Source organism: Mytilus californianus, unplaced genomic scaffold (genome assembly GCF_021869535.1).
Source record: "Mytilus californianus isolate M0D057914Y unplaced genomic scaffold, xbMytCali1.0.p SCAF_8, whole genome shotgun sequence".
NCBI classification, from domain to species: Eukaryota; Metazoa; Mollusca; class Bivalvia; order Mytilida; family Mytilidae; genus Mytilus; species Mytilus californianus.
In genome coordinates, this window is record NW_026262734.1 from 10,731,397 (window position 1) to 11,236,934 (window position 505,538).

The following is a 505,538-nucleotide window of genomic DNA, read 5'->3' on the forward strand; positions in this document are numbered from 1 at the left end:
AGCAGGATAAACGAAAGCTGATATTTCTTGATGTACTTTAAAGGAAGTGGCATTTCGATGGCAACAGTCAATGAGTGCACCAATTTGAATAACTGTACTGCCACTTGTTAGTGACACAAAGTTTGTTCATTCAGCAGTAAAGTTATGATTCATAAAGAGCTATGTTTGAAAGTTTTATACACAATACAGTCAATACAGTTCCTAAATTGTTTTCAATTTAGCTTCAATATCTGCCTCGTCTAAATCACCCAGGTCATTTGCTTGCACTTCTATTTTTATAGCCTGTAATTTCTTTTTTACAGCGTCTTTACTGGATGCATATATCATCTTTTCTTTCATTGGAGCTTCATCTGGACTCCTGAAAACAAAGTTATAAGTTTAAATTAAAAACATCATTTACATTGTATACATGTATAGATTCTGTAAAATAATAATCACTGAACAAAATCATAAAAAAGGTTCAGCTTGAATCCTTAGAATAAGATAATCTATTGCATTGTATATGCAAGTTAATATTATACAATTTGGTAAGGTTGATACTTATCAATTATGGACTTTTGACAAAGTCAAGACTTTATATATCGACCTGTTCAGATTATATTGACAGAGGAAGGAGTTCCAAGTGTCAATATAATCTAACAGTTCCATATATAACGTATTGACAGAGTGAAAGTCCTTAATTTATACATAACCTGCAAGGTTGGGCGGTAAATACCGCCCCTGGTTTCCCGAGCTATACTCCTCAAGTGGTCAATACTGGCAAATACTGGTCGATTGAAATTTTCATAGTGGTTTTTACTATTTATTGAAGTAAAAAAATGATAAAAAGTAAGATATATTTAAACTTTTATCTTTTGGCATGTTTCAGCTGATATAAATGAATAAATGTGATGTGTTTTATTCATTTTTAACACTTATACCTACTAGTGTAGTCCTTATAAGTTATGATATTGCATATTTTAGATATATATAAAGAATTGACAAATTAATTATTACAACATTTTTCAATCAAGATATTTTTTATTGAAAATGCATAATTTTTATAGCTACATAAAACTACAGGTAAATGAAGTTACAGTTGTCTTATTACCTATCGCCTGGCATTGCTAGGTCTGAACATTTAATTACTATAAAAACAACAGCCCCTAATAAATGATGACAAAACATGGTTGAAAGTAATAAAAGTGATATTTGAAGACTCACTTAAACAATGAAATATTTCCTGTCTATTAAATGTATGACAAAAATCATCTTTATGCTGGAAATGGAAGGTATGAAGGACATTTACTCTTATGGCTGAACTGTAATTTATGTTTTAAACCAAAAAATATATAATGTAGTATAAATTTTACCTTTACATAATCAATATTTACATGATTTACATACACACAGTACAATCATCTTGACCTTAAGCACCAAACTGAAACCTGAAGACCCTATTTGGAACTTCTGTACAATATAAGACAACAACAAAACCCGTGCAAAATGTAATGATTGCAATGCTATACTCATGATACTCAGTGCAAAAACCACCTGATGAGTTTCCTTGCCAGGGACGAAACATTTTTTATCTTAAGTACTAATAAATCATTGTAAATCACTGTTTGTTAAGAATTTATAATAAAAATAGAAATAAGAACATTTAAAATGACTTTAACAGTCTTCATGATAAACTTTTAAGTCTACAGGCCAGAGGATGAATTTTGTGAAAATTCTAGTTAGTTTCTATTGGCTTGTATAGATGATTTTTACAGGTCTGACAGCACTTTTACAGGCCTGGGCTGGTGGGCCTGTTGTTGAGTGCGAAGACTGCAGTTTAACATTTCATTATTTCATTACTAAATGTAATTGACCCGGTAGAGAGTGGTTTTTATAGTAATGTCCACTCAAAATTTCAATCAAACAGTATTTGCCAGTATTTACCGCCGGCATGGTCAATACTAGTACTGACCGCTTTTTTGCCAACCTTGATAACCTGTTTGTAAAAGGTGTATTCTGGAAATAAACCAACGTTCTTTCTGTGTATTTTATGTTGTATTTTGCAAGATTTTTAATATCAACTGTCATGAGTCGTTTTCCATAAATTTTACTTTTTTTTCTGGATACTTCATCAGTTGATATATAATGTGACCGTTTTGTGCATATTCAAATATATTTAGCTATGTGGAAAGACTTGTATAATGGCAAGTTATAAAAATACAAATTATTCAGTCTCTATAGAAAATAAACTGTTGACACAGATTATGTCTCGGTTGTCGGCATAAAATTCAGAAAAAGGCAATCTGATGGACAGCAACATTGCTTAAGTTATTAATTCGCTGGACCATGATTTAGTGGCCAGGGCCTCGAAATGGTTGATGAACTGAGATGTACAGACAGTAATGTAACTTAATAGAACATATCTTTGACTAGTAGTCTAGTATTGTAAGTAGTTCTTATCAATCTAACTTGAGCAGAAAACTTAATATTGACCCTGATCCAGGGGGCAGGGCCTCAAATAATCATCAATCTGATATGAACTAATAGTAATGCAACTTCATATAAAATATTATTGATCTTTCTCAAGTAGATCCTATCAAATCAGGGTTGGCAAAAACCTGGGTTTTATGAGAATTACCCAGCCCAGTTGGAAATACTGGTAATATGAAATACTGGCCTGAATTTTAAAGAGGATTTATAATTAGTGATTAATCACAAATGCAATAAATTAAAATGATTATAAAAAAAAGACATAGTATTTTAATTTATAAGTCCTTTTGGATTATTCAAACAAAGCTTGGAAATTAACGAGGTATCCTAAAATGTGCAAAACATGTATTCTGCCTACATAAAATGAGTGTAGAAAAGGAAAAAACTTAATTCTTAATCTTCTAGAAATGACTCTCAATGGTTATCTGTATAAAATGTATATTTTATACTTATTGACTGGGTATGAGAGGAATAGTAAGCTTATCATGTTTATTGTCCCAGAGGTGAAACTATTGCCCTGAGGCATAGCCGGAAGAACGCGAAATAAAATTGCCATTTCACGATGAACGAACAATAAAAAAATTTCTTGAAAGTTGATCTTTTTACCGATTTCACGAAACAAGGTGAATATATACCTTTTTCACGGCTGCACGTGAAATAAAAATGGCAAAACACGTTGCACGAAAATAACCTTTTACCACCCTCATTAACCAGGAAACCCTCGTTTTTCCCCTTTTTTGCCTCTATTTCCTAAACAGTTGGAGCCATAACCCCCAAAAGCCAATCCTAGCCATCCCTTTGTGGTATGGAAACTTGTGGTATAATTTCAGAGAGATCCATACACTTAAACACAAGTTATTGTCTGGAAGTTCTGGGAATATTGCCCAGTTATGGAAACCCTGGGTTTTCCTGCCCTGGTAATACTTTGCCAACCCTGTATTAAATTAACTTAAGATGAAAACTTAACATTGAAAATTGCTAATTAATTCAAAGTCATTTGACCATATCCTAGGGGGGGGGGGGGGGGGGAGGGCCTCAAAATAGTCGTCAAACTGATATGTACTGATAGTAGTGCAACTTTGTTTTAAATATCAATGATCTTTCACAAGTAGTTCCTATCAAACTAACATAAGCAGGAACTAAACAATTTTTGACGCCGTATTCATCGTCGCCGGAAAAACAATCTCTAGGTCTCACTGGGCGAGACAAAAATTATAAGATTTCCACTGTTTTTTTTTTAATGCAAAATGGGTGCAACTTGGGTACTGTGAGGCTAAATAAAATTGGTCAACACTGTTGCAAGATCTTCCTCCATAAATTGGGAAAGTTGACAGGCCTTTCTATGTTGAATAGTTCTCATTGATATCAGATGTGAATAGGCTGTGTTGCAACATCTTGCATGTACATGTATGTCAAGTGATTGAACCCATTCATACTTCTTTCATTCTGCAGATAAACAATAGGTGGAAATTAGATGAGACAAGATTCAAAACACCAAGTTGATCTGTCCAAAGTAGTTCCAACCCAATAGTAAAATAATGAATAATAATAAAAATAAATGGAGAATGTGTCCATGGGATACAGATGATGCCCCCACTTGCATGCAACATTATAAAGGGACATAACTAGAGAACTGTAAACTGTAAAAGTGATGCCACCCAAATTCAAACTTGATCTGTGTTTTATGATAATAAGCACTGTGTATACATGTAAGTTTCATAACATTTTGTTGAGGCAAACTAAAGTTAGAGAACGGAAACAATAAATTCAGTTATTTTTCCATTTATAAAGGGGCATAACTTAAGAATGGTAAAAGTGACCGCACTCAAAGTCTAACTTGATCTGTGTTTTGTGGTAATAAGCTTTGTGTACAAGTTTCATAACATTAGGTCAAGGGAACTAAAGTTGAAGAATGGAAACCAATTACAAGAGGTACGAACAGACAGACAAGGATAAACCTTAATGCCCCCTCAGCAATGGCGGGGGCATAAAAATTTGAAGGTTTTGACAGAGTTCATTTATGGTAAGTGGAACTTACACAGTAGAGATGTGCAAATAAAAAAAACATTTCTCAATTAGAACAGTTTTTATAACTTTAAACATAAACAAAGCTTGTATGCATCAGCTTGGGACTCTGAAACTTGCTTTCAAGATAAGAGTAGCCCACTTTACTCACCACGAAACAAGAATAATTTTACTATGTTTTTGTCCATTTTCTGTGGTGTAGTTGTAATCGTATAAAACGTATCTTGGTTCTTTCGGCGGAATAAACTTCTTCAGTTCTTTAAAGGGTAAGGTTCCGCATTCAAATTCCTGTTCTGTAACAATTTGCCTCTTTTCTTCCTTATTTATTTTCAGAACCAAAGCGTCTAATAAGTGCTTCGTTTTCAGTTTGGTGTCATATGTGGTTACAACGCTATCACCGAGTCCAACTCCTGACATAGCCATCTTGAAAGAAAAAGAGAATAAAACTAGTTCCGGTTTGATTTATCTCTTCAAAAAAATCCGGTCAATAATCCACATAACATTTGGAAATGTGTTAGAAATAACCAATATGACATAAAAAAAGGCAGAATTCAAATGTAAGCTAGTAACTGGTACCTACATGCTCCAAAGTACTAGGGCAAAATTTAGTGAAAATGCTATTCAACCAAATTGCAAGCTATGCAATGAATCTGAAGAAACCTTGGAACATTTCCTACTACATTGCTTAAGTCTATCTGATGTTAGGCAGCGATACATGGATAAATTATTCAAAATGCTACGAGAAATAGAAAGGGTAGGTACAAAAAATGTTATTAATAATGAACTATTACTCAAAATTATATTAGACTGCTCAGCACTAGACATAATGAGTAATCAACCAATAGACAAGTTGCTAGATATAGAAAGGAAGACACAAGATTTATGCTACCATTTACACATGAAGCGTACACAACTTTTATGTGATATCAAGTGACATGAAAATATAACAGTAATATTAAATATAGTCTGAACAGTCTGCATGGGATGCCAAGCTAACTGGTTCAGTCTATAAATATCAGCATAAAAGATAATGCTATATAATTTTAACATTTGCCTTGGCAGGGCACCTATTGACTAGAAATCGTTAGGTTGTAAAATTTTTTATTTATTCAAATTGGTGAATCAAAGTGCCGTAATTTGTGATGTGTGAATAATATTTTTTTTTTTGTATTAATATCTTTTAATATATCATCAAAGACATTATAAACTTTTATTTTATTCACTTTAACTAACTAATTTTATTTTAAAATTATATTTTTCATATTGTAAATATAAAAATATCCGCTTTTTCGGTTAAGTATTTAAAATTCTAATACTCATTCGATAAGTGGAGTGCTCCGATAAAACGGAGGAATATACCAGAACAGAACAGAACAGATAGGACAGGTGAAACCATGTAGGATCGAAATCGAGACGAAATGTATGGCATATTATGCTGCTTTTACCTAAACTTTTATTTTATACTGACGATCACTGAACCTGAAATGAATTTAAAAAATATATTTCTAATGACTATGAACAAATATTGATCAGCATTTTTGCATAAAATTTTCATCGATCGATTCCGATCCTGAAAGTTATGTGACATCATTAGGGGTGGGTTTTCGAAAAGTGTGCATTGCTATATATGGACATGTGAGTCACATGTTAGATCAAAGACAGAAAATGTCCTTTTGTGGCTAATAAAACTAGAAGATCATATATGCTATTAAATTTTAAACGTAGGTATTTTGTGTCCTATTTTTATTTACGTCGTACCAGTATTTATCTATGCCTTGGGAGTCTAGGCAGAAATCATTTCAAATTAAGAATTAAAAATTACATAAGAGTACCAAACTTTCCAATGGCGAATACCTAGCTGTGCGTGTGGTGGTGGTGGTGGGGGCTCACTCCGTTGGACAAATTTCGGGAATTACACATCCTTTCAAAAATCCGGAATCCGCATCTATTTTCTCAGTGTACCTATTATATTTTCAGTCAGTTACTTAGCAGAACTTTAAAAAAATGGTATGCGAGTTATTGTCATTATGGAGCCTCCTCATGGGGTTTTTGATTATGTGATTACCTAGCCGTTTTTATAGTGATTATTTGATTACCAGACCAAATATTTCATGATTATTTGATAATCTAGGACTGTATTTTTTATTATTTGCCTTTTATCTTGTTTAAAAAAATAATTATTGATTATGTGATTATATTGGCAAAAAATTTGTGATTGTGTGATTACTCGGACACCCCCATGAGGGCCTCATTTTGCTTCGTACAATTTGACGTCTGAAACTTTTCCTTTTGTTTGCAGAGATTCTCAAACTTTAATTACAAAGTTTAATATGCGGATCATAAGTTGGAAATGGATGCAAGGGCAAAAAAGGTGTTCGGATCACCTGAAATTGGAAGAATCTTCTTTGAAGTTTTGGCATATTGATTAAAAATTTTGTGGAAACGATCCAAACCAAACACCACGTTGAGCTTTTGTTGCCAATCTAATTTTAAGATGGCCATCACCGTTTAACAAAGTTTGACATAGAAACGGCTTATGTGATAATGATCAATACTGAAATTCACTATGACGTAAAGTTCCCTCAGAAAACCATCCCCCACATTTAAAACGAAATCTATTTGTTGAAATTTTCATATGCCATGGGCCATTAAATATTCGATTTTCAAGTTCCCCGAGCGTTATACGTACGTGAGGGCTATAGATTATCTTTTACGTTGTGCGAAGAATTTCACAAAAGGTAACTCATCTACATGCCTTTTCTGACGGACCCATATCCATAGAATAACAAGAACAAGAACATATTTTATTACCAATTAAGAGCCCACAAGGGGCATATAGAGAATACATGTATAAGGAAAAAGAACATTGATTAACATAGCTATATAGAATTTAAATACACAATCACACTACAATTAGACTGTAATAAAGCCCTTGGTTTAAAGTATATAATACAGTTACATGAAAAATAAATATATCTAACTTATATCGACTTCAATAAATTTTCAAACAGCATTAAGGACATGATTGTCTCCACAGCTTAATAAATAAATGAATTTTTGCTGATTGTCCAGTATAGAAAAGTTTGGAATTTTTTGGCAAACAGTCAAAGAGAGCATCTCTATCAGAGTTAAATTTTTCACATGAAGTTAAAAAATGGATTTCATCTTCAACACAGCCAGAGGAGCATTTTTTTGCAAATTCTTTCATTTCGTGGAATATTTGAAAAACGGCCAAATTCAATTTGAAGCTTATGAGCAGATATACGTCATTTGAAAATAGCCATGTCCGTAGCGCGATCTATCAACACGGGATATATATATATATATATTCCTTCTCAAAGGGTCAAACAGATATTATCCGAATTTGGAATAACCTTTAGCTTAATTGAGAGTTTCGATTCGTATGACGTCATGTTTTGACATGACGTTAAGGATGTACTTAAGTGAAATTAAAAAAATCTAGAATTTAAAATTGATACTATAAGTCAGAAGAGCATTAGTTAAGGAACAAAATAAGCTAAAATATTGATAGGTTATGTAATGGAGCTCCTTTTCGAGATAATTTTTAAAAAGTGGCGGGAAAAGGCTGACTCGGACTTTTACCTTATATTAGCATTGGTATTATTTGGGTGTCAAATCGAAAGAAAAGAAATCTAGAATCTGCTTTAATTGAAGAAAACTATCACACGGTATAATCTTCGATGTTTTGTTTGAAAGAGAAACAGTAATGAACAGGTGCTTGCATCAATTAGAAAATATGGGCATATGTGTCCCGGGCTCCGGCACAGTCGGTGTGGACAAATGTACGTGTCCCTCCGACAGCAAGAAGGTTAAATTTATACATTTTTCGAGCTCTGGTGCATTAATTCTTTTTGTTATGATAAGATAAGATAAGATAAAATATTGTTATGAATTAGAATAGAAATAACAGTTCTGTCGTTTTGTTTTCAATTTCATTTTTTTAAACACAGTGAAATCGAGATAGTGTTTGCACATATGTTACGATAGTCATCATACAATAACAGAGGGACGGACAGGGGGGGGGGGGTACCCTTCTCCGACCTCCCGCCCCTATCTCCCACCTCCCACTTGTAGAATCTTTTTTTCTCTCCCACCTCTCGGCCCCCTTCCTCCCACCCCCAACTCTCACCTCCCACCTCCCTCAATAGCTATCCACCCCCTCATAACATGTGGATTTACGTGGGAGGTAAACTGTAAGCCATAAATATGCGCATCTGTGATTCTGCGCTAAGTATCACGTTGTTGCTTACAACGCTGAAGCAGGACATCATATTAGAATTTTGAGTTTTTGTAATCGAAACAAGGATGGTCACTACTGTGGAACATAATTTATGATATAATTATGTGGGAAACCCATGCAAATAGTTTATCCTACAAAAGTTAACAGCCTCGAATATTATAGACTCATTATAACCAACTATACACAGGGGCGGATCCAGCCATTTTTAAAGGGGGGGGGGGGGTTCCAACTATTTCTCCATGGTGTTCCCCCCCGGACCCCCCTCCCCCCGCTCCTGGATCCGCTACTGATACAATAAATGACAATGTGCTTATTTCAGATGAGTTTTTTGCTACTGGTCTGAATTCCAAGACGGCTGTTATCGTTGAACACAGTTTAGCATAGAACCTTCTGAGAAGGACATAGAAAATCTTTCGTCAGAACACATCTATTGGTGGCACCACCATTCGTAAACTCGCTGAAGAAAACACTTTTAAGTATACTAACAATAATAAAAGAATTAATTACTATGGGGGTACTATCCACACTGAACTGTGTCCACCCTTGTATGGGAGAAATAAATGTATATTTCAATTTGTTTATGAAGCATGAAAAAATAATAGTAATTAATTATCAGATTTTTTTACCTTAATGTAAAGCAACACGAATGCTTGTAATTCTCCTTAAAGTTTATGTCAATCTATTGAATAACTATCCAATTTATAACAAACATTGCTTTCTCTGAGTTCTGACCACCGTTTTGCTTCTTTCCATATATGGGCAAATGGTTCTTCTTGTTGGACATAAAAGGATATTTTCTTATTTTTTTTAGGTAATACCTATTTTCAAACAGGAGTTATGTCCCATATATAAGTTTTGTTTAGGAATTTTTTCTTACCTGTAATCTATTTTTATACGACTGACAACATTGTATATATCAATATATTGTATGTAAACAAAGACATATCCTTTTATCTTCGTCATTTGAAATCTGATGTATAGTTGTCTCATTGGCAATCATACCACACATTTTTAGTCATTATTTCATTACGAACTTACGATTCTTTATACGGATATTATAGACCTCTACCCCATATTTGGAAAAGTTCCTTCAGAGCCGAATCAGTGACTCGACAAAGCCAAACCAACGCTAACAGTAAACATAAAATTATAATCATATATATGATGATCAATTTATTTGTGTCAAGTAATAAAAATAATTGTCTCATTAGTATTTTATAGTACACCAAGTGACTTTATTGTTAATACAATACTTTTAAATACTTTTCGATATATCTTTTGAGATGCATTAGCTGAAGCTGCTTTAACTAACATATATTTTACTTGATTACATATTCATATTACAACAATATACTGAAAATTAAATTCAGACATTTCATATTGAATTTTGGCACTATATTATATATGTTGTGACGAAATTTCACTATTTACTAATGCAACCATTACTCAACTTGAAATAGAAAATCAAAAGTATTAGTGAATTTAATAACAAATATATAACATACTTTTTAAACATTCTCCGTAGATAAGACAAGGAATAAGTTAGAAAGTGAAGTTTCTAGTCCCTCCGGCAAAGTTGACCTAATATACATTTTGCTAATTGTTTGGTGCATTTTGGTCAAAAGGTACTCTCCTATTCAGGTATTTATACATTATAGGGTTATATATTCACATATATGAGGTTGAGCGTTTTGATGATGGTTAATCAGAATAAGCACTTTGGACGCACAAAATTTATCAAGTTTTTTTCACATTGAAATTTATATTGAAAATAGAGCTTTTTAATTGTCATATTTGAACTAAAGATTTGTTGATAACAGTTACAATTCTACAGCTGTTATTTAATCACTGGTCTAACTGCATTCTGAATAATTGTTCTGATATTGTGAAAGGTCTATATTATTGTATTTGGAGCACGAAGTTGTTGTATGAGATAACCTATGAATTTCAAATATCGACTCATCTCAGATTTAGTTGCTCCGGTAAGGGTAAACAGATCCTATTCCAAACTCCGTACAGTGATCGTTTCCATTCAGGAACTATTTTCCTTTATTCCATCATTAGTGTAGAGTAGTATGCGAATCGGAGTTGGAACTGCCGGGGATTTTGATCCTACTACATATGTGACACCCGCCGTGTTGGCCACGTAAGTACAAACTTGGTGATAAATCCAATTCGGTAGGCCACATGTATCTGTTCATTTGTTTTTGTTATTTCTCTTCTTGTGAACACAATTGACCTGATCTAAACTCGGTTTGTTATCAAAATGCAAAGGAAGCAGAAGAGGACCTTCTGAGTTTGAAAAAGGGCAATACTATGATTTGCTCACTAAACATGAATCGGATTGAATTTAGATGATCACGCCTGTATTTTATTTTTGTTTCATCCGTGAAACCATATAATGATATTATATGGTTAGTTCGTATCTTCAAAACTGGTCATCGCATTTGTACAAAACTGAATGATAAAATTGAGAATGGGAACGTAGAATGTGTCAAAGAGACAACAACCGACCAAGGAGCAGAAAAAGGCCCAAGACCACCAATGTTTCATTCGGAAGGAAGTCTAAGATCTTAATTCAATCTATAATAAATTTTCATTTAAACTAAATAAGCTTATTTTATAATTAAACCGATAAAGTATATAAAAAATTGATAAATAAATGAACAATATCAAAACTTATTTATAGTGAATGCAAATTAAGATAATAAGTTATAAATTTGGCGCATCCAAACCGCCTTTCTGGACTTTCTATGATTTTTAATGACCCCTTTTGAAGCAATAAATTGCCTTTTATGTAAGTTAATGATGTTACTAACGATCTAACTGAACACCACCTTTAAATAACAGTTAAAATATAAGTTTATAATTAAGATCTGTCCACTGGAGAAAAAAAAATGTATGTGTATTTTTATCTATATTCTCCTTGATACATTGAATTTTCAAATTTGATTTATATGTGTTTTAATAGAAATGAAACACTTATGGATATCAATCTTTGATAAATTCGACACTTGTTTATAATCTACATTCACCACTTTGTTCCTGGTATATTATATTACCTTCACATCGATTGCCCTGGAGTCCAGATGGACAACTGCATGCATAACTACCACCTGATACAGAACATGTTCCACATCGACAAGGGTTTGATGTGCAGGGAGTCACTTCAAATTTAAAAAACTACATGCTAAATCCTTACAGAATGAAATGTGAACATATGTTTCCGTACATGTTTTTTTTTTTTGTCGTGATGTTGTTCAAATGCATAAATAATGGACATTTCAACATAACTCATAGGCATTGAAAGTGTGTGTCCCGTAATTACTCATTTTCCTGTTTATCTTCCTAGGAAAAGAAGGCGTTTCTATTTAAATACTAAAAACATGAATCAAAATGTGTACCCATAGATCGTCAAACAACGCAATGATCAAAACAAAAATGACACAACACCAGAAGCACGGTGTTCAGTATACATAAACACCAGTTTGATAAGTCTCATTCGATTATAAGGCATATTCGCATGGTTGCATTTTTCCATTTTTGTTTCCTCAGTTTTGAGAGGCAAACGATCAATTGCCCAAACTTATGAATAAACAGTATCAGTTAGTGCAATATACAGCTTTAGCTCCATTGACAAAAATTACTAATTCTGGCAGTGAATGCTATTGAAATGAACACGATATATGTTTTTGTGACTTTTCGTTTTGTTGTGCTACATAACTTGAAATAGATATCATAAATAAATAATAAATTTAATGAAATGTTTACCTAAACAATATCTTCCTGAAAACCCAGACTTGCACGTACATCTAAATAAACTATTTACAATGGAACAAGTTCCCTGGTTCAAACAGATGTTTCCACTGCAAGGTGTAACTGCAATACAAAAGTTATCTCTGTAAAGTTCATAAGGAATTTAGGTTTTTTACTATTGTCTTATTCACTATATATTTGTATTAATTCTCCTCCGTTTCTTTTTTGCCTTCAAAATGTTTTCAGCCGAGCGTACAATCGAAGTTGGTAAGTTTTATGTAATTGGTTTTTGGCTTCCTTTTAATTATAATCAATGACTCGCTAATGACTTTTAGATGATTTGTTATATATTATTGAGTATTTTCAGTAGCTTGGATTCAAGCACCAAAAGACTGGGAACATTTGTTTTATTAACATTTACATTACTTTTTAGCAGAAGTATTAATCGTAAAGCGTATTCTGCTTCAAAACACGTTTTCTATACATGTTATTGATGCGATCCAAAAAACACATTACGTGTTGACACTCTGTTCGAATTAGTGTTGTAAAATGGAACTTTTTTACCTAACGTGTTACTCGGATAATCATTCCAAAGATAAACCGGTTAACAGGTATGCAAGTTAATGTTTAAAGAAAATGTACCCTTAGGGTAACTGGGGTAATGAAATATGGTCATATTTGGTCTTCTTCTGACCTGCAGTAAAACACTTGCAAAAGCGGGGCGTCCATTTAAGTGTACGGGAAGTCACGTCTGGTCAGAATGGGAATATTCAATCCGATGCCTTGTGTAGAGAAAGTGTAGCGCTCTTTGCACGTTAATAACCTGTACAGCAACCCTTTGAAGGGTCCTTAAGGGCCTGTTGCAAAGCTTAATTTCTGTCCCTATCAAATTACCCTCATTTTTATGTGTAAGGCAAGTCACGTTTGGTCAGAATGGGAATATTCAATCCGATGCCTTGTGTAGAGAAAGTGTCGCACTCTTAGCACCTTAATAACCTGTACTGCAACTCTTTGAGGGTCCTTAAGGGCCTGTTGGAAGGCTTCATTTCTGTCCCTATCAAATATACCCTCATTTTCATGTAGCCTTTCAAATGTCTGACCCGCAATATTGAACGACCCCTATTGCAGGACCTACCTTTGAATTAATTTGGTCTAATTCTGTACATGCATGAAATATTTTCCATTGGACGTTCCATCAAAGAAATGGCTGCAGTACTTTATCACGGTGAATAGTTATAAAACATGATGTATTAACGTTTATCGTCACTCCTTTTCATAAAATATTGTGTATAGTTCATTTCTGCATAGAAGTATGGTAAGACGTAAGGGGCCTTAGTTAAATGTCCACGGACTTTTCAGAGCTCCCGAAAAAGTAAACTGATTTCATAGAAAAACTGTCTTATCAACGTATTTATTGTGATAAATATTTGATAAATAATCTACCTAGAAGTATTTATCTTGAAGTAATGGTAAAAATGAGTAAAGAAGAGTTCTTTTTATGAAAACTCTGAACGTGACCAAACAACAACAAAAATTGCGTCGTATGCGGATGCCTCAAAAACTGAAAATGATAAAAGTAATGCTCAAAACAGTGACAACGGGTTGTCTGCAGCCAAACCCGTATTTATATTAGAGACTGATCTCTTCGGAACTATAAAACCAAAACCTGTAGACTTTTTAAATCATGCTGAGTTGTGCAGTGATATTGGCCATGTAGTGGAAGACAGCCATTTGAAAGGTCTTCAAAGGGTTAATGGAATGTGGCGGGTTTATCTTGATAGTGAGTCAGATAGGGAACATTTGATAGCTAATGGTCTCACTATCTGGAAAAAACACAAACATGTATATGATAGAAACCCAAAATTTGTAGTTAAAGAACACATCAACTACTTACGCATCCGGATAAAAAACGTACCCTTATCAGCAGACGACAACCAAATTGGTAGATATCTTGAGACCGAACATAATCTCAAAATTCACAACTTCAATCGGAAAAGGCTACGTATCAATGGATTTCTTACCAACTGCCAAACCGGAGACCGGTTATTCATGGTAAGTCCAGTACCTGGTATACAGCTACCTAGATTCATCAGTATAGGAAAATACAAAGCGCTACTCATCCACAAAGACCAAATTGTAGTAAATCCTTATGCTAAATGCAACAAGTGTTTACAGACGGGACACAAACAGGAGACCTGTGACAATGACTGGGTGTGCAACTCCTGTGGCAAATCAGGTCATAAAGCCAAAGAATGTCAACAACCGATGGACGATCCAGCAGCAGATCAAGATCAGAATGGTGTTCCTGATAGTGTACCTGAAGCTGCTAACGTTGATAACGTTCAAGATGAAACTAAAGATAAGCATCCTGAAGGTGAAAGTAGTGATGATTCAAATGATGATAGCGAAGATGATGAACAACAATTAGTAGTCTCAAAAGAACGTAAACAAATTACTACGAACAATGAGCAGACAAACAAAAAAGACAATAAGACAAATAAAAAAAAATCAAACAAAAATAAATCAAAGGAACAAAATCTGCCCAAGTCAGCTTCTGGACCCATAGATCACTATATGAACTTTAAAGATCCTAAAACTCCAAGCCAATCAACTGGGAAAAGGCAAGCAACAACACCGACCGATGAATTACATAAACAAGTAGTAGAGCCGACAAAACAGAAGACAAATCCCTAACCAGTGACCTAGTTAACTTTAATGTACAGTAGTGTGTTTTTCAATGCACAGTTTTTGTGCATATGTATATATGTTAGTTATAATTTTATCTTAACTGAAAAATGTGAAAAAAATAATTCATTGTGTGATACAATAATATTAGATTGTATACACTCTGTAAGGAAAAATATATTAAATGTTGATATGAAATATTTTATTATGATTATCATAAAAACAAATGAACATGATCAAATAGTTGATCCATTGAAAGTTATTATCATCTTTTTATTAACCAAGAATCAATTCAAAACACGTGTAAATCCCAATCTGAATGGTTCCAGTATGATTGGTAAATTGATTAACTGCAGCTGCGTTCCACATCACTTAGTTGATGAAATCACTTTCTTGAAATATAAAATCCATGTTAATAAATGTCTCAATTCCTCACATACATGTACCAGGAATAACTTTAAAACTGAACAAGATCGGCCATATACATGTACATCATCTCACTTAGTTCACCTGGACACAATTAGTAACAATTTCAAAGATTGGCATATTAAAAACACAACTATTGCCTTAGGTACCCAAAAAATTAAAATTAGTTCCTTTTATATAGTTCATGTATTTTTTGTACAAGCTACTTCCACCTCCATGGTGTTTGCCACTCTAAAATACCTGAAAAGAATTGAAACATATGTAAATAAAAGTTATTTGTTTGTTCTTTTACAATATAGTTTATATCAAACGCACACATCAATAAACAACTATTTAAGTAGGTCAATCAATGTAGTCGTCAATGTAAACATGTATCGTCTGTCAAACACAAAATATCTGCAACTATCTTTAAATGTTCAAATTTTTTTTTCTCTTTTTAATTTGCATTATCGTCATACATGTGATATACCTAACTAAAAACAGTATAACTACAGTTATATTCATGCAGACCCTATTCCAAAAATCCACAAATTTCTCGGTTTTCACCGAACCTAAAAATAGATTACTCGGTAAAACAATTCAGAGATCGATGGGAATCATGATTATCATAGCGTCTTTCCTGATTATTGGAAAAGTGTATAGTTATTTGAATGATATATTTGTATATTTAAATACACTTAAGCTTTGTTATTTTTATATTAGATACATAGTATTGATATGTAAACAAACAAAATTTAGCTCGAAAGTGGTTAGCATAATCAAATCTGTAATTTATTTTATGTAACACTGTTATAATGGTCATTTCTTACAACTATCCTTCTTTATAATGATATTTTTATTACTATATTGCGTCTTTAAAAAAAAGAAGTTAACAGTGCATTTAACCTTGTGTATATACAAACATGTAAAGAATGTAATAAGGCATGTTGTTCTAATAATAGTCTCATTAACATGTACTACTGGGTGGGTTATTACACTAATTATGAGTACCATAATTGTACAGTTACATTTAATGTATAAAAGTGAACAGTTCCTTGGTAAAAACAATGAGTGACAATATACATATTATATCCTTAAACTGTCAAGGTTTAGGACAGAAAGAGAAAAGAGAGAGATTATATTTGTGGAATAAACATCAAAAATGTAATATATTATTTATACAAGAATCCCAATTAATAGAGAAAAATGAACATATTATTAATAGTGAAGTAAAAGGTAAATTTTTTCATAGCTATGGAAGTTCCCAATCCAGAGGCGTTTCAATAATGATTAAAGACAGTTTAAATTATAAACTAATAAATGAAGTTAAAGATAATTAAGGGAGAATTATTTTGATCAACATGGAAGTAAACGATAACATTTTTACCTTAATAAATGTATATGCCCCCAACATTCATACTAACAGAAATAATTTTTTTAAAAGCGTAAATAACATCATAGAAAATAATCGCTTAGGTATCTTAATTTTAAGAGAGGACATGAATGAAACCATATTAAAGATAGATAGGAAATCAAATAGCTCTCATAAATACTACAAACCAGTAAATAGTCTTAAACAGCTCATTAAAAAAAAAAATTAATAGATATATGGAGGGAAATAAATCCAAACAAAATTCAATTTACATGGAGAAGGAAAAACAATACGAATATAACAAGTAGAATAGACTTCTTTTTGATCAGTCCAGACATAAGGCCACACGTAATCAATTCTGATATAAGACCTGATATGATATCACATACTGATCACAAAGCCATTTCGTTAAAAATAAGACAAAATCCCCATGGCAGAGGAAGAGGTTTCTTTAAAATAAATAATAGTATTTTAATAGATGATAATTATAAAAACCATATAAACAACCTTATTTTAAAATATAAAGAAAAGGCACTTACCAGAGATTCTAGAGATATCTGGGATATCTTCAAATCTGCAGTAAGGGACATAACTGTAATGTATTGTAAATACAAGACATCTGAAAAGAAAAATAAAATAAAAGATTTAGAAATGAACTTACAAAGATTAAATAATAAAATTAATCCTTCAAAAGAAACTAAAGATGAAATAGAAAAAATTGAAAAAAAAATAGAAAATCTTTATAAAAATGAAGTTAAAGGTGCACAAGTAAGATCTAGAGTCAAATGGTTAGAAGAAGGGAAAAAAACACAAAATTCTTTTTAGGTTTAGAAAAATCAAGACAAAAAAAAAAAATATTTCGGCATTGAAAGATAAGCAAGACAAAATCATAACAGAGCCATCAGAAATTTTAAATTTAGAAAAATGTTACTATGAAAATTTATATAAAAGTACAAATCCAGATGTTAATAATATTAAGCAATATGTTGAAGAAACAAAAATAGATCATAAATTAACTGATAACGAGAAAAGCTCTCTAGGCGGCAACATCTCAACAGAAGAATGCACAGAAGCCATTTTTAATATGAAGCTAAACAAATCACCAGGTATAGATGGTCTAAGTGTTGAATTCTATCGCACATTCTGGGATAATATAAAAGAACTAGCTGTAGAAGTTTTCAATAAGTGTTATGAGAAAGAAGAATTAACAACATTACAAAAAATAGGAATAGTATCTTTATTGTACAAAAAAAATGACCCACTATCAATAAACAATTATAGACCTATAACTTTACTAAATGTAGACACCAAATTAATAGCCTATACTTTAGCCCAACGGTTAAAACCTGTTTTATCGAAAATAATAAATTGTGATCAGAATGGATATGTAAAAAATAGGTACATTGGTTTCAATATCCGACAAATTCAAGATATCATAGATTACTCTGAAACTTTTAATATAGATGGTGCTTTATTATTTATAGATTTTTCAAAAGCTTTTGATTCGTTAGAATGGTCATTTATGTATGAAGCTCTTTTAAAATTTGGTCTCTCGCATTCGTTTATTAAATGGGTTAAAACTTTATATAATGGTGTCAAAGGTTGTATGCTCAATAATGGGTGGATTCTGAAACCTATAGCATCTTTCGTGGTATTAGACAAGGGTGTCCCTTAAGTTTGATTATTTTTGTTATAGCTGTAGAGATTCTGGCATGTAGAATAAGACAAGATACAGGTATTAAGGGATTTCAAATCAAACTTGATTCTAAAACACATACAATGTAGTCTTAAAATCTCACAGCTTGCAGATGATACTACACTTTTTCTTAAATCAAAACAAGAAATAAGCTTGGCATTAAATTTAATTGAAGAATTTGGAACTCTTTCTGGTCTAAAACTTAATAAATCAAAAACTGAAGGAATATGGCTAGGTAAATTAAAACATTCTAAAGATAAATATGAAAACATTAGTTGGAATAAAAACCCCATTAAAAGTTTAGGTGTATATTTTGGAACTAATAATGTTGAATGCAATAAATTAAACACAGAAAATATTTTGAGGAAGTCAGAAAAAGCAATTTTAAATTGGAAGAAAAGAAAGCTTACAATGATTGGGCGAATAACAGTAATAAAAACATTAATTATACCAAACATAACCTTTTTAGCATCAGTAACCAATTTATCGAGAGACTTTCTAACACAATTTAAAAAACTAATATTTAACTATATGGCAAAACAAAAATGAGAAAATCAAGAGATCTACTCTATGTAATGATTTTCAGGAAGGAGGTTTAAAAATGATTGATATGGATAGTTATATAACATCAATTCATATATCTTGGGTTAAAAGGTTAACAACAGAAGAATTTTCAAATTGGAAGGTTATACCTTTATATTACTTTAACAAATTTGGAGCTAACTTCGCTCTATTTAACATGAACACTGAAAATATATATGACATACCAAATTTATAAAAATCTATGCCAGAATTTTATTTAGAAATATTAAAAAGTTGGTATAAAGTACATAATAGTTCCAAGATAAGCAAGGGGTTAAATTTCAAAAGTGTAAGACAGCAATTCATTTTGGGTAATCAATCAATTAAATTAAATGGTAAAAGTCTTGTTTTTCCAAACTTGATAGAAAGTGACATTTTTTTTATTAATGATATCATAGATAAACAAGATAATATCTCCCAAAAAGTAATCTTAAATAAATTAAAAGAAAAATCAAACTGGATAGCAGAACTTTCTAAACTAAAATCTGCAATCAAAAAGGAATGGAAAATCATGTTAAAATCAAATCAATCAATTTCAACTAAAGTTCAAATAGACAGAAATCTGTACTTAGAAGTAAAAAACAAAGCCAAATCAATTTGTATTAAAAAATTAAAAGCTAAAGATATATTTAATTATATCAAAGGTATAGAAAGTGTCACACCTATTGGCTTCATAAAATGGAAAAAAATATTCAATCTAAATTCTTCAAATCATTTACATTATATATTAAACTTTACATTTCACCAGTTAAATGATAACAAACTAAAAATGTTTAGGTGGAAATTGATCAATTATATATTACCATGAAAGCAACTGCTTTATCAATGGAAAATAATGAAGGATAATCAATGTCATATATGTCACCAAGTAGAAAATTATGATCATTTTTTTAAAGAGTGTGAATTTTTACAAGAATTTTGGATTAAAGTTGGGTTACTACTTGATAAAATAAAAATAGGTACACATATTTTATCAATGCAAAATTTAATACTTGGATACAAAATTCATGACAGTTCATATTTTGATAATAATGTGTTGTTAACAATTGTTTTATTTTGCTATTTACAAAAGTAATAATGCATCAGAGTTAAAACACAAGTACATAGATGTAAATAGTTTTTTTTAAATTAGAATTCTTAGAATGATATGAAAATAGTATACTCTTAGAAAGAAAATGTAGTAAATTTTTGAAAGATACATTTAAATATATCTAATTAACCACAATGTAATTCAATAGGAGAGGTGTACAAGTACTCATAGTTGAGTAGTTGTGTGACAGGGAGTGTGAGTGTGCAAGTTTTGTGTAGGTATATGTGTGTGTCTCTGTTTATGTGAAAGTTGACATTATACTCGTAGAGCAACACTATGTTTCCCATTTATGTTTTATGTATACTGTTTCTCTGTTTACACGAAACGATTGGCAATACTTTATACAAAGTATCAACAAAAACTCATTCTTTATTCATGTTTTTGATCATGTTAACTTACCATCAGAATTAATGTCATCAATGATTGATATATCCTACCGTAGTCTATAATCGGTCATAACGTTGGTTCGTTCGGATTTTGTTATTGTACTTATCATACGGGAAAACTCCGCATTGACGTCACTACGCTAATACCAGCGTATAAAATTAGTGCAGAATACATTTTTTTCTACACTTCTAAATAAAATGATATTTCTAAAGATATGTTTTCATTATTATTCTTAAGTATTGTACAAAAATGCAGATTTTCGAATGGCCATTTCAAACCTGACTTCCGAATGCCTAAAAACATTTCAGAACTAAGGAAAACCCCTCTTCCGGCCTCCATTGCTTTGTTTACATTCCATTGAGCGTCATCAATCTTAATGGCAGACCAAACAGACCAAGCAAATCGTATTTCTAAGATTTTCAAAATGGCAAGCACCTTACGTCTTACGCGATTTTCCCGCGAAAAAAAACATCCAAATTGAAAGAAAAACTTTGGGAAACAAACGATAATCATGCCATGTTTTTGTTCAGGAATATAGAGTAGGTTAATAAAAAACAATTTACATATATTTTTCATAAAAAAAAATTTGGTTCAATATAAAGAGATCGATATTCTGACCATAAGTAAGTATTCATATAAAATTCCATTGATGTCAAATTTCATTGCTAATAATGAGGTTTCCTATTGAATAAACCCCCAATTTATTGCAAACTATTTCAAAGCAATATCATACAAACAAATAATATAATTGCCTTGTACTAAAAAATCACCTAATTGACAGTAGAGCAATTTGATTGGATATAACGATTAAATGTGTCACGTGGTTTTGAAGCCATTAGAATTTGAATTTAAACAAACCGGATCAGCTGCTCCAGTATGGAACAACATCTACATTCAGTGACTGAGAAACAATTATGAGTAACCAAGCTTGACAATACACAGTAATAAAAAAACAAAACTTAGTCTACAGAAAAATAAAATAAAAAATGGCCTTAACTGCACGACTTACCACCATTGCGGGATATCAGAAGTCCATTACTAGACTCATAATGCTTCAAGTTTTCAGTATTCTGTAGCGTGTACAAGTTATCGTTAAAGAAAACAAAACAGTTATTTCATTAAATTTAAAACTTACCAAATAAAATAAGAATATTCCAACACACAAGAATGAATAAAATACACGTGTTCGAGATACATAATAAACATCTATACCACGTGATATACAATTAAAATAAGTAAAAAACGTAAACAGAGAGAACGTATGTTTTCCGGATTTGTCGCTATGCAGATTTTGTAAACTATATCGATTGTAATATTCTATTAACCACTTTTGAAACTTATAATAAGTTTATCTTGTGAATCCCCTGGTTCATTGTATAATTCACACACAGGGATAAACCTATTTGGGATAGTTGTACCTTTTAGGGTATTTATTAACAACCAATTGTGCAATAAACTGAATAATTATTAAAAAAAAAAAAGAAGTGGAACGACCACTATACACATTTCAAATATTTTAATCAGCATTTGGTTCGAAATATGATTTACCCTACATGTAGGATGTGGATTATTTGCATTATTTTAATATTAAGTTAAAATGAAATGAACAACTAAATCGTAAAATTTGATCGGCTTACATGTATATCAATCTATGTTTTTTTCTTCACACCTTTACAAGTTATGTTTCTTAAGATTTTGTTCCATGCTGATACAATACATAGTGTCTTCGTGCTAATTGATTAAGGTAGAATAGGAATGTTTTCATTGTTAGATAAGTCACAAATATACTGGATAATTGATCTCTTTGAAGTACCACGATGATCATGTTAAAATATTAGTATTGTGATTTCTATATGAAATTGAGAATGGAAACATGTAATGTGTCGAAGAGACTACAACCCGACTAAAGAGCAGAAGGCAACCCAAGCCCATTAATGGGTCTTCAACACATCGACAAAATCCCGCACCGGAGATGGGCTTCAGCTGGTCCCTAAACAACATGTATACTAGTTCATTTCAAATGGACGTCACACTTAACTCCTAAACATGAAAATGAACCACTTGCAAAGGCCAGAGGTTCCTGACCTGGGAACAGGCGCAAAAATGCGTCGGGGTTAAACATGTTTTGTGAGATCTCATCCCCCCTTTACCTCTAGACAATCTTGAATAAACAAACACACAACAATATGCAGAGTAAAACTCAGTTTAAAAGAAGTTCGAGTTCGATGTTAGAATAGGTAACAGACGAAACTAATCAAAATTGCAATGCTCAACATAAATTAACAAAGGACTACTAGCAGACCTCAATTAAACTGAATGAAAGATTATGTCTTCATCATATGAAAATTTAAATACAAACTAATAAAATTGAAAAGGGTCCGTTTAACTGGTTAATGATTTTGGTAGTCGATATTCGGTCCTTCCGACGGTTAACTGTTGACAACACTAGTTTTATTGCATGGACCAGCAAATTGATAAAACAGTCTGATCTCTTTAGATTTCATATTCAGTATTTAAGTTATAAGTTATTTAGTCGTTCGTTCGTTATGGCCTGATTGAAAAAAATTGGCAATGAGTAGCTATAGAATCTGAAATTTTCTAATCATTTTTTTTGTTTTTAATCATGTGTAATATTCTGGTTGTAGGATCATAATCAAGGTTTTACTTTATCAATTGTTAAACTAAGTAAGACTATGAATTAGTTACTTCTAGTGTGTAGCGATATTTATGTGATAATAAATTACAAAGAATGTCTGTGCAATCATTATAAATTATCTCTTGAATATTGATAATGCGTTGCCAATTAGGTCATGACGTATTTTATGGCTGAATCTGTTCACATACATATATCTTATAATTTTACATTCAAATGTCTTGCTTAAATTTTGTTAGCTGTTTTTTTTTATTTTTCAATTTCGGTATTGTTTCTACATGTCTTGTATCTCCTTTATTTTATCAATCGATGCTTTTATAGACCAGTGACATTAACCATAAAATTTTATTTTCAATGCACCCACCTAACATACGGCTAAATCATATACCATTCGAAAGCACATCATCTGCACTACTGCCCGGTCGTCAAAAATTCGTATGGTGCAGTTTCTGTCAAATCACAACGAAAGGTCAAGGACGGACAACTTCTAATTTAACAAGAAGTCAGCATTTTTTGCATATTCTGTCTTCTGAATAATGATATTTTGTATGGACATATGGAAATCTGTTAGAGCAGATGTTAATAGTAACTTATCAAAAGCACTTTGAAATATTAATGTCGGATTTTGATAAATAGCGCTGTTTTCCAGAAATTCCTTTGAAAATGAGAAAAATGCATGAAAATCAAATTTTATGTCTGTGATTCAACTGTTATTCACCAAAAAACCAAATAACATATTTTATTTAGTGCTAAGGATGTTTTTGACATCATTAAATTACTGCAATTATGCTTCTTGTTAATTAAACAGCCAATTATAACAACCATGCAGTTGCCAAAATACCACCATCTGCAAGAAAATAGCTTTTCAGCTGTTCTTTGTTAAAACAATTTGTATGTAGACGATATTATGTTGAAAAACACAAATTTTAAAAGTGCAAAAATGTTTAAGGATAGAATACACAGAAAATTCGTGCATTTAGGGAAAAGTTTGGGAGGGAAACTTTGATAATTCAATATTTCAATATTTGTATGTTTTCTTGGTTGCTTATACATGTACTGTATCTTGCATTGAATGAGGAAGTGAAAACTATTATAAGCTACGCACTGAAATGTTCATCATGCCTGGCCAATATATTCAATCCTATCCAACTACGTAATTTCTTGTAAATAAATTGAGACTCTCGCAAGTATATTTACCTACATTAATTTTTGAATTGGAAAATCTAGCAATTCGCAATAACAATACATACATTTTCATTAATCAAATTTACTCCCTGAATAGTTTACATATACATACATTTTAATATAAAGATGATTGATTAATTGTTGGTGTTTGACGCAATTTTCGGTTTAGCACTTTTGGCTTCTAAAGTATTTTGCGGCGACAGTTTTAAATGGTTTAGGCCCATGGAATGCCCAAGGAACCACCGACCTTCGAAAGGAAAACTGGCAATCCCCATCAACAATACATTAGTTAGAGCTATTAGTATCAAGGACGAAGTTACTGTGTAGAAAAAAAATAAAATCACAAAAATACTGAACTCCGAGGAAAATTCAATCGGAATGTCCCTAATCACATGGCAAAATCAAATGACAAAACACATCAAACGAATGGACAACGACTGTCATATTCCTGACTTGGTACAGGCATTTTCAAATGTAGAAAATGGTGGATTGAACCTGGTTTTATAGCGCTAAACCTCTCACTTGTACGACAGTCTCATCAAATTCCGTTATATTTACAACGTATTTACAATGTAGGTCTCACAACACAAATATACAAATCAGCATTGATCACCTTTTGTAAAAGTAGGCAACCTCTAACAAAAAACAGCAGTGTTAATGTTGATGTTTACTTCAGCTAAATGTTACAAGTAAAGTTTCTTAATAGAAACAAAAATATAAATGCATTTGAACCACTTTTATTTCAAATTTAATTGGCCATGATTTTGCATTAAAATTTCAATGTAGATTTGCCACATAATACATATAATATTTTCATTTTAGGCATTTAAAAAAAAGAGCACGATCTACTATTTTAGTAGATCATCTATTAAGCATTGGTTGATCATTGGCATATTAAAGATAGTACATGTATATTAAGAATACATATGGTTAAAATGAAGTTATTTTATTCTAAAATATCTATACAATTGTTAGAAATGAAAAAATTGTGGTTGAATTTATCCAGTTGTTTTAATTGGTTTTATGTCATCTGATCTTAAATTATGTTCGTGGATATTTATTGTGCACTGAGCCCTCTGTTATTGATCTGACAGCGACGTTTTACGATTTTCTCACTTTATTTTCATATTTTTCGGTTCAAGTTTCTAATGGTGCGAAGATCTCACAACAATAATAAGTGATAAAAGTTGACATAAAAAAAACCGTACAAAATGTTATGTATAAGTGTTAAAAACATGGGTTAAAACAATCTGACTAAAATTATGAACAATCACGACTCGCCTGCTCGTATATCGCATGAGAATAACGAAATCAGAGAACTACATTTTAATAAGATTAGGGTTAACTTAATGAGATAGCTTGAAAGCAGGTATGTTCTGGTAAATTTAAAGCGATTACTGTTTTAGCGCTATTTGAATATGTCTATTATGAAACAAATCCCTTCACGTATAACCTCCATATGTGCACTTTAAACTTCCATAATTCTGCCAAGCAATGTCGAAGGAATATTGCTCATTACAAATTTTAGACTAACATATGGATATGTGAATGGAAAGAACAAAAGAAAAAAGGACGTAAGGACAAGATGATTCCTACATTTCCGCTATATCATATAAAGATGGATAGAGATGGAGAGAGAACTACGAGGTCTATCACAACTGTTTTCCAATCGTTTGATGTGTTTCAGCTTTTGGTTTTGATATGTGATAAGAGACTTTCTGTTTTGAAATTTCACTTGGAGTTAGGTAATTTATGTTGTTTTACTAACTTATTTTTTGCATCAATATCTGAGTTTTAAGTTCTGTTGTCTTTTTTCGCTCAGCTTTGATATTTATGGTTTTCTTTTCTTTGATTGAAAGAAGGGATAAAATAAAATGGAGGCAGTCTCAAACCATGGTCGAAGAAAAACAGATGACAGCATGACCATGGCGAAAACGTAAGACAGACAAACAAATCTTGTTAAAACACTATACCGAATTGTGTGAACAATACATAAATCAGTATGGTGATTACAGTTGTTCATGAAGGTTATTCAATCGTAATTAATCTGAATTATTAATTTTCAGTCATATTTAATAAAACAACTAAGAAAGTATATTATAATGGGTTAACATTAAAAGAAATTCGCCGAATTTGACATTGAAAAGCGCATGGTACAGACAGTTTTTTTTTCGAACATTGAACGAGCATAATCTTCGTAACATGTCTTTCCACATCGGGAAACAAATTTATTACCAAATATACTTCTTTTGTTCCTTAAAGTTCTTCTATAACCTTTTTTTTAAATATGATTGATCATTATCTGCCGATATTAGCAATATTATCTAGCAAAAAAAAGCTAAATGATCCCCATTTGCAGATGGTGTTTTTGGGGCGACTACAAAAGCTTCATTAGAAGGTTGCATCGTGACCTACATCATATTAATTGCAGTTTAAAATGATGAAAAAATTCCCTCGGTCCATAAACAATAAATCTTTCTATTTTTGACATACAAATATACAAATTTCAGAAAATATTTAGATTTAATTGCAATTTTATCATTTTAGGAAGTTTTTTTCAAGAAATGCAATTTTTTGTTTATATAGCGCAATCAACATTTAAGTTTGCACTTGATTTGAAATCATGGTAATTTGTTTTATAAGGTTTAGATCAATTTTAGGGAATAAAATGCTATACAAATACCTGAAAATGGCATTTTGTGTAATTATAGCAAACATTTGGAATGCTCAGTTTAGATCTTTGACCTTGATTTAACGAAAATTGCACCGTACGAATTATTGACGACCGGGCAAAATTGAAAGTACAGGTAATAAGCTTTCGAATGATATATAATATAGCCGTATGTTAGGTGGGTGCATTAAAGTCGTTAACTAAGCGTCTTTTTGAAAATTGTCACTCGCCTATTACTACAACATTTACCACTTTGTAAAGTTTTACGGTAGTAGAATATACACGTCTAATGGTTTATCTGCGGATATGCTGATCTATCACGGATTGATTGATTAATCCTTAGTTAACGTCTAGTGTAAAATATTAGAGGCATATTCTTGACGGAATTTATCACTTTACTTGACTCATCAACGTATTTCTACTTGTATCTTCAGGAGGTACATCAATTCCTGATTCACTATTGATACTCGCTGTGAAATTAGTATTGTTTCTACATGTCTTGTATCTCCTTTATTTTATCAATCGATGCTTTACCAAAAACATTTACCACTTTGTAAAGTTTTACGGTAGTAGAATATACACGTTTAATGGTTTATCTGCGGATTTGCTGATGTATCGCTCAATCCCGAATTTTCTTTGAAGCTTTGTGAGCTTTATGTCTTATCATTCTCGACGTTGATGCATTTGCATTGCAACTTCAAATATTTTGACTTCATTTATGAGAACTGAAATCATTCCTGAAAACGATCTGTCTACTAAGAAATAGTAAATATTCGATCTACAATATTAAAATGTAACTTGAAAGAGAAGGAAAATATCTTATTATCCGTATAGTTCAAGCAATACATATACATTTAAGACTATTTGAAGATTATTTACAGAACTGAAAAATAGTCTTGTACCTTCACAACGTGTGCCTGAATATCCTGTCTGACATGCACATGCATAAGTTCCATCCACACTGAAACATGTTCCCGAGTTTTGACAAGGACTACTTATGCATGGCGTTACTGAAATAGACAAAATACAGCAATTCTGAAAGATGAATACAAATGGACCAATGACTGAAAGTGACAAGGTACAACAGTAGGGAAGACTTATTTAATAGTCGGTGTACAACTTCAGTATATAAATTCATTATAAATACGAGGAACACACTGTTTACCCCAGACGCGCGTTTCTTCTACAAAAGACTCATCAGTGACGATTAAATCAAAAAAGTTAAAAAGGACAACGAAAGTACGCAGTTGGAAAACATTAAAGACCCAAAATTCCGACTGGTTTGCCAGATCAAGGCAAGATAATCTGTTCATGGGGTATGTGTGCGCACTTTTTATGAAGTTTCAAAAATCTTAGTTGAACACTGGAGGAAAAGTTAATTACCAAATCCCCACTTATGCCTATTCATCCCAGCAATCAACAGTTATCACCTAACTATAAGCCGGTTTTGCACTCGGTAGAAACTAATCCTAAATCCAACCGATTTTTATTGCTTGTTAGCTTATTTTTACTTCAAGTTTTTACTTTTTATATCTGCTGACAAAGATAATTAAAAATACGAGGTTTATATGTGGGATAAATAAGCTAATGTTTTACAGGGTGTTTGTTCTTGAGAAAGTACATCGTTATTATCATATCACAAATTATAATGTGAACTTTGATCGTTGCCGAAAGTACCAAATTGCATATTTCTATAACGACGTCCGTTAAAATGATAAATTTAATGTATATATGAAATTGTATTTTACATTTGATTTTTATATTTCATGGTGTTCTTACCTTCACATGAGTCTCCAAAATATCCCGCAGGGCAACTGCAGGTGAAGTTACTGCTTGCCACAGAGCAGTTACCGTTGTGAAGACATGGGTTGTTTGAACATGGTGTTACTGAATATAAAATCAATCGTTTTCAACAATAAAGAAACTGTCGACACATAAATATCTATCACTGTTTAACATGTAAACTATACAAAAGATTCAAAGTCAATGGACCATGACTGATGGACACAGTCAAATAATCGCAATGAAAATGAAATGCACCAATGATAAAACAACTGCCTACTAAATAACATTACTTGATCCTTTAAAACTAACCCAACAAAAACTTACACAATTGTTAAACAACTGACGGACGCCTTTTCATGTGCCGATACCGGAAATAGTGCGCTTTATTTTTGCTTCCGTAAACTTGATCGAGGATTGAAAATAACCATATCGTTGATTTATATTTAACAAAAAATATTAAACATGGACCACATGTTTTTGTTACTGAAGTCGATACCTCTGCCGATGGACTGTAAATCTACGATAATTTTGTTAAGGAAAGAAGAATAATGTTTAGACCGCTAGTTGGTCTAATTGATATTCATCGAAAAACCATTTTTTGAATTATTGCGGAATTTATTTTGTTAAGAATTTGTTGTGTGTGTGTACCAGCAATAAAGGGTTCATGGGTTCATGCTCATAAAATAAAATATAGAAGGAAATGCTATCTCCATTTTTCAACAAATTCAATTTTTGAAAGGGAAATTGAAAACAATGAGCAATTCCGTCTGCTGGTATTTTTTATTTTATTTGAGCTGGTATCTTAGATTGCTTATGAAACGGCATTATCGATTGCAAATAAAGGATTGCTTTAAATCAAATAAATGACCGTGGACTGTGGAGTGTTTTTGTAACAACATGATCTACGACAAGAAACAAATCATTAATTGATTCATACTAAATCATTTTTTGTAAATAATACCCATTAGATTGACCAACTAGCATTCACCTTCTTTCTATACGTCGGCGTGGTGTCTTACGTTGTGACGAATCACTTTTATTAACAATATTAAAACAACAAAATATTGTTAATGTGTTCTATATAACAGAAAAAAAACAACAACAAACATACTACATACATACAAACAAATGAAGGAATCTAGACTCCAATCTGGTGTAATTTAAGTTGGCATCAGTGACCATTTCATGATGCTCCCGGTATTGTTCCTTTGGAGTTGGTGCGATTCCCTCAGTTCATGTCTTTTACCTTGATTTTTCTCTTCCTTATCGATTTAAAAGATTTTAACATCGGTAACCCACTGTCGCTTTACTTTATATAACATATTGAAAGAGAAAAACAAGTAAAGAACACACTGGTAAACGAAGCACAGTTCGAGTTAGATCATTGGATCACTAAATATATAGCTATTCACAAAGAGAGTTCAAAGAAAAACTCGAACAAGTTGACTGGTCGGAACTCAAGTTATGGGGAAACGTCATCCAAGCATGGGACATTTTTTGGAAAACAGATTAATTCAACTCTAAATTCTCTAGCCCCGTAAATTATAAAATTAAAGCAAAATTCCGGACCATGAATTACATCAGATATTAAGATTCTATTCGAAAACGAGACACTTTCTAAATATTTTACAAAAAAACAGAATGTAAACATTTATTTTTGAAATTAAAAAAGGCAATATAAGGATCTATATATATATATATATCTAACAAAATTGAAGCAAATAAAAAAGCTAAAAAAAAAATTAAAAAACACGGTATAAATTTCGTGCATTCAAAGCGCTTTTCTGGTATTTATCAGGAACGTTCAATGCAGAATATTTGAAAGCCAAATTTGTATAAGAACCGAAACAATTAAAGACCAAAAAATATAGCCAAATCCACCTAAGGTCAAATTTCCCTGAGGGAGTTGAAACCTTAGTTTCTTTATAATTTAAGGACAATATTAGAAAGGTTTGTTATAAATCATGTCAGTACCGAAGCACTACTCAGCTGATGATACCCTCGTGGCATGATAGTCCCCCATCAGAGGTATCGACCAAGTGCTGTAAAAAATGAAATCAACACGTTATAAATTTCATGCGTCCAAAGCGCTTTCTTGATTAACCTTTAAAATATATGAGATATAAAAATAAGAAGATGAGGTATGATTGTTTTATCATTTATATAGATGAAACGCGATTTTAATGATATTTTGTCTTCCTCAAATATATTTTGGTTTAACTAACCTTCACAAAATTTTCCAGAATATCCATCTGAACAGTTGCAATTGAAGCTGTTTCCTGATATAGAACTACTGCCATCATGAAAACAAGGCTGGTTACTGCAAATAACATTAAAATCAAATTTCAGCCTAGTATCTTGTTTAAATGTCTTTTTTCAAGTAAGAAAATTCTCAGGTCATATGAATATGTGTCCTACAATCCTACCTTTGATTTTTTGTATTCCTAATACCATATCATATAAACTGTTTTATAGTTCCTTTGTTTGATACGTAAGAAAATATAGAACATTCGTTTGATACGTACGAAAAAAGGTTATAAACCCTCTGATGTAAGTACATCTCACTCCATCTCAAGATTCCCAGTATTCTTTATTTACCCACAGTAAAGTTGTTTTTTTTCCGTATGAATGAGTTGGCTTGCTATACAGAGTAAAATGGGTGTCTGCTTTAAAAATGTACGCTTTTGATGATTTCTTCGTCTTAAATTATTGTCAAGTCAATTTTTCGCTTAATACTTATTAACTGGCGAATGTACTGATATCAAACTAAGGCTTATAACTTTGCGAGGATGGTCAGTCACTTAGAACTGTACTGGATTTACCGTTTGTCGTTGTAAATAACGTTCTACATGGTCTCGCTCCATTCGATTCATTTAGTTTTTGCTCGTCCTCTAAATCGATTTATGAAATTTGAACATTAGTAAACTACTGTTACCGTTATCGATCTGTGATAATGATGACATGCATTTAATTTACCAATTATATGAAACGAAAATAAAATAGATGCAACAAAAAAGTCCACACAAATAAGCAATACCTTCACATAATGATCCAGAGATACCACTTCTACATGTACATAGACAGGTTGTTTCTGGTACAGATTTAGTTCCTCCATTTTGACAAAAAAAACCGTCACACGGATCAGCTGTAAAATTAAATTCGATATATACAATTTAAAGATCATAAACCTACTATGAAATATAGGACATATCGGAGCATTGTTCTGATTTTATGTGTAATTGAACTGAATTAAATTTTAAATAAACTTAGACACACACGCAAAATCTAATGGCTGCGGTCGTTTAAGTATCTTTGTGATATGGGCCTTTTTTTTTTTTAGAGTGGTTGAAAAAGTATTTGTAAACCAAAATCGGACCAGTGAAAGAATTTGAAATTGAAAATTGTTAAAAAAGATCAGCCACTGAAACAATAGGGACCAAAAATTATTTCAGGTAAAACATGTGTTACTATGAGAACCAGTACAGTAAAAAGCGAACCCGGTGCGTGTGTCTTATGCAAAACCATATACATAAATGGTATCAATCTACATCGAAATAACGATGAGCTAAGAAACTAAATCATCAAGAGGATTAAAATACAAACTTGGGTAGATATTCGGATGATCACTTTAACATGTTTAATTAGTAAATGAAGTGAGACTGTAACCTTCAATTTGTACCTTCACACAATCTTCCGGAATATCCCTTTGGACAAACACATACATAGCTGCCATTAATATTTAAACATGATCCAGAATTTATACACGGCCTACCGCTGCATGGTGTCACTGGAGTGAAATAGAAAAATACACTATTAATGTAATGCGTAGTTGTCTTCATAATTGTTTTCATATTCAAATATATATTTATTTTACGTTTTAGCCAGATAAAATATAATGTACTATAATTTGTACCTTGTTTTAGGTTATTTACTGGAATATTCGTAATTAACTGCCTTGATATTGCTTCCGTTTCATATTGAAAATATAACCTGGTAAGAAAAATATTATACGTTCCTTGAAATGTATTTTTGTATTGTTCACATTTTTTTCCAAAAGGAAATGTGGAAATCCGACGTAACCCTTTATTAACGTATCGGAATTAAAGAATGATACATCTGTATGGGTGATCAGGTATTGTTTATTTAGGTACTGTTCTCACTTTATATGAAAAGTAAAGAACAACAGTATGAGTTTATTGAACATTTTCTAAGAAAGTTTAAAGCATTGGTATTGATACTACCGTGTTTTTCCATTACGCCTTTTCTTAATCAAATATATTCTGTTAAACTGGTATACCTTCACATGAGTTGCCAGAATATCCCTTTGAACAATTGCAACTGTAGCTGTTTCCTGATAAAGAACATTTACTCTCATGAAAACAAGGATGGCTACTGCATGGGGTAACTGCAAACAACATAATGAAATAAAGTTAAAGCCTCTCATTTTGCTGAAATATTTCTATAAGATTCCTAGAGTTAAATCTTTTATATTGCACCATATTAATTGGTATAACAATCTTCTGATTAATACATAAGAAAAGTCAACCTTCTTGTGTGAATTATATACATTTTTTGTCTACATAAACAGGTATCTTCTTTCCGTATGATTTTGTTGTCTTGATTAAAGGAGTCAAAAAGGTATCTGAATATGAACAAATATCCATTTGAGTGGTTTGACACCTTAAATTATGACCAGTAAAGCTCAATTATTATTTTCATTAACTGGTAAACGTTCTTATATTAAATACGTCTAATAAATTTGACAGAATTGATCTTGATGAATTGTACTATTTACTTCGTCAATCGTTCAAAGCTATGTTTTGATCTGTTATACTGATTGAAGGCATTTTAAAACCATTGTATACATCAGAAATGGTAGCGACTATGAGCAACAGATGCGTCCACATAAAAAAACAAAAAACCTTCACATGATGATCCAGAGAAGCCACTTCTACATGTACACTGACAGATTGTTCCTAATACAGTTTTTGTTCCTCCATTGTCACAAGGAAAACCGTCAAACGGATTAACTGTAAAATTATTTCAGATATCAAAGAGTGCACAATTCCATGCGTAGTAATATTCCTATCGTTATATGAACTGTTTTAATGAAATTCTAAAAAAAACTAAGATAAATGTTTCCACACAAAAATATGTAGTCGCGGAGATGGGTTTCTTTGTCCTTGCCACACGGGATGCAAATTTGGTTAAATATAAGATCAGGACAAAGTAAAACGTTGAAATTGTAAATTGATGCTTATGTGTTTTGCACTGATTGAAAAAAGCATAAATTTGCAGGCTATGAGTCGACAGTAAATTTCTGATACGACATGTGTTCAGTTGTATTGTAACCATGTGTATTAGCACATTAAAATCTTAACGTTTCTGTCTTATACAAAACTAAATAATTTATTATTTTGTTTCATCTTCAACAAAATAACTCCTTGCATAATACTCCGGTTTTTGAGTTAACTCTGGTTATAACTTTATTGACATAGAGATTGCAATAATCTTTAAAAAACTGTTTCATTAATATGATTTAAATCAAACCAAACCTCGATAAATATTGTCTTTTATTATTAATTTAGTACACAAAGTCATAGAATGATCAGTAATTTGTACCTTCACATAATTTGCCAGAATATCCAATTGAACAAACACAAACATAGCTGCCATTAACATTTAAGCACGATCCAGAATTTACACAAGGACTACTGGTGCATGGTGTCACTAGATTAGAATTGAAAAATCAATTATTTAGATTTTTGAGTAGTTATTTTCATATTTTTATATAGATTTATCAGAACTATGTTTCGAGCAAATTCAACAATCATTCATAATAATAAGTACATTGTATAGGAAATTATGTGAAAGTTACTAATGTATCGTTGTGATAATGATACGTTCTTAAAAATGAAAATGTAACCCACATGGATACAGTAAAATTATTCTACATTCTTTGAATTGAATTTTTATAGTTCTATTTTTATTCTCCACTACATTAGATATAAGCCTGAATATAGGACTACCGGCATTAAGTAAATGCAAATGTGATGGGTGACTGGACATTTGTTTTACAGAAGAACTGTCGTCTTATCCTTATCAGAATACAAATTTCATTCCCAGATTATTACGTCGCTTCTGAAGAAAGTCTAACGCAGTAAATAAAGGCAACAGTAGTATACCGCTGTTCAATAGTCATAAATCGATTAAGCAAAAACAAATCCAGGTCACAAACCAAAACCGGGGGAAACACATCAACTATAAGAGGAAAACAATGGAACAACAGAAACACTCAACTGCTACAAAAACAAATGCCAACATACATAGAAACGGACTATTTGATAACAACTGTCATATTCCTGACTTGGTACAGGACATTTGAACAAAAAATGGTGGGTTGAACCTGTTTTTTTGGCTAGACAAACCTCCCACTTATATGGCAATGTAAAAAATACCGCTAAAATGACAACATTACGTAACAGGAATACAGTACAAATAAACGAACACTCAGGACAAAAATATTACAAAAATAAATAATATAATAATACATTACAACATGTAAACCACAGAATAACAACGGACACCTCCTATTAATTTACGACAGTACACCAGTACACCACAATAGAATTATTAACTGTGCGTCACACGAATGTATCTATGTCACAACAAGTGACATCACAGGTAAATTTCTAAAAATTGAATATAAAATTGGGATTAAGTTTGTAATGGTGTTATTTTATGTATTTCTTTACCATTACAAGAATATTAAGACAGAATTGTGTTAGTAATGGTGTAATTATTTGTATTTTCTAACCATGTAGGCTTTTCTTCTAAATCAAAACTGTGTAAAAACAAATACATCCTCTGCTTTAAACTAAAAATCAAAAAAATGAACTAGCTCATAAATTATCTTAACTTTTACATACATATAGAAAATAAAAATAGATTTCAAACCACAAACAATTAGACATAACACAATATCAAACCAGACTTTCAAAAGAAACATCATAACTAAACACATGAATGTTTGATGTATAAATACCAAGACACGTCTAATAGCAATGCGAATTCACACTCGGCAAAACAGTCATATTCGGGAATAGGTCACGTTCGGTACTTAGCAGACCAGACGACGTAGATAGTAAACCACAATCTAAGACGTGGTAAAAATGTCGTTAGTTAGTGTAGATACAGACACATCGTATAGATCAACCAATTCGTGATGTAGTCCATTAAATTTACGGAGTGTCATTTTTAATCTTTCCTCCTCATAACTCTGTTGGAGCAGTTTCTGCGTAAGGAGCACAATCTTGTATATGAAGTCCGTATAGTGTGAACACGCACGTATCAAATGAGACATGTAAACACCATACGATTGGGCAGAGTGTATGTTACTGCTGCGAAATGGGAAATTGTTAATTGGAAAGTTGAAATCGTCCCATTTGTCATAGATGTAAGTGTGAAGTCATCCATCTGTGTCAATATTGACAAAAAAAAAAAGCAAGGTATGAAGCAGTCTTTCTAGTATCAGAAGTATCCTTGATTTCAAGTTCACTTGGATATATAAGATGTAAGTACTGACTGAAATATGGGTTATTCAGTGATAGGACATCATCAATACATCTAATAGTAAAATTAAAGAATTTCGCAAGGTGCTTTATCCTTTTGTCTTTTAGAAGATTCTGAATGAATTCTGCTTCATACGAGTACAAAACAAAACCGGCCAGTAGGGGTGCACATTTAGTACCCACTGGAATACCGACTGTCTGTTGAAATAGCAATCCTCCGATCTCAACAAATATATTGTCGGTCAAAAAGTCTAGCATTTTGATAAGATCATCTTCAGTATATTTTCTGATAGAATCAGTGGGGTTCTTCACAAAATAAGAATTATTTTAACCCAAAACAAGAAATCTATATCTACGATTTCCATTTTTATACAAAAAGCTCTGTCAAATGAGATTGTGAAGTCGATCTTTCAATTGAGCATGATGAATAGTAGTGTAAAGCGTAAAAAAATCTAAATTTTTAATGTTGCTGCAAAATTGCAGAGATTGTGATCTAAGATTAAGCAGTAGATCTTTAGCATTTTTAAGAATCCACATCTGATTGACACCACTGGTTGAATATATCTCATCAAAATATTTTTGAAAACTATCTATTACTATAGAAAGAATAGTAGTCAGCACTTTAGAAAGATGTTTAGTTAAACATTTTGATGATCCTTCTATGTATCGTTCTTTATCAGGAGTTTTGTAATGTTTTGGTATCCAGTATATTGACGGTAGATTTTTCTTCGTTTTCTTTGATGCTAATAACAAGAGAAAAAAGGACAGATTTGTGATTTTGTAAAATTTCATTCTTTGTCAATGATGTTAAAGAATATGTAGTAACATAGATGAAATCGTGCTTCCAGTCATGAGTTTCATTTTCATATATATTTTATTAAACTTACCTTCACATGAGTTGCCCAAAAAATCCCTTCAAACAATTGCAGCTATATCTGTTTCCTGATATTGAACAATTATCATCATGAAAACAAGGTTGGCTGGTACAAAGTGTTACTGCAAACAAGTTTAAAAATAAATGTCAGCCTCCACTGTTGCTTAAATAATTCTTTTAGTGGGAACTTCTAAAATATTGTTTACATGATTTCTAGAATCAATTATTTTTTTAATATATCATTTATATTTCATCGTATACATTGGTGTATATCGTTCAGCTACTTGATACCAAAGAAAAGAGACAATAACCGTCTAGTGTAAATTAAGGCGAAAGTAGCTATGCTCTTCAACATCGTATTCTATTTGGCCTTTTAATGTTTCTTTGATTCGTGGGTTACTGATAAGACTTTTGTAGACAAAACGAGGGCCTGGCGTAAACAATTATAATCCGCAATGTTCGAATCGCGTAAATCAATTGATATAAACCTACCTTCAAAATAAGTATTCAGTTATGTATTTTTCCTATCTACTACATGATGTCAAATTTGCTCAATAATCATCTCCATGGACTGTTTAATGTACTAATATGAAAAACAAGTCTTATTACTATAAAATGATTTTCTGGATGCTGAGTTTAAAAAAGAAATCGCTGATCGTTGTAGATAGCGGTGTGATATGTTATACTGGTCAGAGACATTTTTTAACAATAATATACCACGAAAATAAAATGGTAGCATCAAAAACGTCCACACATGGAAAAACATACTTTCACATAATGATCCAGAGAAGCCACTTCTACATGTACACTGACAGGCTGTTCCTGACACTGTTTTTGTTCCTCCATTTCCACAGGGAAAACCGTCACACGGATCAACTGTAAAATTTATTTAGATATAAAACAGGGTGCTCAGTCTCATGTAAAATTATATTCTGATCACTATTTTTTTTATTGTAACTTTAAATTTTAGACCAGACCAATTGTAGAGTTTGAAGTTATAAATTACTGCTTTTGTAAAACAAAAATGTTTAATTTGTGTCAGCGTTCTGGTGCGATTTGCTTCATTTCCGTCGATGTTTTTTTGTAGACTTGTACCTGATTAAAGTAAGTTTCTTATTTTAATGGATAACAAAAAAGCATTTAATAAAATTGTTATGAACTGGCTTTTTCTATATAAGTCCTGGAAAAAATACTCGATCAGTTATGTTGACCGTCGCCTCTTCAAGTTTCGAGGCCAATACAGTTAACCTTGAATTTACAAAGGCAAATTAAAAACAGCAAGTTAATAACCCTTACATTAGTATTGTCACCATGTGAACATACATTTAAAAACTAACAACGCATATTTGTCTTATACAAAACTATAGATATTTGATGATATTGAAATTGTATCTTCCTTAATAAAAAAAAAACTCTTGCAATATATACAAATTCCGAATAACATATTGATCTGACAAAAAGTAACAAAGTTCAAAATATAGCCGACTGTAGTTGAAGATCTTGAAGGCCGTACTGGTGCCTATAATTGCATATACACACTTCATTTGAACTTTGGTGGATAGTTGTCTCATTGGCAATCATACCACATCTCTTTATTTTATATTCAAGAATATCCGTGTTAACGCTACATTTGTTACTGTGATCAGAACTTTATTGATAGAGAATTGCGATTATTTAAGATAATATAATTTATATCAAAACAAAATGTAGGAAGATATTGTCTCTTAGGCTAATTATATTAAATAAAACTATAGTGACAATAATGATCAGTAATTTATACCTTCACATAATTTGCCAGAGTATCCTTTGGGACACGCACATAGATAGCTGCCATAGACATTTAAGCATGATCCAGAATTTACACACGGACTACTGCTACATGGTATCACTGAAGCAAGATGGAAAAACAATATGAATTTATTAAGTTTGCACATTTTAATATAGATTCATTTTATTTATAATAACAATTTTACAGCAAAAAATAAAATGACAAAAAAACCGAACCCCGAGGAAAATTCATAACTGAAAGTCCCTATCAAGTAAGGTAATAAGCAAAGTAAAAAATAACTTATTATGATTTGTTCGTAGGTTTGGGTATCATAATGAATATTCGTATTAAATTACTTGACATTGACACTGTCTTCCTTTTTCGCAATTAACCCGCTCAGGAAAAAATACCATACATTCTTTACATTGTTCAAATTGCTTTCAAACATCTATTTAAAAATCCTCATATACTTCATTTACGTTTCAAACTTACCGGAAATAACGTTTTATGCACCTGTAAAGGACGATTTAATATTTTCTTTTTGATATGAACTGTTTTTTTTCGGTTCTCAAAAATGTCGTAAACATTTATACAGATGAAACCGTGTTCTCATATAATGCCATTTTTTTCAGATATATTATGATTATATTACCTTCACATAGTTTACCCGAATATCCCTTTGAACAACTGCAACTGAAGCTGTGTCCTGAGATAGAACAACTACTATCGTGAAAACAAGGCTGGTTACTACAAGGTGTTACTGCAGATAAAATAAGAATTAAAACGAACCTTTCCTTATACTTAAATATTTCATTGAGTTTCAATTTTTTTCAGATTTATATATCAATTTTAGGCCAGTTGATGTACTTAAATTTTAAAAAGATGCACACCACCTATTCTTGGTCCTCATTCCTATCCACCTTAATTTTTTCACTTCCAAACATTCTATGAAACGGGATCAATATACCGTTATTTAAACATCAGACCGTAAAGGATACCGGAACTTTAGATACATAAATCCAGGTACTTCATATCGGAGAAACAGACACTATATATTCCCCTTAATTTTAGAATTCATTCATTAATTTTTGTATTATTCAAAATTATCAGTCAATATGTGTTCTACAAGGATCACCAGGATTACCTTTCATTTGATATCTTAATTACTAAAACGTAATCTACATAGTTTGACATTTACACCTGTGCGTAGGAACAGTTTTGTTTTAAATATGTACTATCTTCCAGTATGTTCTTTTTTGACATGGCCCGATTTGGTGGTGTTACATCTTACAAAGTCTATTCGAATCATTTTGCAAAGAATTCCGCTCAAACCGGTGTTGGGGGCGTCGTCTAAAACTTGCAGTGAGATGAGATTTTTTTTTGTTTCGTGTTGAAAGCCTCACTGTGACTTTGAGATGAAGAACAGCAATTAAAGCGCTGTCCAGTTGCTTTTTGTGTGTTTTTGCTGTGCATGTTCTGATTTTGTGTCATGGATAGATACATCATATCCTTTGGTTTTCTATTATAATTCATAAAATAAAACGTTGTTCTATGTATCATAAATATTACATCATGTGAATTGGAAAAAAAATAATGCGATATAGTTTAACGATGTTTAAATCTCGTCAATCGGATAAGAGGTTAACATTAACCAAGGGAATCGCATGAACTCCAAAAGAAATTTTTGATATCGTTTTTTGTTTAAAACTTGAGAAAAAGACAAGCAACCCTCTTGTATAGACCATGTCATCAACGTTTGTATTTCATATTTTTACTACATTTACATTTATTTTCTTTCCGTTGGAATTGGTCGCATTGCTTAAACTAGTAAAATGGGTGATCTGATTAAAAGAAGTATGTTCTTTTTGATATACAGTTTTAATGTTTATTACCTTAGATAATTTCCAATTCAAATTAGATCAATTTACATTTCGATTAATTGGTTAATTTACTAATGTTAAAGTAAGACTTTTTACTATGAATCGATTAAATGTCTTGTAATTATATTATATACATCGTCCATTTATGAATAATAGCTTTTTTTGTTATACATGTACTGATTTAAGTCATTTATAAATAAAGGCAACAGTAGTATACCGCTGTTTGAAAACTCATAAATCGATAGAGATAAAAACAAATCCGGGTTACAAACTAAAACTGAGGGAAACGCATCAAATATAAGAGGAGAACAACGACACAACAAAAACACAACATTTAAATGTAACACACACAGAAACGAACTAAAATATAAACAATTGCATACAACGAAAATGAAACAGCATGAGCAACAGAATCGTCAATATAAAAAAAACAGAAATATTTTCACATGATGATCCAGCGTAACCACTTCTACATGTACATTGACACTTTGTTTCTAATACTGTTTTGGTTCCTCCATTATCACAAGGAAAACCGTCACATGGACCAACTGTAAAATTATTTCAGATATCAAAGAGTTCACAAGCCCATGTGAAATAATATCATTATATGAACTATCTTAATGATATCTACAAAAACTTAGATAAATGTTTCCACTCAAAAATACGCAGTCGCGGAGATCGTTTTCCGCCTTTCTGTTTGATAAGGTCCTTACCACACGGGATGCATTTGTTGGTTAAATATAAGATCAGGACAAAGAAAAACCATGAAATTGTAAATTGATCTTATGTGTTTTGTATCATTGATGAAAATCAAAGATTTGCAGGCTATGAGTGGACACTAAATTTGCAGGCTATGAGTCGACACTTAATTTCAGATACGACAGGTGTTCAGTTGTATTGTTTCCATGTGTATAAACACATTAAAAAGCCATCTTGACGTGTCTGTCTAATACAGCTCTAAATAATTTATTATTTTGTTTCATCTTCATCAAAAAAACTCCTTGTATAATACTTTTGGTTTTTGAGTTAACTCTGATTAGAACTTTATTTACATATAAATTGCAATTCTCTTTTAAAAATTGTTTCATCAATATGATTTAAATCAAATGAAACCTTGAAAGATAATGTCCTTTTTTATTATTTTTATAGATAAAGTGATAGTAATGATCAATTATTTGTACCTTTACATAATTTGCCAGAATATCCATCTGAACAAACACATACATAGCTGTCATTAACATTTAAGCATGATCCAGAATTGACACAAGGACTATTGCTGCATGGTGTCACTAGAGCAAAATCGAAAAATCATATATTTAGATTTTTAAGTAGTTATTTTCATATAGAGTTATCAGAGCTATGTATTGGCAAATACAGCATTATTCATAATGATTAGAACATTGCATATTAGGAAAGTATGTTAAAATTCATAATGTATCGTTGTGATAATGATACGGTCTCCAAATTAAAAATGTAACCTACATGCATATAGTAAAATTATTCTACATTCTTTGAATTGAAATTTTATTGTTCAATTGTTCATCTTCACTACGTTAGATATAAATCTGAGGTATACTTCGTTTTAATATAGCGGAAATAAGTCGAATGCAGTTCGTAAAGGATGACTGGACATTTGTTTTTCACTTAATCTTTCACCAGAATAAAAATTTCATCTCCAGTTTATTACATTGCTTCTGAAAAAAGTCTAACAGTATTAACATAGATAGAATCGCGCTTCCAGTTATGAGTTTTATTTACCTTCACAGAATGATCCGGAGAATACTCTTCTACATGTACACTGGCAGGTTGCTCCTGATACAGTTTTTGTTCCTCCATTGTCACAAACAAACCCGTCACATGGATCAACTGAGAAATTATTCCAGATATCAAAGGGTGCACAATTTCATGAGAAATAATATTCCTATCGTTATGTAATTATTTTTATTGCAATACTAATTAGACACAAGATTCCACACCAAAATATATGATTTCAGAGATTGTATTGGTTGCTTTTTGATAGGGTTCCTGTCTCAAGTGGATGGGGTTGTTTGTTAAATCCAAGATTAGGACAAAGAAATATTTTTAAATTGTAAATTGCTGCTAATTTGCTTTGTACTCTTTAGATTAAGAGCAACGATTTGTAGCAAATGAGTCGCCATTATATTTCAGATAAGACATGTGTTCAGTGTTATTGAAACCTGTGGATTAGCATATTAAAAAGCTAGCTTAACGTGTCTGTCTACTACAAAAGTAAACAAATTCTTATTATCTTGTTTCATCTTCAATAAAATAACTTCTTGCATAACATACAAATGGTGTTTCAATACTGAATGATATGAAGGAAATTGACAAAATTTCCAGCATTTGTCTTTAAGCGGTAACTGTGACCAGAACATTATTGACATAGAAATTGCAGTAACTTTATGAAAATCTGTGTCATCAATTTTATTTTTATCAAACAAATCCTTAATAGTTATTTTCTTTTATAATTAATAAACAGAATAAAGATCAAGAATTTGTACCTTCACATAATTTTCCAGAATATCCAATTGAACAAACACATACATAGCTGCCATTAACATTTAAGCATGATCCAGAATGTACACAAGGACTACTGCTACATGGTGTCACTAGAGCAAAATTGAAAAATTATTTATTTAGATTTTTAAATAGTAATATTCATATTTTCATAAAGATTTACTTTATTTATCAGAATTGCATGTACTTATCGGACAAATCAAACTTAATTCATGATGATAAGAAAATTGCATTGGAAAGTATGTGAAAATTCAAAGTGTATCGCTGTGATAATGATACGGTCCAGATTGAAAATGTAACCTACATGTATACAGTAAAGTAATTACACATTCTTTAATTGAATTTTTATTGTTCAATTTTTCTTCCTCACTACATAAGATATAAACCTGACGTATACTGCGTTTAAATATAGGACCACCGGCATTAATTAGATGTAAACGTGATGGGTGACTGGACATGTCTTTTCAATTAATCCTTTATCAGAATACAAATTTTATCTCCAGTATATTACATCGCTCCTGCTTACTCTTCCGGATCACCTGAGATCCTCCAGTTTTTGGTAGAGTTCGTGCTTCTCAATCTTTTCTTTTCTATGTTGTGTTTTGTGTACTGTTTTGTGTACTGCTGTTTGTCTGTTGGTCTTTTTTCTGTTTTAGCAATGGCGTTGTCAGATTATTTTTAACTTATGAGTTTGAATGTCCCTTTGGTATCGTTCGCCTCTCTTTTCTAAAGAAAGTCTAAAACAGTAACAAAAATGAAATCGTGCTTCAAGTTATGAGGCTTATTTTCATATATATTTTGGTAAACTTACCTTCACATGAATTACCCGAAAATCCCTTTGAACAATTGCAGCTTTAGCTGTTTCCTGATATAGAACAACTACCATCATATAAACAAGGTTGGCTGGTGCAAGGTGTTACTGCAAACAACTTTAAAAAATAAATATCAGCCTCCATTGTTGCTTTGATAATTCCTTCAGTGGGAACTTTTTTAAATATTGTTTATATGATTTCTAGAATCAAATTTTGTTCAATATATTTCATCGTATACATTGGTGTATATCGTTTTACTACTCGATATTAAAGAAAAGAAACAATAACCCTCAGGTATAATTTAAGATGAAAGTAGTATGTTCTTCAACTTCGTATTTTATTTGGCCTTTTAATGTTTCTTTAATTCGTCGGTCACCAATGAGTCTTTCGTAAACGAAACTCACGTCTGGCGTAAACAATTATAATCCTCAATAATTGAATCGCGTAAATCGGAAAAAAAAATTCAAAACGGAAAATCCCTTATCAATGGGAAACATCAATAGATCAAACTCATCAAACTTAATATTACCCTAGCCTAAAAAACGTATTCAGTTTTTTATTTTTCTTACATATGCAAGTATTTTCAATCCGTAGGAATCGGTTGCCTTCCTTTATGGAAAAAATTACTATAAGAAATATACCGTTATAATGGCAGACTACATTATATCAAATTTGCTCAATACTCATCTCCATTGACTGTTTAAAGTACTAATATGAAAGTAAGTCTGATGACTGTAAAATGCTAGCATTTAAAACGTCCACACAAGGAATAACATACTTTCACATGATGATCCAGAGAATCCACTTCTACATGTACACTGCAGGCTTTTCCTGACACTTTTTTTGTTCCTCCATTTCCACAGGGAAAATCGTCACACGGATCAACTGTGAAATTTATTTAGATATATATAACGGCGTGCTCAACTTCATGTGAAATAATATTCTTATCACTATTTTATTTTATTGTAAGTTTAATTTTAGACCAGACCAAAGGTAGAGTTTGAAATTGTAAATTGCTGCTTTTGTAATTTGGAAAGGTTTAATTTGTGTCCACGTTCCTGTGCGATTTGCTTCTTTCCCATCGATGCTTTTTTGTAGACTTGCACCTGATTAAAGTAAGTTTCTTACTTTAATAGAATAACAAAAAATTATTTAATAAAATTGTTATAAACTGGCTTTTTCTGTATAAGTCCTGGAATAGATATTCGATCAGTTATGTTGACCGTCGACTCTTCAAGTCTCGAGGCCAATACAGTTAACCTTGAATTTACAAAGGCAAATTAAAAACAGCAAGTTGATAACACTTACTTTAGTATTGTCACCATGTGAACTGGTACATTTAAAAACTTACTAAGCGTATTTGTCTTATATAAAACTATAAATAATTGATGATATTTAAATCTTATCTTTGAATATCCCTTTGGTATTTTTCGCCTCTCTTTTAATAACACTCTAGGAATATCTTCAAATGCCGTTTAATAACGTATTGATCTGACAGATATCAACAAAGTTCAATATATAGCCGACTAGAAAGTATAGGTTCTTCTCATTGTTCAAGGCCGTACGGTTGCCTATAATTGCTTACATCCACTTCATTTGCCCTTTGCTGGATAATTGTCCCAATGGCAATCATACAACAACTCCTTATTTTCATATTTATGAATATCTGTGTTAATGCTACATTGTTAACTGTGATCAGAACTTTATTGACAGAGAAAGTGCGATTATCTAAGATAATATGATTTATATCAAACAAAATTTGGGAAGATATTGTCTCATATGCTAATTCTATTATATAAAGTGTCAATAAGGATCAGTAATGTGTACCTTCACATAATTTGCCAGAGTATCCTTTAGGACAAACACAAAGATAGCTGCCATTGACATTTAAGCATGATCCAGAATTCACACACGGACTACTGCTGCATGGTGTCACTGGAACAAGATAGACAAACATCTAAATATATTATGTAGTAGTTTTCACATTTTAATATAGATTTATTTTATTGAGAACAATTGTATAGTAAAGTTGAACATAACGTATTGTGAATTGTTCGGGTATAATAATGAATTTTCATTATTAATTGACTTGATATTGAAATTGTCATCCTATTGACAATACAAATCGCTCAGGAAATACCATACATTTTTCTAAATATTTTTTCATTGTTCAAATTGCTTTTAAACAGCTATTTAAAAGTCCTCATATACTTCATTTACGTTTCATACTTACCGGAATAACGTACAATGCACCTGTAATGGGCGATATGATATTTTCTTTTTAATATGAAGTCAAAAAAAAAATCACAATCAGATAACAAAATCGATTCTCAAAAATGTTGTAAACGTTTATGTAGATTAAATCGTGTTCTTAAATGATGCAATTTATTCCTCAAATATATTATGATTAACTGACCTTCACATAGTTTACCCGAAAATTCCTTTGAACAATTGCAACTGAATCTGTGTCCTGATATAGAACAACTACCATCGTGAAAACATGGCTGGTTGCTACAAGGTGTTACTGCAAATAACATAAAAAATCAAATCAGCCTCTTTTTTTACTTAAATATTTCTTTGAACTTCAGTTTTTCAGATCGATATAATTCATAGAATCAAAAGTTTTTCTATGTATCATAAATATTACATCAGCTGAATTGGAATTAATTAATGCGTATGTAATTTACCGATGTTTAAATCTCGTCATTCCAATAAGAGGTAACAAACATATTATTATTGTTATATACATATACACATTCATGGATCTACAATCTGTCGATACCTGTATCTTGGCATTGCACAAGGTCATGTTTTTCTCCGACTATTTATGACGTCTTTACACTAAATCCATTGGATGTTGGATGTGAACGGATTGATAATTTAGTTATAGATGCATGATTTTTTTAATTAGTTGTTAGTGGCTTTGAACTAGCTGTCAATAACTGCGAGTACTCTCAGATCTGTACTTAGTATCTTTTTGTTGTTTGGATGTACAAGTACCCGGCCACGTCCACTTGTATTTGTAGTATTTGTATTTTTATCCTTCTGATGAGTTAAGCCTCTTTCAACTGATTTTTATAGTTCGTTCTTATGTTATACTGTTACACCACTGTCCCAGGTTAGGGGGAGGGTTGGGATCCCGCTAACATGTTTAACCCCGCCACATTCTGTATATATGTGCCTGTCCCAAGTCAGGAGCCTGTAATTCAGTGGTTGTCGTTTGTTTATGTGTTACATATTTGTTATTCGTTCATTTTTTGTACATAAATTAGGCCGTGAGTTTTCTCGTTTGAATTGTTTTACATTGTCATTTCAGGGCCTTTTATAGCTGACTGTGCGGTATGGGCTTTGCTCATTTTTGAAGGCCGTACGGTGACCTATATATGTTAATTTCTGTGTCATTTGGTCTCTTGTGGAGAGTTGTCTCATTGGCAATCATACCACATCTTCTTTTTTATATAAACACAGGAAATCGTATTTATAACGTTCTTGTTTGACACTTTAGAAAAAGATGAGCAACACTCTTGTGTAAGCCATGTCAACTACGTTTTTATTTCATATTTTCACTACATTCAAATTTATTTTCGATCCGTTGGAATTGGTTGCATTGTTTGAACTAGTAAATTGGGTATCTGACTAAAAAACAAATAGATACAGTTTTAATGTTTGATTACCTTAGATAATGTCTAGTTCAATTAAGATCAATTTTCACTTATTTACTAATATTATTACTATGAATCGATTGTATGTCCCTGTTATATAGATTTTAAAAACAATTGCTTACAACGAAAATGAAATGGTAAAAGCAACAGAAACATTCACATAAAAACAAAAATACCTTCACATGATGACCCAGAGAAGCCACTTCTACATGAACACTGACAGATTTTGTTCCTCCATTAACACAAGGAAAACAATCACATGAATCAACTGTAAAATTATTTTAAATCTATATAAATCTATATAAAGGTACTAAGGCACAGACAATGATTAAAAATATATCGAGGTTCTCGAGATAACATCTTCAAAGCAGGAAAATAAAATTGAGAATGTGTCAAAGAGACAACAACCCGACCATAGAGCAGACAGCAGCCGAAGGCCATCAATGAGTCTTCAATGCAGCGAGAAACTCCCGCACCCGGAGGCGTCCTTCAGATGGCCCCATAACAAATATGTATACTAGTTCAGTGATAATGGACGTCATACTAAACTACAAATTGTACACAAGAAACTAAAATTAAAAATGATAAAAGACTAACAAAGGCCAGAGGCTCCTGACTTGGGACAGGCGAAAAAATGCGGCGGGGTTAAAAATGAATGTAGAAAAACATATGTATAATCAATTTAAATGTGAAAGAATAATTCTATGATTATCTTTAGACCATCTTATGACATATTTTGTGTTGTCTTAATTTTAAGAGAAATTTAGAATTGATCTAAACTTTTGAGACATGCAAAGAAATCACTAAGGACTTAGACCATCTTATGACCAGTACCTTCGGAAACAAGGGCCAACATTTCAGAAACCAATGTCTTGTAGCTGAGGTCTTTGTGGATTCTTTGTGATACCTCGAGAGCATGAATTCGTAAATCAAATCCGAGATCAGACCTCAAAAAGTGTTTGAAATTGTAAATTAGTGCTTCTATGCTTTGAACTTTTGAACTTAAAGGATAAATAGCAAGCACATGTAGGCTAGAAGTCGAACATACTACCTTCACATGTTTTTCCAGTATATCTTATTGGACAAACACATACGTAGCTGCTATTATCATCATTACAAACCTGTTCGTGCATTTTTCATTGTTATTCAACGCAAAATAGTTATCTAAGATACCTGGGACGATCACATTTTATAAAGGATCTCTTTTGTTTAATCATCGTACCTCAATCTTATTAACCCAGTGTAGGTCTTTAAGTTTAGGTTCTGTTCACTTAAAGTTAATCGGGCATGACTAATTAGACTCGCCCTCTTGGAATCAGGGGGTCCAAAATAGGATCGTGAAAAAAAAGTCAGCGAAATACCATAATTAACAATTTCAGATGATCTTTTGGTTGACTATCTCCAGTCAATAATCAGACGGTATTTGAGTGGAAACACCAGCCTGTCCAAAACCGGGAAATGTTGGCTAGAACAGGAGTTTAGGGGGGCTAATAGCTTAACTTACGATATTGACCATGGTTCAACTTTATTCTAGTACGGCATACGTTTTACCTCTAGCCATCGCTCTATCTTATTAAAGTGTCACTCTAAAATTGTTAACATTTGCTTCAGGTTGATCAGCTTTGCATCTTGTTGTGAATATGAATGACATATTTGCCACTGGAGTTAAGGGAACAATAAAAAAATCAGCTTCATTTAGTGATGTATAATTCATAGTCTTCAGTTGGTAATTGTCTCAAATTTGATTTTTTAAGCGAGGGTTTCAGTAGAAATGACATTTTTGAACTTGCATATACATGGATAGGTTTGAAAACGTCTATGAAAGGTTTGTAAATCGTATCGGTTTTATCTGAAATAACAGAGGTATGGTGGGAACTAAACATTCAGCTGAATACTACATACAACTCAATAAACGATAACTTTAGTTCGGATTTTCAATTGTATTGATTGAGATTGATTTATAATATGGTGTTTGAAGATCCAGAATGGAATCATAATTAAATAGTCTAAGGACTTTTGATGTTTTATGATTTTATGATTTTATTTTAGATTTTTTTTCTCCAATAGCAAGAAGATCTGCAATAAACGTAAATTTTAGCATTTCTTTCCTCGATTTTCACATTTCCATTAAACATTGTATCCTTTCCTGTCAAACTAAGGGGATGGGAGAAGAACAGAAAAAGAAACTTCATTGATTGGAGCGTACAACGATTGCAGTCTCTTCTAGGTGACAAAATTTGCTGTTTCAAGTGTTTTTATTTATCTGGTATAGTTGTCATAAAAGAAAAAAATATGGATAAAAAATGTTTTAAAGGGCAACAATTTATATATTGTCAATCGTGTTTTCAAAAGTCGCACAAAATGTTTAAAATCAGTCATGCGACTTATTTGAAGATTTAGCTGACCTTTGTTGTTGTTGTTTAAAGATTTCAATCATTTAACCTGTGCATAGATCGTATTTTCCCCTCAAAGAGTTTTTCAAATTGTTTTTTAACGTAAAGATAGCGTAAAACTCTCACTACACGAGGCATCGGATATTTCTTTTTTGACCAGATATAGCTACGTTTTATATATCTGCACAGCCAAACGGACGCATCCCTTTAGCAAGGGGTTACTGTCGAACGAGAAAAATCTAGAGATACCAATATTTCTATACCCAAGTCATTCCTTTCGTTTTGAATAAAAGGAGATAAAGTATACATTAATGTGACAGCAAACCAACAAAACAAAACATTAAGAGTCAGTCAACATAAAGTCTTTTGTAACAGAAAAATGCCTATACAGAATAATGAGCTCAAAACCACCCCATGACTGAAAAATACGGAGTTGATTTAATAGTATTTACTGTCAAAGATATCCCAGCAGGCACATTTGATTTAATATTATTTACCACCAAAGATACCCCAACAGGCAGAAGTGTGTGGTTCAAAAATATCACCTGCCTTTTTTTAATTTTGATCAGTGGAAATCAAAGAAGTATAAACCAGTAGAAGAAAAACACTCCACTATATAGTAACGGTAATTAAAAAGTGATGATAATGGATGGCTGCTTAACATCCAGCGGCATATTAAATGCATATTCAGGATGACAACATGTAAATATAATATAAAAATTAACCCTGCTTTGTAATAGACGGATTTTGACGTGTAAGTTCACAAGGTAGCAGTTCGCAGGAAGACAAATCACCCTACCTGGACACATTTCTTAATCCGAGCCTACCAGTCTTTGCTCTTACTCTTATATGCCGCGTGTGTATCGTTGAAACAACAAATACAAATTTTAACGTCTTTGTTTGACCCAGTCGAGGTTCGAACCAACAATACCCCGCTCTTGATGTGAACACGCTCCCACGCTCCAACGATACCAACAAGAAGGTCGGTAGTACAAAATATCATACAAAAAATTTATAGAAAAACAATACAGTTTGAAAGAATGCTTACAGTTACTGAAGCGAGCTAAAAGTATCTAACCTAACGTTAAATGATATTGAAAACTACACGTACACATCGATGGCCGACTTTAGAGTAGATTTCATGGATCAACGCTCACTGCAAATTAAAAAAAACTTGCACCAATTATTTGAGGGGTCCGGATATGGCCAACTGTTGCAAGACTAAATTTCTGTTCTTATCCAATATATCTTTATTTTCCAAGTTTCACATCCAACCTCACTGTCGACCTCATATTGCAAGACCTACCTATTGTATTCAAAATTTATGTGTTCTCGCCATGAACATTTTTTTGTTGTTTTTTTTAATTGTTGTTTTTGCAATTTACCACATGACTGCACACTAATAATTTTTTTTAAATATTATTTACTGTGGTTCTTATTTACTATTCTATCACAATTTGTGATATATTATTATGTCAGGCAATTATAGAACTAAGGGAGGTAATTTTCTTATTTTCTTGGTGTTTATACTTCATTAAGACGTGTACATTCCTACAGATCCTGTATAGACCACATACAAAATGTTTCTTCATTGATGTCTGGTACAATACAGAGTAATAGTACATTGTATACTTTCATAATTTGATTTCTGTGTTATTATCATACAAATATTTGCAGAGGAACTTTAAGCATTTGTCTATATCTTAATCAACATATAACTATCTGATTTTTAAAATAGAAAACATACATATGAAGCATGTTATATTTCCTAGATTTGTTTGCTTAATATCCTTTATAAGCATCATTTAATGAAGGTATTGAACTTAAATTATATCTTATCTACGTATCAAACTAACCGGAGTAAATTTTAATGTGTTTTGATAGGTATTTTTGTTATTTACTTTTTATAGCAGCAAAAAAGAAAAAAAAAAAGAAAAAAAAAGAAAGAAAAAAAAAAGCGAAATTGTGACCCCAGTTCAATTGCGCTGTATAATCCAAGATTTATCGCTGTGGAATCGTTTCATACATTATATTGTTATTATCGAGTACATGCAAAATCAGTATATATGTAAACCTTTTAAAGGTTAAATACAATCACATATAAAATCAATCTTTTTCTCGATCGATAGATAACAATAATGTACAATTTTATTTAAGATCTGTTGTAATAATAACTAAATTGGCTACATGTCGTACTTATTGACAAAACAACAACAGTGACATGTACATCATTGTTAATCAATGACGATCTTTGGATTCTTGTAAACCCAAACATTTTGCACATAATGTAAAATGAATAAATATAAATCACGGTTACAAGGATATTTTCATAGATATGCTTTACAAATGCTCTGTTTTACCATCACAAAAATGATCAATCCTTTCATTTTTTATCATTCATTGACATTGTACATAATTAACGTTCCTTTTTAGTTTAAAGTACTCGTATTTATTTGTTATCGATTCTATGTCAGTCAATCACGTTTATGCTGTTTACACCTTCGTACACAACAATGATTGTTTGGCCGTGCATTTCCCAATGACCGAAAATAATACACAGTGAAAATTTAACTTGCCCATTTTTTCGTCAAATCGACATGTTATTCTACTCGGACTAAGATGCACCTTCAAATGGACCATGGGGTCGTTTGTAAAATAATGGAATTAATACCTCTAAATAAAGAAGTACCTTTAAAAATCTTTTCTGTTTATGCAAAATTGTTGATAACATAATATGTCGATACTATTTCTGTATATTTTACCTTCACAACGTTTGCCAGTATATCCTGTCGGACAAGCACATACATAGCTTTCATTTGCAGGGAAGCATAATCCAGAATTTACACAAGGATCGCTGCTGCATGGTGTCACTAAAAAAACCAGTTCAAAAAGAAAGCATATGTACAAACATAATGTAACTTATTCATTATATGAACCACCATATCATCTAAATGGAAATGTATATATTGGTACCGTTAATGTTGCTGCTATATAATCAGAGATTTATTGAACATGCATATTGAATATTTGACATATAATTAACTTAAGAATGAAAATTGGCAAGCAAAGCTAACATTAATTGTTTTGTTATAAATATGCAAGAACAAAACAAACTTCTGATAATTTTAAAGTTCTTATTCTTTTGTGGGAAATTATAACTCTATTATCTTTTTATATGTTCTATTAAACACCTTCACACAATTTTCCCGAATATCCATCTAAACATTCACAACTAGGGCTGGTTCCTGATATAGAACATCTGGCACCATGAAGACAAGGCTTGCTGGTGCAAGTGGTAACTAGAAAATAATAAAAAAAATGTATATATAAATACTAGTAGGCTTTTGTATATATAAATTGTCTTGGTCAATTTTTGTTTTATCATCTTTTTTACAATTAATAATACGTCAGACTCCTTAAGACAAAGCTTAACATTCAGGTTGCTGCTCTCAAGGAAGCTTTTAAACCTAAAGTTCCAAGTAGTGAAGTTGAAATCATCCTTTCGAAAATGTTATGGACGCCATCAAGATGTCAGTTGACAGTTATGGGATATCTGTTTCAAAAATGAAGAAAGATATATTCCAATCGTTGTAACCACAATCCCGTCCTTCTTTTCCTCGAAAGTGACCTACCGGATTAGGCTTATTTCCGGGATTGTACATTTTAAAATTTTTTTTTATAAGCAACCATACGGATGCCACAGAATCTGCTTACCCTTCCGGATAACCTGAGATCACTCCCCGGTTTTGGTTGGGATCGTGATTCTCAGTCTTTAGTTTCCCATGTTGTGTTTTTTATACTGTTGTTTGTCTTTTGGACTTTTTTTTTCCATGGCGTAGTCAGCCTATTTTTATGACTTATGAATTTGAATGTCCCTTTGGTATCTTTCGCCTCACGTTTATTTTAGTTGAAATTTGTTATTATATTTATGCTCTTTTTGGTGAAATACCTCCCCGTATATTCAATTACTTTTGCATTTATAGGATTTTAAATTTTTGGTTTTAAGTGTTTTCGAGCAGATTATTAAAATAAAATTATTCAGATGAAGCAAATCTTAAAAGTTCTATTTTCATTCAGTTACGTTTATGTGATAGATATAGTAAAACAATGATATTTAACTTTTATGAACTTTCACCAGTACGTTCCACAAACATATAATGGTTAGGGCTTGTTTAGTTCACTTTTTGATTAGTGCATTTTACCATGTATTTTCCAGTATCACAATATTCATAATAATTTATTATATTACGGCATTAACATCGAACAACCCTGGGTAGAGCGGGGTAACAAGTTATAAAAGAAGCTTTTAAAGTATGCCATTTTAAAAGATTTTAGTCATATTGGCCTGTTTTATTCATTTGAAAGGTGTTTGTACTTCTGAACAAAAAATTGGCCACACCCTTTGACCAAAATAAATTTGTTATGCAGTTATGTACATGTATATGGATCAGATACTCATCCTGACAAATATCATGATAGCCCTTGCATTTAGCCAATGTCGTTTGAAGCAACAACGATTAAAATTTAGCCAAAAAGTTAGTAAACATTATGATTTTCGTCTTGAGAGTGCACAATTCTGACGTCATTATGATATCATAAATGTTCTTATGCGCAAGAAATTATTGTTTTGTATGTGACAGATATGTTTACATATTTTGTCTTCAAATGTTTACTATTATCACTGAATTTAAAGTGGGATATTCAACGCCATGAATAGATTACCTGAGTTGTATTTGACAACACCTTTCAGAATTTTGGATCCTCAATGCTTTTCAGCTTTGTACTTTATTTGGCCTTTTTAACGTTTTTGAGTCGAGCGTTACTGGTGAGTGTTTGAAGACGAGACACGCGTCTGGTGTACAAAATTTTAATCCTGGTATCTATGATGTGTTTATTGACCATTCGCGAAGCTACTTTACTTAAAACCATCTGTTCCTAATCAATCAATTATGAACAACTCCATAATGTACAAAAAAAAAAAAAACATTTCGAAACAGATAACTAGATGTATTTGAACGTAATGGGTCATTGTTTTGTTTTGTAAGTGTTACATTTTACCTTCACATAAACTGCCTGAATATCCTTTTTAATCAACTACAATTGAAACTGTTTCCTGTTTTAACACAACTACCATCGTGAAGACAAGTGTTATGAGTGTTGCATACCAAATTATGAGCCTGGTATTTTTTCTATGAATTTGATTAAATCCATGGATTAGACAATTATGGTTCTGTATGTTCTTTAACTTTGTAATTCATTTGTACTCCCAGCTCTGTTGATTCAAGCGCCACTCGAGTATGCTGTGGATTATCTTGAGAAAATTCTCTTACGTGTGCCACATCATTCTGTCAATTTAAGGCTAGTTTGAATACTAAAATTTTAATAAGACGCACATCACTTATGCTTGGCCTTCATTCTAATGCACGTTAAATATTTCACTTTAAACTATTTACGGGGTGGGGGGATCAATATACCGTTATTTATACATCAGACCGTACTGGTTACCGGATCTTTGGATACACCAAACCAGGTACTTCATATTTGAGAAACAGGCAATATATGCCCTCACTTTATAATTCATTTATACATTTTTGTATTCTTCAAATTTATCAGTCAATATGTTTTCTACAAGGATCACCAGTCCTTCACCTTTCATTTGATACTTCAATTACTAAAATATATTCTACATAGTTTGATATTTACACCTATGCGTAGGAACTAATTTGTTTAAATATATACTACTTTCCAGTATCTTCTTTTTTTGTCCGGCCCGATTTGGTGGTGTTACATCTTACAAAGTCTATCCAAATCATTTTGCAAAGTATTCCGCTCAAACCGGTGCTAGAGGCCGTCTCAAAATTGCAGTGAGGTGAGAGTTTTTTGTTGTTCCATTTTGAAGGCCTCACTCTGCTTTCTAGATGAAGAACAGCAATGAAAGCGCTGCCCCCTTGCTCTTTGTGTGATGTTTTGCTGTGAATGTACTCATTTTGTGTCATGAATGTATACCCCATATCCTTTGTTTTTCTACCATTATAAGTAAGTTTACGTCCAAACAACAAAACCGGTTCACAAAATGAGTCACTTAACAGTAAGTAGCCAAAAGTAAAGACTATAAATGCAGTGAAAAACCAATTAGTTATGTTACCTTTGACCCTTTCGCATTTTCAAAATTCATGTTTTCGCCTTTCATATTTGAAAAAGAGAAAATGCGAATATTGTAGTATATAATTGCTGAAATATGTATTACTTTTAATTTCTTAGTACATTCATCAACATTTTATATGTACATTTACTTAAACAATTTTTGTGTATATTTATTGAACTGTTTTGTGTATATTAATTGAAATATTTTGTGCACATTTCTGAAATTGTGTTTGTATCAATTTACTGGAAAATTATAAGTACTTACGTTCATGTTCTTCGCTTTGGTTCCTTTGGGTATTTGACGGTAACAGATGATGACCAAAAGCTAAAAAGTAAGAGAAGACTTTTACTTATATTCTTATTATATGTATCATGCCAATATCAGCGAGCTAAAAACATTAGTGAAAAATGTGATTCAAACTTATCTATAAACACATAAAAAATAAATTTCTTCAGAATAATATGCAGGTAAATAAATCAGCAACAATTGTGTAAGTATCAAAACCTATATATAAATAAATTATCTGTTTTTAAGTTGACAGTATCAGTTTCAGTCAATTGATACTAAAGGTAAAACTACAACAATTTCATTTCCTTTTAATACCTTGATCTTTTCCTCAATATTGACTCAGATGGACGAATTCACACTAAAATATATGACAAACGGGATGATTTCAACTTCCCAATTATTAATTTCCCATTTCTCTGCAGAAACATACCCTCTGCTCCGTCGTATGGTGTGTACATATCTGAATTGATACGTTATGCTCGTGCATATTCACACTATACTGACTTCATATATAGGAGTGTGATCCTTACGCAGAAACTGCTCCAACAGAGTTATGAGGAGGAAAGATTAAAAATGACACTCCGTAAATTTTATGGACACCATCACGAATTGGTTGATCCATACGATGTGTCTGTGTCTAAAATAACTAATGACATTTTTACCACGTCTTAGATTGTGGTTTCACATCTATGTTGTCTGTCTGCTAAGTACCGAACGTGACCTATCCCGAATATGACGGTTATACCGTGAGTGAATAATTTTACATTGCTATACGACGTGTCCCGGTATTATGTACATCCATCATTCATGTATTTATTTTTGATATTTTTGTTATGATTTCTGTTGTATCATATGTTATGTCGTATCGTTTGTTGTCCAAATAATTATAAAATTGCCTTTCAATACCATCATTGTCATATTCCCGAATATGACTGTTATACTGTTAGTTTTCATTACTGTGCGGCGTGTCTCGGTGTTTTGTACATCCAACATTAATGGATTTATTTTGATGTTTCTGTTATGGTTTCGGTTGGATAATCTGTTATGTCTTATCGTTGTGTAGTCCAAATAATTATAAAATTGCCTTTCCATACCATCATTGTCATGAAAATTGTTTGGACGAGTATTGTGAAAATAATTGTATAAAGTTCGAGATTGCATGTTAGTTACGTAAGCGCGTCACTGTTTTTGATATCCTGTGGTGTTTTCGTTGATGGAATATGTTCGTTGTTGTTCTGTGGTTTGCATGTTGTGTCGACTATTATATCATTTCTTTGTGCGTTTCTCTGTTATGAATGTTCTTTCATGTGTTTGTGCTGTATTTATGTCACGTAGTGTTCTAGCGATATTTTTTAACATTGTCATAAAGCGGGAGGTTTGGCATGCCATGAAATCAGGTTCAACCCACCATTTTTCTTAAAATGTCCTGTACCAAGTCAGGAATTTGGCAGTTGTTATCAAAAAGTTCGTTTCTATGTGTTTGCGTTTGTTTTTGTTGCACTTCGGTGTTCCTGTTGGTCCTTTGTTTTCCTCTAATAGTTGATGTGTTTCCCTCGGTTTTGGTTTGAAACCCGGATTTGTTTTCTCTCAATCGATTTATGACTTGTGAACACCTGTATACTACTGTTGTCTTTATTTAATGTTTAGTTATATTGAATTAAAAGTGTTCCCGTCGATTTATAACATTAATTAAATTAAAGCCAGAAAGATAAATATTGCCAATATTAGAGACAGCACCAAGAAGCCTAATGTGGTTAGGAAAAACACGAACGTACAACATCGGAATTTTCTAATTTCTCGCTTCAATGATTTGACAACGTAGAATTGATTATTATGTTAATGTACCGTGTCCATGTCACCAGTACAACATCTGTCATTATCTCCTTGGCCGTATACGGGATTTTCAAAGAACTGACCAAGTTCGTGTTCGTGCTTGCTTCTTCCGCTCTTTTTCTCATTTTCATTACCAGATTTTGAGTTACTTTCTGCAGATGTTATATCATCACAAATTACTGTTGGAAAGACGGTGATGTATTCGTTTTCATTATTAATATTAGTTCCATCCATTTTGTTGCTAAATGAATACAGAACACCATGCAAGTGATGAGTGTTAGTTTGCACCAACTGTTCATTAGTTGCAAGTCCTTTTTGAATAAACAGCAAATGACATTAAAACCGTTCATATATGATACAAAGGTCAAGTTTGAAAATTACGGAAATTTGATTCTTGTCTTTCTTACTTATAATATGTTTGTATGTGATTTTAAGTAGCAGGAAATATAATAGATTTTACTTTTTAATGATAACCATGCACTCCCGATTTCAATTTCTTATTCCGTAACTTATCTTGATTTTTTTATTGTTTTGGGATTCAATTCTAATTCTCTCAAAATCACTCATTTCTCTAATAATGATTTTATCATTAATTTCAATATTAATATATTAAGATTGGAAAAGAAGGGATAAGGTATATCAACTCGTGTCATAAAATCTTCACTTGCACTTGAAAAAACTCAAAGCGCTTTATTACTGTTTTTTCTTCAATTACACGTTTCATCGTTTCATTGATACTTACAATACAGAACAAAAGCTCATATCAAAGGACAGTTCAGGATACAGATATTCCATAACAAAGAACTCATGATTGCATCCGTTAAACTTTCCTTAGGATTATCTGTTTGGTACTATAGCTCTTCAACTGTTTAGGTGCTTATACATCCTTGGCTTTCAAATATTCGGCTATGAGCGTTCCTGATGAAGGCAAGTCAAGAAAATCGCTTCGGGCGCATAAAATTTATAACGTGTTGTTTTCATTTTTTTCATCTTTTCCAATTAAAATCCTTGGATCAATAGGTTTCTTGTAAGCAATTTTCTTCTATCATGGAAATCATGATAAGAAACGCAATGTCTTGAATATCGTATCAACTGGAAGGTATAAATTCCATAAGCAGGCGCTACCTAAATAGAAAGTTCACAATTTTAAAGCTGAAATCCTCCTTTGGTCTTAATGTTTTGTTCTTAACAAACCCTCATTGTCCATTTCTATCGTTATTTTCATTTTTATAGCCCTGAGTGAATACCACTTATGGTGTACTATAATTCCCCGAGGGTATCATCACCTCAGTAGATAGTGCCTCCGTAATGACATGATGTATACATGTAACAATATTTTCTGAAATTTTCTGAAATGATCAATAAATTATAGTTTCAACTCCCTCGGGTAAAGTCAACCGTAGATGAATTTAGCTATTTAATTTAGGTCCCTTTTGGTCATATAGCTCTTCCCTTGATTTGGTTCTTGTATATTAAAATAAGGAGATATGATAAGATTGCCAATGTTACAACTATCCAACAAAGTTCAAATGAAGTGGATGTAAGCAACCATAGGCAAACGTACGGCTTACAATAATGAGAAAAACCCATACTGCATAGTCGGTTATAAAACATCCTTTCAAATATTTGACTTTGAGTATTCCAGATGTAGGTAAATCACTAAGGACTCATACGTTTACAAAGTGTTATTTCTATTTTTTTTTCTAGATGTAAGTCTTGATATTACGCAGACTTAAGTGCATGTGTGATATTCCATATTTCAAGTTCAAGAGGATATAGATGTGTCCAACATACAATTGGGATAAATTATAACCTCTCTTAAACTCTGAGAATAATCTGTTATATAACTGTTCTAAATAGTTCAAGGAGAATTCTACCTAAACATTTTCTAGGATAAAAATGCCAGAACCAGTTTTTGGGTAGAGCTTTCCAAATCTGTTTTAAAGTAAAACTGTCAGGATCAGTTCTAGGAAATAACTGTCTAAATGTGTCTAAGGATAAAATGGTCAGATTCTGATCTAAGGTAGAATGATAGGAATCTGTTCTATGTTAGAACAGTGATAATTAGAACAGCTCATCGATCGTGATTTAGAGAGGTGGAAGGTCGCTGTATTTTCCCTGTTAGTCATATTTTAGATTAAAAGGAAAAGAAGGAAAAAGAATTACCGTCTAGGATGTAAGTTCTAGTTCTGAAATAGATTTTCATTAAAAATATTGTATGTGTGTGCTAATGCTTTAGAAGTGAGGCATTATACATAATATTTCTATAATTTAACCACAAAAATATGTTGTTTTTGTTTTTTTAAATCCAACCTACCGGTGGAACACTTAAAGGTGTCTACTATAGACAAGCTATTTTGATAACACAGTGATCATCTTATTTTCTCGGAGTCAGAGTCGTATTGTACCCCACTTTGCCTGACATAATAGATTCTCAAGAAATAATACATATATAGTTTAGTAATATCAAGTAAATGATAATATTTATAAGGGTTCATCAAGCTAAAAATACGAAAAAATAAAATTGATAATTTATAACATGAACAAAACAAACTGACAATACAAGAACGCAAAACGTAAGCAGATCATATTCTGCATGAGTCACCTGTTGTGTTGCCTATGGTTATATACAAGCCTGGTGATCAGTCTTATTCGATAGTTCACATTTTAGGGAACAAGGACTTGTTTGTGGTTACGGCAAGTGGAACATATCTGCTGCCATCTGTGGAACAGATATTCAATAACGGCCAAACAACTCGTGATGGGGAATTAATAATTAATCATGAAATGAAAAAGGAAACACAAAAAATAAGATAATAAATAAATGAAATAAGAAACGAGATAAATATATCTTAATAAGATAAATTCAATTATTTAATTAAATGTAGGAAACAAATATTTATATACATATATTGAGCTGCCTGAATTTACAAGAGAAAGAACTATCGTAATGTGCGATAGGGTGAAAGCTGTCAGAAATTGTTCCAGTGTAGAACTGTCCAAACTTGATCTAGATTAAGTCAGTTTAAGATGATTTGTTTTTGGAATAAGAGTGATTTTACAAAGTATAATTTGTCCCTTCCTAAACGAGATAGCTATTTGTACATTATCTATTCTTTTTAATGAAGTGATTAATTCAAATAGTCTTTCTTTACTCTTAAATTGGAAATACTAATGTAAAAAGTAAGAAAGTCAAAAAATTTTAAAACTTTCGGAAGAGGAAAGAAACTTTTAGTTATGTAAATGATAATCTAACATATCATTGAAATTGTTTAGTATCTACATTTGATTCACCTTGCCCCTACAGTAGGTGTCTTCAGAGTAAATCCGCCAAAGACAAAAAAATATTGATGTACACAAACTGTCTTGAAAATCTTTAAATTCATAAGTTTGACAGGTCATATTCGAACAACAATAATTTTCGCCAGCTTTCAATTCATAATACTTTGACTGAAACAGACAAAGATCATTATCCTTGGCCTTTGAACAGTTATGTCAAAAGTTTATTCATGGCTCTTCAATTACAAGTGTGAAATCGTCTGTTTCAAGTATGTTTTCTTACGTACTGTCTACTTGACATGATGATTTATTTGTATCTTTCTGAATAACATGAAAATAATACTATTTTTATAAATCAAGATGAGTTTCAGAGAGGTAGTGGGGAAGACGTCAAACATGAGTACAAAATAAATAAACAGAATAGTACATGTTTAAAGTTAAAGCAATACCAACCTCTCATAAACTTTTTCTGAAAAATGTCTTAATATGACTTACATGTCATCTTTTGCACATACTCGTACCTGTTTTCAAGTACTGAAATATCACTTTTACAAAACAGTCAATAATCCTACATTTATGAATTTGAAACAGAAAAGGGGGCGATTACACTATATTTGATAGGGGAGTCGTTTGATATGCTGATAACGTAAAAAAATGTTCAGCTGTTGCGATGGACGACAGGAAAATGCTTTGTAGGGAAAAAATGCATCGATATGTATCTTATTTTTCAAAAACAAATAATATTCAGCATGTATGTTTTGAAGCTGCTATCATATATATTCAGAGTACTTATTTTTGCTTGCTGTCAGCTATTGCTACGGGTATGGCCTGTCCTAATCAAATAATTGGCTGAAATGTGATGTAAATGTCGATAAAAGATGCCTTAATTATTATTGGCTTTAAACAAGCTCAGATCTGCACTTTGTGTCTTTTTTGTTGTGAGGGATGCATAAATACCCTGCCACGTCCGGTCTGTATTTTTTTTAAAGATGTTTTCTGCTTTTTATCGATCTGATGAATTTCAAAGGTGTTGTTTTTTGTTTTACTGTTACACCACTGTCCCAGGTTAGGGAAGGGTTGTCACCTTCAAAAATGTTTAACCCCGCCACATTCTGTATGTGGCTGTCCCGAGCAAGGAGTCTATAATTCAATGGTAGTCGTTGGTTCATGTTTGTCGTATTTGTTTTTCGTAATTTTTTGTTATAAATCAGGCCGTTGGTTTTTCTCAGTTGTATTGTTTCATATTTTTCATGTCGGGACCTTTTATAGTCGACTATACGGTAAGAGGTTTTCTCATTATTGAAGGCCGTACGGTTGCCTATAATTGCTTCCATCTAATTCAATTGAGTTTTGGTGGATTGTTATCTCATTGACAATCATCCCACACCTCCTCATTTTATGTTAAACATGAGTATCCACACCTTAACATCTAAAGATAATCATACCATTACAAACATTGAGAAAATTTCCCACAGTTTATTATATTAGAATCATTTGCATCATGCTATTGATTGATTGTTGTTTGTTTAAAGTACAATGATAAATATTTCATGCATATTTCAAACGAGGTAGATTTTACAATAATTCAAATAGGCAGGATATTTTAAAAAGTTCCACCATACTGGAAGGACAGAAAATTAAGACTTTCATTTCAAAGAAATATTCAATTCACTTATCCTGAGTTAAGTTATCGTTAAGTAACAAATTGTCTTTTTTTCAAATGCAATATTTACAAAATGTATAAATCAGTTGCAAAGTAATATTGAAATAAATATCATTGTAGCTTTAGGAAGAACGTCAGGATATTTATCAGAACGTTTTGGATAGTATTTTTTCAAATATTGATTTCAATATTTCTAATTATATACGGTATTACTACGATTTATTCAAAGTAATTTGTATAACTGTTTATGTGTACGTAAAACTGGTTTAACCCAACCATAAAGTGTGCATGTTCAATGTCAGGCTGTCTGAATATTTTACATAAGTAACCAACCTAGTAATCTTGGCCGTGCGTCTTTTTTTGTTGTTTGGTGACACACTTTGACTGTGACGTATGAAGGAAGATCAATATTAAGCAAGATTTTGCAGATGTTTTTTGTTTTGTGAAAGAACATTTTGTGGCTGAATTTTTATAGCGCACAAATGTCGTCAATGAAAAACACAAAATCCGAGTTCCGTTTTAAAACATTATCTTGGCACCTGTGATGCATGAATAAGTCAAATAGTCAAGACTATGACATAATTTTGTAATTTTAACGCATGTAATCTTATTTAAAGCAAAATTATCTATTAAAAAGGCATATTTTAAAGCATACGTTTTTTTGTTAGGGTTCATTGGATTCTTAAAATCAGAAATCGATATAAATATACAAGGGCCAAATCGTACTTCTCTCTCGAATACAAGACTTACAATAGAAAGAATATTCGATTGTCATATGACCTTTGCTGCTAGGTGTGAGCTGAATATATGTATTATATTGTTCAGTATAAAAATAAGAAGATGTGGTATGATTGCCAATGAGGTAATCCTCCACCGGAGATCAAATGACATAGAATTTAACAACTTCAAGATCATTAGGCACTCAACAATTGTCAAGAAGAAAAAAGACCAATATAAAAGTCCTTTCATATAACTTTTATCTTGTTTTGAACGTTTCATATAGATATAAAAATGAGGAGTTGAGGTATGATTGCCATTGAGACAACTATCTACTAAAGTTGAAATAAATTTATGTAAGCAATTATAAGCAACCGTACGGCCTTCACCAATGAGAATATACTCACTTGCATTATTTTTTCTTTTCGAAAATGAAATGTTCTTTCTCAAAATAAGTTACTTGATGTTTGAACTTAAAAACATTTAGTGTTGAAAAAAGCAAAGTGTGTGTGGTCATCTCAAAATATAAATTTCTAGTAAATTATATATTGAGTGCAAAAGGTTTTGGCTACTGTTTTAGAGTGCGGTATTTTTGTTCATACATTTTTGTTGACACAAAACTTAATTTACCTACTTAATGTTTTGAAGATTGTTATGATTGAAGTTTCTTTCTAGAGAATTGAATTATCTGCCTGACAGAATGCCAACATCAACAACTGCAACAAATTCCGTGATAGCTCGGTCAATGTCCCATTTTTTATCCAGTGTGATTAATTTTTAGCCAAATGAGATGTCATTGCTTCTCAAGGTTTACTTTTGCCCTTGAGATCTGTTAGATCGCTATCACGTGAGTGTACCAAAAAATATAAACGACGAACTTTAATTTCGTTATTGATAAAAAGACCCATTATCAGCCCTGACCAATATTCAACACGTGACAACGGTTATCAGTTGGTCTCAATCACCTTTCCAAATCTATTTGTATACCCTGTTTTTTACATTTGATTTGACTTGATGTATGCTGTCCACTGTATTTCAATTAAGTTGGCTTGGTACTTAATCTATATTCTTATGTTTTGACAAAAATGATGCAATATACCTAACAAGGGATTTAGAAAATTATTGGGTATGAAAAAAAAAACCCCAAAAAACGAACAAATTCAATCCGCAGAATATCATTGAGAAAACTAACGATAAATTAACAAGAACACCCCTATATTCATGGTTGAACTCAGTTGATTTAAACGGGAAGGTCTTCCTTTGACCAACCCTGATGTTAATCATGTGAATGTCCGATGATGAGTTATCTTACAAAAATGGCCATTATACACACATGAGCAACACGACGGGTGCCAAATGTGACTAAAGATCTAATTACCCTTCCGACGCACCTGCAGTCATCCTCTGATTTGATGGGGTCTATGTTTCTCAGTCTTTCATTTTCTTTGTTGTGCTTTGTAGACTGTTGTTTGTTTGTTTGCCGTGTTATGTCATTTCGTTGTAAGTTTGTCTTTTTGCCGTGTTATGTCATTTCGTTGTAAGTTTGTCTTTAAATTAATTAAAATTAATTGTTATATCACTCTGGTATATTCTGCTTCATTGTTTGTACATGTCATTTGGAATTGTGTCAATTGTTTAACAATAAATTTTTAATATCACAATTTTGAATTCCCGACCATGACCGAAAATGATAGTTTGAAATATAATCAAAGTTTTTTCAGGAAAAAAGACGAACAAGAGCGTTACCTATAGATATGACACAGACACAAAATAATAAAGTAAAACAAAATACAACGCAACACAGAAAACTTAACCCAAGCAACACAAATACCAATTATGCAATAAGGATAATCCAAATGTTCTAAAATGTAAGCAGTTTCGTCTTTACACTTATTGTGAAGTCCCGAAAAACTACAAATGTCTTGCAAAGTTGCACCAATGAAAGGATGTAAGGATTAGGTATTCAAAAACAATTACCATATGTGTGATACAAACATGTTCTATATAGTCTGCCAAGTTTAATGACGTGCATACACCTTTTGAATGGATAACAGCTTCATTATTAAGATTATTTGATCTGCTACCCTCTAAACATTATTCGCATGTGTAAAGCGTATTAATAACGGATACATGAATATATATATAATAAAAAACTAACAAATAGTCTGGATAGTCGTATAATTGATAATGAGACAACTATTCATAAAGAAAAAAAAAGACCGCATATGTGAACAATTACAGGTCACCGTACAGCCTACAACAAGGAAAAACACGAATATATATTAAAATTGCCCAAGTAGGATAAAATTAAAAAATAATTATTGCAAGCCATATATTTGTTATCATTTTCACACGGCCTGGGCCGTTATATATTCCAATTTTACTAAGAGCGTTACAGAGGATGAAAATAAACGAATATATATAACGGCCCAGGCCATTTGAAAATGATAACAAATCTATGGCTTGTATTAATCATTTCGATTCTAATAGGATAAAAATACGGTAATTTAAAAAATCTGCAGCGAAGATAAATTTGCCGTGAGTGTGGCTGTTCTATTTGATACCCTGTAAGATAAAGCTACAAATTTACAAACAAATCTATGTCTTGCATCAACTATTTTTTAAATAACCTCTTAGAAAATTGTGTTTCATTCTAATAATTCTCAACCTAAACATTTTTTTTGCGTTGGCTACTATTAAACGTCAAATCTACAGTTGACATGTCGTAATTATAGAGTGAGTGCTGAAATCCATGAATGTAAGAAGAATGCAATAGAGAAGCAAATAAAACTACACCTACTTAAAAACTCCATTTTAATGCAATATTATCCGAATTTGAAGCGTACACGAATTGAATAAGGTTCAGCTTGAGGGTTTTCATGCGTGTAACGTCAGGAGCTTTCTTTGAATTTCGCAGAATTTTGAATTATTTTAATTTTATACAATTTTCAAAGCTCTGATGCATTAATTATTTGTCTTATGCATTAGAATAAGCATATTGGTTCTGAAGTTTTTCAATTTCAATTTTAGTACAACGAAATTGAGATTTGTGTATTCACATAGGTTACAATACATGTGGATAATCCGATTTACGGGGGAGTTAATTTGTAACAATCATTTATATGTACATCTGGAATCTGCGTCAAGTTAAGATATATTGAGAATTTGATGAAGGTGTTGTTTAAAATGTGAAAGAAGCACGTCTTATTAGAATGTAAAACAATCCAAACGTTAATGTTAAGTATTATTGTGTTGACTCACACTGTACTTAAAACTCGCTTATAAAATTTTTTTTATCAAAGATTGCTTTGCTGTGATAAAGCCTCAACTAAGCAAATGCATTCGTTGACTATGTAGTTTTTTAAAATTTTGCTTTAAAATTGGTTTAGCCTTTCAGAGTGAAAAAGTAAAACAGGTATTTGACTCATGTATACATAAAAAAAAACAAATTAAAGGTTTTTAGCGAACAATGTTGGTATTTCGTTCAAAGAAAATTTAATATCGATAAAAACGAGGAGCATGTAAATACACAGAATTGTAATGGAAAGTCAGTTTATTTTCAATAATTTAAAAGTTGTAAGAATGAATTTAAGTAAAATTAGAATAATTTCTAGCAGTAATCGTCACTCTAACAATTAATGCTGTAAGAGATGTTCTTTTCCTGAAATTTTATTTACCTTTCTTTGATAGCGAGGTCTCGTTGGTTCCTTATTTTCGTCAGTACGATGTGAGCGCTGTTACGTTTCAGATTTTGTGAACTTTTTATTTTCTCTATATTAAATTTTTGACACCAGGAGTATAGATTTCACTAGTTGTTCAAACGCTTTTCATATTTTATATGGATCTACTTACCCTTCCGGAGCAACTGAGATCACCCCCTGTTTTTGTTGTAGTTCGTGTTGCTCAGTCATTAGTTTTTTATGTTGTGCTTTGTATACTGTTTCTTTTTCATTATTTTTTGCCATGACGTTGTCAGTTTTTTTAGCTGGGGTTTAACGTATATGATTTCAATTACATGAACTGAATAAAAACAGTTTTTTTTACATTTACTATCCCAGGAGTAGACTATATAGATTAGATCGTTGGTTTTCCTGTTTGAATGGTTTTACACTAGTCATTTTTTGGCCCTTTATAGCTTGTTGTTCGGTGTGAGCCAAGGCTTCGTGCTTTGACCTATAATGGTTTACTTTTTGAAATTGTGACTTGGATGGAGAGTTATCTCATTGGCACTCATACCACATCTTCTTATATCTACCTTAGCTGTATTTGGCAAAAACGTTTCGGAATACTCGGTCGTCAATGCTCTTTAACTTCGTACTTTATTTAGCCTTTTAGACATTTTGATTCAAACGTCACCGGAGTTTAGTTGTAATGTATTCCTGTCTCGTAATGTTGTCATTTTAGCGGTATTTTTAACATTGCCATATAAGCTGGAGGTTTGGCTAGCCATAAAACCAGGTACAACCCAACCTTTTTTTCTTAAAACGTCCTGTACCAAGTCAGGAATATGGCAGTTATTATCAAATAGTCCGTTTCTATGTATGTTGGCGTTTGTTTTTGTAGTAGTTCAGTGTTTATGTTGCTCCGTTGTTTTCCTCTTATAGTTGATGTGTTTCCCTCGGTTTTGGTTTGTGACCCGGATTTGTTTGTTGTTAAATCGATTTATGACTATTGAACAGCGGTATACTACTGATGCCTTAATTTATGAATCTTTTTTATACGAAACTCCCGTCTAGCGTACACAATTTTAATCCTGGTATCTATGATGAGTTTATCTACATGTATAATATAATACAAATGTTATCCTAAAGACATTATTCTGGTTTATAGTCGTAACTGTGATATTTAATTCATCGACATTTCTTAAAGATAAGCGTGTGCTCTTAACATAAATATAGGCAACATAGATTAGCCTATAATCTAATTAGCTGAAATTTGCATTGTAATGGTATATGAAAAATAAATATTAACATCAAAATTCAATGTTTTGTTTATCTTTCCGCTGCAGATTTGAATATCTATGACATTGACAAATGATATACTTTTAACCTAGTATATGCCCTCTGACTTTTATTGTTTTGCATCACGATAAATGAATGCTCAATTACGTGTTAGGCTATAAGTTTCATTCGATATTCACGCCATCATGACATTAATGCTTAACAAGTATCGGTTCTTTTTGGCTGCATCATGATTGACCTAAGTTATATTTGCTGCAATGCGATATAGAATTTGGAACATGACAGGGGGAAAATCAAATACGGTAGGTAAGGAATAAAACTGCAGTATGGTTATTTAAGACCCGATCAATAATTATTTCTACATTCTGACGTAATTTATTATAGGGCGAAGTCCTTCATACCATTTTAGAAAGGTTAAACATGTTACATACTATTATGTTATAATTTTGTAAATGTCTGCACTAAATCCAGAACTTTCAACTGAATGGTCTGTTGTAAAAGTAATGTACATGTATCTGACAGTCGTTTCTAGGTCTGATGGTATATTTTTTCCATTGAAAGATCCAAGAAGATTGCTTGCTGACGCTCCATTGTATATCTTGAAAGAAAAATGCATTACCGATAACTAATTGTTTTGTTATGTATATGCAGAATGAGAATGTCTATTGGAAATATTTTCTGTTTCATTTGAATTTTGTGTTATCATTTAAATGGTTGTATACGTTTTCATCATGACGATTTCAATGAAGGTAAACAATCTAAATGAAACCACATTAAATTTACCGTTTGGATCAGATATAACCTCTCGTTAGAACTGTCAGAATAATCTGCCATAGAAATGTTGTAGTACTAGAATCAGTTCTAGGGTGCAAATGTCAAAATGAGTTCTAGATTAGAATTATAAAAACATTGTTCCATAGTAACATGATATAAAACAGTTATCTGATCAAGATAAAGAACAGCGAGAGTAACTGGATTTTCTCTGTTAATCATGTTGATAAATCTTTAATACGATACAGTCTTATGTGTATGCTTATGTTCTGAGATTTTTCCATGTTTATAGTCATTTTTAATCAAACATACCATTTTAGAGAAATATTCGGACTATTTTAAAAAGTAAAATATTTGAATTAAACAGTGACCTTATCATAAATTTCTCTGGCAGTATGTTTGAATCCGAATGTACCTGCATTATGCAAACTTATGTATGCAATGATACATTTGTGGTTTACTTTTGCTCTGTAAAGTTTAGCAACTGCTAATATAAAAAAATCTACAAACCTTTACATAATCACAACAGGCCTCAAGGTCGAATCTGGTAAATTTTATTTTGACTTTGTTTCTACTTCCAGCATCGATAGTCCAAGCTAAATTTAGATTACTGGTATAGGCTGACGGAAATCTTGGAGATGTTATCGTTTTATCAAACAAATCTATAATTAAATACAAAAAGAAATTTTAATGTTCATAAGAATGGTCAATTAGGAGATGGTAATATTCAACAAATAAAAGACATTAAGTTCTTCAAGGGATTTTCATTTTTACACATATGTTAGATTTGAGGAAGTATAAACATGTAGATAATAATATGGCGCAGGTTTTTTCAAAAGTGATGATTTTCTAAAAATTGTTTAATATTTCACAGTGGTATCATACTTTAACTTTGTTTAATAAAATTGAGAATGGAAATGGGGAATGTGTCAAAGAGACAACAACCTGACCATAGAGCAGACAACAGCCGAAGGCCACCAATGAGTCTTCAATGCAGCGAGAAACTCCCGCACCCGGAGGCGTCCTTCAGCTTGCCCCTAAACAAATATGTACACTAGTTCAGTGAAAATGGACGTCATACTAAACTCCAAATTATACACAAGAAATTAGAATTAAAAATGATACAAGACTAACAAAGGCTAGAGGCTCCTGACTTGGGACAGACGTAAAAATAAATTAAACCTATTTATTTTACATTTGACCTTAATTATTTATCCCTTATAATTTTTATTAACTATGTATTTGCATTCAGGTATCACAGATCAAATTAATTCGTTCATTGTGTGTTAATTTACGTTTTTTTGATTCAGTTAAGCCTTCAAATTGATATTTTATAGTGTGTCTTTCTATGTTGTGATACTATTGTTTCAGAAAAGGGAGAAGGTTTGGTACCATTAAAACGTTTAATTCCGCTGCAAATGTTTGCACCTGTCCTAAGTCAGGAATCTGATGTACAGTAGTTGTCTTCTGTTTATGTAGTTCATACGTGTTTCTCGTTGCTCGTTTTTATATAGATTAGACCGTTGGCTTTCCCGTTTGAATGGTTTCACACTAGTACTTTTTTGGGCTCTTTATAGATTGCTGTTAGGTGTGAGCCAATGCTCCGTGTTAAAGGCCGCACCTTGACCTATAATGTTTTACTTTTATAAATTGTTACTTGGATGGAGAGATGTCTCATTGGCACTCATACCACATCTTCCTATATCTATGTTAAAAGCAATTAATACAATCCAGAAATTGTTTGTTAGCTATAATGCCAACATGTTTTCTGTATATAAACATTAGAAGCTGTGGTATAATTGCCAATGAGACAACTCTCCACCAGAGACCAAATGAAATAGAAGTTACTAAGAAAAGGTCACCGTACGGGGCCTTCAACAAAACCAATACCGCATAGTCAGCTATAAAAAGCCGCTAAAGGACAAATGTAAAACAATTCAAACGGGAAAACTAACAGCCTGATTTATGTAAAAAACAATGTTATAGGGCGCCCAACCCTCCATCTTACCTGGGAAAGTGCCGAAACAGTACAAGATATGAACAAACTATAAAAATCAGTTTGAAAGGGCTCAACTCATCATATACCTACCTATTTTTGTGTGGTTTTTGTGTCTTTTTTTACCTTTTTAATATCTGTTTGTTTAATTTATTAATCCTCTAAATTTCAATATGTGATTTCTATCATAACGATGTGGTTATGATATTTTCCACCTGTAAATTGACAACAACATTTTCTTTATGTGAAATGACAAGTTTCAGCTATAGATTTGTATGAAAGACCTGTACATTAGGAAACTTGTGAACAAGACGTTATGAATAAGGTGTGTCAACATTTCATCATTATTGAAGGTTTATGAATTGTTACTAGTATTTAACATAAAAAATATGCAATATCGAAGGATGAATGTATCACATAAAATGTCCGAAATATAAATGTACAGTTTGTAAGATTTATTAAATGTTTAATAAAAGAAGCTATTTAAAAAATCTCCACCGTTGAAAATCTGTTGTCTTTGTATCTCCAGATGTATAATTTTGCCTATAAAAGGATTAATAATATCAAAACGTTGATTAAAATTTTGTCGGTACGAAATCACGGCGCCATTACTATTTTTATTTATTCAAAACAAATCAGGTACGTCGAATCGGGTCTGTCTACTTGATAATATATTGTATTGCATGTTATGTGATCATTTGTATAAGTTTATAAGATTGAAATTACTAAAATCATTAAAGGAATTTAGTATAGTGTACATATATCTTTTTCTTGAATAACAATAACCGTCATCTATAGACTTTATCTTTTTTGGGGAAAAGGCCACTCATGAACCGATATTTTTCCACCCTTAAACTACTGACGTTTTTTTTTTTTTTTGTTTTATTTCATTGTTATTTATAAAGCAGGATGGCCTGTTTTACACTAATTGTTAACGTTTCATTTAAGAACAAGCACACAGATATATGAAATGCGAGGTTTTGTAAACTAAAATAGCAATTATATGGAATCTGAATTGCGAAAAGTGAAATGATTGAAGCCTTTAAAAATCCTGTTAAATTTGTTGACGAATGTGCCCTTCGATATGAATTGATGATAATGACCTAAAATGACAATTGCATGCATAGTTTTTGGACAAAATAAACACAAGGCAAGGCCGTACACAAAAAGATATTTAATTAAAAAAAATTGTTTGGAAAATACATCTTGGACCAAAATAGTTTTTTGGGTAAAGCCTTATAAATAAGTATTTATGACAATTTCTCTGACCAAGACTATTTTTTTAAAATTTTGTACGCCATACCTATATGTAGGACAAAATAAAAAAAAAACAAAATAAACAAATAAACTCATCATAGATACCAGGATTGAAATTTTGTATTTGCGCCAGACGCTCGTTTCGTCTACAAAAGACTCATCAGTGACGCTCGAACCAAAAAAGGTTAAAAAGGCCAAATAAAGTACGAAGTTGAAGAGCATTGAGGACCAAAAATTCTTAAAGTTTTGCCATACACAGCTAAGGTAATCTATTTTTGAGGTAGAAAAGCCTTAGTATTTCAAAAATTCAAAGTTTTAAAAACAGTTAATTTATAATTATGACCATATCAGAAGTGTTGACTACTGGGCTTACGATACCCTCGGGGAATAAAAACTCCACCAGCAGTGGCATCGACCCAGTGGTTGTAAATAAACTCATAATAGATACAAGGATTGAAATTTTGTATTTACGCCAGACGCGCGATATCTGACAGGCTAATGTCTTATGAACATCTGACAGATTTATAATACCTTATGATTTGAGATAATATACCGTTTGCGTAGCAATAAAACACTAAACATTTTCGTCAAATAGTTGATTGATTGATTTTTTGGTGTTTAGGGTCACATTCAGCATTATTGGCTATTTTGTAGAGGCCAGTTGTTTATTGATGGAGGAAACCGGAGAGCTCGGAGAGAACAACAGACTTTTGAACTCAGTTGATTTAAACGGGGAAGGTCTTCCTTTGACCAACCCTGATGTTATTCATGTGAATGTCCGATGATAAGTTATCTTACAAGAAATGGCCATTATACATACATGAGCAACACGACGGGTGCCAAATGTGACTAAAGATCTAATTACTCTTCCGACACACCTGCAGTCATCCTCTGATTTGATGGGGTCTATGTTTCTCAGTCTTTCATTTTCTTTGTTGTGCTTTGTAAACTGTTGTTTGTTTTTTTTGCCGTGTTATGTCATTTCGTTGTAAGTTTGTCTTTTTGCCGTGTTATGTCATTTCGTTGTAAGTTTGTCTTTTTGCCGTGTTATGTCATTTCGTTGTAAGTTTGTTTTTTTGCCGTGTTATGTCATTTCGTTGTAAGTTTGTCTTTAAATATTTTAAAATTAGTTGTTATATCACTCTGGTATATTCTGCTTCATTGTTTGTACATGTCATTTGGAATTGTGTCAATCGTTTAACAATAAATTTTTAATATCACAATTTTGAATTCCCGAACATGACCGAAAATGATAGTTTGAAATATAATCAAAGTTTTTTCAGGAAAAAAGACGAACAAGAGCGTTACGTATAGATATGACACAGACACAAAATAATAAAGTAAAAGAAAATACAACGCAACACAGAAAACTTAACCCAAGCAACACAAATACCAATAACGCAATAAGGATAATCCAAATATTCTAAAATGTAAGCAGTTTCGTCTTTACACTTATTGTGAAGCCCCGAAAAACTACAAATGTCTTGCAAAGTTGCACCAATGAAAGGATGTAAGGATTAGGTATTCAAAAACAATTACCATATGTGTGATACAAACATGTTCTATATAGTCTGCCAAGTTTAATGACGTGCATACACCTTTTGAATGGATAACAGCTTCATTATTAAGATTATTTGATCTGCTACCCTCTAAACATTATTCGCATGTGTAAAGCGTATTAATAACGGATACATGAATATATATATAATAAAAAACTAACAAATAGTCTGGATAGTCGTATGATTGATAATGAGACAACTATTCATAAAGAAAAAAAAAGACCGCATATGTGAACAATTACAGGTCACCGTACAGCCTACAACAAGGAAAAACACGAATATATATTAAAATTGCCCAAGTAGGATAAAATTAAAAAATAATTATTGCAAGCCATATATTTGTTATCATTTTCACACGGCCTGGGCCGTTATATATTCCAATTTTACTAAGAGCGTTACAGAGGATGAAAATAAACGAATATATATAACGGCCCAGGCCATTTGAAAATGATAACAAATCTATGGCTTGTATGAATCATTTCGATTCTAATAGGATAAAAATACGGTAATTTAAAAAATCTGCAGCGAAGATAAATTTGCCGTGAGTGTGGCTGTTCTATTTGATACCCTGTAAGATAAAGCTACAAATTTACAAACAAATCTATGTCTTGCATCAACTATTTTTTAAATAACCTCTTAGAAAATTGTGTTTCATTCTAATAATTCTCAACCTAAACATTTTTTTTTGCGTTGGCTACTATTAAACGTCAAATCTACAGTTGACATGTCGTAATTATAGAGTGAGTGCTGAAATCCATGAATGTAAAAATAATTCAATAGAGAAGCAAATAAAACTTCACCTACTTAAAAACTCCATTTTAATGCAATATTATCCGAATTTGAAGCGTACACGAATTGAATAAGGTTCAGCTTGAGGGTGTTCATGCGTGTAATGTCAGGAGCTTTCTTTGAATTTCGCAGAATTTTTAATTATTTTAATTTTATACAATTTTCAAAGCTCTGATGCATTAATTATTTGTCTTATGCATTAGAATAAGCATATTGGGTTTGAAGTTTTTCAATTTCAATTTTAGTACAACGAAATTGAGATTTGTGTATTCACATAGGTTACAATACATGTGGATAATCCGATTTACGGGGGAGTTAATTTGTAACAGTCATTTATATGTACATCTGGAATCTGCGTCAAGTTAAGATATATTGAGAATTTGATGAAGGTGTTGTTTAAAATGTGAAAGAAGCACGTCTTATTAGAATGTAAAACAATCCAAACGTTAATGTTAAGTATTATTGTGTTGACTCACACTGTACTTAAAACTCGCTTATAAAAAAAATTCTATCAAAGATTGCTTTGCTGTGATAAAGCCTCAACTAAGCAAATGCATTCGTTGACTATGTAGTTTTTTAAATTTTGCTTTAAAATTGGTTTAGCCTTTCAGAGTGAAAAAGTAAAACAGGTATTTGACTAATTTATTCACAGAAAAACCAAATTAAAGGTTTTTAGAGAACATTGTTGGTATTTCGTTCAAAGAAAATTTAATATCGATAAAAACGAGGAGCATGTAAAAAACACAAAATTGTAATGGAAAGTCAGTTTATTTTCAATAATTTAAAAGTTGTAAGAAGGAATTTAAGTAAAATTAGAATAATTTCTAGCAGTAATCGTCACTCTAACAATTAATGCTATATGAGATATTCTTTTCCTGAAATTTTATTTACCTTTCTTTGATAGCGAGGACTCGTTGGTTCCTTTTTTTTCGTCAGTACGATGTGAGCACGCTGTTACGTTTCAGATTTTGTGAACTTTTTATTTTCTCTATATTAAATATTTGACACCAGGAGTATGGATTTCACTAGTTGTTCAAACGCTTTTCATATTTTATATGGATTTGCTTACCCTTCCGGAGCAACTGAGATCACCCCCTGTTGTTGGTGTAGTTCGTGTTGCTCAGTCATTAGTTTTTTATGTTGTGCTTTGTATACTGTTTCTTTTTCCTTATTTTTTGCCATGTCGTTGTCAGTTTTTTTAGCTGGGGTTTAACGTATATAAAGCATGATTTCAATTACACGAACTGAATAAAAACAGTATTTTTTTCATTCAGCGTTTTGCAGATATATGATTTTAAGAGGTACATTCAGAGCTAGGCCTTCAAATCTGTACTTTGATATGATAAAGTAACTGAGGATGGTTAATATCTTATTCTTGCTGTTAAATCTTTCATCATATCTTATGTAGGGTGATCAATATATATTGTTATTAAATTTGGAAAACGACAAGGATGTTTCTTTTTCGGGGGGTAATTATTATTTTAAGACCTTTTAAGCCTTGACTTCTTATTAACTTTAATGTCACTTTGACCGCACGAAAAATATTACATATTTTTGCAAAATTCTATTCTGTTTTATCATGAAATGCAAAAAATGGGAACATTATAATTGCAATTAAAATATTTGTATCTGCAAACGTAAAGCACATCTAGCTGTTCGACTTCAGGTTACCACAAACTGTTTGTTACAATCATGTAGTTATTAAAACCAACGTCAATACAAGTAATAGAAGAAAATGGACTCGCATTTGACTGCATTTACTATCCCAGGAGTAGACTATATAGATTAGATCGTTGGTTTCCCTGTTTGAATGGTTTTACACTAGTCATTTTTGGGCCCTTTATAGCTTGCCGTTCGGTGTGAGCTAGGCTTCGTACTTTGACCTATAATGGTTTACTTTTTCAAATTGTGACTTGGATGGAGAGTTGTCTCATTGGCAATCATACCACATCTTCTTATATCTACCTTAGCTGTTTTTGGCAAAAACGTTTCGGAATACTCGGTCATCAATGCTCTTTAACTTCGTACTTTATTTGGCCTTTTAGACGTTTTGATTCAAACGTCACTGGAGTTTAGTTGTAATGTATTCCTGTCACGTAATGTTGTCATTGTATTTTTAACTTTGCCATATAAGCGGGAGGTTTGGCTAGCCATAAAACCAGGTACAACCCAACCTTTTTTCTTAAAACGTCCTGTACCAAGTCAGGAATATGGCAGTTGTTATCAAATGTTGGGTTTGTTTTTGTAGTAGTTCAGTGTTTATGTTGTTCCGTTGTTTTCCTCTTATAGTTGATGTGTTTCCCTCGGTTTTGGTTTGTGACCCGGATTTGTTTCGGTTAAATCGATTTATGACTATTGAACAGCGATATACTACTGTTGCTTTAATTTATGAATCTTTTTTTATACGAAACTCCCGTCTAGCGTACAAAATTTTAATCCAGGTATCTATGATGAGTTTATCTACATGTATAATATAATACAAATGTTATCCTAAAGACATTATTCTGGTTAATAGTCGTAACTGTGATATTTAATTCATCGACATTTCTTAAAGATAAGCGTGTGCTCTTAACATAAATATAGGTAACATAAATTAGCCTATTATCTAATTAGCTGAAAGTGGCATTGTAAAAGTATATGAAAAATAAATATTAACATCAAAATTCAATGTTTTGTTTATCTTTCCGCTGCAGATTTGAATATCTATGACATTGACAAATGATATACTTTTAACTTAGTATATGCCCTCTGACTTTTATTGTTTTGCATCACGATAAATGAATGCTCAATTACGTGTTAGGCTATAAGTTTCATTCGATATTCACGCCATCATGAAATTAATACTAAACAAGTATCGGTTCTTTTTGGCTGCATCATGATTGACTTAAATAATATTTGCTGCAATGAGATATAGAATTGGGAACATGACAGGGGGGAAATCAAATACGGTAGGTAAGGAATAAAACTGCAGTATGGTTATTCAAGACCCGATCAATAATTAAGGTCTTTCCTTTTTCTATAAGGAAAGACCTTACTGTATTTCTTCCGTTTATTAAGGTCTTTCCTTTTCCAAAAGGGAAAGACCTTACTGTATTTCTTCTGATTATTATAATAATTAAGTTCTTTCCTTTTTAAAAAGGGAAAGACCTTACGGTATTTCTTCTGTTTATTATTATTATTCTTTTTCCGCCAAACTTTGACGAAGTTAGCAGCCTTAACCGTAAGACGTGTCGCTTTCATGTTCATACTTTGTATCGGTGTCATGAATACCTATCCGGAACTCACCCTGGGAGTCAAAATATTTTTTCGGTTCGAAGTAATCCCTCCGAAACCTAAAAACCTTGTTATCATTTAAACACCGTAACCGTAATTGGTAGAAAAAAACCGAAGGGTGAAATTTGTTCAGGACCAGACCCCGGTTCTTCGTTACATTTGGATTGAAAAGATTCAACGACTCATTGGTAGGGTTATACCCCTATGAAAATTACCCGCAGTCGGTTGGCCCCCAAAACTCAGAAACCGTAAGTCGTAGACACCTAGGATCTTCAACAGTCATCATCCATTGATGTGACTCTGAAAAATATCTCAAGGTCAAATTTGTATGTTGACCTTGACCTTTGACCTAACACCTTGTTATGGGATAATCTCAGAAACCATTATACTTACAGAAGTTTTGAATAGTGGGAAATGTTTGGGTCATTAAGGCGCAACTTCGTTACATTTTGACCGAAAAGATTTGAAATTCTATAAGGGGCATAACCCCTAGTTTAGGTTTCTAAAAAGACAAAATCAGGTTTTACTGTTAAATCAAAGGTCCTAGACCCATGGGGTCTTCAGCAATGACATTGGGGACTAATGACCTTGACAAAGGTCAAAAGGTCAAAGGTCAAGGTCATGTCCCAGATAGCGAAATATGTGTTTTCGACCTTATTTAAAGAATTTTTAGTGTGTTTTAAAGCTTTTTGTGGTGGACCTTGACCTTTGACCCTAAAAGTTATTTATTCGATATCTCCAAAACGATAATACTTACAGAAATAGTAAATAGTGAAAAATAATTGGGACATAAAGGCGCAACTTTTTTATATTTTGACCGAAGAGATTTGACCTATCCGTAAGGGGCATAACCCCTGTTAACTATTTTAGAAAAGCCAAATAAGCTTTTACTCATGAACCAAAGGTCCTAGACTTATGGGGTCTTTTGTTATGACATTGTGGACCAATGACCTTGACAATGGTCATAAGGTCAAAAGTCAAGGTCATGTCCCAAATTCCGAATTATGTGTTTTTGACCATATTTTAAGGGTTTTGTGTGTGTTTTAGAGCTTTTCAATGCATTATACGCTTATTTAAACATATATTTTACATAATGAAAAGGAAAGACCTCTCAATTGTTCAAGAACAATTGATATTTTAATTATTATTATTATTATTATTATTATTCTTTTTGTTCCGCCAAACTTTGACAAAATTTCCCTCCATTACCGTAAGCCATGTCGCTTTCAGGTTCACACTTTGTATCGGTGTCATAAATACCTATCCGGAACTTACCCTGTGAGACGTAAAATTTTGTCGGTCCGGAGCTATCCCTCCGAAACCTAAAAACCTTGTTATCATTCAAACACCGTAACCGTAATATGTACAAAAAAACCGAAGGGTGAAATTTGTTCAGGACCAGACCACGGTTCTTCGTTACATTTGGATCGAAAAGATTAAACGACTCATTGGTAGGGTTATGCCCCTTTGAAAATTAACCGCATTCGGTTGGCCCCCAAAACTCAGAAACCGTAAGTCGTAGACACCTAAGATCTTCACCAATCATCATCAATTGATGTGACCATGAAAAATATCTCAAGGTCAAATTTGTATGTTGACCTTGACCTTTGAACTAACACCTTGTAATGGGATAATCTCAGAAACCATTATACTTACAGAAGTTTTGAATAGTGGGAAATGTTTGGGTCATAAAGGCGCAACTTCGGTAAAATTATGACCGAAAAGATTTGACCTTTCTATAAGGGGCATAACCCCTCATTTGTGATTTTAAAAAAACAAAATCAGCTTTTACTGTTAAACCAAAGGTCCTAGACCCATGGGGTCTTCAACAATGACATTTGGGACCAATGACCTTGAAAAAATTCACAAGGTCAAATGTCAAGGTCAAGTCCAAGAGCGAATTATGTGTTTTTGACCTTATTTAAAGAATTTTTAGTGTGTTTTAAAGCTTTTTAAGGTTGACCTTGACCTTTGACCTTACAACTTTTTATTGGATATTTCAAAAACGACTATACGTACAGAAAAAGTAAATAGTGAAAAATGTTAAGGTGACTAAGGCACAACTTTTTTACATTATGACCGAAGAGATTTGACATATCATTAAGGGGCATAACCTTCGTTAACGCTTTTTGAAAAGACAAAATTAGCTTTAACTCTTGAACTAAAGGTCCTATACCCATGGGATCTTTTATAATGACATCGTGGACCAATGACCTTCACAAAGGTCACAAGGTCAAAAGTCAAGGTCATGTCCTAAATAGCGAATTTGTTGTTTTTTGTCATATTTGAACTGTTTTATGTGTGTTTGAGAGCTTTTCAATGCATTTTACGTCTATTGGGACATGTATTTTACATTACGAAAAGGAAAGACCTCTCAATTGTTCAAGAACAATTGACATTCTAATTATTATTATTCTTTTTCCGCCAAACTTTGAGGAAGTTAGCAGCCTTAACCGTAAGACGTGTCGCTTTCATGTTCACACTTTGTATCGGTGTCATAAATACCTATCCGGAACTCACCCTATGAGTCGAAACATTTTGTCGGTTCGGAGTAATCCCTCTGAAACCTAAAAACCTTGTAATCATTTAAACACCGTAACCGTAATAGGTAGAAAAAACCGAAGGGTGAAATTTGTTCAGGACAAGACCCCGGTTCTTCGTTACATTTGGATTGAAAAGATTCAACGACTCATTGGTAGGGTTATGTCGCTATGAAAATTAACCGCAGTGGGTTGGCCCCCAAAACTCAGAAACCGTAAGTCGTAGACACCTAGGATCTTCAACAGTCATCATCCATTGATGTGACTCTGAAAAATATCTCAAGGTCAAATTTGTATGTTGACCTTGACCTTCGACCTCATACCTTGTTATGGGATAATCTCAGAAACCATTATACTTACAGAAGTTTTGAATAGTGGGAAATGTTTGGGTCATTAAGGCGCAACTTCGTTACATTTGACCGAAAAGATTTGACCTTTCTATAAGGGGCATAACCCTTAGTTAAGGTTTCTAAAAAGACAAAATCAGGCTTTACTGTTAAACCAAAGGTCCTAGACCCATGGGGTCTTCAGCAATGACAATTTGGACTAATGACCTTGACAAAGGTCAAAAGGTCAAAGGTCAAGGTCATGTCCCAGATAGCGAATTATGTGTTTCTGACCTTATTTAAATGATGTTTAGTGTGTTTTAAAGCTTTTTGAGGTTGACCTTGAAATTTGACCTTAAAACTTATTTATTAGATATCTCAAAAACGATAATATTTACAGAAATAGTAAATAGTGAAAAATAATTGGGTCATTAAGGCGCAACTTCGTTACATTTGACCGAAAAGATTTGACCTTTCTATAAGGGGCATAACCCTTAGTTAAAGTTTCTAAAAAGACAAAATCAGGCTTTACTGTTAAACCAAAGGTCCTACACCCATGGGGTCTTCAGCAATGACAATTTGGACTAATGACCTTGACAAAGGTCAAAAGGTCAAAGGTCAAGGTCATGTCCCAGATAGCGAATTATGTGTTTCTGACCTTATTTAAATGATGTTTAGTGTGTTTTAAAGCTTTTTGAGGTTGACCTTGAAATTTGACCTTAAAACTTATTTATTAGATATCTCAAAAACGATAATATTTACAGAAATAGTAAATAGTGAAAAATAATTGGGACATAAAGGCGCAACTTTTTTACATTTTGACCGAAGAGATTTGACCTATCCGTAACGGGCATAACCCCTGTTAACTGTTTTATAAAAGACAAAATAAGCTTTAACTCATGAACCAAAGGTCTTAGACCCATGGGGTCTTTTCTTATGACATAGTGAACCAATGACCTTGACAAAGGTCATGAGGTCAAAAGTCAAGGTCATGTCCAAAATTCCGAATTATGTGTTTTTGACCATATTTTAAGGGTTTTGTGTGTGTTTTAGAACTTTTTAATGCACTATACGCTTATTTAAACATATATGTTACATAATGAAAAGGAAAGACCTCTTTCTTGAACAATTGACATTTTAATTATTTCTACATTCTGACGTAACTTATTACAAAGCGAAGTCCTTCATACCATTTTAGAAAGGTTAAACATGTTACATACTATTATGTTATAATTTTGTAAATGTCTGCACTAAATCCAGAATTTTGAACTGAATGGTCTGTTGTAAAAGTAATGTACATGTATCTGACAGTCGTTTCTAGGTCTGATGGTATATTTTTTCCATTGAAAGATCCCAGAAGATTGCTTGCTGACGCTCCATTGTATATCTTGAAAGAAAAATGCATTACCGATAACTAATTGTTTTGTTATGTATATGCATAATGAGAATGTCTATTGGAAATATTTTCTGTTTCATTTGAATTTTGTGTTATCATTTAAATGGTTGTATACGTTTTCATCATGACGATTTCAATGAAGGTAAACAATCTAAATGAAACCACATTAAATTTACCGTTTGGATCAGATATAACCTCTCGTTAGAACTGTCAGAATAATCTGCCATAGAAATGTTGTAGTACTAGAATCAGTTCTAGGGTGGAACTGTCAAAATGAGTTCTAGATTAGAATTATAAAAACATTGTTCTATAGTAACATGATATAAAACAGCTATCTGATCAAGATAAAGAACAGCGAGAGTAACTGGATTTTCTCTGTTAATCATGTTGATAAATCTTTAATACGATAGTTTTATGTGTATGCTTATGTTCTGAGATTTTTCCATGTTTATAGTCATTTTTAATCAAACATACCATTTTAGGAAAATATTTGGACTATTTTAAAAAGTAAAATATTTGAATTAAACAGTGACCATATAATAAATTTCTCTGGCAGTATGTTTGAATCCGAATGTACCTGCATTATGCAAACTTATGTATGCAATGATACATTTGTGGTTTACTTTTGCTCTGTAAAGTTTAGCAACTGCTAATATAAAAAAATCTACAAACCTTTACAAAATCACAACAGGCCTCAAGGTCGAATCTGGTAAATTTTATTTTGACTTTGTTTCTACTGCCAGCATCGATAGTCCAAGCTAAATTTAGATTACTGGTATAGGCTGACGGAAATCTTGGAGATGTTATCGTTTTATCAAACAAATCTTTAATTAAATACAAAAAGAAATTTTAATGTTCATAAGAATGGTCAATTAGGAGATGGTAATATTCAACAAATAAAAGATATTAAGTTCTTCAAGGGATTTTAATTGTTACACATATGTTAGATTCGAGTAAGTATAAACATGTAGATAATAATATGGCGCAGGTTTTTTCAAAAGTGATGATTTTCTAAAAATTGTTTAATATTTCACAGTGGTATCATACTTTAACTTTGTTTAATAAAATTGAGAATGGAAATGGGGAATGTGTCAAAGAGACAACAACCCGACCATAGAGCAGACAACAGCCGAAGGCCACCAATGAGTCTTTAATGCAGCGAGAAACTCCCGCACTCGGAGGCGTCCTTCAGCTGGCCCCTAAACAAATATGTACACTAGTTCAGTGAAAATGGACGTCATACTAAACTCCAAATTATACACAAGAAATTAGAATTAAAAATGATACAAGACTAACAAAGGCTAGAGGCTCCTGACTTGGGACAGGCGCAAAAATAAATTAAACCTATTTATTTACTTTTGACCTTAATTATTTATCCCTTATAATTTTTATTAACTATGTATTTGCATTCAGGTATCACAGATCAAATTTATTCGATCATTGTGTGTTAATTTACGTTTTTTTGATTGAGTTAAGCCTTCAAATTGATATTTTATAGTGTGTCTTTCTATGTTGCGATACTATTGTTTCAGAAAAGGGAGAAGGTTTGGTACCATTAAAACGTTTAATCCCGCTGCAAATGTTTGCACCTGTCCTAAGTCAGGAATCTGATGTACAGTAGTTGTCTTCTGTTTATGTAGTTCATACGTGTTTCTCGTTGCTCGTTTTTATATAGATTAGACCGTTGGCTTTCCCGTTTGAATGGTTTCACACTATTACTTTTTTGAGCTCTTTTTAGCTTGCTGTTCGGTGTGAGCCAATGCTCCGTGTTAAAGGCCGCACCTTGATCTATAATGGTTTACTTTTATAAATTGTTACTTGGATGGAGAGTTGTCTCATTGGCACTCATACCACATCTTCCTATATCTATGTTAAAAGCAATTAATACAATCCAGAAATTGTATTTGTTAGCTATAATGCCAACATGTTTTCTGTATATAAACATTAGAAGCTGTGGTATAATTGCCAATGAGACAACTCTCCACCAGAGACCAAATGAAATAGAAGTTACTAAGAATAGGTCACCGTACGGGGCCTTCAACAAAACCCATACCGCATAGTCAGCTATAAAAAGCCCCTAAAGGACAAATGTAAAACAATTCAAACGGGAAAACTAACAGCCTGATTTATGTAAAAAACAATGAACGGAATACAAATATGATCTACAGCGACAAAAGACAACCACTGACAGGCTCCTGACTTAGGACAGACACATACAGGATGTGGCGGGCTTAAACATGTTATAGGGCGCCCAACCCTCCATCTTACCTGGGAAAGTGCCGAAACAGTACAAGATATGAACAAACTATAAAAATCAGTTTGAAAGGGCTCAACTCATCATATACCTACCTATTTTTGTGTGGTTTTTGTGTCTTTTTTTTTTACCTTTTTAATATCTGTTTGATTAATTTATTAATCCTCTAAATTTCAATATGTGATTTCTATGATAACGATGTGGTTATGATATTTTCCACCTGTAAATTGACAGCAACATTTGCTTTATGTGAAATGACAAGTTTCAGCTATAGATTTGTATGAAAGACCTGTACATTAGGAAACTTGTGAACAAGACGTTATGAATAAGGTGTGTCAACATTTCTTCATTATTGAAGGTTTATGAATTCTTACTAGTATTTAACATAAAAAATATGCAATATCGAAGGATGAATGTATCACATAAAATGTCCGAAATATAAATGTACAGTTTGTAAGATTTATTAAATGTTTAATAAAAGAAGCTATTTAAAAAATCTCCACCGTTGAAAATCTGTTGTCTTTGTATCTCCAGATGTATAATTTTGCCTATAAAAGGATTAATAATATCACAACGTTGATTAAAATTTTGTCAGTAGGAAATCACGGCCCCATTACTTTTTTATTTATTCAAAACAAATCAGGTACGTCGAATCGGGTCTGTCTACTTGATAATATATTGTATTGCATGTTATGTGATCATTTGTATAAGTTTATAAGATTAGAATTACTAAAACCATTAAAGGAATTTAGTATAGTGTACATATATCTTTTTCTTGAATAACAATAACCGTCATCTATAGACTATATCTTTTTTTTGGAAAAGGCCACTCATGAACCGATATTTTTCCACCCTTAAACTACTGACGTTTTTTTTTTTTTTTTTTTTTTATTTCATTGTTATTTTATAAAGTAGGATGGCTTGTTTTACACTAATTGTTAACGTTTCATTTAAGAACAAGCACACAGATATATGAAATGCGAGGTTTTGTAAACTAAAATAGCAATTATATGGAATCTGAATTGCGAAAAGTAAAATGATCGAAGCCTTTAAAAATCTCTTTAAATTTGTTGACGAATGAGCCATACCTATATGTAGGACAAAAAAAAACCAAAATAAACAAATAAACTCATCATAGATACCAGGATTGAAATTTTGTATTTGCGCCAGACGCGCGTTTCGTCTACAAAAGACTCATCAGTGACGCTCGAACCAAAAAAGGTTAAAAAGGCCAAATAAAGTACGAAGTTGAAGAGCATTGAGGACCAAACATTCTTAAAGTTTTGCCATATACAGCAAAGGTAATCTATTCTTGAGGTAGAAAAGCCTTAGTATTTCAAAAATTCAAAGTTTTAAAAACAGTTAATTTATAATTATGACCATGTCAATGATAATTCATGTCAACACAGAAGTGTTGACTAATGGGCTTACGATACCCTCGGGGAATAAAAACTCCACCAGCAGTGGCATCGACCCAGTGGTTGTAAATAAACTCATAATAAATACCAGGATTGAAATTTTGTATTTACGCCAGACGCGCGATATCTGACAGACTAATGTCTTATGAACATCTGACAGATTTATAATACCTTATGATTTGAGATAATATACCGTTTGCGTAGCAATAAAAGACTAAACATTTTCGTCAAATAGTTGATTGATTGATTTTTTGGTGTTTAGGGTCACATTCAGCATTATTGGCTATTTTGTAGAGGCCAGTTGTTTATTGATGGAGGAAACCGGAGAGCTCGGAGAGAACAACAGACTTTTGGCAGGAAAATTTGCAATCTTGATAATTTAAAAGATTAGAGTCGAACGCATATGCAACGTCAGGGGTTCTAACTTACAACCTTGGTGTTGACAGGATAGCGATACTGTAGTTAAACTACTTAGACCACTTGGCCACGAAGGCCCTTCGTCACATAAGTATTTCATAGTACACCAAGTGACTTCATTGTTTATACAATTCTTTTAAATTATTTTTGATATACCTTTTCAAAATTTTAAATGCATTAGCTGAAGTTGCTTTAACTAACATATATTTTACTTGACTTCATATTCATATTACAACAATATAGAAAAACTTAAATTCAGACATTTCATATTGAATTTTCGCACTAGATTATATATCATGTATATGTTGTGACAACATTTCTCAATTTACCAACTATTGCTACCATATATATCTCAGATTTTTAATCAACTTGAAATAAAAATCAAAAGTATTACTGAATTTAATAAGACATTCATAACATACTTTTTAAAAATTCTCCGTTGATAAAATAAGGAATTATTTCGAACCTAAAGTTTCAAGTCCTTTATATAAATTTTGCTTTTGTTTAAGTGCATTTTTAGCTTAAAGCTACTCTCATAGTTATGTATTTATATATTATTGGATTTATATTGGGTTGAGCGTTCTGATGAAGGTTAATCAGAATAAGCACTTTCGACGAACGAAGTTTATCCAGTGTTTTTTTTTCACATTGAAATTTATATTGAAAGTAGAGCTTTTCAATTGTCATATTGAAACTAAAGATTTGTTGATAACGGTTACAATTCTACAGCTGTTATTTAATCACTGGTCTAACTGCATTCTGTTTAACTGTTCTGATATTGTGAACGATATTATTATTGTATTAGGAACATGACGTTGTTGTATGAAATAACCTATGAATTTTAAATATCGAGTGTAAAAAATTGATCAAAGATACTAGGAATGTAGTATAAAAAACCGAGTATAAAACGGCATATCAGCTGATAACTTACGTTGAGTTTGCTTTCATTAATTTTTAATGTGCTGTAATAAGGCATATTGTACTTTTTATTATTTATTCTATTAGTTTGATGTGTTTGAGCTTTTGATTTTGCCTTATGATAAAAGACTTTCCGATTTGAATTTTCCTTGGAGTTCGGTATTTTTGTTATTTTACTTTTTATTTGGTTTAAACTTTTGATCTTGGTACTCGTAACTGTTATAGCGTTATGTAAGAGTAAAACGCTGACATCATTTTGATTATATGATCTTTTGTATAGGAGAGAGGTGAAAGATACTAAAGGGATATTCAAACTCATAAGTCGAGAATAAACATGGAACAAAATGGCAAAAAAAGAAAAAAGAAAAAGACAAAAAAAACAAAAAAAAACAACAGTACTCAAAACATAACAAAGAAAAATAAAGACTGAACAACTCGAACCCCACAAAAAAAAATTGTGCTCCGGAAAGGGTAAGCAGATCCTACTCCACATGTGACACCCCGTTGTGTTGCCCATGTAAGTACAAACCCGGTGATAAGTCTAATTTGGTAGGTCACATTCGGGGGAAAGAGGAAAGGATTGTGTTTACGATAATTGGAACATATCCGTCGTCATCTGTGGGTTCGAAAAAAAGAAAAACAAAGAGAAAAAATTAGTGAAAAATACTATATATTTATACTGAAATGTTTTTTTTTTATTCTATTAGAAAAGTTTTAGCTTTTGCATTGCATTTGAGTAATATGAGTCATGACCAAAATTTTAAAATTGATTTAAACTTTAAGAGTAAGACAATTATATTCAAATTTGAAATACAAGCAGTAAATCTAATATGAGCTTATAAATGGAGACAATTGAATAAGCATAGAACAACAAAAATACCAGACAGCCAATATCGAACAATAACAGTTATTTGTTTTGCATGCATGTATTAAGTTTTATTAAGTGGGGTTACCTTTATGATGTTTATTAGAAACATATACCACTTATTTGTATTGTCCTACTTTATTCAAATTTAAATTGCTGCTTCATGTAAATATCAAATTCTTAAATGCAAGTCTTCTATACAAAGCAAATTCTTAATCAAATAGAACATGGGATGCGCTTGATTGACGCCACATTTAATCTTGCAACGTGGACTGTATTTACAACAATGCCGCAGATCAAAATTGATGGATGAGTTGCTAGGAAACTTGATTAAATCATGTAAAAAGTAATTTTACATATATCTGTTAATTCTTTTTTGTTATTTTTCTTCTTGTGAACACAACTGACCTGATCTGAACTCGGTTTGTTATCAAAATGAAAGGCAGCTGAAAAGGACCTTTTCAGTTTAAAAAGGGCAATATTTTGATTTGCTCACTAAACATATCACATTCATCGAATTGAATTCAGATGTTCATGGCTGTATTCTATTTATGTTTCATCCGTGAAAGCATAAAATGATATTATATAGTCAGTTCGTGTCTTCAAAACTGGTCGTCGCATTTGTTCAAAACTGAATGATAGAATTGAGAATGGAAACGGGGAACGTGTCAAAGAGACAACAATCCCACCAAAGTGCAGAAAACAGCCCCGGGCCACCAATGTTTCATTTAAAGGAAGTTTAGAATTTTAATTCAATCTATAATCAATTTTTATTTAATATCAATAATCTTATTTTAGAATTAAACCGATAAAGAATATAAGAATTTGATAAATAAATGAACAAAATCAAAAGTTGTTTAAAGTGAATGCATATTTAAATGATAAGTTATAAAGGCGCATCCAAACCGCCTTTCTGGAGTTTCTTCCACAGATGATTTTATGATTTGTAATGAACCTTTTCGAAGCAGTAAATTGCCTTTTATGTAAATTAATGATGTAACTAACGATCTAACTTAACACCTTCTTTAATTAACAGTTTTAAAAATCAGAGTATAACTAAGATCTGTCCATTGGAAAAACATATATTTGTCTTTTTATTTATATTCTTCTTGGTATATTGAATTTTCAAATTTAATTTAAATGTGTTTAAAAGAAACGAAACACTCATGGAAATCAATCTTTGATAAATTCGCCTCTTGTTTATAATCTACATTCGCCACTTTGTAACTAGTACATTATATTACCTTCACATCGGTTGCCCTGGAGTCCGGATGGACATCTGCATGCATAACCGCTACCTGATACAGAGCATGTTCCACATCTACAAGGGTTTGACGCGCAGGGAGTCACTAAAATGTCATAAAAAATGTTAAAATCTTTTGAGAATGAAATGATCATATGTTTTGTTTGTGATGTTGTTCAACTGCATAAAAAATTATTATTTCAATATGACACACGTTTTGTTATGCATTGAAAGTATGTTTCCCGTAATTACACAATATCATGTTTACTTTCCTAGGAAAAGAAGACGTTTCTATCTAAATACTAAAAAAATGAACCAAAGTCTGTACCCATAGATCGTCAAACAACGCAATGATCAAAACAAAAATGACACAACACTGGTAGCACTGATGACGGTGTTCAGTATACGTAAACATCAGTTTTGATTATAAGTCATATTTGCAACGTTGCATTTTCCCATTTTTGTCTCCTCAGTTTTGAGAGGCAAACTATCATCTTCCCCAGCTAACGAATATACTGTATCATACCAGTTAGTACAATATACAGCTTTATACCTCGATTAACAAGAATTACTATTCTGACAGCGAATGCTATTGAAATGAACACGATATATGTTTTTGTAACTTTTCGTTTTGTTGTGCTACATAACTTGAAATAGATATTATAAAATAAATATCAAAGTTGGTGAAATTTGTACCTTCACAAAATCTCCCTGAAAACCCAGACTTGCACGTACATCTAAAGTAACGATTTACAATGGAGCAAGTTCCCTGGTTCAAACAGATGTTTCCACTGCAAGGTGTAACTGTAATACAAAGTTATCTCTGTAAAGTTCATAAGGAATTTAGATTTATTTACTACTGTCCTATCCACTATTTATATTTACTCTCCTCCGTTGATTTTGCATTTTAAATGTTTTGAGTCGAGCGAGCGATTGATAAGTTTTACGTCGTTGGTGTTTGGCTTTCATAATTATAATCCATTAATCGCTAATGGCTTTAAGATTACTTTTTATATATTATTGAGTATTTTCAGTAGCTTGGATTCACGCACCAGTGACGGGAAACATTTGTTTTATTAAATTTAAATACTTTTTAGCAGAAGTGTTAATCGTATAGCTTATTCTGCTTCAAAACACGATTACTATATATGTTATTGATACGACCCAAAGAACACTGTGTTTTAATTAGTGTTGTTAAATTAAACATCTTTACTTTACGTGTTACTCGTATAATCATTCCACCGATTAACCGCGTTTAACAGGTATGAAAGTTAATGTTCAAAGAAAATCGTAACTAAGGTAATGAAATATGGTCATATTTGCTCTTCTTCCGACCTACAGTCTAATACTTGCAAAAGCTGGCCGTCCGTTTAGGTGTACGGGAAGTATGATTCGCAGCACGTCTGGTCAGAATGGGAACATTAAATTCAATGCCTCATGAAGAGAAAGTGTCGCACTCTTTGAACCTTAATAACCTGTACAGCAGCTCTTTGAAGGGTCATTAAGGGCCTGTTGCAAGGCTTCATTTCTGTCCCTATCAAATATACCCCCATTTTCATGTAGCATTTCAAATGTCTGACCCCTAATACCGGTCGACCCCTATTGCAGGAACTGTCTATTGAATTAATTGTTAATTTATTCTAATCCTGAATATGCATGAAATGGCTGCAGTACTTTATCACGGTGTATGGTTATAAAACATAATGTATTAACGTTTATCGTCACTCCTTTTCTTAAAATATTGTGTATATAAAAATAAGGAGATGTGGTATGATTGCCAATGAAACAACTATCCACCAAAGATTAAATAAAGTGGATGATCATGTAAGCAATTATAGGCAACCGTACGGCCTTTAACATTGAGAAAAATCTAACCATACAGTCGGCTATAAAAGGCCTCGACATGAAAAATATGAAACAATTCAGTTGAGAAATATAGTTCATTTCTGCATGTGCTGGAACGCCCAGTATAAATATTTCACATTTTTTAAATCAACATTTCTTTGGAAATATTATCAAACCTACATGTAGGATGTGGTTGATTTGCGTTATTACATTTATGCTCACTCAATATTAAGTTAAAATGAAATGAACAACTAAATCGTAAAATTTGATCAGTTTACAGCTACCCAATATATATTTTCTTCTTCACACCTTTACAAGTTATGTTTACTTATTTTTTTGTCCCATGCTGATACTTAACACAGTGTCTCCGTGCTCATTAACTAAGGTTACATTGGAATGTGTTCATTGTAAATTAAGTCACAAATGTACTGGATAATTGATCTCTTTGAAGTACCACGATGATCATGTTAAAATATTAGTATTATTTTTTTATGATTTCAATATAAAATTGAGAATGGAAACGGGGAATGTGTCAAAGAGACAACAACCCGACAAAAGGGAAGCCCAAGGCCACCAATGGGTCTTTAACACAGCACGAAAATCCTGCACCCGGAGTCGGGGTTTAGCTGGCCCCTCAACAATAATGTGTACTAGTTCAGCGAACATAGACGTCACACTTAACTCCGAAACATATAAATGAACCAGAATTAAAAAAAAAAAAACACACAAGACTAACAAAGGCCAGAGGTTCCTGACTTGGGACAAGCGCAAAAATGCAGCAGGGTTAAACATGTTTTGTGAGATCGCAACCCTCCCACTATACCTCTAGCCAATCTGGAATAAACAAACACTCAGCAATACGCACAGTAAAACTCAGTTTAAAAGAAGTCCGAGTCCGATGTTAGAAAAGATAAAAGAGGAAACTAAGCAAAATGCCAATGATCAACTCAAATCAACAAAGACTACAAATAGTTACTGACATGCCAGCTTCAGACCTCAACTAAATGACTGAAAGATTATTTCTTTATCATATGAAAATGTATATAGAAACTATTACAATTGTAAAGGGTCCGATTAACCGGTTAATGATTTTGGTACTCGATATTCGGTCCTTCCAACGGTTAATCGTTGACAACACTAGTTTTATTGCATGGATCAGCAAATTGGAAAAACAGTCTGATGTCTTTATATTTCATATTCAGTATTTTAGTTAAAAGTTATTAAGTTGTTTGTTCGTTGTGGTCTGATTGAAAATATTTTGGCAATGAGTAGCTATAGAATCTTTAATTTGTTAATCAGATTCTTTTTTTTATTGTGTGTAATAATATGGTTGTAGGATCATAATCAAGGTTTTACTTTATCAATTGTTAAAATAAGTAAAACTATGAATTAGTTACTTATAGACTGTGTGCAGCTATGTTTTGATAATAAACTGCAAGGAATGTCTGCATCTAAATTCATTATAAAAAATCTCTTGAATATTGATAATGCGTTGCCAATTAGGTCATGATGTATGTTATGGATGAATCTGTTCACATATATATATCTGATAATTTTACATTCAAATGTCTTGCTTAAATTTTGTTAGCAGTTTTTTTTTTATTTTTCAATTTCGATATTGTTTCTGCATGTCTTGTATCTCCTTTGTTCTATCAAACGATGCTTTTACTACATCATTTATCACTTTGTAAAGTTTACCGGTAGTAGAATATACAAGTCTAATGGTTTATGTACGGATCGACTGATTTATCACGGATTGATTGATTGATGCTTAGTTATCGTCTAGTGTAAAATATAAGAGGCATATTCTTGACGGAATTTATCTCTTTACTAGACTCATTTACGTCTTTCCACACTAATTACACATGTAAGACAGCGAGTATCAATAGTGAATCAGGAATTGATGCCCCTCTTGATGACTTGTGTCGAACCTTCAATTTAGTCGGGATTGGTATCGCTCAATCCGGAGTTTTCTTTGATGTTTTGAGAGCTTTCTGTCTTTCTAATCATTCTTGACTCCGATTAATTTGCATTGAAACTTCATATAATTGTCTACATTTAAGAGTACTAAAATTATTGCTGAAAACGATCTGTCTACTAAAAAACAGTAAATAGTTGATCTACAATATTACAATGTAGTTTGAAAGAGAAGGAAAACATCTTATTACCCGTATAGTTCAAGCAGTACATATACATTTAAAACTATTTGAAGATTATTTACAGAACTGAAAATAGTCGTGTACCTTCACAACGTGTGCCTGAATATCCTGTCTGACATGCACATGCAAAAGTTCCATCCACACTCAAACATGTTCCTGAGTTTTGACAAGGATTACTTATGCACGGCGTTACTGAAATAGACAAAAAACCGCAATTTCGAAAGATGAATACAAATGGATTAATTACTGAAAATGATAAGATACCACAATAAGGAAGACTGATTTAACAGTGGGTGTAAAACTTCAGTATATTAACGCATTATAAATACGAGGAATACAATTTGTACGACAGACGCGCGTTTCTTCTGCAAAAGACTCATTAGTGACGCTAAAATCATAAAAAGTTAAAAAGGCAAAAATAAAGTATGCAGTTGGAGAACATTGAATACCCCAAATTCCGACTGGTTTTCAAATCCAGGCAAGGTAAACTATTCCTGTGGTATGTGTGCGCACTTTTTATGAAGTTGAATACTATAGGAAAAGTTGATTACCAAATCCCAACTTATGCCTTTTCACCAGAGCAACCACCAGTAATCACCTAACTATAAGCTGGTTTTGCCTTCGGTAGAAACCAACCCTAAATCCGACTGATTTTCGTTGCTCTTTAGATTATTTTATTCAAAGTTTTTACTTTTTATATCTGCTGACAAAGGTAATTAAAAATACGAGGTTTATATGAAGGATAATTAAGCTAATGTTTTTACATTATGTTTGTTCTTGAAAAAGAAATTCGTTATTATCATGTCACAAATTATAACGTGAACTTTGATTGTTGCTACATGTACCAAATTGCAATATACTTCCATAACGACGTCCGTAAATATGTCATAAATTTAACGTATCTTTGAAATTGTATTTTACATTTAATTTATATTGCATGGTGTCTTACCTTCACATGAGTCTCCAGAATATCCCTCAGGGCAACTGCAGGAGAAGTTACTGCTTGTCACAGAACATTTACCATTGTGAAGACATGGGTTGTTTGAACATGGTGTTTCTGGATACAAAAGCAATAGTTTTCAACAATAAAGAAACTGTCGACACATAAATATTTATCACTGTGTAACATGTAAACTATACAAAAGTTTCAAAGTCAATGGACAATGACTGAGGAACAGAGTCAAATAATCTCAATGCAAATGAGGTGTACCAATGGTACAACAACTGCTTACTAAATATCATTACTTGTTCACTTTAAACTAATCCAACAAAAACTTACACAATTGTTGAACAACTGACGGACGCCTTCTCATGTGGCGATGCCGGAAACAGTGCGCTTTATTTTTGCTTCCGTAAACTTCATCGAGGCTTGAAAAAAACCGTATCGTTGATTTATATTTATCAATAAATATTATGCTTAGACCACATGAGTTTTTACTGAGGTGTGATACCTCTGCCGATGGACTGTAAATCACCTGTCATATAGCCAATACTTCGATACTTGCAATAGCCAATATTTCAGTTCTTGCATGAAAATACGTTTATTGTCTTTTTGAAATTCCTGCTTTAAATGTGTGGTAATCAGTTTAGATTAAGGAATGTAATCTCCACTAGAATTGTGTGATTTCCTTTTCGAGTGATGTTTTAATTTTGATCCTTTTTGCGTTTATCAGCCATTCAATGTACCTAGCATGAGCATCGTGACGGATACTATAAAGATATGTCTACCCTTCCGGAACGCCTGCGATCACTCCCAGTTTGTGGTAGGGTTCATTTCGCTTAGTATTTAGTTTTCTATGTTGTATTTTGTGCATTTGTTATATGAGTTTTGGATGTTCCCTTCAGCTTTGTCCGTATCCTTTTGTCAACGTTAGAATAAAGTTTAGGACTTTCAAATATTTTGGCCTTGACCATCACTGAATAGACATTAATTGTCTAATGCAGAACAATGTGCACCATTCATAGTATTAAAAGATTTATGAATGATAGATAGGTTAATAAATAACTGCTGTATTACATATAGTCGTTAAATTCCTAGTACTTCAAAAAAAAGTCACGCTAATCTTATCCCTATAAAAATAAAATTGAGAACGGAAATGGGGAATGTGTCAAAGAGACAACAACCCGACCATAGAGCAGACAACAGCCGAAGGCCACCAATGGGTCTTCAATGCAGCGAGAAACTCCCGCACCCGGAGGCGTCCTTCAGCTGGCCCCTAAACAAATATGTATACTAGTTTAGTGATAATGGACGTCATACTAAACTCCAAATTATATCTATGTTCATTCTTTCCGTGAATTTAATTTTACGATAATTTTGTTAAGGAAAAAGATAAATGATGAGAGCGATAGAAAGTCTAATTCATATTCATCGTTAAACCATTTTTTGTAATTATTGCGGAATGTATTTGTTTAAATATAACAGTCAAAACAATTTTATCTACAAGGGTAATTCTTATTTACGATATATATATATATCTATATATATGTATATGTAAGTCAAATTCATTAACTGCTCAAACGCGGACAACTTTAATTATGGACTCCATACAGTGTCCATTTGATAATTTCGGTTTCTCCTGGTATGCAGGTATTTCTCAAGCTTTGAAAAACAAATTAACAGTGGCACAAAAACAAAACAGTACGTGTTTGTAAAAACATGGGCCCAGGAAATAGAATAAAACACATTGATTTATTTAGTTTAGGATTTTTTTTATTTTGAAACTAGAGTGGAAAAACTTCACCTGAATCATGTTTATAAGATCTTTGATAAAACATGTCCATCGAAATCAAGAAAAAATAATTTTCTAAAAATTAACAAACACCACAGACTATGTAACAACAAAATAAGACTTATCAAATCCACTCAATTTTTAAAATAATGCAACCAGGATTGGAATTCATAACCTGTTTCTATTGAATCTAACTCGCAGCTTCAAAAAGCTTAAAAAAAGAAAGAAGTCAAATGTCACTTGAATAGTATTAATAAGGAACGTGAAAAAAGACCCAATGTTAATAAGTTGGATGGGTTCCATAGGTTATCCCATAGGTTATCCTGGTTTAAAACATATCCAGCATTTGTTTCTAATATTGAAGTTTCAATGATCGATCGAGGGTTTATATTGTTGATACTGTTTTAACCAAAATATTTGTTATCTTTAACCCCTTACAAACAAACAAACACATCAGTAGAAAACATCGAAAAATATAAAATACCTCCACACAATGATCCAGTGAAGCCATTGCTACATGAACACTGACAGGTTGTTCCGAATACAGTTTTTGTTCCTCCATTATCACATGTAAAGCCACCACAAGGATCAACTGCAAGTGATAGTTTATTGTGAACGTTTCTCGTAGATGTTATTATTACCGCTTATACATGAGGTGATTATTTAAAGTAATAATTAAATCTTGTGTTAATCTTGGAGAAACAAGCAACAAAATCTGAATTTTTCTTGTAATCAGCAACACGACGAGTACCATTACAGGCGCAGGGACTGATTCCATTTCAGAAGCACTTGAGAGCAACCTTTTCTTTATTAGGAGTTCGTCTTGCTAATTCTTTAACTAATATCATTATAATGTGTTTAATGATTAACATATTGATCGGCTTTTGATCTTGCATGACAAATAGTAAAATGTAAAACATGTATCTCGTCATAAAATAAAAAAATGATTTAACTTCAAAGATTTAAATAAAAGTTTTTAATGATATACACATGTCCAGTAATTTCGAAACAGTCTTACAGGAGAATACAGATTCATGATTCATGGAATTAAAGTCTGAGTCTTAAAATGTTGACGAAAACAAAGTGCTTTACTAAGGAAGATATTGTGATTATCAAAGAAAAATATAAATCATTAATATGACTAACTTATGATACATTCATTAATAGATATTGTGATTTGTGACGTTGATGATGAATTTTAGATAAATTTCATTAAACTGTACCTTCACACCGTCTCCCAGAATATCCTGTTGGACAAGCACATACAAAGCTTCCATTTGCATTTAAACATAATCCAGAATCGCAAGGACTACTGCTGCATGATGTCACTTAAGCAAAGTCGAAAAAGAAATCTATATATTAGTAACAGTTTTTATTAGATTTCATTGTATCATTTTCTTTATCAGAGTAGTTATCAGCAAGGTAGCACATAAACATAACGATTTCTACATTGTATTCAGATGAATGCTTAATTCATATTGAATTAATTTCATAATGATTCTGTTGTCACATTGACAATAACGCCATCTGTTCACACATCAAACTATTTCTTACTTTTGAATTAAAAACTTTTAAACTCGTTTATAGAAAATGAAGGTATCCAAATCACTTTTACTTTATTAAGATACGGGTATTGCCTATGTAACAGTCGATTGGACACTTTTCCTACTTAGAAATTGTGTTTTCATCACAAAAAAAAAAACAATATTTAAATTATATAAGTTCATTAAAACCATTGCAACTAAACTCTTTGGAATTGAAACATTAATTGAATTATGTGTTCTCATAATTTTAATATTTTTTAACTAACCTTCACACAATGTGCCAGAATATCCCTCTGAACAACTACAACTAAATTGGTCTCCTGACACAGAACAACTGCCCTCGTGAAAACAAGGCTGGCTACTGCAAGGCGTTTCTTAAAAGAAATATGAATAAACCACAAATCAAAATTCGCCTCTTGCTAAACTATCACGGTTAATTGGAATTCGCATATCATGTTTATATGATATCAGTTTTATAATTCATCATTGTTTTTGAAATCGAATATAGTTTTTTTGTTATCGGTGTATCATTTATTAACCACCATGTTTAAATCTTTCTTGATCTTTGACGTTATACTAATGAGCAAATTTTGAATTTTCAGGTACACATTATATAACTTCGTCTGAAACAGTAACTTCCTCTCAATAGATCTTGTTTGTGCTGCTCTTTTTGAGATATAAGGTATCTGAAACTAAATTCACAACATTTGACATTGAATTTTTAAGATAAAATTGAAATTCACTCAGTTTAAACTGGTTAAAGTACTACTACCAAATGAATTTGTGCAAAAAGTAAAATCACAAAAATACCGAACTCCAAGGAAAATTCAAATCGGAAAGTCCCTAATGAAATGGCAAAATCAAAAGCTCAGACACATCAAACGAATGGAAAACAACTGTCATATTCCTGACTTTAAACATGCATTTCCTTATGTAGAAAATGGTGGATTAAACCTGGTTTTATAGCTAGCTGAACCTTTCACTTGCATGACAGTCGCATAAATTCCATTATATTGACAATTATGTGTGAACAAAACAAACAGACATTATAGGCAAAAATGTCAAAAATAGGGGTACAACAGTCAACATCGTGTTATAATCTAAATCACTATAAAGCAAACAAATATATCAACAAAGAAAAACAAAATGGCATATAGACAAAGCAAATAATCATAAATGAAAGACAATATTACAAAAAATGACCGCAGCACAACAACACCACATTAGCGGGATGCATAAGTACCGAGCCACGCAAAAAGGATATTACCAAAAATGGACTAAACAGTAAAGATGAATAATTTGCAATGTTCTTACAATGTTGAATTTTATAGTGTTCGTCCATCCCCACTGAATTTTAACATACTTCATAGATGAACATTGATCTGTTTTAATGTTTGAATGCAATGTTTTCAAACGTTATGTATAATGGACATGAAATGGTCACGTATAGGATGAACATAAAATAAGTTCACAAGAAGAGCAATACCTTCACACGATGATCCAGAGAAGCCACGTCTACATGTACACTGACAGGTTCTTCCTGATACAGATTTCGTTCCTCCATTATCACAAGTAAAACCATCACATGGATCAACTGTAAAATCAATTTATATATAAATGAGTTCTCAACTCAGTTGATGCTATTGGTTATCTTATTATTTACATTCTATGATGTTGATGCAGCAAAAAGTAAAAATGTCAACTGAATGATACTGAAAAAATGTTAGTGAACTACTTGTTGTCACACAAAAATAGTCTTAGATATTTTCGGTTGTATTCTGGAAATATGATCGTATTGAGTGGAGTGCAAATGTTAGTGTGTTTAATTCCTAACAAGATGAAAGGAAATACATGTAAAATATGGTGTTGCTAGTGTCTCTCTCCCATTGTTATCTTCCGCCTCTTTTCCCGTCGTTATTGAAACAGTTGCTTAAATTTCAATGATAAATCACCAACGAAAAGTGTTATGTTTCCACTTGAATAGTGAAAGTGCGTTACTTATCTTTTCTTCCAATTATTGAAGTCGTTGAGATGTTGGTAATATGAAATCAAATATAAAAGCTGTATTCCGTCTTATTAAAAAACTGATCAGCAATATTGCTAATAAAGGTTCACGATTTACAAATGACGGATAAATACGAAGCAATCTTACAAAGAGGATTAAGACTGGGAAATAATATTTTGGATTTAAAAAAATATCTCAGTCATATCCAATCTAAACACAAATAAAACAATTTAAAAATTGCAAGTTTTAACAGTGGAAAGCTATTTGTACCATTTACTAGTTGTCTTAAACAGAGTTGATAGATTCAAAAGAATGATATTGTTCTTGATTTACGACAAACGTGTTAAAAAATCATTACATAGTCCCATTTCCGCCTAGAAAACATTGGTCACATCCTTTGGTCAAAATAAATAGAAAGATTTATTTAAATAATATACACATAATAACAAATTAGATATGTTGATTTGTGCATGTTAGCAATATCATCAGAGCAGAAATTATCCAAACTCGCCTCATCGTGAATCCACATCTTCTGGTGGACTGATCCCGTAGCCAGTGCTTTCATTTTGCATGATAATCAGGATATTATTTTATTAATATTATGTTACAAAAATTAAGATATCAATTTTTAACAGCTAATTTATCTCCCTCGTGCATAGCTGTGATTTCTTCTCTTTGGTTGGTTAGGCTTTTTGTCTTTTTTTCAGTTGATATTAGCTCTTAAAATTTTTATTAGGTTTTGGATTTCAAACATTTTGGCATCAAGCATCACTAAGAATATACGTGCTTCAATTTCTATGATAATAGTTTTCTGATTTTTGAATAATTAGACCTTAATCATCTCTAAAGAGATAATAGTTGTGAAAATGCCTTTGTAGTACAGTAGTATTGGTACCACTAATGATGGGGATTTGTTATGTTTTTTTTACTGACGAAATGTTTAACAAACTGATAGAAATCTATTTAAATGTGATAAACACAAACCATTAACCTTATATGTGTTTTGAAAATTGATGTGAAAATATTATTCTGTAAATATACCTTCACAACGTTTACCGGAATATCCTTTGGGACAAAAACATGCATAGCTTCCGTTAGCATTTAAACATGATCCCGAATTTATACATGGACTACTGCTGCATGGTGTCACTAAAACGATATCAAGAAAATAACACTTTAGATTATTATTCGTCACCAGTGTCTGAGCCGAATGTTGATGAACCAGGGTTATGTCAAAGAAAGTCTTGTCCTTTTTCTCAAAAAGTTCATCAGAAGATACCAAGACCTTTTTGATAAATATTCAATACCAACTTTACAAATAATAAATGATGGTCTTGAAGTATATATTCTAAGTACTGACCTTGTTTATCATCTTAATCACGTGTTATAGTGTTCTTTGATTTGTCTTTGTAAATTATAAACCTTTACCGTTTAGTCCATTTTTTGGGTAATATCCTTTTGGCGTAGCTCAGTACTTATACATCCGGTCATTGTGTCATTGTGCTATAGTCATTTTTTGTATTCTTGTCTTTCATTTTTGCTTGTGTGCTTTGTCGATATGCCATTTTGTTTTTCTTTGTTGACAGTTTTTTTTTATAGTGATTAAGATTATAATACAATGTTGACTGCTGTACCCCTATTCTTTATATTTTAACATATTAATTGTTGTCAATATAATGAAATTTTAACTAGCTATAAAACCAGGTTTAATCCATTATTTTCCAAATAAGGAAATGCCTTTACCAAGTCAGGAATATGACAGTTGTTTTCCACTCGTTTGATTTGTTTGAGCTTTTGATTTTGCCATTAGAAAAGGGACTTTCCGTTTTGAATTTTCGTTGGGCTTCGGTATTTTTGTTATTTTACTTTTTGGATGCTATTTTCACCTTTGAATTTATTACTATATAAAACATTAGAACAATATATCAAGGAGTTCAAATATAATATGCATAACGATTCAACCATGTATCCGGATTTATGGTGAATGCTTATAATCTATGACGACTGCCACGTTGGTATAGAGGAAGCTTGCCCTTCTTCAATGCACGAGGTCATGTATCATATATATATATATATGTTACAGTAAATGTGTATAATTAAGGGTTTAGTATGATTCCTGAAATTTTTAGGGATTATGTATAATCACGGGTAACTAAAGGGATTATATATCAAAGTTCTGAAGTACTGAACATCGGATGACTGCAAGTTCTTGTGGATGGTCACAAGCACTTGTCTCAGATAACTGAAAGTGAGGTTAATGTACAGATATATTTTTTAATTCAACTCTCTTTGACATATTCCCCATTTCCATTCTCAATTTTATTTGTCTTTAGGAGTCTGACATATAATAAATTGTTTAATTTATTATAAAAAAGATGGTAAAACAAAAATTATAATTTTTTGTAAAAAGTCTGTCAAAGAGACAACAACCCGACCAAAGAGCAGACAACAGCCGAAGGCCACCAATGGGTCTTCAACGCAGCGAGAAAATCCCGCACCCGGAGGTGGTCCTCAGCTGGCCCCTAAATAAAATTGTGTACTAGTTCAGTGAAAATGGACGTCACACTAAACTCCCAAAAATATAAATGAACTAAAAATAATAAAAAAAAAAGACTAACAAAGGCCAGAGGCTCCTGACTTGGGATAGGCGCAAAAATGCGGCAGGGTTAAACATGTTTTGTGAAATCTCAACCCTCCCCCTATACCTCTAGCCAATGTAGAATAAAGAAACACATAGCAATACGAACAGTGAAACTTAGTTTTAAAGAAGTCCGAGTCCAATATCAGAATAGGTAACAAAAGGAACTAAGCAAAATGACAATGATACATAAATGAACAAAGGACTACTAGCAGTTACTGACATGCCAGCTCCAGACCTCAATTAAACTGATTGAAAGATTATGTCTTCATCATATGAATATCAGGCACAATGTATATATAATTTTCATCCATTTGCATATCATTCTATTCTACTAAATTAATAATAGTGCAGTGCAAGTGCATGGTGGACAAATAAACGGATCACCGATGTTATAAATGGATCTTAATTATAAATTTAATACTAAACAGAAAACAATAAACTTGCGGAATTCCGCAATCACCAATGGCAGTCAGCAGGGTTTAAGAACATTTGTTGTTCGACCTGTTAGTCAAATACGTTTTGTTAAAATATACTTTTTCACTTTTTTTGTCTTTTGAAAAATGTTTGTGCTATATATATATATATATATATATATATGGATCCCGAGCTAAGTCTAACCGAAGACTCTTATATGAACGTGAATTTGCTCGAGTTCTTTTGTGCACGCAGAATTTCAGATTTGTTATGAAGCACATTTACAACTGGTATCTGTTTGTCTAGTAAAAAGCAGGATACATTCTGAGTATGCATGTACATGTAATGTGTGCAAATGGATGTAAGGCCACCGTCTTTTCATCTATATTTCCGTACTAGCTCCGTGTTGAAGCCGGTACTTTGACCTATAATTGTTTACTTTTCACACATTGTGACTTGGATGGAGTGTTGTCTCATTGGCACTCATACCACATCTTCTTATTAATACATGTAGCTTTGGTATTGATTTGTTTTGTATTAAAATTGATACAGTATAGCAAACATTCCAAATACTCTATTGTCATTGTAATGTTAAACATTTCTTTTCGATGTATATGTAAAGTAGGCACTTTAAAGTAGATAAAAATGAAATATTTGATGTTATGTTCATGAAGTCTTTGCAACAAAACATTAGTGGTATATATTTTTCAGTTTTTTCTTCGTAGGTACGGTTGGTGAAAACATCGTCATCAAAATAAGGAGATGGTATGATTGCCAATGAGACAACTATCCATCAAAGTTCAAATGAAGTGGATGTAAACAAATATAGGCAACCGTACGGACGTCAACCATGAGAAAATCTCATACCGTATAGTCAGCTATAAAAGCCCCCCCCCCCCCCCCCCCACAGGAAAAATATGAAACAAATCACTTGAGAAAACTAACGGCGGTCTAGTCTATAACAAAACAATTTATGGAACAAAAAATGATCGACATGAACGAACGACTACCTCTGAACTACAGGCTTTAGAAATAAAATATCAATCAGTATACATCCAACATCCAATGGATTTAGTGTAAAGATATCATTAACAGTCAAAGAAAACATGACCTCGTGCAATGCCAAAATACAGATTGTAGTACCCTGATTGTATATATGTGTATGACAAAAATATTTAGTGTGGTTTTAATTTACCGATAACAAAATCAATATTAATACCAATAAAAACAGTATTTCATGGATCTAATTACAGTGTTGAATTGATAATAGCCTTTAGAATACGTTTATTCAAATGATTGATAAGTTTACCCCGATCGTCATTAAATGTCCGGGCTTGGTAAAAAAAAAACATCACAGTAAAATTAGGATGTGCTATTCCGTTTGAAATAAGTTTACTACAGATACAGTCAAACTTCCAAACCAAATCTTTGTATCTATGGAAGAATTCAGTTAAGGGTTTAAGTCATTTGTGGTAACCAAACCCCTGACTTAATCAACCGACATATCGAACGGGTTGGGATATATAAAAACCGTAAGATGGTGTAAAAGGAACACCCCCTTCCAAATAAAGAAAATTAACAATAGGGAAACAAATCGTCCCTTTTGTCGTAAATGTCTGTATAGAGTTTCTCGTGTCAAACGGAAGTATCTAAATCTCTAGGAAAGGACAGTTATTGCTGTTAATATTTGGTTTATTTAAAGTAAGTTCCTTTGGGTAAGTTTCAGCAGTATATTTAGAGAATTCTTGATGATTATTTAACGAAAAAATATCTCTTAACTTTTTGAGATATACACATTTGAACTGACTTGTGAGTCTATTTTTGGTAATATCTTTGTGGCATGGCTCGGTATTCATGCATCCCGCCAATGTGTTGTTGTGCTGTGTACATTTTATGTATTCTTGTCTTTCATGTTTGCTTATGTGCCATGTTGGTTTTCTTTGTTGACAAATTTGTTTGTTTTTATAGTGATTTAGATTATATCACAATGTTGACTGCTGTACCCATAATTTTGACATTTTTACCTATTCTGTCTGTTTGTTTTGTTCACACATTATTGTCAATATGATGAAATTTTATGAGACTGTCATACAAGTGAGAGGTTTAGCTAGCTATAAAACCAGGTTTAATCCACCATTTTCTACAAAAGGAAATGCCGGTACCAAAGAAGGTATATGACAGTTGTTTTCCATTCGTTTGATGTGTTTGAGCTTTCGATTTTGCCATTTGATAAGGGACTTTCCGATTTAAATTTTCCTTGAAGTTTGGTATTTTGGTTATTTTACTTTTTTTTAGTATGCATTTCATTTATGTTCTTGACTTAGTGCTTCCAATAGATAACAAATGCACAAAAGAACGTAAAATAGTTTCACAGTATATGATGATCTGCTTATTTAAACTTTTATTTGTTGAACGTACCTTCGCATAATTTGCCAGAAAATCCATTAGAACATTTGCAATTGAAGCTGTTTCCAGATAAAGAACAACTACCCTCATGCAAACAAGGCCGACTGCTACAAGGAGTCACTGAAAACAAAAATCAAAAAGTCCAAATTAGTGTGTATATTTCCTGTCGACGAACTTAATCACTTTATACATTTGGTAAGTACGAATTGTTTTCATGGAATCACCTTCGAGAGAAACGCTCAAAACCAAATCAATTTAGGATGTAATTGATGATTTATACGACAAACTGGAACCTTTGAAAAAGAGTCAAGCCATTTCAGGTGAACTTTTCTTGAGAACATCCTAACTTATAGAAACATGGTCAATTAAAATTTTCTAACATCAAAAATAAATTCCGTTCAATAGAAAGTACTGGTATGCTCTTTTGTGTTAAAAGGTATTCGAATAATTTACAGCGAAGCAGGTTAGAAGGTAAATTACCAAAGGTTATATTTAAATAAGTATTCCAATTTCGAAGTTCATTGTAACTTGGAATTTTTTTTATACAATTCTATAGTTAACGATGATAAATAAGGCGCGACTGTAGTCAACATGAAAAAAGACACATAAAACAGAAATACCTTCACATGATGATCCTGAAATACCACTTCTACATGTACACTGACAGGTTGTTGCTGATATAGTTTTTGTTCCTCCATTTTCACAAGGAAAACCGTCACACGGATCAACTGAGAATTACAATTAGATATATAAAAAGCGTTAATCATCATGTGAAATAATATTCATAATGTTAAGTTGTTCTGATATTCACGGAAAAAAATAAAGCCGTTTTGGTGGTTTTGTGATATGATCCTAACCTCGAGTTGAATAATTTGAAGCTTGGATTCAAGATCCGACCAAACACATTCTGAAATGGCAAGTTGCTGTGTTTGTGCTTTGCCTATAACAGATTTGGATCTAAAAGACCAATTTTTGACTGAAACAGTGCTCTTAAAAAGCTGTTTACAGGCTGAAGAATAAATTATTAAGCCTATTAAGTCTTTTATTCTGTCTTTTATTTTACTCTTCAGGTTCGTTAAATTTATTACAATTCAAAAATTCGCCGGTAATCATTTAAGATATGGTAAGATATGTTCAGTCTATGCCCAGACTGTTCGTTGTTATACGGCAGTTTAGGTCTAACATTCACTTACTATTCATTCCTTTTATCAGGTTCTCTCTTTCGAGAGAAAAACGTGGACCGAGTGAAATCTGTCTACTTTCTGTGAAATAGTTGCAATCTCAATTTTATTACAGTTTGCTCATCTTTATCTTGCAAATGAACACTCACAATGTTTAATGTAGATCATGTAGATGTCCAAGCCCATGTTTCTGGACAGATTGTACACTTAGCGTACAACAATCGTTCTGACTTTGAGATAGTTGTATATTGAACTAGTGGATTCAGATATCTTAAGGTGTTCCTGACCTCTACTGCATTTATATATGATTCATAACTATGCATTAATATTAAGAAAACTATTAAATTTTCTAACAAACTTATACATAGCTTATACATATTTTGTGATTTGTTCGTAAATACTGTTGAAATAACTTATGTACCCTCACAATATCTGCCAGAATATCCCATCGGACAAAAACATCCATAGCTGCCATTTACATTGACACATGATCCGGAATTCACACAAGGACTACTGCTGCATGGTGTCACTGGATAAAAAAAAAAAAAAAAAAAAAAACAACATTCAAATGTAAAAGGTTATAATTTTCGCATTTCGATATAAATTTATTTTATTTATGCTAACAATTTATCAATCAAATAACAAAATTCATTATGCTTTGAACATTGTTTTTGGAATTATAACAGATTACCGATTGTTTTTCAAGTAAGAAGGTGTTTCTCAGCTACAATCTCATCGTAGGACGATTAGATGAGATGTGAATGAGAAACATTCTCGAGTTTGAAAGACCGTTGTTTATCGCTATATTGCCTATGGCGTAATTGGTGTTTACATTGACAACGGTACATGCGCCCTTAGTTTCTAGCGATAATTTTCTTTCTCAAGCGATAAAAAATAGATCAAAGGAAAAATACACAAAATAGCGATAATATTAAATATGCATAATTCAATTTCTTTACAAGAACTGTCTTTACTTTATAATCTATGAAAACAAAATATCACAGTCAGTTTATAAAGTCGCCTCTAATAACAAGTGAGATTTAGAAAAAAAAGATGTAGTACATGTATGATTGTTTAATCATTGATATAGATGAAACGCGTTTTCAAATGATGCTTTTTCTTCATCAATATATTTTAGTTTAACTTACCTTCACATAATTTGCCCGAATATCCATTTGAACAATTGCAACTGAAGCTGTTTCCTGATATAGAACAACTACCATCATGAAAACAAGGCTGGTAACTACATGGGGTTACTGTAAATAACATCAAAATCAAAATTCAGCCTCACAGCTTGTTTAAATATTTCTTCAAGTAAGAAAAGTTTCAAGTCATGTAAATATGTTGCCTAGAATCCTACTTTTTTTAATCCTTAATATTACATCATATTGACTGGTTTCTAGTTCCTCTGTTTGATACGTACGCAAATATGGTTCCTTTGTTTTTATACACGAAAATGTAGTACATTTGTTTGATACATACGAAAAAGGTAATAAACCCTCTGATGTAAATTATATCTCTCGATTTCAAGATTTCCAGTATCAATTTCTTTATTTACCCTTAGTAAAGTTCATTCCTCTCTGTATTAATTGGGTGGCTTGCTATACTAAGTAAAATGGGTATTTAACTAAAAAATATAGGCTTTTGATGATTTTTGTACCTTAAAGTATTGTCCAGTTAACTTTCTCTCAATACTACTAAACAAATAATTATCTGACGAATGTACTAATATCAAACTTATAATCTGCGAGGATTGTTAGTCACTCTGAACTTTACTGCATTTATCGTTGATCCTTATAAATAATGTTCATTCGGTCTCGCTCCATTTTGGGTGCATGTGATTCATTCAGTTTTTGCTTGTCTTCTAAATCGATTTTAACATCAGTAAACTACTGCTACCGTTATCGATCTGTAACGGTGATTGCAGGCATTTAACTCACCAATTATTTAAAATGAAAATAAAATGGTAGCAACAAAAACGTCCACACAAATAAAAAATACCATCACACAATGATCCAGAGAAGCCACTTCTACATGTACATAGACAGGTTGTTCCTGATACAGTTTTTGTTCCTCCATTTTGGCAAGAAAAACCGTCACACGGATCAGCTGTGAAATTAATTTAGATATATAAATTTTAAATGATCCTCAAACTAATGTGAAATATTATTCCCGTCGTAGCGTTGTTCTCATTTTATGGAAAGAAATTCAATTAAACTGAATTGTTTTGCGGTCGTTTTAGTGCCTGTGTGATAGGGTCCTTGTTTACAGTGGATGGAATAGTATATGAATTCCCAGATCGGACCTATGAAAGACTTTGATATTGTAAATTGCTGGTTATTTGCCTTGAACGCAATACATTAAGATCAATGACTCGAGTGGTAGGGATCAAAGTTTTAATTTCCAAGTAAAACATTTGTCAGTATGAGAACTCATACAATAAATTTTCAATTAGGTGTGTCTGTCTTATGCAAAACTGTATACATTTTTATGATTTAGATATTTCAGCAATCTAAATAAAAACTACTCCTTGCTTTATTGAAATGCCATTTGATTACAAAAATGATCTACATGGCAAATATTTAACAGACTTTCGGCATTAAGGTCTAAATGGTATCTTTCTACATCGAAATGATGATGAGATAAGAAACTATGTCATCAAGATGATTAATATCAAACAAACTTTGGTAGATATTCGTATGATCACTTTAATTAATTAATGAAGTGACACTATAATCTTTAATTTGTACCTTCACATAATCTACCGGAATATCCTTTTGGACAAACACACACATAGCTGCCATTAGTATTTAAACATGATCCAGAATTAACACACGGCCTACCGCTGCATGGTGTCACTGGAGCGAAATTAGAAAGTACACAATTTAAATGTAATGCATAGAAGTTTTTACAGTAGTTTTCATATTTAAAGATAGATTTATATTATTTTTTAGCCAAAAAAGACATAGGTTACTATGAATTGTACCTGTTTTTTTGGTAATTTAGTGGGATATCATAAGATTCAAAACATTTTTTGTAGAGTTTATTGATGTACGAACTGGGGTGATTATCTCATCAACTAAATATAAGTCTGAAGGACTTTTTTGTTAAGTTTGTGAGTCAGAAACGCAGTTAACACACCAATAATTTTTTCGAAAAAATGTGTTAAATCCTTATAATTCTTAATGCAAACGTTTGCAATTTTTAATAAACAATTTTTTGTATTAGCCGTCAAATCCAGGGTCGTTGCTTAGGAGCAAGCCGCCATGTTGACCTACTGAAATCCATAAATGTTCGATTAATGCAATAAAAGTAAAGAATAAAACAACACTTTTCTCAAACACTTCATTTATTGATATATCATCCGAATTTGAAGCGTACAAGTAAGTGAATAAACTTCAGCTTGGTACTTTTCTTTTGTATGACGTCATTTTTGGCCATGACGTTAATTCGGCAACGTTATTCATGTAAAACTGAGAAATTTTATTTTATTTCAATCAATTCACATTTCTCTAGCTTTAATGCATTATTACTTTTTGTTATTTTGTTATGCATTAGAATAGGGAAAAAACTGTTCTGTATCATTTTTCTATTTCGATTTTCTTGGAACCCAAGGATCCTACGCATGTGTATATCTTATCGCGCATGAATATATTACAGTAAACATCGACCAAGTGTTTACATAGGTTACGGAAGTAGTTTCGGAAACACGGTTCATCTAGGTGTAAACCAAGGGAAAAAACAGACCAATCCTATTCAAATATTTGTAGATAAGCAAGTCATATAAGAATTATTCATAATTCATTGCCTTTATATTGCTACTGTTTCATATTGAAAATATAAGCTGCCAAGGAAAACATTATACTTTCCTTGAAATGAATGTTTTTATTGTTCAAATTTCTTTTAAAAAAGAAATGCAGAAATGCGACGTTAACTTTATTCAAGTATCGTAATTATGGTAGAATGCATATGTATGAATGATTGGATATTCTTCATTATGGTACTGTTATAGCAGTATACGAAAATTAAAGAAAATCATGTTCAGTTTATTTAACAGTTTGTTTTCAATTCAGTCTAAAGCATTGGTACAGATACATTCGTGTTTTCAATTACGCCTTTTCTTTTTCAAATATATTATGGTAAACGTACCTTCACAAGCTTTGCCAGAATACCCCTTTGAACAATTGCAACTGAAGCTGTTTCCTGATATAGAACATTCACCCTCATGAAAACAAGGAAGGCTACTGCAAGGCGTTACTGCAAGCAACATAAAAAAATCAAATTTCAACATCCTTTTAAGTTTATCTATTTCTTTAAAATTCTTAGAGTTAATCATTGTTTTCTATATATCTTTTATATTATACCGTTGAATTTGATGTAGCGTTTTTTTGGATTAATACATTAGAAAACTCTCTCTTTAATATCACTCTTTTAAAAAAAAAACGTATACATTTGTTGTGTACATAAACAAGTATTTTCTCTTATTATGAATTGGTTAGATATAAGAAGATGTGGTATGAGTGCCAATGAGACAACTCTTCATCCAAGTCACAATTTGTAAAAGCAAACCAATATAGGTCAAAGTACAATGTATGGTCTTCAACACGGAGCCTTTGCTCACAGCGAACAGAAAGCTATAAAGGGCCCCAAAAATGACTAATGTAAAACCATTCAAACAGGAAAACCAACTGTCTAATCTATATAAAATACAAGAAACGAGAAACACTTATGAATGGTTGTCTTGATTTAAGGAGTAAAAAAGGTATATGACTAAATATTACAACCTAAAATTATGATCGGTAAATTTTTATTTTCATTAACTAGTAAACATGCTTATATAAAATAAGTCTCATAATTTTGACTGAATTGATCTCGTTGAATTGTACTATTTGCATTGTCCATCGTTAAACGATCTTCTATTTTATCTCTTATACTGATTGAAGACATGTTGAAACAATTGTATACATCGGAAATGGTAGCAACTATGAGCAACAGAAACGTCTACATAACAAACAGATGTACCTTCACATGATGATCCAGAGAAGCCACTTCTACATGTACACTGACACGTTTTTCCTGATATAGTTTTTGTTCCTCCATTATCACAAGGAAACCCGTCACATGGATCAACTGTAAAATTATTTCAGATATCAAAGAGTACACAATTCCATGTGAAATAATGTGCCCATCGTTATACAATGTTATATGAACTGTTTGAATGAAATTCTTTAAAATATTTTTTTTCCACACAGAAATATGCAGTTGCTGATACCATTTTTTTCCTTTCCTTTTGATAGGGTTCTTACTACACGACATGCATTTGTTGTATAAATATAAAATCAAGGCAAAAAAAAAAAAACGTTGAAACTGTAAATTGATGCTGATGTGGTTTGCACTCATTGATAAAATCAAAGATTTGCAGGGATGATTCGACAATAATTTACAGATACGACTGTGTTCAGTTGTATTGGTACCATGTGTATTAGCATATTAAAAAGCCATCTTAATGTGTCTGTCTAATACACAACCATATAAATCTTTATTATTTTGTTCACATCGTCAACAAAATAACTCCTTGCATAAAACTTCCGTTTTTTTAATTTACTCTGACCAGAACTTTATCTACATGGAAGTTACAATAATCTTTTAAAAATTGTTTCATCAATATGATATACATCAAAACAAACCTTGAAAAATATTGTGTTTTATTATCAATGTTGTACATAAAGAGATAGTATTGCTCATTTATTTGTACCTTCACATAATTTGCCAGAATATCCATCTGAACAAACACATAAATAGCTGCCATTAACATTTAAGCATGATCCAGAATTTACACAAGGACTACTGCTGCATGGTGTCACTACAGCAAAATTGAAAAATCATTTATTTAGATTTTCAAGTAGTAATTTTCATATTTATATAGATTAAATTTATTTATCAGAACAATGTATCGGGCAAATACAACATTATTTATATTGATTAGTACATTGCATGGGAAAGTATGTGAAAATTCATAATATATCATTGTGATAATGATACTGTCTCCAAATAGAAAATGTAACCAGCATGCATACAGTAAAATTATTGTACATTCTTTGAATTAAATTTTCAAAGTTTATTTTTTCTTCTTCACTACGTAAAGTATAAATCCAACGTATACTCCGTTTAAATATAGGACTACCGACATTAGGTACATGCAAATGTGACTGAATATTGGTTTTACATAAGAAGTGTTGTCAATTTATCCTTTACCAGAATACAAATTTCATCTCAAGTTTATTATATCGCTTCTGAAGAAAGTCTAAAACAGTTACATAGATGAAATTATAAGGAAATGTCTGTACCAAGTCAGGAATATGACAGTTGTTTTCTAATCGTTTTATGTGTTTGAGCTTTGATTTTGCCATTTGATAAGGGACTTTCCGTTTTGAATTTTCCTTGGAGGTCGGTATTTTGTTATTTTACTTATTCAAGTCATGAGTTTCATTTTCATATATATTTCGTTACACTTACCTTCACATGTGTTGCCCGAAAATCCCTTTGAACAATTACAGCTATAGCTGTTTCCTGATATAACACAACTACCGTCATATAAACAAGGTTGGCTGGTGCAAGGTGTTACTGCAAACAACTTTAAAAATAAATGTCAGCCTCCTATGTTGCTTAAATAATTCGTTAAGCAGGAAATTTTTTAAATATTGTTTATATTATTTCAAATATCACATTTTCATCAATATATCATTTATATTTCATCATATACATTGGTGTATATCGTTCTGCTACTTGATACTAAGAAAAGAAACAATAACCCTCTACTATAAATTAAGGCGAAAGTAGTATGCTCTTCAATGTCGTATCTTATATGTTCTTTTAATGTTTCTTTAATTCATGGGTCACCGATTAGTCTTTTGTAGATGAAACGCGCATCTGACGTAATCAATTTTAATCCCTAATGTACGAATCGCGTAAATGGAATGATATTACCCTATCTTGAAAAAAAAAAACTATTCAGTTATTTGTTTTTCTAACATATGCATTTACTTTCAATTCGTAGGAATTTATTGCATTGCTTCACTGGAAAACTACTATAACAAATATATCGTTTTATTGGCATACTACATCATGTCTAATTTGCTCAATAATGATCTCCATTGACTGTTTAATCTTCTAATATGAAAGTAAGTGTTATAACTATAAAATAATTTTCCGGATGCTGAGTTGAATACATAAATCGCCGATCGCTGTTATGTCATACTGGTAAGAGGCATTTTTTAAACAATAGTATATCACAAAAATAAAATGGCAGCGTCAAAAACGTCCACACAATGAAAAGCATACTTTCACATGATGATCCAGAGAAGCCCCTTCTACATGTACACTGACAGGCTGCTATTGACACTGTTTTTGTTCCTCCATTTTCACAGGGGAAACCTTCACACGGATCAACTGTAAAATGTATTTACATATATAACAGGGTACTCAACCTCATGTGAAATAATTATAAATTGCTGCTTTTGTAAGGCGAAAAGGTTTAGTTGGTGTCCGCGTTCTGATGTGATTTGCTCCATTCCGTCGATGCTTTCTTGTATACTTGTACCGAATTAAAGTAAGTTTCTTATTTTAATAGAACAACAAAAAAATATTTAACAGAATTGTTATGAACTGGACTTTTCTGTATAATATAAATAAGAAGAAGTGGTATGAGTGCAAATGAGACAACTCTCCATCCAAGTCACAACGTATAAAAAGTAAACAACTATAGGTCAAAGTACGGCCTTCAACACGGAGCCTTGGCGTTGAAATACATATTGATCTGACAGAAATTAACAAAGTTCAATATATAGTTGACTATATGGTATGGTTTTTTTTTCATTGTTGAAGGTCGTATGGTTGCCTATAGTTGCTTACATCCACATCATTTGAACTTTGGTAGATAGTTGTCTCATTGGCAATCATTCCATATCATTATTTTTTAAGAATATCCGTGCTAATGCTACATTTTTAAATGTGATCAGAACTTTATTGATAGAAAAAAGCGTTTATCTAAGATAATATGATTTATATCAAACACAATTTTGGAAGATATTGTCTCCTATGCTAATTCTATCGTATATAGTGACAACAATGATCAGTAATTTGTACCTTCACATAATTTGCCAGAGTATCCTTTAGGACAAGCACATAGATAGCTGCCATTAACATTTAAGCATGATCCAGAATTTACACACGGACTACTGCTACATGGTGTCACTGAAGCAAGATGGAAAAACAGTCTAAATGTATTTTGTAGTAGTTTTCACGTTTTAATATAGATTCATTTTATTAATAATAACAATTTTACAGCAAAGTAAAACATAGCTTATTATGATTTGTTCGTAGATGTTAGTATCAAAATGAATATTCATTATCAAATGACTTGAAAGTGATACTGTCTTTCTATTGGCAATAGTACCCGCTCAGAAAAAGTACCATACATTCGTTGCATTGTTCAAATTGCTTTCAAACAGCTATTTAAAAATCCCCATATAGTTCATTTACGTTTCATATTTACCGAAATAACGTCTTATGCACCTGTAATGGGCGATTTAATATTTTATTTTTAATATGAAGTGTCTTTCCTTTTCGGTTCTAAAAAATATCGTAAATATTTATGAAACCGTGTTCTCAAATTATGCCATTTCTTCTTCAGATATGTTATGTTTATCTTACCTTCACATAATTTACCAGAATATCCCTCTGAACAATTGCAACTGAAGCTGTGTCCTGATATAGAACAACTACCAGCATGTAAACATGGCTGGCTGGTGCAAGGTGTTACTGAAAACAACTTTGAAAGTAAATGTCAGCCTGTTGCTTAAATAAATCCTTTAGTAGGAACTTTTTAAAATATTATTTATATGGTTTCTAGAATCAAATTTTGTTCAATATGTCATTTATATTTCATCGTATAAGTTGTATATATCGTTCTGCTACCTGATACTAAAGAAAAGACGCAATAACACTCAGGTATAAATAAAGGCGGAAGTAGTAAGCTCCTCAACTTCGTATTTTAGTTGGTCTTTTAATGTTTCTCTAATTCAATGGGTCACAGTGTTTTGTGAACGAAACGCGCGTCTGGCGTAAACAATAATAATCCCCAATGTTCGAATCGGGTAAATCGATTAATATTACCTTATCTAAAAAAAAAACAACATATTCAGTTATTTATTTTTCTTTACATATGCATGTATTTTCAATCCGTAGGAATTGGTTGCCTTTTTTTAGGGACAAATTACTATAGCAAATATACCGTAATAATGGCTTACTGCATTATGTCAAATTTACTCATCCCCATTGACTGTTTAATGTACTAGTATGAAAGTAAGTCTTATAACTAAAAAAAAATGATTTCTTGGATGCAGAGACTGATAATTAAATCGCTGATCGTTGTAGATAGCGGTCTGATTTGTCATACTGGTTGGGGGCATATTTTTAACAATAATATCTCACGAAAATAAAATGGTAACATAAAAAACGTCCACATAAGGAAAAACATACCTTCACATGATGATCCAGAGAAACCACTTCTACATATACACTGACAGGATGTTCCTAACACTGTTTTTGTTCCTCTATTTCCACAGAGAAAACCGTTACACGGATCAACTGTAAAATTTATTTGGATATATAACAGGGTGCTCAACCTCATGTGAAATAATATTCTTATCACTATTTGTTTTATTGTAAGTTTAATTTTAGACCAGACTAAAGGTAGAGTGTGAAATTATAAATTGCTGCTTTTGTGATACGGAAAGGTTTCATTTGTTTCTGTGTTCTGGTGAGATTTGCTTCATTTCCGTCGATGCTTTCTTGTAGACTTGTACCTGATTTAAGTAAGTTTCTTATTTTAATAGAATAAAAAAAAATCATTTAACACAATTGTTATGAACAGGCTTTTTCTGGTTAGGTCCTGGAATAAATACTCGATCAATTATGTTGACCCTCAACTCTTCAAGTATCGAGGCCAATGCAGTTAACCTTGCATTTACAATGGCAAAATAGAAACAGCCAGATAATAACGCTTACGTTAGTATAGTCGCCATGTGAACTAGTACATACAAAAAAAAAACCAAGCGTATTTGTCTTATACAAAACTATACATATGTGACTATATTTCAATTCTATCTTCCGTAATCAAATAAACACTCACATTATATAAAAATGCCGTTGAATTACATATTGATCTGTCAGAAATTAACAAAGTTCAATATATAGCCGACTATACGGTATGGGTTTTCTCATTGTTACAGTTCATACTGTTGCCTATTATTGCTTACATCCACTTCATTTGAACTTTGATGGATAGTTGTCTCAGTGACAACCATACCACAATTCTTTATTTTTATATTCAAGAATATCCGTGTTAAGAATATTTACATTTTTAACTCGATTATCAAAGATAAAATGACTCATATCAAACAAAATTTAGGAAGATATTGTCTCCTATGCTAATTCTATTCAATAAAGTGACAATAAGGATCAGTAATGTGTACCTTCACATAATTTGCCAGAGTATCCTTTAGGACAAACACATAGATAGCTGCCATTAACATTTAAGCATGATCCAGAGTTTACACACGGACTACTGCTACATGGTGTGACTAAAGTAAGATGAAAAAACAATCTAAATGTATTATGTAGTATTTTTCACATTTTAATATAAAGTTGTTTTTTTTTCATAATAACCATTTTACAGCAAAAAGTAAAATAACAAAAATACCGAACTCTAAGGAAAATTCAAAACGGAAAGTTCCTACTAAGTACGGTATCATACTAGTAAAACTTAACTTATTATGATTTGTTCGTAGGTTTCGGTATCATAATAATATTCAATACTAAATGACTTGATGTTGATACTGTCTTCGTATTGGCAATACCACCCGCTCAGGAAATACCATACAGTTTATTAAATATTTTTGCACTGTTCAAATTGCTTTCAAACAGCTATTTAAAAATCCTCATATTCTTCATTTACGTTTCGTATAATGCACCTGTAATAGTTGATTTGATATTTTCTTTTTTTATATAAACTGTCTGTTCCTTTTACTTCATAAAACAAAATGACCATCAGCTAACAAATCGCTTTTAAAAATATCGTTTACGTTTATATACTAGTAGACAAAACCGTGTTCTCAAATAATGCAATTTATTCTTTAAATATATTATGATTAACTTACCTTCACATAGTTTACCCGAATATCCCTTTGAACAATTACAACTGAAGCTGTGTCCTGATATAGAACAACTACCATCGTGAAAACATGGCTGGTTACTACAAGCTGTTACTGCAGACAAAATAAAAAAAAAAATCAAATCAACCTCTCCTGTTACTTAAAGATTGATTGGTATTATTCAACTGAATCAAACGTTTTTCTATGTATCATAAATATTACATCATGTAAATTGGAATTAAGTTAATGCGAATGTAGTTTACCGATGTTTAAATCTCGTCAATCGGATAAGAGGTAACAAACATTAACCGAGGGAATCGCATGGAATATTTTATATCTTTGTTGTTAACAAAAAGTAAGAAAAAGATAAGCAACCCTCTCGTGTAAACCATGCAATCAACGTTTTTTTTTCTTCATATTTTCAGTACATTAACATTATTTTTTCTCCGTTGGAATTGGTTGAATTGTTTGAACTAGTAAAAAGGGTACTGAATGAAAAACAAATATACAGTTTTAATGTTTTATTGCCTTAGATAAAATCCAATTAAAATAATATGAAATTACATTTCAATTAAGTGGTAAATTTACGATCATTTACTAATATTAAAGTAAGACTTTTTTAGTATTAATCGATTGTATGTCCCTGTAATTGTACTACATACATCGTCCATTTATAAATAAGAATGATTTAAGTCATTTAAAAACAATTGCATACATCGAAAATGGTATGAGCAACAGAAACGTCCACATAAAAACAGAAATACCTTCACATGATGATCCAGAGAAGCCACTTCTACATGTACACTGACAGGTTGTTCCCGATACAGATTTTGTTCCTCCGTTATCACAAGGAAAACCATCACATGGATCGACTGTGAAATTAATTTAAATCCATAAAAGGGTAATTAGGTACAGGTAATGCTTAAAATATATCGAGGTTCTCGGGATTCATTGAATTAGAGGACAAATAAATGTTGTACACCTTATATGTTCATATATTAGCATGCAGCAATATAAATTGTTTCGTGTGCTCTTTTCGTGGCAATCACCTGCTCCAACATTTTCTTACATGTTTCTACATTTTATCTTGAACCGTAACATGATTTCAGTTAGACAATGTGACGTGCCGATAATAGAAACTCTTTTATTTTCTTTAGAATATCTACTATAATAACATTTTTAAAGCAGGAAACGACTGAATGTAGCAAAACATATATATAATCATTTAAAATGTGAAGGAATAATTTCATGATTATCCTAAGACCATCTTATGACATGAATCTTCGAAAACCTAGGCCCACATGTCAGAAACTAACATCTTATAGCTGAAGCCTTTCTGGATGCTTTGTGTTTCCTCAAGTGGATGAATTCGTAAATTTAATCCCAGACCAGACCAGAGAAGTGTTTGAAATTGTAAAATACTGCTTTTGTACTTTTTACTTTTAAATTGTTTGGTAAAGAGCAAACATTTGTAGGCTAGAAGTCGAATATACTACCTTCACATATTTTCCCAGTATAACCTTTTGGACAAACACATACGTAGCTGCTATGATCATTATAACATGATCCTGAATTTACACAAGGACTACTGCTGCATGGTGTAACTAGAACAAAGTTAGATCATAAAACATTACATGATTTAGGTTACAATGTTAACATTTGAGATAAGTTATTATGTCATACATTAGAAAAATTGGTGCAGCTTTTGTTGCCAAGTACGAAGCATTTAAGAGATGGCACGAAGACCGATTGACTCGGAGTGAAAATTATATGCTTGTGATTGTGCGGCAAACTCTGTATAAAAAAAGTAAAACAACAAAAATACCAAACTCCAAGAAAAAACTCAAAACGGAAAGGCCCTTAACAATTGGCAAAATCAAAAGCTCAAACACATCAAACGAATGGAAAACAACTGTCATATTCCTGACTTGGTACAGGCATTTCCTTATGTAAAAAATGGTGGATTAAACCTGGTTTTAAAGCTAGCTAAACCTCTCACTTGTATGACAGTCGCATAAAATTCCATTATATTGACAACAATGTGTGAACAAATCAAACAGACATAATAGGTAAAAATGTCAAAAATAGGGGTACAGCAGTCAACATTGTGTTATAATCTCAATCACTATAAAAACAAACATACCATACAAACATAAACCACATACAAAATGTTTTTTAACCTGTGATTCTTTTCACCAAAAAAAAAAACACTCGTACGTCATGAACAATTCAGTATAACTTACGATCAATGTTAATCGTAAAATGTTTTGTGAAAATATTCGTTGATGTCTGGTACAACACAGAGTACTAGTGCATTGTATACGTTCAAGATTTCATTTCCGTGTTATCGTAAAAAAAATATTTTCAGAAGAACTTAAAGCATATGGCTATATTTTAATCAACCTACAATTACTTGATTTTTTAAATAGAAAACATACCTATGAAACATGGTATATTTCCTTGAATTGTATGCGTAATAATCATCATGTTATGAAAGTATTGAGATGAAATTACATCTCATCTACATATCAAACTAACCGAAGTAAATTTTAATGTGTTTGTGATTGGGCTGTGACACTTTGCACATAGCAATGTTACATCTTTGTCAGAAATAAATCACAAATAATAAGCTTTCTGAAATTCTTTCAAAAACACTAATCTGCGTTAGAAGAATTATGGAAGAATGCATATGTTTGGATGATTTGATATTCTTTTCTAAGGTACTGTTCTCCCTGTTACCGAAAGGTTAAGAAAATCATTTTCAGTTTATTTAACAGTTTTTTTTTTAATTAAGTCTCATGCATTGGTACAGATACATTCGTGTTTTTCAATTACGGCTTTTCTTTATCAAATATATTATGGTAAACGTACCTTCACATGATTTGCCAGAATACCCCTTTGAACAATTGCAACTGAAGCTGTTTCCTGATATAGAACATTTACCCCCATGAAAACAAGGAAGGCTACTGCAAGGCGTTACTGCAAGCAACATGATAAAATAAAATTTCAACATCCTTTTTTGTTTATTTTTTTCTTTAAAATTCTTAGAGTTAAGAATTGTCTACTATATATTTTTTATATAACACCGTTGAATTTGATGTAGCGTTCTTTGGATTTATACATTAGAAAATCTTCTCTTTTATATCACTCTTTTGTAATACATATTTTTTGGTACATAAACATGTATTTTCTCTTATTATGAATTGGTTGTCTTGATTTAAGGAGTTAAAAAGGTATATGACTAATTTACAATTATCCGTTTGATTGGTTTGCAACCTAAAATTGTGATCGGTAAATTTTTCTTTTTATTAACTAGTAAACATGCTAATATTAAATAAGTCTCATTATTTTGATCGAATTGATCTCGTTGAATTGTACAATTTACATTGTCCATCGTTAAACGATCTTCTATTTTATCTCTTATACTGATTGAAGACATGTTAAAACAATTGTATACATCGGAAATGGTAGCAACTATAATCAACAGAAACGTCAACATAACAAACAGAAAAACCTTCACATGATGATCCAGAGAAGCCACTTCTACATGTACACTGACACGTTTTTCCTGATATAGTTTTTGTTCCTCCATTATCACAAGGAAAACCGTCACACGGATCAACTGTAAAATCATTTCAGATATCAAAGAGTACACAAGTCCATGCGAAATAATGTTCTCATCGTTATAGAATGTTATATGAACTGTTTGAATGATATTCTTTAATTGTTTTTTTATAAGTTTCCACACAGAAATATGTAGTTGCTGATACCAATTTTTTCCTTTCCGTTTGATAGTGTTCTTGCCACACGACAAACATTTGTTGTATAAATGTAAGATCAAGACAAAGAAAAACGTTGAAATTGTAAATAGATGCTAATGTGGTTTGCACTCATTGATATCAAAGATTTGCAGGGTATGATTCGACAATAATTTGCAGATACGACTGGTGTTCAGTTGTATTGTTACCATGTGTATTAGCATATTAAAAAGCCATCTTAATGTGTCTGTCTAATACGCAATTATATAAATCTTTATTGTTTTGTTACATCGTCAACAAAATAACTCCGTGCATAACACTTCTGGCTTTTGCTTACTCTAACTCTGACCAGAACTTTATTTACATAGAAATTGAAATAATCTTTGTTTCATCAATATGATTCGAATCAAACCAAACCCTGATATATACTGTCTTTTAGTAAATAAAGTTATAGTAATGATCAGTAATTTGTACCTTCACATAATTTGCCAGAGTATCCTTTAGGACAAACACATACGTAGCTGCCATTAACATTTAAGCATGATCCAGAATTTAAACAAGGACTACTGCTGCATGGTGTCACTAGAGCAAAATTGAAAAATCATTTATTTAAATTTCTATGTAGTAATATTCACATTTTGATATAGATTTACTTTATTTATCAGAACTACATGTACGTATCGGGTAAACCACACTTAATTCATGCTGATTAGTACATTGCATAGGAAAGTATGTGAACATTCATAGTGTATCGCTGTCATAATGATAGGTCTCCAAATTGAAAATGTAATCTACATGTATACAGTTAAGTAATTATACATTTTTTAATTGAATTTTATTGTTGAATTTTTCTTCCTGACTAGGTTAGATATACATCTGACGTTTACTGCGTTTCAATATATGACTAACGGCATTAAGTTAATGCAAATATGATGGGTGACTGGACATTTGTTTTAAAGAAGAACTGCCGTCAATTAATCCTTTATCAGAATACAAATTTCATCTCAAGTTTATTACATCGCCTCTGCTTACCCGTCCGGATCAGCTGAGATCCCCCAGTTTTTGGTGGGGTTCGTGTTGCTCAATCTTTAGTTTTCTATGTTGTGTTTTGTGTACTATAGTTTGTCTGTTTGTCTTTTTCTTTTTAGCCATGGCATTGTCAGTTTATTTTTTAACTTATGAGTTTGAATGTCCCTTTGGTATCTTTCGTCCCTCTTTTCTAAAGAAAGTCTAACGCAGTAACAAAATTAAATCGTGCTTCCAGTTATGAGTTTCATTTCTATTTTGATAAACTTACCTTCACATGATTTGCCCGAAAATCCCTTTGAACAATTGCAGCTATATCTGTTTCCTGATATAGAACAACTACCATCATATAAACAAGGTTGGCTGGTGCAAGGTGTTACTGCAAACAACTTTAAAAATTAATATCAGATTCCACTGTTGCTTGGATAATCCCTTTAGTGGGAACTTTTTAAAATATTGTTTATATAATTTCTAGAATCAAATTTTGTTCAATATATCATTTATATTTCATCGTATACATTGGTGTATAACGTTCAGCTACTCGATACTAAAGAAAAAAAACAATAGCCCTCAGGTTTAAATTAAGACGAAAGGATTATGCTCATCAACTTTGTATTTTATTTGGCCATTTCATTCGTCGGCTAATGATTCTTTCGTGCGTCTGGCGTAAACAATTATAATCATCAATGTTTGAGTCGCGTAAATCGAAAAAAAAAATTAAATAGCAAAAATACCGAATTCCAAGGAAAATTCAAAACGGAAAGTCCTTATCAAATGGCAACTTCAATAGCTCAAACTCATCAAACTTAATATAACCCTATCTTAAAAAAACGTATTCAATTATTTATTTTTCTTACATATATAGATATAAGAAGATGTGGTATGAGTGCCAATGAGACAACTCTCCATCCAAGTCAAAATTTATAAAAGTAAACCATTATAGGTCAAAGTACGGTCTTCAATATGTATGTATTTTCAATCCCTAGGAATTGGTTGACTTGCTTTATGGAACAATTACTATAACACATATACCGTTATAATGGCAGACTACATTATGTCAAATTTGCTCAAAAATCATCTCCATTGATTGTTTTAATGTTCTAATATGAAAGTAAGTCTAATGATTATAAAACGATTTCCTAGATGCTGAGAGAAATAATCCCCGATAGTTGTAGATAGCAGTTTGATATGTCATACTGGTCGGAGGCATGTTTTTAACAATGATATATCAAGATAATAAAATGGTAGCATAAAAAACGCCCACACGAGGAAAAACATACTTTCGCATGATGATCCAGAGAATCCACTTCTACATGTACACTGACAGGCTTTTCCTGACACTTTTTTTGATCCTCCATTTTCACAGGGAAAATCGTCACACAGATCAACTGTAAAATTTATTCAGATATATATAACGGCGTGCTCAACCTCATGTGAAATAATATTCTTATCACTATTTTTTTTATTGTAAGTTTAATTTTAGACCAGACTAAAGGTAGAGCTTGAAATTATGAATTGCTGCTTTTGTAATACGGAAAGGTTTAATTTGTGTCCACGTTCTGGTGCGATTTGCTTCTTTTCCGTCGATGTTTTCTTGTAGACTTGTACTCGGATATGATCCTTATGTCGTAACTACAATACCCTTCCCTTTTCACGAATGTGACCTACCGAATTAGACTATTTACCGGATTTGTAATAACATAAGCAACACGACGGGTGCCACATGTGGAGCAGGATCTGCATACCCTTCCTGAGCACCTGAGATCACCCCCAGTTTTTGGTGGGGTTCGTGTTGCCTAGTCTTTAGTTTTCTATGTTGTGTCATCTGAGCTATTATTTGTCTGTTTGTCTTTTTATTTTTGGCCATGGCGTTGTCAGTTTGTTTTCGATCTATGAGTTTGAATGTCCCTCTGGTATCTTTCGTCCCTCTTTTGTACCTGATTAAAGTAAGTTTCTTTTGAAATCTTTAAACAAAATCATTATGAACTTGCTTTCTATGTATAAGTCCTGGAAAAGATACTCGATCAGTTATGTTGACCATCGACTCTTCAAGTCTCGAGGCCAATACAGTACACCTTTAATTTACAAAGGCAAATTGAAAACAGCAAATTGGTAACACTTACTTAAGTATTGTCACCATGTGAACTGGTACATTTAAAAACTTATTAAGCGTATTTGTCTTATTCAAAACTATAGATATTTGATGATATTTAAATGTTATCTTCCTTAATAAAACACTCTTGCAATATATACAAATGCCGTTTAATAAGATACTGATCTGACAAAAATTAACAACGTTCAATATATAGCCGATTAGAAAGTATGGGTTTTCTCTCATTGTTGAAGGTCGTACGGGTGCCTATTATTGCTTACATCCACTTCATTTGAACTTTGGTGGAGAATTGTCCCAATGGCAATCATACAACAATTCCTATTTTTATATTCATGAATATCTGTGTAAATGCTACAATTTCAACTATGACCAGGGACCTGATTCACAGAGCATCCGTAAAGTTACCGCACCGTAAACGTTGCGGAATGGTTGCGGAATTGAAATGTTCGTATTCACAAAAGCAGCAGAGATTTCGCATCCGTAATATTTGCGGAATATATCCAATAATATTTGAGAAAATTTACGGGACGTTATTAAGAAATATGTTTGATAGATTATTAATAATTGTAATATGGATATACAGATAGTAAATATACTTCTTTGCAGAATTATCATATAACAAATAAGTTTTTTTTTAAAAATGTATCTGACAGTGATAAAAATTTATTTGGGCACCGAACATATATATCTTTTGTGCATTAAGGCATACTTTTTTAAATAAGATTTTTATTCCAAATTTCTAGACAAAAAAATTGATTAGGTACGGAAGTGAATATATCAGTTTGTTTGCATTTAAAATTAGGGGGAAAATAAATACAACATTGAGTTTCAACATAAATTCTTGTACCTGTATTTTATTGAAAAAATAATTTCTGTTTTATTGAAGTCGGAAAAATTGTTTGTCCAAAGAAAAAAGACTCCTGCTTCTCTCCTTATACAAAAGATGAATAGTCGGTGCCAAAGCAGGGTAACCAAATAATTGCCCTCAGCATGCAAATTTAATATTGATAATATTGCATTATCATGAAATGATGTAAAAATCAATTCCATTTTGTTGCGGATGTGAACAATTCAAAATAAAAAAAAATATAAGAGTATATGCGTCTTCTATTTCATGTAACAGTTGGTTGGTGAAGAAGGTGAAGATAGAAAAGCGCTTCTGACTCGCCAAATTTATAGTGTTACATCCATATTTATTTTGGTGCAATATTTCTGTTTCTTGCCATAGAAACAAAAGGGATTGTGTATTGCTACCTGGTACATATGAGGGTGATTAGGGCATTTATATGGACATAAGTTTTTTAATTCCGGTCACATTTTCACTTAATTGTAAGTGAAGAATGGATTACACCGGGGTTTTCAAGTTTTATTCTATAAAAGACCAACACCACCGACCAACAATACAAATGATTTTATGAGAGACCATCCTTATGGTACTCGTATGTATAACATAAGTCTACTGAGTTTTTAAAATAGATTTTTACATGTATCATTTCAGTAAACAGTATCAGTAAACTGAGCAACCATAAAAGATCAACCCACTCTAGTTATTATTTAAAAGTGCCTATATCTTACAACCAAGACAATTTCTGTCTTTGTTTTCCCTGTTCGGTTGGTATGGTAAAGTCAAAGGTAAACTTGAATTGTCTACAAGATGTATATAATACAGTCGGTACGAATTATCACAATATCAAGCAAATTTGTGTCCGGGTAGGGTGAGATGTCTACATGTGGACTAGCACGTTGAAAATCCGCTTAAGACGTTACGCACGATATTGCGTCTCAATTGGTAACGTCGACTTTGCAATACGCTCGTGGCGATGTTTTTTCGACTCCGATCTTAATTGAAAACTTTGGTCAGTTATCAAACCGAAAGTCGCCGTTCTCCGGCTTTCTATACCAATGAAAACAGTTCAATAAAATACAACCAAGGTCGCTAATAGTGGCGTTAAACACCAAAACACAAAATTTAACAAACAATAAAAAAAATCCGATTTGATTTAAAGTCCCGAATCGACAACGTTCAAAACGTAAGAAAATTGTTGAGTGACAAACTTGCAAGACATTTGATTTGTTAAAAAACGAAGTCGTTTCGACTTCGCAAATTATCAAAAAGTATGAAGCTGTTTTGTGGGGTTTAGGTACAAATACGGAAAAGCACTATTTTGCATGCTTCAAATCGAATAGTTTATCAAATGACGTCGCAACTGACAGTTAACTTGTAAAAAGCGACAAAAATTTGACATTGGACATTCTTGCAAGACAATTGCCCGAAGCCGTTGCGTTTTTATTTGTGGTGTGAATGCTGTAAAAATCCGATTTTAAAATGGTCTATCTATGTACTTTTATGAGCATATTTCAAGAAAACGAGATTTCATATAATCTTATATTTTAAAAACCCCTAACTTACTTACCATTTTCCGAAATCTGACCATGGTGAAGACAATTAATTTTTGCAAAAAATTAGCTTTGACCGTTGCAACAACGCAAATTCAGTAATGAAGTCATACCTTATATATGACGTTTATCATTCATGCAAATTTTCGCGGATTTTACACTCTTTCAAAGAGCACAAAAACTCCTGTAAAAGTTATCATGCGTATAACTTGTTACGTCTGACACGCTTATTTTTGACGTTTTGTCAATATTTTTGTCCATATTTTAAACTATTGTAAAAAGTTATAAAATAATTTATTATTTTTATGGAAACAGTAATACCTGCTTAGTCTACGGATATTCATTTTAAAAAGCTCAACAGTTGAGGTTTTATAGAAGAACTGTTTATCAGTGTGCTCTGCCTGATTTCACGGTATTGACGCACTAACGTGCTTAATGTCTTCAGTGTGTCCGTCTAGTACAAAGCAGAGTTAATATTCATATTACATTACCATGTTCTCGTCCTCAATATGCATTTAATTTGCTACTAGACATTAAACAGCTTTCCATCATCATCAATCATCGTCATCGTCATCGTCATCGTCGTCATCATCAAATATTGGGTTGTAGGCAAACAGTAAACCATCGGCAATTAGAAAGTGTTTCCACTTCTGATTTCAAACTATATGTAAACTTTATCATCATTAAGGTCAAGGTCAGATCAGTAATCATCGTTTTCATTGGAATTCATGCAACACAAATTCAAATTGCAATGTTCTCTTGAAAAGATAAAATTTTGAACTGCCAATTTACAACCAATCAATCAATCAATCAATCAATCAATCCTATCATTTTTTGGTGGTATATGACTATTCTCAAATCCAAAGTGTGATTAGTTCTTTAAATCTAATAACATATCATAAATGTTTTTGGTTAAACTCCAGCGTAGCATGTTTCGCGCATACTTAGGATAATCCACAAATTATTAAATAAATCAATGAATATGCAGAAAAGTAGGTTTTGAAAAGTGATTGGACCATGAGGATTGACAGGAAACTTTGCTATATATCATATCACCTACGGACCACCTTAACATGCTAAGAGGGTGCAAATGCGTCACCAAACGAAACAAGAGAAAACGGGAACAAATATATCTCTTAAATTTTAAATAAAACGACACTTAAGTATGCAGCAATTCCACTTATGATATCATTTTGATGTTATATATAAATATACTGAAAATTATTACCTAAAAAAAACTAGTTAAACCCCGTCACATAATCATGTGCCTGTTTCGAGACTAGAATCTATATCATATCTGAATGTATTTTGTTATATGGAAAATGTGATGTTGATGACAGACCCGTTAAAGTTCATGCATACTTAAATAAATTTCAAAGACTCAGGCCTATTTAGATCTTTGTCATTTTGTATAGATAACTGACTACTGTTGAAGACTATGCTCTCTACATGTCTTAAGTTGATTTTTATCGTTGGGTTACTGTTTTATTGATGTATACCCCATATCTCAATTAATTCATTAACCTGACATAAATTACCGTTTTACACGCACTAACATTTTTTGAAATAGACATGACGGAGAAATTTGACAATGAAATGTACAGACGAAACACAGAGGACTTTTTAAAACAAGGGTTATATATCATATTTGTTGGATACATTTATAGGTTAAAAGGAAGTAATTAAAGATGACTGGCGCCACCTAGATTTTACACCCAAGATAATAGGTAGAAGTAAATTTATTTTCTGCTGCCCTGGTAATGAGAAAACAAAATTGAAATAGTGAGAAATGAGTGTTGGCCATTGGTGTAGAAATAGCGAGAAATATGGAGGAAACTCTCTGTGACGAGCAACATTTTCCGTGCAAATTTAAGCAAGGGGTGTTCTTCATTCATACTATTTCAAAAATTCCGGAACCGTTGAGTACCCTTAAAAAATGCCATTTTACTATCAAAAAAGCTGCGGCACTATATGTGTTTTGCAGTTTTATTCACACTCAAAGGTGATGATAATTCAGAATTTGACAGTTTTATCAACGGATCTTTTATAGTGAAAACGCAGGACCCAAAAAGGCTCCTATTGTCGCCTATGTAAATAATTACTTAATTTTAACCTAAAGCGAAATATCGATTTCTGGCGCATCACTTTATTTTTCGAGATATTTTAGAAATGGGATAGGTAAATTAATAAGCTACTAGATAGTAAACTGTATCAGAAGAAAACTGCTGATCACCATGAACCTATAGTCTATATCAAATATTTACTGTTTTTTTATTCTTCTGTTTAAAGGGGTAGGATTCATGAACCCACTGTAAGAATGAGAATTCTGTCAAGGACTGTGTCTTTAATCATTTTTCCTCATCTTTGATAAAACTGCATGTATTTAGGCATATCTAAAAAAGGGGGGCTTATTTTTGCTGACGTTAAGCGAAGTTTTTGTATTTTTAATTGCCAAAATGTGCCAAAATGCCCCTAAAATATTAAAGTTAGATAAAAAATCAAAGGCTATTGATGTTTCTTCTTAGTACTGTCGAATTGAATGTTCTGTACACGGTTCACATAAAACACATGACAGCAATGTTAAATTCTTAATTTCAGCATTTTTATAGTCTTTTTCATAAAAATTTGTTACGCTCATTCAACGGTTTTCATATATTCGTGACAAAAACATATAAATTGTACACAGTTATAAAATCATCAGCCTAAAGTCTTAAATAGGCCTAAATCGAACTTCATTTATCAAACACATGGTTTTAAACCCAGCCAAACAGTCAAAATATGTTGGTCAATGTCCCCAAGTCTTTAAAAAGTAACGTTTTACCTGTAAAGAAAGTCATTTTAAATGGTAAACAATTGTATCTTTAATCCAAAATTTGAACTTAAGCAGCAGTGGTATATAGTAATCGACTAATGCAAAAGTTGTCCGATTTTATTTCAGTATATGTCAGTATAGGTTAAAAGGAAGTAATTAAAGATGACTGGTGCCACCTAGATTTTACACCCAAGATAATAGGTATAAATAAATTTATTTTCTGCTGCCCTGGTAATTAGAAAACAAATATGAAATATTGAGAAATGAGTGTTGGTCATTGGTGTATAAATAGCGAGAAATATGGAGAAAACTCTCTGTGACGAACAAAATTTTCTGTGAAGAATTAAGCAAGGGGTGTTCTTCATTCATACTATTTCAAAAATTCCGGAACCGTTGAGTACTCATATAAAATGCCATTTTTCTATCAAAAAAGCTGCGGCACTATATGTGTTTTGCAGTGTTATTCACACCCAAAGGTGATGATAATTCAGAATTTGACAGTTTTATCAACGGATCTTTTAAAGTGAAAACGCAGGACCCAAAAAGGCTACCATTGTCGCCTATGTAAATAATTACTTCATTTTAATCTAAATATTACTCCTGGCCAAGATAGTATTTTATTGTCTGAAAAAAAATTAATCTTATAACTTTCGAAGTAGTATTTTTTATTTGTAAAATATTTAAATTTAAATTAATGACTTTCGAAGTGATGTTTCAATATATTCAAAATAATAAGAAATAACGAAGCTGAAAAATGATGAAAATGTTATTTCTTAGAAAAAGGAACAAAGGAAACAACAGCGTAGACTATATATATATAAAACTCAATTTTAGTAAAACATTTTAAAAATCAATTAGATTTAGACGTCAAAAGTATTGCGGAAACATTCCGTAAATTACGATAGATTTACGTACGCTTTGTGAATACGGCGTAACCGTTGCGAAGTAGATGCGGAATAAATCCTTAAACCATCCGTAAATTTTCTGTAACTGAAAATTTTACGGAACCTTCGTGAATAAGGTCCCAGATCTTTATTGACAGAGAAAGTGCGATTTTCTAAGATGATATGATTTATATCAAACAAAATTTGAGAAGATATTGTCTCCTATGTTAATTTTATCGTATAAAGGGACAATAATGATCAGTAATGTGTACCTTCACATAATTTGCCAGAGTATCCTTTTGGACAAACACATATATAGCTGCCATTAACATTTAAGCATGATCCTGAATTCACACACGGGCTATTGCTGCATGGTGTCACTGGAACAAGATATTAAACAATCTAAATGTATTATGTAGTAGTTTTCACTTTTGAATATAGATTTATTTTATTGATAATAATTGTACAGCAAAGTTAAATATAAACTATTGTGAAATGTTTGTAGGTTTGGGTATAGTAATGAATTTTCAGTATTAATTGGCTTGATATTGAAACTGTCTTCAACATCTGATACAAAATTTTAATAACACTTTTAGATATTAGGATGATATATTGGCTCTCAATAATGACGACTTCAGTATGTACACTAAAGAGATTTATCCTGCCGAACTGACTTTAAATAAAGCTAATACTAACAGTGAACACTGCCCTTTCCTGGATCTTGATACCTATATCTTTAACGGAAAGCTTAATACCAAAATGTATGATAAAAAAGATGAGATTTCATTTCCAATTGCTAACTATTCATTTTTAGATGGTGACGTTCCCTTGTCACCATCTTATGGTGTTTATATAGCTCAGCTTGTTCGATTCGTTCGTGTATGTAACAACGTATTTGATTTTCACGAAAGAAATCTCGGTATTACTGAAAAAGTATTACACCCGGGGTTTCGATATCACAAACTAGACAAAACATTTACTAAATGTTATCATCGGTACAAGGACATCATTCGTAAATATAAATCAACATTCAGACATCTTATACGTTCAGGTATTTCACATCCAATATTTTATGGTAATATTCTTTACAGAGCACAAGAATGTCGGCATTTACCTCAAAAGCTAACCAAACCTTTAAACAGACTTATTCGGAAAGGATATAGTTACGATACTGTTGTCAAGTCATAAGGGATTGCATATTTTGGTATTGTTATTGATTCACTCATAGGGTCTTTGCATTTGAAATAAACACATTTATCCTAAAACCAGTTGTTGGCATGATACGGGTTATTTTCTTCTCATATATTTTATGATGGTATGATACTAAACCCCTAACGGGAGGGATTGTTCTTGATTTTCATATGATGAGAACATAATCTTTCAATAGTGTACTTGAAGTCTGGAGCTGGCATGTCAGTAACTGCTAGTAGTCCTTTGTTAATTTATGTATCATTGTCATTTTGCTTAGTTTCTTTTGTTACCTATTCTGACATCGGACTCGGACTTCTTTTATACTAAGTTTTACTGTGCGTATTGCTATGTGTTTCTTTATTCTACATTGGCTAAAGGTATAGGGGGAGGGTTGAGATTTTACAAAACATGTTTAACCCCGCTGCTTTTTTGCGCCTGTCCCAAGTCAGGAACCTTTGGCCTTTGTTAGTCTTGTATGTTTTTTTTAATATTAATTCATTTATATTTTTTGGAGTTTAGTGTGACGTCCATTTTCACTGAACTAGTATACAATTTTATTTAGGGGCCAGCTGAGGACCATCTCTGGGTGCGGGATTTTCTCGCTGCGTTGAAGACCAATTGGTGGCCTTCGGCTGTTGTCTGCTCTCTAGTCGGGTTGTTGTCTCTTTGACATATTCCCCATTTCCATTCTCAATTTTATTGAACTTAAATTATATCTTATCTACGTATCAAACTAACCGGAGTAAATTTTAATGTGTTTGTGATAGTTTTTTTTGTTATTATACTGTTTATAGCAGCAAAAAACACCCCATAAAACGCGAAAATGTGACCCCAGTTTCAATTGCCTTGTATATTCCAAGATGTATCGCTGTTGAATCGTTTCATACATTATATTGTTATTATCGAGTACACGCAAAATTAATATGTAAACCTTTAAAAGGTTTACTAAAATCACATATAAAATCAGTCTTTTTTCTCGATCGATAGATAACAAGAATGTACAAAGGAAAAGGTCCGGTAAGGGTTATTTCGGCCTTAAATTCGAAGTACATCTGGTGAAAGATTGTTGACAAACCTTAAGTGTCTACTTCAGTCGATTCAATTAGTTTTGTTAATATTTTGAACTAATGTGGATAATACAGACGCTCAAATTAAGCTTAAATATGAAAAATATATCAAATATGCCATACAACATCCTTCTTCAGATGTTTTTTTGTCTAAAATAGAAGTAACCGCATTCGTGTTCAGTCACAACATTTATAAATGTTATGTATTATCTTTAAATACAATATATATTTGAATATTAAGACTGAACACAAGTGCGACGAAATTCTCCGAATTATGTTTTTATTTTAGTTTGAAGTACTGGTATTTATTTGTTATCGATTCTCTGTCAGTCAATCACGTTTATGCTGTTTACATCTTCGTACACAACAGTGATTTTTTGGCGTGCATTTCCTAATGAGCGAATATATTACACAGTGAAAATTTACCTTGCTCATTTTTTCATCAAATCGACATGTTATTCTGCTCGGACCAAGATGCACCTTCAAACGGACCATGGGGTCGTTTGTAAAATAATGACAGTAATACCTCTAAACAAAAAAGTAACTTTAAATACCTTTTCTGTTTATGCAAAATAGTTGATAAAATATTATGTCGATATTATTTCTGTATATTTTACCTTCACAACGTTTGCCAGTATATCCTGTCGGACAAGCACATACATAGCTTTCATTTGCAGGGAAACATAATCCAGAATTTACACAAGGATCGCTGCTGCATGGTGTCACTTAAAAAAACAGTTCAAAAAGAAAGCATATGTACAAACATAATGTAACTTATTCATTATATTTACCACCATATCATCTAAATGGAAATGTATATCTTGGTACCGTTAATGTTGCTGCTATATAATCAGAGATTTATTGAACATGATCATTGAATATCTTGACATATATTCAACTTAAGAATGAAAATTGGCAAGTAAAGCTAACATTAATTGTTTTGTTATAAATATTCAAAAACAAAACTAACTTCTGATAATTTTAAAGTTCATATTCTTATGTGGGAAATTATATCTCTATTATATTTTTATATAATCTATCTAAGTACAATACCTTCACACAATTTGCCCGAATATCCATCTATACAATCACAACTACGGCTGTTTCCTGATATAGAACATCTGCCACCATGAAGACAAGGCTTGCTGGTGCATGTGGTAACTAGAAAAGTAAAAAAAAATGTATATATAAATACTAGTAGGCTTTTGTATATATAAACTGTCTTGGTCAATACAAATTTTACAAAAAATTATAATTTTTGTTTAACCATCTTTTTTATAATAAATTGAACAATTTATTATACGTCAGACTCCTTAAGACAAATTAAATTGAGAATGGAAATGGGAAATATGTGAAAAAAAAACAACCCGACCAAAAAGCAGACAACAGCCGAAGGCCACCAATGGGTCTTCAACGCAGCGAGAAAATCCCGCACCCGATGGTGGTCCTCAGCTGTCCCCTAAATAAAATTGTGTACTAGTTCAGTGAAAATGGACGTCACACTAAACTCCAAAACATATAAATGAACTAAAATTAAAAAAACATACAAGACTAATAAAGGCCAGAGACTCCTGACTTGGAACAGGCGCAAAAATGCGGCGGGGTTAAACATGATTAGTGAGATCTCAACCCTCCCCTATACCTCTAGCCAATGTAGAATAAAGAAACACATAGCATCACGCACAGTAAAACTCAGTTCAAAAGAAGTCCGAGTCCGAGTCCGATGTCAGAATAGGTAACAAAAGAAACGAAGCAAAATGACAATGATACACAAACGAACAAAGGACAAGCAGTTACTGACATGCCAGCTCCAGACCTCAATTAAACTGATTGAAAGATTATGTCTTCATCATATAAAAAGCTTACTATACAGGGTTGCAGCTGTCAGGGATACTTTTAAACCAAAAGTTCCAAGTGGTGAAGTTCAAATCATCCCTTCGAAAAGTTTAAGGACGGCAACACGAGTTAATTGACCGTTATGTGATATCTGTTTCACAAATGAAGACAGATATGTTCTAATTGTTGTAACCACAATCCCATCCTTCTTTTTATCGAATGTGACATACCGGATTAGCCTTATTTCCGAGATTGTACTTTTATAAGCAACAAGACGGATGCAACATGTGGAACAGGATCTGCTTACTCTTCCGGAGCATCTGAGATCACCCCCGGTTTTAGTTGGGTTCGTAATGCTCAGTCTTTAGTTTTCCGTGTTCTGTTTTTTATACTGTTGTTTGTCTTTTGGACTTTTTCGTTTTTGCCATGGCGTATACGTAATCAGTTTATTTTTTGACTCATGAATTTGAGTGTCCCTTTGGTATATTTCGCCTCACGTTTATCTTAGTTGAACTTGGTTATTATGTTTATAATCCTTTTAGTTAAATACCTCCCCGTATATTCAATTACTTTTACATTATAGGATTTCAAATTAATGGTTTTGAGTGTTTTGGTGCGGGTTATTAAAAAAGAATTCTTCAGATGCAGCAAATCTTCAAAGTATTATTTTCATTTAGGGACGTTTATGTGATAGACAAAGTACAGTATAATCAAGACGATAACTGATATATATTTTTTGAGCTTATTTATGAGCTACAAGTAACTTGTTCCTTATCCATAAATAAACAGTATTTCGCTTTTTAATATTTGTTTTGTCGTATTTCTAAACCTATCTGATATCCGACTTAGTTTCAACTGAATAGTTGACAAATCAAAATTGACCGAAATATTAAATAAAGCTTAATTTATTGGTTTTTTTTTGTAATATCCAAAAAGTGAGTATTATAAATATAAAGTGCCTTACCGTTTTATTTCCCTTGTTCTTGTACAACTAGAATTTACTATGAACATCATGAATCGTTTAGTATAAAACTTAAAATGATATTAGACTTTTATGCACTTTCACCAGTACGTTCCACAAAATTACAATGGTTAGGGTTTATTTAATCGACTTTTTTATTAACGCATTTTACCGTGTATTTTTCAATATCACAAAATTTACTAATAAATTATGATATTACGGCATTAACACCGATCAACCGTGGGTAGACCGGCGTAACTAGTTATGAAAGAAGCTTTAAAAATATGCCATTTTAAAAGATTTTAGCCATATTGGCCTGTTTTTATTCATTTGTAAGGTATTTGTACTTCTGAAAAAAAAAATGCCCACACCCTTCGACCAAAATAAATTTGTTATACAATTATGTACATGTATATGGATCAGATACTCATCTTGACAAATATCATGGTAGCCCTTGCATTTAACCAATGTCGTTTGAAGCAACAACGATTAAAATTTAGCCAAAAAGTTAGTAAACATTATGATTTTCGTCTTGAGAGTGCACAATTCTGACGTCATTATGATATCATAAATGTTCTTATGCGCAAGAAATTATTGTTTTGTATGTGTTAGATATGTTTACATATTTTGTCATCAAATGATTACTAGTACTATTATCACTGAATTTAAAGTGGGATATTCAACGCCATGAATAGATTACCTGAGCTGTATTTGACAACACCTTTCAGAATTTTGGATCCTCAATACTCTTCAATTTTGTACTATATTTGGCCTTTTTAACGTTTTTGATTCGAGCGTTACTGGTGAGTCTTTTGAAGACGAAACACGCGTCTGGTCTACAAAATTTTAATCTTGGTATCTATGATGAGTTTACTGACCATTCGCGAAGCTACTCTATTGGTTTTAACATCATCATTTCCTAATCAATCAATTATGAACAACTCCATAATGTACAAAACATACCTTCACAGGAGGACCCAGAGAATCCAATTTTACATGTGCACTGACATGTTGTTCCGAATACCATTTTTTTACCTCCATTTTTACATGAAAACCCATCACACGAATCAACTGTTAAAAAACAAAAGAAATATATATATTGATTAAAAGTAGAAATTTATGAAAGAATTGTTTCTTTAATTGTTGCTGTGAAATTAAGATATGAGAAAATAACACTGTGTTATTTGTCTTATCGTGTAAACTATAGACGATTGCATTGCCAATCATACCACATATCTTTATTTTATAATAGTGAAAACTGTGTTTTTTTCAGATATGTTTATTATGCAGAAAAGTGTTAATGAAATTCTACCTTCACTCTTTTTGCCATATAATCCCTTTGAACAAAGACATACATAGCTGCCATTTGCATTATAGCATGATCCATAATTTAAACAAGGACTACTGCTGCATGGTGTAACTGAAAAATAAAATGATTGAAAATTAAACATTAGCATATTAAAAACACTCACAAGACTATTAAACATTTGTTTTATCTAAAATATTTTACTACATTTGAATTTACAATATCAATACTTTTATATATAGTCTTTCTTTAAGTATCAGAAGGTCAGCTTTTATCATAGGGAGGACGTTAAGCAACCAACAATCAATCAATTTATCATAGGGGGTACAATCCTTTCGTATAAATAATAAAAATTCCGAAACAGATGACTAGATATATTTGTACTAATTTTTTTCTTTCGTAATCATATTTTCAAAAGTTACATTTTACTTTCACATAAACTGCCTGAATATCCTTTGAAACAACAACAATTGAAACTGTTTCTTGTTTTAACACAACTTCCATCGTGAAGACAAGGTTGGCTTGAACAAGCTGATACAGTAAACAGATTTTTTTTAAATTTAAGCTCCCGGTAGTATTCAAATAATTAAGACAATGGAAAGTATTTAAAATACTTTGTTTGTGAAAGTTTGTGTGTTACGCGTCTTGGGTACCAAATGAAGAGACTGGTATTTTTTTTATGAATTTGATTAAATACATGGATTAAACAATTATGGTTCTGTATGTTCTTAAACTTCGTTATTCATTTGTACTTCTAGCTCTTTTGATTCGAGCGCCACTGATGAGTATGCTTTTCTGTATTTTTAAAGTTATGGTGGATTATTCTTGAGATAACTTCTCTTATGTGTGACACATCTTTCTCTTAGTTTAAGGCCAGTTTGTGTACAAACATTTTCATAAGACGCACACCACTTATTCTTGGCCCTCATTCCTATCCAAGTTAAACATTTCACTTCCAACTATTTTCATTGAGGATGGGATCAATATACCGTTATTTATACACCAGCCCGTACTGGTTAGCGGAATTTTGGATACACCAAACCAGGTACTTTATATCTGAGAAACAGGCAATATATGCCCTCAATTCTAGAATTCATTCATATATATTTTTGTATTATTCAAAATTATTAGTCAATATGTGTTCTACAAGGATCACCAATCCTACACCTTTCATTTGATACCTTAATTACTAAAATATATTTTACATAGTTTGATATTTACACCTATGCATAGGAACTATTTTGTTTTAAATATGTACTACATTCCAGTATGTTCTTTTTTGATCGGGCACGATTTTTGTTGTTACATCTTACAAAGTCTATCCAAATCATTTTGTAAAGAATTCCGCTTAAACCGGTGATTGGGGCCATCTTAAACTTGCAGTGAGGTGATAGTTTTTTTTATTTTTTTCGCTCCTTGTTGAAGGCCTCACTGTGACTTTAATAAAAGCGCGGTTCCTTTGCTTTTTGTGTGTTTTGTACTGAGCATGCTCTGATTTTGTGTCATGGATGGATACCCCATATCCTTTGTTTTTCTACTATTATAAGAAAGTTTACGTCCAAACAAGAAAACCGGTTCACAAAATGAGTCACTTAAAAATAAGTAGTCAAAAGTAAAGACTATTAATGCAGTTTAAAACCATTAGCTTTTGTTGCCTTTTACTCTTTCGCATTTTCACAATTTATGTTTTCGCCTTTCATATTTCAAAAAGAGAAAATGCGAATATTGTATAAAAATAAAGGTAAAAATGGAATATATGTAGTATATATTTACTGAAATATGTATTACTTTTAATTTGTTAGTACATTCATCGAAATGTTATGTGTAAATTTACTTAAACATTTTTTTATATATCAATTAAAATATTTTGTGCACATTACTGAAATTTTGTTTTAAGATATTTACTTGAAAATTTTTAGTACTTACGTTCATGTTCTTCGCTTTGGTTCCATTGGGTATTTGACGGTAACAGAGGATGACCAAAAGCTAAAAAGTAAGAGAAGACTTTTACTTATATCCTTATTTTATGTATTATTCCAATTTTAGCGAGATAACAACATTGCTGAAAAATGTGATTCAAACTTATCAATTTACAAGTGAAAAACTAAAGTTCTTAAGAATAAAATGGAGGCAAATAAATCAGCAATAATTGTGTAAATATATAAAACCTATATATAAGTAAATGAGCTGTTATTTAGATGACACTAAGGGTAAAACTAATACAATTCCCTTTCCTTTTTTATGTTTAGTTATATTGAATTAAATGTTTTTCCGCAGATTAATAACATTAATTAAATTAAACCCAGACATACCTGTTTTCCGAAAGATAAATATTGCCAATATTATAGACAGCACCAAGAAGCCTAATGTGGTTAGGACAAACACGAACGTACAAGATCTGAATTTTCTAATTTCTCGCTTCAATGCTTTGACAACGTATACTTGATTATTATGTTTATGTACCGTGTCCATGTCACCAGTACTACATCTGTCATTATCTCCTTGGCCGTATACGGGATTTTCAAAGAACTGACCTAGTTCGTGTTCGTGCTTGCTTCTTCCGATCTTTTTTTCATTTTCATTACCAGATTCTGAGTTACTTTCTTCAAGTTTTGTATCATCACAAATTACTGTTGGAAAGACGTTGATATTTTCTTGTTTATTATTAATCTTAGTTCCATCCATGGTCTTGCCAAGCAAATCCAGAACGCCGTGCAAAAGATACGTTTTCGTTTTCACCAATTGTCCAATTATGTTGTAAATACTTTTCGAATAAAGTGTAAATGAAATTAAAACCTTTTCACATATGATACAAAGGTCAAGTTTGAAAATTACGGAAATTTGATGCTTGTCTTACTAGTTAATGATATGTTTGTACGTGACATTAAGTAGCAGGAAATAAATTGCATGTTTATATCAAATTTTAAGAATGATCATGAACTCGCGTTTTAAATTTCATATTCCGTATCAAATCTTGATTTTGGCTTGTTTTGGGATTCAAATCTTTTTCTTTAGCAATCTTGTATTTCTCTAGTTTTTATTGAACCACTTATTCCAAAAAGCAATATTTAAAATAGGAAAAAAGGGGTATGGTGTATTAACTCGTGTCATAAAATCTCTCCTTGCACTTGCAAAAACCCAAAGCGCGTTATTACTGTTTTTTGTTTTTTCAATTCAACGTAAAGAACACAAGCTTCCATCTAAAGACAGTTCATGCCACAATTATTCCATAACGATCAACCCGTAATTGCATCTGTTAAACTTTCCATAGGGTGACTTCGACTTTACCACTTGAAATCATTTGATTAAAAGCTTCTTTGTTAGCAGCAACTATCTATTAAGAAAATCTTGAAAGGAAACGCATGGTCTAGAATATCTTATCAACTGAAGGATTTTAATTCCATAAGCATGTGCAATGTTGATACATAGTAATGATTAACCATTAAAAAACTGGAATCTTCCCTTGGTCTTATGGTTTTGTTCTTAACCGGAAATTCAGCTCCGTAAAATTTTATGAAGTTCTCTATTTATTTTCTCTCAAAATTGGGTCATCGTATCTAATTGCATCTATTCCTTTTGGAATCAATGAAAATGTAAAAATTAGTATATATGCAAACATTTCTAGCCGTCTGTGAAATTAGGTTCAGTGGACCAGTGGAATAATCTGTCTGGCTGTCAGATTTAACAGTGGCCTGGTGACGGCATGGTCTTTGAATGCTTTTTCATATGTTTGAAGTCGGATTTAATGAAAACTGGAACCTTACGTGAGGAGAAACTCTCACTATAGTAGGACATTTCCTAGATGAGGGGTCTGTAGAAGCTAAACTTATATTTGCTTGAGAGCAACAAATACAGGGGCAGGAGGATGTGACCAGAAGAGAAAGGTTCATAGGTAAAACATGTAGGTATAAAATTGAAAGAAAGATTACCATTGGATTTTTGGAAGGAGGAGTTTGAAAATGAATATCGTATCTACTTAACAAAATAAGCATGCGTAGCAACAGATGAAAATGAAAAGTCAATCCGCAATAAACTCCTCCTGGCCCCCAAAAATATCAAACGGTCATCTAATTATTTTCAATTTTGTTATCCGTTGCATAAATTGGAAGACCTGCAATTACCTGACAATTAATAAGTACAAAAACTGCAATACAAATTTATTAAAGGCAGACATTTATAGTGGCGTAACACAGAATTGGTCCGTAGGGGTGTCAAGCCTGCTTAAGTCACCCATCATTGTGTTCAGGTGCGGGATATATGGATCGGAAGCTCTGAGGATTTAGCAAATAAAAAGAACAATTTTAATGTCAAAAAATGTTTTCTCTACAGTTTCTTTGTTTTATTTTCTTTAGAATTGTATGTAAATTGAAAAAAATGATATAATTCCAGCCTTCGTATGAGGTCGTTACGAGGATATGTTGACCTGAAAGAAGTATATCGACTGAGGAGGAAGTCCGAGTTGATATACCTCTTGAAGTTGATATACTCTCATGTAGACTTGATACAAGGGCAACAATTGTTAATGCTCTTCAACTTCGTACTATATTTGGCCCTATTAACTTTTTTTTATTCAAGCGTCACTGATGAGTCTTTTGAAGACGAAATGTGCGTCTGGCGCAAATACAAAATTTCAATCCTGGTATCTATGATGAGTTTATTGAAACAAAGACAACAATTGTTAAATTATTATTGCCAATATGCCAGAAACAGGACAGAAACTCATTTGATTAGCTGTTACAGCTGTGTCACAAACCATTAATGTTTTTAGAGTTGAATTCTAGATATTTTGAAAATAACTGTGCAATATCACTTTTCATTGTACGTTGGAAATAAAAGTACCAAACTCCAAGGGAAATTCAAAACGGAAAGTCCTTTATAAAATGGCGAAAATCAAAAGCTCAAACACATCTAATGAATGGAAAACAACTGTCATATTCCTGACTTAGTACAGGCATTTCCTTATGTAGAACATAGGGATATACATTTGAACATGTGACTCTTTCTGAACAAATCAAATTGGTTAGAATAAACAAAATTATAATATTTGTGAGGATAAAATTATCAATACCCCCTCTGTCTCTCTTCATGTATATAGTTTGTTTTGGTCTGTTTGTATGTGCATGCAAGTGCGTCCACACCAGCCTCGGGTATATAGATGTATATATTTATCAAAATCGCATAGACCTTATGCCTTGATGAAGTCTACTCGTCCACACCAGCCTCGTGTATACATATATTTATCATCAGGAAAACTTTTTCACTGCTATAAATATTAATGTAGGTGCAAAAATATTGCATACAGCCAGTCCTCCGATCCATGCAGTTTGGCATGTTTTTTAAGGGTGTTCATGAAGGGCCAGTATAACATAGTATATCACTGGATTGAGCTCTCTGTCTAAGTGTATTATCAAAGTGCTGTGCATTGAGCTCAGTTCATTGTTATGCAAATGCAATCTGAAATTGAGATTCATAAATAACCAACCATATCTATATATGAAAAGCTGTAAGGTAAGATCATTGAAATTGTCAGCACAAGGAATTGTTGAAGCAGCATCCATAGAACATAAGTAGTTTACGGAGATTAAAGCCTTATATTTACATTTGAACTTTGACATTTGAACCACACTTTTTGCATCCAGATAGTCAAATAAAAAAGGCACATTGAAATATACCAAACATTGCAACCTGGAATATGATGCTTGGTGGTTTTGTAACACTTTTTTAACCATCTGTACTGCCTACTAAAGAGTATTGAGTGCAACTTGTCATTCATTCATACATATGGACGAAACTCACAAGGTCAAATCAGTTCCTAAAAATATCTTTAAGTGTTAAACTTTTATCATTCGTTCGTTAATTTCTTTATTTGTGTAAATGTTAATTACCAGATTACAGCACTGTTTATTTGTTATATCACAACAAAAACAAAACTGCATCCTACAGGTTTCATTTTTAATTTTATCACATACCAAAAACCTTGAGACAAGAATAACTCTGCAATACCTTTTTCATTTCAAATACTATAGAATCATAGTTCATATTTCTTTTAATCTACACTATTTGTCATATTAAATTCTAGAAATTAATAGTCATTAACAAATAAATTGGATATACCATGTTATTAAAACTATTTCATACTGTTATCTTTTTCTTTTATATACCTTCAACCAGGCCTTGGGTAATCTACGAAAAAGACATTTTCCAAGAAAGAATAAAAATACATGTGAAATATACCAGGAGTGTACTTTCTTGTATTATGATCACTTTGAACTGATAGAAATCTTCTAAGAAACAATTTCGAACATTTAAACAAAATCTTTCACTTATGATACTGAAATTATCCTTAATTAATTTACAGTTCCAAGTAAGATATGACCACGACAACGGACATATATAAAACCATATGATAAGAACATGCATGCAGGTTCTATAAAACCATCTTGCATATTAAAATCACATAATGCAGAAATGCGGCTAATGTGTTCCTCTACTAATTTTGAGTTTTTGCTTTTATCCAAAAGCAAAATAGTGGAACATATTATAAAAGAATCATTTGGTAATCCATATAACATTTACAAAAAGTGTCTCCTCCATGACAATCTTGAACATAAAACCAAATATTGAATTACCGACACTGTAAATTTTTAGTGTTTGGTACTGGTCTGATATAGAGGATGGCTGTCACTGTGGAACACAGTTTAACATAGATCACTATGGAAAAAACATAGACATCTTTTTAGTCAGAATACACTGTCAAACATTCAAACATACTATCCACACTGATCTGTGTCCATACTTGTCATATTAAAACATATATTGTTTTTTTCTAAATCCGATTATACAGGTTGGGGGTGTTTACTAAAAGCAAACTAATTTGATAACACAGTGATTTTATCATTTTTTTGGAGAGTACCCGAGTTTACCTGACATAAAAGATTCTCATGAAATGATATATATTTAGTTTAGTATCATTTAGTAAATGTTGACACGCGCTAATATTTACAAGAGAGGTGAAAGATACCAAAGGGACATTCATACTCCTAAGTCGAAAATAAACTGACAACGCCATGGCTAAAAAAGATAAAGATAAACAGACAAACTATAGTACACAAACCAAAACAACATAGAAAACTGAAGACTTGGCAACAGGAACCCCACCAAAAACTTGGGGTAATCTCAGGTGCTTCGGAAGGATAAGAGGATCCTGCTCCACATGTGGTACTCGTCGTGTTGCTCGTGTAAGTACAAAGCTGGTGGATAAGTACATTTGGGAAAAGGGGACAGGATTGTAATAACGACAATTGGAGGAAATCCGTCGTCATCTATGAAACGGATATTCCATAACGGTCAACCAACTCATGACGGTGTCCGTAAAATGTACGAAAAGATGATTTCAACTTCACCATGGTTTAGTAGCTTCATTGTGAGCAGCAAATCTCTATCAAGGAAGTCATGATAGGCGATACAAGTCCTAGAATATCAACTGGGATATATACACTCCGTATGCATTCGCTGCTGGAATACATGTATTGCTACATAGATATGGAAAGTTCACAACTCATTGTCAATTTCTAGATGTAAGTCAAGATATGAGGTAGACTTAACTGTATCTGTTGTATCCTTTATCTCAAGTTCGATGGGCCCATAAAGTTCAACAGTTCATTAACCTAAAAAAACGAAACGATAATAATGAACAAAAAAATGAACAAAACAAACTGACAATACCGAGGACGAAAAACGAAAAAGCAGATCTTGCTCCACATGTGTCGCCTGTCGTGTTTCTTTTTTTTTAATATAAACCTGGTGATAAGTCTTATTCGGTAGGTCATATTGAAGAAAAAAGGCCTGGATTGTTGTTGAGACAATTGGAACATATCTGCCTCATCTGTGACACAGATATTCAATGACGGTTAAACAACTCGTTATAGTGTAATTAATAAGTCAGCATAATAAGAAAAAGAAAAAACAACATAAAACTTAGTTGATAAATAGATAAAAAAGAAATATATAAATATGTTTAATAACATATATTGAATTAATTAATTAAATGTATTTAATAAATATTTATATAAATAGAATAAGCTGTTTGAACTTTTCAATAATTTGTGTTAGAAAAAAGCTGTTTGATTTGTTCTAGTGTAGAACTGTCTAAACTTGATCTAGAATAGAACTGTCAAAATGTGTACCAGGTGAAAACTATTCTTAGTAGAACTACTTCTGTCAGAAATTATTAAGTGAGATGCCATCATTGGTTTAGTTGAGCGTTAGATAAAGGAATAATGCTGGCTTCGTTGCATTCTTTTTTAGAAGCTCCTGTATAAAGTCTGCCTTATACGAACAAAGAAACAAGACCATGAAGTCCGCAAGAAAAAAACCACAGTTATTTCCTTCACGAATGCCGATTACTAGCCGAAAATCAAGTCCTCCGAAACGCAACAAATATGTTGTGAATGAAAGAAAATAAGCATCTTGATGATGTCAGTTTAAGATGATTTCTTTAACAAATATAATCTGTATTCACTCTTAGATCGGATATACTAATGTAAATAGTGAGAAAGACAAAAAATATCATACTATTGCAAGAGGAAAAAGACTTATGTAAAGGTAAATGTAAATTTAACATATCATTGGAATTGTTAAATATCTATATCTGATTCACACTGTGCCTACAGGGATGTTTTCACACTAATTCTCAAACCTGCCAAAAAAGGTATATAAAAGTGACAAAAGGATAGTGATGTACACAAACTGTCTTGACAATCTTTAAATTTGTAAGTTTGACTGTTTCTTTTCGAACTACAGTAATTGTCACCAACTTTCAATTTATTATACTTTGACTGAAACAGATAATGATCATAACCATTGGACTTTCAACAGTTATTTCAAAATTTTATATATAGCTCTTCAGTTATAAGTGTGAAATCCTCTGTTTCAAGTATGTTTTCTTTCGAACTATCCACTTGACATAAGGACTCATAAGTATCTTTCTGAATAACATGAAAATAATACTATTTTTATAAACCAGGATGAGTTTCAGAAAGGAAGGGAAAAACTTAATATCAGTACAAAAAACAATTAACAGAATATTACATATTTAATGTTTAAGCAACACCAACCTCTCATAAACTTTCGATGTAATACGATTTCCAAAAAATGTCTGAGTATGACTTACATGACATAGTTTGCACATACTAGTACTTGTTTTCAATTTCCAGATTTCTGTTGATTTCTAAGGACGTATGTCTTTAAGCTGTTGTCATATTTATTCAGAGTACTCATTGTTGCTTGATGTCAGCTATTGCTACGGGTATGGCTAGACCTAATCAAATAATTGGCTGAAAAAAGAGAGGCGAAAGATACCAAAGGGACATTCAAATTGAAATGTGATGTTAACGTCAATTCAAAATGCCTTAGTTGTTATTGGCTTTGAAGAGGCTGTTAGTAACTGCGAGTACGCTCCGGTTTGTGCCTTTTTCAATATGAGGGATGTATAAATACCCTGCCACGTCCGGATTGTGTATTTGCTAGATGTTTTTCTGTTTTGTATCGATCTGAGCCCTTTTCAACTGATTTCTAGAGTGTGTTCTAATGTTGTATTGTAACACCCCTTTCCCAGGTTAGGAGAGGATTGGTGCCTTCAAAATTAAAACGTTTAACCCCGCTACATTCATATGTGCCTGTCCCAAGTCAGGAGCCTGTAAGTTTAGTGGTTGCGGTAGGTTCATGTCTGTCATATTTCTTTTTTGTAAAATTTTTTGTTATTTATTATGTTTTCTCAATTGAATAGTATTTTCATATTTTTTATGTTAGGGCCTTTTAGAGCCGACAATGCGGTTTGGGTTTTTCCATTGTTGAAGGTCGTACGGTTGCCTATCATTGCTTACATCAACTTCAATTGAAATTTGGTGGATAGCTGTCTCATTGGCAAACATACCACATCTCCTTATTTTTATATTAAACGCGAGTATCCACACCTTAACATCTAAAGACAATCATACGACTATAAACATTGAGAGAATTTCCTACAGTTTATCATTACGTGCATATTCTAGACGAGATGAATTTTACAATAATTCAAATAGACAGGACATTAAAACAATTCGACCACACTGGAGGAATAGAAAATTAAGACTGTCATTACAAAGATATATTCAATTCACATATCCTGAGTATAATTATCGTTAAGTAACAAATTGTTTTTTTTCAAATGTAATATTTATAACATTAATGTATTTAGTTGCAAAATAATTTTAAAATGTATTTTCTTGTAGCTTAAGGAAGAACGTCATGATATTTATCAGAAAGTTTATGTTAATATTTCTTCAAATTTTGCTGTCATTGCTTTTGATTTTAATTTGTATTACCATGATTTATTCAAAGTAATTTGTATAACTGTTTATGTGTGCGTAAAACTGGTTTAACCAAACCATAACGTGTGCGTGTTCAAAGTCAGTCTATCTGAACATTTTACGTTGGGACCCAACCTAGTAATCTTGACCGTGCGTCTTTTTACTGTTGTTTGATGACACACTTTGAATGCGACTTATATAGGAAGATCAATATTAAGCAAGATTTAACAGATCTTTTTTGTTTACAAAAAAAAAGGCTTTGTGAAAGAACACTTTGTGGCTGAATTTTTATAGCGCACACATGTCTTCAATGAAAACCGCAATCCGGGTTCTGTTTTGAAAACATAATTTTACCACCTGTGATGCTATATATTTTGAAGCATGTAGAAGTCAAATAGTCAAAAATATTAAATAATTTTGCGATTAACGAATGTTTTTCTTATTTTATGCAGTATAATCCATTAAAATGGCATATTTTAAATCATACGTTGTCTTGTTTGTTAAATAACATCGTCTACAATATCTACAACAATATTTGCATTGTTCGTTTTATTTTGTTTACCCTTGCAATTATATATTTTTCTTTAATTGCACGTTAAAGGAAAAGTGAATAATAGTACGTAATTATGTTTTAATATACTGTCAACTACAAGAACTTTCAGATTTACTATCAACTTCAATGACTTTTATGTTGTCGCTTCTGTCAGATTTACTTTTAAGTTTTTTTTTCGTTTCTTTAGTCAGTTGTGTTGTATATCTGTGATATATATTTTTACAGTTTTGACTGCTAGATCCCAATTATTTTCACATTAACCAATTATGTCTGTTCCAGAATATGATTAAGGTTTTCCATTCGTGCCGTTCTTTGAAATAGTTTAACGTTTGATTTTATTAGTGTTTATGGACTTTCCACTTTCGGAATTTAATTTACCTTGAAGTTCTGTATTTTTTGTTAATACTTTTTTAAATATCCCAACTTTAATGAACAGTTTGCTTATAGGATATTCAAATTTGAATGCGGATATGACGAGTATATTACACTGTAAAGTGTCGGCCAATCAAAGAAAAATTTTGGTAAATTCATGTTGTCCTGTCTTTTTCACTTTTTTTGGTCTTTAGGAAAATGTTGTTTGTGCTGTATTTAGACCCCTCTACAAAGAAATTTGTTTTGCATGCACACGTATAAAAATTGCGGTTTTTATCCAACACAATCATAGGTTTGAACGTTGTTTTCAATTTAGACTTGTTTATATTTTTTCGTTTGGGCTTGTATTATATTTGCCTTCGGGTTTATATGATTCGTTCATCCTATTTCGACTCTTCAAAATTCAAGAGTCAATTCCAAATTGAGGTAAATTATATGCCTTACAAATACCGTTTCGATTACTAACATCACTGAAGAGACATTAATTGTCGAAATCCGGATATGGTGTTCAAATTTTTGCACCTTATGTTTGCGGTATACCATATTTTCCGCAAGTTTAGTGTTTTCTGTTTGGTATTCAATTAATAATTAAGATCCATTGTGTTACATCTGTGATCCGTTTATTTAGCAATCGCCATGGCAGTCAGCAGGGTTAAGAACATCCGTTGTTCGACCTGCTAGTCAAATACGTTTTGTTAAAATATACTTTTCACTTTTTGGTCTTTGGGAAAATGTTGTTTGTGCTGTATTTAGACCCCTCTACAAATAAATTTGGTTTGCATGCACACGTATAAAAATTGCGGTTTTTATCCAACGCAATCATAGGTTTGAACGTTGTTTTCAATTTAGACTTGTTTATATATATATATATATAAGTCTGAAAATTAAAACCAACAGTATAAGAATTAGATTTTTATGCTGACAAATTTTTGTTCCTCGACGGGATTTGAACTCACACCTATGATACACTACAGCACCAATCGCTTAGCCTCATGTCCAGCGCTCTAGACCACTCGACCACATCCGCTATAATATTAAAATATAACTTCAATAGTCGTAGTGTTACCTTGTCACGTAAGGCGAATCTAGATATACATAAGACATGTGTTTTAAGCGTGTGCAGATATTATATTATTTTTTATACACAATGTATTTCTTTTTTGTTTGTCAGCAATCTAACTCAACAATTTTTATATACCGTATGGGATAATGATTCAATTCATTATACAGTCACTAGAAATAAGTATATCATACAAACAAGTCTAAGCAAGTGACAACCATACAATATATATGCCCACTGGATCTCAGTGTGTTTAAGATACAGGGTAATGCAAATATTTATATAAGTCTGAAAATTAAAACCAACAGTGTTAGAATTAAATTTTTATGCTGACAAATTTTTGTCTCTGAACGGAAATTTGAACTCACACCTTTGATACACTACAGCACCAATCGCGTAGCCTCATGTCCCATATATATATAGTAAAAGGTCACTAGTTAAAGGTGTAACACATTTATCTTACCGACTATCTTAATTTTGGGAATTTAGACGAAGTCGTAAAAATAATAATACATATGTTTTCAGTTGTTGTCAATATGAGTCATTGAAACAATTGTTGGTATCTGGTGGACTATAACTGTGACACACTCTTCAATATTAAGAACTTACATGCACTGATGTATACAAAATGAAAATTACAACAATAACAATCTAATATATACTACTAACTGTGTATTCAAAATTAACCACTCCCAATGACAGTCTTTTTGAAATAAAACACGCCCACTGACCTTATATTAAATATACACGGTATCGAAGTGTTCGCTTTTAACCAATGATATTCCTAAACGTTTATTGGAGGTAAGATAATACCATTTAATAATTGTAACTAGGGATGTGAACTTGGTGGAGAATTACTAATCGAGTGCTCTTTGATTTTATTGAGCGAAACTCGAGTACTCGCTCGGGAAAATATCTACAAAATAAAAAAAAAAGACCCAATACTAGGAATTTTACGATTTGTTGGTCGTTGTCTCATTGACGTAAAACCCTCTACATCATTATCTATGGCTAGATAATTATAGTCCCAGTGAAACCTGATGTACCATAATTAATAATCCAATCACTACATGTACCAATTAAGTAAAGAATAATTTAACCAATTATTAAATGAACACCTTTTGAATGTTTAAAGACAAATACAAAATCTCTTCTTTACTATCTAAAAGCAAAACACTGTTCATTCAGAATAGAAATATATATATATTTTTAAGGATCAAATAATGCGATCGGTTTTGGTGAAACTAAGGCACTATGCAGACAATAAGATGTGTGTCTTACTGCAACGTAAAAGTTATGCAGTTTAAGAGTTTGTGAATGATATCTTATTCCTACATTAGATGTATCAGACAGAAGAAGCACTTCCACCATTCAATTTCATAGGGAATACTCACGGTGGTTTAGATAAACTCACTTGAAACGCAGATATTTCAATTTTATTTCATACAAAAGAAGAAGGTAAATCAGACATCAAAACAAATTTTGTTTATTAAGTGATACCATCATTGTGAAAGCGATATTTCCTCTCCTTAGACAAAACGACAGAGTTTTCAATGATTCAAGCGTAATAGGCAAACATACACTACAAAATACAGCAAAGACAACCATTAAGTTTAGCAATTCCAATCTTACAGTTGAATAATTTAACTAGCCTTTTTCGGGTAACTACAATCTTTTTTTTTAAACCGTATTCATTTGGGACTCAAGCGTCTGACAAGTTTATTACAACGCAAGGTTTGGTCGATTCGAGACAGGTTATAGTACATTCATGTTGTCCTGTATATGTGGACACATATTTGACCATAAAGACGTGCTCACAAAATATCAGGGATCTGTCATTTTATTTAGAAATAATAAAAAAAAGGTGGAAGATACCAAGGGAACAACAGTCTCCAGGACAAGTTTGCACTTCCGCTGAGTGCAAAAGTTGTCACATTAATTTTTGGAGTTGAGTCAAAATGAAGTTGATAACTTGGTTGGTATTGGTTACCTGATATTTGTCCTAAAACATTTTGGCTCCAGCACCACTGTTGAAAAAGTTATGCTCCTTTTTTTAACAATTTCCTCAGAGGAAAAATAGTTTTCCTCAAGGGAAATCAAATTTCCCTGAAGGAAAGAGATTTTTCCTCAAGGGAAATTTAATTTTCCTCAAGGGAAAAAAATTTCCCTTATGGGAATTTGCTGCATTAATATTTCCTTTGAGGAAATTTTATTTCCTGTGAGGAAATTTGCGGCTTCAAATTTTCCTTTGACGAAATTCTATTTCCTCTGAGGAAATTCTATTTCCTCTGAGGAAATTCTATTTCCTCTGAGGAAATTTGAGGCTTCAAATTTTCTTCTGAGGAAATACTTTTTCCTCTGAGGAAATATGCGGCTTCAAATTTTCCTTTGAGGAAATACTTTTTCCTGTGAGGAAATTTTGTCAACAGCAATTTCCTGTGAGGAAATTTTTGACAAACACTTTTCCTTGAGGGAAAATTCAAGACCACAAATTTCCTCTAAGGAACACATTGTTCTCCAAATTTCCTCTATGAAAATTTCTGTTATTCAATTTTCCTCTATGAAAATTTCATAACAGTAAAAACAGTATGAATATAATTTTTCCTGAGACTGAATAATTGATACAAAAGATAATTAAAAGTTTAATAAAATGTTCACTGATGAGTAACATGACATACAAAAACAATTGGCTAGCTGTTTGAGACAATACAGTAATAAGCAAAACGCTATGAATTTCATACTATTTGTGATGTTATTAATATTGTGCTCATATTTGCAGATTAAATAAAATAACCACTTTTCATGTTAATTTAACTTTTCTTCTGTTTAAGCTGCTGCGTACAATTATTCAATTCCCTACATAACAGTTCAGTGCATAAATAATTCCATCCACCAGACCTCTTCCTTCAATTGGTAGAGAATACATTTTTGCTATTTGCTCTTCAAACATCTTCCTCTGTATATTTGATATGGCAGAGCTATGTACATGAATGGATAAATCAGGTGTTTATTTCGACAACAAAATACTATTTTTTCTACATTTCTCCATAATCCTTCAGTGAATATGTAGGTTGTTGCAATTACACAATTGTGTTCTTATGCATCTATGATTGTACTCCATTTTGTTTACAGCCATTTTGTAGAAATTTCCTATTTTCTTTTTCCAGGTAAGCACACATTTCATTTCACATTAATCCAATTAGCACACAATGTAGAAAAGTATTAACTTTAAGTTTCCTCTTCTGTATTGACCTGTTGATGATCATGAAAACCAAGCAGTCTCACCTATACATACACAAAATATAAATTGAGAAAATCCAGCAATATGAAATAAGCTTATGTTATCATGTTTAATATGAACATTTTGAGAAACTTAAATTTGATATTCTTACTAATCATGATTATGAGTTCTGTTATTTCAGTGCTTTGTGTCCACGACTTAATATCAGTCGTTTTAGTGCCTTGCAGTGATAATGAGTTGAGCCACATGCAACTTTTTACCGTTTGTTCATATGTTGTGCTATTTGAACCAATGTCCTAGATTATGGTTAGGTGGAGTGCTCACAGACATGATTTTTTTTATTAATTGTTATTGGCTTTGAACTAATTTGGATTGTTTAAATCTTTTCATGTTGGGGTCTTTATTGGCTGACTTATCAGGTATGGGTTTTCTCATTATCGAAGGCCGTCATTGGTCTTTAATTGCTTGCATCCACTTCATTGAACTCTTGTGGATAGATAACTCATTTACCATACCACATCTTCTTATCTTTATAATAGTCATCATTCAAGGGCAATGACTTTTATTATATAGAAGTGGTCTTACCATTTAGGCCTTGTTGTCTTCTGTTTATCTTGTTTTGCCAATCATTTCTACTGTACAGTTGTTATTGTTTATATTTTTCTTTATCTTCTATATTTCTTGCCCTAAACTTAAAAAAGGTAAAAACTATAATTTAATGACTATAACTATTATTATACATCAGTATGTGTTTTTCTATATACCATGATATAAAAAAGGAATGAAATATTTGTGCTTTTTCATTTCACAGACTATTTGCCAGTCAACAGTTTCAAAGACATAACCACGGTCAATAGTTTAACAAACATTCCCGTACTTTTTCATCGTGTTCATACTAATTTTTCAATGGACAACAATGACGTGATTAACTATTCTTCTATGATTTGTGTGCTTGACAACATTAAACTCTGAAATATTGTTAGCAGTATAATCTGTATGTGTCTGTAGTCAAAATTTCAAATTAATATATTACTTACAGAAGCAATTAAAACAAGAGGCTCACAAAATGAATGTGGTCAAAGAACTTAAAAATTTCTAATTTACCTATTCAAACCATATCATTATTATTTGCTTTTATATATAAATCAGAAATAACCAATTTAAAATGTAAAATTTTAAAGAAAACAAAAGAAAAAAAGGAAACACCCCCCAAATTTTTTGAACCCCCTTATGATTCATCACCCCCAAACTCAATCCCAGTCTTCCCTATGTGGTACGGTACCTTGCAGTACAATTTCAGAGAGATCCATACACTTGAACACAAGTTATTGTCTGAAAACAAGAAAAATGCTTGTTTTTTGGCCCCAAATTCCTAAACGTTTAGGGCAATTACCCCCAAACTCAATCCCAGCTTTCCCTTTGTGATATGGAACCTTGTAGTACAATTTCATAAAGATCCATATACTTACACACAAGTTATTTTCGAGAAACTAGAAAAATTCTTGTTTTTTCCCCTAATTCCTAAAATTTTGAGGCAATTACCCCCAAAATCAATACCAGCCTTTCCTTTGTGGTATGGTACCTTGCAATACAATTTCAGAGAGATCCATAGACTTGAACACAAGTTATTGTCTGGAAACTAGAAAAATTCTTATTTTTGGTTTCTTTTTTACCCCTTATTCCTAAACATTTTGGGCAATTACCCCCAAAATCAATTCCAGCTTTCCCTTTGTGATATGGAACCTTGTAGTACAATTTCAGAAAGATCCATACACATACACACAATTTATTGTCATGAAACTAGAAAAATGCTTGTTTTTTATTCCCATTTTTGGCCCCTAATTCCTAAAATTTTGAGGCAATTACCCCCAAAATCAATCCCAGCATTCCCTTTGTGATATGGAACCTTGTGGTACAATGTCAGAGAGATCCATACACTAACACACAAGTCATGTCTGGAAGTTACAAAAATACTTATTTTTGGCCCCTAAATCCTTAACTGTTGGTACCATAACCCCCAAAATCAATCCCAACCTTTTTTTTGTGGCATTGAACCTTAAGGTAAGATTTCATAGAGATCCATTCACTTAAACGAAAGTTAGAGTGCGAAAACCAATCTGTCTTTGGAGGACGACGCCAACGTCATACCAATATTTTGACAGCAAAATCTTTTTTGCGGTCAAAATTTTGCGGTCGTATAAAAACTGCAAAGTTTCCTTAAAATTACCAATCTAGTGGCAGCAAGCCAACAATGGATTGTTAGATTCATCTAAAAATTTAATTGCTGATATTACTTGACATAATGAACAATTTTACCTCACATAAGATTTGCTCTAAATGCTTTAGTGTTTGAGATATAAGCCAAAAACTGCATTTTATCCCTATGTTCTATTTTTAGACATGGCAGCCATGTTTATTGATGAAACAAAAAATAAAACACAAGCTTTATTTTAAATACCCTAAGGATCATTCAGCCTAAGTTTGGTTGGAATTGGTTCAGTAGTTTCAGAGGAGAAGATTGTTTAAAGTTAGAAAACATGATAAACAAATTGTGTAAAATTGTCGTTAAAGTGCCACTACTCCTTAAGAGGTCCATTGACAATTTTGGTTAAAGAAACGTATTTGTAGATCTTACTTTGCTGAACATTTTTGCTGTTTACAGTTTATCTTTATCATTAATAATATTCAAGATAATAACCAAAAACTGCAAATTTTCCTTGACATTACCAATTTAGTGACAGCAACCCAACAATCATGACAATGGGTTATTAGATTCACCAGAAAATTTCAGGGCTGATAGAACTTTGAAAACTAATGAACAATTTACTCTGTGTCAGATTTGCTCTAAATGCTTTGGGTTTTGATATAAAATCCAAAAACTGAATTTACCCCTATGTTCTTATTTAGCCTTGTGTTCAAGAGTATGGATCTCTCTGAAATTGTACTGCAAGGTACCATACCACAAAGGGAAGGCTGGGATTGATTTGGGGGTAATTGCTTCAAAATGTTAGGAATTAGGGGCCAAAAAGGGGCAAAAAACAAGAATTGTTCTAGTTTCAGGACAATAACTTGTGTGTAAGTGTATAGATCTTTATGAAATTGTACTACAAGGTTCCATATCACACAGGGAAAGCTGGATTTGAGTTTGGAAGTAATTGCCTTAAACGTTTAGGAATTTTGGGCCAAAAAGGGGCCAAAAAACAAGCATTTTTCTAGTTTCCAGACAATAACTTGTGTTCAAGTGTATGGATCTCTCTGTGTCAGAAACCTATGCTGTGTCAAATATTTAATCACAATCCAAATTTAGTGCTGTAGAATTAAGGTAAATATGTAGTTTTGAGAATAGAAAATAGTACCAGAAATGTCGGTTTTAATTATTATAAAGCAAGAGAGTAATACACCGATCTAAAAGTTATCTACATTCAAACATAATTTTATCAAGTTGAAATAAAAGAAATAATGCCATCTGAAGATTATTGTTAATGTATCATATATCAAGGGTTGTTTCAATTTTATAATTACTGTGTAAAATCGGTTTGGAAAGATATAGAGAAAATTGTCCATGACAGAGTGGCAAGTCAGTCATAGTATAGAGTATAAAGGAAATCACTTTAGATTAAAAAGGAAATAGCAAAAATGACAAAAAATAATGTTAGTTCTGTCTATAAATAAAGGCAACAGTAGTATACCGCTGTTCGAAACTCATAAATCGATAGAGATAAAAACAAATCCGGGTTACAAACTAAAACTGAGGGAAACGCATCAAATATAAGAGGAGAACAACGACACAACAAAAACACAGCATTAAAATGTAACACACACAGAAACGAACTATAATATAACAATGGCCATTTTCCTGACTTGGTACAGGACATTTTAAGAAAAAAATGGTGGGTTGAACCTGGTTTTGTGGCATGCCAAACCTCCCGCTTTAATGGCAACGTCAAACACAACACCAAAACGACAACATCACATGACAGGACCACAATACAAATAAATGGGACAACATATAGGACAAAGAAACACACGAATAATATCTAACAAAAGTACTAGGCTTAAAGTTCGATACACTAGACGTGCGTCTCATCCACACAAGACCATCCAGTGACGCTCAGACGAAAAAAGCTTGAAAGCCAAAACAAGTACAAAGCCGAAGAGCACCGAGGACCAAAACTTCCAAAATGTTGCGCCTAACACGGCCAGGGTTTTCTGCATGGGACAAGAACATCCTTATTATTTAGAATAATTTATAATTTTACAAACAGTAAATTTTATAAAATGACTATATAATAGATATACATGATAAAACCGAAGTGGGGACTAACTACAGAATAAAAACGGATACATTACATAAAACAACTTAATCCAACATATAAAAATACACAGCCGAGTTAGCCATATAAGCTATGTATTTGTTTCTACGCATTAAAAGTCCTTGTTGTGGCGCGCCATTTTTGTCAAAAAACGTGACATATCCACCCCGCTAAATTTGAATTGAAATGAAACAAGACATAAAACAGAAGACAACATTTAGAAGATTTAAAATACACAGAAAACTAAAGATAAATCTACACGAAACCCACAAAACCCGGAAAAAGATCATGTGCTCTGAACGTGTAAGCAATTCTTGCTTCAATTTGTTTATGGATCAGGTGATTGGAGATTAACATATAAAAAGAGGAAAAACATACTCTACTGCTCATAACATGTAAACACAACTCGAATTACAGAAAATCAGGGTTATGTAGAAAAAAAAACGTAATTTCAAGGTCAGTAAAACGTCGTACCGACGTAGAAAATTATGTAAGGAAGACTTACTTGATACCATCCATTTCTACGTTAAAATAACGTTAGTCTCTAATGAAAACGCGACCAAAAATTACTATCAAGTTAGTTGTACTGACGTCCATTGGTGGCCTGTTGGGCTGAATTCCTGTCCCTATCCAACATATCCCCGTCATAATTTCCCACCCTTCATTCCGGTCGACTCATACCTTGCAGAACTTACTTATTGTAATTATTGTTAACTTGTTCTCATCCTAAATATGCATGAAATATTTGCCAATAGACAGAAAGCATCAATTCATCAATCAACCAATCAATTAAGTTGTTTCTATTTATTATAAACGTATATCGTAATAACATTGACGGTACAAATTTTACTGAACTAGTTGTGTATTTCGTAACAGAGATATATCTTACGTACTTTTGTTACACAATTAAACACATATTTTTACACATTACACTTTGTTATCATACCTGATAAAAGCCTTCTGAAAAAGGTTAGGAAATATGGGTGAAAGGAAAGTGGCAGTGGTAAATTATTTAATTTCTTATTACTTTCTTAATTTATATGTTAATCGACCGGTCTAATATTTTTGTATTGGACAAATACTTATCGAGAAAAATACAGTTATTGTGTAGTATCTGCGAATCTATTGATGTGTCAAATACATGTGTTAATGTCAAAAACTGTCACAGTCAAAATAAGTTTACATATGTTCTGTATGTTAAATATTTACTTTGTTTCCTCATATGCATATGAAAAAGAAACGGAATTTTATTCTTAATGAAGCAGGCATTCAATGTAAAAACTTCCCTTTTATTTCAAAGTATGAACAATTTATTTGGTTAATGTCATGTGAGTCTGAAAATGTTAATATGTCAGTGTCAAGATTTATAAGTACTTGTTTTGAAATAAGAGAAAATTTGCATTCCAGTAACTAACTAAATATACATGTAGAAGTGATGTTACAGTAGTTTATTTATTTTTATGTATATGAGAGGGTTAATATTCTATTTTATTTATTTTCAAACACCATCTTGTATGGAGTATAGTTATTTAATCATTTATTTTTAAGGTAATATATCTTAGAAATTATTGTATAGTTAATACTATATATATATGTATATGCTCGGAAACGGGTCCTTTAATTGGATTCCATGAATATTCTTATTCTTCGTATGAAAGATAGACCTTTAGGATAAACTGCTACTGAACGTTAAGCAAACAGAAATCAATCAATATTTAGGGCAAACGATAGAGAGAAATCTTTTCACATTATTTTTCCTTGTAACTGTGAAAAACTTGTATTCAAATGTACAAAGTCATGTGATATGAACTCTCGAAATAGGCAGAGGAAAATATATCTGCATGATTTACTGTTTGAGCTATAACAGTTTAATTATTTCATGTTCTCTTTCTTCTTCTTCTCCTTTTTGGCCGATTTTGATATAACATGTTTTAAACAGAACGCCATCCATTACAAAAGAAAAAAAAGATAGGGGTCACATGCTAATTCATTTTAGCTAAAATATTTAGATAAATTTGCACCCCTGTAATAATTTCCGACGTGCATTAATACGAATTAAAGTCATGAATTGGAATTAGAAAAATTAACAGTCCTCATTTACCTATATAATTTTATTCCTTTTTAGTATATATTTTTCACGTTTGTGTATCCTTTTTTCTTTTGCAACTGCTTTCAACTTAACAAAACTATAGAATCCTGGTGTAAAAAATAACAGTTAGAACTATTGCATAGAAAACAAAGTGTATGAAACTTATTTCGACGGAAAATCTTCCCCACAGAATTGTTTATTATCTGTCATCATATTAAATGAAACCTGTTCATTCTTTGAAATAACTTGGAACTGATATTGATGAAACTTTAAGCTAAATGGAACATGCTGGTCGTATATGTGAGATAATCTCATCAAAATCAGAGGCCCCTTATGGAGCTTCGTGTATGATAAATGCATAGACTTACAAGTATCACTCCAAACGTTGCTTGTCAGGTCCACCTCCCTTTTTAAATTCCTGGATCTGCACCTGTAAATATCATAAAATTGAGAATGGAAATGGGGAATTTGTAAGAGAGACCACAATCTAACCAAAGAGCAAAAAACGCTCTTGTTTAAACTTTTGAACATTTGCATAAACATATAACATGCATGTGCACACAATGCAACTTATTTATAATACATAAATTCTACCATTATAAAACTATTATGATGTTGTATTATTACCAATGAAACAACGGTCCGCTCCCCAAGAGACCAAATGACATAGCAACTATTATAGGTCACCGTAACCTTGAACAATAGACTATCTACATAGACAATTTTGTTCAGTTTTAGGGAATGTAAAGAACACTTTATAAAATTCGTTCGTCACGAACGCTTTTCTGGATTTACATTTATCAGTGACGCTCAAAGATGTATAAATAGGTAAATACGTGACAAAAGTGGGTATGAAAAAAATACCCAAATTGAACGTGATATTTCAGTTTCATTAAATTTTGTGTTTTCTTCTTTAAAATAGAAGAGTAAACTACTTGATATCTTTTTGAATGTACAAAATGGTAAATAGACTTGATGAAGGTAAATCCAGAAAAGCGCTTCGGACGCATGAAATTTATGACGTGTTGCTTTCATTTTTTACAGCACTGGGTCGATACCTCTGCTAGTAGACTATGAGTCCCCGAGGGTATTATCAGCTCAGTAGTCAGTATTTCGGTACTGACATGATTTATAACAAACCTTTCTTAAACTCTCCGTTTATAAATTTTGAAATTATAAGGAAACTAAGGTTTCCCTCAGGCAAATTTGACCTTATATGGATTTGGCTATATTTTTATGTCCTTTTTGGTCATATAGCTCTTCAACTGTTTCGGTTCTTATACATCCTTGGCTTTCAAATATTCGGCATTTGGCGTTCCTGATGAAGGTAAATCCAGAAAAGCGCTTTCAATTGCACGCATGAAGTTTATAACATGTTGTTTTCATTTTTAACATCTCCCTTGATAAAATTTAGAAATAATTTGGAGACTAAGATTCAAACTACCTCAGACTAAGTTGACCTTTGGTAAATTTGGCTATTTTTGTAAGCCCCGTTTGCTCATATGGCTCTTGACGGGTTTAGGTATTCAAACATCCTTAGTTTTTAATGTTTAGGTCTGAGCGTTCCAGATAAAGGTAAATCCAGAATAGCCCGCTGCATAATCGTTACTTTGATGTCAATATCCAAATACAATTGATTTTGAATATTTGGATATTTCTTTTTTTTTTCATTCAGTTGCTTAGAAACTCTTTATTAAAAGATGCGATTTAATATTATATCTTCATGAATTGAAAAAAAAATAAATAAAAGTAACCTCCTACTGTTAATTTGATTTAAATTTAATTCATGTACATACGTTTTTATATAGTTTGTTTGTTTTACATGATAATAATCGGGTTTATACCTTGAATCACGTGAATGGAATAGATAGAAATCTATTGTTGTGTAAATAGGTCATTAAGACTATACATTGGTTTGTGTTAGGATAAAAAAAGGGGGCGAGGAGTACAATTTTGTAGTTAACCATCTTCAACATTGGATATATATAATATATGTACATTGTTGGAAAACATTAAATTTATCTGTAGCCAGTAGGCCTACGAGCTTTAGAAAATGGACGAAATGCGGGGATCGCCGAGCTTTTCTCCTGTTTTGTAGCGAGTAAAAATACATTTTATGTTTTCCTACAATGTACATATATTGTATATATCCAATGTTGAAGATTGTTAACTACAAAATTGAACTCCTCGCCCCACCTTTTTTTAACCTAACGCAAAACAATGTTTAGTCTTACTAACCTATTTACGCGACGATAACTACATTGCATTTTTTTTTATCATGTTATATTATTAACACCCGGCACTTTACGGTTTAGTTGTTTAAATCCAAAAAGTTGTCTTTGATTTTTCAGAGTTTAAAAGCGGGCTTCGAAGAGAAACACAAAATGAAATATTCACATGTCCGTTTGCTCAATATGAAAGCGGAGTAACAGGAGACTTTATTTGACAATTAGAAATAAAGCAAAAATTTATTTGTGTTCGTGTTATTTGTACAGTAGCTGGCTGATTGCAGGACAAATGCTGTAAGGCAAGCTCTTGGCAATGAGCGAATAAACTGAAACGCCCGTTATGTCTTCAAACCCAAAGAAAATTTTATATCGATAAATAATTCAATAATTGATTCCCTTAAATATTGTTTGTTACCTTAAGCTTGATTTGTCTCTGTTTAATCGATTTACGAGATTTGAACATCGGTAACTTACTGTCGCCTTAGCTGATAAGACATTGTTGAAACATGTGTTGTGTGTTTACAGTAATCGGTATACTACCGCCATTTGAGCAAGTAATTTAGCAATCCTCCCCTTTTCTTCGATCCCACAAAAAAGCCCAAGCGGTACACGAATAATGCACTATGTAAATAAAGTAGAACAAGCTTGTATAAATACAAAGAAACGTTATTATCAAAGAGACATAACAGTTATAGCATTATTAATCACAGGTCCGCCTTGACTGAGAGAGTTAGAACCTTACTTTTTTCATTACTTTCTTGCCTAATCAACGGAAAAGATGGAAAATTATGTTATGAATCATGACATAAAACAAAGCACTGACCACTGAGGTAACATTTGTCTATGCTAAAAACTTTTAGACATGGATTGCTTTAGCTATATCAGGCTGTACAAGATCGTAACCTGTGTGTGTATGTTAACTTCTAAACGAATTTTGATGTCCTGTTTCGCTTCATGACATTTCATTGAAAGTATACACACCATGCATGTATCTTACTTTTCATACCATGGTTACTAAACCTATTCTCGAAGAACATCTTAAACTTCAATATTAGAGTTTTAAAAAAAAATTCATTATGTACTAGTAACATATTCCAAACGTATTGTTAAAAAAGATGATGGTTGATATGGAAGTTTTTTCTTTGTTTTTCCCTCTCTGTTAAAGATAAGGTGTATATGTTTTCCCTCTCCTTTAAATATGAGGTGTATATTTTTTTCTTTGGTTTCCACCCTCTCCTTTAAATATAAGGTCTATATGTTTTCCCTCTCCTTTAAAGATAAGGTGTATGTGTTTTCCCTCTCCTTTAAAAATACGGTGTATATGTTTTCCCTCTACTATAAAGATAAGGTGTATGTGTTTTCCCTCTCTTTTAAAGATACGGTGTATATTTTTTCCCTCTCCTTTACAGATACGGTGTATATGTTTTCCCTCTCCTTTAAAGATACGGTGTATATGTTTTCCCTCTCTTTGAAAGATAAGGTGTATATGTTTTCCCTCTCTTTTAAAGATAAGGTGTATATGTTTTCCCTCTCCTGTAAAGATACGGTGTATATGTTTTCCCTCTCTTTTTAAGATAAGGTGTATGTGTTTTCCCTCTCCTATAAAGATACGGTGTATATGTTTTCCCTCTCTTTTAAAGATAAGGTGTATAGGTTTTCACTCTCCTTTAAAGATACGGTGTATATGTTTTCCCTCTCTTTTTAAGATAAGGTGTATGTGTTTTCCCTCTCCTATAAAGATACGGTGTATATGTTTTCCCTCTACTATAAAGATACGGTGTATATGTTTCCCCTCTCTTTTAAAGATACGGTGTATATGTTTGCCCTCTCCTTTAAAGATCAGGTGTATATGTTTTCCCTCCCTTTAAAGATATGGTGTATATGTTTTCCCTCTCCTTTAAAGATAAGGTGTATATGTTTTCCCTCTCCTTTAAAGATATGGTGTATATGTTTTCCCTCTCCTTTAAAGATATGGTGTATATGTTTTCCCTCTCCTTTAAAGATACGGTGTATATGTTTTCCCTCTCCTTTAAAGATATGGTGTATATGTTTTCCCTCTCCTTTAAAGATACGGTGTATATGTTTTCCCTCTCCTTTAAAGATATGGTGTATATGTTTTCCCTCTCCTTTAAAGATACGGTGTATATGTTTTCCCTCTCCTTTAAAGATATGGTGTATATGTTTTCCCTCTCCTTTAAAGATACGGTGTATATGTTTTCCCTCTCCTTTAAAGATATGGTGTATATGTTTTCCCTCTCCTTTAAAGATACGGTGTATATGTTTTCCCTCTCCTTTAAAGATATGGTGTATATGTTTTCCCTCTCCTTTATAGATATGGTGTATATGTTTTCCCTCTCCTTTAAAGATAAGGTGTATATGTTTTTCCTTGTTTTTTCCCTCTCCTTTATAGATAAGGTGTAAATGTTTTCTTTGGTTTTCGAATCTGATATGGACTACACCAGCGTGCTAAGTTACATGCACAACCCTTGAGTCATTCAAACAAGGTATGCAGGGTTTCCAGATACGATAGATAATGACATCGTTTTAACCAGATTTTAATGGAGAACAACTGCACTGTATATATGTGCACCTCCCGACGCACGGTTTTCCACAATGTTTTCCTCTCATCGAGTATGTAAATAGTCAACGGTACGATAATAATCCCCTGGGAGGCCTGTATTTTACCAGAAGAAGAAGTCAGTCATCTGTCTTTAAGCTATGTTTTTGTTTCTACGTTTGTATTGAAAGACCTTGTTGTGGCACGCCATTTTTGTCCAAAAATATGAAATATCCGTCCCGCTAAATACGCCATTTTCACATTTAACTACGCATGTCTAATCTAATTAGCCAAACTATGAAATCACGCGATAATTCCCGAGAGTTCATCAACTGGGGGCTAACTAACGGTGATAAGCATACAGTGACCATGCAGACTTGGAAAAAACAATCATCTGATTAAGTGTTTGCGTTTACATGACCATGCAAGCAACATAAGCATTATTTGAATTAAAATATTAAAATTATATTGACGAGACAACTTTATTAACAATGACACATTAAAAGATTTTAAAACAGACTACTGCTGTGTTGTTGGTTGCAGTAATTTACGATTTGATATGCCGCCTGGCTTTAATTGTACCTTTAATTGTCACGAATTCACGCTGAGGTCGTTCACTTAACAGGAAGAATAAATTAGATAAATGAGCGGGACTCACTTCATATACATAGTATTAGGTCATAAATTAGGAAGTCAATTAACACCTTAGCCATGTGGAATCCTCGTTTTACCTTGTACAATCTCACCAGGTGACAATTGATAAAAACGTACCCTTTTCTATACATACAGTTACTGAAAAAGGGCGACCATTTGATTAATTTATTCAACTTTTGAACACAATTATTTCCTGCATTTTGTGTTGCAGACTATTCTTTTCCATCCTGCCTTGGTCATAATTATTTATTTTTAACTCCTATTAGAATATTAATTTTTTAAAATCTCCCCTCAAAATCAAATAGTCATCCCCTAACACAGATGTTAAAAATGTTAACCCTGGTACCTAATTTACACTGATATGTCTTATGGCAAGTACGGTTAATGCCACTGGGAATATTTTAATCATTTTGGAGGGGGGTCATTCAGCAATTTGATCTTATTTTATGGCAAAGCGTGGTAAATACAGGATATTCAATTACTTTTAATGGCATGAAGAATGATAAAGTTGAAAATATGTAGAAAATTACTCTGTCCGCTGGCACTGAACCTCTGCTTAGACGAAGTCGATCATAAACATAGCTTAGAAATTAAAATTGTATTGAATGCATTGTATTATAGTGTGATGTTTGAAAATTGAAGATAAACCTGTATTTCTGATACGTATTTAAAAACTGCCTTATATATCTCACTTTATTATCATGACCGTCTAAAACATCACTGACGCGGAAATATTTGAAACAAATGTACATAAAAATAAGAAGATGTGGTATGAGTGCTAATAAGACAACTCTCAATCTAAGTCACAATGTATAAAAAGTTAACAACTACTAGTATAGGTCAAAGTACAGTCTTCAACACGGAGCCGGGTATGTGTCTACTACATGTCTATTACAATTAACAGGAAAGTGTTCTATTTCATGTTATATGCCATGTATGCTAAACAATATAAAACGCATGGTGACTCAATTTTTTCTGTTGGTATTCCAAGCTGAAAGCATTTTATAAGAGCTATCTGCTCACATTTTATCTTGAAATTCTATCATTCATTTTACCTTCAAATATTCATATAATGATACCTTAAAAATGTTCTCTGTATAATCCAATCAAAATGTTTCATATTTTCACAGCCTGTACCTTAAAAACAAACTCGGTGACCTTTCATTGTGTTTTTCATATTTTTAACATATCACAATATATACTACATCTTTGAAAAAGGATATAAGGAAAAATTCTATCAATTTTCGTTTATACTTCCATACTACCATTAGTGGAAATTTCGATTATTTAGTAGTGCCGGTAACTTGTCCCTGTACCCATAAAATTTCATGCAATAGTCACCTTACAGTAACCTTTTTTTGTTTAAAAGAAAATTAAAAGTTCGAGTCTATGATGCTAAACCTATATGTAGGCCGTAACCCTTTACATGCATGTAACAAGAAGATGTAAAATCATATTTAAGAAAAACTGCGAATTGATACTGGAACAGAACTGAAATTAAATGTATTTCTGATGTTTATGTTGTTTTCTTTTTATCAAAATAATTTTCTCTTTTCGCGCAGTAAGCAAAAGAAAGCAATTACAAGATTAATACTTTTTCAAAACCATTTCACTCATAAACACAACTGTTATGAACTCTTTACAGCAACAGGATGATTTATTTTTTCGTTTGAATTGTTTTGTGTCAGGACCTTTTAGAGCTTTCTATTCGGTATGGATTTTCTCATTGTCGATGGCTGTATGGTGACATATGGTAGCTTTCATCTGTCATTTGGCTCTGGTGGATAGTTGTCTCGTTTGCAATCATACCACATCTTTTTATTTCAAATTTATGTTATTCTGTGTATAAACGGTCAAACTATTTATTCTGAATATATAAAATAAACGATTATTAATATCTTAAAATTAAATAATCTCCAGCATACACCAAGAGAGAGAGAGATGTGTATTATCGGTTGAATTATTATTGTGTTGCTATATATCAGAGTCAATTTGATGTAGCCCCCTGTCACGTATGATATCGTTAGTTATCGCGGGATTTAAACTCAAACGCGCATAGGATTTAGAGATCAGCGTTGATAATTCGCTTATGTGAAACTGGTCTATTTGAATTGAACTTAAACAAGACATAAAACAGAAGACAAAATTTAGTAGATTTAAAATACACAGAAAACTAAAGATAAATCTACACGAAACCCACAAAAACCGGGAAGAGATCATGTGCTCTGGACGGGTAAGCAGTTCTCGATTCAATGTTTATGGATCAGGTGATTGGAGATTGTCATATAAAAAGAGGAGAAAACATTCTAAACTCTGCTCATAACATGTTAATACAACTCGAATTACAGAAAATCAGGTCAAAACACAGTCAAAACTTAATATCTTATAATGAGTAGCATTATGAGGAGAAACGACGTAAGTATAACTTCATTTCATTTGACTAAACAGTACGCTATTTTGATGTTGTTGTTACGTCTGTTTATGTTATTGTTAGAAAAAAACTACGTAATTTCAAGGTCAGTAAAACGTCGTACTGACGTCGAAAATTGTGTAAGGAAGACTTACTTGATACAATCCATTTCTACGTAAAAATAACTTTAGTTTGTGATGTAAACGCGACCAAAAATTATTATCAAGTTACATTGTACTGACGTAATTGTGTTTCCTGGAATATGCTCTCTGTATATAAAAGCATCCTTATAACAATTCTCTAAGGAGTCCATTGATGGCCTGTTGGTAAGCTGAATTTCTGTCCCTATCCAACATATTCCCATTTTCCATTGGCAGTCATAATTTTCCACCCTTCATTCCTGTCGACTCATACCTTGCATAACTTACTTATTGAATTTTTGTTAACTTGTTCTCGCCCCAAACATGCATGAAATAATCAATCAATCAATCAATCAATCAATCATTCAATTTATCGATTGAATTGTTTCTATTTATTATAAACGTATATCGTAATTACATTGACGGTATCAATTTTGCGCTAGTTGTGTATTTCGTAGCAAAGAAGTATCTTACGTACTTTTGTTACACAATTAAACACATATTTTTACACATTACACTTTGTTATCATACCTGATAAAAGCCTTCTGAAAAAGATTAGGAAATATGGGTGAAAGGAAATTGGCAATGGTAAATTATTTTATTTCTTATTACTTTCTTAACTAATATGTTAATCGACCGGTCTAGTATTTTTGTATTGGACCAATACTTATCGTGAAAAATACAGTTATTACGTAGTATTTGCGAATCTATTGATGTGTCAAATACACGTGTTAATGTCAAAAACAGTCACAGTCAAAATAAGTTTACATATTGTATGTTAAATATTTATTTTATTTCCTCATATGATAGACCTTTAGGATAAACTGCCACTGAACGTTTAAAGCAAACAAAAATCAATCAATATTTAGGGCAAACGATACAGAGAAGATCTTTTTACATTATTTTTTCCTTGTAACTGTGACAAATTTGTATACAAATGTACATGTGATATGCACTCTCGAAATAGGCAAAGGAAAAAAAATCAAACTGTTATATCTCAAAAAAGTAAATCATGTTCCCTTTCTTCTTCCTCTCTTTTTTGTGCGATTTTAATATACCATGTTTTTGCATCCATTGCAAAAGAAAAAAATAAGGGTCACATGCTTATATTGTTTTTTGCTAAAATATATAGATAAATTTTCACACCTGTAATAATTTTCGACGTGCGTCAATACGAATTAATGTCATGAATTGGAAAATTGGAGGTAGAAAAGTTAACAGTCCTTATTTACCTATATAATTTTATTCCTTTGAATATATTTTGCACGTTTATATATCCTTGTTTTTTGCAACTGCTTTCAACTTAACAAAACTGTAGAATCCTGGGGTAAAAAACAGTATGAAAACTATTGCATTGGAATAAAAGTCGACGGAAAAAACTTATCCAACTATCAGAATTGTTTATCACCTGTCACCATATTATATAAAACCGGTTCATTCTTTAAAATTACTTGGAACTGATATTGATGAAACTTTAAGCTAAACGGGACATGCTGGTCGTATATGTGAGATAATCTCATCAAAATCAGAGGCCCTTAAAGAGCTTCATGTATGATATACACAAAGACTTTTTACAAGTATCTCTCCAAACGGTGCTTGCCAGGTTCCCCTCCCTTTTTCAAAATCCTGGATCCGCATCTGTGAAAGAGGGACAGTCAAACTCATAGATCGAAAACAAACTGACAACGCCATGGTCAAAAATAAAAAGACAAACAGACAAATAATAGTACAGATGACACAACATAGAAAACTAAAGACTAAGCAGCACAAACCCCACCAAAAACTGGGGGTGATCTCAGGTGCTCCGGAAGGGTAAGCAGATCCTGCTCCACATGTGGCACCCGTCATGTTGCTTATGTTATTACAAATCCGGTAAATAATCTAATTCAGTAGGTCAAATTCGTGAAAAGGGAAGGGTATTGTAGTTACGACATAAGGAACATATTCGATATCATCTGTGAAACAGTTATTCCATAACGGTCAACCAACTCGTGATGCCGTCCGTAAAATTTACGAAGGGATGATTTCAACTTCACCATTTGGAACTCTTGGTTTAATAGCTTCCTTGTGAGCAGCAATCCTCTATCAAGGAAATCATGATAGGAAATACAAGCCCGGGAATATCGTATCAACTGGGAGATATATACTCCGTATCTATCACTCTTGTTTAAACTTTTTGAACATTTGCATATACATATAAAATGCATGTGCACGTAAAGTAACTTATATATAATACATAAAATCTACCATTATAAAAATATTAAGATGTTATATGATTTCCAATGCAGTAACTCTCCGCTCCACAAGAGACCAAATGATGTATAGCCAGTATAGGTCAACGTACAAACTTGAACAATAGACTATCTACATAGACTATTATGGTTCAGTTTTAGGGAAAGTGTCTTCAGAAGATTCCGATAGTTTTGCAAAAATCCTGATAATAGCAGTATATACTTGAATATTAAAAGGACACTTCACAAAGTTCGTGCGTCACATGCGCTTTCTGGATTTACATTTATCAGTGACGATCAAACTCAAAAATTTGAGAGCCAAGGATGTATAAATAGGTTAATACGTGACAAAAGTGGACATGAAAAAAATACCCAAATTTAATGTGATATTTCAGTTTCATTAAATTTTGTGTTTTCTTCTTTAAAATAGAACTACTTGATATCTTTTTGAATGTACAAAATGGTAAATAGACTTGATGAAGGTAAATCAAGAAAAGCGCTTCGGACGCATGAAGTTTATAATGTGTTGCTTTCATTTTTTACAGCACTGGGTCGATACCTCTGCCGGTACTGACATGATTTATAACAAACCTTTCTCAAAGTGTCCGTTTATAAATTTTGAAATTACAAGGAAACTAAGGTTTCAACTCCCTTGATTTGGCTATGTTTTTAGGTCTTTTTTGGTTATATAGCCCTTCAACTGTTTCGGTTCTTATACATCCTTGGTTTTCAAATATTCGGCTTTGAGCGTTCCTGATGAAGGTAAAAACCAGAAAAGCGCTTCGGACGCATGATATTTATAGCGTGTTGTTTTCATTTTTAACATCTCCGTTAATAAAATTTAGAAATAATTTAGAGACTAAGATTCAAATTCTCAGGAAAAGTTGACCTTTGGTAAATTTGGCTATTTTTTTAGGCCCCAGTTTCTCATGTGGCTCTTGACGGGTTTAGGTATTCAAACATCTTTGATTTTTAATTTTTGGGTCTGATCGTTCCAGATAAAGGTAAATCCAGAATAGCCTAATGAAAAATGAAAATGAAATATTTCTATTTTCCATTCAGTTCCGTAGAAACTATGTAGATTTTATTTAAAGATGCTATTAAATATTATATTTTCATGAATTGAAAAAAATACATAAAAGTAACTTCATGTTAATTGACTTAAATTTAATTCATGTACATGCATATTTTATATAGTTTGTATGTTTAACATGATAATAATCGGGTTTATATCTTGAATCACTGAATGGAATAGATAGAAATCTAGTGTCGTGTAAATAGGTTAGTAAGACTGTACATTGTATTGCGTTAGGATACAAAAAAAAGGGGGGGGGGGGGGGGGGGGGGGGGGGGGGGGGGAGGAGAACAATTTTTTAGTTAACCATTTTTTCAACATTAGATAAATACAATATATGTACATAGTAGGAAAACATAAAATTTATCTGTAGCTTTAAAAACTGGACGAAAAAACAGGCTCGCCGCGTTTTCTCCTGTTTTGTAGCGAGAACACATTCAATGTACATATATTGTATATATCGAAAGTTGAAGATGGTTAACTAAACTAGAGGCTCTTAAGAGCCTGTGTCGCTCACCTGTATCTACTGTGGTTTTGGAAATCATGTAAAATAAGGTTAAAATCATAATAAATAGTATTAGATACTCTAATAATGATTGAGGCCAAGTTTGGTTTAATTTGACCAAGTAGTTTAATTAAAAGCCGGTCATCCCACAAGTAACTTATCTTACAATAGTTACTCAAGACCCCTTATCATTATTTAAATTAGTTTTTAAGTTGTGACCTTTAAAAATTGTTTTTTTTAGAATTTTCCCTTAGACTTCTAAAGTAAATCCCTATGTTCTATTTTTAGCCAAGGCGGACATGCTGGTTGGATGGCAGGGTCATCGGATACATTTCCTCTTTTTTGAAGTTGAGGTGTATATGTTTTCGCTCTCCTTTAAAGATAAGGTGTAAATGTTTTCCCTCTCCTTAAAAGATGAAGTGTTTATGTTTTCCTTCTCCTTTAAAGATAAGGTGTATATGTTTTCTCTCTCCTTTAAAGATCAGGTGTGTATGTTTTCTCTCTCCTTTAAAGATCAGGTGTGTATGTTTTCTCTCTCCTTTAAATATAAGGTGTATATGGTTTTTTTTTAAGGTTTTTTCCTTCTCCTTTAAAGATAAGGTGTGTATGTTTTCTTTTTCTGCTTTAAGTTTAAGGAAGGTGTATATGTTTTCCCTCTCCTTTAAATATAAGGTGTATATGGTTTTTTTTAAGGTTTTTTCCCTCTCCTTTAAAGATAAGGTGTATATGTTTTTTGTTTGTTTTTCCCTTTCCTTTTAAGATAAGCTGTATATTTTTTCCTTTTTTTAAAAGGGGCCTCGGTGACCGAGTGGTCTAAGTAGTTAATCTTTAGCCGGTCAACACTGAGGTTGTGAGTTCGAACCCCGCTCGTGCGGGTGCACTCGTCTCCAATCTTAATTGAATAGGATTGTCAGTTTTCCTATCGAAAGTCGGTGGTTTTCTCCGGACACTCCGTCTTCATCCACCAATAAAAACTGGTCGTTACGAAATAGCCCATAGGCGGAGCTTAAAAGTGGCGTTAAAACACCAAAAATAAAAAATAAAATCTTTTTAAAAGATAAGGTGTGTATGTTTTCCCTCTCCTTTAAGTATAAGGTGTATATGCTTTCCCTTTCCTTTAGATATAAGGTGTATATGTTTTCCCTCTCCTGTAAAGATAAGGTGTATATACTATCCGTATCCCTTAAAGCTAAGGTGTATACTATGTTTTTCTTATGTTCTTTCCCTCTCGTTTAAAGATAAGGTGTATATGTATTTTTTGGTTCTTTCCCTCTCCCTTCAAGATCAGGTGTATATGTTTTCTCTCTCCTTTAAGGATAAGGTGTATATGTTTTTTTTTTGTATTTCCCTCCTCTTTAAAGGTTTATATGTTTTTTTTTCTCTCTCCTTTAAAGATAAGGTGTATATATTTTTCTTTGTTTTTTTTTCTCTCCTTTAAAGATAAGGTGTATACATTTTTCTTTGTTTTTTTCCTCTCCTTTAAAGATAGGGTGAACATGTTTTTTTTTTCGTCTCCTTTAAAGATAAGGTGTATATCTTTTTCTTTGGTTCTTTCTCTCTCCTTTAAAGCTACGGTGTATATGTTTATTTTTGATTTTTTCCTTCTCCTTTAAAAATACGGTGTATATGTTTTTCTTCGGTTTTTCATTCGCCTTTACAGATAGGATGTATATGTTTTCCCTCTCCTTTAAAGTTGAGGTGTATATGTTTTTAATCTCCTAAAAAAATAAAGTGTATATGCTTTCCGTATCCCTTAAAGATAAGGTGTATAATATGTTTTTCGTATGTTCTTTCCCTCTCGTTTAAAGATAAGGTGTACATGTATTTCTTTGGTTCTTTCCCTCTCCCTTAAAGATAGGGTGTATATGTTTTCCCTCTCTTTTAAGGATAAGGTGTATATTTTTTTTTTGTATTTCTTTTCCGTTTAAAGGTGTATATGTTTTTTTGGGGTTTTTCCCCTCTCCTTTAAAGATAAAGTGTATATAATTTCCCTTTCCTTTTAATAAAAGGTGTATATGTTTTCCCTTTCCTTTAAAGATAAGGTGTATATATTTTCTTTGTGTTTTTCCTCTCCCTTAAAGATAAGGTGTTTATATTTTTTTCCCTCTCCTTTAAAGATAGAGTGTATATGTATTTTTTTGCTTTTTCCGTCTCCTTTAAAGATAAGGTGTATATCTTTTTCTTTGTTTTTTTTTCCGTCACCTTTAAAGATAAGATGTATATATTTTTCTTTGGACCTTTTCTCTCCTTTGAAGCTAAGGTGTATATGTTTATTTTTGATTGTTTCCCTCTCCTTTAAAGATAAGGTGTATATGTTTTTCTTCGGTTTTTCATTCGCCTTTAAAGATAAGATATATATGTTTTTCCTCTTTTTTAGAGTTGAGATGTATATGTTTTCCCTCTCCTTTGAGGATAAGGTGTTTATGTTTTCCCTCTCCTTTAAAAATAAGGTGTATATGTTTTCCTTCTCCTTTAAAGATACATTGTAAGGTGTGTATGTTTTCACTCTCCTTTAAATATAAGGTGTATATGTTTTTTTTTAAGCTTTTTTCCCTCTCCTTTAAAGATAAGGTGTATATGTTTTTGTTTGTTTTTCCCTCTCCTTTAAAGATAAGGTGTATATGTTTTTTTGTTTGTTTTTCCCTTTCCTTTCAAGATAAGTTGTATATGTTATCCTTCTTTTTTAAAGGGGCCTCGGTGGCCGAGTGGTCTGAATAGTTACTACTGTAATCACTAGCCGGTCAAATCTGAGGTTGTGAGTTCGAACCCCGCTCATGCGGGTGTACTCGTCTCCAATCTTAATTGACTAGAATTGTCAGTTTTCCTATAGAAGGTCGGTGGTTTTCTCCGGGCACTCCGTCTTCCTCCACCAATAAAAACAGGCCGTTACGAAAAAGCCCAAAGGCGGAGCGTTAAAACACCAAAAATAAAAAATAAAATCTTTTTTAACGATAAGGTGTGTATGTTTTCCCTCTCCTTTAAGTATAAGGTGTATATGTTTTCCCTTTCCTTTAGATATATGGTGTATATGCTTTCCGTATCCCTTAAAGATAAGGTGTATAATATGTTCTTTTCCTCTCGTTTAAAGATAAGGTGTATATGTATTTCTTTGGTTCTTTCCCTCTCCCTTCAAGATAAGGTGTATATGTTTTCCCTGTCTTTTAAGGATAAGGTGTATATGTTAGTTTTTTTTTTTTTTTTGGTATTTCCCTCCTCTTTAAAGGTTTATATGTTGTTTTTTTTCTCTCCTTTAAAGATAAGGTGTATATATTTTTCTTTGTTATTTCCTCTCCTTTAAAGATAAGGTGTATACATTTTTCTTCGTTTTTTTCCTCTCCTTTAAGGATAGGGTGTACATGTTTTTTTTTGTTTATTTCCTTCTCTTTTAAAGATAAGGTGTATATCTTTTTCTTTGGTTCTTTCCCTCCCGTTTACAGCTAAGGTGTATATGTTTATTTTTGATTGTTTCCCTCTCCTTTAAAGATACGGTGTATATGTTTTTCTTCGGTTCTTTCCCTCTCCCTTAAAGATAAGGTGTATATGTTTTCCCTCTCCTTTAAGGATAAGGTGTATATTTATTTTTTTGGTATTTCTTTCCCCTTTAAAGGTGTATATGTTTTTTTGGGGTTTTTCCGTCTCCTTTAAAGATAATGTGTATATATTTTTCTTTGTTTTTTTTCCGTCACCTTTAAAGATAAGGTGTATATCTTTTTCTTTGGTCTTTTTCTCTCCTCTGAGGCTAAGGTGTATATGGTTGTTTTTGATTGTTTCCCTCTCCTTTGAGGATAAGGTGTATATGTTTTCCCTCTCCTTAAAAGATAAGGTGTTTATGTTTTCCCTCTCCTTTAAAAATAAGGTGTATATGTTTTCTCTCTACTTTAAGTTTAAGGAAGGTGTATATGTTTTCCCTCTCCTTTAAATATAAGGTGTATATGTTTTATTTTAAGCTTTTTTCCCTCTCTTTAAAGATAAGGTGTATATGTTTTTTTGTTTGTTTTTCCCTTTCCTTTCAAAATAAGTTGTATATGTTATCCTTCTTTTTTAAAGGGGCCTCGGTGGCCGAGTGGTCTTAGTAGTTACTACTGTAATCACTAGCCGGTCAACACTGAGCTTGTGAGTTCGAACCTCGCTCGTGCGGGTGTACTCGTCTCCAATCTTAATTGACTAGGATTGTCAGTTTTCCTATAGAAGGTCGGTGGTTTTCTCCGGGCACTCCGTCTTCCTCCACCAATCAAAACAGGCCGTTACGAAAAAGCCCAAAGGCGGAGCTCAAAAGTGGCGTTAAAACACCAAAAATAAAAAATAAAACCTTTTTTAACGATAAGGTGTGTATGTTTTCCCTCTCCTTTAAGTATAAGGTGTATATGTTTTCCCTTTCCTTTAGATATATGGTGTATATGCTTTCCGTATACCTTAAAGATAAGGTGTATAATATGTTCTTTTCCTCTCGTTTAAAGATAAGGTGTATATGTATTTCTTTGGTTCTTTCCCTCTCCCTTCAAGATAAGGTGTATATGTATCCCCTGTCTTTTAAGGATAAGATGTATATATTGTTTTTTTTGGATATTTCCTTCCTCTTAAAGGTTAAAATGTTTTTTTTTTCTCTCTCCTTTAAAGATAAGGTGTATATATTTTTCTTTGTTATTATTTTCCTCTCCTTTAAAGATAGGGTGTACATGTTTTTTTTGTTTTTTATCCGTCTCTTTTAAAGATAAGGTGTATATCTTTTTCTTTAGTTCTTTCCCTCCCCTTTAAAGCTAAGGTGTATATGTTTATTTTTGACTTTTTCCCTCTCCTTTAAAGATACGGTGTATATGTTTTTCTTCGGTTTTTCATTCGCCTTTAAAGATAAGATGTTTATATTTTCCCTCTCCTTTAAAGTTGAGGTGAATATGTTTTCAATCTCCTTAAAAGATAAGGTGTATATGTTTTCCCTCTCCTTAAAAGATAAGGTGTATATGTTTTCCCTCTCCTTAAAAGTTAAGATGTTTATGTTTACCCTCTCCTTTAAAAATAAAGTGTATATGTTTTCCTTTTCCTCTAAAGATAAGGTGTGTATGTTTTCCCTCTCCTTTAAAGCTAAGGTGTATATGTTTGCCCTCTCCTTTCAAGATACGGTGTGTATGTGTTCCCTCTCCTTTCAAGATAAGGTGTATATGCTTTCCCTCTCTTTTAAAGATAAGGTGTATATGTTTTTCCTTGTTTTTTTCCCTCTCCCTTAAAGATAAGCTGTATATGTTTTCCTTCTTCTTTAAAGATAAGGTGTGTATGTTTACCCACTCCTTTAAATATAAGGTGTATATGTTCTTCCTCTCTTTTCAAGATATGGTGAATATGTTCTCACTCTCCTGTAAAGATTAGGGGTATATGCTTTCCCTATCCTTTAAAGATAAGGTGTATAATATGTTTTTTTACGTTTTTTCCCTCTCGTTTAAAGATAAGGTGTATATGTTTTCCGTCTCCTTTAAAAATGAAGTGTATAATTATGTGTTCCTTCTCAGTTAAAGATAAGGTGTGCATGTTTTCCTCCCAATTAAAATCCAAGGTTTATATGTTTGCCCTCTCTATTAAAGATGAGGTGTATATGTTTTCCTTGTCCTTTAAAGATAAGGTGTATATGTTTTTCCTCTCCTTTAAAGATAGGATGTATATGTTTTTTTTTCCCTCCTTTAGAGATAAGGTGTTTATGTTTTTCTTTGGTTCTTTCCCTCTCTTTTAAAGATAAGGTGTATATGCATTTTTTTTGTTCTTTCTCTCTCCTGTAAGGATAAGGTGTATATGCATTTTTTTTGTTCTTTCTCTCTCCTGTAAGGATAAGGTGTATATTTTGTTTTTGGTATTTCCTCCCCTTTAAAGATAAGGTGTATATGGTTTTTTTTTAAGGTTTTTTTCACTCTCCTTTAGAGATAAGGTGTATATGTTTTTTTTTAAGATTTTTTTCTCTCTCCTTTAAAGATAAGGTGTATATGTTTTTTTGTTTGTTTTTCCCTTTCCTTTAAAGATAAGGTGTATATGTTTTCCCTCTCCTTTAAAGATGGAGTGTATATGTTTTTTTTGAAACAATGAAGGATTCGAATTGATTAAGGATGAAATAAATATTGGGCCATAAGTTATCTGAAATTAAAGATCAGTAATTTTAATAAATATCCGATGAACGATTAAGTTTCAAATACAAATTAAATCTCAGACGCATTATATCATTATGACGTGACAACTGTACACTCTATATATATCCTGCTTGGAACTCAACCGACACGTTGAGCCAGGTTATTAAAATGATTTCTAACGAGATAGTGCATTCCATAGTTATTTTACCTGGAGACATTACTTTGACTGTTGGCCGACCAGTATATGTCCTTATTTATAAATGCGACATGCTTGGTTGATATGAAACAAGTGCTAACTTAATTGTTTTTTGGTTGACCCAACCCAACCAAGGCTCAACCCTGCGACCTTCCGCACTCGAGGAAGCACAATAATGGGAATCCTAATTGAAAATTTAAAGAGGGTTTTCTGATATCAAAAGACATAGTTTTCATTAATCATCATCCTCATCTGGCATTGATATGAAAACACTGTCATGGTATTTTAACTGTACTAGTGTTTGTGTACCATCTAAACAAATTGTGTATAAAGGACAACAAATGTTTGCCGTTACTGGAAAATCGAAATGATAGACATTACTAATCAAATGCAGTTTGTAAAAAATAAAAATTAAGATGTGTTATGATTGCAAATGGGACACTTTTCCACCAGAGACCTTTTGCAGTTTGTAAAAAATAAAAATTCAGATATGTTAGAATTGCAAGTGGAACACATTTCCACCAGAGACCAAATGACGTGAACAAAGTGCTGTTTATGACTAAAATTAACAAGTGGGCCATTAAGTAAATTAGGTAAATTCAATTAATGAAATCAATTCAACAGGATAGCCATTTTAAAACCCTCTCTTTATAGGTTAGATAAAACATGACGAAGTATTGTCTGACCAATTCATAACATATTTACACCTTCGAGTGACATAACAAAATTAGCCTCTCATTGTAATAATCAAATTTTGATATAAGCTCACTTTAAATGTTAACATGGTTAGTAAAATGGCTGTAAATCATTGTTAATGGTCATTTATATTAAAGGAGACATGACACGATTTTCAATTTGTGTTTCAAAATGTTTATTTATACTTAACTTTCCCCAAAAATACATCGATAGCAATATAAGTGTCAACTATTTAGGAAAATATGTATTTTAATGAGATTTTAATGCAACGATTTATCGACCTGTCAAATATGCATATTTCCATCCCGGAAGTCACTCAGAACGAGGCTAATACGTCAGTGGTTACATTCATTTATATTGACATATGGGTACAGCACAAATTTAGTTTCGATTATTATCCAACAAAACGCATGACAGTGATAAACAATGATTAAGTGTGATGCCGATGGATTCAACAATATAATTAAAAAGAATATTGACATGATATCTTCTGTTTTTTTAATGATACGCAGACTTAGAAGGTGTAAAGATGGGACTTTTTATCAAGCCCAAACTACACTTCTTTTCGCACACTTTCATTAGGATTCCAGAGTTGGGGTCTCGGGTGCCATGCCATGAGTTCATCATAGGTCACATGTGTACGGTACAGATGATTGAGTTTCGCAATCTCAGGTCTCGTTTGATGTTGCAAACTTCAAGTGTCACTCCACATGGGGGAGACATATAGTGATTACGCAATATTACTTCATAAGCTCTTTGTGTACATCCTGGATGTTGGTTTTGCCGAGGGCACAGGTGAGATTGGAATATATTATTGTTGTGTACAGAAAACAGGTACAACTACCTGATCATATATGTTTAATGAATACCTGTAGTACGACCATACAATACCCTACGCACTACCAATTAAATACCCTAACCCGTGTTGATAATTAATATACAACCTGTATATAGATCTTATTTTTATTGCTTCCGATCTTTAGAATATGCAGATATAAAAAGGTTTATAACAGGTGAATTTTTTAATTGACTTCTTGAGATGGAAAAGTAATATTCTTGTATGCTTGCAAGTCTATAACTTCATAAGAAATTGTTAGACATAAAGCATAAAAAGCAAACAAGGAAATGATGCGAGAATGTGAATCATAAGTCTTTTACATTCTTTTTCTGACACATTCCCTATTTCCATTCTCAATTTTATTAATATTGAACACCGAATATAATTATTGACAACTATTAAGTTGGTAAAGGTTCAGATGATGAAAAACATTTCTTTTTAAAATGGTAACTTTATAATAAATGAAGAAAGTGTCGTTTACCGTACGGCCTCCAATAATGAGAAAACCCCATACCGTATATTCGGCTATAAAAGTTCTCAACGTGAAAATGTGAAACAATTTTAACGAGAAAACTAACTTATTTATAACAAAATAATTTCCGTAGAAAAAAATTGACAGACATGAATCAACGACAACAACTGATCTATATGCTCCTGATTTAAGACAGGCACATTCAAAATGTGTCGATGGTATATGTTTGTGAGCGCCTACGGTACCCTCTCCCCCTCCCAACGTGTGACAGTAGTCTTGCAGCAGTACATAAGAACTATAAAAACCGGTCTAACGCAAAAGATCGGTACGAAGTAGAGAAACCACTAACGTTAAAACAATAGAGACAACGCACAAATACTGTTAGCTAGATCAAAGCCAAGTACAGCTAATACACAACTCATGTTCTCGAAGACTGAAGTATGTTACATGTAAACATTTTCCTGCTTAGTCCGATTGAAAATCTAACATTTATTCAAATGACCCCTTTTAGAAAAAATTATTTTGAAAAAGAACATTATGTGTTGCGAATATTTTCCTGGACTCAAAAGCGTTTTGCTGGTAGCAATAAACAAATTGATTGCTAAATGATATTTCGAAGAGAGAGGTGGAAATAAGTAAATTTGAATTTACTTTGTGTAATTCCTTAAATTTGAACTTAGATTTATAAGGGTCTGGATGGAATAGCATACTTTAGAAGTGTAGTATAACTATATTAATTATTTCAACATAAGATAGTTTTTCTTAGAAATGTATGATTTTTAAAGGTAAATAACATAACACTTGACTAAATCACACTACAGGTGCCTTCTTACCTTTCACCTGGTCATGTATGCTATAGGTGTCAACATTTAATCGCTAAAACAACAGCCTCCAATAAATGTTTTGTATTGTGTAATTTTATACATTAGGTGAGACGTAAATAAAATATTGAATTGAATTGTTTACATAAAAGGGGGAAAGTAATAAAATTGTTAATTGAATATCCTAATGCAGAAATAGTGTGATAAAGGATTTTTCACTATACAAATCCTTTGTGTGATGTATGGTTTCCAACCAAAAAAATTATAAGCATAACTTTTGGTGATAATTTATACCTATTAAAAGTCTCTATGTAATAAAAAAAATAAAATAAAAACGGACACTTTGCGAACGCCTAATTTGACTTTTACTATCGTCTTTTTCCTGCTTCTGGCGCACACATAGTTATAACATTACCGTAATAGAGAGAAAAAACAGAACAATTTGATCATCAATAATTAGAAATTTAAACTTTCAATCATGATTAAAAAGTAGTTTTATTTAAATGAAAAAATGCAGAAAGCGGTCTATTAAATTCATTCATCAGACAAACCAAATATGTATGGTAACAATCCGATCGGTATTGTCTGAAAAATCGTCGTTTTTGGACTCTTCGCATGAAGAATTAATATCCTTTTCTTGGTTATTTTTCACACACAATGTCTTTATAGTTTGTCAGTAATCTGGAAAAGTGCTGTCAATACCGTCCATAGTATATCGACATCGTCCAGTTAAGAGACATGTTCCCAGCTTGTAACCATTGACGTTAGCACGATCACGTGATCGTTATCTAATTAAAAATCATTCTTAATGACAAGCGCTTGATTCTTTGACTAGAAAAATGCTGATTTATCAGGTTTTGACCAGCAAAATTGTACAAAACATGTTTTAAGACTAATATTTATTAATTTAATAAAAAAAAATTTTTTTTTAAAAATCGTGTCATGTCTCCTTTAATGGAATGAAAGAGCAATGAAATAGTTTTGTGGTAACAAAAAAGGATAAATGATTCAATAATGGAGATGTTTTCTGCTTCAGGTAAAATTTAATCTTAAATTTCTAGAATTCCTTCATTTTAAAAAGCACACAATGTTATCAGTGTATATACATCATCTTTTCTTAAATTGTATAATTTTTGATAATGAAAAAAACTTCATCAATGAATTTTAATTTACAATTATTTCAACATCAGATGCGTTTTTTTATTGATGAATATATTGTTTTTTTTCAAAAACTTTCTTTTATTTTTTATCAACAGTCATTGATTCTTAAAACATTGATTTTAAGGTCTCGTATAAAAATTAGATTAAATACTACATGTATTTTACCCACACCTTTGCCCCCTTTTCAACTTTTTTTTTACGGGGGTCTATATATGTACCATTAAATAACATTTACAATGTTAAAATCTCTACTTAAAATTCTTTAAGTTTATAGTTTTATAGTTATATTTGATTTCATTTATTGTGCAATGTATATTAAATAATCTGTATATAACTTTGTAGACAAGTACGTGACACTTTGATAAAATAAATGATTATTATTATAATAATTAGACAAACAAAATGATTTTGTTTTTCATGTTTTTGCTCTTTTCCTTTGGAAATTGCCTTGGGGAATTGTACACTTCTTTAGAGCAGTTTTTAAGAGTTCAGTTTTATAATTAATCTACAAAGAAAATCATTCATGTATAGCATTTTATAGTGCATGGAAAGCCATGTACTATGAGAAATAGAATGGAAAATACGGATTTACCATTGAACGAGAATGGGTGCGTATGTTCTAAACTATGAAATGAATGTTTTTTAGATTATCATATATTTTTACAGGTAACTGGGTCAAATAAAGGGATTGGATTTGGTATTGTTCGGGCACTATGCCAGAAATTTCACGGAGACGTGTTCCTAACTTCTAGAGATGAAAGAAGGGGACGAGATGCTGTTCATGAGTTGGAGAAAGAAGGATTATCACCAAAGTTTCACCAATTAGATGTAACAGACAAAAAAAGCATTTACATAATTAAAAACTTTCTTGAGAAAACTTACGGTGGCTTAGATATACTCGTAAACAATGCAGGCATAATGATACCATTTCATACAAAGGAGGAAGGCAACAAAGTAATCGAAACGAATTATGTTAGCGTTGTCAACATTTCGGAAGCACTTTTTCCTCTCCTTAGACCAAATGCTAGAGTCGTCAATGTTTCAAGTAGATTGGGCAACTTTACAGCTTTTAATATGAAAGACGAGACAAAAATGAAGTTTGCCAATCAAAATCTTACAGTGAAAGAACTTACTAGTCTTGTTTGGGAATACTACAATCTTTTTGATTGTCCTAACTTTAATCCTAAATTATATATTGGACAGTTTGCGTATGGCGTATCCAAATTGGGACTCAACCGGTTGACGAGTATATTACAGCGTAATGTGTCGGCCGATCAGAGACAAATTTTGATTAATTCATGTTGTCCTGGGTATGTAGACACAGACATGTCCGATCATAAAGGCTCCCTGACGGTAGATCAAGGAGCTGACACTCCAGTCTATCTTGCACTTCTGCCAGCAGACGAGAAATCCATAGCAGGTAAAATGGTTTGTGAAAGGGTGGTAGTAAAGTGGGATGAACGGAACTTACAGCCTAATCCACAGATAAAGTCTATGGTGCCTTCAATGAAAAGTTTGTCATGACTGCATCCTATGCAAAAAAAAACAAAACAATGTCAATACAGTACAGCAGGCAATATTAAACCAGCATAACTACTGAATATGATTCAACAGCATGAAACTTTAGCTACAAAACGATTAATGATTATAACGAATAAATAAATGAACATATTATAAAAAAAAAAAATATATGTTTTTAAATAAAAATGATTTAAAGAAAATGCTGTTTACATAATACAACTAATGCTTTTACTATAAAGTTCTAGGTTTTTGCTTTCTGTCGAGTAATGTGACTGTCTCGAAAAAGAAAATATGATAAAAAAAAATTTAAAAGAACACGTTATACATTTCATGCGTCCGAAGCGCTTATCTGGATTCACCTTCATCAGGAACGCTCAATGCCAAATATTTGAAAAACAAGGATGTATTAGAACCGAAACAATTGACGAGCTATATAACCAAATTGACACGATTGACTACAAAACAATATAACAAATACCACGGTTAGTATTTATATTCAATTCGTTTTTATCTATCTACTGAATCCAGCCGATCGTTATATTAACAAGACAACGAGCTGATGTTTGTTCTATACTTAGACGTCATAAATGATGACAAAAAAGATTTGAAGCATTGACAAAGTTAGTATCATCAGAATACTTCAATGTACTTTTATTAAATAAAATTCTTGAATGACAAGTTTTTAAGTAATAACAATATTAATCATACATCATGTATTTTTATAGTTAAAACATCTGCGCAAGATGAATTAGTTTAATAGTCATTAAATATGTTTTGCAAAACAAAGTTCAGTATGATAGTATAAAGAAACATTCAATTGCGTTAATTGACAACAACGAATGAGCTCTAAACCAGAGGTAAAGGTATTTGTTAGAGTAAAAAGGTAATCATACTATTTCCTTAAAAAAAAAATACCAAAAAAGAATGCAAAAATTAAGTTTAAAATATATTTAGAACTTAATTCCTCCAGATAATTGTTTTCTACCATCGATGTGAAAGAGAGGCGAAAGATACCAAATAGACATTCAAACTCATAAGTCGTATATTTCTGTGACTGTTATGAAAATTAAACATGTGTATACGTATCAGAATAAATCACCATATCAATTATGCTGATTACGGATTAACGGATGTTTAAAGCTAACTCAAAATACATACGTTTTCAAAGAAATGGAAAGTTTTGTCTTTAAAAAGAGGTTTACTTTAAAAGTTATGAAGATTCATTTAAGATTTCATATATGTGTATTTAATATTAAATATATCTGTATGTTACATACGCAAATACTACAATAATTAAAATCATTCTAATGTTGAAATCGCCCTTGGTAGTCGTTTAAATATCCAATTTCGGAGTAAGGTCGTGGACTTTAAGGAGTTCGACTTCGGATATTAATCCCCACGGTCTCGCCATTGTCTGTCAGAAGTTAAAGATCAGCACGTTCTTTATCATTTGCATTTACATATGCCTACTTGATAATGTTAATTTTCTGACGAAACATGGTTTTACTCAAATGTAGCGGTAAATAGAACGACGACAAGTCGAGTAGTCAACACGTGGTAAGTATTTGGTAGCTGATACTGAATGTTATAAGAAATAAAATCGAGTTTTCAATTGAGTATTTTGTTTTGTTTATGAACAGTGTAAACAGCTGAATATAATTTTCTTACTTCCAAGTTAACAGGAAATAAGGATGAAAACATATCCTTTCTTGGGAATTTTTAGAAACCATTACTTAAACAGATCTTTGTTGTTGTAAGTCCTAGATTTAAGAATTTCGTACGGTAACCGTCATACAAACAATTCTGACAATTGAGAGGACGCTTTCCATCCTATTGTTAACTTACTTTTCTATTATTGTAATGCTCCGTTTGTTTCTTGCTTCGTGTTAGAAATTTCTTTGTTCGATATAAGCTTGGTGGGAAGTCATTGAATTGACATGATTTCTATACTAAAACTTCGTACAAGGAAACAGACCCCACAAATTAGTCAGTCCTTTTTTATACTTTTGTACAAAGAAAAGATGCAATGTATTGTTATCATTTGTAGATGCCCTATATCTGAAATAAGGTAATATAGAGTATACGCTGAATGGTTTTGAATACATATTTTATCTTATGTTATTAGTAACTTTCAGTATCTACTCTGAATGAAAAAAAGGGCGAAGTTTTAAATCTGACATTTTATCATCTAAAAAAATAAAAGATATGGTATTATTGCCAGTGAGACAACTCTAAATCATAGTTCAAATAACGTAGAAGGTTAGCAACTATATGTCACCTTACGACCTTCCACAATGAACCCATACCGCATAACAATTCAAACGAGAAAACTAATGGCCTAATTTATGTGCAAAACAAATATGATAAACACCAACCAACGACAACCACAGAATTACAGGCTCGAGACTTGGGACAAGCACAACCTTCCTCTAACCTTGGACAGTGGTGCAACAGTACAAGATAAGCACTAAGTATAAAAATCTGTTGAAAAGGACTTAATTCACCAAATCGATACAATGCGATAAAAACAACTATCAAAAACACAAAAGACACAAAGTATCGATCTCACAGTACTCCGAGTTGATAAATGCTATTTCAAAGCCAATAACAATTAATTAAACAATCATGTGTCTTAGACTAAAAAATCAATCAGTACACGTCCAACTTCCAATGAATGTTCTTTGTTTAGGTAAAACAACGGTGTATATTTTTCTCAATGCAACGGTCTATGTTTTAAATTTTGCATCGTGGTCATCTGAGATATAAAGACAGATAAGATATTAATAGAAAAAAGATGTTTGCCGAAAATTTGATTTTTTTAATATTTTTAGTCTCTTCTTATTGTCGAAATTAGCACCTTTTAGTTTTTTGGCAATCAAAGCCTAATTCAGGTTTTTCCAATGATATGCAAAATACATGATACGAATTGAAAAAAAAAGCAGTGGCGATTAATGGTTCCCTTGAAAGACACAAATCATCTGATAATTGGGTGTGTCACAGTGATAATTCAGAATGTTTTTATTGCACCTGTAATTGATAAATAACGCAATTCAGTGTTTGATGTTTGTTGCTGTATGTCATATTTGTATTTCGTTCATTGTCTTTTTTCAAATAAATCGGGCCGTTAGTTTTCTCATTTGAATTGTTTTACATTTGTCATTTCGGGGCCTTTTATAGCTGACTATGCGGTATGCGTTTTGCTCATTGTTGGTCTATGTCATTTGGTCTCTGGTGGAGAGTTGTCTCATTGGCAATTATACCACATCTTCTTATTTTCATATAAGTATGATACTTAATGTCTTTTGTACATGAACCCTCAAGAAGTTATAGTTTAACACAATGTGAACCCGACAAATGAAGAAGGAGAACAAGTAATGTTTTTTTTTAATGATAAGTTCGTTTTTCCCCGCTGTTTTGTAGATAACAAGATAGTGTATTATACAAAAATATAGTGTATCTCTGATTTTTCAGAGAAATTGACCTAGTTAACGAATACCATATCCCAAGTGTTATATGTTATTCAGCTCTCAGAAAGAATAATATAATGTGTCATTCCCGGCTAAGTGTTTATATTCCCTGAGCCGAAGGCTAATTGAATATTAACCCTCAGCCTTTATCTTTATAATTGCAGCTTTATTTCGCGTTCAATGGACTGTGCTATTATCTACATTTGACATTTCTGACATTTCATACATTATAACATTAATTCAACACATTGTAAAATTGTATTTCATTTTGTATTTTCAAAAGGGCCAAAGGGGGGGGGGGGGGGGGGGGGGTTAAATGCTGTTTTTGGTTTATATCTCTGAAGCTAAAGCATTTAGAGCAAATCTGAAATTTTCAGACGCATTGGACAATCCGTTGTTGGGTTGCTGTCCCTGAATTGGTAATTTTAAGGAAATTTTTCAGTTTTTGGTTATTTTCTTGAATATTATTATAGATACAGATAAACTATAAACAGCAAAATTGTTCAGCAAAGTAAGATCAACAAATGAGTCAAATGTTCAAAATTGTCACTTGACCCCATAAAGAGTTATTGCCCTTTAAAATCATTTTTTCTCAATTTATATTATCTTTTACAAAAATCTTCTCCTCTGATACTACTGGGCTAAATTAAATCAAACTTTGCCGAAATCATCCTTAGGGTATCTAGTTTAAAAATGTATCCGTTGACCCCGCCCTTCAACCAAGATGGTTGCCATGGCTAAAAATAGAACATAGGGGTAAAATGCAGTTTTTGGCTTATATCTCTGAAACTAAAGCATTTAGAGCAAATCTGAGAGTAGTAAAAATGTTCATAAGGGCAAGATCAATCTGCCCTGAAATTTTCAGACAAATTATACAACCCGTAGTTGGGTTGCTGCCCCTGAATTTGTAATTTAAAGGATTTTTTTCATTTTTTTGGTTATTATCTTGAATATTAATATAGATACAGATAAACTGTAAACAGCAATAATGTTCAGCAAAGTAGGATCTACAAATAAGTCAAACATGACCAAAATGGTCAATTGACCCCTGAAGGAGTAATTGCCCTTTATAGTCAATTTTTAACAATTTTTTGTAAATTTCTGTAATTTAAAAAAAAATCTTTTCCTCTGAAACTATTGAGAGAAATTTAACCAAACTTGGCTACAATCATCATTAGGATATCTAGTTTAAAAAATGTATCCGATAACCCCGCCTACCAATCAATATGGCCGACATGGCTAAAAATAGAACATAGGGGTAAAATGCAATTTTGTCTTTTATTTTTTGAACTGTTATAAATATCTGAAAGGAGCAAAAATGTTCAGAATAATGAGCTCTACCAATTGTCCATATACGTCAAAACTATTAGACAAATTCTTATAGGTTTTATTGCCCATCAATGACAAATTTCACCATTTTTTTCCATTTGTGCCTATCACGAAAACTATGATATTTAGAGAGAAACATTTTTTTGTGTGTCATGCCTTATAAAATTTATCAGCAAGACAAGATCTATTAAAAAGTCAAATTTTGCCAATATAGTTTGTAGACTGTCACTCTTCATAGGAGTGATTGCCCTTAAAGGAGGATTTCTTTAGAGCCTCTAGTTATCATTTGTTATATTGGTTCTTGATTAAAGTATCAGCACCTGATAGTCTTTTCTGCTTGAGCCCAATCGTCGGTTATACTTAATGGCCAGGCCATTACAGTAAAAAGTGTTCACCTTGCCTGTTGTATCTCACAGATTACGCCACTCCACGCCAGTTCTACGGCTACAACCTCCCTGTTGTGCCCTGCAAGAAAACGCCATTCCTCGGCGTACAGTAAATTGAAAACAACTTGTCTACACATCTCCTGGCCAGGAAATAAAACGGAGCATCGTTCCTAGCTGTTACCTTGACACTACGCAGCACAGCTTGTGTGTCATAGGCAGCAAACCAACAACGTTGAACCAACATTGCCTACATTTAGTTGATTTACATCATGGATCCCAGTCCCAGCAGCAAGACGAGGTTCCACCCCCAGTGGGGGACGTCTTTAAAGAACAAGTAGAGAATCCGTCTAATACCACACCTTAAGATGAGAATCCCGAATCTAGGCAAGTACGCGAACTCACCGAAAAAGGACAGGGAATATTCACAAAGAAACGTGACAAGTTCTATCAGGAGCTAGAGGCCCTATGGTCAGATATAAAATTCCAGTTATTGGAAGTGACCACGCCTCCTAACGAGCTACAACAACTGCTAACAGCACAGGACAAAATTGTACAAGCCTGTACTAGTTATCGCAGGCTCACAGACGAGTAACTGAAATTTCTAAAAAATACTATAACGTTGAACAGTCTTAAAGACATTAATACATGTAATCTTTCAACAGATATTCGAATGTCCAAAGTGGCAATTTAAACTTTACACGAGCATCGTCTCACCCTCACAAAGGCTAAATCCACAAAAACGAAGACATCTAAGGGTAAGATAACCTTGCAGAGTGGGAGCTCCAACGTCTCTGACATGTCAAGCCTAGCACGGAGAAAGCGTGCCAAGACAGAGTCTGCTAGATCAAAGATAGCATTTTCCGAACAACAAGCTGCGCTCCTAAAGCAGGAGGCCGTATAAGAGAAACAGGCCCCATACAGACAAACAGAAATCAAGGCCGAAATAGAACAAGAAGCCATCCGTGCGAAACAAGAAGCCACACGTAAAAAAGCCAAGGCGGAACAATAGGCGACACGTAAAATTGCTGAGGCTGCACACCTGAAAGCTCAAATGGAACTTGAGGCTGCTCACCTGAAAGCTCGAATTGAATAGGAGGAGGAGCACATTAAAGCTGAAAAAGAACAGGAGGCCGTTTGCAGGAAAACTCAAATGGAACAGGAGGCCGCACGTGCCGAACTTAAGGCTGCTATGAACATTCTCGAAGCACAGAGAGAAGCCGAGGCCTGTGTCCTAGAATATGACGACAGCCAAGCGTTAGATGATCAACTTAAAGAAACAGAAGACCCGCTCCAACGTGTGCAAGATTTCATCAATAAACATCCTGAACCAACTGCCATACATGAAGTGACAGACCCTCAAAAGATAAATCAAATTCCTGTTAAGATTGAGCTAAGTCGTGAAGCACCATAGTTCGTGCCATCCGTGGCATTAAACTTGCCAACACAAACACCTGCTGTCTTGCCTACAGATACTAAGTCACCAGAAGTTAGTTTATTCCCAGATCTGGGAACAGTAACTGACATACAAAAACAAGGCGTTTCAGAGGAGATCCTTGCTGCACACCAAAACAGGGTGTTTCAGAGGAGATCTCTGTTGCACACCAGGAACAAATCAACCCTATATCGAAGATAACTAATGTTCTCCTACGTAAGGACCTGCTGTTCTCCCGGTTAACTAGCTTTAATCTTTCCATACATGGAAAGCTAGCTTAAAAACGTCATAGACGAATTACAAGTTTCAGACTCGGAACAGATAGACCTACTGATTAAGTGGCTAGGACCAGAGTCTGCCAAACATGCCATGAGTATGAGGACATCGAATGCCAACAACCCAAGAAGAGGCTTACAGAGGTTATGGGAGAGACTGCACGAGCGATATGGTGCTCCAGAAAAGTTGGAGGCGTCTCTCGTTAACAAACTTGTCAACTTCCCAACATAAACGAACAAGGACAACTTACTTCTTTACGATTTATCAGATATTATCTCAGAAATAGAATATCACAAAGAAAATCCCAATCTGGGATGTTTACTAGCTTATTTCGACTCTTCGTCCGGGATAAATCCAATTGTGGAAAAATTGCCATACGGACTGCAAGAAAAGTGGATAACAAGGGCTTCAAGATACAAGTCTAAATACGAAGTTGCCTTTCCGCCTTTCACAGAATTCTCTGCCTTCATCAGGGAAATTAGCAAAATTAAGAACGATCCTGGGTTAATCTTTGGGTCAAAAGTCACACCAAATACAAAAGGTGCTGCGCCAAGGTTCACACCTCAGCCGTATTCTAAAGTCAACGTCCATAAGACGGCAGTTGAACAGCAACCTGGAGAAAGCAGTCAACAACAAAATCTTTGTATTTTGCATTATACAAAGCATCCCTTAAACGAATGCCGAGCGTTCCGAGACAAATCAATAGAAGAACGCAAAGAACTATTGAAACAAAACAATGTTTTCTACAAGTGTTGTGAGTCAACCACACACAGAAGTCGTGATTGCAACGTGAGCATCAGTTGTAACGAGTGTGGAAGTCAACGACACACCACCGCAATACACATAACAAGGGTGCAACCACAAACCATTTGTCAAGACAATTCGCCTGGAACAATCTACGGCGGGGAGCAGACAGAGTCCGCTGAAATCAAGTTAACCTCTGTGAGTTCAACCTGCACAGAGATCCACAAAGATACTGAGAGTGAGAAATCTTGTGCCAAGATATTACCTGTGGATGTGTACCACAAGGACAGGACAGACAAAATTATCCGGATGTACGCCATCATTGACGACCAAAGCAACCGGTCTCTTGCCTCACCTGAATTCTTCAGTCTGTTTGACGTACGGGATAAACCGGAAAACTACTCTATATCAACATGCTCCGGTAGAGTAGCTACTTCCGGGAAAAGAGGAAGAGATTTCGTCATAAAATCTGTAGATGGTGACGTACAAATTGATCTGCCTACATTAATTGAATGTGATAACATTCCCGATAATCGGGACGAAATCCCTACTCCTGAAGTCACAATGCATCATCCACATTTAAAAGAACTCAGAGGATGCATTCCACCAATAGAGGAAAAGTGCAAAATTCAACTGTTAATTGGAAGAGACCTTATAGAGGCACACCATGTCCTTGAACAACGCCTAGGACCATCCAGAACTCTATTTGCCCAAAAGTTAAAACTTGGTTGGGTCATGATTGGAAATATATATATTGACAAGCAAACTGTTCCACTTGAAGTCATCACGAAGATAACTAACGTTTCAATCACTGAACCAGAACAACATCTTACCTCAAGACCGGAAATATCCGTCAAGGACGAGAATCCAATCGTTGGTGAGGATAACTACGAAAACTTTAATTCGAATGTGAAGGTTGCAAATACGCAATTCCTTGAGTGTACTGGACCAGGTACCAAGTCTGTTAGATTCATGGTAGATTCATGAATTTCTCTAAAGGGACAGCACTTGTGTCACCAAAAGCAAAATCTGTAACTTCTATAGAAAATTCTATGGATAACGAAAATTTCATTCTGGAATCAGTTAAACCTGAAGTTCACGGAAAAGAAAAACATGTATTCACAAACACAAACCTATTTCGAAACAAGGACCGATTGTCAATCTCAATCTGCCTTTGAACAAGCAAGGACTACTCCGGGTAGGAAGCAGTATCGTCAAGTCTGACTCGAATCTTAGTGAAAAGGAACCAGTGATCCTATCAAGACATCATCACATACTAACGCCTTTTGTCAGACATAACTACGACAAAATCAAATATCAAGATCGTCATATTACAGACAGAGCAACTACATCCGCAGGATTAAACGTTAGGACGAAACACTTAATTTCGTCTGATACCCACAAATATGTGACATTTCGCCAACTCAGAAGAGGACCAAGTACTAACTCTCGACAGACTTACCGGAGGACCATCTTTGACCGTCATCGCCGTCTCACAACGTTGGAGAAAACAGTTCCTATTATCGCAACAGCAACAATGGAACATTCAACAGATCACAGCGATCTCATCGGAAACATCCTTCTTCTAAATGACAAGAAACTGTGCCGAACCCAGTTTCCCGTGGAATGAATTTATTCAAGACACTTTATAGTGAACAGTCGTAAGTTGAGAACTGATATTTCTCACACGACCAATAGTGGACATAACTTCTGTACATATTCAATTTATGTTTGGATTTATTTATTTGTCTTATGTTCATATACGATTTATTTATGGAATAGTGATATTAGATAGACATCAGACGGGGAGTAACCTGTAACCTCGTTCCGTAATTTATATAGATCGTTGGAATAAATTCTTAATCTGTTTATGTGTTCCTGACTTAGGAGGATTATTCATCTTTAAACCGTATAAGAACTTGAAATATCGTTATCATCGTTACCTGTTCCCTTTCTTACACGTATCTCAAACTGAACTGCAAGGTCATCATAGAACTGGAGAACATTTAAGGACAAAAGTCATCTTGGACACAATTTGTGGCTAACCACAGAGTGAGTTACATTAATAACTTTGTATGTGATGCCTTCAATCATATATTTGAACTCTTTATTCGGGATATACTGGAAATGTCACCTTTATAATTGCAGCTTTATTTCGCGTTCAATGGACTGTGCTATTATCTACATTTGACATTTCATACATTATAACATTAATTCAACACATTGTAAAATTGTATTTCATTTTGTATTTTCAACTTTTTACCATTTGTTAGATTGGTTCTTGATTAAAGTATCAGCACTTGATAGTCTTTTCTGCTTGAGCCCAATTGTCGGTTATACTTAATGGTCAGGCCATTACACAGAATAACACATCTATTACGGATGACCTCTGCCTTTATGTATTTTTTCCGTACTAGGTATTTGTTAAATGTTTACCATGCAGTATTGATATTCAGTGCATAATTCTGTATATTTGTTGAACTTTAACTAAACGAACTTTATTCATCTTGACAAACACATTTTATTTTACGATAGAAATATTATTCCTATTAACTATTTAGTTTTCATGTGCAATGTTTGTATGTTAGTGACTTTTGACCAACACTGGTGTACCTTTCGCAAGAAATCAAACTAGATCAAATAAAAAGTATGCTACAAAAACTATTATGCTAGAAGCAAACATGTATTCAGCACTCCAAACAGTGACACATAATAGTTTCATTAGAAGGGTTCGAAAGCAGATGCAATTATAAAATTAAAACACGCAAAATGAATAAATCAATTTGGAAAACATATGATTAATTTCATTGCTACATTTTGGTACGAATTCATGATAAGGAAATATCGTTGTATAGATCAAAGCAAAACAAGATATTTAACCACATGTGGGACAGAACTTGCTTAAAGTCCATAAAACCTGACAAAAATCAAACGCTCGATTTTAGCAACCAACGGAACGAATGGAAAACAACGGCCCTATTCCTGCCTTGTTACATGCATCCCCCCCCCAAAAAAATTGATGGGCTAAACCTTGTTTTACACCTAGCTAAACCTCCAACTGGTATGACAGTTTTTTTTGTTCCATTATATTGACAAAATTATGTGACCAAACTAAACAGACACAATTGGTTAACTTGATAATATTTGGGATCCAGCAGCCAAAATTTAGTATTCATACATCACAGACAAACAACACAATTGACTTAAAATTCAAACAAACATACAAGTGTTAAGGCCTCGAAAGCTGTGAAACTGCGGAAAAAAATCATATTATTATTGAACTATTCCTATAACTTTTTCAAGTTACCCAAAACGTTTTATATGCGGACATCAAGGTCATGTGTTTCTCAGACTGCTTATGATGTCCTTACACTTAATCCGTTGGATGTGTACTGGTTGATACTTTATCCTGGGAAAACATGATTTATTTATTAGTTGCTTTTAGCTTTGACCTAACATTCAGTAACTGCAAGTACTCTAACTCGGTGCATTGAATCTATTGTTTTTCAAAACAAGTATTTTTTTACAACATTATATTTTTATTCATCAAATATTGCTTGTTACAAAACCATCAAGATTCCAAGCTTCTCTTAACGTACCCTGTTACACTCCACTGACTACCCAGAGAATAATCAGCTGATTAGATTTATTGACATATACATTTTTTTAGATAACACCAGAATAACACTTCTAGAAAATTAGTCATGGCTTATGTTTCTTTTAATTGTTAGTAACATTGGACTTGTTATCTTATGTCCATTAATATTGGTGCCTGCTCTCTTAGTATATTCATTCACAAAAATTCTGTAGACATCTATGTTTTTTTGTTTTCTGCTCAGATACATAGTATGACTTATATATAGAAAAACTAAGTATTGTAATTTAAACAGAAATACTGAGTAATACTTGTTGTCTGTGATTTTGTATCCAAATATTAGGTGTTGTAGTTTTATTACAAAATCTATATTATAAAAATAAGGAGATATGGTATTGTGGTGAAATTTGGCACTAATCCTGGGATTATGTAAGCTATTTATAGATGGTGCTTCCCCAGCTTCTGTGGCGGGAAAAAGATGTCACGTGATTTGCCCGCGGACCCTGGTCAGCCATTCTATTTCGCAGCAGCCAGTGGAACAAGACGTGTAGAGAAACCTTATAGAGATATACCTTAAAGACACATTGTCATTATATTATAACCAACAGGTCAGTTACATACTTATCAAGCATGTTATAGAGATTTTACAATAATAGCAACGAGGTTAATTGGTTAAAAACGGGAAAATCAGTTAACTGTGAAACTTCATCAGTTCAATGTTCGGAAGGTTGTTGACCCACGTAGCCTGTTTAGTAAGGGATTTGGTACATTTCGTTTGTCGAAATTGTTTTCCTGATTAATATTAGGACTGTTTATATAATTTTTGATAAATATTCGGGTGTTTTTACAGAAGTTGTAAAATTGCGAAAGTTCTGTAGCTGTAGCCATATTGAATTTATGCGAATTAAGTCACGAGAGCGCACACCAAATACACAAACCGGAAATTGGTTTCCGTCTGTAAAAAGTATCAACAGTCTGGCATGTGTCTAGGTGTTGTCTGAGTAAATAAATGAGGAGTCAGTTGTTTGTTTACTGATTATTTATTTACGGGAACATTATTATTGTTTGTCATAATAATGGGGGATAAGATAGCACGAGGTAAGGTTAATACATGTGAAAGGGAAGAATTGTTAAAACGTTCCGGTGTCGGGCCCAAATTAACAGCTCATATAGTGCAAATGAGACAAGTAGCACCATTTAATTGAGAAAAGTTCTGTAAAGTACCTCATTTGCAAATAAATGAGTTATTGTTCAAGTCTGTTTATTTTTCAGTAGAGGATGATACATTTTTAAATGAAGGTAATGGACAAATGAAATCTTGTGTGATAGATAAGGATAAGGAGTCTGCAGCATATGCCACTCCCGGTCTATTATTTATTGATTCCAGTTATGCACAGAAAGGCTCTCATTCAGTTTCATTTCAACAAATGGGCACCGCACAAAATAAACAACAAAGTCAAGGATCATCATCTAGTTTTGGAACATGGGATAAAAGTTTTCTTACTCCAACATTTGTTAAAACTTCACATACAGCTTCTTACAGTGAGTTAATACCACGAAAGTCAAATAATTAACAGTTTGACGCATTCGACCCATATTTAGGGCAGGCTTCAAGTGTAATAGAAAAAAAGCCATCACATATTACACAAACAAATCCACACGAAAAAAAAACATGGGGTTACCTAGTGTACATGCACCATCATTGAGTATAAATAAATCAGAACACATTGATTATTCAAAATTCAAAATTGTTACCGAATGTACCTGTATATACATCAGGCGTCATGAGTTCCACACAAGCTTATGACAGGGCACATCCCGACTAGTCAAATTAGTCAGCAAACTTATCACCAAGTTCCGACTAATCAAATTATGTATCATGGCCAACCCTCAATATATAATGTGTACCCAAGTTATTTTTTTTTATAATTTATTTTTTTTATTCATCATGGATTGACAGGCATTTACATATATTATCTATAGTGGCACATAATAAAGCAAGCAAGAAAAATAAGCATAATCAAGCAAATAAGAGTAAACAAAATTAGTAATAATAAAACGATATAATATAACAGAATACAATATATATATGGACAAAGTATAACATTTTCATCAAATAATATAGTGATAATGGAAATTACATTTCAAGCACATTTATCCATAATAATTCACTATTAAATTAATTAATGACTTTATCCCAGGGGTTCCAGTACATGTTATAATCTTCGCACTCATATTTTTTGAGGAAATATGCTTTTCTAAAATTAAGTTTTCTTTGATATAGTTTTTAAGTCCCTCAATATGGGGTTTTTCCTCTTGCATCTTAGATCTGTAAATGAAATATTTTACTAGTAAAATAACTTTATTCTTTATAAAATTTATTTTATAGTTATCATAAAGACCAAACATGACTATACCCATATTTAGTGGAATTTCAATATGTGTTGTTTCAAAAATCCATGCATTCAGATGGTGCCAAATATCTGCTACAATATGACAGCCCCATAATAAGTGTTCTATGCTTTCTGGTTCTTCCTTGCAAAATGTACATAAATTACACTGTACAAGGTTCATTTTTAAAAGTAAAGTATTAGTACCTTAAATACGGTGAATAATTCGGTATTGAAACCAACAGAGCTTGGTATTTTTTGAAATTTTAGTGACATAATTATGGATTTTTTTCCAATTTCCTACAACGTTATTCAATATACCCTCTCATTTTCGCTCAGCTGCAATAACAACTGGTATTTCACCTTGGTTTAAAATATTATACATGTCTTTTGAACCTTTGTTTGACTTGAAAAAAATGTTAGTATTAAAGGGTAACAAAGCTTGTTGTTTTTTTTTCCTTTCAGTGTTGATTCTCATAGATTGTAACCATTTTTTTAATGCTACTTTAATACCATAAAATTGTAAAAATGTTGGTTTAAAAGTATATAGCCGTTCAAAATTTTGATAGGACAATATATTTCCTTGCTCATCTAGAAGGTCATTCACAGTCCAAACCCCGTTTTGTGCCCAACTTCTATAATAAACAATGGCGTTATCAATTTTAATGTTCTCATTATTCCATATAGATGAAGATATGACTTCCTCAAAATAGCGAGGATGTCGGAGTCTCGACAAATTTTTCCAGGCACAAATAACTTCTTTCCAAAAAACGTTATCTAATTTTTTAGTTGTTCCAAAATAAGCCAACTCTGTAAAATTTATATTTTGTGTAGCAGTAAATAATTTGATCCACTTTGAGTTTGAATTAAATAATCTTCTAACCCAGGTCAATTTTAGCCCTTGTATAAAATTTCTCAAATTATTCTTGACATAAAAGCTCCCAAGGTATTCATCATATCAGCCTGTAGTCACGCAGCCGATAGTTTATTCAACCGTGACTAAATCTGCGTATTCCGACCCGAATTCGCAGTCTGTCCCCAAGTGGACACCTATTAAGACCACCGCCATACCCACATGTGACTCTGATTCGTCCTATACGGACAGTTATTCGGATATGTCGTCAGGTTATTATCGCTCGCGTAAACATAAAAGATCTAAATGTGAGAGATATAGCCCTTCGTCTAGACAACCCTCATCGACCAGAGAGGATACACATAAACATAGTCGTCATAGGCGTGGCTCATCATCTGAATTGAACCGTTTCCATCATAGGCGTGAACCCTCATCTGAGATGCAGCAACACCAGTCAAATAAAAAAGAACCTAATAAATCGTCTAAACCAGAATCTAACGAAAGAACACCCGAAGCAGCTGTTGGGGTTGAGATTGAAAAGCAAAAATCAGTACAGAAAATATTTTTCTCGACAGTCAAGACACTCAAGTATACAGGTAACACTAATTGGAAAGCGTTCCATACCAAATTTAGTCTAGCTGAAGAATCCGGTTGGACGTACTGGAAAAACAACAGCAGTTATTTTGGTGCCTTGAAAGAAAAGCAAGTGAATATTATACACTTCTTTTGAAGGAGATGCAAGTATGACTTATACAGATTTGACTAAGAAATTAGAGCAGAGATTTGGCCAAACTGACCTGCCTGAAACTTCTATGTCACAGTTTCAAAACAGCTGTTGGAGGAATTATGTTTTTTGCTGTATATATACAAAAGGCTTTCCGGCAATATTAAGGTTTTGCTAGGGTTGTACAGATAGAGTGCAGGACAGCATGCATGTAACGTCAGACCTATCTCAATGGAGGCAGCAGCTGATACGATTAAATGGTTTCAGCACATAAAACAAGCTGCTAACCTAATTGATATATCAGAGAGGGAACCAGTTAAAATACTGGCAGCCAGTGAACCAGCTGATATAGACAGAATTACCTTCCTAGAGAACCAGATAAGTGAGATTTTTACCAGTTTAAAGACATTTACTAGCTATATGGAGGATAAGTCAGATAAATCTCCCCAGAGCAGCCGGAACACCCGTGCAGATAACCGGCAGCGAAGAAATAGTGGGTCGCAGTCCCCTAGAGCAAGTGGGAATAGAAGAAACCAATCTGGAAACAGAGGATATAATAAGTAGTTTCCAGGTAAATGCTATCGCTGTGACCAGAGGGGCTATGTGGTTAGAGATTGTCCAGAACCCCCACCCAGTCTTGATAAAAAGACACAGAAAAAACAAACATCTTTTGAAGACGACGTAGTCTATCTCGGTTACAAGGTTGATGCTACAGCTTCTGTCAATCAACTGGGTAGTGCAAGAATGCTGAGATAAAACATACAAATTCAGGGAAAGCATGTGAATGCCATTGTTAACACAGGAGCACAAGTGACCATTTTAAATGATAGGATTTTTGAAATGCTTGAATTCAAGCCATACACCATGAAGGAGAGAACATTGTACGCAGCGGGAATTCGAAGGGATATGAAAATGAAGTGTCGTATTATCCAGTCGTTAGAATTTTACATCGGGAACTTGTCATTTACACACAGTCTACATGTGGCACCAATAGATTGTGAAATGTTATAGGACTTGATTTCCTCGAGAAATACAAGGTTTCCATAAATATGGGAAAGAAAACATTACATCTTAAAGGGAAGACATTGCACTTTGATATCACAGAGAAGATTCCAGAAGTGGCAGTTGTAAATAAAGTTTACGTAGCCAACAATACAATATTCCCACCAAATTCTGTTATGAGACTAACAGGAGAAGCGGCATTCCACGAACATGATTTTATGGTAGAACCCTCAAAATTGCAACCTTTCCTCCAGCCCAGAGTGTATACTTTATTTTGTAGTGAAATGGCTGAATATTCAAGCGAGGAAGAAGACAAGAGATCCTGGCAACAAGAAAAGGATGACTATCCTGTAGAGAAGTCCTGGAAACAAGAGAAGAAGGGAAAGGGACGTGGACGAGAAGGCCTGCTTCGACATGCATATCCATGCCTGATCCAACGAAGGGTGGGAGTAGTGGTGGGTTCTCTTCGCGAGCTGCAGTTGGCCACCGGAGGACATTTCCGGTGTGGCCCGGTTTGTGTCTATGGGGAGACGGTGGAGGTGCGGGAGGACTCCTTTTTGGTGTCTCTCCCACACTTCACTGAATGTTTGGTGTGTGATAGGGATGACTGGGTGACTGCTTACCCCCAGTAACCTGTCACAAACAGAACTGTAATTATTGTGAACTTTATAATGTGAACTGTTGAACTGTGATTTCCCGTGTAATTGGGTATAAAAGGAGCTTGTGTGGACAAGGACATAGTTCTCCAGAATTCTGGAATATAGCATAAATTCATGGTTCGTGTGATTATTGACTAATGAGTCAGCTGTGTATATGTTTTTTGGATATTTGGAACAGCAGTTAGCGGAATGTTCCTGGAAAAATGCCTTGGATTTACTAGAGGGACTTTTGTAAAAAGCAAGTCCAAGAACTGTTTATAGTGATATATCGTTGGGAACCATAATTTATGTACCCCCGTTAGCGCGGAATGTCCCTGTCACATATAAATAGGAAATTATGTACAGCAGAATGAATTTAGATTGTGCATAATGTGACAGTGATACAACAGAGACATGTATCCGTGCGAATATGCTTAGGAATAGTAATTTGTTTTAGGTTAATTATCTTAATAGAGTTGCTTCATTGGATGGCTGTAAACCCTAGGGTTAGAACGTGATATTGAAATTATCTCCAGCGAACTTTATTGGAATTATTGCCCTTATATGTTATTTACTTTTTTTACCCTTTTGGCATAAGTAAACCGCGATTGCAGAGTAAGTCTCTGTCGGACAGAACTGGTTTAATATTGTGGACACTTGAATTGTACTTATTTACTTATATGGCTACTCGTGTATGTCACCAGATAGCTGAGATCTTAAGAACTTGTAATTGTGTAAGTCGCTGGACAGTCTGATAGTAGTGCGTAAGTCGCATAAGGATCATATAATAAACCTAATTTAGTGTTATCATTATCATGTTAAGTACACGTGTTTATCATGTTGAGGTTTGAGTTCTGGTTATGGGAACTTCAGCATTTGGCTTTGCTGAGGACTAAACGTTTAAGTTAGGTATTTAACCTAGATTTTTGGGAATTAAGTCGCGCAGAGAGATGATAGGTTTAAGAATATATTTCACCGTTCATTTATAGCGGTTTCCTTTTTTTCAAAGTGGGGAGGAATGTGGTGAAATTGGGCACTAATCCGGGGATTATGTAAGCTATTTATAGTTTGTGCTTCCCCAGCTTCTTTGGCGGGAAAAAGAAGTCACGTGATTTGCCTGCGGACCCTGGTCAGGCATTCCATTTCGCAGCAGCCAGTGGAACAATACGTGTAGAGAAACCTTATAGAGATATACCTTAAAGACACCTTGTCATTATATCATAACCAACAGGTCAGTTACATACTTATTAAGCATGTTATAGAGATTTTACAATAGTATGATTGCCAATGAGACAACTATCCACCAAAGTTTAAATAAAGTTGTAAGCAATTATAGGCAACCGTACGGCCTTTAACAATGAAAAAAAACCCATACCGTATAGTCGGCTATAAAAGGCTCCGACATGAAAAATATGAAGCAATTCAATTGAGAAAACTAACGGCTTAATTCATAACAAAACAATTTACGAAAAATCAAATATGACAGACGTGAACCAACGACAACCACTGAACTAAAGAATGTGGCGGGATTAAACATGTTTGTGAGCGCTCAACCCTCCCCTAACCTGGGATAGTGGTGTAACAGCACAACATAAGAACAAACTATAAAAATCAGTTGAAAAAGGCTTAACACATCAGATCGATACAAAGAAAAACATCAAACAAAAACACAGACAGGACGTGGCAGTGTATATATCCATCCCTCACCCCTAACAACAACAAAAAACACTAAGTACAGATCTGATAGTATTCGCAGTTACTGACAGCTAGTTCAAAGCCATTAATAACTAATAAAAAAATCATGTATCTAAAACTAAAATATCAATCAGTACACATCCAACATCCAATGGATTTAGTGGAAAGCCGTCATTAACAGTCAGAGAAAAACATGACCTTGTTCAATGCCAAACTATAGGTATCGACAAATTGTAGTACCGTGAAAGTACATATGTGTAATATTTAGTATGGTTTTAATTTACTGATAACAAAATCAATCTTATACCAATAAAAACAAAATTCAAGGATTTAATTACAGTGTTGAATAGGTAAACTTTTAGAATAAGTTTATTTAAAGGATTGATAAGTTTCCCCGGATTGTATATAAATTTTCTTGCTCGGCTTACAACACCACCGTAAAATTTAGGATTTGCTATTCCGTTTGAAATAAGTTTTCTAAGTTGTGAATATTATGTGTGTGTATGTATGTGTGACAAATGATTCGATGGCATACTTATCAGCCTTTAGTAGTTGTTAGTGTATAATGCTGGTTATATAATCTTCCAAATTTCTTTCTTTATATTTTATGCATCAAATAAAAAGTAGTACATGTTTGAAAATTTAGATGATGAATTTTAAGGTAAAGTATAGTGATTTAGTCCAAATAAAAAGGGTAAAACACTTGTATGACTGAAGCTTTCAAACTAAACTGCAGACCCCAACCCGCAACATAGAATGGTTCACATTTTGAGTTCGAGCTGTTATACTGCTCTATAATTTGGTAAACGGACAGAAAGTCACAGGACAAAAAGTCACAGGACATAAAGTCACAAATTTGATAGGACAAAAAGTCACAGGACAAAAAGTCACAAATAATTTGTTGACAATTGTTTGAATATATAAGAGAAGGATCTTAAAATATTTTTAAGTTTAGGAAATTGTTCATAAGCCTTGACAAATGAAAATTTATTAAATTTTAATCATGCAAAGGATATATTTCTTGGCACAATGAAGCCATTTAAGTACCAAGCCACTTTGACATTTTGTTTTCATAACAATTATTTGATCATTATTGATATTTATTGAATTAAGTTTAATTACAAAGTTGCTTCATATATAATAGTTCAAGAAAAAACAAAAATTTAATTTTTAAAATTAGTGTTTTCTTGTTCGAAGAAAAATAATCTCAAATCTTAAATGTGACTTTTTGTCCTGTGACTTTTTGTCCGTGACTTTTTGTCTGTGACTTTTTGTCCTGTGACTTTCTGTCCTACATTCGATTCTTTGATATAATTTGTTTGAAAAGTAGTACACTGCACTGTGAGCATTTTTTTAAGATAGAGCACGTGCTATTTTATTATTTAAAAGAAATGCAATACGAAATAACTCAGATCAGTTCATTTTGTACTCGCTACACAAAAGGAGAAAAGATTGGTGCGCCTCTCTTTTTGTCCAGTTACCGAAGTTCGTTAAATAAAAATTATATTTTCCGACAATGTACATATAGTGTATATTTATTTTATTCCAACACTTATATTTTTCGTATTCTTTTAATTGTGTGGTTCTTAAATGACCATCTTAATATAAAGCCTGGATTTGCATCCTTCATTCTTAAGTACGTTTGAATTTCTACATAGATCACACTTAATAAAAGTTGTGTGTTAAACGTCAATGACAAAGCAACCAATCCACAAAAAAAAACATCTAGAGGACACATATAGATCTTTCGTCTGGCAGCACGTATACACTACAGTTACCGTAAATTATATAAAAGTACAAAATAAATCGAAATATAAAAACAAAATAAATATTAAAAAATTTAAAAACAGAGAAAAGAACTGATAGGTCCGGGGGATCCATGCGTCTAGCTCCCGTTATGCTTCGATTTACTAGTATTCAAAATTCATATTAATTACATTTAAGTTACTTATAAATATTATACTACATGAAAACTACACTGGTGGGTTCCATGTCATAGTATAATGACAATACCTTACTTTCATTTAAAAAAATGAAATCATCCCGTAAACCCACAATACACAACTTATAGTATATATATAAATAATTATGAAATACAAAATGTATATATAGTGATACAATTTTGCTAAGTAAATAGAATACAAATACACACCACTTTACATAACTGACACAATCTAAAGGAATACTCTCAGAACTCTATAAGTAAAGAAGCGAAAAGTTTCTGTTGACTACTAATTTAAAACAAACTTCCGAACTGTACATGTTTTTTTTAAATGGTTTTCGATGCAGCGCTCACATATTTTTTATTATCTTTTGGTATAGTGTTTAGAAAGAAGCCACTATATATAATATTGTAAGAATCTTAAACTACACATACTAAGCTATAATAGATTCAATTTCATTATTTTATTGAATATACAACATAGCATATATTAAAAATGACAGTCAAACATCAACAGCTTAAATACTAATACGTATACATAAATTCATTAATTCTTTATTAACCTTTAGCCTTACGGCACCTTTGAGTGTAATATTGTAAAATAGTCATGTACTTTCATACGTTATGGATCATTGATTTTGTTACCTGTTGACCCGGTTGATTACTAGCACGTGCCATTGAACTCAATCATTATAACTAAAACGGAAAATTTCAAATGTATGCCATAACTACTATATATACATATGTAGGAAAATAATTATTAGGATACATTTTTTTAATCAAAATCTTTATACGGTGGTAATTTATATATAGTTTTAACACTGTCTCGACACAGACTGAATGCAGTATCAGGAGCTCATAGGCGGATCAAGGGGGGGGGGACCCTGGCCCCCCCTTTCGTGGGAAAAATTTGGTTGATTATATATATAGGGAATCACTGAAGCATGACTGGAGCGGGCCCCCCTTAGGTCAGTCAGCGCCCCCCCCCCCCCCCCCCCCCCTTATGAAAAGTTCTGGATCCGCCACTGGAGCTTCATGTACTATGGCGACCTTGGTGGTGTTTAGACGCACCACTGTGTAAAGTAAATCATTGTTTAATAATATCAAGGAATTGTATATTTAAATATACAATTCCTTGATAATATATTGTACTACAAAGATATGGTAATAGAAGCTTTTCAAAGTTTAATAGAGTAACTCGCACGGAAATAAAAATAAAATCACCAACAACGGTAATAGCAAATTAGCACATATCAACAGAAAACGAATTAAAGCATCTGACATAAAAATAATACGCAAGTGTTAATTTGCCTCTGCTTCATTTCAGTGGATTGTCTCATTGGCAATTATACCACATCTCCTTGTTTTTTTTAGGTTACGTTTAAGATTTGCCGTTACTGATTTTCAAATACGAAAAACATTTTCACACCGGGTTTACAACATTTTAAGGTTAAATGTATAGCAAACATTTATGTGAGTATACAAATAACATACGTCCTTGCATTTAATAAGTATATAAATAAACTAAACTAACGTTTATTAAAAAAATAAGCAACATATATAGACGAATAATTTATTACTTTAGTTCCGCAACAAAACAACAACAGAAATAAAGAATCAACAGAGAATTTAATCTTTAATTATTTTTTATTTATTTATTCGAGAGATACATTTTAAATTCTAATACATATATATATTAATCTAAAATGCATCAATTATCAAGTAGAAGGGGCGTAACTCGTAGTATCATACCAACATACTGAACGGATCTTAACATGGTCTGACAATTTTGAACGTTAATTTTGAGATTTGGTCTGATTTCTACTGAATCAGTCGTAACGGGTCTTAACAGCTCGCTAGAAGATTCAGTCTTGTTTATCTTGACATGCCTTAACGGACTGATTTACCTGATGCGACTATCGATCGGAACGGCGTCTGAAACGTTCTTAAAAGTCTTGACGTTTTTCTCTAGCGGTAAATCCAGTTGATTAAGATATGATCAGACCAAAATGACCGTTTCAGACTGAAATCGTGCTACTAGTGAGGTACAGCCAAATTTGCAAACCAAATCTTTGCATCTATGAAAGAATTTAGTAAAGGTTTTAAGTAATTTGTGGTAACGAAATCCCTGACTTAATTATTTACCAGTAATACATAGATTACGCTCATTGAAATTCAAAACGTCACTACAGACACGGGAATAACGAACGAGTTCGGATATATAAACACCGAAAAATGGTGTCAGAGTAACAATTCCGTCCAAAAAAGGAAAATCAACAATAGGGAAAGAAAAATCATCCCTTTTGCCGTACATTTTGTGTAGAGGTTCTGTTGTGAAATGTCTAAATTTAGGAATTGTCGAATAAGAACTATGCAAAAAATAATGAGCATAGTCTTCTTCTAGGTTACAACCATTACACAAATTGTTGTTAGCTATTTTCCATTGTAATAAAAGCTTTTTTGTTGGAACAATAAACTGTAATAATTTCCATCTGAAGATTTTTAATTTATTTTCAGTTAAATATTTAAAAATAAAGTTTTACATTGAATTCATATTTGGTGCTTCTTGCATTAGTAGAACTTTAAGCCACAAGTTTATCCCCATTGACGATTCTTTTTATTGCTCACTGGTGAATTATATAACATTTTATTTGAAAAAGATGTAGCTCAAAATAACGATCTTTCCATGTGATCTTATTTCTCTGGTCATTTACTGTACTTTTAACAGAATTATCTTTTTTAACTATATGAATCCAATCTTGTGGAATAGATTGTTTCAATTTATGAAATTCAGCAATCCAATACCTTAAACTTCAATTTGTTTAAAATATAGTTTTCTGATAAGGACAAAGTGTCATCCAGAATGTCATTTAAGTGTATTATATCACTCTTAATCCAGTTTTCAAAGATAATTGGTTTATTATGAAATGTAATGAATTTATTTCCCAATATTTTTTGCTTTCTTATATCAACAAATGTAACTGGTTGTTTTGTTTGCCCACCCCGTCAAAATCCATGACTTTATTTCTTCTATATAAAACTCTGGAACACATTTGAATTATTCTAAATGTTTTATATCATTTAAATTCATGTTGAATATCAACAAAATAAAAAGTTGACAAGTTTACCATTAACAAATCTATATACTCGTGATGCCTTTAGCGTCATAAAATAACCTTTAAAATCGACCATTTGTAATCCCCCTTTTTCATATCGACTTATTATCAGGTTTCTTTTTAGTTTGTCGGGCTTAATATATTTAAAGCTTCGTGTTTCTATTTCATTAAGATAACTTTCTGGAATTAAGCAAACGCTTCCCAAGAATTTAAATAAAGGAAAGATTAATGCTTTGAAAATAGTATTTTCCCTAAAATTGAAAGATTTCCTTTTTTTCCATGTCTTGAACATTTTTATCATTTTTCTATTTTACAATCCCAATTTTATTTTTTGCATTCCTCTTTATCGTGCCCAAAAAAACACACCAAAAGCTTTAGTAGGTGTATCTCCCCAATTAATCCCGGCAATTTTATCTTAAAATGATTTCAATTTCCCGATCCATAATCCTTCTGTTTTATTTCTATTTATCGATAAACCTGAAAACGAGCCAATAATTTCTATTAAATTCATTACAGATATTACATCGATTCTATCTTTACAAATAATGTTGTTTCAACTACAAATTGCGAAATATTAATGCTGTGACTTCTCCCATCTAATCTAACAGTGATTCGTTTTACTTCGTTGCTATTTCTTAATTTTAACAGCCAAAATAAACAATAAAGCCGATAAAGAACATCCTTGTCGGATTCCCCGTAAATTTTTGAAATTTTCTGATTCCCACCTATTATTCATGACACATATTTGAACGTCTGTACACATAGTTTTAAACATTTAATAAACGATTCATTACAACCAAAATGTTTCAAAGTTCCAAGCATGAATTCCTATTCTAACGAATCAAATGCTTTCGTAAAATCTATAAAAACAATTGCCCTCCACCTTTGTATATTTCTGAATAGTCTTTAACATCTTGGATTTGTCTCAGATTGAACCCAATAAATCTATTTTTAAGATAACCGGTTTGATCCTCATTTATAATTTTTGGAAGTACCTTTTTTAAACGTTGAGCAAGAACATATGACAAAATTATAAAATCTATATTTAGAAGAGATATTGGACTATATTTTTCCAAAAGCAAAGGGTCCTCCTTTTTGAATATCAAAGTTGATATACTAGTAAGTTGTGAATATGAAAGACTGTTTCTAGTGTATCCTGTATTGAAAACATTTCCCTACCAGTAGTAATTTGAGTTTGTTCCAAAAAATTCTATAAAATTCTACCGCAAGTCCATCAAGACCTGGAGATTTATTTAATTTCATTTAATAGATGCCTTATGTGCATCCTTCCAATGTAATTTTCCCATCGCATATACGTTTATCATTTTCATCAACTTTATTTTTCTAATTTTGTATCACTGATATATTTTTCTGTTAAATCTTTGTTTAAAATTCTTTTATTATACAAATTTTCATAATAATCTTTTATTTTATTTAGAAGTTTCTCTTGATCCAAAATTATGTCCCCATTATCTCCCTTTAGCTTACTTATCGATTTGAATTTACTGACCCAATATATATCATATAAGATCACTAGCACACTATGTAACTAATAATATTCCGTCACTATCAATAAATTTATTGATTAGTTCGTAGCTCAGTGATTTCTGAATTAAAATAGCTACACCACTACTTGCCGTAGTACCATGACTACAAGAAGTATCATACTCCGTTTTACCATTTATTTCCTTTTCAATAGTTTCATCAAAATGTGTTTATTGTAAAAAACGTATAACGCTTTTTTGAGCCGTAACCCATTCTATAACTCTATTTCTCATTTCCCTTGAACTAAATCCGTTAACATTGAGACTACATAGATTAATTGTATTTGTTAGTGTCATGTTAACAATATATAAGTTATAATTGTACTTAATTTTCAACACACAACACAAAATAACAATTTTATAACGCTTAATTGCTACACAATTGAAATACATGTTCATTATTTTAGTTAATACATAGTTGTAACATATTTTTTCAACCTATATCACGGGTAGTATGGTCGTCATATCGATGAGCGTTTAGTACAGTGATTTTGTCATAGTTTGGTTAAGTTGGACATGATTGTGTTAAGTGTTTTTAATGACAAACATGACACAATATAAACATTCGGATTTTGCTAAAGGAACTTTTAAACATAAATTCAAGCTGGTAAGTATCTTTGTTTATGGCTAATATTTTAGTACATTACAATTTGTATCATATAGTTATAATTTGACACAAAATAATAATAATGCTTGCGTATGTCAAAATTTAAAAGTTGCTATTCGTTTCTTACGCATAAAGAAAAGTGATTTGTTTACTGTCTGTTACATCACATATTTCGTTATGATATAAACCTGCCGTCAAGTATTCCAAAAAAAGCTACATTTGCACACAATTTAAGATTTTTGAAAATTTGGTGTCATGGTTTGGTTCAGTAGAGTCATGGTTTAGTTCATGTTCGACATGGTTCAATTCTGTGATTCCTGTCGCGTATGATGGAAGAGTAACGATCAAGATAAACAGACATTATTTACAATTATTGAAATATTGTTCAAAAAATATTTTCGCTGATACTTTTTTTCGCGTTTAACCCAATTCTATACTATTTTGAGCCAATATATTGTCGCCATGTCCTTATGTTCTTGTTTTGTTTCCATACGAGTAGATCTGAGTTTCACATTTTAACGTTGATCTTCTACTCGCGAAGATACATCGCATGAGAAAATAAGTCGTCTACAGTAAATTTATGATATTTTCATTATAGTTATCATAATTATAAAACACGCATGTATGAAAAGATCACGAGGGTTATATATTAATGCATTTCAATAGCAATTGTCTTTTAAAGTAATGTATAATAAGTAGATGGGGTATGATTTTTAATGAGGCAACGAGACAAAATGACGTAAATCTTAGGTCGCCGTACGACCTTCAACAATTATCAAAACCATACCTTTTAGCAATCAATTGAGAGCTCTGACAAAATTAAAGGTTAGGCAATTCAATTGAGAAAACATTTAAAAATGTTCAAAACAATTAGCGAAAAAACAAATATGATATACAGTAACAAACGACAGCCACTGCATTACAGACTCTGGACTATAGACATACACATACAGAATATGGCGTGGTTTAAATGTTTGCAGGCTCCCAAACCTCCCCTTGTCTTAACCTGGGCAGTAGTGTATTAGCACAACAAACTATAAAAATCAGTTGAAAAGGACTTGCATCATCAGATCGATACAAAACAAAATAATCAAGTTACATAAACACCACAGACAAAAAGAACCGATCTGTTAGTACATTGTATTAATTAATTTTGCATATACTGGAAGTTCCAAGCCAATAACAACTAATAAAAAAATCATGATTCCAAGACAAAAAGTTTCTTTTTTTTTAATTTCAGAATGGAATTCTGCTGCCAATATTCTTATCATCCATCTCATTCTCTGTGATTTCTCGTCTATTCGGGTCAAAAATAAGACCGTACAGAGTTAAAATGTACTTTTACTAAACAAAATTATCTTGGAATTTTTTTAATTATTTTTTTTCGATCACATTAAATAATGTACATTTTCTCATACTAAATACAAAACGGACAGAGCTCTTTCTGGTATTATCGGAACTTTATCGTATAAAAAAAGAACAATGCTTCAACGGGTTAAGTGATACTGCACAATACACTTATACAATATGACAAAAACATAATCATTTTTATTCATTCGTAAAAATGGACATTATAGACCTTTGTCTAATTCGAAATTGTGATTTGTCATATATTTAAGTTCGGAACTTTGAAAGCAATTTTCATATTAATTTCATTTATTGTTTATTAAAAAATTATGTTTAAACTGTTGTCCATGTTAAAATTGTATTCCGTGAAGGGTTGAAGACTGTATGGTGCCCTCTCGATATCGTTTAGTTATTGTTGTAGTTGGGGTACTGTATCATGTGCTAATACTTCCCCCCCCCCCCCCCCCCCACACACACACACATCTCCATTTATTCATCATAGACATAAACTGGTTCAAATAGAAACAACAGATGTATAGGTTGCTAGATAAAATGTAAAACAAAGATTTTCTTTTACTAGCTGTTACGTTTTGCATCTCTAAGTAGACGTCTTTAATCATTTGCCTAGTGAAGTTCTCACGATAAAAGAGTCTAGGTGAAACTGAAGCAACGCTTTCTGTTTTTGTAATTATTTATATCGAATGCCAGTTAAAAAGAGCAGTGGCTATTTAAATTATATCTTAAGAACACACCAAAAATAAAAATGTATAAATGTACGGTTTGCCGATTACGCCCACCAAATTTGGTTAACAAGGCTTTTTTTCTTCTTAATCAATTTATAAATTGTGTAACTTCGTTTTTTCACAAGCACCTTTAAACAAACTATCAATATCAAGGTGAAACAAATATGTATTAATTTGAATCTAAACCATGACAAATTTGTTCAAACCATGTCAATCGCTTAACCAAACCATACCAATTTCGATATTTGGTAATCCTTCGTTAATTTCTTAAAAACAACAATTTCAATTTAGATTGTTTGAGTTACATTATCGATTCAAACATGCAATTTGCTTTTTGTTTGCTCATTTGACGAGAACGGAGGCAATCTTTCTGGGAAGTAACCTAACTAATCCGTGACCAAATTAACCAAACTATGACAAAATCACTGTACTAAACACTCCTCGATATGACGACACGTTACTACCCACCCCGTATAACCCCGATGCAAATGAATCCGGACGTTGACGCGTTTGAATCGAACACACCGTGTACCACTGAGTTCAGACAGAGGAGAATTTACATTTTTAAAGAAATTCCAATGTTCATTCGTCGGATATTTTGCTGCAATATATTCTTTGTCGCATTATTCATTACTTACTGCAAGGTTTTTTTTAAAATACTTGATATTTTTATAGGCAAACATAAAAAAAACACACGACCTTGAAATTGATAAAAGCATACATACTCTTATTAACTATTAAATAATTTAAGTTTCCCTTGCCTCATATTTTTTAAAGCATACATTTTTGAAAATGTCATTGTTTAAACTTTACAAACTATTAATGATCGTAAGTCTATGTGTTATCTAGAAACAAAGAAATGCATGTTTTAACGTGTCTTTACTTTCATATTGTGTACGGTTCGAAATCATTCCTAGTTTTTATACTATATGTTTCGTTGTGACAATATTGTATTTGTCAATTGAATTTTACATGTAGTAAAGTATGCTTTTATATGTTTTGAACCAATGCACATATTTACAATAATTGATTTACAACCATAACATGCATAAATCAACATATTATATCTGTTGTATTATTGAAATACTCTTGGATGTGTTATGTACATGTAAGAAGTTTCATTGTTATTTGACAGTGTAAATTGGTAGGACAATATAATTTCTCGACAAATGTTGATATTATGACTGAGTATACGGATAGACGCGCTTGACTGCCAATTTGATAGCATTTTTTTGTAACGTTTACCGTACGACATTCAAGAATGAACAAATCCCACACCGTATAGGATGAAAAAAAACAACAACAAAAAAAAAACGCGAGCTAATTAAAAAAAAAAAAAACAAGAGATATAATGTATGCTACAGCAAGAAATGAAAACAAGCAAAACATGGCAGACAGCAATCAAAGACAACCTATGGATTATAGCCTTTTGGTCTTAATCTCAAAGGCGGATCCAAAAGGGGGGGGGGGGGGTCAAACTATTCAAATACAGTGGAATATGTAGTTAATTACCATCGTTAATTAGTAATTCGGTTCCTTTGATATGGAGGTGTAAAAATGAAGAGATAATTCTCAATATTAACGGTTTTGCTTCCTTCAATTATTTTTATTTTATCTTTGATAACATTACCGGTACCAATTTTTCTCCACCAGATGATCATTTCAGCAATAAATGTCTCTTTAGTGATGCTCGAGGCCAAAATATTTGAAAATCCTAAGTTTATATGTTATTAAAAGGATGAAGAGCTATAATCCAAAAAGGTAAATAAAGTACAGCCAAAGCCGTCAAGGAATCAGAGCTTAGCACGAAGGAGATATATTCCATAATTTAGAATAATTTCTTACATTTTGTAACAGCAAATTTGAATAGCAAACAATCCGTATGTTCATGCCAGTACCGAAGTACTGGCTACTGGGCTGGTGAAACCCTCGGGGACTAAAAGTCCACCAGCAGAGGCATCGACCAAAAGTCCACCAGCAGAGGCATCGAGCCAGTGGTATAAAGGTATAAACGTTATGCTTGTTTTACTACCGTGATGCCAAAATCCAATTAATTTGTCATTCGTTATGATAAGCATCTTAAAATATATACCCACCCATATGAATTTCATTCAAATTCTGACTTCTTACGTGTTTTACCCTCTTATCTTCATGAAAAACCACAAATAAGTAACAATCTGAAGAACAAACGACTCTTTATAGACCGAGCATTGTTAGTGGCCTTGTTCTCTATGAGATGGACAACCCCAACGAACTCAGTGTTTCTTGACTTATTTAACCCGAGTGGACTATCGTTCGAAAATAAAGTGTGGTCGTATTTCTGGTGAAATACAAATTCACCGTGCAACCAAAAGCATTTAGAAACACAAAAAGTTTGACTTTCCAAACATTTGCCATTTTTGAAATTGTCAGCACGATAAGAATATTAGCGTTCAAATACACTGTATCTAAACTACCCCGGCGAAAAATGTTTGGACTCAATAGTATCTAATGTCCGGTACGGTGACGGACAATCAACAGACAGAGAAATGTAGAAATTCTGTTTATTTATATGTTGTTTTAATGATATTGAAGAATATACATACACATATAACTATTTTCGATAGTGTGATGTAATATTTTCTACCACCGTTCTAGATTTATGGAGAAATACGTAAAAAGGCACATCAAAATAGTGAATTGAGTGAACCCTGCCTCGAATTTGTTTAATTTCTCTTTAAATTGAGCACATTGTACGGAAAGAAAAGTACGGAAAGAAAGATATTAACACGGAGATTTCAAGACTTTTCACTAGGATCGCCTCAATATTTGCATGTCTGTGCATGGAATGAAAGAAGTGGGTCATGTCAAAATTGAAGCACCCGGTTTTGTCAATGTGTACGACCAGGTTTTGTCCTTAAATTTCACAAAGCAGACCCGGTTTTGTCATAGAATATAATGCATAATTGCATGACGAAAATTCAAATATGGCGTTCAACAGCAGTTTGAGGGATCGTTGAATAACCTTTTTGAATCCGTAAACACTTGAATTCCTGCTATATTAGAACAAAGCAAATTTCAATTTTGTTTTGTATAAAAAAAAAGGAAAAATTAAAAAGAAATGAAGGTTTTGTAACGCAATTAGATTTTTTTTTATATCAACTATGTAAATTTAAGTGTTAAAACTTTAAAAGTGTACGGCCTTGAAAATTTAAGGACGCACATTTGATATGTGATTTTCTGGGACAACAAGATAGTTATCTTAATGTTCCGCTGTACTTAAAGGGGGAGACAGTATGATCGTTAGAAAATAAATACTTTCAAACTAAACGCTCATTATAAAGCAAGAGAATAAGACGAATGTATATGCATGCAGAATCGCCCAAGAAAAGGAATTTCCATACGGCGAAAAGGATCACAATAATAGTGTGTTAAAAATTTGTTTACCCCTCCTTGTTACAATAATACTAAGTATAATAATGTGTATCTCTTTTTTTCTTCTTCTTTTTTTAACATTAACAAATTCTTTAATGCACTAATATCAAGTTGTTAACAACTGCCCTATATAGTACAACTATTATATATAGGTTTATCTATTCATTGTATAATGATTATCGTGCATTGATAAGTGTTCTACAATTCAAGCACGTTGGTCAAGTTTAAAATTGTCAATATGCAAGGGCGGACCGAGGCCATGATTTTTGAAAGGGGCATATTCATAAACGGATTTTACACCGCAGAGCGTAGCGAACTTTTGATAAAATAATTATTTCTTGCCACCAAAAGGGGGGGGGGGGGGGGGGGGGTCGTCGAACTCCATCTACCCCCTGGGTCCTCCACTGATATAATGTAACTATGTCGTAAACCATCATAAAATTTAATAAAAGACGAAAAAACAGAGACAGTCGCCAATCGCATATTTACTATAGGGGCTCTGTAATCAAATGAGTTAAGCCTTTTTCAACTCACTGAATTTTATAGTTTGTTCATATGTTGTGCTGTTATACCAGTTTTTTTTTTATTGGTTTTTTTTTTGGGGGGGGGGGGGGGAGGGGTGGAGGTGGCGCTTACACGTTGAACCCCGCCATTCTGTATGTGCCAGTACCGAATCTAGGAGCCTGTAAATCGGTGGTTGTCTTTTGTTGATGTATATCATACATGTATTTGTTTTTCGTTTTTTATTTTGTACATAAATCAGGTCGTTAGTGTTCACATTAGTTTTTTTTTACAGTTTTCATTTCGGGGCCTTATTTAGCTTGCTATGCCGTATGGGCGTTTCTCATTGTTGGATGCCATACGGTGTTCTATATTTGTTAACTTTTACGTCATTTGGTCTCCGATAAAAAGCTGCCTCATTGTAATTTTTCACGGGCTAAATTGCCACTTAGGTTGTTCTACGAAGACGAAGACGAAGATATTGGACGTTATAATGTTGCAAACCAACTTTTATTTATAAAAAGAAATAATTCTTTCATGCCATGCTCAATGCTCATTTTAACATAGGTAGGCATTATATTTGTTAAAATTTTTTAAACCAAGGGTTAACAAGGTATACAATATTGACAAATATAATGCCTACCAATGTTAAAATGAGCGTAAAGCATGGCATGATAGAATTATTTCGATTTTAATAGGGAAGTTTAGAACTTGTGTATTTCGAAGAGGACATAAAATACACGTTCGAAAGGCAACCTTTTGATTTGAGATATCCAAAATGTTCTTATAGATACGAGAAGATGTGGTATGAGTGCCAATGAGACAACTCTCCATCCAAGTCACAATTTGTAAAAGTAAACCATTATAGGTCAAAGTACGGCCTTCAAAACGGAACTTTTTCTCTCACTGTCCGTCAATGGATGATCGAATGAGTAAATATATTGTAAACATAGCGTATAGTATAGTAAAGCATACTATCCTTACTATTTTGATAAATTGATATGGTAACACAATCATTCCACATCTTCTTATTTTTACATCATTACAGTAGCATAGAAAACAAACAAACATTTGTGAGATGTATTTCTATTTGTACCCATCTGATGAGTTAAGCCTTTTTCAACTGATTTTTATAGTTTGTTCTTATGTTGTACTGATACACCAATTTCCCAGGTTTATATCATAAGGAATTAATGTAAAAGTATTTATTTCCATTTAAACTTAGTTCGAAGATAAGTTCAATAAGGTATACGTATAGCATCCAAAAATGTCTACTCCCTATTTCGAAAAGTTCCCGTTTAAAATATATTTTAACACGACATGTTTGTATTGCAATAACATCTTTATAACATCATTTTGACTCACATATTTAATTTCTTCCGATGGGCAATGTTCAGATCCGTGTTAACGTAGCTTTTCATAAATTTGTGGTTTCAAAACAAAACAAAACCGGGTCCTATACTGAGACAAAACTGGGTTCTTAGGTAATAAACAACATTGACGAAACAGGGTCCTTCCATTTTGACATGACCCATTTCTTTCGTTCCATGCACAGAAATGCAAATATTGAGGTGCTCATAGTGACTAGCCATGCAATCTCTGTGTTAATATTTTTCTTTCCGTACTTTTCTTTCCGTACAATGTGCTCAATTTAAAAAGATATTAAACAAATTCGTAGCAAGGTTCACTCAATTCACCATTTTCATGTGCCTTTTTACTTATTTCTCCATTAATCTAGAACGGTTGTAGAAAATATTACATCATTCAATCGAAAATAGTTATATGTGTATGTTTATTCTTCAATGTCATTAAAAAACAAATAAATAAACAGAAATTCTACCTTTTCTCTGTCTGTTGATTGTCCGTCACCGTACCGGACATTAGATACTATCGAGTCCAAACATTTTTTGCCGGGGTAGTTTAGATACAGTGAAATATGAGGCTCAGGTTTCTGCACATTTTTTTTTTAAACTAAAATGAATTAACTGATGCCTGTGCAATATGATTGATCTGTTGATGGCAAATATTTACATTTATTAATTAAATAACAATAAATACACTGTGTAGGTCTTATATTAAGGGTTGATCGGGATGGGTTGGTAATGGGGGTGGGGGATTTAAACTGGCATTGGAAAATGGAATTCAACCTTGCAAAATGCCACCTATTGGCCACTAAAATAGTTGTTGCAATGGTTCTTAACGTACAGAGGGCGTGGCACACTCTACATGAGACATCGGATTGAACGTCCCAAACCTGACTTGATGTGGCTTCTAATTTAAACACTCAACACAGCCAAACGGACGCCATAATTCGGCAAAGGTTTTACTGCCGGCCAGTAGAAGACCATATTCATAATCAACAGGCACTCTTAGGCTCACCGGTACATAATGCGGTTGAGTAAAACACCAATCATCTACCTAGCCTAAGACATTTTTTGAAAGTTTGTATTGGCGATACTGCCCTGGAAAATTTTCGAACCTCCCTTTGTCAATGACACTGGTACATAATGGTTGACTATTGGTTGCTTAACGTCCACTGGCAAATAGTTCATGCATGTTCAGGATGAGAACAATTAACAATACATACACTAGGTAGGTCCTGTAATACACCTTTCCACATCTACTGGTATGCCCCGCCCCCTTAGCAATACATGGCAACCCAGCATCCTAGGTCAAGCTAATCAACAAAATGGCGGTTATTATGAACATTGAATAATAACGAAGTAAAGAATTTGGTATAACAAATATAAATTTATGTCAGATGTTGTATCGTATATATCTGTACGTAGATTATACTTTGGACATTTATTTTTTCTGATTGGTAAGTACATTGTTGTGGACAAATACATACTATCGGACCATATACGTACTCTACAGGTAAGTAGTTATTTGTTCTAACGTATTACTAGTATACCATTTATTGATTGTCAGGTATCTCATCGGTGATGTAACGTTTAGGGGGCAGAAACCAGTTATTTTACAATAAATCTTTAGAATTTCATGGATTTATGATTTTAATTTTTCTGAAAAGTCATTCAAGCTTATGTGCAAATATAGAAAACCTGTAAATTTGGGTGTCTGTCCAGCATGGAGTATTTAAAATTTATAAATGCATTGCAAATAAGGCAAAACATGTGATGCTCTGATACAAATCTAATCCTCACCTTCAGAATCCTGCTAATGTCAAACACGAATTTTAGTAAATTTCAAGAGATAAATGATATTCAACGAATAAGAGCCTTGTCCGCACCTATCACAACCATCAAATTCTCAAGATATTTTTGTTTACATAAAACTAAATTATTTCCCTAATTTGATTGGATGAAATCAAGAGAAGAGACCCCAATGTTGACTTTGATTGGTCCCATACGTGACGGAAATCCCCAACCTGTGTATGCAACTACTCACTTACGTAGTGCAATAGCCTATAATTAACATTCATTTTTTTTTTCAATCCACATGATATCATTACTTAACTATATCAAAATTTCAACAACACATGTTCTGGTACATCAAAACTGGTACCTGCCACCTTAGACAGAAAATTCTCTTGTTCTGTTTATCGTTAATTGACATTGTAGATCGTGTTACTATATATAGCACCGGTAAAAACCGATTTCCTATTTTTGTAAACATTGAACAGCTATACACACTACTTTATCAGAATTTATTCCAGACCATGACCGAAAAAGATAGTTTGAAATATAATCCAAGTTTTTCAGGACAACAAAGAAAACTTAACCCAAGCAACACAAATATCAATAACGCAATAAGGATAATCCAAATGTTCTTAAAAGAGGGACGAAAGATACCAGAGGGACAATCAAACTCATAGATTGAAAACAAACTGACAACGCCATGGCCAAAAATTAAAAAGACAAACAGACAAATAATGGTACAGATGACACAACATAGAAAACTAAAGACTAAGCAACACGAACCCTACCAAAAACTGGGGGTGATCTCAGGTGTTCCGGAAGTTTAAGCAGATCCTGCTCCACATGTGGCACCCATCGTGTTGCTTATGTTATCACAAATCCGGTAAATAGTCTTATTCGGTAAGTCACATTCGTGAAAAATGAAGGATATTGTAGTTACAACATAAGGAAAATATCCGATATCATCTGTGAAACGGTTATTCCATAACGGTCAACCAACTCGTGATGGCGTCCGTAAAATTTACGAAGGGATGATTTCAACTACACCATTTGGAACTCTTTGCTTAATAGCTTCCTTGTGAGCAGCAATCATCAATCAAGGAAATCATGATAGGAAACACAACCCCGGGAAAATCATATCAATTGGTAGATATATACTCCGTATGCAGGCGCTGCTGGAATGTTGCTACATAGAAATGGAAAGTTCACAATTGGGAAGCTGAAATCATCTCTTTTGTCGTAAAGTTTTGTTTTTAACCGACCCTCATTGTCCATTTCTAGATGTAAGTCAAGATATGAGGCAGACTTAACTGTATCTGTAGTGTCCTTTATCTCTAGTTCGATGGGATAGATTCGTTCAACATAGTCACCAAATTTTGTATTTTTTAGTGAGAAAACATCATCTATATAGCGGAACGTAGAGTTAAAGGATATTGCTAACTTCTGATCTTTCTTCCTAAGAAGTTCCTGCATGAAGTCAGCCTCATAATAATAAAGAAACAAGCCGGCAAGAAGAGGGGCACAATTAGTTCCCATTGGAATTCCGACCGTCTGTTGAAAAACATTTCCTCCAAACGTAACAAATATGTTGTCAATCAAGAAATCAAGCATCTTGATAATGTCAGTTTCAGAGAATTTTTTGTTTGAATCAGAGTGATTCTTTACAAATTAGGATTTATGGTAAGCAGTTTCGTCTTTACACTTATTGTGAAGCCCTGGAAACTATAAATGTCTTTCCAAGTTGCATCAATGAAAGGATGTAAGGATTTGGTATTCAAAAACAATTACCATATGTGTGATACAAACATGTTCAATATAGTCTGCTATGTTTAATGACGTGCATACACTTTTTAAATAGATAACAGCTTCATTATTAAGATTATTTGATCTGCTACCCTCTAAACATTATTCGCATGTGTAAATCGTATTATTAACGGACACGTGAAATCATTGAAAAGAGATTGACATAACGGTGTTAATATGATATGTAAACTGTAGTTGAAGAGTTTTATATATCATTTTTATCCGAGAACTTGACTTGACTCAACAGTGAAATTTGAAATCAGATGAACAACAACTGCTATATTCTTGACTTGGTACAGGACATTTAAAGAAAAAAAAATGGTAGGTTGAATCTGGTTTTATGTCCGGCCAAACCTCCCGCTTATATGGCAATGCTAAAAAATATCGCTAAAATATAATAGTACATTATAACATCTTAACCGCAGAATAACAACGGACATCTTCAATTAACGACAGCACATGACACCACAAACAGTGACGTAATTTTGTGACATATATATAATTGTATGCCTCTATCAAACGTTCCGTCTTTTTATAGTAGATATCTAAATTTAATAACGTTTTTTTCCCAGTCGGCGTAGTTTGCAATATTAATGTATTTGATTTATTGTTACATATTTTCGTCCTGAATATGTATCCACTTTATTGAGTACCCTGTGTAGTTTTATGTCTTTGGTGGATAATTGTCTGATTGTTATCAGCAAGATTTCCTCTTATAAGATATTTGATTTTTGAGCAGGTGCTTTGAAAAATAGATTTCAAAAGTTTGATTTTGCTTTTATATTAAGAAATAAAAATAAAAACTTCTATAATGGAGAATGTTACATATGGAGAAATACAAAGATTAATTTTTATAAATTCAAATCAAAACGATCTATGTTGTTTTATCTTTCAAAATGTTTCTGATGGATATTTAACATTCAGTTGTAGTAATAAAATTTTCAATGGCGTTCCATTTTACATGTCATGCTGCTAGTTTAACGTAAGTTTCAGCTTTTCTCACTGAATTGTTTATTCTTTCTTTTGTAATTATTTCGAGAGAAAAAATTGTCTACAACCTTGCACAATACTGACTACGATGGATAGATGACTAAATAATCTTAGTGTGGGACGTGGAACCAAAATAAAATCATCATAAAAGGGTTATAACTCTGATATGGAAAAAAATTACGATCACAGTCATGTTAATCCATTTCCACCACTCACTTCTACAAGGAATCGATTGACGATTGACGATGTCTGCTTTTGAATAGTTTTTTCTGTCTATAATTGTCTTAGCAGAAATCGCAATTAATGAGTGAATGAGTGAATCAATGGCGACATTAAATTACCAATGTTCAAGTCTCGTAAATGGATAAAAAAAGACACAAATAAAGGCCCAAACGAAAACTAAGAGAATGGCAGGAAACCTAAAAGGTGAGAGACCGGGTGCTTCGACAGGGTAAGCGTCTCCTTCTATGCATACATCACCCGCCATGCGAAATAACTCTCAGACCAAATGTCACAATTACAAATAGGACATAATCGATTAGATTTTTCAGATTCGATGACTTTACTGGTATCTATACATCTAAGACCGTGCCCACTTATCGCTACACAGTTGAGACACTGACACATCGATTCGGTCAACCTATTAGTCATGCTGACTGTAAAACTTAATTTAATTTTGATTTCAGTCAATGTACCTCACAAATCCGTTCGAGCACATTACGTTTAAGGAGCACACCCATGTCAATGAAGCTCATTTTGTGTACGTACTTACTTAGATATGTAAACGTCATACAATGGTATAGAGAGTTTGTTACTGCTGAGAAATAGGAAGTTGACAATTGGAAAGTTAAAATCTTAAATCATCACGTTTGTCATACATTCTAAATTAAAGTCATCGATCTGTGTCAATATCGAGGAAAAAATCAAGACTTGAAGCAGACCTTACAATCTCAGTACGTGCGTATTGTAAACATGAGACTCATAAACATCATAATTTACAACTATTGTTATTCTTAATCTCAAGGTTTACAAGAATATTATGAGATTTAACAAATGTTGGTTATTGTGTGGCAAAACATCATCAATATATCTGAAAGTAAAAATAAAGAACTTTGCAAGATGCTTATTCTTTTCCTTTTTGAGTATGTTCTGTAGGAATTTTGCTTCATATGAATTAAATCTTAACTGTATGCAACTGACAATTTCAACCATGGGACTTATTTTAGAGCAAGTTGGCAATTGTTGTTGTATAATCAAACAGTAGAGTAGACTTTGTACATCAGCTTCATCAATTGTACTAATGTTATCAATACAGGAAGACATGATCTTGTACAATGCCAATAATTATTAGGATAAAGGCTACATATTACCTTTTATACAACACGATAATTTTGAAAACTTTAGAGCTGTATTTTTGTTAAGATATTTCTTTGCAAAAAACTACATGAATGAAAATTACTAGTTTTGAAATATGTTGTTACTAAGATTCTTATTTATGTCTCTTTGCGATCTATAATATATCAATGTGTCGTACAATTGTAAAAGCAGGAAAGGTTTACTTTCTTTTTGTAGGGTTCTGTTTCTAATTAAAACGTGTAAAAAAGAGAAAAGAGAAAGAAGATACCATTATAAAGTGAACATTTAAGTTGTTTTTTTATGGTTACATCTATTGAATTTTTCTAGTATATATATTAATTTAAAACACAAAAAAAAAAAAACAATAACGGATTAATAAATCAATTGTACTTGACAGAAAACAGTGTAATCATTGAGCATTTGCGTGTCACGGGGTCATACATATATAATAATAACAACATTAAACATGTTGAATATTATGAATCTTAAAAACACAACGTCCACACGCTAATCCAGTAACAGTGAATTAGAATCACATTACTTATAAACTATAATGATCAATCGTCTTCTGAACATTAAAATCATGCCTTGGATTATACGATTACAAGGTATAACCACTTTTCAATTATATACCTATATGGAATTATTTTATTTCAGAACGAAAGCTCATTCTTTCAAAGAGTCAACCGGACGCTACCAAGTTTCAATAAATATGCTTCAAGGCGTACAATAATGAACTGTGTAAGGTCATTATTTTCCCAATGAAAATGAAAACTATAATTTACTTTAATATCTAATTCGTTGATAGTTATCGTGTGTTGTTGCCAATTGGGGGTTTACTTTTTAATGATCCATCTTTGATAGGTATATGGTAGAAAAAATTCTTTCTTCCTTTTGTTAGATTGAAATACCAAAAATCGGTTTTGATGCACATTTCAACTTTTGAAAAAATGATGTGAAGTTTTGGTAATTTATCGCTACAACATAATTTAATAATGCATTTTTTTTCGTAACACTTTTTAAACAAGCCAGATTTAACACATTCGTGTGTAGAATTTTGATTTTCTTTTTTTTTTTTTTTTGAAAGTGAGTAACTTTTATCGCAGATTTTTGGAAAATCTTATTAATTCACCCTGTATTGGAAATCATACTTTTCTGCCATAAAAATGTCATGAAAAAAAAAATAGCCTCCCCCTTTCATAAACTAAATTGATACAATGAATTACTTACAAAATGACCTGTATTTTTCATACTCCGTTATCTGAAAGTAACAAATCATTTGTGTCTTGCTTCATGCAAGTACAGTAATATTTTTATTGTGCCTGGATAATGATATCTAAATTTTATGTCTGGATTAATTAGTGAGTTTTAATTCACATTATAAAAGAGCCGTAGGGCGTTATAAAACCTGAATGCATCAGAGAAGAATATCCCACTTTATTCATGTTATTGTGGTCGGTAAAATAGGATGCAAACCTGCAAATCTTTGCAGAAAATTATTGTTTTTTCTAATAATGCATATTTTAGGGTTTTTCGTGTCGTAAAACACACCTCAGGTCAGTCTTTCATTTGATCAACCCTGACACCCCTCGGTGTGTTGTACCTTAAAATATGCATTATCTATAACATAATCAGAAAAGATACGCTGTAAATAAAACATTCACAGTAAATGGAACTGAAACAAATGTCAGAGCATAAATAATAGGAGGGCAAGTGTTTGGTGACTAAAGACAAGATAGTGTTTTTTCATGCTTTCAAAAACATGTCGACAAAGGAACCAATCAAATTTCATTGTTTGAATAATATCAATGTTAATAACAAGTTCTTATATTAGATAAATGTGAAAATAAAAAAAAAATAGCCGATTGGTATAAAGCTTTAGAGTTAGAGTAGCGAATTACATATATTTAATTTCAAATAAAGATTTACACTTACTGCTCTGACGAATGACTGAACGGAAAAAAAAATCTGGACATGGAATCTAATCTATGCATGATGGGGTAGCATTTCTTAACCCCAAAAAATTTCTAAGTTGTAGCACTGCATTTCATTAAAGAATATTAATGCCAATACCGACATAGTGAGCTACAGTGCTGTCGATACACTCGTGAAACAAAATGCGAAAGCAAACATATAAGCAAGTGGTGATTATAGCATTTAACAGGACCAACTTTTCTACAACAGATTTGGAAAAATACGTAGATAATATTCGTTCAGTGTAGGAAAACATAAAATTTATCTTACAAGCTTTAGAAACAGAGGTAAAAGCGAGGCTCGAGTACAAATAAATTTCATATTTTCCTACACTGTACGGATATTGTATTTATCCTGCATTTCAATATTGAGCTTAAACGTATAGTTTTTTCCTATCCAAATCGTTGTTGAATGAAATCGAAATGACTTAAACACGGACCGCAATTGCGACCCCAAATTGAAGTGTTACCTAAACAGTAATTTGAACATAACCGTTCATTCGAAACAGAAGCAGGATACTAGGAGACTATAAACATCTTGTATACGTTCATGTTATCTGCCTTTGTGTATTTGTATAGTAGAAAGGTCGATTGTAGGATAAAATGAAAAGTTAAACAGACCACAGCAGAACACACATCACCAACAAACCATATCTTTGAGAAAATAGCTTCATATACAAACAAAGACAGACATTATCGAGCAATACGTCGTCCTCACAACCTGACTTGGTAAATTGATTCGCTAAATGCAGGCTCTTCAATTATGCTTAAGGTTAAAATAGTTGTAACATATGATGTTGATGAGTTTCATGTATACAACACGCGCGTCTGTCGCATCAAATATGCCAGGAATCGTTGAGGAATGTTTACATAATAATAATTACAGGAAAAAGAAACAGAAAAAATATTTTAAAATAAATAAATAATTATGCAATTTGCATGTTTTTTATTCTGTGTAAAATAGCAGTGTTTAACGATATAAGCTATTACATGATTTGCAACAATATGATAATATATTAAGAATGATAATACAAATGAAACGCGTGTAAAGATTTTTCCTTCTTTAAATATATATATTAAAAGTAAGAAGTAAAATAACTGCTTATCGATAATTTCTTTTTATTGATGATGGGGTCAAACATATGTGTAAACCCAAAACCTCCTTTAACTTAGGCTTTGAAGAACATATCTATCCGAAACTTTAAGACAAAAGAATTGATATATCCGAACAGGGACAAAACATCATAGCTAAGCATGAAGGAAGTACATTCCTTACCTTTACATGAATGAATTGCTGTTTGCAGGATAAAAAAGAAGTTTGTACTACACTAGTAATACATGATTCGTTATTTATCAGACGTTGTTTTCTTTATAAAACAGGTTTAGATAACAAGTATATTTAAATATAACATACAATACAACAAATCGCAGCAGAATTGTTCTTTTCTTTGTCCGTTGTCATATTTTTATTAGAATTCATGTATATGTATCGGCAAGATGTGCTTCTGCTTACATATATATGAACAAATACGTCGTTATTACATCAATCAAACAGCAACCCAACGATACAAAAACACAAATACGACATCCGTAGGTCAACAAATGTTCTTCAACAACAGATAAATGGCTTTCTAAAATATCAAAATAAAATTAACCCCGAGTAAAACAAGAAGTAAATACACTTTTGCCGTAAAATATCTTACGTAATTTGTCATAGAGTAGCTCTTATTTACCACACACATTCTGATTATGAGACACTATTAATTTATATCGATAAAAGTTTCTACATCTAAACATTCTAAATAAAGGCAGAAGTGAGACTCACATTTTGGAATTAAAAAAGAAAGATATTCTAACTAAATCGTGGTTAATGACACCATTTTTTGTTAAAAAATACCTGTCCAAAGTCAGGAATTTGACAGTTATATCCAGTAGTTGTGTTGGTTTATATATTCGAGCGTTTGGATTTTGGAGGTTTTAAAAGATTTCCCTATATTGATTTTAAGGGCGGTTTTTTATAACTTTGTGTAAGGCTATTTACAAAAACATACATAATAAATTTGTGACTCATAATCATTGAAAATCCTATAGAAAATGTATTACTAAGAACTGAAAACACACATAGGCATTAACACATAAGGACTATATTAATGATGTGAGAAGATAATCATTTCTGTACATACAAGTGTATTTTTTTTTTAATTAGTGAGAACCAGCAAGTACAAACACAGTTCCCGTAATACAAAAAGTCAGACCAGCTGCATATGGGAAATATGGAGTAACGCGGCTGTATAGTGTTAAGTAGGTAATATTGGCAAAGAAGTGATAGCAATGCATAATTGATCAAGCCATGTTTATTGAGGAGTAAGAATAAGAACTGCCATAACATTGTAATCAGTTTTGATATCAAATATTAAAAACACTGAATGCCAACATCTTCATGATGCCCACAATTATGGGTTCCCCATCCGTTGTGGCTGCAGCTAGTTAATGAAGTCTCATATCCTCTACATTCCAGATCATCTAACCATATTTGTCCACTACCACCCCCAGCAGTATAAGATGTTCCTGAACGCCTAGAAAACAATACATAATGTAAAAACGGTCATTACATTAACAACAATAAAGTTAAAATACGTTTTCATTTGTTTGTTTCTTTAAATGAATATAATGGTACTGGATATTAATAAAGCCGATGTTACAACTGTTAACATGCATTGTACGTTTTCTTCATCCTATCATATAAATAACATTAACTCTAGTTACAAATTGGATACGACTCAAATAAAAATGTTGTTGAAAATGATTCGTATTGAACTGTTAACACTTAAGCATACTTACACAGCGCCGCAGTGACAATTTACATATACAACAATTAAACCAAAATTACCCAAACCTCCACCTTATATGGCAATGTTAAAAATACCGCTAAAATGACAACATTACGTGACAGGAATACAGTACAAAAAAACGCCAGAACACTCAGGACAGAGAAATACATAAATAATATAATATAATGGTACATTACAACATGTAAACCATAGAATAACAACGAACACCTCAAATGTATTTACGACAGTACACGAGTACAGCACAATAGAATTATGAACTCTGCGTAACACGAATGTATCAACGCCACAAAAAGTGACGTCAAAAGTTATTTCCAAATATATACAATATGAAATTGGGATTAAGTTTTTAATGATGTTATTTGGTGTATTTTCTAACCATTACAAGTATATTAATATAGAATTGTGTTTGTAATAGTGTAATCTTTGTATTTTCTAACCATGTCGGGTTTTTTTCTAAATCAAACTGTGTAAAAACAAATAAATCCTGTGCATATAGTTGCTTTAAACTGAAAATCATATAAATCATAATCACCCACTCACATTATCCCTTTGCCATGTCCAGTTAACTGTAAAATCTTGATCAAATACTTTATTTATAGGAAAGACTGATAAGGACATTTCATTTGTATAATTTCTCATTTCGTAGTCCCCATGTTACGTTTCTGGCTTCCATCTTTACTTTTCAAACTTCAAAAATTACATTTTTCATTTAAGTTGACATATCTCATTTCCAACTATGAACTAAGAAAATGTCAAGTTCAAGTTGTAACTGAGAAACATCAAAGATAAAAACAATACCCCCTCAGATCGTTTTCCATACACAATTTGGCCAGAATATATAAACCGCTCCTTCCGATCGATCGAACGCATGCGATTTGAGAAAAACTGCACAAAAGAGACTCCTATTGAAAAAGGGAAAAAATAAGTAGAGGTAAATGACAACATTTGGTCTCCAAATCCCAACAATATATAGATTATTATAGAAGTACTAACATACCTGAAGCCGAGCCTTGCACACGCAACTTTTGCATCATTTGAACCAAAAGCATCGTCGCAGACTGTGCCCCACCTGCTCCTATAGTAAACCTCTAAACGACCTCGTTTTGGATCGGAACCAACAATACGTACTGTAAATAGATGCATCGTAATCAGACTCACAATCCACAGGGAAGTTTTACAGAATTATAATGCTTTTTAAATGAAATATTTATTGGAATTGTTTACGTAAATACATGTGTAATTTGTTATTTTTATCATAGAAATGGAGTGCCATATGGAACTCTACCCTCGGAAATATATTATTATTACATTAGGTTAGTGAGCAGTAAGTTGACTACGTCACATATTTTACATACAACTTGAACTTGACCTAGAACTGAACATCTTAAAAAAATAAAATGGAATTATAATGTTCTTAAAATCTATTATCAATTATACAAGAACTAAAAATATAACAATTCGAATAAAACAAAACATTACTCCCTCTGCTTTGTTGGCATGTATCCTTATTCCCATCATATCCACTCGAGCACAGACACCATGCCGTTACACCGTTGTGAACACAAGGACCGTAGGAGCACGATCGAGAACTACATGGTGTTCCTAAATTGCAGAAATCAAAATTGTTCATGTAATGCTAAATGAAAGAAAAATCTAAATGCATGTTTTTCTATGACGTTTTTTCCCTTGTAAATAGCAATATCAGAGGTTTCGACCAAATGAAATTCAAAGTAAATCACAATATTTAAATTTATTATACGATATGTTTGACGTTTTTCAGGGTAAATTGTAATTATCTTTTGCTTTCAAAGTTTTTATCTTGATTTGTTTTGTATTGATTAAAAGAATATATTTCAGACCTTAAAAGTGTCTTTTGGAGAGTGAGATTTTAAAAGTATTTGTCACAATAGATATTAAAATTTCGGATAAAGTTATTAAGTAAAGGTCAAACAGAAACATCCTCATTCGTTGCACACTATGGAATGTGGTTCAATGATATTACCTGGCAGTTGAGACTTTAATGAATAAATCTGGCGTTATGTACATTTCAAAGCGAATTCCGCGCAAACCAGTGGTAAGGACCGTCTTTACCTAGCAATCGGGTGCAATCTTTTTGTCTGTGTTGAACGCATTACAGCTGAATTAGTTGTGAGCTTCATGCGGATGTTGAACAACTCACCGTGACTTTTAGATAACAACCGCATTAAAAGTGTTCCCCCTTTGCTAATGGGTTTGACAAGACCACGCAATATATAGCGATTTTTTGTCGGTAAACAAATACGAAAGGTCTATTCGTTCCTCGGGTAAAGGTGGTAACAAAGCAGATATCAGTTAACTTACTTTCACAGATTGTTCCTGTCATTCCTGAAGGACAACTACACGAGAACCGACCATTTGTTGTTACTGTACAGGTACCACCATTTCGACATGGACTTGACATGCATGGTGTAACTACAATGGTATTCTACTGATTATGATCAATGTTCCATAAAATTTGGTGATTTAAAAAAAAAAATATTTTAGGCTATATATACAGTGCAATTAATTTATCACATTACTAAATGTTATCAAAATGTCAGAAAAACGAATGTTGAATGTTTATATGCATCGTTTATTCCAAAACTCATTTGAAAGTGTACTTTCCCTTAAATGCTATCCGAACTTTATATCTTCTATAATTTAGTCAAAATGACATCTTCATAAATTGTGACATATTGTTATAGTGTAGGCATAACAATGAACATGATCTGAGGAGCCAAGTATAAATGAAAGAACAAACAGAAAAAGACGTAAATATATGAAAACATTGGTCCCTCAATACGAAAATATTTCATATAAGTCAGTACATCGTTGCGCTTTCTTTTGACTTGGATATATTTTCATTGTTTTTACAGTTTCGTTAATTCAAGACGATATCTTTAAAGTTTGCTTGTTGATTTCTTTTTTTTCTTTTCTCTCTCCCTCTTTTAATATTACGTTTAATAAAACATTTAAAACAAACTTTTCAGAATTGAAATATAAAAAGCTACATGATCTTAAGAATGGTACTAATCGTATAGCACGTGATAATATTTCGACAATTAATGTCATTTCAGTGTTCGATACAAAAATATTTGAAAAATCCAAATTCTAATACAAATGTTGCAGAGCTCATACAATTCAAGATAGACATAAAGTAACGCCAAATCCAAAAAAGGAATCAGATCTTTGCTCTAGGAAGTTACAGTCCTTAATTTTAAATGATTAACAAAATTTTAAAACTGCAAATTTCAATCAAACAATATCAATATTTTCATGCCATTACCGAAGCACTGGCTACGTTTCTAATGATACGGGGACTAACACTCCACCAGCAGAGGTATTGACCAAGTGTTATAATAAAATGAACATTAAATATTTTACTGCAACAGATGCGGCGTATATGATAACGTAATTGGGATGTCTGAGCATAACAAATCTTTTGTAATTTTGTAAGTGTTCTTAGATGTTCTTTACAAATACAAATACAATATTTAACTTGAGATAGTTCTCAAAAGCTCTAAATTCTTGGGCTTAAAACTGGCCGTTATGCCTCTATTTCTTAAAACAAAAACCTCATTCTGAGACTGGATTGATAAGAATAGCATCTTCATCAATGACATTAGAGATAAAAATAGGACTTTATGATGACAGTACGAGTTCCATACTAATTGATAAATGTATTACATGATAAATATTTTATAAACTTATGTATTATGAAATGCTACCCTGTATATATATGACAAGGACAGCTGCAAGTATGAAATGAAAAAAAATGTTCAAAAGAAATCTGCACGATAGTTTTATAACATAGGAAAGGGATACCAATAGGTTATGATAAATAGAGCTGATTTTTGAATTAAGGAAACCTACAAAAAAGAGCTCATCTGTAAACATTTGTTTATTATCATTTAAAAGAAAGAAAACAAAAGAGGTTTCGAAGGAACCTCTAATATTGTAACCAAAGTTATGATTGAAATCCATTTGTCCTGATGCGGATTGTAATAACTATAATATAAAATGGGATTATGAATATTTCTTTTATTACCAGGCACATTTTGGAAGACTATTTGGATACAATATTGAAATAACTTGAAAGATCAAAGCTTAGTAAACCCATTTTGACAGTAAAGATTTTCTTTTTTGGTTTAAAATAAAAATGCATTATGATATTAAAGACTTAATTCATGATTTCAGCTTCCAATTGTGAACTTTTCATTTCTACATAGCAACATACAAGTAGCACATGCACTTGTAGAATGTATCACCCAATTGATATGATATTAAAGAGCTTGCAGTTCCTATCATGATAGTGTTGCTGCTTACAAGGAAGCTATTGAACGAGTCGGTTGACCGTTATGGTATATATGTTTCATCGATGACAATGGATATGTTCCAAATGTAGTAACAACAACCCGTCCTCTTTTTCTCGAATGCGATCTACTGAATTACACTTATCACCGGGTTTGTACTTACATGAGCAACACGACAGATGCTACGTGTGGAGCTGGATTGCTTACTCTTCAAGAGCACCTGATATCAACCCGGTTTATGGTGAGGTTCGTGTTGCTTATTATTTATGATTGAATGTTGTGTTCTACGCCTATTTTTTGTCTTTTCGTCGTATTTCATAATTTGCCATGGTATTGTCGGTTTGTTTTAGGCGTATGAGTTTGAATATCCCTTTGGTATCTTTCGCCTCTCTTTTTCATTGTTTCGTAAACTAAAAAAATATCTAATAAACGATTTTTAAATGGACTATTGTCAAGGTAAAAATAAAAATGGCATAATTATATTAAGCAGTATTATCATGTCTTCAAAGTTTCTAATCGAGCAAATAAATAACTAGAGGGAAATAGAATTTCCTTGAAAAGTGCAAACTTTAGGCAGAAATATTTCTGCCCGATTATATTCATATAGCCAGATCGTGCTTTATTAGCTCAAAATGAAGATACAAAGAACCCGAAGCATTTAAAACTTCTATTTACATAGTCTGTTTAGACCTTAAAATGCCCTAATTTTTCCGTACTTATACCAGGAAATAATATGGTTAACATTGAGTATAATATTCTGTTTTCATATTCCTGTACCAAGTCAGGAATATGACAGTTGTTATCTATTCGTCTGATGTGTTTGAGCTTTTGATTTTGCCATTTGATTAGGGACTTTCCTTTTTAAATTTTCCTCGGAGTTCTGTATTTTTGTGATTTTACTTTTTTGTGATAACAGAAATTAAGGCAACAGTAGTAAAAGTCATAAATCGATTAAGAGAAAACAAATCCGGGTTCATACTAAAACCGAGGGAAACACATCAACTATAAGAGGAAAACAACGGAAAAACAGAACTGCATCTAAAACAAACCCCAACATACATAGAAACGGACTATTTAATAACAACTGCCATATTCCTGACTTGGTACAGGATATTTTAAGAAAACATGGAAGGTTAAACCTGGTTTTATGGCTAGCCAAACCTCCATCTAAAATGACAACATTACGTGACAGGAATACAGTACAAATAAACGCCAGAACAGTAAGGACAGAGAAATACATAAATAATATAATATAATAGAATAACAACGAACACCTCAAATTAATTTACGACAGCACACAAGTACAGCACAATAGAATTTTGAACTCTGCGTAACACGAATGTATCAACGATACAAAAAGTGACGTCAAAGGTTAATTCCAAAAATAGAATATAAAATTGGAATTATGTTTTTAATGATGATATTTTGTGTATATTTCTAACCATTACACGCAAGGTATAAAGCAGTCCTTCTAGTATCATTAGCATCCTTTATTTCAAGTTCACTGGGATATATGAGATGCAAGTACTGATTGAAATATGGGTTATTCAGTGATAGGACATCATCAATATATAAGACAGTAAAATTAAAGAAATTCGCAAGGTGCTTTTTAGAAGGTTCTGAATGAATTCTGCTTCATACGAGTACAAAAACAAATCGACCAGAAGGGGTGCACAATAAGTACCCATTGGAATACCGACTGTTTGTTGAATTATCAATCCTCCAAACTCATCAAATATATTGTCGATTAAAAAGTCGAGCGTTTTGTTAATATCATCTTCAGTTAATTTCTGATAGAATCAGTGTGGTTCTTCACAAAAAAAGAATTATTATAACCCAGAACAAGAAATTTATATCTACAATTCCCATTCTTATATAAAAAGAACTGTTTAATGAGATAGTGAAGTCGATCTTCAATTGAGCATCGGAAATAGTAGTGTAAAGCGTAGAAAAATCAAAGGTCTTAATGTTGCTGCAAAATTGCAGAGATTGTCATCTAAGATTTAGCAGTAGATCTTTAGGATTTATGAGAATCCATATCTGATTGACACCACTGGTTGAATATATCTCATCACAATATTTTTAAAGGCCATCTTTTACTGTAGAAAGAATAGTAGTCAGCTCTTTAGAAAGATGTTTATTCGAACATCTTGATAATCCAGCTTTGTATCGTTCTTTTTAAAGGATTTTTGTTTTTTAAATTTCTTTTCATTTGAAGTCAAATTCTAAAAGCAACTGTCCAAATTATAATGAGATAATTTGTATGTCATTTTTCTACATCATGCTAGCTCTTCACATATTTTGGTGTTTTAAAGTCCCTGACTTTAAACCTTTTGGGTTTGAGTTTTCCCGATGAACCACATTTCTTCATTATTTATGGTAAATATATCGCCAAGACAAACCTATAGGTAATTGCTATCGAATTTTTATTATATTGCATGTAATACATACATTGCATGTAATACATTACTGAAGGCTTGATCAATAAAAGGATCATGCATACCAGGATTACAATTAAAAACGCCAGACGCATGTTTCGTCTAAAGAAGACTCACAAGGTACACTCGTACCAACCAAATTAGAAATGCCAAATGTTTTAATGATTCCGGGTATCATCTACAATGTTTTTTAATCACGTGGTAAAGAATGTGTAGTGATTTTCATACTTATGCAGACAGACTTGAAAGTTAAATTATTTTTTTCAATAAATGGTTGTTTTGGAACTGTATGTGCTCTCGACCTTTTAAAATACGAAATCATTTTGTGGTAAAAAGACAGATTTCTGGTAAAATGTATTATATGGTTTTTGTTTGCATTACACGTGTTTTTGTATAACTTTAATTAGGTACGCTCTAAACAACACGTCTGCTAAGCCAAAATTATGAAACATAAAGACCATAGATAATATGATCAAAACCGGCTGATGTTAACTTTGTGTGAGGAAACTTCAACTTTCATTTTCTCGAAATTACATACTGGAAATTTAACGAACTAGAAAATCACAGACAAAATGTATCATTTAAGACATGCATATACCAAAAAAACTAGATAATTAGGCGAATGGCATCCTAGGAGACTAATGTTACCGAACAAAATTATTTATAATTAAGTCATCCTTTATACTATAATTTGATCGCACAGAAATTGAAAATAAATAACAAACCTTCGCAGAATAAGCCGGAGTACCCAGTTTTACACAGACAACGACATGTTGTGCCTTCTTTTCTCTTTGTCCCTCCATTTCTACATGATAGTCTGCTACATGAATCCTCTGCAAATTACAATGAAAAAAGTATAACACGTATGAAAGTAGAATACTTACTTTAATTAAATTAAATATAAAACTTTGATATCTATATTGAAGTTATTCGATACAAGTTCTCTCCTACATATCATGTTATGGTTAAAGATGTTTTAAGATGCACAAAGATCTTATGAAAATGCTAGTATTAACATTAGGTTGGGTTACATGTGTTGTGTTGTGTTTGCTCTTTCTTTGTTTTAAATGCGACAAAACAAAGTACGATATGGAAGGGAATATCCGCCATTATTATATATTTCTTAATTTGTAAAATGCAATCTCTTAATTTGTAAAATGCAATTTCTTAATTTGTAAAATATAATTTCATAATTTGTAACATGAATTTTTTCTATCTGTTACATGAATTTCTACATTTCGTGATTTGTGAAATGTATCTTCTTAACGTTTAAATGCAATTTCTTAATTTGTTAACGTATTTTCTTCGTTTGTTACATGAAAGTCTAAGATCATTTCTTAATCAGTGAAATCTTATTTCTTTGTTTGAGTCACGTTTTGGGAGAATGTGTCAATGAAATTGTTACCGCTGCCAGCCAATGAGAAGTTCCGTTTCTCAATAAGACTACAAGTTACAAATCAAGAAGTTACAAATCAAGAAGTTTTACAAATCAAAATTTACAAATCAAGAATGAAATAGTTCCACAATATTCCACAAGAGATCGCTGTGGATCCATGTCAAATTGTACCTTAGTCAACTCGTGCCCAATAATAACACACTCCTACTTCTACCAACTCGTTCTTTTACCAACTCAAAGCCAATATTTTATTATTTATACGCTTTAAAGATTTTATGTTCTTTTATATAATATACAAAATACAATACAGTACAACTTAATTGATAGGTTATCTGATGCAATTTGTTTTCAAATCAAAAATATCTAAAGTTAATCATTCGTTTTTAGAAGTAAGTGATTATATGAAATTGTTTGAACGATAATTTATTTCATATCAAGTTGGATAATTATAATCATAAATATTCTAATTAGTGATTATTAGTCTGTAGCGGGGAGTGTGGAATCGGGTTCCGGGGGTTGAAACTTATGCTTTTGTATGGTTACATATGGTTGGAAACCCCTTTTGAAAATGACAGGATCCGTGCCAGTATAGTGGATAATAGGATCGGACTTACAAAAATAGATTGCGGTTGTTTAAATGAAAAATAAACAAAGATAGGTTTATGGAAACACAGATTTCGGAATAAATGCTGCACACTGAACACCAAAGACCGTTGAGTTTTACTTATTAACCTTGTAAAAGCCAAGCTGGGGGAAGATAAGGGCATAATGTATGATCTCACATTTGTGATCATGGTTTGTATCTTTTTTTGTATAAGTATATGTAAAACCGTTTGGACAATGTTTAATTCCTGGGCTTGAAAAAGATTAGAAAGGCCTTCATATATAAACTAGCTAAAAAAATCTTCTTGACGCAAAAAACAGTAAAAAAATCCTTCTCCCATATTCTATGGAGCTTTTTATACTGGTTTTTGCGTTCAACATGTGTTCAAAAAGATTTTTCTTGTTACTAGTAGTTTATTTATGAACGCCATTCGAATCTTTTTTGAAGCGATAAAGCCTGCACAGGAATTAGTCCAAAAACATAAATATAATCGTCTGGTAGGTTTAAAATATCTAAGTCAGTTAGCAGCGTTTAAAAAAAAAACCAGATATCATGTCCAAGCAAAATGTCAATGCAATCCGGAGACAGAAGTCTTTTTGTTAGGCCACAAACATGTAACAAACAAAAACTTTAAGCTATAATTCATATACACTTTTTACAGTTACATTACTGGTCGATTTCTTTTTAGATAGTCCTAGCTTCTAGCAACAACCCCCTATCTGCCAGAAGTCGGTGGAGCATTTGCGTTCGACGAGAGGACGACACCAGTAGCTGTCTTTTGCTTGGTGGGGTATCACTAACGAAAGACTCTTTCGGGTCGTGTCATAATTAGTTCAGGAAGAGCTGGTAGATTTGTCTAAAACAGTGCAAGAAATATAGTCTAGAGCTGATTGTCCAAGACGAATGATATTTCTGATTAGAAAACAAATTGCATCAGAATGTAATCAATAAAGTTGTACTTTATTGTATTTGTTTTTGTCTATATTATATAAAAGAACATGATAACTTTAATGCGTATAAATAATAAACTATTAGGTACAAGTTGGTAAAAATACGAGTTGGTAAATATTGGGTACGAGTTGGTTGAGTACAAATTGGAAAAGGTACGATTTGACATTGATCAACAGCGACCTCGTCAGGAATATTGTGGAACTATTTCATTTTTGATTTGTAAAACTTTTTGATTTGTAACTTGTTGGATTGTAACTTGTAGTTTTTTGTGCTGGCTGACAGCGGTTACAGTTACCGGACATATTCTCTCCAAACGTGACTCAAACAAAGAAATTACATTTCACAAATTTCACAAATTTCACAAATTAAGAAATATAGAATTTCATGTATCGAACGAAGAAAATACGTTAAGAAATTAAGAAATTGCATTTACACGTGAAGAAGTTACATTCCACTAATCCAAAAATGTAGAAATTCATGTAACAGATGGAAAAAATACATGTTACAAATTAAGAAATTACATTTTACAAATTAAGAATTTGCATGTTACAAATGAAGAAATTGCATTTTACAAATCAAGAAATGTATAATTATGGCGGATATTCCCGTCCATAGTATGATACATCAAAAGTTTGGAAAAAAAGTGTTTGTACTTGATTTTGATATTTATAAAAAATAGTTTATGTTTGGATAATGATAAATATGGATTGATGATATCGGATGAAATGAATACTAAATTGTATTAAAATGTAGTAGTGGTAGTATTAGTAGTAGTAGTAACAAGAATTTTAAATTATATCGTAAGAATTATGTACTTACACATGAACGAAAGATAAAAATAGTGCTTGACAACAAAGTAATAAATTGTTCAAAGGTTTACCAAATATTAAGAACACTGTGAATTTAGAAATAAGAAGATGTGGTATGATTGTCAATGAAACAGTTCTGCACCAAAGACCAAACTACATAGAAGTTCACAACTATAGGTAATCGTACGGCCTTCAAAAATAAGCAAAACCCATACTGCATAGTAAGCTATAAAAAGCCCTGAAATGATAAATGTAAAACAATTCAAACGAGAAAAACTAATGGCTTGATTTATGTACAAAACAGTGCACGAAAAAAATTTAGTATACAGCAACACACGACAACCACTGAATGACAGGCTCCTGATTAGGAGAGGCATATACATAATGTAGCGGGGTTAAACTAGTTTGCTGGCGCCAAACCCTACCCCTTACCCAGAACAGTAGTGTAACACTCCAACTTAAGAAACTATGACAATCAGTTGAAAAGGACTGAATCATCAGATTGATACAAACCAGAATTACAAGTTACAAAAAACACAACCGGACGTGGCAGGATAATTTTCATCCCCACCACAAAAGAGACACCAAGTAAAGATATGAGGGTAATCACAGTAAAGTTGCTGACAGTTAAATCGGGGTCTATAATAACCGACAAAAAAATCGTGTATATAAGACTAAAATATAAATCTGTACCCATTCAACATCCAATGGATTTAGTGTAAAAACGTCATAAACAGTCAGAGAAAAACATGACCTTGTGAAATGCCAATAAAGTTATCGACAGTTTGTTGAACCGTGATTGTTCAAATGTATATAAAAATGATATGTAGTTTGATTTTAAATATACTGATAACAAAATCAATACCAATATCAATAAATACAGTATTCAAAGATATAATTACAATGTTTAGTTGGAAATCTTTTAAAATAAGTTTATTTTTAAAAAGGATTGATAAGTTAACTCGGATCATATCTAATTTCCAGGGTCGGTAAACGATATCTCCGTAAAATGTAGGATGTGCTTTCCCGTTTGAAATAAGTTTTCAACCGGTACAAACACACGTCAAAACAAAATCTTTGTATCTATGGAAGAAGGAAAGTTAAAACCGTTTGATTTATTAAAAGTAAGTTCCTTTTGGCAATTTCGGCAGTATATTTAGAAAAGTCTTAATTTTTTAACGAAAAGATATCAAGATAACGATAAATGTTGTTGAATTATCAATTAAATGCAATTTAGACAGGTCTTTACTCAGTCTGATCATAAACTGTGATTTATAACACAGAAACCTACATAAATGTTGTCTAGGAGAAGATTAACAGCTTTAATCATCTTATCATACATCTAGTAAGTATATCATACATCTAGTAAGTATATCATACATCTAGTAAGTATATCATACATCTAGTAAGTATATCATACATCTAGTAAGTATATCATACATCTAGTAAGTATATCATACATCTAGTAAGTATATCATACATCTAGTAAGTATATCATACATCTAGTAAGTATATCATACATCTAGTAAGTATATCATACATCTAGTAAGTATATCATACATCTAGTAAGTATATCTAGTAAGTATATCTAGTAAGTATATCTAGTAAGTATATCTACCACATGTACCTTCTTCATTAAGAAGACTTGGTAAAGTTTAGGTAACCAATACATAGTAGGGACCTTCAAGTGTTTTTCATCAGACGTTGTTAAAAACATATCAAAGTATAAATGCAATGGTAACAAAACAAGACAGATATTCATTTATAGTAAGAAAGCACAGGTTTATTGGCATTCACAATGAAAGGTACCTTAACCGTCATAAGCTCATTCCTGCGAATGTGCAGCTGACTAATATTATTTGTAACTTAAGATGTTATTCTAAGTTGAAAAACAGTAATTAAAAGCTGTTTTCTTTTAGTTTTGTATTAAATAAAGTAAAAAATAGATATTGTCTGGCACAAACTTCATATTTGGTTTATAATAGTTGAAAATACCTTCACACTGTTTGCCTAAATAGCCTGGCTGACATACACATGCATATCCCTCATCCACATCGAAACATGTTCCGGCATTTCTGCAAGGGTTAGTTTTACAAGGTGTTACTGAAACAGACAAGATGTATTTAAAAAAACTGATAAGAGTTTCCCGAGGTCCTGTTTTTTGTTTGTCGACTAATTGTTTGCTGCATGTTATGTTAAAGTTTGAAAATTGACAAAACATATATAAAAATTAAATATTTTATCGGTAGTCTTGTTTCAAATATGTATTATTACGTTAATACTTTCAAATAGCAATTATAGATATAAGTAAGCAATAACATAGTATCTTTGGCAAAAAAGTTAATAAATCATGTTTATATTAACATTTTTCGTAAAAGTTATCAATTAATATAGCTTTCAAAATACAAATGTCCCTTTCATTCTCTATTTGAAAAGTTTATTGTGTCGTACCTTCACATGTTTCTCCAGAATATCCTACAGGGCAACTACAGGAGAATTTACTGCTTGTCACAGAACAGTTACCATTGTGTAGACAGGGGTTGCTCGAACATTGTGTTACTGAAATATATAACCTTTTTTTTCGTTTTGTTTTTGATAAAATTTTAACATTTTTATTTAAATAAACTCATGTTTAACCCCGCTTTAATCTGTATGTACCTGTCACAAGTCAAGTACCTGTAACTCAGTGGTTGTCGTTTGTTGTTGTATATCATATCTATTCATCGTTTATTGTTTTGAAAATAAATTAGGCCGTTAGTTTTCGTGTTTGAATTGTTTAACATTAGTCATTTCGAAGCCTTTATAGCTTGCTATGTTGTATAGGATTCTCTCATTGTTGAAGGCCAAATGGTAACCGTTGGTTTCTAGTTGCCACGTCAGTTTGGTCTTTAGAGGTGAGTTGTCGCATCATGCTACATCTTCTTATTCTTTATTCACTACAATGGTACAGTTGTATTTGACATTGTATGAATGTTTAGAAGATACTTTCATCCTTTTTATTCAACGAACAATTAGGATTAAACTTATATGTTTATTTGATAAAATCGAGAATACACTTTGAATATAATGATTATTTGAGATAGTTTTTAGTAAATCTTTACTCACATGAATAAATCTAGTGTAAGCGAAATAGCTCAAAGCAATAAATGCAATATCGTTAACTGCTCTCATTATTCGCACAAAAGGCATTTCTTAAGATGCGAAAATGGTTAGGAACTATCTACAAACCTTGTTGTGAGTTTTAACGTTAAATCGACAGTAACACATATAACGATCTATAAAAGTACTGATTAGTTGTTTCTTACTATATAAATAAAAAGAATTGCTATCTATTTTTGAAATAAAAAGGTTTACTTTTGTAATAGGTCACTTTTCTAAGGAAACATGTAATAAATACCTAGATATTATTGTCATATATGTATGTAACAGATAAGAAAAAAAAACCAAACATTACACTTCAACTTTTAATTCACCTTCACAGGATAATCCAGAGAAGCCATTTCTACATGTACACAGACAAATAGTGCCTGATACAGATTTTGTTCCTCCATTATCACAAGTAAAGCCATTACACGTATCAACTGTGAAATGGATGTAAATATAAAAGAGTATTCAATCGTTAGATAATATTCCTATTTCTACATGTTTCTGATTGACTGAGTGAAAATATATTTAAAATTGAACGACTTATTGGTAAACAAAAATGTCTGATGAGAGGTATTATGGTAGTGTGTTTGCCTCGAATGTAGGCTCTCGTTGGAATTACACCTGATCAGATCCCAAAAACACATTTACAAATCCAAACAAATATATGAGAGCAAAGAACGATAGGCTTATAGTCGGAATATCTCCTCCCAGGGTGACTTTTCTTTAGTTAATGACCCAACACATTAAAAATCGACTATACAAACAAATTCATGTGATACCAAAATGCCAATTACGCCAAATACGCATATAACATTCGACGATCATTCAACACTGCAATGCTGCAATTTAACACATCTTCATCAGGTATCAAAAGTAGAAGAATCCACATAAATATATTTAAGAAGATCAAATTTATACATAGTCTAAACAGAATAGTCAAAATCCTGTATGATCAATATTGCCCAAAGAAGTGGCTACAGTTGCCCTAAAATAAAACTTGATTATCTACGTCCATAACTTATCACGTGAGCATGTACTAGTCTGCAATAAACAGGACTGGCTTCTAGTAACTCTTGGGTCTAACGTTTAGCCAACAATGATACCGTACAAATGGTAACATTATATTTCAATGAAAGTGTTTGCACTGTGTAATCTATTAACTGAAATTTCGTCTGATCTTCCAAGAAGTAAAAGTCGATATCAATAAAAAAAAAAAAAAAATATGATAGTATTTCCGTCCACAAAATACGTGAAATAACCACAAATAATTATGCTCGAGACTAAAAATTTTGAAATTCATAGATGTAGACCATTGAAACCACAAACCCAAAAGTCCTACAGACTTTGCATGCCTAAAGGTGTGGCAACATTTTCTTCACAAATACTCATCGTCGACTTTACCTTGTTTAAAGCTTTCACCAAACTAATAATGTTTACATTAGTAGTGTATGAACTGCTTCTACTGTAGAAGCACCCGGATTCATCCTTTCTTTTGGAGAATAAAAAAAAAATCCTTATTAAATTGGCGTTGGAAGCTCTTTTTTTTTTTTAGGTCAAACAAAGCCAGGGTTGTATGAATACTTAGTTTCTGCATGTTATATAAAGTTAAACTTTTTAATTATCTTCTAAGTGAAGTTTTTTTTATTTTTTTTTGAAAAGACACCAAAGGTAAAAGGATTACAATTTGGAACGCCAGACGCGAGTTTAGTAAGCAGAAGACTGTTTTGTTGTAGTCTAATGAGGGAGGACAAAATTAATAACAAATTTGAAAAAAACGGTGAACCAATGAGTTCAAACGTTTTGACACTTTACAAACTAGAGGATCGAAGGAGCCTGTGTCGCTGGATCTATGCTCATTTTTAACTATGGGTTCTCTCCAACATTGTATAGTTGAATATAATTCATTACTAATATCTCTTTTTTGTTGATAACTTTTACTGTTTAAAGTAATTCTCTCTATGTACTATAGGTGTTGCTCTAAAATACAAAGTGAGTAAAAATCGTCGTTTAAGGGCAATAACTCCCATAAGAAGTCGCTTGATATTTTGGCGATGTTAACCTATTTGTAGAAATTGATATGTGGTAATTTTCACTGTTTACAGATTTTTTCTACTCACCAATGAATAAAATTAAAAGGGCAAAAATCATCATTAAAGTGCTATCACTCCTATAAAGGGTTGATTGACAATTTCGGCAATTCGCACATATGGTAGATATTAGCTTGCTTTGTAGACTTTTAAAATTCCTATCTATCTATCATAGTTTTCAAGATAATTGTTGAATACGCAGAAAATTGGAAATGATCGTCCTGTAAGGGCGTTGACTCCTATCAAAGGTTGACTAACACTTTGGGGCATGTTTACTTATAAATCAATCTTGTGTAGACGAACTCTTTGCTTGTTTTAAATTTCGTTCTTTCTATCATTGTTCTCAAGAAAATATACAAGAACACAAACTAAATATTAAAATTGTCATACCAGGACAATAATTCTTAAAAAGAGTTGACCAACGATTTCGGTTATTTGGCTTATCTTTCGATCTTGTGTTGTGGGTCAATTTTGCTTTTTAAAATTTTCTCTATATGGATTATATGTAAAGGCAACAGTAGTCTACCGTTGTTCAATAGTCATAAATCGATTAAGCTAAAACAAATCCGAGTCACAAATCAAAACCGAGAGAAACACATCAACTATAAGAGGAAAATCCTGAACTGCAACAAAACAAACGCCAACATACATAGAAACGGAATATTTGATAACAACTGCCATTTTCCTGTCTTGGTAAAGGAAATTTTAAGAATAATGGTGGGTTGAACCTGGGTTTATGGCTAGCCAAGCCACACGCTTATATGGCAATGTTAAAGATAACGCTAAAATGAAAACATTTATAGATTTGTTTCAAATAATAGGAAATAAAGCAAAACATTGCTAACAATCGTTATTTAAGGCCAACAACTCCTATAAGGAGTCAAAAGACGATTTCGAACATGGTACTTTTTTGTAAATCTTGTCTTGCTGATCATGTTTGTTCTTTAAGTTTTTTTTATATATCTATTATAGCTTTCGAGATGAAAGGCAAAAAAAAAAAAAAAAAACGATCGGTAAACATGGTAAGTAAAGAGCAACAATTACAATAAGGACTCGTTAGACTATTTCATCCATGTTGCCCTATTGTAGTCCAATCATCGTGATCATTGTGTAATTTTACGTTTCTCATTTTGTATAATAGTATTCAAAAATACCAGCACGGGTTGGTTGTCTGTAACGAAATATCTGTTACACAGATGACGACGGATATGTTCCAATCGTCATAACCAAAATCCAACCCTTCTTTTCCCCCGAATGTGAATGACCAAATTAGACATATCACCGGGTTTGTACTTATGTGAACAACACGACCGGTGCCACATATGGTGCAGGATCTACTTACCCTCCCGGAGCACCTGAGATCCCCCTGGTGTTTGGTAGAATTTGTGTTGCTGAGTCTGTAGTTTTCTATGTTGTATTTTAATTACTGTTATTTGTCTTTTGGTCTTTTTCTTTTTTCTTTTTGCCATGGCGTTGTCAATTTATTTTAGAGTTATGAGCTTGACTGTCCCTTTGGTATCTTCAGTACTTCTTTGACTACATCAAAACATGAAAGTCGACCTTATCGTTGTTGTTTTTGCTGGTGATCTTTCGGCCCCTAATAAACTAATCAAATCAAAGTATATTGAATTTGTTTTTGTCCTCCAGTTGCAAACTACATAAACGGAGAAAAATATATCATCAATACATATATGATCGGTGTGAAATTTTAACGTTGATATAATATTTTTTGATTTAAAAGCATTTAGTGAATTTAACTGTCTATAAAGATACCTTCACAACGTTTGCCAGAATATCCTATCGAACAAACACATACATAGCTGCCATTAACATTTAAACATGATCCCGAATTAACACAAGGACTACTGCTACATGGGGTCACTGAAACAAAGTTAAAAAAACAGAAATTGTTCATCTTTGAATTGTAAGTATTATGGCATTCATTAGAACAATTTATCAACGATGATAAACATAATTGATACAATGTACCAAGATTTATGTTCAATGATAATTTGTAACAACCACCTCAGTGGTCTAAAAAGAGCTTGCTATTTTAGATTGCAGGAATTCATTGGTTTCAAATGTATGCAGCAAAAGCGGAGTATAACCCTTAGGTATCAAATATTGTGTTTACTGCTTTTCTGTCAAACATGCAGCATTTCGTAGGAACAAAGACTTGTCATTTTGGATTCATGATGAAATAAATCATTTAAATTCCGCATACACTTTTTGGTCTACTGCAAATGGTATATATTTAAATTTCATTATCATGTTATCGTTTTGAATATAAATGTAATGTTTGTCCCTTGGTCTGAGGCTTCAGTCCACTCTTCCATCTGTCCATTCATACTTTATTGGCTTCATTAATTTTTGTATTAAAATGAATACAGCTTATAATTAGCAAGTCGATACCGCTGTTGGTGGACTATCAATCCCAGAGGGTATCATCACTTCAGTAATTAGTACTTCTGTAATGACATGTTTATAACTAACAAAACTTTTAAAATTGTCCGATTACAAATTTAGAAATAATTTAGAAACTAAGGTTTCAACTCCCTCAGGTTAAATTGACCTCATATGGATATAACTATTATTTGTATGCCCTCTTTGATACTATATCTCTTTAACTGTTTCGGTTCTTATGCAACCTTAGCTTCCAAAGATTCGCTTTTGAGCGTTCCTGATAAAGGTAAATCTAGAAAAACGCATCGTACAGATGGAATTTAAAACGTATTGTTTTAATTTTTCGTTAATATATTTGTGTATTTTTCACATTCTGTTGCAAAGGCAAATGTAGAACGCAGGCATACATTTCATTGCCCGTCTTGGAATTATCGGATTTTGTATTTGTTGGGGTGATTTAGTATTGTTTATTCATGTCGTGTCCTCACCTAACCGAAAAGTAAACAATATTATGTTCAGTTTATTAAAAAAAAAATTTAAGCATTAGTATAGATGATATTCTGTTTGTCAATTACGCCTTTATTTTATCAAATATATTATGTTAAATTTACCTTCACATAAGTTGCCAGAATATCCTTTTGAACAATTGCAACTGAAGCTGTTTCCTGATATAGAACATTTACCCTCATAAAAACAAGGATGGCTACTGCAAGGGGTTACTGCAAAAATCATAATAAATTCAAATTTCATCCTCAAATCTTACTGCAATATTTGTTTAAGATTCCTGCTTACATCCACTTCATTTGGACTGTGGTAGATAGTTGTCTCATTGACAATCATACCACTTTTCTTTATTATTATATTCAAGAATATCCGTGCTAATGCTACATTTTTAACTGTGATCAGAACTATATTGATAATCTATATATAAGATAATATGATTTATATCAAACAAAAATTGGGAAGATGTTGTCTTCTATGCTAATTCTATTGTATAAAGTGACAATAAGTATCAGTAATTTATACCTTCACATAATTTGCCAGAGTATCCTTTAGGACAAGCACATAGATTGCTGCCATTAACATTTAAGCATGATCCAGAATTTACACACGGACTACTGCTACATGGTGTCACTGAAGCAAGATCGAAAAACAGTCGAAATGTATTATGTAGGAGTTTTCACATTTTTATATAAATTTATTTTATTTATAATAACAACTTAACAGTATTCTTATCACTATATTTTTTTCATTGTAACTTTAAATTTGAGAACAGATTAAAGGTAGAGTTTGAAATTATAAATTGCTGCTTTTGAAATACGAAAATGTTAAGTTTGTGTTCACGTTCTGGTGTGATTTGCCTCCATTCCGTCGATGCTTTATTGTAGACTTGTACCTGATTTAAGTAAGTTTCTTATTTTAATAGAATAACACAAAATCATTTAATAGAATTGTTATGAACTGGCTTTTTCTGTATAAGTTCTGGAATGGATACTCGATCAATTGTGTTGACCCTCGACGGTTCAAGTCTCGAGGTCAATACAGTTATACTTGAATTTACAAAGGCAAATTACAAACAGCAAGTTAATAAAACTTACTTTAGCATTGTCACCATGTGAACTGGAACATTTAAAAACTAACTATTCGTTTTTGTATACTACTAAACTATAGATATTTGATGATATTCAAATTGTATCTTCCTTGCAATATATACAAATGCCGATTAATTACATATTGATCTGACAGAAATTAACAAAGTTCAATATATATCCGACTATACGGTATGGGTTTTTTTCATTGTTGAAGGTCGGATGGTTGCCTATAGTTGCTTACATCCTATTCATTTGAACTTTGGTGGATAGATGTCTCATTGGAAATCATACCACATCTCTTGATTATTATATTCAAGAATATCCGTGCTAATGCTACATTTGTAACTGTGATCAGAACTTTATTGACAGAGAAATTGTGATATCTAAGATAATATGATTTATCTCAAACAAGTTTTGGGAAGTTATGACTCCTGTCCTAATTTTATTGTATAATGATCAGTATTGTATAAAGTGACAATAATTATCAGTAATTTAGACCTTCACATAATTTGCCAGAGTATCCTTTAGGACAAGCACAGAGATAACTGCCATTAACATTTAAGCATGATCCCGAATTTACACACGGACTACTGCTACATGGTGTCACTGAAGTAAGATGAGAAAACAGTCTAAATGTATTATGTAGTAGTTTTCACATTTTAATATAGATTTATTTTATTCATGATAACAATTTTACAGCAAAGTAAAACATAACTTATTATTATGTGTTCGTATATTCATATTCATTAAAATACCATACATTCATTACATTGTTCCAATTGCTTTCAAACATCTTTTTAAAAATCCTCATATACTTCATTTACCTTTCATACTTACCGGAATAACGTATTATGCACCTGTAATGGGCAATTTAATATTATCGTTTTAATATGAACTGTCTTTCCCTTTTCGGTTCTAACAAATATCGTAAACATTTATGACTATTGAATAGCGGTATACTACTGTTGGCTTTATTTATATGGATGAAACCGTGTTCCCAAATAATAACATTTCTTCTTCAGATATAGTACGATTATCTTACCTTCACATAGTTTACCCGAATATCCCTCTGAACAACTGCAACTGAAGCTGTGTCCTGAGATAGAACAACTACCATCGTGAAAACAAGGCTGATTACTACAAGGTGTAACTGCAGATAAAATTAAAAAAAAATCAAACCACGCTCTACTGTTACTTACATAATTCTTTGGGTATCATTTTATTCAGATTTTTTCACTTTTAAACATTTTATGGGGGCGGGATCAATGTACCGTTTTTTAGACATCGGAATCATTTTTGCAAATATTTCCACTAAAACCGGTGCTAAGGACAGTCTCAAACTTGCAGTGACTTGAGTTTTTTCTGGTTTCGTGATGTTCCTTTGCTTTTTGTGTTTTGTTGTTTGTTTGTTTGTTTTTGCTGTGAATGTACTGACTTTTCGTCAAGGTAGAATACCCCACATCCTTTGTGTTTCTGTTATAGTTCATAGAATAATATAATGTTGTTCCATGTATCATTAATATTACATCATGTTAATTGGAATTAAATCAATGCAAATGTAGTTTACCGATGTTTAAATCTCGTCAATTGAATAAGAGTAAACATACATAAACTTAGAGAATCGCACGAACTCCTAAATGAGTTTTTTTTTAAACAAATGATTAGCAACTCTCTTGTGTCAACCATGTCATCAACGTTTTTATTACATATTTTCACTACATTTACATTTATTTTTTCTCCATTTGAATTGGTAGCATTGCTTTAACTAGTATAATGAGCATCTGACTAAAGAAGAACTATATAGTTTTAATATTTGATTACCTTAAATAATGTCCAATTCAAATAAGATCAATTTACATTTCGATTAACTTGTTAATTTACTAATGTTAAAATAAGACTTAGTACTATGAATCGATTGTATGTCCCATTTATAAATAATAGTTTGATATGTTATACCGATTAAAGTCATTTGAAAAACAATTGCATACAACAACAATGAAACGGTATGAGCAACAGTACCGTCCACATGAAAACCAGAAATACCTTCACATGATGATCCAGAGAAACCACTTCTACATGTACACTGGCAGGTTGATCCTAATACAGTTTTTGTTCCTCCATTATCACAAGGAAAGCCGTCACACGGATCAACTGTAAAATTATTTCAAATATCAAAGAATGCACAATTCCATGTGAAATAATATTACCATCGGTATATGAACTGTTTAATGGTTAAGTACCTGTCTTTGTAAGAATCATGCAGGTTCCTGTTGGTGGGCGATTCATGACCCCTCTTCAAATGTCTTTATATTTTTTTTATGAAGAAGGTATGGTATGAAAATAAGTTTCATATATAATTTTTTTTCTTTTGAACCTTGGTTGCCATGGAAACCATCCTTACAAAATTTTGCCAAAATACGTACAAAAGTAGCCTTTGAAAATTGAAATATAAAGGATTTTAAAGAACCATTGAAAAAAAGTTAATCAATACAAACAATAAGTATATTTACATTATTGACAAACAAAACCATAAACTATACAAGAACGTTAAAATTTTGAATTTACTACATAGTTCGTTTCCATAGCAACCATTTAAAAATGTGTTAAAATTCGAAAATAAAAAATTTCAAAAACTCCTAAATTTTAAATCTGTTTATCTCCCAAGACCAACAATACAATTACATGTCAGTGACAAATTTTGAAAGACAACATTCTATATATTCATAAAGTAAAAAAAGAAAGTCGTGGTTTTTTTTTTTCTTTAAAAAAATAATTTTAGTCAAAAATTGTCAATTTTCACCAAAATTCAGATTACCAAACAGATGAATAATCAAACATTTTGAACTTAAAAAGCTAAACTATTCCATTTATATGTGCATTTCTGACACACATTTGTTAATTTTAAACTAGATTATATGATTAATGAAGATATACTTGTACAAAACGAAAACTCATCGCTCTGGATATGGTGCACCCCCCCTTTTTTTTTGGAAAACATTTTTTTTTTTCAAAATTATAAAATTTGTTGAAAAAAATGTGGAATCTTATTGTGTTTACTTGTGAACTAATCATTTTAAGAATTTAAGCATGTAGTGCCTGGGATTGATGCTGTTAGTGAAAAAGAATAATATTGAACTCCAAAAACATTTAAGTCTGTGTATAAAAATAAGAGGATGTGTTGTTATTGCCAATGAGACAACTCTCCGCAAGAGACCAAATGACATAGAAATGAACAACCACAGGTCATCGTAAAGCCTTCAACAATGAGCATAACATGATTGTCTGTAAAACAAATCTTAATGAACAATTAAAAAAAAAATTTGCCCTAGACTAAGATCTGCTAAACAAGAATGCACACCCTGAAATGTCTGGTTGGTTTTATTTATCAATGAATTACTTTTGGAACTCTGTTATATAAAGATTTTAATACAAGTATCATATTAACTTAACATTATCAATGTTCTAAGAAAATGAGGTCAGGGTAAGATGAACTATGTCAGACAGACGAAATTCGGCAATTTTTCCATTTTTAAAGGAGCATAACTCATTAACAGTACAATAGTTTTCAAAGGTACCAGGATTATAATTTAATACGCCAGACCCGCGTTTCGTCTACATAAGAATCATCAGTGACGCTCAGATCAAAATAGTTATAAAGCCAAGTACAAAGTTGAAGAGCATTGAGGACCCAAAATTCCAAAAAATTGTGCCAAATACGGCTAAGGTAATCTATTCCTGGGATAAGAAAATCCTTAATTTTTCGAAATATTCAAAGTTTTTAGCAGGAAATTTATAAAAATGACCATATAATTGATATTCATGTCAACACCGAAGTGCTGACTACTGGGCTGGTGATACCATCGGGGAAGAAACGTCCACCATCAGTGTCATCGACCCAGTGGTGTAAATAGTTATCAAAGTGACACCAATAAAATTCAAACTAGATCTGTATTTTTAGGTAATAAGCATTGTGTATAAGTTTCAAAACATTTGGTTGTGGCTAACTTAAGTTAGAGAACGGAAACAAAAAAGTCAGCAATTTTTCCATTTGTAAAGGTGTATAACTCTAGAACGGACGTACTTACGAACAAGGGTACAACTTAATGCCACCTTTGCTACGGTGGGGGCATACAAATTCTACGCGTTCTGAGGAAATATATACCAACGATCTATCTTAAACTGTGCAAGACTTTGTCAATGTTTGTATGGTATATGATGGAAAAGGACAGCTTATCTATCAATTTTTTTTTAAATAACCTAATTGAATTATTATTTGTATAAGGGAGAGTTATCGCATCTTTATAGTTCTCAAAACATATTCTGCTTGTGGGCCTTAAGGAAAATTTGCTGGTCCTAACTAGTATATACTGTTTCGATTCTCAAAACCTTAGGACCACCATGTGCAAAGATCATTCATGGAATTTTGCTCAATTTTATCAATTGTTATATTTACACATTTGTATACCCCTGCCGTGGCGGAGGGGGCATTACGGTTTACCATTGTACGTCCCAAATTTGGTTTCTGTTCTCTAACTTTAGTTTGCCTCAACCAAATGTTATGAAACTTAATCATATTGCTTATTACCACAAACACAGACCAAGTTTGAATTTTGGTGGTGTCACTTTAACCGTTCTAGAGTTATGCCCTTTTACAAAAAAGAAGTATTGCTGTTTTTTTTTCGTTTCCGTTCCCTAACTTTAGTTTGTCTTTACCAAATGTTATTTAAATTATACACAATGCTTAAAACCACCAAATACAGATCAAGTTTGAATTTTGGTGGTGTCACTTTTACTGTTCTAGAGCCATGCCTCTTTACAAAGGGAAAAAGTTGCTGAATTTTTCGTTTCTTTTTTCTTTCTTTAGTTTGCCTCAACCAAATGTTATGAAACTTTTACACGATTCTTATGACCACAAAACTTGTAAAAAGTACACATTTGGTAAGTGTCACTTTTACCGTTCTTCTGTTATGTCTGTTTATAACTTTTATGATATGCAAGCGGGAGCATCATCTGTGTCCAATGGACATATTCCGCATTTATTTCAAGCTCTTTTGCATAAGTTAGATTCATTATATATTAGAATAGAAAGAACGGTTGTGTAGTTCTTCTTCAATTTCAATTTTGACACAGTTAAATCGATATAGTGACAAATAAGTGTTTGCATAAAGGATTCGATACATGTCGAATTTCATGGGAGGTAAATAGTAACAGCCATTATGTGTACATAATCTGACTCTGCGCAATAGTATACTAGTCAACAAAAGAAACGATACAAGGCAATGTATTAAATTTTCCATATATAATGAAATTGGAACACTGTACCAAACTTAATAACTGTTTCATTGGTCTAATTTTTACAGAGTGTTATTTTCTTATCAAAACCACTGATTTAAGATTAAAGACCGATTTTTTGTTTTTTTTTATTTTTGATATTTTAAAAATAGTCTTTTTTGCCAAAATATATTAGAACTTAAAATTTTAAGCTTAAACATGGTCTGCTTAAAATTTTGATTGCCGTCCGTCCTTGTGTCCATCTGGCTGTCCGTGTGTCTGTCTGTCTGCCCAGTCCTTGCAGCGCTCTCACATGTACAAATCTTGTCAGATTTTTCCGAAACTAATACTTTAGGTTAATATATGCAACATCTCAAACAAGTTATATATTGGTGGCCAATCGACTTTTTTTAAGAGTTATTACCCTTAAAAATATTAAATTTATGGAAAATGGCCTTGTTAGCGCTCTCGAGGGTACAAGTTGTTTATTTTTCATTTTCAGTATATTTCTGATAGAACGGACGTAGTTTTTTAGTTCACCATTCCATCACTTGGCGTCCGTCGTCGTCCGTCCGGTGTTTTAAAACTATTTCAAACATCTCCTCTGAATCCACTGAACCAATTCCAGCCAAACTTGAGCTGAATGATCCTTAGGATATCTAGAATAAAGTTTGTGTTTTATTTTCTATTTTGTCAAAAAACATGGCTGCCATGGCTAAAAATAGAACATAGGGGTAAAATTCAGTTTTTGGCTTATATCTCAAAAACTAAAGCATTTAGAGGAAATCTGATGTATATAAACATGTTCATTAGGTCAAGTTCTATCAGCCCTAAAATTTTCAGATGAATCTAACAACCCATTGTTGGGTTGCTGCCACTAAATTGGTAATTATAAGGAAATTTTGCAGTTTTTGGTTATTATCTTGAATATTATTAATGACATTGATAAACGGCAAACAGCAAAAAAGTTCAGCAAAGTAAGCTCTTCAAATAAGTTGAATGACCAAAATTGTCAATTGACCCCTTAAGGAGTTATTGCCCTTTAAAGAATTTTTCACAATTTGTTCATCTAGTTTGCTTACTTTAAAAAATCTTCTCCTGAAACTGCTGAATCAATTTCAGCCAAACTTGGGAGTATTTAGTATAAATTTTGTATTTTATTTCCTTGTAATTCTAGAAACATAGCCACTTTGGCTAAAATGGAACATAGGGGTAAAATGCATTTTTCTGCTTTTGAAGAAAATATGACAGATACAACATTTAAATGGAATTTTTAAGCCACTCATTGATATATATTGAAAAGCATAAATAATCATTGATGAAAGATTTAACCAAAAAATTACAGGTGATCGATTCAGGCTCTTGAGAGCCTCTTGTTTAGAGTTAAAATTTAAAGACAGTCTGAGACTAAGTTTTTTTTATATAGACTGAAATAAAACTTGGACAGAGGCTTATTTCAAGACTATGAAATAGCATCTAAAAATTTCAATTTGCACAAAAGTGTATTTCATGTATTTAGGGAAGCAGTAATCCTTTATTCAGTTATCAGCCTTTCGGCTGTTTTCTGTTGTTTGGTTGGATTGTTGTCTCTTTGACACATTCCCCATTTCTGAAAAAAATCTAATATCTAAAAATGGGGAAGGAGGTTCTATCATTGCCCTAACTCTTTGAAGAAATTTCATGCTTCAATGCTCAAAATGTTCAGAATTTAATACCATCTTTCTTTTAATTTTTGATAAATTTTATAATTTTGAAAAAAATGATTTTTTTTTCAAAAAAAGGGGGGGGCACCATGCCCAGAGAGAAAAGTTTCATTCTCTACCAACATATCTCTATCAATAATATATTCTCATTTATAATTACTAAATTTGTGTCAGAAATGCACATATAAATGGAATGATTTAGCTTTTTAAGTTCAAAATGTTTGATTATTCATCTGTTTGGCATTATTAATTTTGGTGACAATTGACAATTTTTGACTAAAATTATTTTTTTTAAAGAAAAAAAAACACACGACTTTCTTTTTATTCTATGAATATATAGAATGTTGTCTTTCAAAATTTGTCAATGAAATGTCATGGTATTGTTGTTCTTGGGAGATAAACAGATTTAAAATTTAGGAGTTTTTGAAATTTTTCATTTTCGAATTTTAAAACATTTTTAAATGGTTGCTTTGGAAACAAACTATTTGGTAAATTCAAAATTTTAACTTTTTTGAATAGTTTGGGGTTTTGTTTATTAACAATGTAAAAACCCTAATTGTTTTTATTGATTAACTTAATTTCCATGGGACTTTAAATTCCCTTATTTTAAATTTTCAAAAGGGTCTTTTTTCACATATTCAGGCAAAATGTTGTTTTGATGGTTTCCATGGCAACGGGCAATATACATGGAAAATAAAGACAGAATTTTACTTATCTTCCAAAGTTCTAATGCTATAGGGCCAAAAAAATTACTTCTGTGACATGTCATGAATCACCCCCTGCATGATTTTTAAAAAGACAGGTACTTAAATTTAAAAAATAACTTAGTTACAAGTTTCCACATAAAATATGTAGTCGCGGAGATCGTTTTTTTTTTCTTTTTTATGGGGTCATTTCTACATGGGATGCATTTTTTTGGTTAAATATAAGATCAGAATAAAGAAAAACGTTGAAATTGAAAATTGATACTTATGTGTTTAGTATCATTGATAAAAAACAAAGATTTGAAGGCTATGAGTCGACAATACGTTTGAGATACGACAGGTGTTCAGTTGTGTTGTTACCCTGTGTATAAGCGCATTGAAAATCCATTTAACTGGTCTGTCTAATATAAAACTAAATAGTTTATTATTTTGTTTCGTCTTCAACCAAATAATTCCTGGCATAAAACTTCCGGATTTTGAATTTAATCTGACAGGTACTTTATCTACACAGAAATTGCAATAATCTTTTAAAAATTGTTTCATCAATATGATTTAAATCAAACCAAACCTTGAAAAATATTGTTTTTTATTATTAATTTTATACATAAAGTGATAGTATTGATCATTAGTTTGTACCTTCACATAATTTGCCAGAATATCCAATTGAACAAACACATAAATAGCTGCCATTAACATTTAAGCATGATCCAGAATTTACACAAGGACTGCTGCTGCATGGTGTCACTAGAGCAAGATTGATAAATTAGTCATTTAGATTTTAAAATAGTAAATTGTATATTTTTATATAGATTTACTGTATCCATCAGAGGTATGTATCGGGCAAATATAACATTATTCATAACCATTAGTCCATTGCATGGGAAAGTATCTGCAAATTTATAATGTGTCATTGTGATAATGATACCGTCACCAAATTGAAAATGTAACATGCATGCAAACATAATGGTACATTCTTTGAATTGAATTTTTATAGTTTATTTTTTCTTCTCCACTACGTAAAATATAAATCCGACGTTTTCACCGTTTACATATAGGACTACCGACATTAAGTAAATGCAAATGTGACTGAACATTGGTTTTACAGAAGAACTGTCGTCAATTTATCCTTTGTCAGAATGCAAATTTCATGTCCAGTTTATTATAGTGCTTCTGAGGAAAGTCTAAAGCAGTAACATATATGAAGTCATAAGGAAATGCCTGTACCAAGCTAGGAATATGACAGTTGTTTTCAATTCGTTTGATGTGTTTGAGCTTTTGATTTTGCCATTTGTTAAGGGACTTTCCGTTTTGAATTTTCCTGAAGGACGATATTTTTGTTATTTTACTTTTTCCAGTCATAAGTTTCATTTTCATATATGTTTCGTTAAACTGACCTTCACATGAGTTGCCGGAAAATCCCTTTGAGCAATTACATCTATAGCTGTTTCCTGATATAGCACAACTACCATCATATAAACAAGGTTGGCTGGTGCAAGGTGTTACTGCAAAGAACTTTAAAAATAAATGTCAGCCTCCCTTGTTACTTAAATAATTTCTTCAGCAAGAACTTTTTAAAATATTGCTTATATGATTTCAAGAATCAAATATGTTCAATATATCATTTACATTTCATCGTATACATTGGTTTATATCGTTCTACGGCTTGATACGGAAGAAAAGAAACAATAACACTCTGGTATGAATTAAAGCGAAAGTAGTATGTTCTTCAAAGTCGTATTTTATTTGGTGTTTTAATGTTTCTTTAATTAGTGTGTCACCGATTGGTCTTTTGTAGATGAAACGCACGTATGACGTTATCAATTATAATCCCCAATGCACAAATCGCGTAAATCAAATGATATTACCCAATCTTGAAAAAACCCACGTATTCAGTTATTTCTTTTTCTTACATATGCATTTATTTCCAATTCGTAGGAATTTTTTGCAATTTTCCCTTGAATTATTTTTCATTACTAAAACAAATATACCGTTCTGCTACATTACTACATTATTTCAAATTTACTCAATAATCATCTTCATTGACGGTTTAATGTTCTAATATGAAAGTAAGTCTGATAACTATAAAATGATTTTCTGGATGCTGAGTTGAATACATGAATCGCCGATCGTTGTAGATAGCGGTTTGTTATGTCATACTGCTAAAAAATATATCACGAAAATAAAATGGTATCATCAAAAAGTCATCACATTGAAAAACAAACTTTCACATGATGGTCCAGAGGAGCCCCTTCTACATGTACACTGACAGGCTGTTCTTGACACTGTTTTTGTTCCTCCATTTTTACAGGGGAAACCTTCACACGGATCAACTGTGAAAATTATTTAGATATATAAGAGGGTGTTCAACCTCATGTGAAATATCTTATCACTATATTTTTTTATTGTAACCTTTAAGTTTAGACCAGATCAAAGTAGAGTTTGAAATTATAAATTGCTGCTTTTGTTATACGAAAAGATTTAGTTTGTGTCCGCGTTCTGGTGTGATTTGATTCCATTCCGTGGATGCTTTCTTGTAGACTTGTACCTGATTAAAGTAAGTATAGAATTTTTATGAACTTGTTTTGTTCTGTATGAATCCTGAAATGGATACTCGATCAATTGTGTTGACCCTTGACTCTTTAAGTCTCGAGACAAATACAGCTAACCTTGAATTTAAAATGGCAAATTAAAAACAGCAAGTGAATAACACTTACTTTAGTATTGTCACCATGTGAATTGGTACATTTAAAAACTAATTAAGCGTATTTGTCTTATACAAAGCTAGAGATATTTGATGATATCTAAATTGTATCTTCCTTGCAGTATATACAAATGCCGTTATATCATATTGATCTGACAGAAATTAACAAAAAATATAGCCGACTATACGGTACGGAATTTTTTCATTGTTGAAGGTCGTATGGTAGCCTCTGGTTGCTTACATCCACTTCATTTGGACTGTGGTGAATAGTTGTCTCATTGGCAATCATACCACTTTTCTTTATTGTTATACATGTATTCAAGAATATCCGTGCTAATGCTACATTTTTAACTGTGATCAGAACTATATTGATAATCTAAATATAAGATAATATGATTTATATCAAACAAAAATTGGGAAGATGTTGTCTCCTATGCTAATTCTATTGTATAAAGTGACAATAATTATCAGTAATTTATACCTTCACATAATTTGCCAGAGTATCCTTTAGGACAAGCACATAGATAGCTGCCATTAACATTTAAGCATGATCCAGAATTTACACACAGACTACTGCTACATGGTGTCACTGAAGCAAGATCGAAAAACAGTCGAAATGTATTATGTAGGAGTTTTCACATTTTTATATAAATTTATTTTATTTATAATAACAATTTAACAGCAGAGCAAAACATGAATTATTATGATTTGTTTGTAGGTTTGGGTATCATAATAAACATTCAGTATTAAATGACTTGATATTGATATTGTCCTCCTATTGGCAATAGAACCCGCTCAGAAAAAAATACCATACATTCTTTGCACTGTTCAAATTGGTTTCAAACAGCTATTTAAAAATCCTCATATACTTCATTTACGTTTCATACTTACCGGAATAACGTATTTTGCACCTGTAATGGGCTATTTAATATTCTGTTTTTAATATGAACTATCTTTCCCTTTCGGTTCTAAGAAAAATCGTAAACATTTATATTGATGAAATTGTGTTCTCAAATAATGCCATTTCTTCTTCAGATAGATTATGATTATCTTACCTTCACATAGTTTACCCGAATATCCCTTTGAACAATTGCAACTGAAGCTGTGTCCTGAGATAGAACAACTACCATCGTGAAAACAAGGCTGGTTACTACAAGGTGTTACTGCAGATAAATCAAAAAGATCAAACCAAGCTCTCCTCTTACTTAAATAATTCTTTAAGTATCATATTTTTCAGATTGATATATCATTGTAAGACCAGTTTGTGTACTAAAATTTTAATAAGACGCACACCATCTTTAATTGGCCCTCATTCCTAACTACGCTAAATTTTTCACTTCTAAACATTTTATTGAGGCCGGATCAATATACCGTTATTTGGACCCGTACAGGTTAACAGAACTTTAGATAATCCAAACCAGGTACTTCATATCTGAGAAAGAAGCAACATATACCCTCAATTTTAGAAGACGAAGATGATATTCAAAATGCTGGACTTTTTAATCGACAATATATTTGTTGTGTTTGGAGGATTTATATTTCAACAGAAAATTGGTATTCCAATGGGTACTAATTATGCATCCCTTCTGGCCGACTTGTTTTTGTACTCGTATGAAGCAGAATTCATTCAAAAAAACAGCTTGCAAAATTCTTTGGTTTTACTTTCAGATATATTGATGATGCCCTATCACTGAATTACCCATATTTTAGTCAGTACTTGCATCTCATAAATCCCAGTGAACTTGAAATTAAGGATACTACTGTTACTAGAAGGACTGCTTCATATCGTGATCTTTTCCTCAATATTAAAAAAGGCAACAGTAGTATACCGGTGAGAGAAAACAAATCCGGGCCACAAACTAAAACCGAGGGAAACACATTATCCATAAGAGGAAAACAAAGGAACAACAGGAACACCGAAGCGCAACAAAAACAAACGCCAACATACATAGAAACGAACTACTTGATAACAACTGCCATATTCTTGAGTTGGTACAAGACATTTTAAGAAAAAATCGTGGGTTGAACCTGCTTTAATGGCTAGCCAAACCTCCCGCTTTATGACAATGTTAACTAATTGCGCTAAAATGACAACACTACGTGACAGAAATACAACACAAACACACACAAGAACATTCATCACAGAGAAACGCACAAACAAATAATAAAATAGTCGACACAACATGCAAACCGAAGAATAACAACGAACATATTCCATCAGCGACAGACACCACAGAATATCACAAACAGTAATTAACATGCAATCTCAAACTTTATACAATTATTTTCACAATATTCGTCCAAACAACTTTTATGACAATGATGGTATTGAAAGGCAATTTTATAATTATTTGGACTACAACGATAAGACATAACACATTATCCAACCGAAACCATAACAGAAACATCAAAAATAAATACATGAATGTTGGATGTACACAATACTGAGACACGTCGTATAGCAATGCAAATTCACACTCGGTATAACAGTTCTATTCGGGAATAGGTCACGTTCGGTACTTAGATGGACGACGTCATACTAAAATCTATGACAAACGGGATGATTTCAACTTCCCAATTATCAATTTTCCATTTCTCAGCAGTAACATACCCTCTGCTCCGTCGTATGGTGTTTACATATCTCAATTGATACGTTATGCTCGTGCATGTTCACACTTTACGGACTTCATATGCAGGAGTGCTCCTTACGCAGGCACTGCTCCAACAGAGTTATGATGAGGAAAGATTAAAAATGACACTCCGTAAATTTTATGGACACCATCACGAATTGGTTGATCTATACGATATTTTTACCACGTCTTAGATTGTGGTTTAACATCTATGTCGTCTGTCTTCTAAAGTACCGAACGTGACCTATTCCCAAATATGACTATTTTGCCGAGTGTGAAATTGCATTGCTATACGACGTGTCTCGGTATTTATACATCCAACATTCATGTATTTATTTATGATGTTTCTGTTGTGGTTTCAATTGGATATTGTGTTATGTCTTATCGTTTGTTGTTTGAAATCTGTATTTTCGGTGCATTTCACATATGTCTTATTTGTCAGTATAGTTGAGTGAATTTCCATTTTACCATGGATAAAGTATTGTGTTAGTCCAAATTATTATGAAGTCGTCACAGCATTTATTTAAAACAGCTTTTCAATACCGTCATAGTCATGATAATTGTTTGGACTAGTATTGTGAAAATAATTGTATGAATTTCAAGATTATATCTTCGTTACAAAAATACGTCACTGCTTGTGATGTCCTGTGCTGTTGTTAATGGAAAATGTTCGTTGTTATTCTGCGGTTTAAATGTTGTAACGACTATTATATAATTTATTTGTGCGTTTCTCTGTGCTGAGTTTTCTTGCTTTTGTTTGTGCTGTATTTCTGTCACGTAGTGTTGTCATTTTAGCGATTTTTTTTAACATTGCCATATAAGCGGGAGGTTTGGCTAGCCATAAAACCAGGTTCAACAAACCATTTGTTTTTTTAAAATGCCCTGCACCAAGTCAGGGATATGGCAGTTGTTATCAAATAGTTCGTTTCTATGTATGTTGGCGTTTGTTTTTTGTTGCACTTCAGTGTTTCTGTTAATCCGTTGTTTTCCTCTTATATTTGATGTGTTTCCCTCGGTTTTAGTTTGTAACTCGGGTTTGTTTTTCTCTCAATCGATTGATGACTTTTGAACAGCGGTATACTACTGTTGCCTTTACTTAGAACTAATTCGTTCATTATTGTATTTTACAAAATTATCGGTCAATATGTGTTCTACTAGGATCATAAATACTTCACCTTTCATTTGATATCTTAATTACTGAAATATATTCTACATAATTTGATATTTACACCTATGCGTAGGAACAATTTTGTTTTAAATATGTACTACTTTCCAGTATGTTCTTTTTTGACCGGGCCCGATTTGGTGGTGTTACATCTAACAAAGTCTATCCGAATCATTTTGCAAAGAATTCCACTCAAACCGGTGCTAAGGGCCGTCTTAAACTTGTAGTCAGTTGAGAGTTTTTCTGGTTCCGTGTTGAAGGCCTCACTGTGACTTTGAGATGAAGAACAGCAATAAACGCTGTGCTTTGCTTTTTGTGTGTTCTTTGCTGTGCATGTACTTTTCGTCAAGATAGAATACACCACATCATTTGTTTTTCTGTTATATATTCATGGAATAATATAATGTTGTTCCATGTATCATTAATATTACATCATGTAATTGGTATTAATTAATATGAATGTAGTTTACCGATGTTTAAATCTCGTCAATTGAATAAGAGGTAACAAACATAAACTTAGAGAATCACACGAACTCCACAAGGAGATTTTTATAACGTTTGTTGTTTAAAACTTGAGAAAAAAATAAACAACTCTCTTGTGTTAACCGTGTTGTCAACGTTTTTATTTCATATTTCACTACGTTTACATTTATTTTCTCTCCGTTGAAATTGGTTGCATTGCTTTAACTAGTAAAATCGGTACCTGACTAAAGAAAAAAATATAAAGTTTGAATGTTTTATAACCTTAGATAATGTCCAATTCAAATGAGATCAATTCATATTAAAGTAAGACTTCGTACTATGAATCGATTATATGTCTCTGAAAAGATATACATCGACCATTTATAAATAAAAGTTTGATAAGTTATACTGATTTAAGTCATTTTAAGAACAATTGCAAACAACGAAAATGAAACGATAAGAGCAACAGAACCGCCCACATAAAAAACAGAAATACCTTCACATGATGATCCAGAGTAACCACTTCTACATGTACACTGACAGGTTGTTCCTAATACAGTTTTTGTTCCCCCATTATCACAAGGAAAGCCGTCACACGGATCAACTGTAAAATTATTTCAGATATCAAAGAATGCACAATTCCATGTGAAATAATATTCCCATCGTTATATGAACTGTTTTAATGTTTTAATTCTAAAAATAAACTTAGATACAAGATTCCATACAAAACAATGTAGTCGAGGTGATCGTTTTTCCCCCCTTTCTTCTTTGAAAGGGTCTTTTCACACGGGATGCAGATTTGGTGAAATATAAGATCAGGACGAAGAAAAACGTTGAAATTGTAAATTGATGCTTATGTGTTTTGTATCATTGATAAAAAGCGAAGATTTGAAGGCTATGTGTCGACAAAAATTTCAGATACGACAGGTGTTCAGTTGTATTGTTATCATGTGTATTAGCACATTGAAAAGCCATCTTTACTTGTCTGTGTAATACAAAACTAAATAATTTATTATTTTGTTTCATCTTCAACAAAATAACTCCTTGCATAAAACTTCCGGTTTTTGAATTTACTCTGACCAGAACGTTATCTACATAGAAATTGCAATAATCGTTTAAAATTTTTTTCATCAATGGTCTAAATCAAAACAAACCTTGACAAATATTGTGTTTTATTATTGATTTAGTAAACAAAGTGATAGAATGATCTTTAATTTTTACCTTCACATAATTTGCCAGAATATCCAATTGAACAAACACATAAATAGCTGCCATTTACATTTAAGCATGATCCAGAATTTACACAAGGACTACTGCTGCATGGTGTCACTAGAGCAAAATTGAAAAATTAGTCATTTAAATTTTAAAATAGTAATATTTTATATTTTTATATACATTTACTTTATCTATCAGAGGTATGCATCCGGCAAATACAACATTATTTATAATCATTAGTCCATTGCATAGGAAAGTATGGGAAAATTCATAATGTATCGTTGTGATAATGAGACTGTGTTCAAATTGAAAATGTAACCTGCATGCATACAGTAAAATTATTATACATTCTTTGAATTGAATTTTTATACTCTATTTCTTCTTCTACACTACGTAGAATATTAATCCGACGTATACTTCGTTTAAATATAGGACTACCCGCAATAAGTAAATGCAAATGTGACTAAACATTGGTTTTACAGACGAATTGTCGTCAATTTTTTCCTTTACCAGAATACAAATTTCACCTCTAGTTTATTACATCGCTTCTGAAGAAAGTCTTCAACAGTAACGTAGATGAATTCATAAGGAAATGCCTGTACAAAGTCAGGAATATGGCAGTTGTTTTCCATTCGTTTGATGTGTTTGAGCTTTTGATTTTGCCATTTGATATGGGACTAATTTTCCTTAGAGGTCGGTTTTTTTGTAATTTACTTATTCCAGTCATGAGTTTCATTTTCATATATATTTCGTTAAACTTACCTTCACATGAGTGGCCCGAAAATCCCTTTAAGCAATTACAGCTATAGTTACTTCCTGATATAGCACAACTACCATCATATAAACAAGGTTGGCTAGTGCAAGGTGTTACTGCAAACAACTTTAAAAATAAATGTCAGCCTCCATTTTTGCTTAAATAATTCCTTTCGCAAGAACTTTTTAAAGTATTGTTTATATGATTTCAAGAATCAAATTTTGTTCAATATATCATTTATATTTCATTTTATACATTGTTGTATATCGTTCTGCTACTTGATACTAAAGAAAAGAAACAATAACCCTCTGCTATAAATGAAGGGAAAAGTAATATGCTTTTCAACGTTTTAATTTATTTGTTATTTTAATGTTTCTTTAATTCGTGGGGACTCCGGTGAGTTTTTTTCTAACATATAATAGAAAACAAAGGATAAGGGGTGTACATCCATGACACAAAATAAGTACATGCACAGCAAAAAGGAAACACACAAAAAGCAAAGAAACAGCGCTTTAATTGCTGTTCTGCATTACTTCACGGGAAAACTACTTTAACAAATATACCGTTTTATTGGCATACTACCTTATGTCAGAATTGCTCAATAATGATCTCCATTGACTGTTTAATGTTCTAATATGAAAGTGAATCTGATAACTATAAAACGATTTTCTGGATGCTGAGTTGAATACATAAATCGCCGAACGTTGTAGATACTGGTAAGAGGTATTTGTTTAACAATAATATATCACGAAAATAAAATGGTAGCATCAAAATCGTCCACACAATGAAAAACATACATTCACATGTTGATCCAGAGAAGCCACTTCTACATGTACACTGACAGGCTGTTCTTGACACTGTTTTTGTTCCTCCATTTTCACAGGGGAAACCTTCACATGGATCAACTGTGAAATTTATTTAAATATACAACAGGGTGCGTACCTCAGGTGAAATAATATTCTTTTTACTATATTTTTTATTGTAACTTTAAATTTTAGACCCGATCAAAGGTAGAGTTTGAAATTATAAATTGCTGCTTTTGTAATACGAAACGGTTTAGTTTGTGTCAACGTTCTGGTGTGATTTGCTTCCATTCCGTCGATGCTTTCTTGTAGACTTGTACCTGATCAAAGTAAGTTTCTTATTTTAATAGAATAACAAAAAATCCTTTAATATAATTGTTTTGAATAGGATTTTCTGTATAAGTCCTGGAATGGATACTTGATCAATTGTGTTGACCGTCGACTCTTCAAATCTCGAGGCCATTACAGTTAACCTTGAATTTACATAGACAAATTAAAAACAGCAAGTTAATAACTCTTACTTTAGTATTGTCACCATGTGAACTGGTACATTTAAAAACTAATTAAGCGTATTTGTCTTATACAAAACTATATATGTTTGATGATATTTGAATTGTACCTTCCTTGGAATATATTCAAATGCCGTTTAATTACATATTGATCTGACAGAAAATAACAAAGTTCAATTTATAGCCGACTATACGGTATAGATTTTTTTCATTGTTGAAGGTCGTATATTTGTCTATAGTTACTTACATCCACTTCATTAGAACGTTGGTGGATAGTTGTCTCATTGGCAATCATACCACATCTCTTTATTATTACATTCAAGAACATCCGTGCTAATGCTACACTTTTAACTGTGATCAGAACTTTATTGACAGAGAAATGCGATTATCTTATATGATTTATATCAAAACAATATTTTTAACAAAATTTGGGAAGATATTTTCTCCTATGCTAATTCTAATGTATAAAGTGACAATAATTATCAGTAATTTGTACCTTCACATAATTTGCCAGAGTATCCTTTAGGACAAACACATAGGTAGCTGCCATTAACATTTAAGCATGATCCAGAATTTACACACGGACTAATGCTACATGGTGTCACTGAAGCAAGATGAAAAAACAGTCTAAATGTAGTAGTTTTCACATATAGATTTATTCTATTTATAATAACTATTTTACAGCAAAGTAAAACATAACTTATTATGATTTGTTCGTAGGTTTGGGTATCATAGTGAGTGCATTACGTTTCATACCTACCAGAATCACGTATTCCGCACCTGTAATGGGCGATTTTATATTTTGTTTTTAATATGAACTGTCTTTTCTTTTCGGTTCTGAAAATATCGTAAACATTTATATTGATGAAACCGTGTTCTCAAATAATGCCATTTCTTCTTCGGATATAGTACGATTATCTTACCTTCACATAGTTTACCAGAATATCCCTGTGAACAATTGCAACTAAAGCGGTGTCCTGAGATAGAACAACTTCCATCGTGAAAACAAGGCTGGTTACTACAAGGTGTAACTGCAGATAAAATAAAAAGATCAAACCAAGCTCTCCTGTTACTTAAATAATTCTTAGAGTATCATTTTATTCAGATTGATACATCCATATGAGACCAGTTTGTGTACTGAAATTGTAATAAGATGCATACCACCTATGATAGGCCCTCATTTCTAACCACGTTAATTTTTTCAATTTAAAACATTTTATGGGGGCGGGATCAATATACCGTTATTTAGACATCAGACCGTACAATTTACCAGAAGTTTTGATACACCAAACCAGGTACTTCATATCTAAGAAATTGTCAGTCAATATGTGTTCTACAAGGATCATAAGTACTTCACCTTTCTTTTGATATTTTAATTACTAAAATATACTCTACATAATTTGATATTTACACCTATGCGTAGGTTCAATTTTGTACTACTAAAATATGTACTACTTTCCAGTATGTTCTTTTTGACCGGGCCCGATTTGATGGTGTTACATCTTACACAGTCTATCCGAATCATTTTGCTAAGAATTCCACTCAAACCGGTGCTAGAGGGCCGTCTTAAACTTGCAGTAACTTGTGAGAATTTTCCGTTTCCGTGTTAAAGACCTCACTATGACTTTGAGATGAAGAACAGCAAAAAAGCAAAGTTTCTTTGCTTTTTGTGCCTTTTTTTGCTGTGCATTTACTATGCTTTGTTATGAATGAATACCCCACATCCTTTGTTTTTTTTTATTATTATTCATTGAATAAAATGTTGTTCTATGTATCATTAAGATTACATCATGTAAATTGGAATTAAATCAATACGAATGTAATTTGCCAATATTTAAATCTCGTCAATCGAATAAGAGTAAAAATACATAAACTTAGAGAATCGCAAGAACTCCACAAGGAGATTTTTATAACGTTTTTTGTTTAAAACTTGAGAAAAAGATGAGCAACTCTCTTGTGTTTACCTTGTCATCAACGTTTTTATTACATATTTTCAGTACATTTACATTTATTTTCTCTCCGTTTGAATTGGTTGCATTGCTTTAACTAGTAAAATTGGTATCGGACTAAAGAAAAAAAAACAAAACAGTTTTATTGTTTTATTACCTTAGATAATGTCCAATTTAAATAAGATCAATTTACATTTCGATTAACTCGTTAATTTAATAACGTTAAAGTAAGACTAAGTACTATGAATCGATTGTATGTCCCTGAAAATATGTACATTGACCATTTATAAATAAAAGTTTGATAAGTTATACTGATTTAAGTCATTTTAAGAACAATTGCAAACAACGAAAATGAAACGATAAGAGTAACAGAACCGCCCACATAAAAAACAGAAATACCTTCACATGATGATCCAGAGTAACCACTTCTACATGTACACTGACAGGTTGTTCCTAATACAGTTTTTGTTCCTCCATTATCACAAGGAAAGCCGTCACACGGATCAACTGTAAAATTATTTCAGATATCAAAGAGTACACAATTCCCTTTGAAATAATACTCCCATCGGTATATGAACTGTTTTAATGTTTTAATTCTAAAAATAAACTTAGATACAAGACTCCACACAAAAAATGTAGTCGCGGAGATCGTTTTTTCCCCTCTCTTTTTGAAAGGGTCTTTTCCACACGGAGTGCAAATTTGGTGAAATATAAGATCAGGACAATTTGTGAAATTGTAAATTGATGCTTATGTGTTTTGTATCATTGATAAAAAGCAAAGATTTGAAGGCTATGTGTCGACAAAAATTTCAGATACGACAGGTGTTCAGTTGTTTTGTTATAATGTGTATTAGCACATTGAAAAGCCATCTTCACTTGTCTGTGTAATACAAAACTAAATAATTTATTATTTTGTTTCATCTTCAACAAAATATCTCCTTGCATAAAACTTCCGGTTTTTGAATTTACTCTGACCAAAAACGTTATCTACATAGAAATTGCAATAATCTATTAAAAATTGTTTCATCAATATGATTTAAATCAAATCAAACCTTGACAAATATTGTGTTTTATTATTGATTTAGTAGACAAAGTGATAGAATGATCTTTAATTTTTACCTTCACATAATTTGCCAGAATATCCAATTGAACAAACACATAAATAGCTGCCATTAACATTTAAGCATGATCCAGAATTTACACAAGGACTACTGCTGCATGGTGTCACTAGAGCAAAATTGAAAAATTAGTCATTTAAATTTTAAAATAGTAAATTTTATATTTTTATATACATTTACTTTATCTATCAGAGGTATGCATCTGGCAAATACAACATTATTTATAATCATTAGTCCATTGCATAGGAAAGTATGGGAAAATTCATAATGTATCGTTGTGATAATGAGACTGTGTTCAAATTGAAAATGTAACCTGCATGCATACAGTTAAATTATTGTACATTCTTTGAATTGAATTTTTATACTTTATTTCTTCTTCTACACTACGTAAAATATTAATCCGACGTATACTTCGTTTAAATATAGGACTACCGGCAATAAGTAAATGCAAATGTGACTAAACATTAGTTTTACAGTAGAACTGTCGTCAATTTATCCTTTACCAGAATACAAATTTCATCTCTAGTTTATTATATCGCTTCTGAAGAAAGTCTAAAACAGTTACATAGATGAAATCACAAGGAAATGCCTGTACAAAGTCAGGAATATGACAGTTGTTTTCCATTCGTTTGATGTGTTTGAGCTTTTGATTTTGCCATTTGATAATAGACTTTCCGTTACAATTTTACATGGAGTTCGGTATTTTTGTTATTTTACTTTTTCCAGTTATGAGATCATTTTCATATATATTTCGTTAAACTTACCTTCACATGTGTTGCCCGAAAATCCCTTTGAACAATTACATCTAAAGCTGTTTCCTGATATAACACAACTACCATCATATAAACAAGGTTGGCTGGTGCAAGGTGTTGCTGCAAACAACTTTAAAAATAAATGTCAGTCTCCCTTGTTGCTAAAATAAGGGGACCTTTTTAAAATATTGTTTATATGATTTCTAGAATCAAATTTTGATCAATATATCAGTTATATTTCATCGAATACATCGGTGTATATCGTTCTGCTACTTGATACATTTTGTACTAAGATAAAAGCAATAACACTCTGGTATGAATAAAGGCGAAAGTAGTATGCTTTTCAATGTCTCATCTAATTTGGTCTTTTAATGTTTCTTTAATTCGTGGGTCACCGAAGAGTCTTTTGTAGATGAAACGCGCGGCTGATCCCCAATGTACGAATCGCGTAAATCGACTGATATTAACCTATTTTGAAAAAAAAACCGTATCCAGTTTTTTTTAACATATGCATTTATTTTCATTTCGGACAAATTTGTTGAATTGCTTCACGGGAAAATAACTAAACAAATATACCGTTTTAATGGCATACTACATTATGTCCAATTTGCTCAATAATGATCCCCAATGACTGTTTAATGTTCGAATATGAAAGGAACTCTTATAACTATAAAATCATTTTCTGTATGCTGAGGTGAATACATAAATCGCCGATCGTTGTAGATAACGTTTGATATTTTAGTACTGGTAAGAGGCATTTTTTGTAACAATAAAATATCACGAAAATAAAATGGTAGCATCATAAACATCCACACAAGGAAACAAACATACTTTCACATGATGATCCAGAGAATCCACTTCTACATGTACACTGACAGGCTATTCTTGACACTGTTTTTGTTCCTCCATTTCCACAGGGAAACCCGTCACAAGGATCAACTGTGAAATTTATTTAGATATAGAACAGGATGCTCAACCTCATCTGAAATACTATTCTTATCACTATATTTTTTTTTGTAACTTTACCTTTTAGACCAGATCAAAGGTAGAGTTTGAATTATAAATTGCTGCTTTTGTAATACGAAAAGGTTAAATTTGTGTCAACTTTCTGTTGCGATTTGCTAAACTTTCGTCGATGCTTTCTTATAGACTTGTACCTGATTAAAGTAAGTTTTTTATTTTAATAGAACAACAAAATATCATTTAAAAGAATTGTTATGAACTGGTTTTTTCTGTATAAGTCCTGGAATGGATACTCGATCAATTGTGTTGACCCTCGACTCTTCAAGTCTCGGGGCCATTACAGTTAACCTTGACTTTACAAGGGCAAATTAAAAACAGCAAGTTGATACCACTAACTTTATTATTGTCACCATGTGAACTGGTACATTTAAAAACTTACAAAGCATATTTGTCATATACATAACCATAGATATTTGATGAAATTTAATTGTATCTTCCTGAATAAAAAAAAACCAACCTTGCAATATATATACAAATGCCGTTTAATTACATGTTGATCTGACAGAAATTAACACACTTCAATATATAGCCGACTATACGGTATGGGATTTCTCATTATTGAAGACCTTACGGTTGCCTATACTTGCTTACATCCACTTCATTTGACATTTGGTGGATAGTTGTCTCATTGGCGATCATACCACACTTCTTTATGTTTTAATTTAAGAACATCCATGTTCATGCTTCATTTTTAGATGTGAAATATATTGACAAAGAAAGCGTAATTATTTAAGGTAATATGATTTATATCAAACAAAATTTGGAAAGATAGTGTCTCCTATGTCAATGCTACTGTATAAAGGGACAATAATGATCAGTAATGTGTACCTTCACATAATTTGCCAGAGTATCCTTTAGGACAAATGCATACATAGCTGCCATTGACATATAAGCATGATCCAGAATTCACACAAGGGCTACTGCTACATGGTGTTACTGAAGCAAGATGGACAAACAATACAAGTGTAGTATGTAGTAGTTTTCATATCTTAATATAGATTTATTTTATTTCACAATAACAATTTTACAACAAAGTAGAACATAACTTATTATGATGTATTCGTAGGTTTGGGTATCATAATGAATATTCATTATTAAATGACTTGATATTGATACTGTCTTTCTATTGGCAATAGAACCCGCTCAGGAAAAATAGACCATACATTCTCTGAAATATTTTTGCATTATTAAAATTGCTTTCAAACAGCTATCTAAATTCATCAGATTCTCCATTTAGGTGTCATACTTACCGGAATAACGTATGATGAACCTGCAATTGGCGGTTTTATATATTCATTTTAATATGAACTGTCTTTTTTTTTCTTCACAAAAAAATCACTATTAGCTAACAAAATCACTTCTAAAAATGTCGCGTAAAAATTTTTATAGACGGAACCGTGATCTCAAATAATGCAATTTCTTCTTCAGATATATTATGATTAAATTACCTTCACATAGTTTACCCTAATATCCCTTTAAACAATTGCAACTGAAGCTGTGTCCTGAGATAGAACAACTACCATCGTGAAAACAAGGCTGGTTACTACAAGGGGTAACTGCAGATAACATAAAAAAAATCAAATCAACCTCTCCATTTACTAAAATAATTCTTTGAATTTCATTTTTTTCAGATCAATATAATTCATAGAATGATATTTTGCTTTATGTATCATAAATATTACACCATGTGAATTGGAATTAAGTTAATACGAATGTAGTTTACAGATGTTAAGATCCCGTCAATCCAATAAGAGGGAACATGCATAAACAGAGGGAATCGCAAGAACTCGAAAAGGCGTTTTTGATATCGTTTTTTTTGTTTGAAACCCTCTTGTGTAAACCATGTTATCAACCTTTTTATTTCATATTTTCACTACATCTGTATTTATTTTCTCTCCGTTGGAATTGGTTGCATTGCTAGAACTAGTAACACTGGTATCTGACTTTAAAAAAAATATACAGTTTTAATGTTTATTACCTAAGACAATCAAATTATATCAATTTGCTAATATCAATGTAAGACTAATTACTATGAACGGATTGTATGTCCCTGTAATTGTACTTTATACATATACATCGTCAATTTATACTGAACTGTTTGATTTGTTATACTGACTGAAGGCATCTGTAATCAATTGTATTTAACAAAATGAAATAGTAGCAACTATGAGCAACAGAAACATACACATGAAAGAACAGAAATACCTTCACATGATGATCCAGAGAAGCCACTTCTACATGTACACTGACATGTTGCTCCCGATACAGTTTTTGTTCCTTCATTATCACAAGGAAACCCATCACAAGGATCAACTGTGAAATTGATTTAAAATTTGTAAACTGGTACTAAGGTACAGATATATCGAGGTTCTCGGGATTTATAAAAATAAGAGGACAAATAAATTTAGCACACCCAACATGTTTATATATTAGTTTGCAGCAATATAAATTCTTTCGCGTGGTCTTTTTGTGGCAATCACCTGCTCCAACAATTTATTACATGTAGTTCCATTTAATCTTAAACCGTAACATGATTTCAGATAAACAGGTTTTACATGTACGACGTACACGATTAATTTGACGTGCCGATAATAGGAACTCTTTTTTTCTTTATAATATCTGCTATAATAACATCTTCAAAGCAGGAAAAAGCTTCGTAAATTTTTATGGACGCCATAACGAGTTGGTCGACCGTTATGAAATATCCGTTTCACTGATGATAACGGATATGTTCCAAATGTCGTAAATACAATCCCGTCCCTTTTACCCCGAATGTGAACTACCGATTTAGACTTATTACCGGGTTTGTACTAACATGAGCAACGACGGGTGCAACATGTGGAGCAGGATCTGTTTACTATTCCGGAGCACCTAAGATCACCCCCATTTTTTGGTGGGGTTCGTGTTGCTCAGTTTTTATTTCTCGATGTTGTGTTTTGTGTACTCTTGTTTGTCTGTTTGTCCTTCTCTTTTTTGGCCATGGCGTTGTCAGTATATTTTCGAATTATGAGTTTGAATGTCCCTTTGGCATCTTTCGCCTCTCTTTTAAGACATGTATAGTGGTTTATAGAAAAAAGAAGATATGGTATAAGTGCCAATGAGACAACTCTCCATCCATGTCACAATGTGTAAAAAAGTAAACCATTATATATAAAACCAACGGTCTAATCTATAAAACGAGAAATGAGAAACACTTAAGAATCACATCAACAAACGACAACCACTGAAACAAGTTTCTGACTTAGGACAAGCGCAAACAAATGCAGCGGGTTTTAACGTTTCAACAGGCGCCAACCTTCACCCTTACCTGAAATAGTAGTATAACATTACAGCATAGAAATTGCTATTTTTGTGATAAATTTTCATATCACGCTAATCGCCTGGGATAGAAAATTATCGTCAGAAACTAAGGGCGCACGTGACGTTGTCAATGTAAACATCAACGAGTCATAGGCAAAACAGCGATAAACAGATTATCAATGATCTTTCAAACTCGAAGATATTTGTCGGCCACATCTCATCTCAGGTCTGTCACCCTTCGACGAGATTGAAGATGAGAAACACCATCCTGTTTGAAAAACCATCGATATTCTACAAGTCTTAAATTTCAAGATACATCTTAGAATTGATCCCAATTTTAGAGACATTCAAAGACATTGCTACAGGCTATATTAAGTTCAAAGACCATCTTATGACATAAACCTTCGAAAACCAGGGCCCACATTTCAGAAATAAATATCTTATAGATGAGGTCATTGGTGATGCCTCGAAATGATGACTTCGTAAATTAAATACTAGTTCAGATATCAGAATGTGTTTGGAATTGTAAATTACTGCTTCTGTGCTTTGAACTTTTGAACTTTAAGGATAACAAGCAACCAGTGGTAGGCTAGAAGTCAAACATACTACCTTCACATGTTTTTCCAGTATATCCTATTGAACAAACACATACGTAGCTGCTATTATCATTATAACATGATCCTGAATTTAGACAAGGACTACTGCTGCATGGTGTCACTGGAACGAAGTAAGATAATAAAACATTACATGATTGAGGTTACTATGTTTACATTTAATATAAATTATTATGTCATTCATTGGAACAACTGATGCAGCTTTGTTGCCAATTACGAATCATTTAGGAGTTAGCACAAAGACCGATTGACTCGAATCGAAAATTCTATGCTTGTGCTGTGTAACATGAGTTTCGACAAATTCTGTTTAAACCACACACAAAATGTTTGTTCACCTGATGTTTGGTACAAAATAGAGTACTAGTACATTGTATACCTTTAAGATGTCATTGCCGTGTAATCGTCATGCAAATATTTGCAGAGGAACTTAAAGCATTTGTCCATATTTAAATAGAAAGCATACGTATGAAGCATCTTATATTTCGTAGAGTTGTATGCTTACCATTCTTTATAAGCATCATGTAATGAAGGTATTGAACTGAAATTTTATCTCATCTATGTATCAAACTAACCTGGATAAATTTGATTGTGTATGTTATAGGGGTGTTACACTTTGTACATAACAATGTTACGTGTTCAGTGGTTGTCGTTGATTCATGCCTGTCATATTTTGTTTCGTAAATTGATTTGTTATAAATTAGGCCGTTAGTTTTCTCAATTGAATTGTTTTATATTTTTCATGTCGGGGCCTTTTAAAGCCTACTATACGGTATGGGTTTTTCCCATTGTTGAAGGCCGTACGGTTGCCTATAATTATTTACATCCACTTCATTTGAACTTGGGTAGAAAGTTGTATCATTGATAATCATACCACATCTCCTTATTTTTATATTACCCCTTTTTTAGAAATAAAATCAACAAATCATAAGCTTTCTGAAATCTTCTGCGTTAGAAGATACTGTGGAATTAATTTCATTATTTTAGTGGTTACTTGAAACATTAAAAGTTTTTGGAGTTTCCAGGTTTTACAGTAAATGCATTCAGACTCATGTAAAACATGTTTTTTTGTAGGTTTTAAATTTCAAAATTGGAAAGCAGTCCTAAATTAACTAAATGAATAATAATAGCTGCACGATCGATGAAACTATATGAAAAAAGAAGATGTGGTATGATTGACAATGAGATCCCTCGAGACAAATGCCAATAAGACAACTCTCCACCAGAGACCAAATGACATAAACGTTATAAACTATGGGTAACTGTACGGCCTACAACATTCAGCAAATCTCATACCGCATTGCAAGCTATGAAATCCCTCAATAGTGATAAATGTATAAACAATTCAAACAAGAAACCTGAGCGGCCTGATTTATATACAAAACAAAACACAAAACAAATGTGATATTTTAACCCTGGAAGGTGGAGTAATAGAACAACACAAGAACTGACTGTACAACACAATTAACGAAAAACTAACAAAATAGCAACAAACGAAAACCACTTAATTACAGGATTCTCACTTTGGACACGCACACATAGAATGTGGCTGGTTAAACATATTTCGGGTCGTTAAAATCTCCCGCTAACTTGGGACAGTGGCGTAACTGCACAGCATTAAAACAAACTATAACAAAATAAACTATGTCTTCTCATTTGAAATATTTTGATGAACTTACCTTCACATGATTTGCCAGAATATCCTGTTAGACATTCACAAGTGTAGCTTTTTCCAGATATAGAACAGTTACCATCATGAAAACAAGGCTGACTGCTGCAAGGGGTTACTGAAAACGAATAGGACAAGACTCAAATCTTATTTACTATTCCCTTGTTGCTTGGATATCAATGTAAAATGGAATGTTCGTGCCAAGTTGATATGGTTTCAGTATTATTATCAATATAATCAAACATGTCGTAATCATTTTTTTTAACTGTCTGTTGGAATGTATATATCATTTGACTTAGAACTGTATAAAAGGATAAAACTTTCTGCACTTAACGATAAACATGTGCATTTCATCTGGTTTTCTTTATCAAGAATAAATTTCGTTTCTGTAGAAAACGTTTGTTTTTCTTTTAAGAATCTAGTTTTCAGTAACACAAATTCTATGCTTAATTAGCCTGGGCTTGAATCGAATTAATATAGACAATTATTCCAAAGTTCCTTAAACCTGTTAAAACTTTTTAAATGTACGTTTTAAACTTATGAAACGAATGTCTTATTGTTTATGTTCAATTTACTTTGATTATATTACATACATCGTCGAACGTAAGAAATTTAGGTTGACATAATCTTAGCGGTTTGATAACTTTTTTTTAATAGTTATGTACCACAATAACAAAATAAAAACAAGCAAACGGTTGCTAAAATTATCAACAATTAGAAATAACACACAACACAGCATGCTCCCACAGATAACCCAAATTACAAATAGTAATACCTTCACATGATGATCCAGAGAAGCCACTTCTACATGAACACTGACACGTTCGTTCAAATACAGATTTTGTTCCTCCATTATAACAAGAAAAACCATCACATGGATCAACTGTGAAATTGATTTAAATTTGAAGTTACTGTGACGAGGATGATGATGAGGATTGGATGATTGCTTGACCAATTAAATGCATATTCAGTAGGTAAACATGTTTAAGTTATATTAATATAAAGCATTCGTTGTACTGGTCATACATTTACAAGCGGACATGACGTTAACATATCTCAGGTACTAAATTACCGTCTTGCATGTGCATGGAATTATTAAGCAAGGATATGCTCCTTATACAAAAATTGGTATAACAAAATTATGAAGAAGAACTACTGAAATTTAAACAACATAATATTTATGGTCACCATCACGAATATGTTTACCCAAACAATGTATCGGTGTCTCAATGCAATAGCGACATGATTTCGGGGTCTTATTATTTAGATACCAGTACAGTCGTCTGATCTATAATCTTATCGATCGTGTCTTATCCGTCCCTGATTGTGACGTCGGTAAGCTACAGGTGCATTTACTTAAGTTAACGTTCTATTTTAGAAAGAGACAATCGACAGAAAGGTTTGTCATTGTACAAGGACAGATTATTCGTCTTCCGAGGTGATTTGCTCTTACGCCTTAATAATCCATTCATAGTAGAGACGTAGCTATAGCTAGTGCAAATTTTGATGTTTTTTGTCTGAGCAGGTTGATCTAAATTAAACGTCACGAATGTCCTTGGATGATATAAAGTAGTTCTAATCTGATCTGTCGTTGATTTTACAAAACAAATAAATAATCAATGTGATTGATTTATAAAACAAAATGAAGACTAACCTACACGAACCTCAACACAAATCGGGGGTGATCTCTGGTACACCGGTAGTGTTTGCAGATCCTGTTAAACATGTGACACTTGTTGTGTTCTCCTATATAATACTTTTATAAATAATATTAAGTGATTGATGAGGCATCACAGAAAAGCGGACTGGTACTTATTTAAAAATAAGAAATCATCAAGTTTGTGAAGCATCATGGAACAGCTGACGGACTGGTAATTATTTAACATAAGACACAACCAGATTCGGAAGACATCGTTGGTGTAAATTTTCTAACCCTGAAATTTAACCGAATTTGAAATTTTAAAAGTAATAGTGTCATGTGTTATTTGTACTTTCCGCTACATAAACACTATTCTGAAAATGATACCTTCACACAGTTTGCCAGAATATCCTATTGGACACTCACAAATGTAGCTTCCACCAACATTTAAACATGATCCAGAATTAACACAAGGACTACTACTGCATGGTGTAACTGAAATAAAGTTGAAACAATAAATATTTTAATTTAAAAGATAACCGCTTTTATGGAGCAGTGGATTCGCATGGCCGGTGATGCATGATAAGACGTTGCACCCATCTGGTAACGGTCTGTTTGGAGTTTCTGTGATTCCAATTAGTTTTTGTTTGTTGTCTTGATTTTTCATCTTAATCTATTAAACAGATTTGGTACTAAATACATAGTAAAATATTTAATTTTTGTTAACCTCAAATGTATAACTAATTATTTCTTGTCATTGTATTCATTGTTAATTTGTTCTCATTTAAACATAAATGAAATATTTGCCATTGGACGTTAAGCAACCAACAATAATCAATCATTGTGTAAATTGATATTGAACATCCTTATAAAATCGTTGATTACTCATTGATTACTTTACACCGTCCATTTTTGTCCTACGTATAATATTTATTAATCATCAGTAAAAAGATGCAATAATGTCTTCTGACCAATATTTTTTATCGCAGCGCGGGTACATTATCACGTTGTGATTTGTTTAACGCCGTAACGTGGTGACCCCCTATGGATCCGTAGGGGGTTAGTACATTTCATAGGGGGTTCATGACGTCACGTCTACTGTTAATGGTGACGTCATCTATTCATGTTGTTGTGTTTCATTGTTTATTTTTCTACATAACGCCACAGAAAAAGTTCCTCGTGCGATAAATTCGTTATTCGGTTCACTACTGACCCCCTACGGACCATAGAGGGTGAATACAATCCATAGGAGATTCGGCGTACGGCCTCAACCCCTATTGATTTTACTAACCCTCTATTGGTCTGTAGGATGTCAGCAGCAAACCATATAACTTATAATATTTTAGTTCATGTATTCTGGTAATAATACATTCACAAAATGTTCCGTAGGGGGTTAGTAAATTTCATAGGGGGTTCATGACGTCACGTCTACTGTAAATGGTGACGTCATCTATTCATGTTGTTGTGTTTCATTGTTTATTTTTCTACAAAACGTCACAGAAAAAGTCCCGCGTGCGATAAATTCGTTATTCGGTTCACTACTGACCCCCTACGGACCATAGAGGGTGAATAAAATCCATAGGAGATTCGGCCTCCGGCCTCACCCCCTATGGATTTTACTAACCCTCTATGGGTCTGGAGGGTGTCAGCAGCAAACCATATAACTTTAGCGCTGCATTGAAGACCTGTTGGTGGCCTTCTGCTGTTGTCTGTTCTGTGGTCGGGTTGTTGTCTCTTTGACACATTCCCCATTTACATTCTCAATTTTAACTTATAATATTTTAGTTCATATATTCTGGTAATAATACATTCACAAAATTTTCCAGATTATCCACAAATAATATGTTATAGTCACCGTCTTAATTTATCTCAACTGTTATTTCTTAGCATGCAGTTGGTTGTAGATACCTTCACACAGTTTGCCAGAGTATCCATCTAAACAATTACAATTGAAGCTGTTTTCTGATGTTGAACAATTACCACCATGAAGACAAGGTTGACTGGTACAAGGTGTTACTGAAAACAAATTTACATAAAACAAAATCAGATATTTCTGCAACGTTTTTTGTTCAGTCAATAGATAAATACCAAGATATTGTTCCGTTTTTTTCTTATGTGTTTTGGTCTCTTCTGGAAAAAAAAACCATATGTTTACCTTTCTTAAATTCTCCTTCGATAAAATTATGATTTTATTTAAGAAACTAAGGTTCCAACTCCCTCATCTACAGTTATCGTAAATGTAATTGGCTACTTTTATGTCCCTTTTGGTCATTTAGTACTTAAAGTATTCCTATACTATTGGCTGCTGCATTTTTAGGGTTAAGCTTTATTGCTGAAGGTGAACAAAAAAAAGCGCTTTGGACAATTTGAAACCAAATTCATATATTTTATAAAAAAAATATAATTAGGATTTCCAACCCAAGGAATGGATTACCTTCGCTATATTTGACAAAACCTTTTACAATGCTGAGGCCTTAATGCTCTACAACTTCGTACTGTATTTGTCTGTTTTAACTCTTTTGATTCGAACACCACTGATGAGTCTTTTTTACACGAAACGCACGTCTGGCGTAAAACAGTTTAATCCTTGCATCTATGATGAGCTTATTATCAAGTTATAATTTGATTTGTCAATTTTTGTAACGCAACAGCGTGTCTCGGTTGTATCAATTCACTAATGGCTGTAAGCTAGAAATTTCTACAAAAGTAGTGATGTACTATTTTTTTGTGATGTTTTAGAATTGTGCAATCATTTGATATTTTTTATTTTTTCATATAAATTTAAGTGCTATGAAATTCAAAATCACTTCTATCATGTGGTTATGCAAAAACATTCACACTTGATGATAATGAAATAAATATAACTTTTCTTCTATCTGGACACGTAAGCTAGTATATTCGTTGATTAATTATTCAATAGATACATTAACCTAAATACTCAAAGATAAATTAGATTTTACTTTTATATTTTTTTAAACTCTTAGTCAAATGCACTTACTTTTATTTGTTTAGTAAATCAAATCATATGTGTTTTTACAAATGTTTAGTTTTAAAATAAAACAAGTAAAGAGAGCTCCAGATAATAAATAAATTAATATTCTGTAGATCACATATGCATACAAATGAAGAAAATAACTTCTATTGCAATCTAGAATTCATATGAATACCGTTAACTATTTTCTACACAATTTACCTTCGCACAATTTACCAGAAAACCCGTCTGGACAACTGCAATTAATTGTGTCCCCCGTTACAAAACAATGGCCATCATTAAAACAAGGTTTCCTGCTACAAGGTGTTACTGCATTTGCAAAATATAAGAATGAGATTTTAAATATCTGAAAGATGAACAAAAATTGTATACAATTATTCAATTATGTTTATGATGGCAAATTCTCTCTTAATGTATTGATTCGATAGAAAACAAATGCGTAGAATAGTTATTTTAGGTCACAAATATCAATTTCGAAATGTAAAAGTAATCATTAAAATATCACATACAACGTTTTTGTATTAAAGTGTCGATATTTAATCATTCTTACTATTGTCAATAACGAGTGCTTAATTTTGAAAGGCAGCAGACTTTCGCTATTTTATTATTTCAAAGGCCAAATAATTGCACTTATCAAACCACTGTCTTTTGTCTGCATATTTCCAGTTCTCTCAACTATGTTATATAAAATTAATATTGCAACTCCTTCACAGACCGTAGAACCTTCGCAGATATGTTGATGTTCTTCTACATTGTGTGCTCCATGTTGAAATTCAGCTTTCAAAAGTTAAAATATTGAGAGTACTTCTTGACGAAATCATGTCATTGTTTGTTTCTTTTGAATTTAAAAATATCAACTCAATTAAATTGCCTAATGTGTCCTAAGGACCCAATTATTTTTTTTTCAGGACTATGAGCATTAGTTTCTCTTTTGCCTATACTAACATTATATCTCACGTCATTAGAACAACACAGACAGAGCATCTTGTTCCCAAAAGATTTGAAAATATCAATTCGAAAAAATAACAAAATCATTTTACGTACAGCCTGAATGTTTACATTTGTAACATAACAAGGTATTTGTTGTTAAATTGTCAGAATTCAAAGTACGTTTAGTTTATGTAATGACTTAATCGTGTTGCCTTGGAAACCATCTGATGAAAATAATAATTGGGCATGTGCTTGAACCATCATTTCTGACTTACCAAACTCGTTATTATAATGAAAAAAGTATTGGACACACGTTTAAAATTGCTGTTGTTTTTTTTTTAGGTTTGTTGGATAGCAAGTAAAATAAATGCTAAAAAAATTTACATATTGTACCTTCACACGTTTTCCCAGAATACCCTGCAGGACAAGAACATACATAACTTCCATTTGCATTAAAGCATGGTCCGTTATGTTCACAAGGATGACTGCTACAAGGTGTGACTGTCAAAAGGTTGAAATTACACAATAAAGATTACAATGTAATAATACAAATCACAGCATTATAGGGATATTCCATATATCCTAACGGGTTGATTAAATTTCTATGCTTGAAAAAAAAAAGTATTTGAAGTTAAAAACTAAAACGGTAAAAGATAAAATTAATTTTGTTTGGTTTTTTAGCTTGTCGATATCTCCATGATCTAATCTGAAATCTTTTGCTTCCAAACTCTGATAAACATATCATTGATTTGAATTTCAATGATATAAAGGATGTTGTCTGCAACGACGGATCTGTAGATGCTTACTTTACTCTCTCTCTCAATGTGTGTTTACAGTCCAGACACTTTTAATTTTAATGTTTTCACTTTTTTGTTTGTTTTACATAGCTTTACGATATTTTAACAGATATCTGTATAGTATTTCTAATATCAGATTGAGCATTTAAATAAAAGCAAATGCCTTTATATTCATTGCATCTCAAAATTTGATTGAAGTTTCTAGGTAAATTTTTGTTTTATTTAAGTTAAAAATCAGCGTATGATAATTCTATTTGTATTTATACCTAAGGAAATCAGTACTGTAGTTGAAGAGTTGTCGCCGTCAATGTGTAGTTTGTCTGTCGCAAATGTATTTGTACTGGCGACGCGAATTGGTATCTTTTCAACTACAGCATTGTCATCCTATTCTTATCCTTTACAAATAGAAATTGTGCATTAAAGCTTGAAGAAAAGAATAAATTTATGATAAAATAAAATTCCGCGAAACGTAATGAATAAATTTAACGCATAAACATATTGTAAAAAAATGACGCCATACAAACGAAGCTTTTGAAGATTATGAAGTTACTTGTATGAATCAGACTTTGAAAAAAAATCAGTTTTGAGGACGGCTATTTTTTATTGTAGATTATATTGTATTGATCGAACATTTCAGCAATTCAAAGCTGAGGGCTCAAGACATGTAAATTGTAGATTTGACGATAATTATAGTTGCTATGTACAAACTGCAGTAGATATGTTTATCACTTGTCAATACCTTCACAGAATTTTCCTGAATATCCCATTGAACAGTTACAACTGTAGCTGCTTCCAAATATAGAGCAGCTGCCACTGTGCAAACAAGGCTGGCTGCTGCAAGGTGTTACTGGAAGTAAATTTTTATAGACATACTGTCAGTATTGCAAAAACATTGAATCAAATATTAATCAAATATGTTTCTGTCGAACTGCTATCATTCCACTTCATATTTCTTCCGTTTCTTGTAAAGACATTTTAATATGAAAACTTTTTCTCCTGGCATACTGCAGTCTTAACGCTATTCAAAATTAAATGTTTCTGACTTTTAGGCCAAACATAAGATATTGTGAAAATTAATATATAAATATATATGTCTACATATTCTATTCTTTTTTAAGTACAATGTAAATATTTCAGCTGTGCAATGATTAAATTAATGTGGTTCACTATCTTTTACTGTAATCAGTTATTTCATTGTCAATCGGTTAGATAATGTTGTTAATGATGTTATATTGAATATTATTGTGCATCTTTTCAAAATGGTTTCATACTGCGAAATGCTGTAATTAGTTCTATGTATTATCACCAATAAAAACAATTAAAGGAAAGAAAATACCTTCACATGATGATCCAGAGAAGCCACTTCTACATGTACACTGGCACGTTCTTCTGGATATAGTTTTCGTTCCTCCATTATCACATGAAAAACCATCGCATGGATCAACTGTGAACAAAAAAAAATATATATATATAGACAAGTATACAACTCATACATCATATTTGAAAAAAAGAAGAAATACCTTCACAGAACGAATCGACTTCTACATGTACACTAACATGTTGGACCGTATTTATTTTGAATTTTTCCAATATCACATTTAAAACCACCAGCTGAGATTAACATTGCCGAATAAAAGGGTCCCAACAGGATTAATGAATATAAGTAATACTCGTTGTTTTTATTTATTTCCATATAAATGACGATAATGGATTCTATGGCTACCGCAAAAGGTGTAAAGATTTGATTATTGACACTATAAACTTAGTTTTCTTTCTCATAACATTTTAATGAATATTTTTATAATGGGAACAAAGAAAATGAAGTATCAGTCAATAAATAAAGGCAACAGTAGTATACCGCTGTTCGAAATTCATCAATAAAAAACAAATCCGGGTTACAAACTAAAACTGAGGGAAACACATCAAATATATGAGGAGAACAAAGACACAACAGAACCACTAAAATGCAACACACACAGAAACGAACTATAAGATGACAATAGCCATTTTCCTGACTTTGGACAGGACATTTTAAGAACAAATGGTGAGTTGAACCTGGTTTTGTTGCTAACCAAACCTCCCGCTTTAATGGCAATGTTAAATATAACACTTAAATGACAACATTACATGTCAAGACTACAATACAAATAAATGGAAGAACATACAGGACAGAGAAACCCACAAATAAACAATATAATAGAACATTATGACAAGCTAATAGTTATCAAAGGTGCCAGGTCTAAAGATGAAGAGCATTGATGACCCAAAATTCCCAAAAGTGCCAAATACAGCTAGGCTATCTGCCTGGGATAAGAAAATATTTAGTATTTAGAATAATTAATATTTTTGCAAACAGTAAATTTCTAAAATATAAAAAATGACCATATAATTGATATACATGTTAACACCGAAGTGGTGACTAACTACAGAATAAAAACGAATACATAAAACAACCTAGATCAGCACATAAAAACAGCACAGCCGACCAACGCATTGCAATGAGGCACCAAGTTAAAAATAACAATACATGTTGAAATTGAGGATTCTTAGACTGTCCCTCAATACATGAAAGAAAGAAGACGATAACATTTAAAACAAATAGTTGATAAAACAATATATTTATATCATTTTATGTAAATTGTACCTTCACAGAGTTTCCCAGAATAGCCTATTGGACAATCACAAACATAGCTTCCATTTGCATTTATACAATATCCAGAATTGTCACATGGACTACTGCTGCATGGTGTCACTGACAAAACAGTCATATATGTTTACAAATGATCTGAATTATTTATTTCAGAAAACAACATATTAGCCGTTATATCAAATACATGTTTACAATTATTAAAGATATTTCACAAAAGAAAATGAATTTGTATGTCCCTAGTCATATGCCTATAATTCAGTTGTTGTCTGGATTATTTGCTCTTTACGTTATTGATCAAGTATTGATTTAATATTCATTCTGTTTTGATTTAGACACCACTGATGGGTCTTATGAATACGAAACGCACATATTTATCTTACTATTAAATATTTGTTGAGTCTTTACAATTACTGGGACGATGTCATTGATACCGAACCTTTGTCTCCGAAAGCATCATCAGCTCAGTAGTCGTTGCTCATGTGTTGACATAAAACATTATTGATGCGGACCTTTTTAATTCGTTGTTAATAACACACGAAAGGCATTCAAAACACTAGTGTTTTTCTAACCAAGATATTTATGGTCTTAGTCAGATTTGGCATTACTTATTTCAGTATGTAATATAAATACTTATTTCTTTTTAATAGATTTTACATTCCAACTGTTTTGAATTGAGAGTCACATATGATGAGTCTGGTACAGATGAAACGAGCGTCTGTCGCATTAAAAAAGATAAAACAACACGTTATAAATTTCATGCGTCCGAAGCGCTTTTCTTAAATCATTTCTAATATCCCTAAAGCATATGAATAAAGGATATTATTTCTACTTATCTTCTACGTTTTATCTTTTTAAATACGTCACAGTTACCTTCACATAATTTGCCCGAATATCCCTTTAAGCAATCACATTTAAAAGAGTTTCCCGATATAGAACAGCTGCCACCATGGCCACAAGGATGGCTTTGGCAAGGCGTTACTGGAAACAAAGATGATTAAATATACTTTCGTTTTCAAAAATAGCTTTTCCATATCAGCCAATTAAATTGTTTACAAATATTTAGTTTTGAGGTATTGTCAGTGTATTAAATCGGATATTAAAGTTTTGCAATAATTTTATTTTACTTTTATTATTATTGATACTATTTTACAATGCATTTTGATGTTTTAGATGATAGTATAATTGAAGATATAACTACCTTACAAACTATTATGAATTAGTTCTTTCTGTTACCTAAAATAGTCATTCCTGTTTACAATCAATCGGTTGTTTTTTCTTTATAGTTTTGTGTTTATCAGATTAAGTTTTAAATTAAGATTCAACTTAGTTTTGACTGGAGTGCCAATCTTATGAGTAGACATAACGCTCGTCTTTCGTATTAAACTAAAGACCTGATATCTTTGATGAGCTTACTGACACTTGGCAAATATTATGACCACATTGTATAAAACAGCAGGCCTGCTGTTTTTTTCTGGTTCAATTGTCACGTTTAAACAAGTATAACGTTTATAATTTTAGATATAGCTTAACATTCTTTTATATTTAAGTACGTCCCTTATAAACTGGTACCTACTACTACGAAAATACAGTAATCATGTTTATGCGCTGTCAAAAACAAGTCGTGAACCCATGGATAATACAAATTACTTGAAAGAAATACCTTCACATGATGAACCATAGAAGTCATTTCTACATAAACACTGACAGGTAGCTCCTGATACAGTTTTTGTTCCTCCATTATAACATGTAAACCCATCACATGGATCAACTATAAAAAACGTTGATATCTTAGTAGATGAAGTGGTTTTTCTTGTTGGTCAATTCAGACATAATCAAAGCATTTATGACACAATATGTTTTGCATGTTTAAATGCGTTAATGGGTTTTAATATCCAAATTAGATACGCTGTAGTATTCGTTTGATCACTTAAACTTGGATTGGTTTGTACCCCCCGTTGAAGATGACCGTAGACAGATTTGGACTTTTTTGTATTTAATAAGAGCTTTGTTTATGATTGTATCTTACTACAAATGTGTTTCAAGCGTTAATAACTAGTCTAATATAGACGATACATGTGTCTGTCGTTAAAATTATTGATATCTTTTGTGAATTTTACTTTGTACAGGAAATTTTTAATTACTTTCAAAACGATTGGTCTCATGCTATTGTATGAGTAATTCCAGAAACATGAGTCATACACACTATAATCGGTTATCATTGAAGTACTTCTATGACAATTGAAAAAGTTAATGTAAAATTAAATATTTTACTCCTCGTACAGTCTTTCATCCTGCAAATAAGCATGTATGATAGGATGAAATTAATTTTAAAATCTTACCTTCACACTGTTTTCCAGAATATCCTGTTGGACAAGCACATACGTAACTTTCATTAAAGTTGAGACATGACGCAGAGTTTACACATGGGTTACTGTTGCATGGTGTCACTGATAAATTAAGTGATTGTAAGCAAATTAATAGCATGTTTTTATTGACATCAGAACTATGTATTTTTGGTAAATCACTGTTCATTTTATATTACATCCCAGTTTCAATTGCATATTAGATAATTGTGATACCTAATTTGTCTGATTTAAAAGAATTTCATCTATATGTAGAGTTAAAATTCCTTCTTATGACTATTTCAAATAAAAAACAAATGTCAATTCTACTTATCTCATGAAGTACTTTCTTCTTTATTTGCATGATTGTAACAATAAGACATACCTTCACACAAGCGGCCTGAATACCCTCGTGAACATCTACAGTTAAAGCTGCTTCCTTTCATATCACAACTGCCTTTATAGAGACAAGGTTTCCTAGTGCAAGGAGTTACTAGAAACAGATTATGATAACTACCATTACAATTTATCTCGCGATTTTGTTTGATTGGAAATGTATAAAAATCTATCTATTTGCACATTCTACTCCTTTCAAACACACTGGAGAATCAATTTTACGATATACTAAAATCAAAATTAATAGTCTAGCATTTACGATTTTCGATTTTCTGAAGAAAATAAATCTTTACATTACTCAAGATAGTTGAAAAGGTGTTCTTGATTAATTTTAGGTAGAAAAAGGTAAGGCAAAGATACCAAAGGGGAATCAACAACTATATGTCAAATAAAACAATACCATAAATGTAAAAACTAACGAACAGAAAAACAGTAGACCACCAAACACTATAATGAAAACAAAACGATAGCACACAAACGCTGGGGCTAAACTAAGATCATCAGGAAGGATTTTAGGGTAAAACTTGTACTTAATGGAATTTAACATTAAGGTTGCGTTGACTTTTTCCTAGATTCGAAACACTATCATTTATACTTATTAACGGTTGTATACTGAAATATCAAAAAATACAATTTTAATCTTTACAAGATTTTTTTTTTGGTAATTAGCAATTTGCCACGATAAATTGAATATGATAGTAATTTCATATTTCAAATTCTTTGGATAATTTAGCCGCAATTCATCTACTTTCGTTTTTGTAGGCAGAATATGTTATTTTGCAAGACATCTTGAATTATTATCACATACCAACAAATAAGTTTCTTTATGAACGAGAATTTATTTCACTTTTTCTAAAAGTTCTAATCAAAGGATAAATAGTCATTTATTCAGCTTTTATTGAAAAAAAAAATTACCTTCGCACAATTTTCCTGAATAACCTTCTTGACATCTGCAATTGAAACTTTTTCCCGTCATAAAGCAATGACCCCCATGAAAGCAAGGTCCGCTACTGCAAAGTGTTTCTGAAATAAATAAAAAATGAATCTTGGCAAACATCATGTCGTGATTTCTAATTTTTAGTCATGATTGCTAGTTTCATGTCCATATCTGTCATATTTTATTGTTACTTGTTATAATCTTATCATTTATATAAAAAACGCGTATGCATATTTTACATGTCATGCATTGAACGAATTTAATATGTGGAAAGAAAATAAAAGTTCAACAAACGGACAACACAAATCATAGTAAACACATCTAGGCAACAACAGCAAATATATGTAAAAAAAGCTATAAATATGAAACTACTTTGTTGGCATCCTAATATATATTCGCTCCTTTTTTGATATCGCATCCAGTAAATCTGCAACTTGAACATATAATCATACCCGGACACTTTTGTCCGACTCCGAACTGACCATTCTGTTTGCGTATTCTTAATTAATGGACGATACGAGGATAATTTGCCTAAAAGGTAACATCCCAGTAGAGTTTTTGGACATATTGTAGTGTAATTTTTACCTGTACATTTATCGCCAAGGTATCCAGGCGGACACACGCAGGTAAACGTTCCATCAGCATGAAAACATGATCCAGAGTGTTTACATGGACTGCTGCTGCATGGTGTATCTAACAAAAACATTCTGATTTGCCAAAAAATATACGCACAAACAAGATTATTTAACTATTTTTATTAGTTTAAGATCTAAACATGAAACACAATTATAGTTTGAATGTTAACAGGATATTATATAAGGCCGTATTGTGACCCTTAGTTGCATAAATACACGTCATTTAAACTCTGTTTGATATTTGTCTCTCGTTGAAAATAAGGACACATCTCTTTTTTCATATGCTTCACATTTCATTCATTTGAGTTTGGTATTTAAATTTGAATTATCATAAAATATGTTCAAGTATAACTTTCATTTACGTTTAGGCAATAATTTTTATTATACCTAAAGTTTTACATATAAAGTGCAAACACAAATTTCATCCGTAATGTTGCTCATAATAATCAAACATTTGGTGAAAGGTCTCATGCGGTGATGTCAATATAGATGAAAGGAAGGCCGCCTTGGCACAAATATAAATTTGAATAACACGATCTTAAAGTGTTGCTTCTTTGACAATAACTACAGTTTTCTAGGAATATAAGAAGTTTCATATCCTTTATACAACTACAATAGACTAACATTAAAATATATCCACTGATAAAGAAAACACTAGGTACTGAGATTCTTGTCTTAGGGCTACATTTTATACCAACGACAAATAAAAACCACTTGTATTTGCCACAATCCCTGCTGCCATTAAGAGGACATAACCCTTCTTAATAATTCTCTAATTTTCTTGTTTTTTTCATATTTCTCGATCGGTGTAAAAAAAATATATCTCATCTCTAGAGAAAACTTTTGTTCTTGGCAAATGATTGATCAAAATTCAATTATGACGTCAAATTTTCTTGATTTCTTCTGAATTTCCTACTGTAATGTCATGAAAAAAAAAGCGACCATGCTTGATGACGTCACATATAAAGAACACAACTTTCTGCCAATTTTAAGAAAAAGGATAAACTTTGTTCAGATATCGTAATCATTAGAGAAACAGATGTTTATCACTATATCTCGTGTGTTACAATATTTCTCCACTCTCAACAGTTAAATTTTAGATATTTCAAAAAAGGTCGGCACAGCCTTGCGTTTTAAAATTAAAAAAAACAACTGTCCCAAATGGAGAAATATCCTTAAACACTTGATGCAGTGCAGGAATCTATATATTGTTTACATGCCTTAAAGTTTAGATGAAATGTATTTACCCGAGTTAAATGTTACAAAATTACATCCATTACCCTTTTTCAACCTAAATATCATAATTTCTAGAAAAACAAAAACGTTAATCAGGCACTGTTAAAACGTTAAAAGAATGTCTTTTTTATAATGGGGCTACTACACTTTGTACCTTCATTTTACACACGCAAAATAAAAAAGGTAAAGATGTGTAGCTCTAAATCTTTTCTAATTTCTCCAGTGATAAATTTCAAAATGATTTAGAAGATAACGTTACATGCACAGTTGAATTTCGGTGGATTACCTGACTGTGTTAAGTCCCTTTTGTTGATATCCATGCATTTAAGCACTCATACAACTTTTGATTTCTAATTTTTATGATCCAGCATTCCAAAAGAAGATAAGTCGAGGAAAAGCACTTTTGACTCTCCAAATTTACAAAGGATTTGTTAATTACTAGCATTTGGTCAATACAGTAGGTATTGCCAACCTCCCAGGATGTCCTCAGCTTAGTAAATAAATAATAAAATTTTTCTTTGATAAATATTGACATTGTGAAGAAACTACAGATCAAGCTCCCTCAGGTAAACTTCACCTAAATGGTTTCTGAAGTTCAATTTACAAAAGTGCATCGGACGCTTAATATTATTAATTTAAAGTGTTTAATTCCTTGACCAACATAGCTTTGATTCATTGATGATTTTAGTGTCAATCAATAGGGTAATCCGGTAAAAAAGTCTGACTGGTGTATATAACTAAATATACTTTAAGAATAGACAACGGAAACGAGGAATGTGTCAAAGAGACAATATCCAGATCAAAGGACAGAAAACAGTCCAAGACCACCAATGGGTCTACAACGTAGCAATAAAATCCCGTACCCGGAGGTTGGTCCCTAAACAATAATGCATACTAGTTCAGCGAAATTGACGCCACACTAAACTCTGAAACATACAAATTAACCAAAATTAAAAAATCATACCAGACTAACAAAGGCTAGCGGTTTCTGACTTCGGACAGGCGCAAAAATGCGGCGGGGTTTAACATGTTTTGTGGGATCTCAACCCTCTCCCTATACCTCCAGGCAATGTGGAATAAACAAACAAACAGCAAAACGCACAATTAAACGCAAAGTTTAAAAAAAGTCCGAGTCCGATGTTAGAATAGGTAACAGAAGAAATTAAACAAAATGACAATGATAAACATAAATTAGAAAAGGACTACTAGCAATTACTGACATGCCAGTTCCAAACCTCAATCAAACTAATTGAAAGATTAAGTCTTCATCATATTAAAATCAACATCAATCCATCTAGGGGTTTAGTATCATGCCATCATTAATTATACGAGAGAAACATAACCCGTATCATGCCAGTAAGTAATTTTAGTATAAATGTGTTAATTTCCGATGCAAACACCCTATGAATGAAACCAATATCAATTCAAAAAAGCTTAAATGACTTGACAACATTATCGTAACAATATCCCTTGTGAATAAGTCTGTTTGAAGGTTTGATTAACTTTTGAGGTAAATGAAGAAATTTTTGTGTTTTAAAAAGAACATTACCATAAAAGATTAAATATGAAATACCTGAACGTATAAGATGTCTACACGTTGATTTATATTTACGAATGATGTAGACATTTTATTTATTTACACATTACGTGTTACTTACGTTCCTGTTGTTCGCTTTGGTTTCCTTGTGTATATGACGGAAATTGATGTTGATCTGTGACAGAAATGAAAGTACATATTATAAATGTAAACTTTATAAGATGTCTGTTGACTATTAAAACTAATCGTTAACTTCATAATCAATTTTTTTTAGGAGAATGAAATTTAGTTGGATTAACAAACAAAACCGATTTTATTACTTACATTTAACATCATATAAATAAAATGAAAGTGTCAAATTTTTACCAAGTTATCTCTATAATATATATGAGTATAAGAAAACGAAAACTATACCTGTTTGACGAAGCATCAACACTGCCAAAAGTAGAGACACTACTATAAAGCTTATTGTGGTCATAAGAAACACAAGTGCGCAACATTTGAATTTTCTTTTTTCGTGCGTCAATGATTTGATAACGCGCGCCTGATTCGTAGGTCTATGTACTATGACCATGTCTCCCATATTATTGCTGTCATTGTCCGCCTTGCCGTAAATAGGATTTTCAAATAACTGACTGACACCACGTATTCCTTCTATACGTGCGATCCGTCCTTCATTTTTCGTAAAAGATGATAACGTATCATCCTTCAGTTTTCTTTCAGGACAAATTACTGTGTGAATATCAGAGATGTTTTCGTCTTCATCATCAATCTCAGTTACATCCATTTGTTTATATACGTCTTCACACTACCACGCACACGTGCAATCTTAGTTTGCATCAAGTGTTCAATAATTTACACGTTGCAAATTCTTTTAAGTTATGGCAAATTCAACAGAGGAGTAGATTTATATCAATATATATGATATAAAGGTCAAGTTTGAAAGTTACGGAAATTTAATTCTAGTCCTACCAATTATACAATAAGTTGATACGTGATGAAAAGTAGTAAGAAATATTATATATTGTTAAGCTGAAGGATATTAACTACTCACGTATTCAACATCTCCTTAATATTTCCAAACCACAGGATGATTTGCTCTTGCTTTTTTTTTATCAAATAAGTTTGCCAACGTCGTATCCATTTCGTTTGGTTTTAAATATACATGCCGGTGGATATTTTGAAATTAAGAATAAGAAATGCTGTGTATAAAGATAGATAAAAAAAAAGTGCTTTCACATTCTCGAGAAAAACCAAACGCGCTAGTACTGCTGTTGCAATATCATATTTACAGTGATTCTTTCAACATTGACCAAAGGTCCACTCCTTCACTAAACTTCTAGACTGCTCTTAGAAGCTCTTTGCTGACTTCCACCATACCTGAATTGTAAATTAAGGAACATTGTCTGGATGATTTCATTTTTAAAGCACAAAAACTTGTTATTTTCTTAAACGGAGAAAGATACCTAAGGGCAATGTGAAAATATACGTCTCATGGAGATTGAATTTGACATAGCCAAATAAAACAAATAGATAAACAACAAGTAAGCAATCGTACTACACGAATCCTACCATAAATCTGGTATAAATATGGTGCACCGAATGGAAATCAGTTCCTACTCTTCAAGTGTTACCCGTCGTGTTACTAATATTTATATGTGTTTTAACGATGGCATGTTTTTGGAATTAATATTGATTCACTGATAGGGCCTTTGCTCCGGAAATAAACACATTTATTCTAAAACCAGTTGTTTGCATGATAAGGATTATGCTTCTCTCGTATAATTAATGATGGCATGATACTAAACCCCTAACGAGATGAATTGTGGTTGATTTTCATATGATTAAGACTTAATCTTTCAGTTAGGTTGATTGGGGGTTTGGAACTGGCATGTCAGTAATTGCTAGTAGTCATTTGCTAATTTATGTTTATCATTGTCATTTTGTTTAGTTTCTTCCGTTACCTATTCTAACATCGGACTCGGACTTCTTTTAAACTGAGTTTTACTGTGCGTTTTGCTGTGTGTTTCTTTATTCTAAATAAGCTAGAGGTATAAGGGAGGGTTGAGATCTCACAAAACAAGTTTTTCCCCGCCGCATTCTGCACCTATTCGAAATCAGGAACCTTTAGCTTATGTGTTTTGTTTTAGATTTTGGTTCATTTGTGTGTTTCGGAATTTAGTGTGGCTTCCATTTAACTAAACTAGTATACATTATTGTTCAGAGACCAGCTGAAGCCCGCCTCTAAGTGCGGGATTTTCTCGCTGCGTTGAATACCTGGTTTCTGCTCTTTGGTCGGGTTGTTGTCTCTCGGACACATTCCCCGTTTTCGCTCTATATACTATTCAATGCCAAACCTATTCAGTTTTAATGCACAAGTCATGTTTTCTAGCCTGTATATACGTCCAATCCCGAGATAATCAAGTTCGTTGCCGAAAGGAGTAATTTGTATATGAAAAACACAGAAACACTAAAGCAAGGAAATACGGTCCCTTTTCAAAAACGGAGATTGAGATCAGGTGCCACAGAATTTTAATTCTATAACCAAAGTACAAAGGATATGATTTACAGACGCGTGTTTCAGAACGTATAAACGCAACTCGAAAAATGTTGGAGGCTAAGTCAAGTACAAAAGTAAAAAAATATAATAATAAAAACAATGTTTCGAAATTATTCTGGCAAAGGCTTACTTTGCGACGAACCTAATGGCTTCTATCAATTTTTATAGAAAATGAACAGAAAATTGACAACAAATGATCGCTTCAAAATATAATTTATGTTCATACAGGAGCACTGACTGTTGTCTAAATGATACTGTCGGGAAGAAACGTCGGGCAACAGTTGCATCGGTCCAGTGGTTGCATGAATTTATCAGTGATTCCAGGATAAAAAGTTTTAACGCAAACGACACGAATTTTTTTTTATAGAAGACTTATCTTTGGCGTTTGAAAAACAAAACAAGCTTTATTCATTACAAATTTGAAAAGATTTGAAAAATTGAAAAAGTTGAGCCAAATTGATTAAAACTGTTTATGCCTTGGAAAAAATTAATTTCGGTGTTTTTAATGATTTTCATATTAAATGGACATGTAATCAGCAAAGGAGTGCCTACTCCCAATCTCTAAACAGTTCCTCATCCACTATAAGAGGCCGTTGTGTGCCTTATTCCAAGTTAAAATCCGATGATGAGTTGCATTCCGTTATGTCATAAATGATATAATTGTGGTTTACAAATTGAACTGTCCCGTAATTCACATATATATTGAATATATAAGTCTAGAGATTTGCACAACGATACTAATATAAGATGGTATAATACGAAGATGTTGTTATTAAATCGTTTTGACAAATATTTCGGCTTAACAAATAGCCTTCTTCAGTGTCAATAATTTTAACAATAATGATTGTATGTATAAAAATAGCTCAGTAATACAGGTAAGTCTTGGTCTATTGATTAAATCCAAAATCCCGAACATCATAATATAAAACAAAACTCGATACTCAAATATACGTGAATGTGTATATTTACATCCCAAAATGAGTGAAAAATTAAACTTAGTATTTTTTATTGATGCCGTTTGGATGATGTGCATTTAGTTCCTTTATCCAAAAGCTTTCCCGAACCTGTCACTGGGCATAACTTCAGTGAATGTTCAGTTCAATCAATAGGATTTTCATGCGGTTAAAGTCATCAAGTCTTCTATATATATATATATACATATATACATATATATATATTCCAATTTTGTCTATAAAACCATATTAGTGTCCCTTAAACTTTCAAAAGAAAACTTCAACTGAACAATAAGATTTACCTTGTTCAACAGCTTGTCCATCAGGAGCAAATATATATCAAGAATTCTAGAATGAAGATATCCCATTCCAAAAATATCGGATCAACTAAGAAATACGCAATCATATACCAGTGTTGATGTCGCTTCACGAAATTACAATACAGTTAAATTGGAAAAATTAAAGTTACGTCTTTTGTCGTGAAAGCTAGTTCTTAGAGCACATCCACTGTCATTTTTTTAATTGAGAAGAACTAATTAAATTTGTTGATTTATTTAGTAAGACGACATAATCAATAAAGCGATCAGTGATAAAGTAGAAAGGAGGCTTCGATATTTCGGATCTTTGGCAAACTACAGCTCATTAACAGGAAATTACAACAGCTAGCATTCTTAACAAAGATGGGACAACCGATCTCAAATTCCTTAAAGAAAAAAAGTTTTGGTACACGAAACAGTTGTTATGATCATAAAATTGCAACTTCTTCTTTTCATATAAGAAATATTTATATTTTCCGTGGTTTTAAGAAGTACAAAATTAAAAAATCACAACAATTTATCTGCTTACTCAGGATAGCTGAAATGTTACGTAATGATTTGGGTAATACAACGCTTTGTTTGATCCGTTTCAATTAACTTTCTTTGCTTTATATTGTGATATGTCAATCATCTAGATAAAAAAGAGGATGTTTGGGATTTGAAACTTGAAATTTTTGGCAAAATCCCATGTAAATTTCTACTTTGCTAGAATTCCCTTTTAACTTATTGATTATTTTTAGATGATTATCTTCAATTTGTTTCAATCATAGTTAAATATACATTATGAAAAGTTATAATTCAATGAAATGAATATAAGTCGGTTTGATTTTGTAAACCAAACGCATATTGTTTTGCGATTTCTATAAGTCACTGTCAGTTCGAAAAATGTTTCAATGATCTTTAGCAAAGTTCACGTAGCTTCTCCTGTGTTAACCTTGAGCTTTCAACAAAAACACGTCTTGTCTGGTATGGTGATCAATCAAACTTGAAATGAAAATATAAGGTCAGTTAATATTTGAAATTAAAACGAATAATTAACCACACATAATTCTTCCGTTATAAAAGTTAAACAGACCCTTCAAATGTTTGTCTCTATGTATAAAATTAAGTCATTACTAACCACAAACTAGTTACAAAATTAAACAAATGAAGTCATAGGATCTATATATCTTTATATCTTTACATAAATATACACTTGACAAAAGTATTGTTTTAACATGAAAAAAAAATCCTTTTAAGATTTTTTTTTTCAAATATTTCCAAGTTTCTTTGAGAATAGTATAGTATTTTTGGAACGGCGTTACGGTTTTATTTGGATAAAATGTTACCTATCAATGTGTTTTCATCTGAAAAATGATTAAATGGTTTGAATAAAAATCTTTTTTAAACATAAGACAAAGCACAATCAAAACAATTCCTTAACCAATTTTTGATAATGCTGTATTCATAAATTTTCTAAATTGATGTTGTTGATATTTATACGTCCTAACATACAGTAAGCGTAAAAATTGGATTTTTGTTTTGATAAAATACACAGATGAAATGTTTTCAGCTTCATTCCTATGTATGCATAGCAAAAGACAATTACCCTGTCGACGCACCCGGTCTCGCTCCTTTTGGAGTACATGAGATTCTCTCATTTTTTGTTATAAGTCTGGTTGGAAAATATATTCTCAGTTGGTGAAAATACTAACTGACTTGCTACATGGTTACAAGTAGGGGAGACCGAAAATATATGAAAATAAATAGATTTTGCCGGCTATTTGAGGTATGTCCGAGCCTTATGCAGGATATTTTGGTAGTTTTAAATATTTTCATAAAAATAAATAAACATTTCGCGGACTAATTGAGGTATGCCCGATCCTTGTGCAGGATATCTTTCTTAATTCTAAATTTTCCCGAAAGTCAATAAATTTATCGTTTGTTAATATGTTTGATAATTGTTTACATGCATTACCTTTCAGCTATTCTTATAGGTAAAATAGTTTCTTTTACATAATTTTGCTTTCTAATACTTTCAAACATTAACGTAGTTTTTATTGTAATCTATACATTTAAAGTTTGAATTATGCTACAAAATCAGTATTAGGTTATACACAAATTTGAGATTTGAATTAAACGCTACTTTGACTTGTATTCTCTCCTAGATGTCCAATGATCATAATTGGATTGATGAAGCAAGTAATCTAATTATAATAAACTGATATAATTAGATTAGTCTGGACAATTTGAAAGTTTGGAACACTGGTCAGGTCAACTTTTTTCTAGCTTTTTTAAATTTGATAAAATAAATGATTTAATCTTAATGTTTCTATAAATTTGAAGCACATCCAATCATATATACATAGGTATTAAGTCATTTTTTCCTGGTCATGATAACGGCCAGGACACAGTCAACGATGATCAGGTAAAATTTTTCTCCCCAAAAAATATATTTTCCCTGATTTTTTTAGTAATATCTTATTAATCATGGATCAAAATAAAAAAAAATAACAAAGAAATTAGGACTTTGCATCTGTCAGGTCATTTTCGATGTTGGTCAGGTCATTGTCATTGCTGGTCAGGTCACGTTTTTTGCAAGCTTTGAATACTTTTTTTCGTTTTCTGTCTTAAATTAATGTATTAAATGATGAAATCTTATTTTATTTTAAATTTGAGATAATTCCTTTGAGAAATAAAAAAGTTATTGGCATTTCTCATTTGGTCCTGTCATTATTCTGTCATTGTCCCATCATCGGTTCAGTCATTAGTGTAACCCATATTTAGATATTACTTAGTAAGAAAGTTTTTGATTGGTTGACAAAAGTGCAAAACTTACGATATGGAATGAAAAACTTACGGTATAGAATTGAAAACCAACGCGTTGGTTTTTCATACCGTATGAATTACGAATCAACGCGTTAGTTTTTAAAACCCACGCATTGAACATGATAACCAACGAGTTGAAAATAATACCAACGCGTTGAAAGTGAAAACCAAATCGTTTAAAGTAAAAACCAAGGCGTTAAAAGTGAAAACCAACGCGGTGAAAGTGAAAAGCAATGCTTTAAAAGTAAAAACCAACGCGTTGAAAATTTTATACGGTATGTTTATACCGCTAATGACACGAACGGCCACTCATAATACAGTAACAACGCATCATCATGCTTTCGTAAACATTTTTATTTAACAAAACCATTGTCGGAGATTCATGTTTCTCTAGATAAGGATAGACGAATAGACCCATGCAACATACTAGCACTGGGCGTGCATTTAGTTTTCATTGAAATACATGGATAAAATATTTTGATATTTTTTTACAATTAAAAACAGTAGTTGTTACACTTTTCCTTTGTTGAACTGTCTTTCCGGCACTTGCCCACTAATCCAATAAAGATGTATCATATCATTTTCTCCGATCAAACAAGTGTGCCAACTCTTAAACCATAACAATATATATCTACAGAATGAACATTACGAAACACGCGATGTGTGGCATTATTTTATACACATTTTGTGGCTATTTCATTTAGCGATAACATATATTCTGTTTACTGTATTGTGTATTATCGATAGGTTCAATACATTACAAAGTTCTTTGCCATTTACCTCAAGATAGCGACAAATAAAATATAGCAATCATAAAATATCACAGGTTTGAAATAAGTCCCAAGTTCTTAGTTCTAATAACAGTTTTATAAAAAGTAATGCATTATTAGTATACATGTTATCGAATTATAAAAACTAAACTGGTGGAAAATATGAAACAGGAAAGGTTGTATGATCTCCAATGAGATTATGATCGTCAATGAGATTATGATCAACAATGTGATTATGATCGCCAATTAAATAACTATCCAACAAAGATGGAAGGACAAGGATGTATGAAACTGTCATCAAAACATTTTTCATATATCATTTAGACTGTTTATATTCGAACTACAATAATTTTCATCAGCTATGAAATGTTTATACTTGATAAACTGCTTAAGATCATAATCGTCGGACTATGAACAGTTATTTCAATAATTGTCTACCACTTAATACATGGCTCTTCAATTACAAGTGTGAAATCCTCTTTCTAAAGTACATGTATGTGTTCTTAGGAACCTTCCACTTGAAATAAGTACCTAACAGTATCTTCCTGATTAACAAGAAAACACAACTATTTTGGTAAATCGGTGCGAGTTTCAGTTTTCAGAAATGAAATTGACCAAATTACAATATAATGTACTGAGAAAACCTTTACTTAATAGAAAATACTGATACATTTACTGGTAGTAACAGAGATATTTTGCATAATGATTGATTGATTGATTGTTGGTTGCCTAACGTCCAGTGGCAAATATTTCATACATGTTCAGGACGATTGCATAATGATAAAAGTTTATTATTTAAATATTTTATTTTATCTGCTGTAAAACAAAAATTATACATCTTTAAGTATATTGCATGTATGTATATGCTTGTGTATTATTTTTTAGATTATTATTGATAAAGTTTGAAAAGTAATGTCAAAAAGGAACATATTAAAAGCACAAAAACAATACACTAGTCAAAGACATGGTACTTAAAAAAAGTTAAGGGATGTTTATTATCTGAGGGCACGTGAATGACACTTTTGCTAATATCGTTATAAAACGAATACGTCAGCAAAAACAGCAAAACAGAAAACAAAAACTTGTAACACACAGACGAAGATAAAATGTTAATGAATTATCAGATATTGGTGTATCTTAAGCTTGTCATGAACTTAGAACTAAAATTGAACCAATCGATATTAGATCAGTTATGTTTACCGAAACAGACCATCAGCTGAGATAAATTAAATGTCGATCCCATTAATAATGGAAAGGAAATTTCAAGATTAATAATAGAATTTTAGTTAAAGAAAACATAAAACAAAAATTAATTAACAGTTATACAAATGTTAGCAATAACTTGCCAATGTTATGTGGTTCCATGTAAAGCAGTTTTGTAAAGGAAAGGATACATAATAATGTTGAAGAAATACAAGTTCACAAACTAAAAGAATTAATAAATAGGAAATGTTGGTTTTTTTAGTCATAAAATATATGGTTTTGAAAATCAGCCTAATAAATTTTATGAATCAACATCCAAAGAAGAGCAGATAAGATATAGCATAAAATATGAAAAAAGAAGGGAGAAAATATAAAATTATTCTTAAGATTATGAAAGGCCAGGTAAAAAAAAAAGAAAAAAAAAAGACACTAACAGCATTTATGTTATGAATACATAAAATAAACTCATCATAGATACCAGAATTAAATTTTGGGGGTCATTGAATTCATAACATCCATGTTGACAGGCTATCGATTACTGTAAAATCGTTTAATACGTTCGAATACACTTGCACATTCTATAATATTGTCATTTTCTTCTTCAGTCAAGTTCAGCATGCCGCTTTGAAAATAAAAGTTGCCAGATAGTTACTTGTCAAATATTTCAGTCGACTCATTAAATGCTTTAGTCTCATTTGCATATATTTCGGTCTACATGTCAGGCAATTATCTGACAAGTAGAAGGCAGAAATATGCCATGAAAGTGTGGTGTTGTATAACTGCAGAATTGTTTAATTCGTATAACTAGATATATAACTTCATGATTCAAATTATATAATGAAAAAGTATTTTCAACAGCATTTTATCGATGTGTATTCGTGTGTAGTAATCCTTTTGAATATTAATATTTATCAAGAAAAGTTAAGCTAAGGTATGACAAATGTTTTTTGTTACGATTTGTTCGTAATTTACTGTAATTTGTTTTTGATATAAAAGATAAATCGACGAGTTTGATTTATTAAAGTTGTGTCTGTGTTTTTATGATTTATATGAAGTTTGGATTCAAAAACGATCAACATTATATTAAAACGAATATCATACATGTATGATGTACGTAATATTTGAATATCTAATTTGTTCTTGAAGATTTATAAAAATCTTTTTTTTTATAAAAAATTTATATACAACAATCCTCCCTAGAAAACCAAACAAATGACGAAATAAACCCAAGATAAGAAATAAAACAGACCAAAACGATAGAAATAGAAAAAAAACAGGCATAAGACAAAAAAAAAAACACAAAAAAAAACAAACTAAAAAATAAGTCCTTAATTATTTTTATGTCTTGCAAAAACATGGACGAACAGATGGAAACCAGTACTCATTTCATTTGGAGCGGGATATACTTAAGCGTACTTAATCCTAACGGTTTGCATTATCTTACAATTATTCAAATGAAAAACCATATGTACGCTGAAAATGTTATTTCGAAACTTTATATAATTTTCAGATTGATTTGTTGTGGAATTCGAAACCTCTTAATTTGATATACATGACGTTTATGTATACAAAAGTGTGTATGCCAATTTTTTGACTTCTTGAAGTAACCTTTAGATTTTCTTTTTTTTCAATTATCAATGATGACATATACTTGTTGGCATCGTCTTTTAATTTGAATACACATATATTATTCAACTTTTATTTACGTAAGCAAAACATTATTTTTGACAATCTTTTCTGAATGCGTTGTCGACTTAGACTATTTGCATTTTAATGGATAACTGCTCTGTCTGCATTTTACTGCCGTTCCTCCTTTTTCTTTTGCGAGAAAGGATGTGCAGACTTGTATGGTTTGTGCAATATCATATATTATTCTCATACATGCACATAAAACCTTTCCACTCTTAAAGTAAATATACACATGTTATACAATAAAGGCCATGTGAATTTGATCTAATGATTCTCATGACCACAAGCCCTGCATATTTTCAAATGTTCTTGTCTGCTTTTTTTTTGTATATGTTTTTTTTTTAATTTCATTAGTCTTTTACAATAACAAAAATATTTTTTCCTTCATTTCCATAAACTCGATGAAAGCGCTATACAAATATGCAAATTAACGTTTTTGTCATTGAATAAAATACCTTTACATCTGGGACCAATAAAGATTTGTCCTAGATTACACATGGAGAATCCTGTATCCATGTGGTTTGAAAACAGCCTGTTAAGGCTCTTTTGATTTAAACTGATGGCCTGATCACAAGAATACTAGAATTCTTATAAAGAACTGACTGCAATGCATTTTTATTTCAAATTTGCAACAACCACCTTGCTTTCGAAAATGACTTACCAAATTTGATATCGATACCAAAAATATTGAATCTGTCTACATGACCACGGATAACAGAACTTTTCCGTGGGCATTGTGATTTCTGCCAAAAAGACTTAAGATATATAAGCCAATCCGAAAGTATTAGTAGCCCATAACGTGTTACTTAGTCTTTAGTATTCTATGTTTTTTTGTGGACTATTGTTTGTCTGTTTATCTTTTTCTTTTTTAGCCATGACGTTGTCAGTTTTTTTTTTTCGATTTATGAGTTTGAATGTCCCTCTGGTATCTTTTGCCCCTCTTTAATGACCACTTGGTCGATGTCTCTGCTAGTTGACATTTTGTCCTCGAGGACATCATCCGCCCAGGAGGAATATTACATGAATTTGCGACTATCAAACAGAATACTGGCTCGGTCGTCGCCCAGTATAAAAAGGTTCAAAACAGACGTCACCATGGACACGGTGTCGTCTGATATGGCAGGTGTCCCTCATCACCAGACATGACAAATATCTCAAACATGACACATTCAGATCATTATACTAGTGACTATAGCAATAGTCTACATACACAGCCATGTTCAGTTCTTCTAACAGACATTTTGGATTTTGATGACTCTGAACAACACTGTCTCATTTCGAAATGTGAAGCCAATGGCTGCAAAACCTGTGAAATTTTAATAACAGATGCTCAATTCACTAGCAATTCAACTAAAAAGTCTTATTTTACCAGAAGTTACGATGATCTGAATTGTAAATCTATAAATGTCGTCTACGAATTAGAGTGTAACCTTTGCGGATTGGTATACGTCGGTGAAACGAAAAGAAGGATAAACAAACGTATGTGCGGCCATAGATCAGACATCAACCCAGTGCAAGCGACATTTTTTACCAGCATTTTAACCAGTCTGATCATTCAATCCTTCTATGCAAGTTCGCATCATCGAAAAAATATACCACAGGACTAACAATCCTCATCTTGCAACGCCTCTCTGTAGACAAAAAAGAAGACAATGGATTCCACAATTGGGAACAGCGACACCATATGGTTGCAATGACAAAATTGATGGTATAGGTATTCTATCTAGTCCTTCCTGTAGCACGGTGAATGTGATGAATATTTCCAACTCAACTCCTCGACGTAGACCCAGTCATGATCATCGTCAATATACATCACCAACTCTCCATGATGTCTCTATTAATGACTTTTATACAAAAGCCGTTAGGTATTCATCACATTCACACGAAGCTTTATTCATTACCCCTTTCAAAACTTCATTCTCTGTTCAATTTATGTTTTGAAACCACTGTTACAAACCCTCATTCAAACTAATACAAACTTACAGCTATCATTTCGGATATTACAAGTCACAGACGTTTTAAACCGTCAACTTGGGCAATATCCTTCATCATAAATTAGTGCAATCGAAAATACCTCACTATTTTAAAGATCAGTCTGTATCAATCATTTCTTATACCTATACCAAACCAATTGCAACTAAAATGTTCAATGACAAACACGTGTTACAGGATCTCAATATTAACGACTTCAAGTCAAAACCTCCTGATTGCAGCTGTGCTATGTCCTCATTCATATACAATCCGGCTTGCCAACTTATTTTCGGTGACCTCAACATTGTCAACAACACTTCCCTGCGAAATGTGTTATTCAAAGGTCCGAAATATCGTGAGCCTAAATCCATCAATTGGAAACACAACTTCAAAATACTGATCGATTCAGTCGAAGATTATGCCAGGCAATGGGTTAAACGCGAGAAAGAAGACGTAGATACTCTTTCCGAATAGATTAAGGCTGTAAGGTCGTTGATACAAATCAGAATTAAGAAACTGAATGGGTCTATCAATACCCATGCTACGTCAATCTTTAAGAACCCAAATGTTGCAAAACACTGGTCCTACCTCCATGACAAATATGTTGTTGTCCCCGCAGATAAAGCCTCAAACAACATCGTTTTTGTGTGTAAATCACATTACATAAACTGCTTGATAATGAATTATGTATTGACAATTCACTTGGAAACTCAACATATACCCCCACGACACTTACTAAATAGGAAATCCTGGATAATCATAGGTCTGTTCTATGATCCTTTGGAATTTCAACCAAAGATGAAGAACTGGATCTTCCATCACTGTATTGGATACCTAAACTACATAAGTATCCTTACAAACAACGATATATCGCTGGATCTTCCAAGTGCTCCACGAAACCTCTTTCTAAATTATTAACATCAATTTTATCAGCAATCAAAGCCGGGCTTCAAAGCTATTGTGAAACTGCCTATTCTAGAGGAGGCGTAAGTCAGACGTGGATACTAAAAAATTCCAAAGATCTTTTAGAGTGCATACAATTTAAAACTCTTTCATCTTGCAATAGTATTAACACGTTTGACTTTTCTACACTTTACAACAGTATTCCCCATTCCAAACTAAAAGACAAATTGAAAGAGTTGGTATTGCTGTGTTTTATAAAAAAGAATGGCCAACGTAGATCCAAGTATCATGTCTTAGGGAGGGATAAATCCTACTTTGATTAAAAAAAAATTCTCTGAAACTGGCATTATCAAGATGCTTGATTTCTTGATTGACAACATATTTGTTACGTTTGGAGGACGTGTTTTTCAACAAACTACCGTCATTCCCAAGGGAACCAACTGTGCCCTCTTCTTGCCGACTTATTCCTTAATTCTAATGAGGCTAAATTTATACAGGGACGTCTTAGGAAGAAAGAAAAGAAGTTAGCAGTATCCTTTAACTTTACTTTCCGCTATATAGATGATGTTCTCTCATTAAATAATTCAAAATGTGGTGACTATGTTGAACGCATCTATCCCATCGAACTAGAGATAAAGGATACAACAGATACAGTTAAGTCTGCCTCATATCTTGAATTACATCTAGAAATTGACAATGAGGGTCAGTTTTAAAACTTTACGACAAAAGAGATGATTTCAGCTTCCCAATTGTGAACTTTCCATTTCAATGTAGCAACATTCCAGCAAACGGAGTAGATAACACCGAATTGATACGATATTCCCGGGTTTGTATTTCCTATCATGATTTCCTTGATAGAGGAGTGCTGCTCACAAGGAAGCTATTAAACCAAGAGTTCCAATTGGTGAAGTTGAAATCATCCCTTCGTAAATTTTACGAACGCCATCACGAGTTGGTTGACCGTTATGAAATATCCGTTTCACAGATGATAGCGGATATGTTCTTAATGTCGTAACTACAATCCCGTTCCCTTTTCACGAATGTGACCTACCGAATTAGACTATTTACCGTGTTTGTACTCACATGAGCAACACGACGGGTGCCACATGTGGAGCAGGATCTGCTTATTCTTCCGGAGCACTTAAGTTCATCCCCAGTTTTTGGTGGGGTTCGTGTTGCTTAGTCTTTAGTTTTCTATGTTATGTTTTGTGTACTATTGTTTATCTGTTTGTCTTTTTCTTTTTTAGACATGGCGTTGTCCTTTTTTACGATTGATGAGTTTGAATGTCCCTCTGGTATCTTTCGCCCTTCTTTTTTAACAGCCAGTCTGTCAAAAAATCATGCAAGATCCAAAACATAGTCCAAATGGCTTGTCGGAACTTTTGAAATATTTTCAATTTTTTTAAATCTTATATGAAAAAAGAAAAGTAAAAATATATCTCAGACTTTGTTTCATCTTGTCTATTTTTAGAAACAACCTCATTTGCCTAAATACCTCAAAACCACTAAAATATAAATAAAAAATGTGTATTTTTTCAACTCAATAAATTCTAATTTTTATTATTAAAAAATGGCAGTGTTATTGACCATGTAAACTTATACTTGCAAAAAATGACATTCATAGACACAAATTAACTATGTCTGAAAATATTTGGGTTGAATAATTCTTCTGTAAGGGCGTTATAAAAAGCCTTTTAGGCCACAGAGAATTTTGAAGGAAGTTTGAGTTAATAAATCTCTTAAAGGGGCAAAAAGTTTTTCACGAAATACATTTTAGTGATTAGACCAATGGATATTGTAAAAAATATCAAAAATCCAATTTTGGCAAATTATTGCAAGATATTAAGGTTTGCATCTAATTTTCCTAAATTTTGATAAATTTCTGAAGTTCTAAACTTTAAGTAAAACCCGTTAACCCTTATAATTAGCTATACATTTACCTAAGACATCATTTACATAAAATTACTGCCTGACACATTTAACATACATTATGTCATTATCTTTATGTATAATTGCCAATCTATCTCTTAAACAGTCACAGGTGTGATATGAGTTATCTCCCCTAAATTACTCTTTCCATTGTGCAAACATAATTTTACCAATAGTTGTCTGTCATGGTGAAGGAGAACAAGAAATGTGACTTCTCATTTTGACTGGTATTTCTTAGGGAAAATAACCAAATTATAGCAATGACACACGCACAATACCTAATTCAAAGTGTAATAAGAACAAACATAATACATTTGATTTCACTGTAGTGTCTGGAAGAAGTCAAAGTGAACACAGAAGGTTTACTTATTTTCATATCGCACAGGACATTTTTAATATTGATGCTAGATTGTTTCCGTTAAACAGATGCCAGCAACACAGAGAATAGTTTTTATTGGAGAGGAAACCTAGGCAAACTGAATGTTGCTGTCGGAAAACAAAGCTTCAAGCGAGGCAACAGAAGACGAAGCCTCAGAGGTGCCTCTCCAAGAGTCTGCAATGCATACTTACAGAGGTCATCAACATAAGAACAGGTAAAAATATGCCCTCTCACCATAAACTTAGACATAGATAAAATTCTGGAGGACCATTTGATTTTTGGTGGAAAAAGTGGGGGGAGAAGGGGTTGATTTAGAAGGATTTTTGGATCAACTATTAATGTTCAATGTTTTCAGGGTTAAACTATATTTATAATTTTCATGTAAGGGAAAATAAGCTAAAATCAGAGACAAACATTTTTCCAACAACAACAACCCCACAATGCCACTTTAAAAAATACACACTTTTAAATATTTGCAAATTTCACCATTTTGGCAGGTTCGTAAAACTGCGGATATTTAGACCCGAATGAGCAAATATAGGACACAAATTTAACCTCAGATATTAACATATTTTGACAGTTAAAATACAATATTACAATATAAATAACAATAAAATGGTAGCATGATGATAAACACTGATATTTGTGAGCTCAAAACTGCTTAAATTGCTTAATTTGCAGCTTTATTTTGACCATAAATGGCTAGATATAGTTGGCGCTAGATAAAGAGACTACCCTCGAATATTTATAAAAAATATTTCGCTCAGAGAGTATTTGTCATGAAGGTATCATATATGTAAAATTTCAGATTAATATGTTAAAATCGCATTTGGAGCCTAATGCATTGTTTTCTGGCAGAAAGGCTCTTACGAAGATGTTGATGAACGGCTGTTTAACCTCTAGTAGCAAGTTAAATGCATATTCAGGACGACAACGTGTTAATTTGATATACATATTAGTCCTGCTTTGTACTAAAAGGACAACCTGACCCGGATTTTTAACGTGACAATTCACAAGGTAACCTGCAGGAAGACATATCACAATTACATTATTCCAGGCCAACTAGTCATTGCTCTTACTTCTAATGTTGCATGCTTACCGGTGACTTAGATATACTCGTTAATAATCCAACAATTTTTTTTTTTTTTTTTTTTTTTTTTTTGTGTTTTGTTTTGTTTTTTTTAATTCTATATAATTTTATTTGAAATGTACATTTGTTAGAGATACATAAAGTACCGGTACCTTATCCCGGTCTCGTTGACGTTAGTATATAGCATTTCATAAGGTTAGTACTTGTTAGTACACAACATACAGTTTTGCTAATAAATAATGTATAACAGAATAAAAAGAAATTACTATGATATATTATAAATCTTAGTTAAGAAGATAAATTAATTTTTTCTGCAACCAAATTGTAGAAGTTTTTATATTTGCCTTGTTTATTTGTCAATATTTCGTAATGTTGGAGAAGTTCACTCTTAAAAATTTCAAAGACATTAATTTGTTTTGTTTTCTGCTCGGATATGTAATACACTTTATATATAGTAAAAAGTATGATTGTTAGAAAATCGTTGATATTGTAATAATTTGTATCGTTTATCTTATATCCATACAAAAGTGATGCCAGTGATATTATATGATGTCCTATTTTAAGTTTGTCTAGTATTAGTTTTATTTGATCCCAAAATGATTTTAGATATTTGAATGTCAGAAAATAATGATCATAATCTTCAATGACATTACATATATTACATAGAGGAGTTTTAGTTATTTTCCAAGAGAAAAGTAATTGTTTGGTTGGTATATTATAATGTGGAAATTTCCATCTTAACATTCTCAATTTATTATCTTGGATATAGTTAAAGATGAAGTACAACATTTGTTCTCTTTTCCTTGTATTGTTATCTAAATTTAGAATTCTGTCCCATTTTTGAAATCCTATTGCTTTCTCATGATATCTATTTAAAAGCGAGATGTAGATATCTTTCGAGGAAAATATTTTTATTGGTACTATTTTTCCTTCTCTATCTTTGAATTTAAATTCGGAGTCGGTAGCAACTTTTGTTTTGATTGACTCTTCTTTTATGAGCTCTTGTAACCACTGTTTTGGTATTGCTTTCATCAATTTAGAATATTCCGAAAACCAATTAGCATGGCAAGATAGTTTATCTAAAATCTTATTTTGATTAATTTTTCCTTTATCATCAATTATGTCATTTACAAATAAAATTTTGCTGTTTATCCAATTTTTGAAAATAAGACATTTACCATTTAATTTGATATGCTTCTTGCCCCATATTAATTGCTGTCTGATATGCTTATATGTTAGTCGATTTGATTCTTTTTCAGATTTTGAGTTTATCCATGATATAATTATTTTTAAGTAAAATTCTGGAACAATTTCTTTTAGTTTATTGATTAGATTAATATTGTTAAAGTCCATTTTAAATATAAGGAATTCTTGTCCAAACTTGTCTAAGTAAAATTTTGGTAAGACTTTCCAATTGGGTGATGAGTCTTCATTATCAATGAGTCTTTTTACCCAATTAATATTTATGGATTCTATATATTTATCTATGTCTATTATTTTAAGCCCGCTGGCAAGATAATATTTATATATTATAGCTCTTTTAACTTTTTCTGGTTTATTATTCCATATAAAACTTTATATTATTTTTTTTAATTTTGCGAGATATTCTTTATCAATTTCTGTTACTGATGCAACATTGGTTATATTTGACAGGATTAGTGATTTAACAAGAGTTATTTTACCTAACATAGTTTATTTTCTTTTATTTCAATCTCTAATTATTTTTTCCGATTTTTCGTATTGTCTTTGCAAGTTTAATTTTTTACACTCATTTTTATTAAGTCCAAAATATATTCCTAATACTTTTATCGGTTCTTGTGTCCACTTAATGTTTTCAACTTTATCTTTACAGGATTTTAAATTTCCGAACCATATCCCCTCTGTTTTATTTCGATTAAGCTTTAGGCCTGAAAGTGATCCGAAAATTTCGATAATGTTCAAAGTTAATGAAACTTCTTGTTTTGTATTTAAAAATAAAGTGGTGTCATCTGGAAGCTGGCTTAACTTTAGAGTATGGGTTTTATTATCTAGTTTGATTTGAAAACCTTTAAATTTTTTATCTTGTCTTAATCTACATGCTAAAATTTCAACAGCAATAACGAAAATTATAGAAATCGCGGGACACCCTTGACGGATCCCGCGCTCAATGATGAAGGGTCTTGAAATCCACCCATTTTTTAATATACAACCCTTTATATCTGTATATAAAGTATTTATCCACTTCAATAAAGATTTCTGAAAGCCAAATTTCTTTAATGAACAGTACATAAATTCCATTCTAACGAGTCAAATGCCTTTGAAAAATCTAAAAAAAGAATTGCCCCGTCTACGTTGAATTTTTCTGAATAGTCTATAATATCTTGGATTTGTCTAATATTAAACCTAATATATCTGTTTTTTACATACCCGTTTTGATCACTGTGAATGATTTTATGCAATACTGGTTTAAGTCTTTGTGCAAGAGAATATGCTATAATTTTGTTATCTACATTTAATAAAGTAATTGGTCTATAATTGTCCAAATTTAACGGGTCATTTTTCTTGTAAATAAGGGTAATTGATCCTAGTTTCTGTGAATTTGTCAATTCTTTTTTCTCATAACAATGGTTAAAGACATCTACAGCAAAATATTGTAAGTTGGACCAGAAAGATCTATAAAGTTCAATTGGAAGACCATCAATACCCGGTGTTTTGTTAAGTTTCATTTTAAAAACAGAATTTGTACATTCCTCTATTGTCAGCTTTTCTTCGATTTCATTACTTTCGTGTGTAGTTAGTTTGCGGTTTATTTTTGTATTTTCAATATAATTCTCAATTTCTCCCAAATCTGGCTTAGTTGACGTATGTAAATTTACATAATAATTCCTCCCCGTTTCTAATATTTTACCTTGATCCTCAGTTATTTCCCCTTCACTGTCCCTAATAGCAGTAATATTTTTTCTTGTCTGTCTCGATTTCTCTAATCCCCAAAAATATTTTGTATTTTTTTTGCCTTCTTCTATTCAACAATTGTTATATTATTTTATACAAAGGAATAAGGCAAGAAAGTCACCGAAACAAATTATGTTAGCATTGTCAACATTTCAGGAGCCCTTTTTCCTCTCCTAAGACAAAATGCTAGAATCGTCAATGATTTTATAGATATACATGTATTACAATGTAACACATATACATGTATCACAATGTTACACATATACCTATATTATAGTCTTACACATATACATGTATTACCATTTTTCACATATACATGTATTACAATGTAACATTATAACAATGAAGCTTTATTCACTACCACTTTTATAAACTCACAGCTATCATCTCTGACATTGCCAGCGAAAGTTATTAAAGAACCGTTCGCATAGGAAAGGATGAAAAGGAGAAAAGATCATTTCTAAAGCTTTCCTTTGCCAACAAAGGTCTCGATGCCATCAACTTGGGCAATGTCTTCATCATAAATAAGTTCACTCGAAAATACCTTTCTCTTTAGGATATGGCTGTACCAATTACCTCTTTCACCTATGCCAAACCAATTGCAACTAAATTTGTCGATTATAAACACGTGTTGCAGGATCATAAGCCCAGCTGCCAACCATAAGGATATTTCAACAGAAAATATTTTCTTATAACTACAATGAAAGTCAGAGGATTTGCTTTTTGGATTTTGATACAAAGTGTCAAATTTCCGTGATATTTTACCTTCTTTGACTCATGAATCATTTCAAAAGATGAAACTATTTTACAATTTGCAACCTCGTATCTCCAATCCCATCAGATACTGCAAATATGAACACACCAAATATATATAAACTGAAAAAATAGAGACGGTACGAACGGGCAATCTGAAAATGTAAGTTAAAAAAAAAGACAGACAACACCATGGCAAAAATAGAATGACGAAAGGACAAATAACAAAAAATAATTATCACATAGAAAGCGAAAGACTGCTTCACAAAATGCCTATCAAAAAAACGGTACTTGACTCAGTTTTCCAGGAGATGTTAATTACTTCCTGCTCTTCTGCATGTTGGAACGGTCCTGTTGGATAGCCTAGTTAAAATATGGTTTAGTGAGGTCACAATCGGAAAGAGAACGCTATTATTGCTACGACAAGTCAAAGATATTTGACACAGGTATTCAAAAACGCTTAATCAAATCGTGATGGCGTCCTTAAAATTTTCAAAAGGGATGGCTTCAACTTAACCACATAGTATCCTTGATGGAATAACTTCCTGGTAAGCCATAAACTGTGATTTGTCCCTTCCCAAAACAAGATACTTGTATCTGCTTTTGCCATTCCATTTTAGGAAACACATTTGGATAAATTCTTTCAATCTGTCGCAATGTTTAAAATGAGGAATACTAGTGTAAATAGTAGATGCCAAATGATTTTTTTACTATTGAATGCAGAGATGAACTAATCGTTGCAGATCTTTTGAATTATTTAAAATCCACATCCGATTCACACCACCTCTACAGTTGGTAGTTTTTGAGAAACTCTTGAGACCGATTTTGATTGCTGATAAGACAGATGTTAATAATTTTGAACACTATGTGTTTTGGGTTATTTGGGGTACCCAGCTATAACGTTGTTTTTTAATGATACTTATGTAATTTCGGCATCAATGAGAGTGATAATTGATCAAGTTCTTCATCTGTCGTGAAAATTCCAGAGGAACACGAAACTGATCTATGATTGTTCATTATTGCAACATTGCATGTGTCGTGGGCGTATCTGTTGGGTTTTCCAAACCAAACCGATATTTTTGGGCTTTATCTGCGAGAATAATAATATACTTGTCGTGGAGATTAAGCAAGTGCTTAGCAATATTTTGGTCTTTGAAGATAGGAGTAAAACTAGTTTTCATAGACCCAATAAGTCTTATAATTATGCTTTGTACCAACTACCGTAAAGCCATAACTCATTAGGAATGAGCATCTACGTCTTTATGTCACGTTTGTCTGTTGCCTGACATAATCTCCGACTGAAGTCTTTTAAAATTCTGTTTCCAGTCTATGAAATCTGGCTCACGCTTTTTCTGCCATTTGGAGTACCCATTAAGTAGCCAATATTAAGGTTTAACCATTTACAAGGCGGTATAAACATGAATGGGTAACTAAAACATTCAATATTTATTTTTTCCCTTTTTAACCTGCAGACTCAATATAAAACGTCTATATCTGTTTAATCAAAAATCTGAATAGTCTTCATTCATATTTCCTTGTATATCAAGCATGTCAAGATATAATTTGGTAAATTTTTTGCACGAAATCCTGCTTTTGTTACAGAACCGTCTGTTGTAAAAGTAATATACATATATCTGTCTGTTGATTTTAGTTGTCGTGGTATAACATCTCCACTATAAGTTCCCAGGAGATCGGTTTCTGACTTTCCATCGTATACCTGGTGAAAAAAAATCCAATATTGAGAATGCCTTCTTATTGCTCTTCAATGTACATTATTTTACCTTTTAAAACTTTTGATTCGAGCGTCACTGATAAGTCTTTTGTAGACGAAACGCGAATCTGTTGTACAAAATTATCAGCCTGATATTTTTTGAGAATGTTTTTAACAGTGTTGAAAATATGTAGAATGAAAAGTGTATGATGAAATATATTGTGCTTTATTTTTCTTTGTGAAAGTGAAACGTCCGTTAACACTTCCAATACGAAAAAGTGACACCCCAAACAAATTGAAGCTCACAAAATAAAAAGAACACTTTATAAATTTCGTGCATAAGCGTTTTTCTGGATTTTAGACTAATTGATATGGGTTCACTTAAACTTGCGGGAAGTTATTTATAATGATGTCAGTAGCGAAGCAGTGACTTTTCAGTTTATGATACCCTATGACACGAAACTTAACATACATCTAAAATTATATCATAAATCGTCATAAACTTTGAAACTATTGCCAAAAAACCTATGCTATAATATCGATGTACATATGTATTTCCAGATAAACCTTTATTAGATACTTGCGGGAACAACAATTTGGAAGTTCAACCATTTCATACTTTAAATGCTAAAAAAAACAAAAATGCCCATAGTAAAATAGTCAAATAGTCAAATAAAAAAATTCTAAAGCAAAGTTAGCCCGTGTAAAGTCTTTTTAAATTGCATGAATTTACACGAACATATAAATTACAGACACGATATAGCAGTTAAATGACATCATTTCAAATTGTTGGGAACGTTTTTTTTTTCTCTCCTAGTAATACATTTTGCAGTATTTGAATTGAAAAACAGGGCAAGATAATAAGGGTACCTTCGAATAATTTTGAAGTAGAGAGATACTGATAAAGCCATGACAAATAAAAAAAAAACACAAAAAAAAGACGAAAAGACAAACAAGTTCACAGAACACAAAATAGAAAACTGAAGACTGATGAGCAACACTAACATCATAGAAAACGGTTGGTAATGACAAATACGTCGGAGGAGGTAGAAGATCCAGACCCGCCGTGTTTCTTATGAGTCTAACAGTTACCAAAACAAATAAATTTTGAATCATATACGAACGATGCATGGACGATCCACGAAAACTGTCCAATATTGTACGAACGCTGAATGATCCAAGGGTACCATAAACCAAACGATAAACGTTAACATAAAATCGCGATTAACATTCATCGTTTCGTTTATCGTACATCGTATCGTTTATTATACATCATTTCAATACTATTAATTAGTAAATGAAAACCAAATACATAATTTCGTACGCTTGAAGCGGTTTAATGTATTTCCCTTCATCGGGAACATCCAAACCCGAATGTTTAAAAAACAATGATGTATAACAGGCTGATATCCAATTGAAATTAAACAAAGGAAGTGGAACTCTTTATTAGAGAAGGGAAAAAAGGCAAAGTTGGTATATTTGAATTGTTAACATCTGTTTCTATGAGCTTTAAAAGTTTAATGTAGGTGCATAATGTAGTGTTTTATTTAAATGATAATATGGATTTTTGAGAAATTTGTAAAACTTTAAATAAAAGACAAATTTTCACAAAACAGTCGATTCTGGTAGGTGCAAATACATGTGGATCTTTGTTGTGCATAAGCATGACTTCTCCTGAAAAAAATTCCACAGAAAGATAAAAGATTTATCTTTTTAAAGTATTAATGTATCTCTGCCCCCGACGAAAGCTTGTTGGGGAAAAATTCTAAAAATGGGTATTAATTCCACGAAAAGAGAGAGTCGAGTACACTTTTTTATGTTCAGGCGTGTTTGATTTGACTATTTTGTCTTGATCGATAACATATTAAGCAAACATATTTGATACATCATCTCGCTTCAAATTCTATTATTTATATATATTTAGGCTACAGGTGGATATAATAACATTAAAAATGAAATATATGGGTCAGGTGAAAATACCTTTCTAATGAGTCATAATACCAGACTCGGTGTGTTCAAATAACAATTTTTACTAAATATAATTGACGACAGACTTTACAAGTGGATCTTAAAAATGCATAACTTCAAAACATTTTCATTTTTTGTGTGTATTATCTTGGGTGATTAGTCTTCAATCTTTCAAAAAATTGTGGTCTGCCCTTCCACGAAATATTTTATTCGATTTTTTTTTTTTATTTATTGTTTTTGAACTTTCGAAAATTCTGCCTGACAACCGATCAGACAATAGTTTTAAGTTGACTAAAGGCCTTTAAATACATTATATGATGCTTAATAGCTAGTAGATACATTTGTCTTTACAAATACAACTGTCAAATAAGGATCTTAATGATGCTATGTGGATAAATTTATCGGGTTTTCTAGAGCTAAATTGACAGCGCGTCATCGCTACAAAGGCTTCCATTTTTACGATTGAAAAAAAATGGTGGCGTAATGGGGAGATAATTTTGACAAAGTAGAATCCTGAATGATAAGAACTGCAGTACGACTTAAAAGGACCCAAACGTAATAGTCAAATCCATGAAACGTCAACTTTGCCTGAGGGAGTTGAAATCGGAGTTTCTTAATAATTTATAAATTTATAAATGGACAATTTAAGAAAGGTTTGTTATAAATAATGTCAGTTCCAAAGTATAGAAAAGTGTAAAAAATCATAATTTCAGGTTGCTTTTTTGTAAATGATAGGCGTTTTTAATTTTTTTTATCTTTTATTCTGCTGTGCCATTCCTATTACTATCATCCTTAAGATCAAAATGGATATTAAATAAATTAGAATCTCACACCTTTACTTTATCATAACTTCCCTCCGTGCTGAAACTTAAAAAATCTATTCTGACTTTGTATCCAATGGCAACATTGATATTCCAAACTGTATGCTGATTATTGCCATAGGGTGATGGATAGTCAGGAGAAGATATCGTTTCATAAAGAAAATCTGTAATTCAATACAAAAAGGAAAATATAATGTATATAAACAATGGTCAATTGTGAAGGGAAATATACAATCATATTAATTCATGCATTTCTTGAAGAAAAAAAGAAATTTACATTTATCAACTTTCTATTTATTTTTTTCTGTACCAAGATTTGGAGTGAAGGACATAGAGTCGCTTGTGCCTTTAAAACTTAATTTTCATTTCATTAGAGGAGGTGAATGACTTTAAATGCCTCCGTTAAAAAATTGTAAATTACATTACGGTCTTGGACGACACTATTAAGGTTTTATAATATATGAATAATCAAAACTACGATTTAAAAGGCTTCGGCGAATAAAAAAGTGGCAAAATGTAAGAGAAAAATAAGTCAAATTCGACCTTAATCTACCATATATCCTACCATTGAAGTTACTAGTATGACTCATGAACATACATTCGTAGATTGTTAAACTCCAGCGTATTCTAATGGTTTTAAGAAAACATTGCATGTACAATCACTTGAAATGCTTGAGTCATAATAATGAAACATAAATGCATTTCAGTTGTTTTAATAGTACATTGTGCAGTGATAATTGAAAAGAAAATCTAAAGTATTCCGTATTTTTAATTCAAATTCGACCTATCCTTTCGTATAGCTGACAGTATATTAAGGTTAGGACAATTCTTACATTTCACAGTTATACTATGCATAACATGCAAATGATGTTGTTTGATAACGGCGAATATATTGACCCAATCGTTTTAATGATTCATATTTGTGAAAACTAATGTCATATTCAACTCGACTTGTATTTACGTAACCCTAACTTTGTGTTGAATAACGCAATAAATTTATAAAGGAATTTAAACTAACATCAATGGTGCCAAATTTACTCAACAAAAATGCTCTTTCGAACAACTCATTTCTATTAAGTGATGCTCCAGGTACAAATACTTGAAAATGCAAAACCTAATACACATGTTGACGAACTGTTAAAGTGTGACCAGTTTCAAATTGTTTTAGGGCCATAAACAAATAAAAATGATAGAACTTTATTAATTGAAACGTACCTTAGGTCCAAAGATTCTTGTATTTTGTACAAGTATCAAGGAATCGTATTGAAGCGTAATAAATCTATTAGGCATATTAGGCATATTTTACCATTGAAGTAATTTCACCCGTTATTTTTAGTGTAACTCTCAAATGTGTCAAAATTTAGATCACTAGACTTAATCAATTACTATAATAAGGTTAAATTAATTTGTTGATAACAAAATCAATATTATTATCACCGAAACCTCTTTCCAAATTATTAACATCTATCTTATCAGCAATCAAATTCTGACCTCAGAGTTACTGTGAAACTACATGTTTCTACTCTAGGGGTATAGTGAATCAGGTGACAATACAAAAAATAATCAAAAGATCTGGTAGAATACATACCATCAGAATATCTCTTTTTATGCAAACGTATTTAAATAGTTGATTTCTCTTCTCCTAACAATATCTTTCCTCATACTAAGCTTAAAGCCGGATTGAAAGAATTTCGTTTGTTCTTAAAACAGAATGGCCAAAGCAGATTCAAAGATTCAAAAAGTTAGTTTCGGAATGGACAAATCATACTTTGTTAAAAAAAAACCACTCTGATTCCAGCATCATGTTTACTGAAACTGAAAATTTCAACACGCTGGCTTTGATTATTGACAACATCTTTGCTAGTTTTAAAGTAGATAATCTGCATTCCTTTGATCTACTTCCTGACTGATGTCTTTATTCTTATGAGACACATTTCATACAGAAGCTATTAAAAAAATCATAAAACCTGCTTTCATCCTTTAATTTCTTTATCCGCTTTATAGACGATGTCTGTTTAATAAATGATTAAAAATATTGCGACAAGAGGCATGGTTTCGATTTCCCCATTGGTAATTTTGGTAAAATTTCTATGAAGCGACATTCCAGTAGCGCCTTCATACGGAGTATATATCTCCTAGTTGATACGATATTCCAGAGCTTGTGTTTTTTATCACGAGGTCACTTCTTACACGTAAGCTTCAGCATCAAAGGTTCCAAGGGGTAAAGTTCAAGTCATCCCTTCGAAAGTTTTATAGTTTGATTTACCTTCATGGAGTATTGGTGTAACAAATGACAACTGATATATTCAATTTATCATTACCCAATCGCATTCTCAATTTCTCGATAGTGACATTACCAAAAGAGACATATTACTGGATTTTAACTTGCTTTGGCAACATTCATGTATGACGGATGCCACCTTTGTAGCAGGACCTGTTCGTCGTTCCTAGGCTCATAAGTTCAGGCCCGCTTCCTTACTAAGTTTGTCTTGCTTAGTCTCTAATTTTCTATGTGAAGTTTTGTTATTGTTATTGTTATTATCCTTTTGTCATTTTTTTGTATATAGAAATATACATTTTCTTATGTTTTAATTTTTCAGCAACAAAATCAACGTTAATACATGTACTGAGAAAAAAACGTTTATAGCAAATGCAACGTTGAAAATGGTTTTTTTTTTTGTTAATAGAATGTCTAAGCTGCAGATTATTTGTATAAAAGGTAAAATAAAAAAAAATACCGAACGCCAAGGAAAATTCAAAATGGAAAGTCCTTTATCAAATGGCAAAATCAAAAGCTCAAACACATCAAACGAAGTGAAAACAACTGTCATATTCCTGACTTGATTCAAGCATATCCTTATGTAGAAAATGGTGGATTAAACCTAATTTTACAGCAAGCTAAACTGCTCACTTGTATGAGAGTCGCATAAAGTTCACAAATTCATTTTGAAAATGGTCACTGAGAATTGTTATTGTCTTGTATTGAGTTTTTTTTTACTTTATCTTTCTGATTTTGTAAACAATGCCTAAATAAGTAGATGTCGAGAATGTACATGAGATATACATGGGATGTCTTGATGTAGTGTCAACTTAATGCTCATACGTCAGGCATTGGAAATAATAATTTTTGCATACAGAAACAATATTATTTGAAACATTGTCTGCTAGAACAACAACAGCTTTGGTCGTGAAGAGATGTAAAAGGTTTCGTAACATCCAGCTTCTTGGTATTTCATTAAATGTAGCTTTTATTGTCTATAAAATAGTTTGCAAATGAGTATGAAATGACAAATATAGATATCGCCAGAATGTAGGACCGTACATATTCATAGCTGTTTCATTTGTATAGCAATACTATTTTGTTATGTTTTACGTTATTCATTTAATGCAAGTTTACAGATGATGATAAAAGGGAATATCTATATTGTACTGGGACAGGGAATAGATGATAAATAGTAAGTAGTTGAAATATCTTTAAATTTTCTTTACTTAGGTTTTTTATTTCAAAATTAATTGAGATTCTGTTTCAAATATTACAAAATTAAAAATCATTGTCATTTAACGTTTTTTTTTCAATTTCGATATAATAGTTATGTATAATTCTGATATCAAATTATGTTCAAACTGTATAAAGAATAGCAGAAATTAAAATCTTATCTTTATAAATAAATATAATAGTTACATGTATATATAACTTTGATATAAAATTATGTTCAAACTGTATAAAAAAAAATACAGAAATTAAAATTTTATCTTTATAAATAGATTAACAAAACCTTTGATGATAGAATATTTCTCTATTTTCCATCGGAGAAGGGATTTGATTACGAACTACATCATGTACATATCATTAAAGAAAAAAAGTAAGCTAATAATTTATCAAACTGTTCTTTGTCGAAGTTTAAAAAAGCGCTTCGGACGGATGAAATTTATAACGTGTTGTTTTTTCATTTATAAAAAGACTCTAGAATGAATATAAATCTATAACAACATTTGTTTGTTGACGATAAATTCACTCCGATTGCTAACTAACAGTAGCTAATTTTACTTTCTAGATATTTGAATTTGATTCCACATGATGGCTCTTTAAAAATAAAATGGTTTGGTAATAAATGGTGTCGCTGATTAAGAATAAAACAAGAAAAGAATCAACGCGAAGCATTGAAATATCAGTTTTATTTATGTATACGCTGTATGCTTTATGTCAACTGAAATAAACTCTATACTTTTCCGCTTGAAATAAAAATTGTGTTTCTAAATATTAAAGAAACAAATATCGATATAAATCGTTTATAAATTTATTTTTGTCTTTAATTTGATTATTTTGTTATATATCATTACCTTCACATCGCTGGCCCTCATATCTATATGGACAGATACATGCATAACTACTACCTGATACTGAGCATGTTCCATAGCGACAAGGGTTGGTTGAGCAGGGAGTAGCTGAAAGTTATAGCATCACAGGTTAAATCTTTCTAGAATAAAATGAACATATCAGTGTGTATTTATTATTTTGTTGGTGATGTTGTTCAACTGCAAAAATAATGGATATTTGAATATGACACATAGATATGTGTAAAGGATTGAAAGCCTGTGTCCCGTAATTACACACATTCCTGTTTACTTTCCTAGAAAAAAGATACGTCTCTATCTAAATAATAAATCATCTTAAAAAAAAGAATCAAATATATAGCCATAGACCGTCCAACAACGCAATGATCAAAAGAAAAATGACACAACACTAGTAGCACCGATGACGGTGTTCAGTATAGGTAAAAGTCTAATTCGATTATAAGTCATATTTGCGTCGTTGCATTTTTCAATTTTTGTCTCCTAAGGTTTCAAAGTGAAAACATCAACTTTCCAAGATAATAGATATACCGTATCAGATAGTACAATATACAGATTTATGCCTTGATTGACAAGAATTTCTATTTCTGACAACGAATGCTATTGAAATGAACTCGATATATGTTTTTGTGACTTTTCGTTTTGTTGTGCTACATAACTTGAAATAGATATTATAAAATAAATAATAAATTTGGTGAAATGTGTACCTTCACAAAATCTCCCTGAAAACCCAGACTTGCACGTACATCTAAATAAACTATTTACAATGGAACAAGTTCCCTGGTTCAAACAGATGTTTCCACTGCAAGGTGTAACTGCAATACAAATGTTATCTCTGTAAAGTACATCAGGAATTAACCTTTTTTACTACTGTCTTATCCACTATTTGTGTCCATTCTCCTCTGTTTTTTAAGTTTATTTTGATTTAAAAATGTTGTCAGTCGAGTGAGCTATCGATGTTGATAAGTTTTATGTCGTTGATTTTGGTTTTTGACTTTCTGAATAATTATCCATGAATTGCTAATGACTTTAAGATAACTTTTCAAATATTATTGAGTATTTTCAGTAGCTTTGATTCAAGCACAAATGACGGGAAACATTTGTTTTATTTAAATTTAAATTACCTTTATCACGGATGGATTGATTGATCCTTAGTTAACGTCTATTGTAAACTATTAGAGGCATATTTTTGACATAATTTATCACTCTACTTGACTCATCAATTTTTTTCCACACTATTTACACAGCGAGTATCAATAGTGAATCAGGAATTGGTGCCCTCATGAAAACGATCTATCTACTAAGAAATAATAAATTGTCGATCTAAAATATTGAAATGTAACGTGAAAGAGAAGGGAAATATCGTATTATCCGTATAGTTCAATCAATACATATACAGTAAAGACTATTTGAAGATTATTTACAGAAATGAAAAAAGTTTTGTACCTTCACAACGTGTGCCTGAATATCCCGTCTGACATGCACATGCATAAGTTCCATCAACACTGGAACATGTTCCTGAGTTTCGACAAGGACTACTTATGCATGGTGTTACTGAAAGAGATAAGATTTGAAAGAAGAATACAAATGGATCGATACAAAACGCACAAATCAAAAAAATTTAAAAGGCTAAATAAAGCAAAACTATAAGCAGGTTTTGCACTCGGTATAAACTAACCCTAAGTCCAATATATTTTCGTTGCTAGTTAGCTAATTTTACTACAAGTTTTTGCTTTTTTATCTGCTGATCATAAACAAAGATAATTTAAAATACGAGGTCTATATATGGGATAAAAAGTAAAATAACAAACATACCGAACTTGAAGGAAAATTCGAAACGGAGAGTCATTTAGCAAATGGCAAAAGCTCAAACACATCAAACGAATGGCAAACAACTGTCATAATCCTGACTTGGTACAGTCATTTCCTTATGTAGAAAATGGTGGAAAGTAGAATAACAAAAACACCGAACTCCAAGGAAAATTCAAAATGGAAAGTCCCTAATCAAATGGCAAAATCAAAAGCTCAAACACATCAAACGAATAGAAAACAATTGTCATATTCCTGACGTGGTACAGACATTTCCTTATGTAGAAAATAGATGGATTAAACCTGGTGTTATATATAGCTAGCTGAACCTCTCACTTGTATGTCTATGAAATTGTATCTCACATTTAATTTATATTTCATGGTATCTTACCTTCACATATTTCTCCAGAATATCCCGTTGGGCAACTGCAGGAGAAGTTAGTGTTTGATACAGAACAGTGACCATTGTGAAGACAGGGGTTGTTTGAACATGGTGTTACTGAATATAAAAGCAATGGTTTTCAAAAATAGATAAATTGTCGACACAGAAATATTCATAACAGCGTAACATGTAAACTATATAAAAGTTTAAAGTTAATGGACCATGACTGAGGGACAGAGTAAAATAATCGCAATGAAAATAAGATGTACCAATGGTAAAACAACTCCCTACTAAATACCATTACTTGATCTTTTTAAACTAAACCATCAAAACATACACATTGTTGAACTGACGGACGCCTTCTTATGTGCCGATGCCGGAAACAGTACACTTTATATTTGCTTTATCGAGACTTAAAAAAACCAATATCGTTGATTTATTTTAAACAAAAAATATCATCATATTTGGGCCACTCCATCTTTTACTGAGGTTGATACTTCTGCCGATAGACTGTAAATCACCTGCCATTTGGCCAATACTTCGGTACTTGCAATAGCCAATATTTCGGTTTTGCAAGATATTTTGAAATTTTGAAATGTCAGCAATTCAATGCACCTAAATTGAGCATCGTAACGAGTGCCATCAGGATATGCCTTCTCTTCCGGAGTTCACTGCGATCAACCCCAAAGTTTTGGTTGGATTTATGTTGCTCATTGTTTAGTTATCTATGCAGTATTTTATGGATTTGTTATATGAGTTTTGAATGTTCCCTTCAGCTTGGTATCTTCCGTATGATTTCGTCAACGTTAGTATACCTTTTGGGATTTTCACATATTCACATATAATAACCACTCACATATCAGTGATAATTAAAAGTTACAATTGTTAATAATCTTATGTTAATCTTGACAAACAAGAAACATAATATAGAAGCACATTTAAATTAGCAGATGCTGTTTCATTTGATAATGCTATCGTATGTAAAATTTCCAAAGACTGTTCATTGACGAACACGTTATACAAGTACTTTAATTCAACGTTACGACAAATGTATGACTTTGATTTAAAGTTGTGAACGTAGTATTTCTACATTTATGGAGAGATATTCAAGAAGCATCTGCATTTGTAGTACATGTATATATCTATGAGTACGTGTGATATATCAAGTGCGTTCGTTTCCTTTCACCATTGTGTGGATAAAGGTTTGTTTTTATTAAAGATTGTATTGATCTATTAGTCTTAAAAGGAAAAAAAATGAAGTAATCTCCTCGAAAGCTTCACGGACGCCTTCATTGCTTCTTTGTTATCGAAACTAGTGTACCAAAAATCCAAGTTTAAGTTACATTTGTTGTAGCTACAATCCCATACACTGAACACTTTTTTAATCATTAAATATGTCTTATCATCGGATTTTCTTTTCTTGAAATCAGCTACACGACGAGCACCATTACAGAAGCAGGGACTGATTCCATTTTAGAAGCATCTGAGAGCACCCTTCGTTTTTTAGGGGGTCGTCCCGCGTATATCTTGGCTTATATCAGTATAACTGATTTAAGGATTAACATATTAGTCGGTTTTTGATCTTGTGTTACGAATAGGAAAATGGAAAACATGAATATCGTCATATAATAAAGATTGAATAGGAATCTTGCATGAGAGAACAGATTCATGGCATTTATGCCTGAGTCTTAAAATGTTAAAGAAAAATTAGTGCTTTCCTAAGGAAGATATTTTGATTATCAAAGAAACAATATATCATATATATGACTTACTTATGATACAAACATTCATATATTTATTAATAGTACGGAAGCACATGTATTTGTTTTTATTAAACACGTGTATTTGTTTACATCTCACACGTGTTTTAGAATACCTGTAATGTTTACAATGGTTTTCCATTGGATGAAATTTGTCACATTGCAGGTATAATTCTCTAATTTAAAAAAGTATTCTATGTATCATATGATTTTGTCTCGTACGTGTTTCTCGTGCTTGCTGTTTCATATAAATTAAATTAAATTTATAATGTTATTATTCGAAATTCTGACTTACGCTGAGTAGCATACTCAGTACTACTGCCTTGCCTGTATTAAGTCATAGGTGTAACTTGTTTTGTAGGTTTTGTGTAAAACAAAATTACTTTTATGCCATGAACATTCTCTTTGACGGATTATCCTGGTAAAAATGTGTAGGCTCATTTTTTGTTTAGCAAGGTGATTGATTACAATGTTGATTTGCTAATGTTGTAATTTGACAATCGTCCAAGACCCTTATTTAATTGTATTTGAAGTTCTACAAACATTAGCTCTGGTCTTAATCAATAAGGTAAACAGTTAAAAATGCTTCACACTGGGAAATTATATACAAGAATATTAGCTACACGTCAATCTCTTCATTGTTTGCGAATCTGGTAAGCGTATCAACACGCTTAACCACCTTGACACGGACAACGTTCGGTGCAAGGATGATTTACAGGTTCAAAGTAAATCTTGCAAGTAACCTAAAGACATTACAGGGAGAAATCTACGACCATATTTATTGTTGGTATGTGTCCCTGTTTGAATAAACTCATCATAAATACCCGGATCTTGTCTATTTGTAAGTCAGACGCGCGTTTTGTTTACAAAAGACTAATCAGTGACGCTCGAATAAAAAAAGGTTAAACAAGCCAAAATTAGGAACGAAGTTAAAGGGCATTGAGAAACAAAAATTCTTATAGGTTTTCCCAAATACAGCTAAGGTAATCTATGAAACCACAGTTTCTGGTTGTTTTTTTTATTAGACAGGATTTCGAAGAAATACATCCATAGAATGGAACATCTGTATCAGGAGACTTTTTACCTACTCGACCTTTCTTGTTTTTCCTTTCGATCTCTCTGTCACCAAACATGACATGCAGGATCATTCGGTATTTGCCTCTTAATGTGTCCTGACTTAATCCTGAAAGTCAGTAACCTATGCTGCAGAGAACTTCTTCACAACAATCAAGTCAACAAAATTACCCGCTAGAAAGAGTTTATGCTCATGCGAAGTCAACCCAGGGGACTGGGCATGATGACGCTCAACATAATTTTGCAGTTTGGTAAGGATCGAACATCTATTACCTGAAATACATTTTGGCTAGAATTTACACTGCTTCGTTGGTCTCTTTTGACCAATTTAATAGAAAGTTTGATGTCAAATCTATCAAAAACATCAACAACTGTAGCAGCATTGGAATGCATGATATCCGAATTTGAATGAAATATAGAGCCAAGTCCCCGAAAGTGTTAAATGTCTTAACATTTAACAGTTGCACTTAGGCCATTTCGATCCTTATAAGTACGATAGCGGATCAATCATGAGGTGCCAACTGATGATGAGATGCAGCTTCTGCTTCTATTTCATGACAAAGATCGATCTTACATGTTTCAGCATGATGCCGTCCTCGTGGAAAAGAGAGTGGGAATAGATCAAATTGAGAGTGATATAACCTTTTCTATTGTAATGTCTGGAATAATATGTACATTTAGTGTCTCTCCTGGTCATGACCTGCACTTGATTTAGACTTTTTCGTTCTGTCTTCGAAGGTTTGTATTTTTGATCTAGGCCTAGGTATTGTGCTATAGAAGTCACCTTCTTCCAACGCACCATTGACAAACGATTTGACAATTCTAATACCATCATCAAATGCTTTGGTCCAATATCCTTAGTCGCATGCATTCCAATTGAGATGTTGATCAGTGACTTGAGATGAGATTTTACATCAAAAGGATTTGTCAGTCGCTGGTGTGCATGGTCTATAATAAGTTTGACATGCTCTGCATCTTGTCGTAAGACAGTTGGTCTAGTACCCCATGAGAGGATTTTTCGGGAGCAGTAAATTCAGTTTTAATCTCATTTCTGCATTAAACTCTCTCAGAATCCATGCTTCAATAATAATTTTCCCGACTGCTCGCATGCATATTAATTGCTCATATGATGAATATTGACACACAATGCATTTTTCCAACTCAACCTTATTCTGTCTCCTTTTTTGGAATAATAGGAGTAAACTTTACAGGACTACAAAAACAAGCCATTATCCGGAAAAAAATCTTATCCAAAGGATTCGGTTAACTATTATACAATGTCAAAATTTAAGCACAAGAATATAACTTATTTACAGAAAAAGAACAACAAAATGTGATCAAAGCACACTTACAAAACTCAAAAATATCTAATAATTCACATATTATGTACACAACCACATTAAAACTATTTAATTTATTGTTGAACAAAACGTGCTAATAATTGAACTTGATAAATGTTACTATGATTAATAGATGTGAATGACGGATATGAAAAGCTATAAGTGATGTTTTTATTTCTTGATCTTTAACAAAACTATTTACATGTCCATCAAAATATGAATGCAGTATCTCAATAATATATTCTTTCAACTCAAATATGAAATAATGTTTTTGAATTATATGTTTTCTCGTTTTCAAGGAAAAATGCGTTAAATTTCCAGCTAAAAACCTGCCAACCTTAAGTTTTAAAATTCTATTCGGGAATGGTTTATTATTTATGTCTTCATCATTCCGATGACCCTTGATGATTTGTGCACCAAAAATATTTACGAACAGAGCCTAAAATTGAATAAAACATTCGTTTTTTTTTTATATTTTAAAGTGACTACCCAAAACCATAAATTGAAGAATACCCCATTAACAGACTAAAATACAAAAAATATGACCATAGAATGTTTTTACGACCAAACGAAAATTAAAACAATTTCCAGTCGTGTGTTATTCTGGTGCATTAGACTCGTTAATTACGTGTCTTTTTCGTGTTCTGTTGCAGTACATTAAAACCATTACTATGTTACTCTTTGAAATTGAGACATTGATTGAACTATGTCTTATGAGTGTTTTCTGTTTTTCAATATCTTTTAACTAACCTTCACACAGTGTGCCAGAATATCCATCTGAACAATTACATCTAAACCTGTCTCCTGTTACAGAACAACTGCCTTCATGAAAACAAGGTTGACTACTGCAAGGTGTTTCTTGAAAGAAATATGATTAAACCACAAATCAAAATTCGCTTTTTGCTAAAATAACACGGTTAATTGGAATTTGCCTATCATGTTTACATAATATCAGTTTTATAGTTCTTGTTCACGGAATATAGTTCTTTATTTATCGTTGTATCATTTTATTTTTACCATGCTTAAAACTTTCTTGATCTTGATCTTATAATAAAGAGCAAGTTTTGAATATCCTGATACAAATGATATAACTTCATCTGAAAACAGTAACTGATGTATTCTTTTTCCTACTACTTACTTCTTCTCAATAAATATTGTTTGTGTTGCTTTATATGAGATATAAGGTATCAGAATCTCAATTCACAACATTTGACGTTGAATTCATATCCACTCTGTTTCATAGTTCTTAAAACCTGGTTAGTGTTCAACTACAACATGCTTTTGGACAATGTTCTTAAAATGTTGAAACTGATAGTCTTCGTCCACCCCCCACTGAATTTTAACACATACTTTGTAGATGAACATTGAACATTGTATTGTTAAGATGCATTGTTATTCTGCGGTTTACATGTTGTAGTGTACTACTATATTATTTATTTATGCATTTCTCTGTGCTGAGTGTTCTCGCGTTTGTTTGTATTGTATTCCTGTCACATAGTGTTGTAATTTTAGCGATATTTTTTAACATTGCCATATACGCGGGAGGTATGGTTGGCCATTAAACAAGGTCTAATCCACCATTTTGTCTTAAAATGTCCTGTACCAAGTCAGGAATATGGCAGTTGTTATCAAATAGTCCGTTTCTATGTATGTTGGCGTTTGTTTTTGTTGCAGTTTTGTGTTTCTGTTGTTCCGTTGTTTCCCTCTTATAGTTGATGTGTTTTACTCGGTTTTAGTTTGTATCCCGGATTTGTTTTCTCTTAATCGATTTAAGACTTTTGAACAGCGGTATACTACTGTTGCCTTTATTTGTCATACGTAATGTATCACGGACATGGTCATGTCTAGGTTGAACATTAAGAAAATTCACAAGGAAAGCAATACCTTCACATGATGATCCAGAGAAGCCACTTCTACATGCACACTGACAGGTTCTCCCTGATACCGATTTGGTTCCTCCATTATCACAAGTAAAACCATCACATGGATTAACTGTGAAATCAATTTATAAATAAATAAGTACTCAACTCAGTCGATGCTATGCATTATCTTATATTTTCATGATGTTGATGCAGCAAAAAGTAAATTTCAAATGAATGGTGCTGCAAAATTTTTAGTGAAGCTACTTGTTGTCACACAATTGTAGTCAATATTCTGTCGATTGTATTCTGGAAATATGATCGTATTGAGTGGAGTGCAAAGTGCGTTTATTTCCTAGCTAGATCAAAGAAAAAAAGTATATTTGTTGCTACGCACATATTAGAATAAGACGAAATATCAGTCGTCTCAGAGAGTAAATTGTATATCTGAAGTTTATGTTACAGTACTGTGAACTTCTTAAGAATTGTTAAATTTGAACTGTTATCTTTAGAATCATTTTATGCATCTCTGTCTGATAGAAAAAATCTAGATTCTTATGGTTTTAATATGCTATAGTTCTGAATGTGAATCTACATTTTATTTTCATTTTGGGCATTGCCATCCGTATAACCAAGTGGCCAATATGAATGATTTTACTGATTTATCAAGATGAATATCATCATTGAGATTAAGATTGATGAATGAGAAAAGCCAATAACACTTTAAATATACTTAAATAGAAGAGTTTACCAACAACAACCCCGACCTTGTGATAGTAGTAAAAATGTATGTCCGTCTTTTTCGATTATGCAAGACATCAAGTTATCGTCTGTTGAAACAGAGTCAATGTCAATGAGATGGTTTCAAACCTTAGCACATGAGATCACCCCTAGTCTTTTGGTGTCACTCGGGTTGCTTAATCTTTAGTGTTTACTATGTAGTGTTGTGCGAACTTTTCGTCAAGACTTGGTATGACATAATATTTTGGATTCAAAAACAAAAGTCTCAGTCATATCCGATCTAAAAACCAATTAGTTGAAAAATTTGTATTTTGTGTACTATTGTTTGTCTGCTGGTCTTTTCTATTTTAGCCATGGCGTTGTCAGTTTATTTTCGACTGATGAGTTTGAATGTCCCTTTGGTATCTTTTGCTTCTCTTTAACAAACTGTTAAATCTATTTAAATGTGACACACACACAAACCATTAACCTTATATATATTTTGATAAATGATGAGAAAATATTTTTCTGTAAATGTACCTTCACAACGTTTGCCGGAATATCCTTTCGGACAAAAACACACATAGCTTCCATTAGCATTTAAACATGATCCCGAATTTACGCATGGGCTACTGCTGCATGGTGTCACTATAACAAAATCAAGAAAATAAAACTTCAAATTATTTGGATGCAGTTTTCCCCCTTAGAATTTATTATGATATAAGAAATCATATCGATCACTATATCAAGGATTTAAAACATAATTCATAATGATTGAACCTTTATTTATACGTGTTATGGTGAATTGATGGTGAATGCTCAAACTCTATGAAGACTGCCACGTTGGTATAGAGGGAACTTGCCCTTCTTGATTGCAAGAGTTCATGGATTATATGTATATGGATCCCGAGCTAGATCTAACCGAAGACTCCTTAACGTGAATTTTCTAGGTTTCTGTCTTGCACGCAGAATTTAGGATAAGGAAGGAAAACGGATTGGCTTAAAGTACGATGTGTCTTGATACGTATCTTCGTAACGATAATTTTTAGGAAGTACATTCACAACTGCTATCTGTTTTTGTAGCAGAAAGCAGCGTATAATTGAATTTAATTCAAATACTAGCATTCTGAATATGCATGTAATGTTTGCAACTACATTCCATTCATCCATGTTTCCGTTCTATGTTGCTTTGATATTGATTCTTTTTTATAAAAATGGATACAGTATAGCAAACATTTTAAATATTCAATTTCTTTCATGTTTATGCATAGTAGGCACTTTTAAGTATATAAACACGAAATATTTCAGTTCATGAATGCTTTACGAATGTTCGTGGTTTGTAAAAACATCGTTATTAAAATAAGGAGATGTGGTATGATTGCTAATGAGACAACTATCCACCAAAGCTCAAATGAAGTGGATGTAAGCAAATATAGACAACCATACGGCCTTCAACAATGAGAAAAACCCATACCGTATAGTCGGCTATAAAAAGCCCCAAAATGAAAGATATGAAATAATTCAATTGAGAAAACTAATGGCCTAAAATATAACAAAACAATTTATGCATGACCGACATAAACAAACAAAAACCTCTGAACTACAGGCTTTGGACTTGGGACAGGCATATAAAGAATGTGGCGGGGTTAAACATGTTTGAAGACGCCAAACCTCCCCTAACCTGGTTCAGTGGTGTAGTAGTACAACATAAGAACTAACTATAAAAATCAGTTGAAAAGTGCTTCATTGATCAGATCGATACAAAGCAGGAAGACATGATACAAAAACATAAACCGGACGTGGCAGGTTATTTATACATCCCTAACAACAATAAAGACACAAAGTACAGATCTAAGAGTACTAGCAGTTTCCGACAGCTAGTTCAAAGGCAATAATAACTCACAAAAAAATCATGTATCTAAGACTAACATATCAATCAGTACACATCCAACATCCAATGAATCTAGTGTAAAGATGTCATTAACAGTCAGAAAAAAACATGACCTTGTGCAATTCCAAAATATAGGTCTCGACATATTGTAGGACTTTGAATATGCATATTGTGGATTCATTATTATTCGAACCACGAAATTAAATGTTCAACGAATGACAAATTTTCTAAGGGCTTGTATGCAGATTTCGGCAAAACCACGAAAATAAATATCCATGAACATGTGAGTTTTCCTTAATCCACGAAAATTGGTACCCACAAAAATAAACGAATCCGCAGTATGTGTATAACAATAATATTTAGTATGGTTTTAATTTACCGATAACAAAATCAATATTTATACTAATGAGAACTATATTCAAAGATCTATTTACAGTGTTGAATTGGTAACAATCTTTTAAAATAAGTTTATTTGAAGGATTGATAAGTTTACCCGGATCGTATCTAAATGCCCGGACTCGGTTAAAACATCACAGTAAAAACTAAAATATGCTATATCGTTTACTTCAGGTACAGCCAAACTTCCAAACCAAATCTTTGTATCTATGGATGAATTTAGAAAAGGTATTGCATTTCTTGCGGTAACGAAATCCCTGACACAAGACAGAGGCATAGCAAAAGGGTTGGGATATTTAAACACCGTAAGGTGGTGTCAAAGTAACATAACCGTCCATAAAAGGAAAATTAACAATTGGGAAAAAATCGTCCCTTTTGTCGTAAATTTGTGTAAAGAGTTTCTCGTGTAAAACGCAAAATATCTAAATCTAGGAAAAGACAGTTATTGCTGTTGATATTTGGTTTATTTAAAGAAAGTTCCTTTGGGTAAATTTCGGCAGTATATTTAGAGAATTCTTGATGATTATTTCAAGACAAAATATCTCTTAACTTTATTTTGAGATAAAACATTAAGACTGACTTGTAAATATACATTTCATTTGGTTCTTAACTAAGTGTTAAAATTTCCAATGAATTACAAATGCACAAAAGTACATAATAAAAATAGTATGATATCCTCTCATCTTTATTATCATTTAAACTTTTATTCGTTGAACGTACCTTCGCATACATTTCCAGAATATCCGTTTGAACATTTGCAATTGAAGCTGTTTCCAGAAAAAGAACAACTACCCTCATGCAAACAAGGCCGACTACTACAAGGAGTCACTGAAAACAAAAATAAAAAAAAAGTGCAAATGAGTGTGTTTATCCCCTGTTGACGAACTTAATCACTTTATGCATTTGGGTAGTACGAATTCTTTTTGTAGAATAACCTCTTAGAGAAACGCTCAAAACCAAATCGATTTAGAATGTATAGGTACTTGACGATTCATATAACCAACTGGAACCTTTGAAAAATAGTCAAAGCCATTACAGGTCACCGTTGCTCGAGAACACTACAACAATAGAAGCATTGGCATTTTAAATTTTCCAACATCAAAAAAACTTCCCTTGCAATAGAAATGCTGTTATGCCCTCAGGTGTTCAAAGGTATACGACTTATTTACAGCAAAACAGGTTCGAATATTTAAATTAAATTAACCTAAATTCCAAGTTCGTTGTAACTTGAAAAAGATTTTTTTACATAATTCTATATTCTAATGCAATTTGTTTTGGAACGACAATTTTCATTGGACGTTGACGAATATTTTGAAGTGTTAGATTCTAAGTTCTACCAGTCCATAACTAAGGAAAGCCACCATTTTTGAATTTAAACTGTTTTTGGTATGTAGTTTCTCAAAAAAAAACCAAAAAAGTCTCATTTTGCCAATATTTAAACCATTCAAAAGAGAACAAAGAGTATAATTACATCTAGTGTTTATGTTTGACATATTGAGTAAATCTATGACGTTACATTGTTTAGAAACCAAAGAGGATGTAACAGTTTTGCGGACTTTTTTTCATTTATGGCTTTGCTTAGCCAAAATATTTACTAAAATGGAATTTATTTTAATATGTGACATTATAATGGACATAACTGTATTGTATTTTAAGCTTCCCTTCGTAAAACTCGATTTTTCTATCGCAAATATCCGTTTACCTAGCTCTGCTACGTGTCGCTTGGTACACTTAATTTTGGACACTTTAATCTACGTTTTACGAAGGCAAAGCTTTAAATACAATACAGTTATCTCCTAAGTTAACGTTGATAAATAAGTCGCGACTTTTGTCAACATGAAAAAGGACACGTAAAACAGAAAAACCTTCACATGATGATCCTGAAAAGCAACTTCTACATGTACACTGACAGGTTGTTGCTGACACAGTTTTTGTTCCCCCATTTTCACAAGAAAAACCGTCACACGGATCAACTGTAATATATAAAAAGCGTTCAACATCATGTGGACTAATATTCTTAATGTTACATTGTTCTGATATTCATGGAAAAAATAAATAAGGCCGTGTTAGTGGTTTTGTGTTCTCATGTTAGTAGGAATCCGGTGATAAGTCTAATTCGGTAGATCACTTTCGGGGAAAAGAGGACGGGATTGTAGCTACGACAATTGGAACATATCCGTTGACATCTATAAAACGGATATTCCATTACAGTCACCTAACGTGATGGCGTCAGTAAAATTTAGGAAAGGACGATTTCAACTTCACCCCTTTTGGTTTAATAGCTTCCTTGTGAGCGTAACCCTATATCAAGGTTATCATGATTGGAAATACAAGCCCGGGAATATCGTATCAACTGGGAGATATATACTCCGTACGCAAGTGCTGCTGGAATGTTGCTACATAGAAATGGGAAGTTCAAAATAAGGAAGCTGAAATCATTTCTTTTGTCGTAAACTTTTGTTTTCAACCGAACATTATTGTCACCTTCTTGTTGTAAGTCAAGATATGAGGCCAATTTAACTGTATCAGTTGTATCCTTTATTTTAATTTCGATGGGATAGATGTGTTCAACATAGTCACTAAATTTTGAATTAATTAGTGAGAAAACATCATCTATATAGCGAAAAATTAGGTTAAAGGATACAGCTAACTTTTTTTCTTTCTTTCTAAGAAGTTCCTGTATGAAGTCAGCCTCATATGAATAAAGGAACAAGTCGGCAAGAATAGGAGCACAGTTGGTTCCCATGAAAATGCCGATTGTTTGTTGAAAAACACGTCCTTTAAACGTGACAAATATACTGTCAATCAAGAAATCAAGCATCTTGATAATGTCAGTTTCAGAGAATTTTTTGTTAATGATCAATTTTCGACTCAAATGGTCCCCTCAAAAAGCTGTTTTTAGGCTGCAGAATAAATTACTAAGCCATGTTCAGTCTCTTATTCAATTCTTAAATTCGTCCGGCTCGTTAAATTCATAACTATTCAAAAACTTTTTTTGTAATCACTTAAGATATGTTCATTATATGCTCAGACTGTTCATTAGTTTTTATTTGCCTGTACAAAACTACAACGTATTGAAATGTCTGAAAAGCTCTTGACTGACTGTATGAAAACGTCCAAACAGTACTGTATTATCTGAAAAAGAACTTACATGTATACCCTGAACAAGACTTTAATTATTTACGTTCCGACAGTTTAATCGACGTTAAGATCAAAACGGCTGCTTAGGACTAACATTCATTTACAAGTCATTCCTTTTGTTTCCGAAAAACTGTCATCAGATTCGGTCGAGAATAAAAAAGTGGACCAAGCCGAAGAAACAAATTGAAATTGCAGAAAATATTATGAGATTATACAGAAAACTGTCAACTTTCCGTGAGTTAGCCGCAATTTTAATTGTATTACAATTTGCTCATCTTTGTCCTTCAAATGAACACGCACAATGTTTAATGTAGATCATGTGTTTTCAAACCATATGTGTCTTTACAGATTGTACACTTTGTGTACACCAAACGTTCTGACTATGAGATAATTGTATATTGAATTAGTAGATTCAGATATTTTAAGGTTTTGATGACCTCCACTGCATTTACATATGAATGATAACTATACATGTATATTGAGAAAACTATTACTTTACTTACAAACGCATACATAGCTCCCATTAACCTTGTACATATGTTTTTGTAATTTGTACGTAAATAATGTTAAAATTACGTGTGTACCTTCACAATATCTACCAGAGTATCCTATCGGACAGAAGCATCCATAGCTGCCATTAAAATTGAAACATGATCCGGAATTCACACACGGACTACTGCTGCATGGTGTCACTAGATAAAAATTTAAAAAAACAAATCATTCAAATGTAAAAGAGAGGCGAAAGATACCAACTGGACATTCAAACTCATAAGTCAAAAATAAACTGACAACACCAACAGACAAACAATAGTACACAACACACAACATCGAAAAACTAAAGACTAAACAACACCAACCCCACCAAAAACTAGGGGTGATCTCAGGTGCTACTAAAGGGTAAGATGAAAGGTAATAATTTTCGTATTTTGATATAAATCAACTTTATTTATCATAACAATTTATCTATCAAAAATAACGAAATTCACAATGCTTTAATTGAAAATTGTTTTTGGAATTATTATAGATTATCGATGGTTTTTCAAGCGAGTAGGTGTTTTTTATTTACAATCCTCGAGTTTAAAAGACCATTGATTATTTGTTTGTCATTATTTTGCCTATTACGTAGCATAAAAATATCACAGTCAGTTAATTAAGTCGTCTCTTATAATAGGTAAGATATAAAAATAGGAAGATGTAGTATAATTGTTTAATCATTGATATAGATGAAACGTGTTTTCAAATGGTGCCTTTTCTGCTTCAATACATTTTGGTTTGACTAACCTTCACATAATTTGCCCGAATATCCATTTGAACAGTTGCAACTGAAGCTGTTTCCTGATATAGAACAACTGCCGTCATGAAAACAAGGCTGGTTACTGCAAGGGGTTACTGCAAATAACATTAAAATCAAATTGCAGCCTCACATCTTGTTTTAATATATTTTCAAGTAAAAAAATTTCCAGGTCAAGTGAATAGGTTTCCTTGAATCCTACTTTGTTTTTTATCCTTAATATTACATCATATTAACTGGTTTATATTTCCTTTGTTTGGTACGTACCGAAATATAGTTCCTTTTTTGATACACAAAAACATAATACATTCGTTTGATACCTAAAATAAACTGATACACCCGCAGAGGTCAAACCCTGAACAGTTGGGGCAAAAATGGACACAATATTCAACCTTGATACAGGTCTGAATTTGGATTGTAATTAAATATTTGACATATTATAGGTTTCTGAAAAAATGTAGTCTGAGAACTTGAAATTGGTTATATGAATTGAATTTATATTCAATTAAAAATTTCTTGCTGTTGCGCAATACTTAGTAAATCTGTTGTCAGACTGAAAACAAAAAACATAAAGTTCCACACATAACTGAAATTTATGAACCAAAATTACTGCTCAAATCATTTTTGAGTTATTGACAGAAAACTGGGAAATTCCCCCTTATTTAATAAATGCAACCCCATAAAACGGTAACGTTAAAACTGAAATTTAAAAAAATCAAAAGGGAAGTCACGTCAATAGATATAAACAATTCAAGACTGTTCAAAGCGTTTTTTAGTTATTGTCCGAAAAGTGGAAAATCCCCCTTTTTGTAATGAATAAAACCCCATAAATCGGAAAACTATGGTCTAAAATTTATGAAAATCAAAAGGGAGCTCATGTCGATAGAAATAAACAATTCATCAAAGTTTCTGGCAAATTAGTGAAATTGTTTTTCAGTTATTGTCCAAAAACAGGAAAATCCCCCTTTTTTAATGAATAAAACCCTAAAACTCGGAAACGGTAAATCCAAAATTTATAAAAAAAACTAAAGGGAGCTCACGTCGATAGATATAAACAATCCAGCAAAGTTTCATGCATATTTGTTAAAGAATTTTTGAGTTAATGTCCGACATGTTGACGACGGACGGACGGACGGACAGACGGACGGACGGACGGACAGACGGACGGACAGACGGACAGACGGTCAACGGTATACCATAATACGTCCCGTAAACGGGCGTATAAAAATGATAATAAACCCTCTGATGTTAATCATATCAATCGCTTTGCAGATTCCCGGTATCAGTATGTTTATTTGCCCACAGTAAAGTTTATTTCTGTATGAATGGGTTGGCTTGCTATACAGAATAAAATGGTTATCTGACTAACAAATGTACGCTTTTGATGAATATTTTACCGTAAATACTTGTCCAGTTATCTTTCGCTCAATACTCATTAATTGGCGAATGAACTAACATCAAACTAAGTCTTACAACTTTTTGAGGATTGTCAAACACTCTGAACTATACTGCATTTATCGTTTATCGTTATAAATAACGTTTCACCCGGGCTCGCTCCTTTTGGAGCTCATACGATTCATTCAGTTTTTGCTTAATCGATTTTAATATTAGTAAACTACTGATACCGTAATCACCTGTGATAGTGATTGCAGGCATTTAATCTACCAATCATATAAAACGAAAATAAAATGGTAGCAAAAAAAACATCCACACAAATAAACAATACCTTCACATAATGATCCAGAGAAGCCACTTCTACATGTACATAGACAGGTTGTTCCTGATACAGCTTTTGTTCCTCCATTTTGACAAGAAAACCCGTCACACGGATCAGCTGTGAAATTAAGTTCGACATATACATTTTAAAGGATCCCTAACCTACTGTAAAATATTATTCCCATCGAAGCGTTATTCTAATTATGGAAAGAAATTACAATTAAACTGACTTAAATTTAAATAACCTTAGACATACACAAAAATATAATAGCTGCGGTCATTTTTGTGTCTTTGTGTGGATGCAATAGTATGTTAAAACTGTGATCGAACCAATGAAAGACTTTGAAATTGTAAATTTCTAGTTATGTGCTTTGAGCTCAATAGAATTAGATCAACGACTAAAAGGGTAAGGACCAAATATTATTTCAAGGCAAAACATGTGTTTCTACGAGAAATGGTATAATAAAAAGCGATCCAGTTGTGTCTGTCAAATATTTAAACGATTTTTAGGTTTAAATTTGGATAGATATCTGTAAGATCTCTTTAATAAGTAAATTAAGTAACACTATAATCTTTAATTTGTACCTCCACATAATCTACCGGAATATCCTTTTGGACAAGCACACAAATAGCTGCCATTAATATTTAAACATGATCCAGAATTTAAACACGGTCTACCGCTGCATGGCGTCACTGAAGCGAAATTGAAAAATATCCCATTCAAATGTTACGCATAGTAGTTTTTACAGTAGTTTTCATAGTTTTAGATTAAGATTTATTTTACTTTTTAGCCAAATAAGATATTGGCAAATTAGTGGGATATTATAGGATTAAACACATTTCTTTCTACATTTTATTGATGAATATACTCGGGTGGATTAACTCACAACCTGGATATTCTGAGTCAGCGACCCTGCTAACATATCAATTACTTCTTGAAATAAAAGAAAAACGTATCTGCGGACACGAATGCTCCTGCTCAAGCTTGCTTATAATATGTGACAACGGAAGGACGGACGGAAAGACGAACGATCAAAGGTAACACTTAATGCCCCCTGTGAAATTTTATTCTATTTTAATTAAATATGTTTTCTCTAGCTGTAACGCATTATTTCTTTTTGTTTGGGAAAAAAAACTATCCTGTACCTTTTTTCAATTTCGATTTTCTTGGAATCCAAAGATCCCATGCCATGTGTATATCGTATCGCGAAAGAATAGATTACAGTAAAATCGATCTTGGCATTATGGTATATCGAAGTGTAAACCAAGGGAAAATACTCTAACGGACTAATCCTATTTATTTCATTGTAGACTGGCAAGTAGTAAGAGAATGAATCATAATTCATTGCTTTATATTGCTACAGGTTCGTATTGAAAATAAGCTGCCAAGTAATATATTTTACTTTCCTTGGAATGTAATGTTCAAATTTATTTTAAAAAGAATATGTAGAAATGCGATAAAAATTTTATCCAAGTATCGGATATAGTAGAATGCGTCTATATGGATGATTGGATATTATTTATTAAGGTATTGTTCTCACTGTATATACGAACAGTAAAAACAATCATGTTCAGTTTATTGAACAGTTTGTTTTTAATTAAGTCTAAAGTATTGGTATAGATACGATCGTGTTTTCAATTACGCCTTTTCTTTATCAAATATATTATGCTTAACGTACCTTCACATGAGTTGCCAGAATACCCCTTTGAACAATTGCAACTAAAGCTGTTCCCTGATATCAAACATTTACCCTCATGAAAACAAGGAAGGCTACTGCAAGGCGTTGCTGCAAGGAACATAACAAAATCAAATTTCTACATCCTTTTTTGCTTATATATTTCTTTAAAATTCTAAAAGTTAAATTTTTTTTTCTATATACCGTTTATATGACCCCGTATAAATTGATGTAGCATTCTTTGGATTTATACATAAGAAATCATTCTGGTGTGAATAATATCACTCTTTTTTAAAATAAAAAAAATAGTTGTCTACATAAACATGTATTTTCTCTTAGTATGAATTGGTTGCATTGATTAACGGAGTTTAAAGGTTATCTTACTAATGTACAAATTATCAGTTTGAGTGATTATGTCAAGTAAAAATGTGCTGATTTTTCATTTTCATCAACTGGTAAACAAAAACTTAAGAAAGAGATACCTTCACATGATGCTCCAGAGAAGCCACTTCTACATATACACTGACAGGTTGATCCTAATACTGTTTTTGTGCCTTCATTTTCACAATGAAAACCGTCACACGGATCAACTGTGAAATATTTCGGATATTAAAGTTTTCATAATATCATCAGGAATAAAATTACCATCGTCATGTGATGTTTTTGTAATTAAAATTTTACTAAAACGTAAAAACAAGATTCCATACCAAAATATACAGAGCCTTGTACCGTTTGTGTTGCTTTTTGATAGGGTCTTTTCATAAAGTGAATGAGTTTGTTGGTTGAATCCAAGATCAGGACTACGAAAGACTTCGAAATTGTGCATTGATGCTGATGTGTTTTGTACTCATTAGATAAAAGCGAAGATTTGTAGACCAGGAGTCAATATGAAAAAAGGAGATGAGGTATGATTGCCAATGAGATAACTATCTAGCAAAGTTAAAATGAAGTAGATTTAAGCAAATATAGGCAACCGTACGGCCTTCAACAATGAGAAAAACCCATACCGTATAGTCGGCTATAAAAAGCCCCATCATATTTCACATAAGACATATTTTCAATTGTATTGCTATCATATGAGTATAGCTCATTTAAATCGAACTTAACGTGTGTGTCGTATGTACAAAACTAACTAAATTTTTATTTTATGAACAATGTATTATCCTCGATAAAATAAATCCTTACATTAAATCGAAATTTTTCCGGACGATATCACGAGACGTCTTTTCTTCGAATGTGACCTACCTAATTAGAATTATCACCGGGTTTGAAATAACATGAGCAACACGAATGGTGCCCCATTAGGATCAGAATCTGCTCATTTTTACAGGAGCACCTGAGATTACCCCCAGTTCGTTTTGCTTAGTCTTTATTTTCTATTTAGTACGTTGTATACTGTTTTGTCTTTTTTTCGTTTTTTTTTTTATGTCATTGCGTTGTCAGTTTGTCTCAGACTAATGGGTTTAAATGTCCGTTTAGCATCTTTCGACTCTTCTTTTGTAACATATGACTGGCGCGTCAATACGTAATGATATAAAGGAAAAATGCAATGCTTCCGGTGGTATTTCAAAGATAGTGACCATTACTTTATTTACACACAAATCGCTACGATGTTAAAATATCTGTATCATCAACATGATGTATATCAAATAAAACCTTATATATATTGTCTATTATTATTATTTTCTAATACATAAAGTGACAATAATGATCAGTAAGTTGTACCTTCACACCTTTTGCCAGAATATCCTATCGGACAAACACAAACATAGCTGCCATTATTATTTAAGCATGATCCAGAATGAACACAAGGACTACTGCTGCATGGTGTCACTGAAATAAATTGAAAAGTTATTTATATAAATTATTTAAGTAGTAATTTTCATATTTGTATATAGATTTACTTTATTTATCATATCAATGAATCTGGTAAATGAAACATGAATTGTGAAGATTTGTAAATTGTATAGGAAAGTTTGTGAACATTCATTATGTATTGTCATGCCATCGATAATGTATTTATATCTTAAACAAAACCGGCACAAACAATATTACTAGATATTTTAAAATTATATTCTCAAAGTTCAATATTTTTTCATTAGGCTAAATAGAAATCTGACGTATTAGAATCTATGACAAATTTTATTTTGAAATTATAAATTCCCCCAAACTTAGCAGCAATATACCAACTTAAGCTGCCTATGGGATAGACTTTACCCAACTTAATCGGCATTCAAGAGCTTGCAGCTGCTACTCAGACTTTATAGAATGTCACCAGTGTCTAAGCAGAAAGTTGATAAACCAGGGCTATGTCAAAGAACGTCTCGTTCTTTTACTAAAAAAGTTCATCGGAAGATACCAAGACCTTGTTGATAGATTTTCAGTATCACCTTCATAAATAATACATGATGGTCTTGAAATATTGATTCTAGGTACTGACGGTGTTTATCATCTCAATAACGTGTTATAGTGTTCTTTTTATTTATATTTGTATATTTGCTACCTTAACTGTTTAGTCCATTTTTGGTTAGATCCTTTTGGCGTGGCTTTGTATTTATACATTGTGTAATTGTTCTATGGTTATATTTTGTCTTCTTGTCATATATTTGTGCTTAAATGCTTTGTCTATAGCGTGTTTGTGGCAAAGACAAAAATGAAATCGTGTTTCCAATTAAGACTTTTCATTAGCATATATATTTTGTTAAACTTACCTTCACATGAGTTGCCCGAAAAACCCTTTGTACAATTGCAGCTATAGCTGTTTCCTGATATAACACATCTACCATCATGAAAACAAGGCTGGCTGGTGCAAGGTGTTACTGCAAACAATTTGAATGATTATTTCAGCCTCCCCTGTTGTTTGAATAATTCTTATTGGGAACTTCTTAAAATGTTTTTTATATGATTTCGAGAATCAAACTTTGTTCAATATATCATTTATACATGGTACATGTATTATTCATTGTATAACTTGGTGTAGAATATTCTGTTACTTGATAAAAACAAGATATAGCTAACATTCTGGTGTAATTTTGCTGTGCAAATTCATAAACTATCTTGGCCTTTTAACTTATTGAATCAAGCGAGAATGATGAGTCGTCCTTTTTAGACAAAACATATGACTGTAACAGATACTTGTATACAGTTATAATGGTAAACTACATACTGTTAAAATTCCATCAAAATTCATTTCCATTAACTGCTAAATGTGCTAATTTGAAAATAAGTCTTATAAGTAAAAAATGATTTTCGCTGAGTTTAATGCATACATTGCCTATCATTATAGACAGTGGTTTAATTTGATATGGCAATCTGGTTGAAGGATTTTTTTTAATAATTATATGAAACGAAACTATTATTTATATAGATTTCTAGGTTGTTGTTTTCATATTTTTATATAGATTTACTTTATTTATCAAAACTACGTATTGGGTAAATCAAACTTAATTCATGATGATAAGTACAGTGTATAGGAAATACATTCTTTGAACTTTTATTGTTTATTTTTTCCTTCTTCACTACGCTAGATATAAACCTGACCTACACCTCGTTTAAATATAAGACTGTCGGTTTAAAGTAGATATACACTCATCATATATACCAGGATTAACATTTTGTACGCCAGACGAGCGTTTCGTCTGAAAAAGACTCATCAGTGACGCTCGAATCAAAAAAATTTTAAAGGGCCAAATAACGTACGAAGTTGAAGAGCAATGAGGACCCAAAATTCTTGCCAAATACAGCTAAGATAATCTATTCCTCAGGTAGAAAAAATGCAAGGGATGACTGTTTATTTGTTTACAGAAGAACTGTCTTCACTTAATCTTTTACCAGAATAAAAATTTCCTCTCCAGTTTATTACATCGCTTCTGAAGAAACATTAACATAGATAAAACCGCGCTTCACGTGAATTTCTTTTTCATATATATTATGTTAAACTTACCTTCACATGACTTGCCCGAAAATCCATTTGAACAATTGCAAATATAGCTATTTCCTGATATAGAACAGCTACCATCATGAAAACAAGGCTGACTGGTGCAAGGTGTTACTGCAAACAATTTAAATAATTAATTTCAACCTCCCCTGTTGCTTTAATAATTCCTTTAGTAGGAACCTTTTTGAAATATTATTTATATGATTACATGTATTAAAGTCTAATTTATTTTAATATATCATTTATATATCATTGTAAAAATTGGTGTATACCGTTCTGTTACTTGATACTTTAGAAAAAGGAAAATTAACCCGTTGGTTTAAATTAAGGCAAAAGCAGCTATGCTTTACAACTTCGTACTGTATTTGGCCTATTCATTATTTTTGACGAGTGTCAATGACACGTCTTTTATAGAAGAAACGTGCACCTGGTTTCAGATATAATAACCTTAGTATCGTTAATGAGTATTTTCTTTTTACCGTTGTTCAAATCTCGTAAATTGATTATTATCTTACCTCCTATAAATTTCTAGGAATATCATTGTTTAAAAGCGTACACCCGGAGACTTGTATATTCAATATTGGGTAACTGGGCGTGTTTTATTTTAAGACACGGTTAGTAGCAGTGCTACGTCCATATATCAAAACATGATGTTGAAAAAAATCTGAAACGTTTCGCCCATAGAAGAGATGGAGAAATTGATGATCAACGATTGCAAAATAAATGCAAAAATTTAAAGTCTAACAAATTGTTATTGATGATATTTGTTTTTGTAAGGACCAATATATGTAGGTTATTAATATTGAAGCCTTGATTGCTTTAATAGGCCACTGGTCTGAATTCCACACGTTAAAATAGTCGATAAGATAGATTTGATACACAATGTGCTTACGCTCTCACCCAATATGAAAGGAGTAGGTTCGGTAAGGCCCTAAAATGGCCCTTTATTCTAGCTGAAATTTGAAATTAGGATTTATTGACTAATGTCACAAAGAATCAATGGTAATATAATGACTAGATTGGAAAAACGTCTTTTTGTTGAAAATTTATGTTTTTGTGTTCACAAATAGCACTCTATTTGATTTTCCGCTAAAATTCGATGAAAACAGGTAAACATTACGTTGACGTTTTGGAGAGGAAACATAGAGCGCATGCGTCGACAACAAAGATGTTTTAGCATAATGTTTTTTTATGAAATTTTACATATTTGACTTGAATATTTTGTTTGTCGACGCCTGCGCTCTATGTTTCCTACATCGTAATTAGGTTGAAATCCGGACGATTTTGTGCAATGTTGCAAAAATCTCTATTTTTAACCTATTTTGGGATGTAAAAATCAATGCTTGAAAATAAAACTTTCGCAAAAAAAGATTTATTTAACTTTCTCATATGTTTTCATCACATTTAAACACGTTTTATCATAAAACATTAAACTTAATAATCGGGGCCTTACCGAACTTACTCCTTTACTTACAATGCACACCTTTTGGAATATCTGTGTTAATGCTAACAGTGACCAGAATTGAATCATTGTATTTACAGAGAACTTTCGATTATCTAAGATTACATAACTTATATAAAAAAAACTTTGAATAGATATAATGTATGCTATTTCTATAAATTAAGTGACGATAATGATAAGTAATTTGTACCTTCACATAATTTTCCAGAGTGTCCTTTAGGACAAACACACAGATAGCTGCCATTAACATTAAGACATGAAACAGAATTGACACAAGGACTATTGCTGCATGGTGTCACTGGAGCAAGAGAAAAAAAACCAATCTAATTGTAGCACGTAGTAATTTTCACGTTAACTATAGATCTATTCTATTGATGATTACAATTTAACATTTAAATAAAACATAACTTATAAGGATTTGTACATAGGTTTGGGAATAAGAATGAACATAATATTCATTATTTTTTTGATTGATATTGATGCAGTCTTCCTGTTGACAATACAACCGGCTCAGGAAAATACCATGCATTCTTTGAAATATTTGTGCATTGTTCAATTGCTTTAAAACGGCTTTTTAAAAATCCTCATATACTTCATTTGCGTGTCATACCTACCGGAATAACGTATATTGAACCTGTTATGGGCGATTTGATATTTTCTTTTTAATATGAACTTCCTTCATAAAAAAATAGCGCCAATAGCTGAAAAAAATCGCTTCTCAGAAATGAAACCGTGTTTTCAAATAATACCAGGTCTTCTAAAAAAAATGATAATTAACTTACCCTCGCATAGTTTGCCCGAATATCCCTTTGAACAATTACAACTGTAGCTGTGTCCTGATATAGAACAACTACCATCGTGAAAACAAGGCTGGTTACTACATGGCGTTACTGCAGATAATATAAAAAATCAAATCAACCTCTCCCCTTGTTTCTTACATTTTAATGTCAAATGGAATCTTCATGGCATGTTTATATGATTTCAGTATTTACTATTATAAGCAATCAAATATTTTTTCAATCCTTATTCCGTTTTGATATGTTTATTTTAGTTTACGTAATACTATAGAATAGGATATACTTCTGAAATTAAAATATATGCTTTATTCTGATAAAAACCCTTACGGATACAAAGGTATACAGAAAAATAATACAATTGTACAGTTGTGAGTTAACATTATAGGCTTAACAATTACAGCAAAATTAAATTTATATACGATAAAAAAAAAACATGTGCATTTTCTAACGTTTTATACATCGTATTTAAATTTCCTTTCAGTAGGAAACGTTGTTTTAGCTTTTTTAGATCTAAAAAGTTATTTGATTAATAACAATAACACACATGTTATACTTAATTTCCCTAAGCTTATATAGATCTAAATATATACAATTTCAAAATTCATAAAACCTTGTAACCCCTTTATGTGACAAGCTTTATTTGATTCTACTACATACATCGTCCAACGCCTGAAATTAATGTTATTCTTTTTAGCGATTTGATAACTTTTTTACAGAATATTATACAACAAGAATAACACTGTTGTTGATATGATTAATACTTTAAAATAAAACTAAAACAGATCATGAACCAACGGGCAACCTAATTACAAAAAGAAATACCTTCACATGATGATCCAGAAAATCCACTTCTACATGTGCACTGGCAGGTTGTCCCCGATACAGATTTTGTTCCTCCATTATCACAAGAAAAACCATCACATGGGTCAACTGTGAAATTGATTTTAATTTAAATAACACAGATGAGGATGATTATTTTATGTCTTGTGGCAAATTAAATGCATATTCAGTAACGTGATATAAATATAAGCCATGCGTTGTTTTACATGCTTAACCGGACATTTCTCAGCAGAAACATACACTCCGGCCCAACGCATGACGTTTAAACATATCAGCTACAATATTACGTTCGTGCATGATTGCTCTTTTCATTAATTATTGAACTGATTGAACACAATTATGAGAAAGAACAACTGAAATCGACACTATATAAGTTAAACGGTAACCATCATAAATTGGTTTACCAATTCGATGCGTCAGTATCTCAACGCAATAGCGACTTGATATCGCGGTCTTATTCTTAAGATACTATTACAGTAGTCTGATCTGTTAGTTTACCGATTGGATCTTATCCCCGATTGTGACATATTGACAGAACACGATTTCGCATGTGAGTGATGCATGCAAAGCAGGAGACACTTACCATGTTCACGCACCTGGTCTCTTTCTTTTATTAGTCATCTGATTCCCTTGGTTTTTGTTTAATTTGTTATACCTTGATGTGAACGTAGGAAAGCTACAGCTACCCTAAATCAATGTGCCAGTTGACAGGAAAACAATCTACTAGAAGTTATGTAATTCTACTCGGATATATTACTCTCATTACGAGGCAATTGGTTTATATGACGCCTGAGTAGCGGAGAAGTAGGCAATACAATTGTTTGGATTTTTCGGTTTGATCAGGATCTAAATTTAAAGGCACGAAAGTTATTGCATGAAATACATTTGTTGATCATTTTACAAAAAACTATATCATCAGTATGATTGATGTATAACATTAAAAAAAAATGATAGGTAGATGATATCTAAGGGAACTTGAAACTCATACGTCGAAGACTTATTGACAACGCCATTGCAAAAAAAATGTAAAAAAACGACAAAAAAGATACGACAATCTACAAAACACAACATTAAAAAAACTAAAGACTGAGCTACACGAGCCTCACCAAAAACCGAATGTGATCTCTGATACACTTACAGTGTTTGCAGATCCTGCTAAACATGTGACCTATGTTGTGTTCTCCTATAAAATACCTTAATAAGTAGTATAAAGTTATAAGCTATTATGCAATATTGGGTTGATAGTTTACTTTTATTGACTATACGTCATCGGTTATGTAAAGTTTCTTACCCTGAAACTTAGCTGAATTTGTAATTTTGTAAGTTATTGTATTATGTGTTATTTGTACTTAACGTTCTGTTGATAATACCTTCACACAGTTTTCCAGCATATCCTATTAGACAAACACAAATATGGCCACCATCAACATTGAAACATGATCCAGAATTAACACAAGGACTACTGCTGCATGGTTTACCTAAAACAAAGTTGAAATAATAAGTATTTTAATTTAAAAGGTATCCGCTTTTATGAAACAGTGGATTCGCATAGCGGGTGATGCATGAGAGCAGGATTGATTGATTGTTAATTGCTTAACGTCCATTGGCAAATATTTCATGCATGTTCATGACGACATGATAGCAAGGGACGTTGACCAATATGGTATGGCTTCTTTTGTAGTTTATATGCGACTCGCCCAGTTTTTTGTTGTCTTCATTGTTCATCTTAATCCATTTATCAGAAGAGGACATCGGTACTAAATTCGTAACAACAAAATTCAGTTTTTACATCATATGTATTCCTAATTGTTTTGTTTTCGTTTGATTTATTGTTCATTCATTCTTATCTGAACATACATTTAATATTTCCCACTGGATGTTAAGCAATCAATCAATCACTCATTGTGTAGATTAATATTGAATATTCCTTTTCAAATCGTTGATTATTCATTGTGATCTGTATACTGTACACTCTCCAGTGTTGCTTATAATTAAAGCCACTATTGTTTTAACAATTATCAGTAAAACCAATTGCGAACATGTCTTCTGGTCGTTATCTTCTATTTTAGTTCATGTATTCTGTTAATAATACATTTGCACTATTTGGAAGAGTATACAAAAATAATATATCATAGTCACCGTCTTTTTTTTTCTATTTTTAAAATTATTCAGTTACACAGATACCTTCACACAGTTTGCCATAGTATCCATCTAAACAATTACAACTGAAGCTGTTTTCTGATATTGAACAACTACCACCATGAAGACAAGGTTGACTGCTACAAGATGTTACTGAAAACAAATTTCCATAAAACAAAATCAGATAATTTTGGAACGGTTCTTCGTTTTTATATTATTCTAATAATAGAAATAAGAAGATGTGGTATGAGTGACAATGAGACAACTCTCCATCCAAGACACAATGTGTAAAAAGTAAACAATTATAGGTCAAAGTACAGCCTTCAACACGGAGCCTTGGCTCACACCGAACAGCAAGATATAAAAGGCCCCAACATGACCAGTGTAAAACAATTCAAACAGGAAAACCAACAGTCTAATTTGTATAAAAAACGAGAAACGAGAAACACTTAAGAACCACATCAACAAACGACAACCACTGAAATAGATTCCTTACTTAGGACAGGTGCAAACAAATGCAGAGGTTTAAACGTTTTTACAGGCGCCAACCTTCACCCTAACCTGAAATAGTAGTGTAACATTACAACATAGAAAGACACACTATATAATATCACCTGTTGTTAGACTTTGTTTTCTTATATTTGTTTTGTTTTCTTTTAAATGTTTACTTTTCTTAGATTCTCCTTTGAAATTATGATTTTGTCAAAAAAAAACAACTATAACTCCCTCCGCTAAAGTTGACCTAAAAGGTATTTGGATATTTTCTAGGTCCCTTTTGGTCATATAGCACTTCCAGTATTCTTGTGTTTATATCATTGGCCTCCACATTTTTGTTGTTAAACGTTCCTGCCGAAAGGGAATAAAAAAAAGGCACTTTGAACAAAGCAAAGCTACGAAAAGTTATTTTCATTTATTTATCAAGTTATCATATGATCTCTCATTTTATGATACGGATCTTGCCTTTTTTATCAAATCATTTATGGCTGTTTACTACAAATGCTGTGATGCTTGTATTATTAGTGCTGTTGCTGAAAAAATTTGCGTACATTTGGTATTTGATTATTTTTACTTATACATGTAGGACTCAGAGGTGCAATGGGACGCTGAAGTGCGATGGTCACGCTGAAGTGCGATGGTCTACGCCGAAGTGCGTTGGTCCGGTCGCTGATGTGCGATGGTCTGTTTGACCGTGATGGCTAGTTTAATATCTACAGATCTGCATTTATTATGAGAAGCAGATTTGTTTAAATGTTAGTAAAAAAAATACATTCATTATTGTCTATGTCTGTCCTTAATTTCAGTTGCATACTAAATGAAAGATCGTCCTCTTTGATTTTCTGCATGTGGACACAATTCTGCGTTAACATTTTATCATTACTTTGTTCCTCTCATGGGTTCCTCGTTAACCGTAATATCATAATACGGAGAGTCTGTCTGCGGACCCGTATGAATTTAGAGAATACAACGCTCCATCGTACGAAAAAGGAACCTTTTGTAGATTTAAAAATAAAAAAACACACAACAGAAGGTAAACTTTCCCCTATCCACCAATTCTCTCCGTTTCTTGTAGTATTAAAGGTTTACCCGCCTATTAACTTAAAAACACTTAAAAACTAAAAAAAACTGCTTCTAACATACAAATTGACTTCTACATTGACATGAAAAGCATTGAAAATGTAGTTTGTATAGACCATCGCACTTCAGCGTTACCAACATCGCACTTCGGCGAATCAATCAACAAGTAAGCGTCACAATGCCACCATTACACCTCAGCGTGATAAAAAACGCACTTCAGCGTCAAACCATCGTACATCAGCGTGACCATCGCGGTTCAGAATCATACGTATATTTGAAAAAAGTGAGCCGAAAAATACCAAAGGGACATTCAAACTCAAAGTCGAAAATAAACTGACAACGCCATGGCTAAAATAGAAAAAGACAAACAGACAAACAAACAAATAGACAAACAACAGTACACAAAACACAACATAGAAAACTAAAGAACAAATCCCACCAAAATCTGAGTGCCATGAAATAAGACATTACTTCTATTATGTGGTTAAAGCAAACACATTCACATTGGTTCAAATTAATGATATATACATAAACATTATTTTTCCTGCTATCTAGACATTTAAGCCCATATAATCGTTGGTTGATTATTCTCTGGGGATTTATTCATTTGATACCTTACCTAAAATTTGAAGGGAAAAAAATCTATCTTTAAAAATACTCAAGGTAAATATGATTTTACCTTTAACATTTTTAAAAAACTTAGTCACTAGCACTTATTTTCACCTGTTTAGCAAATCAAAGCATATGTGTTTTTGAAAATGTTACTTTTAAAATAAGACAAGGAAAGAGAGCTAGAGATAAAAAATAAATTATATTCTCTCGATCATATATGTATATAAATGAAGAAAATATCTTCTATTACAATACACAATTTACCTTCGCACAATTTGCCGGAAAACCCGTCTAGACAGCTGCAATTAAATGCGTCTCCCATTATAAAACATTTGCCATTATTAAAACAAGGCTTTCTGCTACAAGGTGTTACTGCAATTGCAAAATATAAGAATGAGATTTTAAATATCTGAAAAAAAAGTAGAAACAAAAATGTATACAATTTTTCAATTATGTTTATGATTGCAAATTGTCTCTTAATGTATGGATTTGATCAATAATATGCATAGAATTGCGATGTTAGGTCACATATATCAATTTCGACATGTAAACGTAATTCGAAGAAATATCACCAATAGTGTTTCTATATTAGAGTGTCGAGATTTATTCATCCTTACTATTGCCAATAACAAATACTAGATTCTGAAAGGCATCAGACTTTCGCTATTTTTCATTATTTCAGAGGCAAAATAATTGCTCTAATCAAACCTCTGCCCTTTGTCTGCATATTTCTAGTTCTCTTTATTACGTTATTAAAAATTGAGATTGCAACGCCTTCAGAGAAAATGTACCGTAGATACTTCGTAGATATGTTTATGCCCTTTTACGTTTTGTTCTCAATGATAAAATTCAGCTTTTAAGAGTTTTAATATAGAGAGTACCCGATGACGAAACCATGTCATTCATGTGTTTTATTCTTTTGAATATGAATATATCAACTCAAGTTTATTGCCTAATTCGTACTAAGCATACGATTAATCTTTTTTCTGTACTATGCGCAATATATTTTCAAGTCTTCTGCCTTTACTAAGTTTATGTCTTCACATCAACGATCCAGCACCGACAAAAGTAAAAAAACCCTGTTCCCGAAATATTGAAAAATATAAATTCGAAGAGAATAACAAAATCCTTTTAAGAACAGCTTAAATTTAAACATTTGAAAATATCAAAGTATTTGTTTTTAAATTTCCGGACTTACATGTACGTTTTGTTTCTATAATGACTTCATCGTGCTACATTGTAAATCATCTGTTGCAAAGACTCATTAGGCATGTGTTTGAACCATTTTGGTCTTACCGACTTCGTGACTATAATAAAAGGGTATTGAAAACACGTTTAAAATTACTTTCATATCTTTTATATGATTGCTGAATAGCAAGTACTATAAATGCCAACTAAATTTCCATAATGTACCTTCACACGTTTTGCCAGAATATCCTGCAGGGCAAGAGCATACATAACTTCCATTTGCACTAAAACATGTTCCGTTATGTTCACAAGGATGGCTGCTACAAGGAGTGACTGGTTCAATGGACAATGTAAAAAAAAACAATCACTGCATTATAGGAATATTTTATTTTTTTAATTTAATTTTTATGCTTTGAGAAAAAAAGCATTTGAAGTTAAAAACTTTTTAATTAAATACTAAAACATTTGGTTAGTTAACTTATTGATATATACACTGAAATCTTTAAAATTCGAAAATGCATAATCTCTCTCTCCCTCTGAGTGTGAGTTTACAGTACATACGCTTTGGTTTTTATTTTTTTTTTTTTTTTTTTCTCTCTTTTTTTTAGTTTTTACAAAGCCATACAACATTTTAACTGTATACAGATTGAGCATCTTTATATTCATTACATCTAAAATTTTAATCGAAGTTTCAAGTAAAAATATTTTCATTTATCAAAATACAAAATCATTTTATTAATGTAAAGCAATTAGAAGTTAGTGACACCCTGTTAACTTATAATAGCTCTGTCTCTATTTGTATCTTTACTTAAGAATTACCGTACTGTAGTTGAAGAGTTGCCTCCGTCAATTAGCGATTTGACGGTCGCAAATGCAGTTTTACTGGCCAAGCGTAGTGGCATATCTTCAGTTGCAGTATTGTTATTCTTATTTTAATGCATTAAACAAAAAGAAATTGCACATTAAAGCTTGAAAAAATTAATAAATTGAAGATAAAAATAGATTCCGCGAAAATTCATGAAGTATTTTAATGCATAAACATATTACAAAAGATGACGTCATACAAATAAAAAAATGTTAAAACCGAAGGTGATTTACTTACTTGTACGATTAAGAACTGGACGAAATAACATTTTTGAGGAACTTTATTTTTATTTTTGATTATATTATATTTATCAAACATTGGTGAATGCCATCATTTCAAAATGGCGTCCCAAGACATGTCAATTGTGTAGATTTGACGTTAAATTATAGCGAATGAAAAAACTTGCTAGTACCGAATGCATTATTATATGTTAACCACTTATCAATACCTTCACATAATTCCCCTGAGTATCCCGTTAAACAGTCACAACTGTAGCTGCTCCCAAATATAGAACAGCTGCCACTGTGCAAACAAGGCTGGCTGCTGCAGGGTGTTACTGGAAGTAAATTTGAATAAAAAACAAACCTGATCCTACCGTACGATTTGCCAAAATGTTGCAGTCAGTTGAAATATTTATCATATTTATAAACTTTCTGTCAGTATTGCAAAATATTGAATCAGCCATGTAAATTCAATATGTTTCTGTTACAATGATATCATTCCACTTCATATTTCTTTCGTTTCTTGTATAGACATCTTAATATCATCACTTTGTCTCCTGGCATATTGCAGTCTTAACGGTATTCAAATCCAAATGATTCTGACTTTTAGGCTAAATATAAGATGTTGTCATACAGAACTCAATTAATATAAAAATATCTATATCTACATATTTTATTCTTATCTTAGTACAATGTGAGTATTTCAGCTGTGCAAAGATTATATTCATTTGTTATAATATATTTAATCCCATTGGTTATTTCAATGTCAATCGGCTAGATAAAGTTGTTAATGATGTAATATTGAATATTATTGTGCACCTTTTAAAAATGATTTCATACTGCGAAATGCCGTCATAAGTATTATGAATTATCGACAAGAAAAAAGTACCTTCACATGATGATCCAGAGAAGCCACTTCTACATGTACAGTCACACGTTCGTCCTAATATAATTTTTGTTCCTCCATTATAACATGAAAAACCACCACACGGATCAACTGTGAACAATATACATATATATATAGACAAGAAAACAACTCTCCCATAAAATTTGCCAAAAAAAAAACGAAAAACCTTCACAGAACGAATAGACTTCTTCATGTACACTAAAATGTTGGGTCGTATTTATTTTTGATTTTTTCCAATATCCCATTCAATACCACCAACTAAGATCAATATTGCTGTGAAAGAGGCCTCCCAACATGTTCAATGCATACTAGTAATACTTATTGTTTTATCTATTCCGATATAACACGTTTATATGACGAAAAATTGGATTCTATAGGTGTGAAGATTTGATAATTGACACTATAAGCTTGTTTTTCTTTCTCATAACATTGTAATGAAGAGTTTTATAATGGTTACAAAGAACATAAAGGCATGAAGGCGTAGTCAATGAGGAACCAGGTTACCAATAACAATACATGATGAAATTGAGGATTCGTAGTCTGTCACTCAATATATGAAAGACACACGTTAACTTTTAAAACAAAATGTTAGTATTCTTTGAGAATATTGTACCTTCACAAAGTTTCCCAGAATAGCCTATTGGACAATCACAAACATAGCTTCCATTTGCATTTACGCAATATCCAGAATTTTCACATGGACTACTGCTGCATGGTGTCACTGACAAAACAGTCAACAAGAATATGTTAATAAATTAAAAACCAATTGTTCAGAGAACAATTAAAGGTCTTTCCACCTGTAAAGATCTATTTTGATGTGAAAATATTAAATTCATCATGTATACAAATGAGATAAAAGCAAAGGTCAAAATCTAGCACGTCAAATTTACCTATGACCTTGAGCTCAATTTTAAGGTCATAAACCAAGGACCTCAAATCAAAAGACCCTAGGTCTTAATCATATATAGTTAATGAGTTATATCACCATACGCGTGATTTTAAATATAAGAGGGGAGGAAACTCCTATTTGGTGTCTATGTACCCTTTCAACCAAACATTTGTGTAACGACATGTCGCAACTAACAATTTAGTAAAAATATGTCGTCGATATCTTATGCAGTTTTTGAAAAGAAGTGAAAATAACCCAAAATCAAAATTTAGAATATGACCTTAACCTTTGACCTTGACCTAATTTTTTTAATTTTTTTTTTTGGACCAAGGACCTCAATCACCTATGGTTTACCAATAACAAATGCATATCACTTATATCAAATGCATAAGGGGAAATAACTCTCATATGGAATCTCTATACCGCTTCGGTCAAAATTATTCTAAACATCCTGAGGATATATCGAGCAATTTGGAAAAAATAAATTTGTCGTAATCTTTTACGGCTGCGAAGGAGATGTACAAAAAAAAGAAAAACAGTGTTCAGGGAGATAACTCTTACAAAGAAAATTGTTCGGCTTAGCAGGGTCAACTTTAAAAGCGCATAAACTGTTCGATAGCATATACCAAATATCTAAGCGACATGTTGCGAAACAATATTAACACGCAAGAAACAAATTTGGCGGAAGACAAAAAATAAAATAATAATAAAAAACCAATTTTTCAGAGAACAATTGAAGGTCTTTCCACAGCAATTTTCAAATTTATTGAAAAGAAGCTAGTTCTTGTTTACTCAAAGTTAAAATTGGCATCTTATCAGTTTCTTCATACTGATGCGATACATAAGTGGTTTCTATATACTTCTGAGTGAAGTAAGGGAGATAATTAGCTACTTCCTGTGAAGTAAATGTCACTTCCGGTCTCATATGATAGTTTCTTCCACACTGATTCTAAAAATATAGTTTCTATATACTTTTGCCTGTAAACCAGAAGATAATTTGTCACTTCCGGTTATCGAAAGTCATTTCTAGTCTTTAGTGATAAGTTAATGTATTAAGATTACAAAAAATATGGATTCCGAGTACTTTTCCATGAAGAAAGTGCAAAAATGGATACTTCCGGTTGTCATTTATCAAGGTCATATGTCACCCAACCTTTTGTAAAAGGTCATATGGCTTTATAATGAACCAAGTTGAAGTAATAATCAATCAACCTTATAATTAGACATATCAGGAGCACTAACTCCTATAAGATGCCATTAGATTGTTTCAAACCAAATGTAACATATCTTCATTACAATAAAGCAAACATTTTGCACTTGTTCTTTCATATATATCTTTAAAAGTGTTGGAGAAAATGCAAAAACAAGGAAAAGTCAAAATTGAGAACTTGACCTTGACCTTTGACCTTGACCTCATTTTCTAAGTTAGGACCAATGGACCTCAAATAAAAAGATTCCATGGTTATACGGTTAACGGTTTATGAGTTAAAAAAACATACCGACAAATTTATTTTGTAAAGGTAGATAACTCCTATAAAATTTCATCGAATCGCTTTGATCCAAATTAGCCAAACATTCCTGAGGATGTAACAAACAATTTAGAAAAAGAATTTTGTCGATATCTTGTTTTCGAAGGAGATGCACACACTTGATTAACAGTGAATAGGGAGATTACTCTTACAAAGAAAATTGTTCGGCTTAGAATGTGCGAAAATAAAAAGCGCATAAACTGTTTGATACTATATAAGAAATATCTTAGCGACATATTGCGAAACAAAAATTTTACGCGAGATCAAAATTTGGCGGAAGAAAAAAATAATAAATATAAATCATTTGTTTTAAAAACAATTCTTAAACGGTTTTTCCCCTCCGAAACATGAATAGTTGATTTTTTTTATTGACTGACTGATTGATTGGTTGATTGGTTGGTTGGTTGGTTAGTTGGTTGGTTGGTTGACTGACATATTAATTAAACACATGGGATAGGGTCTCTTGGAACGAGCGAAAAAGAAACAAATGCGATCTTGGGCCCCGTATTAAACAGATTTATTGATTAGTTGGTTGGTTGGTTGGTTGATTGATTGATTTATTGATTGATTGTTTGATTGATTGATTGATTGATTGAAAGTCTGCATGGCATTATCTCTCTCTTAGCGAGGCCTAGGACTTAAAGTCGATATTCTGACCAACGACGTGGCTGCGTACTTATACATCCTGCACCCCCAAACGGACATTTTCGGGATATCCTATTGAATAAAAGTCCTTACATCTTCTTTTTTTTTAATTTACTTTATTTTCTATTGGAACTCGTACTTCATGGTTTTTTTTACGTGTTGTGTGTGCATTTTGTTTGAACATGTAGGAAAAAACTGAGTAACATTTTGTCTTGGAAGTTTCACTTTCTATATTTGGATATAGAATGTTTCATTCTAATTTTAGGTCAGCGCGCGCGAGGGTGTTTTGAAGTCACATGACGCTCAAATTTAAATGTCTGGAGAATATTAATTTCTTTTCAGGGGAGACCGTTGAACAGAGCACATGTGTAATGATCGGAGAAACACGATCAATATTGGTTTTATGATTTACAGGTCATTGACGACGGATCATGCATGCATCTTACGTATACATGTTTACGGGAGCACATAATTGTATTTTAATGCATGTTTAGAAATTTGAATGTAAGAATTCAGCAATATTTACGAATTTAGGATCAATTTCTACGTCATTGAATTTTATTTCGCAATCAAGCGGACCGCAACTAACGGGAACTTTTTTTACTTGATTCATTTTCTATTTTACAGGTTAACTATTGTCGTTCAATGCATTCACACAAACATAATGCTGTTATTTTAGTATTTTAACAAATCGTTCATCGATTAATTTCAGAAAACACATGAATTGGAGCAGATTTTTGCAGGAATGAATTTCTATTTAAGAAGTTTGTTTATAAGAAAGATTGCATTTTTACAGTAAAATGTACAGGACTGGATTTCAAGGCGAAATGGGATTCCTCCAAAAAGAAAGAAACAAAGAAAAAGGGGGGGGGGGGTTGGTAGGAGTGGAGGATGGTGGACCTTGGTTGATAAATCACAATAAGATGCATGTATACATCATGCTAACTGCAAATTTTAAAGCTATAATTAGTTCATTTTGTTCATTTTACCGTTTCAGTGGCATGGAACCCCTAAAACAAGGACGCGTACCTTTTCGACAAAGACTTTCAACTTATATTATGTCGCGACTAACATTTTGGTCAAATTGTTTTATACGGCTTACGGTTCATGTGTTACAAAAACATAACAAAAAATGTATTTGATAAAGGCAGATAACTCCTATAAGATCTCACTGGATCGCTTTGTTCTATATTAGCCAAACATTCCTGATGATGTAACAAACAATTTGTGAAAAGAATTCTGTCGATATCTTTTTTTGTTACGAAGGAGATGCAAACACATGATAAACAGTGAATAGGGAGATAACTCTTACAAAGGAACTGGTTCGGCTTAGCAGGGTAAAATTTAAAAGCGCATAAACTGTACGATACAATATTAGAAATATCTAAGCGACATATTGCGAAACAAAAATTTCTAAATTTGGCGGATGAAAAAAATAATAATGATCAGAACAAATACAATAGGTCTTTCCACAGAAAAGTGAAAAGTCCTAATAATAAGAACAAATACAAAAGGTCTTTCCACAGAAAAGTGGAAAGACCTAATAATCAGAACAAATTCAATAAGTCTTTCCACAAGAAAAGTGGATAGCCACAATGATCAGACTTATTCATTACAGAAAACATACATCAGCCGTTATATCAAATACATGTCTACAATTACCAAAGATGAAATGAATTTCACCAAATTATATCTTGACATCGATTTTATTTTATAATTGAAATGAAATTAAGTGCTGCTAAAAACATTCTTAGTTATGCTTTTAACACATATTAATTTCTATGTTTTCAAATATTAACTGTGACAATGTTTAACAAATATTATTACAAATTCCATATATCAAACGAATGTACCAGACAATTTATCATATAAATGTATAACAATTAAATACATTGATATCTGTTTCATATGTACTGTTTATAAAACACATTCAAATCATTCAAAACACGTATGTCTCTCTAACCACGATCATAAATGGACTTATCTATGACTACACAGTTATTAACACGTTTGGTCATACATCCTTTCAATAGTCATGTTTTGCCATTTCAAAAGGCAATGCTTTTCTCAAACTGATATGCCGCCATTATCTGTACGTGCATTTCCCAATTCAGAAGCCTATAATTCAGCAGTTGTCTAGGTTATTTGTTCTCCACGTTCGAAATTGATTTGATATTTGTACTGTTTTGATTTGAGCACCACTGATGAGTCTTATAAATACGCAACGCGCATCTTATTATTCATTACATCTTAAATTTGAATTGAAGTTTATAAAATAGTTGATGATTTTTTACAATAACTGGGTCAATGCCATTGCTGCTGAACCTCTGTCTCCGAAAGCATCATCAGCTCAGAAGACGTTGCTCCTAAGATGACATGGAATATTACTGTTGCGGATATGATCTTTAAAATTCATGGTTAATGAAACATCGGAATCATACAAAAAAATAATTTGTTTCTACCTAAGATATGTATGGTCTTATCCAGATTTGGCAAACATTTTTGTATTATGTAAATTGTAAGCATGGCATCTTATGACATTTGAAATTCAAAAATAAATCAGCTGTTAAACATAAAATAGTTTGAAAAAATTTTGAATTTTAAAAATCCCTTCTAATAATTGTAAAGCATATGCATACGATTATCGTTTAAACTTAACCTCTCTGTTTAATCTTTTTGAATACGTCAGAGTTACCTTCACATAATTTGCCCGAATATCCCTGTAAGCAATCGCAACTAAAAGAGTCTCCTGATATAGAACAGCTACCACCATGACCACAAGGACGGCTTCTGCAAGGCGTTACTGGAAAAAAGGTAAACATAAATAAAGGCAACAGTAGTATACCGCTGTTCAAAAGTCATAAATCGATTGAGAGAAAACAAATCCGGGTTACAAACTAAAATATACTATCGTTTTCAAAGATAGCTTAAATGTTAGCAGACAATTCAATTGTTTACAAATATTTTGTAATGACGTATTGCCAGTATACTAAATCTGATATAAAAACGTTTTACAATATATTGTTTTAGTTTTATTATAATTAATACTATTTTAAAATGCATTTCGATATTTAAGATGATAGTATAATTGAAGATACATCTACATTATAAACTATTGTAAATTATGTCTTCCTGTTACCAAAAATAGTCATTCTTAAAATTAACCGGTTGCTTTGTCTTTTCGATTTTTTTTTATCCGACTAAGAGTCAAATTAGTTTTGACTGGAGTGTCAATGTTATGAGTAGACATAACTCTGGTCTTGTGTATTAAATTAAAAGCCTGATATTTTTAATGAGCTTTTGTACTTACACTTGGTAAATATTATGACTACAGTGTATAAAACGGCAGCCCTTCTTTTTTCTTCTTATTCAAGTGTCACATTTAATCAAATTTAACTTTTATAATTTTAGATATAGTAAAACATTCTTTTATATTTTGGTACTTCCTTTAAAAACTGTCACCTACTACGAAAATACAGTAATCATGTCTATACAAAAGTGTGAACCCATGTATAATACAAGCTACTGGAAAGAAATACCTTCACATGATGAACCAAAGAAGTCATCTCTACATGAACATTGACAGGTAGCGCCTGACACAGTTTTTGTCCCTCCATTATTGCATGTAAACCCATCACATGGATCAACTATGGAAAAACTTTGATATCTTAGTAGATGAAGTGGTATATGTATGCTGGTCAATTAAGAAATAATTTAAACAATTTATGACACAATATTTTGAATTCTGTTAATGTGTTTTAATATCCAAATTAGATGCACTGTACTATTCGTCTGATCAATTAAACTTGGATTCGTTTGTACCACCATTAAAAAATGACCGTAGACAGATTTGGACTTTTTTGTATTTAATAAGAACTTTGTTTATGATTGTATCTTACTACAAATGTGTTTCAAGCGTAACTCGCAAGTGGATGTAATGCAGACGATACGCTTGTCTGTCGTACTAGATTATTGGAATCTTTTGGGAAGTTTGTTTTGTGCAGGAAATTTTTCATTACTTTCCAAACGATTGGTCTCAAGCGTACTGTATGCGTTATTCCAGTTACATGAGTCTTACAAACTAAAATCGGTTTGTTTTTGAAGTACTACTATGATTATCGAAAACGTCAATGTAAAATTAAATATTTTGCTCCTTGTACAGTTTTTCATTCTGCACATTAGCATGTATAATATGATGAAAACAAATTTTAAAATCATACCTTCACACTGTTTTCCAGAATATCCTGTTGGACAAACACATATGTAACTGCCATTTAAGTTGAGACATGACGCAGAGTTTACACATGGATTACTGTTGCATGGTGTCACTGATAAATTAAGTGATTGTAAGCAAATTATTAGCATGTTTTAATTAAAATTAGAAATATGTATTTTTGGTAAATCAAATTGTTGTGCTTTTTATATTACATCCAATTTGATACATAATTTGTCTGTTTTAAAAGACTTTCAAAATTCCTTCTTATGAATATTTCAAATGAAAAAAGCAATATCAATTCTGCTTATCTCGTGAAGTTCTTTCATCTTTATTTGATTGTATCAATAAGACATACCTTCACACAAACGGCCTGAATATCCTTGTGAACATGTACAGTTAAAGATGCTTCCTTTCATATCACAACTGCCTTTATTGAGACAAGGTTGCCCGGTGCAAGGAGTTACTAGAAACAGATTATGATAACTACAATTACAATTCATCTCGCAATTTTGTTTGATTGGAAATGTATAAAAATCCATCTATTTGCACATTCTACTACTTTCAATACACTGAAGAATCAATTTTACGATATACTCTTTAAAAATCTATTTTACAACTGAACTAGATAAGGGTTTATGATTTTGGATTTTCTGAAGAAATTATTCTTTGAATTACTCAACATAGTCGAAAAGAATGTTAATATGATTAATTTTAGGTTGAACAAATATTTCAAAGATACCAAAGGGGAATCAAAAACTATATGTCAAATAAAACAATCCCATTATTGAAGAAACTAGCGAAAAGACAAACAGCAGCACATATAATACTACGATGAAAACAAAAAGGTAGCACAAAAAAGCTGGAGAATCCGTAATGATTTAGGGTAAAACTTGTACTTTATTGAATATAACATTAAGTTTGCATTGACTTTTTCCTAGATTCGAAACACTATCATTTATACTTATTACTTATCAACGGTTGCAATGGGTTGTTTACTGACAAATCAAGAAATACAATTTTAACCGTTACAAGATTTTTTTTTAGTAATTAGCAATTGGCCACGATAAATTGAAAATGATAGTAATTTCATATTTCAAGTTCTTTGAATATTTTAGCCACAATTCATCTACTTTCGTTTTCGTAGGCAGAATATGTTGCTGTTCAAGACATCTTGATTTATAATCACATACCAACAAATAAGTTTCTTTACGAAAAAGAATTAAAAAAAAATAAATGGTAAATATTTGTCATTTATTTCATTATTTCTAAAAGTTCTAATCAAAGCATAAATAATCATTTATTACCTTCGCACAATTTTCCTGAATAGCCTTCTTGACATCTGCAATTTAAACTCTTGTTCGTTATAAAGCAATGACCCCCATGAAAACAAGGTGCGCTGTTGCAAAGTGTTTCTGGAATGCAAAAAATGAATCTTGGCAAACACCATCTCATGTTTCTAACTATTTGTCATGATTGCTAGTTTCATGTCCATATCTGTGATAGTTTATTGTTAGTTGTTATAAATTTATCATTAATATAAATCATGCCTATGCATATTTTGTATGTCATGCATTCAACGAATTTAATGTGTGGAGAGAAAAGTTTAACAAACGGCCAACACAAATCATAACTACTGCATCTGTGAACCAACAACAATTATATCAGAAAAGCTATAAATATGAAATACCTATGTTACTTTGTTGGCATCTTAATCAAGTTAATATATTAATATATGATCGCTTTTGTTAATATCGCATCCATTAAATCTGCAACTTAAACATATTAACATACCCGGACACATTTGTACGACCCCGAGCCGACCATTCTTTGCTCGTATTCTTAATTACTGGACGGTACAGGGATAACTTGCCTAAAAGGTAAAAACCTGGTAGAGTTTTTGGACATATTGTAGTGTAATTTTTACCTGTACATTTATCGCCAAGGTATCCAGGCGGACACACGCAGGTGAACGTTCCATCAGCATGAAAACATGATCCAGAGTTTTTACATGGACTGCTGCTGCATGGTGTATCTAAAAAAAAAAGAACATTCTGCCACAAAATATACGTACAATCAATATTAGTCAACTATTTTTATAGATTTAGATGTAAACAAGTGGCACAATAATAGTTTACATGTTAACAGGATATTATTTAAGGCCGTGTTGTGACCTTTAGTTTCTTAATTACACGTCATTTAAACTCTGTTGGATACTTGTCTGAAGGAAAATCATACCACAGATCCTTATTTTTATATGTATAACATTTCATTCATTTGTTTTTTTTGGTATTCATATTTGCATTATTGTAGAATATGTTCAAGTAGAACTTTCATTTACGTGCTTGCACTAATTTTTATTTCCATAATGTTTTACATATGTAGTACAAACACAAATGTCATACATAGTGTTCATTTTCCATCGAGCGAATATTTAACTACAAGTATTCCCATTCTTTGTATAAGATCTCCATCAACTATTAAGAGAAGCTGTATCCTAAAGAACATTTGTAAAGAACCATCATTAGACCCCTGTAATTGACGAAAAGGAAGACTACTTCTTAAAACCTTCTGAAATTCTGTTTATAATGCTTAATGAATAAATTTGATCGGGACACTTTAGTGATGCATTAGTATTTGTTGTCACAGTGATGTAAAAGATGTTAAATTTGACTTGGGATTACCGGTTTTACACATAGTTTTCAGAAAGAAAAAAAACAGTTTAACATCATTGAATTCATCTTGTAGAGAAAAAAAACGAGGCGTAAGAAACCAAGGGAACAAAACTCGTAAATCAAAGAGAAACTGACAATACCATGGCATCAAAACGAAAATCAAATCACAAGTCTAAAAAATCTTTAAAAAAACAAAGAGTCAGCAACACGAACCCCACACAAATCATGGGGTGACCTCAGGTGCTCCGGAAAGGTAAGCAGATGCGGTTTCCTTAGTTAGTGACATCTGTTATGTTGCTCATAGTAATTAAACATTCGGTGATAGGTCTCATTCGGAGATATCAATATTGATGAAAGGAAGGCCTTGGCACATATATAAATAAGCAGTTTCAAAACCCTTATACAACTACAATAAACCAAAATGAAAATATATATACTGATATAGAATCCTGAGTACTCAGCTTCTCATCTTAGGGCTACATATCATACTAAAGACAACTAAACACCACTTGTATTTGCCAAAATCCTTGCTGCCTCTAAATAATTCTAACATGCCTTAAAATTTAAATGAAATGTATATACCTGAATTGAATGTTACTAATTACTTCTATTTCCGTTTTCCACCCTTAATATCATAATTTCAAATCAAAAACGTTAATCATGCATTGCTTACAAGTTATAATAATGTCTTTTGTATAATCGGTCAAAACGTTAATCATGCATTGCTTACAAGTTATAATAATGTCTTTTGTATAATCGGTCTACTAAACTTTGTACTTTTATTTTACACACCGTAAAAAAAAAGTTATTGTGTGTAGCTCAAAATGTTTGACATATCTTACCTGAATTCTCCTTTGATAAATTTCAAAATTATTTAGAAAATAATGTTACATGCGCAGTTGAAATTCGATGGATTTTGCTGATCGTGTTAAGTTCCTTTTGGTCATTTCCACGTATTCATGCACTCATATAACCTTTGCATTCACATTTTTATGCATCCGCGTTAAATAGGATTTGATTTAGATTTTTGGTGTTTCAACACCACTTTTAAGCACCGCTTTTGGGCTATTTCGTGGCGACCAGTTTTTACTGGTGGAGGAAGCCGGAGTGCCCGGAGAAAACCAGCAACCTTCGATAGGAAAACTGACAATCCTAGTCAATTAAGATTGGATTCGAGTGCACCCGCACGAGCGGGGTTCGAAGTCACAACCTCAGTGTTGACTGGCTAGTGATTACAGTAGTAGCTACTTAGACCACTCGGCCACCGAGGCCCCTGCGTTAAATAGGAAGATTAATCTAGGAACGCACTTCTGACTCTCCAAATTTACAAAGGATTTGTTATTTACTAGCATTTGGTCGACACCGTAGGTATTGCTAGCCTTCGATGATGTTCTCACCTTAGTAAATAGTTCTTCAGTACTAACATAATTTGGAAATTCCTATCCTTAACTGTTTCTCCGATAAGTATTAAAATTGTGAATAAACTAAGGATCCAGCTCCCTCAGGAACATTTACCTAAATGGTTTCTGAAGTTCATTTAACAAAAGTGCTTTTAATTCCTTGTACATCATTACCTATGATGCAGTGATGATTTTGGTGTCTAGACAATCAATACTTAAAGAATAGACAATGAAGACGGGGAATGTGTCAAAGAGAATGCAACCCGACCAAAGTGCAGAAAAAAGCCCAAGAATACCAATGGGTTTTCAACGCAGCGAGAAAATCCTGCACCCGGAGGCGGACTACAGCTGTCCCCTCAACAATAATGAATACTAATTCAGCAAAATGATCGCCACAGTAAACTCCGGAAACATACAAATGAACCAAAATAAAAAAAACACACGAGACTAACAAAAGCTAAAGGTTCCTGACTTTGGATAGGCTAAAAAATGCGGGTTTAACATGTTTTGAAAGACCTCAATCCCCTCTCTAGTCAAATTGAAATTAACAAACAAACAGTACAACTGATAGTTTAGAAGAATTCCGAGTCCTCGTTCGAATAGGTTACCGAGGACACTAACAAAATTGAAAAAGAAAAACATAAATTAAAAAAGGACTACTAGCAATTAATGACATGCCAGCTAAAGACCTCAATTAAACTGATTAAAGGATTATGTCTTCATCATATGCAAATCAACCACAATCCCTCCCGTTAGGGTTTTAGTTTCATGTCATCATACGTTCATTATACGAGAAGAACATAGCCCGTATCATGACAACAACTGGTTTTAGAATAAATGTGTTTATTTTAGATGCAAAAACCCTATGAGTGAACCAAAATTTATTCCAAAATAATGCCATCTTCAATGACTGAACAACATTATAGTAACTATGTCCCGTGTGAATAAGTCTGTCTAAAGGTTTGGTTAGCTTTTGAAGTAAATAACGACATTTTTACGCTTGAATAGAATATATCCATAAAAAGGTTGATTGTGAAATACCTGAACGTATAAGATGTCTGCATGTTGATTTATATTTACGAATGGTGTCGTTGTATCGATGACATTTCATTTATTTACACATTACGTGTTACTTACGTTCCTGTTGTTCGCTTTGGTTTCCTTGTGTATATGACGGATATTGATGTTAATCTGTGACAGAAATGAAAGTAGATATTATAAATGTTAACCTTAATAAGATGTATGTCGACTGATCTGTGACAGAAATGAAAGTAGATATTATAAATGTTAACCTTTATAAGATGTCTGTTGACTGATCTGTGACAGAAATAAAAGTAGATATTATAAATGTTAACCTTTATAAGATGTATGTTGACTGATCTGTGACAGAAATGAAAATAGATATTATAAATGTTAACCTTTATAAGACTATTAAAACTGATCGTTGACCTGATAAGCAATTTTTTTTTATTGCGGGGGGGGGGGGGGGGGGGGGGGGAGGGGGATATGTAATGGAGATAGATTAACAAACAAGGTGGATTTTATTATTTACAATTGACTACATATATATTAAATAGAACTTCCTTATTTGAACAATTGGTAATTATGTTATTTACAAGGTATGTGTAATCCATTAAAGGTTTTTTTTATTTGTATTTCTAACGTTTTACGTATTTATACATCCCTTTCTTTCAAACACGAAATTTATTAAGTGTTATTTGCATTGAATAATATTGTGTACCAAGTTATCTCTTTACTATGAAATAGTAGTTTAAAACAAATTATATATACCTGTTTGACGAAGCATCCATACCGCCAAAAGTAGAGACACTACTAAAAAGCTTATTGTGGTCAGAAGAAACACAAATGTACAACATCTGAATTTTCTGTTTTCTTGCGTCAGTGACTTGATAACGTGCGCTTGATTAGTAGGTCTATGAACTATGACCATGTCTCCAATACTATTGTTGTCATTGTCCTCTTTGCCGTAAATAGGATTTTCAAAGAACTGACTGATACCACGTATTCCGTCTATATTTTCGATCTTCCCTTCATTTTTCTTAAACGATGGTAACTTATCTTCTTTCAGTTTTCTTTCAGAACAAATTACTGCGTGCATTTCAGAGATGTTTTCGTCTTCATGATCAATCTGAGTTACATCCATTTTTATATGTACGACTTCAGACTACATACATGCAATGTTAGTTTGCATAAAGTGTTTTATGTTTTGCACGTTGCAAATTATTTCAAGTTATGGCCAATTCAACACAGGAGTAAATGTATATCAGTTCATACGATATGAAGGTCAAGTTTGAGAGATACGGAAACTTTGTTCGAGTCCTACCAATTATGAAATAAGTTGATACATGATTAAAAATAAAATGAAATAGTATATATTGTTAAGATTAAGGATGTTAACCACTCACTATGCAACATCTCCTTAATATTTCGAAACCGAAAGATGATAATTTATTGCTTTTTTTATCAAAAATAGATTGCCCTGCAATCCATGTATCTATTTCGTTTAGCTTTAAACATACATTATGGTGGATATTTTGAAATGGAAAAAAGGAAAGCTATTTATTAAATAATATAAAAAAAGATAGCCTTCCATATTCTTGACAAAACCAAACGCGCTAGTACCGATGTTATGATATTAAATTAACACCGATTTCCCAATTTTATTTATTCTATCTATGCCTGGGGATAGATTATGTTTAGTGTTTTGAATGATTTTAATATTGTATGGACAATATATCAGCCAAGGTGTGCCAACTGCTAATCGGTAAACAATTTCTCATCCACTATTACAATCCGTTGTGTTGCTTATTTCAGGTAAACATCCGGGGATACGATATTTCTGGCCTTTGATTAACAACTCTTTAAGATATTCATTGACATGACATGAACATTGTTTTACAGGTCAACCGTTTCTTTTAAAGTGTTCTAAAGGTGCCAGGAGATCTGTTCTAGAGACTGTTCTGCTAACAATTTCTGGGAGACAGCTGAACCCAAATGTATCCATAACTGATTTATACTCATCTAGTTTTACAGATTGTTTCCCTTACACTTTATATGATAATTCCTCAGATATCTTTTCTAGCTAAAAACTATTTTTTTCAAATATTTGTATCTCAAGAACAAGCAAACGGATTTATCCTTATATGTTGATAAAGTCCATAACGCATACATTGTTGCTAGAAAACCATATGCCAATCATAATATTTTATTATTTGAATTAAGCAGCTATCATCCATAACGGTGGTAGGACAAACCCTATCAATAACACCCACTATATTACCGAAATCTTTAAAGGCAAAAAATTATAAAACACGAAACAATTGTAACGATCATAAAATGGAAACTGCTACTTTTCAGAAGAAAAAAAAATGCTCACATTTCCTTTGTTTTTAAGAAGTACAAAATAAAAAAGTAGAAATGGAATCCAATTGTCTTTTTTCAGTTTTGTTGTGAGATATCAAAACGAAAAATGAAAACATTTCCATTTTTTATTATTTGATTTAATATATCAAAAACGAAAAAGCTTTTGTTTTTAGTTTTTGTTTTTGAGAAATAAAAAATAAAAAACGAAATTAATTTCGTTTTTTTTTTGTTTTTTTTGTTTTATGAAATCAAACACGGAAAATGAAAACACTTCCGTTTTTCGTTTTTCCAGTTTTACCTATAATTGATTATTTTCAGATGAATATCCTGCAAATTGTTTCTGTTATTTTATTTCATTATGTATTAACTAGTGGGGCTTTCTCAAAGATATCAAACACGTCTTCTACTTCATCTCTACAAATTAAAACACATGTTAACCAAAAAGTTTACAAAACAAGAACTAAAAAAGACAAAAAGTTAAGATTTTCAAAGAAATTATATGTACAATCCTTGTAGCGAAGTGTGTTTTTTTCAATATGTAAACTTTTGAAATGCAAACTAGGAAAAAGTTAAAATTCGTTTAAACAAAACATAAGTCGTCTTCATATTTTAAACCAAACACATATTGTTTTGCAATTTCTATAAATTAATTTCATACTGTCATTTCCCAAAAATCTTTCAATGATCTTTAGCAAAGTCCATCATAGTTTCTCCTTTGTTAACCTTGAGCTTTCAACAAAACACTTCATTTATGATAAGGTGACCAATCGAAACTTGAAATGAAAATAGATCAGTTAATATTTGTAATTAAAACGAATAATAAACCACACATAATCTGAGTTATAAAAGGTAAATAGACCTTTAAAATACGTGTTCTCTATGTGTAAAATAATGTCATTATTAAACACATGCAAATAACAAAATAGAAGCAAATAAAGTCATAGAATCTATGTATCTTTACATTGATATACACTTGACAAAAATATTTGTTTAAGCATGAAAAAATGTAAAATCACAAAAATACTGAACTCCGAGGAAAATTCAAAAAGGAAAGTCCCTAATCAAATGGCAAAATCAAAAGCTCAAACACATCAAACGAATGGATAACAACTGTCATATTCCTGACTTAGTACATGCATTTTCTTATGTAGAAAATGGTGGATTAACCCTGGTTTTAAAGCTAGCTATACCTCTCACTTGTATCTCAGTCGCATCAAACTCCATTATATTGACAACGATGTGTGAACAAAACAAACAAAATAGGTAAAAATATCACAAATAGGGGTACAACAGCAACACGAACCCCACCACAAATTGGGGATGATCTCACGTGCTCAGGAAGGGTACGCAGATCCTGCTCCACATGTGGCACCCGTCGTATTGCTCATATTAATACAAAGCCGGTAAATAGTCTAATTCGGTAGGTCATATTCGTGAAAAGGAAACGGGATTGTAGTTACGACATGAGGAACATATCCGATATCATCTGTGAAACGGATATTCCATAACGGTCAACCAACTCGTGATGGCGTTCGTAAAATTTACGAAGTGATGATTTCAAATTCACCATTTGGAACTCTTGGTAAAAAATGGAAAGGTCACAATCGGGAAGCTGAAATCATCTCTTTTGTCGTAAAGTTTTGTTTTCAACCGACCCTCATTGTTAATTTCTGATGTAAGTCAAGATATGAGGCAGACTTAACTGTATCTGTTGTATCCTTTATCTCTTCAAAACAGAAAGTCCCTAATCAAAAGTTCCTTTTGAGAATTTAGCAATTTTAAAATATTAAAGTGTTTCATCGAGAATAGCACAGTATTTCCGGAATTGAAGCACACACAAAACATTTGCTCAAAACGACTTACAATGATGTATTCATAAATTTTATAAAATGATTATGTTCGTTTAGATAGGTTGTTCTACACATTTATTAATCGTGTAAGTGGATTTGTTTTGACAAATACACAGCTGAAATGTTTTGTTTTTCCTTATAGAGTCATGCATATCATGAGACGCTTACCCTTTCGATGCATCCGGTCTCGCTCCTTTTGTAGTTCATGTAATTCCCTAAGTTACCTTTATTTGTCTCTTTCTAATCGATTTACGAGATTTGAACATCGTTAAACTATTGTCGCCTTAATTTGCTAGACCGAAAGTAGGTACAATGTAATAGTGTAACTTTTGCGAAAAGGACTCTGATCTAGATTAAGTAATATATTGATGTACAGTAACAAAACACCATTATAGCTTCGTAGAACTATTTAGTTTACAAAATCATGTATTACAATACACATTGTCGGAGTTTCTTGTTTCACCAGATTAAAATCGCCGAATAGACGGAGGCAACATACTAACATTGGAAATGTTTTTGTTATGAAATACACGGATAAAATATTTCGCTTATTTCTACATTTACTAACAGTTACACATTTTTTATTGTTGAATTGTCTTTACCTCAATTTCCCCCTAATCCATTAAAGATGTAAATGTATCATATACTTATTTCCCACCAAGCATGTGTGTTTATTTTTAAATATAACAATGTATATCTACGGAGTTAACATTACGAATTACGCGTTGTGTGGCATTATTTTTCAATTAAGTAGGCATAAATGTTGTTGACTGTATTGTGTGTCATATATAGGTTTAATGCATTACTAAGTGCTTTGCCATTTACCTTAAGATAGCGACAAATAATAAATAACAAGCCTAACATATGAGAGACGTAAAACAAAACAAGCCTGAAATAAGTCCCCGGTTTTTAATTCTACTAAAAGTTTTAGAAAAATGGATGCCTTATTACTTTATATGTTATCGAATTACTCAAACTAAACTGCATAATTGAAAACATGAAAATAAGGAAAGGTTGTATGATCGCCAATGAGATTACTATACATCAAAGATCAAAGGACAGAAAGGTATGAACAATTTTAATATATCATTAAGACTGTTTATATTCGAACTACAATAATTTTCATCAACTTTTAAATGTTTATACTTTGAATGATTAACCGCTTAAGATCATGATCGTCGGACTATGAACAGTTATTTCAAGATTTGTCTACCACTTGGTGCATGGCTCTTCAATTACAAGTGTAAAATCCTCTGTTTCAAGTACATGTATGTGTTCTTAGGAACCTTCCACTTGAAATAAGTACATAATAGTATCGTCCTGATTTACAAGAAAAGACAACTATTTTAATAAATCAGGATGAGTTTCAGTTCGAAAATTTTCTTCTAGGGAAAGATGACAACATTAGTACAAAACAATTGAACAAAATATGAAGATTGAATAACACAATATACAGCTTTGGGTGCAATAAGAGTACCACAATACCATAATCATCTGTTTATGACTTGCATTGCATCATTTGCGCATACGTTTATACATGTATTAAAATATCAAGTTAATTAAAAAAAACAGTCAATAATTCTACATTTCGAACTTTGAAAAAGGCCAGGGAAGGAGAAGGAGGGATGGGCGACTTCATTATATTTTTTCGGCTGAGTCTATGCTTTATACGTCAAAAGTCTTTTTGTTTGCTTCAAATACAAATATGTGCTTTGCTTGATGAAAATACAACAGGTGTTTATCTTGAAGTTGCCTACTATTTTATACAGAGTACTCATTTCGTTGTGTGCTCACATATCGCTACATGTATGCGCAGCCTTTATTCAAAAATAGGATGAAATGTAAGGTATGTGTTAATAAAAAGCAGCCTTAAAAGGTATAACAAAATAGCCGAACCCCAAGGCAAACACAAAGAGGTGAAGTTTATAAAAACTGACAAAACGCAAACGCTATCAATAAACGGAACAAGTGAAATCGACATTCAGTTTATCATATTCCAATCATCTGGATCATTATTGATTGATTGATTGTTTGTTTAATAACGTTCAGTGACAAATATATCGTGCACATTTAAGACGAGATAAATTTAACAATAATTCATAGGCAGGATATGTAAAGTAGTTCGACAACACTATTAATCTATGACATAGTTCGGATCAGTGTACCAAGTTTTAATGCCGTGCATATAACTTTTGAATCGATTAAAACTGTTTCATTATAAAGAACTGTCGATCAGCACCCATAAATACATCAATCTCATGTGTAAACGTTTATACAACGGATACATTAAATCATTGAGAGGAGATTTACATAAAGTTGTTTAATTTTTGTTTTACAGCAGATAGATCAAAATATTTAAATAATAAACTGGTCTCATTATGCAAAATACCTCTATTACTAACAGTACAAATATAATTAAAAATTTGTGTCAGTACATTTTAGTTTGGTCAATTTCATTTTTGAAAATATTTGTTTAATATTTAACACAAGTTTTGTTTCTATTTCAGGCGACAGATAACCTTTAAATACGTTTTCACTGCGATTCTGATTACACATTTCACTACTTAGTCACGTCAAATTCTCAGATAACAATGCTATGTCAAACTCTTTAATTAACATTGCAGATCATATTATCACCGTTATGTTAATAAGTAGTGAAATGTGTAATCAGAATCGCAGTGAAAACGTAATCAAAGGTTATCTGTCACCTGAAATAGAAACAAAAAAATGTGTTACATAAACAAATATTTTCCAAAATGAAATTGACCAAATTAAAATGAACTGACACACATTTTTAATCTTATTTTTACTTATTTTAAAGCTTAGGGACTTTGCAGTCAAAAGGAGTCTCATTCTTCATTTACAATGTGATAGACTGCAAATTAATAAAGAAATTCCAAGACGAAGAGTTTAGGTTAATTTTGATAAATGTTGAAGTTGAAGATAACATAATATTAGTGTATGTTTTTTCACCAAACATATCTAGAAATGAAATGTCTTTTATAAAACAAAAAGATAAAGACATGGTAATCAAAAATAGTTTAGGTATGTTTATTACCTGAGGGAACATGAATGCCACGTTTAATCGTAGTAAAATAAATACGTCAACAAAAACATCAAAACAGAAAAAAATCTGTATCTAGTCTAAAATCTTTTAAAAAACACAAAAAGAAAGTGATATACGGAGACAACTATCTGGCAATAAAATAAATTCACATGGAGACGAAGAAAAGGTGTTAATGAAGCATCAGATATTAATGTATTTTGAGCTAGTCATGAACTAAGAACTAAAATAGAATCAATCGATATAAGACCAGCTATGTTTACCGAAACAGACTATCAGCTGGGGTAAAATCTCTTGAATAAAAGGTTGATCCCATTAAAAATGGATGGGAAATTTCAAGATAAATAATAGCATTTTAGTTAATTAAGAGTATCAAAACATTGTACAAAGATAACTTAACAATATGAATGTTAACAGTCAATTGCCAATGATATTAGGTTCAATGCAGTCTCGTTGCAGAAGTAAGGTTATATACTACAGTACAGCATTTTTGTAAAGGAAAGGAACAAAATAATATTGAAGAAATACAAGTTACAAAAACTAGATAAATTAAGAAATAAGAAATGTAAGGTGTTTTTTCATGATAAAATAATTTTTTTTTAAATCAGCATAATGAAATATATGAATCAAAATCAAAAGAAGCACAATTATGATCTAGCATAAATGTGTTAAAGAAGGGAGAAAATACATAATTATTCTTAAAATTAGAAAAGACCAGGTTAACGAAAAAAAGACAAAAACAGCAAGTATGTTATGAATACAGAAAATAAAGTCATCTGCGATACCAGAATTAAATTTTCGGGAATCACTGAATTTATAACATTCATGTTGACAGGCTCGTGATTACTGTAGATAGACATCTCAGACCACTCGGCCACCGAGGCCTCGGAAAATCGTTTAATAATTTCGAATACACTTGCACATTCTTAAATATTGTTATTTTCCTCTTCAGTCAAATTCAGTATGCCACTTTCAAATTAAAAGTTGTCAGATATTTACTTGGTCAGATATTTCAGTCGACTTATTAGATGTTTAAGTCTTCTTGGAATATTGAGGTTGACATGTCAGACAATTATCTGACAAGTAGGAGGCAGAAATATGCCATCAAAGTGTGGTGTTGTCTCACTGAATGATTTTATTCGTATAACTAAAGGTATTTCCAACAGCATTTTATCGATGTTTATTCGATATGTAGTAATCCTTTGGAATATCAATATTAATCAAGAAATGTAAAGTAAAGGTATGGAAAGTAGTATGTATTACGATTTGTTTGTAATTTACTGTAACTTGTTGTAGATATAAAAGATAAATTGTCGAATTTGATTTTTTATTAAAGTTGTGTCCATTGATTTGTATGAAGTTCGGAAACAAAAACGATCAACATTATAATTGATACGAATATCATACATGTATGATGTAAGTGATATTTGAATTTCTAACTTGATCTTGAAGATTTTAGTAAACATGTATTGAAGACAGTACTTTGACCTATATTGGTTTACTTTTATCAATTTTGACTTGGATGGAGAGTTGTCTTATTGGCACTCATACCACATCTTCTTATATCTATTAAATATTTGTTGTTGTGTTGTTCACTTATTGAAGAGTACCAAAATCAAGTTTTATTAAAAATTTTATATTGAAAAGAAGAAAGCTTTTCAACGAGTTGAAATAATAAAAATAATACAGTCTGAATTTATAATGTATGTATTATTATCAGCAGAAAAATAGATATGTTACAAAAATGACATAACGCAAACAGACGTTACATTTTTTGTGACGGGAGACCTCTGTGGAGTCATATAATTGGTATTGTTTGTTTAATGCTAAAAATGAGATTGATATTTGAAATAATGCCGTTCAAATGTTTTAAGTTAGGAGGTATTCTATGTTTTCTGACTAGATGAGGTATTTTGCAAAGTTTTACTCATTATTGATAATTCTTTATTGGACGGGTTTTATTTAAGTGTTGTTGTGCCAGTGTACTTTTAGATGGGTTTCTGGTAATTTCGAAGTTTTCATGGCATTCGTTCGTGAAAATTTGGATTTCTTTGCTTTCAACGCTTTTCGATCTTTTATACATAAGGATATGCGCTATCAGCATTTGATAATATATAATCTCGCTATAAATGCATTCTCAACTCTCGTGAGGTAATGTATTGATTATTTTTTCCTTGGTGTCTACAACCAAGAATGACCCCTTACAAGGTCTACTCGATACAAAAATAACGCTATTTTCGTCTTAAACATATTCTGTCCAATAGCGTTAATTCTCCTCTTCCAAATGGTAAAGCATTGTTAGATTTTTTACATTTGTGAGTACCCGAAAATAAGAGGAATCATGGTAGACCAACATTGGTATTTTCCCCGTTTAAACGAAAACAATATGATGTTCTCGTTAGTATTTGGACAACTGATTGACAAAAGTATAAAAAACGATGAGTTTATATAGCAAATGTAAATACGATCCATGTAAACATATTGAACCTTGGAATGAATTATTCTGAAGTGTTATCAGTTTTGCGCTATAGAAAGAACTTTGAATATAGTTTTCTTCGGGACTGAAATTTAAATCCTTTTTAATGAATTGAATTATCCCTAAAGATACATGATACACAGTTAAGAAAACTTATGTTCCTACATCCTGTCGATACATAAGTTTTGGTATTGCTTTTCACAGACTGTCTTAGACGTCAACACAAAATCCATTGGATGTGTACTGATTGAAATTAAGCCTGAGAAAACTTTTGTATTTATTAGTTTAGACGATGGGAATTTGATGTTCACATTCGACCAAGTATACCTGAACTTTTGAAGTGAGAAAATGACCTGAACGTGAAAACTTTACGCCAGACGCGCGTTTCGTCTACATTAGACTCATCAGTGAAGCTATAATCAAAAAGTAAAAAAGGCCAAAGTACGCAAGAAACTTCAGTAAAGAGTTTCCCATGTGAAACCGAAAAATCAAAATCTAGAAATTGACAATTATTAATTACTGTGTATACTAGTATTAGATTTATTTAAAGTGAGCTCAATTGAATAAATTTATGTAGCATATTTAGAGAACTTTTGATTATTCAAAGAAAAAATATCATAACGGTAAAGGTAAGTGTTTTTAAATTTGTCTATTAAATTTGAATTAAGACGAATCCTTACTGAGTTTGGAGAAACAGGAAGAAATTTGCTATAAAAAAATTAATAATAAGGGTCCACATGAATACCTACAACTTGTCGATAAACTGTATTGCCAAAACATTCATTAATGTTGTAAAAAGGAGAAAATTAACCGCTTTAATAATTTCATCACAGGTCGATTGGGTGTATCCAGCATTACTACTTTTTATCATAGAAGAAATGAGTTGCAGCAAATAATTTGTCATAATTTTTATAAAGGACCACCTGATCAGATAAAAGAAAATTCTGTTTGATAAGATTGTTTGGAAGTGAAGTGAAGAGAGTAAAAAAGTCATAACTGTCTACTGAATTTAAAGGACAATCAAAAGCATGTAATTCTCTACAACAATCAAAGTTTTTTTTCAAATTTTAAAAATAATTAACTTCTTTATTTTTGTATGCTTTGCTATATAAATTAATAATAAGTTGTTCCATTGTAGTCGGGGAACTACTGAAAAGAGTTGAAAGATTAGTAATAGAACAATCATTAGTATAACTAGAGATCGAGATGAAACGATATTTGACGTTATATAATGTACATGTAGTAAGTAGCCAAATGTATAATTTCAAATGTTAAGGATGTTCGTTACACTTGTTTTTGACTTATTGTCAGATATTCGGAATCCTCTAGTTTTATCCATGAAGTGCTAATAAAAAAGGTTGCCCGCTTACCCCTGCACTTCTTTTCATAATTTTATTACGTAAAAAGCCATTTCTGAAAATCTTATAAAATCCTTGTTATTTTTTCATAGTTGTTGACAGAAAATAGGTGTCAATCATAAGTGTATGAAAAATCTAGAGAGAATCATTTCCCGCCAAATTTTCGATTGATTATATCTCAAAAACAAGGACACAGACATACCATTTTTTTCTCTGCTTTTTAAGAACAGTTACTTATATTATAAGTATTTATAACATTCTTTTAAAAAGCTTATTTTGAAACAGAGGAGCACACATCCTTAACAGGAGAACCTAAGATGAGATGTGATAATGATTTGTGTGATGTGATAATGATTTAAAGTTTATTGTTAAAAGTTTATTTTTCATGATACATGGGTAATTTGTTTACATCAAAACATTATCGAAATGTTCTTCAATTAGTTAAGCAGGCCTGCCCACTTATATTAAATCATGTAATAGGACTTGTAGTGTTTACGTTTATACTAGTGTATGTATGGTGTACATGTTCATCCGACTTAGATTTCATTTTCATGGTTAGACCATTGTTTGAATAATATGATTAATCATATTATATTAACCTCATTGTTATTGTACATTTGTGATTAATATACTTGTGAACTCAATTTATTCTTTGAAATTATTATGAGGTGCACATATCTTTTTAAAAGGAATTACTAAAACTTGACAATCTTGTCATTTATCATTTCAGAAAATTGACTTTGAATTATATATATATTATGTAGTTAGTACTTGATATCAAAGACTCTCAGTGTAATATTTAGTCGTAATAAATCTAGCAGGCAGTACACAGGCTTTGGTCGTTTTCAATTCGCTTGTTGTTTTTTTTTCCAGAAATTGTCGCGCTGAACCTAGTACCATAAATTATAATCTCATTTTATATTTCATAAATAAAAAAATATTACAGTCGAGAATGACACCATTTCTTGTCGGGGTTGTGTACTGAAACTTAAGTTCTCTGTGCAGTGTTTCGTTGACTTTTGTTTTTCTTTCTTTTTTTATTTGCTTTTAGTGCTGATTATCGTTATTTTTCTTTAATACTTTGATATGATTCTTATTCATTTATAAGTATATATATATTAGCGGCAATAAGTGAACTTAAAGGGATAGTAGCTACGATTTTGACAAAATTATGACCAAGTTTTAAAGCTGCTAAAATCAAAGATATGTACTTTAAATTAACAATAAGATCGGTGGAATGTTTATATAAAGTACAAAAGTGTTAATAATTGATAATTAATATCGTGTAGCGTGCATTTTCATCTCATTAATTATGCATCGGGTTTACTTCCCGAACTTTGCCGACACAGCGAGTGAGATGACCAAGATATAAATAAATATGAACATGTGCTTTTGTTTTCTTACGTATTTGACAATTTCTTTAGATTAAACGTACATATTTGAAACCATTTATCAAATTATGTAAACAACAAAATATACCAAATGCCTGCATATTATTCGGACCCAAGGTTCTCCAACAAAGGCGATATTATACACTTGTTTTATATTTGTATGACAAAACAATGCCGATAACGTATACACGTGTTTGCGAATTGAATTGGGGCCTTCATGCAGGGTACACCGAAAGAATAATATTAAATTGTAAGAAGTTGATTTTTAATGTCTTCTAAGTTGTGAGATCACTGCTCTTAAATTTATAAAAATATTTTGGACAATAATGATTTGAACACGTCGCGATTTATTTTCATGTGATCTGGATTCGAAAAGTTCAGAACTGTTTTTTACATTTCGCAAACCGTTGTAATGTCGACTGCTTATATAATGACTTTATCTGCGTGACGGGTGTTTGTAAATGATTCTAATGACCGATCTCATCGCCGTTATTTATTTTCAATTTACAATAACTTGTCTGCACCTCTTTACTGTTTCTTTTTCTCGCAGAAACTGTAAACACACGTTCCATTTCCACGATAACATTCCTCTGTTCGACATTTTCCCTTCGAGGGACAACTTGCGATTGCGCATTTGGAACTGCGGAGTTAAGGTCAACATAGGTCATATGAATAAGGGTTGGCTTAACATCGAATTTTTGTCTATAAACAAGAATTAAATTTAGGTGTAAAACGTTAAAAAGCTTCTAAATGCTAATTGGAAAGTAAACAGTGATGGTTTTATTCATTCTAAATAAACCTTTTGTACAAAATCCGGCATATAGATTAGAAAAATAATTTTAATGAAAATCGTAGCTACTACCCGTTTAAGCATTACGCTTAAATCCTAGGCAATAAACGAATTTCAAAAAGGGCATGACTGAAAAAGAAGACAAACAGACAAACATCAATACACAAAACACAATATAGAAAGATACAGATTGAGCAGCAAGAACCCTAGCAAAAATTAAAGTTCAATCTTTGCCAAAAGATCAATCTACTATCTTGGGTATATGCTTCTTGTTGTCACTGATTCAAATTTAGACCGCAAAAATTGTCTTCAGTAGATATGTCACACAAATGCAAATGATAGAGATTATGAAGTGAAAAAGACAAATTGCCTGGGGGCATTTAACAAAATATTTAACAGTAATGTTTCACATATTAATTCTGCTTATATGCATATGAAATGATACTAGAATTTTTAAATTTGTTAAATTAATGCATATTTATATTTGGATTATAATATACAAATGTAGACGATACTTTACATGAGGACTATTTCACCGAATGTTCATTTACATGGAAGATAAAGCAAAAATCCCAAAGTCCACTTATTGCCTTAAATGATGTTTTGTAATAGTTGAATAATTATCATCAGATTTTAGGAAATAAGCTTAATGCCTGAACATTTCAGGCAATAACTTAATGCCTATGTGTTAGCTTATTGACTAGGGTTTAAGCCTAATGCCTAATTTTACTTATTGCCGCTAACATATGCACCAAACACATTTTTATTCAACATGTCATTGTATTCATGAAAAAAATAATAACAAGACTTCAAACATTCGTAGATTTATTTCATGTTTAGATTGAAATGTTCAAGCTAAAAAAATGTAATTCGTAAATACTTGAAAGACAAAGTTCGGGGTAGATTGTTGTAACACACTTGTTATCCATCATTTTTGGGATAATGATTCTTTGAAATAACAGACGTACTATTAGTTCTTTTTTACGTTACTGTTCTCGCCTCTTGTGCAATCATCCTGAATAATTGTTCTGAAAAATAATAATAAAAACTAGATTAAACGATACAAAATAAATAGTAAGTATACATAATCTGCAATAATATATTTACATCTAGATCTACTGATAAAAAAGAGAGACGAGAGATCCTGCAAGCAAAATTAACCTATGATGAATTTTGGTATTCCTGTCCTGTTTTGATCATATAGCTCTTTTCTTTTTTAGGTAGATATACATCCTAAGCTTTGATTTGATTTTTCGATAGGAGTGTTCTTGGTCAATGCCTAGTAAATCCAGAAAAGGACTTCTAACGCAACAAATTTATAAAGTGTTAATTTCATTTTTCTAAAGTGCTTGTGTCCTAAAAGACAAAGTGGATAGTTCTATCTCTCAATTACCAAATAGATTTATACTCTAAGTGTTGACATGGGTATACACATATGATCATCCCTTGAACTTCTCCCGTGACGGCCTTAAACCCTTGCTAAGGTAGGGCGTTCGTTTGGCTGTGCGTGATGTATAAATACCAAGCCACGTACTGTCAGAAAAGGTATCATGAATCTGAAGCCTCGTGTTAACAAAGAACGCTTGCAATAACTCTCTGAAGGTGTGTAGGTTGCCTGTTGCTAGGCATTGTTTATGTATATCTAAAAGAGATGCGAAAGATACCAAAGCATCATTAAAAATAAAACTTCGAAAATAAACCGGCAACTCCATGGCAAGAAACGAATAAACCAAAAGATAAACAATTGTATACAAAACAAAACATAGAAAATCTAAAGACTGAGCAATACGAACACTATCAAAAACTGGAAAAAATATTTTCCTGTGGCGGTCAAAATCTCTCGCTCTTCATCTTAGTCTCACCATAGATTGAAGAGGCTACCTATTATTCTTAATATTAATTGTTCTCGTCCTTGATACGCATGAGATATCAACCAATGGGTGTAAATTAAACAGCAGTCAAGCAATCAAACAAATATTCACATTTTGTTCCCGTTATACATTTATGCTTTGACAGCTAAACACTTATTGTATTACTTTCTTAGTGCGGCGATTTATATTTTTAACAAAAGATATAAGAAGATGTGGTATGAGTTCCAATTAGACAACTCTCCATCTAAGTCACAATTTATAAAAGTAAACCATTATAGGTCAAATTATGACAATCAACACGGAGCCTTGGCTCACACCGCACAGCAAACTATAAAGGGCCCCAAACATTACTAGTGTAAAACCATTCAAACGGGAAAACCAACGGTCTAACCTACATAAAAAACGAGAAACGAGAAACGTTTATGAACTACATCAACAAACGACAACTACTGAACATCAGATTCCTGACTTAGGATAGGTGCAAACAATTGCAGCGGGTTTAAATGTTTCAATGGTACCAAACATTCACCCTTATCTGAAACAATAGTGTAATAGAAAGACACACTATAAAATATCAATTGAAATGGCTTAACGTTTGCTTTCGCAAAACAAAACAAAATTGTTTGCACCCAAAATTTAATAATAAATGAAGAAGTGAAAATGTAAACGGGAAATGTGTCAAACAGACAACAACCCGACCAAAGAGTAGAAAACAGCCCAAGGCCACCGATGGGTCTTCAATGCAGCGAAAACATCCCGCATCCGGAGGCGGGCTTCAGTTGGCACCTGAACAATAATGTACACTTATTCAGCGAAATAGACGCCACACTTAACTCCGAAACATAAATGTGAACCAAAATTTAAAAACACACAAGACTAACAAAGACTGTTTTTAATCTAACGAAAAGCAAATTGTTGTTAATAGCAAAGAGTGCAAATATATCGTATGTTTGCATAAAATCGTCAAAATAAAAACAATCGCCTGGCTTCTGAACTGAAAATTTAAAACTATTTTGTATTATTATTATACCGGTATTATAAATAAATCATGATTTGTCATATGTAGATGTTTTCGTTGTCCTCTCTACAGTCCTATCCAGGCATGTTGAAATCGAATCAACAAACCAATATAAGCAAGCAAGTAGAACGCGAAAGATAATAGTGCCTATACCTATGACTATTTTTCATTACGAGTACTTTTTTAAGAAAGTTGGAAAATGTCAAGGGGATTGGAACTGCATTTCGTTGGATTTTGGGTCGGACGGTCATTTTTACCGATACAAAATGTCCACAATAGCATTAAAGCTATGCCCCAGAGATAAGCACATTCAATATTTGAACCCCCTCTTATTGAGCAGATGATACTATAAGGGACCAATAGTAAGTTAGTAATACTATAAACCAATTGCACGGCTGTCATTCGGTAAATCGAAACAACTGATCGTGAAAGATTAATTAACGGTGCTCAAGTATTGCGATATGATTGTGTATGTTCTGGTATCGGATCATGAAGATTGACGGTAAACTTATCCAGAAGACATATGCAATATCAGTAGATGATCTAAATTATTGATTTATAAGGACAAATCTTGAAAAAAGTAAAACTGTCTGTCAAACTGGTTCAACATTCTGATCAGTATCTGAGAAAATCAGAGTTTAATAGATCACCGTGTTTACCAAACTGCAAAATGTAGATTGCTTTTCAACATTTCAATGGCATAAAAAATGTTTACAAACATGTTTTCATTATATGAATGTATAAATTACTATTCGCTGAACATTGTCGTTCTTACTGAAATATTTACATAAATTTGATATTATGGTCGTAGATGATCATGTACATTTTTTTGTGATCGTATGCGCTAGACTTACAAATATATGTTGTTGTTTTTCCTCTGTGAATGACACTAAAAGTACTACTTGTATATAAATATAATAAGTATTATTTTTCATTGAGTCATGTCTGGTCACGCATTGCTTTCACCAGCAAATTAACACGTTGCCTGAGCTTTCACGGTCTATTTTGTTTTAAATTATAATCCTGGTACCTTTGATTAAGAAATAACAAAAAACTTTTTTAAACAATAATCTGAACATATTTAAACATCATTTCCATGCTGCTGTAGCATCTGGTACACAAAAGATTAAGTTTCAAACATATATCATTTTTTATTGGAATGTGACAATTACAAATGCAAAACGATTTTTTTTCTTGATGTGTCGCCTCTGTTATTTTCCTAAAGAGGTACTTAATTTGTGCTTTACCTTAGTGCACATTATTATCCAGGGAGTTGAACTTTTTTGACAAATATACTTCTTTTTCAATATTTTCGACTTTTGATAATTAAACTGATTTTTTTACAGATTTTGAAGTTGAACTGTAAGAAATTACTTTCAAGATCCGATACCAGATCTTACACGATTCGATCACAATGCTTGGTCGCCATTACTTACTCTTTGACTATCATTTTTCTCCATGAACAGAATAACAGGCTTGTATTGGTATCAACTGATAAGTTAAGGCCAAATAATGATTTATTTGTTTTCGCGGATTCAGGAAAATGAGTTTTCTTATGCATACTTTAGTCCTTGACCTTAACAATTCTACTTACAATTATATAGAACATGGAATGTATGTTGTGGTTAACATTTACCAACGAAATCATAAATAAAAGAACAGTGTGTGCCACACAAGATCATTATAAAGGTTTATCCAGATAGGGCAACAAACGTATCAAATTAAGTATATTTGACCTTCAGTTGACTTCAGATGAACAATATCTTAACAAGGATCTGCGTAATAAACTACTATGGAAATATCTTAAGGATTTTATCTGGACGTTTTTGACAATTATTTTCAATAGAAAATGTCTTGACATGTTTTGTTAGTCATTCATATTAAATCGTCTCTTAAGGTTCATCATAACCTTTTGGATAATATGGCCGTATTTACACCACATATTTTATTCTGAGTACAGACAAACCTCAGCAACTGAAAAAGTTTTAAGGCATGGCAGGAACTAGATAATTTAGTTTCACAAAATCATAGACTATTCTGGATTTTGAGATTCCTTTTTTTTTCGTTCCCACAGAACGTGCTAAAATAAACTAAGTTTGGAAAAAGTTTGAGATGCTCTCCTATGTAAATAATTGTAGTGAATTGTTTTGATTGATTGGACAAAAGATGGACAATAGATATCTGCACAACTATAGGTGATTTAAACTGTGTAAGTGAGTGGACCATATCAAATGAAACCAGGTGTTTGTTTATTATATATCTTTTGAAGGCTTAAAAAAAAGGAATCTCCAATTCCAGGTAAGTGTTTAAATTCCTGAAACATAAAATGCATTCAAATTTTATTTACCTAGATCCTGCCATGCCTTAAAACTTTTCCAGATGCACAGGTTTGTTTGTACTCAGAGTATATTTTGTGATGTAAACAGGGGCATATTTTCAATTCCTCCAGATGAACCTTAAGATTAAAGGAAACATAAACATAATTAATAGAGATTAGTCGAAATAATTTGATAACATCGTCTGATCTTTTAAAGCTAATAAGTACAAATAAACAGGAGTTAAAATCTAGGAATAAAGATGATGAAAATAAAGTTAGCTATTTAATGGAACCATAAGATTGGATAAATATTTCGGAGCCAATCCTTTGTGTTATTTGTAAGTTAGTACATTTTACTTGTTTTCTATTGATTATCAAACAAAACTACTTATTTAAAAGACATGAACATGAAGATTATTAAAATAATTATACCGTTTTATGATGATTCATTTTTTTTAGAAGAAAACCAAGTAATAAAAAGCAACTGAATTTTTTTATTTTAAACTATTTGAAGGTTTATTTTCTTACATGGCCTCGGATAACTCAGACATAGAACAAATTCATGTAAATACATCAATGTCTATAGTTTGCTACAGGTCAATGTTTTATGAAAGTTGGTTTACCGCAACAACGATTATGTGGGAGTTATATAAAAAAAATTTAACCCCCTCCATTCTGTAAGTGCGTATGTTTTCTCTCATCTAAAGGATGTTTGCTCCTATGTCTAGAAGTAACAAGCTTTTTAAAAGACTGTTATAAATTGATCGATTATAAATAACGGAACTTAAAATGTAGAAAAAAAATTACGATTACGTCTCCTTGTTTTTATGATATAATCAACTGAAAATTTGGTGGGAAATGATTTTCTTTATATTTTTTTGTACATTTAACATTGGCATCTTTTTCTTTCAAAAACTATGACAAATTAACAAGGATTTTATGAGATTTTCACAAGTGTCTTTTAAAACTATAAGTAATAAAGTTATGAAAAAAGAAGGGGTTTACGAACAAAATTATAATTGGCACTACATATAAAAAACTAGAGGATTTCAGAATATCTGACAAAAAGTCAAAAACAAGCGAAGAGAACACCCTTAACGTACAAAGTTTCCACTTACAACGAATGTGTTGGAGTTATATATAAATGAATAGCAAACAAAATAAAGAGATGATGAAAACTTCGCATGTATTCCATGTATGATTATGCGTTTTTGCAACATAATTTCATCATTTGTCTCATTTTCATAGCGTTTCCCATCATACGCTAGGCACTATTATAAAATACAGTATACACTGCAGATGTTATAACTGTCATGTTATGCGGTACATTTGTAAAATAAGTATAGGTAACGAGAGATATATGATTATTCCGAATGAGGTTACTCTAGAAGATGGAACTATAACTAACAATTTAGCATCTATTTTTCACAGTGTATTAAATAAGCCAAAACCTAAATACAGAGTGTAATAATGTTGATGATTGTGATAAAGAAATCATTATTTGTATTGATTAAAATAAGGATATTGCTTTTAATGCGGTTCATAACGTTATGATGAATGCATAAATAGTAAATGTGCAGGTATTGACCTTATTCAAGCTGAGCTTTTCAAAAATTCTAGTGTTATTTCTACTTTACACATGTTATTTAATTTATGTTCCGTTCTGATAGGTGGAATAAGGGAATTATAACCCCAATACCAAAATGTTCAACATCAGATACTGGAGATTCTTTATCTTATAAAGGTATCACTCAAGCTCCATTTGGAAATTGACAATGAGGGTCGGTTGAAAACAAAACTTTACGACAAAAGGGATGATTTCAGCTTACCAATTGGTAACTTTCCATTTCTATGTAGCAACATTCCAGCAGCGCCTGCATACGGAGTATATATCTCCCAATTGATACGATATTCCCGGGGTGGTGTTTCCTATCATGATTTCCTTGATAGAGGTTTGCTGCTCACAAGGAAGCTATTAAACCAAGAGTTTCAAATGGTGAAGTTGAAGTCATCCCTTCGTAAATTTTACGGACGCCATCACGAGTTGGTTGACCGTTATGGAATAACCGTTTCACAGATGATGTTCCTTATGTCGTAACTACAATAGCCTCCCTTTTCACGGATGTGATTTACCGAATTAGACTATTTACCGATATTTTTAATAACATAAGCAACACGACGGGTGCCACATGTGGAGCAGGATCTGCTTACCCTTCCGGAGCACCTGAGATCACCCCCAGTTTTTGGTGGGATTCGTGTTGCTTAGTCTTTGGTTTTCTATGTTGTGTCATCTGTACTATTATTTGTCTGTTTGTCTTTTTACTTTTGGCCATGGCGTTGTCAGTTTGTTTTCGATCTATGAGTTTGACTGTCCCTCTGGTATCTTTCGTCCATCTTGCATACAAGATGCATTGTAGAATTTCAAATGAAAGATTATTCAAAAGGTTAGATGAAAAGGAGATAATTATTGATGAGCAAAATGGTTTTATGAAAGGCAGAAGTACATGGCAAAAATGAATAAGAAAAGTAAATAATTTAGCAAAAGCTATTAAAAAAGGGGGAGGGAGAGGGTGTAAGCACTGAAAGTTGTGTAAAAAGTAAACGTAACGGTGTATTAAAGATCACAAGTATGCTAGCAATAATTATGCACACTTTTTAGCATTTCGCTTTTTTTTTTGTGTTTGTAATTTTTAGCATAGACTGGCAATTTATCATCTGAATAACGTGTCATAGTGATGTTTTTATTTGTCTGTATATTTTAAAACTTTACTGTTTATTTTATTTTTGGTAATATGCTTTTAGTGTGACTCGTTATTTATACATCCCGCCATTTTACATGTGTTATTATGCTATGGACTTTTTTGTATTCTTGTCTTTCATTTTTTGCTTATGCACTTTGTCTATAGAGTGTCTATATTTTTCCTATTGTGTCTGTTTGTTTTGCTCACAAATTGTTGACAATATAATTGAATTCTATGCGACTGTCATACAAGTCAGAGGTCTAGCTAGCTATAAAACCAGGTTTAATCCACCATTTTCTACATAAGGAAATGCCTTTACTAAGTCAGGAATATGACAGTTGTTGTCCCTTCGTTTGATGTGTCTGAGCTTTTTAATTTGCCATTTGATAAGGGACTTTCCGTTTTTAATTTTCCTTGGAGTTCGATATTTTTGCTATTTTACTTTTTTTTTTATCATATACGCACTCTAACATCAATATCAGAAACTAGGAAAAGGTGTAAACTGTCAACATATGTAACTTTAAAAGCTTTTATAGACTTTAAGAAGGCATATGACTCAATTAAAAGAGTTTTTGTTTAATGTTTGAAAATTTAGGTCTCAGTTCAAAGTTTATGTACTCTCTCAAAGCTTTATACTCTAATGTAGAACGTAGCGTGCGGGTAAATGATTATATGACTGAATATTTTAATGTAGAACATAGTGTGCGGGTAAATGCTTATATGACTGAATGGTTTAATGTAGATTCTGGGTAAAACAAGGTTGTGTTTTATCATCTATAACGTTTGATATACAATGTACATATAATTTTATTGATGATATTAATTCTTTGAATATTGGTATTAGCATAGACGACGAATGTGTAAAACAATATTAAATTTGAGGACCAATTACTGCTGACCGAATTTCAATTAATGGCTAAAGCAGTGGCAAAATCAACCAGTAGAGCATAAACATTGTTAATTGTCATGGAGGTTTCTAATACAAATGTTTTCAAAACTGTAAGATATTATGGTATGGTAGGTTATTAGTTATTGTGCATGTATTTGGGGAACCAGTTACTTTTCCTGCATAAATTCAGTACACATTTTTATGGGATTTGATAATTACACGCCAAATGATGCCATAGTTGCGTTAAACAATAGAGAAGTGCTGAAATCTGAAAAATATTGTCGATTAAACATAGGGGTACTTTTGCGCTATTCTGATGTGGAGTAGCTCCCCTTAGAATAGAAACTGAAAGGTATGAAAGAAAGGAAGTTCATGAGAAGACATGTTTTAACTGTAATTATATTATAGAAGATGAACTTCATGTCATTTTAAAATACCCATTATAAGTAGGTTTATAACAAATAATGATACATGAAGCAATAAAATAGTGAAAATAATATATCTGTATTTAATAATGAAAATGTTCTACTATTGTTGTTAAAACTGCAACAGTGTTTTATTGAGGAGAAATAGTATATTATTTCACTAGATTTAAATTAAAAAAAACAACATTTTTAACATACATGAAATGTTAATTAAAATTGTAAATTTTATATGTAGATACATAAAAATTTATTTATATATTGTGTTTTAAAAGTCTCTCATAAATCTTTTTAAGATTGTGCATACATTGCAAATGTTTAAATTGTTTTATATGTTCACCTGTGAATCTTATTATATGTGAGTATGTGGTGAGACTTTAATACAAAATTGAATCTGAGTCTGTTATACTGAATTGTATAACAGCAGATCAAATAGGACAAATGTTAGATATGACATAAATTTTGTTTTCCGAAGTATAAAATACTGTTTTAATGTGATTTTAAAGTTTGAATGTTTCTTGTTTTTATTATGTAAATAAGACATAGTATGTCTTTCTGTGTTGTGATGTTACACTATTGTTTCAGAAAAAGGGTGAAAGTTTGGTACCATTAAAACGTTTAAACCCGCTGCAATTGTTTGCACCTGTCCTAAGTCAGGAATCTGATGTTCAGTAGTTGTCGTTTGTTGATGTGGTTCATAAGTGTTTCTCGTTTCTCGTTTTTTATATAGATTAGACTGTTGGTTTTCCCGTTTGAATGGTTTTACACTAGCAATTTTTGGGGCCCTTTATAGCTTGCTGTTCGGTGTGAGCTAAGGCTCCGTGTTGAAGACCGTACTTTGACCTGTAATGGTTTACTTTTATAAATTTTGACTTGGATGGTGAGTTGTTGCATTGGCACTCATACCACATCTTCTTATATCTATATAGTAAAACAAGTTAGAAGATCAATTGAATTGTGTTTGATTTAACAATATCATATACAGATTTTTCTCATACAATATATATAATTATTTGTCAATACTAATATGATAAAACTAAGAGTAAATCCCTCCCTTTGCAACGTATATTTTACGTACAAATAAGTTGAAATTTTCAGTTTACCTTTATAGAGATTATTATTTTGCATGAAATGAAACAAAACTTTTCGACAAAACGAATGAGTTCAAGCATACAGGTATAACAAGTGAAACAAAACATATCGACAAAACGAATGAGTTCATGCATACAGGTATAATAAGTGAAACAAAACGAATGAGTTCATGCATACAGGTATAATAAGTGAAACAAAACATATCGACAAAACGAATGAGTTCAAGCATACAGGTGTTTATCAAATGTTAACTTTTATTTCAAAATCAAAATCAAATACAGACATTTCTCTCATACGGATATTGGTTATGTTTGTGGCAAAAGTTATGCCCCTTTTAAAACCACAAGCTTACAAACAGAAAAAAATAGAACAAATGCATAGAAAAAAAGATGGATCACAATTATTTTTATTTTATTAATTTCGTACTTGTTTTAAAATTTATGACTTAATTTTATTAATCTTGTACTTGTATTAGAGTTTATGGCTTAATTTTGTTAATCTTGTCCTTATCTTCTAGTTTATGACTACATTTTATTAATGTTTTCCTTATTTTCTAGGTTTATGACCTTATTTGATAAATCCCGTTCTTTTTTTTTAGTTTATGACTTAATTTTATTGATCTCGTCCTTGTTTTCTAGTTTATGACTTAATGTTATTGTAAGTGGGAGGTTTAGCTAGCTATAAAACCGGGTTTAATCGGAAAATGCCTGTACGAAGTCAGGAATATGACAGTTGTTTTCCACTAGTTCCGTTGGTTGATAATGTTTGATTTTGTCAGTTTTTATGAACTTCACCGTTTTGAATTACCTTGGAGTTCGGTATTTTGTCATATTTTTCGATGAATCCAGTACTTGTTTTTAGATTATGACTTAATTCTATCAATCTCGCAAGTGTTTTTCTAGTTTTTTACGTAATTTTATTAATCTCGTACGTATGTTCCAGTTTTTTACAATTCCTCATGTATGAAACTAACAGTAAGCTTAATTTGTAAGAAAGAAGAGGTTTGGAAAATTAATGAATGTCAATTTTAATGGTTTTCCCTATCTGTATATTGCTACCTTATGGCATTCTTAAAAAGCACAGAATTGTATAATTTAAGACTACTCATACCACAAATCTGTTGATATTCAGATTCTAAATCAATTTTGAGATGGGAAACTATTTTAAAATGTCAAATCTTTTTAATTTTATTGCTTTTGGCCTTCGCAACCAAAAACAAATATTTTGACACATAAGTTTATATGTGTACTCTATTTGTTTAGCGCTTGTATACCGAAATAGCGTGCTCTATGTAATAACCTACGTATTAACGGTTTACATTTTTGATGCGAATATGTCAAATTATTATTTCTAGCATGGTTGCACGTTACATATATTTTGGCATGCATTAAATCTAAAGTTGTCTTAGAAATTGATTCCCTATTAACATGTTTCTTAATCAAGGCTTTGGTATGCACTTCACAAAACATTGACATTTTTGTGTTTCAAATTTCTTAATGTTGTTCAATTTTACTACTTCAAAGGTCCTATGAAGATTTTGAACATACAGAGAAAGAAACAGTGGTATATGTTTTTTTTTAATTTAACTTAAAAATTGAGGCAGAAATGAGATTTTACACTTTGACTTGAATCAGTGTTTCTCGCGTTTTTCACTCGTTACTCGTCAATAGTTTCAGCTAGCAAACACAAAAAAATAATAAAAAGTGGGAATTGGAAAAACATATTTTCTATTGATTTGATTAATCTCGTCCTTGTTTTCTAGTTATGACATAATATTTTCACTTGGTTTGCGTGATGTGGGTTTTTGTCTTTTTTTTTTGTATATCTTTTTGGCTTGGTGTTGCCTCTTTATCTTCGGTTTACCACTTCATTTATATAAGAGTACTGCTTGTCTTTGTGTTGTTTTATTTTGTTTATATTTGTTTGCATTTTATTTCTAAATTCAATCGTTTAGATTGTGTGACGACACTATTGTTGAAGTGATAGAACTTGCTTTTCGTGTTTTAGGAATGATACCAAATAAATGCACAAGGTAAACAAAATTCTACTAAAAGGGTGTGTAAGTGATGAAACTAAAGACATCAAAGAGTAACATATGACTCCATAGATTCCTTTACTCTCATACAAGTCAGAGGTTTTTCTAGCTATAAAACCAGGTTTAATCCACTATTTTCTACACAACGAAATGTTTGTACCACGTCAGGAATATGACAGTTGTTTTCCATTCGTTTGATGTGTTTGAGCTTTTGATTTTGCCATTTGATAAGGGACTTTCCGTTTGAATTTTCCTTGGATTTTTTTTTAATATACATATTTTACTTTTTACAGTTATGCCTTTAGATTGATAGAAAATGCAAGTATTTTGAGTACAAGCAAACGAGAGGCAAAAGACACCAAATAGAAAATCAAACTCATATGTCGAAAACGAAATGACAATGCCATGGCAAAAAAAAAACGAAAAACGACCAACGACACACAACAGTATACAAAAACAACATAGAAACTTAAATACTGAGCAACACGAACCGGGGGTGATCTCATTTGCTCTGGAAGGGTAAACAGATCTTGCTCCACATGTGGCACCCGTCATATTGCTAATGAAAGTAAAAACCAAGTTATAAGCTTAATTTGGTTTATTATATGACTGTAACAATTCTCATTTCTCATTGGCTAAAACAGAGGGAATCTTCTTTGATGAAACATTATTTTCACCACGGCAAAAATCGTGAGAGGTTAATATAAGATTTGGAACAGCTAACGTCTACCTATAGATAGTTTTTCTAAGGCTACGTCAATAACGTATGATGTCATGTACATTCTCGGTTTTGTTCTTCTTTTTCGGTGTTTTTTAAGTGAATTTTATCGAATATTTCAATATCAGATAATATATACTTAGTTTAAAAATAAGGATCAGTTCAATATATTGAACAAATATTAGAAAATTGAAGATGGATGAAAAAAAGGTCATGTAGTATAACAATTGTTAACTTTTGATGTCAGTTGATACAATGATTTATCGACCCCAGAGATATGACATTCACCCTCGACAGTTGGCCTCGGTGAATATCATATCTTTCGGGTTGATAAATCATGGTATCAACCTCATTAAAACTCAATAATTGTATAATGTCATATTCGAGAAAAAGAAGACGGATTATTTAAGACAATTGGAACATATCCGTCGTCATCTGCGAAACAGATATTCCATAAGGGTCAACCAACTGGTGATGGCGTCCGTAAAATTTTTGAAGGGATTATTCCAACTTATTTACTAGCCACTCTTTGATTAAACAGCAACCCTTGTACGCAAACTTCTTAACTTGTTTTAGAAAGAATTTCGTGTTATTTAAACTGCAAATTATTTTTTTCTAGAAACACATACCAAAATAAAATGGAGATAAGTGTTTATGTCTAAATTTTTCTTGTTTATCAAAGTATTACACAAATGCACATCTTTGAATTATCAATTCTAACAATCTACTTATTGTTTAAAATAGGACTTCACAATAACAGAGAGCTAACAATTATAAGTTTGTTATAGGTATAAGAATGTCGTGTTATTTAAACTGAAATATTTTTTTTTTCTCGAAACACATACCAAAATAAAATGGAGATAAGTGTTTAAGTCTAAATTTTTCTTGTTCATCAAAGTATTACACAAATGCACATCTTTGAATTATCAATTCTAACAATTTTCGAAATGTTCAATATAGGACTTCACAATAACAGAGAGCCAACAATTATAAGTTTGTTATAGGTATAAGAATGTCGTGTTATTTAAACTGCAAATTATTTTTTTTTCTCGAAACACATCCCAAAATAAAATGGAGATAAGTGTTTAAGTCTAAATTTTTCTTGTTCATCAAAGTATTACACAAATGCACATCTTTGAATTAATTATTCTAACAATCTACTTATTGTTTAAAATAGGACTTCAAAATAACAGAGAGCCAACAATTATAAGTTTGTTATAGGTAATACACAACATTGGAAACGTGTGGCATCACTCTCGAAACCACAGTAATGTTAATCATAGAAAACAAAATAGAGAATTAAAATCACACATCAAATCTAACTTAAAGAAACAATGCAAAGTAACATATGTCTTACCAACATGGCTTCTATCTGATTCACTTGTAAGTCCTTGTCTTTCTAAGACTTGATAATATCTGTACCATGAGCGTAACAAATTCTGCAATTCTGTTCTGGACATGTTCCGTAAAAAGTCAATCTGTGCACTAACGGCAGGGCTACAGGAAACATAAAGAGTCAATGTAACGACTAATAACAATGTTGACAATGAACATCTTTTTTGTATCATCATCTATTACCTGTAATTTCACTTTCTCTGCTTTGTGTAGGAATCTTTCCGTGTATTTATACTAGTATATTAATCTGTTTTCTAAACTGTCAAATAGGGATTTAATGTCTAGTGTTAAGAAGGCGTTGATTATAAGAAACATTATATACGTACTTGAACTATTGTATAAGCTTATAAAAATAGCAAAAATTGAATAGTCAGTAAAACATTATTAAAAATGGGATACTTGGGGTATACGTCCATAAGACCGCAAACCAACGTCACAAATAACCAAAAGACAAACATCGGTACTGGCAAAATATACGGATATTGTTTGATTGAGATTTACTGTTATAAAATTTTGGAAATCATTTGAATTATAGAATATATCTCTCTCATGCAAAGCTCTGATTCATTGTCTGGATTTGGCTATACGTTAGGTCTTTTGGGTTATATCAGCTCTTCAACGTCTGTATTAGGTTTATGATTTTTAAATAGTATGGCCTCGAATATCACTAAAGAGACATTACTTGTCGAATGCACATCTAGTGCTGTAAAACTGGTACTGTAATGTTGTTACTAAAGATGTAAAAAAAATTAATATGTGGATGAACGTAAATGAGACATGAACTCAACGTCACAAATAAGCAAATTTTCATGTAGTTATTTGGAGAATTGGGTTTCTTGGTACTATTTAAAGCTTGTCATATTGGGCGCTATTTTTTGTCTATTCGAGCGTCATTGATAAGTCTTTTGTAGACAAAACGTGCGTCTGGCATACAACATTTTAACCCTGGTATCTATGATGAGTGTATGGTAAATACGTCATTCTATTGATGAAACTGTATGTAATTATGTTGGTCGTCGGATTACTGATTTATTGATGTATACTCCACATCAATCTTAATCCAAAAATCAAGAATAGACACGTGACCGTATAATATGTCAATTTGTGAATACATTATGGTGGTATGGGAGTATAAACAAAAAAAGGATAGAATTAAAATGTCAATTGTTCTTGAACAATTGAGAGGTCTTTCCTTTTCGTAATGTAAAATACAAGTCCCAATAGACGTAAAATGCATTGAAAAGCTATCAAGCACACATAAAACCGTTAAATTATGACAAAAAAACAACAAATTCGCTATTTAGGACATGACCTTGACTTTTGACCTTGTGACCTTTGTGAAGGTCATTGGTACACGATGTCATTATAAAAGACCCCATGCGTCTAGGACCTTGAGTTCAAGAGTTAAAGCTAATTTAGTTTTTTCAGAAAGCGTTAACGGGGGTTATGCCCCTTAATGATATGTCAAATCTCTTCGGTCATAATGTAAAAAAGTTGTGCCTTAGTCACCTTAACATTTTTCACTATTTACTATTTCTGTAAGTATAATCGTTTTTGAGATATCCAATAAAATGTTGTAAGGTCAAAGGTCAAGGTCAACCTTAAAAAGCTTTAAAACACTAAAAATCCTTTAAATAAGGTCAAAAACACATAATTCGTTATCTGGGACATGACCTTGACCTTTGACCTTGTGACCTTTGTGAAGGTCATTGGTCCACGATATCATTATATAAGACCCCATGCGTCTAGGACCTTTAGTTCAAGAGTTAAAGCTAATTTAATTTTTTCAGAAAGCGTTAACGGGGGTTATGCCCCTTTATGATATGTCAAATCTCTTCGGTCATAATGTTAAAAAAGTTGTGCCTTAGTCACCTTAACATTTTTCACTATTTACGATTTCTGTAAGTATATTCGTTTTTGAAATATCAAATAAAAAGTTGTAAGGTCAAAGGTCAAGGTCAACCTTAAAAAGCTTTAAAACAGACTAAAACTCCTTTAAATAAGGTCAAAAACACATAATTCGCTATCGGGGACATGACCTTGACCATTGACCTTGTGACCTTTGTCAAGGTCATTGGTCCCAAATGTCATTGTTGAAGATGCCATGGGTCTAGGACCTTTGGTTTAACAGTAAAAGCTGATTTTGTCTTTTTTGAATCATAAATTAAGGGTTATGCCCCTTATAGAAAGGTCAAATCTTTTCGGTCAAAATGTAACGAAGTTGCGCCGTAATGACCCAAACATTTCCCACTATTCAAAACTTCTGTAAGTATTATGGTTTCTGAGATTACAAGGTGTTAGGTCAAAGGTCAAGGTCAACATACAAATTTGACCTTGAGATATTTTTCAGAGTCACATCAATTGATGATGATTGGTGAAGATCCTAGGTGTCTACGACTTACGGTTTCTGAGTTTTGGGGGCCAACCGACTGCGGTTAATTTTCAAAGGGGCATAACCCTACCAATGAGTCGTTGAATCTTTTCAATCCAAATGTAACGAAGAACCGGGGTCTGGTCCTGAACAAATTTCACCCTTCGTGTTTTTTCCACCTATTACGGTTACCGTGTTTAAATGATAACAAGGTTTTTAGGTTTCGGAGGGATTACTCCGAACCGACAAAATTTTTCGACTCACAGGGTGAGTTCCGGATAGGTATTCATGACACCGATACAAAGTGTGAACCTGAAAGCGACACGTCTTACGGTTAAGGCTGCTAACTTCGTCAAAGTTTGGCGGAAAAAGAATAATAATAATTATAATAATAATAATAATAAACAGAAGAAATACAGTAAGGTCTTTCCCTTTTGGAAAAGGAAAGACCTTAATTATTTCATACTTTGTCAAAATGTAGTATTCATTGTGATATGTTCAAAAATTAAATAAAAGAACTATGTCACACAGCTTGTTTTCAAACTTCAGGTTGTGAAAAAATTACACATTTTGTATGGATTATACAGAGAAAACGCATCACAATGTGAATAGAAGGTTAACTAAATAATATAATTTTGAAATAAAATATGAGCTCTTATAATATACGTTCACAATATGAAAACAAAAAAATGGGGTCACCGTACATTTTTTTCCTGCTATAACATAAATAGAAAAGTTTCCTATAGATTCCTTTATAAATTGTACTATTTCTGAGTTACCTCCCCTAAAGTCGAAAAGCTTCAAAATCAAGCAAATGTATTCTATATTGTAAAAGAATGATATATTATAACTTAGAATTACATGAATGTGTTCATTTAAATAAAATATTCTTCTTATTAAATTGTACTGCTGCATTGTAATTTGCTGACTTCATTAAAAATCTAGACCAATTGTGTTCTACTATTTTACAATCCAAGATGGCGGAAGACACACATACCACCTTAAATAGATACGATCAAAGATTTTAATGTCTGCACACGCGTCAAAATTTATAACTTTTCCGTTATATTCGGATTTTCGCTTTTCTATATCTGTCTTTAGAATTTTTCTAAGAACTACTTTGGTTAGTATTTTAAAAGTCGATGTGTAAGTACTGCAGAAACTGCACGGATATTTCTATGGCGCTATTACAGAAGGTGTTCTATAGTCATAGTATAACTGTATATGTCCGATACTTGTATAGTATGTATCAAGGTACTCACAGTAACATCTAAGTACAACACGTTCAGCAGGGTATATTACTAGAAGTATAATATTGCATCGATCTAGTGTATACCAGCTAGATTTGTATTTGAGTATATGCATTTGTAATATTTTGTTATCTAAATAAAATGTTGCATGGCACAAAAAAAGTTACTGCAAGCAAACCAAGCCTACCTTACGACTATTATTTAACCATCTATATAGATTAGAAAATGTTCTTTTTTTATTCGGGTGAATTTAAATATAACAGTAAGGATATGTGGTATGATTGCCAATGAGACAACTATCCACCAAAGTTCAAATGAAGTGGATATAAGCAATTATAGGCAACCGTACGATCTTCAACAATGAACCAACGGTTTAGAATTTATTTTCTTTTTTAAGTATCAAGTCCCTTGTTCATATCGAATCGGTAGAAATATATATTTGCTATTAATTTTACACATATACCTTAAGATACATAATTCATGTTAGAACTTCAAACCGTTCTTTGGATTTATGCCTTAACGGTTCGGACATAGTGACTTGATAATAAAAGGTTTTCAAACTTTCTTTTTTTGTTTTGTTTATTGTTTTGTTTTGGTTTCACTCTAACCTAGTAAATAGAGAAATCAAGATCATACCAGTTCCAGGCTTAGTATATATCAGTACATGTATTGTAAACGCTGTCTGTAAAGTCGTTGGTAATTGCCATTGCAACGGAAGTGTATACATCCCTTGCATGACGTCAAGAGAACAATTCCCACACATCCGAAATAGTTCTGTAAGCGTTGATGAAGTTCTTGTCCTCGGCAAATTACATTGGTAGAATCGGGGCGCGATGGGGTGCATGCGATTTATGTTTATGTTTTTGTTTTTAATTTGTAATAATATTTCAACAATGCTACACGGATAAATTCAGTAAATAATTATACACCATGAAAGGACCGCCCATTTCTGTCAAAGCTTTCTGGATAACATTTTGAAGAAAACCTGTGCTGTACTAAAAGCTAGATAATGATTCCAATATAAATAATTATTGAGATGGATCTAAACTAGAGTTAAATGGTTTTTTAAATGCTTAATGCACTTTGAATTTTCACTTGAGGATTGAAATATATTGTCAGTCAGTGTAGGAATATATTGCGAATCTACAGTCTATGTAAACTATGTAATATGAATGGCCCAATTGACCCCTATTGTTAGATAGTTTCAAAATATGGGCTACATTTGTACTACATATATAAGCTGCTAATTTCTAAAAACTAAACAGGTCTGACTTTAATTGAAGAAATATGTACAGTGAGGTGGAAGTTTTTGCCCAAGAAAAAGAACAGCAATAAAATAGCTGTTCCTTTGCTTTTTTTTTCTGTGCATATATTGATTTTGTGTCATGGATGAATGCCCCATATCCGTTCTCGTCTGTTACAAAGAAGTCAGTGTGTGTTTTACAAGTTTATCCCTACAGTAACGTTTTTTGTCTGGAATCATGTCTCGATGGTTAAAAACGCTACATTAAAAATGCCCTGGCATTAAAACAGACAATCTTGTAAATCAATGAATCATGAAGACGGAAGATGATAAAATGGAATATTTACTGTCACATAAGTTTTATATGTCATTCTCAGAGATACTTTGTATTATTTAATTAGTCTAGACCTAAACGCGTTATAAGGATTAAAAGACTACCAAAGTTTATTATATTTTCATATACAAATGTGTTGATTCTATTTATGATAGAAGTCTGCAATGAATGACACTTTCTGCTAAAGATTAAACAACACAATCTTCAACAATATTGCTTTATAGCGCAGAACTCAAGTATTAAAAAAGAGACAGACGATACGAACAGGAGAATAAAAACTCATAAGTCGAAGATAGACCTACAAAAACATGTCATTAAGTATTGAATTTCGGTCTTTACTTAAATCTTATTCTCGTTGAAGCAAATGAAAAGTGCAGTCAAAAGTTTACAATATTGTCATTTAAGAAGATCATCTGGATGAAATAACAGTACAGTAATCTTTACGGCTTGTAAGTGTAAATATGGAAGGTTTGGTCAGATTTATCATATACCAACATGGAGGAGTGAATAGATCGATGTGTAAGAGCCTCATGCAAAATTACATTGGAACTAGTGAAAAATATTAATTCCAAGGGCTTTGTTTTTGGAAGGAGTTATTTACTAAACATTTATTATGAATTTTTATTTCAATGAGCAAAAACAACAGAAACAGAAGCAGTGGTAACCAAACAGGATTTACGCCTCCCAACAAAACAATAATAACAATAATGTCACCCATTCAACAACAACAACAACAGCACAGATTTTCTCAAGCACTGAAAAAAGATCACGACAATTTGCATACTAGCTCACCTCATAATTTATCTCACAGAAGTGTAACTATTCCAACACAATACCAAAATAATCCGCTGAACAAGACTTTTGAATGTAGAAAATAACAAACGATAACACACCCACAACATAGTCTTCAAGCATAGACAGATAGTGTTCCACATTTAGTTTCTAGTCCACAGGCAGACATTGCATATCCTGCATATCACCATTCTCAACCTCCGTTTCCTTCTAAACCATTTCCTGGCTTAGCTGATAGTATACGTACACATATTACTATGGACATGCAATTTTTTTTTTTCAAATATATTTCATGAACCAGACACTTGAAGGGTTTGATTTTTAATTCATCGGCTGTTTCTCTAAACTTGATAAAAAATCAAATGAACGTTTTGGAACTGTAGATCGAAATTTAGCAGAGATGTGACAGGAAATAGATGGAATTATGGAGACGCAAAAAATTTACAAAGAAATTTTAAAGCAGAAGAAAAACATCATCATGAAATTTCTGATAGAATGAGGATGGTAGAAAAACTATACACAAGATATAGAAATTGAAAAAAATAACTAAGAGAAGGCTTCTTAAAACTTCAGGGCCATTCTATGAAGTTTAACCTTATTTTTGGTAGAACCCCACATAAAGATGAACATGAACATGAAAGCCGCGCAATATTATTGTTAGATATACAAACCTCCGTGACTATGAACTCGTACGTAAATCTGTATCGGAAAAACTGAAATTAAAATTACAATATTCACTGAACCTACAATACCCGACCAAAATTAGTGACCGCCGAAAATCATTGATTCATTAACTTAAAGATCTTCAGTGCCAAGTTTCACGAGCTTTCTTAATTTACAACCAGAAAATAGACAAAGGACAATCTTACAATCCATCCCGTGAGGAGCCTCCTAACGTTATACACAACGAAAAAGCCAATTACAGTTAAGACAACACTTCAGACAATCATGGGCCTTTAAATTGGTCAGTTGACAACTTACAATTTAACCTATAGCTGTACAATGAAACCTATGGGAATGCAACCCGAGTATAAATCTCAATAACCGAAAATTATACCATAGATATCTATGGTATAATTTTCACAATTATACCATGGTTTTGTTGTATAGGGTCTTCGAGAAAAAGAAAGATAGAAAGACCTGACTACCTGAATTTTTTGACATTTGAACAACAGAGTCAGTGCGGGGCCACTAAGCTTAACTGCCCGCTTGCACCAGCCGATATAAATGAATACCTAGGGTGGGAATCGAACCCACGTACACCAACTCTGTTGTCCTATATTTTCAAATGAAAAAAAAATCGCTCCTAGAACAAATAAACAAACAAATAAAGTTTTAAAAGATATATAAATGTGTTTATATTATACTGGAAAATATAAGTTGATTTTCGGTTATTGCGATTCATACTTGGATTGTATTACTTAGGCTCCACTGTACAGCTACATGTATAGGTTTGAATTTGCCGAGGCTTCTTTTTTTTGGAGGAGGGGGCAGGGAGCAAGCCCCTTTTAAGGAGCTTCATATATGGTAAATGCATAGACTTTTTCATTGTATTACTCCAAATGTTGGCTTGCTAGATTCCCCTTTCAGAATCCTGGATCCGCAGCCGAGTTGTTATACCGTATTGCTGACATCTAGACTTTAACGAGGTTGCTCAAGTAATAACAATAATGTTGAAATGTTAAAATTAGATAGCGTCTGGTTTTTCTAAATGAAGCTTAATTTTTTGTGAAAATTATTGCTAGTCAACATGTGATTTTAATCATTAACATTTTGAAATCCTTTTTAATTAATGTACGACTTGGGCTTCAGGTACAAATTAAAATGTTGAATGATCCATCCAAACTCTCAAAAAGATTCGTGTGAAATTAATTTCCTCAGAATTATAAATGAATATTAAAAGATTAAAACATTCGAACATTTTGATAAAATAAAATAAACTCACCCTTTGCAGTTCAACTTTTAATCTGGGGTCTCTTGCGTCCATATCCATAACATATAATTCCTTTAACATTTGTTCGTCTGTAACGTTATCCGTCATCAATGTAAATGTGCATCCATCGCTGTCGAAACAACTCGTCTAACTGATTTTCCCGCTGTTTCAGAAGCCCGTGCTTATTTTAGAAAGTAGGCGGAGCTTTATGTGTGAGGCCCGAAAAGGGTTATTTAACTGATTCTTATCAAAACTATTTTTAAAGTAAACAAACAAAAATGTATGAAATATACAATTTTAAACAGCAAAAGATGCGATAGGTTAAAACATATATTTTTTGAATAGTTTTGCGGTGTTTCGTAAATTATACCATAGTTTTTTGTTGAAACCCCTCGGCAACTTATACCATAGTTTTTTGTTGAAACCCCTCGGCAACTTCACTCGACTTCGTCTCGTGACATGTATTTGGTTTTGTTTTCATTATTGCAAGAGACAATGGTATTAGCAGCTTGTTACACTGATATTTTAAAAGTGTAAAAATCTTTGCCTCATATTTATTAAAAAGAATATGTCGTTTTATAAACCAATTTTCAGACTTCATTTTATAGTGAATAACATGGTATAGTTTTTAGTAAATTTTCGTGAACGCCAGTCTGGTTGTCGTCAGTGGAACTTAACTTCTTCTTTTTTTACCTTAGTATGTATTTTCTTTATAAAATATATATATATATATATATATATATATATATAAAGGTAACACCCGGCCACCGAAAGCTTTATTTTGAAGCCTAGGTGGTCGTGTGGTCCAGCGCGTCGGATACAGTGCAGGCGATTTGGTGTCACGATATCTCAGTAGCATGAGTTCGAATCCCGGCGAGGGAAGAACAAAAAATTTGCGAAAGCAAATTTACAGATCTAACATTGTTTGGCTGATGTTAAGACGAGTTGTATATACAGAATGTACACAGCCATGTATCACCATCACTGCTGGTGATCCGATGGATAAATCTGTTGTAGAGTTGTCACTGGTTCAGACGTATTTATAAATATAATTATTTCTGTGACTGTATCTTGCATTCATTTGTAGGATCCTTTACAATAGATATTTCCGCTGATCTGTAACAATTCCATCTTCATGCCTTATATATCATGTACTGTATTACGACGCTAGATTAAAACTGACGAGGAAAGGTTACACCCGGCCACCGAAAGCTTTATTTTGAAGCCTAGTTGGTCATGTGGTCTAGCGCGTCGGATACAGTGCAGGCGATTTGGTGTCACGATATCTCAGTAGCATGAGTTCGAATCCCGGCGAGGGAAGAACAAAAAAATTGCGAAAGCAAATTTACAGATCTAACATTGTTTGGCTGATGTTAAGACGAGTTGTATATACAGAATGTACACAGCCATGTATCACCATCACTGCTGGTGATCCGATGGATTAATCTGTTGTAGAGTTGTCACTGGTTCAGACGTACTTATAAATATAATGATTTCTGTGACTGTATCTTGCATTCATTTGTAGGATCCTTTACAATAGATATTTCAGCTGATCTGTAACAATTCCATCTTCATGCCTTATATATCATGTTCTGTATTACGACGCTAGATTAAAACTGACGAGGAAAGGTAACACCTGGCCACCGAAAGCTTTATTTTGAAGCCTAGGTGGTCGTGTGGTCTAGCGCGTCGGATACAGTGCAGGCGATTTGGTGTCACGATATCTCAGTAGCATGAGTTCGAATCCCGGCGAGGGAAGAACAAAAAATTTGCGAAAGCAAATTTACAGATCTAACATTGTTTGGCTGATGTTAAGACGAGTTGTATATATATAGCTAGTCAAATGCGTTTTGTTAAAATATACTTTTTCACTTTTTTGGTCTTTTGGAAAATGTTGTTTGTGCTGTATTTAGACCCCTCTACAAAGAAATTTGTTTTGCATGCACACGTATAAAAATTGCGGTTTTTATCCAACGCAATCATATGTTTGAACGTTGTTTTCAATTTAGACTTGTTTATATTTTTTCGTTTGGGCTTGTATTATATTTGCCTTCGGGTTTATATGATCCGTTCATCCTATTTCGACTCTTCAAAATTCAAGAGTCAATCCCAAATTGAGGTAAATTATATGGCCTTCCAAATACCGTTTCGATTCCTAACATCACTGAAGAGACATTAATTGTCGAAATCCGGATACGGTGTACAAATTTTTGCACCTCATGTTTGCGATATACCATCTTTTCCGCAAGTTTATTGTTTTCTGTATTAAATTAATATAATTAAGATCCATCGTGTTACATCTGTGATCCGTTTATTTGGCAATCGCCATGGCAGTCAGCAGGGTTTAAGAACATCCGTTGTTCGACCTGCTAGTCAAATGCGTTTTGTTAGAATATACTTTTTCACTTTTTTGGTCTTTTGGAAAATGTTGTTTGTGCTGTATTTAGACCCCTCTACAAAGAAATGTGTTTTGCATGCACACGTATAAAAATTGCGGTTTTTATCCAACGCAATCATACGTTTGAACGTTGTTTTCAATTTAGACTTGTATATATATATATATATATAAAATGACTGAATAATAGCCAACGATAAATCTTACGGGGCGATATGATACAGTACACTACAAAATATAATATATAACCAGTCTAAAAGGGTACAACATCACCAAAAAATGACAATAAACGAACAAATGTAACTATAAATATTTCGGATAACAGATATTCTTCATCAGTATGAGCACGATGTAAAATGAATCAGATAAATATATTCTGATTATAAACTATAGCAATCTTGAATTCTATACAATAAAAAAAGTGAAACAGTTTCACCCGAACATCATATGTAGAGACGCTAATAAATTTTTAAAATTTCCAAAAAACGACTCGAAAACATGCCTAAAATGAAAATAGTAATTAGAGATATGAACTGGCACAACTCTAAAATTCCAAAATGACGTCAGTTACGATGTTACAACAACTGCGTGTAAAAACATTCCCAAACAAACAGCACTGATCGATATAAGCTGGTAAAATATGAAAAACAGAGGCTGCGTATTTATCATTCCAAATAAATAGCAGTTTTATAATGAAAAGAAAAAATAATAGTAAATTTGGGCTAAGGTTAAAAAATTGGACGTGGATGCGTACTTGTACTTCCCTACCAAATGAAAAGAACCCTGGTATTTAAACTAGTAAAATTCAAAAAATTCCAAAAGAATCCTTAAAACTGTAAGAGTCAAGTAAGGAAGCCGGAGTAACTGGAAACAAATGATGTCAGGAAAATGAGTGATGGTAGGGAAAATGAGTGACTCACTCTATGTTTTTTCATTTATGCCCTCTGGGGAAACTGTCCTTAGCTTTCTTATTCCAAAACCTTTCCCGAGCAAGTCTTTCGGCCCTTGACCAACCCTCGTTGTGGTTTCCTCAGATTTATCTGATTCATTTTACATCGTGCTCATACTGATGAAGGATATGTGTTATCCGAAATATTTATAGTTACATTTGTTCGTTTATTGTCATTTTTCATAAATATTTGCACCTTTGTTTGCGGTATACCATCTTCGCCGCAAGTTTATTGTTTTCTGTTTGGTATTGAATTTAAAGTTAAGATCAATTTATTACACCTTGTGATCCGTTTATTTGGCAATCGCCAATGGCAGTCAGCAGGATTTAAAAACATTTGTTGTTCGACCTGTTAGTCAAATGCGTTTTGTTAAAATATACTTTTTCACTTTTTTGGTCTTTTGGAAAATGTTGTTTGTGCTGTATTTAGACCCCTCTAACAAGAAATTTGTTTTGCATGCACACGTATAAAAATTGCGGTTTTTATCCAACGCAATCATAGGTTTGAACGTTGTTTTCAATTTAGACTTGTTTATATTTTTTCGTTTGGGCTTGTATTATATTTGCCTTCGGGTTTATATGATCCGTTCATCCTATTTTGACTCCTCAAAATTCAAGAGTCTATCCCAAATTGAGGTAAATTATGTGGCCTTCCAATAACCGTTTCGATTCCTAACATCACTGAAGAGACATTAATTGTTGAAATCCGGATATGGTGTACAAAAAATATTTGCACCTTTGTTTGCGGTATACCATCTTCGCCGCAAGTTTATTGTTTTCTGTTTGGTATTTAATTTAAAGTTAAGATCAATTTATTACACCTTGTGATCCGTTTATTTGGCAATCGCCAATGGCAGTCAGCAGGATTTAAGAACATTTGTTGTTCGACCTGTTAGTCAAATGCGTTTTGTTAAATTATACTTTTTCACTTTTTTGGTCTTTTGGAAAATGTTGTTTGTGCTGTATTTAGACCCCTCTAACAAGAAATTTGTTTTGCATGCACACGTATAAAAATTGCGGTTTTTATCCAACGCAATCATAGGTTTGAACGTTGTTTTCAATTTAGACTTGTATATATATATATATATATATATATATATATATATATATATATAAAACGTCTGAATAATAGTCAACGATTTTTCCCACGAGGGCGCTGGATCGTTACGAGTAACGATACATGTACACAATAAATAAATTATATAAACGCCTAAAAAGTGTACACAACAACACCAATAACAAATAAAGGAACTATAAATGTAATTATTTATAAATATTTCGGATAACAGATATCCTTCATCAGTAAATATGATTGTGATGTTGAATGAATCATATATCAGTCTACTTAAATTAAACTATAACAATCTTGAAATTTATACAATAAAAAAGTCAAACCGAACATCAGGTAAGACGCTTGCACAATTCTAAATATGTGTTAAACACGACATAGGTTATATGACTAATTACAGCAGAGAGCTCAAATATATGCTTTAAATAAAAATAATAATGTGCGATATGAACTAGCACAATTCTAAAGCTTTAACGGTGACGACAATTATGATGTTACAAGAACGATTGCGTCAATAAGAATTCCAAATAAACAGTACCGAACGATCTAAATTTGTAAATATTTCAAATTTGACAACGGTAGAGTAGTTACAACAGAGTCTGCGTATTTAAACATCGCAAACAAACGGCCGTTAAAATATGTTAATAAATTTTGACTAAGGTTAACTAGTTGAACGTGGCTTGGCACTTTTATATCCCTCAAAAAATTAAGCAATTTAAATTGGTATATTCAACAGATTTTAGAGATGAGTAAAGTAAAGAAATAGAAACAGAGACTGTAATAATAAGTAATATAACCCAAATGTGAAGCACTGCATGGAGTCGAACTACATCTTTTCATTTATCCCATTTGGTGCCAAAGTTGTTAATTTTCTTATCCAAAATCTTTCCCGAGTGAGTCTATCCTCCCAAGACCAAGCAGAGTTGTGGGCAGATCTCAATCGACTGACCATTACAATCATTGACCACAACTCTGCTTGGTCTAGGGAGGATAGACTCACTCGGGAAAGATGTTTGTTCGGTTTGAATTTTTTATTGTATAAATTTCAAGATTGTTATAGTTTAATTTAAGTAGACTGATATATGATTCATTCAACATCACAATCATATTTACTGATGAAGGATATCTGTTATCCGAAATATTTATAAATAATTACATTTATAGTTCCTTTTTTTGTTATTGGTGTTGTTGTGTACACTTTTTAGGCGTTTATATATATATATATATATATATATAAAATGACTGAATAATAGCCAACGATAAATCTTACGGGGCGATGGATCATATAAATATGATACAGTACACTACAAAATATAATATATAACCAGTCTAAAAGGGTACAACATCACCAAAAAATGACAATAAACGAACAAATGTAACTATAAATATTTCGGATAACAGATATCCTTCATCAATATGAGCACGATGTAAAATGAATCAGATAAATCTATTCTGATTATTAAACTATAGCAATCTTGAATTCTATACAATAAAAAAAGTGAAACAGTTTCACCCGAACATCATATGTAGAGACGCTAATAAATTTTTAAAATTTCCAAAAAACGACTCAAAGACATGCCTAAAATGAAAATAGTAATTATAGATATGAACTGGCACAATTCCAAAATGACGTCAGTTAAGATGTTACAACAACTGCGTGTAAATACATTCCCAAAAGAACAGCACTGATCGATATAAGCTGGTAAAATATGACAAACAGAGGCTGCGTATTTATCATTCCAAATAAATAGCAGTTTTATAATGAAAAGAAAAAATAATAGTAAATTTGGGCTAAGGTTAAAAGTTGGACGTGGATGCGTACTTGTATATCCCTACCAAATGAAAAGAACCCTGGTATTTAAACTAGTAAAATTCCAAAAATTCCAAAAGAATCCTTAAAACTGTAAGAGTCAAGTAAGGAAGCCGGAGTAACTGGAAACAAATGATGTCAGGAAAATGAGTGATGGTAGGGAAAATGAGTGACTCATTCTATGTTTTTTCATTTATGCCCTCTGGGGAAACTGTCCTTAGCTTTCTTATCCAAAACCTTTCCCGAGCAAGTCTTTCGGCCCTTGACCAACCCTCGTTGTGGTCTATGATTGTGATTGTAAGGTTTTTGAGATCAGCTTGAGCGTGCCCAGGTGATCTCAAATGACGACTTACGGGGAGGTCGGGCTTGCAGGTGTAGTCACTTCGATGACCATTCATGCGTTTGTTGAAAGGCTGTTCTGTCTCGCCAATATACTGCATGCCACATCGACACTGAAGAAGGTATACAACATTCTGTGTTTTGCAAGTTACATTACAAAATATAGTGTACACAGACCCAGTGGAGTGGCAAGTAAATGTTTGAGTATTCAGTATTTGTTGGCAAGTCAGACATCGTCTGTTACCACACGACTTGCACCATCCTGCAGTTGAACAGCTTTTATTAGAGGAGACGTCAGCTCTCACAAATAAGTCTTTCAGACTTGCTGGTCTCCGAAAAGCTAAGACAGGAGGATTGGGAAAGATCTTGGATAATTTTGGGTGATTGGCAATAGTTTGCCAATTGGCACGGATCAAACGTGAAAGGTTAGTGAAGGCGGGATTGTATGTTAAAACAAACGGAACTATTTTGTTGCGCCTCTTCTGTTTGTACTGTAATAGGTCATTGCGGCTGTTGTTATTAGCACGCGCAAATCCCTTATCTATGTCCAATTTCTTATAACCTCGTTTGGTCAAAAAACCGCGAAGTTCCTGTAACCTTTTAGTGACAGCCTCCTCAGAGGAGCAAATCCGCTTTACTCTGAGAGCTTGACTGTACGGGATACTTTTTGTACAGTGTTTGGGGTGACAGCTTTGGGGAGAAAGGTACTGATGTTTATCTGTAGGTTTACAGTAGAGATCTGTTGATATGACACCGTCCTTAATAGATGTAGTAGTGTCTAAGAAAGATATTTTGGAGTCGGAAATTTCATATGTAAATTTAATTGACTGGTGTGCGTTGTTTGCATGTCTGATAAAATCATCCAATTTTTGTTGGGATTCAATCCATTTCATGTCAACATCATCGATGAAACGGAACCAAGACAGAGGTTTGGATAAAGATGTTGAAATAATTTGTTTCTCTAATTTTCCCATGAAAATATTGGCGTACGACGGTGCCATTTTCGTCCCCATCGCTGCCCCGTTTATCTGAAGGTAATTTTCACCATTAAAGGTGAAATTGTTGCATTTCAGAACCAGAGTGAGCAGCTGGACTAAACATTCGGTAGGTGGTTCTAAGGTGTTGCGAGAGTCCCATATTTCCTTACACGATTGTATTCCGTCATCATGAGGTATGTTGGTATACAATGAGGTGACATCTAAAGTGACAAGGAGGGTTTCCGGAGGAAGAAGGTTCATGGATTCCATTTTACGAAGATAATCTGTTGTGTCTTGAATGTGAGAAGGAAGATTTTCTACATGAGATCTTAAATGAAAGTCTACGAATTCCGAGATTTTCTCAGTCGGGTGGCCGTTTGCGGATACAATGGGTCTACCAGGGTTGTTAACCTTGTGTATTTTGGGAAGAAGATACAATCGACCAGGCTTGGCGTTCTCTGGTTTTAAATATCCGATTGTATCCTCATCTATGTGACCGTCATCGTGCATGGTTTGTAACGCAGTAATAATTTTGGAACTAAACTCGGAAGTAGGGTCATAGTCAACCTTCTTATAAAATCTCTCATCAGAGAGCTGACGCTCTGCTTCCGCGATGTAGTTAGCTTTGTCCATTATCACAACGGCACTTCCCTTGTCTGCTGGTTTTATCACAATATCATCTCGGTTTCTCAGCGATTGTATGGCTTTTTTCTCGTCAGAAGAGGTGTTATAAAATGACGAGTACTTGTTGCTAGCTAGATGAACAACATCCGATTTGATTTTATCGATAACATCTTCCAGTGTAGCAGATTTACTAGGTTTAGGAATCCATAAACTCTTCTTTTTAAAATGCGGAATTCTGATTTCTTCCTCCGAGTCAGACGTGTCTGAGTCTTCCTCATTATCCTTGTTACCAAAATATTCTTTGATTCTGAGGGTTCTGGCAAAGTTATTAAGGTCATCTTCCAGTTTCATATTATCTATGTTACTGGGAGTAGGGCAAAAATTCAAACCCTTAGATAAGACTTTAATTTCGTCCTCAGTTAAAGAGACTGTTGATAAATTGACAACCGTGTTGTTGGAATTGACCGGAATTTGACTTTTTCTTCGAAATCTACGGTTGCGAGGCTTTTTATTTTTATTTGAATTTTTTTAAGGTCTGATTAAAGGGTGATTAATTTGCACACCATCACGTTTAAATTTGTTAATCTGTTTGACGTGGAGCTTATGTGATTCAATACGTTTGATATCACCAAGACGTACTTGAATTTCGTCAAGTTCAAGATCAGACAATTGTTCACGAGATCGGCAGTGCAAGTTATCACGAAGTTTATATCAATAATTTACTTGATGAATTGCTTCTTGGCGTAAAAGATCCATCAGACTAAAAGAACTGTTGTATAGAATGTTATTCCATCTATGGAAAAATCTGTTTGACTTTTCTCCTGTTGTAATATATATATATATATACGAATACATTTACTATTTTTACGAGATTGTCTGAAATTAGACTATGTTACATTTATCACCACTTCACATACCGAGTACAGAATACCGAACAAAATGAAAAACTATATTTTTGTATCAGCCACTGATCCTGACCCGCTTGTAAGAATTTTTTAGTGAACTTTCACGGACTCTTACTCATATGATTTACATTTGCATCTTTTATTTAAAAACTCTTCATCCAAATGTCCTTTTGGGTTACTTTGACATGACTGACTTTATCATATCCACAAACTAAAGTAAACATTGTATCATACTTTCTCTCAGAATGTTCTCCATATGAGGCTATTGTGCACCTCTTATTTATTTTTTGGCCGTGGAAAGGGGAAAGGGGGTATTTCACTTATCAAAGTCATGAAGTATAGTCTGCCATTTTTTTATCTTTTGATTATCAAATTTTCTATCCTCAACTTCCCCTAAACCCTTTATCATAATTTACCGGGTTTGTACTTCCACGAGCAACATGTGGAGCAGGATCTGCTTACCCTTCCCGAGCACCTGAGATCGCCTCCAGTTTTTGGTGGGTTTCGTGTTACTCAGTCTTTAGTTTTCTATGTTGTGTTTTGTGTACTGATGTTTGTCTGTTTGTCTGTTTGTCTTTATCTTTTTTAGCCTTATGAGTTTGAATGTCACATTGGTACAAATGTATTTTTCGCCTCTGGTTTTTTTTTTTTATTGGCTAAAATTTCCCAGAATTTTTTTCACTACATCTTGTTAAGATTAATAACTTTTGACCCCAGTTAAAGTTTACCACCCATAAAAATCCCGAAATAAAATTTATTGGCCCTTTTTATCTAAATTCTCATCACTGAAATATGATTAATAAAAATGTATTTAGAAAAGTGATTTTTTTTAACCTTACTTGATCTTTTTCTTACCTGCAGTGTTATTGATATTATTGACGTCATGATGTGAAATTATACCCCTAAAAAAACAAAAAAAACATTTTGAGTTTGCTTGATCCGATTATAGTAACGTCATAAAAAAGCAAAGGCTTTAGAGTTAAACTATGGAGTGGTGCTACATTCAAATTATACTATAGGATTTTTTTTGTCTTTCATGTTTATCCATACCAAGCTGGTCGTGTGTTACATATACTGGCATAGCCAAATCTACAGCTTTCCAGTTTATCCCAATGAAATAATAAAAATAAATTGACAAATTTCTTGTGAAAGATTTGCATTTTCACCCAACATTTTCGATAGATTTACCTTTATAACTATCATTCGTTAACAACATATGTGTACTGGGAGACAAGTTTTACAGTTATGAGTTTTCATGCATAGTATTAAATGTACTAGGACAAATTTCGATGATAAAATAATAAAAAATGCTGCTTTCGGATCATTTAAACAGTGTCTTTTTTGTGTTTACAGTTGTATAATATGAACTAGACAAGGTATAAGACGAATTCGTTTGAAAACTTTATACATTTTGTTAGAATCACTATTGTCCCTGGAGAGTTACACCTACATATATATCGCTAATGTCCCTGGAGAGTTACACATACGTGTATAAATCTTTTGTCCCTGGAGGGTTACACCTACGTGTATATCTCTATTGTCCCTGGAGAGTTACACCTACGTGTATATATCTATTGCCCCTGGAGAGTTACACTTACATGTATATCTCTATTGTCCCTGGAGAGTTACACCTATATGTATATCTCTATTGTCCCTGGAGAGTGACACCTACATGTATATCTCTATTGTCCCTGGAGAGTGACACCTACATGTATATCTCTATTGTCCCTGGAGAGTTACACCTATATGTATATCTCTATTGTCCCTGAAGAGTGACACCTACATGTATATCTTTATTGTCCCTGGAGAGTTACACCTACATGTATATTTCTAATGTCCGTGGAGAGTGACACCTACATGTATATCTTTATTGTCCCTGGAGAGTGACTCCTACATGTATATCTCTATTGTCCCTGGAGAGTTACACATACGTGTATATATCTTTTGTCCCTGGAGAGTTACACCTACGTATACATCTCTAATGTCCCTGGAGAGTTACACCTACGTGTATATCTCTAATGTCCCTGGAGAGTTACACCTATGTGTATATCTCTATTGTCCCTGGAGAGTTATCCTACATGTATATATCTATTGTCCCTGGAGAGTTATACCTACATGTATATCTCTATTGTCACTGGAGAGTTACACCTATGTGTATATCTCTATTGTCCCTGGAGATTTACCCTTCATGTATATCTCTATTGTCCCTGGAGAATTACACCTACATGTATATCTCTATTGTCCCTGGAGAGTTACACCTACATGTATATCTCTATTGTCACTGGAGAGTTACACCTACATGTATATCTCTATTGTCCCTGGAGAGTTACATCTACATGTATATCTCTATTGTCACTGGAGAGTTACACCTATGTGTATATCTCTATTGTCCCTGGAGAGTTACACCTATGTGTATATCTCTATTATCCCTGGAGAGTTAATCTAGATGTATATCTCTATTGTCCCTGGAGAATTACACCTACATGTATATCTCTATTGTCCCTGGAGAGTTACACCTACATGTATATCTCTATTGTCCCTGGAGAGTTACACCTACATGTATATCTCTATTGTCCCTGGAGAATTACACCTACATGTATATCTCTATTGCCTCTGGAGAATTACACCTACATGTATATCTCTATTGTCCCTGGAGAATTACATCTACATGTATATCTCTATTGTCCCTGGAGAGTTACACCTACATGTATATCTCTATTGTCACTGGAGAGTTACACATACATGTATATCTCTATTGTCACTGGAGAATTACACCTACATGTATATCTCTATTGTCCCTGGAGAGTTACATCTACATGTATATCTCTATAGTCACTGGAGAGTTACACCTATGTGTATATCTCTATTGTCCCTGGAGAGTTACACCTATGTGTATATCTCTATTGTCCCTGGAGAGTTATTCTAGATGTATATCTCTATTGTCCCTGGAGAATTACACCTACATGTATATCTCTATTGTCCCTGGAGAGTTACACCTACATGTATATCTCTATTGTCCCTGGAGAGTTAATCTAGATATATATCTCTATTGTCCCTGGAGAATTACACCTACATGTATATCTCTATTATCCCTGGAGAGGTACACCTACATGTATATCTTTATTTACCCTGGAGAATTACACCTACATGTATATCTCTATTGTCCCCGGAGAGTTACACCTACATGTATATCTCTATTGTCACTGGAGAGTTACACCTACGTGTATATCTCTATTGTCCCTGGAGAGTTACACCTACATGTATATCTTTATTAACCCTGGAGAATGACACCTACATGTATATCTCTATTGTCCCCGCAGAGTTACACCTACATGTATATCTCTATTGTCACTGGAGAGTTACACCTACATGTATATCTCTATTGTCCCTGGAGAATTACACCTACATGTATATCTCTATTGTCACTGGAGAGTGACACCTACATGTATATCTCTATTGTCCCTGGAGAGTTACACCTACATGTATATCTCTATTGTCACTGGAGAGTTACACCTACATGTATATCTCTATTGTACCTGGAGAGTTACACCTACGTGTATATCTCTATTGTCCCTGGAGAATTAAACCTACGTGTATATCTTTATTGTCCCTGGAGAGTTACACCTACATGTATATCTCTATTGTCACTGGAGAGTTACACCTACATGTATATCTCTATTGTCCCTGGAGAGTTACACCTACATGTATATCTCTATTGTCCCAGGAGAGTTACACCTACATGTATATCTCTATTGTCACTGGACAGTTACACCTACATGTATATCTCTATTGTCACTGGAAAGTTAATCTACATGTATATCTCTATTGTCCCTGGAAAGTTGCACCTACATGTATATCTCTATTGTCCCTGGAGAGTTACACCTACATGTATATCTCTATTGTCACTGGAGAGTTACACCAACATGTATATCTCTTTTGTCCCTGGAGAATTACACCTACATGTATATCTCTATTGTCCCTGGAGAGTTACATTTACATGTATATCTCTATTGTCCCTGGAGAGTTACACCTACATGTATATCTCTATTGTCACTGGAGAGTTACACCAACATGTATATCTCTATTGTCCCTGGAGAGTTACACCTACGTGTATATCTCTATTGTCCCTGAAGAGTTACACCTACATATATATATCTATTGTCCCTGGAGAGTTACACCTACATGGATATCTCTATTGTCCCTGGAGAGTGACACCTACATGTATATCTCTATTGTCACTGGAGAGTTACACCAACATGTATATCTCTTTTGTCCCTGGAGAATTACACCTACATGTATATCTCTATTGTCCCTGGAGAGTTACACTTACATGTATATCTCTATTGTCCCTGGAGAGTTACACCTACATGTATATCTCTATTGTCACTGGAGAGTTACACCTACGTGTATATCTCTATTGTCCCTGGAGAGTTACACCTACATATATATCTCTATTGTCCCTGGAGAGTTACACCTACATGTATATCTCTATTGTCCCTGGAGAGTTACACCTACATGTATATCTCTATTGTCACTGGAGAGTTACACCAACATGTATATCTCTATTGTCACTGGAGAGTTACACCTACATGTATATCTCTATTGTCACTGGAGAGTTACACCTATGTGTATATCTCTATTGTCCCTGGAGAGTTACACCTATGTGTATATCTCTATTGTCCCTGGAAAGTTAATCTAGATGTATATCTCTATTGTTCCGAGGAGAATTACACCTACATGTATATCTCTATTGTCCCTGGAGAGTTACACCTACATGTATATCTCTATTGTCCCTGGAGAGTTAATCTAGATGTATATCTCTATTGTCCCTGGAGAATTACACCTACATGTATATCTCTATTGTCCCTGGAGAGTTACACCTACATGTATATCTTTATTGTCCCTGGAGAGTTACACCTACATGTATATCTTTATTAACCCTGGAGAATTACACCTACATGTATATCTCTATTGTCCCCGGAGAGTTACACCTACATGTATATCTCTATTGTCACTGGAGAGTTACACCTACGTGTATATCTCTATTGTCCCTGGAAAGTTACACCTACATGTATATCTCTATTGTCCGTGGAGAGTTACACCTACATGTATATCTTTATTAACCCTGGAGAATTACACCTACATGTATATCTCTATTGTCCCCGGAGAGTTACACCTACATGTATATCTCTATTGTCACTGGAGAGTTACACCTAAATGTATATCTCTATTGTCCCTGGAGAATTACACCTACATGTATATCTCTATTGTCACTGGAGAGTTTCACCTACATATATATCTCTATTGTCCCTGGAGAGCTACACCTACATGTATATCTCTATTGTCACTGGAGAGTTACACCTATATGTATATCTGTATTGTAGCTGGAGAGTTACACCTACGTGTATATCTCTATTGTCACTGGAGAGTTACACCAACATGTATATCTCTTTTGTCCCTGGAGAATTACACCTACATGTATATCTCTTTTGTTCCTGGAGAGTTACACTTACATGTATATCTCTATTGTCCCTGGAGAGTTACACCTACATGTATATCTCTATTGTCACTGGAGAGTTACACCTACGTGTATATCTCTATTGTCCCTGGAGAGTTACACCTACATATATATCTCTATTGTCCCTTGAGAGTTACATCTACATGTATATCTCTATTGTCCCTGGAGAGTTACACCTACATGTATATCTCTATTGTCCCTGGAGAGTTACACCTACATGTATATCTCTATTGTCCCTGGAGAGTTACACCTACATGTATATCTCTATTGTCCCTGGAGAGTTACTCCTACATGTATATATCTATTGTCCCTGGAGAGTTACACCTACATGTATATATCTATTGTCCCTGGAGAGTTACACCTACGTGTATATCTCTATTGCCCCTGGAGTGTTACACCTACGTGTATATCTCTATTGTCCCGTGAGAGTTACACCTACGTGTATATCTCTATTGTCCCTGGAGAGTTACACAGACGTGTATATATCTTTTGTCCATGGAGAGTTACACCTACGTGTATATCTCTAATGTCCCTGGAGAGTTACACCTACGTGTATATCTCTAATGTCCCTGGAGAGTTACACCTATGTGTATATCTCTATTGTCCCTGGAGAGTTACACCTACATGTATATCTTTAATGTCCCTGGAGAGTTACACCTACGTGTATATCTCTAATGTCCCTGGAGAGTTACACCTATGTGTATATCTCTATTGTCACTGGAGAGTTACTCCTACATGTATATATCTATTGTCCCTGGAGAGTTACACCTACATGTATATATCTATTGTCCCTGGAGAGTTACACCTACGTGTATATCTCTATTGTCCCTGGAGTGTTACACCTACGTGTATATCTCTATTGTCCCTTGAGAGTTACACCTACGTGTATATCTCTATTGTCCCTGGAGAGTTACACAGACGTGTATATATCTTTTGTCCATGGAGAGTTACACCTACGTGTATATCTCTAATGTCCCTGGAGAGTTACACCTACGTGTATATCTCTAATGTCCCTGGAGAGTTACACCTATGTGTATATCTCTATTGTCCCTGGAGAGTTACACCTACATGTATATCTTTATTGTCCCTGGAGAGTTACACCTACGTGTATATCTCTAATTTCCTTGGAGAGTTAACCTACATGTATATCTTTATTGTCCCTGGAGAGTTACACCAACATGTATATCTCTATTGTCCCTGGAGAGTTACACCTACATGTATATCACTATTGTCCCTGGAGAGTTACACCTACATGTATATCTCTATTGTCCCTGGAGAGTTACACCTACATGTATATCTCTATTGTCACTGGAGAGTTACACCTACATGTATATCTCTATTGTCCCTGGAGAGTTACACCTACATGTATATCTCTATTGTCCCTGGAGAGTTACACCTACATGTATATCTCTAATGTCCCTGGAGAGTGACACCTACATGTATATTTCATTGTCACTGGAGAGTTACACCTACATGTATATCTCTATTGTCCCTGGAGAGTTACACCTACATGTATATCTCTATTGTCACTGGAGAGTTACACCTACATGTATATCTCTATTGTCACTGGAGAGTTACACCTACATGTATATCTCTATTGTCACTGGAGAGTTACACCTACATGTATATCTCTATTGTCCCTGGAGAGTTACACCTATGTGTATATCTCTATTGTCCCTGGAGAGTTACACCTATGTGTATATCTCTATTGTCCCTGGAGAGTTAATCTAGATGTATATCTCTATTGTCCCTGGAGAATTACACCTACATGTATATCTCTATTGTCCCTGGAGAGTTACACCTACATGTATATCTCTATTGTCCCTGGAGAGTTACACCTACATGTATATCTCTATTGTCCCTGGAGAATTACACCTACATGTATATCTCTATTGTCCCTGGAGAATTACACCTACATGTATATCTCTATTGTCCCTGGAGAATTACACCTACATGTATATCTCTATTGTCGCTGGAGAGTTACACCTACATGTATATCTCTATTGTCACTGGAGAGTTACACCTACATGTATATCTCTATTGTCACTGGAGAATTACGCCTACATGTATATCTCTATAGTCCCTGGAGAGTTACATCTACATGTATATCTCTATTGTCACTGGAGAGTTACACCTATGTGTATATCTCTATTGTCCCTGGAGAATTACACCTATGTGTTTATCTCTATTGTCCCTGGAGAGTTACATCTACATGTATATCTCTATTGTCACTGGAGAGTTACACCTATGTGTATATCTCTATTGTCCCTGGAGAATTACACCTATGTGTATATCTCTATTGTCCCTGGAGAGTTACATCTAGATGTATATCTCTATTGTCCCTGGAGAGTTACACCTACGTGTATATCTCTATTGTCACTGGAGAGTTACACCTACATGTATATCTCTATTGTCCCTGGAGAGTTACACCTACATGTATATCTCTATTGTCCTTGGAGAGTTACACTTACATGTATATCTCTATTGTCCCTGGAGAGTTACACCTACATGTATATCTCTATTGTCACTGGAGTGTTACACCTACATGTATATCTCTATTGTCCTTGGAGAGTTACACCTACATGTATATCTATATTGTACCTGGAGAGTTACACCTACATGTATATCTCTATTGTCCCTGGAGAGTTACACCTATGTGTATATCTCTATTGTCCCTGGAGAGTTACACCTACATGTATATCTCTATTGTCACTGGAGAGTGACACCTACATGTATATCTCTATTGTCCTTGGAGAGTTACACCTACATGTATATCTCTATTGTCCCTGGAGAGTTACACCTACATGTATATCTCTATTGTCACTGGAGAGTTACACCACATGTATATCTCTATTGTCCCTGGCGAGTTACACCTACATGTATATCTCTATTGTCCCTGGAGAGTTACACCTACATGTATATCTCTATTGTCCCTGGAGAGTTAACCTACATGTATATCTCTATTGTCCCTGGAGAGTTACACCTACATGTATATCTTTATTGTCCCTGGAGAGTTACACCTACATGTATATCTCTATTGTCCCTGGCGAGTTACACCTACATGTATATCTCTATTGTCCCTGGAGAGTTACACCTACATGTATATCTCTATTGTCACTGGAGAGTTACACCTATATGTATATCTTTATTGTCCCTGGAGAGTTACACCAACATGTATATCTCTATTGTCCCTGGAGAGTTACACCTACATGTATATCTCTATTGTCCCTGGAGAGTTACACCTACATGTATATCTCTATTGTCCCTGGAGAATTACACCTACATGTATATCTCTATTGTCCCTGGAGAATTACACCTACATGTATATCTCTATTGTCCCTGGAGAATTACACCTACATGTATATCTCTATTGTCGCTGGAGAGTTACACCTACATGTATATCTCTATTGTCACTGGAGAGTTACACCTACATGTATATCTCTATTGTCACTGGAGAATTACGCCTACATGTATATCTCTATAGTCCCTGGAGAGTTACATCTACATGTATATCTCTATTGTCACTGGAGAGTTACACCTATGTGTATATCTCTATTGTCCCTGGAGAATTACACCTATGTGTTTATCTCTATTGTCCCTGGAGAGTTACATCTACATGTATATCTCTATTGTCACTGGAGAGTTACACCTATGTGTATATCTCTATTGTCCCTGGAGAATTACACCTATGTGTATATCTCTATTGTCCCTGGAGAGTTACATCTAGATGTATATCTCTATTGTCCCTGGAGAGTTACACCTACGTGTATATCTCTATTGTCACTGGAGAGTTACACCTACATGTATATCTCTATTGTCCCTGGAGAGTTACACCTACATGTATATCTCTATTGTCCTTGGAGAGTTACACTTACATGTATATCTCTATTGTCCCTGGAGAGTTACACCTACATGTATATCTCTATTGTCACTGGAGTGTTACACCTACATGTATATCTCTATTGTCCTTGGAGAGTTACACCTACATGTATATCTATATTGTACCTGGAGAGTTACACCTACATGTATATCTCTATTGTCCCTGGAGAGTTACACCTATGTGTATATCTCTATTGTCCCTGGAGAGTAACACCTACATGTATATCTCTATTGTCACTGGAGAGTGACACCTACATGTATATCTCTATTGTCCTTGGAGAGTTACACCTACATGTATATCTCTATTGTCCCTGGAGAGTTACACCTACATGTATATCTCTATTGTCACTGGAGAGTTACACCACATGTATATCTCTATTGTCCCTGGCGAGTTACACCTACATGTATATCTCTATTGTCCCTGGAGAGTTACACCTACATGTATATCTCTATTGTCCCTGGAGAGTTAACCTACATGTATATCTCTATTGTCCCTGGAGAGTTACACCTACATGTATATCTTTATTGTCCCTGGAGAGTTACACCTACATGTATATCTCTATTGTCCCTGGCGAGTTACACCTACATGTATATCTCTATTGTCCCTGGAGAGTTACACCTACATGTATATCTCTATTGTCACTGGAGAGTTACACCTATATGTATATATTTATTGTCCCTGGAGAGTTACACCAACATGTATATCTCTATTGTCCCTTGAGAGTTACACCTACATGTATATCTCTATTGTCACTGGAGAATTACGCCTACATGTATATCTCTATTGTCCCTGGAGAGTTACACCTACATGTATATCTCTATTGTCACTGGAGAGTTACATCTACATGTATATCTCTATTTTCACTGGAGAGTTACACCTATGTGTATATCTCTATTGTCCCTGGAGAGTTAATCTACATGTATATCTCTATTGTCCCTGGAGAATTACACCTACATGTATATCTCTATTGTCCCTGGAGAGTTACACCTACATGTATATCTCTATTGTCCCTGGAGAGTTACACCTACATGTATATCTCTATTGTCCCTGGAGAGTTACACCTGCATGTATATCTCTATTGTCACTGGAGAGTTATACCTACATGTATATCTCTATTGTCCCTGGAGAGTTACACCTACATGTATATCTCTATTGTCCCTGGAGAGTTACACCTATGTGTATATCTCTATTGTCCCTGGAGAGTTACACCTACATGTATATCTCTATTGTCCCTGGAGAGTTACATCTACATCTATATCTCTATTGTCCCTGGAGAGTTAATCTACATGTATATCTCTATTGTCCCTGGAGAATTACACCTACATGTATATCGCTATTGTCCCTGGAGAGTTACACCTACATGTATATCTCTATTGTCCCTGGAGAGTTACACCTACATGTATATCTCTATTGTCCCTGGATAGTTACACCTACATGTATATCTCTATTGTCCCTGGAGAGTTACACCTACATGTATATCTTTATTGTCCCTGGAGAGTTACACCAACATGTATATCTCTATTGTCACTGGAGAGTTAATCTACATGTATATCTCTATTGTCACTGGAGAGTTACACCTACATGTATATCTCTATTGTCACTGGAGAGTTACACCTACATGTATATCTCTATTGTCCCTGGAGAGTTACACCTACATGTATATCTCTATTGTCACTGGAGAGTTACACCTACATGTATATCTCTATTGTCCCTGGAGAGTTACACCTACATGTATATCTCTATTGTCCCTGGAGAGTTACACCAACATGTATATCTCTATTGTCCCTGGAGAGTTACACCTACATGTATATCTCTATTGTCCCTGGAGAGTTACACCAACATGTATATCTCTATTGTCACTGGAGAGTTACACCTACATGTATATCTCTATTGTCCCTGGAGAGTTACACCTACATGTATATCTCTATTGTCCCTGGAGAGTTACACCTACATGTATATCTCTATTGTCCCTGGAGAGTTACACCTACATGTATATCTCTATTGTCCCTGGAGAGTTACACCTACATGTATATCGTCAAATATGTTTAATCAGTAACAAAATTAGTTTCACAATCCTATTCTTTATTCGTCGTTTCAGAATTTATGCGTCATGCACTATGAGTTAATTGTTGTGATTGGCTCAAGTGAATACTTTGTAAGCAATGCAAATCATTTGTCGGATAAGGAAAACAACGTTAACACTTTAGCCAAAGAAAAGAAGGCTAAAAGACAACACAGTCAATAGACATTGCACACAAACTAAATATATTGAGCTACAGCAATCCAAAGCAGAAGCCTGAGAGTAAAAACATGTGCTCTGGGAAGGTCAGCAAATGCTGCTCCAGTGTTAACACCGATTTTGCTGATGGGTTAGAATCTTTGGAAAGCTCACAATCGGGATAAAGTACCATTCTATAGCGGATAGAATATCTCTGTTTTAATCCAAAGATATTATCGAAGAATTAAAGTATAAGTTTATGTGACCTCTCTCTTCCTAATACAGGACCAAATGTGATAAGATGATACGAAAACAAAGGGTAAATGATAGACATAACCATGACCCCATGACCGAAAAAAATATCATATACATTTTGAACATTGGAAAATGAGTCGTAAAATATATAAAACCAGAAAACTAAAACGAATTAACCTGAAACAAAATGATACTCTCTACTACATAGGAAACCCCCCCCCCCCTTTTTTTTCTAAAAATAAGAGACGAAAACCAAAATAGAAGACGCACAATGATATAATAAGATTAAGTAAAGGTAATTTAATGGAAAGGCATAAAGGCATATACAATGGGATATGTGAGCAAAATATCATACTTAGTATAAGCCATTTATTTACCAATTTATTACATATGCATGCAACCCGAGTATCTTATAATGTGTACATGATTTTTTCATAGTCAGCTGCATACAAGATTAACAAGTGTTTGTAAAAAAAAAATCAATAAAAAAATGGTTGCTTGTAACTGAGAAAAATTTAGAGCTTTGGAAAATTTGCATGTTCGTTACAGCAGGTGTATATTGGAATTTGGTTTCCTGTTGTATGGAAGTGATTAACCAGATCTCAAATACGGAATAAAAGTGTGTTTATCTATATTTCATTCAAACGTAAAGATTGGTGTCTTATAAAAGGGCCACTACTCTAGAAAAAAAAAACAGAGAGCTGACACCTGCTAGTGTTATGTACAAAATGATTGATATTTTAGTCTTAGATACATGATTTTTTTTACTAGTTGTTATTGGCTTTGAACTAGCTGTCAGTAACTGCGAGTACTCTCAGATCTGTACTTAGTGTGTTTTTGTTGTCGGGATGTATAAGTACCCGTCCACGTCCACTCTGTGTTTTTGTTAGATTTCTATTTGTATCCATCTAATGAGGTAAGCCTTTTTCAACTGATTTTTATAGTTTGTTCTTATGTTGTACTGTTACACCACTGTCCCAGGTTAGGGGGAGGGTTGAGCGCTCACAAACATGTTTAACCCCGCCACATTCTTTATGTGCCTGTCCCAAGCCAGGAACCTGTAGTTCAGTGGTTGTCGTGGGTTCATGTCTGTCGTATTTGTTTTTCGTAAATTGTTTTGTTATAAATTAGGCCGTCAGTTTTCTAAATTGAATTGTTTCATATTTTTCATGTCAGGGCCTTTTATAGCCGACCATACGGTATGGATTTTTCTCATTGTTGAAGGCCGTACGAATGCCTATAATTGCTTACATCCACTTCATTTTAACTTTGGTGGATAGTTGTCTCATATACCACATCTCCTTATTTTTATATCAAGATACATGAGCAAAAGTAATTAATTCCACTATTTTCGTAGACCTTATTTGAATAATTTTATTACCATGTTTTTGATTGTACCAAGTGTACTAGTAAGTAGAATAGACAGTTTAATAGTGGAACAATGGCTTGAAGACGAAATAAATCTATATTTGTAAGGTGTGTTGTACAGCTACGAAAGCCAGTACATACAATGTAGTTGGAACTGTCATGATATTCGGTTCTACTTGTATAAAAGAGGTAGATAAAAGTTTATTTTTGTTAACGATGTCATTTTCCAAAAATTGAGTCAGTTGAAATGTTGGAAAATTTGTGATTTCCTTTTGCAGAACCTCAACATAAAATTTACGTCAAACAATAATGATATTATTGGCAGTCTTATTAGCCAGGACAAAAACAAATTCCTTGCTAAAGTTCTTTTAGCTTATGTTTGATACGAGAAATAAGGCTATTATGGTTGTTGTTAGGAGTTAAATGTTCTTTAAAAAGTTTCACACGAATATCAACTATTTTCATTACTGAATTGAAAAAAATATCTAAGCACTTTTTGGCAGCTTTTTCTTGTTTTTTTTTTCATTTCATACAGTAAGTATGGAGTGGGTCGTGGATGACGTACATAGTACTCTTATCCTTGTGTTTCATTTAACAGATTGTCTCATTTTTGAGAAGGATCTTCATTTTTTATCGCTTTTGCTTTATTTCTTTGTCAAACATCATTTTACTAATAGCTGATCAGTTTACATTCTATCATAACATGTTAATCCTTGAAGTTCTGATTTACTTTCATTTAAAATGTCGTTAGAAGGCACTGACCTTGCAGAAGTTCCCATAACACAATCATGCTTGTTATTTTATTTGTCATAATGAATTATTAATAACAACGCTTTGTGGAACACGGGCTCATCTCATGAATATTAATTATTGCACACTACATGTAGTTGCTAATTCATTCATAAGTACTAAGTACATAGAACAAATATAGTTTATAGTTTGGGAGAACATTATCTATTTGATATCGTTATTGGCTTTAAAAATAGTTTTCAGCTGCGAGTACTCTTAGATCGGTACTTTGTGTATTTTGTCTTTATGTTTATGTTTTGTCTGGTGCATCGCGCAAACAAATTTGACAGACAGCAACCAACGACAACCTCTGAGTTACAGGCTCCTGACTTGGGACAGTATGTGACGGTGTTAAACATGTATATTTTTGTGAATGCTCAATCACTTCCACATGATATGGGACAGTGGTATAACAGCAAAACATAAGAACAAACTTTAAATATCAGTTGGAAATGCTAGACTCATCAGTTCGGCACGATTCACACAGAAACAAGAGGCTTCCGACCTTTTCGGCGCCATTGTAATTTTGGTTGAAGGTTATTTACATAAAATAGGGGGAAAAGATACCAGAGGGACATTCAAACTCATAAATCGAAAATAAACTGACAACGCCATGACTAAAAACCCAATATATCATATATTGGTATCGAATCATACCAGTTCGTATCATGTAGTACAATAACAGTCGACTACAGATACAAAATCTAGTTTCCCCAGCTTCAACACCATCCCACACACGGGATCCCACTCAAAGCAAATTCTGTCTTGATACATAATAAAAGATGCGTAATTTAAACGTCAAAAATGTTCTAGAAGTTTCCGTTATAAAGTTTTCTAGTAGTTTCCTTTCTACAGCGTTCTAGAGATTTCCGTGACAACTATATATATACAGAAACTAAAGTTAAACTTTCAGACATAGACATAGACATAGAAATAGACATAGACATAGACATTAATATTCTAAGCAGTTGGATTGACACTTTTAATTACAAACTACATCATACTAGATTGTGACCTATTGGACGTAATATTCTGCTTGGACAGTTAAGTTGACATTTCTTTTTGTGTAATACTTCTTGTAAACTTGTGTATAATAAATCTTGTAAAATTTTATTATTGATTTGTGTCTTTTGTTGGCTACAATTAATAGGCGATTTTCTGGCCGTAACAAGGCAGTTTATACTTTACTAATCCGTGCTACTAAGCTAATAACTAAAGTATAGATAGTGATATATTTTATTCTTTACTAATCCGGGCTACTAAGCTAATAACTAAAGTATAGATAGTGATATATTTTATACTTTACTAATCCGTGCTACTAAGCTAATAACTAAAGTATAGATAGTGATATATTTTATACTTTACTAATCCGGGCTACTAAGCTAATAACTAAAGTATAGATAGTGATATATTTTATACTTTACTAATCCGTGCTACTAAGCTAATAACTAAAGTATAGATAGTGATATATTTTATACTTTACTAATCCGGGCTACTAAGCTAATAACTAAAGTATAGATAGTGATATATTTTATACTTTACTAATCCGTGCTACTAAGCTAATAACTAAAGTATAGATAGTGATATATTTTATACTTTACTAATCCGGGCTACTAAGCTAATAACTAAAGTGTAGATAGTGATATATTTTATACTTTACTAATCCGTGCTACTAAGCTAATAACTAAAGTATAGATAGTGATATATTTTATACTTTACTAATCCGTGCTACTAAGCTAATAACTAAAGTATAGATAGTGATATATTTTATACTTTACTAATCCGTGCTACTAAGCTAATAACTAAAGTATAGATAGTCATATATTTTATACTTTACTAATCCGTGCTACTAAGCTAATAACTAAAGTATAGATAGTGATATATTTTATACTTTACTAATCCGTGCTACTAAGCTAATAACTAAAGTATAGATAGTGATATATTTTATACTTTACTAATCCGTGCTACTAAGCTAATAACTAAAGTATAGATAGTGATATATTTTATACTTTACTAATCTGTGGTATTTAGCTAAAAGCTATTTAACAGTACGCCTATCGAATGTTCTATATAAATCAAATGAAACCATATTATGTAAGATCCAACTGACCGTAGCATCGTTATTACTAAGATGTACAAAATCCTTAACATACAGATATACAAGCAATTAAATAATAAAATATATATAAAAGTATATATTATATAGACAATAATCGTACACTGTAAGAACATATAAAATTTATTTGAACGAGCTTAAGAAACAGAGAGAAAAGCGAGGCTCGCCGAGCTTTTATCCTGTTTCGTAGCGAGTACACATACATTTTATATTTTCCTACAATATACGGATATTGTTTGTATCCTGCAGTTAACATTTACGCTTAAACATATAGTTGGTTTTTTTTTATTTCCGTCCCAACCGTTGGATTTGTTTTTTAATGAAATAAACATGACTTAAATGCCGACCGCGACGAGGACCCAACAATGAACTGTGACGTAAACAGTTATTTGAATATAACCGGTCGATCACAACGGAAGCCGGATACCAGGGGAATATATAGTTTATCGCATCATTTTATCTGTCAACCTGTATGTAGAAAGGTCGATTACAGGATAAAATGATACATGTATATAATAGTATTATTATAATGATATACATGTACAAAATGATTATATTGACATCATAAAAAAATGTTGCAGGTGTAATATTCTATGTTTTCAACAAGCTAAGTTTAATAACATATGACTTGCGTTGGTACAAAATACAAACTAATAATTACATTACATGTGTCTTACATAACATGTGTCTTACATAAGAATCCTTTATTTTGATTGGCAGACAACAAAGGCATTTTAAAATGATATTATTTCCTAATGAAGTACATCCATTCGTCACAACTCGGCCGATTCCGTACCTTCATCTAAGGAGAGTAGCGGATTCACCCGAGGATTGCCGATTGGAAGTACATCATTTCCCGAGACAACGTCACAGCAATGTAAAGGAAAACAAACGAAAAGCTGGAAATTAATTTAATGGCTGTAGCATAAAAATTTAATTCTAAGAATTAAATGCTTCTTTGTTTAATTTATAAAAAGCGTTGATTGTTCGCACATTTTTAGTGTATACAAAATGTGATTCGGTCGGTTTATTCCTTGAATGCTTACACCTTTTGATCTGCCGACGAAATACAGATAAAAAATGTAGGCATTCAAGGAATAGTGTCTTATTAAAATTAAGTGTAGTCAAAACAAACAGTAATTATAATCTGTGCAGGTATTCTGAGTTTCCCCATTAAAATTTCAGGTAATATTTTTATTCTCCTGTTTGTTTGCAATAAATTAATATTTTGTTTTTTTTCTGTATGTTTGAAATGAATTTTATAAGGAATTATAAAAACACCCTTCTTTGACAGCTCAGTAAATGTTAACGAAAGAAAACTTAAATAAGGAATATATATTTATTCGTGTTCAATTGATCAAGAATATAGATAATATTCAAGATAAGAAAAAAAGCACAAAAATATCAAAGCACTTGTCACAATCACAAATATATAAAGCATACATGTCTTTGAAATTTACAACATGAATAGTCACATAGTGCCATCACAAGTATACACTAGTATATTGTCAATTTAGTCAAAATGAAGGAGGTATGAAACAGCATCTACAAACTGAACTGTCGAAATCTCTACGTTTTGGTGTCGGATCTTTAGGTTGAAGAGTCTAACTTTAATTCCCTGAATTTTCGCTTATTGGTTTGCTCGTACAGTAAATATTTCTATGAATAATACTTTAAAATCTAAATGATTTATGTTTATAAATGTACTATTTTAGTCTTAGATGCATGATTTTTTTTTATTAGTTGTTATTGGCTTTGAACTAGCTGTTAGTTACTGCGAGTACTCTCAGATCTGTACTTAGTGTCTTTTTGTTGTAGGGAGGTATAAGTAACTCATTTAAATCAAAATCTCCCTTAAACAAACTACACATCACAGACTTACTATTGGTTAAAAAAGAATTTGAAAAGTAAACATAAAATAAAATGCTTTATCATACTTCATGTTAATATGCCAGATTTTGATTGCTTACAAAAAGTGAGATTTTGTTTTTGTTTTTTTTGTTTTTTTCTGTTTTTTTGTTGTTTTATTTTTTTGAGTGAGATAATTACTTTATTATCCTTCGTGTCAAAATGCCAGATTTTGAATGGTTAATACGAGGGTGATATTTTACTCTATTCCCATGACTCAGCGGGAGACAATTTTTTGAATTTCACCCTCTCGTGCAGATCAATATATTAACTTTATTTCCTTCTGATCGAAGATTTTGCAAGTATTAACAATTTTGTACAATAATAAAGTATTCACATATTAATCAAGACATTAGAGTGGTTGAATGATTTAAATGTCACATATTAATTAGAGTGATTGAATCAGTTGAATGTCACTTTTAAGCAAATGATAATATTTCTGAAGGTAAGTTAACTGTTATAGAAAACGCTGCACATTCGATGAACATGTGTAATACAAATTTTTGAGAAATAAATACTGTTATCATTATCCAGATCATATTCTGTATCACAAGACAAAAGTGTTGCTGTGAAAGTGGTTGGCGTTAGATTGTCTAGATAAACACTGAACACAATCGGATTAATACTTATTAAGTCCTCCCAAAGCTTCACACTTAAGTCTGATAGACGATCGCACATACACATGATATGTTCAATAACGTTATAGAAAAGCTGTCCAGATTTATCACATAAGAGAGGCGACTCTTCTGTTCGGATGACGGAACATACTAGGTCAACAATATATATTTAGCTCCTTCTCAGAAACTATGATTAGTTTTAGCAATAACCCAAGCTCTGTGTGGTACAATGTGTTTGTGAATTGTACGGAAAATTTCAATGTCACTGTCAACTGATATTCTTTGATGTCATCTGTTATTCTCAGAAATCGCTATGGAAGCGGAAATGTATCTGTTCTATACCGCCTTACTTGGGAAGCTGCCTGATTTCATGAAATTTTCGACAAAGTTTATCAAATCATATTTCACGGCTATTCTGATTAAATCTGGTACAAAACCATCTTGCTTTTTGGCACATTTGTTTCTAAATTCTAAAAGTCGTAGTAATAGAATACGTTTTTGTAGCAAGTTATTGTCGATCCTACATAATCTTCCAAAAAATTGTAACTTACACTTGTCAATATAGCACCCCACAGGAAGCCAACCAAGTAGGCTTGTGCACTTGTTAGATCGTGTTCGTACATGAAGTCCTTGAATAATTTTACATATATATTTGTGAGAACGTTCTAACATTGTTAATTCAGTATTTGATAGTCCATACCAAAGTTCACAAGCAAACAATGCCTTTGGATAACACATCTGAAATACTATTTTGGAGCACGTTAATGGATTAAGGAAAGATGGGTGTATTCCGGATTTCATTACAGATAATGCAGTTGCACGTAAAATTCGACATGCATTTAAAGTTCTAGACATACTCTTAAATTCAGCATTTAATATAATTCCAACATGCTTGGTTGAGGTTACTATTGGAATGTTCGCTCCGTAAAGTTTCAATGGCTGACTGATGCTAGCACATTTTGAAAAACAAAATTTCAGTACTTCGCTTTTTTGCAGATGAAAATCTGAAGCCCAAATTTTCACTATAGTTTTGGCAAATGTCTATAAAAGTTTTCATACCTTTTGAATTTGTAGATATAAGGGCAATGTCGTCCGCTCGTACGGCACTACTTACACGAAGATTGAATAACATACTTCCATAAGGACTTTCGTCCAATTGTCTGAAATCATTCTTTTGAGTTTAAAACACTCTCCTTTAAATTGCACACAGCTTCGCATGTTCTGGTACATTTCATAGATCAACAGCCAAGTTAAACCTCGAACTCCATATATATACGACTTGACTAATAGTCATTTGTGCCATAGAATATCAAATGCTTTCATGCTGTCCAGAAGTGTGACGATAACATTACTATGTCTCTCCAAATTATGGTGAACGACTTCTTGCATGTTGAAAATCGCATGTGTACTAGATAATGTCTTCTGGTAGGCAACTTGTGATGGATGTGGAAATTTGTGATGAAGCGATGGTAAATATGCTACATAGAAGGGAAATTCCCCGATACGAATTCGGATCCGACTTTGATTTGTTTCCACCTTTGAATAGAGGTATGATATAACTGTCTTTCCAACTTGTCGGGGTGTAGCATGTTTCCAGTACAAGATTAAACAAACTACACAGATGACGCTGAAGTAGCTTCCCGCCGTATTTCAAATGTTCGTAACAGATTCCATCCAACCTTGGAGATTTATTACACGGCAGAACGTCACAACGTTTATATAGTTCATCGAAAGTAAATTCCTCGATATTTTCGTTTGTGTTTGTACGCACAGTTTCTAGCAAGTAGTTGATAGTATTATCAACAGTTTTTTCATTCACAGGGTTGATCAAGTTGCTATCGAAACTGAATATAGTTTGGAAATGAGTCACCTAACCGTCACGTATTTCGTCTGAAGAAATAAGTTGAATACCGCTAATATTTAATTGTTGACAATGCGATACCCTTTTTCGGCCACTTTTTATCACAGACCATACAAAACGTTGATCACAGTCAACAGATTCAATTTTACGATTAATTTCAATAATGTAGGTTTCATATGCTAGCTCAAGCTGTTTTCTAAAATTCAATTTAGCGCTTTTGTAATCAATGTAATGTTTGTCATTACGGTCGTGCAATTTGCCATTCTCAATCCATGTTCGACGTTTTAATCTCATAATTGTATGATATTCTTTCACAGTTTTTGTCCAATATGGTTTTAAATGTTTTACATACTGTTTACCGGGAAGAGTCTCGATATCGGCTCTCAAAACAGCACTCACTATTTTGCTGAAATATTGTTCAATATTAGCCGGAGTAGCAGTTGGTGTTTTGATGTCCCATAAAAATTGTGAAATTGCCAAAGAATAATCGGCTATAGCACCATTCTGTACAGCTTTAGTCCATGATATACGCCTTTGATCAGTAAGATCGTCATCCTTAGATACAGACTTTGTATTGTCCGATAGGGCAAACGATCATCTAATGGGCTTATGGTCTGAAACGTTAAACATATGTTCACCAGGGACTTTGATGTTTGAACATTTTTTTAGATTTTCAATGTTAACAATTATATGGTCAATGGCGGATTTTGGTCCTCCTTAATATGACTGAAAGGTACAAACTGGTCCATTTCCATTTGATTCCAGATGTAGGGAATGCAGATTACATTCCTGCATAAATGAGTAAAAACTGTCACTTTGTTTATCATAACCAAACGTGTATCTCAAACCTTCAATTTTACAATTGAAACCCCTCATAAGGACAACAGTTCCCATGGTTGAATAAATGTTATAGACATCTATCAGAGTTTCAACTTCTTTCGAGAATAGTTCATGACTTTGTGTTACTGCTGGTAGATAAACAGATATGAGATAAATGTTTGATGTGTCTGGAATATTTAATTCGATCCCTATTATTCTATTGCTCGGAATGTCCAGTACTTCAACAAAAGGCTGTAGCTTTTTCGATACCAGAAAGGCGACGCCGCCTCTTATATTAAAGTTGAATAATTGGTGACAATTGTCATCAGATTCAGCGCCTTTCCCGTAAGCAATATAATCCGTCGAATTAATCGTATCTAAAAACATCAACTGACAAGAGCAAAGCCAGTGTGTTTAAGGACAATGCTCAAGTATTACGTTTTAGCCTCAAACCTTTTTGATAAACTGTCAAAATAAAAATTTGTTGTTTTTCTTATAACTGTCATGCCTTCATAGTAAAGTACTTTCAATTTAAAATCCAAAAGACAATACAAATGTATATATGAATAATGACAGAACAGTCAGTATAATAAATTAAATGACACATAGCTGAGAGGGTGATAGAGCAGATTGTTACCCCTTGAAAAAAAACATTGTCAACCTTGACTTCGCCTCGGTTGACAATGTTTTCTCGGGGTAACAATCTGCTCTATCACCCTCTCAGCTATGTGTTATTCATAAACTATCCCATGGCTTATACTCTCTTATATATTTAATAACACATAGCTGTTTGGGTGTGTTCAATATCATAGCTGCTACGTAGTGCTATGTAGCTTTTGACTACTGAACGTATAGCTAGCCTTACCCCTACATAGATTAAGATAGCACATCAAATTCATGCTAGGTAGAGAATCCATTATGACGTCAATTAATCCAAAATGACGTCATATATATCTAAATAAGTAAAAATATATAATAAAGATATTTATCTACCTGTAAGATACCTGTAAGATCGTTGTGGGGCTCATATAGAAGGATCCTATCCTTTTTAGCCCACCTTATTTTGGTACACTTTTAAAAGTGATACAAATATCAATCCTGCATGGTTTGGTGCAATATTTTACACAATTAAAAAGTTATAGAAAAACTATTTGTGTCCTCATCAATTACTGAACTGATACATTACTGACTCCAAAGACGGTCTATACTAATTTTAATTTTAAAAGCTTCCACAGTTTTTGAAGAAAATTTAATAACTTCAACTGGTAGGTTATTCCAATCATTTATAATACGTTGTGAAAAATGTATAAAAAGAAAAGAAGTGTTACATCTAGGTTTCGATAATTTCCAATTATGCCCACGGGTATTTGTCCTGATGACACCTTATTACAGAACTTCTAAAATTCAAACTGACCATTATTCCGTGCGTTCATCGTGTATCGTGCGTGTTGCGTGCGTGTATCGTGAGTGTATCGTGCGTGTACCAATCGTGCGCTTATCATTCATCGTTCCGTGTATTTTCCGTGTAACGTGCGTGCATCGTTTATTCTTAATCGTGTATCGTGCGTGTATCGTGCGCTCATCAATCATTCATTCTTAACCGTGTATCGTGCGTTCATCAATCATTCATTCTTAACCGTGTATCGTGCGTTCGTCAATCGTGTATAGCTGTGTACATCAGATAACGTGCATTTGTCAAACGTTCATCTCTCATCGTGTAACGTTCATTCATTGCGGTTTTTATATGATAGTCGGTTATAGAGCTCATCAAAGCTTATATTTCATCTCACGGTTAAAGTAAAATTGAGAATGGAAATGGGGAATGTGTCAAAGAGACAACAACCCGACCATAGAGCAGACAACAGCCGAAGGCCACCGATGGGTATTCAATGCACCGAGAAACTCCCGCACCCGGAGGCATCCTTCAGCTGGCCCCTAAACAAATATGTATACTAGTTCTGTGATAATGGACGTCTTACTAAACTCCAAATTATACACAAGAAACTAAAATTAAAAATGATACAAGACTAACAAAGGCCAGAGGCTCCTGACTTGGGACAGGCGCAAAAATGCGGCGGGGTTAAACATGTTTTTTGAGATCTCAACCCTCCCCCTATACCTCTAGCCAATGTAGAAAAAAACAAACGTACAACAGTATGCACAGTAAAACTCAGTTTAAGAGAAGTCCGAGTCCGATGTCAGAATAGGAAACAAAAGAAAATAAACAAAATGACAATAATACATAAATAACAACAGACTACTAGCAGTTACTGACATGCCAGCTCCAGACCTCAATTAAACTAATTGAAAGATTATGTCTTCATCATATGAATATCAGGCACAATCCCTCCTGTTAGGGGTTTAGTATTATACCGTCATAAAATATATGAGAAGAACATAACCCGTGTCATGCCAACAACTGGTTTTAGAATAAATATGTTTAGTTCCGATGCAAAGTCCCTATAAGTGAATCAATATTAAAGCCAAAATATGCAATCTTTAATGACCTGACAACAGTATCGTAACTATATCCCTTCTTAATAAGTCTGTTTAAAGGTTTTGTTAGTTTTTGAGGTGAATACTGACATTTTTGTGATTTGTAAAGAATATTACCATAAAAGATTGGATGTGAAATACCCGAACGTATAAGATGTCTGTATGTTGAGTTATATTTACGAATGATGTCCTTATACCGATGATAAAATTTAGTAAATGTTTTGACTAGTTTATGATATCGAAAACCCTGGTGCAATAATTTTTCAGTCATATATAAATTTCTCTTGCTAAAATCTAATACGTTGTTACATACACGAGCGAATCGTACAAGTTGGGATATATAAACACCATAAGATGGTGACAAGGGAACGTCACCATCTAAAAATGGATAATTAACGATAGGAAATGAAAAATCATCTCTTTTATTATAAATTTTTGTATTAAGCTTCCCTTTAATGATATAGATATCAAGATCGAGGAAAGGACAGTGGTCATTGTTAGTATTAGCTTTATTTAAAGTAAGTTCAACAGGATAAATGTCTTTAGTATACATACTGAAGTTGTCATTATTGAGAGCCAATATATCATCCAAATATCTAAAAGTATTGTTAAATTTTTGTATCAGATGTTCTTTCGATGGGTCTTTGCTGATTTTAGTCATAAATTGTAACTCATAACAATACAAAAACAGGTCCGCAATAAGTGGTGCACAGTTAGTCCCCATTGGAATTCCGATAACTTGACGATATACGGAATCTCCAAAGCGAACAAAAATGTTATCAAGTAAAAATTCAAGGGCAGATATAGTATCAAAGCATGTCCAATTGACATAGTGTATATATATATATGTTCCGACTTAAAATAAAATTTACATTCATACTTACTTTCTTGTGAACACTTAATTAACTTCATCGTACAGAACGTTCTTACAGATTCATGACTTTTTGTGTAAAATTTATTTATCATCTGTAAACATTTCGTGGTTATTCAGTGGATCTTGGCTGGGACTGACACATTTTAATATAATGATACATGTTCTACGTACAAACAATAACATGATGACATTTCTACGACAGAACAGTTAAAATTGGAATTTCTATTCAACTGAGCGAAATGGGCTTAAAAATATATTGTTGGCCAACTGTTATTTTTTTAAAATATTCTGTCAATTAAAAACAAAAGTGTTTTTGCAAAATTTAGATGGGGGGTAGCTGCACTAAAAATAGAAACTGGAAAGTATGAAAGAAAAAAAGTCCACGAGATGACATGTGTTGTAGCTCTACTATTGAAGATGAACTTCGTGTCATTTTAAAATGCCAATTATATGTAGATTTAAGACAAATTATGATACATTAAGCTAAACATTTTAATGAACATTTTAACCTATAATTATCAGTAAGCGAAAATTTTATATTTAGTATTTAATATCGGCAATGTTGCTGCTATAGTTGCCAAAAACATCAACAATATTTTTTTGAAAAGAAACGGCATTTTATTTCCCAGTTCTCAAAGAAAAAAAAAAGTTTTATTTTCATATAGTACAGGTGGACACTGTAAATTTTAAATGTAAATGAGTAAATATATTGTGTCTTAAAAGTCTCTCATTATTCTTTTTAAGATTGGTACATACAATGCAAATGTTTTAATGTTTTATGTTTATTTCTGTGATTCTCATTTTATGTTTGTATGTGGTGAGACTATATAATAAAATATTGAATCAGTATTGAATTAGCGTTCAACTTGAGTCATTTCTCCAATATTGAACTAGGCTAGATTATAATTCTTCGCTTATTTGGCAAATTCATATTCTACTAAGATATATTCAAACATTTAAGTTTTGATAAATACCATTACAAATATCATTTTTGTCTTAGTTTCTGATGGTCACATGCACGTTAGTTTATTCCATTGAGAAAATACAATATACAAGATTGTCGGGTAAATGTTGATTGCGGATTAAGATGTTAGATGTCAAACTTGAATTAACAAATTAAACTGAGGTGAATTTAACACGAATATGTATTTTCTCTTCAACAGTGTTTTTATTCTCTATTCTTTATTTTCATTTAAACTAAGCTAAAAATGTTTTGTGGAAAATTGAATAAAAATAAACATTATATGTATTTGAAGGCATTTTTTTAATTAAACAAGTATAAGATCAGTCAAATATATCACGTATTCCTTAAGAAGGATTTTAAATTGAGGAACTTTTTAAACTTGAAATAGTGTTTACGAGTTTAATATACATTCTTTTTTATTTAAATATTTTGATAAAATAGTTAAATAAATGGTATTATCATTACAAGTCTTTATTTGAATGGAATACACATGGAACACTTTCACGGATTCACTTTTCATTGTGTTCATGGTTGCATATCAAGGACACCGTTTTTAATGTATGTCTAAAAGATTAATATCCGAAAAAATTATTCACAATAGTACTTTGTTAACCTTCTACATGTAGGATTATTAAAGAATGACGGATTTTTTTTACCATGGGGGTATTTTTTGTTCCGTTACTGAGGACATTTTTTGTCCTTTATGAATTCATTTGACAAATTCGACTCCAATAAGGATAAATTTTGTCTCAACGAAAAATTGGTAGTTTTTATCCGATAGATTTTTTGTTCATTTTTATCGGATATAAAAGATTGAAAACTACAAACAATTAATTGAAGTTTCGTATGCATCTATCAAGATCCAGCAACTTTTGACTAGTATAAAGGGTTGCCTTGGTTTTAAAGCTCAAAATGGTATTATTTGTTTTGCTTTACATTGGGTTAAATAATGAAATGTATGTTTCAGAAATTTACACAAGTTTGATTTCGGCGTTGACTCCCGGGGACACTGTCGTTTACAGTAAAAGACGAAAATCTACACATGTACGTTCTTATAAAAAAAATAAGTTGTGGTATGATTGCCAATGTTCATAATCATATCATAATTATTGTATTCCCCCTAATAATCAATCTATAATATATGCCACTGGACGTTAAAAGATCAACTAGTAATTCGTCCATCTTATCCTTTTAGTTTTGTGATAATTTGCATATCAAATACATGAAACAACTAGCAGATTTTCACTTAAGTTAGAAGGCCGATATTACTGCACATATAAAACTAAACTGGACCCCTGTTGTGTTCACTTATCGGTGCGAAGCTATAGATAGAACGACGGACCAGTTAAATATAAAACAGACATTAACATCGATCCCTACGTTTTGATCCCCTCACAAAACAACACTTTATTAATTTCGTGCATTCGTAACACTTTTCTGGATTTACTTTCACTAGGAACGCTCAATGCTAAATATTTGAAAGCCAAAGAATGTATAAAATAGATAGGAGTGTACAGTTATATGACCAATAAAGGACCTATACACATTCACAACATTCTGTGTATTTATGTGTCTGTCCAAAGTCAAAAGCACGTAGTTCAGTGATTTTCGTAACATCAATTCTGTTATATACATGTATTTGGGCTTTTTTTTTTGTGGCAAGATAGCTTTGAAATAAAGTAGGCCGTTAGTTTGCTCAATTGAATTGTTTCATATTTTTTCATGTCGGGGCGGGGTCTTTAATAACCCTTTTCAGTTTCCGTATTTGTTTCATTATTGAAGGTCGTATAGATATAACTGCTAACATTCCTCTTGATTTGAACTTTCTTGAATAGTTGACTCACTAGCAATTATACCACATTTTCTTATTTTTACATAAGCCTTCAATCCATCAAAGGCCAATTTAGTCTGCTGTAGCTGAAACCTACGTTTCTTAAAAAAAATCTAAATATATATACTGACAATTTAAGAAATGTTTGTCATAGATATCTGTTCGTGATATAAGTATCAATATATTTTAGCTATGAAGATGTGTAAACCCTTGAATAAACCTTATTTCTTTGGGCAATACCTACGGGAATTCAAATATTAAAAAACACTATCAGAAAATCGGAATAAACGTGTTTGCAATTATTAAAATCAAGTAAAAAGAAGTGTATATATATATATATATATATATATATATATGTGTGTATGACTCGGAGGTGCAATGGAGATCATGAAGTTTGATGGTCACGGGTGAAGTGCGCTGGTCTTCGCCGAAGTGCGATGAGCTGTTCGATGGTGTGCGATGGTTTATATAACGCGGGATATCTAGATTAAAGTCTAAAGATGTGCAATTATTATGAGCAGTATGTTTGTTTCCATATCAGTATATAAATCATTAATTTTACTAGTGTTATTGTCAGTTAAAATTGCATACTAGTTGAGAGATCGTCCTAAGTTGATGTTTTGCATGTGGAAATTAGAATGTAGGACAGAAAGTCACAGGACAAAAAGTCACGGACAAAAAGTCACGGACAAAAAGTCACAGGACAAAAAGTCACAATTCAGTTTTGAAATTATTTTTCTTTGAACAAGAAAAAACTAATTCAAAAAGAAATTTTTTGGTTTTTTTCTTAAACTATTATTTATAAAGCAACTTTGTAATTAAAATTTATGCAATAAACATTAATAATGATCAAATAATTGCTATGAAAACAAAATGTCAAAGAGACTTCATCTTTAAATGGCTTCATGGTGCCAAGAAATATATCCTTTGCACTATTAAAATTTAATAAATTTTCATTTATCAAGGCTTATGAACAATTTCCCAAACTTAAAAATGAATATCTGTAATAAAAAGAAAATATTTCAAATTCTTTCTCTTATATATTCAAACAATTGTCAACAAACTATTTGTGACTTTTTGTCCTGTGACTTTTTGTCCTATCAAATTTGTGACTTTATGTCCTGTGACTTTTTGTCCTGTGACTTTCTGTCCGTTTACCTGGAAATTATTCTTGCTTCAACATGTATCTTTACTTAATTTGTTCCTCTAATGAGATCCTCATTTACCGTTTTATAATCATAAGAATAGTTTGTGGACCCGTATGTATTTAGGGAATGACACTCCATCGTACGTAAAAACAAATCGTTCGTATATTTTCCGTTCACAGTCCTACGTGTATACATATTGAATTTTACTCACAACTCAGAAAGTTGATACCAGCGCGGGGTATGCTTAAACCTCTTATTCTAGATGTCAGGTAACTTACTTGTGTTTATGTTGGATTGCTGTCTGATTGACGAATACCCGTCATTTTATATACATAGATTTTTTTAAATTTGTTTATAAGGGATGCATTAAGCTGCACCTTTTCATTTAAAATACATTTCCGTGACGTAACCTCAAAAGATTAGTCACTTCAATAAAAAGAAATAATGGAAATGAAACATCTTCTCGCATGTTGCACTTTGGGTAATTGTTATCTTCGACAAAATACTGCCTTGAACTCAATTTTGGTATAAATATAAAGCCACAATTTGGTTCTTAAATGGATATTTTTTGAAACACCTTAAGATAGGTAAAGCCTATCTCTTGATATAGGCTCTCAAATTCGGCAACTTTTAGAGACCGACCGTGCTTGGGTTGTATAGCCAGTCAAGTTAGTTAAACTCTCATTATCCGTTTAGAGATTTTCTGAAAATACAATGGTTTTTGCCTTATTCGAAACTAAAACATTATCAAATATAACTGGTGGCCTTTGCCTGTCATCTGCTCTTTTCGGGTTGTTGTCTCTTTGACATATTCCCCATTTCCATTCTCAATTTTAAAATAACTAGAAATATGATACAGTTGTCAGATCAAAATTCATTTAATAAGCCAGTGCGTTGATACAGGTTATATTCTACTGAATTTACTATATCCGTTATTATTACGTAATATGTATATTAGATTAGTCCTGTGTCCAGGTGAGAAATAAAAATATGTGATTTGTATGTCAGGTGAAAGTGACAACGGGTGGTATGTATACTAAAATGTTTATCGTTTCCATTATACATGAGGGTGTGGATGGGAGTTTATAGAATAGAAAATTATTGACAAAAAAAAATAAAAAATACTGAAAATAACCAGACAAATATATAGAAAAGAAAATGATGAGGTCCTAGAATATATGGAATAAAAAATGATCGGCAAAAGGTATAACGAATAGAAAGAATGCCTAAAATGACAGAATACAGAAATAATGAATCCCCATTCAGACCCTCATAATCTGACAATGACATTTACCTTTAGGACAATTATGGGCATGAGATACAGTTTTAGACCCACAGTGATTTTTTTTTTACAAAAGTTCACATACAAGCTAATCTTTACAAAATCAATTTGTATATGTAATAAAAATTATATCTTCATGTGCTAAATTTAAAAGACAAATGGGTTTGAATTATTGGACATTTACTTAACATTTTGGTTTCTTGGACACTTCTGTCCTTTGAACAGACATCCTCAACTTTTTTGTTTCAAAAGATAAAGATATGCGGATTTCGGTAGAGAGATTAGGAATATCTTCGTAACAAAATTGGGCTCTACATTTGTGTAACAAATCTTTGTTAATAATTAATTTTTGTTAAAAGAAATTGATTTAAGAAGAAAAAACGGTATTTTTGTTGTATATTTATCTAGTTAAAAAAAGTCGGTAATTTCTTCATAAAAGTTGGAACGAATAATCTTCATACAGTATCAAGCCAAATGTCATTTCTAAAAAGAGGGGTCCATATGCTCGTTTTTAAGCTTATGGTTAAATCTCGAAAAAATGCATCTTTTCCCGATATTTCACAGTTTGACGTCGCGAAAAATAACATTTTACGGCAGCAATTTTAAATGTGTCGATAAAAATAACGAATTCTTCAATTATTAAGTATGTAAATTTCTGTCAAAAATCATTATAAAGGTAACTATTATTAAGGTCATCCAAAAATGTGAGAAGACTGATATTAACATACTAATTCAATTTCATGCAATAAGGTTTTAATGCTAAAAGTTTTGGAAGAAAGAGTTTAATGTCTGCTTATTTAGATTAATTCTGCGAATTGTTTTTGTCTGCAAAAACATCAAACAGAGAGATAAAGAGAATCACAACTAATTGAATAAAATGGAGGATTGAAATGGAGAATGTGTCAAAGAGACAACAATGCGTCTAAACACGGCTAAAAACTCCTTAGTGCACTAATGACTTATAATATGCTACTAAGGACTAAAAGGGGTGCTATACCATGTAAACACATTTCTTATCAAGATAGAGATTGATATTTAATGCATAAATTCAAATTTAATCAATAAAAAAATTACAAATGATGATTGAACAATGCATGTGCCGGTTTTCTTTGATTTTTCCGAAAATCACTGAACCATAAGACACGTGTCAAATTACATAACTGATAACACTTTTACCTTAAAAAAATGAAAAATTAATCATTTGGATAAGAAAATAACCAAGACATTTAGATACATTTACCACACAAATATTATTTTAATTTTTTAAAAATCATTAAATATTCATCGGTTTATGATTAAATGAAAAAATATAGAAAATTGTTAAGTTGTTTTTAAGGAAGGAAAATAATGTTTGTCCCGAGAAAAATAGCCCCTCCCGCTATAAATGATAATTAATTAACCTAAGTGGGGGCTTAAATTTTGAGACCGATCGCGAGGCCTGACTGTAATAAACAACAGATAACGAACAGCAAACAGTGGATACACCAATTGATATGTATGAAAGACAACGACGGACACAAAATGATTGCACTGAATAATTTCAACTACCATTGAGATCGTTTTTTCAAATCTCCTTATCAAATTAGACATGCATTTTAAAAAACTTTGGGATATCTCTTACCGTTTGGTTTAAAATTGGAATTAAAAATTGCATTTTCCCAAAGTGTTTCAGGTAAAACCCCGAGATCACTGATTTTCGGCAATATCAAGGAAAAACCGGCACGTTCCAAATATTGTTCAACTACTCATTTATTGGTGGTTCTTTTTCTATAAAAATTGGAATTTATGTATTAAAAATCTCTCTATCTCTACCATAATATGAAAACAGAGTACAAGTAACACCTCCTTTCTAGTCTTTAGTGGCATATTATAAGTCCTTAGCCGTGTTTAGACGTTTTTTTTACGATCAATGCATTTGAATGGGGACATATGGTTAAATCCATCCCTTTTATCTAGGGTTGAGAACCCTCTTTTTTTAAAAATGGCTGGAATCGCCACTCTTTAAAATGTAGCAATTTATAAATATTTTTTTATCTTATTTATATTAAGTAGAATTATAAAAATCGATGAGTTTTATAATTTGACAACACTCATTGATATTGAAAATACTATACTAGTGTAACAATCAATTTATTTAAAACATGAGATGTTTAGTAAAACTGTCGACCAATCAACACAGAAAGCGAGATATCTAAAATGTGTATACCCTTATATATTTTCATTATCATACATCAATTTTAAATGCAATTCCAAATAAAATGGCTTTGAGAACTGTGTATTAAAAGCTTATCGTTCATTCGTCAATGAATCATTCACCGTGCGTGTATCATTCATCATTCATCGTGCGTGTATCGTGTGTTCATCATTCATCGTGCATCGTGCGTGTATCGTGCGTGCATCATTCATCATTCATTTTTCGTTAATCCTCCGTGTAACGCTCATCGCTCATCGTGCGTGTATCGTGTATCGTGCATTCACCGTGCATTCACCGTGCGTGTATCGTGCGTGCGTGTATCGTGCGTGTGGTCAGTTTAAATTATAGAAGGTCTGTAACCGCGCTTAAGTACGTCCATTATTCATTTTTCATTATTCAAAATTCAATAATGAATAATGAAATAGTTCACTATTCACTATTCAACGTTAAGTGATGAATAATGAATAATGAAATAGTTTATATTTCAGTATTCAAGTTGAAAAGTGAATAATGAAATAGAAAATTTATTTTTTGACTGTGACACTATATCCCATATTTCTAAATTCTTCATTTTGGTGATATTTAACAAATATTCAATTAAAATAAGAAAAAAATAAATCGAAATACTCTTTGAAATTTTTATCTTTATTTATTTATTTAGTTTCGGTGGATAAACTAGTGGGTTTCCCCAACTATTTTTAACAAAAATTCCTTGTTTAAATGTATGGACGACCTGAATACCAAAACATATATAAAAATTAAAATTCTATACAATGTATTTTTTTCACTGGATCTTTGCTGTTCTTCACCCCCTGATTATAGATATAACTTGTCGATTGTGCCACAATGCCCATTAGAGGGGTTACGGAGGACTTAAATGCCAAAATACGCGTGAAAATTAAGAAATAGCCAATTTTGAATAATAGAATGGATATTTTGAATAATGGAATGGACTGCTGTGACCCTTCAGCCCCTAATTATAGAGAAACCTTATACACCATTCGAAAGCTTATCGATAGAGAAACAAAATGGTTATAATCAATATGTGCCGCAATGACAATTAAATATTTTGAATAATGAAATGGACTGCTGCGACCCTTTAACCCCTAATTACAGATATACATTATACGTCATTCGAAAGCTTATCAATAGAGGAACAAAAGGTATATAGTCAATACTTTCCGCAACGCCTATTAGAGGAGTTACGGAGGACCTAAATGTCGAAATACGCGTGAACATTAAGAAATAGCTTATTTTGAATAATGGAATGGACTGCTGTGACCATTCAGCCCCTAAATATAGAGAAACCTTATACACCATTCAAAAGCTTATCAATAGAGGAACAAAATGGTTATAATCAATATGTGCCGCAATGCCCATTAGAGGGGTTACGGAGGACCTAAATGCCAAAATACGCGTGAAAATTAAGAAATAGCCAATTTTGAATAATGGAATGGATATTTTGAATAATGGAATGGACTGCTGCGACCCTTTAACCCCTAATTACAGATATACTTTATATGTCATTCGAAAGCTTATCAATAGAGGAACAAAAGGTATATAGTCAATATTTTCCGCAACGCCTATTAGAGGAGTTACGGAGGACCTAAATGTCGAAATACGCGTGAACATTAAGAAATAGCCTATATTAATGTTATAACAAAACAAAAAAAATCTTTTAAGATTTAACTACTGTGGTAAATTTATAACCTCAAGAGATAAGTTTGTTTATAGGATCAAATAGTTTACATTGATCGTATCTAAATTTATGGGCTTTATAAACAACATCGCTATAAAAATTAGGGTGTGATATTCCACTTTTAATAAGAACTCTACAGATACAGCCAGACTTTTAAACTAAATATTTGTATCTATGAAAGAATTTGGAAAAGGTTTTGATTAAATTTTGATAACGAAATCCCTGACTTAACAATCTATTTGTTATACATGAATTACGTTCATTGAAATCTAAAACATGACTACATACATGTACAGAGTGAACATATTGTGAAATATACACACCGTAAGAAGGGGCGATTGGAAAACCACCATCCTAAAGGCGAAACTAACCCCCCTTTTGTGGGAAAAAATTGGTTGATTATATAGGGAATCACTGAAGCATGACTGGAGCGGGCCCCTCTTAGTCAGTCAGTGGCCCCCCACTTATGAAAGTTTTGGGATCCGCCACTGCCAATTACTGTAAATGTTTTAAAGTTATCAATTAAATGTAATTCAAACGGATCTTTACTGAGTTTGGTCATAAACTGTGATTCATAACAGTACAACAACAAGTCTTAAAGGGGCGCAATTGTGCCCATCGGAATACCTACATAATGTCGGTAACCTTTATTGCCGAAACGTACATATGTGTTGTCAAGAAGACAGTTTAAAGCTTTGATCATCTCATCACAGTTCCAGTAAGCATATATAATAGAAAAGCAAAGAATATGGGATATCCATTCATGACACAAAATCAGTACATGCACAGCAAAAAAACCCAAACAAACACACAAAAAACAAAGGAACAGTGCTTTCATTGATGTTCTTCATCTCTAAATCATAGTGAGGCCTTCAACACGGAGTAAAAAATAAACTCTCACCTTACTGCAAGTGTAAGACGGCCACTAGCACCAGTTTGAGTGGATTTTATTTTTTGTAAAATACTTCGGGTAGACTTTGTAAGAAGCAACACCACCAAATCGGGGGCGGTAAAAAACATCTTGACAAGTAGCATATTTTCCGTTTTCATTACAGAAGAACCTTTGTATGATTTGAAGCAATTAAATCTGCGACCATATGGTAATATAGTGTATAAAGTCGAAAATATCATAAATGTCAACCGAATTGAACGGACCATCAAAAGCACGTAATTTATCCAAAACATCCAAATAGTTTATGACACTCCAAAAAAAGTTAATTGCATTACTTTCATATGCTTTATTACAAAAATTAATAACAAGTTTTGTAATAGAAGTAAGGGGACAAGTTGACAGCCAAGAAGGATTAGAAGTAGAACATTTACTAGAACCCGAGAGTAAACAAAATATGAACGTTTTTTTTGTGTGTGTGTGTGTGTGTGTGTGTGTGTGTGTGTGTGTGTGTGTGTAGTTTAGGATGTCAATACATAGTAGGGACTTTCAAATTTCAGAGTAGTCCTCTAGCTGTGCGGTGGTAGTGACATGGTTATTTACTTTTTGACTATGTATGGAGTGCACGATCTTGAATATAGTTGAATGAGTAATTTCATTCTTAAGGACTTCCGTGAAGTATTTATGTCATACCACCACCACATCGTTGGCTGCTTTGTCGGCAGGTACGAACACAAAATGCTTTGCGATTACTTAAATTTTGTTTTAGTCCTTGAATTGAAAGTATTACTTACTTTTGTTTATTTCTAAATTATTTTCAAAATGTGATATGCGGATATTTACAATATTTAGACATTTTAATATTGAAATATGAATCAAGTGACTTTTTGCCAGATTTCTTTTGTTTACACCAATTTTTACAATAGGATGAAAGAGAATCTTTAATGACCTGACGACACACTTTCCAATTTATTTTCGACGGAAAACAAAATTTTATCTTTTTTTCCCCGAATGTTTATAAAAATTAAAATCACAAAAATAATGAACTCCGAGGAAAATTCAAAAAGGAAAGTCCCCAATCAAATGGCAAAATCAAAAAACAAACACATCAAACAAATGGATAACAACTGTCATATTCCTGACTTGGTACAGGCATTTTCTTATGTAGAAAATAGTGGATTGAACCTGGTTTTATAGCTAGCTAAACCTCTCACTTGTATGACAGTCGCATCAAATTCCATTATATTGACAACGATGCGTGAACAAAACAAACAGACACAATAGGTAAAAATATAAAAATTCGTTATAAATATTATGTAATTAACTAATTGGCATTTGAACCAGTTTGCACACTAATTGATGTCTACCATTGTTTTTAAATATATATATACGGGATCATTTATTGTAGAATTAGAACGCGATGTTAATTTCGTTGATTGTGGTTATTGCGATTGCCATGAGACCCATGATTGCGTTGTCTTTTATCAAAAATAGTAATGATATCTAAGATAAAGTTTTCGATATGTTCCCTTTGTCAATGATAATTATATTGTCATTTAGACCTAGGGAATACGCTGTCTGAAGTCGTTTAATCCAAGACAGTTCGTAACTTTTACGGGAATCTTTTAATTGTTAATGTGAGTGGCTTGGTTGTTTTTTGACAGTTTGAAGGGGTTAGAATTTTAATAATTTAGTGTTGTGTTTGTGTTTTTCTAAATTTTGGGAAATTAATCTTTTGAATTTGTTAGGTCTGCGGAAGGTATAAAGATGTTTTTTTTTTGTGTTCGATTGAAAAACTCACGTTTTGCCCTACATTTTGAATACCACATTTCGGTTTTGATCATGTTACATTGTACAAGATGTATGAGGCTTTTTGGTTTTCAAGTAATGTCATGTGAAAAGGAGAGAGAAACAGTTCCTCCGTTTACTGATGACCGAACAGTAATATCTAAAGATCTCTTTTAAAACAACTGAGTAAGCCTGTGGGTCAATAGAATAAAGGTATGGTTACTGTCTTATGATACTCATTTAAGGGCAATAACTCCTAACAGAAATCGTCTGACAGTTTTGAAATAAATAGACAATAGCTAGATCTCATCATTTTGAACATTTCGGCCTCTTTCTATCTGTCTTTTTTTCTCTATTGTCTCTGTTAGTATCAGTTTTCAAAATAATAGACAAAACCTGCATTTCATTCTTGTGTTCTATTTTAAGCCATGTCGGCCATGTTGGTTGGCAAGTTTGGTCATCGGACACATTTTTAAACTAGTTATCCTAATGATGATTGTGGCCAATTTTGGTTAAATTTGGCCCAGAAGATTCAGAGGAGAAGATTTTTGTAAAAGTTATCGACGACGGACGACGACGGCCAAGTAATGAGAAAAGCTCACTTGGTCTTTTAGGCCAGATGAGCTAAAAATGGTATCCAGAATAGTAGCACAGATTTATCTTGCTTGATCGAATGAAACTTATACGGATGGTTAATATAGAGAATTAACTTTAAATATACATCAAAGGTTAAGATTTCTATTAGTTCAAATATTTTTTTTTAATTTGGTTTTTGGTACAGTATCCCATTATTAATTACAACACATATATAGAGACAAAATATTTTCAATGAAAGTTCATGCTTCTTTCTCACTATAATTCCAAGCATGTATAAAAATGTAGGTCGGGGAGCATCAGTTAGCAGTACAAGTTTTTACTTGTATTTTTTCAAGCATATTTATAAGATTCTGGTCCTAAATATCCTTTGAATACGGCATTGCGGCACATATTGATTATAACCATTTTGTTCCTCTATCGATAAGCTTTCGAATGGTGTATAAGGTTTCTCTGTAATTAGGGGCTGAAGGGTCGTAGCAGTCCATTCCATTATTCAAAATAAGCTATTTCTTATTGTTCACGCGTATTTCGACATTTAGTGTCCTCCGTAACTCTTCTAATAGGCGTTGCGAAACCTATTGACTATAAACCTTTTGTTCCTCTATTAATAAGCTTTCGAATGACGTATAAGGTATATCTGTAATTAGGGGCTGAAGGGTCACAGCAGTCCATTCCATTATTCAAAATATCCATTCCATTATTCAAAATTTGCTATTTCTTAATTTTCACGCGTATTTTGGCATTTAGGTCCTCCGTAACCCCTATAATGGGCATTGCGGCACATATTGATTATAACCAGTTTGTTCTTATATCGATAAGCTTTCGAATGGTGTATAAGGTTTCTCTGTAATTAGGGGCTGAAGGGTCGCAGCAGTCCATTCCATTATTCAAAATATCCATTCCATTATTCAAAATTGGCTATTTCTTAATCTTCACGCGTATTTTGGCATTTAGGTCCTTCGTAACCCCTCTAATGGGCATTGCGGCACAATCGACAAGTTATATCTATAATCAGGGGATGAAGAATAGCAAAGATCCAGTGAAAAAAATACATTGTATAGAATTTTAATTTTTATACTATGTTTTGGTATTCATGCAGGTCGTCCATACATTAAAACAAGGAATTTCTGTTAAAAATAGTTAGGGAAACCCACTAGTTTATCCTCCGAAACTAAATAAATAAATAAAGACAAAAATTTCAAAGAGTGTTTTGATTTATTTTTTCTTAGATTAATTTGAATATTTAAATAACACCAAAATGACGAATTCAGAAATACGGGATATAGTGTCTTACACAAAAAATGAATTTTCTATTTCATTATTCACTTTTCAACTGGAATACTGAAATATAAACTATTTCATTATTCATTATTCATCACTAAACGTTAAATAGTGAATAATGAACTATTTCATTATTCATTATTGAATTTTGAATAATGAAAAATGAATAATGTACGTACTTCAGCGCAGTTCTGATGACAGTGAAAAGATATATCTTCGATTCCTTTCATAATTGTAAAAGCTTGTATCATATCACCTCTTCGCCTTCTGTGAGTAAGAGAAGGAAGTTTAAGTACTTTTAATCTTTCTTCATAACCCAAATGTCTTATATCCGGAATTAATTTAGTTGCTCTCATCTGCACTTTTTCTACTGCATTAGTATCTTTCCTCAAATGCGGATACCATACTGTGTTTCCATATTCCACGTGCGGTCGTACCAACGCAACGTATAGTCTTAAAAATGTAGATTGATCTTTAAAGCTAAAAGTCCGGTTAATCAACCCAAGTATACTATTGGCCTTATTTATTTTACTTGAAATGTGTTGTGAAAATTTAAGATCATTTTGAAAATAATTCCAAGATCCTTTTCTTGTTCATCTTTAGTGATATCAATATTGTTCATGGTATAGACATTTTCAGGATTGTTTCTTCCATAGTGGATTCGCTTACATTTGTTCACATTAAATTTCATATCCCATAACTTGGACCATTTGTATAGTGCGTCTAGATCATTTTGTAAGACATCAGATTTAAAAGTTGGTGCATAAATTTTGGTATCGTCTGCGAAATATTTTACTATAGACTCTACAACATCTGGTAAATCGTTTATGAATACAATAAAAAGAACAGGTCCTAGTACACTGCCTTGGGGCACTCCACTTATTACATTTTGCCATTCAGATTTTCCCCCTTTCACCGCAACTTGTTGGAATTTTAAGCGTACGATATTTGTACAAAAACTGGCACAATGTTCTAGAAGAAATTGGAATATTTCTATACAACAGAATAATTTTACAATAGATGCATTTTTGAAAGCGAACTACAGATACAGATACAGATAATTTTATTAACCAATCAAGGTGCCCTTTAAAGGGGAAAATAATGTAATTATTCATAACATAATAAACTAAACAATAAACTAATAAGACAATAATGGTTCAATAGAGTTAACTTATAATTGTATTGATTGTATGAAAAAAAGAAAAAACACTTTTAATTCAATCATAAAAAAGAGGGAAAAAAATGTCAACATTAATGAATTATATATAATTATCTGCGTAGCATATTGTTCAATATAACGTCACAGTACCCAAATTGCATTCATTTAGCAAAAATAGCAGCAGAAATCTTAAAAGTTTTCTTGGAGACTAAACAATTTGTATTTTTATGATTTGACATCATGCACTTCTTTCAACTTAGCTTACGTCACAGCACCCAAATTGCACCCATTTAACAAAAATAGAAGCGGAAATCCTTGAAGTTTTCTCAAAAACTAAACAATTTAAATTTTATGATTTGATATAATGCACGTCTTTCAATATAGATAAATATATATTCAAATATTAACAAAACGTTCACACTATATATCAACAGATGAAGTATCCACTACAGAAACGTCGCCATGCGACTTCCACAAAAAGTGAACTTTTAAAAATGAGCAATTAAAATATGTTACGTGCATCCATTTCTTAAAAATATGAATAGTAAGCATGGACTTGTGTCAAATTGTTCTTAATATTTGCACAATACATCAGTTATTTGAGTTTTACGGATGGGAATTTAAGCATGGATGCAATTTGGGTATTCCTCATTACAGAATCATGGATCGTTTGGAGGTCGGTTCAAACATTTTTTTTCTATGATTTAATATGAATTCAAAATTAAATTGGTGTAACTATATAGTAAATAAGGATACATCTACAAAATAAACACAGAATGGAAACCTTTGTCTGGATCATAAATAAATGTACGTTAAAAAATGTCAAAGTAGGTGCAATTTGGGTACCCTCACGTTAGATAAATATCTAAGGCATATCAGCTATGCTAGCTGCTATAATATTGAACCCAACCCAGATTGTTACCCCTTGAAAAACATTGTTTTCGCTCCGGTTGACAATGTTTTCTCGGGATAACAATCTGCTCTATTATCCTCTAAGCTATGTGTTATGTATATACTATTCCATGGCTTACACTCTCTTACCCTTCACAGAGACGCTTGATCAATGGATGGTTTTTATGTACAAGACGTCATAATAATAATAATAATAATAATAATTATAATGACTTAATTTAAAATGGTGGCTCAATAAGTATTCACTAATCTACCTTGAGGCCCTCACAAAAACCATACAGAACAAGTATTACAAATATTACAATTTTTGAACATATAATTAAACTTTCACGCTAAATGATTGTCTGTAGAACAAGAAAAACAAAATAATACAGTATACACAAACATTAAAATCTATTCTATGTCGGTCCATTATGGAACACCTTGCCTAGTGTCTCAAGACACTTGTGCATTGTTTAACGCATGGTGGTTTCCAGTCCATATCACCAGCTATGGCATCATTTGGTGTGTATTTACCAACTCCAACGAAAAATCTCATGGCCCTTTTGTTGTCGGCATTTATGCAGAAAAAGTCTCTAATTCTCCAAATACATGCACCATAACTAATAACTGACTATACCATAGTATCGTACAGTTTTGAAAAAACAATTGCGCTGGAATCTATTTTGGACCTCTGACCATCTTGCAAGTTTGCGAAGTCTCCGTTCTTTGGATTTTCTCCTTAACAAAGACATCACAAACTTGGAACCAGTCATGACACCTATGATACATAGACTTCTTACTAGGAAACATATCTAAATAAAGAATACTGTAAATTCAGAAATTATTGCGTGCATTTATTATTGCGATTTTGTCATTTTAGACTTAATTGCGATTTTAATTTTTACGATTTTTAGAAAAATCATGTTTAATTCATATAAAATATTTCAAAATGCGAGTTTAAATTATTGCGTTTACAACTCAGTCGCATTTTTCGCAATAATAAAAACCTCGCAATAATTTCTGAATACAGTACTAGTCTGCACTTATTTCTTACCAAAAAAAAAATAAAAGATTATACCCCTACCCCTCCTGGCAGATTTTCACTTTTTTTTTCAGCTTACCACTTTTACTTAAGGAGTGAACAAAAACCAAATATACAATGTTTTAAATCAGCACAGAGGTAAAACATGGTGATTCAGAAGGAATTATTGGATTGCCAACTCTATTTCTAGTTAATCTGACTGAAAGAAACAGTATAAGTACCAAATCATGAAAAAAGATGGTTAAGTCCATTCCACATTTTACAGCATGCCTTACATTCCTTTAAGCATTTCCAGATTATGTAGGCAACATAACAAGATTCTTTAGATAACAGTTACTTATTATTCTAAAATCTTTTTGACAATTAATGTACAAGAATATATCTCTTAAGTTGGCTGTTTGTCTCTTTCTCATGTATGCATTAAGTTGAATTATGTCCCCTTATATAATCAATTTACATTTTTTGTGCCGTTCAGGGTTAGAAAATCAAATCAATTCATGACATTTGCATAGAAAATAAATAAACTATCTAATCTATCTGACATACAATGACAATTGCATTCATTGTACAAATAAATTGTCTTATAAATGTAAAGAAACCCCTAATGCTAACTCTAGTTCAGCTAAATATGGGGGATAATTGAATAAGTAAGGACCCCTTAACCACTTAATGGTCCCAAAAAAACTCATACTGGTGTCAAATAACCACAGAACTACAAATTAAACTTGAAGAAAACTAGGATAGCTGTACTTGTATGGAAAAAAATAAAAGATATGCACTTTATTTATTTCGGTGAAAATTATAGGTTGTACAGGCAACTAAAATATGTCGCGTCTCAAATTCCAGTGGTTGCACATGTATCAGACACTGCGAAAAGTTAAAGCGAGCATTTATAATTAAAAATCTTTTGCAAGTTACATGAAAATTACAAAGTTCTACTTTCTAGGTAAATTTTGACATAATTACCCACAGATCAGGCAAAATTTGCTGAATCAGCAATTTTTACTCCCAGGGGTGGAATTTAAGGGCTGTTCTTATTCTAATTGCCCTTAATCAACTTTTTATTGATAAACCTTAAAATTGAATAGGTAAACAAAATACCTTAATTAATTAAGTGTACATCATATATATATATACCAGTTAAGGTGGCACGGTAGTATTTCCTGGCCCATAGGGATAATGATAGCCTTTTTAATATTCACCACTTTCTAGCACTGCCCAAAATTCTACATACACAGTTAACTGAAGTACTTTCATTATAATGTTAAAAAATTAATTTGAATATATATGATGTCCGTTTACTTTTTTTGCTATCTTTATAAACCTAAGGCCACTAGTGCTTTTAGGTTTTTTATCATGCAGTGAATATAGATTTTAAAAAAATTCTCAAAAACTCATTTTCACCTGTATGTTAAATTAGTTCATATTTTTCTACACCGGATTCATCCATCAGTTTGGGAAAGTTTGTTCAGTAGATACTGTATTTTTCGTCCAATCACACTGTTCAGATACATTGACTTATTAATAATTAGGGTACACAAAAGAACAACCTAAATTCCGGAATGTAAATACTACCGTGCCACCTTTATACTTGTTCTTTCTTAACAAGACTTAGTGTTGACTCTCCTATTACCGGTTGTCGGCACGGCAGATACAATCCGATCTGTGTTTTATTTGACGTTCCGGTAGACGGTAATCGGTTGTGGTTGAGTGAAAAAGTCCTTTTCTAGTTTTAGTACCGTTTGTCACCTACATGTCCTAAAAATAGCTTTTACCACAGACTCATAGCACAGAAAGTATTAATTCCGTATTTTCTGGCGAATGATAAAGCCGACCCTGAATTAAGTTGTGAAAATGGTGTGAAATATATGGTCAGCAAAGGAGTCCTGCCAAAAGATACTTTATCATCATATTTTCGTTGATAGTCTCTAGCGTGATCAGTGTACTACTTGCAAAGTCTCATACACCTTCCAAATTTATTTCTTCGTATCTTATGTATGAATTGGCATTAAGGGAATGAAATTGTACTGTAAAAAAATGACATGAATTGTATGGTAAAGTAGTGATTTGGGCAAGTTGAAAAAGGTCAAAAATTACTATTTCTTAATTTGTTTAATTGAATTAGTGGCCTCCTGAACATAAAATTCAAAATTTTATGAAATATTTAAACTTACCATTCAGAAACATACGTTTGGATTATCTTTCTTTACTACGCTCATAACTAAAAAGCACACATGTGATCTAGATTCAAACGTTACCATAACCCAGATCATCCGTGTGTTCCTGCTTCAGTTTATCGGCGGGAACAAAACACCCGCACTGAAATTAAAGCATAGGGCGGAGGTGGAAAAGTTGACTGGTAAGTATAACATGGTATAAATATTTCATAAAATTTTAACTTGATTACAAATTTTTGATTTTTATTTCAAGTATTTATACTTACCAGTCAGAAACATACTTTTGATTCCAAAGCAGTCCTTCTACAGAACTGGAGGCGTATGCTGTAAAATTTCTGTCATCTAAGTTGTATCATATGTTCAAATGTCTATATATAACACAATAATCGTTCAACACAAAATAATGCTCATCATGAAATCATCATATTTAAAATACTTCCAATAATAACAAATTTTGGAATGAAACTCGCCGAAAATATTAAACATATTTACAAATTGTCTAACATCGACTGACAAATCTCTCAGATAGACTTTTCCAAATGTGGACTCTGAACTCCAATCAGCTGCTTCTAAAATAGAATTTATAGATGCACCTTTGTAAAGCCCACGAGGGTCCAATTACTCTTTTTGAATGTGCCTTTTCAATGAAGAATCAGAATAAGCTAATTCAATCAATTGAACGATCCACTTAGAAATAGTTTGTGACGTCACAGGCTTAAGGTTACGTATTGCTGTGTGTTTGTTTAATCTGCATTGGCTAAAGGTATAGGGGGAGGGTTGAGATCTCACTAAATATGTTTAACCCCGCCGCATTTTTGCACCTGTCCCAAGTCAGGAGCCTCTGACCTTTGTTAGTCTTGTATGTTTTTAATTTTAGTTCATTTATATGTTTATGTATTTAGTATGATGTCCATTTTCACGGAACTAGAACAAATTTTTGTTTAGGGGCCACTGATGTCCGCCTCCCGGTGCGGGATTTTCTCGCTGTGTTGAAGACCCATTGGTGGCATTCGGCTGTGTTTTTTACTCTTTGGTCGGGTTGTTGTCTCTTTGACACATTCCCCATTTCCATTCTCTATTTTATTTAGTGGTTCACATATAGAAAGGAATAGATTTCGCTGCTGGTCTTTATTTAATCTACTTCTAAATTTCTTGGTTCTTTCCAAATATTGTAACAGACCTGTGACAGGATCTTATTTCTTATTGTCTGTGAATGCCGGAACGACAATTTTTGAATTTATATGATTTTGTCGATCCTGCTTCGTCAAACCACATCTAAAAAATGTAATACCTTTTTGTTGTATCCTCATAAAGGAATGGTTCACTGTGAGAGACTGCAAATCTCCTGAAAGTAGTAATAAGGATTAGAAAGATAGTTTTAAATGTCAATTGTTTCAAATCAATATTTTCACCCCAATAACTTGTTATTGAAGCATCTGTAGTTATAGTTATACAAGTCTATTCTCTCACTAAATAATACAAAATTTGGTGCCTATGTTGAACGAATCTATCCCATCGAACTATAGATAAAGGATACTACAGATACAGTTAAGTCTGCCTCATAACTTGACTTACATCTAGAAACTGACAATGAGGGTCGGTTGAAAACAAAACTTTACGACAAAAGAGATGATTTCAGCTTCCCAATTGTGAACTTTCCATTTCTATGTAGCAACATTCCAGCAGCGCCTGCATACGGAGTATATATCTCCCAATTGATACGACATTCCCGGGCTTGTATTTCCTGTCATGATTTCCTTGATAGAGGATTGCTGCTCACAAGGAAGATATTAAACCAAGAGTTCCAAATGGTGAAGTTGAAATCATCCCTTCGTTAATTTTGCGGACGCCATCACGAGTTGGTTGACCGTTATAGAATTACCGTTTCACAGATGATATCGGATATGTTCCTTATGTCGTAACTACAATACTCTTCCCTTTTCACTAATGTGACCTACCGAATTAGACTATTTACCGGATTCTGATAACATAAGCAACACGACGGGTGCCACATGTGGAGCAGGATCTGCTTACCCTTCCGGAGCACCTGAGATCACCCCCAGTTTTTGGTGGGGTTCGTGTTGCTTAGTCTTTAGTTTTCTTTGTTGTGTCATCCGTACTATTATTTGTCTGTTTGTCTTTTTATTTTTGACCATGGCGTTGTCAGTTTGTTTTCGATCTATGAGTTTGACTGTCCCTCTGGTATCTTTCGTCCCTCTTTTGAGGTTGCAAAGAGCGGCCTTTCAGCGTGTTTGCTGAATTTACCCACCAAATCAGATGATCTTTGAGATGTTACGTAACTGGGACTTGTGTTTTGAATTATTGAAATGCTGGTCTCAAAAAAAGAGAAGATGGAGTTGAATTGGTCTTATGTACAAACGAGCATTTGGAATTAATTCTTTACATAAGGCTATTATTTCCAGAAGACGAAGAAAATCTAAAGCTGTTACTTGAATTTCTTTCATTATGTTTTAAATGGCTACAAATAAAGGCAACAGTAGTATACCGGTGTTCAAAAGTCATAAATCGATTGAGAAAAAACAAATCCGGGTTACAAACTAAAACCGAGGGAAACACATCAACTATAAGAGGAAAACAAAGGAACAACTAGAACACTGAAGTGCAACAAAAACAAACGCCAACAAACATAGAAACGAAGTATTTGATAACAACTGCCATATTCCTGACTTGATACAGGACATTTTAAGAAAAAAAAGGGGGTTGAACCTGGTTTTATGGCTAGCCAAACCTCCCGCTTACATAACAATGTTAAAAAATATATCGCTAAAATGACAAAACTACGTGACAGAAATACATCACAAACACTCATCACAAAGAAACGCACAAACAATAATATAAAAGTCGACACAACATACAAAAGCACTCTTAAATAAATCAATTTCTGACTCGGAACCAGTTTGGATTTTTCGTTGTTCACTATGAACCCTAGTGATACCAAGAGATTGAGACATCCTGCTCGATCAAGGCATAGATGTGCTTTTTGTTGGTTTATTATTAACCAATCGACCAGATTCTACTTATCTTATATATATTTCTTTCTCAAGAAGGCTGCCACTACGGACACGATTTTTGTAAAGACTCATTGGGCAGATGTTGGACCGAAGCACAGAGCTTTGAATTGAAAAGCCTGACTTTGAATGTTAAACCTTAGAAATTGGCAATGACTTGGAAATATTGGGACATGTAAATACGCATTATTTTTTTTAGATACTATTGTTTATTTTATTCCCTGCCAAACTGTTTTTTTTTTTATGAACTCAAATTTGTAACCTTTTTCTATTACAGACAAAACCCATTGGTCATTTGTTATCTTTTTCCAATTTTCTAGAAAAAATCTAAGACGACCCCCTACTGGTATCCTGTCTTGATTTTAAAATAAAATTACCTGTATCTCTGAGCCAGTTGGGCTGTTTCTTTTGGATCCGAGAAGAACCACAGGAACCTATACCACTGTTTGATATCTTGGCATCTTTGTCTTTCTTGTCTTTATTTCCAAAGCCACCTCTCTGTAGAGACTTTTTAGGTCTACGTATAAGTAGACTGTCTATTAAAAGACAATGTTTTATAATTGACATTATTATATGAAGATTTTCCTGCAAACTTTGATTGTTTATTCGACCAATTATCACGACTATCATAGTCCAACTTTTTTTGTTGCCTTTGTAAAATTCGGGTGACAAATCTTTCAATTGTTCCATTTGCTCTTTTTTCGTCTCAAGTTGTTTTTCTAGAACTTGTCCAAAACACCATCTTCAGAAATCGGTACATAAAGTACCCTAGCTTGTTACTGTTTTTGTTTGTTCCAAGATTTTATTACCATGAACACGTTTTATCATAGGTTCTAGCATATCATCTAAACGGTAAATATTTCTCATGTACAGGAAAACATAATCTATACTCTTCTATTTTTTCTTTTGACGTTTTAATGAAATAATTTGCTTAAAAAGTGTGTTGAGGGAAAACAATGGTATAGTATCTGCAATTTTATGTTGTACCATACTTTGATAACTAAATATGAAACTCAACTAGAATCTAAAGAAAAGAAGGCGGAGCTTAGCTATGGTACAACATACTCATTTTCATGTTATTCCCTGTCTGAAGCTCCACCCCATTTTTTGAAAGATATCCGCCTCTAAAATAAGGAAACAGAAAAAAGTGAAATGTCATGAACATTTATTTGTTTTCATTTTATAACAAAAAGCAATACATCATTTGTAAACACAACCCATCTCAAGAAACCTTTTTTTAAGTTAAATAGGATGTTTTTTACGAGTTCCTTTAAATTTGGAAGAAAATACTAAAAGTTCCTTATTTCAGTTCTGAAAAAATAAATAAAAAAATGTTCCTTTGCTAAAATTCAATCTAATTTCATCTAAGTAAAACAAAAAAAAATGCAGTTGTTAAAATTGACAGTTCCACTCGTGTTTGTAATATCATTCAAGCATTTTCGACGCATTGAAATTTCATGGCAATTTGCGGAAGTTTCAGTGGTTCCAGTTTTGTACACTTCAACACAGTGGTTCACAAATTTTCAAATCATAACAGGTAAAAGAAACTGTATCGTTACTTGGTGGATTTAATACAGCAGTCACTTTTTGCTCTATTTCATCAATTTTTGATTTGTATGCCCTTCCGGCTGACGACCTGTGTCCAGTACGATCCATAATTGTTTGTTCATCTAATCCGGCTGTGTAAAATGCTGTTGCGCACATCCGCTTCCCAGAATTGTTTGTGTAATTCTCTGTTAAACCCGCTTTTTGACACATTTTTTTCATTAAACCGTAATTCTAGTTTGTTTACACCAAGCGGTTGCTTTCCATAACATATTGTATTTCCAAGCAGAGGTTTTCGATAAAAAAGAATCCTGCATTACCAAACGTGTTAAGATATGTCTCAAAAAGGTTGTACATACACCTAGGGCCTGAAAATAGATTATAAAACTAGAAATAATACACATATTTTATGGTGACAATTTGTGATAATAATCATATGTGTTGGTAAACTTAGTATATACGGAGTGATGAAAATATGATCTTCATTTATACAGTTGTATTGTCTTTTATTATGAGTATAATGCAAATTATGCTATGCCATACAAGTGAGAGGATTAGCTAGCTATAAAACCAGTTTTAATCCACCATTTTCTACATAACGAAATGCCTCTACCAAGTCATGAATATGACAGTAGTTTTTCCATTCGTTTGATTTTGACATTTGACTGTTTGATAAGGGACTTTCCGCTTTGAATTTTCCTTTTCACTAATTCATATGAGAAGGGAGATACCTCTTGTAAGGAATGCAGATTTTCCTCAGTGTTGATTAAATGAGCTGCAGATGAAGATGAAAGGGCAAACACAAATCTATTTGTAAAATTTGTGTTGTCTTTAGCATAGGCGGATTCAGAATTTAAAATTAGGGTGGGGGGGGGGGGGGGGGGGGTGGACGTAACTCCAGTTAAAGGAATAAATACCACCGAGCGGAACAAGACAACCACGAATTTGGACGAGTTTATTCTAAAATTCATATAAATCGTAAAAAACATGAGATTTTTTTTGCGATCAATTAGGGGATGTATATCATTTACGCTCCTTGGATCCGCCACTGTTTAGTGTTTGGTAATCCTCCTTTAAATTGTGTGTTAATAAATAATTAAATAATCAAATTAATAAAATAACAAATTAAAGCATATTGTTCGAAAACCTATAATGTATAAATTTAAGCATTTTTTTCAATGAAATGCACAACCTGTAAAATATAAACTTTATTTGTACGAGATCTTGAAAATTAACAATAAAATTCATCGTCATTAGAATAATGTTTTATATCCTTGTTGCTAATTTTTATATGCGTCAGACCACCGTTGAAAGTCTTGTTGTTTCGACTGATAAATCTTGTGTATTTTCCCTTTCCGTCTTCTCCAAGTTCAAACTCAGAACATTGTAAATTACCCCTCAAGCCAAACATTTTACATGCATAATATAATACAGTGTACTAAAGAATCGTTGAATTTGATTGTCTAAGGACACCAGATTACCACGGAATTTTCTAATCTTCCTCCACTATTGCGTCGGCCTTTTCTTGTTTAGTCCCCAGTCCTTTTGCCAGGAACTCCTTCATCCTTGCATCAAGAATTTTGCGAAATTGTGCAAATGTGCCATCTTTTTCATCAAAGAAGTTAACATGTAATAGTTTGTTGTCCTTGCAATATCTCATTAAAACGCAAATGATATAGTACAACGACTTCGAAGGATATTTGTCTCCCGTTTTTTTTTCGTGCCTCCATAACAAATCTCTGTAGCCAATAATCCATAGTTTTAACATCCATTGACAACAATTCAGAAATTTTAAGACCGTTTTGTCTTCTCGCTGCCCGCCATTCGTTAAACACCTTTATAGCCCACTTCGTGTTCTTTTGTGTATTCGGGTTGGTTTGTGAAGTTATTAGTTTATCGATCTCGTCAGCAGAAACAAATGTAGAAAAACGATTAATCCCTTTTTCAACTCCGTTGGTATTTGGTTCCCGCACCCAATAATCAAGTGCAAAGGTTCCAAGTCAAAACTCTCTTCGCTCTCAACAGCGTAAACGTTCATTGCTTACGAAAGTGTTAAAATAACATCCATAATATTTGATGCCTGTGAAATAGCCAGTTCGTCAAAATAATCATCCATAATCTCTTTGGAATCGACTGTCAACATGATATCATCTTCGATTTCGGTCGCGACTTATGATCATTGAATATCTTCGTCTATTTCGGCCGCAACTTGTGATAACTGAACATCGTCTTCAATAATAAATCTAATAAATCTGGAAAATCCGACATTTTTCCTTACTCTCTGATGGCTTAATGAAATGAACAACGCAGACGATCATACACGGGGCGCAAAATTGACTTTCGCGAGCTTCCATCTCATTGGATAAAACGGTAACGTGATCAATTTCCGATATTAGTTCTAGCTGTCAATCATTTAACTTATATTACAAATTATATATATCACGTGTCTTACTCATTAACATATTTATACAAACACATCCTTCGGATTAGTTTGTTTTTATTTGTTAACTCGTACGAACCATGGTATATATAGTACTTTATAAGAAGACAGGCGTTCACGATGTTGAGTTCGCCATGAATTAGATAGAATCTTATCTTGAAAATCATCTAAAATTTAACCTACTGACTCATCACTATTGTCATCTGGTATATCATCCTTAAAAATCTTTGCTAGTCTATCAACTTTATTGTTGCATGTATTATTAATGTTATTGTTACCTGAAGAATTTTCATCAACAGTAAATTTATCATTGGTTGTGCATTTGAATCTAAGTATTTGCTAAACCTATCAGTTTTCTTAGAATTACTGTTTTATCAAGTAAATGACTACTCACTGATTGAGTATCACTCTCTTCCAGATCTTAAATCAGACCCAATTAGAAATCTCGTCTCTCCCGACGATCTACTGTCAAAGAGATTTCTGAGCGTTCATCAAAATCTTTACCTTCTTGGACTACCTTAATCTTCATTTAAGTTATGTTCCAAAGGAATTAATGATCTACGCTCCCTCTTTTTAGGGACGTTATTCTTTATAGTAGCATCGTTCTCCTGCGTGGCTGACCCACCTGTACAAAATGTATGAAAACTGTCTGCACTTTTATTAGCTGCCTGAAGCAAGCCAAAAGGTTTATCAAACCGTTTTTGAAAGCTCTCTTCTATTCTAATAAGCTTCATTTCTAGTTCCGCCGTCTTGAACGAACGTTTCTAAAATTTATTTGATGATTTATTGCCCGATCTGGTCAATTTTGTTATCCTGAATTTGATTACCTGTACTTCCGGTATTACCGACAGAATCATCTTCTTATTCTTCTTCGGGTATTATATTGGTTTCGTCCATATTCATAAAAGTTTTATAGTCATAGTCAACCGACAAATTAAATACGGCAGTAAACATTTACTGACCAAAATGCGAAGTGAACGTGTTTTGTACACGCCGAAAGATGCACACACGGATTATCTGGGTTATGGTAATGTTTGAATATAGATCATCTGTGTCTTTGCGAGAATGATATGAACGTAGTAAAGAAAGATAACCCAAAAGTATTTGTTTGACTGGTAAATATAAATAATTGAAATTAAATATATCATATTAAGGATCAGAGCGGATGAAATTTTCTATAAATTTGATATGATTTGTCCAAAAAGTAGTACGCAACACTCTAAAAATATTAGGTGGGATTTCTTTTAATTTGGATTCATTTATCTGTTGAAATGCACTACACATTACCCTTACAGAACTTAAATGTTTGCTGTAGATCTACAGCAGACTTGCTGCAGGTTTGTTGCAAATAAAAAGCTTGCAGGAACCCTTTGAATTATGGTTGCAGATGTTTGCAGCTAGTTGCAAACCTACAAAAATTGCAGCTTTTTGCTGCAAGCTTGCGGAATATTTGCAGAAACAATTATGTTTACAGTAAGATTGCAGGAAAACTAGAATATAAGGGATGTTCGCAGCTAAATTGCAGAAATCTTTGACCATTCTACATGTTTACAAGAGCATTGCAAGAATAACATAACATGGCTGAGCATGCCTATTGGTAACCCCCTGGATGTTAAAGATTTGAAATTCGGTGCTTAAGTATGTGGATGGTGTTTGACTCATGTTCTTTTTAAGTGTCCAGGGAGACATTTTATTTTGGATATATTTAATGTTTAGTTTTCAAAGACATTATTTGCAAGTACACATTTTTCATAGAATTGTAAACACCTTCACAAATACCCGAAGGTTTGAAAAACGTTTGCAAACATGTTTCAAATACACAGTACTCTCTAATATGTTAAAAGATTGTAACCTTATGAATATTATGATTCAATAAGTCAAGTTGAATTTTGTAATGCAATTAGTTTAGCTAGCTGTATGTACAAAATGCATCTTAAATAATCTTTTGTATCTTAAATATTCAATTCATTTGAGCACTTCAACAAAAAAAAACTTTAAAATTAAAAGGTATTTACCTATGGTACGATAATTTTGCAAATGATGAAGTATTTGAGACTTTTTCAGAATTTGCTGTGTAATTTTAATAAATAAAATGTGATGTGTAGACTATGTACATGATATTGGTCAATGGTAAAGGAGGTAGTTTCTGCAAGTTTGAGGCAAACACGTAGGAGAAATATTAACTTGCATATTAATGTTCAGGTCTGCAGAAAGCACTCATTTACATATAAATGTTTGCCGCAGGTCTGCAGCAAACACCCATTTACATGGTAAATTGTTTGCAGCTGACCTGCAGCACATTTGCAGCAAACATGCCGCAAATACAGCTCTGTGTATGCTGCAAGTCTGCAGGAAGTTTGCTGAATTCTTGCAGCAAATAATTGCTGTAGGCTGATTTTTTTCAGTAAGGGTAATTCTATTATACGTTAATTATGTAATTTCTGGCAAAAAGTTCTGTCAATTTACAGCTTAAATGTGACAAAGCCCATTTACTGTTCCTTGACATTAGCAGCATCAGATCCTGATGAAATAGATTGATATTGTTGTTTCAGTATTCAGAATATTTTTTCCTTTAAATAAGGTTTGACAATGCAGTTGTAAGAACGTGATTATATGATTCATAACATGTTGTACCTGTCCACTCGTCTCATACCTGTAGTTGCGGGTTCTGATCGACATAAAGCAGAGATTGAATCATGATCCCATCTCTGCTTAGTTGCGGGTTCTGATCGACATAAAGCAGAGATTGAATCATGATCCCATGCTAACTCGTCCCGACGGACTGACTGAACGAGTTGATATTGTCCAAAAAGAATTGACATGTTATATTTACTGACTAGATAAATAGTTATGTCAATCGGTTACCGACAATTCATTTAAAACTCGTTCAAAATGGTCAGAAGTACAATGTTAATACGCTCATCTTTTATCAATGTATTTTATCAGTGTTTTCTTTTGTCTCAGTGTTCTTTTAGAATTATATTTTTCTAGATAAATATTCTCATTGTAACTCATCCGTATTTCATTGATATTTGTATATTTTCTGACTCCACAAATTGGTCTTTTATATTAAAAGCAGTATAAAAATACAATTGAAATTTTATAATCAGAATAAAGATTGAAGAGAAATTTGCATAAAAGTCGTTCACACGATAAGAATTAGTGACGATAAAAGGCCATGACTGCCGTAAAACGTCTGCCATCTAATAATTTACAACATAATGTTTTTACAATATGTATATTCGGTAACCCTTTAAAATTTGCAGGTGATGAACTCAGCTACTCGAATATCAATACTACTAATGACTGAAGGTAGCATTGTTGGCGATATGTCCTTTAAAGTAAAGTAGAATTGTACAGAAAGAATTTTCTATATCATAGATATTTAGTACAAATTGTATAGATTAAATAAACGAATATATAGATATAAAAAGATGTGGTTTGAGTGCCAATGAAACAACTCTCCATCCAAGTCACAATTTGTAAAAGCAATCCATTATAGGTCAAAGTAAGGCCTTCAACACGGAGCATTGGCTCACACCGAACAGCAAGCTATGTCTTTTCATATATATTTCTAATAATACAGTTGACAATAATTTCTTTTAAATGTGCGATTGTTTTTTAGAAATAACTTTTGAATATCACCGGCATTGTTTTACTAATTGATTTCGAAGAAGAGGTAATTTTCTATTGTTCTCGTTCATCCGTTTAGCCACTGTATACATCATGCATGCAAATGCAGCTAGAGTTATACCCATATAAAATAAAGGATATCTAGGATCTGAACATTTTGGTAGTTGGGTAATAGTTCCCTTATCCCACATATTTGGTACATTAACAGAACTTAAACACAAGTTAAACAATTAAAGTAAAATAGAAATAATAAAAACATTCTTACTCAATTCTTTTACACAATTCGGCTTGAATGAGGTCAACACCTTGCATTCATTACAACTAATGCACTACATTTATAGTAATTTTCTCATCTAAATCATTACAAATTATGTAACAATCTGTTCTATCATCATGTGTTATTTATAAAATGTATAAAAAAGTATAATTTGATATCTGTATCAACAAAAACAAATGCATTTCGGCATATTAAGTCTGGATCCTGACATTTCATAAGGAAACAATTACACCCAAAGGCAAAATTAGTCTCACGTTTTACTCTTTTAGGCGCGCAATTAATTCTATCAAGTATTTAAATCAGTACTGAATAAGACATTTCAAGTGACATTTCTAGAGATTCGTGAGCAACTAAATGATTAAATTTACACTTTTTTACACTATTTCTGTAGCATTCTTTAAAGCTATGCATCTTTACTACATAAATCATCACTAGCACGTTCTTTGTTATTATTAATAAATGAGAGAAATAATTTGATTTTGATGAATTTAATTAATTTTAATAATGTAATAAAATTTTACAAGCGCATGTAGATTTTTATATTAGCAGTTTGTATGATATTCAGGGGTTGTCTTTTTATTTTTTGATAAGAGTGTCGTTGCATATATGAAACCTATTTAAAGAGGGTTTCTTATAATACTTTTTTTGAACTCATCCTGTGACACAAAATATTTAGTTACCATAATAATATTTGGAAATTTAAAGTGTCTTTGTTTGGAAGTCGCCAACTTTTAAAATCCAGTGAATGTTCACATGAATAATTCTGCTCTCAATTTCGTTTAAACGTCCCAAACAGACACTTAGGTGTGAAAATCTTGTTTAAGAACAAAGTCCGAGGAAAATGTCAAATTAGAGTTAGAATCAGAAAGTTATGAAGAAGAGGTCCGTAGTTGATGTCGCTAATATAGATATTGATAGGCATAGGAAGTTTATAAAACCTCAAACGCAATTTATAGACCATGATTGTTTAAATGATTATTTAGTTCAATTAAATTAAAAAAATTTCGATACAAAATATTAGGAAGTTTAAATGTCTCTGTTAGGAAGTCGACAAATGTTAAAATCCAGTAAATGTTCGTATGACAAATTCTACTTTTACTTTCGTTTGTTATTGTAGTACCATAATTACGGTTGTAAAATGGAAATCACTTTAGGAACTATCCTTGATAAATGAAAATAAGTTTTGATATTAAAGATCTATTTGTCGTCACATTGAATCATAATAGTAATACGAAATAGCTTTATTTTTGTTTAGAGATTATATGTATTTTGGTTCGCGATTATTTTAGCATGAAAGAAGAGATTTGCGCAGTGTTAAGCGGTTCTTGAAAAGTTATTATATAGCGATTTCTAAATGAGAAGTAGCTATTATCAAGAACCATTGGATAAATATAGGATTACATACTAGTAAGCGATATTCTAATTGTACTACTAGTATCTAAATAAGGAGATGTTATATTATCTTTCGGTGTATATTTACGGTGACAACGTCATACTGTCCGTTTGGACCTGTGATACATTAAACTGGGGTGGGGGCATTGGGAGCCAGATATTTATATATTTCACATATTTATAAATTACCTCAAAACTGAGTACTGAAGTATTTTCAGGAAAATAGATGACCAGTTCAATTTAGTTTTTAGTCAAGATTCATAAACCGTCCTCAGTATTTTAATTCATTGTTAGGTTAAGAGTCCACTATAGTATACTTACCGGAAGTAACCTTTTTCATTATCTTAAGAGTTTTATTTTAGTTTTAAGTTCAGTTTAATAGTAAGCTATCATTTGTAAGAGTTGACCACTATACACAACAAATCCAGAGAAATTACCATGGTACGGGATTCCCTGGTTAGTTAGGTACCGTCTGGCATGTGGAACCCCCTGCACGTTACAATCTCGTCGATCGTTTTATGGACGCCATCATGATCGGTACCATGATTGAATATCTTTGAAACAGATAAACACGATTGAGTTCATTTGTCCGAAACCCTTCTCTTTCCCTTTTCCAAATGCGTATAATAATAAATCACCGGATGTGTATTTGCCTTAACAACTGAACGGCTGCCACTAGTTGAGTAGGAATTGAATATTCTGCAAGAGCGCCAGATGTCACCAGTTTTTTCTTAAAAGAGTTCGTGTTGCTTTTGCCGTAGTCAGTTTCCAGTGTTGTGTATATACTATTTTATTTATCAATATCTGTATTGTTCTATTTCTAGAGGTCAGACGTCTCTCCTTTTCCCAGACATACTGTTTTTATTCCAAACTTCCTTATGCAGTCATGTACTATGGATAGATAATTTACAGTATCTTATGGCTGATACTTGGTAATGTCTTAGGGTCAGATAGAATACATGTCACAGTCAGCTGTGACGTTATTTCTTCTGTACCATCGACTCAATTTAACAGTCCCAACATGTTCAACCTAATTTGTAGTAGGGTTAGTGTTGCTCGACCCCTAGTGTAGAGTTTTGTAGACTGCTTTGCTTATGTTCGTCGTTTTTCATTTGGGCATCTTGACGTTACAGTATCTTTTTTGTTTCGACTTACAACTTGGATCAGTTCTAATCTCTCTTTAGAACTGTCTGCGCAATATGTCATATAAGTGTTCTTTACAGTTCTAGAACAGTTCTACCTTTGAACTCTTCTGAGGAAGAACTGCCAGAATAAGTTTTAGGATAGAACTGTCTAAACATGTACATTCCGTTTTAGAACTGTTAGATTTATTCCAGGGTAGAACTGTTTTAACCTGTACGTTCCGTTTTAGAACTGTTAGAATAAATCCAGGTTAGAGCAGTTCTAAATGACGATATTTTGAAATAAAATTGAGCACGTTTTTAAAAGCATTTTGTTAAATCAAACTTCGAAATATACTAGCGTCGAGATATTTGAATAATTAAGATACAAAATAATGGTGCGGGGTCCTGGTAACTGATGCCAGTTAGACGTTTAAAATAGGAATAATGTTGACATTTGTGTCCAAACTAAATGTTCAACTGCCCAAGCGCTGATAGAAAGATAACCTAATTTGAGTGTGCCTTTAAACACAATGAGTTGCAATTGAACGGCACACGCCTTAATTTGACAGATAAAGGTCGATCTGTCGACACAAAAACTACCCGTATGTAAAACGTTAACGCCCATAATCAGCGCCACTTACACTTTTTTCTTCGTCGAATAGTAAGTATAGAAAACAACTTTAAAAATATATTTTTGAATGCCTGATTATGCATGATATTCTGGCAATGTGTGGAATGTCCTTTAATCCAAGATTGAACAAAAGTTTGTTTCCTATGTCGAAATGATGGTTTCGAGTGATTACATTTTTTCATCCGTATCTGTCTAACTTCTGCCTGTAAAAGGCACACCTCCACAAGTTGGCAGTGATGAAATTCCTAATCCTCCACCAATAACCTGATTAATTTTTAAAGCACGAAAATTACAATCGTTTGTTAAAAATCACTTTCTTCAATCTTCCTCCAATAAAAGCTTAAAATGTATTCACAACACACTAGACCAAAGTGATTTGTGTCTCTTTAGTGGTATAAAGTTATTTACACTTTAATCTAAAGCAAGGATAAAATTAGTGACATGTAGTATAACTAAAAATCTAAAGGTAAACAAGTAAAGGATTCTGGACGATACCTTGATGCGAACATTCTACTTTAAAAGCTATCTTATAGTTTTAGACTTGGTTGGAATATCTAAAAGCTGGTATCTTTTAGTATGAAGATTGTAGCATACACATCTAAAAAGAGGTTCTAGCAGTTTATAAAAGTCTGATATAATAAGAAATTTTGGTATCAACTGTAAGCAATGCTAATATGGATTGATTACGACTGTTGGTAATTCAAAATTAGTACTACACTTATTTTTGGCAAAAAGCACACTGCTTCTACAATAATTTCCACAATTAGGGGCATTCGTACAGTTTCCACTTCGATACACACAATAATAAAATGACTTATCATTTCATCACTTTTTCCGCATAACATGCAGGTTGAGTCGGGATTTGTATTGTTCAATACAGAACTTCTGGTTTGCAGTATCAAGCTTCAAATCAGGACCTATAAACCCATTGAAATTCCTGAGATATTTCAAGTGTTAGCAGGGCAGGCTGTTGCTGAAGGGCGACAATTGCATATGCAATTCATTACACTAAGGTGTTGTAGAGAGCTGACCATTAAGGTGTCGTGTTGTATCTGCTCCATCCAGTAAGTGTTGACTTTTCTATTAATAATAAGATGGTTCCATTTGATTTATGTTATGGCTTTATCAAAAAGAGAAGTATATGGGTTGGCGATTCCATATTTAACAAAATATTATTTTGAGCATTAAACCAAACAAAATATTATTTTGAGCATTTAACCAGCTGTTTGTTTTTGTTGTTTTTAACTCAAGTTGTTTCTCTGCAATTTTCCATTTTGTTGCAGTACAGACGGCTCTGCAAATACTTCCAAATAACATTAGTGCTTTATTGTTTATTATAGCCTCTGCAGGTAGTAAGCCAGAGATCATATAGATTGCTGGAACTGCTACATAAACTGGTAGAGTTTGTTTGATTATCCTCTTATATTAGTTTGTTATCAATTCAGGTTTATTTTCCATTAGACAGTAATACTTCTATTCCGTTAAACATAACTGGACAGAAAAAAGTTTGTAGGAGGCTTATGGCAGTTAACGGTTCCAGCCAATTTTCTCCGTGTAATCTTTGGGTGCATTAAACTATAAAATGTTTTCCTGACTTTTTTTAGGTTCTCTTCGATGTTTTTTCTCTTTGAATTCCAACGTGAGAAGATTTATTTACGACAAGCATTTGTTTATTCCTCATGAACCATTGTTCTTCGTCGTATGTTATTTTTGTACTTGTTTTAACTGGTTGGACAACACTTTTTTCTGGCTGAGGTAAATATCCTTCACGCTGACTTTTGTCAAAAGCTATTTTGTAGATCGAGAGGGTTGTTTCCTAATAGGGCTATATCGTCTGTTCCGGTGAGGACACAGCAACTCATTGGTCCAATTTTCACCAATATTGGACTTATTTAAATTATCCAAGAGTTGGTTAACGTAAACTTTGTATAAGTCAACACTCAGAGTTCAAATTGTCTCACACCTTACTCAATATCAAGTGCTCTAGAAATTTGTTCTTCCGATTTTATTTTAGTAGTGGCCTATCTATAAAGGTAGTTGATTTGTAGTATACATTGTTCTGAAAGATCTATATGGTATAATTTCATGATTACATTTGAGTGTCTCTTAACGTCAAAGGCTGATTTTGCATTCAGCATTCCAAGTACTAAGTAATGTAGGTTTTTTTTAGATCTTTGTTGACCCTCTCTTTTTCGTCAATAATAAGGAAAGCTATTAGTGAATTATTATTTAATGTTAAGCCTCGTTGCATAGGGTTTTGATTAAAGATTATATCTGGATTAATTCTCAGTTTACGGATGGTTTCTACCAAATTTGAAATAGTTGATGTAATAGTGATGCCTCTGAAGTTTTTCAAATTCACAATATCATCTTTGTTCTTAAAGATTGACGAAAGGGTGCCGTTTTCCAAGGAGTTCTTTAAATAAAAATGATGGAAAGATGCATTTATGATATTAAGCAGGATGTTTTCAAGTTTTCTCCTACGAATATAAAACATTATATTGTCTATTATCCCGAAAATGTCAGCTGATTTAATCCTATTTAGTTTTTGCATTGCTGTTTTAAATTTTTCAGTAGAGACAACTTTTATGGTCATAACCTTTTTGACATATCAGAATCATTCAGGGGTATTCAGAGTCAACTAAATCAAAATAGTCAACTTGGAGTCTGCCGATCAATCTGTTTAATTTTCCCCTTTCCTTCTTAATCAGTTGATAATGAAGTTTGCTGTCCGTAGTTCTTGCTTCAATGATTTTATGTCTGTCATTTATACGTAAGTTTGCATTTTTAGCTCTACATAACTTCCTTATCGCGTAAGTTGTAATCTTTTTATTTAGAAGTAAAGTCTTGCGGTCTCCATTGGATTTTCTATCCACAGTAGGCTCTTTTCATTGCCTTCATTGCTTTATAAATAAATAATAAATTTTACTTTAGGATTGTGTTTTTTTTTTATAATTCCTCAAACAGGATAGTGATCAGAGATGTTGCTTGTAATTTCTAGTCTTCTCATGTGTAGAATATTGTCATCAAACTTTATGGATACAAGATGCAATCAATAACTGTACTGTCTTTCCCACTGGTATGTATAAACGTTTTCCCAACATATTGGGTCTTGAAATTACATTCCTTCATTAAATCTTAAATATAAATATTCCTTACCTTATTTTAATTTACAAGCAGATTTTCACTGTACTCTCCTTCAATAATAAAGGCATGTGTTACTCCAAATGATTGTATTATTTCACACAGGATATTTATACATTTTTAAAGTTCGGATACGCTGTTAGCAGAACTTCTACATGGCATATGAAATGAATCGAGTTACATTGTTTCGAAATTTTGACTACAGTATGAACAAGATCATTATAAAAATTAGGAGATGTGGTATGATTGCCAATGAGACAACTCTCCGCCAAAGTTCAAATGAAGTGGGTGTCAGCAATTATAGGCCTTCATCAATGAAAAAAACCCATACCGTATAGTCGGCTATAAAGGCCCCGACATGAAAATTATGAAACAACTCAATTGAGAATCTAATGGCCTTATTTATAACAAAACAATTCACGAAAAACAAATATGACAGACATGAACTAATGAAAATCAGTGAACTACAGGCTCCTGACTTGGGACAAGCACATAAAGAATGTGGCGGGGTTAAACATGTTTGAGCGCTCAACCCTCCCCTAACCTGGGACAGTGATGTTACATCACAACATAAGAACAAATTATAAAAATCCGTTGAGAAAGGCTTAACGCATCAGATTGATACAAAGCAGATAAATATCAAACAAAACCACAGACCGGACGAAGCAGGGTATTTAACAATCCCTCATCCCTAACAACAAAAACGACACTAAGTACAGATCTGAGAGTACTCGCAGTCATAATAGCTAGTTCAAAACCAATAACAACTAATAAAAAACAATCACGTATCTAAGACTAAAATTTCAATCAGTACACATCCAACATCCATTGGATTTAGTGTAAAGACGTCATTAATAGATAAAAACATGACCCTGTGCAATGCCAAAATGTAGGTATCGCCAGATTGTAGTACCGTGAAAGTAAATATGTGTATAACAATGATATTAAGTATGGTTTTTATTTACTGATAACGAAATTAATATTAATACCAATAAAATCAAAACTCAAAGATTTAATTACAGTGCTGAATTGGTAACCTTATAGAATAAGTTTATTTAGAGTATTGATAAGTTTTCCCGGATCGTATCTAAATTGTCATTATTTACACTATGTACTAGATCATTGTTAGTAGTTATGCACTGTCAGTTTTATCAGTTAGCTGATTCGGTTGTGTTGGCATACTTTGGATAACAAATTGTTATTAGGAGGTACTGTATACAATATAGGTTGATCAGTGTTAGTGTAGTGGCAGGAGTTTGGATTGAGTGACTATATGGATCTCTGTAATGTAGAGACTGCTGTGTCCTTGGAGTTGTTTTTATTTGCGATTGTACTATTAATTTGGATAACAATTCTTTTGGAAGTTTGCTGTGGAGTAATATAACATTTGGCTGTGTTATGAGTCATACCAATTGTAACATTTTTGATTAACTGGTCTTGAAGGGTTACTTGCACTATCGTTGATCATACCGACGCCTCGATTCATAATGGCCGAATTGTTACCATAGATATAAGAAGATGTGGTATGAGTGCCAATTAGACAACTCTCCATCCAAGTCAAAATTTATAAAAGTCTTCAACACGGAGCCTTGGCTCACAACGATCAGCAAGCTATAAAGGGCCCCAAAAAATTACTAGTGTAAAACCATTTAAACGGGAAAACCAACGGTCTTATCTATATAAAAAACGAGAAACGATAAACACTTATGAACCACATCAACAAACGACAACTACTGAACATCAGATTCCTTACTTAGGACAGGTGCAAACAATTGAAGCGGGTTTAAATGTTTTAATGGTACCAAACCTTTACCCTTATCTGAAACAATAGTGTAGCATCACAACATAGAAAGACACACTATAAAATATCAATTGAAATAGCTTGACTCAATCAAAAGACATATTAACACCAGTGAACATACACTGAACAAATAAATTTGATCTATGATACAATATAAATACAAAATAAATAATAAACATGCTCATTAATATGTTCTTGGCTTGAATGATTTGGCATAGATACAGTATTTAAAACAGGGGCACTCTTGGTTTGTTTGGACTGTTCAAGTAGTTTGTCTAGCCCACTGGAAATCTTTGATAGTACATAACGAGTAACATTGTCACGCATACCAGTTATCAACTCATCTGTTGAACCATTTGTACAGTTGTTATGTGTTGTTTTTTTTTTGTTCTGCCGCAGGATTTATCTGTTGTGTTTTTAGCAATGAGAATCGACCATACAGTTTATCAATGGTCTGTTCAAGCTCTAAATTTTTATTTTCTGCTTTGAAAAGTCGCTCCAGTATTATCTCTTTTTCTTTAGAGTCATTATTTATCATTGCCTCCTTAATTTTAATTTGTATTGTTCCTCCTTTCTTTAATTTGACGTAATATCTTACGTTTTATTACTGCTTCTTGTTGAACATATTCATTATCAGTTGAGATGGATTTATCTGCTGAGCTGTTATAGGATGTTTTGCTATGTGGAAATGTAACTATGATGTAAATGTTTTTTCTTGATGTGTAAAGACTCTCTGCTTTGTGAGAATTATGTACTACAGATATTTTCATAATGGCTTGTGTATTGATGTTGTCTGAGAGTGGTTCACTCTAAAGAGTTGTAATTTGAAAATTTTGTATATTAGTATTATGACAAGCCTTATTTGAATTTGATTCGAGAAGTAAGCCTTGCTCATAATATTATTGACAATTTAAAATGAACCTAATGCTTGTTCATGCAGTATACAACTCTTCTACAACTCCTTTTACACATCTGGGATTTCCAGACCTCTGTAGTCTTGATATGCTCTTTTACATAATTGATTTTTATTTGAGTCAAAATTTGAGTTTTAGAGAACACTGTCTAGTGTTTAGGCTACTATTTTGTTTGGTTCTCTTATATCTATATTTCAACTTTTTACTATAGATTGACTTATGATTTCACGTAGCTTTGTTAGGGCTCTGTTTATGAAATTGGTTTGTCATTCAATAACACGAAAAAAAGTTCAGATATAGGTGAATTGTATAACTGTCAGTTTCATTTTCTCCAATTCTATATGTTCTTTTAATAGTATTACCAGATTAATCAACAGACACATCTTTTTTAACATCATAAAAGTTGTTTGCAGATTGAATATACAATACGATATACGCGTTGGAGAAAAGCTCAAAAGTTACAGCATCTAATTCAGCGGTTAATACACACATATGGTGTTGTATGAAATAATATTCCTTTTTGTAGAGCAGATATCTTTCGCTATTTAGAGTAAACAACTTTGTAAATGTGTTCCTTGTTTCCTACTGACTGACTGTTTCTACAGGCATCTGTGAATTCTATACTTCTAAGAGCCATTATAACAGGTTTAAAATCAAGTAAAAGAGCTAAGGCGTCGTGGATAGTCCCACCGTTGGGAAGCTCTATCACTTACGTTCAAAGAGTACTAGTACTTTATAGGTTTAAGACAGGTCAGTATTAAGCACGCCAAGAATGCAACGGTCAGATACATTGAGTGTGTCGTTGATGCTTCCACCGTAGACTATGTAACTAGTCACAACATTCTATCTGAATATGCACGACAATCGTCTTTACCCAGACTCTTCCAAGCTCTATTATAGGATGAATCCCGTCTAAGTATATATAAATTAAATGAGTAACTGTCTCGAAGTGCTATTTCCTTGAATTGAGAAGTTGTGGCGTTGTAATGATGACTAATGTCAACTGCAAAATTCGGGGAGAAAGTATTTGTTAACTTGCTGATTTGCCTAATTTGACTATTTATATCATGCAATTTGACAAATAAATCCTCATCCTGTTATTTAAAACTTGAAGAGTCACTGTAACCTCAATTTCAACTAACTTTTTATAAACTGAAAGAGTATGTAAGTATTGCAAAAATTGTTACTTTGCAAGCAAGATATGTCTTAATAAAGCCTATAAAATTTGTAAAGCGTCAATCAGTATCTTTGGTTTATCTTTATCATCTGAGAGACTTATAGTGGGGTAGCATGTACCCAGCCAGATGGTTAAGTGAAGATTGTCTAAATGACCAATTAGTCTATATATGTTGACGAGTAGCCATTTAAATCCTTGGCTTGAGATATGGCCAGATTTAAAACGCCATTTGATTTATTTGTTTTTTCAACATGTGATAAAGCATATCCCTTTAGGTGTTTCACTTTGTTATCAGTTTGGATTACAGTCGTCATACAGAAACTTCTTAGGAAGAAAAAAAAAAAGTTAGCAGTATCTTTAACTTTACTTCGAGCTATATAGATGATGTTCTCTCACTAAATAATTCAAAATTTGGTGACTATGTTGAACGCATCTATACCATCGAACTTGAGATAAAGGATACAACAGATATAGTTAAGTCTGCCTCATATCTTGACTATCATCTAGAAATTGACAATGAGGGTCGATTGAAAACAAAACTTTACGACAAAAGAGATGATTTCAGCTTCCCAATTGTAAACTTTCCATTTATATGTAGCAACATTCAAGAAGCGCCTGCATACAGAGTGTATATCTCCCAGTTGATACGATATTCAAGGGCTTGTATTTCCTATAATGATTTCCTTGATAGAGGGTTGTTGACCCCGAATGTGACCATACAAGTGAGAGATTTAGCTAGCTATAAAACCCGGTTTAAATCCACCATTTATTACATAAGGAAATGCCTGTACCAAGTCAGGAGTATGACAGTTGTTTTCCATTCCTTAGATGTGTTTGAGCTTTTGATTTTGCCATTTTATAAAGGTCTTTCCATTTTGAATTTCCCTTGGAGTTCGGTATTTTTGTTATTTTACTTTTCACAAGGAAGCTATTAAACCAAGAGTTCCAAATGGTGAAGTTGAAATCATCCCTTTGTAAATTTTGCGGACGCCATCACAAGTTGGTTGACCGTTATGGAATATCAGTTTCACAGATGATAGCGGATATGTTCCAAATGTCGTAACTACAATCCTGTCCCCTTTTCCCCGAAAGTGACCTACCAAATTAGACTTATTACCGGGTTTGTACTAATATGAGCAACACGATGGGTGCCACAAGAGGAGTAGTATCTGCTTACCGTTCCGGAGCACCTAAGATCATCCCCAGTTTTTGGTTGGGTTCGTGTTGCTTAGTCTAGTTTTCAATGTTGTGTTTTGTGTACAGTTGTTTTTTCTGTTGGTCTTTTTTTTTTAGCCATGGCGTTTTCAGTTTATTTTCGTCTTATGAGTTTGAATGTCCCTTTGGTATCTTTCGGTTCTCGTTAAAGTTTGTGTGAAGACTAATGGAGGCAACGGTCTTTTCAAATAATTATTTCTTATAAATAGATTAGAATTTGAACTTTTATCCTAAGAGTTACAATTATTCAAATTTTAAATTACTTTTTTGTAAAAATGGTTCATAACATAACTATACGTGCTGCAAATCGTAAGTGTCTAATAGTTTATGCTATATACACTTTTATCTAAAACGCCGTCGTACAATTAGAATTTTATTACGGTCAGTACATCCATAAAATCAGCAGTTCATACATCATTACAGCATTAACAATGATTAAGAACAAGTTATGCATTTGTCCTCTGATAATAAATTAATTTGGGTACTCATAAATGAAGATATTATAAGACTGGATTAATAAAATAAATATGTCTATAAATAAGTATACAGAATGTTCTATAATGTCTATTCAGATCGCACCTTGGCATCGGTATTTCCCTGAGAGAGAAACTAAGCCCCATATTATAGACCAAAAAAAATTAAAATATGAAGTAAAACTGGGACAGTTCACAGTTTAATGTTTGTCACTAGAAATTTTGGTATTACAGTTGAAATTATTACAATTTAAACAGTTAAAAAGACAGTGTTGTGATTGTATGTGTCTGCCATATTAAATGGCTGGTGGGTACAGGACTCAGGGTACCAAATAAAAGCTGGGTTTTCGTCAATTATATTCTAGTATACTTGAAAATTATGTAATGTTAATACGTATTTCAAATGCAACTGTTAAAGGGGAGAAATAACGTATAGCTAGAGATTTTGTGGAGAATTATGTTTCTCTAAACTTTTTTAGACAATATGTTATCAAACTATCTTTCTTTTTCGATGATCTGCAAAGAGACGGAGTTCTTGAAATATGACATCGTAGTGCATGGTAGCATTTTTTCTAATGTTATAATAAGAAATTCAGAGGAAAACAAGAACTTTTTAATTATGATTGAGGAAGCGATATCAAACGAAAATGCTGATTATAAAAAAATCAGGTTCAGAGAAAAAGTTAGACAAAGAAAAAAGAGAAACAAATGTAAAAAACTCGCCCAGCGGTTATATTGGTAGATACACTGCAGGGTCAGTGCAGCGCCCTCTACCGTTCCAACAAGAGAAAGGATTAATATGATGTTGTTGATTCATCAGCAAAACTCGTGTTCAAAATTGTGAAAATTGATATTGAAAGGATAAGAGATTATTTGCAGCGAACAGAACTTCAACATTTGAAATATTTCTGCTTTAAAGATGTACAAGCTCTGCTGCTGGCTCTAAATTAAGTGAATAAATGAAACAAATCAAAGAAAACTGAATAAAAAGCTGCAATGCAATATGATACAGTTCAAATTAGTTCTGTCAAAAGAAGTTTGTTATTTTTAGTTAAATTTGAATTCAAAAGTACTACAAATAAAATGTAAAGAGTTGTTTAAGAAAATAATTGACTGAATAATGAATGAAATTAAGGTGATTAGTAAATAGAGACTGAATATGCTGTTTAAAAATAATAAAGCGTTATTGTGTCATAAAATGATGAAATATCAGCTAATTTTCTGCATCAACTTTATAGAGTCAGATTATGCCTTTTAGAAATAATAAAGTGTTATTGTGTCATAAAATGATGAAATATCAGTTAATTTGCAGCATCAACTTTATAGAGTCTGCATATGCTTTTTAGAAATAATAAAGTATTATTGTGTCATAAAATGGTGAAATATCAGCTAATTTTCTGCATCAACTTTATTTTAATCCAAAATCGTGATTCATTGCTCTAAGAGGCAAAGGCAATTCAAAAACAAAGCTGACATGAATATTTAGTTTCACTACAAACTGCTCAGAGTCTGAAAAGACCAGTTTTTGTGCTCGACCAGTAAAGTCGAGCACAGATTTTACTCGACTTGTCTCGACAGTACTTAATTGTACTCGACTTTGGTCTCGACTTTACTTAATAAGTCTGATTCAGTAATTGATGATCTTGGTGTAGTCTGAAATGGTCTCGACCAAGGCTCGACCTGTCTCGAACAGTCTCGTTCAGTCTCGACTCAGTCTCGTTCAGTCTCGACTCAGTCTCGACCAGTCTCGACCTGTCTCGAAGAGTCTTGACCTTCAAGTTTAGTCTCAACTGGTCTAAATCAGCCCATCTAACTAAATTAAATATTGATCTTACAAAATTCCAGGTTATTTGGTAGTTGGTTCATTGCTGGGAAATTAAAGAAGTAAATTAATAGGTAAAAAAAAGCAAGAATTTTCAGTTTTGACTAAATTTATAAATTTTTCAAATCAACTTGGATTTTCATAAAACTATACAGCTATCTCAATTATACATTGATCTTACTGAATCCCAGGTTGTTATGTAGTTTGGTGTATTGCTGTCAAATTTCTGAATTTAATTAATAGGTAAAAAAAAAGCCAGAATTTTCAGTGGGACTGAATTCAGCTAGTCAACTTTAAATTTGTTTATTATTTTTTCAAATTAACTTGGATGTTCATATATAACTATACAGCTATCTCAGTTATACATTGATCTTACTGAATCCCAGGTTAATATGTAGTTTGATGCATTACTTTCAAATTTAAGGATTAAATTAATAGGTAAAAAAAAAAAGATTTTTTATTTTGGTTAAATTCAGATAGTCAACTTTAATTATTTCTATAACTTTTTCAAATCAACTTGGATTTTCATCAAACTTTACATCTATCTCAATTATACATTAATCTTACTGAATCCCAGGTCGTTATGTAGTTTGGTGTATTGCTGTCAAATTTAAGGATTTAATTAATCAAGGTAAAAAAAGCTAGAATTTTCAGTTTGGACTAAATTCAGATAGTTATCTTTAAATAATTTTATAACTATTTCAAAGCAACTTGAACTTTCATCAAAATCTACAGCTATCTCCATTATATATTTATCTTACAAAATACCAGGTTATTTGTTAATTTGGTTTATTGCGCATGCTGTCAAATTAAAATATTTCAGCCTTTTTTACCTATTACCTAAGTCCTTAAATTGACAGCAATACACCAACATACAAAACAACCTGGCATTTTGTAAGATAAATATATGATAAAGATAGCTGAAAAGTTTGCTGAAAATCCAAGCTGTTTTGAAAAAGTTATAAAATTTAAAAAATGCCACCTTTGTTTTGTTAAAACAAGAATTTAATATAATCGTGATAATAGAACTTTCATAGGAATCCTTTATAACCTTTTAAATTAATTTTTGTCAAAATTAAAGACATGGCATACAAAAAGCACTTTAATAAGGTTTAATTACATCAGTATATGTGTGTGTTTTACAGGTAAAAAGAAAGCCCTATTTTTCTTAAACTCATGTATTACTTATCTGGTGAATTCAAAAGGCCTTGCGATTTAAGTTAAACAGGATGTTGCAATTTTGAATGAATGTTATTTAGAATTTAATACTCTCTGACCAGGTTGTGATCTTTTTAATGAGTTTGGCCCAAGCAGGAGGTATTACTTTATACTTCACCACTAACCAGAAGAACAATTTTATTAATTTCTTTAATTTGTTATCCGCTTTTGATATATATTATATATACTATATCCCAAATAATAATAATAGATATATTTCTAATATAAGGTTACGGGTGCGGGATTTTTTCGCTGCGTTGAAGACCCTTTGGTGGCCTTCATGTGTTGTCTGCTCTTTGGTCAGGTTGCTGTCTCTTTGACATATTCCCCATTTCCATTCTCAATTTTATTAAACAATTTCAGTGATTTTGTTGGCTGTTGTTACCTCATTAAAAAGATAATTATATAACTATTGTATAACCATGAAACCTAGGTTTTTGTTTAAGAATTTAGAAAAATTAGGTTAAGAAAAGAAAAAAACACATGCCAAACCATATAAGATAATTTGATTTAACTATCTCTATTTGATAAATCTGAGAATCATGTAAGGATGTAAAAATCTGTTTTTATATATATCTTTATCTTATTGTAGCTGTTGCCATGTCAGTTAAAGAGAAATTTATCTTAACTGTTAATTTAGTTCGCATTGAATTCTTATAGTCACCTTTAAATTTTTTTTATAACTTTTTCAAATCAGTATGGATTTTCATCAAACTTTTCAGCTATCTTTATTATATATTCATCTTACAGAATGACAGGTTGTTTTGTATTTTAGTGTATTGCTGGCAAATTTAAGGACTTAGGTAATAGGTTAAAAAGGCTAAAATTTTCAGTTTTGACTAAATTCAGACAGATACTTATAACTTAAATATTTAAATTTGACAGTAATAAACCAAATTAACAAATAAACTGGTATTTTTTAAGATAATTATATAATGGAGATAGCTGTAGATTTTGATGAGAACCCAAGTTGCTTTGAAACAGTTATAAAAAAAATTAAAGATAACTATCTGAATTTAGTCCAATCTGAAAATTCTAGCCTTTTTTACCTTGATTAATTAAATCCTTAAATTTGACAGCAATGTGCCAAACAACATAACAACCTCGGAGTTAGTAAGACCAATATACAACTCAGATAGATGTATAGTTTTATGAAAATCCAAGATAATTTGAAAAAGTAATAAACAAATTTAAAGTTAACTATCTGAATGCAGTCCGACTATAAATTCTAGCTTTTTTTACCTATTAATTAAATCCTTAAATTTGACAGCAATACACCAAACTACATAACGACCTGGGATTCAGTAAGATCAATGTATAATTGAGATAGATGTAGAGTTTGATGAAAATCAAAGTTGATTTGAAAAAGTTATAAAAATAATTAAAGTTGACTATCTGAATTTAACCAATTTAAAAATCACTTTTTTTTATCTATTAATTTAAACCTTAAATTTGACAGCAATACACCAAACTACATAATGACCTGGGATTCAGTAAGATCAATATACAACTGAGATAGCTGTATAGTTATATGAAAATCCAAGTTAATTTGAAAAAATAATAAACAAATTTAAAGTTGACTAGCTGAATTCAGTCCCACTGAAAATTCTAGCTTTTTTTTTTACCTAATAATTGAATTCAGAAATTTGACAGCTATACACTAAACTACATAACGACCTGGGATTCAGTAAGGTCAATGTATAATTGAGATAGCTGTATAGTTTTATGAAAATCCAAACTGATTTGAAAAAGTTATAGAAATAATTAAGGACGACTATCTGAATTTAGTCAAAACTGAAAATTCTTACTTTTTTTTACCTATTAATTTACTTCCTTAATTTCCCAGCAATGAACCAACTACCAAATAACCTGGAATTTTGTAAGATCAATATTTAATTTAGATAGATGGGCTGATTTAGACCAGTTGAGACTAAACTTGAAGGTCAAGACTAGTCTAGACAGGTCGAGACTGGTCGAAAATGAGTCGAGACTGGTCGAGACAGGTCAAGACTGGTTGAGACTGGTCGAGACAGGTCGAGCCTTGGTCGAGACCATTTCAGACTACACCAAGATCATTAATTACTGAATCAGACTTATTAAGTAAAGTCGAGACCAAAGTCGAGTACAGTTAAGTACTGTTGAGACAAGTCGAGTAAAATCTGTGCTCGACTTTACTAGACTCTGAGCAGTTTGTAGTGTTTGTCAAAGACTCTTTTTAACTCCACGTAAAAAATTCATTATTACGATTTCCGAAAAAGTTGCATATATATATATATATAATAATTTGTTTCATATATATGAATGCAAGTTCGTATTAATTATACTTTAAATTCGAATTAATAAAAAAAACTTTCAATAATTATGGAATATGCAGAACTCGTTAATAAGATTAATATGCTAATGGAATAAGAATAAAACTATCTCATATGACTACATGCAAATGGATAAAATAGGACTCTATGTGTTATGGTTTTCAAGCTCAGTACAAAAAAATAATAATCGTTTGAATATTGAAAAAACATATTACCTTCTGGTTGCAGAACGATACAAATAGTAAGCACCTTCACCATGAAAGAAAACTAAAATGAGACTTATACTATTTTAACCTACAAATTTGCCAATATTTAAGTTTGATAATTAAAACGGTTATAAACAATTTCTTCCTCCTATTTCTTCCATTTTTTGTATAATGATACACAGTTTCATATGGCCCCTTTTTGTCCCTAAATCATACAAAAAATATTTAAGAGTAACAACCCGAAATATTAATCTGGAATCAGTACTTATGTACATCAATACGTTAAATTACGGAATATAAATGACATGGTTACACAAAAAAGTGGATAATAACAATTATAGTGATACCACTTATACAACCAAATTGTTTTTGGACATATATATAACTTGAAATCTCAAATTGACAATGCGGCAATCATTGCATACATGTTTTATCTTTTCAAATGTTTATCAGTCATCTATTTCAAATAACCAATAGCTAAATAAGGAGATGTGGTATGATTGCCAATGAGACAACTATCCAACAGAGTTCAAATAATTTGGCTTAATCAGTTAAAGGTCACTGTATAGACTTCAACACATACCCATACATTGTCTTCATGCAGCACATGAAAAGGCGGAGATGTGGGTTCATGGCTTGCCAGGCATACAAGAAATTTATATGAAAGTTCTTCAATCTAAATATATTTGTTAAATCTCATTTCTGCTGCGAATTTCTTCGCAATAAATAAGTTCCAAGTTTCAGAGGAAAGTAAGTTATCGATAATTTTCGTTTCATGATGGGAAGTTGTCATAGACTGTAAATACATTTTAAGTAAACAAACACATATGCACTTTCATGGTATTAAAATCTGTCGATACCTATAGTTTGGCATTGCACAAGGTCATTTTTTTCTCTGACTGTTAATGACGTCTTTACACTTAATTCATTGGATGTTGGATGTGAACATATTGATTTTTTAGTCTTAGACACATGATTTGTTTTATTAATTGTTATTGGCTAGCTGTCAGTAACTGCGAGTGTCACGGATAGACGAGAGCTGACTTAGGAGTTTGTACTTACAGATAATAAATGACTACTACTTTAAACAAAATAACAATTTAATTAGGTACAAATTTACAAATATAAATAGATGAAATCAAATGAAATAATACTGTCAAATGTTTAATGAACTGTTCCTTCTTCTTTATATTAAACTATGAAATCTGGATAAACGATACTACGGAATTTTACGTATTTGGTTTTCGGTAACTACACAAAACTGGCCCAACATAAGCGGTGTACACATTACGGCTGCCCTATTGTCTAGACTCGACTCCAAATATTCTATGTTGCCAAACTATTGATGATAAACACGGAACGCCGCACTGTCAACAGGTTTCACCACCATCTGTACTATATCTCCATACTTTACAATACAAAACTACATACACCTAGCCCGCAAACTGGGACCTATTGAAATACATACTGTACGTTAAGATACAATACTATACTTAAGAAATATACATATGTTTATGCATTACACATGTCGCATAAATAATGACAAATACTTAGTACGACTACTTATGTTCAATCTATAGAAGATTATAGCATATTGAATAATGCATTACTTATACACAAATAATTACGGCATATCGTATAATGCCTTACTTTACACAATACAAACTACGGCATATCGTACAATGCCTTACTTTACAAGTCACATAATTGACTTTATTGTATACTATCATTATACAATTACTACACACAATATACAGCTTTTAACGCTGAATATACATTTATGCTTATACGTTGCATATTACTTTACATACTTATGGAGATACATACATCATTGCATTATCGTACGCAAACGTTCCTAAAATACCAAACAATTTCGATACTCGAATATTTACTACAGCCGGAAACATATAACCGTGTTAAACTTTCATTATAATGAACATTAATTAACTTATTACATTTATAAAATAGCAATGTCAAAAATTACAATTACAATTGAAATAATTATTCTATATTTGCGTTGTTGCAGAAAACTGAACACTTTAGAACGAATAATGATTAAATAAATAAGAATAAATTGAATCCTACCTCAGAAATCCAGTGTGTGTGTCCACGCCACATTGTAAACTAACTTTATACAAACATTTCTGACCACACCTTGACTCGTTAAGGTGTTACCTGAGAGTGAATAATCAGCTCATCAAATACAGGTATCACTGTCACTCAACCCGTTCGACAAGTTTACAAGTAAATGCCCAAGTAAATAGTGGACACTACTTAATTAATTAGATGTAAAATGTGGACATGTATTATACACCGAAGTCTGCAGAATATAGCATTTATAAGATACTGACGTTCTGCAAATGGAAATAGAATTAACAACCAAAATAACAACATATATGTGAGTAAACAAAGTCACCCTGTGACAGTTCCTCCCCACAAAAAGAAGTACGAAGTACTGATAATAAAAAATATATATAAACAGAAATAGATTTACATACAAAAACCCATCAATGCAAATAAACTAGTCCAAATCAAAAGACAAACTAATCATACTAACGACACTACCGGACAGTACTCGACTCTTGACCAGGTCTAAATAAAATACCAACCGACCCTTACAACAAATCGACATATACTCACCTAAAAGATGAATAAGGATCATTATCAGGTCTTGTCGCCTCATAACTTAAACCTATTCAAAGTGTTATGTCACGACATATCCTGCCCACAACATCACGGTTTGTCACCATTTCAAATCTAGTCCTGTGATATTTAGACTGTTCAACAAAATAAAACTAACACTATCAAATCTTCACTACTTACTATTCATTATAAAACAAAACACTGTAATATTTACATCCTAAACTCTACTGAGATAATCTGCACCCACATTATCTATACCTTTAACTGCTACAATTCTAAATCTGTAAGGCTGTAGAGCTAATGCCCACCTCATAAGTCTAGCATTCTCTACTTTCTTCTTATTAAGATAAGTAAGTGGCTGGTGGTCAGTCTCAAGTATAAATTCTCTACCGTATAAATACCTCTGAAATTTCTGCACAGCCCAAACGATGGCTAAACACTCTTTTTCAATAGTGGAATAAGCCACTTCACTCTTCTTAAGTTTCCTACTTGCATATGCAATAGGTATCTTGGAGTTCTCTTGATACTGCATCAGTACTGCCCCAATCCCTCTATCTGATGCATCAGTCATCAGAACAAAAATCTGAGTGAAATCTGGTAATTTCAATATAGGAAACCTAACTAAAGCACACCTTAAAGACTGAAATGCATTCTCCTGTGCATTTTCCCAAACAACAGTACTAGGCTGTCCTTTCTTCGTCAGATCAATAAGTGGAAGTGCAATACAGGAGAAGTTTGGAATAAACTTCCTGTAAAACCCAACTAATCCAAGAAAAGACCTTACCTGTTTCTTTGTAACTGGTCGTGGAGCTTCTTCTATCGCTTTAACCTTGTCTGGATGAGGTTTAAGTTTGTCATCACCGACAAAATGACCCAAACACTCTAGACTACCATAACCTATGGAACACTTACTAGGTCTAGCTGTAAGATTTGCCCCTTTAAGTCTGACCAAAAGTTCATACAGTACCTCTAAATGTTGCTCAAATGTCAAGGTGAAGATGATTATATCATCTATGAAATTATCTATATTCTCCATACCTTTTAACAATATTCTCATTAATCTGCAAAAAGAAGCTGGTGCAGTAACCAGTCCAAACGGCATTCTACGAAACTGAAACAAACCTTTAGGTGTTTGAAAAGCGGTTTTCGGTTTGGCATCCTCTGATAACGGTAACTGCCAATATCCTTTTGATAAATCGATTCGTGAAAAGTACTTATGTCCTGCTAACTTAGAAAACATCTCTTCTGCATTCCCCATCGGTTCAGCGTCAAACAAAGTCTGGCTAATTAACGACCTAAAATCAATACAAAATCGATTTGTATTGTCCTTCTTCTTAACAATGACGATCGGTGACGCATAAGGACTCGTAGATGCTTCTATAACTCCAAGGTCTAACATTTTACTAACCTCAGCATTTACTGTGTCTAACATACTATATGGAATAGGATACGGTTTCATCCTTATAGGCGTTTCACTGGACAATTTAATGTCATGCTCCAGAAGATCGGTACATCCTGGAGAATCAGTAAAGACTTCAGGAAATGAAAACAGCAATTTCTTTACCTGTAATATCTGATTTTCATCCAAGTCTGGATTAACATCAATATGACTAGCATTCTCACCTGAATCAGTAAAAGGTATTTCATGAATCTCATCATAAACATCCACTTGGTCACTATCAGTATCTATCACTGCAGAACTTACCACTGTTAAATCATCATCTACGTCACACCTTTCCACATACCTTTTCAATAAGTTTGCATGGAACGTTTTAATCTTCCCATTCATCTGTATTCTGTAGTCTACCTTACCAAATTTCTCAGTAATAGTAAAAGGACCTTTCCACTGCATCAACAGTTTATTCTTATCCGTAGGTAAGAGCACAAGAACCTTTTCACCTACCTTCATATGTCTTTGCTTGGTCGATTTATCATAATATACCTTATTCTTCTTTGATGCAGACGCCAAATTACTTCGAGCAAGCTCACAGGTAGCTTCTTATCTCTCTCTTAAATCTATCACGTACTGATATGTAGACTTTACCTCAGGATCGTCTATCTCTTTAGTCCATAGCTCCTTTAATATTGCCATAGGTCCCCTCACCTGTTTACCATACACGAGCTCAAATGGCGAAAACTTCAGACTCTCCTGTGGAACTTCCCTGTATGCAAACAGTAATGCATTTACATACCTGTCCCAATCTTTAGGTCGTTCATGACACATTCTCTTCAACATCAGTTTTAGACTTCCATTGAACCTCTCTACTAACCCATTACACATAGGATGATAAACAGTTGTAGTTAACTGTCTAAGCGATATGAGTCTACTTACCTCAGCCATAAGCTTAGATGTAAACTGACTTCCCATATCAGTTAACATTTCCTGTGGAACTCCTACTCTAGAAAATATATCTACTAATGCCTCAGCAACACTCTCTGTCTCAATATCCTTCAAAGCTATTGCTTCAGGATAACGTGTAGCATAATCTACCAAAGTCAGTATATATCTACTACCTCTGTCTGTTCTAGGAAAAAGAGGTCCAATGAGATCAACTGCTACGCGTTTAAACGGCTCATCTATCAACGGCATAGACTGTAAAGGTACCTTACCTATTTTTCCTTTAGGAACTGTACGCTGGCATATGTCACAAGACTGACAAAATCGCTTAACATCCGCCGAAACACCTGGCCAATAAAAAGCTGATAATACTCTATCAAGTGTACGCTGTGTACCCATGTGACCTGACATAATCGACTCATGTGCTACTCTCGTCACTGTCTCGCGATGAAACTTCGGAACTACTAACTGAGTACAACTTATCCTATCAGGTTTTGACGACGAAAACTGTCTGTATATCATACCTCTTTTTAAAATCCACTTTACTTGTCCATTCTTCCGTGTAACTGTATCACCCGTTAATACATACCTTCTTATTTTATCCAACGTTGTATCTTCTAGTTGAGCTTTCTTGATTACATTTGGATTTACCTCATCTGTGATGATATCTTTTACCTTCAGTTGCACAAACGGCTTACTTTTGTTTCTTACCTGTTCTCTTGTCTCAACAGCTCCCGTTTGTTGCCACAAAGGATCAGGCTTTCCTGGTTCTATAGCGTCCTCTACATTACCAATTATCAAGTCATACACAGGATTAGCCATACACCATCCTTCAAATTCTCCCTGTAAATATGGTGTATCTATATCAATTCTAGCTATTGGCACTTCAACTCTGGTTCCATCTGCCAAAATACATACCTGTTTTCCACCCGTTAATGACTCATTGCCAACCATATCACGTTTAACCACAATACCACTGCAATCAGTATCTCGTAAAACCGTGACTGGTTTACCATCAACATAACCTGAACTTACAGGCATACTTACATTTGCGGTTGACTGACAAGACAACGGAAGTGTACTTGTACAACCAGTAGGAATAGCATCTACTATAGAATCTGTAGGTATAGTACAGGTATTACATACTTTACCTTTAAAATTCTTTCTATCGTCTGACGATCCACTGTTGGTCTTTTGTAGATTAACTCTACAATCCGTTGCAATATGTCCATTCTTACCACACCTAAAGCACTTTCTGTCCCTATTAGGTACAAATGAAGTACGTTCTGTTGGTTTTATACTTCTCTGTTCTTTCTTTGTACTATAATCAACTAGTTTCGAACCACTTTGGTTTCTTACTGAAGATGTGTTTGACTGATTACCTTTATCTATAAGATTGGAAGCACTTGTTTGTCTTGCCTCACGATACTGATCAGCTAAAGCTACCATTTTCTCTAAAGAATCTGGTATTCTCTCTTTTAAAAACAAAGACAAGTCCTTCGAACATTTATGTAGAAACTGATCCCATATAATCAAGTCATACAAACTTATATAAGTAGTATCTGTATGTGCCATATCAATCCAACGCTTAAAATAGCTATCTAATCTAACAGAAAACTGTATAAAAGTCTCACCTGGCTCTGGTCTACAACTTCTAAATCTACGTTTAAATCCTTCTTCAGTCATATCATACCTTTTTAGTAGAGCATCTTTCAAAGCTGGATAATCAAGAGCTTTATCAACCGGCATAAGTGCATATACATCAAGAGCCTTGCCCTTCAATAACGCACTAAGATGAGTGGCCCAAATATCAGGTTTCCACTTTTGAGCAGTAGCATAACGCTCAAATCTCCTAAGATAACTATCTATCTCATCCTTACCTTCTTCAAAAGCTGGAATTTTAGGTCCACGAACTGTATCATGTGACCCCCCTGTACTTACTAATTGTGGTAACTCAGCTTGTTTACTTAACTCTTCCATTTTCTGACTATGCGTCAACTTTTGTAGTTCCAATTCATTCTCAACCTTAGCTTTCTCAATCAAAACTTTTTCTATAGCTGCTTTTCTATCTCGTTCGTCTTTCTGTTCTTGCCTTAAAGCAGCCCTTTCATCTCGGACCCTATCCTGCTGATCTTTAACAAACCTTCTCAACTCATCATCTTCATACCCTAATGAAGTACCCAAATCTCTAATCTGTTGAATCTGTTCCATTTTGAACAGTCAACAAACCAAACACCAATTTCAAAAAACAAAACGCCAGCACTCAATGTACCTACTGCAACCCTCAGTGTACTACAATCAATTACTAAATATATGTAAGTACCGATACTCACAGTTTACAATGTAGAGCAGAAACAACACCAAACCTCCAAGGCACGAACCAACATAGACACAACTGTGAAATCAAGGTCCCAAATATTCAGTTCTCCTCACAAACACCTGAAACTATATAATTCAAACATATAATAAAACAATACAAATGGAAAAATACATGGTGAAAAAAAAATACAATCAAAAATACATAAGATTGAAAATTTAAATTTAATGAAAACTCTCTAAGCCTTTTAAACAAATCCCACTTCTGACACCAATTGTCACGGATAGACGAGAGCTGACTTAGGAGTTTGTACTTACAGATAATAAATGACTACTACTTTAAACAAAATAACAATTTAATTAGGTACAAATTTACAAATATAAATAGATGAAATCAAATGAAATAATACTGTCAAATGTTTAATGAACTGTTCCTTCTTCTTTATATTAAACTATGAAATCTGGATAAACGATACTACGGAATTTTACGTATTTGGTTTTCGGTAACTACACAAAACTGGCCCAACATAAGCGGTGTACACATTACGGCTGCCCTATTGTCTAGACTCGACTCCAAATATTCTATGTTGCCAAACTGTTGATGATAAACACGGAACGCCGCACTGTCAACAGGTTTCACCACCATCTGTACTATATCTCCATACTTTACAATACAAAACTACATACACCTAGCCCGCAAACTGGGACCTATTGAAATACATACTGTACGTTAAGATACAATACTATACTTAAGAAGTATACATATGTTTATGTATTACACATGTCGCATAAATAATGACAAATACTTAGTACGACTACTTATGTTCAATCTATAGAAGATTATAGCATATTGAATAATGCATTACTTATACACAAATAATTACGGCATATCGTATAATGCCTTACTTTACACAATACAAACTACGGCATATCGTACAATGCCTTACTTTACAAGTCACATAATTGACTTTATTGTATACTATCATTATACAATTACTACACACAATATACAGCTTTTAACGCTGAATATACATTTATGCTTATACGTTGCATATTACTTTACATACTTATGGAGATACATACATCATTGCATTATCGTACGCAAACGTTCCTAAAATACCAAACAATTTCGATACTCGAATATTTACTACAGCCGGAAACATATAACCGTGTTAAACTTTCATTATAATGAACATTAATTAACTTATTACATTTATAAAATAGCAATGTCAAAAATTACAATTACAATTGAAATAATTATTCTATATTTGCGTTGTTGCAGAAAACTGAACACTTTAGAACGAATAATGATTAAATAAATAAGAATAAATTGAATCCTACCTCAGAAATCCAGTGTGTGTGTCCACGCCACATTGTAAACTAACTTTATACAAACATTTCTGACCACACCTTGACTCGTTAAGGTGTTACCTGAGAGTGAATAGTCAGCTCATCAAATACAGGTATCACTGTTACTCAACCCGTTCGACAAGTTTACAAGTAAATGCCCAAGTAAATAGTGGACACTACTTAATTAATTAGATGTAAAATGTGGACATGTATTATACACCGAAGTCTGCAGAATATAGCATTTATAAGATACTGACGTTCTGCAAATCGAAATAGAATTAACAACCAAAATAACAACATATATGTGAGTAAACAAAGTCACCCTGTGACAGCGAGCACTCTCTGATCTGTACTGTATGCCTTTTTGTTGTTAGGGATGTATGAATATCCTGCCTCGTCCGATCTGTGTTTTTAATAGATGTTTTTCTGCTCTGTATCTTTCTGATGAGTTGAGCCGTTTTTAACTGATTTTTCTAGTTTATTAGTTTGTTCTTATGTTATGCTGTAACACCAATGTTTCCGGTTAGGGGAGGGTTGAGCGCTCAAAACATGTTTAACCCCGCCACATTTTGTATATGCCTGTCCGAAGTCAGAAGCCTGTAGTGCAATGGCTGTCGTTTGTTCATGTCCGTCATATTTCTTTTTCGTAAAATGGTTTTATTATAAATAAAGGCAAGAGTAGTATACCCCTGTTCAATAGTCATGAATCGAGTAAACGAAAACAAATCCGGGTCTCAAACCAAAACCGAGAGAAACACATCAACTACAAGATGGAAACAACGGAACAACAGAAACACTGAACTGCAACAAAACAAACGCCAACAAACATAGAAACGGACTATCTGATAACAACTGCTATATTCCGGACTTGGTACAGGACATTTTAAGAAAAAATGGTGGGTTGAACCTGGTTTTATGGCTAGGAATACAGCTCACCTAAACACAAGAACACTTAGGACAGAGAAATACATAAATAAATAATAGAATAGTACATTACAACATGTAAACTACAGAAAAAAAACGGACACCCCCTATAAATTTAGGACAGTACATCAGCACACCACAAATGAATTATAAAATGTGCGTCACACGAATGTATCAACGCCATAAAACGTGACGTATTTTTTGTGACGTTTAGGCCGTTTGTTTTCTCAGTGAAATATTTCATATTTTTCATGTCGGCGTCTTTTATAGCCGACTATACGGTATGAGTTTTTCTCATTGTTGAAGGCCGTACGGTTGACTATAAATGTTAACATCCACTTCATTTGAACTTTGGTGGATAGTTGTCTCATCTGCAATCATATCACATCTCCTAATTTTTATAAAAATCAATGATCGACCACGTGTTGATCGTCTGTGCTTGATATAAAACGACTCATCATCTTAATTTACGCGATTTTTTCTCAAGACAGACAATTAAACATGTCTGTATACTTTATAAGTTTTATAAGATTTGTAATAGTTGTTATTACTTGTGTATGCATGGAAAAACAACGAAGATAACTATGATATTTACCGAACAAAATTGATACACATCCTTCCGGGGAATTCCTCCTCAAACACAGCCTACTTTTGTAACGATGGATTGTAACGTATAGCAACTTATATAACAGATAACTCAGAAATAGTAAATTTCTGAAGAAGCCTACATGAAATTTTTCTATAATATGTTATACATTTAGCATGAAAAAACGTATGTTGATCCAATTTTTTTTTAATTTTTTTTTTTTTATATTCTATAAGCATTTTCTATGAGCTTTCTTCTCATACTTTATTGCACAATTCTATCAAAAAGTTTACCTTCTATTCATATACGTTTGTTATTCTACTACGGGAAAACAAACGATAAGGACAACATCACGACCTAAAGAACAAGGAATAGAATGGAAAAATTGACCACGAACACGAAATAAACCAAAAGTGATAAAGAGATTTATTTCAGAAAAGTATAATTTATGTACTGAAAAAGTACGCTTAAAAAGTAAATACGGAAACATAAGTTTACAGTATCATTCTGCAATACATAAAAGGGATAACCAGATTCACTCAAGATAATGGACATTATTGTAATGCATTTCTGTTCTTCAATGTTTACTTAATTGTGTTATAACTCGTCTTACTATTTTTGATATGTACCACCTTTGATAAGTATTTAGTATTGTACTCGTACTATGAATAACAAATTTATTTTGTAAAAAAATGTTTCTGTACTCCTAACAACAAAATTAATTTAAATTTACCTGTGTACGTTAATTTATTTAACGCCATTTTGTCCTAGGTTAAAGTTGTCTTTTTGACATTGAAACATCTTTTTTATTTATATCGGTCATATATCAAACTTATTCGTTCAGTGTATATTTACTTGTTTTTGTGTATTGTCTTTATGATCGAGTTAAGCCATTTCAATTGATATTTTATTGTGTGTCTTTTTATGTTGTAATGTTATACCACTGTTTCAGGTTATGGTGATGGTTGGCGCCTGTTTAAAATCGCTGCATTTTTATGCACCTGTAAAAAGTCAGGATCCTGCTGTTCAGTGGTTGTCGTTTGTTGGTATGGTTCATAAGTGTTTCTCGTTTCTCGTTTTTTATATAGATCAAACTGTTGATTTTCCTGTTTCAATTGTTTTACACTAGTCTTTTTGGGGCCCTTTATAGCTTGCTGTTCGGTGTGAGCCAGGGCTCCGTGTTAAAGGCCGAACTTTGACCTATAATTGTTTACTTATTACACAATGTGACTTGGATTAAAAGTTGGCTCATTGTCACTCGTACCACATCTTCTTATTTATAATTACAAAAACACTAAGATCCGACTCCTTTGAAAATAAAGAAGTACAAACACAGACAAACAACGATTAACAATACATTGTTCAGAGAGTCTTTCATGGCTGATCTTTTCCTTCTTGTTTATGCGCGAGTACTCGCATTAACTGGAGGCTAGTTCATAGCCGAGTTTATAGAGTAGTCTTCAAACATTACACTATAATATTTTTAGATCAGTCTTATAGCATGACACGAGGTTCAAGAACGTTTGCTCATATCTTTCGTTTACTCCAATATATATAAGTTTTAAATCATATATATGACTGTGAATTCATTTATTATCGTGGGTACTAAGTTTCGTAGACTGAGAAAAAAATTGCAATTTGGTGGTTTTTGACAAGAGTTCATCTAAACCAATTAAAAAATGTGAATGTCATTGAACATTTAAATTTATTGTTTATCTATACCCACAAAATTCAACGAATACTTTTATTTACACAGTGTGCTAGTGACCTAATACGATATATATGGGGTCTGTAAATTCCATATGGGGTTCGAGCTTTGATCGATCTCACCCCATATGGAATTTACTGACCCCATATATATCGTATTAGGTCATTAGCAAACTGTATAACAAATTTATCTTACCGGCTAATGTGGCATTTAGACTAGTGGCCTATCAAAGTGATCAAGTCTTCAATATAAAGAACCTACTTCAATAAGTCTATATAAAAACAAAAAGCCAACAATAACAACTTGTTAGCTTTAATGTGTTTTCTGCATTTATTTCAATCGTTCATCATCAATTTCTTTATCTGTTGTCCGGGCGAAACATTTTAGATTTTTGTTCAACGCCGTGTTTTTTTTAAAGAGACGTACATGTAGCACCACTACTAAATTTGTATTAAAATTAACCACGCCTACTAACCCCATATTAAATATACACGGTCTCCATGCGGTCGCTTTTAACCAATGATATTCCTAGAAATGTATAGAAGGTAAGATAATAATGAATTCACCTTATGATTTAATGAAAAATGTGTGACCTTATTAAATCAAAAATGCTGATTTGAGTAATACTTGCCTATCCTTATAATTTGTCCTCTTTTTTTTCTCTTTATGCTAAAAATGTTAATACCGTTTATCTCAAACAATTCAGTTTTTACCCCCCTTTTTTATGGTGTATTTTAAACAAGTATTATTCATTTTATGTAAAATTTCAAAACATTCTATGGAGTAGTGTATTAGTATAAAAATGAGGAGATGTGGTATGATAGCCAATGCGACAACTCTCCAGAGTTCGAATGAAAAAGATATATTTTATAGTGTGTTTTTCTATGTTGTGATGTTATACTATTGTTTCAGAAAAGGGAGAAGGTTTGGTACCATTAAAACGTTTTATCCCGCTTCAAATGTTTGCACCTGTCCTAAGTCAGGAATCTGATTACAGTAGTTGTCGTCTGTTTATGTAGTCAATACGTTTTTCTCGTTTCTCGTTTTTATAAAGATTAGACCGTTGGTTTTTCCGTATGAATGGTTTTACACTAGTAATTTTTTGGGGCCTTTTATAGCTTGCTGTTCGGTGTGAGCCAATGCTCCGTGTTGAAGGCCGTACCTTGACCTATAATGGTTTACTTTTATAAATTGTAACTTGGATGGAGAGTTGTCTCATTGGCACTCATACCACATCTTTCTGTATCTATATATGTACTCATACGTCACCGTGCGGCCTTCGATGATGCGAATACCCCATACCGTGTAATTAGCAATAAAATCTCCGGCATAAAAATGTGAAACAATTAAAACAAAAGAAATAGCGGCAAAACTTATAACAATACAGTTTACGAAAAACGAATACTAGTATGACATAATGAACCAACGACAACCACTGAATTATATGCTCTTGATCTGGGAAAAGCACATTACGAAAACGGTTTGGTTAAGTTCACTCAGCCTGATTATAGTAAGGCTATTTATTATCTTCGAAATATATTCCAAAGTATTATTATTGTGAACAAATATCTATTTGTTGAGAGGAATTATCTTTGGTAATGTGGACGTTTAGAAAATATTTCAAGGAAAAATGAGTTAAGCCCTTTTCAACTGATTTTTTAAGTTTGTTCTTATGTTGTACTGTAACACCACTGTCCCAGGTTAGGGGGAGGTTTTTACGCAGCAAACATGTTAAAGCCCGCCACATTACGTATCTGCCTGTCCCAAGTCAGGTGGCTGTAATTCAAAGGTTGTCGTTTGTTGCTGTTTATCATATTTGTTTTATCGTACATTGTTTTTCACCTAAATTAGGCCGTTAGTTGTCTCGTTTGAATTTTTTACATTTGTCATTTCAGGGCTTTTTCTAGTTTTCTATGCGGTATGGGTTTTGCTCATTGTTGAAGGTCGTACGATGACCTATGGATGTAGGTATAGATGTTGTTAACTTCTATATCAATTGGTCTCTGGTGGATAGTTGTCTCATTGGCAATTATACCACATCTTCTTGTTTTTATATTTCTTTCTTTACCTATCACTTTGTTTTTTAATTACAAGTGTATTTATTAGTTGCTTTGCGGACTGTATTGACTTCGTGTACAATTTGTAGAGCTGAACTTTACTAGAAAAGGGTTGATTTGAGATCGAATTTACATAATTGGTCAAGAAAGCAAATGACTACCGCTGTCTCAAAACTTTCAACGATGAGACACATTAGAGAGAGTTGAGTTCATTATTTTTGTCCATTGTTGCAAGAGTTTGTCTATCCTGCTACATTTCTGTAAATACAAACTAGAATAAGAAAAAAAAGTATATATATATATATATATCATTTAAATTATCGCTAAAATTTTTATGATAAAGCATTTGTTTGAATCAGCTTTGCAGTTTGTTTTTTCTGTTGATAGTCTGCAATCTGTTCTATTTTTTCAGAAGCTGGCAAAAAACAAAATGTTGAGAGAAACAACAAAACACAATATCGATAGAAACCAAAAAATAAGGAGATATGCTATGGTTGCCGGTGAGGCGACTTACACCTGAAATCAAAGGATGAAAAAGTAAATGAAAACTACAGGTGAACGACCGGACTTCAATACGTAATAAAAACATACCGTATAGTAAGCCATGAAAGGCATGACATCACAAAATGTAAAACAACCCAAAAGAGAAAACTTATAACCTGGTTTTGCCTTTCAGGTAGAATACTAGTATATAACTTTGAATTGTGATCGAAGTTAACTCAAATGGAGATGGTAACGTAATTTGATGATCTAGGCTCTCTATACGTTTTTCGATACGATTATGTAAAATTTAGTGTTTAAACTTGGAAGGTGTACAACCTTGGATATTGAAGGACGCCCATTTCTTGGACAACATGATGGTTATGTTAGTAAATATTCCACTCACCGACCGTGCAAGACCCTCATGGGTAGTCAAGGTCGTTGAAAACCACATTCGTCGATTCCACTCACCCTTTGGGGATAATCTCCTATGATCATTTGAAAATAAACGGATCGCAATAATCATGCGTTGGAAAATAAGCTATAAGCTAGAATAATAGTCCCAATTGCTCCAGAAAATGAAATGATGGCCTTTTATTATATAAATAGGAAAGATAAACGTTTTTTTTTTTTTGTCTCTACATCGCGTAATGATTATGGTATATTTACTATATTTATTTTACATTTTGATGATGTTGGTCAAGTTCATGATGTTAACATTATTATACAATTATATATACGAGGATATATTGATACGAAATAAGTATATTGACTGAGGAAGAAGTTCTATGTCAATATATTTCTTAAAAGTTCGATATATCCTCGTATCGACATCATAGAAAGTCTACACATTGTTATATTATTATTGTCAATATTCCACAAATTGTGCAGACATTCATTTGATTGGCTGTTACGAATGCGTCGCAGAGTGTTGAGTTTGTAGATTTCCATTTTTAAATAAACGTAACTGTGCAATATCACATGACTATCTGTTATTTTCAATCTCCCTTTGAAAATACATTTGAACATGTGACTCTTTCTGAACGAATTTAAGTAGTCAAAATATGCATAATTAAAAATGTATAACTATATCGCTTAAAAAAGGGACAAAAGATATCAGAGGGACAGTCAAACTCATAGATCGAAAACAAACTGACAACGCCATGGCCAAAAATAAAAAGACAAACAGACAAATGATAGTACAGATGACACAACATAGAAAACCAAAGACTAAGCTAACATATTTCAATTAAAAGGAGAAAACACAGACATCCGCCAAATTGGATTATCAAATTCATTCTGAAAACTCACATTAGTTTTTTTTTGTCTAGTCTCAATGCTAGTCGTGAAAACCCACAACCAATACTTCAAACAAATACAGTTTGAATTAATTGAAAAAAAAAAACAAAAATGCACAAATTTGGTGCAACAAATGAATACTAGTATTAAGTATTTCCGACATATTCGTATGATAAGATATGTTGGTTTTACATCAAGACATATGTAGACCTGTAGAAAATTAAATAAAGAAAAGTTAGACGCGGAATATACCAAGAAAACATTCAAATTTCATTAGACAAAGAGAATCTGGCATACGCCATGGCAAAAAAATAAAATAAACGAAAGCAGACGAAAAGAGAAACAAGTCCTCAAAACACTATATAGAAAACTAAAGACTGATCAACAAGAACTCAGCCAACAACTGGGGATGATCCTAATTACTCCGAAAAGACAGCAGAATCGGCTCCATTTATGGCACACGTTAGTACGCATTCGTAGATATGTCACATCTATGAAAATAAGAACAAATGAAAGTAAGACCTTATAAATTTATATCTTAACTATCAAAAGCTAGGGGTGCAAAGTTACTTCAATGAATACTTAAGGGGCGTTAAGCATTAACATTTGAGTTGGAAACTTGTTTTGTTTTGTATTTATGGCTAGAATATCATGAATAATGAACGGACATTTTAGAAAGTTATAAACCATGTCAGTACCGACTCATTGACTTCCGCTGATGATACTCTCGTTGACTAGCAGCTCACCAACAAGTCTACAAAACACTACACAGAAAGCTACATAGCAAACAATGGTATCCGATATTGGACTTGCACTCCGGAATGGTTAGAGGTTTCAATAAAAAAACAGTTCAATGATATACCCTTGCTCTATGAAACGGATGAAAAAAAACATAATACACATGAACAAGTAAATACACCAAAAAAATGTCGGAATGGTTGCAGAAACTGAACGCAAATTCAGACAACTGTACGTGCATATATGGCGCATGGTCACCTTTACTTTTAAATTGATGTCTGTATATATTTTATGTAAAATTGATGCATCATACATATACGGTAGGAAGACAATATGTTCAACAGTGCCACATCAGTTTGTACAAAAATTCAGAGCAGAAATAACGAAACATTTAAATGTTGTTTCAAACTACTAATGTATACATTACACAATTGATGATCCTTTGAGTACAAAACTATACCGTATTAGAGTTACTTGGAACACAGACATATCGTGCGAACAGGAAAGTAAAAACTCTATTGAAGTAACCATTGGAACAAGTCCATCATATAAAGAACGAAATAGCGATAGGGCAATACAATCGTCACGTTTGTCATATATATATATATATATATATATATAAACGCCTAAAAAGTGTACACAACAACACCAATAACAAAAAAGGAACTATAAATGTAATTATTTATAAATATTTCGGATAACAGATATCCTTCATCAGTAAATATGATTGTGATGTTGAATGAATCATATATCAGTCTACTTAAATTAAACTATAACAATCTTGAAATTTATACAATAAAAAAGTCAAACCGAACATCAGGTAAGACGCTTGCACATTTCTAAATATGTGTAAAACACGACATAGGTAATATGACTAATTACAGCAGAGAGTTCAAATATATGCTTTAAATAAAAATAATAATGTGCGATATGAACTAGCACAATTCTAAAGCTTTAACGGTGGCGACAGTTATGATGTTACAAGAACGATTGCGTCAATAAGAATTCCAAATAGACAGCACTGAACGATCTAAATTTGTAAATATTTCAAATTTGACAACGGTAGAGTAGTTACAACAGAGTCTGCGTATTTAAACATCGCAAACAAACGGCCGTTAAACATGATGATAAATTTTGACTAAGGTTAACTAGTTAAACGTGGCTTGGCACTTTTACATCCCTCAAAAAATTAAGCAATTTAAATTGGTATATTCAACAGATTTAAGAGATGAGTAAAGTAAAGAAATAGAAACAGAGACTGTAATAATAAGTAATATAACCCAAATGTGAAGCACTGCATGGAGTCGAACTACATCTTTTCATTTATCCCAATTGGTGCCAAAGTTGTTAATTTTCCTATTCAAAATCTTTCCCGAGTGAGTCTATCCTCCCTAGACCAAGCAGAGTTGTGGTCAATGATTGCAATGGTCAGTCGATTGAGATCTGCCTTAGTGTGGCCAGGGGATCTCAAATGTCGACTGAGAGGGAGGTCTTGCATTGGTAGTCGCTACCATGACCATTCATTCGTTTGTGAAACGGCTGTTCTGACTCGCCAGCATTCTGTTTACCACATTTACACTGTAGGAGATACACAACATTTGTAGTCTTGCAATTAACATTGCAAAATATGGTGTATTCTGTACCAGTGGAGTGACTGTTAAAAGTCTGGGTAACCAGTATTTGTTTGCAAGTCAGACATCGTTTGTTCCCGCAACCCTTGCAAGAGCCCACAGACGAAGAGCCTGCTTGAGAGGATAAATCAGCTCTCACCAGCAAGTCTTTAAGGCTTTTGGGCCTACGGAAAGCCAGTACAGGTGGTTCGGGAAAGATCTTGGATAGTTTAGGATGTTTTTCGATTTCTTTCCAATTTTCGCGGATTAGGTGAGATAAGTTGTCAAATTTTGGATGATAAGTCAACACAAAAGGCACCCTCCTGTTGACCTTTTTGACTTTATATTGTAAAAGTTCATCTCGGCTGATGTTGTTAGCACGAGAAAAACCTTTAAAAATGTCTTTTCTTTTGTAGCCCCGATGTTTTAGGTGACCGCGAAGTTCTTGTAGTCGTTTTTTGGCAATATCGTTGGTGGAGCAAATCCTTTTTATTCGTATGGCCTGGCTGTAGGGAATGCTCTTGGTGCAATGTTTAGGGTGACAACTCAAAGGAGATAGATATTGATGTTTGTCTGTGGGCTTGCAATACAGATCTGTAAATATGTTTCCATCCCTCACTTGCGTTGTAGTGTCAAGAAATGAGATCTTAGAGTCAGAGATTTCATATGTGAATTTTATTGAGGGATGGGCATCGTTGGCATGTTGAATGAACAAATTTAGTTCTTGTTCAGTATTATCCCACTTCATGTCAATATCATCGATAAATCGGAACCAAGAGAGGGGTTGATAAAGAGAAAAATTGAGAATTCTCTGTTCTAATTTCCCCATAAAAATATTGGCATAAGACGGGGCCATCTTTGTTCCCATTGCTGTTCCATTAACTTGGAGAAAGTGTTCACCATTGAATGTGAAGTTATTGCATTGTAATACCAAAGTTAGAAGCTGGATGAGACATTCAGTCGGTGGATGCAAGGTGTTACGAGAGTTCCAGACTTCCCTACAGGCTTCAATACCATCATCATGGGGGATGTTAGTATAGAGGGAGGTAACATCAAGCGAGACAAGGATCGTTTCAGGTGGGAGAGGGTTCAAAGATTCCATTTTCTTAAGATAATGTGTTGTGTCTTGTATATAGGATGGTAAATTTTCCACATGTGGTCTCAGATGAAAGTCAATAAATTCTGATATTTTCTCTGTAGGGTGGTCATTGGCGGAAACAATTGGTCTACCTGGATTATTGACTTTATGTATTTTGGGCAGAAGATAGAAACGCCCCGGCTTTGATTTTTCAGGTTTTAGATATTCAAATGTGTTTTCCTCAATATGTCCCTGTTCACACATGTTTTTCAGGTTTGTGGTGATCTCTTTGCTGAATTGAGGGGTGGGGTCAGAGTCTAATTTCTTATAAAATCTCTCATCAGAGAGTTGACGTTCTGCCTCTTGAATGTAATCACATTTGTCCATGACGACAACAGCGCTACCTTTATCTGCTGGTTTTATTATAATGTCGTCTCTGTTTTTAAGTAGCCGCACAGCTTCATTTTCTTCAGACGATAAATTGTTGAATGTTTGGGGAGTGGCAGTGGACAGATGTGTTACGTCGGATTTAATTTTGTCAATAATATGTTCTAAAGTAGCACATTTACTGGGTTTAGGAATCCATGAACTGTTTTTCCTGAATCTGGGAATATCGACATCTTCTTGGTCGTCATCTGAGTCGAGATCACTTGTGTCACTATCAGTGGTACTTTTTGTGGTGTCCTTGGAAAAATATTCCTTGATTCTGAGGGATCTTGCTAAATTGTCTAGGTCATCTTCCAAAAGTATAGAATCTATTTTGCCCGGCGTGGGACAAAAATTAAGACCTTTTGACAGTACCTTAGTCTCGGTATCCGACAAAGCAACTGAAGACAAATTGACTACAGTGTTTGTAGAGTTCATACAACTTTGTTTTTTTCTCCTGAATCGGCGATTCCGGGATTTTTTTCCGGTTATGATGGTACGATTGAGAGTTAAGGTGGTCTGCTCTCTTACAACAGTTTCTAAAAGTACGCCGTCTCGTTTAAATTTGTTAATTTGTTTTTTTGTGTAATTTCCGGGATTCAATGCGCAAGATGTCATGGAGGCGCTCGTTGATGGTGAGCAATTCAGGACCGGAAAGTTCTTGGCATGATTTGTTGTAAAGATGGTTATAACTAGTTTGTAAATTTAAATGTTTATGAGACGCTTCAGCGTGTAATAGATCCATCAATTTCACGGAACTACTGTGGAGAATATTATTCCATCTATCCATAAATCTAATAGATTTTTCACCGGTGGTAAGGGGTGGAGCTTTCAAAATAAGCCCCATCGGAACAATACCCTGAGACAGATAAGTTTTTAAATTTGATACATGATGTTCGGTTTTAACTATTTTAAGACTCAAAGCTCTAAGCTTTTTAAAAAAAGACATAGTTTGCCTGGTGGTAAGGCTGTAAGAAAAATCGGATCGCGTGATAAATCACTCGATACAGACTAAGAATACAAATATATATAAAACGTCTGAATAATAGTCAACGATTTTTCCCACGAGGGCGCTGGATCGTTACGAGTAACGATACATGTACACAATAAATAAATTATATAAACGCCTAAAAAGTGTACACAACAACACCAATAACAAAAAAGGAACTATAAATGTAATTATTTATAAATATTTCGGATAACAGATATCCTTCATCAGTAAATATGATTGTGATGTTGAATGAATCATATATCAGTCTACTTAAATTAAACTATAACAATCTTGAAATTTATACGATAAAAAAGTCAAACCGAACATCAGGTAAGACGCTTGCACAATTCTAAATATGTGTTAAACACGACATAGGTTATATGACTAATTACAGCAGAGAGCACGATGACCGTTCATTCGTTTGTGAAACGGCTGTTCTGTCACTCCACTGGTACAGAATACACCATAGTTTGCAATGTTAATTGCAAGACTACAAATGTTGTGTATCTCCTACAGTGTAAATGTGGTAAACAGTATGTTAGCGAGTCAGAACAGCCGTTTAACAAACGAATGAACGGTCATCGTAGCGACTACCAATGCAAGCCAGACCTCCCTCTCAGTCGACATTTGAGATCCCCTGGCCACACTAAGGCAGATCTCAATCGACTGACCATTGCAATCATTGACCACAACTCTGCTTGGTCTAGGGAGGATAGACTCACTCGGGAAATTTTTTGGATAAGAAAATTAACAACTTTGGCACCAAATGGGATAAATGAAAAGATGTAGTTCGACTCCATGCAGTGCTTCACATTTGGGTTATATTACTTATTATTACAGTCTCTGTTTCTATTTCTTTACTTTACTCATCTCTTAAATCTGTTGAATATACCAATTTAAATTGCTTAATTTTTTGAGGGACGTAAAAGTGCCAAGCCACGTTCAACTAGTTAACCTTAGTCAAAATTTATTATCATGTTTAACGGCCGTTTGTTTGCGATGTTTAAATACGCAGACTCTGTTGTAACTACTCTACCGTTGTCAAATTTGAAATATTTACAAATTTAGATCGTTCAGTGCTGTCTATTTGGAATTCTTATTGACGCAATCGTTCTTGTAACATCATAACTGTCGCCACCGTTAAAGCTTTAGAATTGTGCTAGTTCATATCGCACATTATTATTTTTATTTAAAGCATATATTTGAACTCTCTGCTGTAATTAGTCATATTACCTATGTCGTGTTTTACACATATTTAGAAATGTGCAAGCGTCTTACCTGATGTTCGGTTTGACTTTTTTATTGTATAAATTTCAAGATTGTTATAGTTTAATTTAAGTAGACTGATATATGATTCATTCAACATCACAATCATATTTACTGATGAAGGATATCTGTTATCCGAAATATTTATAAATAATTACATTTATAGTTCCTTTTTTGTTATTGGTGTTGTTGTGTACACTTTTTAGGCGTTTATATAATTTATTTATTGTGTACATGTATCGTTACTCGTAACGATCCAGCGCCCTCGTGGGAAAAAT

The 505,538-nt window shown here is 32.4% G+C and overlaps 4 protein-coding genes and 3 long non-coding RNA genes across 7 annotated transcripts; 1 reads left to right on the top strand and 6 right to left on the bottom strand.

Moving 5' to 3' along the window:
• Positions 1-201: 201 nt before the first annotated feature.
• Positions 202-31,592, bottom strand: LOC127711875 (delta-like protein C). The gene is made up of 8 exons (XM_052218039.1): positions 31,588-31,592; positions 31,248-31,342; positions 29,017-29,124; positions 28,140-28,247; positions 12,527-12,634; positions 11,818-11,922; positions 11,583-11,592; positions 202-358 (listed from the first exon to the last, which is right to left on the bottom strand). The coding sequence occupies exons 1-8, from the start codon at positions 31,590-31,592 to the stop codon at positions 202-204; spliced, it is 696 nt and encodes a 231-aa protein (XP_052073999.1).
• On the bottom strand, positions 15,377-17,582 carry LOC127711457 (uncharacterized). The gene is made up of 2 exons (XR_007986711.1): positions 17,513-17,582; positions 15,377-15,862 (listed from the first exon to the last, which is right to left on the bottom strand). It is a non-coding gene; the product is annotated as an uncharacterized LOC127711457 (long non-coding RNA).
• Positions 31,593-39,233: 7,641 nt separating the features above from the next.
• LOC127711876 (fibropellin-3-like) lies at positions 39,234-59,993 on the bottom strand. Its single transcript, XM_052218040.1, has 7 exons — positions 59,981-59,993; positions 53,712-53,819; positions 53,283-53,390; positions 48,304-48,395; positions 46,293-46,422; positions 39,888-39,995; positions 39,234-39,355 (listed from the first exon to the last, which is right to left on the bottom strand). Exons 1-7 carry the CDS (start codon positions 59,991-59,993, stop codon positions 39,234-39,236), a joined length of 681 nt encoding a protein of 226 aa, XP_052074000.1.
• A 23,041-nt stretch (positions 59,994-83,034) lies between these two features.
• LOC127711453 (fibrillin-1-like) lies at positions 83,035-366,817 on the bottom strand (the record flags this gene model as incomplete). The annotated part of the gene is made up of 94 exons (XM_052217522.1): positions 83,035-83,304; positions 83,986-84,137; positions 90,430-90,534; positions 91,125-91,232; positions 94,517-94,624; positions 95,382-95,489; positions 97,649-97,756; positions 98,388-98,492; positions 98,975-99,082; positions 100,195-100,302; positions 101,755-101,862; positions 106,187-106,294; positions 106,795-106,902; positions 107,777-107,884; positions 108,504-108,611; positions 109,357-109,464; positions 110,106-110,213; positions 111,505-111,612; positions 112,378-112,485; positions 113,111-113,218; positions 113,872-113,979; positions 114,697-114,804; positions 115,501-115,608; positions 116,068-116,175; positions 116,896-117,003; positions 117,891-117,998; positions 118,575-118,682; positions 119,333-119,440; positions 120,065-120,172; positions 121,440-121,547; positions 122,083-122,190; positions 122,801-122,908; positions 123,624-123,731; positions 240,366-240,473; positions 241,388-241,495; positions 244,922-245,029; positions 246,163-246,270; positions 246,578-246,685; positions 247,642-247,749; positions 248,186-248,293; positions 249,187-249,294; positions 255,458-255,565; positions 256,216-256,323; positions 257,044-257,151; positions 258,004-258,111; positions 258,578-258,685; positions 262,276-262,383; positions 263,001-263,108; positions 263,757-263,864; positions 264,546-264,653; positions 265,557-265,664; positions 265,984-266,091; positions 267,409-267,516; positions 268,129-268,236; positions 275,493-275,600; positions 276,258-276,365; positions 277,509-277,616; positions 279,030-279,137; positions 280,315-280,422; positions 281,437-281,544; positions 282,580-282,687; positions 283,177-283,284; positions 284,485-284,592; positions 285,361-285,468; positions 286,151-286,258; positions 330,167-330,274; positions 332,634-332,741; positions 333,779-333,886; positions 335,639-335,746; positions 336,336-336,443; positions 338,072-338,179; positions 338,647-338,754; positions 339,741-339,848; positions 340,220-340,327; positions 341,463-341,570; positions 342,449-342,556; positions 343,681-343,788; positions 345,327-345,434; positions 345,919-346,026; positions 346,756-346,863; positions 348,144-348,251; positions 348,958-349,065; positions 351,364-351,471; positions 352,513-352,620; positions 353,601-353,708; positions 354,263-354,370; positions 354,894-355,001; positions 360,039-360,146; positions 360,883-360,990; positions 361,564-361,671; positions 361,915-362,022; positions 362,864-362,971; positions 363,484-363,591; positions 366,769-366,817. Coding segments are annotated over 94 exons (10,188 nt in total), but the record flags the coding sequence as incomplete, so codon positions are not given.
• Positions 158,740-183,634, top strand: LOC127711454 (carbonyl reductase [NADPH] 3-like). The gene is made up of 2 exons (XM_052217523.1): positions 158,740-158,810; positions 182,654-183,634. The coding sequence occupies exons 1-2, from the start codon at positions 158,787-158,789 to the stop codon at positions 183,509-183,511; spliced, it is 882 nt and encodes a 293-aa protein (XP_052073483.1). The 5' UTR covers positions 158,740-158,786; the 3' UTR covers positions 183,512-183,634.
• A 117,715-nt stretch (positions 366,818-484,532) lies between the features above and the next one.
• LOC127712357 (uncharacterized) lies at positions 484,533-485,625 on the bottom strand. Its single transcript, XR_007987054.1, has 2 exons — positions 485,536-485,625; positions 484,533-484,902 (listed from the first exon to the last, which is right to left on the bottom strand). It is a non-coding gene; the product is annotated as an uncharacterized LOC127712357 (long non-coding RNA).
• Positions 485,626-491,085: 5,460 nt separating this feature from the next.
• Positions 491,086-492,240, bottom strand: LOC127712356 (uncharacterized). The gene is made up of 2 exons (XR_007987053.1): positions 492,089-492,240; positions 491,086-491,455 (listed from the first exon to the last, which is right to left on the bottom strand). It is a non-coding gene; the product is annotated as an uncharacterized LOC127712356 (long non-coding RNA).
• Positions 492,241-505,538: the final 13,298 nt, after the last annotated feature.

What these genes read in the sequence shown, in the direction of transcription:
- LOC127711876 (XM_052218040.1), bottom strand. An exon ending in TTCGGGAAAATTGTGTGAAG is followed by an intron (nt 53,391 to 53,711) that starts GTGTTTAATAGA and finishes TGGTTTTTTTAG; the next exon opens with TGACACCATGCAGCAGCGAT. An exon ending in CTCTGGCAAATTATGTGAAG is followed by an intron (nt 39,996 to 46,292) that starts GTACACATTACT and finishes TTTTATCTGCAG; the next exon opens with TAACACCTTGTAGTAACCAG.
- LOC127711875 (XM_052218039.1), bottom strand. An exon ending in TTCTGGAAAATTTTGTGAAG is followed by an intron (nt 29,125 to 31,247) that starts GTTAGTTAAACC and finishes TTTTATATTCAG; the next exon opens with TAACACCATGTTCAAACAAC. An exon ending in TTCAGGCACACGTTGTGAAG is followed by an intron (nt 12,635 to 28,139) that starts GTACAAGACTAT and finishes TTTGTATTGCAG; the next exon opens with TTACACCTTGCAGTGGAAAC.
- LOC127711454 (XM_052217523.1), top strand. Translation starts at nt 158,787, where the DNA reads ATGGGTGAAAGGAAAGTGGCAGTG. An exon ending in GTGAAAGGAAAGTGGCAGTG is followed by an intron (nt 158,811 to 182,653) that starts GTAAATTATTTA and finishes ATATTTTTACAG; the next exon opens with GTAACTGGGTCAAATAAAGG.